This window comes from Hermetia illucens, chromosome 4, assembly GCF_905115235.1.
Source record: "Hermetia illucens chromosome 4, iHerIll2.2.curated.20191125, whole genome shotgun sequence".
NCBI classification, from domain to species: Eukaryota; Metazoa; Arthropoda; class Insecta; order Diptera; family Stratiomyidae; genus Hermetia; species Hermetia illucens.
In genome coordinates this window covers 13,036,686-13,504,954 of record NC_051852.1, presented here as the reverse complement: position 1 = coordinate 13,504,954, position 468,269 = coordinate 13,036,686, and the positions used below count along the sequence as shown (strand labels likewise).

The following is a 468,269-nucleotide window of genomic DNA, read 5'->3' as shown; positions in this document are numbered from 1 at the left end:
GTAGGTCTATTTAAACACAGGGGATTTCTCCCTAGACAACATTGTCGAGATGAGGAGCGCTGACAGATGGAGCCGTGTTAGCCATTACGTTCGGGTTCTTCTCGCTACAAAGAAGGTAAAGTTTGACGGATGGAGGAGCCGAATGGCAGGAGATTCCTTGAACTGACAGTTCCCTTCGTCCTATCCCCTCCCACTGGTGAAAGGAATTCTCCCGAGAGAGTTCGAGGGCTAGCCCGAAGTAATGTGACAAAGGGGCTTAGCTCTCTGATAATGGGGAGGTGTTTAGTTGATAGTCCGATGACGTACCGTTGTTGGAGTCCAACACTCTGTGCGTAAATGCATTCACCCTACTCCCGAAAAATCCACCGCTTTCACTTTCGAAGGATATCGGCATAGGACATACTTCCTTTCTTGGAAATAATGATTTTTTTACGGACGGATATTCTTTTTGCCCTTTTGCCGCTTTTTGCTGTTCATATTTGTTCATTGCAAGGGACACTTTCTGGCAATGTTAAGCCCGTAATCGATGAAATACCAATTTTCCCGCGAATTCCGCCAGCTCAGCTTTCTATGGTGAAGAGGCTTTTTTCGTATTAGCCGCTTGTAGTGCGTCACTAACTATGCCCCTACTCCGTTTCCTCGCGTTCTCACCTACGTTGTGTTGAGGAGTTGTAACATGCGTCCCTCGTGTAAATTTGCCACCTGATGGTTGGGTGTTTTTCTCTAGTACCTTAATATAGACCCACTTAACTCCCCGTATCAGAGCCCTCATTTTTGGTGGGTATTCCGCTTTTCCAATATAAACTCACAGACTTCATTTATGCGTGCGCCCACTGAAAAAACGCTGACCAAGTTTCCTGCCTCAGTTCGTGACAGTCTCTTGGTTGACGCAGCATGTGTTCAACTGGCGATCAAGGCTGGAACCTACTCATATTAGAATTGACGGCCGTTGACTCCACCTGTGTTAAGTCAAGGGGGACCTAGCTCTCTTACCAGAAAGACCAATCGCCAGACAGACCCACGTAAACGCGTACAGAATTACGGCAGTTTCCGCAGGGCAAATTTACATTGAGAAAATAGATTTATTTCTAATACTTTTTCTTATAAATACAAATATATACATAACTGTCTTTCAATCCTAAATACTCCTAACTACTAGCAATCTTATCTTCTAAATACTTTTCACCGAGCGAGTCAATATACATTAAAATATCCTTGTCACTTTGAAAACGCTTCCTAAATGTTTGAACTGAATCCACAAGAGTCTTATATGGCTCAGCAAATACGTTTGCTTCATTTTTATCGAAAACTTCTCCAGTGTCGTCCATGTCATCAACTTGTTGTCCCGATTGAATCTCCTCATTTTGAGCGGAGAGTATTCCTTCGATAACCTGCTTTGTGATACCTGTATCCTTGCTAGATTTTAAAATTTCACTGAGGTAGTTGATAAGCACAATTGGTGCATAAGATGCCGAAATATTATCTGGAAAATTTATAAACAGAGAAAGGATTTATGACCGAATGAAGAGGAATTGAAAAATATTTCAGTTACAAAAGGACATATTTTTAATATTGATGGGTCTTAATTAATTAGTCATGTTATCCTTATTTTTTATCTAAATAAATAATATAGAAGTTCCATTTATATGGGCTTACCCATTTCGATCTTTGCTAAAGCTGCAACAGTTCCACAAACATGGTCTCGAACATCGGAATCGTCATCGTTTAGAAGGCACAAAAGGATGTTGACAATTTGGACCAGAATTTTCGGTTGGAATTTCTCAATATTTGTGAAAATACTGTCAGCTATAAGGCGTACCAAGTTTGCTGCAGTAAGCCTAAAATAATATCGTTTTGTGATGTGCATAATAAATTTAGATAAAATGTAAGACTTCATACCTCAACATATCCGAATTCCAAGGCAAGGACAACTTCTCTATAAATTCCAAACACATTTCCAGCTCCTCATTCGTTAAAGCTTTTTTCGCAATATACGACTCCAAACATTTTGCCATTGAGTCCTTGACATCATCAGGATATTGCTTAGCAATTGTAATAAATTGATTAAGATCTATATCTTTAGATGGAAGTTGACTTAAAATTGCATACGCCTTTTTTGTACATTCTGGATAGAATCGTCGATCGTTGCAAATTGCATTTAAACTACTTTGTAAGGCCTCGTTGGACTTGAATCCTTCTCTAAGCACTTCAATGTGCTTTGAGTCCAAACTTTTCATGAAATGCATTTCAATATCGCCACATTCATAGATTGATGCGATTTGAGTGTCATCTTGGTTGGAAACTATGAGTAGGACCACATTCAAACATGTCTCCACATCTTCATATGTTAAGGATGTGATTGTTTCGAAGATCCTTACTAAAAACTGTAGGAGTCCTTCGCATGATATTAGCTTCACCATATACAAATTATAGACGAATAATGACTTTCTGAATACCGGATAAATATTGCTAAATTGAGTGCTATAGATTTGTTGCACTTGAGACATGCACATAAGGTTCGATTGTGTTTGGTCCGAAAAAATAGATAACGACTCATATCTAGGATTGTATTGGAAATGTTTCAGAACTATTACATCTCTGAGTATCAAAAAATTGGCTTACCTTCTTAATACTTCAAGCATTATATCCAAACAAACTCTCCACGTCACCGGGTTCGGTTTTAAAACTGAACTCAGCCTCGATATGTTATCAATAATTCGGAAGCAATGTACGCTTGGTAAGTTTTTGTGACTCTTCAGCATATAGAGTACTTGAAGCAGTAGACCATGAACGTAATTTTGATTGTGTTTTTCATGTTCAATTTGATTCTGAAATAGATAAGAATGCAATTAGATCCTAGAAATGAAACAGATCAAAAACTAGATGGCCCTGATGCATCGAAGCAATATAGTCTCCCGGTCAAAGTAGGAATTCCTTTCGAGGTATCTGTCTCACGGCCTACATTCAAGGAAATTAAGGATATACTAAAAATACTGAAAAAAAACAAAACGCCGTAGTATAGATGGAATATCTGCAGAACTTAAAGAAACAAGAGCTCTCTCTCCCAATATGGACTGCAGTATCTATGCTGATAAAATAGCGTAAAAGTTAAGTATATCCTAATCATAAAAAAGATAACAAACTCTGCTGGAGGGCAATAGGGAAATATCATTGTTAAGTACATTTACAAAGTGCTGCCATAAGATAATCGCAGGAAGCCTCGAGTGCTTCTCAATAGGTATTGTAGGCAAATATCAGAGAAAATCATGACCCTGACAATTCAATCAGACCCAGGCAAGGTTGAAGCGATCAAAAACTTTCCCCTGCCAATCACTTCTGCGACGGTTCTTGGGTATGTTAAACTTCTAACGTCGTTTCTCCCCAAAGGTCGCTCATCACCGAGCGATCCTCAATGTTTACTTGTCTGGACACGAAATGGAAGACTCCCGCGAGGTTGCGATGTCTCCCGCGGTCCTGGCGTTTTAAACTGTCAAACAACAGCTTGTTGATGCTACACTGTTGGCATTTCCTCGGCAAGATGCACATCAAGCCGCGTTTGTCGATGCCTTAAACACAGCGGTAGGCGCCACTCTTCACCAACGAGTGAACCAAACCTACCAACCGTTGAGCTTCTTTTCGAAAGAACTCAACCCAGCTCCACGTAACTACAGCGTCTACGATCGTGAGCTACTCGCCCCGTACCTCAGAAAAACGATGCAGAGCTTCAGAGCCTGAGAGCAAATTCCAAATACAAGTTCACATCATCTTGTGCACCCCCACCGGTTAGTCACCGGAAAATACTTCTGGCCTTCCATGAACAAGGGGGTAAAAATCTTGAACCAGATAGTGCATCGTGTGCCAGAAGTGTAAGATCAACAAGCAAGTAAAAAAGGAAGTAGGCGTATTCCCACAATCGACCAAACGATTCCAGGCCATCCGCTTCAATATCATTGGTCCTTTGCGAGACTCGCACAGATTCTAATATTGTCTCACAATCATTGACAGGTTTATGCGGTGATCTGAAGAAGTACCTCTGACTGACATTATGGCATAATCAAATGCCAAGGCCCTTTGTCGAGACTAGACCCCGCGCTTTGGTGTACCAGCCGCAATCATCACGGAACGGGGAATGCAGTTTAAGTATACTCTTTTCTCGTAATTAGGCAAGCTCCGGGGTTTCAACCATCACTGGACCACTGCATACTATCCGCAGTTCAATGGGTTGCTGGAATGTTGGCGCAGGACAATAAAGGTCGCTTTAATGGCTCACGACGATCCGTCATGTGGTCGCGGTCCCAAATGGATCTCCTTATCGAGGCTGAAGGCGTTCCCCAAACGGGGGACGCTCCAAAAAGCTCCATGAAGCGGGATCACGTCCCGGGTTCCTCTGTTGAACCGGAGTGGTGTGGTTGGCATATCTTACACGCAATAGTGGAAAAAATCAAAAAATTTGACTGACGGTTTCGTCCAGAGCAGGGGCAACTCATCAGACGCTGCCTCACCTCTGCCCTGGGAGCAGCGTGACCGAAAGTGCCAACAGGTGGAAAGGCGCTCCCTTTTATCATCGCAAAAACACGACAAGGTTGCGAATTATATTGGACTTAAAATGATGAGTTGCCCCTGCCTTGGACGAAACCGTCAGTCAAATTTTTTGATTTTTTCAATTTTTAATGCTTGGGGTGCTACGCTCCAAACTAGGGATCCATGGACTAAAAAACGAGGGAGTAAGTTGCTCCTCATTTAGTCCGGTCCACCATCAAGTGGATGGGGACTTAGGATCCCGCAGATCCTAAACAACAACGCAATAGTGGGTTTCTTCCCTCATCGAGTGGATGGCTGACTCAGCACACCCTTAATCTCAAAACAAAAAGCACGTACGAAGATCCTTGAGGTAGAATATGGCACATGAAATGTACCTGAATGCCAAGAAGGTGGGACAGGGGTGCAGATCCGCAGCAGACCGCGGACCCTGAGCGTGGCGCTATAAAGTATTTTCGCTAGAGATGCTTAAAGAGGTATTTGAAAATACGCGAAGTCGAACAGGGCCAAAAACAACACATTCGACCAATATATTACAGACTCACCCAAAAGAGCTGTTTTGAGCGTATGATGGATGCTTTCTGTCATGCCATTTAGCTGCGAAAGGTAGATATAATACAGTTTCGGGAAACTCAAAAAAAATCTGGCTAACTCAAAGAAAGGTTGAATTCGAATGGAGCGCTTTGCCCAGTCGTGATGATTGAAGAGGTCAGTAAAGGCTAATTCATCAATTGATGAGGATTCTGGCATCGATGACTATTTGTTGGTCTGCTAAAAGCTCGCGAAAGCGTCTTCATGGGTCTGCATAGATCCTTGAAAATGACAAGGCAGTGTGTAGTTGCCTTGACGTTCGAATATGGGAACTTGTGTAGAGCCTCGAAAGCCATGTGCCGTAGAGGCATCCCTTTAGATGTCGCAGATTTTTATTGTAAGCGCTTGAATGTATTGGCTCGAGGTGATCGGAAAAAACTAGCCCACGGTTCAAGCCGAGAAGATGGACTCCGGATCGAGCACCGAGTGTATGGATTTGGTAGCGATGCAAGGGAGAACGGCTTCGGCGATCACCTTATTTTCGTTCTTTACAAGAGCCAGCTTTGGGATGAATGAAAAAATGCAGTCAAGCGCCCCCCTAAGCCAGATTCTATCAGGAATGTTACGAATGTAGCCTGTCTACATTGAGATAGATATATTTCGAGGGAATCGTTAGCTTTTTATTGCCGCGCAGATGGCCCGATTCTCGCGATATAGGTGATGCAGTAGTAAAAACAGAGATGGTGGCTGTCTCTAAAATTTTACTCCGGAAGAAAGTAGCGTTCACTTCAGGGATATCTACCTTTTCCCTCTTTAGAAAGAGGTTTTTTAACCAGTTTGCATAGCGGCGCCAGGATATTGATTGCGTTTGGGATGCATCGTCGACATTGATTCAACCCCATTATGACGAAGGGTTAAGGTCTCTGCCAGAGACAGTATGTCTCCTATTTACTTCTTTGTGGGGTATAGAGCATCTACATAGTCCCAAAATATATTTCCTGATCTATTCCGGAGCTAACGAAGCTGTCAAAGATGTTGTTCGATATTCTTGGGACCGATGACGGCATTATTCAGACTCTGAGAAGTAGACACCTCGAAGAAGGCAGTTCATAGTCAGCGGAAGAAATTGTGCTATTGTTCAAGAAGAGACCGTGTGAAATCAAAGAATCCAAATGGCGTCCTAACCGCAAACTTTGCGATGGGGGTTTGCAATAACTTTCGCCCGCCAAACTCGCCGAATCTTAGCCCGACTATTCCATTTGGTCCATCGTCTCGGTCCTTGGAAAGAGGTGGCTTGATCTGGGTCCGAAATTTTCTCAGAGGTCTCAGTAAACTTGAGTATTTTTGCAAGGTGGGAAAGTTTATTAGGCCAGAGTGTTAGCATGAGACGTTGTAGGCGAGAGTCGACCAAATTCTCAGCTCGCGAGTCGCAGGGTTCCTTACTTAATGCTTCTCCCATTCTGAAGCCTCAAGGTTACAAGTAGTCTTATGTTAATATTGGTGGTGACCTGAACGTTGCTTAAATTTCGGCGAACATCGGATTTGACACACAAAAATAACGAAATCTAGATTTGTAAATTTGTTAAAAATGTTAAAAACAATACAACCAGACTGAGAACTTTAACTCCGTTCACCCTTTTTTTCACTCCCACGTCGTGTTTGTGAATATATAGAAGGGATTGAAAATGCCTGGTAACCACTTCGGACAGGCTACGTTCTAGTATTTAATGTGAATATCTGTCGTTTAGACTTAACCCCACGACGAATTTACTCTGTGACCGCAATTAGAGCCCCATTGAGACAAACAACAACGATACCAGTCAGCATTCATACTGGTGGATGCAAGACCTACCCAACTCTTTACCGAACTAACGAGTACGGCACCCGAGTTGTAAGCGCAACTCCACGCTTGAGGCTCGAAGGTCTGTCTGGTGATAAACAATCGGGCTGGGAACACAAGCCCCAGGAATTCTCCTGAGACATTTGAACTCAGAAGGCTTTCCCGATTGCCATAGTACCAGATAACTTCTAGTGAATTTTCATGATGTTGGAACGGACCAGGTGAAGAGCAACTTACTCTCACTTTTTTGGTCCAGGGACACCTCGTTTTGGGCATAGTACCCAAGTATTTGAAAAATAGAAAAAGTGACACTCTCTTTCATCCAGGGCAGAGGCTTAAAGTTCTGGCGGTTTTGAGTTGGATATAATTCGGAACCTTGTCGTGTTTGTGATTATATAAAACGGAGCGATTTCTATCTGTTGCCACTTTGCATCACGCTGCTCTCAGGGCAGAGGTGAGGCAGCATCTGATGAGTAACGTTTGCCCTAGATGAAACCGTTAGTCACTTTTTCTATTTTTTCTCCTAATGGAAGACAAGGAGCAACACAAATTAATAACATGTGCTAATCTAGAAAGCTGCATTAGAGAGGAAAAAGCTTTACAGTTACGCATTTCTTTATCAACGAGGGGACCTTCCATAAAGCTTTGAGGGGTCCTAAGTCCGCACCCACTTTTTTTGGTCCACGGACCCCTCGTTTAGGGTGTTGATGCGCACTTAGGACCTCTAAATCCTTAAAAATAAAATATGTTCAGCTCTGCCCCAGTTTTGGCCCAAAGTATGAGCGGATTTACGCTCAAGTCATGTCGTGTTCTTTGAATTATATAAAGGAGCATTCAATATTTGCGAGCCATTTCGGTCACGCTGGCCCCAGGGCAGGGGTGAGGCAGCGTCTGACGATTTACCTCTGCCCTGGTAAGAAACCGTAAAGCCGTCTTCGCCTAATATCTTAAATAAAGGTATTAAAAACGTTTTAGAAGACAGGTCCAGCGAAAATTATCCTATTTGAACTCTGCGGCCGTGAGTTAAAATTTGACACTGTTGAGGCGTTTATGTCTTTGTCCATTTTTTTATCATCGAAGTTGAGGTCATAAGACTCGTTTTTAAGGAACAAAAAACAAAAGCAAAATCAGTTAGAATATTGGGTTGTTATCATTACCTGAATATGATCAAAAACTTCGAAAATTCTGCTTTCAATTATATCGAGCGTCATAAATGCCACGATTGCTCTGGCAGTCAATACTCGTGTGGTCATCTCAGCGCTCCCAGAGCATATCGAAACATATTCAATGAATGATGAGATCTGCAAATATTGAATTATACCTTGGCATCAAAAAAGGGAGGGGTTGGCAATATAATAATCACCTTAAGATTTGATTCCGTTCCTTCCAATGCCGATGGATACAATCTGCTCAAAATCAACAACAGCGGATGCAGTTTCGCCGGTCTTTCATTCCTCTGTATGCAAAGACTGGCTTCCTTAAGTTCTACCAAGAAAAAATCATACAACTGAGGATATCTCAAAAAGAATATCCTTCCAGTCATTCGATTACGTATCGTTAAATTTTCCCAATCTTTCGTCCGTTGTACACCAAAAATTCTAGTTATCAACGCAGAAAACAAAAGTGTTGAAGAATTCCGTTCAGCCCAGGTATTAGCTGAGTACCCACGAATAGCGCACATGACTCCATCAGCGATATATTCACCGACAGCTTCATTCAAGTCTGAACACCTGAACAGTGCGCGTAGAATGTTCAACGCATGAGTTCTCGACTCGGTGCTTTTATCTGAATCCGAGCACAGGGAAATCAAGTGCTTCATGCAATATGTAAGAGCTTTTGTTGTGCCTACTTGAAGTTCTGACGTGATCAAGGCTTGGACCATGAATGGGACCCCGGCACTTCGACGTGTTGCACAGATTTTCTCGTTGATTTTTTCGTCCTTGGAGATTATGTCGATCAGTTCATTCAGCCAGATCATCGGGAGTTTGTACAATTCGGAATGTTCTGTTCTCCATAGTCGAGTGCAAACCTTCGAAAATCCAACATAAGCTTGTTCGAATGCTCCTCGATGTTTCGTCTCGGATAGAAGTTCTTTGAAATGCGCTCCAATTTCTATAATTTGATCTATAGTTATAAGATATGCACTTGTTTCTTCGGACCTTGGTTTGATAGGCGATCGAAGGACGATTTCTCCCAGCAAAAGTGATACTTCTTTGACTGTTCTCCAAGCACAAAGTAAGACCATTTGTGGGGTTGTTTTCAGCAACTCGGACTTATATTCTTGTTTTAACGATAAGACCTTACACTGACGCCTCTCCGATTGATTATCATCATCTACAGCGCCCAAGTATTCGGGAATTTCACTGAAGTCGTTGGGCAGATGTCCTTCGGGGGAAGAACTATTAACAATAGGGGCGACTACTTGGGTCAGCGCTTTGCAGAGCTTTATCAATTTGGTGAAAACCTCCCGCCACTGAATATCTTGCACCAATTCCTTCAAATCTAGTTTGGATACTAAATGTCGAATAGTGAGGACAGCTCCGTATAGGGGGTTGTTTCTTGCAGCTAGGATAATTGAGTTTTGTGCGCATGATAAACCACTTTCTAGGATTTGTATACACCACAATAATGCGGATAGTATCACAGGATGTTTAGCATTCTCCGAGTAATGGTACGAAAATTCTAGGGGTCTCGCTCGAAGGCAGTAAAATTCCAGGTAGTAAGCGGCAGTTAACGAATCTGTCGGTCGAACACTCGTCATGAGACTTTCTACTGTCTCCAGTTGAAGCTGGTGTGAATCGTCCTTTATAATAAGTTTCAGTATCGAAATAGCTATTGCTTTGTTGCTTTCGTAGGAATCGTTTAACACGTTAATGAGCTTAGGGATAGTATTTGACGGAAGATACCCTTCGACATTTGGACAACAATCAACAACAATTTTGACGCTTTGTTCTAGAAGCGACAACGAAACTGATCGACGACTAAAATTAGCTCCTGGGAATAAGTTATCGACTAGAATTCGGATCAATCGTTTGAGGTACTGTTGATAATAATCTCTGTCACTTTTATCTCCTTTGTTGGCTTTCTCCAGGCTTATTTTGAGCCGTAACAGTCCCTTGGATATCAATGCTAAACTGCGCTGCCGAATTGCCGGACTCTGGCAGTTCGAATTATATTTCAAAAACTCGATAATTGTTTCGCATTCCACATTAGATAGCGGCTCCGTAGTTTTATGACTCTCGACTACTAATCGTAGAGCCATAATTTTAGTGTCATCCTCATTAGAAATCATTGTACCCTTTAGGACGTCTCCAAAAGTTGTGAGTATGTTATGAAAACTTCTACTTTGCAGACCATTTTTCCGGACAGTCCACAGAGCTGAGAGGCGAGTGCTTAATGGAATGAAGTCATTTTCGATATCAATCAAAATATTTACAACTGCAGGATCGCATTTGATTGCTTTATTGATTAGGATTTCGACTGCCCCTAAAAGATGCCTGTCCTTAGAGCCCACCTGCAACAGGGGCATAATCCAAACGTTTATCCACTTATCAAAGTCGACTTCTTTGTGATGAGCAATCATCAGATTTTCGTAGCAATTCGCAACGTTCAAATCAGAATCCAGTCCAATGGCAACCAAATCATTGAGCAAGTTAGGGAACCTTTTCAAAATCACAGCAGTGCCGATTGTATTACTTATGGCAATCAAAACTGTGCACTTCAAAGATTGCGGAGTGTCATTTTTGTTACAAAATTCAAGCATTTCGTCCTGAAGGTCAGTAAATTTAAGCTTAGAATTTAGTTTTATAACATTTCGAATAAGATCCTTGCATATATGACGGACACTATCCATGTGATGCTCCAAATATGAGAGGACATATTGGGTTAGCTCTCTTAATACGCATGCAACAGTCTCTCGTTCCAATCTAGTGATTTCAAACGACAGAAGGAGCTTCGATGTTTGGAACAGGATTCTACTCGCACTTAATAGCATGGACGGCTCCGTTGAATGCCTGTTCGCTATTAAGCAAATTTTATCCACGATTTTTCTTATATAATCCTTCATATTTCTAAATACTTCAAAATTGATAGTGTTGATGACTCCAATATTTAGACAGAGGACCAGACAATTATTGTCTAATTCCAGATCCTGTTCTGCAACAGAAAATACATGGTCTGCATAATTATCTTCGATTTTGGCAATGTACGCAATAAGGATCCCACAATTTGTTTTCAAATCCATTGGCATATCCACATTTAACATGAGATCGTGGGCGGGGCTTTTAAAATTGCTTAAATGATTCTTCGAGTCCTCCGGGAGAACATCGAAATATTCTTGAATGCAAGCGAGCGCGAAACGGACTAAGTTGTGAATGAACAAGTACAGCTCATTCTTAGCAGATGGAGATGATTGTAACCTGCAAAATGGAGATGAAATATTTAGTCTGATGAAACAAGAGAATGAGAAGGGGAGAGTGTTCACATACTTTATATGTTGCATAAATTTTCCCAGTGATGTAACTAGAAATGGAATTGTAGATTCAATGTTTGCCCGTAAGCTTTTTAGGGCTAAAGGGAAATTTTCGAAGCATCCACTTAAGGACGTGATGAGCTTGCTTAAATCATGGGAAGATGACTGTTGGTTTACGTTTTCTAGCAAGTCAGCAATGGATGAATTTAGAGCAGCCAAAATTTGTTGTTCTGATGTCGCTGTGCTGTTTTGAAGTAATCTGTAAAGAGACGTGAATTTCATTTGAAAATTATTCAATATTATCGTGTAGGAGAGCGAAGTGAAGAAGGAAACTTCAGTTCTTGATTTTCATCAATGACCGTTGCTCGGAATCTGTCTACGCACAGTTTGGGTAGGTGGGAGAGAAATGCTCACCCGTGGACAAAAGTGGCTATGGGTAGGACACCTAGAACAATAAACGAAAATGGATGAAGAGAGAAGGTGGAAACTTACGGTGCAGAGGCTTGGAATCCCAGTATCGGCGACTTTCGAGAGTGGGCGAGCATGATCGCCTCAATGGAGAACATTTTGGCCACCGTTACATCTATAAACAGCGTAGGAACCCATCGTCCTCTAAAACCCTCATAACGAACTGGTTGTGCCCAGGAGAGAACGGTGGGCGTCACAAGTCATAACGACAGCACATTGCATCCAAAGGGGCCATAAGATGCTTCTCAGAATCAAGAGCCGGATTCGTTAAGGAGAAGCCTTATCGATTATAAGATCTCCTCCAATATCCACAATACTTGTGCCAACGGAGCTCCCTAAACATCTCCAAATGTGCGGTAACAAGAATTTTGATCACTTCGGCACAGAAATAGGCGGTTGAACAGAATTTGGATCTAAGAGAGTCATCCTTCATTTTGTGTGGAACCCAAATTGTTGAGTTGCCGGAATGTATTAAAGACAAGCACAACATGCACCAAGCAATACAAAATATGCTGACAGCCATTACAGTTCTGAATAATAAATCGCGGGATGATGCGAAAAAATCTAAGGAAATCACTAAAATTACTTCTTAAACAGTAACACAGTCAACGCAGATGACACACAATTCTGCACTCGGACGGGGAAACAAGAGGGTGCGAGAAAAGGGGGAGGTACACTCAAGAAAATATCAGGCCCTAAAAAAACGAAAAGGCAAGTCAGCCACTTTGGGGAAGGATGCTAAAATCTCGGTAGATGGGAAAACAGTGCCCAAAACGCCACGAAGGGGCTGGAGGTACAATCAAAGCGAACGTGGGCAAAGTTCGCTGCACGTCGGCAAGGTTCATTCTGATGATAGATTGCGCCATTTGCAATTTGGCGGCGCTTTTTCTTTTCGGCTGCTACTTTCGAAATGAATCAATTAAAATGAATTCGTTTTGAGAACTGCGGAAGGCACTATTTGCGTTCAAGCACTAATTATTAATGTCACTTGCATCAGTCCCGTCGCTTTCATTCATAAAAATTGAATTTAAGCCGGAGGTATGTGCACTCTTGTGTGAGTATTTGTGTGGTGGGGGAGAAGCTACATTTTTGAGCACTCAGGCCGTGTTGGCCCATTGTACCCACCACTGCCATCTAACGAAATATTCCGGATTGCTTAACGTATCGCAAGATTTCCGTTAGTGGATGTGATGCTACTCGTCGCAATTGGAGAACATCAGCACCAAAGATTTGATGCCTGATGCGTCCATAAGCGGGGCATTCACATAGGAAATGCTCCGTGGATTCCGCTTCCTCATTACAGGAGGGGCACGTATCATCTTGAATAATTCCTATTCTGAACATATGGCCAGCTAGTGAATTATGGCCAGTCAGAATTCCCACAATACTGCTGCAAGGCTTCCTGCTTTTCGACAGAATAAATTTTGCAGTACGCATGTTCGGTTCTGGCAGGAAAAATTTGGTGTTTCGAACAGCATTTAGGCTCTACCACCTGTCATTGTAGGAAGCTTGTTCCCAGTTTTTGAAGGCAGACTTAGCCAATGCTACTGATACTCCAACTGCTGGTTCCAGTCCCAGCATAAGGAAGATTGACCCCTCTTTCGCTAAAGCATCAGAGTTTTCATTTCCCTCTACCCCACAGTGACCAGGTACCTAGAGTATTCCACAGTATTGAATCTAGACATAGAGCTCAAACCGTTTCGGTATTCCTGAACAATTCTCGAGGTGATCAAAGGACTACTCAACGCACTTAATGCAGCTTGGCTATCACTGAAGATTGCGATGCGCCTGCCCTTCAACTGCTCGTCAATCACTCAGTTTGTCGTCCTTAGGATCGCATAAACTTCGGCTTGAAAAACCGTTCCATATTGTCCCAAAGGAAAAGCCTCTCGTTTTTATTCGAGAGGTAGAATCCGGCTCCCGAACCCTGTTCTGTTTTTGAGCCATCGTTGTAGAAGACTTCCGTATATTCCGCCAAACATTCCTCTGGAACTTCCCAGTCCTCTCTACGCTTCAGATCAACTTCATATTTTCTACCAAACAGATGTATAGGGACACGAGGATTGGAAGGCATTGTAAGAACTGCATTCAGTCCTCCCAGTAAGTCTTCTAATGCTCTGTGCCCCCCACATCCGTTGTTTTCCCATAGATCTAATCGAATTAGTCTATGAGCTGCTCTCAGTGCAGTGCTCTCAATAAACAAATCCAAGGACTGCAAATTGAGTAATGCATTCAGAGTTGCACAGGATGCGACGCTCATGGCACCGGTTATATTCAGACCCACAGTTCTTTCCAGTGCGGCTAGTTTACACCGAAAACTCTTTTGTTTCACCTTAACCCACTACGCTACGAATGCATAAGCGAACATCGGTCTAATGATATCAACAAATCAACGGCGCGCATGTGTATTTCTGCACACCATTCCGAGATCTCGACCAACAGCCAGCACAGCCACGTCATCCGCATAAGCTTGAACATGTATTGGCAGATTTTGAAATTCGCGTAGTAGTGAGTTGATTAGCATACTCCACAGAAGTAACGAAAGCACACCTCTTTGAGGGCTGCCTTTCGTCACTTCCATTGTTAGGTGGCAATCAACACCCACTTCAGCACCCAACAATCTCTGCGTTAGCATAGCGTAGATCTACTTTATTTCGCCAACACCATGCTCTCTGGCGGCATCACAGAGCTTTTGGAAGGGCGCACTGTCAAAAATCCCTGTCCTCGAACACCCCCATCGCGTACTCACCCTTCAGAGTTGCATCTCCTATCTTTGAAACCAAAGAATGAAGAGCAAACTCACAGGACTTTCCACGTTGGTTTTCATTTAGGGGTTGCGACCTTAGCGCTTTCTCGCGTATGTGACGCTTAACAAGGTTCTCCAGACATTTCAGTGAAAATGATGTTAAGCTGATTTGCCTGAATTTCTTTGGATTTGGATAGTCATCTTTCCCAGGCTTTGGTATGAATACTACCTTTACCTTCTGCCAAGAGGAAGGCAAGTAGCCCAGAGCAAGACGTCCTCGAAAAATATTTTTTAGAAGTTACTCTCAATGCTCTATACCCTCCTTTAGCATCGCTAGGTTTTCTAAGAGAGTCCAACTTGACTTACTCATCCTGGAAGTCTCCCTTTCACCTTCCAATTCCTCACAGTATGCTCTAAAAGAGTCTAGTTTTGAACGTTTTACGAGCCTTTTATATTCACGCTGTGGGTTCCGGAAGTTTAGCCAGTCTTCGTCTTTATTGCTTTTGCAAGCACAATTCAGAAGTCGCCTGGTTGATTTTCTGAGTCTCTGCAGTTCTCGGTTCCACCTTGGAACCGTTTTACCACTTTGGCCTCGGGAAATAGGACAAGCCTCTTCAAACCACGCTAAAAGTATGCGATTCGGAGTTTCCAACTGATCTTTTATCGTCAAAGGAGTCCTTAGTCGAATAGGAAGCTTTGTCGCCAGGAAGTTCATTGACCTTCGTCCAAACCGGTTTCCTAGGATTCCGTCTTTGTATTAGAGGCTGTTCGCCTGCAATAGTTAGACTAAATTCTAAGTAACGGTGATCTGAGAGTTAGACCTCATCTAGTACTCGCCAGTTTCCAATCAACTCTAACAACTTTGAAGTGAAGATTGTTAGGTCAATTACTTCTTCTTCTTCTTGGCCCCACGAAAGTAGGAACGCACCCTACGTTCGCGGACATCAGACCAGCTGAAGTGATAAAATTAAACAGCTCCCCTCCTCTAGGATTGCATTTCCCGCTGTTGGTGTAAATAATAAGACCTTCACGTGCAATCACATGAAGCACACTCCAGCTTCACGATAAACCTGAAAACTTTTTTTCTGTCAGGCACTGTATATACTTGGTAATATCTAGGTTTTGTTTTTTGAGAGTACCGCGTATACCTCTGTTTTGTATGTTTATTAATCTCATCTGGAGGCAATGAAATTGCCGCATGACCGTATTTGATTTCGATTTGTTTCAAAATACCTATTGGCATGGGTTCAAACTGGATTCGAGTTCTGTTCTCACCTGCATACCGAGCGCCAAAGAAAAGCTCGATTGTTTTGGGAAACAATGCAAGGTGAATTGATAACAGGACGACTGTAAATAGACCGCTTTACACTTACTTTGTTATTTGGTTTCTAACCGGGTGCTTCAATGGACCATGAAAGTATAAGTCAGCCAAAAATTGCAAAGCTAGCTCGTCTTTCGATTTCTCGTAGATCTGCGAATATAACATTCTTTTTAAAACCGATTGGGATAATTTTTATAAATCTATTCCTACATCTTTGACGGCATTAACTTGTTCAGGTATCGTTTTGGCACCCTCAAAGTGCTGCACATAACCCCTTGTCGGCTCCGATGAATTCAAATATTTTGAGGGCAATTGCATTATTGATGTACGAAGCTCGGCGTTCTTTCTTATATTTTCGCCAGTTTTAACTGACGATACACGTAAATTAAGGGAATTCATTCTCAATGGAAAGGCGACTTAGCACAGCTAATTTGGCATACGTAAACAACGAAGTGACAATTGTGCTGTCACCAATCAGATGTTGTTATAAATATCAAGCACATTCTTCTTGTTCTTGATGGAATGTCTGGAATTCCTTGGCAACATTTCTCATTGTGAATTGATACAAAGTTGTTTTTTGTTTTTATTTCTTCATTGTTCATACGATTCGGTTAACAACGGAAGTTTCGTGGACGCTTTTTCTGGCGGGCAATTCTCTCTTGTGTTGTAAATGTAGGGCCGGCGATATTATGTGTTTATAAATGGAAAGTTGTGATTTTATTGAAATTTAAGATAATTATGTTGCCCAAATACAAGACTAGACATTCATTAGACTAAAATTTGTGGATGTACAGAACACTGAAGTTCTCCTTGAGGATTGCACCGGAATAGAGTTTTGGTGGACGCGTTTTTGGCGGAAAAGCCCTTGGGTGCTGCTAATATAAATTCAGGAATATTTAGTGCGTGTAAATGAACAATTACAATATTCCTCAAAATTGAAATGATTTGCCAATGTTAATCGAAGTGTGTGAAAGTGAGTGAAGTGTGGATGAAAAAAGTGAAGCTGGCCGGATATATAGGTAAGTACCGATTGTTGCTGCATATAATCTTAGATAAAAAAATATAAATTATACACATTAATATGCAGTTGGATGCAGTCGTCTTCGATTTGAAGGACAACCTTCGGTTTTCTAAAGCAACTAATGAAAATTGAGACTGCGAAATGTCCCCTTCCATCATCATCACCAACGGCGCAACAACCGGTATCCGGTCTAGGCCTGCCTTAATAAGGAACTCCAGACATCCTAGTTTTGCGCCGAGGTCCACCAATTCGATATCCTTAAAAGCTGTCTGCCGTCCTGATCTACGCCATCGCTCCATCTTAGGCAGGGTCTGCCTCGTCTTCTTTTCCTACCATAGATATTGCCCTTATAGACTTTCCAGGTGGGATCATCCTCATCCATACGGATTAAGGGATCCGCCCACCGTAACTGATTGAGCCGGATTTTATCCACAACCGGACGGTCATGGTATCGCTCATAGATTTCGTCGTTATGTAGGCTACGGAATCGTCCATCCTTATGTAGGGGGCCAACAATTCTTCGGAGGATTCTTCTCTCGAACGCGGCCAAGAGTTCGCAATTTTTCTTGCTAAGAACCCAGGTTTCCGAGGAATACATGAGGACTGGCAAGATCATAGTCTTGTACAGTAAAAGCTTTGACCCTATGGTGAGACGTTTCGAGCGGAACAATTTTTGTAAGTTGAAATGAACCCTTTAACTATGAAAATTGTTTCAAGATTCTGAATGTTGAGAACAATTTTGGAATATTCTGCATATAACAATCTCTACAAATCTACGATACTCTGTATATGTATATTATTTGCTACATTCTGAATGAACACGGTATGCAGAATACAGAGGGCAAACCCTACTATTAACTTCAATGCACTCATACTCTCTTGAGGTAGGACCCCTGTAAGATGGGGATGAAAAAAATCACTCAAAATTTTCTTCGCTTTTCGCAGAAAAAGGGAGAAATTCGGGATCGGATGGGATAAAGAGGATTTTTTCTAATGCAAATTTGCCTATGTACCTAGACTGACAAAGTTATAGAAGGTCCACAGGGTGCCCGAGTTCTGAAAACACTAACGGGGAATTTCAGCAAACTGACTTGAAAATCTTTGATGGAGATTGGAAGGAGTTGAGACTCTTAGAAAGCAGTTCACTCTACTATACGAAGATGCTCTGTGCATTCTCGTAAATTTGTCGTAAGTGTATAAATCAAATAAAGTGAACTGCGGGTCTTCGCTTGCTCGCTATTTCACTGAAGGTATCTTCGTGCAAGAACCGAATTAAAATGCTTGTCCTGCTGTGATATTAGGCAAAACTTATTATTATTTTGTTAAGTGGAAGTCGGACCGCGTCCTTAAAGAAATATTCTGCTCCTTTTACTGGTTATAGTGTACCTGTTGATCATAGTATCTCAAGCAAGCCTATAACCGTCAGTATATTCTCTATTTCTAGATTCTTCAACTTTGCATCTGATATTAACTGTTCTCCCCCTACTTCGCATAAGTGCCGGACACTGTCCCAGAGCGTGTGTAGAGGTTTCATCACTCTCCATACAGAGCCTGCAGGCAGTGTCCGTAGACATCCTTAGCTTCCCTAGGTGATAGTTTAACCGACAGTGACCAGTGAGAATTCCCACTATGATACGGAGGGTCTTTTTGGTGAGGTTTAAGCAATTCTTTGTGCACTTGGGTTCGTATGCTCCAATAAGCACCCTAGACTGCTCCATTCCTGGTAGGCCCGTTCAGTATAGTTCCCTCAACCGTTCCTCTTCATTTCTTAGATTCATAATCATGAAACCGTTTCCGATTCCACAGAAGGGTTCTGGCCTATGTAAAGGGGTCCCTGCTGCCTTCTAGTTGTCCGCTGACTCATTTCCTTCCAACCCAACATGGCCTGGAACCCAAAGTATTCAGACCTTGCATTGCATTGCCATACCAGTTTGGAGTTCACCTGGTTGGACCTAAGTGTCTAGAATGCCTCCTGTTCCCTGCCCCAAAGGAAGGAGGCACATCTGTCTACGGCGTATATTTCCGCCTGCAATATGGTGGTATGCTTACCCTCCTTGAACCAACGACACCGGCACCCGCTCCCTCTGCTGTGAGGTATTCGTCAGAATATCAAGTAATCAGTTCTGCTGGTTTAAGCCGAATGTCACAGCCACGCTCTCCTAGTTTGCCTTGTTACTCCAACGTGTTTCAAACTGCTTATCGAAGTGAAACCCCGTTGTCGTGTTATCCCTTGATATTAACAATTCAAGATACCGCCTAAAAAGAATATCACTCTTCCTTCGATTTAGGCAGCTCCCCGCCTTACTGACAAACCCGGCCATCCTGAATATTACCCTCCTTTCCTGCATCTGTATTTACAGATGGGGAGGGGTTAATCCCAGAAGGACCGCCAGGGATGCTGCTGGAAATGTCCTCATTGCCTCTGATACACACGCAAGCCAGTCTTTGGAGTTGTAACTCCCTGGCCTGTGTGCTAAGTTCAGTTCTTTCTGCTCAAATTACCACTCCATAGACCTTACTATTGCACTGCATATCCAAACTAGTATCTTTGGGCTGCAACCTCTTTTTTTCTTGCTGCTGCTCCTACAAGTCATCAGAGCCCTCGTAGCTTTCTGACAAGTGCTTCCGGCATGCGTCTTCCAGAGTAATTTTTGGTCTAGCGTAATTCCCCAATATTTGACCTCTGTTTTTCTCCATGTCATGTAACCTTATGGCTCTCAGGTGATCAAACATACGTTTCCTAGTGAATGGTACTATAGTGATTTTGGCTGGATTGATACGCAGTCAGCTGATACAGAGCAGTTTCAGTTGACCGTTCTGCCCGGTAAGCGTGTTGACACTGATGTAGGGGATTACGCTTTAGAACGTTAGCTCTAATATAGTTGTCTATGACCTTCTCCACCGTTTTGAGTACGAACGATGTTAGGCAAATTGGTCTGAATGATTTAGGGTGAAAAGGATCCTTTTTACCCGCTTTCAGAATTAAGACCACTTTTGCCCGTCTCCATGCTCTTGGTATGTGCCACAGTGCTATGCTCCCCCTTAAAACCCTCAGAAGAGACTCTAACATAATTCCTAGGCCTCTCTGGGTTAGTGCTGGGAAAACGCCATCTACTCCGGGAGCTTTCAGTGGTTTAAAAGTTCCCACTGCCCACCTTAGTCTAGCCTCTGAGCATACCTCTTTTATTAGTTTCCAGTTCTCCTTTCTTCCCCTTTTATTCGTTGTTGGGGTGTCAGGCAGAATGTTGTCGCCTGCCACCGTGGGGTAGGACCCCGGTAAATGAATTCTGAGAAGCAGGTGTACCCTGTCTTCCTCATTCTCGGTAAATATCCCATCTTCCTTTTTCAAACAGACAGAGGATATTCCCCCGTCTTGGGCTACAGCGTTGTAAGGCCTGGTTGCTTCTGTGATCTGTTCTATCCCTTCACAGAATTCCCTGAAGCTGTTCCGTTTTGCTTCCCTGATCGCGTTGCTATACGCATTCAGTGCATTTTTGCACCTCTGCCAGTCCCCAGTTTGTTTTGCCCGGTGGAATAGTTTTCGTGACTCTGTTCTCATTCAGGCCAGGTTCCCGTTCCACCATGGTACGTACATCCCTTGATGACTTAACTGTCTTAGCCGGACAACTGGCCTCATATGCCTCAATGAAGACTGTGTTGTGGTTTTTGCACCATTGTTTCTAGTTCCAGTTCGTTCCTGATGTCACCGCCCCCTTGAAGGTGGACAATGTTGTTGCTCAAGTGCGTTGCATAGGATTCCCAATCCGTTTTCCTGGTATTCCTTATTATTATTTCTATTTCGGAGTTACCCTCAATGTCGCATCTAATGTTTTTTTGATCAGACATAGACGGCTCATCCGACACCCTCCAATTCCTGACCATTCCGTTCATTAGAGTATTTCCTAGAGTTATGTCTAGTAACTCCTGTTTAGTGCTGGTCACAAATGTTGGAGTGTTTCTTAAGTTATATATTTCTAACTTATTGCTAAGAATATATTCAAGAAGGTATTCACCTCTTCGATTGGTGTCGCTGCTTCCCCAGACTTCGTGGTAGTCGTTCGCATCGCAGCCGAGGAGAAGTGGTAACGCCCTCTTCTCACAATACTTCGTCAGTTTTGCGACTTGTTCCGGTGGAGCCCGGATTTCGTCTCCTGGGAAGTATCCCAATGCCACGACTGCCTCTCGAGTGCTCCTCCCGCCTTCCAATTAGACTTGGATAAGCACAAGGTCCTCGGTTAAGAACTCTGAAAGGCATATGTATTTTAAATTACGTTTAAGAATTATGCAAGCTCTTGGTTTTTCACAAGAGAAGTCCCAAATTACTTGCATGCTTCCTCCTTGCAGACCGCGCACACTCAGGGCTGTTGAGCCAGCACTATTCCAATGTTCTCCTTGGAACTTGCCCTTGCAATTATCGCAGATGCAGCTTTCGCATGGTGGAGGTTTATCTAGGCTATCTTAATGCTGGCCATTGGCTCCGTTATTGTTTGGAGCTCTTCTCCACTGCTGGAGTATCGGCCTTCCTTCTCCGACATGGCGCTTGCTGCGCATCGCTGTCTACCTAGGTCCTAGGTCTAGGTCGTCCAGTTTCTACACTTCACTGGGCAGCAGGTCTACATCCCTGGTGAATCCAGTCCTTTCCGCGTCTATGGCTTTCGAGACTTCTTCGAGGACCTCGGTATGCTTTTCACCCGGTGTCTCCTCTGAAGTATCTTTCCTCGGCTTTTCCCTGTGTACATCCACGGGTATGTGCCAAATCGGTAGTTGATATGGCAACTCCGACGTTTGATAGCCTCCAGGGATCGATCATCTACCCCGATCGTGAGGAGTTTACCCTTGCCCTCCACCTTGCTTCTGAAGACTCTCCATAGTCGGGTATGGAGATCCTCATTCTGACCAATTAGGAGGCTCATAAAGTCTTCCGTTTCTGTTACCGCGGCTTTTGGCAGAAAAACTGTTACCATGTGGGCTCCTGGTATATCATCCCCAGCACATGTTGACAGTTCGACCCCTTCCCAGCCTGGCAACTATGGTTCTAATCCATTCCACAGTGTCCTCCGTCTCGCAGTCCACCAGTATAAGGCCTGGTCGAAAGCGTATCCCGGTGAACACAAGTTTCGAATTCCATCTCTTGCACATCTGCCTGACGACAAAGTTCTCAATGGTTTCCTGCCCCTCACGAGTGAGTATTTGCTCGGGAAACATTTTTGGGAGTATGACCAGTCGAATGCCCTTGACCGCACTAGCATAGCTAATGGCGGGCTTCCTGAGTCCTGCTTTCACTCCTGACTTGCCCGGGTTTTTGTCCCCCTTGGGTTCAGCTTTAAATTTTTTGGGAGCATTCCCTTCATGCGGGCTGATCTCTGCTGCTCCCCGCTTTCTCGGCTCCGGTAGAAATGGCTTAGGTCTGTCCTGAGCCTTCTTAAGGGCCTCTTCTGGTTTCAGGCCTTTCTTCAGATAGCGCAGGTACTATTTAAGACCTACGCCACTGAGACCTGCCTCCTTTCTGACGTCTGATATATTTATCTCAGACGTGCTTTTGCTGGTCCCTGCTCTTTCAGTAGTGGCGTTCGTTGGTTGTTGTCCACGCAGTATACCAATGTTAATCTTGGATCCACTGCTTGACGTCCCAACTTCTCCCTTCTTGGGTGTAATCGCCTGGCTCTCAGTATTTCGGAGATGTGCCTCCGCCTGATTAACCAGTTGTTGTGCGGTACGAGGCCCCGCTTTTTGGTTTTCATTTCTTTTTCTTTGTTGCATGTAGTCATTTGATTTCCATGAATAAAGGAGGCTAGGAGGTCCGCCGTGCCATAGCCCCCCGTAGCACGGCAAGGTCTACATAATTTACTTACTGAGGCCACCAGGTATCAGTGAGGCTCCGTTCGAATACAGTCAGTTACCCCCATACTATGAAGATTTTTGAACGCATTCTTGACAACCGTATTCGCGAAATCGTTGAAATAACCGCGAATCAAGCCAGATTTGTCAAGAACTGCGAAACTACTGACGCAATACACGCTGCGCGGTTACTCATGGAGAAACACCGTGAGAAGCATCGCCCTCTTTACATTGCATTTCTAGATCTTGAGAAAGCGTTTGACCGTGTGCCACACGAACTAATCTGGTATGCTCTACGACAACACTAACGTGTAGAACATTCTCGTAGACGGCTACTGTCAAAATTTTAGTCGAATAGGACTTGTAGTTTTGTTTTTAGCGCGTGTAGAAGCGGGCGTGCGGGCGAATTTTAGAAAAATGGAAAAAAAAACAATATCGGTCGGTGATTCGATTCTTGTTTTTGGAAGGGAAATCGCGCAGCGAAATCAAAGAACGCTTGGATGCTGTGTACGGTGACGCTTCTCCTTCGATGGCGACCGCCAAAAATTGCTTTAATGAATTTCAACGTGGTCGCACGTCAGTTTTTGATGAGCCACGCCCCGGTGCCCCGAAAACGGCTACTGCGGAGAAGAACGTTACAAAAATCCATGACCTTGTATTGGCAGACCGCCGATTGAAGGTACGCGAGATAGCCGAGACAGTAGGCATCTCAAAAGACCGCGTGGGTCATATCCTGCACGAAATTTTGGGCATAAGAAAGCTGTCGGCGAGATGGGTGCCGCGTTTGCTCACTCCGGACAACAAGCGCAACCGTGAAACCACTTCAGAGCAGTGTTTGACGCTGTTTAAGCGCAATTCGAAGGAGTTTCTTCGTCGTTTCGTGACCGTCAATGAAACATGGATCCACTGGTACACTCCAGAGACCAAGGAACAGTCGAAACAGTGGACTTTACCCGGCGAACGTGCTCCCAAGAAGGCAAAGACTGTGCAATCGGCAGGAAAGGTGATGGCCGCCGTTTTCTGGGATTCACAAGGTGTGATCTACATCGACTACCTGTAGAAGGGCAAAACGATGACAGGGCTGTACTATGCCGAATTATTGAGCCGATTTGACGCCGAATTGCGGAAAAAACGGCCGCATTTGGTGAAGAAAAAAGTGCTCTTCCACCACGATAACGCACCGGCTCACACTTCCGCCGTCGCCACGGCCAAATTGGTCGAATTGGGCTACGAACTGCTGCCCCATCCACCGTATTCCCCAGATTTGGCCCCGTGCGACTATTATTTATTTCCTAACTTGAAAAAGTCACTCGCCGGGCAGAAATTTGAGTCGAATGAGGAGGTTATAGCCGCCACGAAAGCCCACTTTGCAGACCTCGAGAAAACGTATTTTTCAGACGGGTTAAAGAAGTTGGAGCATCGCTGGGAGAAGTGTATCGAGTTAAAAGGAGACTATGTCGAGAAATAAATCGCCACTTTTCAAAAATTTTCGTTTTTTTTTGGTAGGCTAAGTACTTATCGGACCGCCCTCGTAGTGCCAGAATTCGTACGCTGGGTTCAATTGCTCTATCATGATCCGAACAGTAAATTTTGAAGTATGGCGGGTGTATCAAAACCGTTTCGTGTCTCTGTTGGTGTTCATCAAGGAAGCGCGCTCTCACCACTCCTCTTTGTTCTTGTTATGGACACCGTCACACGGGATATCCAACGTCCAGCGCCCTATACACTGCTTTATGCAGATGATGTTTTCCTAGCATCTGATAGCAAAAATGATCTCACTTGTTCAAAAATGGAATGATCGCCTCATGAAACACGGTCTCAGATTGAATTTAAACAAAACTGAATTTTTGACGACCGATCCCCATGAAACAGGCACAATCACTGTCAGCGGCAGTGATCTGCCCAGAATTGAGCGATTTAAATACCTCGGGTGAACGCTATCAGCCAATGGAGAGCTGCGTTATGAAATTGCTTCACCCATTAACGCAACCTGGATGAAGTGGCGTTCCACAACTGGTATTCTTTGTGATCGACGTATCAACAAACGTCTCAAATCTAAAATTTACCGCAATATCGTCCGTCCTGTCGCGATCTATGGTTCTGAGTGTTGGCCGACTAGACAAGACAATGAACGGCGTCTTGCGGTAATGGAGACGAAGATGTTGCGTTGGACTAGTGACATGACACGGTTTGATCACATCCAAAATGAGGATATGCGCGATCGTTATGGGGTTGCACCGATCGTGGACAAATTGGGAGAGAGGCGTCTTCGATGGTATGGTCATGCAATTCGTGCTAACGAGAATTCACTTGCCAAGATTGGTCTGAACATCGAAGTCGATGGTAAACGAGCAAAAGGCAGGCCGAAGCAACGGTGACTTGATACACTGGATGGGGATTTAAAAGCCTCTTGATTGCACTCAGATCAGGCATTCGATAGAGCTAAATGGCGAAACCGATCACGATGAGCCGACCCCGCTTGTGAACGGGACAAAGGCTGAAGAAAAAAAAGATCATGTGCACCGGAGCGAGTAGACCCTCGGAGACCAAAGAAGCTGATCCAGGAAATCACGGACAGATCAGCGCTCGATAGGAGCAACGGGGTCTAATATAGGTTCTACACACACTACCCGATCAAGCTTTCGAAGAGGTTCCTGATACATATTTCAGAGATAGACTCACATCACCAGCAGAGAGCTGTCGACGGCTTCGAGTACTCCTAGTGCGTCCCGACGTGCACTTGTCTAATCAAGTGCCATTTACTACATACATTTTTTTGTTGAGGATGCTGGGAGTCCTGAGTCCGCATCCACTTGATGACGGACCGGACCACTTGGGAAGCAATTTCCTTCCTCTCTTGTAATTCACGGACTCCTCTTTTTGGGTTAAACATTATTAAAAATCTTGATTGACGGTTTCGTCCAGGGCAGGTTGCTTTCTAAGTGATCCGGTCAGGGCTCCCAGCATCCTCAACAAAAAAAATTCACTTCGGCCTGGTCCAGGTTTGAACTTAGGACGGATTTCACTTCGATATAATTCGCAGTGATGTCGCGTTTGGGATTATATATAAGTGGGGCCTACACACTGCTCCCAGTGCCGAGGTGAGGCAGCGTCTGATGAATTGAATCTGTCCTGGACGAAACCGTCAGTCAAGATTTTTGACTACATCCATATATTCGTAGATTATTAACAATTCAGCCTTTTTCGAAAATTTAAAATAGAATGGGAGATGATTGTACGCAGATTGAATACACTCTGCACAGTGAGTCTCATGTAAATATTCAATTGCCTTACCCTCCTCCATAAGAGCCAGAGAGAGAAGCGAGAGAAGAATCTTCAATCAATTCGACTCCTATTAAAATTAGATTTAATTATTTTTGAAAATCACATTTGTACTCGCATCTCCGTGAATGTGTTTATCTACATCTATGCAGACTCAGCAAGTTTCTGGTTAGTTGCGATTAACCGGCGATAAGTAGTGAAACCGTTAAACACTTTACCTTGCCTTCGAGAAAATTAAAGAAGATTTAACTGTGATGGGAAATAATTCCGTGCGCTAAAAATATACAATAAATTAGTACTTCACGGTAGCAATATAGTATGAGGGAAGGAGTGGAAAGGAAATGAAAATGCTGTAAGATATGTGTAGTATGGGGTTTGATGGAGTGGTTGGAAGAATGTGTTCGGGAGATAGTTCCAAAGTGGTAGCTATTTGGAAGTTATCTTATTTAACGTACTCAAGAAGTCGTAAACAAGAAGGTTTACCAATCATAGTGAGCGGAACGAAATGCTTACTAAGCACGATGGAGAGCTGCTGGCACATGGAAGCGTCGTTGCAACTATGTAGACCACGATTCCGCCATCTCACTTCCCACGCAGTTCTGAACCTCGCGAATGCAAACCGAAAATATAGGACAGTCAGATACCCTCTATGCAGCATATCACCATTTGCAACTCCTATGTGGATCGATCGAAAAACTTGGTATGTCTATTACGGACCCCACAATCAAGTCTTAACGTACAATTGTTATTGCTGGAGATTGGATTGGATTGGATCAGTTGAAGATGAGCTTATTTTACTATCTTTTGCTCGCTATGCGTACTCTTCAATTTCTTCTTTACTTGTAGTTACCGTTATGGTCGGCCGTGGTCAGTTATGTTAAATATTCCACCAGGTGAGCATTTGGTGGTGTTTCCCAGTCGCCATAAGCCGTGTGGATATCAAAGTGGTCAGCAGCCTCCGGACTGTAGCGTCGGCGGTCTCAGATCTATGTATCTGGCACAGAACCTCATCATCAACAGCAGCAGCAGCAACAGCGTAATTCTGTAATGTAATGTGTATCTTGAAGATATCCAATTGATACAGAAATGAGCGGACTATTATGTAAGGTTTGCCACAATTCCAGCACGGATTCTTCATATTTTCTTGAGATGTACGCGTGGGTAGGGTTTCATTTGGACCCGGATCCAAATATGGGTATCGAAATAAAAAGGAGACTGTGGAGGAGAGTGGATATGATGCCTTTGGGTTAAGTCTTAATTGGAATGGACCATTTGATAACGTAATAAATCAAAGCTCCTCTTTGCCTCGGAAAGGAAGGTCCTCCTCTCATTGCCTTGAGAAGGCAAGTCCTCTCTTGAATAGTATGTCAACTTTAAAGCTATCAATGTAACTTCCTTTTTTAGAAAGGATTCAGGCTGGTAGCACAACCAGCTCAACTTTAAGTACTTAAGATGGAACTCCTCCCCATTCCCCAATATGTTTCTGACTAGTCCGATACCTCCAACAATCAGTTAGAACCCACACGACTCCATACGGCCTTTTACCATCATAAAAGAACGATCTAAGATCTTTGAGAACATAGTAGCGAACCTAATTCGTATCTCCAATGGTTTGTAACAAATTGTCGGTATGATGCATCTTAAGGTTTACCTTTAAGATTTCAATGGCACTTTATAGGCCAGTGTTCAGTTTTTCATCGTAAGTAACATCATCAACCTCTACCGCAGGTCGGAAATAGGCTTATTGCTGGTGAGCAATACATTTTTCATTTTATGTATTGCAGGTTCGTAGATTTTAGATGATAAAAAGGTAAAATGGGTCAGTAGAGTCTTTAGGTCCAAAGTAATGTCAGAAATGAGTTTAGCATCTCTGATGTAGGCAGAAGAGGATATAAATCACAAACTTCTCGGAAATATTACGTTCAATAGTTTATTTTCAGGCAACAGTGCTTGTGGGTCAATGGAGATTATGGATTTTTAGAACAAAAGCGGTATCAATTGCTTTGTTTGCTTAGAATAATCTATAGGGCCCCCTTTTCAAAATTGCTCCAATCCTTTATTAAGTGATATTAACTATAAAAAAAAATATCCTCCCTCGGATATCCTGTTTATTACGGGTGTACAATAGTTGAATATAAGGCATATAAACTGATAAGCCTACAACACTGGGACTAGCACAAAGCCAAGCACAAATATCCATTAGCCGGGATCAGAACCCTGGGCACAAGATCAAGGGGCTGACGCTCAATTATCTGGACCGACGAATGTTTCGCCCCAAGAGACAGACAGACACAGAACAGGAGGAGTTCAACCTTCTCGGGCAGTCCAGGGGGGAATCGAAGTGCATTTCAGTGAACCGTAGGCGCGTTTGACGCGCTATGCTCCACTTTTTTTTTGAGTAGGGTAGGTGAATGCATTTACGCACAGACTGTTGGACTCCCGCAACAGTACGCTGTCGGATTACCAACTAAACACGTCCCTCCCTCATCACAGAGCTAACCTGGAACCGTTTGACACATTCCTTCGGGCTAGCCTTCCGGCTCTCCCAGTTTTGGGAGCCTTCATGTCGCATCTACGACCTCCATAATAGTATCCACTGTGGATCTCCCTGTTCTGAACCCGAACTGCCTTGGGGATAAATTCTCGGCAGCGCGGATCGCTTCAGCGAGTCTACTTCTGATGAGCTTCTCGAGCATTTTTCCGGCCGTGTCAAGTATACACAGCGGTCGGTATGCAGCCGGGATCTCCGGGTCTCCTTTACCTTTACTGATCATCGCGATTCTCGCTACCTTCCAGCGACAACAAACAATGCCCTCCTTCAAGCAGGCGTTGAATTCCGCGAGTAGCAAATCTGGCCGTTGGCGGAACCCCAGTTTGTGAACATCCGCCGGGATGCCATCAGGGCCTAGCGCCTTCTTGTTTTTCATAGTGAGAACCGCTTCTTCGAGCTCTCAAATTGTGAAAAGGGGGCAATCCTCGACGCTTTCCGCGCTATTGACATCAACCCGCGCAAAATGTCTGGGGAATAATGCCGGTATAATGGGATCCATCTGGTCGGTACTTAGTATGCAGGGCTTCCGCAAAGCCCCGATTTTTCGGATGACAAGCTTATAACCAAGTCTTCACGGGCCCTCACTCACTTCGTTGACCAGTATCTGCCATGCCGCGTGCTTTGTTTTTATTTGTCGCACAGCGGAATCTCCTTTTTACTTATCTATACTCTGCCTTTATGGCACATGCTATGCCAAACGGCGGAGCTTATGACACTCCCTCCGTAGGTCGGCAATTTCTGTCGTCCACCAGTACATAGAAGGCTTGTCATGGCTGGGGCCTCCCCGGGACATGGAAGCCTTACTTGATAACTGTTGTTCTCAGATTTATCACTGAGTTTATGACAGGGTCAGCTGCAACGCTGCGGTTCCTCCAAGCGCCTTCCAGCGTGATTTTTTTTACCCTCGCGACATTACATATGCAGGGAGAGCGCCCGATTGCTGCACCCCGGCAAAGAGCATTAACCGTTTCGAACGCGATGCACTGGTGATCACTTGTCGAGAAGTCTTCTAGGGCTCGCCACCCGTCCACCGATGATGCCAGAGATTCCGACGCAAAAGTGATATCAGGAATGCTTCCTTCACAGCATGGGCGCCAAAACGTTGGCATGGATCCGGTGTTTAAAACTACGAGCCCGGTTCTCGCCGCCATTTCCAGAATCCGTTTCCCTCTGGAATATGGCTAAAGCATGCCCCATTCAAAGGCCGTAGTATTAAAATCATCGCCTACCAGAATTCGCCCCTCCATGCCCGAAAGGGCGTCAGGTAAAACGTTATCCATAATCACCGAATCCAGACAAATCGGTTCCCTGGGCCTTGGGGCTCTCCGGAGCATGGAAGCCTCACATACCGTCGTTATCAGGCTCATCTCTGAATTTACGACGGTGTCAGTTGCGACATTACCACCTCCCAGAGCGCCCTCCAGCGCAGTCCCGCCTGCTCCAAGAGCTTCGACGAATTTCCCGATGTTCACCCCCGCGACATTCCACAGGCAGGGGGAGCGTTGCGTTGGTGCTCGCCGGCAAGTAGCGTCTACCACTTCAAACGCGATGTACTGGTGATCACTTGTCGAAAAGTCTTCTAGGACTCGCCACCCGTCCACCGATGATGCCAGAGATTCTGATGCAAAAGGGATATCAGGAATACTTCCTTCACAGCCTGGGCGCCGAAACGTTGGCGTTAATCCGGTGTTTAAAACTACGAGTCTGGTTCTCACCGCCATTTCCAGAATCCGTTTCCCTCTGGTGTCTGATTCAAGAGCCCTGGCATTAAAATCACCGCCTACCAAGTTTCGTCCGTCCGTGCTCGAAACGGCGTCCTCCAGAGCATCAAGCCGGCGCCGAAAATCCGGCATAGTCTCATTCGGCGTCAGGTAAACGCTAAAGTTATCCATAAACACCGAATTCAGACAAATCCATTCCCTTGGCCTCAGGCAAGAACACAAAGTTGAATGTCGTCCCGAATCCAGCGGTGAGCGGTTGCACTCCGGTGCATGTTAATTTGTAAAATGCAGATCATGCCGTTCGCACCCTAGCCCTCTCCAATTCCGCCCTGAAAATCGGACACCGTCCCTAGCCCGCAGTGTGTGCGACGCTCTCACCAGGCGCGCGACGATCCCTGCAGAGAACGTGACTCTCGCTTTCATTGCAAGTCTTCGCTTGATAACCTACTTGAACGCATCTCCGGCATGCTATCCTCCTGTCTTGTCCCTTGCAAGTTGCTGACGTGTTTCCATAGTCCAGACACCTGTAGCATTTGGTGGGGACTATCCGCATTCGCACCCTGCATACTACCCATCAAATTTCGATTCTCCCGTTGCCAAGGAGTTTCCTCGCATATTGGTCGGGGAATTTCACCACAACGAGCTTTCGCCATCGAGAATTTACAGAGGTGATACCTATCCGGGCATTGGATACCTCTGGACATTCACGCTTTATCACCTCCTCTACTTCGACCTTTTCTGTGACGCAATCAAGATCCCGAATTTCTAGAGAGCACATGGGCTCTAAGCTGGAAACAACAGTCTTCTGCCCCAATAGCCCCTTGACCGCTTCGCAGAACGTACTCTTGTTAGTCGTCTTTGGGCCTAGTTCGACGAGAAATCCGCCACTCCTCGTTTTCCGTATGGAAGACACTTTCGCTCCGTTGTCTTCGGATCTCATTCTGTAGCGGATGTCACTAAGGACTTCCGAAAATGTCTTGCCTTCCGTCGGCTTAGTGGATAGAGCCGACGGTCTAGTCCTTCCTCGTTTCCTCGTCTTTTCTGCTCCTAGCTTTTGGTTGGCAGCCTCCTTGTCTTTGGATAGACGTGTCTCTGGCAGCGGGGTCAGTTGTTTCTTTTTTTCCTTCTTTGCCTTTTTTGTTTGCTCCCTGGAAACTACTTCGATAAAGTCTCCTTTGGGCACGTCGTTCTCTTTCCGCTTTTTCCCCAGTTCGCTTTGCATTGGGCCGCGGTCCACTAGTTCCTCCAGTTCCATCAGCCCGTTTTTGATGCTTTTGCTGATGTTCCTCTGGAGGGACGTTGCCAATCGCATACGCTTCACCACTACTGCGCATTTTCTGATGAGCTCTAGCTAGGACGGTCGACTGCACTTCCACTCGGTTTGTGTCCGAATCCATCTGCTCGGGACTAGTGACTCTGACTGAGCTTCCTTCCGGAACAGGGGCACTACAAGGTATTGGAGTTGCCATCTCCACACGATCAGTCGCGTCACTTGATAAGGCTTCCTCTTTATTTGGGCGCCCCGGTGTCACATCGGCTATGTCAGCCCTCGCTACCTCTTTCGCTGATCGCTATAGGTAACGACCAAACGCACTCAGCTTTTTCCCCTTTCCTGTTGTTTCGTCATTGGTTTTTTTCTTATTAATTTATGTTTATTTTCCATGAAAAACTAACCAGCGCATCGTGTGAAAGGGAGCGGGCCGGAATAGTCAGGAACCGGTGTACCATCGGGGACACAGCCCCTACCCCAGTTCCCTGAGGCCTGACCTACGATTAGCTAATCTTGGAACTCACGGACGGATCAGCGCTAGTTCGGAACAACGCGGTATAGTAATACCAGTTCAATGCCCACTACCCGACCAGGGTCCCGAAGGGGCTGACTCCTGATACACGCCACAATTATCTCCTTGGCAGAGCTAGGTTTCCATCACCCCATCGACATCGACAAGGAGTTGTCGACGGCACCGGGGACTCCTAGTGTGTCCCGGCGTATATCGGTCATTAGCAGTTCGCTCTTCACCGAGAAACTTTCTCGAGGCTACTATCTAGGGACCGGGTATTATGCCAGCGAGGGGGTTAGAATTACTTGCTTGGCACATCCAGGACGTCACGCTCCGTATCGTAAGCGACCTGTTAAGTATCGTTGACGACCTCTGGGATAGGTTACGTTTTCGTGGTACTGTGATGTTTGGTGATGTTTGAGTGGTGTTCGGTGAAGGTAATGTGATATCACCCTGCTCCATGTCTTAATATGCAATGTGCGATTTTAATATTGGCAAGACTTAAGACATTTGTGTTGGCTGGCTGTGTTTAAATGTTACAGAGGTCTTAAGATGTAGGGGAAGTTTTAGGGTCGTTTATCATTCAGGTGTAACCCACAGAGTTCCTACCCATAAAGTTGACTGCTTATTTTTCTTGGTTTTGTTGAAATTGCTTAGCTAATCTGCATGCGTTTGCCTGTGGCTCGTGCACATGCATATCATTAGCCAGTACAAGAAATTACAACACATTTCACCATAATAACTGTAGTCAACCTAACTATTAGCGCACATTAGAATTATTACAATCTTTCGCAACTATCATCTTGTCCAGTAAATTCTCCGAGCGTAATCAATCTTCTTCTCGCACTCAACCTACATTCACACAAATCGAAATACACAACATGAACTTGGCAAGCAGATTTTACATTGCATGAAATTTATATTTGCCATTCCGTTCCGTGAACGAGAATCTCGTTCTGGAAGTGCACCGTTCACCGATGCAACACAGTTTCATAGATACAGATTAAGATTCTGATTCAGAGGCAGAAGAAAACACTAGCAAGAGGCGACTGAATCTTAAAGAGAAATACTAAAAACTGTTCATTGAAGCTTCAAACATTATTTCCTCGACATTGGCCCATATATTAGTTTTTATTGCGAGCTGCAGTCATCACGTACCTTTATGTTGCCAGCATCGTTTAAAGTCATACCGAAAGAAAGGTGCACTCGTATTCATGCATACTAACATGCTGGGACCTTGAACGGCCAACATTGATGCCAAAAGATACAAACAGGTATCCAGGTATCCAACGGATTCATGTTTACGTCGTCGGTTTTCTCCGGGAAGCTGCTGCAAATGCATCTGATGCTGTTCAAGAGCATTAAACGTGGTTACACGGGATCACTGTGTCAAGCTTCGGTATTAACGGGATGCGCTCTTCAGGTAATTCGAGATGCAATTAGAAATTGTTCGATATGGTAAATTGTAATTAGTGACTGAAACACTACTTAGCCTCTTAAGATAACGATAGCGGTGCATGGGATGCAGAGATTTATGCAGAATGCACCGGAGAAAAGTTATGCAAGACGGCATGGTGTATTACACAACTAATTACATATCAGAGTACATATAGCACTTTTTTTGGGGGTAGGGTAGGTGAATGCATTTACGCACACAGTGTTGGACTCCCGGTTCGGTACGTCGCTGGACTAGCAACTAAACACCTCCCCATCGTCAGAGAGCTAGCCTGGAACCGTTTGTCACATTACTTCGGGCTAGTCCCCGAACTCTCCCCCCCTTGCAGAGCCTTCAAATCAGGGAATTCCTTTCACCAACGGGAGAGGAGAGAAGGAAGGGAACTGTCAGTTCAAAGAACCCCCTGTCATCCGGCTCCTCCACCGGTCGGGCTCTATCTTCTTAGCAACGAGAAGGACCCGAACGTAATGGGCAACACGGCTCCACCTCTCAGCACTCCTCAGCATCTCTTCGACAATGTTGTCTGGAGAGAGATCCCCTGTGTTTAAATAGAGCTGCTGACGAATCCCATCCCACCTTCCACAAGAAAAAAAGCTTGGTGGGCGTCGTCCACAACTCCATTGCAAAACACACAATCCGGAGATCGCACTTTCCCAATCTTGTGCAGGTAAAACTGAAAACTTCCATGCCTACTTAAAAATGGGGTAAGGAAATAGTCAGTCTCACCATGCTTCCGACTCAGCCACGCACCTAAGTTGCCGATGAACCGCGCAGTCCATCTGCCTCTAGTTTCATTTTGCCACGAGAGCTGCCACTCATCTAGAGTGCGTTGCCGTATTTCGCAAGCAACCACCTCCCTTGCCCTTTTTATATGGTTTGACGCCCCATAACAAGCAGGGCAACAGGAATCACTCCCGCAATCACCACCACGGCCGGCTCAGAGGCAGTGCGGTACGCAAACACTACCCGCAAAGCTCCCCGTCTCCAGACTTGCCCGAGACGTTTACGATAGACCTTCTTGCCAAGAGTGTCAGCCCATCCCTCTGCAGAGTCTAGAGTGCGTTGTTGTTCTTCGCGAGCAACCACCTCCCTTGGCTTATCTCCCTTGCGCTTGTATATGGCTTGACGCTCCTTAGCAAGAAGGGCAACGAGGATCACTCCCGCGATCACCATCACGGCCGGTTCAGAGACAGTGCGGTACGCAGACGCCACCCGCAAAGCTCCCCGTCTCTGTACTTATGCGAGACGTTTGCGATCTACCTCCTTGTTAAGAGCGTCAACCCATATCTCTGCGCCGTAGAGCAGGACAAATTGCGTTGAACTCACCAGGAGACGTCACCTGCTAAACGTAGGACCCCCAATGTTTGCCATTCGCGTACTTAACGCGGAAACTCCAGCTGCAGCCTTGTTCGCTGCTGCTTTGATTTGCTCAAAAAAGCTCATCTTTGAGTCAAGAGTCAACCCGAGGTATTTTACCGCTAATTTTGACGTTGATTTGATTATCGACTCGCCGAACGATATAGAACGCAGGGTCGGAATTCTCTTTTTAGTCAGGATGACTACTTCTGTTTTTTTCCAGTGCAAGGTTGAAACCATCAATAGTCATCCATCCGCTTACCCGTCGCATCAATATTCCGAGACTGCTTTGCGCTTGTTCGACAGTGCGTCCAGCAACAAGCGCCGCGACATCATCTGCATAGCCAACCAGGCGCGACTCTTCTGGCATGTCGAGGTTAAGTAGACTATCATAAGTAGCGTTCCAGAGGTCCGGCTCTAGGATGAATCCCTGTGCTACCCCTGATGTGACCTCCATTCTCCTTTGACCCTCTAGTGTTTCATAGAGCAGGGAGCGGTTCCTCGGATAGTCCCTCAATATCCGGAAGAGACAGTTCAGCACGTTGAAAGTATTGTCTAGTGTGCCTAGAATGTCTTTCCATCTTACGGAATTAAAGGCGTTTCTGACGTCAAGCGTTACGAGGAACACCACCTGTTGAGTTCGGCGGCTATGTGCCTCCGCTCGTCGAACGGCATCCACGACTTGCATGACAGCATCAACTGTGGATCTCCCTGCTCTAAAATCAAACTGCCGGGGGGATAAATCTCCGGCAGCGCGTATCGCTTCAGCGAGTGTACTTCTGATGAACTTTTCGATCACTTTCCCAGCAGTGTCAAGCATACATAGTGGGCGGTATGAAGATGCCATCGGGGGGTCGCCTTTTCCTTTGCTGATCAGCGCAAGCTTCGCCACCTTCCAACGAGCAGAAAAATTCCCCCTTTCAGGCAAGCATTGAATGCGCCGAGCAGTAGGTCTGGCCGGTGTTGGAATACCAGTTTGTATACCATCTGGTCCTGGCGCCTTCCTGCTTTTCATAGAGAGGACTGCCTGTTCCAACTCTTTTATAGAGAAAAGTGGGCAGTCCTCTGCACTCTCCCCGACGACGTCATCATTCCATACGGGGTGCACAGGGAAGAGTCCCCTTACAATGCGGTCCATCTGCTCGGCCTCAAGTGAACTGGGTTTCCGCAGAGCCCCGATTTTTCGGGTTACCAGTTTGTAATCTGGTCCTCATGCGTCCCCATTCACCTCGTCGACCAGATCTTACTGCAGCGAGCTTTGCTCTTGTTTATTGCGCTGCGGAGTCTCCTTTTGAGTGTTTTGTACTCCATCATTATGGTACATGACTCCTCCCGGTCGCTTAGACGTTGCGTTAAGCGGCGGAACCTGTGACACTCCTTCCGGAGCTCTGCGATTTCCGCTGTCCACCAATACATGGAAGGTTTGCCGCGCCTCGATACTCTCTTGGGCATGGAGGCTCCACAGACTGTCGTTATCAGGTTCATAACTTAATTTACGACAATGGCAACTACAACGCCACAATCATCAGGAGTACCCTCCACCGTGGCCCCATCTATTCCCAGAGTTTCGGCAAACTTTTCAGCGTTCACTTTCACGACGTTCCATGCACAGAAAGATCGCCGGGGTAGCGCACACCGAAAGTTTTTGTCCACCACTTCGAAAACAATGTATTGGTGGTCGCTTGCCGAGAAGTCTTCCAGAACTCGCCAACCGTCCACCAGCGACACCAGTGATTCCGACACGAAAATGATCTCGAGCAACTTGTCCAAAAATGGAATGATCGCCTCATGCAACACGGTCTCAGATTGAATCTAAACAAAACTGAATTTTTGACGACCGATCCCCATGATACAGGCACAATCACTTTCAGCGGCGATGATCTGCCCGGAACTGAGCGATTTTAATATCTGGGGTCAACGCTATCAGCCAATGGTGAACTACGTTATGAAATTGCTTCACGCATTAACGCAACCTGGATGAAGTGGCGTTCCACAACTGGTGTTCTTTGTGATCGACGCCATGTTGTCCGTCCTGTCGCTCTCTATGGTTCTGAGTGTTGGCCAACTATAAAAGACAATGAACGACGTCTTGCGGTAATGGAGACAAAGATGTTACGTTGGAGTAGTGGCGTCACACGTTTTGATCAAATCCGAAATGAGGATATCCGCTATCGTTATGGGGTTGCACCGATCGTGGAAAAGTTGCGAGAGAGGCGTCTTCGATGGTATGGTCACGCAATTCGTGCTAACGAGAATTCAATTGCCAAGATTGGTCTGAACATCGAAGTCGATGGTAAACGGCCAAAAGGCAGGCCTAAACAATGGTGGCTTGATACGCTGGATGGGGATTTAAAAGCCTCGAGATTGCACCCAGATCAGGCATTCGATAGAGCCAAATGGCGAAACCGATCACGACGAGCCGACCCCGCTTGTGAACGGGACAAAGGCTGACGAAAAAAAAGAAGAAGAAAGAAGGTTACTTCTGGAATGCTTCCCTCGCAGCCCGGGCACCGGAACGTTGGGGTGGATCCGGTGTTTAGAACTACTGCCCCATTCAAGTGTCCTAGCATTGAAGTCACCCCCGACCAGGATCCGCCCACCCATGCCTAAGATAGCGTCCTCCAAAGCGTCAAGCCTCCGACGAGGGTCCGACATCGTCTCATTCGGCGTAAGATGGACACTAAAAAATATATGCACATCCCAGAACTCGAGAACTAATTGAGGAAAATTCGCTTCAATTCCAGCTTCCTTCATTCCAATGGAAATCCTGGGCTAGTTCATACTCCACGGAAAAGAACACATGAACTATAGATAAAGCCACAAAACCCGCAAAAAAACTGTGCTGATGGCTTGCATTTTCACAATTTTACAGCAAAAACTAGATCTGTGATTAAGGTCAAATACCAATCACTTTCTCATAATTATATTACAATTCAAATTCGTTCCGAATTCTTCCCAAAAGTGATGGACAATAATCTTTGATTACCACAGAACTAAATTGGATAAAAGAAAGATGGTGATGGTTAGCCTTCTGGCGAAAAAAATTGGACACACACTACAGGAGGCATAGGTTAGCGTTAGCCACGTAAAATCTTATATAATCAGCATTAATAGCATAACAAAGAATTTCAGATAATTTGCATGAATATTTAATTGAGAGTGTTTTCCTAATCGCCCTGACATATATTGGATTCAATCAGCCTCAACAAAGCCCCGAGTGACGTAGACTATGTAGATTTTCGGGTTAATTCAATTTAGATACATCTACAAGACCCTCTTTGCATAACTCCTTCAAGAAGAACTTGCTACCGGTTTTTGAAGAGTTCCGGGTTCAGTTTTTGCCTCCTACCGCATTTTTAAGATTAAAAAATGTAAAAAGCAATAATATTACATTTTTTCTCAGTCGACAGTTACGAATTTAGTACGAATCTTAATTCGAAATGCATGCAATGTTTTGGCAATTAATCTGAAAAGTGCTTTGCAACAACAAAAAAATGTATCTTCTGTTTTTTGCCGAAGACACCAATGTCGGGAATTAAGAACTTAAAATGGATTTTGTTCAAAACGAATTTGATTAATTGGCGGAGTTGATTTGACATACTTCTGGAGTCATGCATGCATAAATAGTATCTTTTACGTAAAGAAAAGCTGACGTAGTAGGGTCCGTTTGTTTTCACCTCAGCATTTAAAGGAAAAACAGTCGTTGATTGTAGGTGTGATTTTTGCTCCTAGAATCGAAGATGGTACTTGCTTTGACTTTCCTGATTTAGAATTTAATATCACAGATAACTTCAACTTCAGAAACAAGGGCTCGGGATGGAATACTAGAAGCTATACTTAGCACGAACAGCATCCTAGAATGTTAGAATACTAAATAAAAAAGATAATGTTAAGTGTCTCCTGAAGTATCATGACAAAGTGTCTCTTGAATTTGACCTTTGTTAACTATGGTGACACGACTGTACCTTCAAGTGGGAAAGATGATAAGACATGCCCATATATGCCCGTCAGCACGTACAAGTATAGAAGAGACTGTTGAATAAAGATGCGCGAAATATCACGATGTGATATCACATCATTGTTTGAGAAAAGTGATGACAGTAATATCACATACATCACCTTCCATTGCCCTTGCCGTACATGTGATGTTATATCACCAACATCACATGTTACACTCGGCAGTAATACCAGAGAGATATTTGGTCTGCATTTATCTTTATATATCATTATATGGAAAACTGTAATATTTTGTAATGCGATATCACAGAGTAATAACATCATAATTTTGATAATGTGAGTGGTGATGTTAGGTGATGTTGTTATGTTTGGTGAGTTTGGGATCGCTGTAATGTGGTATTACACTTGAAGGTGATGTCAGTTTTATGATACTACATACATCATCTACCAACCTCCAATTTTCACCCATCCTTGCATATCGTTATACTGACAACATAGTTAGAAGAAGGAGAAATGATGAGGGAACTTTAGTCATTTTTGTCTTTTATCTCGTTACCTTTGATCCGTTGCTTTGGAAAATAGCAACTGAGTATTATATATTGCAAAAAAATCGAACGGCAATTGCGTGAATGGGTGGACAGCTAGCTAAAAACCAGAAATAAAATCATCCTAATCAGGTCATATCATCCCATTAAATAATAATAATAATAATCGTTGGCACAACAATCCATGTTGGATCAGGGCCTTGAAGTGTGTTAGAGCACTTCATTCAAGACCGTAACGGTACACTAGGAGACAATGTGGTCAGCATTGCGCTCGCCCGAGATTATTACCCTGATTTGACTCAGGTACTCATTCACAGCTGAGTCGACTGGTATCCGACGTCAAATCACGATACAAATTCCACTGCCACCAGCGAGATTTGAACCGCGACCTTCCGTACGACAGCCTTGCGCTCTAACCACTCAGCTATCCGGACAGGTCATATCATCCCATTGCAACCCTAAAATCATCAGCGATAAGTACTACTCCTTTTCTCTTACCATTTTTGAGCTAGAAATATTCAAAATTTTACTATCCACACCTACTACTTACGAATTGAAATGAACGTACGCTTGTTCGAAAATTCCAGCATCACAGGCTGGGCATTCTGGGGTTATACGAAGTTAGATGGTGAGACCTTCAAGAGCACTCCTCTCCTTTTGTTGCAATTTGCTATTAATTCGGGAAAGCTCGATGAAAGTAAACGTGAATCAAGAGTTGGTCTAATGCTTACTGCTTAGAAGCCGGTTTCAAGCAAGATATTCACTGCAAGATTCCCGTCTAGAAAGAGAAACATTTCAACAGAACAGTCCTATGCACCAATGAAGACTTCCGATACAGGGGAGAATACGACTTTCTGTTAACAACTGAATCCAGTCCAGGATGGGCTTCCTTAAGATACCCTTGTGATGGTGACGGGTATTCAAATGTCAAGATGGGTTTTGACGTCTCTTTGCTCGGAAATATAATAGTAAAATAAAGTATTTTGGATTGTAAGGATAATGGCAAAAGGTTTGTAGATTTCTACAGCTTTCACAGATTCTTCATCGCCGGCACATTGTTCGAACACAGGGCCTGACATAAGGTCAGTTTGGTTTCAAGTGATTAGCAGATCAACCACATTTCGATCAACAGTGGATTTAGAAATTGTTTTCTGGATGTGCGAACCAACACCTGATTTCCGCTTCCCTTAGCTTGCGTGCTGCTTTCGCGGGTTCTTGGAGGGTCGGGGAGCTTCGGTCCTCCGCTCAACACCGATTGCTTACATAATCCAGCTGCCGTTCGACAGTAGAAAATAGTCTTCCAGATTAGACGATTTCTTGAATATTCCGCCGACGAATATTGATGAGAGAAACCGTGAGACTTTATCTGCATGGCAAGCACGCGAAGCCGTGAGACTTGGACTAGCTACAAACGAGGGACACAGAATCGAGGCCTCAGGTCGTTAAGGCACGTTCTTCTTGGAGCCCTCATTCAATTTTGGCATTTTCAGACTTAAATTATACAAAAATTCTCTTAATTTTAATATAACCGAGTCCTTTCATGGTGAGGCGGAAAAAGAGGGCCGACTGACTGTCTCAAGAAGGTGCCTTAACGTCATCTGAGGGTGAACGGAAGGAGTTGTTGAAATGCGCAGCACATTTCCAAATCTGGCTAGCATAGAAGCATGCAAACCCGTATCGACGAAACATTTCAGTCGTACGGATGCAGGTGCCAACGGACTTGTATGGCGAAAATTCTCCTATTTCTAAGCATGAGGTATGCCTCCCTGCGGGCCCGAAAAGACAAACATAGCAATCACTATGAAAATTTCCCACCCCAGTATGTTCGACTTGAGATCACCATGCAAGCTGATGACCAAGAGTTAGCAGGAGTAAAGGCGGTAGCATCAATAGCATCACGTTGCACTGCTGGCAACAGTTTCAGTACTGACCAAAGCACTCTTCTTCACGAACGAATTCCAAAGACCGTGTATAGGATTTTCGCAAATGGCACCTCCAGCAGCTTCGAGAATTCTATCCCAAATTAATGATAATATTGCATCTAGGTTTTGTGCTAAATGTCGCTGCTGTAACTGCAATCTGTGATGTATTGTCGTGTAATTCCGGCTGTCAGATTGCACGGTCAGAAAATTCGCTTTCCTATTATTGGTTTGAGTAACCGAAGAGGTCCACCCTGGGAAATTTGACTGGAACATCGGCGTAATTCATTAAGGTAGGAAATTGATACTGACTCAAATCGGGTGAAGAATAAAACGTAGAGGGTTCGCAGAAACTATGCTATGCCGCAGTTCAAATTTGGACACGCTTCAGCAGAAACTTTCTACACTTGGTTGGGATGGTGTAGGGAAAGCCAATGCAGACGTGTTGTGGATGCAACATACGCGAAGAAACTCCAAAATTTGTTCAGATCATTCAACGAGTCCGAATAGCAAAAAAAATATTGAGGTTGACCTTAGGGGTTACCCTCCCAACGTGCTGAGAAGATTACCGTCAACGAGCCATAAACAGCTCAAAGAACTGGTGAGGCATTGGTCTGGATCGAGTGCAAAATTTTTATACATGTTCGATTGGCACATAGTATAAACCAGGTCATTAGTCCGCCGGAGGAATTTCCACCCTTCTTTATTGCGGGGACAATCTACTTTGTTCCTGAAAATACAGATACAAAATCGATTGCTTGCTTGCCAACGCTCTACGAGTTCCTGACGGCTGTTATTAGTGAAAGGATCAATGGGCATCTCAAGACTAACGACATCCTGTCCAAAGAACAGAAGAGTTGCCCAGTTGGGTCGAGGTAGCTGCAGAACAGGTAGCTAGAGGCCAAAGAAATCTCTTAGTTGCTATATCGATTATGCCAACTGTTTTGACAGCGCCAATATCTATTGTCAGTGTCGCATTGATCCGAAACTAAAGAAGTTTTTGACAACAGAAAGGATGGCATACCACCTTGTCAGTGCCATGTCATTGGGTTCTCTTTGTTTTCTGTTTTATATGACACTGAATCCACTTTCATGGCTACTGAATGATGCTAGAGGGCCTGGTTTTGCAATCAAATATGTCCTACGGACTAAGTGCCAATTGACACTTGATGTACCATACTTAGGTGATATTAAGTTGTATGTTGGTACTAATGACTATCTTAGAAGTCTGTTCCGCATGTTTGACACGTTGAACCGTGATATTCAGATGGAATTTGGTCTAGACAAGTGTTAAATCCATGCATTACGAGCCACATGTGGGACATATGATTGGTGACCTCCACATCCAAGCTATGACCGAGGCAGACTGCGCTCTTATTTCCACAGCAAAGAGCACTCAAGTTAAGTCAAGTCAAGTTGAAGGCAATGCATGGCAAACATTTGAATTGTCTCCGGTAGTCGCTCGGAGAGCTCTTTGAGACTGAGCGATTTATGTGGGGGATCCATTATGGCCTGGTAGCCATCCGTGCTTTTGAGAAGCTTAAAATTAAAGAGCGGATGGAGAATGACCAGTACTCAAAGTGTGTGGTTCGGCGTTAGAGACGTTATGCCACCTCATTTCTAGCTGCACTGTTATGGCGCCAGTGCAATACGGAAATATGTCCAGTGACAGATTTTCCAAGGTCCTTGTATATTTTAGGCAGTTAGTCGTCCCAGCCTAACTGCTTGGTACTAAGTGCTAGTGTTAGCTAAAATCATATATAATAATGATATTAAGGGAAATTGGACTGAGTTGTCGAAGAACTTTCCTATCCCTTTAATGGATATAGAGTACCTGTAAACTATAGCCTGTCGAGTAAGCCTCCAGCCGACCTGAATTTAAAAGATGCTTTCTACTTCTAGGTGTTCCAACCAAGCATCTCGTATTAAGTGTTCTACACAGATATTTTACATTGGAGGAACATTTCGTTTTGACGTGCTCAATGACCATCTCCGACAGCCTGGCCGCAACACTGCTCCACACCTCCAGCGGTAGTTTGCCGCCAGCGGAATTACCATTCGCCAGCGCCACAAGTAAGTCGCTGAAGGGTTTTGCAGTTCGTTGCTCGTCGGCTGGCTATTGCTGCGTACTTTTCTCCAGATGTTGCTTAACGTTCGATCCCTACTCTCCGCTCCCCTACTCTGCTCCGCTTGTGATCTTGCTCGACTTCGTCTTGGGATCGATTGTGTTTGAGAGCGCTTCGCCTTCTGCTCGTCTGCCAGGCGTTTGCTGTTTTATCAACAATCGCCTGGTATTTAGCGAGGTTTTTTTCATCCCGCTCGTCGACAGTATCGGTCTCCTTATTCTTAACAAGCTTACTGAGAATATGCATATGGTACTGGCTCTTGAGCAGAACATCAGCGGATCTTCGCTATTTGGTCGGTTTCCGTTGACCGACGTACTTGCCGGTCTTTAATTTTGAGGGATCCGCGACGTCGAGGGTTTCGGGTTAGGAGTACTATGTCTGGTACTCGCTACACCCAGCTTGACGACACTGGATTCCAGGCTGGAAACCACTAGTCCGTCTGCCGCCTCGCTCCGGAAGGTCCCTGCGGTTGGTTTCCGCATAGCATTGCTACGGCTGACACCGAGTGTGCTGCTCCCGACAGCTACTGTCTCCTGGGTGGATGCCAGTAGCTCGTCCTCCGATGATGCACCTGGCATCAGCACCTCTTCCTCTTTCGTCTGTTTACTTTTTTTTAATATTGAGTCTATATCTTGGTCCCACGAATAGTCCAGAAAGAATGCCCACCTTGACCAGCCCGGCCACCACGGTAAGGGTTTTGTTTGAAACTGAAAGTGCCGAAGGTATTCAATATTCGCTTACTAAAGACCAACGTCCCCATTGGCTACGCAGCCCTCGGTGTATGCTGTTCCAACTTGGCTTGGGTCCTATTACCAACCTCTCCAGTGAAGGGAGGACGATCTCCGGGCTGTTGCCTCGGCTCATCCCCCACCAGATCCACTTGCCCCTAACACATGATCAGCAGACAAGCAGATCCTCGTCACTTGGATGAGCATACTCTCAGCGCGACCCTGCACACTCTTGACCCATCCAAAGACGGTTTCCAGCAGCCACCGCGAGGAGGTCGTGTGAGGACGTTCCGAATTATGCAGCTTTAACCTGAAGTTTAAGCAGACCAGGCCGCCTCTTCTTCCGTAGTATTGTAGATTACACGAGTTAGAGAGGTTTCCAGAATTTCCTCGGTCACCCGGAGTAGAGATGTACAGCCAAATTATATTAGCTAAAGAAATAAATGGAATATTTGCATAATTTTCGCTCCACGCCCAGATTCCATATCTACGGCAATGAGTATGATATCTGTTTATCAAGGATCGTAAGATTCTAGTTTTCGAAGACGATTTAGGTAATGCTGTGACAATAATATCATAGAAAATTGTAGACATGTGGACTGCTGGTAGATCGCCCATTAGCTGCTGCTTCCGTTGATTTCTGTACTTTACGCAGGTAATACACCAAATGTATTTCGTCGCGTATCACGATCGTCGAGTACACGGGTGCCTCTTGCAGTTGCTTAAAGCAAGCAAACGCCCTGTGTCTGGAGTTTCCTAGTGGTGCGATAGTTTTATCCTCTTTGAAGGGTAAAGTCACTGCGTATCTTCCGTCAGCCTGTCGGATCACAGAACTTTGGTACATTATTTCGCACTCATTGCTTGCTGATATGTCCTCCGGGGGACTGTCTGAACCAAAGAATTCTTGCAGAGCGCGGTTGAATTCGGTGATCGATGTGTTTGATAACATAGTCTTCACTTGATGCTCCTTCGCGGACACTTTGCCTGATAGTATCCAACCTAGCTTTGGTTCTTGCGCCATTAGCGGATTCTTTTTTTTCATGCGTCTTCCGATGATCTCTTCAAATGCATCGGCACCTAGTATCAAATCAATGCCTGCTTTTGAGTTAAATGTGGGACCAGCGAGTCGCAGTTTATTCTTCCATTCAGGCTTGTCGAACATAGAATCTTCATTTGGCAAAAGAGTTGCTAGGGAATCCAGGACATACGCCTCTACGCGCAACTGGAATATGGATTCGAAGTTTGGGGCAATCCTTAATCTGACTGTTAACGATGCGAACGTTTTACACATAACCAGTCTCAACTTGTTTGCTGTTTTTGATGATATGAATGAGGCTTGTTATCCTGGATCGATTAAAGCCCGGAATGTAACGCTTCTTCCATCTGGGCCGGTGGTCTTCACTAGTGCTGTTGCCAATATAACGCCTCCGGTATGTTGCTTGTTCGCTGTATTGCCGAGACCAGCCAGACAATTCCGAATTATGGTATACATGGCCATAGTATTGACTGTAACCTGTAGTCCAGCTTCTTCATGTCGAAGATGGAGTCCATGTATTCCATCGCTTGCCGGGTATTCGCGATCCGTTCTTTTAAGATAGCTAGCGCAGCTTCATAGTTGCTGCTGGTTAACTGCAAATGTGAAACCGTATCTTTTACGGCGCCTTACAAGTACCCCAGCAAGTACTGGATTTTTTGTACATTCCCAAGCGCACGGTTCGAATGAATGACCGCTTTAAAAATTGAACTGGCTCCATTCCTTGCTGAGCCCTGTGAATACCGGAATCTGTATGGATGGCAACCTTGGTAGCTGAGGTATGTGAATTATCACGGTGTTCGCCAGTTATCCTAGCCATACCGCTTTTTTCGATGCCTGTTGGGCCGGCTGCTTCCACGGTGGCGCGACCAGTGATATTTTGCTGATCCTTCTGGAACGAGGATTTTACCGCTGCTAATTTTGCCTCCAATTCTAGTTGGATGGTGAAATAGGGGTCCTTTGCTTCCAGCAATTGGGTCAATTTCTGATAGTATTCATTCGTCAGTTCCTCCAATCTTCCTATCGAAATATTCGGGTGTCTTACGCCCTATACCGTCTTTTCGGTAATTTTTCTCCAACGTTTCCACCTCCCTAATGCTGTCTGCCTGCTCCTCTAGCAGTGTCTCGGCCATGACTGGTTTTTATCCTCGAATATTTTCCTCTTTAGACAATTCTAGATAAGAAAGTGGAGAAGGAGAATTGATTTTGAAGGTTCTACGGACCTAATGCCCGGAATTATTCGCCAGTAAAGGCTCAACCGACCAAATGTCCGGGGGATTGTTCGCCAGTAAAGGCTCGATGGACCAAATGTCCGGGGGATATCCGGCTTAACGGACCATGTGGGGATTTTGATCAGTAGGTGGGTCCGTTCCAGACTCTTTTATTTGATTAAAATAGAAAGATAATAACCCCAATGGTAGTAGGGATTATTATCTGTGGGAAAGGATTGAGGAAAAAATAAATTAAGTACGATTTTAACGTATCGATTTTTATTCTTTCCTATTTTGGGGGTTGGGAGCTCGAGCAACTTATCGATCTTGCCGGTGGTATCCTTGCATTTAAAATTTAGATGCCTTATCAATACGTCACAATGGGTCGTGGTTTCTACCTCCATGGCTTTCCTGCACATTGCGTACGACTGGCTCAGGACGCCATTCACATTCTGCCGATCCCTTATCGTTTCTCGAATCGGAAAGTGCACCTCGATTCTTAATTCTCTTCGAATGAGCCAAGAGCGCCCTAGCTTCTCGACGTGGTAACCAGCGTCCGGCTTCCATATCTCATAGTCCTCGGTCCAAATGTTCTTTGCGAACGACCACCATTGATAATTGAAGTACGGAAAGAACAGATCCGTCAAGAGGTGGATGAAATCACAACCATCTACAACCTCTTGCACTCTCATCTCTATCGTCTATCTGTCTCTTCAGAAAACTGTAAGACACATCCGCAGCAAAGTTAGGCAAGAATCAGTGGCCACATGTCTCTTCCGCTCCTCCTCTCCCCTGATATCAAAATTTGCTGAATGCATCCAGAAATTATCTATTGTTAGAACGTTCGCACTCTTATACCAAGTATAAAGCGAACACCAAAATGTGGGGCACTCATGTTGCCAACTTTTAGTCGACAACTAATTGGCATTAATTTGGACGCATATGTTAACTAAACAACTTGACGACGTGTGAATTAAGGGGGTAGACAGTCAGCCTCTTAATCTCTTAAACGCCCGCATTTTGTTACCTAGTTTGAATTTGGCTGTGTCCAAATGTTGCTAACTACATCAAGAAGTCGCCAACATTTTGTCGGTCAGTTTGAACGCAGATTATAGGTTCACTTGGTGAATGACATTCATACATCTGAGTTTTGAGGAACAGTGGTCAGTAGTTAGGGCTTTTAACATGCAATTTACAAAGTCGTAGGGGTTTTCAACTTCCAAATTTGTTGGCTGTTGTTTACCTTTAACCTGACGGACTTTAATTTTTCGTTCTCAATTTTATTTTAAATCGTAATCGTACTTAACTATCAAGCAAATAACCTAAAAGTACCATGGAAAGAAAGTATCTACGCTTACTATCTATTTCTGAAATTCTAACCCATTCAAACATTCCCTTCCAAACCATATATAATTTCAGTAGTCACTTTTAAGAACTTTCTTCTTTCTCCAAGATTAAATGTACAAGCACGCGTACCACGATCTTGAGCTTCACTTCAGTTTCATTCATCAAAGCGGTCGGTTCAACAACAGAACCGCTAGCCAAGAAAAAGAAGATGCTACGCGCCTTTATCGCCAAGAATAACCGCTAACGCGAATCTTTCAACCATAAGCATCGTCGTCAACCTGCTACGCGAGCCAAGTTCAAGTTGAACCTCAGGTGGTGATTCTCAAGTGACCTAATTTTCTGATTCACGACTCCCCGTCAAAATATATCTTTCTCGTGAATGACCCTGTGATTACGAGGGATAGTATCTTGTTGAGTTTGCGTGATAGTGTCTTGTGAATTTTTGTTATCAATGGGAGCAATCGCGGTTTATATCTTTTAGTGAGTCGTTAGTGTTGTGAATGAATTGATACGATAGTGCCTTCTAGTATTGTGCAAAAGGATAAGAGTCACACGATCCCAGAGAGAAAAGATACAAACCCGACTGGTGAGTGAGTAGATATCTTTAACAAGCAGTTACTTATCACGTTTAGAGTGCGGTAACATAAAAAGTGTCCTCATTTCAAGGAAGTCCAAGTTCGATTGGCAACGGTCATTAACGGCCAATTGAAATTCAGGCGCCATCTGCCATCTAACGATTCATAGTTAAGACTATCTTCATGCGAGCACGTATACTATCTCAAAGTGAGTTCTCGTCTTCCTTTATTCGCCTTAACGATTTAATTTATAATTAACGTTAGTTTCGTTTCCGATTGAAAATTATTTCTAAAGAATCTCGGCAAGGTCGGGTTCAATTCACTTCCCAACAGCTACCTTTATTGCTGGAGAAATGGCATCCGAAATCCAATTGGGTGATGTTAAGAACGTTGCCCTAATTTTCTCTCCACTGTGAGTACTTAGATAAGTTTACGTGAAGTAAATTTAGATCACGCTGTGACTCGTGAAATGGGTAATTGTGATTGGCATATTTTTGAAAATTCTTTAGAAATTACGTGTGACTTGGAAGGAATTGATTGACTGGCCGTGAAATCTACAACGAGTAAAATGCTATATTGAAATTAATTACCTTCGAATCTCAAAGACTCTCATTGAAGTAGTAACGGTAGAAGCAATGAATGTTGTAATAGTAGAATGTCGCTAGTCATTCAGGAGAATTTTGAAGTGGAGTCTGGAGCTGCTTTGGTCTATGAATTTGGTCCGCAGCATTCTTATGAGTTTATTGAAAAGTCATTGTTTGTTGCTGTCCTGGTTAAAAAGTACTGCATATATCGATATGAATATGCATGGTGATTCGAGCCCTAATAAACTGAAGCAATGTCACGGATACTCCTTCATAATACTTGATTCACACGCTGTCCCCAATATTCTCGATCGATGAATATTGCAGCACGCGCCCCAGTTCCTTATACCGAATATCAACTAAGTTATTCACCGTATTCCCTATCGGTCTGGTGAACTTTAGTTTATTTTTTTTATAAGGATTCTCACCCACTAAAACCACCCCCACTTTTTCCTTCCTCCTTCCCCGCGGGACCGCCGAAGAGCATTACTTCGCGGGGTGAACTGCGCTTAAAGCGACCAAACCTTCCGTTCTTCGCGACCTCCTTACGCGTTCCGCTTTTTCAAGTTCCTCCTGTATACTTCTGATTGCGGAGTTCATCGTATACCAGTTTCTCTTCGACTTCATCATCTCCCGAGGAATGTTTTGCGGGCTTAGGTTGATTTTCAAGGAGTCTTCCAGGCTTCTCCTCTCTGAGTAAAATCGTGGACAGTGTAACATAACATGCTCCGGGTCCTCAGGTGTATCTACAACCGCATTCAGTACAGAAGGAAGAATCATCCAGCCTGAATTGGTGCAGATACTTCCTGTAACCACCACGACCTGACAGGAATTGTGTCAGATGATAAGTAATCTCGCCGTGCCGTCGCTGGATCCCCTCCTCAATACAGGGAATCAAAGTGTGGGTCCAGCCACGCCTGTTATCCCACCGTTGCTGCCACTTTTCCAGCGACTCTCGCCATGCCGCCTTTCGGTATTCTGCCTCCTTTTCAAATGGATTAATTTTCCTTTTCTCGTACAGGCAACGTGTCTCATTTGCCAGAATGATTATCGGGATCATTCCCGCAATAACACACGCTGCGCCGCCTGATATTGTTCTAAAGGCGCACCCTTAACTCCACTAAGCGGTAAGTCATACTTACTCTCCCTTCGATTACTCTCACACGCTAGTGCTTCCTGCCAAACTGGTGCCGTGTATAATAGTGTGGAGTGAATCACTCCGGCCAAAATTAATCTGCGACTGTATCTTGGGCCTTCAATGTTAGGCATCTTCCGTGCTAATAATACACTGATATTTGCCGCTTTCTCACAGGCATGGTCCAGATGTCCCTTGAAATTGATTTTAGTATCAATCATCACCCCAAGGTATTTGATAACCGGTTTCGAAGTGATGATGTGACCGCCAACACGAATATTAACCTATTCTTCCTTCGATTGGTAATCAAGATCGCCTCCGCCTTTTGTTTCGCAAAGTCAAACTGGTTACAATGGTAATGGTTACACTTCAACGTCTTCAGGTTGTTTCGCGACTACAACCACAGCTAGATCAACTGCGAAACCAATTATCGTGGTCTTCTTTGGCACAGGAAGAACAAGGACCCCATTGTACATGACGTTCCACAGGAAAGGACCCAACATTGAGCCCTGTGGTATTCCTGCGGTGACGGTGAACTAATTTGATCCCTCATCCGCATCGTATCAAAGTGTCCTCACCGAAAGGTAACTGTCGAAGAGCTTAGTCAAATAACTAGGGGCCCCCATTTTAGTCAGTGAGCTTTTTATCCACTCTCAGCTGGTGGAATTGAACTCATTTTTTACGTCCAACGTCACCACGACACAGCATTTATTAGATGACATCGCGTCTCGAGCCAGCTTCAAAGCAATGTCTACGGCGTCGATCGTTGAGTAAGCTTGTCGAAATTCAAATTGTCGCTCCGATATTCCATCCTTATATTCAATGATAGTGAGCAGTCTATTGTAGATGGCCTTTTTGACCATTTTTCCTATCGTGTCGATGAGGCAAGTCGGCAATATTATGATGATTGTCCTGGGTGCTTATTCGGTTTCAGGAAAAAAACTAGTTTTTGCCTCTTCCACCGGTCGAGGAAAACCCCTTCTACCATGCATATTTCAAATACGCTGATGAACCAGTCGGGTCTGGTCTTAACAGCGAGTTTGAGAGCTCTATTGGGAACAGCATCCAGACCGGGTGCTTTGTTATCACCAATTCTCCGGCAAATTTGCGTAAGTTCCTCCTCAGTTACCGCAGGTATGGTGTAGACGTCCAATGCTTGCTTGTGCTGTTTGCGCTCCCCTTTATCCGGGGAGAAGAACGCCATCACGATATCTAGCAGAAGATGCAGGCAGGTCAGTTGTGGTGTTCGCCCTCTCATCTTCTTCATAACCGCTCTGTACACTGTTCTCCAGTGGCTCTGGTCTGCCTCTGCGCAAACCTCGAAGGTTCACATATACTCGCCGTTTCTCGTCGAAGTTCGGCCTTTCTCTAAATCCTTGGCAGATCCTTCTAGTTCGAAAACATGCATCCCGCAACTCCGCCATCTCTTCATTCCATCAATAGTTTAAGCGCCTTTTTGCGAGGACCCACCGCCTCGGCATAGCAGCGTCACATGCTCTCACTATGTGTCCCATCATTTGCTCTACCTTTTCAGTAGCCGCACCACCGGAATTGTGGCCTCCTAATAGCATCTCTATGAATGCATCCTCTTCAAACTTTTTCACGGACCAGTCCTGGTTTCCAGCTCCGCGAAAACGCATGTCGCTGCATGTCCCATATTCGATCTGGAGGAAAATTGCCTGGTGGTCGCTATGAGTATAATGCTCACCATTGCCATTCTCCTCACCAATGTGGTACTCACATATGTCAAATCGACTATTGAGTCCGACCCTGTGCCACGACAAGTGGAAACACTTCCCGTATTTGCAAGCACCAAGTCTAGCTCCGCGAAAGCCTCGAGCAGGATACGGCCTCTGGTGTTCGCGTTGAAATCACCCGCTATGATCTCGGGGTTTCGACTTCTTGCATCCGAGACTAGCATACCTAGCATTCCTTCGAATTCTGCTATCGTCGCGCTTGGTGGAGCATAGCAACTATATATGTAGATACCAGATATTTTTGTCTTGACGAATCCAACTTCTGAAAATTCCATCACTTTTTGAATGGCTTGATTTCCATACGCCCATATTGCCGCCTTGCCAGTTACATCTGCAGTCCAGGCGACGCTCTTATTATTGCGGTAAGACTCGCTGATTATGGCAGCTTCGATTCTCTTCTCATAGATGATCTGCGGGAGAAGGTCTTGCGCTGCCTTGCAGTGGTTGAGATTGACTTGTATCAACCTCATTTCTTTGCTGCATTCAAGGCTCTCCTAAACACTGAGCATCTGCTGCTGCCTGCAACGTGCCGACAGTCGACGCCCTTTTTCCCCTTGCAAAGCATACATTCAGACTTAGCCTTGCACCCCCTGAACATATGTCCTTCTCCCCCACATTTTCTGCAACTTTTTGACCTGCCACAGTCACCGGTGCATTTGGCCGCTATGTGGCCAAATTTCAGGCATCTAAAGCAGCGCTTGAAGGACACCTGCTCCCTGAGTCGATAAACGACCCAAACTATTTTTACTTTACCAGCCACCAGTAGTTTGAACGCTGCTTCAGCTGGTAAGCTTGTAGTTGCCGTTTGGGTGCCTCCGTATGCCTTTCTCGGTCCCTTGATTGCGGAATCTTGTAAGCCAAGTGGTACGAACTGGTTTTCTAAGGCGTCGCGGATATCCTCCTTGGTCGTGATTTCATCAATGTCCTCACATTGTATCACAATCTCCTGCTTTCTGGCCCAAACTTGTGCTTCTTAACCTAAAGATTTCTCCATTTTGCGAGGAACTTTTCAACCGTTTTGCCCCGAGACTTCTGCAACTCCAGCATCAAATCTCCTTTTTGAGAGCGTCTGATTCGGCTGACGTTTTCTCCGAGGTCCATCAGCTCAGGATCGAATTTGACCTTCCTGAGGATATCGGTGTAAGTCATGTCATCTTTTTTGGAGATGATAATTAATTCGAGCTTTAATCTTCTTTTATGTGTCGCATTTTTCTCCATGTTTCCTTGGTTCCTTTTTGGCGCTTTACTTCCCTTGTTGCCTTCCCCTTTGCCGATGAGAGGTCTTTTTGCGTCCTGCGAGGATCCGAAAGAATCGTTCGCGCCCTCTCTACTCCTTTTTTTCAAGCTTATCGCCCTTTGGATTTTGAGGGGGAGTCACTTGTGTTGTCTGAGTGGCGCTTGATTTCTTCGAGGCATTTTTTCGTCCTTGGCACTATTGTACAGTACACGAATGGCTCGGGCTCTGGTCCTTTATGAATTCGGACAACTCCACTATTTTTCCTCCAAGTAGGCCAAACGATGATTTATCCGTATTCTGTCACTCCTCCTCTGCTTGATTTTCCCACTGGGCATTTCCGTATTTATTAGCCTTCCAGGAGCTTCCCTGATTTCCTTCCTTCATCAACGTTGATTTCGGACCTGCGACATTTCCCGACCAAGTGTAGTCACACCACTATGGGCTAATCAATGACCAGTTTATGGGGCATCTTTCCGTGTTTTTTGAACAAGCGTTCTCGGGAGTGATGTAACCCTTTTAAATTCCTCTTTCTCCAGACTACTTGCAGTAGTCGATGCAACGGTAGCCAATTAATCCGCCACTGTAGTCGAGGGATATCGACGGCTTCCCCACATCCAAAAGCCGCCGGTACTAGGGTTCCGAGTCCCTGCACCGTAACTTTTTCTCTTCTTTCTTCTTTCATATTGGTTTCTTGTTCTGAGTGTCTTTCCCATAGCCATTGGATGCTCTGTTCCAGCAGATTCAACTCCACCCTCAATATTTCCGAGAACACGTCTGAATTCTCCTTTTTTTCCATCATTGACCCTTCGGTGAAGATCGTTATGCTCATAAATCGACAAAGCCAGCTGTTTGTCCAATGAGTTTCAAATAGACGTGTAGTCGTATGATTATACGCCTTTCAACACGTCAATGACACCTAATTTATCCTTCATCAGTTGCTTTCTGTCCCAGGAACGTAGTATGAAACCTGAAATTTTGGAAGCACGATTGGTGATATCGGGAGTAGTAGCTGTCAAAACTGAGTTTATTGTCCAAGGTTACACCCAAGTCGAGGATAGAATTCAGATAGGGCAGAGAGTAACCACCAAAAGAGTAGGAGAAAGGATTGGGAGAGGTTCTAAGCGAGCCAACTAATTAACTGTGCACCAATGGACTAAAGTTGGGGACGAAACAGAGGAAAACAGCTTGAGGTCATCGGCGTTAATAAAGAATAACAATAAAAGAGGTCCTAGAATGGATCCTTGTGGCACACCGGAGAAGGAGAAAAAAGGACTAGAAGTGTAACCATAAAAGGAACGCTTCAGGATCGGAAGGAGAGGTAGGAGGCAAGACATGTAATAAATGATGAAGGAATCCTGAGAGAGGCGAGTTTGGACAGTAGTATCTCGTGGTTTACGGAATCGAAGACCTTAGAGAAGTCCGTGTAAATGACATAGACTTCCCATTTAGCCACAAAGTTGGGGAAGTCCAGAAGATTGGTAGCAGTGAATGGGCGTTTTCTGAAGCCGTGCTGCTCCTTAGCTATAAGGTGGCCCATGTGGGTGGTCAACCAGTCATTGACGTACTTCTCGAGGATCTTGAAGTAGGATGAGAGAAGCGAAATAGGGCGGTAATTCTCATCAAGATTATGGTCACTGCCTTTGTGTATGGAAAAAATAAAGGCTTCTTTCCACAGGGCCGGGGAATGACACTCTTCGAGGCTCTTATTGAAAATAATGCAGAGAGGATGGGAAATGAGCTTAGAGGCTTTAATCAGGAAGAGGTTAGGATGACTATTGAGGCCGGGTCCGACATTGGCATTAAGCTTGTCAATAAGGTACTCCACCAAAGAAGGAGTAAGGAGGGGGATGACAAGAGATTCGGAAGAAGCTGTACTCAGAAGGGGGAGAAAGGAAGAAGAGGGAGCGGAATTATACACCGAGGAGAGTTAACTGTAAAGTAAATCACAGGATAGCTGAGGAGAGGTAGCAGTGGAGCCTGAGAATTTGATGAAAGTGAGAGGGGACGGGGAGGCATTGCGGCCAGTACGGATCCGAGACGAGAAAGGCTTCAAGTTATCACCCGCCAATTGGACTTACACACTGTCCAGATAATCCTTCCTAGACTTAACTGAAGATCGCAGAGCGCTGAAATGGGCACAGCCTGCACGGCTTCCGGAAGATAAAAACTTTTTCCTCGCAGCTTGCTTCAGACGAAGTTTTTTATGGACTTCATTGGTGAACCACAATGGGTAGGAGCTCAGGATTTTGGGGGAGGAAGGAACGTAACTAGGAAGGAGGTCAGACAGAATGGAATAAAAGGAGAGGAGGGCTTGGTCGCAGGTTAATGATGAGAGAATGGGAGCCCAGTTGATTGACGCCAGAGCTATGTTCAAACCCTCAAAATTGCTCTTACACTAACTCATGTCCGAAGAAGATCGTAGATTTAAGACATAGAGCTCAGTTATTGCTTCTACATCTCTTACATATTTAGAGTCAGGAGTCGGCATGTCACCGAGAATCTGCTTCCATGAAAAAGATTCCTGCGAAGTAAGAGAGTCGAAGTTAATTAGGTCTCTGTAAATATCTTTTCTAGTGATGAATGGATCTACGAAAATTTTACGTCAAATCATTTGGACGTATCTACCTAGAATGATTGTAATCTTTTCTTTGTTCTGTGTGCTCTCAAGTTACTTTCTTTAAATTTGGTTTTGGATCCATTACAATGCAATATATGTACCTCCACAAAGTGAGGTTTGAGTCAATTTCCATACCTACCTCTCTGACACAATTCCCTATTCATCCAAATCTTTGCTTTCTTCTGTTACCTGATCAAAGCTGATATACGTACCCCATAAATTTCGTACGCTATCAGATCAATTAATCAATAATTTAATCTAATAGTTATTCCAAACCCCAGCCAGCATGGAACTGGTTCAGCTCAACAAATTAACCATCTCCCAGCACTAACATATCTTTCGTCTCCAAGGAACGGGAAATCAAAAGAACAAGAATTGTATCACATCTGATCGGTATCGTGCTTTCTTTTTATCTTTTTTTTATATACCATCATCTCATGATATTACGTCAAGAGATGGCTCATCGTTTTTGACCGAGTTTAGAAGGGAACTCCTTTGATACAGTGAATAGTGCTAGATTTAGATAAAAGTTCCTCGGTTCAGTCAGGATGATCACTGTATTAACTTATAATCACGAATGGGGTTACCTGAAACGGTTGCGCGGCAGCATCATATCCATGTGATAACATCTACAAGACCATGGCGTTTTTTAGGTGCTCGCAACTGATCATTAACGACTTCTGCTAATCACATTTCAGAAACGCTCTCGAGAGTTTCGCCATCAACCAGAAACAAGAAGCTTCTGGCTATGGCGCTAGCAAACTCCACCTGGCTAATATTTTAGCTTGTTAGATCTTCAATTGCAGGTAAAAATGTAAGGGCACTTGCGCAGGGTAAATTTTCTGAGTCCTCTTGAAATTTTATGACCCAAAAGTGGCCCTGATGATTGGGGTCAAAAGTAGACAGGAAGCTTCTATAATTAAATATTTTTTGGGGGGGGGTCGACAAATCTGGTATTAAGTGAACTTTTCAACTGGACTTCGGTTAAGTTGTGAGTACCGATTGAAGCGCCATGCTGACGGACAGTGCAGGAGTCCTGAGAGATGTCCCAAGAAGGCCTTCAGCACTAACCCTAAGCAAGTGTTTAGGAGGTTCCAATATAGATGCCTATCTCTCTGCTATAGTCTGACAACTTCAATTGGCAATCCAAGAATTGAAGTCTGCACAACCTTAAGTTTACTACCTGGACCATCTCATCTCTGAACGACACAACAAACAACGCTAAACGAGTTAAAACAAAACAGATACCTGACCCATATTCAACTGGCGTTCCATATAATTTTGCATGGTACCGCCCTCTCAATACGAATGCCAGTTGTTCTGTTGACAAAAACCGGAAACGACATTAGAACGGACGAACGTTTTTATACGACTATTTGCCGCAATGACGACGCGTTAATCGTGTAATACAAGACCGAACAAATCGCGATAAATCCATGATGTTTGAAGTAGATATGACGCTAGATACGGTTGGGTTTTGGTTGAGGAGATTCCGTGCAAAAACCATTAATTCTCATGCAGGCATGAAATGGATCCGTTAGAGTATGTTTTGTTCTTTCAAAGAAATCATGGCCTGGTCCACACCCGTTGCCTCTCACTATCATCTGACTCTAGTATCTACTATCTACCATCTCAATCACCGTTTACCTGCCGTTTGTCTACACATTTAGTGTTCTCTGATATTTAATGGAAGCAAAGAAAACCCGCAGAATCATTCTTTCATGAAATATTACGTTCTAATGACATAAATTATGTCTGGAGTAATTTATTCTAGCATTTTTCGATGGAACTGGAGCAAGGAGAATTATGTATCTATTATACACCAGAAGATGGACGGACAATCGGATAGGTTGGCTGACACACTGACAGACTGTCTACCGAATAAACGATAGTTGAATAATCAAATCATCAAATAAATGGAAACCGAAATGTGTTGAAAGTGAAGAATGAATTTCTGTTGACATAAATTCATTTTTATCTTAGCAATTCAGATAGAAGAATTTGCATAGGAGACTGCGAAAAGCGCTTCATTCTAAAATCAGGTCAAGATTTTAGATATTGTCTCTTACTTTGTTTACCAACTAGTTTTCTGGACAGAACTGATTGTGGGAAATAAATGATAGTAACAGCGGGGCCGGAATCATATTTTATTTCAGTTGATTCGCTTTCTCCTGTTACGCATAAATACCGTCACAAAAACAGTGAAAATATGGATGTCTCCGAATTTTTTAGATAAGAATTCCATCTCTTCCAATCATTTGCTTTCATTATTATTGAAAATTTTCCATAATAGATGAACAACAATAGAGAACAAGTCGGGAAAACGGAAAACCCCTTCAAGTATGAAAGGTTTTGTGTATTTCTTTTATAAAAAACATTTCAGTGGACATGTGTCCCACTAGTAGAGAATAGACTTTTCGGTTGACTACTTTCTGAGAATGGATCCGTGAAAGAAATGATCACTTTCGACTCCCCGCACTCCCCACCTTTCCAACAAATGTCAAAACTAAGACCAGCTTCGAAAAGTACTAACCGAGACCTTTCATTTGATATCCCACATGGCTATATTTGATGAGAAAAAAATTTACACTCCCCTTTTAATATATGACAACCCTCCCCCTCCCCCCCCACCCTCGTCCTTAAATTCGGCGTAGAATAACGTAGCTCACTCTATGCATGACCGTTCATAGTTCCCATCTTTCCACTAAACTTGTTGACAATCGCTATAACCATTTCCGAGAAAAATGAGTGTGACAGACAGACAGACAATCAACCGATTTTAATAAGGTTTTGTTTTACACAAAACCTTAAAAATTGAATTCGGCATGTAGTATGTCAGTACCCCAATTAGCGCTGGGATGCGCTCGTTTCAATGCCCACAGATCCCTAAGGCCATGACGACTAAGGGAAAGACCAGGGTAGCAAAATCTTCCTTGTTCAGCCCGCCACCTTGTAGCGTTTACGAATGATAGCAGCTCCACTACCAAACAACCAAACCTTTCTTTGAGGTCCATAGAGAACACATTGCTTGAAATTGTATGGTGGAAAAAAATCATTGCGCATGTTCGACCTTCTTCGGTATGTGCGCGAAAAAAATTAGCGCATTTGCTCTGGCGTTAGTGTGTGTGCATGTGATGCATTGATGTTCGGCCAGGTGGTTGCGAGCATATGGCGTCAAACACAGCTGTATATGGATTGCCACATGGGATGGGGAAACACACACAAGAAAACCATCTAGGCACCATCGACATACCAAACATGAACGAACCACAAGGGTCACGGGCCAGTTAGTTACCTCTTCCCAACCCCGCGAATACAAAATGACATTCCGTGCCCCCAGACACTTTTTTTGCCAAGCTAGGGTGTGCAATCTTCCAAAGACATCAGTAAAAACCGCTGACGTCCACGATTCACGGAAGTAAATCCGCACCTACGTACTAAACCACACCCGTGCATCCTTCGACCGCTAACCCCGCAGAACTGTCGAGGCCAGTTAACAATTATGCTGTCATTCCTGTGTGACTGTACGCTCGCCTTTTCCTTTCCGCTATACAGAGCTTTTTTGCACATTAATTACGAATGACACTGATTCCTGCAATTTGTCTTCCGACTGAAGCATGCGCTCCACCAGAAGAGGCACGCTCAGAATGTTGGTCCACCACACCGTGAAGCGACTCCTGTAAAATATTGCATCCTCTGCATCTTCTTCCTCGCCTGGGCAGGTTGGGAATGCTGGCGAGTTGTCATGCCCAAACCTATGTCAATACCTGTATTTGTGGTACCCACCGTGATCAGATAGAAGCTGCGTTGACTGATAACTACAGGCTTCGTGGCGACGATTGACCTACATACGGATGATCGGAATCAGCTTATGCGTCCATCGACCTTTCGTTGAGTTATCCCATCGGGTTTGACCATTGATGATACCCTTTCCTCGCTCTTGATCAATCGCACAGCGTCTTGGGTTGTCATTCTCCTAATCTAGATCCGTGACATCTGTCCAGCCACCGGTGTCTACCGGGCACAGCCCGGTTATAACTGACGCCGGGTCGTCTGATATCGTTCAAAATCTGAAAATCACTCTCAGAGTACATAATCTGTACAAGCGCAATAGGCTTCTCATGATTCCCTTAGTCGTCAATGTTGCAGCTTATAAAGGGGCGGTATAGAGCAAGACTGAGCTAATGACTCGAGATAGTAACCCTCTACTGACGTGTTTGGTTCCGCCAATATTTGCAGCATTCGCAAGAGACGTACTCTACATGCATGGAGTACATAAAGAACAAAGTTAGTTTACTTTCTCCTCTGTCCTGCGTCAAACTGACAAAAGACAACAACACCGACCGGGTAATTGCGTCTTTCAAGGTCAAGGTCACTTATCTTCACCTCACCAACCCATTTGCCTCGTCGAGCAATGTAACTCGATCCATGTTTACTGTCCGTCTGTTTTATCAGAATGTTAGAGGTTTAAGGACCAAACAGGAGGCCTACAGTTTACACGCGTTGGCTTGCCAACCCCATGCCACCTGTATCTCCGACAGCTGGCTGAAGGATGCCATATTAAACTCCGAAGGGTACTTCCGCTGTTACAGGGACCGGGATACATCGTGTAAGTCCACCGGGGGTCCTAATTGCAATAAAAGATACACTCCCCGCCGAACTCATCTTCTCCTCCTCTAGCTTTCCCTCTTGACTGTATTGCTCTCTGTGCCTCCCCGCCCAACTTCCTCTCGTTCACTGTATCTTGTATATACGTCCCCTGTGCTTGTCCTTCTCACCTGTATGAACTCCTTGATGTCAGATTCCCTTTTCTCCCTTTCTTCCTTTGCGGAGATTTTAACCTCTCCATGCTCCACTGGCCTAATCACCCTAGCCTTCCAATTCCTTCCAACAACCTCTTCCACTCTTCCCTTCTACTTTCTTTCTTTATTAATACTTCCTCTTCCCTGAATTTCAATACCACCGAAAACCCATTGGGCCGCACCCTCGATCTCTTCCTTTCCAACGCCCCCGAGCGCCACGTCTCTTTATTTCCTTGCACATCCCCATATGAATGGTCTGTTTTGTGCTTCTTCTTTTTCTTCAGCCTTTGTCCCGTTCACAAGCGGGGTCGGCTCGTCGTGATCGGTTTCGCCATTTAACTCTATCGAATGCCTGATCTGGGCGCAATCTCGAGGCTTTTAAATCCGAGGCTTTGTTAGTGAGCACTATATTCATAGCGATCACCAGGCAATTTTCCTCCGGATCTAAAATGGGCCATGCGGCGTTGTACGTTCCCGCAAATCAGGAAATCAGAGCGGGTCCGTGAAAAGGAGGCCATGGTACCTAGGTTGCGCGTCTCGGAAAAGATAGCATAAATTATGAGAAACATAACGAGAAGGGACAAATCATGGCTAATAGATGGTCAAACTATTGGTGAAATGAAAAAATCATGAAATTGCTGCATGCTTCCGAGCCAGAAGGAACTCCCAACGATCTAGAGGAAGACCAGCCCTCGGCAAGAAACGGAAAAATATGCGAGGTAGGCTTAAGCTACGCAGCAGGTGGTCTAAAACCCCTGGAGAAAAGTATAGAGGGTTGTTATGTAAAAGATGCGGAGGCTAACACCACAGCTGACCTGCACGTATCCTTTTCTCAATATAGTGACGACCTGAGGCCCACCGCATAAAGGTCATGGTGTTAATAAATCTCCCGGTTTGGAAGCTGTTCCCAATAGAGACCTTAAGGTCGCATTTAAAACCAGACTTGACTAGTTTATCAGTCTGAGTTATGCATGATGGAGGGTTTTGTTCCCGTCCTGCGGAAGAACCAAAAAAGTTTAGCTATCGAAACCCAATAAGCAACCAGGACATCTATCATCATACCGGCCGATTTGTCTTATAGATACGTTAGGAAAGATGTTCGAAAAAATAATCTACAATAGACTTCTCCCCTCCATAGAATACAGGGATGGTCTATCGGAGCAACAGTTTGGTTTTCATCAAGTCCACTCAACGATCGGCGCCCTAGACACTTTGGTACGATACGGATGAGGAACCAAAGCACTACATCATCACGGGGGGATTATGACATGGCTCAGTGTTGGGTCCTCTCCTGTGGAATGCGATGTAGAATGGGTTCCGTGTTAAAGGAGTCCACGATAATCGGTTTTGCGCCAAAGATAAGAGGACCAAAAACCGGAACAAAGAAGCCGCCATCATCAGGGATCTCAAGGGAAAATCAGTCTTTTACATGAATGCGTAATCATGGACAAGGAGGAGTTCGATAAAGCAGTCATGGAAAAGTTGAACAATGGTAACTCCCCTGAGCTAAGGAAAGACCCCCTACCAAAATCGATTAAACGGGTGTAAAAAACCTATCAACGGTGGGCGTGTCCAACCCAACTCTTCCAAGGATCGGGTGCCTACGTAAAGTCCACAAATTTAGAAACGAAATGGGGGAACTGAAAAAGTAGCGAAATGGCTGGTTTCGAAACTAAGCAGTTGGGAGCTCAAAAACAAATACGCGGTGAAGGACAGGGAAGAGCTCATTGAGCGGATCCGAGAAAACCTGAAGGAAATAGCAAACAACGAAATGCTAGTTTCCTTTGATGTGAAAGCTCTGTTCCCTAGCATCCCTGCAAAAGAGGCGCTCTGCTATGTGGAAGAAGACCTTCTGAAGAGAGAAAATTCACCTGAGTGGAGGGAGGAGGTTTGTCAATATATACAACTGGCCTCCCTATGTATGAGCAAAACTTGTTTCACCTTCTACAAGACAACCTCAGGAGTTGCAATGGATAACCCCCTCTCATCACAAGGAATTGTCCCTCCTTTTTGGAGAAAAAATGTGGGTGATGTCCATGCCGTTGTCAAGAGACAAGACGCAACCTCCGTGCTGGCAAGTCTCAACAACATCCACAAAAGGATTACCTTCACAATGGAGACGGAAGTGGACCACAGCCTGCCATTTTTTGGATATCAAAATAATAAACTGGGAGAGGAAGGTGGAGTTTGACATTCACAGAAAAACCACCCAAACCCAAAGAACCATCCCGATAACCTCTAACCATTCATGGGATCAAAAAGTGACCCCCTTCAACTTCATGATCCATCGAATGTATACGTTCCCACTAAGTGAGGGACACTTCGAGAAGGAGAAAGAATACATGCTCGACACCAATAAATCAGACCTGCTATCAACACCTACAAGCAGGAAACAACAGCTTCCCCCTGAAGACTACCTGTAAAAGAATGAGAGGAGTGCGCGGTATTGTTTCAAAAATGATGGCCTGATGGTCACTATATGTATATTCTTCGCTGACATTACCACTGGAAGTCCTTAGCCAAAATGTCGCTAACAGAAGTGACATCTATCACGGATCCCGTTTCTCTTTTCGGAAAGTGTTGGCAAATGCAGTGTTTGCAAGTACCAGATTTAAACGAGAAACAGCTTCGAGTAATATTCGTCGTCGTGAGTTCGTTTCTCGGTTGCCTCATTCTTCAGTCCATGCGTTGAAATCGGCAGCTTTTATCTTAAGGCTATGGTCATTTGTATCTATTGCTCCCTCGGACACCACCTTGTCGTGGTAGGGGAGCCTGTAGTAGTTTACTACTACACTAAGGGTGTCCAAAAATATGAATATGGAAACGATGGATTTAAACTCTCCAAGTGGTAAGAAGTCACAGACTTCGAATCCACCCGCGACCATGAGCAATCATGTCGCGGCCGAGGCGCGGATTTTGGAGGCCTCACCACATTCATATTCGCCCACAAATCAACCTGTAGATGGCATGCTTTCCGACTCAGTGGAAAGTTTGCACTTGGTGCCTACAGCGAAGTTAGCCAGAAAGGAAAGTACAGAAACTTTCAAATTGGTAGAAACTGGAAATCCGACTACGGCTGAATTCTGCCTGTCAGAACCTTCTCCTTCATCCTTACCAGGAAGAGGGGAAGAACGGGAAGCTAGTGACGTGGACGCTACTGGTTTAACGCCGGTGTGTGGAAATGGATCCAAGCGGTCCGGATACCGTGAACCTGGAAAGGCCCGAAGCCGACAGCAGAAGAGAGCACTGCGAAGGAAGATGAAGCACCTTGGGAATGAGGACATGGACGTGGCTGTACCACTAGGCGCGGTAACGCCCAGAGAAATCGAACACAAGGAAGCGGAATCTCCGGCGGAAGGTGGGGATAAACTGGAAACCCCGGTAAGATCCACACTGGACCCACCAGACTCTTCTGTCAGCGACAATAGACTAAGTTTATGTCGAAAAACATAGAGATTGGTCAAATCAACCTGCAGCATGCCAAAGCTTCCTCCTACCTGTTGGCAGCGAGAATAACAAAGCTACAGGATTTCCCCTATATCTTTCTGGTGCAAGAACCGTGGGTTCGATTCAACAGAATCTGTGGCATTGGATCAGTAAAGGGGGCTAGGATCTTCTACGACGAAAGATCCATAAGACCGAGAGCTTGCGTCCTGATGTCAAGACGGTTAGAGGCAATTATGCTGAGACAATATTGTTCCCAGGACTTAGCTACGGTCATCATACAATACCAGATAAATGCGAGAGGAAAAACATCATAGTTGCCTCCGCTTATTTACCCTATGATTCTTTGTATCCTCCACCGACGCAAGAACTTAGGGATCTGGTGGCGTATGCAGAATCAAGTGGTCTCGAACTCTTAATAGGTTGCGATGCGAATGCTCAACATATTTGTTGGGGCAGTAGCAAATGCAATCCAAGAGGAGAGAAGCTATTTGATTTTATCACTTCAGCTGGTCTTATGACTGCAAACGTGGGGTGCGCCCCTACGTTCGTGGGACCGAGAAGAAGCGAAGTAATTGACCTAACAATCTGTACCCCAAAATTGTTAGAGTTGATTACACATTGGCGAGTGATAGACGAGGTCTCACTGTCAGATCACCGATATCTAGAATTCAATCTGACTATTGCGGGCGAACAGTCTGCAGTACAAAGACAGAACCCTAGGAAAACGGATTGGGCAAAGTTCAATGAACTTCTTGGCAATAAAGTACAGTTCCCTAGGCGACTAAGCACTCCTTTGGTGCTGGAAGATGAATTGAAAACTCTGAACGGCACACTTTTAGAGTGCTATGAAGAGGCTTGTCCTATTTCCCGAGGCCAAAGCGGTAAAACGGTTCCTTGGTGGAACCGAGAACTGCAAAAACTCAGGAAATCAACCAGGCGACTTCTAAATCGTACTTGCAAAAGTAACAAGGACGAAGACTGGTTAATTTTCAGGAACTCACAACGTGAATATAAGAGGCTCGTGAGGTGCTCGAAACGAGACTCCTTTAGAGCGTACTGTGAGGAACTGGAAGGCGAAAGGGAGACTTCAAGGCTGTGCAGAGTCCTCAAAAGGGATGAGTCTGCCAAGTTGGACTCTCTTAGAAAACCCGACGGTACTTTCACGAGCTCCAGACTGGACTCAGTACAGACCCTCCTGGAAGTACACCACCCGGGAGAACGGGTGAGAGAAGAGGTAGGGGGAGAGTTGACGGTTCTTGCAACCCCTTCAACACGCAAGCGTTGCAAGGGGAACTGGAACACTGTGAAAGCGGTTGTTACCCATGAAAAGGTGAGAGCTGCCATACTGTCCTTTGAACATTTCAAAGCACCTGGCATGGATGGCATCTATCAGGCAATGCTAAAGGAGGGTATGGAGCATTTAGAGCGACCTCTAAGAAATATTTTTCGAGGATGTCTTGCTCTGGGCTACGTGCCTTCTTCTTGGCAACAGGTTAAGGTAGTTTTCATACCGAAACCTTTGAAAGATGACTATTCTAATCCAAAGAACTTCAGACAGATCAGCTTGACTTCATTCTTGCTTAAAGGTTTGGAGAGACTGGTGGAGCGTCACATTTGTGGAAACGCACTTAGGTCACACCCACTTAGTGAAATCCAACATGCTTACCAACGTGGAAAGTCCTGTGAGTCTGCTCTTCATTCTTTGGTTACAAAGATAGAGGATGCAACTTTGAATGGTGAGTACGCGATGGGGGTGTTCGTGGACATTGAAGGGGCTTTTGACTGTGCGCCTTTTCAAAAACTTTGTGATGCCGCCAGAGCGCATGGTGTTGATGATGCTTTAATTAAGTGGATCCATGCTGTGCTAACGCAAAGATTGTTGTGCGCTGAGGTAGGGGTCGATCGCTACCTAACTACAGAAGCGACGAAGGGCTGCCTCCAAGGAGGTGTGCTTTCGCCACTTCTGTGGAGTATGCTGATCGACTCACTGCTATGCGAACTGCAAAATTTGCCAATACACGCTTAAGCTTATGCTGATGACGTGGCTGTACTTGCTGTTGATCGGGATCTTGGAACGGTGTGTAGGAATATACAGCGTGCCGTTGATTTGATAGACAGCTGGTGCCTTAGACATGGTTTGTCAGTTAATACAAATAAAACCACAATGGTTTTATTCACAAAAAGGAGAAAACTGGATGGACTTTGTCTCCCTGAGATGAGGGGTACTACCCTTCAACTCTCCGAAGAAGTGAAATATCTGGGGGTCATTCTAGATAAAAAACTTCTTTGGAACAAACATGTAGAGGTAAAGATGAAATGAGCTCTCACAGCTTATGGGCTGTGCAGACGGACCTTTGCCTCGACATGGGGACTCAGGCCTCATGTGGTAATGTGGATATACGTTGCCATCATTAGGCCGATGTTCGTATATGCATCCGTAGTGTGGTGGGTTAAGGTGAGACAAAAAGGTTTTCACCGTAAACTAGACGCACTGCAAAGAACTGTTTGTCTGGGTATCACTGGTGACATGAGCACGACATCCGGCGCAGCTCTGAATGCACTACTCAATTTGCAGCCCCTGGATATATTTATTCAAAGCACTGCAATGAGAGCAGCTCATAGGCTAATTCGATTAGATCTATGGGAAAACAACGGATGTGGGGGGCACAGAGCATTGGAAGAGTTACTGGGAGGACTAAATCCAATTCTTACAATGCCTCCCGATTCTCGTGTCCCCATACATCTGTTTGGTAGAAGACATGTAGTTACCCTGAAGCGTAGAGAGGACTGGAAAGACCCAGAGGAATGCGTGGCGGGATATACGGAAGTCTTCTACACCGATGGCTCAAAAACAGAAGAGGGTTCGGGAGCCGGAGTCTACCTCTCGAATAAAAACGAGATGTGGGCTTTTCCTTTGGGACAATATGCAACGGTTTTTCAAACCGAAGTTTATGCGATCCTCAGGGTGGCAAACTGGGTGATTGACGAGCGGTTGAAGGGCAGGCGCATCGCAATATGCAGTGACAGTCAAGCTGCACTGAGGGCATTGAGCAGTCCTTTGATCACCTCGAAAATCGTTCAGGAATGCAGAAACCGTTTGAACTCTATGTCTAGATTCAATACGGTGGAACTACTCCGGGTACCTGGTCACTGTGGCATAGAAGGAAATGAAATCTCGGACTCTTTAACGAAAGAGGGGTCAATCTCCCCTATGCCGGGACCGGAGCCAGCAATTGGGGTATCAGTAGCATTGGCTAAATCTGTTTTCAAAAACTGGGAACAAGTTTCCCATAACGACAGATGGCAGAGCTTAAATGCTGCTCGACACACCAAACTTTTCCTGCCAGAACCCAACATACGTACCGCAAAGTTTATCCTGTCGAAAAACAGGAGGACTTGCAGGTGTATTGTGGGCATTCTGACAGGCCATAATTCACTAGCTGGGCATATGTTCAGAATAGGAATTACCGAAGATGATACGTGCCCCTCCTGTTATGAGGAAGCGGAATCCACGGAGCATTTCCTATGTGAATGCCCCGCCTATGGACGCATCAGGCATCAGATCTTTGGTGCCGATGTCCTCCAATTGCGACGGGTAGCATCACATCCACTAACGGAAATCCTGCGATACGTTAACGAATCCGGAATATTCCGTTAGACGGGGGAGGCGAGTACAATGGGCCAACACGGCCTGAGTGCTCAGAAGCTGTAGCTTCTCCCCCACCATACACACACACACACACATCTATTGCTAACCTCTCCACCATAGGTTGAAACTCCTCCTTCGTAAGACTTGGTGCCACATAGCAACTGTAGATGGATATTCCATCTATTTTTGCTCTCGTGAAGCTACTCGCGAGGGTCTTCTTGGATTCTTCTATGGCTCGATTTCCGCATGTCCATATCGCCGCTTTTTCCCTCTTATCCAGAACTAACCAATCTGTCTGTCTCTCTCTCTCTGTCTATCACACTCATTTTTCGCGGAAACGGTTGCACCTGTTGACACCAAATTCGGTAGGAACTGTGGATGCTCACGCGTATACATAGTGAACTACAGTGTTCCACGTGGAATTTAAGGAGGAGGGCACTCATACTCGTACACGGAAAAGGGGAGTATACAATTTTGTTTTCACCAAATATATCATGTGGGGTATCAAATGAAAGGTCTCGATTAGTGCTTGGCAGCAGTTTTGACATTTAATGCACATAGGAATAGGGCGAGGACTGGAAAATGGTCATTTCTTTCACGGGGCCATTCTCAAAACCTACCCAACCGAAGAATCTGAAAATAATCAGAATCTTGATCTCCATAATCAAATAAATTTCGAGTTCCAGGGTCCTTAGCGATGTCCAAAATATTCTTCTAACGATACTTTCCAAAACTTACCCACCCTCACAGAAGTATGTGTACATGTTAAAAGTATTGTTAGCTTATCTTGAGATCTAAATTAGTTCAAGAATGGTAAGTGAAGTGGCAGAGGAAAAAGATGAAAGATTGATCATGTAGTGATACTTGAATTAAATCTTGATGCGAACGTAAGAGTGTTTCTCGTCAGAAGTTCGTTTGCTAATGGCGTTGGAGCATTTGTTGATACTTCAATTTGATGTCTAGTTATTGTGGTAACAATTCAATTATTTAGTTAGCAATTGTTACACGCAATCTAATGGGTGATTATGACTTTTACTAAGTTCACAATATGTGATTCAGTATGAGTGGATTATACTCTTAAGATTGAATTCTGGCACTTTTAGATTAACTGGTTACGAGAGCGTCTTCTTTCTTCGAAATGGATTTCTTCGCAATAGATACTTTATTGGTCTTGTCGTTTTTTAGATGGAAGATTGTAATTAACTGTGGTTGCCCTGGACGAAACCGTCAGTCCAGATTTTTTAATTGCTCAAGTCTGTGAAATATGTCTTCCTGCTTGAGAGAAGCACCTCAAAAACTATCCTGAAATCCTGGAAATAGTCTAAAAGGAAAAGGAAAGATATTCGTGATGGCTACATCTAGAAACTCACCAACAATGACACCAAAAACAGACATCGTTGACGCCGTATCCGAAAACTAATCAAATGAAGTCAACGCAGATCTTGTTCGTTAGCCCTTGGCCCGTTCGAGGTCTGCTCGTCGTAATCTTTTGCGCCATACTGCTCTGTCAAACGCCTGATCTGGAAGCAGTGGCGAGGCTTTCTAATCACCATTCAACGTATCAAACCACTGTTGCTTCGGCCGGGGTTTTGGTCGTTTCCCATCGACTTCGATCTTCAGATCAACCTTGGCAACTGAATTCTCGTTAGCGCAAATTATATGACCATGCCGTGGAAGCTGCCTTTCTGGCAATTTTTCCACGTCCGGTCCAGCCCCAGATCAATCGTGAACATCCTCATTTCAGATGGGACCATGGCGTAACACTCCACTAATCCAACACTACATCTTCGTCTCTATTACCGCGAGGTGCCGTTCATTATCTTTTATAGTCAGCCAACACTCAGAAAAATTGAGGACGACAGGGCGAACGACACGAGTAAATTTTAGATTTGAGACGTTTGTTGACATGTCGATCACAAAGAACACCACTTGATCCAGGTTGCAGTAATGCGGGAAACAATTTCATAACGCAGTTCTCCATTGACTGATAGCATTGACCCGAGATATTTAAGTCGATCAGTTCTAGGTAGGTCTCTGCCTATTAATGCCTGTGCAATGGGGATCGGCTGTATGGATTATACTGTAAGTAATGAAAAAGCACGTATCGGTTGGAATTGGTAGTTGGAGGCTTGACCTTGAAGGCGCCCTATCTGTGGAAGCCTACTGGCTTTAGTTTAAACTTAATTACCCGCCGAGTGAGCATGCAAAAACAAATATGTGCAAGCTCAAAATGCAGCAAATCATTGCACAGATTTACGGAATCAAGTTGTGTGCTCACCTTGGAAAATCTGGTGCATAAACCCTGGAAATGATTGGGCAAGCGTACGGCGGTGACAGCTTGTCACAGACCAGTTGAAACCACAACTTTTTCGAAATCTTCGTAGGCCCAAACAATCGAAAAACGTCAAATGTGGGGTTGACCGTCAGTTTCACTGACCAAACCATTTCAATGACTCAAGTTCTCCCAATAATGTATTTTATACAGTTTTATACAATAAACAAGGCAGTTGCCTCTAAAAAAATTGGCAAAGTTCACCTTTAGCAACGGTACGCAAATTTCATCCACGATTCACTCTTAACCTCGAATGGAACAAGATTTTGGTGCGTCTGTCCGCCCTGGTAACCGTTAGGCTTAAATACCTGAAATGTGAAGGTGTAATAAAAAGTTTGGAGGCCTTAACGGGGACGGGAGGGAGGAGGAGTTCTCATTGTTCATTCTTTTTAAGGTTACACAAGTAAAAGGATCATCATCATCAACGGCGCAACAACCGGTATCCGGTCTAGGCCTGCCTTAATAAGGAACTCCAGACATCCCGGTTTTGCGTCGAGGTCCACCAATTCGATAAAAGGATCCCATTCTAAAATTGTTGTTTCTGATGGCGCGCTCTCTTGACCTGGGAGCCGGTTTCTGACAAACTTCTGACCTAATATTCCGAAGAAGAATGCTTTTTACGAGCAATTAATCGAAGTTCAGGGGAGGTTCCCTAAAGTTGACATGGTGATCGTAATGGGCGATCTGAATACTAAGGGTGGATTTGACAAGGTATTGTCGGACAAGTGATGGGTAAAGACGGTCTTGGCGACCGTAACGACAATGGTGGAAAGTTTGTGAATTTCTGCAACTTTCACCGCCCCGTCATTGTGTTGTTCTAGCACAACTGACCGACACCGTACGACCAATCAGATTGTCCACTTTCCGATCAGCAGTAGATTCAGGGGTTGTCTCTTGGATGTGCGTAACAAGAATGGAACTGACATCGACCTAGAAAGAGATCACCATCTGATAATCGCTTACTTCTCGCGGGGTTGGGCAGCGGCGACCCCCCAAGTTCAACATCGACTGCTCGTATGATCCAGCTTTCGCTCGACAAAGAGAGAGAGAGCCAACTCGCTATACTGAGTAACTCGTCTGGAAATATGCAATGCAACACAACAGAGAATAAGGACCTATTTAAGCCCAGGTAGTTGGTCGTTCCTCTGCTGGTAAGAACTTTAATGACTTGGAGAGAATCCATGATGATGATAACTTTGTCGACCTTTGCGAAACCTGATAGCTTTATCTATGGCTTGCCGGAGAGCGAGAACCCCGGCCGAAAGGATCGAATCTGCGGATGTCCTGAACAGGAAACAGAACGATTCCAACTTTGAATAAACCGCACATTCGAAATTCATGAAGTCAACTGAAGCATCGGTTGCCAAATTTATGAAACCTAAGGCAGAAGGGGGGGGGGGGGGCAAACACAGGATCGTTCTTACCACCCCTTTATATAGTTTAAGGGCCTCTCTCGAGTGAAGATCAGCTGGGCCCCATCGCGAAATTTAACAACTTTGCAGCTTTTTTGACTTTGTTAATGATCGAATTAACATGGTCCTTTACTGCCAATGAGGCAGAGATGGTTCTCTCCTAGAAGGCAATGTGTTTGAGGAGGACACTGTTGATGTTTAGTCTAAATACATACATCTATGCGGGTCCTCTAGAAGGCGATGGAGCTGGATTTTTCATTTTTCCTATCATCAGCTCCCTCCATGGAGTCTTTTGCACTTCCCATGGAAGGCCAATGTGTAGATGTTGGAAAAGCACTGGACTCAGAACACATCCTTGGGGGCAGGTCATTGTTTACCGAAGCCTGATGACTGCACATAGACAGTTTCTTGTTGCGTATTTATTTTCCAAGTCCATAGGGTAATGTCAAGGGAGAGATTTATGTCTGACATCATGTTCATCAAGAGGGACAGATCCACCCTCTCATAAGCCTTACTGATGTCAATGAATAAACCGAGGACATGTTTTTTTTTAGCTCCTCTCGAGGGAAATGTGTAGAAGAAGCTGGCTAAGGTAGACCTGTGACTCCTACAGGCGAAGCAGTTGCGGAGAATCTAGTAGTCCTCGAAGCACTAATTGAGCCTGGCTTTTATCATGAACTTTGCCAGTTTGGCAAACGCATTGAAGAGCGAGATCCGCACCGGAAATTAAAATTCAAGTTGTTGCGCCACATCACTTAGTCCCCAGATGAAACCTGGGGTTTTAGCGACTGAACCCGGAATGTAGCTCCATTTAAATGTTGGTTAGGAGCTGTGTCAGATGGAAAGAATGGTTTTAGTCTAGATAAAGAGACCGTTTTTGCGTGGCCTTCCATCTTGAGCTGGAAAAAATGTTTTCCCTTTGGGTGCGCTGGCTACCGCGGATGTGTGACGGGTGGGTGGTGTCGACTTGATTCTTTTTAAGTTTTCCCTCAGCAGACGCAGCAATCCTGAGTCGGTCAGACTCGATCTTCTGTCAAAGATCGGGTCGCCCGGGAGCCTCAGGCTCTCCCCGTATACCAGCCCCGCGGGGCTGGCAGCAATCTCTTCCCGGCTGACTGTTCGGAGGCCAAGTAGGACCTGCGTCCAGGAAGGATCGTCGCGAGCCATGATGATGGATTTCAGCGTTCGGTGCCAACGTTTTAACATCCCATTGCATTGCGGGTTTTACGCAGTGGTCCTATGGCGCTTGAATCCCAGGAGTTTGCCTAGCTTCGAAAAAAGGGTGGACTCAAACTGGAATCCACTGACGACAGAGGGCCTCGGCACAAGATTGTGATGTAATATCAGCCAGAGGTATTGTTTCAGGCTTGTGGGTTCAGGTGTGGAACCACTTGATCGTTCGAGGGAATGAGCCCACTTCTTTTCTTACATGCCTGGTGACCTTACAGGAGCTGATGTCCTTATTCATAGCGGGCCAGAAGTATATTCCGGCAACTAACCGATTCGTTGTCCTCATGCCTAGGTGCACCAAATCGTGAGCTATATGGATCGTTTCCTTGCGAAAAGTGGCCTGAATGTATGGCCGAGGTCCCTTCTCGAAGAAGAAGATAGGCAACTCCCGAAATTTGTATTTGGGGTTGGACTTGAAGCTCTGAAGTACTGCGTCATCTTCTTATGCCTTGGCGATAGCTGAAAAGTCGACTGTAGCGGGGATGTTTACCACGGAGATACGTGACAAAGCGTCAGCAACTATGTTGTCCTTGCCGGACACGTGCTGCATGTCAGAAGTGTACGGGCTTATGAAGCTCAGGTGTCGAAACTGAGGAGGGAACGCTTTGTCGGGCTTTTGTTTTAAAGCATACGTTAAAGGCTTGTGGTCCGTGAACACTGTGATGCTCAAGTACCCGGTGAGCAGTTCTCGATCGTAAGTGCTGTAGTTCCGTTGAGTGGAGTTCAGCTGCTTAGAGAAGAAACTCAACGGTTGCCAGACTTGATTCACCTTTTGGTGAGGAGCAGCACCTATTGCGACGTCAGAGGCATCAACGAATACGGCTAGGGGTGCATCTTGTTGAGGGAATGACAAGAGTGTATCGTCAACCAGCTGCCGTCGGGATTTTTTAAACGCCGGGACAGCCTCTTCAAACCACCCAATCACTCGTGTATCCTTGGTTTTGTGGCCAGACAAGTACGCGTTCAAAACCGACTGGTGGTGGGCGGCCTTGGCCAGGAAAGTATCATAGAAGTTTAGCATGCCCTGAACCTGAAATTTAGCATGCCCCAAGAACCTCCGCACCTCTTTCACTGTCTTAGGACGCGGGAAGCTTGAAATTGCTTGTACCTTGTCTGGGTCGGGTTGGATTCCGTCAGGGGTAATGGAATGGCCGAGGAATCTCACCTGATTCTAGAGAAACTTGCATTTGCCTGCGTTTAGGACTAGTCCGGCCTCAAGGAGATGTTGGAAAATGCACTCGAGATGGGCCAAATGTTCAGACTCTGAGAAAGGAGCGACCAGAACATCATCCAGGTATACGAAACAGAAATCAAGGTTTCGCAGGGCCGTGTGGATAAACCTTTGAAATGTTTGCGCCGCGTTGCATATCCCAAAAGTCATCCGCGGGAACTCGAAAAGTCCAAAGGATGTGCATATTGCCGTTTTTGGTATATCTTCGGGAGCTACAGGGATTTGGTGATAGGCCTTGGCTTAGTCCAAGGTCAAAAAGATGCGGCAGTTTGCGAAAGTATGCACAAAGTCGTGGATGAGTGGTATAGAGTATCAGTCTGGAATGGTCTGAGCGTTTAGTTTTCGATAGTCCCCGCAGGGGCGCCGTTCGACGTTTGACTTAGGGACCATATGGAGTGGTGATTATCAACAGCTGTCTGAAGGTCGGCAGGTACCCTGTTGAATTAGTTGCTCGAATTCCTTCCGTGTTAAATCCAACTTCTGGGGTGGTAGGGGACGCATCTTCGAGAAGATAGGGGAATCAGTGGTGTTGATGTGGTGCAGAACATCGTGCTTCACTGGTTTCGAGAGACTACATTCGGTAGTAATCTGGCTGAACTTTTGGAGGAATGTCCGAACATGAACGTTGGTAATGTCCTTCAAGAGTACGAAAAGGATGTTACTTGGGTGGGTCGAAATGCTTCCTGACGAAATGAGGCTGGTTGTGGGGTTTAAGTAGCCACTACTAACCCATAGTAACACAAGAAGTTTGCGCCGAAAATGGGGAAGCCGACATTCGCTAGGATGAACTGCCACGAAAACGTTCTACGCAGGCCAAGACTCAAGTCCACTTGCTTGTACCCGTAGGCATTTATTTGTGAGAAGTTCGCTCAAATTTTCGTTTCGTTTCAAATTTTCTAGTATTAATCGGTGCTTCCGGGGCACGGGAAGAACCGGAACCTCCACGCCGGTATTCACAAGGTAGCTGCGCCTGCTGAGAGCGTCTTGGATCGTCTTGGTCGTCGCTAGGAGCCCCCGCGGACCTAGTTTTTTATAGAGGTCGCGAAGTTACACGGTAGTGTACATCTTGTAGGCTTATTCCCGAATCTACGATGGTGCCAACCTGCCTGGGTCCGTAGGTTGTCCAGACGACCAGCTACCTGATCGCCCTTTTTAGATGGTGGACTGAGAGCGAGCTCGCGCTACCACTCGAACGATTAGCGTTCCACATCGCTCTCATTTCGGCCATGCTCGCAACAAGAGCGAACATTTCGCGTTTTATTGAAGCCGATTCCTCGCTGGACTGCTCTATGGCAGATAATCTAGGACGCGTGTGCACACCGTACATTTTGTCAGCGGCGGCAGCCAGAGCCTCCAAAGAGCCTGTAACGCACGCGAGGACCGCCTGGTTGCCTTCCGGAAGACGCCCCAACCAGAGTGATTTCAGCAAGTCGTCGTTGATCTTGCTCAGGCCCAATTGCCTCATTTCGCGAAGCAATTGGCTGGGGGTTCAATCGCCCAACGTTAAGCCTGCCAGCAAGTTATCCAGTTTTACCGACTCACTTACCGACAAGCGTTTGATCAATTCGCTCTTAAGTTTAATATATGAGGCATCTTTGACATGTCAGAGACGAGGACGATGGTCCCCTCATCTAAGCCCACCACTGCGTAGTGAAACCGAGTCGCGTCTACCGTAATTCCCTACATTTGAAATTGTGCCTCCAAGTGGACGAACCATAATTCCGGGTTCCGTCGCCAGAATGGGAGCACACGCTCGGCCAGTGCTGTTAACTGCGGGTCTGATGGGTCTGTCGTGTCTGTCTGGTCCGTCGACATTTTTCGAAAACTACTACTTCGACACGCGATGAGTCGCGGAGCCAAAATGCTCGGTGCTCGCTCGCGGCTATCGAAAGATTGGGCCGAATCCCGCTTCTTCTCCAAACGACTCGGCCCATTGTCAGATAAGCGGTACATTCTTAACCACTGGGTTTCCGGGCATGGCTACGTGATCTAGCGAGTTCAGTGGCAACCAGCTGTGGAGAGTTTTAATGGTAGCATCTGTTGTGCGGTAGTGACAACTTAACATGTAAAATTTTGAGTGTGAAACGTATGCCAACGGAGAATCAGATCTCCAATTTCTTGATGGAGGATTTGAGCAGAATGAAAGAAGGGCTATGTTGAAATGAATGGAGCGTACTTGCCGTGACCGTCTAATCGAGAAGAAGTGCCAGAAAAATCAGTTCTGAGTTATTTGTTCTAGATAAATCCAAGATTTACGCAGTATCGTCTGCCCTGTCGCCCTCTATGGTTCTAAGTGCTAGCCGGGTATAAACAAAGTAGTAAACTACGCCTCGCGGTAATGGAGACAAAGATGGTGCGTTGGACAAGTGACATAACACGCTGCAATCACGTCTGCAATGAGGATATCTGCGATGGATATGGTGTTACACCGAACGTGTAAAAATTTGCCAGAGAGTCGTTTTCGATAGTATGAGCATGTAATTCACGCTGACGAGAATTCACTTGCCAAGATTGGTCTGAACGACAAAGAGGCCGATCGCAACGGCTCGATACGCTTGATGATGATTTGAGAGCCTTTCGACTCCATCCAGATCAGACCTCTGACCGGTAAAATGGCGCAACCGATTAAGATGAACCGACCCCGTTTCTGAACGAGACAAAGGTTGAAGTAGAAAAATCTATATTTTGTTGATCTCGCTTTTGGGAGCATGAGTACATTGAGTATAATATCACCACCACAAAAAAATCACGACCTACACCTAACACGGTTGTCTATTTAGTAGAATTTACTGGAGTAAGTGCTCCAGTACAGCAACTAGCAGATCCACGGGGTTTCTTTATATCAATTCATCAAAGATACAGACAGACAGATACAGAGATTCTACCAAAAATAATCTAAAAGAATTAATGGATGTTTGAAATGAACTCACTCCTTCACTATACAATAAGTACGTGTTCCATTAACTTCTTTGTTCCCTAAAAATCAATAGATACTCTCCTGGCAATCTCTTCCTCCAACGCTACCGCAGAAACCCATTTATCTCTTACGATGTAACTACAATTATTCTCTGGTATCTGCATCCCGAGTATCAAGCGTCAAAAGTAGGTTACGCATGAATACCCAGGAAATAACGACCGTAATTACATGACGCCCTACAGACACTATTACTACTATTGTTATGTTCCCTAGACCCGTCACTTCTTCAGGGATTATGGATGAGACCACAACTCTGGATGACGATGATGATGATGCCTGCAGGTCGGACCATGATTATAACTTAATAGCGCACCGTACGCCACTTGACGATGCTACTATGAAGATAACCAATCTATTATCTTATTTTTTGCTTCCATTGTTTGTAGGTCTTCTTCTATGCGAACAACTTATTGCGGTTTTACAAATGATTTAATTGATAGTCAAGCTTTGTAAAGATTATGTTCTTTTGCAAAATTGCTATAATTACATATTCGATTGATTGTTATTATTAAGATGGTGGTTTATCCGTTATTTGATTTGTTAGTAGAATGGTTGGTCAGCGAAAATCTACGAGAAAGGCAATTTTAAAGCATTTTTGATAATTGCACGCATGACCTCTTTTCACTAGTTCTCTTGCGTCTTATTTTTGCGGAAGGAAACGAAAGTTCCCGCGTTTTTATGAATGAATCTTGGTTTTGAATGTTTTGTTCAATGAATAATTGAGGTCGGCATTTTGAGCAAGGAAAACTAGCAGGAATCACGGACACCAATGAGGTGATAGTTCAACTGAAGACAGAGATCGAAAACTAACCAAGCGAACTAGAACGATGCGCCTATTAAAATTTTAGCTTCAATCTGCATCCCATATCGATATCTTTTTAAATAGAGCTAATGATAATACACAACACCTCGCTTAACTTCAATCTAGAAATGAAAAATTTTGCAAAAATACAAGTCGCGATATTGGAAAGTTTCATGAAAATCTTATCACAATTAACGAAATTGTCATACGTCAAATTAGCGTTTTTCTGAAATTTAGTGCGCTTTGATACATATGGAATGAAATTTCTGTTTCTATTTAAACATTTCTTTTTTCCTTGTTCTAATTATTCACTCCTATTGGTATTATCCAACTGTTGCAATCGACGTCTCATAGGCAGTAATGATTGGCCCTAATATTGCATTATATGAATATTCTGCGTAGTTCTATCAGGGTCCACTCCCATTTCTTCACTGTTATGGATCTAGAAATTATCAAAATTCTTGCAACTTTATATGCTCCGGACGAGCGCCTTCCATTGCAGTTTTTAAGCTCCTCCCTCCTACATCAGTTATTAAGAATTCTCTAACTTGATTTCGATGAAGAGAATCATCTCATTCATGAAAAGCGCATCAAATAACAAGGGAAGACTTTATGAGAGCAAGGAGGCAGAGTTCAGCCGGCTCACATCTTCAGAGCCAGCCCGTAGCATTTACGAAGGAAAGCAGCTCTCCCACCCTGCAGCTAGAAATATCATTAAGGTCCCCAAAAATGGGTTACTCTGTTGTCCGTATCCTGACTCTAGCTAAAGCTGAGCAATCGCAAAGGAAGTGCCTGAGGGTTTCCCGCTTTTCTCCGCAACTTCGGCAATGCGAATTGCATGGTATGTCGAGCCTGCTGAAGGAGAAGCTCTCGTGACCGGGTTTTGTTATAAGCAGGCCAAATCCTCCTTGAGTTAGAACAGGTGGCGAGTCTTCGCCATTTAAGGTCCACAGCTACTAAGTAGTGCAAGTAGATTCTGCCCTTGACAGTCGCCAGTGGGACACCGACTATACCCGCGAAAGGACTGCTTGGCCAATCCGTCAGTCCGCTCGTTCCCCAGAAACTCAGAGGAAAATGAGCTTGAGCATTCTGCACTGCCTTACTAGCCTGGAGGATGTCGTCGCTGAGTACAAGGCCTTAAGATTCACTTGACTGTAGGTCAGAATGACTATATTACACTTAGGGCTCGCATCATACCCCAGCCATCAATAGGCTTCCAGTATCGCCAACATTTGCGTTTGGAATACACTGGCGAAACCTGAAAACCATATTCGAGAAAACCCCCACACCGACTCCACAGACCATCTTTGATCCAGTGGTGAAGAATACTGTGCCATAGCCTTCCAACACGCCGCCGGTCTTCCACTCTGATCTGGTTGGAAAGTCTACAGCAAAGTTTCTCGTGAAGTTCAGCCTGCGTGTGGCATAGTCGCTGGGGAATACCCAGATTTCGCGAGATACTTCGTCTAGGATGTTACTATGGCCGCAGGGCTTCGCTGTTTAGCATCCGGACACATGTAGTATGACGGTACTGAACGCAACAACGTATTTAATGTGGAGGTCTGGGGAGAGGAGATGCAGGAATACATTGAGACCATCTCCCAGGGAGGACTGTAGAGCCCCGGTAGCACCTGCACACGCGGTTTTTTTTAACCCTGTTAAGCTTCTTCCTATTTTATTTTTTACTCGATGGTCTATGTTCAATCTCCAATTAAGCTTTGGATCCAGGATTACACCCAAATACTTTACAATGGAGAAAAGAACCAATCTTTATTCATTAAGCAGCGATAGATGGAATTCAGATACTCTTGAATTGTTGGTGAATAACATCAGGTCAGTTTTGGTTGGGTTTACGCCCGGCCCACAGGCACACCTTTCCCAACGGTCCTTCCATGATGTCACTCATAATGAAAGGAAACATCCCTGACACTAATATCACCAATCATCAGCATACGCCACCACCTTCACCCCACTGCTGTCCAATATTCGCAAAATTTCGCCCATCACTATTAACAGAGCACCGGAGAGATGGCGCCACTCTGAGACGTGCCTCTGTTGATAGCTCTGGCCAAGTGGTTACCTCCCAGATCCGATTGGATTATCCTGGTTCTTAGGATATTGTCCAATGCGTAAGATACTCCTCCATTCGAGTACTGATTAAGGTCTCCTTGATGGCGTCGGTACTAAGATTGTTGAATGCTCTCTCTATATCCAAGAAGACAGCTAGGGGATACTACTTGTACTGCAGTGATCGCTCAACCGTACCAATTGCGTCATGGAGGACGGTTTCTGTGGATTTGTCTTTGGTAGGTATGTTAGGACTTAGAAAAAGGTGTTCTTTCCATAATCACGGTGCTTTACGGTGTCAACTCGAAACAGGTGCGGCTGATTGGCTGAAAGTCCTTTGCGGCCTCATGGCCGCGCCTACCTTCTTATCGGTATGAAAACCACTCGTACACGTCTCTAACTGGTACGTATCCCAAATAGCTACAGCTCCGGTAAATCTCGACAAACCACGGCACAATCCTTTCCTCCTGCGTTTTTAGTATGACTGGCGTTATGCCACTAGACCCGGAGATTTATATGCGGAGAAGCTATTTATAATGCAGCCGATCTTATCCTCGGTAGTTATCGGTTTTGATAGTCTCGCATCGCTAGGCTCTAACTCACATTCCTCCTCGCTGGCGGGGGAGCGCATTTGAACCATGTTCCTTGAACAGAATCTCACTGAACCTTACGGATTCGCGGGTGCTTACAATGTTTCGACAATAGTCCAACCAAGACCACCTCTTGGTAATCTTGATGGCCGACTTGTACTTCTTCAGGCAGTCCTTGTATGGCTGTCAATATTTGTGCCTGTAGCCGATGTTAAAGATCTCCCTAGTCAACTTCCTGAGGCTGGAGAGATCTTCATTCCACCATGGTGGCAGTGTCTTCTTGCTTCTCGAACCCTGCTAAAACTTTAAAGGCGGTATCGAATGCCTTTTCCAGAGCCCCGACCCTTGATTCCAGTTCGTCTGTCATGCCAATCTTGTCAATTTGCACACCAACTTCACCAAAATTCTCCAGCCGATCCTCCTGGGTGGGGTCTCTGAGAAGTTTGGAGATCTGTGCGGTGAGATCTAGACTAGAAAGCGTTCAATTATGATCTGAGAAGAAACTCTAGTCAGGCGATCTCCAGTTCTCCATCGTAAGAGTCCCATTGTCGGTTATTAGGTTGATATCAAGGACCTTCTCCCATCCGTCACAGTTCTCCAAGCTGGGAAAATGGAAGGTTGGTGTGCCCCTGTTACACACCAATAGATTTGTATTAATATTAAAATCAAAGAATAACTCACCTATTTCGTTGATTTGCGAGCTGTCCCAAAGCGTATGCTTTTCGTTGGCGAAATATTCCCCTCCTCTACCCACCCCTGCTCCCCGCTGAAACTCAAGTCCGGACACAGAAAAGCATGCAGACTCTTCCTGGCGAGGATACATGCTCTAGGTCTGTGCTGATCAGCGTCTTCTGTGCTGTGGAATAAATTATAATATTTGCTTTGAAATCTTTTGATGGTTCGGTCGCCTCCCAAGGCTCCTGTACTAGTGTGATGTCGATGTCTTCCTCTAGGAGTAAAACAAACAGATTAGCCGAGGTGCACTTCGAGTGCTGCAGATTTACTTGCGCTATTCTCAGCGTAATCTGCTTCCGTAGGGATTCGTTCTCTATCGGACCGTTGATCCTCATCTCTTCCCACAGCTCTTTGGCAGCGTTGACTGGATTCCGATGGTCGTCCGGTCTCGCGGTCCAAACTCCGAATTGCGCTTTGTAATCTACCTTTTCCAGTGCCTCCCCCCCCCCCCCCCCAGGCATTCCCTGTTTATATAGAGTAGAAAAGTTTGACTGTTCGCCTAGGGTTCCTACTTCAGATGCGAGCGACCGGTCTCCTGAGAATCTCGTCGTAGGGGTTGACTATAAGCTTTACCAGCCCTCCCAGGCGCTGCTGAGCTTACCGACGCATGAACCGAGAAAATCCCTGGAAAATTGGTCCTCGTAAGCTGTAACGTAGAACCCACGGGCAACCTGATAAGAATCAAAGCAAGGGATGGATCCCATGTATTCGCCTTTCGCGTCCGGGAGATGCTCAATAACCATCCCCGACAGCGTGGCCTCAACGCTGGTTCACATCTCCGGCGCTAGTTTTCCGCTGGCACCATACGTAAGTGGCTCCTGGCCACGTCACTGAAGTGTTTTGCAGTTTGTAGCTCTTCGGCTGGTTGTTACTGCTTACCTTTTTCCAGAAGTTGCTTAGCGTCCGAGCTCCTGCCCACTCTTCTTCGCTTGTGTTTTTGTTCAACCTCGTCTTGATATTGCGTTTGAGAGAAGCGGACCTTTTGCTGGTCTGCCAGTCGCTTGATGTTATATTCCCCAACAATCGCCTGGCATTTAGCGAGGCCTCCTTTTTCATAGCAATCTTGCTGAGAATATGCATGGCCTTCTGGTACAGTAGACCTTCACTTCTTTGTCTGTTTCCGGTGACCGAAGCTCTGATCGGTCTTTGCTTTTGAGGGATCCCCGACGTCGACAGTTTCTGGGTAGGGGTACTATAGCTGGTACTCGCTACACCCAGCTTGACGGCAGTGCATTCCAAGCTAAAAACCACTAGTCCGTCTGTCGCCAATTGTACTGCTCTCGGCGGCTACTGTCTCCTGGCTGGATGTGAGCAGCTCGGCCTCCGATGATGCGCCTGGCATGAACATCTCTTCTTCTCTCGTCGATTTGTTTGTTTTGTTTTTTGTTAATTGAGTCATGTGTTGGTTCCCCGGGTCTGGGAAAATGTCCACCCTGGCCAGCCCAGGGTAAGGGATTGGCATTCTATTAGCAAGTTCTCCAATGCAGGGAGGACGACCCCCGCGCTGCTGGTTCGGCTCATCCCCTCGTCAGATCCATTACCCCTAACACATAACCAATAGGTAAACAGATCCTGGCCAGTTGGATGAGCCCACTCTTAGTCCGTACGAAGACGGTTTCCAGCGACCATCCAACGATATAAGGTGGACATCCTGGGCTTAAACGAAATAAGATGTTGCTACTCTGGAGAGTACTTCTCTCCCTCTTGCGGCAATGTACTTTTGTACTCTTGAAAGCCAAGTGGTAGCAGAACCGAATCCGGTATCCGGTTGCTCTTGACGGCTACCGCAAGGCGCGCTCTCGTGATTTGGGAGCCCGTTTCTGATAAACTTTTAACTGCAAGATTTCGGTCCAAGATAAGGAGCATCACAATTTTACAATGCTACGCACCAACGGAAACTTTCGATATATTGGAGAAGGATGCTTTCTGTGAGCAATAAAATACGGTTCATGGGAAGCTTCCTAAAGGTGACATTGTGATCGTAATGGGTGACTCCGGACATGTGATGGGGAAACACGTTCTAGCGGAGGTAACGGAAATGATGAGAGGTTTGTGGATTTCTGCAATTTCCACCGCCTCCTCATTGGTGGAAAATTGTTCGAGCACAAAGCCTGCCATAAAATTAGTTGGGTTTCAAGTGACCGACACCGTACGACCAATCAAATCGACCACATCGCGATCAGCAGTAGGTTTAGGAGTTGCCTGTTAGATGTGCTTAACAAGAGAGGCGCTGATATCGGCCTCGAAAAGGATCACCATATGGTGATCGGATACGTTCGCTAGCGTGTTGCGTCCGCTACTCCTCTCAGGGATGAGGAGTTGCGACCCCTAAATTCAACATGAAGATATGGAAAGAACATTTCACCACGATTCTTAACCGTATCACATCTGGTGAGGCTCCTCCTCTTGTAGATGAAAGGGCTAGTCACTGTAATATGAGGATACGGGCTGTTCCTCCAAGCAAAACTGAAATCCCTGGGCATCAATGCACTCAAGCGGAGTAAAGCCGCTGGGCTTGACAGTCTCCCCGCAGAATTGTTTATCGCTGCACCTGCAATTACTGCCGATTTGCTTCCACTTAAACGGAAATCTTGGGAATCCGATACCTTTCCCAGAGAGTGGACAAAAAAGATCATCGTCAAGATCCCAAAGAAAGGGACCCGTTTTGAATGTCACAATTGGAGCGGTATCTACGGGCCCCTCGGCGTTGTAAAGATAGTAGCTAAAATAATCCTGGAACGCATCAACGAACATCTCGAAAGCTTAATCGACAGAGAGCAGTGCGGGGAGTTTAGATCTCCGCTGCACTTGCTCTTCATCGATTTCGCGAAAGCTTTCAATAGTGTGAACAGAGAACTAGAAGTGCATCTTGCGTGCTCTATGCGGGAGGGTCATTCCGGAGAAACTAATAGCTATTATCAGAGCGTCATATAATGGCGCTAAATACCCCTGCTGCACCGTGGATTTTGAGGTCCAGAACACAATCCGCCAGAGTTCCATCGTGACGCCGATATTATTTCTTCTTCTTATCGGTGACGTTTTTTATGTTGCCCTGTCCGGAGGACGTGGAGGAATTAAATGAACGATTACATCTTTCCTCAAATATCTCGACTACCATGACCACATCTATTTGCTCTTTCTTTGCTCTCGGGTGATGGACCTGTGGCAAGTAGAGTTGGACGGAAGATAAACACCAACAAAGCTAAAGTTCTCAGTCCAACGGGCCATCGTACGTTCCCTATCTGCAATTATACGCAGAGCATTGAAAGCGTCGATCTATTTTTATATCTAGGAAGCGTGGTTCCTCCTGACGGTGGCACCGAACTGGATGTTTCCCGACCCATTAACAGCGCTAGATCGGCTTTCGTTGCCCTGTCTAAAATCTGAAAATAAAGTTATTTAAATACCAAGACCAAGTTGAGACTGCTCCGTGCTAGTGTTCTTTCTGTGTTGGAAAGTGAACTCCACTGTTACCCAAAACCTCCTAGCTTTCGTCAATACCTGTCTACATCGTATCACCGGAGTACGCTAGCCTGACACTATCACAACTAAAGAAGTTGGTGGGAAAATAGTGCCACTCGTACGCAATACGATCGGAAGACGGAAGTAGCAGTGAATAGGTCACTGATTAAGGAAGGGCAACAATTATATTGGGAGTACGCTATGGAGTGAAATCCACTCTATCAAGATGATCGATGAATGGGTCGCCTCAAGGGTACTTGGCGCAGAACAGTAGTGGATGAGTACAAGTGTCTCGGGAAGTCGTGTGGGCAAGTGAACAGCATTTCAGATAATTGCCAATGATGGCGCGTAGAAGTGGTTGACCATAAAAAGACACATCCCCAACGCATCAAAAATCCTTGTCGATTTCTTGGCAGGACCGAGGCTCATGCTGCCGTGTCGGCTCAGGTGAACATCCTAGCATTATTGCGAGGCTTTTTACTCAACACGATCATGGTCCCTGGTTTTAATGCGTTTTCTTGGTCTGACTGTTGTGGGACCTTCCACTAAGAGGGGTCCTCTTACTGAGGATAGTACAAAGTACATTGTCTTAACCCCTCCTAATTTATCTGGGCTTGTAACCGTCGTGGTATATAAAGAATATGACGGAGTTTTAGGACCATTCCCCTCTTTGGGCTAGACTCGACTGCTACTCTCTTTTACGGTTTTGCCGTTGAAGGCTTAGGTCTATCCTGTGCTGTCTTCCTTCCATTTAATGCCTGTGGCACTGAGTCCTGTTTGCTTCCTAGCGTTTGGTATATTAACCTCAGTTTACTTTGCCAGACTATCCAATGGACACGGTTTGCATAACTTCCTGAATTGGAGGAGGTAGCCGAGAAGCGTGGCCCCGGGAGAGCGATATTTCAGCCCCACATACCTTTATCACAAAGCAATGAAAACACCTATTAATATACATATTTCTTTATATTTTAGAAAATTTTATTAACCGAATCCGTATCTACATATTCTAATCTAATCTAATTGTAACGGGGACACGTCTGGTGTGCCGCAAATTTCGAATCACTTTCAGGTCCTACTTCCCGATGTGATTTCATATGGGAGTTAAGTCCCGGAAATTGGGTGAAGTCCTTTCCGCACACTTTGCATATATACTTTTTAACTTCTGAATGGAGGCGTTTATGCTCCTTCAGCGAAAAACCTCGTGTGAACTTTTTGTTGCAGATATTACAACTGTACCGTCGTTCCTTTGTGTGCACAACCAGATGATTCTTTAATGTTCCACTGTTATAAAATGCTTTCTCACAGTACTCGCATTTGTAGTTCTTGATATTCTTATGTCGACGAGTATGTGCAGTCAGCTTCCCTTGACATATGAACTTTTGGCCACATTCTTCACATTGATAAGGCATTTCTTTGGTATGGATGCGTTCGTGGGTGACCTTATCGCTCTTTTGAATGAAGGTTTTACCGCAAAACTGGCATGCGTAATTGTAGATTTTCAAATGAATACGTTCATGATGCATAAGGTTTGTGGGATTGGCGAAGGCTTTTGGACAATGGGAGCACTTATATGGTCGCAAACCTTCATGTATGTTTTGGTGCAGTGTTCTCATGGTGCTAGTAGCGAATGTTTTCGGGCAATTAAGGCATTTGTAACGGTATGGCACTGGGTGGACAACCAAATGGTGGCAGAATTTATCTAGTCTCCTGAACTGCTCATTACAATATCTGCAAGTAACTTTCGGTAGCTTTGGGATTACCTCTAAGGAAGGTTCGTTGCCGGAATCTGGATCAATTTTCTCCTGGAACATATCTGCGTGGTTTGTACGGACATGATCCCTCAATGTTCTATTGTATTTGTACGATCGACCACATACTGGACAGAAGAATGGATTTTTCATGGCTGGTTGTGAGGTTGTATCGACATCATCGTCAGAACCCTCAGTATTGTCGCTTTCCGATTCGCTTGGTGGATTTACAACTTTTACTTCTTTGACAGGATTCATCCCCTTTTCAATTTCTATCTTATCATCCTCCTTCGCAGAATCTACTTCTTCATCTTCCTTAAAAAGGTATACTAGGTTACATTAAATTTCAACACCAGCCATAACTAGGGTTTTACCTAAAGAAATGTTTGCTGTGTCCTGGATCATCGAGTCACTTATATCCATAGTTTGCATTGGCTGTGTCTGATCCTCATCTTCCTCTTTTGGAACAGTTGTCGCAATATCCTCCGCAAGCTTCAAGTGAACCTTCAGTATATGGGTACCAAAAGTATAGAAATCAGTGAAGCAACTTGAACACATTGCACACACTAAGGTGAAATCTCGGTGGTAATCTAACATCACTTCACCGCACTTAGTTTTGGTGTTATGTGAGGAACTATCCTGTTCTTTTTCCGATATCGGTAAGTTGTCAGTGAATGTCACATTCTCAAATACGAACTCCTCTTTCACTATAATCTCATGTTCTGATTCATCTGATGCTTTGCTTGAACCCATCGTAACTTCCAGCCACCAGAGACTGGGGGAGCCAACAAAGTAAACAAAACAAGCCAACACTGTCAATCTTTTTGACGTAGAATGTCAAGAAAGATAGGGCATAATTTAGTTGGAAGATAACGGCAATAAATCTACAAAATGGAGAATCTGAGTTACTGTAGTGATTCACGAACTGTGTATCGCAAAAGTATCATAAACTTTCAAAAACTATTATAAACATATCTCCATTCACCGTTCCGTTCACCCCACAGATAATAGCATAAACTTACATACAGAACATAAGTGTAATGTAAACAAATATGCTCATTATTCCCATTCGCGATTTACAACATTCATTCATAACTTAATCGTTTTTTTCCTTTTTGCTCCATTGCAGTGGAATCCAAGAATGCTTACGGCTTCAAATTGTAAATCATCAGAAAATACGTGCACACACCACATGCAAAAACGTGTATTAAAGTTTTTCGACATGCTACGGAAAACTAGGGAATAAAAGACTTTACCAATTATCAATAAAGGCAGTTCTGATCCGAACTCAGGTTGTTTTCAATTACTTTGCAATCTCCTAGACCGATAGAGCGTTAACCGCTGCCCTTGGAGTCTGGGTAGCGCTACATGTGCTACTCCTCCCCTTCTCTCTGATTGCAATAGGACTTTCGATACAACATTACATTCCCTCTTCAATCTTCCGTAAAACAAATATATTTTTCGTTCCGCGAGGTATCGGCAAGCTAACGATGCAAGAGCTGGGTTATACCGGTTCGGCTTACAATGACTCCCGGCAGTAACGGAGTGCCAAGCTGTTGCCCATGATGTCAGCGTTTTCCATATGTTGATGGTGATATCCATAGAAATGTTGATACCCGCAGTTTTGAGTAGTATTTCCAAGCCAGGACGAAGGGGTTCCTTGTCAAGGGTCCCCCTTGATGCCGTTCCACGCATTTAAAAGAGGCGGCAAGGAGAGAAGGAGTGAAACAATCAAAACAAAAAACTAGGTGTGTGTTCATCTGGTTTGATTGGTGTCTTTAATATAAAAAGGGCGCAAAACTAAAGCAAAAACTGGCCAAGTCTATCTGAAGGGACCTATCATCCGCCATGAGAAGTTCAACTAAAGAGTTATCTCGCTTTGTTCATTCAAGATTAGTCGATCTTGACGAGGAAGGCTTTATAGAGGAAAAAAATAGAGACTACGCTGTTGAGGCTCTTGACATCTCCGGTGCCGAGGGGCATGGTTTAGTGGGACTGTTAGGGACGGTTTACTAGAAAAACTTGTAGACCAACAGAGGAAGGAGGAGGAATCGAGATACCGCCCATCCTGGCTCGTGTGGCGGATTTGTCCGCGCATTTTGTTGTAAAAGTTACCACTGTACCCAGGAACCCAGAGTACTTGTACTTCTTTCAGGCGAGCTTTTCTCATTTTATCGGGGGCCCAGGCCGCCAAATAATAGGCCGAAGCTTCTTTAGTTTTGCGCCATCTGACACCACGGGTGGTCAAATGGTAGTAAGGATCACAGGGCGGCACCGTGGTCTGGTACATAGCACAAATTCTGTGAAACGTCTCCATCGACAGCTCTGCTATCGAATACGCGGTGACCACTGGATGTTTTGCGCTATCAAAACAGCAGGCAGAGGAGGATGAAGGCGAGCTTTCCGTGCCTTAAAACTGAATAGAAAACTATCTATGTAAACCGGCTCTCCTGATAGGGGTTAAGGGAGGCGCTGACAACGCTTTCTCGGAAAATACCAACGGTTACAGCCTCAGATTGAGCAGATCAAACAGCGGCGATTTTGGCAACGTAAAATGGACTACTCGTTTGGATTTTGGAATGGGAGCTTCTCCAAGAAGTACTTCGTAGCAACATTAGCATCCGCGCGGCCCAAGAAACGAAATGACTCGGGAGCGAAGTAAATGATTGCAGATCAAGAATACTACACACAGGAGATTCAAATTCCAGCACATCCTTTGAAATTTTGTGAAGACGAAAAAGTCTTACACACGTTCGACTACGGCAGGAGTTACGCAAGTAAAATTCCGCACGTAAGAACTGGTGTTAGCGCGGTGTAAGTGATACAGTGCGTTAACGTGTGCCCCCGTGGTTGGCAGCACATGGCTGCGAGTTACTGCAAACATGTGGCAGCATCTTGTGTAACAATAGACATTGCACCGCTGCTCATGGCTCCCTACATCCCAGCTGTAACCAAAGGTAGAGATTCCTTAAAGATCAATCTCGGATTAATGATAGTGGATCTTGATGGAATCAGTGAGGAAATGATGCTTCAAAATTCCTCTATGGGAAGCTTGGTACAAGTAAACAAGCACAATATTCTCGGCAATAGATCCATGTTTGTGACGAAGAAATAAGTAGATGCATTCAAGACCAATCTTTCGGATGCATCAGTTTCCTATTGGGATAAAATGAAGAAATGCACATAAAAAAACCGACACACCAATACCAATTACCTACCTCATTCCTACTCGAAAGGTGCACAATGAGATTCTATGCCCTTTAGCCGCTGAAGTTGCTCCTCCTTTGTATAACCTTCTTGTTGCGGACTTTACACAATATTTACCAGCGGCAAAGAGGGAAAGCAGAGAATTCAGTTTCACCTTTGTCCTAAACAAGACATTTAGCCACAACAACCTGCGGTCACAATCTTAGCAGCTTCGGTACCATCAATTCCGGAGCTCGGTAGGTGAGACAGCCAAGCTGAATCATTTGCCGATCGATTTTACGCTTGGTGACCGCACATCCAGCCAGCTGCTTCGGGAAATGAAGCGGCCGGGTGAGGACAAAGTCGATGCGTAGCTTCTAATGTCCTTGTGGCTTCAGCGACTGTCAGAGGGCACGCAGGCCATCCTAGCGTGTACAGACAGCGATTCTCTTGAGATGTTGGCCGCGACTGAGGATAAGTTACATGAGATGTATGCACGCTTCGTGGTCGCGGAGGTGTTTCACGAATCTGTGGACTCCAAAAAGCTGAGTTCGCTGGGGACGCGGCGACGTCTACCCAAAGCGCAGGAACACTTCGTCTTACAGTATACAACCCCCTTAATGGATGCAATTATCTGGTAGACACAGTCGCACAACAAACTGTAAAATTAGCGGCAGCAAACTCCACGCCCATCGCAACTTATGGTTGGGATTTTTTTCGTGGCGCTTCATATTAGGCGCAAACTTTCTGTATCACTATGGGCTAAATAGACCCCATAACCTCTCTTCGGTCGTCAGGGAAAATTTCAACCCGCTCTAACAACACTCTTTTTATCTTTTTTGAGAATGTTGCCGATCAACGCATTTGCGCACTCCTCCAAAAATATGGCAACATTACTACCTAATGTAGTCTCTCAGTTAAACATGCTGTCCAGCATCACATCAACACTACTGGTTCCCTAATCTTCTCGAAGGTGTGTCCGCTACCACCCAGAAGCTCGTCGTTGCGCGGAAAGAGTTTGAACAACTACTTAAGTAGAGCATATGCAGACCTGTTGGTCATCTCCATTCACTCATCCAATACTTTGGGCATTATTTGGCAAGCTGTCGTGTTTTCTGAACATAGAATTGACCACAAGCTCCCAAAGATACTGCAAGAACAACAATTTTCACATCTTTTGGACTTTTCGAGTTCACACACATGATTTTTGGCCTACAATGTGGCGCAAACCTTCCAGAGATTCATCGAATCTATTCTACGAAACTTGAACTTTGTCTACTTGGATGACGTTCTGGTCGCTTCATCCACCGGGTCTGAGTATTTGGCACATCTTGAGTCATTTTTCAACATCCCCTTGAAAATGGCTTAATTCTCAACGTTGACAAATGCAATTTTCTCCAACAGCAGGTGAAATTTCTAGGTCATTCCATCACCCCTTAACGGCATTCTACCCAATCCAGTCAAGTGCAGGCGATCGCGAGTTTTCCGCTACCGAAGATGGTCAAACACTTTAGAAGGTTATTGAGCATGGTAAACTTCTACCGTCGTTTCCTGCCAAAAGCCGATCACTACCAGGCATTATTTAACGCCTTCCTGTCTGGTCCTAAAACCAAGGATTCGCGAGTGGTTGTGTGGTCTCCAGAAACTGTCCAAGCGTTTGAAACCACCAAGCAGCAGCTGGTAGACGCTACTCTTTTGGAAATCTCTCAACAAGATGCACCCCTAGCCGTGTTCGTTTATGCCCTAGGCACAGCAGTAGGCGCTGCTCTTCATCGAAGGGCGAATAAAAGTTAGTGATCGTTGAGTTTCTTCTTAAAACAGTTCAACGAAATTACAGGGCCCGTGATCGTGTCCGGTAAAGACAACTTAGTCGCTGACACTTTGTCCCGGAACTTCGAGATCAACGGCAATCGCTCTAGCCCAGAAGGATGACACAGTTCTTCAGAGACTTTAATTCGACTCCAAATACAAATTCAAGAGGTTCCCTATCTTCGGCTCATATTCTTCTATCTACTGCCAGATCTATGAAGTGAATAATGAAGTGTTTCGCATCCTGACATTCGGGCAGCGAATCGGTTACTCTCCAGCAAGTATTTCTGACCGTCTATGAACAAGGACGTGAAATCTTGGGCACCGCATACCAAAGGTGTAAAGTCATTAGACATGCTTTCTTGGATCGACAAGTTACCTCGACACTATACTATGAATTCCACGCTTTGGTGTTCCCGAAGTCATCATCACAGACCGTGGAATGCACTGTTAATGTACTCTCTTCTCGGAGCTCGAAACGCTCCTGGTGTTATGTTGATATTCTGCTATCATGCACCTTGAGACCTCTTTGACAAAGTGCAGCAGTACTTTTATCATTTCTTGCTAGTTTCTCTAGCTTGTATACTCGTACGGGTAGCACCAAGTCTCATCTGGGTTTTACCCCGTACTGTCACTGCTCCTAGACCAAATTAAAAGAAGAGTATATGCAGCATTCTTTTTCTTTCTTTATTATTTTTTAATTCAGTAGGGCTCTGATGGCTACATCTATTTCGTGTAGGGTCTCGGGATCCAGAGGTGTCAGGTACGGCTCCTCTGCATCCTCCTCACTTACTACTGTACTTTGCCTTCCTGTGGGTGCCAGGCCCGGTAATGAGCTAAACTAATGGCTGTCCTTGGACGAGATTCGGACACTGGTTGAGGAGGGCTGTAGTCTACGGCTGGGTAGGGGTTGGTCTTGATCTAGAGGGTTCTGGCAACTGTCCAAATATGTATACCTGGACCGGATATATCGTCAAATGCTCCTGTAACCACAGAACCAGTTGGTTAGTTACCCGACTCCTATTTGGGGACCACCTGAGAAGAATTTTTTCTGCTTGGAAATTTAGTTTGTGCTCGGTATAAGAACAATGAAAGAAGTTAATTTCCTCTAATAAATCGCTGCGGAATGATACGCAATTTTACTCCAACTGCAATTTTGAGAAATAAACGCTCTTTGGGACTGCGGGACTAACTAACTACTGGTGTCCTAGAATCCCCGGCTTATAAGCACACGAGGTCCCATGGTCAAAAGCGCAGCAACTACCCTCGGCTCAGGGCCAACTGGAGTTGCTGGGCCAGAAGGAGGTCAGAATCGGCTTGGAGCCAACTAATGACCTACCTGTCCAATGTAGATACTAAGATAGGCCACTTTTCCTATCCTCGACTCGGCTTTTATTTGAATTTTGTGATTCCTAGAATCGGCAAAAATCCGTAATTGCCGATTCTGCAATTGAGTAAATTTCCGACATCGTAGCAATAAAAAAAAAATACAATTCATCAATATGCAACAAGTGCATAAAAAATTTAGACACAAAACAACAGCTATTACTCGAAGCACATGGTGAGAAATGGTGGGCGTGCAAGTATTCGGAGTGAAGCCGCATGAGAGATTCATTCGCTCTCTATGCTGGCTCGCTTCGGGATTGTATTACTGCTACGTACCAAAAGTGTCTGAAGCTTTTAACATGGACATATCATAACGCTGGGATTCAAACGTCAGCGGACAACTGCATACCATCCACAGTCCAATGGAATGCTAGAACGTTGTCACCGGACGCTGAAGGCAACCATTGGCGGTAGTACGAGCCGTACTGCCGCAAGTATTGCCTTTCCTTCTGCTTGGCCTCCGTACAGTTGTCCGCGAAGAGTTTGCGGGCATCCTTGCTGGCCTGGTGTACGGAGAGAACCTTCGACACCCTGGCGACCTGATCCTCGACAAGATGGACGCCTTGGAGAGAGCGAATTGTTGCGCCTACTACAAGAAACCGTGACCAAATTAAAGCCATCTCCGCCATCTCGTCACACGCAGCCGACGGTCCACACCTCTGTGAAACTTGAAGTTTATACCCACGTTCTGGTGAGGGCTGATGCCCTCCGGAAACCGACACCTCTAGGTTTCAGCTGGGGGCGGTGTAATTTGGCGTGGACATACCGGGTGCACTGGAAGAGGGCACAACCTGCCACGAAGATAATTTGAAAGAGCGGGACTACCTCACACGGAGCAATCATTGCCAATGACTTGCCACCTTCTAACGAGCAGAGAAAGTGCCCTCTTTCAGGCAAGTGTTGAATACGCTGAGCAGTAGGTCTGGTCGGTGTTAGAATACTAGTTTGTATACCTCTGCTGGAATACCATCGGGTCCTGGCGCCTTCTTGCTTTTCATAGAGAGGACTGCCTGTTTCTGCTGCTGCTGGAATACCATCGGGTCCTGGCACCTTCTTGGTTTTCAACTCTTTTATAGAGAAAAGTGGACAGTCCTCTGCGCTCTCTGCGCCGACATCATCATCCCATACGGGGTGCGCAGGGAATAGTGCCCTTAAAATTCGGTCCATCTGTTCGGCCTTAAATGAACTGGGTTTCCGCAGAGCCCCGATTTTTCGAATTACCAGTTTGTAACCTAGTCCCCACGGGTCCCCATTCACTTCGTCGACCAGATCTTGCCAGCAGCGAGCTTTGTTCTTGCTTATTGCGCTGCGGAGTCTCCCTTTGGCTGATTTATACTCCGTCATTATGGTACATACTCCCTTTCGGTCGCTTAGACGGTGTGTTAAGCGGCGGAGTCTGTTACACTCCTTCTGGAGTTCTGCGATTTCCACTGTCCACCAATACATAGAAGGTTTGCCACGTCCTGATGGATGGGCATGGAGGCTTCGCAGGTCTCAGATTGACCTGCCCAGAATTGCGCGATTTAAATATCTCAGTTCAACGCTTTCAGCCAATGGCGGACCACATCATGCAAATGCTTTACGCGATTGGGCAACCTAGATGAAGTGGCGCTTCACAACTAGGACTCTTTCTGATCCACGTATCAACAAACGTCTCAAGTCAAAAATTTGCTGTGGTGTTGTCCTCCCTGTCGCCCTCTATGGGCGTTTCGCGGTAATGGAGTCGAAGATGTTTTGTTGGAACAATGACGTAACATGTCATGATCACGTCCGAAATGAGGATATCCGCGATGAATATGGAGTTGCACCGGTTGTGAAAAACTTGCGAGAAAAGTGCCTACTATGGTATGGTCACATAATTGGCACTAGCGAAAATTTACTTGCCAAAATTGGTCTGAATATCAAAATCGATAGGAAAAGACGGGCCGAAACACGAGTGGTTTGATACGTTGGATGGTGATTTGAGAGCCTCGCGACTGCATTTAGATCAGGCGTTCGACAGGGCAAGATGGCGCAACCGATAAGAAGAGCCTACTTCGCTTCTGAGCCGGACAAAGACTGAAGGGGGCAATGGAAAAACCCTTAATATACATATATTTTATTAACCAGATTAAATCGTATATACATATTTTAACCTGACTATCGTAGCGGGGACATGTCTCTCTCCGGATTTCTCCCAGTTTCTAGCTCTTAGATACTTCACGGTGTGATTTCATATGGGAGTAAAGTCCTGCGAATTGAGCAAAATCCTTTCCGCACAGTTTGCATACATATTTTTTAACTTTCGAATGGAGATGTTTATGCTCCCTCAACGAATTAGATCGTGTGAATGTTTTACTGCAAATATTACAACTGTAATGGCGTTCCTTTGTGTGCACAAGTAGATGATTCTTTAATAATTGGTTGCTATAAAATGCTTTCTCACAGTGCTCGCATTTATAATTTTTGATATTCTTATGTCGACGAGCATGTGCAGTCAGCTTCCCTTGACATATGAACCTTTGGCCGCACTCTTCACATTGATAAGGCATTTCTTTGGTATGGGTACGTTCATGGGTGATCTTATCACTGCTTTTAACGAAATTTTTCCCGCAAAACTGGCACGCGTGATTGTAGATTTTCAAATGAATTCGTTCATGATTCGTAAGGTTCGTGGGATGTGAGAAAGCTTTTGGACAATGAGAGCACTTGAACGGTCGAACTCCTTCATGTGTGTTTTGATGCAGTGTCCTCATGTACCTAGTAGTGAACGTTTTCGGACACTGAAGGCATTTGTAACGGTATGGTAGTGGGTGGGCGGCCATATGGTTGCAAAATTTATCTATTTTACTAAACTGCTCATTACAATATCTGCAAGTAATTTTGGGAAACTCTGCGACTACCTCTAATTTGTTGCCGGAATCTGGATCAACTGTCTCCCGAAGCATGTCTGCATGTTTTGTGCGGATATGATCCCTTAAGGATTTAACGTATTTGTACGATCGACCGCATACTGGGCAGAAGAATGCATTTTTCATGGATTGTTGTGCAGTTGTATCAACATCATTGTCAGAACTATCAGTGTCGTCAGCTTGGAATTCGCTCCAGGGTGAGATACTTCTTGGATCTACAATCTTTACCTCTTCGATAGGATTTGTCCCCTTTTCGATTTCTATTTCAGCATCCTCCTTCACCGAATCAACTTCTTCGTCTCCCTTAAAAAGATAGGATATTTTGCACTTTATTTGAATACCAGCCCAAACTAGGGATTTACCTCAAGCTCTTCTATGTCCTGCATCGTCGAGTCATTGATATCCAGAGTTTCTATCTGCAGTGACTGTTCCTCAGGTTCTTCTAGAACATCTGTCGCAATATCTTCTGCATCCTTCAAATGATCCTTCAGGATATGCGTACCAAAAGCATGTAAATCAGTGAAGCAACTTGAACACATTGCACACGCCAGGATGAAATCTCCGTAGTAATCTAGCATGACTTCCCCACACTTAGTTTTAGTCTTGTGTATGGGACTATCTTGTTGTTTTTCCACTATCGGTTTGTTGTCAGTAAATGTCACATCCTCAAATACAAATTCCTCCTTCACTATAAACTCATGCTCCTCATCTTCACCTAATACTCTACTCAAACTCATTTCAACTTTCAGCTACCAGAGACTGGAAGAATCAACAAAAGTAGTAACAAAACAAGCCAAGATTATCAATCTATTTGACGTAGAATGTCAAGAAAGATAGAGCACAGTTTAGTTGAAAGATAACGGCAATAAAATGGCAAAACGCAAAATTATTTCCGTCAAAAACAAATGAAAAGCGCAAGTTCTGCGTTTCAGGTATTAAAGATTGTGCATATTTCTTTGCCAGCGAGAAGTGCAGCTTTGACGAACCCACAAGTTATAAACAACACACCAGTCGAACCTCCTTCTATTGAAGAGGTGAAAGCAGCCCTGCGCGACCAAAAAATGAACGAGACCTCGAGATTGGTGAATATCAATGTGGCTTCCGAAAAGGACCATCCAAATGTTCACGGTCAAACAACTACTGAAAAACTGGTATGAGTTCAATATCGATGTCCATCAGCATTTCGCGGACCTCCTTCAAGCGTATGATAGCATCAAACGAATGACCGAGCCGACGATAGCTAAGACTGAATCCCATGTAAAGGTATTTAGCGAGCCAACGCAATGCTTCGAAACGAACTATGAATTAAAGCCAGAAGATGGATTCGCCCTCATGCTTTTTAACCTACCCCTTGAATATGTTATCCGCAAACTGGAGTCCGGTATTACGGGGACATGGCTCTACAAATCTTCGCAAATAGTGTGATTCGCTGACGACATAAACATCATGACACGTTCAATTCCAGACGCCAAGGAAGTATTCCTATAACTAAATGAAGGATCACAAGAGGTCCTCCAAAGAATTAATGAAAAGAAAACAAAATTCATGAGCCAATCAAGAAGACAGACGTCAATACGACAAAACCTGACAATGGGCGACTTTAATTTTGAAGACGTGGAGAATTTTGTGTACCCAGGAGTAAACATAGCCAAGTATGGTAATGAAAAGGACGAAATTCAGCGACGAATAATGATGCCCAACAAATCATGCTACTCAGTCCTACGAATAATGAAAAGGGTGCACAGGAAAAATAAGCTCCCCGTAAGACCATAATACGACCTATGCCACTGTACGGCTCTGAAGCGTGGGCTCTGATACAAGCGGTGGAGAAGTTCATCAACACAATCGATCGTAGAGTTCTACGTCGAATACTTGGACCAGTAAAAGATGGAATTGACTGGCGAATTAGATACAATCAGGAGTTTGTATCAACTCTATAACGACCCAGCAGCACCGGTGGTGGTAAAACTACGAAAATTACAGTGGGCCGGTGACGTTAAACGGACCGATGATAGGCAAATACCTAACAGGGCATTCAAAGGTACACCCAAAGGACGCCGCCCAGTGAAAAAGCCACGTCAACGGAGGGAAGACCCAGTGGACGAGGCCAGTAAAATGCTGCTGAAATTTTAAAACTAGAGGAAGAAGGATTGAGATGCCTGAAAGAAGTCAATCCTAAAAGCGAAGTGCCGATTGGGCTTGTCGCGTCATTGAAGAAGAAGACAACCCTACTATAACATCCTCAGTAACAGTCGAATTTCAACCAAACTTGGTGATATCATGCTCTGTATTACTACGAAATTTGACGGCTCTAGAATAAGCTTAGGGTGGTGAGAGGGCCTCATGATTTTTTTTCACGTTGTTTAGTTGGTAGTTTCTGAGAATGAGTCCATGAAAGAAATGATCACACGAAATTAGTAATCCGCCCAGAAAAAATAGTCCCTACGCGAAGAAACTTCCTTTTATGCAGCTTGGAGCAAACATAATTGAGCTGTCCGGGCTTATCAAGGACAAGCACAACCTGCACCAAACTATCAGAAACAAAAAGCCTTTCCATCGAGGTGACTCAAGAGATATCCAACCATAGTGTCATCGATCTGCTACCAAGCAAACGGATGCTGGAGGAAGATAGGATTTCACTAGGGAATCAGTAGGCGAAGAAAGGCTGAGCAGCAACTAAAAGCACGGAGCGGAGGAAGCCCGTGCCCCAAGTGCGAGTGTCGCAATCTAGGCAAAGTCAAAGGGGAACGAAAATGATGGATGGATGGATGGTTAATAAAAAGAAGAAGAAGGAAGCAAAGGTGCGAATTTGACCAAAAGCATTTGTTACTTCCAGCAAGGACAATCTGCCATACAAGGAGATATCAGAAAAAGTCAAAGTTGAGCTCGACCCAGAAATGTGATTTCATGTTTAAGTTGAAAAAATCCAGCTTGGGCCAAACTGATGGCTTTCAAAATCTAATTAAGGACTCAGTTGAGGAGAATGTCACGGTAATTTCCAAAAGACATGAGATCCATGTCGGCTGCGAACATCCCGACCAATTGACAACCAGAGAAATCTGAATGGCGTTGAAAGACAATTTATGTTGGAAAAACTGAGGAAAACCCCGTTTTGAGATTGAGAAAAGTTCATAGTACTAACCAAAAACCCACAATGGGACTATCAGTAGAATCAGTTCGAATCCGATGTGTTGTCTGCCATCTGAGAAAGCAGAGCAGAGAGGTGCTTCAAAGGCTTCATGATTGCATACTTTGGGAAGCCATGCACTAACGGAATTCATCGTTCTAACCCAAGCAGAAAGTATAGCAAGAAAGATCGTGTTGCTAAGGAGTGTAAATGGGACCCCAATTGTGCGAAGGAAAGGGACGTGTTAAGCGGCATATTGCTGGGAGCGGTAAATGCCCGGAGTTTAGGAAGGCATTGACTGCAATGAAAAAATGAGATTTGTTCAAATCAACCTCAATCATTGCATACGAATCTGAGATTGCTACCATAAGTGAACCATATAGAAACCGCCATGGCGGTTTATTGGTCACAGATTCGATAGGTGGTGGTAAAACTACGAAAATTGCAGTGGGCCGGTCACGTTAAACAGATCGATGATGTGCACGAAACTAAATGTTGGGTACGTATGCTTCTGCTACGCCCTACTCAGTCTCACATTGTCTTAGTTTGAAGTCATATTAGGCAACCTTGTTCACGACGAAAGGTGAATAAGTCCTCGAATGGGGTAGCAAAGAGGATAATGTAAATGGCCGAAGTCTATTAGAGGCTTCTGGGCAGTTTGATATAGTTCTAGCTACCGAAGGTTCGGAAAGAGGGTTCTACCTCGATTGAAGAGCTGGTCTTAGTAAGTTCTCCACTGGTGCGTGGTAATCCTGAAACGTTAGCGAGGAATATACCAACCATGATTGTCAGGCAATTATTTTCAATCTATGAAGAGGGCCAGTTGGCAGGGAAATAGCATACACTAAGTTGAAACGTCTACAAAGCATTGGAACCTTCATAAAAGTATAGCTAGACCAACCTACTAAGACTAGCGGCCCCACGGAAAACGCTCTCCATGTGACACAATTCCTAGGAGATGTACATTTGTCAGTAGAAGACCCAACTACTGGTGGAATTGTGAACTGACTAGCTTTCGATCAGACTGCCACTGAGTCAGACAAATGGCTCTGATGGTCGGTAGGCAGGGTCGATCGGGTGCAACAGCAACATGCATAACAAGAAGCCCGAAAAATACTAAGTCATCTAGCGGATAAAGGGGAAATGTCTTAGGGAGTTCTGTTCGGAGGTGGATGTAAACCAGTGGGGAGCGCCCTAGGATTGTGATAAGACGAGTGATCACCTCCACAGATCACCTAGCCTATGCTCTTAGGGTTATTCCCTCAGTAAGAAAGTGGCGCTGACATTTTTTGGAGATCTCATAATGTGACGGCAATTTCTGCAGTAACCAACCAACCGCAAGAACAAACCTCTGGACCTGTCAGAATACACCTAGCTCCTATTTGATTCGTGCGATAAAAGCTTGTGTGAACTATGTGGTGTAATTCACATAATTTCCACCTTCAAATGCCTGGGATATGTCCAACGAGCAGCTTGTAGTCAAGTCCAAAAAATTGCAACGGCCTTGCAATTAAAGGTTAAAGACCCAAAAGTTGTGTCCGCTTGTAAGTTCTGCTGTGCTGAGGCTTAGAAATTTGTGAAATCCGAAAGTCTATTGTGTGTTTGAGTGGTCACAGAAGGAAGCTCATTCAGCAGTACGCCCTCAACAAACCCTCTATCTGCTGAGTTGTGTTTGAGTGCGATGATGCCCAGCGAATAGAAGAAATCCAAGAACCAATGTGCAAACTAAGGCAGGAAAAGCGCACCCGGGAAAAGTTAGCAACAGCATGGCGTGAAGTCAAGAAAGCTTATTCCGACTTTATGGTGAGCACCTTCTACACCGGGACCGGGAGTATTTAGTGTATTTCCGGGACAATAAGGTTGGACTGTAGCCAATCGTCTATGCCAGGACGAAGGAATTTATTAGAAAAGTTCATGCAACGGCAATTTTCGAGGTGTTTTGGAGGCGTTGGAAGAATCAGCAGGTCCAAGACCCCAACAGTTGAAGGACTAGGTCCAAGTAGAGGAGCTATATCACGGCCCTTCGTAGGAGCAGACTTGGAAACCTCAGGCTTGGATGTATTTAACAACGACAGTAGCGAGGCAACTATGAATACTCAAGAGGTACATAGCAGGTTATCAATAGCATTCGGAGGTGAATGGAGGCTCGCGATCCCGAGATTAGATATCGAAATTCCCCAGCATGAGATGGCGATGTGTATCCGTCCGGCCATAGCATGATCCCAGGATAGGGTTATTTAGGGGATTTGCCTTCGTGGGATCGAGAGTACCGGGTACATCAGCCAGTATGCACCACTAGTGTTTCTTGTATCCCATAAACACTCTTCTTTTGTATTTCTAGATAAAATGTTCTCTGGGAGTACTTCCCAAGATGCCCGTACGTTTCCCTTATTGTTCTCTGCTAAGTGCTCCTGGGGCTACCCACCTGTCGGACAGTTTGGGAGAGTGGGTTCCACCGCATAGTGTAGCCAGAAATGCAATTATCACCTCTTCTTAATGAGTGACTTCCACCTTTCATTCAGTGCAGTGTATTGACCAAGTTTTTCGTTTGAAATACTATCCGGCCAGGGTACTCCGATGATACAGATTTTGATAAAGTGCATTAAAATGGTCCCAGATGTGCCATGTTTACTCCTTCCCAGAATATAGGTCATTCACGTAGTCCTTTATTTCATTTCATTGTTATTTTACCTCCATTTGATTGAAGTGAAACAGCACAAAGACGAACACAAACATTCATTACAAATCGGTATTTCAATTAGGGGTAGTGAAATCGGGAGGCATCGTGACTAATGACACAAAAATTATGTTTCGCGGTACTTTGCCAAGCCGATCGATTCTCCTTATCACAGTACAAAACTCATCTGAAAATTTTAGCGAAGCGCCATATAATTTTAAGGCAGCAATTACCGATGATGAACAACAGGGCTTCATTTTGTTAATTTACTTTAATAATTTTGTCCACCTACTTGTATTTCACGTTGATTACTAACATTTATATTATACTGTGCTAATCACGTTTATTTTATTTTCTTTTTATTTTAGGTTGATTGGGGATAACACCAATTTTTTTTTTGTGCATCATCTTTTTTAAACTCCGCCTCAACAGGAAACAGGATTTCTATACCAGGCACAGGTGAGTGTTTATTTTCATTTCTATATCTTTTTGTGTTCAACGCCATGACTTTTATTCGGAGACATACTCATCCATCCATTCAAAAATTGGCATTGTCTTGATATGCCGAAGAGGAAAATGTTTTGAAATTGGCTATTGTTACCTTATGAACTAGCGATATCAGGCGATGTATACTTATGTTCCACTATGTTTTCCATTTCATTCGCGTTTTGATTGTCCTTATTACTTTTACCCTTTCAATCAACCTACAACTTAATAACTGTTTGGCCCTCCTTTGTTTTCAACTACTGCTTGATATCTGTGAGGCATTGATTCGATCAGCCGGATACATCGGCCCTATGGAATATTCCGCCAACCTTCTTCTATAACACGGTAGAATTCAGCAACGTTGGTCATTTTTTTTTCACTTTTACAATTTTGTCAACAAAGACTGGCCCATGCTTTTCTGGGGGGTAGGTGAGCGCGTTTACGCACAGTGTTGGACTCCCACAACGGTGCGCCGTCGAACTGCCAACTAAACACCTCCCTGGCTTTAGAGAACTATCTTGGCACCATTTGTCACATTACTTCAGGATAGCGCGCTCTCTCGCCTTAGAGAGCTTTCAAGTCAAGGAAGGAAAATGTCAATTTAAGGAACACTCTATCAGCCGATCCCCCACCGGTCAAGCCCTATCTTATTTGCAACAAGAAGAACCCGAACGTAAATCGCAAAACCACCCTCTCTGTCAGCGCTCCTCAGCATGTCTCAGGTAATGTTGTCTGGAGAGAGCTCTCCTGTGTCTCTTCAGGTTGTTGACGAATCCCATCCCACCAAGGTATGATCGGCGTCAACCACAACCACATTGCAGAATACATAGACAAGACTAAAACCTCCATGCCCACTTAAAAGCTGGATAAGGAAATAGTCTCAACATGCTTTCTGCACTTGGGCAAGGCGTTTACGATATTCTTCCTTGACAAGAGCATCAGCTCACAGCTTCGCGCCGTAGAGAAGAACGGACTACGCTGCACTCATGTAAGACCCTCAATGTTTGTTATTACCCAACTTAACGCCAAAATTCCAACTGCAACCTTGCCCCTATTGTTTTCATTTGCCAAAAAAATCTTATCTTTACGTCGAACGTTAATCCAAGGTAGTACTTACCATTAATTATTTCCTTATGTATCCCTTTTTCGGGTCCGAAGATAATCAGCTCCTTTCCCTATGCGTCATGGCTCGCGATTACCTGAAATGCGCTTCAACTCACCCACACGACTTTCCGAGACGCTCAGGCTCGTCCTCTACTACTCCACGCCAAGTGCCCTTGGGGCGACCCACTCGGCGGCCATCTTAGTAGTAGTAGAGTAGATTCCTCTGCATGGAATTGTCGCCTCTCCTATCCATTGCCACTTTCGTCCTCCTATCATATCGCACACGGGTGCCGAACCTGTGCACCGACCAAATAGCGTCAGGCCAGCGTACTCCTTGGTTTTGTTGGTATTTATTTTCGGTTCAACTCTTCTTACCTCTCTTTCCAAATTCCGAGCCATTTGGCCAAGGTCCATGATCCGATGAGAGAGCAAACAGATGTCATCAGCGTAATCGAAGTGTTTGATGGAAGAAGTCATTTTCCATTGAATTCCTTACCGTCCTCCGGACAGGGAAGCACGAGAAACGTCGATAACAAGAAGAAATAATATCGGTGACAGGATGCAACCCCGGCGGATTCTGCTTTGGACCTCAAAACATTTTGTCCAATAGTAGCTATTAGTTTCTTCAGAATGCCCCTCCTACGTAAAGCACTTCAGATGCCCTCTCTGTTCACACTGTCGAAAGTTTTCTCCAAATTGATGAAAAGCAGGTGCAGCGAAGATCTATATTCTGCGCACTGTTCCAAAACGACCTGTAGGATGTTGATGCAGGAGGACCCGGAGCCGAAAGCAGCCTACACTCTCTCGATCAAACTTACAGATCTTCTTTGATTTGTTCCAGGATTATTTTACCCCTTCAATTGTCACACTCAAAACGTGTACCTTTTTTGGAATCTTAACGAACACTCTCTTGCCCCACTCTCTGAAAAAGATCTCGGATTCCCAAGATTGCCGTAAGAGTGGAAGCACCATATCTACAGTAACTGCAGATGCAGCGATAAATAACTCTAACGCTTCACTCCATTTGAGTGCATTGAAAGCGGAAATGATTTCTCTTGTACTTGGAGGAACAGTCCATACCCGAATGTTACAATGACCAGTCATTTCATCCACAAGAGGAAGACCCTCACCGAATGCAATACGGTTAAAAACCATGAACAAATGAAGAAATTGAAAGAACTTTTCAGTTGTTCATCATCGTGAGTGGGAAGTTGACCGCTGACGTCTTTTCCAGGACCATCGAAAGATTTGTGACCACGTGTAAGTTTTTTCGTGATGCAGTATACCGCTCTGAAATCACTCCCATCTGCAGCATCTTCCACTTCCCTGACCAGCCCAATTCTCTTTTGTCACGGCATATATTACGCTGAATTTCTCGGAATTTCGTTCGGTATAGGAGTTCGAGCCGGTCACGTCCGCCATAACTCACAGCCGCCAGCAAATCTTTCAGCCCTTTCCGTTCATCGATCCGCTTCCGCGACTCTGCAGTTAACCAGATCTTGACGCCCCTTCGGGACGTGGCCGACAACCTATGCAGCACTCGAGAAAAAAAAAATCGTTTTTTCTTTCTCGATAGTGGCACAATGCTCATCGATATTTTCAGCCGCGTTATTCAGTAGATATATCGCTCGATCCGCAAGATTACTGTTGCGGTCGCCAAGATCGTGCTCCCCATCATATGCCCGAGCAAGGTGTTGGGAGATCCCACCTTAGCATTCAGGTCAGGCGTGTGCGCACATTCCAGAATCGTAGTCCGTTTTCGACAGCCAAACGTCGTCAGCACCAAAATGTGCAGGTTGCTAACCCACAAATTTCTAACCTTTTTAGTCGCCTCTTACCACAAGCAGGGAAGGGTTTGAGTGTATTCTTAAACCTCAACTATCTGGGTGTTACTTGCTCCTCAGAATTAGCGCAGTCAGCAGCATCAATATTTCTTCAGAGTCAACATCTGTACCTGCTTTCGGTCGCCCTACTTGGGAAGGCAAAGGTGACATAGCGTCTGCTAAGTTTGCCTCTGCCCTAGCAAACGAAACTGTCAGCAAACATTTTTAATTTCTTATTGTCTCAGCCCATAATATCCGAATGAGATGACGCAGATATGAGTTGATGAAATCATGAAACTTTTAGGTAGTGGTCAATTTCCATGTTCTGGCTGAGAGAACATTGGCGAGGAGTACCTTCAATTTAATGTTGGTGGCTGAGACAGGTATACGTCAAAGGACATTTTTCGTCGAACATCTTCTCACGAGTAGAGAGCCATCTGACCAAAGCCCTTGACTCGGTAAGGGAGCAAGCAGATCTTATCAGGATAGTCGTAGTGTTTGAGGGAAGCTAATTATCCCCCATTGAATCCCTTCAAACTTTTCGATATCAAGATACAACGCTGTTAGAATCTGCTTTAGATTTCAAATTCCTCTGAGATTTTACCACGATGTAGCACGTGACATTTACGACATCAAATGCCGCCATTTTCTCCGGATTGTAGGTACACTGTTAGTTCACACTGTCGAAATCTTCCTTAAAATCGATCAAGAGCAAGTGAAATAGTGTACTAAACTCCGAACTGGTCGGTGTAGTCGATCTTCGTAGTTGACGATGACCAGGTTTACTGAAATATGTTGAAAGCAAAAATGAGAGATATTTTCCAAAAAAATTCGGTATATTTTCCAATTATACAACGATATAGTCCTAGCATTGAAGCTTTAGTTGGGATAACGTTTTGTTCGTATCCTTTTTTTAAAAAAATCAGAACGTTTTCACCCGAATTAGCCTGGATTAGCTTCCTCATCGTGTGACTTCATATGCGAATAAAGTTTCTCAAATTTCACGAAATTCTTTCCGCACACCTTGCATGTGTATTTTTCAATTTTTGAATGGATGAGTTTATGCCGTCTCAACGATCCTTTCCGGGTGAATGTTTGGGCGCAGATATTACAGCCAAAAGGACGTTCCGTCGTATGAACAACGACATGACTTTTAAGCAATTTCAGACTGAGAAATGCTTTGTCGCATTGGTCACATTTGTAGTTTTTGATATTCTTATGACTACGAATATGCTCGGTAAGTCCTCCTTGTGAAACAAACCGTTTACCACATTCTTGACATTGGGAGGGTCGTTCTTTGGTATGGGTACGTTCGTGGACCCGTTTATCGCTGTTTTTAACGAAAGGTTTATCACAGAAGTTGCATTTAAACTTGTATATTTTCAAATGGATTCGTGCAAGGTGGGTTTTAAGATTTGTTGGATTTGCGAAAGCCTTGGGACAGTGAGGACACTTGAACGGTCGTACACCCTCATGTGTGTAAATGTGCATTTTCCGCGTGAGTATCGTACTGAATGTTTTTGGACAATAAGGACAAATGTAGCGACAATCTACGGTATGGGTAGTCATATGCTCGCGAAATTGATCTAAGTCACTAAACTGCTCATTGCAATATACACAAGTCATTTTGTTCGGTGTCTTGAGGGATATTTCTAATGAAGATTTCTTGTTACGCTTCCGTTCCCTTTTGTCCTGTATCATGTCTGGATGTTCTCTGTTAAGATGCCGTCTGAAGGTCGCTTTGCTTTTGTATATTCGACCACATACTGTGCAGCCAAATTTATTTTGTAATGGTCCTTTTGCAATGGTATCTATATCAGCTTCGCCTACTTGGGGTTGGTTCCAGTGTGAAATACTTCTTGGATCTACAATTTTTAGTCCTTCCTCGAGATTCATCTCCTTTTTCATATCTGTCTCGCAATCAACCCTCGCTGGATAATCTTCTTCGTCACCCTAAAACAAACAAGGCATGTTTCAATTTGAAGACCACCCAAAACTAGGGATTGACATACATAAACATTTGCTGTGTCCTGTAGGGTCGAGTCACTGATATTATCAGTTTCCAATGATTGTGATTCTTCATCAGGCTCTTCTTTAGGGACGATATTCCCGATATCTCCCGGAAGATTCAAATGGACTTTCTGTATATGCGTACCAAAAGTATGAAAATCAGTGAAGCTACTCCTCCTACACAATGCACACACTAGGATGAATTCACTGGGGTAATTTAGCATGATTTCCCCGCATTTAGTTTTTGTTTTATGTACGAAACTATCCTTGGGGTTTTCCGATATGGGTTGACAGTCAATAAAAGGTACGTCCTCAATTACAAATTCCTCTTTCACTATAAACTCATGTTGGGATTCCTCTGGTATCCCACTTGGATCCATTGTAACTTTCAGGTTTCAGAGGGTAGAAGAACTAGCAAAGTAAACACAACAAACCAAGATTGTCAATTTATTTGATCTAGAATGGAAAGACAGATAAGGCATAGTCTAGTTAAAAGATAACCTCAATAAAGTAGCAAAACGGAGATTCAGTTTCATCAAAGGAGAGGAAGATTTAGACGGCTGGACTCAGGTGTTACTATAACTTGGGGATGAAAAAGGTGCCAAGTAATATGATATAAAGAAACAAACGTTAAGTGGTGGTAAGCTATCTTTTGCTACTCTTGAAATCTATTGGACTTATCAAAAGTGAAATAATTGCTTCATGCAACATGATTTTAGGCTCATCTTTCAAAACCGACGTCAATTAGACGGGCGCTATCACTATATCAACTACTGCTAACAACTAAGCGATTTAAATATCTCGGATCAATGCTATCATCGAACGGTGAATATTTAGATAAAGTGACCTTCAACAACTGGCTTTCTTTGCTACCGACGCATCAGCGAACGTCTCAAATCCAAAATCTATTGTATTGTCGTCCCTACTGGCATCCTTTAAGATTCGGAGTGCTCGCCGACTATCAGAGGCCATGAATGCTGCCTCGCCATAATGGAGACGAAAATCTTGTGTTGTTCCAGTGGTGATTCAAACGAAATTTGAAATTATTGTTCATTTATTAAGAAAAAATACAATAATAATAAAAAAGCAAAACAACATAAGATACGGTGCAGGACTCTTTTCCTTAATTCTTTTCAGTCTTCGTTCCTCCCGGGTGTTGTTTGTCTTTGTGGGGATTTTCTCTTCGTCCTAACCTGGATAGGACGGAAGTAGATCTCTCAATAATTGCCGTGGCAGTACCGGTACCACTATTTTGGCGTAAAAAGCCAGCGGCATATTTCTGGCAGCTCAAAGCACTATTCGCTTTCGCCAGCTTCACAACGGACGCAACACGATTCAAGCATGCGCCTGTTAGGCTGGATGAGGAGACATTGAGTTTGTTTTCAACGTATTCGAGGACTCCTCCTACAAAAGTAGTAAGTGATACATCTAAACTTAATCACTTACTGACAGAGTATACACTCAAAATGAAGTAGTTGAGTGATAAAGGCACACAAACCATCCTGGCGTGCAGCGATTTGGAGGTCCTGGACATGTTGGTCGTCACCGTAGACAAAATCCATAAGGTCCACGCGTGACCCGTGGTTGGCAGGGTTTCTCGTGTCACATGAAGCCAGGCGGCTCAGCTGCAACACGCCATGGCAGCGTTAACAATCACCATTTCTAAATTGACAGAAGTGAGATTAGTTCACAATCTAGATCCGCCTCCTCAACAGGGCGATCAGGTAGCAAATCGTCGGAGCATGCTGGGACAATCGTAGGTTCGCCGAAAAGACCACAAAATGATTTACCAGGAGACGGCTATCTGAAATGAAGCACGACCTGCACCTACGTCCCGTAATCATTAAAACTCGCTTGGCAAAGTCCTCATCGACCCGCACGTATGGCTACAGGCAGGCATACATGAAGCTAGGACTCCGACGGGCGTTTCCTTAGCACTAATTATCGCGAATATAAATATTCCCATCTTAGGCGCTGACTTTCTCTGTCACTAGGGATTGCTATTGGATCTACACAACAGATCCCTCGTTGAAGCCACAACTTCCCTTAAGGTCATGAAGAACAATCTCATCTTGCATGTCCAATACTTTTTCTATCACTTTGGAAGACGTTGCCCGGCCACGTATTCACGCACCTCTTCAAAATATCGCATACATCACTACTGAGCGTAATCTAATCGAACCCGTTAGGCATGATGTTCAGCATCACATAAACACTATTAGCTCCGCTATCTTCTCTAAGGTGTATCCATTACCGCCACAGGGGGGCGCAGTTGCGCAGGGGCAAGGTATCGCTAGACATCCAGACAGCTGTTGGTCTTCGCATCTTCATATAGTCCCTAAGCCCAATGACGATTACAGATGTGGAAATGCCCAGATGACTCCGCCTCTTCGATCCCCAAAACTCTATCGCAGACGGTCGTATTTTCTCAACCTTGGACTTAGTCAAGGCATATCATCAAATCCCTGAATACATTCCGAATGCGACAATATGCACACTTTTCGGACTCTTCGAGTTCACTAGGGTGATTTTTGAACTGTGTTATGAGGCACAAACCTTTCAAAAATTCATCAACTCTATGCTATGAAACCTTCATTTCTGTTTCGTTTATTTGAGTGATGTTCTGGTTGCGTCTTCCTCTGGTTTAGTGCTCAACGTTGAGAAATGCAAACTCTTCCAATCGCAGGTGAGATTCCTCGGCCACTTGATTACCCCTGACAGCATCCAGCCGGACACAGTCAAAGTGCCATCGATTTCAAACTTCTCGCTTCCGAAAACAGTTAAGGATTTGAAAAGGTTCTTGGATGTGTTAAACTTCTACCGTTGTTTCTTGCTTAAGGCCGCCCACGTCATTGGACCGAAGACCAAAGACTCGCGCCTGCCCTTCACCAAAAGGTGAATCAAATTTGCCCGCATATGAGTCTCTTTTTCAAACGGTTGAACTCCGCAGTACAGTACAGTGCATAAGATCGTGAGTATCAGCCCTGTACCACGCAATTAAATACTTGCGGCATTTCCTTGAAGACAGCCACAGTGTTCACGGATCATAAGCTGCACACTTTGCTTGGAAATAGAAGCCCAACAAAGCGTCTCCTAGCCAATTTCAGCATCTGAGCTTTATCAGCTAATTCACTTCCCCGACGTTCAATACCTGGTCTGGGAAAGTCAACGTAGTTGCTGATTCTTTTTCACGTGTTGCAGAGATTAAGATCCCCATCGTAGCAGTATCGTTGAATTGAAGGCAATCGCGAAAGCGCAGAAGGACGATGCATTTCTTCAGAGCATCAGAACCAATTCCAAATAGATATTTAGGGAGTTTTCTATCTTTGGCGACACAACACCCAGACCTCTGTCGAGAGTGGTTTCACGCTTCGAGGTTCCGACAGTTATAATCATTAATCAGGGAATGCAATCTAATTCCTTCCTTTTCTTGGAGCTAGGCAGACTGCTCGGCTTCAAACACTATCGGACAAACGGCGTACTACCCGCAGTCCAATGGGGTGTTTGAAGGATAACAGAAGATACTGAATACCGCAATAATGGACTAAGACGATGCCTCCTGGGCGCAAGTTCTTCCACTCGTTTTAATTGGTCTCCAGGCAGCAATTGCGAAGAAGCTCCGCGAATTTCACGTTCTCCATCCGGTGCATGAAATTAGTTCGGGCGTTGACACCACAGGAGTGTTGCCTCTATTCAAGGATGTAGTGCGAAAATTAAAGCCGCCACTATTCACCAACCACGTGAAAAACGTGGCCAACGTTCCCAGGGATCTCGACTCTTGTACGCATGTCCTAAGTAAGATGGACACCTCTCGGAGGCGGCCCTTCGAAGTCCTGGAGTGAGGTTCACATCATTTTAGCCTCGATGTTTGGGGCACGATCAAGAAGGTCTCCCTGGCTCGACTAAAGCCTTTCTTTCGGAAGGAAGCGCAGCCAGAAAGAGGGGCGTACAACGCGTCCATTTTGACTTGCGGCAGATGAGCTGAAGGGGGGAGCGATGGGACTGGTTCTCTCTGAAACCCCCTTTGGATTCCGCTAAGGATAGTGTATTGTGTCGGAGCGAGCAACGGGAGGAAAAGTGATGTCTTCGATGGTATAGACATGGCATTCGCGTTGACGAGAATTCACTTGCTAAGATTGACGTGTTTTTTGATGAGCATTCGAGAGGAATTTGTAACTAATGTCTGAAATGTGATCGAAAAACAGTTACAAATCAAATAAAATTATTGGTACGCAAGGGAGGTCCACCAAATTGTCTTCAAATAACATCTAGCCCCAACGTGGATTGAGATGGAACCCTGAAGGCTTTACTCCAGGCATCGGTACTTGATTTGTTTTTTGTGCATGGGTGCTGTCGATATGCATTCGATTTTCAACTTGCACGTTGCCAGAGACAGTCCTCTTTATGAAAAACAAAAAGGCGCCAGGATCCGATGGTATTCCCACATCGGCCAGACCTAAGAGGACATTTTCCCTTTTCGTTGGAAGGTGGCGAGGCTTGTGCTGACCAGGAAAGGGAAAGGCGACCCTGAGTTGACCAATTTGTATTGTTGACATTGCCGGGAAAGTGTTCGAAAGTAGACTTGCTGAAGCGATACGTGCTACCGGAGACTTATCCCCTTCGCAGAGAGCTGCTGGACACACTGTCGAACAGGCGCAAGGCAAACTCGGCATATTGATGCGACGGATAAGCAGTTGGATGACTACTCATGATTTCAACCTTACACTGGAAAAAACTAAAGAGAATTCCGACCCTGCGTCCCATATCGATTGGCGAGACGATAATCGAGTCAAAACGGTAAAGTACCTTGGACTGACTATTGACCTTTTTGGAGTAAATCAAAGTTGCAGCGAAGGAGGCTACAGCTCGATTTTTGGCCTTAAATCGGCTGATAGCAAATATTGGGGTCTCCACGTCTAGCAGACGATGTCACCTAATGAGCTTAATGCAGTCTGCCCTTCTCTACTGCGCAGAGGTGTGGGTTGATGCTCTTGGCAAGCAGGGTGGCGTCTGCGTACCGCACTGTCTCTGAACCGGTCGTGATGGTGATCGCAGGAATGATCCTCGTTGCCCTTCTTGCTAAGGAGTGTAAAGCTCTATACAAGTGCATGGGCGGTGGTTGCTCGTGAAGAACGGCAACGCATCCAAGATGAGTGGCAACTCTTTTGGCAAAATGAAACTAGAAGTTGGACTGCGAGACTCATTGGCAACTTAGGTGCTTAAATGGGCATGGAGGTTTTCGGTCTTACCTGTATAAGATTGGAAAGGCACGATCTCCTGATTGACTGTAAAGGAGTTGGGGACGACGCCCATTACACTTATTTTTCTTGTCGAAGGTGTGATGGGATTCGTCAGCAGCCCTAATTAAATAGACAACATTGTTGAGGAGATGCATTATGTTCGGGTTCTTCTCGTTGCAAAGAAAATAGTGCTCCACCGGTGGAGGGGCTGGATAGCAGTGGTTCCTTGAATTCTCCCCGGCGGTGAAAAAAATTCCTTGATTTCCGCAAGGCGGGAGAGTTCGGGGGCTAACCCGAAGTAATGTGACAATCGGTTCCAGGCTAGGTCTCTGACGATGGAGAGGTGTTCAGTTGGTAGTCCGAAAACGTACCCCGTTGCGGGAGTCTACAACAACAAAAAATGATTGCTTTACGCTTGGTGGCTACTGGGACTGGCTAGCCCACTTTGGGGATGCCCTTTGGCACGTCTGGTGTGGGTTGAGGTGAAGAAGGTAGTATATCGTCCATGGACCCGGATGCCGGAGAGGTTCTCAGAACTTTCTGTGGAAGAACAAAGTTTTACGGCTCCTACGGGCCGCGAGTAACTACAGCCACTCCGATTTCTTAATTGGAGTAAAAGTTTATCTTGGATAGGGTAGGTAGGTATCAGTGGCCGCTCCGAGGAGCCGAATTAGCGCTTTGGTGCGCCGTTTTGGTGCCACAAATTCCTAAGATCGTCACTGCTGTTATGGGAGCAGGGAAGCAGAGTCCAGCCGGCTCGGATACCTTGGATAATGCCTTAGAATTCGTTTTCTGTCGTGATCCATCAATGGTTTCGGCAGTTGAAAGTCGTCATTATAGAGAAATAGAGAGAGCTCACCTGGAATACGGCACTCCTAAATCACCAGAAATGCGGAGCCACTATCGGAAATTACTTAAAACTTCGCTGATGAAAACTACCTTTGAATTTGTAGTGTATATTTTAAAAAACTTCATTAGCCAACTTAAATCCTATTTCGATACCCTCTTCCAACAATTATGTCGAGGATACATTTATGGTACTATAGCGTAAATTTGCACTTATCAGTCAGTGTCTACACAATCACAGAAAGGTTATCACTTCCATCCAGTCCTCTAGTCCTTAACCACATCCCCATGTGATTTCATATGAGAATAAAGTCCTGCAGCTTGAGCAAAATCCTTTCCACATGCCTTGCATATATATTTCTTTACTTTTGAATGGAGGAGTTTATGCTGTCTCAGTGATGCATCCCTTGTGAATGTTTGCCCGCAAATATTACAGCCGAAAGGACGATCCGACGAATGCATGGCAGCGTGATTTTTCAGCAACTGCGACGTGAGGAATGCCTTGTCGCAAATCTCACATTTGTAGTTTCTGATATTCTTATGACGACGAATGTGCTCGGTGAGTCTAACTTGCGATCTAAATCGATTACCACATTCCTCACATTGGAAGGGTCGTTCGTTTGTGTGAACACGTTCGTGTATCCTTTTATCGCTGCTTTTAACGAAAGGTTTGCTGCAGAAGTTGCATTTGTACTTGTATATTTTCAGATGGATTCGTACATGAGTCCCAAGATTAGTTGGATCTGAAAAAGTTTTTGGACAATGTGGACATTTGAAAGGACGCACACCTTCATGGGTGTACATATGCACCCTCCTGTGATATTTAGTGCGGAAAGTTTTTGAACAATGAGGACATATAAAACGGTTGTCTCCTGTATGAGAGCCGATGTGTTCACGAAATTCTTTGTGATCGGTGAAGATTTTATCGCAATATTTACATATCAATTCTTGAGGAACGGGAATGGCAATACCTTTGGTTGTTACCCCGGACGTTTTTACTATGACATTCTCTGTAATATCTCCGTGTATTTTTATAATGTGGTCACGGAATCCTTTAGCATCTTTATAAGATCGAGCGCATATTGTACAAAAAGGATTAGTTTCCTCTGGTTCAGATATCTCTATCTTTTTTTTCCTCCCGCGCTTCCTGGTTATTGGGTGGTCTATTTGTACTTCTTCAATATTAGCTATCGGTTTGCTATTATCCTCCTCGTAGTCCTAGAATTTGAATAAAATAGTTAAGAGCTCCAAAGCAGTTGAAATTTACTAACGCGATAGGTCTCATCCATACAAACGACATCGTCAGTCTCCAATGGTACTGGTGATTCCTCGTCAGACTTCTCCTTTGAAATCAGTTCATTGTCATCTTCCAAAGGATAGTCTTTTACGGAATTCAAATGGTTTTCGTGTATATGTTCTCCAAATGCTAATAAGTCCGGGTAACAGCTCTCACAGTGTGAACACACCAGAGTGAAGCTTCCTTGCAATCCTATCATTATCTCACCGCACTTGGTATGTGGTCCTTGTTCGAGTTCATCTTGATCCGTAGTATTCCGGTCGTTGTCGCTTAGGTGTGTCTCTTCAAACTCGAACTCTTCTTCCACATCAAAACCTTCCAACGTTTCTATTATTAAACTCTCCGAAGCCATCCTGCACCGAATGTTTGATTATTTTGGGGGCTATCTGTCAGCCCCGGCTGATATGCTCTCAGACCATTGGCACGGCATATTTTAGTTAACAACATAATATGGTAAACAGAAGCATGACCGGTATATGATTTTATTCCGGGCTGAAGACATCGCTATCGAGTCTTATGATGGAAACCACATTAGGAGGTTTTCAGAATCGATAGATCGTTAGCCTAACTATCCCAGAATATGCTGCAGAAATTCCAATGCGAAATTCGTGGTCCTTTAGATTTCATAGGGGTAACAGTGAGCGATTATCGGATACAGGCTTAGAGTCCACCGCCCAGATTGATTGGTCTTAACATTGCAATGTATATCCAGTGTGGGTCTGGATAGCTGAGTATTTAGAGCACGAGGCTGTCATACGGAAGGACGCGTTTCAACTCTCACTGGTAACAGTGGGATTTGCATCGTGGTTTGACGTCGGATACCATTTGACTCAGATGTCAATGAGTACCTGAGTCAAATCAGGGTAATAACTTCGGGCGAGCACAGTGCTGACAACTTTGCCTCCTAGAGGGTACTGTAATCCTGTAGTGTATCGTTACGGTCTTGAATGAAGTGCTCTAACACACTTCAAGGCCCTGATCCAATTCGATTGTTGCGATAACGATTATTATTATTACGCCGTCAGTACATTTCTGTACCTCGGCCAGCCTCGGAACTATTTTGCCCGGTTGATCATTTTTCAGAGATCTGTTCTCATTCTGGCTACGTTCTTGTTCCACTCGTTTATCAAAGTTCATGACGGGCGCTGGCATCTCTTCCGAGAAGAAGCGGTAACGCCTTCCTCTCACGTAACTTCACCAGTCTAGCGACTAATTCCGGTGGGATCTGGATGTCGTCTCTTGGAAAGTAGCCCGACGCTGCGACCGCCTCCCCAGTTCTCCCCGTGGCTTTCAGTGAAACTTGGGCAACCACAAGGTCTCTAATCAGGAACTCTGAAAAACATACATATTTTAAATAACATTTAAGATTGATGCAAGCTGTTGGTCTTTCGTACGAAGTGTCCCAAACGACCTGCATATCTACTCTTTGCATACCACAACTTTGTCCCCGGTACACCCTAGGTTCCTGAGAAAGTATTATTCCAATGTTGCTGTTGGAGATTTCCCTTGCAAACACTGCAAATGCAGTTTTTCCATCGTGGAGGTTTACCTGGGCTAGCTTAGTGTTGGCAATTCGCTCCGTTAGTGTTTGGAGCCATTCTCCACTGTCGGAGTATCAACCTCTTTCTCCGACATGACGCTTTCCTTTATTTCACTGTCCACCTTGGGCCCTAGAAAATCTAGGTCAAAGGTTGTCTAACATCTCCTCCTCATGGGGCAGGTCTACTTCCCTGCTTGATACGGTCCTTTCAGCCTCTATGACCTCAGAAATTCCGTCGAGGAATTGGGAAGGTTTTCCTCCCTCTGCACATGTACAGGTATCTTGCCAAACCTATGTGTGTGTGTATCTTGGGGGAGAAGCTACAGCTTCTGAGCCCTCAGGCCGTGTGGGCCCATTGTACTCGCTACTCCCGTGTAACAGAATATTCCGGATTCGTTAACGTATCGCAAAATTTCCGTTAACGGATGTGATGCTACCCGTCGCAACTGGAGAACATCGGCACCAAAGATCTGATGCATCCATAGGCGAGGCATTCACATAGGAAATCCTCCGTGGATTCCGCTTCCTCATTACAGGAGGGACACGTATCATCTTGAGTAATTCCTAATCTGAACATATGTCCAGCTAGTGAATTATAGCCTGCAAGTCCTCCTGCTTTTTGACAGGATAAACTTTGCGGTACGCATGTTCGGTTCTGGCAGGAAAAGTTTGGTGTATCGAGCAGCATTTAGGCTCTGCCACCTGTCATTGTGGGAAGTTTCTTCCCAGTTTTGAAAACAGACTTAGCCAATTCTACTGATACTCCAATTGTTGATTCCGGTCCCGGCATAGGGGAGATTGACCCCTCTTTCGCTAAAGCAAAGTTCATAGAGTTCATAGGGTGATACTCCAATTGCTGGTTCCGGTCCCAGAATAGAGGAGATGGACCCCTCTTTCGCTAAAGCATCCTAGATTTCATTTTCCTCTACGCCACAGTGACCAGGTACCCAGACTAGTTCCACCGTATTGAATCTAGAGATAGAGTTCAAACGGTTTCTGCATTCCTGTGCGATTTTCGAAGTGATCAAAGGACTAGTCAACGCCCCCAATGCAGCTTGGCTATCACTGTAGATTGTGATGCGTCTGCCCTTCAACCGCTCGTCAATCACTCAGTTTGCCGCCCTTAGGATCGCATAAACTTCGGCTTGAAAAACCGTTGCATATTGTCCCAAAGGAAAAGCCCACTTCTCGTCTTTATTAGAGAGGAAGCCTCTAGCTCCTGAACCCTCTTCTGTTTTTGAGCCATCGTTGTAGAAGACTTCCGTATATTCCGCCACGCATTCCTCTGAGATTTCCCAGTTCTCTCTACACTTCAGGGTAACTTCATATCTTCTACCAAGCAGATGTATGGAGACACGAGAAGCGGAAGGCATTGTAAGAACTGAATTCAGTACTCCCAATAACTCTTCCAATGCTCTGTGCCCCCTACATCCGTTGTTTCCCCATAGATCTATTCGAATTAGTCTATGAGCTACTCTCATAGAAGTGCTTCGAATAAATATAGCCAGGGTCTGCAAATTGAGTAGTGCATTCAGAGCTGCGCCGGATGTGGTGCTCATGGCACCAGTGATACCCAGACACGCAGTTCTTTGCAGCGCGGCTCGTTTACGGTGAAAACCTTTTTCTCTCACCTTAACCCACCACACTACGGATTCATATACGAACATCGGCCTAATTACCGCATGAGGCCTGAGTTCCCATGTCGAGGCAAAGATTTTATTTCACTTCTTCAGAGAGTTGAAGGGTAATACCCCTCATCTCAGGGAGGCAAAATCCGTCCAGTTTTCTCCTTTTGTGAATAATACCATTGTGATTTTATTTAGATTAACTGAAAGACCATGTCTGAGGCACTAACTGTCTACCAAATCAACGGCACGTTGTATATTCCTACACACCGTTTCTAGATTCCGATCAACAGCAAGCACAGCACGTTATCAGCATAAGCTTGAGCGTGTATTGGCAAATTTTGCAGTTCGCATAAAAGTGAGTCAATCAGTATATTCCTCAAAAGTGGCGAAAGCACACTTCCTTGGGGGCACTCCGTCGTTGCTTCTGCAGTCAGAAAGCGATCGACACCCACCTCAGCGCATAGCAATCTCTGCGTTTGTTAAACCTATAGTTGATGTGGTAATTTGACATTTAATTGCCTTGCCTCCAGGATCAGTCATTTACCCCAATTGCGAGGAGTTTGCCTTTGCCCCTCATGTGAGTTGATTTCCGTTATTCCCTGCTTTCTTGGTTCCGATAATGAACGCTCAGCTCTGTCTTGAGCCTTCTTAAGGGCCTCTTCTGATTTCAGACCTTCCTTCAGATAACGCAGATGCCATTTAGTACCTGCGTTATTGAAGCCTGTTTGCTTCTTGACGTCTGATATACTGATCTCAAACGTACTTACGCTTGAGCTTTTGGTTGGGGTCTTCGTAATAGGGCAGTGTCGACCCTGGCTCCACAATTTCTCCTTCTTTGGGTGTAAACATCTTGCTCTCAATATTGCGGTGAATCGCCTGGCAAGCCACTTTGTATGTTTGTTTCTTATTAGCTTCTTTTTTTCTGCATTTTTTAAATTGCTCGCTGATGCATCCGTAATGTCGTGGGTTGAAGGGAAACAAAAAATGTTTGACTATAAGCTGACCTCACTGCAAAAAACAAGGTGTATTATCGGTATCATAAGTACGTAGGGACGCTTCCTTCGATAGTCTGCTAAGGCTCGATATGCCAGAAGACTCGCGCCTGGTCGCTTATACAGGAAACGTTGCGGTATTTATGACCGACACACTGTTGAACAAGCGCAAAGCAAACTTGGCATGTGAAGGTTGAGCGGATTGATAAATGTTTATGGTTTCAGCTTTGCGTTGGAAAAAAACTGAAGTAGTCATCTTGGCCAGAACAAGAATCCCAACCATGCGTTTCATATTCATCGCAGAGTTGAGTCAAAGCGGCAATGGAAACTACTACAGCAGCACTATATCTAGCAGGAAACGTCTTCTTATGGGAGTAGGTTAGGTAGGTAGGTATCAGTGGCCACTCCGAGGAGCCCAATTAGCGCTTTGGTGCGCCGTTTTGATGCCACAAACTCCCTAAGACCGCGACTGTTGTTATGGGAGCAGGTAGGCAGAGTCCAGCCGGCTCGGATCTTTAGAGCCAGCCCGTAGCATTCATGAAGGAAAACAGCTCTCCGACCCTCCAGCTAGAAATCTTTCTGAGGTCCCCAAAGAATGGTTTACCCAGTGTCCGCAGCCTGACTCTTGCCAAAGCTGGGCAATCGCAGAGAAAGTGCATGAGGATTTCCCTTCCTTCTCCGCAGCTTCGGCAATGCGAGTTGTAGGATATGCCGAGCCTATGGACCAGTGCCCCGTGCAGACCGCCATAATCTTGAATGCATTTGCACGCGTCTGACACAGGAGCTCTCATTATCGGGCTATGTTATAAGCAGGCCAAATTCTCCTTGACTTGGCACAGCTTATAAGCCTTCGCCATCTCAGGCCCGCGGCTGCTAGGTAGTGCGAGTAGACTCGGCCCCCGACAGCCACCAGCGGAACACCGACTGTATTCGCCGAGGGACTGCCAAGAGCAGAGCTTTGCCTGGCCAATCCGTGAGCCCGCTCATTCCCCTCTATGTTCCTATGCCGGGGAACCCAGAGGAGAGTGATCTTGAGCGTGCCGCCCAGACGGTTGAGCGCCTCCCTGCACTGCCCCACCAGCCGGGAAGATGTCGTCGTTGAGTACAAGGTCTTGATGGCCGCTTGGCTATCGTTCAGAATGGCTATGTTACGCTTGGGGCTCGAATCACGCTCCAGCCATCAACAAACTTGCAATATCGCCAGTACTTCCGCCTGGAATACACTGGCGAAACCTGAGAGACCATACGACTTGGATACACCGTGTATATTCGAGAAAACCCCCGCGCCGACTCCATAGGCTATCTTTGATCCGTCCGTAAAGAATACTGTGTCATACTCTTGCAACACGCCGCCGGTCTTCCACTTTGCCCTGGTTGGAAGGTCCACAGCAAAGTTTCTTGTGAAGTTCAGCTTGCGTGTGACATAGTCCGTGGGGGATGCCCAGATTTCCGGAGGTATTTCATCTCGGATATTGCTGTGGCCGTAGGACTTTGCTGTCCAGCATCTGGACTCACCTAGTCTGACGGCACTGTACCCTGCAACATATTTAATGTGGAGGTCTAGGGGGAGGAGATGCAGGAGTACATTGAGAGCATCTGCCGGGCAGGATTGCAGAGCCTCAGTAGCAACTGCACACGCGATTCTTTGAATTCTGGGAGCCCATACAACTTGGATACATTGTCTGTATTCGAGAAAACCCCCGCGCCGACTCCACAAGCCATTTTTGATCCGTTTTATAACCTTGCAACACGCCGCCGGTCTTTCAATTTGCTCTGGTTGGAAAGTCCACAGCAAAGTTTCTGGTGAGGTTCAGCTTGCGTGTGACATAGTTCGTGGGAAATGCCTAGATTTCCCGAGGTACTTCGTCTAGGATTTTGCTGTGGCCGTAGGACTTCATTGCTAGCATCCGGACTCACGTGGTCTGAGGTCACTGCACACTACAACGTATTTAATGTGGAGGTCTAGGGGGAGGAGATGCAGAAGTATATTGAGAGCATCTGCCAGGCAGGGCTGCAGAGCCCCAGTAGCACCTGTACATGGGGTTCTCTGTATCCTATTATGCTTCGTTCTATTGTATTTTTTCTTCAAAGCCTGCCACCATACAACAGAGCTGTACGTTAGGATCGACGCACTACAGCGGTGTACACAACAGAGAACCATCCTCGGCCGGAGACCCCATTTCTTTGTAAAAGTTCCCTTGCAGGCATAGAAGGCTATACAGGCCTTCTTAACCCTCAGTTCTATGTTCAACCTGCAATTTAGCTTAGGATCCAGGATTACACGCAGAACTTTACATTAAAGGAAAGAACCAATCTTTGTTGAATCAGCCGTGGTAGATTATGGGAGTAACTCATTCCGTTCTGTTCTAGGCCTCTATGGACTGATAGCTTTAAAAAAGGACGTCTATTGTAAGTGCCATGCCCAAGTGCAATCTCAGAACTGGCAGTGACGGTGATCGCGGGAGTGATCCTCGTTTTTTCGGAAGCAGAATAGGTGAATGCGTTTAAGCACTGAGAGTTGGACTCCTGCAACAGTATGGCGTCGGACTACCAACTAAACACCTCCCTGTCATCAGGAACTAACCTGGAACCGTCTGACACATTGCTTCGGGCTAGCCCACGCGCTCTCCCGGCTTTGGGAGCCTGCAAATCAGGGAATTCCTTTCACAAACGGGAAGGGAGTTGTTAGTTCAGAGAATCCCTTACCATCCATTGCAAAACACACGATCTGATGATAGCATCTTCCCAATCTTTAGCAGGTGAGACTGAAAACTTCCATGCCTACGTAGAATTTGGGTAAGGAAGTTAAGACCTCGGGTGTTTAACGTAGGTACCTGTCGTGGAGACTTAATCCTACGGTCTTCTTAAGACAGGGATTGATTTTGTGACCACAATCAGAGCCCCGATGTGACAAGCACCAACGGTATCAGTCTATACCAAGTGTATGCCTTAGCATTCATACTGGTGGATGCAAGACACGCCGAGGCCTGAATATCTCTTCTCGCTTGAGCATCACCACAGCCCCCATGAAGCTCCCACTAGGGGGCCAACCGCAAACAACCTAGCTGTACTCATATACAACAGGAATTCTCCCGAAGTATATGAGTCCAGGAGCTATCTCGGTTCCCATGGTACCAGTATAGATGTGGCGCGGCAGGATTCGCAGCATTCAAAATTTATTTCGAATGTTGCGAATGCGAACAAATAGATGGCGCGGATCTATCCACTTTGCGGAGCTCGCCACGGGAGTGGAGGACCGGCGAAAAAAGTGTGCCGTGAGTTAGGGGCAGAAAAGAAACACATGAAGCGAGAGTCTCTCTTCTGCCTCTAACGAGCAGACAGTCACAGTCACACAAATTATTTAATAAAGTCTAATGGTTAAATCTATCGAGTATTGATGTAAAAACCCAGTCTATGTTCCGGTGTACCTAAAAGTGTGGTTTGCAAAGAAATTAATATTAAAGTTAAATACCCCTGGTAAGGTTTCGTAGCCGAAGCCACTTCAGATGAGTCCCCGTGCAGACTCGGGTCTGATCGCCCTAATTAAGCCTTGGAGCATTCGCATACTGCATCACGGCCGGCAAGCCAATGCGATACAGCGTTTCCCGGTGCCACCACGTGGATGTTCTCTTCAGCCTCGGTTTAGGTTCAGTCGACAGGGTTGCCGCCTCTTCCTCCCCGCCACCTCTGAGCAGCAATCTGGGTAAGGAAGTAATCAATCTCACCGTGCGTTCGGTTCAGCCACGGATCTAAATTGTCAATAAGCCGCACAATGCATCTGCCTCTTGGCTCATTTTGCCACAAGAGTTAACACTCGGTAAGGGTGCGTTAAAGTTCTTCACAGGCAACCACCTCTCTTAAAATGAAAGATTGTCTTAGAATATATTTTTCCGTTTTATTAGCTAAAAGTATCTAATTTAACAGATACGCATTTCAGATACCAACTGTCCCCTTCTATCTTAAGATAAAAAGAAGGTGAATACCCTGAATAAAGGGACAGTTGGTCCCCGAAATATGTATTTATTTAAATCAAATACTCCTAAGTTTCCGCCCTTGCGGCTGTAGATAGCTTTACGCTCCTTAACAAGGAGGTCAATAGGGATCACTCCCGCGGTAACCATCACGGTAGTTCTGAGACAGTGCGATAAGCAGACGCCACTCGCAAAGCTTCCCGTCTCTGCACTTGAGCAAGGAGCTTACGATGAACCTCCTTGTCAAGAGCATCAGTCGATACCTCCACGCCATAGAGCAGAATGAAGTGCGTTGCCCTATAAGAAGGCGTCTCCTAGTAGATAAAGAACCCCCAACATTTGCCATTATCTGACTCAAAGCCGAGACCCCAGCTGCAGCCCTATCCGCTGCTGCTTTAATTCGCTCGAAGAATCTCATCCTCTGGTCGAACAATTAACCAAGCTATTTAACCGCTGGTTTTGGCTCTTTAATCAACTCGCCAGTTGATGTGGGACGCAGGGTCGGAATTCTCGTGCTGGTCAAGATGACTACTTCGTTTTTTTTCAGCGCAAAGCTTAAATCATGAGCAGTCATCCATTCGCTTACCTATCGCATCAATATCCCAAGTCTGCTTTGCGCTTGTTCAACAGTGCGTCCGACAAGAAGTGCCAGAATGTCGTCTGCATATCCGGCCAGGTGCGACACTTCTGGCCCTACGATGGATCCCTGTGCTACTCCCGACATGATTTCCATCCCCCTCTAGACCTCTAGCGTCTCATAGAATAGGGAGCGGTCTTTCAGATAATCCCTTAGTATTCGCAAGAGATAGTTTGACAAGTGGAATGAATTTTGTAATGTGCTCAGCATCCATCTTACGGAATTGAAGGAATTTCTGACATCAAGCATTATTAGGAGCACTATGTGCCGAGATCGTCGGCTGTGTTCTTCGGTTTAATGAGCCTTGATCTAATTAGGATTGTTGCGCCAACGATTATTATCATTATTATATCCAGCGTAGTATTTTCGGAGTGCAGCTCCATTTCTTCCCTGCTATGAGCCTACAAATCATCAAAGCCCTTATAGCTTTCTGACAGCTTGTAACCTTAGGGGCGTTACCAGTTTCACGTATGAACAGACTTACCATGCTGCTGGTTAGGGAAAACTGGACACTTTTTAGGCCAATATTAGTAATATTCACTATTCAAACTCAAAAGGGTCGTACTTATCATTTATTCTAAAACATCGCCATACAATACTTTGAGCTTATTACCTCGGCTTATCGCCGTGTGATTTCTTGTGCGAATACAACCCGGCGCATTGTGCGAACGCCTTCCCACACGTATTGCAAACATATTTCTTCTCATTCGAATGCAGTTGAGCGTGGGCTCGAAGCGATTTTTTCCTAGGAAAGTTCTGACCGCAAACAGTACAATGAAAGGGTCGCTCCCCGGTATGCACCGGCATATGATCCTTCAACAGGGATGAGCTGTAGAACGCTTTATTGCAAACTTCACATTTGTAATTCTTGATATTCTTATGCCTTCGTCCATGCTCGGTTAATTTTACATGCGATATAAAACGTTTACCGCACTCCTCGCATTGGAACGGTTTCTCGCCGGTATGTGTACGTTCGTGAACTTTTTTCTCGGTGCTTTGTACGAAGCGTTTATCACAATAGTCGCAGGAATATTTCATGATCCTTAGATGCATCCGAATGTGCATTTCTAGGTTGGTTGCATCAGAAAATCCTTTCGGGCAGTGCGTACACTTGTATGGGCGCTCGCCAGTGTGCGTGTTTATGTGGGTTTTGCGATTGTACCGACTTGCGAAGGTTTTTGAGCAGTACGGGCAGACGAAACGCCTTCGTCCAGTGTGGGTTCCTATATGCTCTCTGAATGTATCAGCATCACTGAATTTCTGGTCACAATATTTACAGGTCATGGTTTCGGGGGTTCGAACTGTTATTTCTTTCTCGATGCCTTGGTCATCTGCCTGTGGAACTAGTATTTCGCTTCCATGTTCACGTTTCAAATGAGTTAAGTAAGATTTTTTGGTTTTATATAGACATCCGCATAGGACGCAAAATGAATCTTCTTTGCCTTGGGTAGTGCGAGATCTGTTGATAGTCTTTTTGACAGGGATATCATCATCTGGATCATATGATGGGTCGATCTGCATCGACTCGTCCGGATCTTCAAACAATTCTGCTTCAGCTTCAAGTTTTTCTTCCAATTCTGTGACATCCTCTACTTCTCCAGCAGCGTTGAATTGATTTTCTCGATTTGAATCCTATAATGCAAAGGGTTACCTTCAAGAAAGTGACACTAATTCTATAAAATCCTTACTGGTAAATCCTTACTGGCAGCACGAATCGGTGAAGCGCACAGTGGGTCTAGCTTCCTTCCCCCTGACGTCTCTTGCTCAGATTTGAAATACAAATGCATCCAATGTACATGAGACCCAAAAGAAGTTAAGTCGGAAAACTGTTTTCCACAAAGTACACAGACGAGGGTGAAATTTCCCTGAAATCCGACCAGCACTTCTCCGCATCTTTCATTGTCCTCTTTGAACACGATTCGCTTTGAATTTGAATTCCACTCTTTTGAGTCATATTCAGAAGTATCTGGATCCGGTTCCGATTTTATAATGAAATCGTTTACTTCTTCATAAACTCCTCCCAAAGCGTCCATTACAGTTTTACTAGAAATGCTTCTAATCCGGTTCGGAAATCTCGTTGACGCTACTCTGTTTACAACAAGCAGTGTCAAATTTGATGGCTGTCAAAGACAGCTGAGGAGCTGGATATGCGCACTGTGTATACGTTCAGAAATTTAACGTAAACAGCGATTACTTTACCGTTAGTAAGGCAACGTCTGTTGAGTTACCTCTACCCTGGACGAAACCGTCAGGATTCATTCTCTGTCTTTAGTAACACCATGTTATAGACCGCCACCGTACGAACAATCAGATTGGCCACTTTGCGATCAGTAGTAGATTTACGAAATGTCTTCTGTATGTACGTAACAAGGGAGACGCTGAAATTCTCCTCGACAGGGATCAACATCTAGTGGTCGCTTGCATATTGCGCCCCTTCTCACAAAGTTTGAGAGTTGGGACCTGCCAATTCATCAACGGCCTCTTATATGATCCAGCTGTTTGGTCGACAGTGGATTAGACGGCACATATCCTCAATGACACGCTATCAAAAAGGCTCTTTCCTTGGTTGTTACTCAGAACACGGGATTTGTCATAATCTGGCTAACTACGGAATCATCGAAGCGGATCAATGAACAGAAAGAATTGGAGGCTTTTTTGACCGCAGCGAGTAGTGGCGACCATGATGCGCTCAAAGTTCGATACCGTGCAAAATTCCGGGAAGTTCAATGAAGTTTACGCCGTGATAAAAGGAGCTTGTTATTGCGTTGGTCAGGAATGCGGAAGATGCGGCAAATCGGAATGATTTTTAAAGACCTTCCTTGTGTCCGCGAACCTTTCGATGGTCCTATGACCATCTGACTCCTTATCCTTAATAACGAGCAGGTAAAGATGTGAAAAAACACTTGACCACGGTTCTTAACCGTATCACATCCGGTGAAGTTCCTCCGCTTGTGGATGAAATTGTTGGTCGCCATAACGCGCGGCTACGGACTGTTCTTCCAAACAGAAGAGAAATCATCTCGGCCATCTCCACAGAGTTATTCGTCGTTGCTCCTGCAGATTCTACTACCTTCAACTTGATCGACAAAAATCCCATTGGTTTCCAATTTGGATCCTCCTACAATGACCACATTAATGCCCTTCCGCATCATTTTGGAATCCCTCGGAGTCTTTGTTTGGCCTGCTCTTCATTGATTTCGAGAAGGATTTTGACAGTATGAGCAGGGAATGCATCTAGAGTGTTCTACGCAAAAGGGTCTTTTTACAAAAGATTGAGAAGAATGATTAAATTTCTGAAAGAAATACCTTCCGGGTACTCAAAAAGCTTAATGCTAATGGGGTAGGGAGGGTTGGTAGGTATCAGTTGCCGCTCCGAAAATGCCAATTAATGCTGTGATGCGCGGTTTTGATGCCACAAACTCCTAAAACTGTAACTGCTTTTATGGGAGAAGGGAGGCAGAGTCTAGCCGGCTCGGATCTTCAGAGCCAACACATAGCGTTCACGAAGGAAAGTAGCTCTCCGACCCTGCAGCTAGAAATCTCTCTGAGGTTGCCAAAGAATGGTTTACGCATTGTCCGTAGTTTGACTCTAGCTACAGCTGGGCAATCGCAGAGAAAGTGCATGAGGGTTTCCCTCCCTTCCCCGCAGCTTCGGCAATGCGAGTTGTAGGGTATGCCGAGCCTAGCGGCATGGTCCTCTATGGGCCAGTGCCCCATGCACACCGCCGTAATCTTGAATGCATTTGCACGCGTCTGGTACAGGAGCTCTCGTGATCAGGCTATGTTCTAAGCAGGCCAAATTCTCCTTGACTTGGCACAGCTTGTAAGCTTTCGCCATTTCAAGCCCGCGGCTGCTAGGTAGTGCGAGTAGACTCGGCCCCTGACAGCCGCCAGCGAAACACTGGTTGTATCCACCGAAGAACTGCCAAGAGTCTGACCAATCCTTCAACCCGTTCATTCCCATCTATATTTCTATGCCCAGGAACCTAGAGGAGGGTGATCTTGAGCGTGCGCCCAGAGGGTTCAGCGCGTCTCTGCACTGCCCGACCAACCTGGAAGATGTCGTCGCTGAGTACAAGGTCTTGATGGGGACTTGGCTGTCGGTCAGAATGGCTTGTTACGCTTGGGGCTCGCATCTCGCTCCAGCCCTCGACAGACTTCCAATATCGCCAGTACTGGAAAAAACCTGGGAGACCATACGACTTGGATACATTGTGTGTATTCAAGAAAACTCCCGCGCCGACTCCACAGGCCATTTTTGATCCGTTGTATAACCTTGCAACGCGCCGCCGGTCTTCCAAGCAAAGTTCCTCGTGAAGTTCAGCTTGCGTGTGGCATAGTTCATGGGGAATGCCCAGATTTCCCGAGGTACTTCGTCTAGGATGTTGCTGTGGCCGTAGGACTTCGCTGCCAGCATCCGGACTCACGTAGTCTGAGGTCACTGCACGCTACAACGTATTTAATGTGGTGGTCTAGGGAGAAGAGATGCAAGAATACATTGAGAGCATCTACCAGCCAGGAGTGCAGAGCCCCAGTAGCACTTGCACACGCGGTTCTTTGAATCCTATTAAGCTTCATCCTATTGTATTTTTTCCTCAAAGCCTGCCACCATATAATAGAGCTGTACGTTAGGACTAGACGCACCACAGCGGTGTACATCCAGAGAACCATCCTCGGTCGGATACCACATTTCTTTGCAAAGGTTCTCTTGCGGGCGTAGAAGACTGTACAGGCCTTCTTAACCCTCAGTTCTATGTTCAAGCTCCAATTTAGCTTTGGATCCAGGATTGCACCCAGAACCAATCTTAGTTTATTCAATCATAGTAGGTGGAATTCAGGTATCCTTGTCTTGGTGGTGAATAGCATCAGTTGCTTTTTGGTTGGGTTTATGCTGAGTCCGCATCTTGCGGCCCACAGGTACACCTTTCGCAACGCTCCTTCCATGATCTCGCTCATAATGGACAGAAACATCCCTGATACTAATATCACCAAGTCGTCGACATACGCCACCACCTTCACCCCGCTGCTGTCCAATGTTCGTAAAATTTCGTTCATTACTGTTAACCAGAGCACTGGAGAGATGGCGCCACCCTGGACCGTGCCTCTGTTCACACCTCTGGTCAAGTGCTTGCCTCCCAGATCCGACTGGATTATCCTGGTACTTCGCATAGATATAATCCAATGCGTGAGACACCCCTCCAATCCAATACCGGTCAAGCCTTCCTTGATTGCGTTGCTAATAAGGTTGTTAAAAGCTCCCTCTATATCCAAGAAGGCCGCTAGGGTATACTGCTTGCTCTGCAGCGGAGGGCGGTTTCTGTGGATTTTTCTTTGAGGTAGGCTTGCTGAGACTTAGAGAAAGGCGTTCTCCCCATAATCGTCCTTAAGTGAATGTCCAGGACGCATTCACGAAAGAGATCAGGCTGATTGGTCGAAAGTCTTTCGCGGACTCTTGACCGCCCTGTCCGCTTTTGGTATGAAAACCACTCGTGTGCGACTCCAGGACTGTGGTAGGTATCCTAAAGAGATGCAAGTCCGGTAAATCTCAACAAGCCACGGCACAAGCCTTTTCTGCTGCTTCTGTAGCATGATTGGCATTACGCCATCTGGGCCTGTAGATTTATATCCGGAGAAGCTGTTTATAGCCCGGCCGATCCTATCCTCGGTAATTACTGATTTGATAGTCTCGCACAGCTGAGGTTGTCGCAAACCCTCCAACCAAGTTTCTGACTCACAGTTCTCCTTGCTGGAGGGAAAGTGCGTTTGAACCAGCAGCTCCAGGATTTCGCTAGAAGATTCCGTCCAGGAGCCTTCCGACTTTCTAAGAAAGGATGGCCTCTTATGTTCCTTGGACAGAATCTTATTGAGCCTCGCGGATTCACAGGTGTTTTCGATGTTCTGACAATAGTCCAACCAAGACCGCCTCTTGCCGGTTCTGATGGCTGACTTGTACTTCTTCAGGCACTCCTTGTATGGCTGTCAATATTTTTGCCTGTAGCAGATGTTGAAGATTTCTCCGGTCAGCTTCCTGAGGCTGGAGATATCTTCATTCCACCACGGTGGCAGTGCCTTTTTGCTGTACTTAGTAGAGCACGAGACTTTAAAGATGGTATCGAATTCCTTTTCCAAAACCCTGACCTTTGACCCCAGTTTTTCTGTCGTGCCAATCTTACCAATTTGCACACTGGAGAGTTTGTTCTTAATTACCTGACCAAAGTTTCTCCAGTCGATCCTCCTGGGGCGAGATCTAGACTGAAAAGTCAGAGAAAGATCTCCAGTCCTCCACTCTAAGAATCCCATTTTTAGTTATTAGGGTGATATCAAAGACCTCCTCCCAACCGCCACAGTTTTCCGAGCAGGGAAAATGGAAGGTTCGTGTACTGCCCCTGTTACACACCGATAGGTTTGAAGTAATAATAAAATCAGAGAATGACTCATCTCTCTCGTTTATTTCTGAGCTGCCCCAAAGCTTTTGTCTTGCATTGACGTCACAGCCTATCAACAGGTTGGCTTTCTTTACTGCTATGGTGTTCGTCAGATGTTGTATTTCTTCTGGCGGAGCTGATCGGTCATGAGCCTCCTCTAGGAAGACACCTGCATTCCTCACTCCGAACCGCACTTTATAGTCGATTCTTTCCAGTGCCTCCAGGCACAATTCGTGTATACGGAGTAGAAAAGGTTTGCTGTTTGTCTGAGGTTCCTCCTCCTTGATAACAACCCAGTAGTCCATGGGAATCCGGGGGTTCTCAAAGCGCAGGAATTGGGCGAGCTTGCCCTCATCCATGCGGATCTTCGGCAACCAGATGCGAGCGACCGGTCTCCTGTTAATATCGTCGTAAAGGATGACATTGGGCTTTACGCCCTCCCAGGCGTCGCTGATCTTAGCGACGCACGAACCAAGAAAATCCCTAGAGAATTGGTCCTCGCAAGCTATAACGTGGAACCCACGGACCACCTGAGAGGAATCAAAACAGGGGGTGAGTTCCGTGTGTTTGCCTTCAGTGTCCACGAGATGCTCAAAGATCATCTCCGACAGCCTGGCCTCAACACTGGTCCACACGGAGCGGTTTTGATACACTCGCCTTAACGCGAACTTTACTTTTCGGATCGTGGTAGAGCAATTGAACCCAATGCAGTCATAAAGCGTACCAGATGAGTTCGTGTGGCACGCGGTCTCAAGATCCAAAAATGCAATGTAAAGAGGACGATGCTTTTCACGGTGTTTCTCCATGAGCAATCACGCAGCGTGTATTACTTCAGTAGTTCCGCAATTTTGGACAAATCCGGCTTGATTGACGGTTATTCCAACGATTTCGCGAATACGTTTGCCAAGAATGCGTTCAAAAATCTTCATGGTATGGGAAAGTAACCGGATCGGACGGTAATTTGAACATTCTGCTGGACTACCTTCCTTTTTCCCTATTAGAACAGTGGTACTTTTTTACCAGTCAGATGGTGTCCTTCCTTCCTGAATAACCCGATTAAAGAATTCACTGTGCCACAGTGTTGGATCCCAGCTCTTCGTTTTCCAGAGCTCAGAGGCGATGTCGTCAGGTCCTGTGGCTTTCCCCGATTTCATTCGTTTTATTGCCTCCTCGACTTCAGTTGGGCTGACAGTGAGTCCTTGAGGGTTTAACGTGAGCACCTATCTGGCCGACTTAATCCCACGGTCTTCTTAAGACACGGATTGATTTTGTGACCACAATCAGAGCCCCGCTGAAATAAGCCACAACGGTACCAGTCTATACCAAGTGCATGGCTTAGCATTCATACTGGTGGATGCAAGACCTACCTAAATCTCTACCGAACTAAGGAGTACGACATCCGTGTTGAAACGCAACACCATGCCGGTATGTATTGCTATGAATCTAGCTGGTTGAATTTGAGCGTTGGGAGGCGTAGACAGCTCATGATCCCTTTTATGGTCTTTATTAACCATCATCATTATAATCAATGCGTGCTCGCGGTATTTCTAGTAAAAAGTTTTAAGAAATGAAACTGTTTGTTCCGGAAATATATGCCTTAGTAAGGAACTCCAGACATTTCGATTTTGCGCGAGGTCCACCAATTCGATATCCCTAAAAGCTATCTGGCGTCCTGACCTATGCCATCGCTCCCTCTGAGGTCCTTATGATTACAATTTCCAGCACTCTTCTCCTTAAATCGTGACAGTGTGTGTTAGAGTACTTCATTTTGGTCAGCATTGGGCTCACTAGAAATAACTACCCCGTTTTGACTCAGGCGCCCTATTCACAACTGAGTCAAGCCTCCACAAATGAATCGATATAACCTCTCAGCTATCTTTGACAGTCATTAACCTTATCACTGCTTCTTGTAAACAAACTAGTGTCAAAGAGTCTCAACCTGGATCAGGGTTATTTTGAACAAAGTCTTGATGAATCCGTTGGAAACGGATTATGATGGTGTAAACGACGTCTTAACGAAATCCGAACCGGATTCAGACATTTCAGAATGTGATCCAAAAGAGTTGAATTGTAGTTCAAAACGGATCCTATTCAAAAAGGACAACGAAAGATGCGGAGAAGTGTTGGTCGGATTTCAGGGTAATTTCACCCTCGTCTGTATGCTTTGTGAAAAACCATTTTCCGATTTAACTTCCTTCGGATCTCATATATATTCAAAGCATTTGAGTATCATATACGAAGAGGAGACGACAGCTGAAGTGAGACTGGATCCAGCATGTGATTTACGGATTGGTACTGGGTCACATTTACAGGTGAGGATCATATAGAATTGGTGACTGAATTAAATGAAATCGGAATTGTACCTTCCAGGAAACGTTGGATTATGAAGTCCTTGAAATCAGCCCTACTGAGGAAGGAGATAACATCTCCGAAATGAATGAACAACTTGAAGCCGAAACCGATTTGGACGAGTCAATACAGTTGGACCCATCATATGACCCAGCCAGCGATGATATTCCTGTCAAGAAGAGAAACAATGCGTCTCAAAAAATCCAAGAAAAAGAAGATTTCCTTTGCGTCCTATGCTGTGGACTATATAAAACCGGAAAATCTTACGTATCGCATTTGAGACGCGACCACGAAAACGAAATATTGATCACAGAGGCAGGTGACCAGGAGGAAATAACAGTTTTAGCACCCTTAACCATGGTCTGTAAATATTGCAACCAGAAATTCAATGATGTGGACCCTTTCAGAGAACACGTAGCCTCTCATACAGGACCAAATCGTTTCATCTGTTCATACTGTCCAAAATCCTTTCCTAGTCGATATACCCTTGAATCGCACATAAACACCCACACGGGTGAACGTCCATACAAGTGCACGCACTGCCCGAAAGCATTCAGCAACCGGAACAACCTTCAAATGCACATTCGAATCCATTTGGGGATCATGAAATACTCCTGCGATTATTGCGGTAAACGTTTCGTACAAAGCAACAAGAAGAAACAGCACGAACGTACCCATACCGGCGAAAAACCGTACCAGTGCGAGGAATGCGGGAGGCGTTTCATATCCCGTGTAAAGTTGACGGAACATGAACGAAGGCACAAGAACATCAAGGATTATCAATGTGAAGTGTGTGATAAAGAGTTTTACAGTTCGACTCTGTTAAAGGATCATATGACAGTCCATACTGGCGCACGACCCTTTCACTGTACTGTTTGTGGTCAGAGCTTTCCTAGGAAAAAATCACTTCGAGCGCATGCACAATTGCATTCAAATGAGAAGAAATATGTCTGTAATATATGCGGAAAGGCGTTCGCCCAATTCGCCGGGTTATATTCCCACAAGAGATCACACGGGAAAAATTTAAGTACATGAGCTCTAAGGATTACGTGTAGGAGTTTTAGAATAAATGATAAAATGAAATATTTGACTTTAAGTAAAACTTAAGACCGTGATCCCTGTGGGAAGGACATGGGAGGGGGCGGAATCTAGCCATTTCAGATTTTCTACCACTAGAAGTCTCTGCCCTCAAAGAATTGTTTACCTAGAATCCGCAGCCTGGCTCTAGCTAAACCTGAATACTTGTAAAGGATGTGCTTGGCACCATGGTCCCCTCTAGGCCAGTGCCTCATATACACTGTAATCCTATACGCGTTTGCGTTCGTCTGACTCAAAAGCCTTGGTGATTGGGTTTTGTTGTAGAAGAGCCTTTCTTTGACTTAGCAAGTCATCTGATGTCCGCGGATGTCAAGTAGTGCAAGTAAATTCTACCCTTGATAGTCGCCAGCGGGACGCAGACTGCACCCACCGAGGGACTATTAAGAGCGGATCCACGCCTAGCCAACCGGTCGGCTTGCTCATTCCCCAGAGGAAAATGATTTGATTGTGTCGCCCAGACTGTTCAGCGCATCTCTGCACTGCTCCACCAGCTTAGAGAGTGTTGCGATCTGAGTGTAACAGCAGACTTGTTAGCGCTGAAGGGAACAAGTGTTTCCCGAAATATCGGCATTTGCACGACCAATAAATAACACTAGCGAATAGAAAAAGCCACTTTTAATTTTTCCAAATAGGGTGTTGCCATTCACCTTTCCAGCGTTTACGATAGTTTGGTTGCCGGTCTTAATGACTTGGTAGCATTTGGGTTTGGAATGCACTGGTGTGTTCTGGAACACCGGAAGACGTGGCTACACTGCACGTATACGAAAATACTCCCGCAACGACTTTGCAGACCATCCGTCGGTAAAGAATACCATATCGTAACCCCGCAACATGTTCTGCCGTGATTGGAAGTTCACTACCAAATTCCTCTGGAAACTTGACTTACGCGTGGTTTAGTTCATTGAGAATGTTCCGTGATACTTGGTCTAAGATGTTACTACTGCCGGAGAATTTCACTCTCCAGAACCAAGACTCACCGAGTTTTACAAGACTGCACCATATAGCGCATTCATTATGAGGGTCCAGGGAGGAGAATTGCAGGAGTACAATAAAGGCATTTACTAGCAAGGACTGTAGAGCCCTATTAGCATCAGTGCATACCATTTTTTAGAACTTATTATGGATAGCTTTCCCAGCGCGCCCTACATAGCTCCGCTGATAAGGGAAGGGAACATCCCTGATACCAATATCATCAAACCATCGATGTATGTTACCACCTTTACCCTGCTCCTGTCCAGTATCTGTAAAATTCTATCAATCACGCCTGACCCTGTAGCAGATTCCTTCAAGGTAACGTATCCTCCCGACCTCAACGCCGTTATCCAACCCTCCTTTTGGTCGCAGCGGGGCTTTCATCAAATCTCACCGGAGAAATCAATAGAAAATTTCCATGCTGCCCGTCTAGTTCGCCGTCCAACATAGGCGAATCATTCATTTTATGTAAATGTGGGAAATCTAAGAATCGCCGCAAGAAGAAAATATGAGACTGACATGGTTTCATGCTGATCTCGGTCATTTTGAAGTTTTGTGAGCTTCAGTAAAGTCGCTGATATCTTAGTCTAGGAAGGAGTATCTTCCTAGTGTCGTATTTGCATTGACTTGCGGAAACTTCAAGTTCTTTTGGTCTCACATCAGCAACGCTCGCAATCCCCAGCCAGCCTTTTCCAATTTCATCAAATTCGCAGTCTTCTTTGCAAACTATTCGCATTTTTCTCTGTCCTCTGGAGCGCTGGAAGGTTCCTTTCTGTGTCCACTACTGTTTCTATTTTTCATCAATAACCTTCCCCCTCTCCTTACGGAGAGGTCTCTTACTTCCTTCATGCCAGAGGCCTTTTTTCATCCGTAGCGTCGCCTGTAGACTGCGTGTCACTTCAGTCGAACTTACCCTAGTTTGCCAAGTAAGTGTCACTTGAACCGCTACACTCTCGGATCCGCTTCCACTCTGCTTTTCACTCTCCTAGTGGTCACCCTTTATCATGTTGGAACTTCACTGAAGATCGCAACTTTTAACAATAACTTACGCTTCGACACACACTACATGGATGTCCGCAATCACGCTTCCAGAGTCTGACTGCATATTATGTATCTCCTCAATCCCACTCTTTTAATCTCCCTTACTTGAAACTTCTTCAAGCGACACTCCTTGATGCAATGCTAGACGCCAAATTTTGTAATTCTTCATGCGGTGGTGATCGGTTGTGAGTCAGGTAAGCCATCTGCTTCAATTTGATCACGGTTAGGCCGGATGGCTCAAGTGGTTAGAGCGCTGGGCTGTCGTAGCGGAAGGTCGCGGTTCAAATCTCGCTGGGGGCAGAGGAATTTGTTATCGTGATTGGATGTCGGACACCAGTCGACTCAGCTGTGAATGAGTACCTGAGTCAAATCAGGGTAATAATCTCGGGCGAGCGCAATGCTGACCACATTGCCTCCCACAGTGTACTGTGGTGTACCGTTACGGTCTTGAATGAAGTGCTCTAACACACTTCAAGGCCCTGATCCAATATGGATTGTTGCGCCAACGATTATTATTATTATTATAGGCCGCCAGAACTCAGGTCCAGACGTTGGAAAGCGTGCAGGCTGTTCCTAACGGGAATAAATGCACTAAACCTGTCCCGAGTGGTGTCTTTAGTGCTGCCGAATAAATTGCTACTATGCCAAGTTGCAGCAGTGTGTGGTATTGTCTTCTATTAAAACCACCCGCACATATCCCCGGGGGATCATCGTGAGGTATTATTTACGGGGTGGAGCGCGTTTATATCAACACGATAAAATTACGCATCTGTCGTGCTTTCCAGACTTCAGTTCCTGCAGTTTTTCTTGTATCGAGGCTATTATTGCTTTTGCCGATTTGCTTCCGACCTAAGCATCTTCTCCACGAGATTATGAGTTCCGATAACTATATTGAGGGCATCATTCAACCACCCTCTTCCATTTGTGAATCTTGAACTATGGAACGCAACATGCTCCGGATGCTCCCGTGTAGTGGCGCATTTGGGGGACTCTTCTAATCCGAAACAATGCAAATACTTACTTCCTTCCCCGTAAGGAACTGTTAGGTGGGAATTCAATTCTCCGTGTTTTCATTTGACCCATTTCTCAATACACGGGATCAATGTATGAGTCCAGGCACCTTTTCCAGGATTATCGCCCCGTTGCTGTCATCCCCTTTATAGCTCCTTCCTAGTGCTTTATTGCTGGCATTTCTCGCGTATTTTTCCGTGTAAGACCCTTGAATTTGATTTCGAAATGACCTTGTGATTATTAACCCAGATTTTGGCACTATTGATTTTCCTGCGATTGGTAATAAGGGCCGGCTCCGTTTTTTCGTGTACAAGGTCCAGTTTTACCATTTGTAATCATACTTTCGTGGCATGAATGATTTCACATAAAGTTCCTCGGAGTGCTTCGCAGCTACAACGACCTCCATGTCGTCTATAATGTTGCCTCCTCTGATGCGCGAAGACCAAGCATTTCACCATGTATTGTGTTCCACAACAGAGGCATCAGGACGGTGCTCTGGGGAAACCTAGCTGTCACAATGTATTCTTCTATTCTCGTACCAAAGAAGTCTTTCTAAGAGGTAACTCTCGATTATCCCAGTTAAGGAACCGGCGATACCTAGTTTAGCCAAGGTGCTCTGAATCCAACCACAGTTGACATCTAGCGTCAACACCCCTCAATACTTACCACCGACACCTGAGCCTGATCCACGACCATTTGCTATCATATCGACCTTAGAGTAGGCTCGCCGCAACTCATACTGTCGCACCAATAGACCATCCGCTAGTTTGGCGTACGGGAGCAGCAAATTGTATATCACCCTCTCCAACATCTTCCTCATAGGACGAAATGAAGAGGGTTCGCCTGGTGTTTTTTGAGGTTTCGGTAACAGAACACATCGCAGCCAGTCTTTCATTGGGAAGGAAACACTACTTCTACCATACACGATTCAAATGTGGTTTCATAACCAAAGAAAGGTGGAGCATGTGGGTTTGATTTTAGCACCCAACTTAAGGAATTTGTACTGTATCTTGTCCAATCCCCAAGCCTTATTATCCCAATTCATTCACAGATCTTCCGTTGTTCTTTCTCGGTAATCACAGGGATCGAGTAAACGTTCTGGTAAATCGTTAGCTGAAGTCCACTTTCTTTGTGCCGTTAAGCCGCAAGCACTTGAGGTGATTTCCACCCACGAATCTTGTTCATTACAACCATGTAAGCAGCGCTTTCGGTTTCGTATTCACGTCAAAACGTATGGGCTTTTTTAAGGCTGTTACGAGGATTTCGGTTTTGTTTTAGCTTCCGTTGTTCTGGCTTCCCTTTTCACGGCAATTCTCTTCGGGAATGTCTTCTGTTTCTCCAAGCTTTTCCTAGTTTCTTTTTTTTTGCTTCTGTTGCGCATTGGACTACAGCATCCTCCGTTTCCAATGTCGAGAAAGATGCTCAATGGTCACTATAGGTGTAATGTGCCTTCTCTCTTTCTCTGCCAGACCATTCCTCTTGCCAACAATGTACTGAGCTAAGTCAAATCGACGATCAAGTCTAGCCCTCTACCTAGAAGCTAAGCACGCCTCCAACGTTGGTTAGTACAATGTTCAGCCCCGCTAAGGTTTGAAGTAGAATTTGGCTCTTAGTGTTCATCACTCGCTTTTCTCACTACAAAACCCATGCATTGAAATTCCCAGTAATAATTTTTGGGCTGTCGTCTATAGTGTCAACCAACAAGCTGCCTAGTATGTCCTCAGATTGCGCTATTGTTGTACTAGGAGAAACGCAGCAGCAGTAATATTGGGCCTCCACATGTCCATATCTCCGCGTTTCCAGAGAAATGTTAAGACACGTAGCGTAACCTTAATTTGGATAGGGTTCGCAAATTACTTCCAGGTCCACATTCGATTCTGGAAAGGTGTGTGAGAGCGTGTTTTGAACTGCCTCGCAATGATTAAGGTCGACCACATCCTCTTTCCGTTTGCACGACACGAGATCTCCACATTTGCCGCATTTTTTCGATGTGCCGTGATAACGCATCCCCTAAAAAATACTTGCGCCCTAAGTTGGTACATGATTCCACCTATTCTTACTTTACCTGCGGTAATCAGTTCAACGGTTGCTTCCACCGGAAAGATATATAATAATATTGGTGTGTATACCACCATATGTCTTATTCATTCTTTCTATTGCACTCGCTTCTATTTCGCTAGAGCTGATTGTTCCCTTAGCGCTACACAGATATCCTTCCGTCGTCTAGATCCTTGCACTCGATTACTATCTCCTGTTTTGGACTTTCAATTCTGCTTGCTCGCTACGAACGTTTTCCACCTAGCCAGACTTTTTGCTGTGTTTATTCAGCTCCAACATCAGACCCCCACTCTGCGTTCGCCTGATACGGCTCATATTATCAACCATGTCTGTCAATTCTAGATCCACTTTCACTGCTTCTTTTTGCTGCCCATCTTTATCCATTACTCGAGTTTGCGGGTTCCCGATTTAATCTTTTTTGGTTAATATTAAGGCTTTCCCCGGAATTCTCGCCAATTTGCCTTTTCTCGGTTTTTTTTTATCAACCGCTTTCTGGACAGCGTAGGGCGCACTAATCGCTCCCTAGTACACCCCCTCGCCCCTCCCCCGGTTCTCAACTAAATTATGTCAAAGAGATACCGCCTGCATTTCTTTGCTCTTTGTTTAATGCCATGTATCAGGGTCTCGATATTTTAGTGGATATTCCGCTTCTCCTTGATGAGCAGACAGAATTCACTTATGCGTCCTCAAATCTAAAAGAAGCGCTATTTCAGTTTGTTGCCTTCTACGTGGGTTTTTGCACCAGCAGCATTAATGTCGATCTGGCGACTATCTTCATTCCTTTCCAAATCCCGCAATTAATCTCGACCGACGAGACGTTGTCTTCTGTGACAACCTACTAAGCTTCGTGTTCTCACGAAAAGGATCTGGTGTAGATTTTATTTCCATTCTTCTATTATTTCTATTAGATGATTAGGTGCTACTAATTTCTATATACCAGCAAGCGTTTGCTCCCACCTACCGCATCCCCATAAAGCATCGGCCGAGCGGTCCCTTATCCTTACGAAGAAGCACGCCTGATGGGAGGTTTGGCAACTCCATACAATATTCAATCTTGAGAGAGTGAATTTCACTGGGTGATGTAGCCAGCAATGCAATTGTCGCGCCCTTCTTAATGTGTGACCTATACACTGCCACTTCTGTTTCGAATCGCATCAGTACGGATGACAGAACTGTGTGCCAACCAAGTTCCTAGTTTGCCAAAATTTCAAAGAAGTGTACTCCAATAATACAAACCAGTTGACGAAAGCTTGGAGCCTTCGAGTGAGAGGGGTGATCTTTTCCATGAGCTACTTCCATATAGCAACACAGGAAAAACGCTAGCACAGAACAGTCTCAACTTGATCTTGGTGTTGAGATAACTGCATTCTCAGATTTTAGACTAGGCAGTGTAATTGGATCTATCGCAGTAAATGCATCAAGCGACATCCACTTCGGTACCACCGTCGACAGACGCTTCCTAGATGTATAAATTAATAGGTGCCTGCGATGCTCTGCCCATTAATGCACATAGGAAAAGTGCGATGACCAGTCAGATTGAGAACTTTCTCTCAATGACTTTGAAAAGTAACTTTTTAATGGTGCATGGCTCTCTCAGCTCGGCTACCTTAAGTTATGGACGCATCACACGCCCCTCTTTTTGGTTGCATCAGGCCAAAGAATACCTCTAGAGTGTGCCTCCAACGTTGAGGCCTAAAACGGTAAGGGCTTGTTTGAGGACCTATGAATCTTGGCAAAAACTTCAAACGCTTATATCTCCGTTATTATTGAGAATTTGGCAAAATGGAGCTTAATTCGTGATCACTACTATCGGGAGGGGGTCTGAGCTTCAAAATGGTATGTAGGTTGGGGGGTCTCGAAAGATCTCTCATAAGATGGCCGCAGTGATCTCCGGGAGACGTCCGTCCTAATTAAGATATGCATCAGGAGTTGAGATCCCTGGTCAAGTCGGCCACGATTTCCGCGTGGTTGGTGAGAGGTGGTGGCTTGAGCTTCCGCATTGCATCCTAGAGCAAATGGAACAATTCGATGGAGTGACGGCTCGTCTTAGGGTCTAATACAGGATTGCTGGGGATTGTCAGGTTTTCGCCGTATAAAAGCTCCGTGGAACTTGCAGCAAATTATTCGCAATTGATTGCCCGGAGGCCGAGTAGAATGAGTGGTAAGTCTTGCAACCACGAAAGGTCACCATTTCCGTACCTCCAAGCTAGGCGGTGCCGGCCGCTAAGCCGAGCAGTTATACATACATTCGCCCCCCTCCCCCAAATTAGTTCGCTGGAACTGAAGTCTGAACACAGAAAGGCGGGAAACTCTTCCTTCCGCAGATAGATGCATAAGACCTTCTCCAGTCAGTTACTTTTGTGTTATGGAATAAATTGTAATATTTGCTTTGGAGCCCCTTGATGATCGCTAAACCTAGCGGAAAAATTGAATGCTTGAAATCCGAGACATAAAGCTAATGCTTTGAGCTGTTTCAAAATTGATTTTGACGTTTCGCCAAGGACACTCACGTATATCTAAGTTAATAATTCAACAACTTTCTTCCCAACGGAGATATGCTTAGTTGCAGATGACAATATTTGAATGAGAAAGACCCCTTAAACAGCATTTCCATTGGTAAACTGAATCATCTGTTTCTTTTTACGTTTTTGAACGTACTCAGCAGATCATCTGCTTGCCAATGTCAAAACAACTAACCAAAACAGTGAACTTCCAATAGCCCGCCATGGTGTATAGTCTGTGATTCGCTTGAGTACTTATTTATCAAAATTATGACTTCATCAGAAATAGTGTACGACGACATCAGCGCTCTACCAATGAAATACATAAGCGAATTGGACGAGCCGAAATACCTCATAGCAAGCGCCAAACTGGGAGACAATCTGTGTCCTGACACCGAACCCAATACAAAATGTGGGGAGATACTTTTAGAATATAATCAAAAGTTTATCCTCGTGTGTATATTATGCACGAATAATTTCGAGACCTTAGAAGACTTCGGCAATCATGTGCGCAGTGAACATTTGAATCCTAAGACGTATACTGAACAGTGTCCTTTGGTGGAGGAGTCGTTTCAGGAGGCTAATAGCGACGGGGAAGTTTCACAGGTTTGGCATCCCTCATTCCTTTGTATATCTGTAAATGTTCAAAGAAGTTGATGTGTTACAGGATTCTAAGGATGACATTTACTCAGTAGAATTAGAATTTTTAAAGGACGAGGACTGTGTAGATTTGGAAGTATTAAATGAAAAAGAGTTCGAAACGCTAAGCGATGGTGACATGGAAGCAAACCAAGGCGACCAAGAGCTCGAAACTTTAAGCGATGATGATCAACCGTCCGATGGAGACGCGGCGCCAAACCAGGACGACCAGAACCTCGAAACCCTAAGCGATGATGAACAACCGTCTGATGAAGAAATGGATCAACACCAAGATGACCAGGACCTTGACGAAGGAGCTAATGAATCATTAGCGTCATTGAAGCTAGAGAAAATGTTTTCCTGTACATTATGTAACGCGAAATATAGACACAAACGGTCATACTTCGCGCACGCCAGAAAAGAGCACGGTATCCTTACAAAGCGAATGAAAGACAAACTGGAAAAGAAAGCTAACGAGGTCCTCCAGAAGGAGGGTGATAGCGATAGTGCTGGAAGTGGTCAGATTTTCTCCTGCAATTCATGTAGCAAAATCTATCGGCATAAAAGATCCCTACGGTTTCATGTTCTAGCAGTTCATGGTTATAAATGCCTGAGTCCGATTCCTAACGAAACTCAATGCAGATACTGCGGTGAAGGATTCGAAGGAAGAGAGGAACTAGAAACACATATGGATGAAAAACACTCAGGAGACAAGAAATATCCCTGCCCATTTTGTGATAGATACTTTAGTACTCCCAATGGTCGTCAAACTCACATTTACAACCACACTGGCGAACGTCCTTATAAATGTCCGCATTGTTCTAAGGCATTTTCTGTGTCCTCCAATCTCAAAAAGCACATAGACGCTCACCTGAAGATCAAAAAGTATTCATGCCAATTCTGTGGGAAATTATTTGTTCAAAGTACCGAACGAAATATTCACGAGCAAAGACACACCGGCGACAAACCATTCCAATGTGAAGAGTGCGGGAAACGTTTCCTGACACATACTCAGCTTTTACATCATCATCGACGGCATCAGAACATTCGAAAATTCAAGTGTGAAGTGTGTGACAAAGCGTTCTTTACCTCAACCGCTTTAAAGGAGCATATGGCCGGACATTCGGAGGCTCGGCCATTCGAGTGTACAGAGTGCGGACAGTGCTTCCCCAGGCGCAAGTCTTTGAGGCAACATGCAAATCTCCATTCGAAAGTGAAAAAGTACGTTTGCAACACATGTGGAAAGGCGTTCGCTCAATGCGCCGGACTTTATTCGCATAGGAAAACTCATGGAGAAATCGTCAAGTAAACTGAATTTGGTTGTTGTGAACAGCAGTACCTGTTGTGATAGCCAAGAATAAAGTAATTTAAATGAAATCCAAACAGCTTTTTTTCTAATCTGGTTTGTAAAGTATTTTTGAAATTGATCTCTGCTAATCATCGGAGTTGATGGGAAACAACGAAAAGGCCGAGCGAAACATTGATGGCTTGATACACTGAATGATGGTTTGAGACCTCCGCCATTGCACCCATTTTAGATAATTCTTTTTCTTCAGCCTGTGTCCCGTTCACAAGCAGGGTTGGCTCGTCGTGATCGGTTTCGCCACTTGGCCCTATGAAATGCCTGATGTGGATGCAATCTCGAGGTTTTTAAATCCGCATCCAGCGTATCAGGCCACCGTTGTTTCGGTCGGCCTTTTGGGCGTTTACCATCGACTTCGATGTTCAGACCAATCTTGGCAAGTGAATTCTCGTTAGCACGAATTGCGTGACCATACCATCGAAGACGCCTCTCTCGCAATTTTTCCACGATTGGTGCAACCTCATAATGATCGCGGATATCCTCATTTCGGATGTGATCAAAACGTGTCACGCAACATCTTCGTCTCCATTACCGCAGTTCATTGTCTTTTATATTCGGCCAACACTCAGAACCATAGAGATCGACAGGACGGACGACATTACGGTAAATTTTAGATTTGAAATGTTCATTGATACGTCGATCACAAACAACAGCATTTATAGAACGCCACTTCATCCAGGTTGTGTTAATACGTGAAACAATTTCATAACGCAGTTCTCCATTGGCTGATAACGTTAAACTGAGGTGTTTGAATCGCTCTGTTCTGGGCATCTCACTGCCACTGGAGGGATAGTATCTGGATCGGATGGTAATTTGAACATTCTGCTGGACCCTCTTTCGTTTTCCTTATTGGAACAGTGGTACTTTCTTGCCAGTCAGATGGTGTTCTACCTTCCTGAATAACCCGATTAAAGAATTTACTGAGCCACAGTGTTGGGTCCCAGCTCTTCGCTCTCCAGAGCTCAGATGCGATGTCGTCAGGTCCTGTGGCTTTCCCCGAAGTAAGGGATGAGAACATTCTTCAGTTGCAATCGGCTCAAAGTATTCTCGCCAGAGAATTGATCGGGCCAAATGGCGCAATTGATCAAGACGGACTAACCCCGCTTCTGAACCAGACAAAGGCTAAAGAAAAACAAGTTACCGTCCCCTAGTTTTATTGATATTATCTTCAAGTTTTGTTGGTTACGAACCTTTTCCTTTTTATATTTTTGAAAGAGCAAAAGAATAGGATTGAAGCGGTCGAATTGGACGACAGTAGCAATGTGGTAGCCAATCCCAATGATTGGCACGATCGTCAATTTTCTCGTCGTTTCTATGAATCTCGGGCTCGCTTTGTATTGTTGCAGTTTTAAATGATGGTGTTCATGATTTGAAAGATATCTGGACTGTCCGTACCATGTCCTTATTTTTGAGGTGGGGAGAGCGTCTTTCGTAACTGGCGTCGCTTTCTCAAACAGCCCTGCCACTGGTGTTCCTTTTCTCCTCAGTTATAGAAACTATAGCCTCCACCTCCAGAGTCTCGGGAACGTCCCGGTTGGCCATCCCTGCTATCATCCGATTTCCGTTCAGAAGGCTGGTTTCGACGAGCAGATAAGTGGCCTTGTTGACTATCAAATTTGTTAATCCATCCTTGGAGTTCTTGGATCAAATGTGGAGGAAAAAAATAACTAGCATAGGTTTAGGTGGCAAACTCTGGCGCAGTGTTTTTACCAGCTCCGTGCTCCGAGTTGATTGCTGTTACCAAGACATTAGTTTATGTAGTCAAGGAAGATTTTCCATTTTTGTCCAACCACGGATTCATTCCCAGATACCAACTAATTTCCGCAGTTGACAGTCAAGGGTCCCAAGGGTTAGGAAAATATCTCTTGAAGAATCGACAGCGATTCCTCCGTTCATATTTCAGATCCCATTAGCCCAAAACGTGGACCACTTTGTTGGAGAACGTGCTACCGAACCGGCTGGGAGCGGTTCAAACTGGTAGCAAGAATGACAATAAAACAGCAACCGGGGGTAGGTCTACCACAGATAGATTTCTTAGAGTGGATGAACGTTGTTCCTCACCCGCAATCTCCTTAGCGAACAAGGTCAGTCTCAACTTCCACCGAAACCATAAATATGAAAAGCGATTTGAACATGACATTGTAAGGTCCTCTCTTGGGAGAGAGTGTGATGACGAAACAGTGACGGTCGAATAGACAGGGCTTTAGCCGAATACGTCTGTATTCCGAAAAAGATTCATCTTTCATTCCTTTCAGAATATAACCGTAAAGGCATGCAAACCAGAAACAATTACCTAAAAGGCTTTAAGGCCCGAGACGAACACAAGAAATTATCAGCACTTGAGGTATACTCGTTTTTAGGTTGTTCTGAAGCAAAGCAAGAGTTCGTTGGAATTGGAATTACTCGATATAGTTGGTATCACTTTAAGGTGGTTCTTAATGGTCCGGGCACTTCGCTAAGCCTGATTGTTATGGGCGGGATGATGAGATGCAGTGAATTGCAGTCTGTTATCAAAAACTCAAATAAGATCGCCAAGGTATCATCGAGAACGGTAGTTATATCGGCTGTGATGATTTACGTTATTACATTTACTTCGAACGCAGCGTCACTGACGGTCAGTGACATATTTCCGGGCACAGGTACCTGTGAAGCCTATACCTTTCGGCTCTTAGGCTCCTCAAGGATATCTCCAGTGGAGCTCGTTGCGCCTCGATGGTAACTGCGGAGACAGGCATTATCCATGGAGCACATGACTTGGGTGCGAAGGTGAAGCAGCCAGTTATATTCATTTTAACGTGCTTAAAATCCCGCACGTAAAAGGGTTAAATTACGACATTGTAAGCAGTTAAAATATTGATTGGATCGCTCAACCAGTGACGAGTGTATCTTTGATTATCTGTGAGTGCCGCTGTTATTCCCTAATCTGTGTTAAAGCACCGCACCTGTCGAGCTCACATCCGTAGCCAAAAAAAGCGAACTGTCGGGTAATAGGCATCGGATCATACGGTAAAATCAAGGTATTCTCGATGTTCTTATATGGTTCGTTGGTGTCTATATAGCAGTGGAAATAGTATTTATCAAGCGGAGTGTTGCCGGTGTCAACATATTTATCCTAATAAACCTAATAAAGGTTTCTCAAGAAATCGACGGAGGACCTGGTGATACTTTTCATAAGATATATCCTCATTCATTCTAAAGATGTGTCCAGCAACTCGAGATTGGAAGCAGCACGTTATCGAGAAAGCTGTGGACCCTGAGCAATAGCTGTGAAATTCGCAGTCGCGCTTCTGGTTTCAAATAATGAAGTCCTTTGCTTCAACCTAGTCATTTTGATCAGGTATACTCTGCTGGTTCTTCAGGTTCCCAATCTGTCGCAATTTCTACATGTGTTACAAAGGTCTCAGTCGGTTCCAGCTGTTACAAGACCCTTCTGCGCAGCCCTTCGTCGTTGGTTGAAGTTAGCTGGTGGTGCCAGCTATGACGTCTGCGTATCTGTGTCATTGAATAACGCTCTTAATGGGCGGGTGGCTCTATTTCGAGTTATTTTGCTTCTCCCATTGTATGATGATTTATGACGCGATTGACCAATTTAACAGACTTGAAAGACTTTGAAAGTTTAGAGGATATTCGTCAGTCGGGTTAGCTTATTAGCAAGACGCTACAGAAAATGCGGGCCCGCAAAAAACCTGGATCCGAGCGAAAAATTGTATGCGCCGCCCTACTATTCTTTTTGTTCATTGAAATTTATATTTCAGGCTCCAAGGACACTGACCTCGTCCTTACTCCGCCCTTTTTTCTACTTCCTATTCGTCAGGACTGTCCGTTAGTTGATTGTATTCTAGGGAGTGTGCCCAACTTAGATCATGCGCAATTTTGTATCTCTCTGTGAAGGTAGCACGTTGCAATAAGCTAACTTCTCGTAAGGAGTGTTTGAAGAGATCGTTCATTAAGTAATCGCCCCAAAAGGCCCCATACTCGCAATATGCCGTAATTTGCTTTAGTTATAGTGAAAAATCACTAAAGCCAGCCTTACATGCTCCGACACCCCTGTCAATTATTCTTGAACAGTCCATAGGCAACCGGTGACTAGAACATATGTGAGGTCCGGCTTGTCTGTTAATTCCGACTGTACAGGCGGCCGGCGCTCAGAGGTGGCAAGGAAGTAGATACGACAGCAACCCTGTCTGCTGAGTCAACAAGAAATGGCCAAAGGAAAACCTCAAAATGGTGGAGCTGGCTGTACTCACATTGGCTTGTTGTGCGTTGTGGATGCAATAGTTGAATGTTCTGAGGCCTAGTATGGCGATCAGATCCGAGTCTGCAAGGGGCTCATTTGAAGTGATTTGAAGTGGTTCTTGCCATGAAGCCTCGCCAGGAGAACTTCTAAGAGGTGTGTTCTCGGCACGATTATTTGTGGTTGACAGGATTTTCATTATGATTGTGCCCATATCACGGCTGAGCTCCTTGTAAGCTCTAAAGTGGGATTGTGCTATACAACTCGGGCGCTGCAGCCCTTATTGCAACAAAGCTGTTAGATAGGCCTCGCATTCATAGAAGTGTGATTAGATCAACCTGATAAAGCAGATGCCTCTATGGAAAAAGTCGTCTATCTGGCTCAATGCATCGCCAAAGCATGTGATGCGTCCATGCCTACGAGGTGCTCACTTCCCAGTAGAAGACCAAACTACTGGTGGAACGATGAACTGACCGGCCTGCGATAAGCCTGCCACCGAGGCAGAAGAGCAGTTCAGAGGGCGGTAGGTAGAGTCGATCTGGAGCAGAAAGAGTGAGCCTATAAGGCAGCCCGGAAAACCCTCAAACGCATCATCCAGCCAAGCAAGAGGAAATGCTTTAAAGAGCTCTGCTCAGAAGCGGACGCAAACCCGTGAGGGAGTGCTTGAGATGAGACGATTCAGAGGCCGTTCATCTCCGCAGATCACGTGTCCCACCCTCTTTGTTGGTGAAAATCATCCAAGGGTTATTCCCCCAGCAAAAGGAGATCGCCGACACATTCCAAACACCTCTGGATGTGACGGAAATTCCGCCGGTCACCAGAGGCGAGCTGCTGGAGATCTGCGGTAGAATAGGAGGCAATAAAGCGCCGGGCCTGGTCGGAGTGCCGAATAAGGCCCTTAAGCTTGCTGTGAAATTCAGGCCGGACATGTTCGCTGAGTTGTTCGAAGCGTGCATGTCCAAGGAGATATTTCCAGCGGCAGAAGTTAGTACTTCTGTAAATCTCCAAGCGAACCATCCTCAAATCGACCTATATGTCTTTTGGACACTGTGGAGAAAATGTTAGAGCGGGTAATCTATAATAGATTACTCCCGGCTGTTGAGAGCCAAGGCGGCCTTTCAGATCGGCAGTATGGGTTCCGAGAAGCCAGATCAATCATTGACCCCATCAAATCAAATCCCATCAAATTGGTTACTGGTTTGGCCGAAGATACAATCCACTGAAAGGGTAGTACCAGCAACTACTGCGTGGTAGTAACCCTGGACGTGAAAAATGCATTCAATTCGGCCAATTGGAATTTATTACGCAAATCCTTAGTGAAGGTTGTTATTCCCGCCTATCTTGCTGTTATCGTCGAAAGTTATTTAACTGGAAGGAGGCTCTGGTACGATACTGATGACGGACTCAAGGAGCACGTTGTTTCCTCGGGTGTCCCGCAGGGCTCCGTATTGGGCCCACTATTGTGGAAAATCATGTACAACGATGTACTTAATCTTCCTCTTCCGAGGAAGGCCACAGTGGTGGGTTACGCTGACGACATGGCGTTGGTTGTTGTCGCAAAACATCTCGGAAATGCTGAGTTATACTCAAGCTTCGCCCGGCTTAGGCCTAAAAATTTACAAGGTGGATTTGTGTTCGTTATAATTCATACCACTTTGTAATCACTTCAGTCACGCTGCTCCCAGGGCAGAGGTGAGGCCACAGTATATCTAATAGGCAGTACCCATGCCATTAAGTGGATGGCGGACTTAGGAATCCCTCAATTCTTCAACAAAATTTTATAGAATAAAGACTTTATTAAAGGAAAAAACCCGCATAACCTTTACCCTGGCCCAGATTTTCTCTTTACGACTCTCCGCATCATCACTATCGGTTTCTGAAAATGTTCTTCAACTTCCCCCAAGATGTTCGGATAAATAGAGAGGAAGGACTTTAATTTTATATGATTACTCTTAAGGGGGTCATCCCGTGTGAAGGCCATTTTTTTTGCCGTTTTTTGAAAAATTGTTTTGAAGGACGATAAAGATAGAAACGTGATTTTTTCACCATATGTTTGTTGATATCTTTAGTATATGTGATAAATTTTTCAGCTTGATTTCGTTGCTAATTTTCGGAATAGGTGTTAATTTATGCACCCATCTCCAAAAAAGGTGTTTTTCTGCTGCCACGCTGGAGGGCGCTGTGTTCATCTGAGGGAAAAAAACTAAACGGAATTTTAATGTGGACAATATTCCACGGTCCGGAAACTAGGATAATTAGAAAATATTAAAAGGTAAATTTTTTGTGGGTTTTTCAACTTAATTTTTTGGATTTTGGTGTTTTTTTACGGCTATTTTTATTAATAAAAAAAAATTACCAGTCTGATTGTAATTATCCTAGTTTGCGGACCGTAGAAATATGTACTAAAGAAGCTGTGAAAATTTCAAAGAATTTGGTTGGATAGATTTTGAGCTATGGTGGCAGCCGATTTTCAAGATGCAGTTTCGAGAAAAACGCATTTGAAAATTTAAATGTGATTATCAACAGTAAAATTTTAACTCACCATTAATCTGCTGTACCTGTTCCATAGAGAGCACCCTCCGTTTCTTCAAAAAAGTCTTGTAAGGCCGATTGTTGATCTCTGGTTTCAATTCTGGCTCTTTTAGCGAGGTCAGTCGATCGTCTTTCGGACCGCCAAATTCGCGCTTCATTACGGCGGTCGGCATAAACCTGACATATGTGACCAACTTAACATCCCATTGTCACTAGGATTTTGAGAATGCTATTGAATCCTTCATTGAAAATAATTACAGTCAGAAAAGTGACTATTTCTACGACCTTCGGCTCAGAATGAAGGTGTTTAGGACCGAAAGTTCAGATCAATGCATTTAACGGCTCATTGTTATTCTGGGTCTCTGCTCCTAAACATCTATTCAAGAGATCATCTCGTGACAAATCTTCATAGATTGGTTCCATGACTGTTTAAACTTCTTCAGTCAAAGGTGCCTTCTCGTGGTGGAAACTATCCAGTTCTCCTTTAGCTTCCACTTGGCGCCATTTGCACCAACTGTCCTCGCCTACTGGACAATTTTGATGCTGAGGATTCTCGTCTGTAGAACATTTATGGAAGAAAGTTTCTCAAATTTCTTGCTTCATTCCTTCTATCGAATTTCCGTGTCAACGAATAGCCAGCCCAGGAAATGTAGTGAGGTCCTTATCAGTAAGTTTTCCAGCCCCTTTTCCACCAATGCCTTTGTGATTCTTCTTTGCATTTCTAAGGCGCGTTCCCATTCTTTTCTCAACATGTCCTACGTATTCCTTTTTTACTACTACGTATATTTTATTATTTGCAGAAATTTGCAGAAATACCGGAGAAAACTCCAGCAAAATCCAATATACAATATACAAAACTTGTCGCAATTGGAACATCCATGTTCATGCTTGCTAAAAGTTTCTTTGCTGATATTGATACGAAGTCCTTTTTCTTCTCTGATAACTATCGATTCCCATGAAATACTCGTTTTTTAGTGCGAGCATAACGTTGAACGTTAAAGCGATCTCCCTTCGTACGATCCATTTAAAAAAATCACTGAACACACAAACAGCACAATACTTACAACAAAATATAACTGAGTATAACTTGAACACCTTTCAGTGCTCACTCTAGACTGGATTATCCTTTTTATTCCAAACAGCTAATAAGTTTAGACAATTGATTGGTTTTTCATCTTTTTATATTTATACCTGTGTTCAAATTTATAAGGCTCAGGTAAAAAACTAACAGGTAAAAAAAGATTCGATGCTCTTTCTCATCGAGTACTTTAGGCGCGGCTGCAAACTCCTTACCTGTTTAACCCTGTAATTTCTCAAGGACTCGGAATATCGGAAAATCCCTTTGCCCACATATTTTCCACTATATATAGATACAATTCATGCAAAAAAAAAATCGATTTCTCCAACCCGACACACGGGATGACCCCCTTAACCAAATGAGTTCATTCCCTCTGTGGAATTTCTAAACCCCCTTCTCGTTCGCGAAGGAAAGATAGTTTGGTAACAACTGGCATCCGTGTTGCAACCACGCACGCCGATTCATTTGTCCGTCTGTCAGTGCACCAAAACGTCAAATTGACGTTTTTTGTAAACAACTCTAGAGTAAATCAAAACATGAGTGCTTGACCATGGAGTTTCCACCAACAAAAATGGATAATGCATCACAGTCAACAAATCGACAACCAGATGAGGTACTTGTTAAGGAAGAATTCGATGTGGAAGACATTCAGGAAGCGAAAACTCCTCTGAAATCGGAAGGGAACCAGATGATCCTTGCTTCGCCTGATGCGAAATGTGGTGAAGTGTTCCTGGGGTGCAAAGGTAGCTTCACGTTTGTGTGTTCAATTTGTTCCAACTATTTTGCGGATTTGGAGGTCTTTGGCACTCATATCCGGGACCTGCATCTTAAATTCAATACCGAACTAGGAGGCAATGCCGGCGAGAATAGGATTGTTGAAAGTATTCGACAGGATCCCTTGAGTCATTCACCGTTCATGGGGAAACCTTGCACAGAAGAGGTAGTTTTGCAGCTCATTTTGTGTGGTCTTTTTCATTATTAGTGAGAATTGCAGGTTTTGTTGACCAGTACGCCCATGGAAGATGAAAATGGGGAGGAGCCTAAAGTGGAAAATTCAAAAATTGCATATACAAACGGGGAAAGGAACCTTGAAGCCGAGGATCGAAACTCACAAACACCAGATGAAGCAAAGACATTCATTTCCTGTAGATTATGTGGAAAGACCTACATACACCATAGGTCCTACCTTGCACACGCGAGGAAAGTTCATGGTATTTTAACCAAACGCATGAGAAACAAATTGAGACGTGAAGCTAGAAAATCGTCACAAGATACCGTGGTCAGCCCAGAAGTACAAGAAAACCAAGAGGGAAACTCAGTCCAAAATGAAAACGACGACTCGGTTATGGCTGAAAAAGAAAAATTCAGCTGTGCCCTTTGTAATCGCTCATATAAGTACAGAAGGTCGTTGCGATTCCACGTCAGGACGGACCATGGTGATGAAGCGTTAAGTCTCATCCCCCGACCAAAACCTGTAGAAGATTTGAAGCCAATAGATTCCATTTACGAGGAAGACGGCGAAAGTTCACCTCTGGAACCAGAGGAAGATCACCCCTGCAATCTGTGTAACCGGATCTATAGACATAAAAGATCTCTGCGCTTCCATATTAAAAACGACCACGGAGAAGAGGCGCTGGGTCCGCCTCAAAGTGAAACAATTTGTAAATATTGCGACAAAGAATTTAACGATGAGGACACTCTCGACATTCATATTGAAAGCGACCATCCTGGTGATAAAAAGTACGTTTGTCCTCATTGTTCGAGGGCCTTCAAATGCAGAGCCACCCGACAAGAACATATTAACACGCACACAGGCGAGCGCCCCTATAAATGCCCGCATTGCTCGAAAGGATTTTCAAACTCATCAAATCTCGCCGTACACATCCGGATGCATCTTCAAATCAAAAACCATTCCTGCTCATTCTGTGGTAAACGATTTGTATCGAGTAGTGAAAAGAAACGTCACGAACGAACCCATACTGGTGAAAAACTCCATCAATGCGAGGAGTGCGGGAAGCAGTATGCATCCCTGCATAAGCTCAATGATCACCTGAAACGGCATAAAAACATCAAGAATTTCAAATGCGATGTTTGCAGTAAGACATTTTATACATTACACATGCTTAAGGATCATAAATCGGCACATTCTTCGGAACGACCCTTCAGTTGTGATATTTGCGGTCAACGATTCCCAAGACGAAGAGCATTAAGGGTACACGAGCAACTCCATTCCGATGTTAAGAAATACGTTTGTAATACTTGCGGGAAGGCATTTGCCCAATGTGCTGGACTCTACTCACATCGCAAGTCTCATGGAGAAATAAAATAGTTTTAATTTTAAGAAATGTTAGGCTAAGCGATGCATGGTACAGAAATGCATATCCTTGTTGATAAATTTTGTAATTTTTTTGCTATTGAGTATCCTTGTTAATGAGTTCCTTTGGTTTGGTAGTACCAGTTTACCCCAAATGAATGTTTCAATGAGCGCCATGTGATGCTTCTGTCACGGTTCGAAAAAGGATCAATTCCATGCCAAACTCTACAATGGACTTGCCGACCTTTCTCAAAATCTGATCAACGCTTAATTAGCAGGGATTAGCGTTTTGCTCTGTTTTTAGCTCAGCCATTGATATGGAATCTTCAAAGGTCATCAGATATATACTATACCACATCCGTGCACCACACTTCAACCGCTCATTCTGTGGAATTGTCGTTAGCTATTACTTCAGGGGACTGGTTAGAAATTGTTCTCTTATCCTTGTCCTTTACTTTTCAGGATACGGATCTCTTTTTAGACGTTTGTTACAAGTTCCACTACATCCTGCTATCCGTGCTCCGATGGTAGCATGTGATCCACTAGGGACGCACGTTCGGAATATTAATCCTCCACATCACGAAACGTATACATAAGTATATTGCATCTTCTTCTTTCTTTTTCTTCAGCCATTGTCCAGTTCACAAGCGGGGTCGACTCGTCGTGATTGGATTCTCCATTTGGCTCTATCGAATGCCTGATCTGGGTGCAATCTTGAGGCTTTTAAATCCCCATCCAGCGCATCAGGCCACCGTTGTTTAGGTCTGCCTTTTGGTCGTTTACCATCGACTTCGATGTTCAGACCAATCTTGGCAAGTGAATTCTCGTTAGCGCGAATTGCGTGACCATACCATCGAAGAAGCATCTCTCGCAATTTTTCCACGATCGGTGCAACCCCATAACGATCGCGGAATCCTCATTTCGGACGTGTCACGACACTAGTCCAACGCAACATCCTCCTCTCCATTACCGCAAGACGCCGTTCATTGTCTTTTATAGTTGGCCAACACTCAGAACCATAGAGAGCGACAGGACGGACGACATTGCGGTAAATTTTAGATTTGAGACGTTCATTGATACGTCGATCACAAGGAACACCAGTTGTGGAACGCCACTTCATCCAGGTTGCGTTAATGCGTGAAGCAATTTCATAACGGAAATCTCCATTAGTTGATAGTGTTGACCCAATGCATGTTCTGTCTTCTTCTTGGCCTGAGCAAGTTGGACATCCTGCAGACTCGGCCTGGCCAAACGTGTATAGGTACTTACAGTAGCTGCTGTGACCAACTAAGTCATTGCGTTAACTAGTAACTGTCTATCGATGATTGGAATCACCTTATGTGTCTATTGTCCTTTGCGTAAGCTAGTCCATCGAGTTTGCCATCTAACCATTGATGTTGTCCTTTACTCGGTCTTGATAACTTTCATATCGTCTTCGTTTGTCGTTCTCCTGGCGTAGGTTCGTGACATTACCTCAGCCAAGATGTCTTCGTGTACCGACGAGAAACCAGCTGTGATTAAATGCATCGTCGTTGGAGATCCTTCCAAAGCTACTAATCACCCTCAACGTACATATCTTGTCTGACTACGACAGGCTCTTTCTGATTTCCTTAGGTGTTAATACTAACGTATATACAGATGTAGCATAGAGTAAGACCGTTCTTATGACTCGAGAGAACGATATTCCGTGGGAAACTTTCCACTTTTACTCCCTCTGGTAAGGGCAAGCATAAGACCCCATCTCATATGTTATATTCCCGAAAAATGGACCCAACATCGATTCCTGAAGGACGCCTGTTGAAACACGGTAGTAGCTAGGCACTATGGTTCTCGACATTTTGATGAACGATCAGTTTATTGAGTTGAAGACATTCTTGCTTCCAACGTGACTACCTTGCAGGACTCTTGATTCGCGGCGCCACCCCTCGCCTTCTATAGCAACAACTGCGATGTCCACCACGTCTCTTATTGCATCGACGGTGGAGCAGCCCTTTTCAACCAAACTGCATATCTGATAGAACTCTTTCGTTCTCAGCTGCCTCCAGGAATCTGTTGGAAATTTTTTCCTCTAGAGTTCTTTCCATCGTATCCAGAAGGCATATAGTACTATATGGGAGAGCATTTTCGGGTCATTAATTTCCTTTCGGTAACAATACCAAGCATTGCTGTTTCTATTTTTTAGGGAGCATCCCTTCGTAGAGGCAATTTTGCATGGTTTGTATGAACATGTCTGGTGTCGTGCGAATCGTAGTTTTCACTGCTTTGTTTGGAATGCCATCTGGTCTCGGCGCTTTCTTGTCCCTTATTTTCTTAAACACTTTGAAGAATTCATCATCGGTGATACTAGGAATGATCTGTGAATTGGTTGTTCCGTTTGCCTCAAGTTCAATCCTTGTGGGAACAGTGTTTCGACTATTGATTTCAACATTATCAGATAGGTTATCGGTGGTATCTTTTTCCCCTTTATTTTAGACATCACCATTCTCTAGGCTGCACTCCCGGGGTTCTCGTCAGCTTATCTGCAAAGGATTTTAAAGCCTTGACTCATTTTGATTGCTTTCTGCAGATCCTGCCCCACTTGTCTGAAGTGAGCTGTTCTTAGAAATCCAGTCCTCCTCTCGACGGCTGTTTTGCCCTGGGTTTCTTTATTTCGTCGTTTCACCAGTGGCAAGGCGAGCCTCTATTGCTGAATACTATCGGGATCGTTACATAGCCGGCGTTGACAGCGGCCTAAATTAGACTTTTGGGCAACTTTTCTGTTGATCCTTGATTTATGCTGGCGGGACTCATTATCAAGTCAAACACATCTGTGTCGAAGAAGCTATCCTTTCATTTTAAACCTGTGCGCCTCCCTGTGATCTCTGAGTTCAAACATTACCGTCTGGTGATCACTATATGTAAATTTTTTGTCAGCTCATCACCTTATCTTATGCAAAAGGAAATAGCTGACAAAGATGACGCCAATTATAGAACCCATATGTGTTTGACTCACCATTATTCGCGATTACTTTTCCTAAAAATCCAAACGTTTTAGGCAACCTATGACCTCTGATGTTGGTATACCTGCTTCCATATTCGGTGGGTCATGCCTTGAAGACACCGCAAATAACATCGAGTGTGTACGGCCAAAACCTTTGCTTGCTCTTCGACTTCTTCGAACGCTTGTTTCCTAAATTTCAGCTTTAATGAATCCATGCACTATTTTCGATTTTATACGGCTCGTTAATAGACGTCCCCTATCTCGCCTAATACAGTTTGTTCGAGGAAATCCCGAGCCATCAGAAATCATTGTGATTGAGGTTTACCTGTATTACTTTCATGATGATTCTAGTAGTCTAGTCTATTCTAGTCCCTTCTGATCGCTCGACATTTATTACTGTCAGTTTTGTGGTAGCGTCTTTTGTTTGATCCTTTCTGCAGAACATACAGGAAGATTTTTTTCCAGGTCTTCGCTATATGGACTTCAGCTTGACATCTCCTGCATAGCTTGGAGCGATCCTCCTCATTTTTAACGTTTTTGGCCAAGTGTCCAAACTTTAGGCATTTGAAGCATTTTGTAATCACGGATACGATAAACAACCCAACCTCCTACTTCCCAAAAGCTTCTTTGTACTTTGTGTTGGAAGGGAAGTATGTGTACCACCGTAGGCTTTTTGCAAAGATATGGTTAGGTAGGTAGGTATCAGTGGCCGCTCCGAAGAGCCGAATTAGTGTTGTGGTTCGCCGTTTGGATGCCACAAACTCCTAAGATCGTGACTGCTGTTATGAGAGCAGAGAGACAGAGCCTAGTCGGCTCGGATCTTCAGAGCCAGCCCGTAGCATTCACGAAGGAAAGCAGCTCTCCAACCCTCCCGTCGTTTCCTAGGGTATACTGCTTGTATTGCAGCGACCGCTAAACCGTGCCAATTACCTCGTGGAGAGCGGTTTCTGTGGGTTTTCCTTTGAGATAGGCTTGCTGGGACTTAGAGAAAGGCGTTCTCTCCATAATCGTCCTTAAGTGAATGTCCAGCACGCGCTCTAGGGTCTTCAGGCTGATTGGTCGAAAGTCCTTCGCGGACTCATAACCGTTTGAACCAGCAGCTTCAAGGTTTCGCTAGAAGATTCCGTCCAGGAGCCTTCCGATTTTTTAAGAAAGGATGCTAATTGGACAGAATCTTATTCACTGGTACTTTCGACGTTCTGACAATAGTCCAACCAAGACCGCCACTTGGCGGTCCTGATGTCCGACTTGTATTTTTTCAGGCAGTCCTTGTATAGCTGCCAATATTTTTGCCTGTTGAAGATTTCTCTGGTCAGCTTCCTGAGGCTGCAAAGATCTTCATTCTACCACGGCAGTGTCTTTTTGTTGTACTTAGTAGGGCACGAGACTTTAAAGGCGGTATCGAATACCTTTTCCAGAGCCCCGACCTTTGACTCCAGTTCGTCTGTCATGCCAATCGTACCAATTTGCGCACCGGAGAGTTTGTTCTTAATTACTTGATCAAACTTTCTCCAGTCGATCCTTCTGGAGTCTCTGAAGGGTTTGGAGACCTCTTCGGCGAGATCTAGACTAAAGAGTATCCAACTCTGATCAGAGAAGGATCTCTAGTCAGACACTCTCCAGTCCTCCACATTAAGAATCCTATTGTCAGTTATTAGGGTGATGTCAAGGACCTTCTCCCAACCGTCACAGTTCTCCGAGTAGGGGAAATGGAAGGTTGGTGTACTGTCCCTGTTACATACCGATAGGTTTGAAGTAATAATAAAATCAAAGAATGACTCACTTCTCTCGTTGATTACCGAGCTGCCTTAAAGCGTATACCTTGCATTGGCGTCGCAGGCTATCACAGGTTGGCTTTCTTTGTTGCTATGGTGTTCGTCAGATGTTGTAGTTCTTCTGGCGGAGCTGACCGGTCGTGATTCATGTAAGCCGAGGAAACATATACGTTCTCTGCCCCCGCCTACTCCAGCTTGACCACGACTAGGTCGCTGGAACTCAGGTCTGAACACGGAAAAGTGTGCAGACTCTTCCTCGCGAGAACACATGCTCTAGGTCTATCCTGATCAGCGTTTCCTGTGCTGTGGAATAAATTAAAATATTTGCTTTGGAGCCCTTTAATGGTTCGGTCGCCTCCGACCCAGAGCTCCTGTATTAGTGCGAAGTCCATGTCTGCCTCTAAGAAGAAGACAAGCAGATTAGGCGAGGCACACTTCGTGTGATGCAGATTTATCTGTGTTACCCTCAGCATGATCTGCTTGCGTGGGGGGTTCGTCGTGAGGCCCCGGCGGACCGTCGATTTTCATCTCTTCCAACAGCTCGTCGATCGTCCCGAGCGGAACAGTTTTACCTTTGCATTCCTGACTCCTTCCTGTCTGAGGTTCCTCCTCCTTGATAATAACCCAGTCGTCCATGGGAAGCCTGAGGTTTTGAAGGCGGAGGAATTGGACGAGCTTATCCATGCGGATCTTCGGCAACCAGATGAGAACGACCGGTCTCCTGGGAATAGCGTCGTAAGGGATGACCTTGAGCTTTACGTCCTCCCAAGCGTCGCTGATCTTAGCGAGGCCCGAACCGAGAAAGTCCCTAGAGAATTGGTTCACGCAAGCTATAACATGGGACCCACGGACCACCTGGGAGGAAGCAAAGCAGAGGATAAGTCAAGTGTGTTTGCCTTCGGTGTCCAGGAGATGCTCATAGACCATCCCCGACAGCCTGGCCTCAACACTGCTCCACACGTCCGGCGCTAGTTTGTCGCTAGCAGAATTATCATCCGCCAGCGCCACATGTAAGTGGCTCCTGGCCACGCCTGTGAAGGGCTTCGCAGTCCGTGGCCGTCCGCTGCCTGTTGCTGCGCAATTTTCTTCGGATGGTGCTTAGCATCTGAGCTCTTGCCCACTCTGCTTCGCTTCTTATCTTGCTCGACCTCATCTTGAAGTTGATTGCGTTTCAGAGCGATGGGCTTCGCCTTCTACTCATCTGCCAGGCGTTGGTCAACAATCGCCTGGTATTTAGCGAGGTCTTTTTCATCCCGCTCGTCGACAGTACCGACCTCCTTATTCTTAACAATCTTGCTGAGAATATGCATGGCCTTCTGGTACAGGCTCTTGAGCAGGACACCAGCGGACCTTCGCTTCTTAGCCGGTTTCCAGCGACCGAGGTTCATGTCGGCTTTCACTTTCGAGGGATCCCCCGACGTTGAGGGTTTCGGGCTAGTAGTACTATGTCTGGTACTCGCTACACCCAGTTTGATGGCAGTGGATTCCACGCTGGAAGGCACTAGTCCGTCTGCCGCCTTGCTCCGGGAGGTCCCTGCCTTTGGTTTCAGCACAACGGTGCTACGGCTGGTACCGAGTGTACTGCTCTCGGCGGCTACTATCTCTTGGCTGGGGGCCAGCAGCTCGTCCTCCAATGATGCGCCTAGCATCAACCTCTCTTCTTCTGTTGCCGGTTTTTGTTTTTTTTTTTTTTAAATTGAGTCTATGTCTTGGCCCCACGAGTAGTCTGGGAAGAATATCCACCTTGGCTGGTCCGGCCACCAAGGGTAAGGGTCTTATTTGAAACTGAAAGTGCCCAAGGTATTCAGAGTTCGCATACTAAAGACCAAGCTCCCTATTGGCCACGCAGCCCTCGGCGTATGCTGTTCCACCTTGGCTTGGGGTCCTATTAGCACCTTCTCCGGTGCAGGGAGGACGATCACCATTCTGTTGCCATACTTTTATTCGCTTATAAAAGTATCTAGCTTTGGGTAGTTAGTTAATCAATTTTGCTGCATTATCTGACATGTTGTTTTCATCCCTATCTTATCAATGCGATTTGACAAAGATTATTCCCTCTCCTTCTTTAGGACTTTTGTGTCCTGCGCCTGCTCAATCCATTCACAATTCCGTACGTTTTAACTGTGGTAGCTGCATTTTATCTAGGCTATGATCCAGACAGACAACAACAATTGTCTGTCCGATTCCCCTAAAAATGTCACTTTGACATTAGTGCCAGAGTGCCAAAACTTGGATGTGGAGGCGAAGCATAGATTTTTAATCATGGACTCGGAATGCGGGGAAAGTGCTTCCCATTTCGTTAAAGAAGAATTAGACATTGAAGATGTTGATTTCTCGGAGGAACCTTCGGATAGAGAGGAGGATCTTAATCTTCCTGAAGCTACTGATTTAAGGTGTGGTGAAGTTTACTTAGGCTGCAATGGGAGCTTCACGTTTGTTTGTTCAATCTGTGCGAATTGTTTTCCGAATTCAGAGCTTTTTCAAGCCCATGTACAGGACGCCCACTTTCAACTAAACACCGAAAATATATACGATGACCCTGGGGATGCTGTTGCTGAATGCAATGACCAGGATACCTTGAGCAATTCACCGTCGGTGGGAGGACCTTTCACAGAACAGGTGAATTCAACTAGATTTTCTATGGTTCATTTGATTGTCAATAAGATTTGCAGATATTACTTGGCAAAGCATCCATAAAAAAAGAAAGGGATGAGGAAGATATGTTGGATGGTTCGGAAATTGCAGATAAAAGCGTGGAAGGGGGTGTTGAAGCCACCAATCAAAAGCCACAAACATCAGATGAAACGAATATGTTCATCTCCTGCAGATTCTGTAGAAAGTCATACGACAAATATAAGAGTTACGTTGAACACGCCAGGGTAGCCCATGGTATTATAACCAGACGCATGAGAACCAGACTGATACTGCAAGCACAAAAGGCCGCTATTAAATCGAAGTTATCTAAAGGAAAAAGATTCAGATGTATACTTTGTACTCGCTCCTTTACGTACAGGAGAATGCTACGCTACCACGTCGAGAACGAACATGGCGATGAAGCGTTAAAGCTCCATCCTGAACTGAACACTTTAGAAGACTTGAATCCAAATGAAGAGGAGGAAGATGACGAAAGTTCACCATTCGATTCAGAGAAAAACCACGATTGTAATCTATGTGGCCGCAGATTTAGACATAAAAGATCCCTGCAGACGCATATCCAGACGTACCACGAAAAAGAGGCAACGTGTTCGCCACAAAATGAAACCAAAGTACAAGAAAACCTACAGCCAAACACAGTCGAAAGAAAGGAAAGAAAGATAAAAAGAAAGTTCTATTGTAGACTTTGTACACGCTCGTTTAAGTACAGAAGATCGTTTCACTCCCATGTTGAAACCGAGCATGCTGATGAGGCGGAAAAGCTAATCTCTGAATCGAACCTTATAGGCTCGAGTGCCGAGGAAGATAGCGAAGGTTCCTCCTCTGATCCAGATGAAATCTATCCCTGCAAGCTATGTGATCGCATTTATAAGCTTAAAGGATCCCTGCGTATCCATGTGAGGAAATACCACGGCGAATCGATAATGCCTAGATTAAGGAAATTTTACTGTAATGTCTGTAATCGTTCGTATAAGCACACTAGATCGTTATTCTCGCACGTCGGGGCAAGCCATGGTGCTGAGGCGTTAAAACTCATCTCTCAATCATACCCTGAAGAGGATTTGAAGGCAAATGACTCATCTAACGAGGACGACAGTGACACTTATTCGATTGAATCAGAGAAAAACTACACTTGCCCGATATGTGACCACAAGTTTGGTTATCAAAGATCTATGGAAGCCCATATTAAGAAGTACCACGGGGAACAGGCGCTATGTCCGCCACAAAATGAAACCGACAAGCAAGAAACCCAAAAGGAAAATCCCAACGAAAATAAAAACGCTGATCCGGTCATGATTGTGAAAAGAAAATTCTACTGTAAACTTTGTAACCGTTCGTATAAGCACCGTAGATCGTTTCTCTCCCACGTCGGAGTCGACCATGGTCCTGAGGCATTAAGCGAGTTGAAAGCAGATGAATCAGATGACGAAAACGAGGATGAAAGTTCATTGCTTGAACCAAGGAAAAATTACGCGTGCAAACTATGTGATCGCCATTATAGACATAGCAGATCCTTACGCGTCCATATCAAGAGGCACCACGGCGAAGAAGCACTAAGTCCGCGACAAATCAGAAGATTTTGTAAGTATTGCTCCGAAACCTTTGACAGTCTGGAGACTCTGCAAGCTCATACTAAAAGCATCCATCCTAGGGGTAGTGATAGAAAAATTGTACAAGTCAAATTCAATGCCCCCCAGAAAAAGGAAATTGGGCCGCAAGTAGGCAAACCCCCTTATAAATGCACGTACTGTTCAAAAGAGTTTCCAGAATTGCCAAAACTCGCTATACACATTCGCACGCATCTCTAGACTAAAAATCACCAGAAAGAACTTTCTGTGGCCGCCAATTTGTGGAGGAGTGCGGCAAGCAATATGCAGCTCGATGATCGCAGTGAAACGGCACAAGGACATTGAGAGTTTCAAATGTGGCGTTTGCAGAGATCTTGCAAAGATACTCTAAGGATCATAAATTGAATGACCCTTCAGTTGTGATATTGACTGTCGACGCTTTCTAAGGCGTAGGCCGCGACAAATCCTATTCCGATCTTAAGTAATATCCTTGTAACGTTGGCGGTAAGGCATTCAATGTCCTGGACTTTACTCACACTGGAAACCTCATAAATAATAAAATAATTTTATTTATTGTAAAAATCTTCTCATGACTAGGCAATATATGATACAAAGGTTCATTTTAGTCAATAAACATTTCCTTTGCTAGTCACAATCCCCGAGTTTTTCTTCTCGGTAGCATGTAGCCTGCGGTAACCCTTGGCTTATTCCTGTCTATATCAACGATGGAGCTAGCTTGACATTAATAATCAATTCCTTTAATTACGGAGCAGATTTTTCCTCAATTTCTCAAAATAATCCTTTTTAGGACAACCTACTTTTCTCAGGACTTCTTGATTCCAAGAAAGGGAAGGAGGGTGTGGGAAATATCGGTTTTCCCAGGACCTGGTAAAAAGGAAGCTCGCATAATTTTCCCCCAGGTTTTTGCATAATTTTCACCATGGAGGGGGAGAAAGGAGGAGGAACAAAAATATTGACATTGATGAGGTGGATGCGACTTCCAAGAAAGGGGTCCCAGAGAAGTTCGCTTGTGTCCGGAAATTAGGTCCAAGTGCTTTACTTGAAAGCAAAGTTGAAATCGGAACAGGCCTCTTGCCGCGAGTGCGGAACCCACCCTTATTCAAGGGACGCCAAATCCCTGTGAGTTAAGGACGCGCAATCAGCAGACACCATCTCCGTCTATAAACAGGTCACTTCTAACAACATCACACAACACTTTCATCCGGCCGAAAAAGTCTTTACGGCCGAAGACATAGCCCGCGAAGTCTGTCCACTCATCATCATTGACGACGACCAGAACTCCCTTTCAGGAGACCAGCCGGACGTCCGGAATGGCGAAGTAAATTCCTCGATTAATGATATTCATGGACTTCGAGACGAATTCCAACTAGCCTCAGATAAGTCGGTCGCAAACGGAAACAAACGGCTTCTGTTATCTCGAACTTTGAGGCACCGGCAAAGAAAAATTGTTATCATCTCCTCGCCGACAACGAGCACCACCCCGAGCGACCCACGCATGCCCCGGAACTTTGAAATCAGCCGAACCGGCCAGCCCGCCGGTAGTTAAAGATAGTAGTAAAAGTCGTTTTATCTGGCCAATATTTTGTATCGCTTGGCTACCAGGGAACTGGATTCAGTTATTAAGAACATAGACAAAACCGTAAAATACGAGATTACTAACCTGACAACTATTCCCCGATAAAAATAAGAAATCTCCAGTTCCACTCCCCTGAGAAAAAAGTAGCTGGCTACGTAGACTGCTTCAACTTCTTATTCAAAGCTTGATCGCCCGCGGACCCGATCTGGAACTCGGTAGTCGCCCCTACTCTCGACAATAAAATGTTGAGTCTGGAAGGGTTTTATTTACGTCCCTTTTCTCCCAGCCGCCCGGCTTACATAGTCAGAATCGACCCGTTTGTCCCCTTCTTTACCTCCCAAGAAACAGTTGAACTTGCAATCATCCGGTCTAAGAATTAAAAATCATCGGGTTCTGACGGTATCTCCAACTTCATTCTACGGAAGTGTGCGCCCACCATCAGTGAACGTCTCGCTATTCTCTTCAACAACTGCCTGAATAACGGGCAGGGTTATCCCTCTAGTATCCGATATTGGCAAAATTTTCAAACGCATCTTACTAACCCACCTCAACAGAGTATCAATTCGGCTTCGACAACCTCAGATCCATCGAACTCTATCTAGAAGACCACATCCTCAATCACCCGGAAAACAGAAAATGCACTGTAGCCTGCGCATTAGACCTTGAAAAAACATTCGATTCAGTCTGAAAAGAGGGCCTTCTATTTAAGCTAATCCAGACTAGTTGCCCCCTCTCCTTATTTAGAATACTTGTAGACTTCCTCTCCAACAGAACTTGCCACGCATGGTTGGACGGACTTCGCTCCATCGACTTTTCCCTGTAGACTGAGAAGTCCCATCGGGCTTCACCCTAGGCCCTAAATTTTTTTACATCTTCCTCCACGATATTCCCCTGCCTCCCGTAAATTTCTCCCCTACGTCAACGGTAGCCCAGGCTAATCCCTCATATGATCAAAATACCACGCGTCAGGCTGAAGAAGTCGCTGTTCCATCCCAATCCATTGACAAAAAATTTTGCTACGCGTAATTCCTCGTTGGGAGAGCGGTGGTACAACGTGTCAGGGCCCTCCTCTCAGACAGCAATTCTTCTCTATTTACTCGCGCTTGCGCTCTCAAGTGTATATGTATATATAGATATATTTTGTACTCCACAGGTATTACTTTCTCTGAAATCTGAAAGGGGTTTCAGGACGAGATAGCCTTTGGCACCACATTGGACTGCCCACACTATCGTGATGGAAGCATGCCAACTGAGAAATAAGACAACAGCTCTTAGACTTAGCACATTGGACAAAGCACAAGCTGCAAAAAGCGATCAAAGAAAGTAAAGCTGAAGTTTTAAAAACTTTCGGCAGGAAACCGGCGTAGAATCCTGGGACACACCCTACAGAGTGGTAATGTGTCAAATAAAGAGGATACTTCAGATAACCTAACCGCTAACGTTGAGATCAATAGTGGAGACACCGCTAGCGCAAAGATTGAACACCGCCATTGATCCAGGGCTTTGGTCCGTATACTGGCGGCCTTGTTCCTTTCCTGGCCAGCTTGTCCGCTGCCTGATTGCCTTCTAACCCACTCTGGCTTTGAACCCAGAGTATCCAGATCTTGTTAAGCGACCCGAGCGTGTTCAGTTTGTTAAGGCATTCCCATACCAGTTTGGAATTCATGTTGCCTGTCGGTTAGATTAGGAATGTTGTGCCCACTATAGTCCTTTTCGAGGTAAAAGGAGGTCCATTTATGACGTATATTTGCTAGCGTGCTTACTCATTGATTCCTTGACCTTGGCGCCCGGTCCATCTGCTTTGACGGATCCGTCAGTGTACCTGGTAACCAGTTGTTGGTTTAAGGCGTAGGTTACTGCAACACTCTCCCAGTTTGCCCTGTTATTACAACATGTTTCAAACTTCTTATTGAAATGAAACCTCGTTTTCCCGCTACTCCTTGGTATAATGCATCTAACACTTTCAATTTTCATTTTGAGGCTGAAACCGGCTTCACGGAGGAGAGCTTGCAACTGAGATTGTTTCTCTGGAGCGGCAGACAAGAAATCGGACCTGGGGATCACGTCGTCGGCATAGAAGTTCTGGTGTAACGCTTTTGCTGCTAAGGGGTGTTTTTGCATTCGCTCTTCACCAAGTTTCTGAAGGCACTTAGTGGCCAGATATGATGCCAATGTTGTGTCGTATGTGACGGTCTTCAATTTATAGCACTTCAAGGTCTCCTCTGAGTTGTTTCTCCACCAAATCTACTGGAACCTTTGATCGGATTCGTCGACTATGATCTGGCGAAATATTTTTTCTATGTCGGCCGTGAAGACGAACCTCGGCATCCTAGAGCGAATGAGCACTGCAAACAGGTAATCCTGGATTTTGGGCCTGGCGTGTTGAATTTGATTCAATGATATGCCAGAACTCTTGGTGGCAAATGCATCGAACCCGACACGGGGTTTGGTGGTAGTGCTTTCTGGTTTAAGTACGCAATGGTGGGGCATGCAATAATATGGTTGCGGAACAGACCTGACGTCTATCTCTTCCATGTGCTCCAGGCGCTGGTATTCGTTCATGAAGTGGTCGTATTATTGCTTAAGCTCGATGTTATGGTCCAGCTTGTGTTCCAAGGCAAAGAATCTACTGGAGGCCATATTCCTGGAGCCGCCTAGTAACCCAGGTTGTTTGCAGAAAGAGAGTTTTACGATGCATCGACCTATGTCATTCCTTCTGTGAGTTTGGCTGAATTGGAGCCCATATTTTCTCTTATCCAAAGTCATTCCGAGATTGCCATCCTCGACCTCTTTGCGTTGCCAGAATCGTTCAATCCTTTGAGTGAGGCTTTCGGTTTCACTTGCAACTTTTATTCTGCAGGAAGTTGAATTGCAAGAAAATGGTTCAGCGTCGACGACTCCAGTAACTCTGCCTGCTACAGTCCGGCCAAGCAGAGTATTCTGCAAGGGGCCAACCCACTGCCAGAATGGAGTAGACAATTTCGGCGCCAAGCAATAGCTCGATTAAGCCGGGAGAATGGAAATCTGCGTCGGCTAATTTGAGGTTACGAGGCATATTCCATGTTCAAATATCGATATACTGACTGGGTTCACATTCCTTGAATGTGCATGTTCGCGGGAATATGCAGGAGCTGTAGACGTTTGGCTACGTCTTGGGTCCCAAGGCGGAAGTGGCTGACATTTGTTGATAGTGTAACGTTCGATTGAGTTGCACTAACGTTACGTTGCGACGTTGTCCCAAGCGTCAGGGTTGTTTGACGATGAACTAATTATCGACATCATAGGTACTCAATGCATCTGAATCATTTGCTGTCTACCAGATGTTGTAGTGTAACTCCTCCAGTTGTGTCGAATATCGTTCGACTCCCTTGATTTTATGTTGTAGATATGTCTTCGAACGAGATACTGTATCTGTTATTACTAAGAGCCTTTTCAACGCCCTGATTAACGACTCCTGTTTGTCGATAGATGCGGCCCAGCTGGTCCGTATGCTGGAGGGTTGGTTTGTTGATAGGTTAGGATGTGATGCAGTAGGTTGGGCTCGATCCTGAGGTTTTTCCGAAGTCGGCGTTTTCGCCTTCTGGATCTCTTGATAATAATCCATATCGAAATATGGATGATCCGTGCTCGATTCATACTTGGTCCTGATGATATTGTCAGTTGTCTCGAAGTCGTCCCACAACTTCTGGGCGAGATTTAATCGCTGCACTAGTGATGGTAGCGTTCTACGCTCTCTGGGCTCCTTCCTATAATTGGTATGTTGACGGAAGATCTCCTTGCCGACATCCCGTTGTTTTTCTGCTAATTCGTCGAGTGATATGTTGAACAAGATGATACCGCCTGGCACTGAAGGTGATGCCGCCTGCAGCCGTTGATAACACAAGGAGAGTCGCGAACAAAACAAGCGAAGAAAACGATGATTATATATATGATATATATATATGATCGGAATCCACGGAAGAGGATCACGTCACCAGATATTTTTTTTTGGGAGTAGGGTAGGTGAATGCGTTTACGCACAGAGTGTTGGACTCCCGCAACAGTACGCTGTCGGACTACCAACTAAACACCTCCCTGTCATCAGAGAACTAGCCTGGAATCGTTTGAAACCTTACTTCGGGCTAGCTAGTTCTCGCCGCCATTTCCAGAATCCGTTTCCCTCTGGAGTCTGAATGAAGCATGCCCCATTCAAGAGCACTGGCATTGAAATCACCGCCTACCAGGGTTCGTCCCCTCCCGTGCTCGAAACGGCGTCCTCCAGAGTATCAAGCCGGCGCCGAAAGTCCGGCATCATCTTGTTCGGCGCCAGGTAAACACTAAAAACCGTTATCCCTAAACATCGGATCCAGACAAACCCATTCCCTCAGCCTTCGCCAAGAACACGAAGTCGTCCCGAATCCAGATAGCAACGGTGCCCGATAAGTCGAGATACCATGAGGACGGGTCCTTGTTTTGGTATTGCTCGCTAATTAGCACTAGATCCGGATTTACTTCCGCAGCGAACTGTGCTAGCAACTGGTAAGCGTTTGCACTTCGGTGCATGTTAATTTGAAAAATGCGGATGTTCGCACCCTAGCTCTTTCTAATTTCGCCCTGAAGATTGGATACCGTCCCGAGCCCGCAGTGTGTGCGACGCTTTAACCAGACACGCCACGATCCCTGCAGAGAAAGCTCTCGCTTTCATTGCAGGTCTTCGCTTGATGACCCACTTGACCACGTCTCCGGCATGATGTTCTCTTATCCGGTCCCTTGCAAGCTGCTGACGTGTGTCCATAGTCCAGATACCTGTAGCATTTGATGGGGACTATCCGCATTGGCACTGCATACTACCCATCCGATTTAGATTCACCCGCTGCTAAGGAGTTTCCTCGCATATTGCTCAGTGACTTCCACCACGGGGAGCTTTTGGCCTCGAGCATTTACAGAGGTGATGCCTACCCGGCCGTTGGTTACCTCTGGACATTCACGCTTTATCGCCTCTTCTACTTCGACCTTTTCTGTGAGGCAGTTAAGATCCCGGATTCCAAAAGAGCACATGGGCTCTAGGCTGAAGACAAGAGCCTTCTCCCTCAATAACGCCTTGACCGCTTCCCAGAACGCATTCTTGTTAGTCGTCTTTGGGCTCAGTTCGACGAGAACACCGCCACTCCTCGTTTTCCGTATGGAAGACACCTCTGTTCCGTTGTCTTCGGATTTCACTAATGACTTCCGCTAATATCTTGCCTTCCGTCGGCTTACTGAGCAGAGCCGACGGTTTAGTTCTTCTTCGTTTCCTCATCTTTTCTGCTCCTGGCTTTTGGTTGGCAGCCTCCTTGTGTTTAGACAGACGTGTCTCTGGCGGCGTAGTCGGCTGTTTCCTTTTTTCCTTCTTCGCTTTATTTTTTTCGGCCCTGGAAACTACTTCGATCAAGTCTCCTTCAGGCACGTCGTCCTCTTGCCGCTTTTCCCCAGTTCGCTTTGTAGTGGGCTATCTGCGGTCCGTTTGACGCAAGCAGCGTTCTCAACGAGGAGTGTGGCTGTTTCTGCTAGCGATTCTGACTTTATTTCGGAATGGGGCACTACACGGTATTGGAGCTGCCATCTCCCCACGGTCAGTCGCGCCACTTGGTAAGGCTTCCCCTTTATTTGGGCGCTCCGGTGTCACATCGGGTATGTCAGCCCTTGCTCCCTCTTTCGCTGATCGCTGCGGTGAACGACGACCAAACGCACTCAGCTCTTCCTCCTTCTCTTAATAATTTGTGCTCCATAGACAGCTGACCAGCGCATCGTGTGTAAGGAAGCAGGCCACAATAGTCATGAACGGGTGTACCCTCGGGGACACAGCCCCTACTCCAGTTCCCTGAGGCCTGATCTACGCTTAGCTTATCCCGACGTGTACCGGTCATTTGCGGTTCGCTCTTCACAAAGAAGCTTTCTCAAGGCTACTACCTAGGACACAGGTATACTGCCAGCTAGGGGGTCAGAGCTACTTACTCGGGCACCTCCGGGACGTCACACCCTGTATCGTAAGTGACCCGATGCGCACAGATTTTTCTTCACCATGAAATTTGAACAATGCGCTGGGAGTTGAATCTCTTGCGTACAGTCTTCTTGGTGCAGCCTGAGATCTCGCGACCTGCCTAATCTGGATGAAGGTAGACTGTACATCTAGCGTTGCTCTTCCGTTCTCAGCCTAGGCCAATAATTGGGGGGACTTGAGGAGGATGGTGCCTCACAAATTAACATCAGCATCGCGGATCTTCCAGGACCATGTTAAAAAGGATGCATCTTAGGGCATCCTCGTATCTTAGACTATTGATGTTGAATGGTCTCGAGAGTGATCCTGCTACTTTTATCTGGCCCCGCAAATTGGTCAGGGTCAGCCTAGTCAGATTTATCAATTTCGTCGAGACACCCAATTCTCTCATGACCGTGTGCAGTTTAACCCTATCATAGATGTGTCCGGATAGCCGAGTGGTTAGAGCACAAGGCACAAATCTCACTGGTGGCAGTGGAATTTGTATCACGATTTGGCGTCGGATACCAGTCGACTCAGCTGTGAATGAGTACCTGAGTCAAATCAGGGTAATAATTTCGGGCGAGCGCAATGCTGACCAGGTTGTCCCCTACAGTGTTACTCTAGTGTATCGTTACGGTCTTGAATGAAGTGCTCTAACACACTTCAAGGGACTGATCCAATATGGAATGTTGCGTCAACGATTATTATTATTAATAAGGACATGACGGATATGTTTCAATATAGTAAAAAATATTTATTAAAAATAGATTCGGAGTAATGTGTCGTTACAACACAACTTTTATCTTAAACAATGAATATCATCTGGGCTTCTCTCCATGAGACTTCATATGCGAATAGAGGCCAGCAAATTGTGCAAAAGCCTTTCCGCATTTATTGCATACATACTTCTTCTCCCCCGAGTGAAGTTGTTTATGAGTTTTCAAGGACTTCTTCCTAGGGAAGCTCTGTCCACAAATATTGCAAGTGAAGGGCTTCTCGCCCGTATGCGTGGGCATGTGATTCTTCAGCAAATTCAAACCGTAGAAAGCCTTGCCACAAATCTCACATTTGTAATTCTTGATATTTTTATGCCGCCTCAAGTGCTCATTCAGTTTATTCGAAGTAGGATACCGTTGACCGCATTCCTCGCATTGATGTGGCTTCTCCCCGGTATGGGTGAGCTCATGGACTTTTTTTTCGCTGCTCTGGACAAAACGTTTATCACAATAGTCACAGGAATAGTTTTTGATTTTTAGATGCGCTCGAATGTGGCTTGTGAGATTCGATTTGCCCGAGAAGGTCTTCGGACAATGAGGACACTTGTAGTGGCGTTCACCTGTATGCGTGGACAGGTGCTGCAGGCGAGTTGTCCGGCATGAAAATGTCTTGTGGCAGTATCGGCACACAAAACGCTTCCGTCCTGTATGAGTACTCAGGTGCGCTTGGAGTGTCTCGGTGTCCTCGAATTGTTTATCGCAATATTTGCAAGTAGTTTCGTCAATAGGGAAATTCAGGGCAGGAATATCCGCTAGGAGTTTGAGCGGCTTGAGTGGTTTCATGCCTGGAACGTGGGCTTTTTTGATGTGCGCTTGGTACGATCTCCTGTGCATGTAACCACGGCCGCAGATATCACAGACATGCTTTTTTCCGTCTTCGCTTGGCGAGGCACTTTCGGGAGTTTCCGTTTTGGAAGGTAGTTCCTGTTTCAAGCTTTGTTTTAAGGCAGATAACTGGATTTCGTCCTCAGATTCCTCCTTCACCGAGGGATCGTTTGTGTTGTCTCCGGCGTTGTCATCACTGTCCTCAGATGCTTGCTAAAAAGGGTTTTATCTTAGATACAGATTGACCAATTCCTTCCAAGATGATTGGATCGTTTAATACTTCATAATCCTGAATTGGACAGAACCTCGCTACTCACCGACACACGTTTCGCATCAGTCACAAATGTGTACAGCGGGTCCTGCCGATCCTCCGCCAACTCCAGCTTCTCATCTTCTGTCTTGAGTTTCATATGTTCCTCACGAATATGAACGCCAAACTTCTCCAGTTCTGGGAAGCATTTCGAGCATAGACTGCACACGAAAGTGAAATTTCCCGTGCATGCAACAAGTACTTCACCGCACTTTGGAGTGGGCACGGAGAAGTCAATATTCCTTATTTCTGTATTGCACCCATTTTTATCGGCAACCAACTTCTCGACGTCCTTCTCTTCTTTTATGAAAAAGTCGTAGACATCCTCGTAGGCCGCTTCCATGGTAGCCATGGCGATTTATACAATTTTTCGATGGTAAACATTCAACAAAAGCAAGCAACAAGTTTATTTCACGCGATAAAACTCATTGGAATGTCAAGCTAAATGGGAGAAAGTGGAGATCGTTCAATGCATAGTTCGTTGTTAAGATTTTAACAGGCTAGGCTAGAAATAGTGCCCAGGCTATGGTCAAAGAGACAGTTCTTAATGTTTCGGCCATAACGGATCAGGACTCACGTCGTATTATCAAGTTCCAATTTCAAAGAACAATTTGATAGGAGGCAGAGGTAAAGAAGCCTATAGGGGCAATATCTATGGTAGAAAAAGAAGATATAATGACAAAATGGAATTAGTCGTGGTCTAAACGACCACCCTGAGGGGCTAGAGACGACCAGAGAGGGAGAGCTATCCCAAAACCTAAAAGCAAACGCCCGCAAATATTGTAGCTTGCCTGTTTACTAGCCAGGCTCGGCAATATGGTGGAGTCCTTTGAGTATTTCCAACACTCATGTGTCCTTTAACCGATGCGTGGCTTCGCACCGGGCCTTGGAAAATAACAAACCAACACGGGATTTCGCGTGCCCCCAGCAAAAGATGAACATGAATGGAATTGGAACAAAAAAAACAAATAACGGCTTGCCAGCACGCATGGAGAACTCCGGACTCGCGTGCCGTGATGGAGAGGGAAGATCCATGACGGATCTCATCTTCAGTCGATGCTTCTCCTGCCTCGGATATACTATGAAGTGCGGCCTTTGTAGTTCCTTTCCTGCCCAGGCATAATTTTTTTGTTCTATTCAGGGATAAAAATTCAATGAATTATGAAATAAAGAATCAAAAGTAGCGTTAGTCCCTAGTTTTGTCCAGGGTAGAGACAACTCATCAGACGCTGCCTCACCTCTGCCTTGGGAGCAGCGTGACCATAAGTGGCAACAGAAAAACAACATTTTTTCGAAAGACAGGAGGAATTTGAGGGCGTGATGGGCTAGGATGGCGTCGATGCGGGGCATTTGACAGGAGTCGTAGAGGATCTGGTTGGAGATGTATTTGGAGCGATCTTCGTTCTTGTAAATGTTGGAACAGTGGCGTAGGATTCTGCGCTCTTTGAGACGGAGTCGTTCGATTTGATGAGGGAAAGTGTCGGACCAGAAGATGAAACCGAAAATGAGGAGGGGATGGATAAGCTGCTTGTAGCCAAACAGCTTGATTGCTGTATTTTAGGAGTGGGTAGAGAGATTTGAAGGCACCAGTTGCACGGCTTAGTGCACTCGTAATATGTGGGAGGTCTGATAGACGGGAATTCATTGTCGCCCCGAGGTAGGTGACTTCCTTAACGGTTGAGATGGTGTCATTGTGGATCTTCAGGGATAGGGTTGATATGTCAGTCCTCATTTTCGCTGTCATCTAGCGGTACCGCAGAATACGATGGTCTCGCACTTTTACGCATATAGGGATAGTTTCCAGCGGGTGAAATACCGGTAGAGCTCGTCCAAATAACAATTCAGGCGGGCTTCACCAGCTGGGATATTTCTGGTGGAGGTGTAGAGGATGAGGACATCCGTGTATTGGAGGATTCGGATTAGATTTGGGTATGGAGTTGGTTTGGGTAGGTCTGCGGTGAATAGATGGAAGAGGGTAGCGGAGAAGACTGATCCCTGAGGGATGCCAGCCGGACTCGAATATGAGGAAGAGAGGTGTTCACGGACTTGAACTTGGGATTTCCGCCCGTCAAGAAAGCTAAGAATTAGCTTGCAGAGGTGCGGATGGAACTGGAGGACTTCGGAAAGCTTGTATGCGAGTCCGCATTGCCATACGGAGTCGAAAGCTTTCTTTATGTCGAGGAGACAGGCTATGGTCGGTGCGTTCCGGTTGAGGCCGAGGAGGATGTCCGATTTGAGTACGAGTAGTGCATGCACAACCGAGTGTTTGGGTCGGTTGGCGAATTGGAGTTGTGGAAGTGATGGGTTGGAGTCACAGTGCTTGTCGATAATAACTTTGGTGATCCGCTCGAATATCTTGGCGGAGGATGAAAGGATTGAGATAGGCCTGTAGCTATCGGGATTTAGAGGATTTTGATTCTTCTTTGGGATAGGAACAATTCGAGCACTCTTCTAATCTGTTGGGAAGTGGGCGTTGATAAGGCAGTGGTTGTTGATGGAGGACATAATGAGAGCAACGCTTGGGGCGCATTTCTTGAGGACGATGGAGGGGATTTTGTCAAGTCCAACTGATTTTTTGTTTTTGGAGGCGGCGATGGCCGCCCTGACGGAGTCTGTACTATGACAAAGTGAAAAGGGAGCATATTTTCTTGCTGACTTGGTCGGCGAGGGCGTGGGTAAAGGGATTTTGTGCGGGTTAGGGAATGAGGTAGGAAAGGTGGGCTAGGAGTTGGGAGATCTTTCCACTTACTTCATTATCAAAACTTGGTTCACGGAAGTGGAGGGTGCAGTGATGGGCTTGGAGGAAGTGGTGAGCGAGGAAGTTCACTTTTTTTGTGGGTGGGATGTTTTGGGGTAGGATCGTGTTTTGTTGGACTGATTTGCCTAAACGCAGGTTTTCCTGAGTTCCTTGTATGTACCAGGGTTCAGTTCGGTGTTGGAGAAGCGGTTGTGGAGATATTGGGTGCATAGGGTGAGGATTCTTTCGCGGATGGACTTGTCTAGTTCGCGGATTTCGGCGAGGATCTGAGAGGATTACGGAGAGTATCTATTTCTAAATTATCTTCGCCTGAGGGTCTTCTTATAGCGGATATCGATTAGGATATCGTCGGGCAGGTTGATTAGGTTGCGGTAGTTCAAGGGACGGGATGAGATCAGTTCGTCGCATACTTGGTGGTCATTGCCCCCGCAGTTAACGCACTTCGGTGCCTCCTCGACTGTTTTTGGCGCATTCGCCAGAGCCGTGTAGCTGGTCGCACTTAACGCACCTGTAAGCGAGGTTGCAGTTGGTTGTTGTGTCCGATGCACTGTCAATTTTTGCACTGTAGCACTTGTTTTGATTTGTTCGAAGCGAACAATCATGTGCTGGATGGTTTCCACTTCCCGCAGCTGCTCCTCGCTAAAGGTCGCATCAAAAGTGACCAACTACAAGTCGAGGTTGATGTTGTTGGTCTTTGCTCAGGTCCTGGCGAAGGGTTTTGCGCTCAGGGTGCTTGAGATTCCCTGAGCCTTCAATTCTTCGACGATCTCCTGAGGGTAAAACGTCGTATCAAGGCCTCGGAGGATGAGACTGGTCGTCTTTTCAGAAGGGAGCGTGAACGTGAAGAACTTATTCTTGTTCTCCACAAGGACTTTTTTGGCGGTCCCGTAATCTTAGGTAGTTAGTAGGGAGAGCACGGGATATATTTTGTTTAATGTCTTTGAAGGTAGCCGAGTTTCGACTACCACGAGTGGAGGTATTCTTTGACTTACCTCCTTTTTAGATGAGACTGCAGTAGCTGGTCTTGGTTGTTGAGGTTGCGTTGCTTGGCTGCGCTGGCGGGATGCAGTTTCCTCGCCTCGCTGAGCGTGGGGTAGGCCTCGGGGTGGGACCCGGACGGTAGAGTGAGTGGCGCAGGTGGTCCCTGCTCGATGTTGACAACGGTGTCCATCATCTCGGTTGGTGCCGGAGGGAGGCTGGATGTCCCGAATGAACGGGCGATTGTCGCTTCGAGCGACTTAATGACTGCCGTCAGGTGGCGGTTGTTCTCGAGGGCTTTCCCGAGCTTCCTCATAAGCCTCTTATTTTGCTTGCGTAGGACGATAGAATCGCGGGTTGCGCCAAGCGAAACTGAACTCTTGACCGTCCCCGTCAGAGCCTGCTTGCGAGTCGGACTCGCAATTGCGTCTCTTCTTCCGGGTCACCTTCGTGAATCCGTCTGATTCCAGCGCACTCATTTCTCCTTTTTTTTCCTCTTTCCTCACTTAATGTTATGGTTTTTTTTTTTCCACAATTGTCTTTGTCTTAATCACTTTACTCTCACAATTGTCTATCACTTCCGCACACCCTGGTTTACCCCAACACATTGGTTGGCTTCGTTGGGGAACTGGTTGTTTCTCAGTGGCTTATATCTTTAGGCATCTTTTATATCAGTAGCTCGTTTGGCTTTACTCTTTTCAGTCATCTCATTATATCAACGATTCAGTTTTCAGACTTTGTTATTCTCATATGATCGTAGTCGGGCGCTATGTTTAATTGCTTGATCTTTGATGATTTCACTACTTCCAGGTCTCTATGCAGATTCTCATTACGAATGAGAACGTCTGCTATGCTTCTAGGCACTTTTTTTTCGAACGTTTGTACGACCTTCAGTTTTGGTACATATGGGCCTTCGGATCTGCTTATAAATTGGCAGCTTGTTGTCGATGGTCAACTGGGAATTCCTCCCCAATGGCCGGCACATCTGTTAATATCTGACATTTAGCCCGTCCTTTTTCTTAGGATGTGTCTTTTCTTGCTGAGCTCAGGATCGAGTGTCATACCTAAATATCTGACCTCACTCGCCTGTACGTTTATGATGACTTTAGCTGGATTCTGGTTGTTTATGAAGTTAATGTACGTTGATTTGGTTTCGTTTAATTTTAGTTTCCATTTCTCGCTCCTCTCTACAATGTTGTCAATAGCTGTTTGTAACTTTATTGTTGCTTCTTCCTGGCTGAGCACACCTGCTTTTTTTCCATTGCATTTTCTATCGAATTCGCGATCCTGTGCATCTGTTGGATTGTGGAAAGCTTTTCGCGGAAACCGAATTTGTGAGGTGATATTACATTTCGATTCGCAATGACTTGCTTCAGTCTCTTAAGGAGAAGCCTGTTAAATAGCTTGGCTGCAGTAAGGAGTAGCGATATTGATTTTTGTCCACCTGCCACCAGCCAAATTCAATTTGTTATCGATATTATTCCTTCTTGTCATCGACGACGTTCTCAATGCGGCCTTATCCGGAGGGCTTGGAGGACCTCAATGGAGCATAGTATCTTTGTTCAAACACATCAACTTTGCTGGTTGAGACTCCGTAAGAGTTTCAACAGGTCCTGGTCAAACAGGAGGAGGAGAGGCAAGCGGAATCAAAACTGAAGATTAACATCACTAAAACGACGGTTCCCCGTCTGACGGGTCATTTTCAACTATATTAATGGGCAGAACTTCGAAGGTGTTGATCAATTTGTACATTTACCAGGTGTGGTGTCTACCGACGCTGGCACTGAACTTGATGACACCTGACGCATTGACAAGGCCGTATATTAAGGGGGGACGACAATTTCATCGTTAGCGATGCTATGCAATGAAATTCCAGCAACCAAAGGTGCCCAACGAATGTGTCGCCCCAAGAGCACTTGGCGTAGAGCAGTGCAAACGCCTTGGAAGTCCTGGAGGGTTCTCACTTCAGCGAATTGAAAACAGCGATGTATAGGCGTCGTTGATGCGCTGTGCCGCATTAGGGGGTGAATGGCAACCATATATTGCTACAAATATTAATGAGTCAAACTTATTAGTGTTGTGTGCGAAATAAACACTAACGAAAGAATCGAAAGTGGATGGTAAAAATTTAACAGAAATTCCCCCGACAAATGCTGATGCAAAGGCTTTAGAGCTCTTAAGGTTTTGTGGCAAACGCTCCCAAAAAAAAAATCCTTTGTCCGCCAGGAACTACAACAAAAGCGATAAAGAAGAGGAAGTCCTTCGTTTAAACAGCCTTTTAAATACATTTCCCTAAAAGACTTCCCTCTGAAAACAACTCATTAATAGCAGGTCATTTCCAAATCGTCTTAAGGTATTAAATGGGGTGGCGAATTCTTCCTCAGATTGTTTAACAATTCGCAGGGAACTCTTTTGGTGCTGTCTTCGTAAAATTATCTTTCTGGCAGGTGCCCTGTCTTCAATAAGGTGGAAACATTTGGAGCCGGCCGAAAGGCAGTTAAGGTGACTAGCCAAGTCGGTTGCTCCGCGGAGTTTCGAGAAGTTCAGTCATGAGCCGGGAGCAACAAACCTTCCGTGACTCGGTGATGTTGAAAGCATTCACAGAAGTTCGTAATTGGTAAGAATATGAAGGGAAAATAGATCACACCTCCAGTTTGGCAGTTTGGTGTCTTATCCAGGTTGAGATGAGACGTCTTTCCGGTCGGATTCGACCATAAGACTAGAAGATACGTTCAGATCCATAGGCAGGACAAAAAAACCTCCGACAACCATTGCTGCTCATAGGTTTTGGGTGGAATTTAGCCACACTTAACACTTCCGGAAGTTAGGGCAAGAAACTTCTCGGAATGGAAAAATCCTGGTAATTGAGACGTGTAAACCAAAACTGAAGAAATGAAGTGCACGTGGAACTTTGTTGGGAACAAAGTTAAAACACAACCTTGCAAGAAATACAACTCCCAGCGCATTTTTTTAAATTGACGGAAAATCATTGCACATCTTCAACCACGTTGGGAGTTGGTCGACAAAAATTCCACGCATGAGGGCTGGTATTAGTGCCGTGCATATAGTGCAGTGCATTGGTGTGCGCCCACATATTTGTAAGTTGTTGCGAGCACGTGACAGCCTCTGTCACAACAATAGGAGCAAGCGAAGTGTGAAGTTCTATCAAAAGGACATTTTGACCACTCAAATGGAAAAAATTTTGTCGGCAAAAAAGTACTTACTTGTCCACAACCAAAATCCATTCTATCCATCAATATCATGCCACTTTGACACATTCATTGCACAGCTGTACATGGCTTCCCACATCTCAGCGGAAAACAAAGGCAGAGCAATGTAATGGATCTTAATGGAATCGTTAGGCAAATGATGCTTAAAAATTCCTCTATAGGAAGCTTGGTGGAAGAAAATACGCGCAACATTCTCAGCAATTGATCCAAGGTTGCTCTCCTAGGAAGTGAGGTTGAAATAAGTAGATGCATCCAAGATGCATTCGTTTCCTGTTGGGGTAGGATGAGGAAATACACATAAGAAAACCATCTAGGAGACAGTCCATGGGTAACTGGCGGCCGGAATGTGATTAGGTTTCAACTGGTCTGTCAGCTTCGATTATACAGGAGTTTCTAGAGGCGGATGGATCGACTCTGGAATGACTGGCTTCATCAATTGGGGGGAATGGCCAGTTTGAACTTCGGGAACGTGGTCAACTCCAATAGTCATAAAAACCATCCCTAACGTTCTCTTTCATTGCATTGTATTGGGGAGCGTGTAATGAATTAATTGGGTAGAATGATCAGAGCGATCATCCTAAGTGGCCGACAACGACCTAGAGGGCAGAGTTATCCCAGAAACCTAAAAAAAAATTTGGCTAAATTGACCGTGAAGGTCCGCCCGCAAAGATTGAAGCTCCATCAAAGTGCTCGCTCGACACGTTCTTGCACGCCTCTGTGCTAGCCAGGCTCGGGAATGTGGGGGAGGGGGAGGGGGAGGTCCTTTGAGCGCTTTGATCCTTCACGCTTGATTACGACAAAATCAACGTGTCTATTCCGATGTGTGGGTCCGCACCGGATTCCAAAATAGATAATACTAGGGAATTCGCGACGGCCTATCGAATAATAACCAGAACGCGAACTAAAATCGGAAAATAAATAAAAAAAAAAACGGCTCGACCGCGCACGTGGAGCCGTAAGTCTCCGGACCCGAGTGCCGCGATGAAGGAGGGGAAGATCCACGACGTATCACAATCCCAATTATTGCCTCTTCCGCCTTAGGTCTTGAATGAGGCGCGGCCCCTGAGGCTCCCACTCTTCCTTGACATCCTCAGGCCAGTTTATCATTTTTGAGGAAAAGAAAAAAAAAAGCTTACTTAGGCCGTCACTCCGAGCTTGAAGGATGCTTCTGTGTTACTACGAAATTCATTACAGTATGATATGCTAGAATCTGAAAATCCTAAAATATAAATTTTAAATGGAGTAGTTTATTTGTGTCTGTTCTTTTTGTTCCCGTTCTCTTTCCTTTTATTTGCCTTTCCAAATCCGCTAGGTGAAGATGTTGTTGCGGCAAAGCCTCCCCGAAAATTTCACATCCACTGGGGCCGCCTCTTCTCCTTTCTTCTGCTGTTTTCTGATGTAACACTTTATTTCCACGAATGTTATAATTTTTGTGGCTAATATTAATTTAAACCGCGTCACGGTTAGTCTTCGAAGCAGTCTCGGAGGCTTCCTTTGTCCGGAATGGTTCATGCCGTTCACGTCCCCGCCAACAGTTCACAAAAAACAGCCTTCCTGGTCTTCGGCCTCTCCTTTTTGCTTTAAATCACTGTGCATTTATCATTTGTTACTCTTGTCAACGATTTGAACTTATTCTCGGAATCTTTCGTTTACAATACACTTGAGTTATGGTTTAGCACGATGTGGTGTCAGTTTTCTTGGTCGAATTCTTTTATTTTTCTCGCGAAAATCTTCACACCTTCTGAAACGATTCAGACTTCCACCAAACTGTCACTTCCTCCTCTTCCAAAAAAAAAAAACGGTCCTCCCACCTTTTTTTCCCAGCACCGCTTCACTTGCCGTTACATTGCCTTGAACTCTGTCTAGTCAATGATGCGACAATATGCGCATGCGCCTGCGGATGCGGGAAATCATTCGCTTCTGTCAAGATTAATTCGCCCGAATGCATTCAAGAATGTACAATCTGCGGCGAACATTAGGATAATTGCATTGTTTAAGCAAATTAATTAAGAAAGAGCCGAATGAGATTCCGCTCCCGTTGTGCAGCCGCGGTCACTACAAGCGGCTTGGAAAGCTGACATTCAATCGACCCAGCCATCGCATTGCCAGGATATTGGCTAAATTTCATTTAAAACTCACTCAAAAACTTCATATTCAATATGAAAAAAAAATCTTATTGTCAGAATTTTGAAAATCAAAGAACATAAGAAATAAAATTAACTAAAAATTAACAGAACGCTTAATAAAATATAAAATTTCAGTTCAATATCAAAAAATCGCCCTACACCAGACTTTTCCCATGCATTTTCCTATGACCATGCAATCCTGAGTTCTGAGCAAACGCCTTCCCACATATGTTGCAAACGTACTCCTTCACTTCTGAGTGGAGTTTCATATGAATAAGTAAAGCTTTTGATCGCGGAAAGGACTTCCCACAAATCTTACATACAAAAGGACGTGCGTCAGAGTGTTCGACTTCATGTTGTTGTAAAATATATTTGGAAAAAAAGGATTTACCACAAACGTCACATTTGAAATCTCGAATGCCTGAATGTCGCTTCAAGTGTTCATTCAATTTACTTTTGAACATGTAACTTTTACCACACTCTTCACACTGATATGGTCTCTCGCCAGTATGTGATCGTAGATGGGTTGTAAGATCGGATCTTCGGACGTAGCCTTTACCGCAAAAGTCGCAACAATGTTGTTTTTGGTCCAAATGAACGCGAATGTGGTTCTGCAGGGTATATTTGGACCTAAATGTCTTTGGGCAGTAGGGACATTGGTGGGGTGCCTCTCCTGCATGCAAACGAAGATGAGCTTGTCGACCCTTAGCTGAGATGAACGTGGTCGGACAATGGGGACAAGTGTACTTTTTCTGCCCCTTATGTGAGCTCCTATGCTGGATGTACTCTGATCTGCTTGAGCTTATTTGATCGCAAAGTTTGCACTTCATATCATCAGGAATTTCATGATGAACTCGAATATGATTATTGTAACTAATTCGGGAGCTGAAATTCTTATTGCAAGGTTTACAGAAGTTGTTTGAACCTGGAAGAACGTATCAAAGTTTAGTCGTTTATGGTTTATATTAATCTTTCATTACCTTCACTTTCCAGTCTATCTCCTTCATCAGCCTCAGTAGTTGAAGGTACTGCGTCGACAACATTTGCTTCTATATCCTTCGGTGAGCGTTGAGAATCCTCAGAATCGCAGCAACCAACATCGAAAAAATCAACTTCAACTTTTATCGGTTCGGAGCTACGCCTATCTCGGTTAATCTCTGTTTCGTCTGGCCTTTCCAGGAGTTTAGAATGTGTTTCCTTCCAATGTATGCCAAACGACTGCATAGAATTGAACTCTTCCGGGCAAAAGTAGCAAACGAATATGAACGTCCCGGGGTAGTGGACAATAATCTCGCCACACTTCTCTGGGTCGGCATCTTGTTTGTCTAGAACTATATTCTCCGGAACTCTAGAAGAATTCTTTGCGTCAATCTGAACCAGTTCAGCACAAGTTATACTCATATCACACAGAAATAAGTAGATTTAAATTCAGTTATTTCACCATGCCAAAGGTACAACCCCCAAGGTACTTCCTTACTTCCTCCCTTGATGTACACGAATGCTTCTCTCCTGTCAGAACTTGACAGGTAAATGGATGGTCAGTCTTACTTTTGGTTGGCAAGAAAAACTGGAATTATGTTTGGATTACTTTCGTTAATGTCGTTGGCATCTTATTTCTGTATAATTGTAGTGGGCTGCAGAATTGGAAATTTTATTGATGGCGATTCAGAGTGGGAGAGTAATTTGGAGATTGTGCAATTTGTGGGTATAACCATTCGTTTACGCATGGTTATTTGTTACTTGATCCTCTTTCTTAAGGGGTTATAACAATTTTGCCCCTCAAATGAACGCCTCATCCTTTAAAAAAGAAATTAAGAAACTAATTGCGTTTCTATCTAACCGTCTCAATACGATGATCCTTGGTGACTTGAACACGAGGTCTACAGTCCTTGGGGATACTGTTAACCAGGCAAAAGGTAACATACTACTAAGTGAGCTCCGTAATTGTGACTTTGCAGTAACAACCCTTTTCTTAGGTAGGAGAATGCGTTTACGCACATTTGGACTCCCGCAACAGCACGCTGTCGGACTACCAACTAAACTGACACATTACTTCGAGCTAGCTCTCCTGCTCTCCCGGCTTTGGGAAACTTTAAGTCAAGGAATTCCTTTCATCAATGGGAGGGGAGGGGAGGAAGGGAGTTATTAGTTCAGGGAACCCCTTACCGTCCGATCCCTCCGCCGGTCGAGTTCAATCTTCTTCGCAATAAGAAGAGCCCGAACATAATGCATAACACGATTCCAGATGCCAGCGCTCTTCAGCATCTCTCTGACCACAGTAGATCTACTATAGGCAGTACCCTTACAAAAATGACCCCACTTGCGAATGTGCTTGCAGAAGCTTATCTGTACACATCAGAGACGCTAAACAAGGAAAAGGCATAATCTTCGTCAAAGCGTATTGGTAAGAGAGAGATCGGTGAGCTACTACTATTCTGGTACTACGGCGTGCTTACCCATATAGCAAAAAGTTGTTTCACGTATTCACTTATACATAAGCAAAAACTTGCCAATCTCACCAATACATTGGCAAGTCCGAGCGGTATGTCAAATACAGCTGATCGGATTTTCGTTACATCTCGCTCATGCTCAAGGGCAAAACAATTTGAAATCGTGTGTACTCGCACTGATTTCCCCCCTTGAGGGGCAAGGGGGAGTGTGGTAGCTGTCTAGTATCTAACTGTGTCTCTGACAATATTGTCTGGAGAGAACTCTTCTGTGTCTGCATAAAGCTGCTGACGAAAGCCGTCCCACCTCTCGCAAGAGAAAAACGTGTGTTCAGCGTTGTCCGCCACTCCATTGCAGAACACACAATCAGGAGATCGCGCCTTCCCGATCCTGTGCAGGTAAGACTGAAAATCTCCATGCTCACTTAGAAGTTGGATAAGGAAGTAATCTGTTCAACCACGGGTCTAATTTGTCGATGAGCCGCGCAGTTCATCTGCCCCTTGGTTAATTTTGCCAAGAAAGTTGCAACCCGGTAAGGGTGCGTTGAAGTTCTTCACGGGCAACCACCTCTCTTAAGTTCTCGCCCTTACGGCAGGGAGGGCAACGGGGATCACCCCCGCGATCACCATCACAGCCGGTTCGGAGACAGTGCGATAAGCAGACGCCACTCGCAAAGCTCCCCGCCTCTGCATTTGAGCAAGGCGTTTACGATGCAGCTCCTTGTCAAGGGCGTCAGCCCATACCTCCGCACCATAGAGCAAAACCGACTGCGCTGCTCCCATAAGGAGACGTTTCCTAATTGATATAGGGCCCCCGACATTCGCCATTAGCCGACTCAAGGCCGAGACTCCAATTGCAGCCCTGTCCGCTGCTGCTTTGATTTGCTCGAAGAAGTTCATCTTCGAGTCGAGCACTAAATCAAGGTATTTAACCGCTGGTTTTGACTCTAGTCAACTCGCGTATCGATATGGGGCGCAGGGTCGGGATTCTCCTTCTGGTCAAGATGACTACTTCGGTTTTTTCCAGCACAAGGCTGAAACCGTGAGCAGTCATCCATCCGCTTACCCATTGCATCAATATGCCAAGTCTGCTTTGCGCCTGTTCAACAGTGTGTCCGGCAACAGGTGCCGCACGACTGTTCGGGCATATCGAGTCTCAGCAGACTATCGTAGGAAGCGTTCTACAGGTCCGGGCCTAGGATGGATCCCTGTGCTACTCACGACGAGATTTCCATCTTCCTTTGGCCCTCTAGCGTCTTTCAGATAATCCCTCAATATCCGCAAGAGATAGCTTGTCACGTGAAATGACTTTTTTAGTGTGCCTAGCATATCTGTCCATCTTACGGAATTGAAGGCATTTGTGACATCAAGCGTTATGAGGAGCACTATCCGTGGAGATCGGCGGTTGTGTGCCTCGGCTTAATGAACCGCATTTACGACCTCCATAACAGCATCTACTGTAGATCTCCCTGTTCCGAACCCGAACTGCCTTGGGAATAAGTCCCCGGCAGCGAAGATCGCTTCAGTGAGTCTACTCCTGATGAGTTTCTCGAGCACTTTTCCGGCCATGTCAAGCATACACAATGGTCGATATGCAGAAGGGAGTTCCGGGTCTCCTTTACCCATACTGATCAACGCGAGTCTGGCCACTTTCCAGCGACAAGGAAAAATGTCCTCCTTCAAGCAAGCGTTGAACGCTTTAAGCAGCAATTCTGGCCGTTGGCGGAACACCAGTTTGTAAACTTCCCCCGGGATGCCATCAGAGCTTGGCGCCTTCTTGTTTTTCATTGTGAGAACCGCTTCTTCGAGCTCTCTCATTGTAAAAAGGGGGCAATCCTCGACGCTTTCCGCGCTATTTACATCAACCCGTATAGGGTGTCTGGGGAACAATGTCCGCACAATGCGGTCCATCTGGTCGGTATTTAGTATGCAAGGCCTCCGCAGAGCCCCGATTTTCCGGGTGACAAGCTTAAAGCCAAGTCCCCACGGGTCCTCATTCACCTCGTTAATAAGGTTCTGCCAGCCGCAAGCTTTGGTTTTATTCCTCTCCTTTTTGCTAATCTATACTGTGCCTTTATGGCACATGCCTCCTCGTTGGCGTGCAAACGTTGTGCCAAACGGCGGAGCTTATGACACTCCCTCAGTAGGTTGGCAATTTCTGTCGTCCACCAGTACATAGAAGGTTTGTCGCGCCTGTGGTCCCTCCGGGGCATGGACGCCTCACACGCTGTCGTTATCAAGTTCATCACTAACTTTACGACGGTGTCAGCTGCGACACTGCCACCCCCCGGAGCGCCCTCCAGCGCGATCCTGCCTGCTCCAAGAGCTTCGTCGAACTTCTCGATGTTCACTCTGACGATATTCCAAAGGCAGGGAAAGCGTCGCGTTGGTACACCGATGATGCCAGAGATTGCGACGTAAAAGTGATGTCAGAAATGCTTCCTTCACAGCCTGGGCTTCGAAACATTTGCGTGGATCCGGTGTTTAAAACTACGAGCCCAGTTCTCGCCGTCATTTCCAGAATCCGTTTCCTTCTGGAGTCTAACGGAGGCATGCCCCATTCAAGAGCCCTGGCATTAAAATCACCGTCTACCAGGATTCGTCCCTCCGTGCTCAAAATGACGTTCTCCAGAGCATCAAGCCAGCGCCGAAAGTCCGGCATGGTCTCATTCGGCATCAGGTAAACGCTAAAAAAAGTTATCCATAAACACCGGATCCAGATAAACCCGCTCCCCCGGGCTTCGGCAAGAACACGAAATCGACCGTCGTCTCGAACCAGATGGCAGCGGTGCCCGTTAAGTCGAGATGCCATGAGGACGAGTCCTTGTTTCGGTATTGCTCGCTAATCATCCGCATGCTGTCTTCCTGTTCGGTCCCATGCAAGCTGCTGACGTGTGTCCATAGTCCAGCCACCTGTAGCACATGGTGGGGACTATCCGCATTGGCACCCTGCATACTACCCATCCGATTTTGATTCTCCCGCTGCTAAGGAGTTTCCTCGCATATTGTTCGGGGACTTCCATCACGGGGAGCTTTTGGCCTTGAGCATTTACAGAGGTGATACCTACCCGGGCATTGGTTACCTTTGGACATTCACGCTCTATCGGCTCCTCTACTTCGACCTTTTCTGTGAGGCAATGAAGATCCCGGATTTCTAGAGATCACATGGGCTTTAGACTGGAAACAAGAGCCTTCTCCCCCAATAATCCCTTGACCGCTTCGCAGAACGTACTCTTGTTAGTAGTCTTTGGGTCCAGTTCGACGAGAACTCCGCTACTCCTCGTTTTCCGTATGGAAGACACCTCTGCTTCGTTGTCTTCGGGTTTCATCCTGTAGCGGATTTCACTAAGGACTTCCGCGAATGTCTTGGCGTCCGTCGTCTTAATAAGTTGAGCCGACGGTCTAGTCCTTCTTCGTTTCCTCGTCTTTTCTGCTCCTGGCTTTTGGTTGGCAGCCTCCTTGTCTTTGGACGGACGTGTCTCTGGCGGGGGAGTCAATAACAACCCTAACAGGAAATTTGAGGTCCTTATTATTATTATTATTATTAAAAAGAAACATTGGGATGAGTTATGGGAAGAAATGTCTAACAAACCAGACATTAAAGCCTTTTGGAATAAAATAAAGAATTTCAAAAATTTTAAGAATCATAACAAACAGCTAACAACATGGGATAGGGAAACGAAACAGAATTTCTTATCAGAAATCACAGCACAATACAAGGAATGTCCCACACTGCTGAATACCGTGATGCAGGTGAAACTTCTGCTTCAGGTGTCCATCGCTAAGAGAAGGGAAAATAGTGAAGGTCGTTACACTTCCAGGCATTGTAGCGTGAAAATTCTGGGATTTCTTTAATCTGGGCCGCCTCCCCTTTCGAACGAGGTATCCCCCATGATTTTGTATTTTTGACCATTTTTTCGACCCGGGGATCGTGGAAATCTTCAATTTTCTGGTATTTTGGCCAGGTCCTCTGGAGATGGATTTTCGGCGATATCTCGTCTTGCAGGCATTGTAGTGTGCAAATTCTTGGATTTCGTTAATCGGGGCCGCTCCTTACGAACGAGGTATTCCCCACGAGAATCTGATGATTTTCCATTTTTAGCCCTCCTGAGACAGATTTTCGGCGATATCTCATCTTCCAGGCATTGTAGCCTGAACATTTTTTGGATTTCGTTAATCTGGGCCGCCTCCCCTTTCAAACGAGGTAGCCCACACGAGAATCCGACGATTTTGAATTTTTGACCATATTTTCTACCTGGGGGTCGTGGAAATTTTCAAGCTTCTGGGATTTTGGCTGGTCTCTCCGGATTCGGATTTTCGGTGATATCTCGTCTTGCAGGCATTGTAGCGCCACCACACTAGGGATCCATAGGCAAACATTGGCCTAATGATAGCAACATATATCCACATCTATACGAGGCTAAAGTCCGCCTTCGCAGCCCATAAGCTGTGAGAGCTCGTTTCATCTTCACCTCTATATGTTTATTCCAAAGGAGGTTATTGTCTAAAATAACTCCAAGGTATTTCCCTTCTTCGGAAAGTTGAAGGGTTGTACCTTGGGGGCATTATATCGTCGCATTGGTTTTCATTTAGTAGGTGCGACCCTAGCGCCTTCTCACGGATGTAACGCTCAACCATTCTCTACAGATATGTCAGCAAAAATGACGTTAAGCTGATTTGTCTGAAGTTTTTCGGATTTGAAGAGCCAAGAGGTAGGCACGTAACCCAAAGCAAGACATCCTCGAAAGATATTTCTTAGAAGTTGCTCTAAGTGCTCTATACCTTCCTTTAGCATCGCTGGATAGATACCATCCATACCAAATGTTTTCAAGTGTTCAAAAGACAGTATGGAATCTCTTTTCATTGGTAACAACCGCTCTCACAGTGTTTCAACTCCCCTTGCAATACTTATGTGCTGAAAGGCTTGCAGGAACCGCCAATTCCAGCTTTCTCTCTCTTTCAATTCTCTCACCAGTTCTCCCAAATGGTGTAGTTCCAACAGGGTCTGTTTTGATTCAAGTCTGGAGCTCATGAAAATACCATTTGTGTTCTTAAGAGAGGAAGAAGGTTCGAAATCACTTTTTTAACCCAAATTACTAGGAATAATGCTTTGTTTTCTATCAGCTGCCCAGAAAACTTTCACTGGAACTGTTCTCCTTCCAATTTCAAAACCAAATCCCGTATCACAGCAATAACTCCCGCCGTTTACAAATATTTCCACGTCTGGCAACAACAAGAAATACGGACTACATTACAAATAGTACGGTGTGCACTAGCCAGTTTCACAACCGTACATACACAAAAAATTCTCTATTACCCTACATCGAGCCGTTAGGTAAAATCCATCTGATGGCATGCAATTTTGGATTTTAGAGTTACAGTAACATTTGATTGGAGAAGTTTTTGATAAAAATCTTAAAATAATAAAGCATAAATAAATAAATAAAGCAAATGATAGTTATTATGGCGTTGAGCCGTTTTTAGAGCTATCGAAAAGGATGATGTCCAGGAGTTTCTACTCCATCGTCCCTTGCCCAAGAGTTATCATCAATATAAACCTCCGAATCATCTCTGCTTCTTATCTGAAGAGTTCAAATGTAAATAGATGAATTAATAAAAGTTTTCTCTTTTTTTACAGATATCTTTCATGTTCAGATAGTGTTTGGTAAGTAGTTTTTTACTGTGCATATGCTTCATTTGAGAGCTGCGATGAGTGTTTTCTAGGAATCCCTGACTTGCATAAATATTATTATAAACTGATAAGGGAAAGCGACTTATTTTCTTGATAATTTTCATATTTATTTGTTTATATTAAAGCTTATTCGGCATACATTTATCTTGCAAGGTCTATTTACTAAGGACGGCTGTGAAGACTTACTTACAATGGTCAACCACATTATTATCTTTTTATTGTGTTAATATTTACATATCAAATTGAGAATAAGCAGTGTTGCCGGCTTGTTTGGGGAGAAGACATCATTTTCCATGGTTCTAATAGCTGCATTTGTTGCAGTCAGAAAAGGATAATTCTTCCTTTGTTGGTACCTAATTGGCGACCGCTCCAGTCTGCACTGATTAAGTAGAGGCAATGCCTTCAATCCGCAAGTCCGCTGATTCGAATATTTTACATATGTGAGGCATCTGCGCAGCTCGTTGCGAAACACCTTTTGATCGTTGAAGATTCAGTACCGCATCCTCAAATAGCTTCGAACAGTGTAAACGCCACCATGCAAAGTATTGCGATGAGCTTCCCGTATAATAAGGAAGGTGACATGATGATCTCCCGGCAAGAGAATCGGATATTTATGGTCGCCGGGTATATCCGCATTCCGCAGTCTGCCTCCAACCCTGAGCAAGCCTTGATGGTCAAGGAAAGGATATAAGTTTCCTAACTTCTTGGTGATCGGACGGTTCTTTTTCAATTCGTCAATTTCCTTGGGGAACTCCGTCCCTTGTTATAACCGCAGGATCTTCAACCGACTTTGCTCGTATTCGTTGGCGCAAATTGGACCCTTGATTCGAGTGATAAAACGGGACATGTAGACCATGACCCTCACGAGCCTTCAAAACGTTGGGTATGGCCCCAACAGATTTCGTTGGTCTGCAATGCCCGTAAAACAGGCCACTTCCTTCGATACTCGTCCATCTGAAAGCCATGACGGCCCCTGCACCATAATCGATGATTTAACAATTCGGTACGGGAGGTGCCTCTTGAAGCGCAGTCCGCAGTATTTTCTTTTAATCTGATGTGACCCCAAACCCAGGATTGCTTACTTAGCTTGCGAATCTTAGTAACCCGATTTGCGGCGTAGGAATCTAGTTACGAACGATCCTTCCTTATCCACGGCAATGCGATTGTAGAGTCGGACCAGCAGCACACAGCAGACTTATCTAGGAGTAACGTTGACCTCGCCAGATGCATCAGTTCGGCGAGCAGCAAAGCACCGTTCAGTTCTAGTTTCGGCAAGGTCACTTTTGTATTCAGCGGCTTCTCTCTGGTCTTAGCGCAGAGTAGGTATATAGTTGATTTACCACTGGAATCTATGACCTTACAGTATATTGCGGCAGCGTATGCTGCCTCGGAAGCATCACAAAATCCACGAAGCTCGCCATGATGACCTATAGAATAATGGATCCATCGGGGAATTCGGATAGTTTCCAAGTCCGGCAGTTCCTCCTCAAGGTGTTTCCATTGCGTCAAAATCTCATCCGAGGAAATTTCATCCCAACCGATTCCTGGCCGCCAAATTTTCCGCATCAAATTGTCACCGGTGCGAGCCATCGAAGGGGTTCGAAAATCCCTGCAATACTTGATAGAAGACTTCGCTTTGTCAGCTTCCTTGAAGGGTCATACTTCAATAGTTTTAAGCGAAAGTCCTCCTTCTTAGGGGTCCATATTAGACCAAGGGTGGCCATCGTTGAATCTTGTATGAATTCATGCAAGCCCATTACCTTGGATTCCTCGGGAATCTCGCTCAAAAGGCTGGGATCATTTGATGCCCACTTGCGCGTAGATTGAATCCACCGGACCTTAACATGTCCGACATTTGTTTGATGAGAATTCTCGCTCCTTGTCTCGTGCTTGCACCACCTAGAAAATTGTCGACATAAAAATCTGTCCTTAACATCTTTACCGCAAGAGGAAACTCCGCTTCCTCATCTTCGGCAAGCTGCAACAACGTTCTGACGGGCGGGAATGTAGCCGGGACTTCTTCAAAGGAAACAGTTGTGAGCACATACTCCTGGACGGGCATATCCGTCGATGGCCTGTATAGTACACGTTGAAAATCCTGATGACAAGATTGCATCGTAATCACTCGGAACATTTTTTTCAATATCCGACAAGATCACGAATTCCTGCTTTCTGCAACGAAGCATGATCTGCGCCAAATCGTCTTGAAGTGTCGGTCCGGTATACAGCTTATCGTTAAGGCTCACCCCGGTTGTTGTTTTTGCAGAGACGTTAAATACTGGTCGAACCTTTGTGGTGGAGCTCTCCATCTTGATAGCCGGGTAATGGGGCAGATAATACACATTTCTATCTTCTCCCGTAAAGGGTAATACTTGTCGCATGTGGCCCAGGTCAATAGACTCCTGCAATGCTTTGTGGTGAGAACATCGAAAAGCCGGATCCCGATCGAAGCGCCTTTCCAACTGCTTAAAGCAAGCGAACGCCTTGTTTCTGGAATTCCCCAGAGGTGCAATTGCAGGGTCGTCCTTAAATGGTAGCGTGACAGCATACCTTCGGTCTGCTTTGGTAGCTAACTTCACATTCATCTGATGACGGTGTGTCCTCTATCGTACCATCAGAGTCGAAGAAACGTTGGAGCGCCTTTTGGAAATCTGTAGTTGAGACGTTGGATATGATGGTGTTGACTCCCGCTTCGTGAAGCGGTACCTTGTCAGAAAGGATCCAGCCTAACCTCGTTTCCTGAGCTAACAACGGTCTGCCCTTCTTCAATCCTCGTCCAATAATCTCTTCAAAGAGCTCTGCTCCTAAGATTAGATCGATCCCTGGTTTAACGTTCAACTCGGGATCCGCAAATTGCAGGCTAGAGGTGCACTTCGGTTTATGGATAATCGATTTTTCGTTTGGAAGCAAGGTCATCAATAAGTCCATTACGTAGGCCTCCACGAGTAGTCTGAAATTGGATTGGAAGTTCGGTGAAATATTCACGGATACAACCTTCCAAATGGTTGCTGCGTATACGCTCCTAATACTGCTAATTGAAGCAAGCGTCTTGGTTTTCTCTATGCTCAATTTGTTAGGGACTTTCAGAGAGATGAAGGATGTCTGGGATCCAGGATCAACTAGAGCGCGCAAAACCGTGGACCTTCCATTAATGCCAAACGCCTTTACTAGAGCTGTAGCCAACTGAACTCCGGAAACTTCGTGATCTTTAACTATGTTTGCACTCTCGTCCTTCTTGAAATGCAGTAGTGATGATGATTTTTGTTGCACTCAAGGCAACGCGTTCTGCTGTTGCACTTCCTAGTGTCAGCATGTGATAAGCAATTTCGACACAACTTCTCCTGTCTTGCGAACCGACACCTTTCCTCAATTTATTAGTTTTTTGAAAGCATCGCAGGCAAATAACAAATGTTTCCCTTTACAGTAGGAACAGATTTTGTTGGAAGGCTTCAATAAAGCAACAAACGATTTGCGTTTAAGAAGGTGTGAGGTTGGGGGCTGCATTTTGATCGCTACCAGTAGTTGGTGCATTTTTAAAAGGAATGCGCACAGTTGGTCTACCGTCGGAAAGTTCTTTGTATCCTCCATGGATTCTTCGAATAAGCGTAGGTTCTCGTTATTGAATTTCCGCATGATGATGCGGGTCACCATAAGACTCCAATCCTGAGTCGTAAATCCCAGGTTACGTAATCCAGCGAGACAATTGCAGATTGTAGTGTACATTGATATCACGTCATTCGCAGACGATTACAGGACTGCGTTCTTCTCCTTTTTCTTCAGCCTTTGTCCCGTTCATAAGCGGGTTCGGCTCCTCGTCCTCGGTTTCGCCATTTAGTTCTATCGAATGCCTGATCTGGATGCAATCTCGAGGCTTTTAAATCCCCATCGAGCGTATCACGCTGAGACTCGAAGGTCTCTGTTCGCTTGAACGCAACCTCAACCCCCATGAAGCCCCCACTAGGGGGGCCAACCGCAAACAACCGAGCCGAACGCACATACAACAGGAATTCTCCTGAAGTATGTGAGTCCAGGGGCTATCCTGGTTCCCATGGTACCAGTATTCCCCTGGTAAGGTCCGTGACTATTGCCATTTCAGATGAGTCCCCGTTCAGACTCGGGTCTGATCACCCTAATTATGCCTTTGGAGCATTCGCCTACTGCATCACGGCCGGCAAGGCAATGCGATACAGCCACCCCGCCACCTCTAAGCACCACAAGTTGTCCTGACAGGTGATTGTGGAAGTGGAGGATTGTTGAAATCTGCTCGAAGTATTCTCGTCATCTATCCGTTGCGACTCGACGGTTAGTAAGCAAAGTACTGTTCTTGTCATTAACGCAACAGAAGTATTCGATATCTTGTGTACGTTCGTTACGGCTTTTAGCAAGTCGATACAGATCTCTCTCGCCACCCCGAGTGTCCAGTTTATCGTAAAGATTTTTGTAATGGGTCACTCGGGTGACAACGACTGCTTTCTTTGCTTCCCGATTGGCATTCTTATAAATTTGCCAATTGGCCGGTGTTTTATCGTCGAGAAATTTGTGGTAGAGGCGTTTCTTTTCACGGACCTTCATTTCAACATCATCATTCCAAAGCCAAGTATCTCGGTTGCTGTGCCGCTCACCCGGCTTGGTGACCCCGAGGGTTGTAGAAGCCGCTTTGTGGATCGTGTCTTTCATTTGGTTCCATGATTCTTCCACATTCGTCCACATGGTCGGCAATCGTATGAGTGAGATCGTTTCTTCTTTCTTCTCACCAAATCGCCACCATTTAATGCGCCGCGGGCCAGTGCATTCCTCATGCTGTTTTATCAGTGGCTTAATTCGGAGGACGGCAATCAATGGCCGATGTTGAGGTGTGATGGTCTCATAGGGAACGGCTTTGCAATCAGTGAAAGTGGTAAAATGTCGGCGTCTTATGAGAATATAGTCGATTTGCGTTTTACTGTTCTCACTATAAAATGTAGGAAAATGAGATAAGATAAGTACAAAGTCGTGGGTGTCCGCAAAATCGATTATATGCTCACCACCCTCATTGCGCGCTCCCAACCCCTTTCCCCCTTGGCATCTGTTACCGTCTGCCTTTTCACCCACATGACCATTAAGGTCGTCGACAATAATATTCGTCGTCAGCAGGCACGTGGCAAGTCTTTTCATCGAGAAGTTGCCAGAAGGCATCTTTCTCGACATCAGGTCGACCTGTCGGTGGTGCGTATGCGGTGAAGAAGAAATGAATAGTGCGATCAGTTGATATAATGGTGAGCTTCATCAGCCGATCATCAAATCGTTTAACTTCTTTAATGGCATCACGGAAACCCTCTGAAATGGCAATGCCAACACTATATTGAATGTGTGGGCTAGCAAAATAGAGAAATTTTTAACCATTTTTACCGCGTTCGGGTTTAATGTCGCAGCTTTTGGCACCAGACTATCGGGTTTCTTGCAGAGCGCAGATATCAATGCTCCTTTTCCGAAGGGCTCTTGCGAGTTCCTCGATCTTTCCAGTTAGGGTACCAACATTTAGCGTGCAGACACGTATTTGTTTTGTTCGTTTTGTTTGGACTAACTTGCTTACGTCCTGACGTCGTCCATGCATCAAGAACCCTTGCCCATTTCTAGACAGGACCGGGGCCCGTCCTGCCGTATCGACTGAGGTGGACACCCTAGCATTTTCTTGGACGACCTGTCGCGGACCTGTCACCAAGAGAGGTCAGGTAGGATTTAGCATCGTGGAATAACTCCAACTATACTCTATTTATCTCTTTCCCTGATCTCAGTATTTTATTTTTGTTTTACTGAGGATAGTACAGAGTACGTTGGCTCAAACTCTCCTCCTTTACCTGGGTCCCAATCCAAGGGGCAAATGGGAGTATAATTAGCATCTATCACTTCCTCTGTTTCGTGGATTTCACCCTCTGCTTGCGAATATAGTTTATTTTTAGGTTGCTCTCTGTGGTGGAAACATCACTTTCTAAAATAAAAAGTTTATTTTCGTTCTACATTTGGAAAATCAGATTTAGATTATAATTTCTCTGGAAACTTCTTATCTTCGGTCCCATTTATTGCTCATCAACTTCTAGATTCTCTCATCCATTCGCTAATATGTTTCCTAAACATTGAATTTCACTCAAATCAAAGCGACAACACGTTGATAAATCGCGGCTTACAAACTCTATTCAGAAAAAGAGCAATACCACAAAGAACACAAGATTGGCTGTACTTTGAGATCAGCAGTTGCTTGTTCGCTTCCCGCTTATTCATTTCCAAGTCATTGCTCTAGACGCGTGGTTGGTTACAGCTCACAAGGGCCACCAATTGTAAAGCTATTGTTAGTTCGGTTAGTTCAGTGGCGGTAGTGCGAGACAATAGAGACAATTTGATATCGTAAGCGCAATAAAAAGAAACGTGCGATTGTTAGAATAATGAGAGTGCCCTTCATCGCCCTGCTACTCTGTGTAGCAGTAAATTCAAGTTTTATTAATCCCTATCCTCGTTTTGCGAAGTACAACGATGGTGGCGATCCTGGAGATCCCGCATTCCTCACGCCATTAATTCAAGCTGGAAAAATCGATAAAGCTCTGGAGCTAGCCACTGTCGCGGATAAACCGTTCGATTGGCTTAAAAGCTATGCTGGATATCTCACAGTAAATGAGAAGTATAATTCAAATATGTTCTTCTGGTATTTCCCTTCGGAGTCAGATCCACATCATGACCCAATTGTTCTATGGCTTCAAGGAGGACCTGGGGCTTCATCCCTATTCGGACTTTTCACGGAAAACGGACCATTCTCTGTAACTGAATCTGGTTTGGAACCAAGAAAATATTCCTGGCATAAAAATCACAACCTTATCTACATTGATAACCCAGTGGGCACAGGGTTCAGCTTCACAGATGACGATGCCGGCTATGCGAAAAACGAAAAAGATGTGGGACGAGATTTGTATGAAGCAGTAAAACAATTATTCCAGTTATTCCCGGAGTTTCAGACACTGGACTTCTACATTACTGGAGAGTCATATGCCGGCAAATATGTTCCTGCCTTGGCTTATAAAATCCACAAAACTCAGGAGAAATATACGCGCCATGGCAAGAAAATTCCCATCCCAATCAAGCTAAAAGGGATTGCAATTGGTAATGGTTTATCCGATCCTATTCATCAGCTCAAGTATGGCGATTACCTCTACCAATTAGGACTCATAGATATCAATGCTCGCCAAGTATTCCACGAGTACGAGGCGAAAGGAATCGATTGCATAAAAAAACGCAACATGAACTGCGCTTTTGAGGTCTTCGATGAGCTGATCAACATGGACGAACTACCTTCTGGCTCCCTATTCCATAACTACACAGGATACGATACCTACTTCAACTACCTTAAAACCAAAGGCGATAACTCGAGTGATATTATGGGCAAATTCCTACAAACTTCGAAAATACGAAAAGCCATTCATGTAGGAAACATGACCTTCCATGACCTGGAGGGTGAAAATAAGGTAGAGGAACACCTTAAGCAAGATGTTATGGATTCCGTTGCTCCGTGGATTGCTGAACTTCTCGGTCACTATCGTGTTTGTATCTATAATGGACAGCTTGACATCATTGTCGCTTATCCTTTGACCCTTGGTTACTTACAACGGCTAAAGTTCCCAGGAGCAAATATCTATAAGCACGCACCACGATATATTTGGCGAATCGATGGAGAAATAGCAGGTTATGCAAAGGAAGCAGGCCAGCTTGTTGAGGTTCTTGTTCGTAAAGCGGGACACATGGCTCCAGCAGACCAACCAAAATGGGTATTTGATATGATAACGAGGTTAACTAATGGTAAAGGATTTTCTTAAATATCTTGGATAGGGTGCATTCCCTTCTTTAATTTAACTTTTATATTTTATATCCAAGTATCGAAAAAAATATAAATAAATTTTGCTTAAAGTTCTTGTTATAATTATTTACCATTTTAGGGTTGGATCGAGATTATTAGTCTCCATTGCAAACGATACACACATCCCAAAGCTACCTATCTCCGTTAAAAAGGTTTTCATGGACTGATTTGGGAATCCCCCTCAGTGAAAGTCACAAGGATCTATATCAGGTGGACACGGAACCTCCACAAATCATGTCTCTTTCAACGAACATAATACTCCTTATTAACTGTCTGCCCTGGCGGAAAAATCTCGGAGGTTTGTCTGAGATACACCCTTCAAATCGCAAATCAAAATCAACCATCATCAAAGAATTGACTCTCGCAAACTGTCCACGAGAATACTTTTGAAGTGGCCATAACTAGTGAGCTATATCGAAATCAAGCTGGTGGTATTTGGATTGAGGGTCGAATGGGTCAAACCGCATTATGGGCTTATGGAGAGCAAGCTTTCCAGGAAATAATGGCGCACCTGAAGGAGGGATTTATCGGTGGGAAAGTGAACGGAAGCCATATATACAGCTACCAGGCTGCACTTCCCGAGCTGCAGGAGATTTCAACGCATGGGCTCTTGAATGGGGCAGCCGAACAACGAATGTAAGAATCCGTGTTCTGCTCGATGCATTCACGAAACTATGTATACTTGCGAATGTGGCGACCTCAGACACTTTCAGAGGAGTAGGTTTGGGCTCTACAGTAGACCTGACATACCTGAACGTCTTTTTGGCAAAAAGAATTGCTTGACAAGTTAGTGACTCCTATATTCACAGTGACCACCAGGCAATCTGCTTGGCGAATCTAGCTTTAAAAAGAGATCTCGTAGAGTGCTAGTGGATTCCCCGGGTGGACGGCGAAAGCTGAATGGTATGCCCATAGAAAAAGTCACCGAGGTCACTGAATGGGTGATGGAAGCATGTGATGCCACTAGGCCCAGAAGGCGACTGCTTTCTAGTAGGCACGTCAACTACTGGTGGAATAACAAAATCGCAACTTTGGGAACCCCATCTTTCCGGGCAAGGAGACTTATCCGGTGGCTAAGGGGAAAATGGTAACAATGGTTGACATGAGGAACGCAGAGACCTGTGGGATCACTTAAAAGAATCGATTCGCAAAAGCAAAAGGAACTGCATCAAACAGTTGGGCAAATATATGGAAAAAATTCCTTGGAGTGGGGCTTACAGAGTGGTAGTCAAAAGACTAGAAAAATCGCGCTTTCTCAAAAAAATGTTTGTACTCTGTTTCCTCACCACCAAGCCAACGGAAGGCAAACGATGGCTCAGATCAACGGGTGTGAAGTATCTCAAGTTACCGAGGAGAAGTTGCGGGAAATATGTGGTTGGATCGGTGACAATAAAATCCCAGGTTTGGATTTGCATTCCTAACAAAGCTTTGGCGCTAAAAACTAGGCTCGATATTTTGTTAGCACCTTCAGGCGTGTGCGTGTGTGTGTGTGGCGAGGGGAAGCTATAGCTTCCGAGCACTCAGACCGTAATGGCCCATTGTACTCGACACCCCCATTTAATAGCATATCCCGGATTCGTTAACGTATCGCAGGATTTCCATTAGTGAATGTGATGCTACCCGTCGCAACTGGAGAACATCGACACCAAAGATCTGATCTCTGATGCGTCCATAGGCAAGGCATTCACATAGAAACTGGTCCGTGGATTCCGCTTCCTCATTACAGGAGGGACACGTATCATCTAGAATAATCCCTACTCTGTGATATATCCAGCTAGTGAATTATGGCTTGTCGGAATGAATAAAATTCTCCTGCAAGCCTGCGGTACGCATGTTCGGCTCTTACAGGAAGGATTTGGTGTATTTGGCAGCATTTAGGCTCTGACACCTGTCATTGTAGGAAGGTTCTTCCCAGTTTTTGAAGACAGTTTTTTTTGGGAGTAGGGTAGGTGAATGGGTTTACGCACAGAGTGATGGACTACCACAATAGTAGGCTGTTGGGATACCAACTAAACACCTCTCTATCATCAGAGAACTAGCCTGAAACCGTTTGACACATTACTTTTGGCTAGCCCTCCCGGCTTTGGGAGCCTTCAAACCCGGGAATCCCTTTCACCAACGGGAGGGGGTGGGAGGAAGGGAGTTGTTAGTTCAGGTGGATTTCAATCTTCTACGCAATAAGAAGAGCCCGAATATAATGCGCAACACGACTCCAGCTGCCAGCCCTCTTCAGCATCTCTCTGATAATGTTGTCCCCAATCTTGTGCAGATAAAACTAAAGACCTCCATGTCCGCTTAAAAGTTGGGTAAGAAAGTAATCAATCTCACTGTGCGTTCGGTTCAACCATGAGTCTAAATTATCGATGAGCCGCGCAGTCCATGTGCCCATTGGCTCATTTTGCTAAGAGAGTTGCCACTCGGTGCGTTGACGTTCTTCACGGGCAACTACCTCTCTTAAGTTTTCGTGGTTTACGGTGGCAGATAGCTCTACGCTCCTTGGCAAGGATCACCATCGCCGCCGGTTCTGAGACAGCGCGATATACAGACGCCAATGACAGAGATCCCCGTCTCTGCACTTGAGCAAGGCGTTTACGATGCCCCTTCTTGCTAAGGGCATCTGCCTACATTTTCACGCCATAGAAGAGAACCGACTGCAATGCGCCCATAGGGAAACTTCTCCTAGTAGATATAGGGACCCCAACATTTGACGCTAGCCGACTCAAGGCCGAAACTCCAGTTACAGCCCTGTCCGCTGCTGCTTTGATTTGCTTGAAGAAGCTCATCTTCGAGTCGAGCATTAAACCAAGGTATTAACTGCTGGTTTTGACTCTATTGACTCGCGCAAGGCTGAAACCATGAGCAGTCATCCATCCGCTTACCCGTCGCATCAATATATCAAGCCTTTGAGCCTATTCAACAAGCAACAAATCCGTCGAGACTGTGTGCCTTGGCTCGATGAACCGCATCCACGACCTCCATAACAGCATCCACTGTGTATCTACCTGTTCTGAAACCAAACTGCCTTGGAGATAAGTCTCCGGCACCGCGGATCGCTTCAGCGTGTCTACTCCTGATGAGTTTCTCGAGCACTTCCAACCAACCTTGTCTTTGTCTTGCGTCCTAGGATATTTTAGCTACTATCTTTGCAATGGCAGGGACCACGCAGAAACCCCTCCAACTGCACTTCTTTGGAAACTTGCGATCATCGTGGTCGTAAAAAGCATCCTTCTCCTCGATCAAGAGGGTGCGCCTTGTGGTAGTTGTTAGAAACAACCACAAACCGGATTCGCGTCTGTTACCACTCGGGTTTCCAGACTATAAAAGAGCATTGCCGCAATAGAGAGAGGAGTACACTCCAGAGTTCCACCATCTTACTTCGCTTAGGTCCAGAATGTCCAGCTTATATCGTTGGTGCTCCTGCTCAACTTGGAGAGAGCGGGCATTCTGAGGACCCTCGCTATCTTCGTCGAGGAGCATGCGCACTTTGCCAAAGGTCGTAGCCGTGAAGTCAGTCTCTATCCGAGCCATTGCTGACGTTACGGTAGCAATAAAATTTCAAAATTTGCAGGTTGCTAGTCCATAAATTGTTATCCCTTTTAGTCGTCTTCTACGATAAACAGGGAAGTGTATTCTTAAGCCCTAACTTACAGGGCAAAAACGATTTTGATGGTCGGTCAGAACTGCCAGGCTGCGCTCTTGGTACTTTTCTTCAAAATTTGATAAGTATGTCCGCGAGGCGCTCTGCTCTGCTTTGCGCGCTACATGGCTGGAGAATTGGATTTGGGAAGAAGAAAAATAGAAGGAAGAAGACGAGTTCGAAAGAGAGGTAAGGAACGTTTTTACATATGGCGAGGTAGCGATCGAAGTCGTAATTACGTTGCGGTGTGAGGGTTTTCGTGTGCCGGCAATCGTTGTCCGAAATTGTATGTGGCGCAGAGCGTCCCTTTAATTAAGATAGCGTGGAGGGGAAGTATCTTTTTGGCGCTGTTGCTATTTTTGGTCCGACATAACGAAGAGTGTGAATCATTCGACACGGGAGACCTCATACTGTAGTCTTGGCGCTCGTCACTAAGTAAAGTCTGCCGCAAGTTAACAATCTGCTAAGTATGATCCCTTGATTGTCACTGTTGTGAACATGGAGAGTGCCAACGGACAGTTTCTAGGCTTGACTCGACGGGCTTCGCAGCGTGCCAAGGAGGATCGTACATTTTTCTTTTTCATTTTACGTTTGACTCAACAGTCAGATTTTTTGATCCCACCGAAAAGCGAAGAAAAATTTGGAGATTCTGAAGTTTCCTCATATTTTGTGGGTTTCGGCTTAAGCTAGGGATTTCCGCTTAGGCAAACCTGTCCCGACCCGGCGGACACAAGTGGAAAGGCCTTGCACCGACGACGGAGCGAGGGCCGCGAGAAACTGGTGCTTTAATAACTGAGAAATTAGATTTTTGTCTGCTATTTGTAGTCTTGATAGATACGGGGCAGCTTCCTCCAAACTACAATTTTTACTTTTCAGTGTAAATATATATTTCGGGAGTAACTTATCCCCTTCATCAGTACACGAGAGGTTTTCCTCCATCTCCCGCGATACGCAATCACTCTAATGACCTTCGTTGATGAAGAGAATCGTTTTGACAGATTTCTCTTCTCTGCGGTCTGCGCATTGCAAAGAAATTTTGATTTTGACCACTTGTGCTGATGTTCACTTAGCCAGTCAGGTCCATTCCATCATAATCTATGGTTAACTAACAGTTACGGGAATATTCAACGGGGTGCAAAATCTGCTGGATTTTCTTAGCTACATATAAGTCGCCATTGTTTGATGTCAGACGTAGAGTGTATGTCACTCACTCTATTAGCCACAAAAACCTTCCACTTTGCCCCTGGACTTTGAAGCCATTGTAGGACGATCATTGAGTCCGTCCAGTAATAGACAGTTATATTAGTCCAACCGTGGGTTTCTAATGAGGTTGCCATCAAGTCACACAACAGCACCACGCTGCGCAGGCCTTTTCTACTGGTTCATCCCAATTCATTTGTTGTAGCCGCAATTGCTGGATCCATATTTTGCCTACGACGATACGAGGTTGCAACCATCCTATCGGGTCGAAAAACTTTGCAATCTCAGAAAGAAACTGACGTTTCGCTAATGCGCTAATTGTTGGTAATTTCTTCCGACTTGACTTTGAACAAGAAAGAATCCCTTGCTGGATGCTACCATAACCCTAATGTTTTGACGTAGTCATTCTCATCGATGTTTAGTGATACATTTGTTTCCCGCTCAGAAGCAGGAATAGATTCCTGCAAATCATTGTGATTTGCTACCCATTTTCGCAAATTAAAACCTCCTTTTAGTAGCACTTTTATGAGGTCCTGCGGAAGTGCCTGCGTGTCCTTGAGGGTATCTCTCCCGGTGAGGACATCATCCACGTAGAAATCCTTTTTCAACACTCTGCAAGCTTCAAGATGCTGCAGTTTTTCGTCGTCTGCCAGTTGATGGAGAGTCCGGATTGCCAAGTAAAGAGGGGCTCAGATGGATGCCTTCTCCACAAAATTGGCTGGAAATTTTAATCCTGGGTGTGTACCATTATTTAGCGGTACATCTTCACTATATCAGCTGCCGATATGTCCTCCACTTCATCAATATCCGCACGATACAGTTCTGGATTCTTGGACCAATGAGTGGTGCTCAGAGGTGGCGGGGACGGCAACCCTGCCGGCTGACCCAAAACCAAGGGGCCGAGGAGAACCTCAATAGTGGTGGCACCGGGAGACGCTGTATCGTATTGGCTTGCCGGCCGTGATGCAGTAGGCGAATGCTCCAAAGGCCTAATTAGGACGATCAGACCTGAGTCTCCACGGGGACTCATTGAAGTGGCAATAGCCACGAAACCTTACCAGGGGTATACTGGTACCATGGGAACCGGGATAGCCCGTGAACTCACATACTTAAGGATAATTCCTGTTGTATATGTGCTCAGCTCGCTTGTTTGCGGTTGGCCCCCTAGTGGGAGCTTCATGGGGGTTATGGTTGTGTTCAAACGAACAGAGACCTTTGGGCCTTAGCGTGGTGTTGCGTTTCAACACGGGTGCCGTACTCCTTAGTTCGGTAGAGATTTTAGTAAGTCTTGCATCCATCAGTATGAATGTTGGGCCATGCACTCGGTATAGAGTGGTATCGTTGTTGTTTATCACATTGGGGCTGTGATTGTGGTCACAAAATCAATCCGTGCCTTAAGGAGACCGTGGGATTAAGTCTCCATGTCAGGTACTCACGTAAAGCCCCCGAGAACTCACTGGACCAATGAGTAACGTGTCGTTGAATGATTCGCCAGATTGTGTCAACTCAGATGCATTGAACACGACTCGCAATTTCATAGTTGTATTATACTAGATAGAATTACACAAGGTTGTCTCGGGCTCAGCATCCTGCTTGAACGAAAGCCGGACAACGTACCTCCCAGTGCTGTCTCGTTTGGTGGTTTGCCGCTACCATTCAATGGCTGCTTTCTCATCAGACGCCACATTTTGCTGAGTCGGTACTTCATTGATTCCCAAAGTTTTCCAACCAATTGGTCAGTAGTGTCTTCTGTGGCTATCAAGGAATATATGCTCGGTTGAGTGATTTGCGAAGAAGTTTGGTCAAGCAAAAACCATCCGAATCTAGTGTTCATTGCACAGGGAGATCGTCTCCTGAATCCTGGTAGCATGATGTTACTATTGGTATTAGCTCCTAGTAAAATGAGGTTCTGCACGTGGGGTCAGCTAAATTTTTGACGAATAGCGTCACTGGAGGTTCAACTAGTGCCCCGACGGCTTGACATAAGTAAGTAATTTTTGGGAATACTAGAGCTGGTGTATTGATTTCGGACTGCCTTTAGTTTGTAAACTAGGATTTGCTTAATCCTAATAACTGAACAGTTGACTCTGTTATGAAGCTTCGTTGCGACCCGGAATCTATCAGAGCTCTTAACGTTGCCAAATCACCTGAAAGGTTTTGCACCCTGACTCGAGCTGTCGTTAGTAGTACCTGAGGCTGGCTCTCAACCTCCGCCAACAATGATTGGTTTCTTGGGACGAATGACTTCAATGTGCAGCAAGGAATGGTGTTTCTTTGAACATACACTACACCTCCTGCTCGATGGGCACTGATTGATACCATGTCCTTTCCTCAAGCGGTTGTAGCATAGGTTTTGACTATTCGCTACGTTTCTCCTTTGCTGCGAATCCATTCCCTTGAATTTGTCGCAGTGTCACTATTAACGTTTCAATTTTAGTTGGTTTCCGAGGAATGTGTAATGCCGACTCGTTAGGAACTCCATAAAAGCCCTTAAGTTGGGTAAGTCTGTGTTTGCTCCCAAAGATGTTTCCCACAATCGTCGAGATTGTTGGTCTAATTTCTAGCTTGTTGAGTAGATGATCAACAAGTCCCAATGATCCGTGTTGACACCGATGCATGGCAATGAACTTTGTAGTAACATCGCTCCAATTGTACCCGATTCTTTGCTGATAGACCACTGCTGTCTATATTGATGGATTCGTGCTCCACCATGCCCGTTTTGAATCGGATAAGTAGGTCCAAGTATGTTTCCTCAGCAGTCTCATATTCCTCCAAGTACCCCTTCCTCTCTTCTCGCCTCATGATGTTCCTGGCAAACCTGCTATAGTTCTTCCAAACGCTGCAACCTCGCTTGAAAATAGCCACGGTAATGGCGATCCTTGCTATCTTTCAAAAAGTTTCTAGACAGTCTGCTCAGACTGCTAAAATTGTCCTGCTGTGTGAGGATTTCTGCCTTCGTCGTCTATATAGACTACTGATATTCACGGATGCTACTTGTAGTTACTTTTGCTTTTCTCAACGCCGGAACTTTGTTCCTCGTTTGCACCAAATTGGAATTATTCTCAATTAAATCTGTGGAAAACTTGAGTTCAAGAATATCCGGCTACAATATAAAAATTATGCAGCCTGTTGAATTCGAGTATCGTAAACAGGAAATGGAATTCCTCTCTAACTTGGCTCCATTGTTTCCCACTGCATGGATGCTGTGCTGAGCTGCATTACCCAAAACAGTGAAGAGAGTTTTTCAAGAGCAAAAAAATCAAAAAAGGGGCTACGGATGTCAAGCAACTGTCAGTTGTTGGTTGCCAAACTAAAATTTGAGTGACATTAGCTTGGAGTCTTTCATTTTCTTGCACTATTTCCTTAGTAACTTCTGTATAAAATGAGTGAATATGATATCGAATATTACTATTTATCGGATTCTGAGATTAAAGGCGAATTTAATTTTGAAGATGAGGAAAATAGAAGATTTGTTGCCACTGAGGTAGATTCAAGGGGTTACGAGGCGAAATGTGGCGAGATTTTTGTTTCAAACAGTGGAAAGTACACTTTCGTCTGTGAGTTTTGTAATGGGCGTTACGAAGATATGGGGTCATTTGGCAACCATCTGAGCGAGGTGCACTTAGACTATGATCCTGAAGGAACATCGTCTGTAGTATCCGAAACAGAGTTGAAAGTAGTGAATGAACATCCAGATGAAAGTGGAGACACAAATTCTTATGAAGTAGTGAAGGAAGTATGGCAATCTAATGATGATGACTTAATGGGGACACCTCCTCCTGCCGATTGTGAGTTCATAGAATCACCTACTCCTGCCGATATTGAATTCATAGAATCACCTACACCTGCCGATTTTGAGTTCATAGGATCACCTGCTACTGCGGATTCGACGTTAGTAGAGACAACTTCTCCTGGCGATTCGGATCTATATTGCAAGCCGTGTGATCGCCAGTTTAAAACACAGTTAGCATTTTCACGTCATAAAAACATACACAAATGTAAACTCATTGCCCAACATTTAGCTAAAAAGGCATTGACATTGTCAGATTCTCAGACAAATTCTAACAAAATATTGAGGAAGAAATCAGAATCGTATGGTCATTACCTAACAGAGACATCTAGTCCTGCGATTTCGACAGAGGCACTTACTCCTGCGGTTTCGACGGTAATAGAGACACCTACTCCTACCGATTCGGATCTATATTGCAAGTTATGCGATCGCCAGTTCAAAACAAAGTTAGCTTTTTCTCGTCATATAAATATACATAAATGTAAACTCATTGCCCAACATTTAGCTAAAAAGGCATTATTATGGTCAGATTCTCCCAAACCGCATTTAACTGCAAAAATCTCGATAGATTCTCCCAAAATGCAAACCGATTTCGGTGAATACTTTTGCAGTTTCTGCAATTGTTTTTTCGAAACAAAGCTATCGTTCAAAGATCACACACTAACTCGACATGGTGACAAAATTCCAGAAGCACTGCGTGATGACCCCTCCCACCGTACCTGTAAATTCTGTCACATGAAGTTCGACAATGTTCGGGAACGAGTAAGACACGAGTTAACCCACGACGAGGAGAAGCCCTTCAGATGTGCATTGTGCCCGAAAACTTTTCGATTAAACGTCCAACGCCAAATGCATAATCATAGTCACACAGGTGCCCATCCATATCCTTGCCCGCACTGCCCAAAAGCATTTACAACTCAGATCAACCGCTTACAACATATCCGCGGACATTTTGGCATCAAACGATTCTCATGTGAATATTGTGGTAAGAAATTCATCACAAACGTTCAGCGAAACATTCATGTTCGTGTCCATACACGCGAAAAACCATATCAATGCGAAGAGTGCGGGGAAAGATTTCGAGTCAGTGGACAGTTGCTCATGCATAGGAGGAGGCATTCAAACGTTCGTGATTTCAAGTGTGATATATGCGGGAAGTCGTTCTTTGCAAAGGCGGAACTTCAGTCACATCAAGTTTCACATTTCCCGGATCGTCCGTTTGAGTGTGCCGAGTGCGGGAAGAAGTTCCAGCGGAAGAAAAATTTGACTGCCCACCAAAAGCTACATATGCCCGAAAGGAAATACGAGTGTAAGATTTGTGAGAAAAAATTTGCACAGGCGGCAGGACTGTATTCCCATAAGAAGAGACACGCCGTGTTATAGCTGAATAAATAACGATATAAAGTATTTGTCCCCAAAGTGTTTAGGAATAAAAGCTGAGACCAAATCAAGATTATTTTTAATTATAATTCCCATCACCCCCTCCCGCCCAAACAGAAATAAATCATTTTTATTTGTGCAGATATCGGAATGGGAGGTATTTGGAAGCCTAGATTTCATCACTGTGATTTTCCGGCTGGATAGGTTCTGAGAACGAGACTTGTTTGATTTTTTGAGATACACATTTTGAGTCTTATCTCCTCCGCGTTTCACCCAATATCAGAATTTGAGCCCTTTTATTTGGTACCCCACATGACCATATTCGCCGAAAAAAAAATGAATTCCCCCTTTCGCATGTATGGGAAGCTCGCCTTCAAACTAAACACAAAATGGCGCCACCCGCTACATGTAAACGGGCACACAGACCACATGTTCTCACCAAATTTCGTGACAATCGGTTCAGCCATTTCCAAGTAAATCTGGTGTGACAAACTGACAGATAGACATTGAATCAATTTTAATAAGGTTTTGTTTCACACAACAATTATGCGAACAGGCCAGCGCCTAGTACATCGTCAAACACTATATGCATGAACAATTTTGTCGAAAGTATCTACACCACCTTTGGTAGAATTGGAAAAGTCAATTATCTCTGGCTTCTTGGTGACCTCATTTACATCTTTCTGGTCATGGATTGTGGAGATCAAAATAACTGATTTGTTCTTCTTTGGGGTGAAAAAGACAATGGTAGTCTTCCCAAAAAAAGCGAACTGAGATGACAGGACTGGTTTCTTTTTGTTCGGAAGAAAAGAAGGTGGAATTTCTCGATTGTTTTTGTGAATTGTTCGAACAAGTGTCAGACCAAATTTTTTTTAGCATTTCTTCTGCTAAGGGAACCGAACCAGTTGTCACAGGTTATGTCCCTGTTGCTTCCACGCAGTTTCTGCTAGGGTTTTTATATAGTATGAAGGAAGACTATATGTTGTGCTGCGATTCTCCTTACCAATGTGCAGAATGGCATGGAATGGTAGAATGTTCTAGCGTCGCACACTGTTACATTTTTTGGGCCGTATTTGTCAGAAAGGACATTTCCCTCGAAACCGTCAATCGTCAAATACATGTGAAGGGTGTAGCTTTTACGACAGTTATCAATGGAAACAGACCACAAGGCACGAATGGGTCAGACCTGTCACATGTATTTCTGTCATCAAATCTCAAACAAACAACCAAAAAAAGAGTCTATATTCAGAGGATACTGACCACATTTCTTCAATGCTCAGATGGCCACTTTTCCTCATTCCGGCTAAGTACAACATTCCAGTAAGAGCTTTTATTTCAATTTCATCTGTTTCATGAACGAATCGTTGGCCAGAATACTTTGCAGCCCGAATACCTATTTCAATGTTTGTGTACTGAACAATTATGGCTAAAAACCGAGCATGGTTACTTCTTACGGTACCCTGAAGAGAGGCTATTTTCTTAACATTGATGGGCTTATTGGTAAGGAAATCATCAGGATGTGTAAGTTGGATTGGAAAGAGCACTGCCCATTGCTCTCTACCTCCTTCACGCAAGGGAGATGTGTGGAGGCAAAGGAAGTGGCTGCAAGGTCCCCTATGGGCCAGTGTCCCGTGCAGACCGCCGTAAACTTGTAATTTGCACGCGTCTAAAACAGGAGCTCTCGTGATCGGGTTTGGTTATAAGCAGGTCAAATCCTCCTTGACCTGGCACAGGTGGTGAGCCTTCGCCATCTGAGGTCCATTAGTAGATTCTGTCCTTGACAATCGCCAGCGGAGCACCGACTGTACCAGCCGAAGGACTGCTACGAGGAGTGCCCCGTGTGGACAGCCTGCTCATCCCCTCTATGTCCCTATGACCCGAAACCCAGGAGAATTGGTCCTTGCACGCTATAACGTGGAACCACGACCACAGCAATTGAATCAGGGGATGTCTCCCGTGTGTTCGTCTTTGTCGTATACTAGATATCAATCTCCATCTCCGACAGTCTGGCCTCAAGACTACTCCACACCTCCGGAGCTAGTTTTCCGCTAGCGGAATTGCCATCCACCAGCGCCATACGTAAGTGACTCCTGGTCACGTTTGTTGAAGGGTCTCACAGTTTGTGTGTCATCGGCGGGCTATTGCTGTTTATCTGTTTACGAAGGTTGCTTAGCGTCCAAGCTCTTACACACTTTTTTTTCCGCTTGTGTTTTTGTTTAACCTCGTCTTGAGATGGATGAGGTTCTTTTTATTCCGCTCGTAGGCAATACCGACGTCCTTTTTTTGGAAAATTTGCTCAGAATATGTATGACCTTCTGCTACTGGCTTTTGAGCAGGACTCCAGTGGACTTCCGCTTCTTAGCCGGTTTCCGGTGGCCGACATTCTTGTGAGCCCTTGGTTGTGGATTTCTGTAGCTCCCACCGCCTCGTCATTGGTGGTTCATTGTTCGAGCACAGAGCCTGGCATAAGGTCAGTTGTCTTTCAGCTGGCCGACACCATACGAGCAATCAGATGGAACACTTCGCAATCATCTGTAGATTTAGGAGTTGTCTCCTGGCTGTGCATAACAAGAGAGGCTTCGGCCACGTCGTGAAGGGACGTCATAAGATCTGGTTGAATAGTCGTGCAACGCATCAAAGAACATATCGAAAGCTTGATCGACAGAGAATAGACTAGTTTCCACCCCGGATTCTCCTGCATTGACCACATCAACATCCTACGGATTATTTTGAAACAGGGCACGGAGTTTAAACGTTCACTGTTTTCAACTTTCTATAGCGTGAGCAGGGAGCGTAGCTGGAGTGCTTTATTCAGGAGGGGCATTCCGGACAAACTAATGGCTATTATCAGGGTGATATATGATAGAGCAAATTGCGGCACCGAGGTAAAATCTCGGAGGATTTTCAGGTCCAAAGGGTTGTGCGCTAAGTTTAGATCTTCACTGCATCTGCTCTTCACTGATTTCGAGAAAGCTTTCGATAGCGTGAACAGGGACTGTATCCAGCGTGCTCTACGTAGGAGGGTCACCGATATTATTTCTCCGTATTATCAGTGACGTTCTTCATGCTGCCTTGTCCGGAGGATGTGAAGGAATTCAATGGACGATGAACACCTCGACTATGTTGATTACATCTGTTTGCTCTCTCATTGTGTCATGGACCTTGGTCAAATGGCTCTGGATTTGGAAAGAGAGGCACGTTGATTTGGACTAAAGATAAACACTAACAAAATCAAGGTTCTCAGTCTGACGGGTTATCACACTGACCCTATCTGCATTAATGGGCAGAGCATCGAGTATGGTATCATCGGAGTACACTGGCTTGAGACTATCTCAATCGAAGAATTTGGTCGGCGGAAAGGCTCGGAAGACGATAGTGGACAGGTCAAACACTACGTCCGGCGGCAATTGCATGCGGTGGAATCTACTTTCCCAAGATAGCTGACGAGTGGGTCGTCTCGAGGGCACTTGGTTTAGAACAATAGAGGAGGAGAACGAACATCTCGAAAAGTCGTAGGGGAGCTGAAGGGCATGTAAGTAACCGCGAACGATGGCGAGTGGGTGTGATTGACGCGCTATACCCCAGGTGGCGTTTCACTATATTTTTTCCCCAGATCGAATACTATGGTCCATTAAAGCAAATAATGATAGAAAAGTGATGAGCTGCTCAATTTTTTTTCTAAGAATAAGCTCCATCCTCACCCAGTGGTAAAAAGACGCTATAACTGGTTTCCAATTTTCATGAGATGGACTAAACTGCATTATCCAAGCGTGAAAAGAGAAGTTTTCAAGAGAACAGAAAATGCAAAAACGAGGCAGTGGATGTCAAGCAATTGTCAGTTGTTGTTTGGCAAAGGAGGAGGGGTCAACGGCGAATCTTTCATTTTCGTGCACCTATTCATTAGTGATTTCTATATAAAATGAGTGAATTTGATATCGAATATTACTATTTATCGGACTCTGAGATTAAAGGCGAATTTGATTTTGAAGATGCTGAAAATAAAGGATTTGAGGACAATGAGGAAGATTCGAGGTTTTATGAAGCGAAATGTGGTGATATTTTCGTTTCAAACAGTGGAAAGTATACTTTTGTCTGTGAGTTTTGTAGCGGCCGTTACGAAGATATGGGGTCATTTGGCGATCATCTGAAGGACACACATTTGGACTATGATACTGAAGAAGCAGAAGCAGAACCCGGAACAGAATTGAAAGTAGGAAATGGATACCCAGATGAAGGGGAAGAGACCAATTCTAAGGAAGTAGTGGAGGAAGAATGGCAATCTAATGATCATGACTTAATAGAGACACCTACTCCTGCCGATTTTGAGTTCATAGGATCACCTACTTCTGCGGATTCAACGTTAGTAGATTCGGATCTATATTGCACGTTATGTGATCGCCAGCTCAAAACAAAGTTAGCATTTTCACGACATAAGAATATACACAAATGTAAACTCATTGCTCAATATTTATCGGCACAGGCATTGGTATCATCAGATTTTCAGTCAAATTCTAACAAAGTAAAGGGGGAAGAATTGCAACCTTATGGTCATGACCTAAAAAAGGCACCTACTCCTGGGGATTCGACATTAAAGGAGACATCTACTCCTGCGGTTTCAACCTTACTAGAAACACCTACTCCTGCCGGTTCAGATCTATGTTGCAAGCCATGCAATCGCCAGTTCAAAACAAAATTAGCTTTTTCACGTCATAAAAACATACACAAATGTAAACTCATTGCTCAATATTTGGCTAAAAAGGCATTGGCGTGGTCAGATTCTCCAAAACAGGATTTAACTGCGGAAGTCTCAACATCGAGAGATTCTCCAATAGAGGACTTAGCTGCAGAAGTCTCGACAGATTCTCCAAGAACGCAAACCGAAGTCGGTCAATTCTTTTGTAGTTTTTGCAATCGTTACTTCAAAACAAGGCAAGGGTTCAAAGATCATTCGGTAAGTCGCCATGGTGACAAGATTCCAGAAGCACTGCGTGATGACCCCTCCCACCGTACCTGTAAATTCTGCCACATGAAGTTCGACAAAGTTCTGGAACGAGTAAGACACGAGGAAACTCATGACGAGGATAAGCCCTTCAGATGTGCATTGTGCCCGAAAACTTTTCGATTGAACTCCCAGCGCGAATTGCACAATCATAGTCACACAGGCGCCCATCCATATCCTTGCCCGCATTGCCCAAAAGCATTTACAACTCAAATCAATCGCTTACAACATATCCGCAGACATTTTGGCATCAAACGATTCACGTGTGAATATTGCGATAAGAAATTCGTCACCAATGTGCAACGAAACATTCATATTCGTATCCATACCCTCGAAAAACCATATCAATGCGAAGAGTGCGGGGAAAGATTTCGAGTCAGTGGACAGTTGCTCATGCATAAGAAGAGGCATTCAAACATTCGTGATTTCAAGTGTGATATATGCGAGAAGTCGTTCTTTGCAAAGGAGGATGTTAAGTCACATAGAATTTCACATTTCGAGGATCGTCCGTTCGAGTGTACTGAATGCGGGAAGAAGTTCCAACGGAAGAAAAACCTGACTGCACACCAGAAGCTCCATATGCCCGAGAAGAAATACGAATGTAATATTTGTGGGAAGAAGTTTGCACAGTGTGCTGGACTGTATTCGCATAGGAAAACACATGGCGTGACATACCTAAATACATAAGGATGTAAAGTATCTATCCTTAAAGTTTTTAGTAATAAACGCCGAGACCAAATTAAAACTATCTTTAATTCGAATTCCCATCCCCTACGCCCAAACAGATATAAACCTCAAAGTCGAATTCCTCTTGGTAGATGCATATAAATGTGGTACTTCAAGACAAATTGAACAGGAGGAGGAAGAGTAGCTGATTTGTCGTCTTTCGTTAATTTTAGACAACTAACTAGCCTCATGGATTCTTCGAGAGCATTCTCACATCAAGGTTAGTGCAAAAGATACTCGTTCAGCCTAGTCTTCATCAGCAACAGAAATTATACGATACAACCCGAGAATGTCTGTTAGCGCGTAGTAATCTACGTATCAGCACAGTTGGTTGAAGTCTTCCTTTACTACATTGTGTTGTGGAAACAGGATTCATCCATTGTTTGCGTACAACCACTTCCTACAACTCTCTCTCATCTGTTACGATGAGAGTACGGCGTTGCATCACCTTGGCATCAACATGGTCAACCAACCAAACTCCCCTGTCGTGAACACCGATTGGGCGAGTTAATATGTGAAGCCGACCGGCACGTGCGGGAACCAATCCGAATGCTAGCAGTTGGGGAGATGAGGACCTAGGTTCTTGGTTCTTAAATACTACCTCCCTGTCAGAACACAGATTTTTGCACGTGCCTTGACTCAATAGTAAAAAAAACTAAATCAACCCAAGATAAACTACTCAAACAGAGACATGAAGTCTCGAGGCGGATTGATACCATCGAAATATTCTTCACCAAGTAAGCTAAACGGGGGACAAAACCGCAAAGAAAACTAACGCGTGCGGGATGGACGGGGAAGCTCTAGTCTTGAGCGGATTCTGGTACCTACGCAACGAGTGGCCCCCGCACATAGGAGTATTTGATCAATCTAGACGGCCGCAACTGTTTTTAATGAAAATTAGCTTTAATTAAGTTGCCAGAAGTGATTTTAAGCCAAAACTTTATTTGTATTTCAAGATCTTCTAGCAGTGTTGCCACGGAACATCTACATAGTATAGTCATAAGTTCTGTTAGTCGATGGGTTTAGCCAGAAATGTTAGGCCGCCGAAACTGGTAACACTGTGCATGGAGAACCCACTTCCGTCAGACTTCCAAGTTCCGAAGGTCAGTAGCGCATGGACGACAATACAATGAAGTTCGGTAACTATGAAAAAAGAATCGCGATTATTGCCTTGCACCAATGTGGGAATACGCCAAAAAGGATTCATAATTTGTTGAAAAAGCTACCGATGAACGAACGATTCGTTTTTAGGACATTAGCTCGATACCGCGAAACAGCTGATATGCCCGCGCTCCGTACGTCGCCCGAATATCGTGCGTGCTGTGCATGAGCGTGTTCATCGCAATCCTTTCTGCAAGCAGAAACGAATGCCCGCCGAAATGGTCGTTTCAACTTGAAGTATGAGTCGTATTTTACGAGAAGATTTCGGTCTCGGTGCGTACCGGCGGTGTTTAGCCATATGTTAACGCTAAAGCAGAAGGAAATACGGCAAACTTGGTATGCTGCTCTTCTGCAAAGATTTCCCAGTAAAAAATATCGCAAAATTCTATTTTTGGGTGAAAACATTTTTACCATCGAGGAAAAATTCAACCGACAAAATGATCACAATTATTATGAAGCCAAGGAAAATGCTCCGCAACGTCATCACCATTCGACTTCTGTCATGGTATGATAGGGCGTTTCGTGATGCTTCCAGCAGGACTCACCAGTAAGTAAGATTGACAGACGAAAATCTGGAGCCTCCGTGTTAAATGTTCCTATTTTAGTCAAATCAATTAAAATCTTTTGGAGTCAGACCACACATATAGCATCTCACTAGTGGCAGCATTGTATAGTTTTCCATCAACCAACTCCCAGAAAATTATATTATTGTTGGAACAAATCAAACGGAGGGACACAAAGGAACTTTGAAACAAGGTGGCATCTGAATAAGAATTACACTGGAATTTTGGCTTGTATTGCGCTTGTTGTGCGCCATTCAATCCTCACTTGCACATGAGCATGAAGGAACTCTTTTCTTCTACTTGAAGTGTTTCCATTATTCCTTTAAGATCTGGCAGCAGTCTGGCCGTTGCGTGTTCCATTAAACTCTTAGGCTTAAGTTCGGCTATAGTTCCTGAAATATGAAAGGGCTCCCTTGGTAAGGCAATAATCCTGTTTAGCTTGCTGCATTTGAGTGTAGCAAGGATACATGTTCGGGTTATAGCTTCTTATGATTTCGTATTGTCTTCTTGAAAATAATAAATCCCGCCTATTTTCTCCACACTCTCTCCGCGGATGTTGTTCGGTAGGCGCAATATTTTCGGGGAGGGAGGGGAGGATTCGATATGCAGCTTGGAACTGTCTGCGATTTTATCCGATTTTTATCGCCAGTGACCACACTGGTGCCGCGTATAAAAGTACAGAGCTGACGACTCGCGATAAAAGTAATCGTCGACTGTACTTCGGGCCGTCTACATTTGGAAGCATCCTTGCCAATGCTGAGAAGATAGTCGCCACTCTCTACCCAGTAAGCTTTAAGTGGGATTTAAAGCTCAGCTTAGAGTCGAATATTACTCCCAGGTATCTCAGCGATGGCTGAGGGTAACAACCTGCGCCCCGATGCAAATTTCAAAAGTTTTTCGTTTCTGCCCCTTTGTAAAGAGCAACAACTCTGTCTTGTTTTCGGCGAGCTCCAGCCCTTGGTCTTTAAGCCAACACTTGATCGTTCGTATAGTCTCGTTCGCATAGTTCGCATATATCTGTACTTCGTCGGAGTGATTAGATGTTATGACCTCTTTCAGAGCGGCAATATGGGTTTCGGCGAGCCCGTTCTACGGTCGATGCAGTAGCAAAGGTCGTGGAATTGGCTCGAAATGCAATGCCCATGGGCAAATGCTGTGCTCTGGTGACGCTGGACGTCAAAAATGCTTTTAACTCAGCCAACTGGGGCTGGATTAAGGGCGCTTTGGCCAAACTGCTCCTAGCTACTTGGCTCGGCTCATCGAGAGTTAATTTTCGGACAGACTTCTCTGGTACGAGACGGACGACGGGCCGAAGGAGTACATTGTGACAGCAGGTGTGCCTTAAGGTTCTGTATTGGGATCGCTGCTGTGGAACATAATGTACGACGGAGTGCTTGGCCTTGGCGTGCCGGAGGAGACAACGCTGATTGGTTTTGCGGACGACTTGGCGGTAGTTGCATCCCGAGGACGTGGAGCTTTATGCAAATGAAGCCATTCATACCATCAAGTCATGGTTGCAAATGGCCAAGCTGGACCTCTCGGACGAAAAGACGGAGGCGGTCCTCATTACCAACCGTAGGAAGAACAACACGGTTACCATCCAGGTTGGTAATCGTGAGGTCGTCTCAAAATCGGTTGTCAAATACCTGGGGGTGATGATCGATGCCAAGCTGAGTTTCAAGGGACACTTGGATTATGCGCGAGAGAAGGCAGCAAATGCCAGCTCATCCCTTGCAAGGATGATGCCTAACGTGGGAGGGCCGAAGTATAGTCGCAGGCTACTCATCGCGGGAGTGGTGAGGTCGATCCTGTTATACGTGGCCCCTGTCTGGGCGGGAGCGTTGAACCACGCTGTCAACCGGAGGAGGATAAGTTCGGCATACCGGCCAATTGCGCTAAGGGTGTGCAGCGCATTTAGGACGGCGTCGACGGAGGCAGTGTGTGTTATCGCAGGAATAATCCCTATAGATCTTCTAGCGAGCGAGGCACACTGGCTCTACGAAAAACGGAAGGCAAATCCAGCCGAGGTGAATGCGGATTTCCGAAAAGCCATCAGGAGAGAGTTGTGTGGCAAGTGGCAACAACAATGAGATAACTCCGACAAGGGCAGGTGGATCTATACATTGATCCCGTGTATCGAGAAATGGGTCAACCGAAAGCACGGAGAATTGAATTACCACCTGACACAGTTCCTTACGGGACACGGTGGCTATAGGAAGTACTTGCATTGCTTCGAGTTGGACGAGTCTCCCAACTGTCCTGAATGCGGTGCTACACTCGAGGACCCCCCCCCCACGTTATGTTCCATTGTCCCAGATTTCTGCAGCAGAAAAGGAGGTTGAACAGCATCTTAGGGGCGGACAGCGAGCCCTCCAACCTGGTGGAAGAGATGTTGAAGTCGGAGGAAAACTGGATGGCGGTAAATTAGGCAGTAGCCGTGGTGCAGACAAAACTCCTGGAGTTGGATCGAGCTCGGAAGGCGGCACGACGGAGACGTGACATGGACGAGCTGGTATAGCGAACCAGAGCCTCACCCGCGAAGTAATACTTCACGGTGGTCCCGCGGGGAGGGGCGGAAGAGTGGGGGTGGTTTTAGTGGGTGTGAATCCCACACACTGCGGCAACCTGGCGCAGCAGCGTCTTTCTAAGATTTCCACCTCCATCCATAAAAAAAAAAGATGTTATGACATCTACTAGCTACTGGAAGCCGTAAAACGCCATTATACATTAAGTTCCATAGCAGAGGGCCCAGAACAGACCCCGGCGGAACTCCTGCCGTTATTACATCATCTTCGACCATTCGTCCGTATCATAAAGTAGCTTCCGCTGTCTGCTGCTTCGAAGATTATATTTAATATGTATTTTGGTGTTTGTGCCGCAATGAGCGCTCCGATTATATGGTTCCATCTGGTAGAACTGAACGCGTTCTTGATGTCAAAAGTTACTAGTGCGCAGTATTTCCCTTCATCGTAGACTGTTCTGGCTAGCTCAAAAGTCAGTTTGGTAGCATCAACCGCTGACCGAGCCTTCCGGAAGCCAAACTGCCTATTCAATAAATAACCGCCACTATCAATTAATGGATATATCCGGTTATAGATTACCCGCTCGAGGACCTTGCCTATTGTATTCAGAAGACAGATAGGCTTATAGGGTGTTGGTTCACCTATCGGCTTACCTGTCTACGGGATCAATACAAGCTTTTGTATTTTCCACTCTGCGGAGAAGCACCCTTCTTTTAGGCAGTCTGTAAATACCCGTGCAAACAGGCTTGGTGCCATTCTTATTGCCAGTTTCGGCGCCTTGTTGACAAAAATTGATATAACCAATCCCGCATAATTGCGTCCTGAAGCCAGACAGAGACTGTACCGTCAGATACTTGGTTCTCGAAAACCACAGAAGGTTCCAGCTGATCGTATGGAGACTTGAGTTATAACCAGTTCAACACAGTAACATATGGCACGAGGCCTCCATTATATTTAACAATCAACGCGGCACAAAAACAACAAGTTGAAATTTCCGTCCGATGCTCGAATCATACAAAACGACAAGTGGGTCGCCCTAAGCGCTTTTGTCACAGAACAATAGAGGAGGAGCATGAGCGTCTCGGGAAGTCGTGGAGGGAACTGAAGCATATTTCAGGTAAGCGCGAGCGATGGCGCATGGGTGTGATGACTATATTTCTCCTAGTGTGATTGGCAACCATATTCCATTCTAAATGTTTGTAGATAATAGAATAGGCACAATTCTGAAACAATGGCGGAATGTAAGGTCTGAAATGAATCCCGCTGATTTCATATCAAGAGGTTTAAATTCCTCAAAATTACCATGTTGTGGTTTTTTGGACCGTCATTTTTACATGGAAGGGAGTATCGATGGTCCGAATGAATTGGAAAGGAAACGAAAAGAACCAATAGCTGTGGTAACAACAAGTACAGCAGACAATATGATTGTGTACACAATCAATCACAGAGATCTATTTAGCATCTTGCAACGAATGATGGGGTACCTTTTTTATAGAAGTCATAACTCTTTCAACAAAGAAGTTAGACAATGCCACTGCACTACAATTATACGAGAAATACAAGAGGCTTACCCATGCTCACTAGAATTACATTCCCCTTAATATATCCGGTACGCTCGCAGAGAACCTGGGCTATGCTTTTTCGGGAACACTTATTGTTGATGATTCCTCTGTTCCAGGATTACGTTTTTGCGCGACGCGGACCTATACAAGACCTAATTCTTAACTTCATAAGGTGCCTGAGAAGCGTTTGACCACTATCTGACTTCACGGCTTCACTCCTGAAAGCAGCTAGCAATGATTTAAGGACTGTTTTTTCATGACAAACCCGACGCGTTTCTCGCTCAAGAAGTTCTGAGGTCAACTTTCTGATGGGCCTTGCTGATGTCCAATGTAGCAGCCTTCACTATTTTCCCTTGACTCTTAGCAATAGACTCCTGAAGCAGAAACTCATTTATGCACGATGTGGTCGATGTATCTTTTCTGTAGGCATAGCAGTGTTCCGAGAGAGTACCCTCAGTTTCTATAAACAATGTGAGTCTCGCCTTCACCATGGCACTTAAAATTTCTGCTATGTCCGAGGGATCTTTGTCTTTCTTGAGGACCGGTGCAATTTTTATGTTCTACATTCCAGAGGTGGTTGGAGTTTTTTCCAAATTTTATTAAATGAGTTGAGGAGGTGAAATCTGTTGCTGTCATTTAACCAGTTCACATAGTTGTACAGAATTCTATCGGTCGCAGGAGATATTTATAGTATGGATTGTTGTATTTTTTTTTTTTGGACTAGGGTAGGTGAATGCATTTACGCACACAGTGTTTGACTCCCGATTCGGTACGCCGTCGGACTACCAACTAAACACCTCCCTATCGTCAGAGAGCTAGCCTGGAACCGTTTATCACATTACTTCAGCCTAGTCCCCGAACTCTTCCGCCTTGCGTAGCCTTCTTCTTTTTCTTCAGCCTTTGTCCCGTTCACAAGCGGGGTCGGCTCGTCGTGATCGGCTTCGCCATTTGGCTCTATCGAATGCCTGATCTGGGTGCAATCTCGAGGCTTTCAAATCCCCATCCAGCGTATCAAGCCACCGTTGCTTAGGACTGCCTTTTGGTCGTTTACCATCGGCTTCGATGTTCAGACCAATATTGGCAAGTGAATTCTCGTTTGCACGAATTGCGTGACCATACCATCGAAGACGCCTCTCTCGCAACTTTTCCACGATCGGTGCAACCCCATAACGATCGCGGATATCCTCTTTTCGGATGTGATCTAAACGTGTGACGCCACTAGTCCAACGTAGCATTTTCGTCTCCATTACCGCAAGACGCCGTTCATTGTCTTTTATAGTCGGCCAACACTCAGAACCATAGAGAATGACTGGACGGACGATATTGCGGTAAATTTTAGATTTGAGACGTAGCCTTCAAATCAGGGAATTCCTTTCATCAACGGGAGGGGAGAGAGCCATCCGGCTCCTCCACCGGTCGAGTTCTATCTTCTTAGCAACGAGAAGGGCCCGAACGGAATGGGCAACACGGTTCCACCTGTCAGCAGTCCTCAGCATCTCTTCGACAACGTTGTCTGGAGAGAGATCCCCTGTGTTTAAATAGAGCTGCTGACGAACCCCATCCCACCTTCCACAAGAAAAAAAAGTGTGGTGGGCGTCGTTCACAACTCCAGTGCAAAACACACAATCCGGAGAACGCGCCTTTCCAATCTTGTGCAGGTAAGACTGAAAACTTCCATGTCCACTTAAAAATTGGGTAACGAAATAGTCAGGCTCACCATTGCTTCCGATTCGGCCACGCACTTAAGTTGCCCATCTGGCTCTAGTTTCATTTTGCCACGAGAGCTGCCACTCGTCTAGAATGCGTTGTCGTTCTTCGCGAGCAACCACCTCCCTTGCGCTTGTATATGGCCTGAAGTTCCTTAGCAAGAAGGGCAATGAGGATCACTCCCGCGATCACCATCACGGCCAGTTCAGAGACAGTGCGGTACGCAGACGCCACCCGCTTCACCATTGACTTGACTCTAATTCGAATTCCCATCCCTTGCGCCCAAACAGAAAGAAATCACAGCTTTGCAGTTTATAGTACGAACTATATTTGGTATTTATTTTTTTATTTAAACAAAGTAATTTACAAAACTAACAAAAGAACTATCTAAGCAAATATTTCCGAAGGGAATTGTGGCGCAAACTTGTATTCAATATCGGGCGCCGGAGGGTGATCATGGTGGAAATCTTCAATAACGTCCCTGGAAAGAGCCTTTTATAATATTTGCCACGATTTGCATTTAAAGCCTAACTTACTCTTCATTTGCCAGAGTGATATTGATCCTTTCAGTCACTGTGTGGGTTGGACGAATAGAACCGAAGAAATCGGTTATCGGTACCTTGTTTGGATCTCGCCTGTACAAGTCCTTGCGAACGCCTACTGTGGAGATACAGACTCGCTTCGGGCAAACTTGAAGCTGCAATGATGATCGATTGGTTTTCATTCAAATTTTGTTAATAATTCTACTTACAAATTCTCCGATTGTTCTGTTGCTGTTTGGTTGAACCTTTTCAAGGAACTCTAAAGCGTAGTAGGTGTAGCGATCGATCATGTAGACACCAATGGACGGGTCGACGTGATGCTGTGAAATAAATACAGTAACAACCCGAAAATTAGGGGGAAGCTTATGACTTTAACATTTGATAGGACAATAATTTTGGACACACTAATAAGTAGTTCTACCTAGCCCAGCTAAGCCAACCCTCAGCAAAATGAATTGCCTCTGCATGGGAAGTTCATATGTTCAATTCTTCGTCCGCGGAATTGCAACTGGTCGATGAATCTAACTCTCTTACAAGAATCAAGATTTTTGACATTATGGCCTACTTGAAATAGAATAATATCTTCCTCTTAAAAGTCACTTTTCTCGGCCATGTTCATAACATTGCTCTGGTACAGTGATTTAAAAGTATCTACATAGTTCCCTCCAGACGCAAAACTAACCAGCGAACAGTGCCGATACAAGAACGTAGTCGCATGGCATCCCAACTTATCAGGTATCCTTGTCATCTCGGTTCGGGACGGCGCTCAACTTCGGGCCCAAGACTGCCTTTGTCTGAATTTGCTGTTCAGGAATAACGTTTTTCAGTGTCTATCTAACACCAAAAAAGACGAAGTTGAATTTTCAATGCAGACTTGATGTTTTAGAGTACGCTGTCTTTGGCCAAGATAATGTACCTTGGTGGGGGTGACTTCAATGCCAGGTTAATGCCAGATAATGACGTCGAGAACAGAGTTCGTAATTTTAAATATACACGCCAACGCCCAGGCTCCGTCGGAAACAATGCTGTCGTCGTTGGATGGGTGGCGAATTCTGGAAGGCTTTCCAACGAGCGACCATCAATGCATCGCGTTCCAAATGGTTGACTCTATCTTTCGGCGTGCACCAGTGCGTAGAAAGTCACCAAGGTCGCGCTGGACGACACTTCGCGCTATAATTGGAACTATCGTAAATTCAGTTATGCGACTGTGGTGATTCATAAACCTTGGTGGACGACGGAAATCATCGACCTGTGGAGTTAATGTCAGAAGCTCCGCGGTTTGGCAGAATGTTTAGATGACCATGAGAAGGCAATAATAACAGGGTAAGGACCAGCTAAAAGGAGACTCCGAAGGGGAAGTCGACGACGTGGATGGAAATCATTGATCACCCGAAAAAATGTGGTCTTGAAAAATAATTGTGAAGATATTATTCCGTACGGATCCGATTCGAGTTGATAACAAAAATGTAAAAGGCGCCGAGAATTGTCTATTTTTCACTATGCAAGTGGTAGTCCTTCTAATGTCCGCAGCTTAGCGACAGAAGCGATCTTTCATTCGCATTTTCCAATGTCAATTTGTCAATTTATCCTCACATTTGTGTCTACTCCTTAAGTTGTCCCAATTATTCCTATCTATTTCACGATTCCTATCCAGCCTTTAATTTAAATCATCATCAACGGCGCAACAATCGGTATCCGGTCTAGGCCTGCCTTAATAAGGAACTCCAGACATCCCGGTTTCGCGCCGAGGTTTGATTTAAATACAATATTTAAAATTTCAAATAATTAATTTTACTAATTCTTTTTAAAACAATCCAACAATTGACCTCTTTCCCTCAAGATTTCATAGTCCAATTTCAAATTTTATTCTTTCATATTTTTCCAATGGCGCAAGCCAGAATCTACCGGGCCAACCGTTCGTTGACCCTTATAAATTTCCACATAATTGTGGATTGTTTGTGGTTGAGAGGAATGACCTACCGCACACTTCAACACAACAGTGTGCGCTGCTGTTGATGCCGAGCCCGAAATGGACTTTTAAGTTTAAGGCCTTGTACCAGAAACGAAAATTAGCGGGACCGAGACCGGCTGATCGATGAACACCAGAACAGCAGGAGGTTGTAGAGATTTTCACTTTGGACGGGAAAATTAGTGGCGTCGTGAAGCGTGGAAATTTTGACGTGTCAGTAATCATAATAAAAAGGATTTGAGGAGTGAATTTATAAAAGGGAAAGACCCTTCGTACCCTTCGTAAATGGTATCATTCCTCCGACAAGAACACCAGATGTTATAAGAACTTCAGTGTTTGGAGTAGCGCCGAATCAAGAGACTCCAAAAAAAGTGTTGAAAGTGTAGCCCAGTGCAAGCAATCATAATTAGATTCCTCACTAATCGAAACATTCTCGTAAAATCGAAAACTGTTGAAGAAGTCGATGAAGTTCTCTGCATCTGGCGTGCACTGCGTCGTTAATTTCCGAAACATCTCAAACTCAATGCCTGCGTCGATCGGTAGGGCTCTCGCTTCTAACCGCCACTTTGTTCCGTCGCAGGATTTCCTCTGACAGTTACGGAGTTACTTGGTTGCCTGAATGACTAGCGATAGTTTGCTCCAAACACGTCAGTCTTTTAAAAAGTTTTAATCGTGCTTTACTCAATAATCTGGTCGCAAAAACGCAAACGAACGTTGTGCAACTCAACCGCGCTCCTTTGCTTCCTTTTTTATTTTCAAGTTTAGCTTGCGTATTAGTATTTCGCTAGGTGCATGCGAATCCTCGTGTTTCTATTTATTTTTCATCCGATGCGGACCCACACACTTGGAAGGACACGTAAATTTTATGCAATGATACGTGAGGGATCTCAAAGGTCGCTCCAAGGGCCTCTTCCCCACATTCGAAGGAGCACTTCGATGGAGCTTCAGTGTTTGCGGGCGAAACTTCACACTCAATTTCGCCATCTTTTTAGTTTCTCTTTGGAAAAGTTCTCCCGTCTCGGTTGTCTCTGGCCACTCAGGATGTTCGCTAGGATCCGACTGAATCCCGGCAAAGGTATATAAACTGGTGTTTCACCATCGGCCGGACCTACTGCTCAGTGATGCAATGGTTACCTTAAGGGGGACATTTTTATTTGTCGTTGGAGATTGTGAGCTGCCGTCCGCATACTAACCACTCCGTAAACTTGACACAACCGAAAATGCTTGAAAAACTCATAAGGAATAGAATTGCCGAAGCTGTACGTGCTGCCGCATAGTAGGTCGGTTTTAGAGACATGAGATCCGCAACGGATGCTACCATGGAGGTTGTGCATGCTGTTCATCGAGCTGAGAAACAAAACGTTGATGCCAGAAATGTTTTTGATCCACTATGCTAGGCACAAAAATTAATTCTGCAGGGCCACTTCTTGGGGGAATTGTCTGACGCTACAGGACCAGAGGAGAATGAAGTTCTTGTCGGGAGTAGTCCAGGAGCTCATCCTAGGGCCGGACCTCTGTGAGACATCCCATGATAATCTGCTTAGCCACGACGCGCCTAGTCGGTTGCGCAGATGATTTCGCGAGATTTGTCGGCGTATGCGCAGTTGAACAAGCGCAAAGCAGAATTAGCATTTTGAAGTGACAGATGAAGGATTACTCATGGTTTCAGACACCTTGACGAAAAAGAGAATCCAGAAACTGCGTCCCGTGCAGATTGAAGATTTATTGTATTGCCAAAACGATTAAGTACCTTAAATTGACATTCGACTCGGGGATGAGCTTTGAGTTTCGGACTGATGCTCTGGGCAAGGAAGTGTGTCGTAATAGCCTTACACAGGTGCAAAGATCGAGAGCTTTGCAGATAGTGTCCGCCTACCGCGCTGTCTCAAAGCTGGCTGTGGTGATGAGGGAACTCAAGGGCGGTAGTTGCTGGTGAAGAACAGCAACAAGAACTGACAGCTTTCTTGGGAAAACAGGTCAATAGGCAAATGATTTGCGTGGCTTATTGGCAATTTAAGTGACAGATTTGAACATTGTCGGAGAGAAGCTGAGGCGCCGTGTTATGCATTAGATTCAAGTTCTTATTTTCGCGAAGAAGATTGCGCTCGTCTGGCAGAAAGATCGAAGGACAAAGGATTCTTTGAATTAACGATTCTTTTTCTCCTTTTCCGTCACTTGAAGGCTCACTAAGCCGAACGAATGGGAGACCTAGACCGAAGTAATGCATCAAATGGTTCCAGGCTAGTTCTCTGATGACGAGATTGATTTGATTTGCAGTCGGACAGCTTACCTTTGCGAGAGTCCAACATTCAGTGCGTTGACATATTCACCTAAACTACCCAAAGAAAAAGCCAGAAATATGACCACATATGGGAAAAAATGGAAAGTACTTTGCAAACAGAAGGCAAATCTCTATGCTCGGAGATTAGAACCACTTATTCTAATTTCCGAGCGGCTACTGTACTTTAATAACCGACATTCCCCTAAACTCATCAAATACATACCGAAAGTGAATCCTCTCCAACCAAACTGCTTGCAATGGCTAGAATATTCGGAGAATGGAACTTTTCGTAAAGAGACGCTGCCTGGCATGTGTCCACCATGAGGAACAATTCGTTGTAGCGTTTCTTCTGCCACATTTGCTCGATAGCGTCCGCCAGTTCTTGATTCGTTATTTCCTCAGAGTCTTGGAATTTCAGGAATCCATCGCCACCATGCCCGGTTAGGTAAATCAATACATTACTGCTCGTGTCAGTCAAAAGTTTCTTGGATCTCGCGGTACCATTTTGTGTGCGTCCTGTTAACAAGCGGACAAAGTTCTCCACAGTCACCTAGAATTACATCCATTAAACTGATTTCTGAGCAAACTTTAGCCTGATTCATACCTCGTAGCCACGATAATCCACTTCAACATCATCTCCGTAAACATTGATGTGCTGATTGGCATTATTATAGACGAATCCAGGGTTTGGATTCCTTGGATTACACGCCATGTCGTCGGCTATCATGAGGATGATTTGGCTGTCGGGAATTCCTAATCTCTTGACTGAACGATAAATCGACAGAACGTTCGCGACATGGCGATAATTGAACCAAAAACGAGATGCATCGACGAGAACGGCCCAATTATTGGTATGAGTGGAGGTTTGGACTGAATCCACATATTTTTGCGGCAACTGGAAGGCGAAAATTAGATTGAGGTTGCAAACAATATTTCCAGGAACTTCTTACATTTGGTGTTTCACAGAAACATGGAATGATATTTATCACAAATATTAAAGAAACGGAAAATATAAGTCGCCGCCCCATATTGACGGAGTATCAGCACAACCGCGATTGTAAATATTCAATCAAATGTCAGCTTGACAGTTGGCACTGCCATACAGTAAGATTCATCAAGAAGGTACTCATGTCAAGATTATTGTGAATTGTTTGGTAAGCGGATGATCCAGCCCGGAAAGTCTATAAGGGCAATATCTATGGTAGAAAAAGGAGACGAGGCAGACCTTGCGCGAGATGGAGCGATGGCGTGGGTCAGGACGGCAGACCATTTTTAGGGATATCGAATTGGTGGACCTCGGCGCAAACCCGGGGTGTCTGAAGTTCCTTACTGAGGCAAACTTAGACCGGATACCGGATGTTGCGACGTTGATGATGATGAACAAAACTTGAACAGGGAGTTCTTAATCTAAGGTATTACAAAACGGACTTAAAATTTCGTTGACGATGATTGGTTGACGCTGTGTTGGACATTGGATACCGGAGGAAAACCTGTACCGAAGAAGTGGGTTATAGGAGGAAAGAGGAGAGAGAAAGTAAAGGGAGAAGAGGCGACAAAAAGCGGGTACAGGCGGAACAAAAGGAGGAGGGGCGTCTAATTGAAGCTGCGAGGTTCACGTATTGTGAAGGGGAGTAAGAGCCGCCAAAGAAGGTGAATTTTCCTTCTTCATTGAATACATCGCCGTGTTTTAGAAGACTGAATATAATTTGTGGGAATTTGTTGAATATGGGAAGAATGTCTTGAACGCGCAGTCTACGTCCATGGCACTTTTTATTAGGGGGTCCAGATGACCTCTGCATTTGGAAAGGAATTTAATTGCCTGATTGGCAAGGAAAGCGTCAATGCGGGGGATTTCGCAAGTGTTGTAGAGAAAGGCGTTCGAAATTTATTTCGAGTGGTCTTCATTGCGATAAATTTGGGCAGCGTGCCGAAGGAATCATCTCTTCCTGAGGCACAGTCACTCCATCTGCGCCGGGGATAAACATAAGTTTGATCTTGCATGCGGTTGAGCTTTGGTACAGTAGGATGGAATGAAGGGCGTAGAAGGCCGAGTTGGCTTTCATGATGTGGGGAACATTTGATAGTCTGGAGTTCCTAATGACACCAAGGTATGTGACATTATTGGTGTTTGGGGTGGGAGAATTGTTTATCTGGAATGAGATATTTTTGATGTTCTGCAATGAATATTTGAATAGTTGGAGACGACCTCGGAGTACAATGACTTATCATTTTTGGGGATGCTGGGAGAGCTTGCATTTAGTGAAATAGTGGTATAGCTCGTCAAGATAGGAATTAAGGCGTGATTCCCCTAGGAAAATGTTTCTGGTCGTGGTGTAGATTATCAGAGCGTCCGCGTATTGCAGGATTCTGATGAGATTTCGGTGAGAGGGTGGTTTTGGAATTTCAGCTGTGAAGAGAGAGAATAAGAGCGATCCTTACGGGATACCTGAGGTATAAGAATAGGGAGGAGAGGTGGTTTCGGCTATCACTATTTTCACCGAGCGATTTTCTTATAAGCTCTGTATGAGCATAGTTGCATAGTTGAGGATGGAAGACTAAAAAATGATGTAGTTTATGGACTAGTTCTTGCTGCCAGAGAGAGTCGAAAGCCTTCTTTAGATCAAGTAGGCATGCTATGGTAGGAGTTTTATTGTTGAGACTTAGCAGGATGTCCGTTTTCAGGGTAAGGAGGGCATGTTCAACTGAATGAGCGGGCTATTGGCAAACTGGAAATCGGGTATGGCGTTTGTTGCGTCGATGAACATTTTGATGGTTCGTTCAAAGACTTTCGCTAGGGATGGGAGAATTGAAATTGGTCTGTTAGATTGTAGTGTGCTTTCGTGCTCTTTTTAGTATAGGGACGCTACTTGCGCATTTCCACCTTGTGGGAAAGGGGGCATTTATCATGCAGTGGTCCGCATTAGGTTGCATAGGAAGAAGCTGATGGAATTAGACCTTTTTTTAATAACGACTGAGGAGATACGGTCAAACCGGTTGATCGTTTATTTTTTATCTTTTAGTATGATGTTTTTAAACATACTGAGCTTGGTGAATGATATTGGTGGGGAGGATTCGGGTTGATGTGGATTGCATAGAAGGCTGGTAAATATGTAAGAGAATTGGTGTGTCTGTAGGAAAGTATTCGAAGAACCTAGTTGGAAGGTAGTTTCCGCGACTTCTGACTCTGTTGGGAAGTTTTATATAGAGAAGGTGATTTGGTGGGATTCGAAGAAATGGTTTGCAAGGACTTTGTCCTTTTCCGGGGAAAGGGGGGGGGGGTGTTTTGGGAAAGGATCGGTGATGTTAATATCTTGGAGGATATCATCAAGGAGTGTGATGAGGTTCCTGTAGCCAAGAGTGCATTGCGCGATTAGCTCCTCCCATCAAGTTTGCATGAGCTGGCCGACTACCTCGTCGATTGCGGCGCTGGAGATTTGATGAAAGGTTGGGAGATCAATGATATTTAGTTGGGACGATGGTGATGTTAGAAGAGACCAGGCATTTATCCAGGTAGGAGTTGTAGTTTGAACAGAAAATAGTTGGTTGTACGGGACTAAAGTGGGATATATTTCGGGCTGAGGATGGAGATGTGAGCCACCTGTGGAATTGGTGACCATTGAGCTCGGCATTTTGATCGAGCCATGATGTGTGTTTAGCGTTCAGGTCTCCGCCTAAGACAAGGGCCCACAAGGATATAAGGTTGGAGAGGTCGAAGGAATCGAGGGTTTATTTCAGGCTGTAGATAGATGTAATGAATACCGTAATAGACTCGGTATTTATTGAGGCAAGGGTGATTTCAATTGATTTGAAGTAGTTCGCAGGAGAATACTGATGTGTTGTTAAGAATCTATGGGCAATGGGTGCTGCGGTTCCGCCAGCAAGAAGGGAGCCGGGCTGGAGTTGCTGGAACCGGTCTGTTCTGAATAAATTAAAGTTTGGGAAGGAGGGTTTGAATCTGTGGTTGAGATTGGTTTCGCAGAGGAGTACAACCTCTGGCTTTTGTTCCTTAAGGAATAATTCAAATTGGCGTCGACGTGCACTGACAATCGAGTTGATGCTTAACTCAATAAATCTAACGTCCATTATTGGAAGTTAGAGAATTGACTATCATCGAAAACATGTTAAAATCTTGTTGCATGTTAACGTTGTTCGATGAACTCGCAGTGGCGGGTATGAAGATGAGAGTTGTAGCACTTAAGTAGGCGTGGCATCTTCGTATGACATCGAAGGGCACACGAAAGAGGTAGTGTTGATGGGGGCGTGTGCACCTTTGCGCATTCCGATTGGAGACGCCCAATGTGAAGGTCGAGAAATTTCTATTATTTGCAGGAACCACAGTTAACGCATCTGGGCTTCTTCTTTGCGGTTTTCGAACAGGCCGTTGGTGGATGGACTTGGCGGTAGTCAAGCTTGCAGTTCGAGATGACGTGGCCGATTCTTTGGCAGTTCTTACACTGTAGTATTTGTTTGTTTCGAATTTCCTCGAAACGGATCATAGTTCGCTGGATGGCTCTGATTTTTTTCAATTGTTCCTCAGATATGGTCGCGTCGAAGGTAATGAGTCGGAGATTGACCGTGCGGTTCTCGATTTTGGCTCGGGTGGTCAGGTAGAGGTTGACAGATATGATATTTTGGACGCCTTGGTTGTGCAGGTCATCAATAATTGCCTGGGGTGAGAAGGTGCGATCCAGGCCGTGGGTAATGAGGCTGATTGTCTTCTCGGACGGGAAAAACTTGCTCTTGCTTTAGCTTACGTTGCTTGCTGCTGTCTTGATGGACGCGGTGCTGGTAGCTGCATTGCTGTTGGTTGGGGCGGTATTGGATGTACTGGATTGCTGGCTGTCTGTGCTCCTTTGTACACCGGTGGAAGATGTACTTCCAGGGGTTGGGTTTGCGAGTAAATGCGTGGAGATGGTCGACTTCATAGAATTAATCTGCTGCACACCTCGAATGATGATGTGAAGATACTCGATTCCCATCTCCTTTGCTCCCAGTTAGCAGCGAGTGCACGTTTTTCTTTCTTAACGCGCACAATATCTTGGATCTTTTCCCGTCGTCGTTGTGTTGTGTTGCTCCAGTGTCAGGCTTAAACTGAACTATGCTCTGAGGCAGGATTTGCCACGTTTTCTTATTGTACCATGCCCTTATAGACATTGCGGACTTGATCATTCTCATGCATACGGATTAAGTGACCCGCCCATTTCATCCTATTGGGTCGGATTTTATTTACAACTAGACGTTTCCCATTACAATTATCTTGAAATTATTTCAGTCAGTGTCACAATCTCATCATTGATTTGAGATAGAATGCTCGGAGATAGAATGCTGGAGATACATCGCGTCTGAGAATTCTTGGTCTATACAATTCGTGCTGAACCTTAGCAGAAACTTTAGGCTGACGTTGAACGACGTTACAATGAACACGCAACATACAGACTTCATAATGAAGAGAATGAATGAATAATAAACTGCCCCACAACCCTATAGAAAGGCTCCATCGGGTGAATCTAGTAGATTATCTCCTTAACCTAGCGTTCTAGGACGAAACTTTTTACGTAACTTGTGAAACAATAATCTTATACAAAGCGATCTCATCCATTCATCTATCCAAAGGTAAGCTAGACAGGACGGCAGGATAGAAGCTCCAATGCCTGATTCGTCTTCTATCTGTGTTCAACTAATCGCTGATGATTGCTGCATTGACTTCTTTTCCTAATATCAGTTGTGTCAAGATTCCAACAGCTATTTTACTCCTGTGTATACTTAATTGAAGGGTTTTCACGCCTTACGTAGGGAACTTTTTGCTTATCCTGCACATGTAACCCCGTAAGTGTCCTTTAGGTCGAACCATATTTCAATGCGTGGACAGCATTTGAAAGCGCGGAAGCAATTTCTCTTCTTGTGCTCTAGTTCGCAGAAGCGACGGTATAGGTCTTTACCTTTCCTTTCTGATTCTTTGCAAGTCTGATTTTGTACTGTGTACTCAAAGCATCTATAAAACCGTCTTGTATTATCTTGGATTAGTATTCTTCCCATTGTCTAACTTTTATCTTGAGCCACGGTTACATGCGTCCGGGGCTGCTGTCCTATAATTAGGCTGTAGGTGAAATTTTTTCTGCCTTTCTGGGTTTCTACTATATTTACTTTAATTGTGATTGCGTCCGAGTCCGCATCTTTGTGGATTTCACGTTGGATACTTCCGTTATTCTTTTCAGCATTTCTTTGCATTTGTTGGGCCTATTTGGGGTTTCATTTTCTTCTTTTGAACTCCAAAAACATCACAAGCTCTGAGTTGGGGCTTGAGGATACATTCAAAGTATTTCCTGCTTGTCGTAAAAGACGGCTAAAATGAGTAGAAATTTCACTTAACGACTACGACCTTTGGTTATCGTAAACGAACCGTCCGGGACTGCATTACCTGAGAATATGAAGAGAAGCTTTCAAGAGAACAGAAAACGCATGAAGCCGGAATAAATGTCAAGCAATTGCGAGCTGATGTTTACTGTTGATTGTCAAAGCTGGATCTGAGCGGCATCGTCCTGATATTTTTTATATATTTTTTTTTGCACTAATTCATTGGTAGCTTCTGTATAAAATGAGTGAATACGATATCGAATATTACTACTTATCGGATTCTGAAATTAGAGGCGAATTTCATTCTGAGGAAGATGAGGAAAATAAGAGATTTAAGGCCACTGAGGAAGATTCAAATGGTTACGAAGCGAAATGTGGCGATATTTTTGTTTCAAATAGTGGGAAGTACACTTTCGTCTGTGAGTTTTGTGGTGGCCGTTACGAAGATATGGAATCATTTGGCGATCATCTAAAGGACGCACATTTGGACTATGATGTCGAAGATTCATCGACTGTAGAATCCGGAACAGACTTGAAAGTAGGAAATGGATATCCAGTTGAAAGTGGAGAGAAAAATCTTAACAAAATACTGGAGGAAGGATGGCAATCCAATGATCATAACTTAATAGAGACACCTACTTCTGCCGATTCTGAGTTAGTAAAGGCACCTACTCCTGCGGATTCAAAGTTAATAGAGACACTCACCCCTGCCGATATGGGCCTATATTGTAAGTTATGTAATCGCCAGTTTAAAAGAAAGTTAACATTTTCACGTCATAGGTGTACTCACAAATATAAACTTATTACTGACAATTTAACTGCAAAGGTCTTGAAAGATTCTTCGATATCAACGAATTCACCAATAGAGGAGGTCTCAACACAATTTCCAGTAAAGGATTTAGCTACCAAGGTCTTAACAGATACTGGAAAAAAGCAAATCGAGGTCGATCAATTCTTTTGCAGCTTGTGCAGTCGATACTTCACAACAAAGCTAAAGTTAACAGATCATGCGGCAAGTCGACATGGTAACAATGTTCCAGAAGCACTTCGTGATGATTCCTCCTATCTTTCCTGCAAATTTTGCCACATGAAGTTCGATAAAGTGCTAGATCGAGTAGATCACGAGAAAACTCACGACGAGGAGAAACCCTTCAGATGTGCATTGTGCCCAAAGACCTTTCGCCGGAAAAGCGAACGCACTTACCACGATCATAGTCACACGGGTGCCCGTCCATATCCCTGCCCGCACTGTCCAAAAGCATTTGCAAGTCAAATCAATCGCCTACAACATATCCGCGGACACTTGGGCATCAAACGATTCTCGTGTGAATTTTGTGATATGAAATTCGTCACAAACGTCCAACGAAACATCCATATTCGTATCCATACTCACGAGAAACCTTATCAATGCGAAGAATGTGGCGAGAGATTTAGAGTAAGTGGAAAGCTGTTTTCGCATAGGAAGCGTCATGCTAACATTCGTGACTGCAAGTGCGATATATGCGGGAAGTCGTTCTTTTCAAATGCTGATGTTAAAAAACATAGAGTTGGACATTTTGAGGATCGTCCGTTTGAGTGTACTGAATGCGGGAAGAAATTTCAACGGAGGAAAACTTTGACCGCACATCAAAAGTTACATGGGCCCGAGAAGAGCTACGAGTGTAACATTTGTGGGAAGAAATTTGCGCAAGCCGCAGGACTTTGTACGCATAGGAAAACACACGGCGTAGTGGAGTTGAATACATAAGGATAAAGGGCATATACCCCCGAATTATAAGGAATAAAGGCTGACAACACATCAAAATTGTCTTTAATTTGAACTTGAATCCCCTCTGTTCAAACAGGAAGAAATCACGACAATGGATCGTGGCTGTCCAATCTTGTGGAAGCAAGACTAAAAACCTCCATGCCTGCTCAGAAGCTGGGTAAGGAAAATTTTTTTCAGCACAGGGCCAAATCCATGAGTTGCTATCCGTCCGATAACAAGTATCGCAACATCTGCACAGGCAGAACAGGCGCGACTTCTCGGGCATATCCAGTCTTGGCAGATAAATGCTACTCTTAATGTGATCTCCGTCTTCCTTTGTCCCTGTAGCGTCTCATAGAGCAATGAGAGATAACCCGGTGCGTGGAACGAATTTTAAACTGTTGTTAACATGTCTTTCAATCCTCCGGAATTGAAAGCATTTCTGACATTAAGCATTACGAGGAGCACCACTCGTTGAAGTCGATGCTGTGTGCCTTAGTTCGATAACGGCGTCCAGAACCTCCATGACAGCATCTACCGAAGATCTCCCTGCTCTAAAACCGAACTGCATTTGAAAAATGTCCTCGGCAACACGTATCGCTTTAGCGTGTCTACTCCTGATGATCGTTTCGAGGATACTGGGTGGTCGATATGGAAATTTTTCCCTTAACTGATCGGTCCCAGCTTCGCTATCATCCAGCAGGAAGGAAAAGTGGGTGGAGCAGTAGGTCTGGCTGGTGATGAAACATCAGTTTATACATCTCTGCCTGAGTATTATCGAGTCCTGAGACTTTTAATTTGCTTCCACAATAAAAATTCAAGCCCCGAGACGAGTCTTCTTGGCTTCTACCGATGCTGCGTTTGACTCGCTGTGTGCTGGATACGGAACGCCTGCTGCTGGATAGTATGAAGACTATCATAGTACATATATATAATAGACAAGCGATCGGCTGAATAGTATGAATAGAGCTTAATCCGTGCATAAAGATTTTGTTTGTGCCATCTTCCGGCATAGGCCGATCTTAAGCTGGCCTTAGACGATCAGTATTTTAGCAGCCTGCAATCAGTCAGAATGACAATATTATGACAAACTGTTCGTCTATGGTATTTTTATGGCAATAACTGATGGAATGATAAAAATTGTCGTCTTGTTTATACTATACACTTTAGCTCCATTTTTGATGGATTGACTTCATGGTATGCTGATGAAATATTGAGCGTGTGACATGTTCTAATCCACTGAGTGACAGAAAATTGCATTTGCCTGAAAATTTCTTTCAACTTTCTGACGAGGCTATAACAAGGGCCTAAATTCGTGATTTTTAGTGTTGAACTTTAAGGTTGTTCTGGGTATATGAATAAAAACGGCAGATCGTTTTTTAATAGGAACAACCCGAACCCCAAACTCGATAATTAAATAATTCTGGTAAGTGCGTGGAGTTTAGATCCTCGCTTTGTCTACTCTTCATCAATTGCGAAAGGACTCCCAACAGCGTGAGCAGAAAATGTATCTGGAGTGCTCTACGAGGGAAGGCGTTCCGTAAAAACGAATAGCTACTTTCAGAGCGACATATGAAGGCGCAAAATATCACGTATGCATCGAGGTAAAATCTCAGAGGAATTTGGGGTCCAAAGCAGAGTCCGCCACGGTTATATTTTGTATCCGATATTATTTCTTCTCGTTATCGGTGACATTTTTCACGCTGTTTTTTCCGGCAGACGTGAATAAAACCAAGGTTCTCAGCCTGACAGATCATCGCACTTTCCATATCTGCATAAATGGGCAGGGCATTGAAGGTGTTGTTCAATTTGTACATTTGAAGAAGGAGTGCCGCACGTTTCGTAGTGGTCCGTAGTTGAGGCACCTATCCTGGCCAGGGAGAACTTGTTGAAAGCATGGTTGGTGGCAAAGCGGGTATCCGATTTGGTGGTTTCAGATTTAAGTTCTACCGTGGTGAACCAAGGCTTGGTTGGAATTTGGGAGAAGATGTTGGCGAAGTAGTTTCCTTTTGTCCTAGAGGTTTGTTGAAGCTCCTCGTTCCAGACACTCATGACCTTTTTGGTGATTATTGCAAGCTTGTCGTGAGAGGACGGAAAGAGGTTTGTAGGTGTGCCCGCTAGGGTAGCTCTTTTGGTTGCCTTGTGGCATGCATTTCAACAACTAAGTAGTGGGTGAGTGTTTGAAATACCATCCATTTGCACGATCTCAGACTGTCGGGTAAAATAATCGCTTTTGGAGACCTTTGTTCTGTGCTGCACGAATTGCAAATTTGAAGATGGCTCAGTAGTCAGGATCGAATCTTCAGCGAGATTGAAAAGTAACCGTTCCCCGTGGAATTCGTCGAGCGTGCGGCATCAGTTCCATGCACTGATGCAATTTGGAGCCGAGAAGGGGTAGGGGGTACTGCATTCCAATGTGGTTTGGATTTTGATGGACCTTCAATCGGTTTGATCTGATGAAAGATTTTTCCAAAGGGTCTGAAACAGTGCGTGTAACCATTCTCAGCTGCAAGATTTTAATAGATATTCCCAAAAAGGTTAGCAATGGTCAATTTCAACTAACTGTAAAACCTAAGTATTTGAACGATGAAAAGAAATCATATCTGGAAATAATTCACAGAGGAGTTGGCCACCTGAAAATAACATAGTATGCTGGTTCCAAGCTCAGGTAAAGAAGGAGGGTTTGAGGCAACGTACTTTGTATTATCCTCAGTAAAACAAAAATAAAATGCTGAGATCAGAAAAGAGATAAATAAAGTATAATTGGAGTTACTTCACTATTCTAAATCCTACCTGATCTCTCGTGGAGATAGGTCTCGCGACAGGCCGACCAAGAAAATGCATACAAAGTCGTTGGAAACAAGATGATTGGATTGAGTCACAAGCCTCGGAAAAATGCTAGCAGGCAGCAAGTTTGTCCGAACAAAACAAATATGTGTCTGCACGCTAAATGTTGGCACCCTAATTGGAAAGCCCGAGGAACTCGCAAGAGCCCTTCGGAAAAAGCGCATTGATATCTGAGCTCTGCAAGAAACTCGATGATCTGGTGCCAAAAGCTGCGACATTGAACGCGAACGCGTTAAAAATGGCTATAGACTTCTCTATTTTGGTAGCCCACACACTCAATATGGTGTTGGTATTGCCATCTCAGAGGGTTTCCGTGATGCCATTAAAGAAATCGAACGATTTGATGGTCGGCTGACGAAACTCGCCATTATATCAGCTGATTGCACTATTCACTTCTTCAGCGCGTACACACCACAGACAGGTCGACCTGATGTCGAGAAAGATGCCTTCTGGCAACTTCTCGATGAAAAAACTTGTCACGTGCCTGCTGACGATCACATAATCAATGCCGGCGACCTTAATGGTCATGTGGGTGAAAAGGCAGACGGTAACAGGTGCCATGGTGGAAAGGGGTTCGGAGCGCGCAATGAAGGTGGCAAGCGTATAATCGATTTTGCGGACACCCATGACTTTGTACTTATGAATACATGGTTCATCAAACGATTGTCTCATCTGCCCACATTTTATAGTGGGAACAATAAAACGCAAATCGACTATATTCTCATAAGACGCCAACATTTTGCCACTGTCACTGATTGCAAAGTCGTTCTCTATGAGACCATTGCACCTCAACATCGACCGTTGATTGCCGTCCTGCGAATTAAGCCACTGATAAAACAGCGTGAGGAACGCACTGGCCCACGGCGCAATAATTGGTGGCGATTTGGTGAGAAGAAAGAAGAAACGATCTCACTTATACGATTACCGACCATTACGAATGTGGAAGAATCATGGAACCAAATGAAAGACAATCCACAAAGCGGCCTTTACAACTCTCGGGGTCACCAAGCCGGATAAGGGGTACATCAACCGAGATACTTGGCTTTGGAATGATGATGTTGAAATGAAGGTCCGTGAAAAGAAACGCCTCTTCCACAAATTTCTCGACGATAAAACGCCTGCTAATTGGCAAATTTATAAGAATGCCAATCGGGAAGCAAAGAAAGCAGTCGCTGTCACCCGAGCGAACCATTACAAAAATCTTTACGATAAACTGGACACTCGGGATGGCGAGAGAGGCCTGTATCGACTTGCCAAAAGCCGTAAAGAACGCACACAGGATATCAAACACTTCGGTTGGGTTTATGACAAAAACGGTACTTTGCTTACCATTCGTCGATCCGCAACGGATAGACGGCGAGAATACTTCGAGCAGATTTCAACTGAAAAATTTGCTCATCCTCCACTTCCACAATCATTGCCGACATTTGGACCAGTTCCACCTGTCAGCGCAACTCCCACGTACTCGAGGAGGGCGATCAGACCCGAGTCTACAAGGGACTCATCTGAAGTGGCTCTGCCATGAAGCCTCACCGGAGGTTATTTGGTACCATGGGAACCGGGATGGCCCTCTGAGAGCATATGCTCCAGGAGAATTCCTGGAGGATGTGTTCTCGGCCCGGTTATTTCCGGTTGGCCCCCTAGTGGGAGTTTCATGGTGGTTGTGGTTATGCCTACATCGCGGGCAGAGCTCCTCGGAGCTCAAGCGTGGAGTTGCGCTGTACAACTCGGATGCCGTACCCCTTAGTTGCGTCAGAGGTGTTAGATAAGCCTCGCATCCGCTGGTATGAATGCTGAGCCTGCACTCAGTATAAACCAGGACCGCTGTGCTTGTATGGCGGGGCTATGATTGTAGTCCTAAAATCAATCGGTGTCCGAAGAGAACCGTGGGATTAAGCCTTCACGGCAGGTACTCACGTTAAACCCCCAGGACTTTCGTGTCAGCGCAGGTGTTCAGAGGTGGCGGTGAGGAAGACGGGGCGGCAACCCTGTCGGCCAAACCAAAACCAAGTGGCCGAGGAGAATCTCCATAGTGGTGGCACCGGGAGACGCTGTACTCACTTTGGCTTGCCGGCCGTGATGCAGTAGGCGAATGTTCGAAAGACCTAATCAGGGCGATCAGACCCGAGTCTGCACGGGGACTCATCTGAAGTGGTAAATTGGTCACGAAATCTCACCAGGCGTATACTGGTACCATGGGAACCGAGATAGCTCCTGGACTCTCATACTTCGGGTGAACTCCCGTTGTATGTGAGTCCAGCTCGGTTATTTGCGGTTGGCCCCTTAATGGGAGCTTCATGGGGGTTATTGGTTATGCTCGGGCTTCGGCGTGGTGTTACGTTTCAACACGGGTGCCGTACTCCTTAGTTCGGTAGAGATTTAGGTAGGTCTTGCATCCACCAGTATGAATGCTAAGCCATGCACTTGCATAGATTGGTACCGTTGTTGCTTGTCTCAGCGGGGCTCTGATTGTGGTCACAAAATCAATCCGTGTCTTAAGAAAACCGTGCGATTGAGTCGTCCAAGCAGGTGTTCACGATAAACCCTCAAACACTTCACTGTCAGCATAACTGAAGTCGATGAGGCAATAACATGAATGAAATCGGGGAAAACGACAGGTCCTAATGACATCGCATTTGAGCTCTGGAAAGCGAAGAGCTGAAACCCAACACTGGCTCAGTGAATTCTTTAATTCTTTGATGATGATGATGATTTAGGAAGGAAGAACACCATCTGACTGGCAAGAAAGTATCACTGTTTCAATATGGAAAAAGAAAGGTAGCCCAGCAGAATGTTCAAATTACCGTCCGATCCGGTTACTTTCCCATACCATGAAGATTTTTGAACGCACTCTTGGCAACCGTATTCGCGAAATCGTTGAAATAACCGTGAATCAAGCCGAATTTGTCAAAAACTGCGGAATTACTGACGCAATATACGCTGCGCGGTTACTCATGGAGAAACACCGTGAGAAGCATCGTTCTTTCATTCATTTCTGGATCTAGAGAAAGCGTTTGACCGTGTGCCACACGAACTCATCTGGTATGCTTTACGACAATACTTAGTGTCAGAAGAACTCGTGCGTTGGGTTCAATTGATCTACCACGATCCGAAAAGTAAAGTTCGAAGTATGGCGGGTGTATCAAAACCGCTTCGTGTCTCTGTTGGTGTTCATCAAAGAAGCGCCCTCTCACCACTCCTCTTTGTTCTTGTTATGGGACACCGTCACACGGGATATCGTTCGTCCTGCGTCCTAGACACTGCTTTATGCAGATGATGTTTTCCTTGCATTTGATAGCAAAAATGATGTCGAGCAACGTTCAAAAATGGAATAATCGCCTCATGCAACACGGTCTCAGGTTGAATCTAAACAAAACTGAATTTTTGACGACCGATACCCATGAAACAGGCACAATTACTGTCAGCGGCAATGATCTGCCCAGAACTGACCGATTTAAATACCTCGGTCAACGCTATCAACCAATGGAGAACTGTGTTTTGAAATTGCTTCACGCATTAACGCAACCTGGATGAAGTGACGTTCCATAATTGGTGTTCTTTGTGATTGACGTATCAACGAATGTCTCAAATCTAAAATTTACCGCAATGTCGTAAGTCCTGTCGCTCTGTATGGTTCTGAGTGTTGGCCGACTATAAAAGACAATGAATGGCGCCTTGCGGTAATCGAGATGAAGATGTTGCGCTGGACTAGTGACGTGAGACGTTTTGATCACATACGAAATGAGGATATCCGCAATCGTTATGGGGTTGCACCGATCGTGGAAAAATTGCGAGAGAAGCGTCTTCGATGGTATGGTCACGCAATTCGTGCTAACGAGAATTCATTTGCCAAGATTGGTTTGAACATCGAAGTCGATGGTAAACGACCAAAAGGCAGGCCAAAAACGGTGGATTTATACGCTGGATGGGGATGGAGCCTCGAGATTGCATTCAGATCAGGCATTTGATAGAGCCAAATGGCGAAACCGATCACGACGAGACGATCCCGCTTATGAACGGGACAAAGGCTGAAGGGCAGTTTCTAAGAAATATGGTTTGGTCGGCTAGGTCGATACCCCTATGTGCGACGGTCGCCTATTGGTTATCTATGGCTACCACTGGGAGGTATGAGTTAACTTAATTCACACGTTGAGGAGAATGGTTACTGGCTTTTGCGGAGTTAAAACCGATTTACCATTTATTCTACCCCAATTTCATCAAACAGCGATGACTTGATTTTTCTAAAAATATATTTATTCGAGCTTTTGAACTTATTATAAATCTAAAGTAGTTAACATTGAACTAATCCTAAAACAGTTTTCATCTATATCTGCTTAGTATCTACTGTATAAAACCCTAAAATATAAAAAAAGACATTCAATACTTAAAGAATTGTGTGCATGATTAGATTCCTAAACAGAACTGGAAAGTATAACGTAATTTTTGGAGATCTTTCATCGAAACAATGGATTTTTCCTTCATGGATTGGATTATTTTTTACGAATTGCACGCAAACGCTTTTTTTTCTTTCTCTTCAACTAAAGAAATTATATTTGATTATTATATACAATACTTTTCGCTTAATAACTATCATTTGCCTATTGAAATCATTCGTTTTTATAAATTAAAACTTAAAAAGTTGGAATTCGTTTTGTTGAAACGTTGCTTTTGTCAGAAATCCATTTTATGTATCGAAGGCGAGGAAACAGAAAATAGATTCACGAAATACACGCTTTGAGAAGGTATCATTATCGAAAGGTTGGATGCAAGGAAACTCGAATGTCATGAATAAGTGGATCCTAAGGCTGGGATTCGCAGGGAAGTGTTATGGAGAAGGTTTCACATTGTGTCGAATAATGTTACGAAAATGAGTGCGGAGGCAGAGAATGCACTTCCTTAAGGCTAATGATCATTGCTATGATTTCTTGCTGCGGTTGATAGTTAAAAATAGACGACACGGAACTCGCTGCTGTAGCTTTCTCCTCTCAAGATCATCTTGTCCTTAGGCAAAAATTTCATATAACGCCAAACCGTTTCCGGAGCTCGTCCTAAGTCATTTCAATCGTTCAAATGAGTTTTCCGGTGCATATACAATCCTGCATGTTGTGCAAAAGCTTTGCCACACAAATTACAGACATATTCCTTCACCTCTTTATGGATCTTAACATGCGCCAGAAGAGCTTTCCGTCGACTGAACGTATTTCCACAAGTGGCACAAACATGTGGTCGTTCCGTTGAGTGTTTCACCATATGCTTGCGTAGCATTTTCTTTGTAACAAAGGCCATCGGACAAACCGGACACTGTACATCGCGGACACCGGCGTGTCGCTTAAGATGTTCATTCAGCTTAGTGGCTACCATGAAACTTTGTCCGCACTCTTCACACTGATACGGTTTCTCGCCGGTATGACGTCGCATATGCACACGAAGCTCCGCATTTTGAGGGAATCTCTTATCACAGAGAGTGCACGCGAATGGCTTGACTTGCAAATGGACCCGATTTATGTGGGACAAGAGATTTTTATAGCGAACAAAGTCGGCGCCGCATTGCTCGCATTTCACGGGGCCCTCGACCGTGTGATTTTTCGTGTGTGCTTCGAGTTCTGAGTTTGTTTTGAATTTCTTCTGGCAGAATGTGCATTGGAATGGTTTGATTTTTGGATGGTTCAACTCGTGCTCAAGCCATTCTGCGTTGTTCGTAAACTCAAGGCCACATTCGATGCATTTGCGATAGTTCGGATCCTTCCGTAATGCCAAGGGTCCGACTTCGTGCTGCATTCCATGTCTCCGGAAAACGTTTTTGTATTTAAACTGACGGTGGCATATGTCGCAAAACAGATCTGGATTCGGGACCCCCATCTCATGATCCTGATCCATTTCATGGCCCATTTCTGCATTGCTTGAGTCATACTTGTGCTCGGGCGGGGAGTCCATCACTCCCGATATCTTGAAGAGATTCGCTGTACTTTCCACATCGAGTTCCTGTTTCAATTTCATCCTGATCGAGTCATTTATATCGATATCAATTTCGGGAGTGATAACGTCCGACTGGACAACAGTTTCAAGTCGAATTTCCGGTGGCTGATGCAGGTCATCTATCCCCGCAGAGATCGACTCCCTTTTCTTGTATAGCAAAGCGCGGCATTTGTGCCGCTGAAAGCTTAGTTTGTACCGGTATCGCTTGTTACAGTCTTTGCATGCATACTTTGCTTCCTTCGGCGCCTTTACTTCTCTATCGCAAACGATCTCGTCCTCCTCAGCTTCGGTGGGCTCAGGTAAAGGGAACTCCTGTTCCGACTCACTTTTGCAATACTCTTCCACAAAGCTTGCTCCTGGGTTTTGATGCTTCAGTCGCAAATGCTCGCCGAATTCGTTGAGGGTGTTGAAAATGCTGTGGCAGAATGCACAGCACAGCATAAAATCTATGTTATTGGAGGTGAAGATCTCGCCGCACTTTGTGCTATCATTGTTGGCGTTGAATGTGAAATTCGCGTCGATTTCACTCTCATCATCTCTTATGTACTCGTTTTTGATTACTACGTTTTCTGGATTCACGAATTCGATATCATTTAAACTCATATTTATCCGCGAAATAAGAAAATCAACACAAGCAAGTTTGTTGATACCCGTACTCCCTAGGATTTGACGTTGACGTCGAATCGTCACTTGACAGAATTCGGTCTTCTTGCATTTGAACGATGGCGACAATTCACAATGGCGTGTTTGTTAAATAATGTCATGCGTGAATTCAAAGTAACAAGAAAAGTTAAGTTTCCTTTTGATTTGTTACAAAACCGTTTGTCATGTTTTACAGAATTTTTATTGCAGTTTGTTGCTGTATTTCATGATAATGATCGCCATTAAAGAATATCACGAACGGAAACAATTGCAAAGAATGCCCGACAATGGATATTATTTTTTTTGTTTGAGGATTGAGAGAGTCCTAAGTTCGCATCCAGTTATGCCGGACCGGACGATTGAGAAGCATTTTTTTCCACATTTGTGGAAAAGGTTAACATCCTCGGCTATAGCCAAGGCGCAGGTAGATGACGCAGCACTTCAGAGCCTCAAATCCAACCCCAAATATAAATTTCAGGAGTTGCCCATCTTCTGCTTGAACCTCTCTTTCTGCTACGAATACTCGGAAAAGGGACCCCGGCCATACATTCCGGTCACCTTTCGCAAGGAACTGTTCCATGCGGTTCACGGCGTAGCGCATCCAAGCATCACGACGTCAAATCGGTTAGTCACCGAGAAATACTTCTGGCCTTCCATGAATAAGGACATCAACTCCTGGGCCAGAGAGTGCATCGCATGCCAAAGGTGTAAGGTCACCAGGCATGTAAGAAAAGAAGTGGGCTCATTTACCTGCACTACCAAGCGGTTCTACACCATACACCTCGAAATCGTAGGACTTTTGCGAGACTCGCACGGTGGTAGGTATTGCCTTACAATCACTGACAGGTTTACGCGGTGGCCTGAGGCAATACCTCTGATGGACATTTCGGCGCAATCTTGTGCCGAAGCCCTCTATCGAGAGTGGATCACCCGCTTTGGCGTCCCTGCAGGGATCATCACCACCAGGGAATGCAATTTGAGTCCACCCTTTTCTCGGAGCTAGGCAAACTCGTGGGTTTCAAACGCCAGTGGACTACGGCATACCACCCGCAATTCAATGTCTGTGCACCCAAGGAGCTGGACACGTGCACGCACGTCCTGGTCAAGACGAATGCCAGCCGGAAGTCGCTGCAGCCTCCATATGAAGGCCCGTATCGTGTTCTCGAGCGGAGAGAGCATTTCTTGCAGCTCGAAATCGGAGGACACAAAAAGCGGTTTCTCTATTTAGGCTGAAGCCCGTGTGTGCTCCAAAACAATGTCGCATTCGCTTCGCGGAATGATGGAGAACGCAATTCCGGGTTCGGTCGCTGAAACCCCTAAGTTTCATCTGGGGGCGGAGTGATGTGGCGCAGCGGGGTTAACAACATTCGAAATATATTTTATTGCGAGCGGATAGATGACGCCGTCGGCGCTCGCCGTGGCTTATTCGAACTCGCCACGCGAGGGGAGAGCTGGCGCTGAAAAAGTTCCGTTGGTTGGGGACAAAGGGACCGCGTGGAAAACCAACCGGTCTCTTCTGCTCCAACCGTCATTGAAGGTGCACGCGACTTTGAAATAAGTATATTCGGGTTTCTATCTTGGATTTCTTTCGTACTTGGCTAGCGTGTGGAGTTTCAATTCATAGTCAGATGAAAAGTGCAACTGAAGGGAATTATTTGGCTTGCATCGAAGTCATAGCCGCGGGTGGCCGCAACTGGAGTGAATTGTTTGGTTTGCATAGAAATCTTAGCCGCGGGCGTTCGCAACTGGAGTGAACTGTTTGGCTTGCAACGAAATCACAGCCGCGGACGTTCCATGCAAAGAAACCAGTCAGTGGTGCGGAATGCGGAAATCATAATTCCTTTGTCAACGTGAGAAATCACTGTTTGATTAAAGTACAGTTTGATCAATGCTATATACCGTAGCCTACATTGCTGCTTATGGTACTAGGCTGAACTTAAGGAGAGTTTTGCAGCCAATTACTGAAAATTATAATAATTTACTATTATTAACTTTATTTGAACAGATATCGTTCTGTGGGATATTTCGGAGATTAGGCACCATATAGTCACATGCTCCTAATTTATTTGGGATTTTTCGGTTTGGTAGTTTTTGAGAATGGGTCCGTGAAAAAATGATCACTTTCAGCCCCCGCGTTAGCCACTTTTCAGACAGATTTCAAAACGAAGACCAAAATTACTAATCGAGACCTTTCATTTGATACCCCACATGACTATATTTGATGGAAAAAAATGTGCACCTCCCCTTTGCATATATGGAGAGACCCCCCCTTCTCCCCCCGCACATCTCCCATCAGACGCGGTCCAAATCAACCTCAATCACTGTAGGGTCACGCAAGCACCCATGAATCCAAGTGACTGTAATAAGCGAACTCTACACAAATCCTAACAATAATGTATGGGTAGGTGACTGAAGCTGGCTATACAGCGTAGCAAAAGGGATTGCTCCACGCAACTCTTCTCAGAGGCGGATATAGACACACGGGGAAGCGCCTACAAGGTTGTGATGGGGAGATTTAGAGATCAGGCAGCTCCACAAATTACATGTTCCCATCTCCTACTGAAAATCGTTTAGGGTTTGTTCCCTCAGGAGAACCACAAGGAGTTACAGTCTACATACATCTTTAGGTGTGGCTGTAATACCTCCAGTAACGAAGGAAGAAGTACTGGTGATTTGTGGTATGCTAGGAGACAACAAAGCGGCAACAAAGGCATACCAAACAAAGCTCTTAAGTTTGCCGTCAAGTCGAGGTCAGGCATATTCGTAGAGTTATTTGAAGCATACTTGGCGGATGAGATCTTTCCTGAGACATGGAAAAAACAAAGGTTTTTGTTGTTGCCTAAATCTGGTAAGCCTCTTGGCTCCCTTGACGTGCAAAATGCGTTCAACTCTGCCAGTTGGAACCTAATAACGAGGTAACTGGCGGCGATTGGTGTACCCAGTTACTTAACGGCGCTAGTCGACAGCTACTTAACAGATAGAAGGGTCTGGTGCGACACAGACAATGGAACCAAAGAATACATTGTCTCCGCGGCTGTTCCACAGGGCTCTGTGTTGGGACCGCTATTGTGGAACATCATGAACATCAAATTTAGTATGATTTTTGTTGGCGCAAATAGGCCAAGCACAACATGCAATACTGTTTAGGAGAAATGATTACGATAACATATTTTAGAATATCACGAACGGAAACAATTGCAAAGGATGACCGAAGAATGGATATATTTTTTTTTGTCTGAGGATTGAGAGAGTCCTAAGTTTTTTTCCCCATTTGTAGTCCACGGACCCCTCTTTTTTAGCTGAATATCCAAAAATTCAAAAAATTGACTAACGGTTTGGTCCAGAGCAGAAGCAACTCATCAGACGCTGCCTTGCCTCAAACCGTCAATAACTTTTTTTTAATGTTTAGGGTGTTTAGCTTGAAAAAGAGATCCGTGGACCATAAATGTGGAAAAAAACTTTCTTTCCAATGATCCGGTTCAACATCAACTGGATGCGGAATTAGCACTCCTTTAATCGTTAAACAAAAATAATTTCGCGTCGGCCTAGTTTAGCCACCTTTGGTAACCCAGGGCAGAGTTGAGGCGTCTGATGAGTTGCTTCTGCCCTGCTTGGCTTCCGTACAGCGGTCAGCGAAGAGTTTGCTGCTGGTCCTGCTGACCTAATGTACAGGGAGAACTTATGATTACCGGGTGACCTGGACGTCGACAAGAGAGACATGATTATTGCGGCTGCTACAGGAAGCTGTTCTGAGATTTAAGCCGTCTTCTCTATCTCGTCACGCACGGCCAGCGCTCCCCCGGGGAGCTTGAAGTTTGCACCCAGCTAGACGGCACTGGAAGGAAGGGTGAACGCCGCGTACCTTTTGACGTCGGCCGAGTACTCGTTGCGTGTTCCCTCGCCGAAAACTCTCGGTTTCAGCTGGGACAGAGTGCTGTGGCAGAACAAACTTACAGAGCTATACGAATTGCGTTGGCGCTGACATCGGAAAAATTTTTTTTTCTATGTCAAGAGAGAAAAATAAAAAAGTGAGTGATAGATCGTCAACGGACGTACACAGTGGCTAATTTGATGTATAAAATATTAATGTAATAATAAGCTAACTAATCGTAGCCGGTCCCAACCCCCGTTGTGAAAGGAGGAGGGATGGGCAGCTTCAGTCTGAATGGCGGTATGTCGACGCAGTGTCTCAGGGGGGAAGATGAGGAAAGTGCAGGGACTTTGCAGTTTCGCAGATTACTCAGGACGTTATTACCACACCTGGCAGTTAAGTATAAAATGCAAACCCAAAAATGAGGAGAGGGAGAAATTTGAGGTCCGGTACTAATTACCGGCGGGAATCATCTGACTGGGTAGGGCTCCTGTTATAGATATCATACCGTCGAAATGAGGCGATTCGACTTTTAGGTGCCACGATGGCCAGGAGTATTGCTGTGTATTGCTGCAGTAGACTGAGAAAATTTATTAACCGTTTCTACTACGAAATAACGGCGTGGGCAGGTACATCTTACCGCCCCTTGTTACACCAGAGATTCGTCGAGCGTTTTCCGCAATTCATGCACATGACTGTGCAGTCAATCGCAGACCAGTATCGCTTTATTACTCGCTGCGACACAATCCCGAAATTATCAGGGGGCGAATTCGATTAAAAGTCATCGCGGAAACTGGTGACCAAGAGTCCATGGAGGCAGAGGCGGCGGCGTCAACTACACCGCGCCGCATTTTAGGCAACAGCTTCAGTACTTGCCGAAGCACCTTTCTCCAGCGTCCGGCTGAAGTCTCCGCTGAGGTTGGGGACGAATTCTAAAGAGCTTGTATACAATTTTCGGAAATGGATCGTTTGCATAGACCAGGTATTCCCGGGCTCTATGATGCAATCGTCCGAGTGGAGGCATTCTGGATCGCCAAGACAGAAAAAGCCTCGACAAGTTCGGTCGAATGTGAAGGTGATGCTTACTGTGTTCTTCGATTTTAATGGCATAGTGCATTATGAATTCTTGCCACGAGGTCAATAAGGAGTACTACCTATAAGTTCAACGCCATTTACGTGAAGCAATTCGAAAAAAACGCCCGGATTTGAACCATGCTCCATCCACAGCTTACCAGAGTCTATTTCTCATTGCTACAGACGAGTTAGATTAAACAGTTCAGTTACCAAACTTCGCTTGGTTTTTAATGCATCTCAGAGATCACCTGGACTAACCCCCTTGAACGATGTGCTATATGTTGGACTTTAGATCCAAAACAACATTGTACAGCCTATCATGCGTTGACGCAAACACAGATACACAGATCTGCAGACATCGCTGAAATCTGCCGACAAATCAGGGCACATAAACGTGACAGAGACTTCCAACGCATTTTGTGGAGGCGTCACCCGAACAAATCTATTCGACATTTTAGACTTACCACCGTGACATATGGAATGAAGTGCTCTCCATTCTTAACCATCCGGACTCTGCAAAACGCTGCAGATGATGAACAGTTCACCCATCCAGAAACTGCAGAAATTATAAAACGAGATTTCTACGTTGACAACCTGTTCATTGGAGCAGATGATCTTGAGGAGTTGATACATCTGCAGGCAGAGTTAAACTGTTCTGAGTCGAGCAGGTTTTCACTTACGACAGCGGACAGCTAATCACCAAGGGCTTCTTGATTCGATACCACCTAAAGAGCGTGAGATACAATAACCGCTGGATATCGTATTGACTGAGGAAGTCCGAACACTGGTAATTCAATGGCATCCAACACACTAAGGACTACTGAGGAACGAATAATTACAGAACGTTCAGTTTTGTCAGACATAGCCAAGTTATACGATTCATTAGGTTGGCTGCGGCCTTATATCATTACGAGAAAGATAACTATACAAGAATTTTGGTTGATCCAATTGAAATGGGATGTTGAAGTGCCTCTAAGTGCGATTCGAGAGTGGATTCTGACGCGAAACCAACTGACTCTTGCTGGATAGGATTCCTCGCTGGACAGGCTATGATGATCAAAAATGCAACGAATTGCATGGATTCTTCGATGGATCTAGCCGAGTATACGCCAATGCCATTTACCCCATTCTGTCTGCCATTTATCTTCATTCAGTCCTCCTAACCTTTAAAACAAGAGTTGCGCCACTGAAAACAATATCCCTTTAACCACTAGAGCTGTGCAGCGCAGTGTTACTTGTAGAGACATGAAACAACTAAAGAAGGCTCACGTAAATCTGTAGTAGCTAGAAGCGGTCCTATCCATAGCCCTGGCTGGACGCCGACGGGATAGTTAGAGTTGGAGGAAGATTACACAACGCAAGTCTCCCAGAAGAGACCAAATATCAAGCAATTATTCCGAAAGGAGCATTAGCGAAATTGATCATTCGCAACATCCACCTTAAAACACTGCACGGTGGATTACAATCAGTATTGAACACAGTACTGCAACGTTTCTGGATTCCAAATGTGAAAAAATTGCATTGCAGATTTGCATGCCTTGTTTCAGAGCAACAGCGAGAGTGAGCAATCAATTAATGGACCAGCCACCTCCACCACGAGTTCAACTCGAAAAACCATTTGCCGAAACTGGTGTGAATTATGCTGGACCCATTAAATCATTAAATGGAGCAGCGGCCGAGGTACAAAATCTACGAAGGCGTGCATTGTGGTTTTCGTGTGAATTGCACCGAAAGCCTTTCATCTCGAATTAGCTAGCAATCTGTCATCAGCGACATGTATAGTAGCAATTCGTAGATTTGTCGCTAGGAGAGGTGGATGCAAAACATTTTATTTTGTAGGAGGGGTTAAACAGCTACAAAAAGCCTTCGCATCAATCCAGGAGAAGTGTACGGAAGATGTGGCAATCAACCAAATGGAATGAAAATTTATTCTCCCCGGGAGTCCACATTTCGGAGGACTCTGGGAGGCCGGGCTAAATCAATGCTCGGTACATCCGGGAAAGGTCCCCGAGCTGATCGCTCCTATAGTCATCCCAGCATCAGAGCCATTTTCTTCGTACTATCTAGAAGAAAAGGACATAACCATAGACGCATCTACTTGAAAGCAGGTACGACGCCATGGGTATAACATACCTATCTCTATTGTTGGGGGTTATATTCATCTACATTTTATATCTACAATGTCGTAAGAGGACCACACCGCAAACGACTCCTGAAGACCAACCAACAACTACAACCAAGATCCAACAGCAGTCAACAAAAAAATCAAATAAATCAATATTTGATTTATACAGAAGCCCTTAGTTATTAGGGTATTCGAAGAATATCGAAGAAATTCGTTTCAGCTAAGAAATATACGTAGAAGAATTATATAAATGAGCTTTATCGACTTTATCCCTTAGAAAACGCTCTAAATGTTGCTGAAAAAGGCGCATTCGAATGTGTTTTTGTTCCATTGTTAGCGAATGCGCCTCCCATTATGCACACAGCTTTCTGAGACCCAATATTTCAATCAAAATATTGCTTATACTGCCTAATGAGACCCTAGGGTTTCTATTAAATTTCTTTTAGTCATTCGACGATTTTCTAATACGATATCCAGTATTTTTTCTACAATTTCTGGTGTTGTTGCTGTTTTTGGACGTCCTGGACGCGGATCGTCTTCAAGGCGTGTACGACCACGTCTAAATTCAGGAACCATCTTTATACTATACTAATTGAAGGCAAAGAGTCCTTTTACACTTTCAACAATCGCTCGTAAATTTCCTTTGCTTTTAAAACTTCCAAAAATAAAAAAATCAATCACTGCACGATACTTGATTTTTTCCCTTGTAAAAAATACTGTGACACGTCGATACTAAATGGCTTGTAAACAAAGAATGAATTGACAGATTGAAATGAAACTTCAAATACGTTCATATGAAGAGTGTACCAACATAACAAAAAAAAAATAGAGCTAGTAGCAACGCCCTCTCTTATCGAACCGCAAGAGTTATTGAACAACCTAGTAATTCGTAGCCCAATGGGCAACTTGGCTTCAACCTCGCTGTGAATACCTTCTCTAAGCTGTATTTCGTTAAAACTAAACGTTCGAATCTATTCTACTTTAACAAGGAAAAGTTACTTCATAACAAAAGTACTGAGCGCTTAAACCCAAAAACAAAAACTTACTACGAATCCACTGCATTCATATGTGTCTTCTTGTGCATATACAGTCCAGCGTGTTGTGCAAAAGCCTTCCCGCAGAGGTTGCAGACGTACTGCTTCACATCCATGTGTATTTTTTTGTGCGCCAGCAAAGCCTTCTTCCGGCTAAAGTTGTTCCCGCATGTCGGACACACATACGGCCTTTCAGTTGAGTGTTTCACCATATGTTTCCTGAGCATCTTCTTCGTAAAAAACGCCATCGGGCAATCAGGACACTTGACATCCCGAACATTTGAGTGTCGTTTAAGATGTTCATTTAGCAGAGTCGAAATCATGAAACTTCTCCCGCATTCCTCACACTGATACGGTCGCTCGCCGGTATGTCGTCGCATATGAACTCGCAGTTCAACTTTTCGTACAAATTTCCTATCACAGAGTTCGCAGGAGAATGGTTTGAGTTGGAGATGTACCCGGTTGATATGCGATGCAAGATTCTTGGCCTGGGAGAAGGTCATGCCGCATTGTTCACATGTGACCGGCCCTTGATCGACGTGACTCTTGGCGTGCAGTTCAAGCTCGTACTCTGTTTTGAACTTTTTCGAGCATTGCGAACAGCGCAAGGGACCAGTTTTCGGATGATCGCTTTCGTGACGGAACCATTCGCCGTTGTTGGTGAATGTCATGCCGCAGTAAATGCATTTGCGGTAGGTCGGGTCGTTTTGGAGTGCCATGGGAGCGACTTCGTGCTGCATTCCATGCTTCCTGAAGACATTTTTGTACTTGAATTGTCGATAGCAGATTTCACAGAAGAGCTCAGGGTTGCGGATGGTTTGGTCTAAATCGGCTTCTTCTCTTGGCTCGTTTTCCGCGGGTTCTAACAAGTTTTCATCGTCAGAGTTCTCGCGATCGCTTGCTTCGTTGGTGGCAGAAAGATGTGGTTCAGGTTCGGAGTCAGCAGTGGCGAGTCTTTGGTCGTCTGATGCAGCTTCTTTCCTCTTAGCAGCACTTGCCGGGCACTTGTGTCGCTGGAAACTCAGCTTGTAACGGTAGAGTTTGTTGCAGCATTTGCACACAAACTTAGGCTTTGAACGCTTCTCGGGCTTCTCAACCAGTTCCCTTTCCTCCTCGGTGTCGACGAAGTCGTTTTCCTCTGTTGTCACCTCCTCTATTTTCGTATCAGCTTCAGTTTTCAGTATTGTTTCGCAGAAGGCGGTGTGCTTGCATCGTAGATGCTCTCCAAAGTCAATTATGCTGCTGTAATTATCCCCGCAATAAGCACAAATTAACAGAAAGTCAACATAGTTCGATGTGAAGATTTCGCCGCACTTTGCATTAGTGCTACACGCGCTAGGGTCCAGGGGGAAATTCGTTTCGTTGTAACTAAGATCATCTTTGATTATTTCACTCTTTATCACTATGTTCGTTGGATTCACGAATTCTGAGTCGATTGCGCTCATTTCGACACGTGCAATAAACAAACGGGCAAGTGTCTCGCCGTTGCTAGTCCAGATTGTTTGGTGTTTTAAGAGGTTGGACGTCGAGTGACAGATGCCACCCCATTTGGATGACGTTTTTTTAGCTTCGTTTATTTGTGTCAATTCACAATGAACTGTTGGCATGTTAAGGGGCCGATACATGATGGACTTGAGAAAGGCTTCGCCAGTTGGAATTTGAATGCGATTTTCACGATTTATCCACTTGTTTCGTGACATCTGCCGTGGGCGGACGTACTTCGTGTTTGTATCGACAGTCCTGTTTAGTTTGAAGTTAAATCTGTTTACCTATCCGCGTGGGTGTAATAAACCTTAGTTAAGATAGGCCATGGAGGTTAAGGAATGAGAACACCCGGACAAGGGGAAAATAAATGTAGACCGGTTCGTCTCCTAAATGCCTCCTCAGGCATCTGTAGGGCTACAGTTCAAAAGCCCAACAGAAATCGGTGGTTATGTCCTAACCAGTAAAGAGAGAAGGGCTTCGAGGAGCCTGTCAAGTTCCCCAATTCAATCTCCCACGATTAAACAGCCAAAGGTTTCTGGAATTCTACCAGCCACGGTTCAACTCAAAGCTTTCCCTGAGGTTACCCTAAGTAAAACCTTTTCTCCAATGGAAAAGCAAAATATAGTTCCTATGGAGCAAACAACCCCAGTGTACAAATACAGCGGGAACTCTCAATGTAAAGCGTACACAGTACGTGTGGAGAGAAGCAACCCCACGACATATATAGACAAAATTAATGGACAAGAAAGAATTGAGGTTTTCAAACCCTTCAACTTCTATAAACTTATGAGACATCTTAATCTAAATATCAGGTATTTATGGTCAAGGAAGAAGGGCCTACGAGGATAAAAGTTTATTGTAAGTCAGCGTCCTGCGCGAACAACCTGGCGTCCAACAATCGCTTGAGCACAGTAGGGCTAAAAGCATACATTTCCTTGAGAGATTCCCATAGATTTGGGATTATTAAAGGTATCCCTACGGATTTCTGAGAAGATGAAATATTACAGGACATTAACTCTCCAATTAAAGTGATGAAAGTGCAAAGATTGAATTTCAGATCTAAGGAAAACAAAGATGTTTTCCTTCCATCTTGAACAGTTAAATTAACCTTCGTAGGGTCTGAGATCCCCAAACATATCTCAATCGGTAGCGTGAGGGTAGAGGTTGACCATTACTTGAACAGACCAAGGCAATGTTTTCCTTTTGGTAGATTGGGCCACATTCCCACAAACTGAAAAGCGAAATCGAGTAGATGTTTAAAATGCAGTGGTCCTAAACATCAGTGTGATGGCAACTCTTGCGAAAAAAAATGTGCTCTATGCGATAAGTCAGACCATGACGCCAGGGACAGAAATTGCATCATTTGGGTCGAACATTTGACGATCATCAAGACGGCAGCAATAAAAAATATCTCCTCGAGGGAAGCTACCAAAGAAATAAAAAAATATTATGATTCATTCGACTGCGATGTTGACTGTGACATTGCCTTCCCTTCGCTGGAGAAAAGTGCAAGTCCGAACAACTGGACGAGGAATCCTCAAGACAAGTTCAACGGAACCATCATAGGGAATAAAAAATACAATTCTGCAGTCAAATCAAATCTACGTCCGAACACCAGAACACCCTTTCCCAAAGCCGACTATCAAGAACTACCTATGCCAAACCATCCTGTTTTCGAACACCCAACCTACACGGTTGTGTCCGAGTATCAAAAAGTATTGTCGTAAATTCTCAAATTCATGAACAGCATCTCCTCAAAGATACAAGATCCATCTTTGGCAGAAGACATACAAAAAATCAAAAAACAGACTGACAAACTCAACATCACGAGTGACTTAACATTCGTAGAAACTGCAAATGGTCAACATCCTACAATATAATATTCAAAGTCTAGCTAACATTAAGTCTGAAATAGAATACTTTGCTAATACTCACGACTATGACATATTATCCCTATAGGAAATTTTCACTTTTAACTCATCCCATCTCTCTTGTTACTCGAAAGGTTTCAACCTTATGTACAAATTCAGAGAGGATGGCTATGGTGGAGTTGCTCCTGCGTTTCGCAAAGGCATAAATGCAAGGCCAATAACCTATGATACCGAGATGGATATCGCTAAGATCGCTAAGATCCTGAACCTTAATCCAAACATCATCATTGATGGGACTCTGAAAATGACCAGAAATACCTAGACTTTCTAAGCTCAAGCTACAACAACCCAATTCCAAACAATTTTACATCCCATTTACTGTCACTATCACTGCAACAATATTTTACTCCTGAGCAATTCGCTCTGTTCCTTAACAAAGGGAAAGAGAGCTCCGCACCGGGTAACGACCAAATTACGTACACGTACATCGCAATCATGTCAGGTCACTCCTATAATAAACCATGGCTCAAAAAAAAAAAATGAAAATCATAAGAAATAACAGTTGCAATACATGCAACGCCCAGGAAACCTTAGATCACATCCTTTTCAAATGTACTAAGTATATCCAAATCAAAAATAATTTTAACTGGGATAGATCCATCAACTCTGTAGAGCACCTGCTTGCAGAGGACCTAAATAAACACCTACTGGAAATTATCATTTTTCTTGAACAAGCAGAAATAAAACTTTAGCACTTAAATAAAGCCTAGGTAAAAGCCTACCTATTTATGGTTACTTCTTTTTCTTCAGCCTTTCTCCCGTTCAAAAAGCGGGGTCGCCTCGTCGTGATCGGTTTCGCCATTTGGCTCTATCGAATGCCTGATCTGGGTGCAGTCTCGAGGCTTTTAAATCCCCATTCAGAATATCAAGCCACCGTTGTTTTAGCCTGCCTTTTGGTCGTTTACCAACAACTTCGATGTTCAGACCAATCTTGGCAAGTGAATTATCGTTAGCACGAATTGCGTGACCATACCATCCAAGACGCCTCTCTCGCAACTTTTCGACGATCGGTGCAACCCCATAACGATCGCAAATATCCTCATTTCGGATGTAATCAAAACGTGTCACGCCACTAGTCCAGCAACATCTTCGTCTCCTTTACCGCAAGACGTCGTTCATTGTCTTTTATAGTTGGCCAACACTCAGAACCATAGAGAGCAACAGGGCGGACGATATTGCGTTAAATTTTAGATTTGAAACGTTCGTTGATACGTCGACCACAAAGAACACCAGTTGTGGAACGCCACTTCATCCAGCTTGCGTTAATACGTGAAGCAATTTCATAAAGCAATTCTCCATTGGCTGATAGCGTTGACCCGAGATATTTAAATCGCTCAGTTCTGGGCAGATCACTGCCGCTGGCAGTGATTGTGCCTGTTTCATGGAGATTGGTTGTCAAAAATTCAGTTTTGTTTAGATTAAATCTGAGACCGTGTTGCATGAGACGATCATTCCATTTTTGGAGAAGTTGCTGGAGATCATTTTTGCTATCAGATGCTAGGAAAACATCATCTGCATAAAGCAGTATGTAGGGCACTGGACGAAGAATATCCCGTGTGACGGTGTCCCATAACAAGAACAAAGAGGAGTGGTGAGAGGACGCTTCCTTGATGAACACCCACAGAGACACGACGCGGTTTTGATACACCCGCCATACTTCGAACTTTACTTTTCGGATCGTGGTAGATCAATTGAACCCAACGCATGAGTTCTTCTGACACTAAGTATTGTCGTAAAGCATACCAGATGAGTTCGTGTGGCACACGGTCAAAAGCTTTCTCTAGATCCAGAAATGCAATGTAAAGAGGGCGATGCTTCTCACGGTGTTTCTCCATAAGTAACCGCGCAGCGTGTATTGCGTCAGTAGTTCCACAGTTTTTGACAAATCCGGCTTGATTCACGGTTATTTCAATGGTTTCGCGAAGGCGTTCAAAAACTTCATGGTATGGGAAAGTAACCGGATAGGACGATAATTTGAACATTCTGCTGGATTACCTTTCTTTTTCCATATTGGAACAGTGGTACTTTCTTGCCAGTCAGATGGTGTTCTTCCTTTCTGAATAACCTGATTAAAGAATTCACTGAGCCACAGTGTTGGGTCCCACCTGTTCGCTTTCCAGAGTTCAGATGCCATGTCGTCAGGTCCTGTGTCTTTCCCCGATTTCATTCGTTTTATTGCCTCCTCGACTTCAGTTGCGCTGATAGTTAAGTCCTTGAAGGTTTAACGTGAGCACCTGTCTTACTACTTAATCCCATGTTCTTCTTAAGACACGGATTGATTTTGTGACCACAATCAGAGCCCCGCTGAGACAAGCAACAACGGTACCAGTCTATACCAAGTGCATGACTTAGCAATCATACTGGTGGATGCAAGACATATCTAAATCTCTACCGAACTAAGGAGTATGGCATCCGTGTTGAAACGCAACACCACGCCGAGGCCCGAAGGTCTCTTCTCGCTTGAGCATAACCACAACCCCTATGAAACTCCCACTAGGGGGCCTACCGCAAATAACCGAGCTGTACTCACATACAACAGGAATTCTCCCGAAGTATGAGAGTCCAGGGGCTATCTCGGTTCCCATGGTACCAGTATACCCCTGGTAAGGTTTCGTGACCAATTTGCCACTTCAGATGAGTCCCCGTGCAGACTCGGGTCTGATTGCCCTAATTAGGCCTGTGGAGCATTCGCCTACTGCATCACGGCCGGCAAACCAAAGTGAGTACAGCGTCTCCCGGTGCCACCACTATGGAGGTTCTCCTCGGCCACTTGGTTTTGATTTGGCCAACCGGGTTGCCACCCCGTCTTCCTCACCGCCACCTCTGAGCACCAGTTGCGCTGACAGTTGGAACTGGTCCAAATGTCGGCAGTGATTGTGAAAGTGGAGGATGAGCAAATTCTTCAGTTGAAATCTGCTCGAAGTATTCTCGCCATCTATCCGTTGCGGCTCGACGGTTGGTAAGCAAAGTACCGCTCTTGTCATTAACGCAACAGAAGTGTTCGATATCCTGTGTGCGTTCGTTACGGCTTTTAGCAAGTCAATACAAATCTCTCTCGCCATCCCGAGTATTCAGTTTATCGTAGATTTTTTTTTAATGGGATACTCGGGTGACAGCGATTGCGTTCTTTGCTTCCCGTTTGACATTCTTATAAATTTGCCAATAAGCGAGCGTTTTATCGTCGAGAAATTTATAATAGAGGCGTTTCTTTTCACGGACCTTCATTTCAACATCATCACTCCAAAGCCAAGCATCTCGGTTGGTGTACTGCTTACCCGACTTGGTGACCCCGAGGGTTGTAAAGGCCGCTTTGTGGATTGTGTCTTTCATTTGGTTCCATGATTCTTCCACATTTGTAATGGTCGGTAATCGTATAAGTGAGAACGTTTCTTCTTTCTTCTCACCAAATCGCCACCATTTATTGCGCCGCGGGCCAGTGCGTTCCTCACGCTGTTTTATCGGTGGCTTAATTCGCAGGACGGCAATCAACGGCCGATGTTGAGGTGCGATGGTCTCGTAGGGAACGGCTTTGCAATCAGTGACAGTGGTAAAATGTCAACGTCTTATGAGAATATAGTCGATTTGCGTTTTACTGTTCTCACTATAAAATGTAGGAAGATCAGATACTCGTTTGACGCACCATGTATTCACAAGTACAAAGTCATGGGTGTCCGCAAAATCGATTATACGCTCACTACCCTCATTGCGGATAGCTGAGTGGTTAGAGCACAAAGCTGTCGTACGGAAGGTCGCGGTTCAAATCTCGCTGGCGGCAGTGGGATTTGTATCGTGATTTGACGTCGGATACCAGTCGACTCAGCTGTGAATGAGTACCTGAGTCAAATCAGGGTAATAATCTCGGGCGAGCGCAATGCTGACCACATTGCCTCCTACAGTCTACTGTAGTGTACCGTTACGGTCTTGAATGAAGTGCTCTAACACACTTCAAGGCCTTGATCCAATATGGATTGTTGTGCCAACGATTATTATTATTTCCGAGTTATCACAATCTCGGCAGATGCCGGATTTTACCTAATACTAGCACTAAGTGCCAAGCATTTAGGCTCGGACGATCCTACCTACTTAAAAACTAAAGGGGCACTGGTGGTGGTGGCCGGTGGTAGGTCAGTGGGAGAATCCGTCGAGTACCCCCCGCAACATCGAGCACGTATGCAGAATGGTGTACTTCTGCATGGTTTGAACCAGACTGTGCGAAAGTCCCAGGACATCAAGGGAAGCCGTCAGGGATTTAGGTACAATACCTGTAGCTGACAATATTATGGGAACTACAACCACCCGCTCGAGACGCCAAATTTCTTTGATTTCACGAGCCAATGGCTCATAGTTCACCTTCTTCTCCACGTATTTCCGTTCAATGTTGCTATTATGGGGGATAGCAACATCAATAATATACGCGGAGCGACCCGTCTTGTCAACTAGCAGTACGTCAGGCTTGTTGTGTGCGGTATGGCGATCAGTCAGAACTTGCCGGTCCCAATACATGCTGTAAGCAGAACTATCAAGAACTGCTTGCGGCTCATATCGGTAAACCGGACATGTCCCCGTGATCAGCCCATGCTTATATGCAAGGTTTTGATGGATAACCTTACATACAGCATTATGCCTGGTGATGTATTACACCGGTGCCATAACAGTACAGCCAGAAATGAGATGGTCCAACGTCTCTAACGCCGAACCACACATTCTGCACTGGTCGTTCTCCACCCGTTCTTTCATGATGAGCTTTTTATAAGCTCGGGTGGCGACCACGCCATCCTGAATGGCACACATGAACCCCTCCGTCTCAGCAAAGAGCTCCCCAGCACACAGCCACCTGTTCGACAGATGCAAATCGACAAATGGCTGCCAAAGACAATTCACGTGTTTACCGTGCATTGCCTTCGACTTCCATTCCTCGATCCGCTCCTGGTCCGACTTCACCCCACTCAGAGGATTGAAAGATCGATCCTTCAAGTTAAGTGGAGTCAGTCCACAGTCTGCCTTACAGACAGCCGCATGCAAGGGGCTCGCCTGCTCTTTACTGTAAAAATAAGCGCGCAGCGAGTCGACTTGGCGATGATGTTGCGCCGCCACGTCAACCACGCCCCTACCTCCGATGTCACGAGGCAGGTTCATCCGCTCCACGGCAGACTTTGGGTGATGCATTCGGAATTTGGACATAGTTGTCCGTATCCGCCGCTGGACGTTTTCCAGGTCGGTCTTCGTCCACGGCAATATTCCGAATGCATAAGCCAGTGAAGGGATAGCGAATACATTCAACGCGCTTACTTTATTCTTCCCCGAGAGATGCGATTTCAGCACCAGCTTTACACGTCGCAGGAATTCGGACAGCAGAGCTTCCTTCAGATCACCAACTCGAGCATGGGTTCCTTGCAGAATTCCTAGGTACTTGTAGAAGTCTGTCTCGGTCATAGCTTCGATGTGGAGGTCACCAATGCTATGTCCGGCATGCGGCTCGTGATGACCTTTGCGAATGGCTTGGATTCGACATTTGTCTAATCCAAACTCCATCCGAATATCACGGCTGAACATGTCTATTATTCGCAACAGACTTCTAAGATGGTTGTCAGTACCAGCATACAGCTTGATGTCATCTAGGTACATCAAGTGTGTCAGTTCGCACTTAGCACGTAGGCCATATTTTATTGCAAAACCATGCCCTCTAGCATCATTCAGTAGCCATGAAAGGGGGTTCAGTGCCATACAAAACCAAAGAGGACTCAATGAATCCCCCTGGAAGATGCCCCTCCGAATACGGATGGGCTCTGAGGTATTAGCACCCTCAGATGTACGGACTGACAAGGTGGTATGCCACCCTTCCATGACTGTCGCCAAAAACTTTATTAGTTTCGGATCAATGCGATACAGATGTAGGATGTCGATTAGCCAGGTATGCGGAACGCTATCAAAAGCCTTGGCATAATCGATATAGCAACTGAAGAGGTTTCTTTGGCCTCTAGTTGCTTGTCCTACAACTACCGAGTCGATAATGAGTTGCTCTTTGCAACCCCTTGACCCAACTCGGCAGCCCTTCTGCTCCTCGGACAGAATGTTGTTGGTCTCGAGGTGCGCATTGATCCTTCCACTAATAATGGACGTGATGAATTTGTAGAGGGTTGGTAAGCAAGTGATCGGTCTTGTGTCTGCGGGGTCCTGCACCGTGTCCTTCTTAGGGATAAGGTAGGTAATTCCCGCAGTGAGGAAAGGTGGAAATTCCTCCGGCCGACTCATGACCTCATTTATACTGCGTGCCAACCGACTGTGTACGCTGGTAAATTTCTTATACCAGAAATTCTGCACCCGATCCAGACCTGGGCCCCTCCAGTTCTTCGAGATGTTTATGGCTCGTCGAACTTCCTCTTCGGTAACATCCGCGAAATTCATGCCAGGTGTATTGGCATGGCGGGTGCCTTCGGCGGTGATCCACTCAGCATGCTCAGCAGGTAACCCCCAAAGTCCACCCCAATACTCTTTCGCTTCCGTCACCGAGAACTGTATTGTCTGGGCGCTCTGTTGGGATTCGTTGAGAGATCTGAAAAAGCTCCGCTGGTTCCTCGCGTATGTTGCATTCTGGACACGTCTGGAGTAACTTTCGCCATACCGTCGCAACCGACTGCATATGACAGAAAGTTTCTGTTTTAGTGTGTCCAGAATTTCAACTACGGGTGTCTCACAGGGGATGGCATAGTTCCGGTAAACCCACTGCACTTTATTTCTCACCCGTCGGCTGGCATTGCCAGTGCTGATCTGAATCAGTCTAGCAATGTCCTGCCTTAGTGAGTCCCGCCGACGTTCCAGACGAATTTTCCATGGTGGATCTCTTTTGTCACTCAAACCAATAACGCGAAAGCGAATCTTCTGACCGTGCAATCTGATAGCCGCAACTGCACCACAATACACAAGTGATTGTAGTTGCAGCAGCGACATATCAGCACACAGTCGAGACGCAATCTCATCATTGATTTGAGATAGAATTCCCAGAGTTGCTGGAGATGCATAGAGCCTGGGAATGCCTGGTCTATGCAAAGGATCCATATCCGAGAATTCTATACACGCTCTTTGGAATTCGTCCCGAACTTCAGCGGAAACCTCAGCTGGACGGTGGAGAAAAGTGTTTCGGCGAGTACTGAACCTGTTGCCTGCAGTGCGGCGTGGTGTTGTTGATGCCGCCGCCTCTGCCCCCATCGACTCTCGGTCACCAGTTTCCCCGATGACTTCAAGTCGAACACGTTCCCTGATGGTGGCCGGGATTGTGTCACTGCGAGTGATGAAGCGGTACTGGTCTGCGACTCGCTGCACAGTCACGTGCGCGAATTGCGGGAAACGCTCGACGAATCTCTGGTGCAACAAGGGGCGGTAAGATGTTGTACCCGCCCCCGCCGTTATTTCGTAGTAGGAGCGGATGATGAAGAGGTTCATTTCTTCAGTCCATTTCATCCGCTTCCTACGCGAACCTGCTGAAGTGGTCGCCACAGATTGTGGCGAAACAGCTGCAGCAGGCGGAGCTGTGCTCCTGGTCGTCGTGGCGCCTAGACGTCGAACCGCCCCACGACTAGCAGTTTCGACGCCGTGCTGTCCATTACGAGAGCCCGACCCAGTCACCAAGTCAGACGACTCCCGCCGGTTATCCGTACCGGACCTTAAATTTCTCCTTCTTCTCATTTTTTGGTGGTGCATTTTATCCCTAGCTGCCAGGTGTGTAGATAGCTTCCTTAGTGAGTAATCTGCAAGACTGCAACGTTCCTGCACTTTCCTCACCTACCCCCTGAGACGCTGCGGTGGCGTACAGCCATTGAGACTGAAGCTATCTATCCCTCCTCCTTTCACAACCGGGCTTGGGACCGGCTTCGGCGGAGTTTTATTATTATTACCCTCATTGCGCGCTCCGAAACCCTTTCCCCCATGGCACCTTTTATCGTCTGCCTTTTCATCCACATGATCATTAAGGTCACAAGTCTTTTCATCGAGAAGTTGCCACATGGCATCTTTCTCGACATCAGGTGAAGAAGTGAATAGTGCGATCAGCTGATATGATGGTGAGCTTCATCAGCCGATCATCAAATCATTCAACTTCTTTAATGGCTTAACGGAAATCCTCTGAGATGGCAATGCCAACACCATATTGAGTGTGTGGGCTAGCAAAGTAGAGAAGTTTATTGCCATTTTTACCGCGTTCGCCTTCAATGTCGCAGCTTTTGGCACCAGACCATTGGGTTTCTTGCAGAGCGCAGATATTAATGCGCCTTTTCCGAAGGGTTCTTCCGGGTTCCTCGGTCTTTCCAGTTAGGGTACCAACATTCAGCGTGCAGACACGTATTTGTTTTGTTTGGACTAACTTGCTTACGTTCTGACGCTGTCCATGCGGCAAGAACCCTTGCCCATTTCTCGACTGGACCGGGGCCCGTCCTGCCGCGTCGACTGAAGTGGACGCCCTAGTATTTCTTCGAGGCTTGTGACTCAATGCTTTAACATAATGAACATTTACAAAGCAATATAAGATCCAGTAGCCCTACCCAGCGCTACACTCGTCGAGTATGAGCGGATGCTTGCTGCTCTTGTTTTGGATGCAAGAGGACGATGGCCGATCATAATAGGAGGCGATTTCAATGCGTGGGCTCTTGAATGGGGCAGCCGGATAACTAATGTGAGGGGACGTGTTCTCCTCGAAGCATTCGCGGAGCTGGACGTGGTACTGGCGAATGTTGGGTCTTCCGGGGAAGGCGTGCCTAAAAAAAGGAATATTCCCTGTCCAGTGGAAAAAGCAAAAGTTGGTGTTGCTTCCGAAGCCTGGCAAGCCACCTGGAAACCCAGCGTCTTATCGTCCTATCTGCCTGTTGGATGCAATGGGGAAGATGATGGAGAGAGTCATCTACAACAGACTCCTGCCCATCGTCGAAGCCAGCAATGGTTTGTCAGAACGCCAGTTTGGTTTCCGACGCGCCCATTCTACGGTGGACGCAATTGGCATGGTGGTAAACCTGGCAAAAGGTGCACTGATTTCTGGCGGCTGCTGTGCCGTGGTGGCGTTGGATGTCAAAAACGCATTCAACTCGGCCAACTGGAATAGAATTAAACGGGCGTTGGCTGACATAGGTGTCCCCGGATACTTAGCGAATTTGGTGGAAAACTACCTCTCAGAGAGGACTCTCTGGTACGGGACGGATGAGGGCCCCAAAGAGTACATTATCACAGCTGGGGTACCACAAGGATCGGCAATTGGTCCCCTGTTGTGGAATATCATGTATAATGGGGTGCTTGCACTTCCCGTCCCAGAGGGGACTACGATTGTCGGCTTTGCTGATGACCTAGCTGTGGTTGCTGCAGCAAAACACCCAGAAGATGTGGAGGTTTACACAACAGAAACAGTGAGAGCGGTAAAGTCCTGGCTAGAAAAGGCCGGGCTGACCTTGGCGGACGCGAAAACGGAAGCGGTCTTAATAACGAAACGCAAGAAAAATAACACTGTAAAAGTGGAGGTCGGTGGACATACGGTCGTATCAAAGCCGGCTATCAAATACCTGGGAGTAATAATTGACACCAAGTTGAGTTTTAGGGAACACCTAGAGTATGCATGCCAAAAGGCAGCCAGTGCCACCATGGCACTTGCAAAAATGTTGCCAAATATTGGTGGACCGAAACATTGCCGGAGGTTGGTGCTAGCCGGAGTGGTGCGCTCCATCCTGCTCTACTCGTCGCCTGTGTGGGCAGGGGTGCTTGCAAACTCTCAGAGACGGAAGCAGGTGAACTCGGTTTACCGGCGGATGGCTTTGAGGGTTTGCAGTGCTTTTAGAACCACATCAGATGAGGCAGTATTGGTGGTGGCAGGCATGATCCCGGTTGACATTCTGGCCAAAGAAATGAGTGTCCTGTACAATGCAAGACATATGGAGGGGCATGCACAGCGTAGAAATGCGGCAAGGTCAGAGTCGCTTGATCTCTGGCAACGCAGATGGGACGAGTCTGCGAAAGGTCGGTGGACGCACAGGCTCATTCCCAACATTGGGGTGTGGCTTGAGCGAAAACATGGGGAGACCAACTACCATATTACCCAGTTCCTCACGGGGCACGGTGGTTGCTACAGGCAGTATCTGCACCGCTTCGGGTTGGATGATTCTCCAAACTGTCCTAGATGCGATGGCATACCGGAGGATCCAGAGCATGTGATGTTTCACTGCCCACGATTTGCGATGGAGAGAAGGAGCTTAAACCAGGTGCTGGGCAGGAGCCGGACCCCGGAGAGCTTGGTTACTGAGATGCTGGAGTCCGAGGAGAAGTGGCTTGCGGTTGGCTCCGCAATCATCCAAATGCAGGAGGAGTTGCTGAAGGAACAAAGAAGGAGGAAAGCTGCAAATAGGAGAAGGATAAATGCCTAAGAGCAAACCTACCCCGCGAAGTAATACCTCAATGGTGGTCCCGCGGGGCTGGGGCTGGAGAGACCGGGGGTGGTTTTTAGTGGGTGTGAATCCCACACGCGCCCGCTGTAGTTCCGCCGTTCGGACGGCGGAGCTGCGGCGGGCGTGTCTTTCTAAGATTTTCCACCTCCGTGTACACACAAAAAAAAAAAAGGTCCAGTAGCCCATGTTTTTCGTAGTCATGCTGGTAACATAGACAACAGTCTAGCCAAGCGCGTCACGGAGCCATCGTAGGCGGTATCTCGTATCATACATCGTTAGCCTCCCGGGACAATGTGGGACAAAACAAAAACACACACATACACACGTTTTTGGATTTCTCCACCATTTCAAAGACTGGAACACAATACAAAACCTTCGTCTCGGCAATTTTACAATACAAAACTCAGATCGTCAGTTTTTTCTGTTAAAAATAAATTGATTCGAGTCTTTTATTTCAATTATTTTATAATCCAAATTCCTTACTTTAAACTTATGCCGGCAAGCATAATTAAGCATTACAATAAAATGTATTTTAGTGTGGTCTTCCACTTTATTCACTCCAGAGAATCTATCCCAAAATATAATGTACGTTTATGAGATTCAATTAAAATTTAACCATAAAATAATGTCAGTAGGGCGTGTCTTAAGGGATGTAGAGATCAAAATTCATTACAGAAGAATTTAAACAGCTTAAAATAAACTTTGTGATGAAAAATAGCTCTCAGTTTTGTCAGACCACGGAGATCACTCCAAAGATTCACGTAATTATCACATTTTTTAAAACAACTCATATAAATTAAATTTGAGCTAATATGTAAGTTTCTATTATGCATGCTTTCGATGTTGTGCAAATTTTAAAGTAACCACAGTTTACATGAGTTTGCTTGCTTTTCCAATGGGGACCGGTCCTCTGCTCTTAAATATTAGGTTGTTGCATATGAAATGGCCGATTTGGCAATCAAGTGAAGTTAGTTGCGATTTTGCTGTATCAAACCACCACCAGTTGGTGCTGTTGGTGTCGAATAATGAAGTATAAATACTCCTACATTTAATCAAGGAGTCATTTCAGTTTTAACCATCGTCGTGATAACAGTGAATAAAAAGGAACAAGTCGGGAAACCGGAAGCTGGGCACTTCAGGTATGAAAGGTTTTCCGTTAAAGAAATCGTCACTTTCTTCCCCTCCCACTCCCCGCCTTTCTAATAAATCTTTCTAAGAAAACCTTTAATTTGATACCCGACATGACTATATTCGGTAAAAAAATTACAGGTATGGGTTCCCCCCCAAATCTCAACGTAGAAGAATATCACAGGCAAAGTAAGTAAAGTATTGGATGGGGGTGGTCTGTCGGTTACGGGAGCAGAGTCCAGTGCATAAATGCTATAAGTGCTGGCAGGTTGGTCACATAGCGAAAGCTTGCACTAGCTCGCCAGACAGATCAAATCTGTGCCGCAAATGTGGAGAACAAGGCCATTTTGCAAAGGACTGCAACGGAATACCCAAGTGCGTATTCTGCGTGGAAGCAAAAAATAGTGACAGCGCCCACATTGCAGGAAGCAGTAAATGCCCAGTGTTCAGAAAGGCGTTCATAAATAAGGTCAAATGAAGTTTATGCAACTCAATCTGAATCACTGTCGAGCGGCCCAAGACCTACTTTCCCAAAGCATATTCGAAAACAACGTCGAAGTTGGCAGTGTATCCGAACAATACGAAAATGGGCAGAAGAATGGGGTAGCAGAGAAACCCAACGCAAGAGGACGAATATTGCTGGAGAGATTCTCGCGCTTGAACGTGGTATTTGCCAACTCTGGGGGAGCCAACACATTTCGGAGGGGAGAACTGCAATCGGTGGTAGACCTCACCTTCGTCAGAGACTTGCAGTGGCGTGTCAGCGAGGAGTACACACACAGCGATCATCAGGCTATCAACTTTCATATTTCGCAAAGGAATATTATGAAGCCATTAAAACGATTAACGATGAGCTGGGTAACCAAGAAATTCGACGCAGAAATGTTCAAGGAGGTACGAAATCCTAATTTATGGTGGAATTCAGAAATTGAGGAATGCCGGAAAAAGTGCCTCAAAGCTAGGAGACGCTCCCAGCGCAGAAGAAACCGACCTGATTTCGAGGAGCTACACATGCAATATAAAAATGCGAGAAAAAAATTGCAAGTAGCTATCGCAAAGAGCAAATCCGAACATTTCAAGCGGATGTGTACTCAAGCTGACTCTGACCCATGGGGTGGCGCATATAAGTCGCTGATGAAAATAGCCGCCAGGACAGCGCCAGGTATGTTTGCCCAAGTTTTCACGGCATGCCCTAGGGAAGGAGAATTCCCTGAGCAATGGAAGCTACAAAAGCTAATACTCATTCCGAATGTAGATAAACCATTGAGTGACGCCTCCTCATATAGACCGATATGTCTGGTCAATACCATTGGAAAACTATTTGAACCAGTAATATATAGCAGACTGCTCGCTGTCGCGGAAAAGGAAGGAGGCCTTTCCGACAAACAATTCGGATTTCATAAGGCGAAATCAACTATCGACGCAATCAGCATACTGACTGGTTTGGCTCAGGCTGCAATAGAAGAAGGAAAATGCTGCGCAGTAATAACCCTCGACGTAAAAAATGCGTTCAATAGTGCAAAATGGAAAAAAATCATCGAGACACTCGACAAGATACAGGCCCCGAAGTACATTGTACACATTGTGGTTGAGTTTCTCCTTGGGAGAAGACTTTACTACAACTCGGACGATGGGCTAAAAATATTCCCGACAACTTGCGGAGTGCCACAGGGTTCTGTCCTGGGTCCCTTGTTGTAGTTAGTTATGTATGATGGAGTGCTGACGCTACGCCTACCGGACAACGTGACAATTATTGGCTTCGCCGATGATAGCGGAATAACAGTCGTTGCAAAGCACCAAGACAAGATCGAGGTCTATGCAAATGAAGCGATATGGGAGATCAATTCCTGATTGAGAAATTCTGGCCTTTCACTTGCTGAACATAAAACAGAGGTAGTTCTCATTAGCAACAGAAGAAAGAACTCAGGTCGGTTTCTTCTGCGCTGGGAGCGTCTCCTAGCTTTGAGGCACTTTTTCCGGCATTCCTCAATTTCTGAAATCCACCAAAAATTAGGATTTCGTCTTCGGAAAGTGTTACGTCAAGGCATCGCATGTCCGCTGCAATATTTCCACGACCTGTGAACCTTTTTTTTGTGTGCTTCCCGATAGCAATGTATCTTCCAGAAGTACCTGTGAAAATCAAAGTTGGCGAAAAAACAATTTACTTCCAACCATCGCTCAAATACTTGGGAGTAATTATTGACAGAAGACTCAAGTTCAAAAGACACATTGAGTACGCCGCAACTAAAGCGTCTTCCATCGCTGCAACGTTCTGGAGGATACTACCGAACATTGGTGGGCCAAGACAAAGTCGACGTCTTCTGCTTTCTAAGGTAGTCAGCTCCGTGCTACTCTATGCAGCTCCAGTTTGGGCAACTGTTCTGAATAACAAAGTGAACTGCGGAAAATTGGGAGTGGCGTATCGGCTAAGTGCACTCGGGGTATGTAGTGCGTATCGTACAACATCAGGAGAAGCAGCATATGTATTAGCAGGGATGCTCCCTGTAGACATCTTGGCGAATGAAGGCCGGCGACTCTACGACAAAACGTATGCAGCTGGAGAGTCCAGCGCATTTCGACGGCAGCTGGCACGGTGGGAATCCATCGAAGGGTGGCAAAAGCGATGGGATGAGTTACAAACTGGTCGTTGGACATACCGCATCATTCTGGATATTCGGAGATGGTTTGAACGAAATCATGGGGAATTAAGCTACGAGTTAACACAATTCTTAAGTGGACATGGAGGTTATCGTGCTTATTTACATCGATTTGATCACGACGAGTCACCATGCTGCCCAAGATGTAGTAACGTGGCTGAGAATGCGGAGCATGTCATGTGTGATTGCCCCAGGTTCACCGAACAAGAATGGAAGCGGTCGCAGACAGGCGTTTAACACCCGAAAACATTGTGGAGTTCATGCTGGAGTCAACAGATGTCTGGAACCAGGTTTTAAGGGAACTGCAAGCTATTCACCAACAGCTTAGGCAGGAAGAACTACGACGAAAACAAGGAAGGGAGAGAACCATAATGAGTCGTAGTTAAAAGCTGATCCAGCCCCGCGACGCGATACTTGATAGGAGTTCCGTGGGGAGAGTGGAATGAGAAGGAGGTGGTTTTAGTGAGTAGAAGTCTCACATAACTCACACGGCGGTGGTTCGAAAAATTCCGGCCAGGTGACGTAAACCATCAAAGTGAGCCACGTGGACATCCAGGACTAACGATTGATAACGATGAGCTGCGTTCGCTAGTCGAATCCGACACACGTCAGTCTGTGAGACACATTGCAGAGAAACTGGGCGTACAAACAACGTAAAAAAGTGAAAAACCTCGACAAATGGGTTCCGCAAGCCCTTACAGAGTAAAACATGGCGCTTCGAATGGAAATTTGCAGTTCTTTACTCTCCCGCAACAGAAGCGATCCCTTTTTGCACAGAATAGTGACATGTGATGAAAAGTGGATATTCTACGACAATCGTCGCCGATTAGCACAATGGCTAGATGCTGATAAGCCACCGAAGCATATGCCGAAATCGAGCCTCCATCCGAAGAAGGTAATGGTGACTGTTTGGTGGTCTACAGCTGGAGTTATCCACTATTCTTTCTTGGCACCTGGAGAAACGATAAATGCACAGAAATACGAGGGGGGACCCATAAGTTCCGGGAATTACGCTCTGGTGGGGATGGAGAGCGGGGGAACCTATTGTTTGACCACATGCCCGTTAGTGTTACGCCACCTGATACAGTGTGCGAAGTTGTGTCGCTGTGACTGCATCGGTTCGCCTGTGAGATTTTTTTTTAGTAAAACAACTTTTTACATTTCAGCGAAAATGTAATGGCAGATTGTCGAGAACAATGCGCGGCTATGAAATTTTGTTTCCTGGAGGAAATCGGCCGCGGGAAACTTTTGTAATGCTTAAGACTGCTCATGGGGATGCTGCCTTAAGTAAAACCAGAGTTTACGACTGGTTTTCACGTTTTAAAAATGGAGAAATGTCTATTGAAAGCCAACTTCGTTCAGGACGCCTCCCAACGTCAAGAACTGAGAAAAACGTCGACAAAATCAATACTCTCGTCTGAAGACCGTCGTCGAACCATTTATCAACTCTGTGAGATGTCGGGAGTTCAATTCAGAGAATTTTATCCGAAGATTTGCACATCAGAAGGGTTGCAGCCAGATTCGCCCCGCGCCTTCTCACAGACGAGCAAAGGGAGCGTCGACTTCAGGCATGTTTTGAGCTTCAGACTCAAAAGGAATATCAAAGGAAACCGTTTTGCCACTGTGGAGAAGGTGAAACAAAAATCGCTGAAAGGTTTAAAGGTCATTCCGATGACTGAATTTAAAAAATGTTTTGAACAATGGAAGAATCGTTTGGAGTCAAAGGCGAATACTTTGAAGGTGATCAAAATTTGGTGTAAAAATATTGAGAAATAAAGAAGGTATGACGAAATTCCAGTTTTTTTGGGTCCTCTCTCGTACTGTGACAAACACGAGGAAATGCACCAAAAATTTAGTTTTCAACATCCGAAATTGGTCAACAGAGATGCTGTGATACTCCTTCACGGCAATGCACGACCTCATGAATCCAGAACAACGGTTCGAAAGTTGAACGAATTGCAGTATGAGACTCCGGTGGATGACACCATATTCTCCGGACCTTTCGCCAACCGACTACCACTTTTTTATGCATTTGGATCATTTGTTTGAGTGAAGAAGTGGTCATCAAAATTGCCTACAACGAGTTTATCAACCCCTGAAAATTGGACTTCTACGAAACTGGCATACATGCTCTTGCACTGCCACCTAACACATCGTTCAATAGGTCCCGGGACTAGCGTAGAGATGGCGCTAATAATGCCATTTATATACCAAGGTTCAGAAGTACCAATCTTCAGATAAGATGTGTCAAAATTTGATGTAATTCGAAACATAACCAAGAAAGCTATAGTGGTTAAAGTGACGCTACCCTTGCAATCGTGAAAAAATGGACCAAAACGAATTTCGTGTGTTGATAAAACATTGTTTTCTAAATCGAAAATACTGTTCAAGCTCAGCAATGGCTTGAAAAACGTTATCCGGACTCTACTCCGTCGAAAACAACCATTTGTCGGTGGTATGCTGACTTGAAACGCGGTCGTGCTGATACAAATGATGCGGAACGTTCGGGTCGGCCAAATGAGGCAGTAACTCCCGAAAACACCAAGCAAGTATTGAAAATCGTGATGGTTGACCGCAAAATGAAAGTGCGAGAGATAGCTAAGATGGTGAACATATCAACTGGTAGTGCATTTACTTTTTTGCACCAAAAATTGGCTCTGAAAAAGGTTTTTTCCAAATGGGTGCCGCATTTGCTCACAATGGAACAAAAGCAACAACGTATCAATGATTCGGAGAGCTGTTTGGCACTGTTTACTTGCAATAAACAGGATTTTTTGTCGATATGTGACAGTGGACGAAACATGGATTCACCATTTCACTCCGGAGTCAAGTCGGCAGTCAGCTGAATGGCGTACGACCGGTGAAAGCCGCCCGAAGCGTCCAAAAACACAACAGTCGGCCACCAAAGTGATGGCGTCCGTATTCTGGGATGCGAATGGTATAATTTTCATTGACTACCTCGAAAAAGGAAAAACCATCATTAGCGGCTACTACATGGTGTTATTGGATCGTTTGAAGGCCGAAATAGCGAAAAAAACGCCCACACATGAAGAAGAAGAAAGTCATCTTTCATCAAGACAACGCACCGTGCCACAAGTCAATCAAAACGATGACTAAATTCAACGAATTAGGCTTCCAACTGCTTCCTCATCCTCGGTACTCGCCGGATCTGGCCCCCAACGACTACTGCCTCTTTGCGGATCTCAAAAAGATGCTCCAGGGAAGAAGATTTGGTTCAAATGAGGAGGTGATCGCTGCTACTGAGGCTCATTTTGAGTCAAAAGACAAATCGTTCTTCAAACATGGCATTGAAAAGTTAGAGAAGCGTTGGAATGATTGTATTACACTTGAAGCAGATTATGTTGGTGAATAATAAAGAATTTTGCCGATAAAATGTTCGTTTTCATAGTTAGTCCCGGGACTTATTGAACGATGTGTTATTTTGATTAATTAAATAAATTTTTGTAAGCTTTACAGTCGTTTCAAATTTTAGTACCAAATCGGCCATTTCATGTGCAACGACCTAGTAGATAACGCAACGCCTCCAAGTCCGGCAAACAATTCAGAGCGGAACGTAGGAAGCCTTGCAACTTTTAAGGAAATTCCTAACCACTAAACGCAGTAATTATCTAAAAACTCGATTGCTTCATCAATCCTTAATCCTATCAAGGACAATTTCGTTCCCGTTTCACTATTCGGACTAATATCAATTCACCTCATTCACAACCTTACCCGGAACAATTCTATGAATTCATCGAATGCATATGTGATTTCTTATGTGAATACAATCCAGCGGGTTGAGCGAATGCTTTTCCACAAATGGCACAAACATACTCCTTAATATCCTGATGAATTTTATTATGAACGACCAAAGCCTTCTTTCGACTGAAGGTCCTGCCGCATATTGCACATACATGAGGGCGTGAATCTGAATGCTTAACCATATGTTTGCGGAGCATCTTTTTCGTGAAAAAGGCCATCGGACATGAAGGACACTTAACGTCCCGAATGTTTGTGTGTCGTTTCCGGTGCTCATTGAGTTGGACGGCTATCATGAAGCTCCTTCCGCACTCCTCGCACTGATAAGGTTTCTCGCCGGTGTGTTGTCGCATGTGAATTGTAAGTTCCACGTTTCTGACGAACTTCTTGTCGCAGAGGGTGCATGAGAACGGTGTCAGGCGGAGGTGGACGCGTTTGATGTGGGTCGACAGGTTGTTGGAGTGAGCAAATGAGGCACCGCATTGAGCACATTTATAAGGCCGGGCTCCCGTGTGACTGTTCGTGTGCATCTCAACCTCATGACGGCTTTTGAACCTCTTCGGGCAGTAGGAACACTGGAATGGGGTATCCTCGGTGTGGGAATTTTCGTGCTCATACCATTCGGCGTTGTTGGCGAGTTTCAAACTACAATAACAGCATTTAAGATAATCAGGATCATTTTGCAGTGCGATCGGTGCTACTGGATGCCGCATTCCATGCTTTTTGAAGATGTTTTTGTATTTAAATCGTCGATCGCATATTTCGCAATAAAGATCTGGGTTCGGAGGCTTCTTATTCTTCTCTACCGGGTCCTTAGATGTATTACCAAGGCTACTTGGATCGTCTTGGCTTTCAGTGCTACTGGCAAAGTCTGAATGATCTGCCCCGACTTGCTGAGAAGGATCCTGGGTTGCATCGACAAGAACTGGTGTAAGATCTACAGTAGGCGTTTGTTTAGGCTCTTTATTGAGTTTACACTTGTGTCGTTGCAGGGTCTGCGGGCTACGGTACTGTTTGTTGCAGAAAGAACAGAACAATTTGGCAGTTGGCGGCTTGCTGTTGACTGGATGCTTATAATCAACTTTTTCTGCACCTGTCCCTCCATCTCCCGAAATATTTTCATCGTACGTGACCTGGCATTTATGCCGTTTGAGCAGTAGCTGCGATCCAAACAACTTTTTACACTCCTTACATTCAAACTCCGCCTGATTCGGCTGACTATTACCGACGCCCCCGGACTCATCATTCCCATCGAAACTGGCTACACTCACTTTAGTCTCACTTTCCCAAAGGCTCTCGTAGAAATCGTCATTTTCATTTTTATGATTTTGACGCAGATGTTCTCCAAATTCTGGAATATTATTATAACAACCGCCACAAAACGCACATATTAAGGTAAAATCGGAATTGTTTGAAGTGAATATCTCGCCACACTTTGTATTGGAAACATTCGGCGCTAAATTAGAATTGACGGGATTTCCATTGAAAATATCTTCTTCGGTCTTTTCGCTTTTTATCACAACACTTTCTGGATTCACGAATTCAATACTATTTAAACTCATAATCTCATGCGAGGTAAATAAGTCCGACAGGTGAAAGTTGTTGACGGTCTGTGTCGAGTCGTTGTTTGGAAGTTTTCATTTGACGCTTATTTGACATTTACTCTTGGTGGTTGATTAATTGTTGCATCAATTCACAATGGTGGTTTCTGTTTGGTAAATAATACAGTGGGTGTAACGGAAGACACTCGGAGACGTGACTTCGGAAATTAAGGAGTTAACGCAGGTTACGCATATTAGGGCTTTTCACCCCGTGGTCACGAGCTAACGATACCAATCTGAGCATCTTCCGTGTGACCCTCAACTCTAAGGCAGATGCCAACATAATCACTAAGTTTAGTTCAGTTTAGTTAAATGGGGGGAGCCGCAGCTCCGAGCACTCAGGCCATTATTAGGCCCATTGTACTATCTCCGTAAGTTGCCTATTCAATGGCTTCCCGCCTACGGTGTTCGCAGGCTTTAGCGAATCCGAGAACAGTCTCAAGAGGCAGAGAGTGTGCAGATTCTTCATTGAAGAAAACCTTGCCAAGGTGTCTTCGTTTGAGATCTAAGGATGCCGGGCAGCCGCATAAAAAGTGCAGGGCTGTCTCCTCCTCCTCCTCACATTGGCTGCACACAGCCGAAACCACTACCCCAATCTTTTCCATATGGTAGTTTAAGGGGCAGTGTCCCGTCAAAAGCCCTACTAGGGTTTTCATGTCCCACTTCTTAAGGGACAACAAAAACGCTGCTCTAGTGGCCCTAGGCTCCTTCACAAGGATTTTCGCTTGCCGGCAAGAGTCCAAATTTCTCCACTCGGTTGCGTGAATCCTTGCAATTTCACCCTTCAGAGTAGACTTGACAGTAGATGGTCGAATTCCAAGAGCTGGTTCTGGCCCCACCATTGTGGATCCAGACCCTCGGCGAGCCAGTCTATCAGCCCCCTCATTACCGGCGATGTTAGAGTGCCCCGGCACCCACATCAGGAATGTTTCGTTCAGTCGGCCAAGTTTCAGCAGCACCTGATGATAACTCCACACCAACTTGCTTGATATATTGTTGCCATTTAGCGCTGATAATGCCGCCCGACTGTCGGAACAGATTCGAATGGTGCGACCCCTCCATTTTTGTCGCAGACATTCTTCTGCTGCCAATGAAATGGCATATATCTCCGCCTGGAATATGGTCATCATTTTTCCGAGGGGTCGGGCCAGTTCTATAATCGGATTCTCCGAGAACACACCTGCACCCGATCCATCCTCCGTGACTGACCCGTCGGTGAAGATTATTAGGTCTGTAATCTGAAAAGACTTATGGTCACTTGTCGACCATTCTTCTCTTTCGGTGATTACGACAGTGTATGTCTTTTCAAAGACGAATCTGGAAACCATATGATCGGTCGGCATCAGGGCTACCGGATGTTTTTCAAGGAATTTCCAGATAGACGCATGCCTGTTGCCGCCTTTCCACGCCCCAATGGTATCGAGCCTATATGCGTCGTTGGCTGCTTTCCGTTTCACCTCCAAGTTAATGGGGGGTAAATTTAGGATAGCTTCAAGTGCCGCAGTCGGCTTAGTACTCATTGCTCCAGTAATACTTATGCAACCAAGTCTCTGAATCTGCGTTAGCAGCTTCCTGCTGTTAGCAAAGTTCAGTCTTGGCCACCAGACGATGCATGCATACATCAAAATGGGTTTTATTATAGATGTATACATCCAATATATCCGTTTAGGTGAAAGTCCCCAGGTCTTACCTATCGCATTCCTACAGCACCAGAGCAATCTGCAGGATTTCTGGTATTGTTCCTGGATATGATGCTTCCACGTTAACTTGGAGTCGAAATGTACTCCTAAGTACTTGACTGTTTGTGCCAGCTGGATTTCCGCCCCTGCTAAGGTGGGTAGCGTATAGCTACCCCACCTGACGTTCCTAGTGAACATAACTAGTCCAGTCTTCCTAGCGTTCACCGTGAGTCCATTGCGGAGACACCAGCTGTGGATTACATGCAGAGTTGCATTCAAGCGGTCACATACTGTGTTCGCAAACTTGCCGGTAATTATTACGGCTAGGTCGTCCGCAAATGCTTGCGCGAAGACTTTTTTGTCTTCCAGGAGCCACAGCAGGGTATCCATCACCAAGAGTCATAACAGTGGAGGGAGGACCCCTCCCTGTGGGCAGCCCCTGAGACATCCTGCTTCAATAAACTTCTGGCCGACCGATATGTGGATATTTCTCCACTCTAGCATGTGAAGGATCCAACTGATTAACAGCGGTTCGATTCCATGCTGTCTTGCCGCATCAAAAATTGCCGCAAATGAGGCATAATTGAAGGCACCTTCGATGTCCATGAATGCGCCTAAGGCGTATTCTTTATCGGACATCGCATTTTCAATTTTTGCCGTAAGTTCATGGAGTGCTGTCTCCGTGGATTTGCCTTCATGGTAGGCGTGTTGCCTGTGATGAAGAGGGCACTTAGGAATGTGTGTATCCCTTATGAACCGATCTACTAATCTTTCTAGTCCTTTTAGCAGAAAGGACGTTAGGCTGATCGGTGGAAAGCTTTTTGCGCCTCTGTAGGTGGGTTTTCCTGGTTTGGGAATGAACAAGACCTTCACATCCCGCCATTTAATTGGAATATACCCGTGTGCTAGGCATGCACGATATATATTCCGAATGTGTAGACCCAGGGCATCCATTCCTTCTATTACTAGCGCAGGGATGATGCCATCCGGACCTGCAGACTTGTATCTATAGAACGAGTTAAATGCCCATTTCATTCGCTCCAGTGATACTACTTTGCATGTCAGATTCCAGTCTCTCGGTTGAGGGCTGTATGCACCTGTTGGCTCCGAGATTAGATTTTGGATGCTGCCTGGGAAGTGTACTTCAAGCAAATGATTTGCCGTTTCTTCATCGCTTTCTGTGTATTTCCCATTCTGTAAACGTAAATAGCCCAGTTTCTGGCTACGTTCTTTGACCAGAATCCGCTTCAGCTTTGAGGTTGCCTCAAGAGAGTTAGGCTCGTCGCAAAAGCGTCTCCAAGATGATCGTTTAGCCGATCTTATGCTCTTCTTTAGAGCCTTCTGTGCCTCTTTATAGCGATTCCAGCTAGCGCTTGATTCACCCTTCAGAGCACGATTAAGGAGCATCCTTGTCGTTCTCCTCTGCTTTGCCAAATCCGAGTTCCACCATGGTGTTTTACCCTTCTTTGGCACCTTGAGTGGACAGCTTTCTTCGAAAGCTTCTCTCATGCTAGTTGTGATCATCTGGGTTGTCTTCTCAATTCCAGCAATGGATTTGATGCGCCTCCCAGGGATCGTGACTCGGGCGCTCAGTTTTGTTTGATACATTACCCAATCTGTCTTCCTCGGATTCCGAAATGGAGTGGGTGGAGGTAGATCCATGCCCATAACGAAATCAATGCGTCTGTGATCCGAGAGTGTGATATCGTTTGATACTCTCCACTCTCCGATCAGAGCCGCGATGTCAGGAGATGCCACCGTGATGTCGATGACCTCTCGCCTGACCACGTTGAAGAAAGTGGGTTCATTACCGACATTTAGGATCTGCAAATCGGTTCCTACTAGATACTCCAGTAGTCTCGATCCTCTTGCATTGATGTTCGAACTTCCCCAGCATATGTGGTGAGCGTCGACATCACATCCTGCTATTACCCCCATGCCTCTACTTTTGGCATATTGGATAGCTCTGATGAATGTTCCACTGGGAACGTCTTCTGCGTCGTAGGGGAAATATGCAGAGCACCATAGTATCTCTTTATCTCCCTGTTGACTTTTTATGGTTAGCTTAGCCGATGTGGTGTCGCCATCACATAGGTCGTTAACCAGGTTAGCCTGGAAGTCTTTGGAGACTACCATGCAGGTGCAGGGTCGATCGCTTCCATTGGCATACAATAGGTCAGCATGTTGGAAGTTTAGGCCCCTGACTGCCCCATCAACAACCCACGGTTCTTGTATGAGGTATATAAATGTCTTGCAACTATTGATCCGACGACTGATAAGTGCAGTCGCCGCTTTACAATGCTGCAAATTTACTTGGGAAATGTGGCACCTCATTTACGTTTCAGATGTAGATGCCGGGGGCTGCATGTCTCCTTCAATGGTTTTAGGAACCGATACCTGCAACGTGACGGTCCCCAGCCCATAGTAGAGCCGGTAACCCGATTTTTCCCGAACTTTCTTAACATCAGGTTCGGGAACGCCAATAGTGAGAAAAGTTCCCGGCCTATCGGTTCTCTCTCTTGTTTTGCTGCCTAGCAGCAACCAGGTGGAAGTGTTAAGGTTGTTCTGTACACCAAGTTGTTCCAGAACCTCGACACCGTTTCGCTCTTCTTCTGGAAGCCAGAGAAAGCACTTTTTAATCGATTGAAGCTCAGAGACCCTTTTCAAGGTTAGTCGCGCACCCTCCCACACATCGTTAAGGGAGGAGCAGTACTGCCTGAGCCGCTCGTTCGTGTCTTCGTCGGCAAAGTTCAACCGTAACATTTTACGGTATACACCTACCGATTCAAAGCAAAGCTTAATGCCTTGCGCGGATGCATTCCTTACAGCTAGGAGGAGTTTCCTCCTAAGCTGTTCGCACTGCTCAGAATCGTAGCCAGATGGATTAGAGTCGTCATACAGGACCCATCCATCGGCTTCGATAGCCTTGACTGCAAATGAAGGCCTAGCCGTTGCCGGTCGAGCCCTCTTTGCCGCCTTTTGTGTCGAAGAGTTAGGATCGTCCGAGGACCGCTGCCGCTTCGGTTTCCCCTTAGCCGCAGGTGCCCCGAACGCTCCTTTCCCCTCAACCTTGGCACAGCTCTTTGGTTGTGCGTTGCCCGGAGGCTGTTTGCCCGAAGGCGGTTTGCCCGGAGGCTGTTTGCCCGAAGGCAGTTTACTGTCCGTGGACAGGTGCTTACCCTGGGCAAGACTTTAGCCTCAGCAGGTGGCGCCGATTGGAGCCTGGGGTCAGGAGTACTGACAGAAGGGAGTTAAGGACTGGGTCCCAATTGAATAAGTGGGGAATCTGAGTCTCGACTCAGGTTCTCCATCGATGAGCTCAGGGTTGCCCGTTCACTCGGGGTTGGATCGTCCCGATCGAAGTTTAATTGTGTTTGCTTAGTAGGTTTATGTTTTTGTTTTTTTGTTTTTTCATAGTTGGCTGCCATGGCCTCAATTTTTCCGGGGAAAGTAAGTCGATCTCGGCAGAGCCCTTTTTGCCGAAACAAGGCTAGTTGAAACTGGGGGTCGCCTGGTACGCAGAGTTCACCGTTTACGGCCACATCTTAACCCCTGTGACCATTCAGCCCTCGGCACGGTAGTCACACCTTGACTTGGGGTTTTGATTACCGCTTGGCTTCAGGGGTCACCTCCCGTTTCCTGGAGGATCTTCCTTACTGAGCTCCCTCACCACGTCAAGGTAGGTAATCATCGAGGGAGACATAATCACTAAACAAAATATCCTACTTCATTAGCGGATTAGCTGGGAGAAACCCAGAAAAGGGGACGTCACCCAATGTTTCTACTGCCAACAATTTGGCCACTTTTCCTCAAACTGCGGATACAACCCGAGATGTGTCAAGTGCGCGCCCACACGCCTCTAGGGACTGCCCCCGTTCGAATGTACAAGACAACGCCGATGAGTCGGCGGCGCCTCTCAAATGTGCAAACTGTAGCCAACTGGGTCAACAAGCCAAGTTCTCCAAATGCCCCCGTAGGCTGAAATCAATCCAGCGCAAAAAGAGAGTTAAAAGCATTTCGCTCTGTCGATCTGCTCCGTTCTTCCCCAAGCTTGATAGACCCTATTCTGTTCGTGCCGCCCAGTCCAGCCCTCTACCTCATGCCAACTGGATTGCCCCACCCTAAGTGACCCCGTCTTCCACCGCAGTGGCCAGGGATCGAGTGAGACCCGAAACCCTTAGATCTTTATCGCCCCCACATTCTTTTATTCACGGAAGCCAGGCCCCTATTCAATATATCATTCTCCTCTTTGTGCAACACAATCTCTGATTTCTACCACAACTATCTCCGTCTCCCCCCTGAAGACAAACTCGAAGTGTACTTACAATTCCTCTTCAAATTGATAGGCAACCGAAATGAAGGTGCTCATTTCTAACGATAAACGTTTCGCTCTCTACAAGCTCATCGAAACTTCTGATCCTAACCTCGCTCTCTTAAACGAAACCAGACTGAGGGAAGCCCCCAACGTAGAACAATATACTCCCGGTTACATTACTTTGCGCAACGACACGGGCAGAGACACAGCCATGATAGTCAAAGCGGGACTCAGGACAAATAGTATCCCATCGCTTGCACTGGCATCAAACTCCCTGCTAGCAATAGTCAGACTCTCTTAGGGGTGGAGACGTCTTCCGAGTCCTAACCGGCTCTCGCTACTTCCCGGACGGCACAGGTCGTCACCTCGCATCCATTCTGTCCTAACGCTGGGAAATCGCCGCTAGTTTCGATGCCTTCATCCTCGGCGGTGACCTCAGCACGAGGCACGTACCTTGGGACGACTTAGTTAGCAACAAACACGACAAAGTGTTCTTCGGTTGGTTTCATATCATTAACGCTGGAGTGCCATCTTTCCCTCGTGGGTCTTCTTTCCTAGACGGTTTTATAATCTCGTCCACTCTCTCAGCATGTATCACCAGCTGCTCCTCTTTGGCAGCCCAATCCGACTATCATTCCCTCAGCCTCTTTCTGCATCTACAGCCAATTCTCCCTTCACTCCACCATCCGCATAAATGCAAATCCTTCAATCTGACAAACTGAGGCAATTTGCAACGCGACTTATCCGGTGCACTGGGTCCTCCCCTGGTAAATCGCATCCACTCTAATGTTGAGCTCAACTCTGCCTTCGAAACTACCATTGACAAACATGCTCCAGTTAAAGAACCTGGTTACTACTAATACGGGTGCCTTTAGTCCGCGATAGAAACAGACAACTGCAGCGCAGGAAACGATTATTTCACCGGTCACGGAACAGATGCAACGTTGACTACCGTCTCCTCTCCGAGATCATAAAAGACCTGTCCACCAAATTCAATGGAGCTGAACTGAATGCATCTTACAAGAAACTTTTCAAATCCCCCAAACGTGGTCCACAAGTTTTCTCAATAATTGATCGATTGGCTGGAAGAAAACAATCTTCTCTTAATGCCAACTACTACCCGATAAAAATAGGTAACATCCAGTTTCACTCCCCTTAGGAAAAAATATCCGCCTGGGTAGACTACTTCAGCCACTTATTCAGAGCCAAATCGCCAGCTGACCCCATCTGGAACTCGGTGCTCGCCACTACTGTCAACGATAAAAGGTTGAGCTGCTCAACTGATATACTCAGAATAGGCCTGTTCGCCTCCTTTTTTGCCTCCCTAGAAGAAGTCGAACTTGCAATTACCCGGTTTATTAATAAAAAATCTTCGGGCTCCGACGGTATCTTTAACTTTGTCCTGCGGAAGTGTGCGCCTACCATCTGTGAACGTCTCGCCATCCTCTTCAACAACTGAATGAACAACGGACACTTCCCGGTATCATGGAGATCAGCCCTCCTTATACCTATCTCTAAGAGGGGGTGCTCGGGCGATCTTAAAGATATGAGGCCTATCTCCCTTCTTTCCAATATTGGCAAAATCTTCGAACGTATCCTACTAAGTCACCTAAGACACTACTCCTCTATCATTCCACTTAATCAATTCGGCTTCGAAAACCTCAGATCCACCGAGCAGGCAATCCTGTATCTGCAAGACTACAGCCTCAATCACCTGGGAAATAGGCATTGACTGCGCCTTACACCTCAAAAAGGCATTTGATTCAGTTTGGAAAGAGGTCTTGCTCTACAAACTAATTCAGTCCAATTGCCCCTCCCCTTATTCAGAATCTTCGAAAACTTCGTCTCTAACAGAACTTGCCACTTCGCTCCATCAACTTCCCGGTAAACCCAGGAGTTCCTCAGTGATCTATTCCAGGTCCCAACTTTTTAACATCTTCCTTAGCAATATTCCCCTCCCTTCCGTAAACTTATCCCCCACGCCAGGATGGGCTACCATGTCACCTAACGTAGCAGAGGCACTTCAAGGCTTCGAAAGGACGATATTCAAGAAATGCGCGGCCAAATAAAGAAGGTCAAACTTAAAATTTCACAAAAATTCCCTCATATACGACCTCTCCGTGGTTTGCCCCTTAATTCTGCATATGATCAAACTGTCACGCGTCAGACTGAAGAAGTAGCTGTTCCACCCTAACTCACTGGTAAAAAATCTCGCTACGTGCAATGCCTCGTTACGCGAGCAGCGGTACTACGTGTCAGGGCTGGCTCTCGTTTCGGCAGTAATATTCCGCTCAACCATCACGCCTCCCCTCCTTTTATCACAGCCCCCCGACAGCCGCCAGCGAAACACCGACTGTATTCGCCGAGGGACTGCCAAGAGCAGAGCCTTGCCTGGCCGATCCGTCAGCCCGCTCATTCCCCTCTATGTTCCTATGCCCGGGAACCCAGAGGAGAGTGACGTTGAGCGTGCCGCCCAGACGGTTAAGCGCGTCTTTGCACTGCCCCACCAGCCGGGAAGATGTCGTCGTTGAGTACAAGGCCTTGATGGCCGCTTGGCTGTCGGTCAGAATGGCTATGTTACGCTTGGGGCTCGGATCACGCTCCAGCAATCGACAGACTTCCAATATAGACATGGGGTGACTCAACAGTATGGAGTTTGGAAAGAAAGAAATTGAAACACTTCATAGATACCTTTGGGAACAGGTACTTAAACAAAGTTTCTCCTACCTTCTTTCAGTTGTCACAAAACCTAAACACAAACTTTTCCGTTCCTGATTTCACATTTCTGAAATCAAGAACAAATAATTGCGCCTGTGCAACGAAGGTCAACCGCCGTCTAGCAGTCATCTCCTCTCGTATCCAGTATTTGTGTGAGTGATGTGTACGGAAGAATAATTTCCCTGCTTTATGGAAGGCAGCTAGAATTGCACTACTGAAATCACTAGAAAAACATAAGATTAATCTTCGGCCGTACTGGACTATATCTTCTCTCGGTTTTTGGCAAGGTTTCGGTCCAGCGACAGAAACTGAACTGAAAACATCTCAACTGGCGTCGGAAAAGCAGTACGTCCAAACATGACGGTTTGATGCATGTGGTAAACTTCGCTATCGACAAAGGAAGAAGGGGTGTTAGCGGTTAGACGAACTAGCGGTTTCCAGCTCGGAAATCACTGTCGTTGAATGGGACAAAGTGACTACCAGCTACAGTAGCTACACCACCGGAAGCTAGCGAAGAAGAGAGAGTTCTCTGAAGTCCTGCCCAAAGACTAATACGAGAAGGAGGTCATACATATTCTATCGATCCCAAGGTGAGTTCGAACAATAAAACAATTAGCCGAAGAATTTCTCGGTTCATGTGTCGCTAAGATCAGCGTCGCCTGGGAGGGTGCGGGACTCAAGATTGCCTCATATTTTCCAGGAGACCAGTCACTCGCATCTGATTGACGAAGTCCAAGATCTACAGCAGGCCAGATAAATCGGCAATCCTTGAAGTGCGGCTCAGCTAACTTGCTACTTTCCATCCGAGGGAGATACACCAACTTCGTAATAATACAGAACCTTTGGGTCGGAGGCGGTCGCAACCATCAAATGGCTCCAAAGCAAATATTACAATTAATTTCACAGCACAAGAGATATTGATCGGGACAGACCTAGCGCATATATACTTGCCAGAAAGAGCCTATACCCTTCCTGTGTCCAGACGTTTCAATAATATTGCAATTCGATGATTATCGAGGAGTTTCGTTTGCCTTCAGAGAATTCAAGAATAATCAAATACGTGTTTTCCGCGATTTATTGTTGTCTTGCCTACTTAACCTAACTTATTTTAACTTAATCTAATATATACAGTAAGCACTTACAAATGACTGTGCTTAGCCTCTATTCACTCCTACCAGGCAGGGAGTTTCAAAAAGGGTGCGGATTTTCGGTCTGTGGGATGAACTCACGATTTGGCAGGGCCTTAAGAATGTGGCCAATGGGGAGGTTTTACCCTGTTGGTAGAGATGCCGAATTAATGGGTTGGGGTGGTCCCCCGTTCTTTCGAAGAACCTTTCCATTATTGTGAGTACGTGTTCTCGAAGTGGTTTGACTTTGGCTCGCCTATACACTTCCGCGTTTTTGCCGATCTTTCTGGTTTTCCAATTGTAAGAGAAGCCTGTTCAATGTCTAAGGATTCGGCGTTCGAATGACTCGCATTTTGCCATGGCTTGGTTGGAGCATGAGATCCAAGTTGGTGCTCCGTAACAGATAACGGGTCTAATCAGGGTCTTATACAGTGTCAGTTTGGTTTTGGTGCTGAGACCTACTGTCTTGCGAAGAAGAGAGTAGATGCCACTGACTGCACCGCGTGCCTTGCTGATAGCGAGCTGGAGGTGGGCTTTGAACTTGAGGAGTTCATTCAGGGTTACTCCCAAGTATTTTATTGAGCTAGATCTGCTCACTGTGGTGTTCCCGATTCTCATTTTCAAGCGTTTAGCTTTCCTGTGGATGCTTCTAGAACCTAAGTATCTAGATTTTCTCCTAAAAGTGCAGATTTGCGTTTTTCCCTCGTTTATCTAGATTCCCCAACTACGGTAGTACCTGCAGAGGACCACAATGTAGTTCTCAACCGCTTTGGCTGCCCTGTTGGGGTGAAGGTTTGAAGCGAAGATAAGCGTATCATCGGCAAATTGGATGAGGTCAACGCCATCATCGGGGATCGGAATGTCAGCCGTGAAGATGTTGTAGAATGTTGGCCCAGAAATGGATCCTTGCGAGATCGGAGAATTCATTCCCCACGCTGACATAAAACTGCCTATCTTCGAAAAAACTTAACGCAAGTCTAATTATCAGGACTGGGAATTCATTGTCTATTAATTTGTATATAAGTCCGTTTACCCACACGGAGTCGAAGGCCTTTTCTAAATCTAACGCGCATGCTACTGTGGGTTTGTTGTTGACGTTAAGTCTTGAGACAACAGTGTCGTGAAGGTAGCTCAGTGCGTGCTGGGTTCCGTGTTTGGAGCGGAATCCGAACTGGTGGTCAGGGATAATTTTGTTGAGGTTGCAGTGCTGGACTAGCCCAACTGTCCATGCTTTCTCAAACAGTTTGCCAAGGTTGGATAATAGAGAAATGGGCCTGAAATTGCTTGACTCGCTGGAAATGCCTTTTTTACGGATCGCAATTATTTTTGCAACTTTCCACGTGGATGGAAAGTAGCCATTATTAATACAGTTGTTGAAAACTGCTAATAGGAATTTCAATGAGGCTCTGGGTAGATTCTTTATTACAAAGTTCGGGATTTCATCAGGTCCGGCTGACCTTTTACCATTGAGGTTTTGGGTTAAGTCGGTGAGTTGTGGTAAACTCAGAAAATGTTGCGATTCCGTTGGTTTGACTGAGGTGTTGGTTGTGGTGAATTTAGTGAGTTTCTGGGAGTTCTCAGAGACGAAGGCCTTGATTGTTGAATCAACAATCGATGATATAGCCGGGTTGTTTTGAGGCGGAGGGGAATTGAGCTGAGTCTCAAAAGATTCCGCGAGAACTTGCGCTTTTCTAGCATCACTGCAGATGTGCTCCCCGTTCTTGGAGAGAGCGATATTACGGGATTTGTGTCTGCCGGTTAGCCTGTTGATATGCTGAAACATATCTGGGCCGGACTTAATATCTGCTAGTTTCCTTGCTAGTTCTTTGTTGCGGAAAATCGCCACTCTTTGCCGAATTATTGTACTCAGACAATTAATCCGGGAAAGTAATGCTTTATACCCAGCATTAACTTTATTTCCGTGTTTGTGGAAAATCCGTTTGAGTTGCCTACGCCATATTTGCCTGACTTTCAAGTGGAGCATGATATCGTGAGGGACTGAGTTATATTGTAACTCGTCGACTTTGATGAGCCTTGTGTTTCTGCGTGTAGCAGTATTAATGGCATCAGTGGCCAAGGTGATGGCTTCGTCGATCTCTATGTCCGATAGATTGCGGTCAGTTGTGAGTTTTTTCAAGTTCAGCCTTGGTGCAAGGTCTGACTTGAATTTGTTCCAGTCAGTGTGGGCGAAGGACCTTACGGTGGTCATCACTCGCTTTCACAGTTGGGAGGACGAGGAAAGTTTAAGTAGTACTGCGAGATGGTCAGACATGCCTGGTAGAGTGGTACACGATATCACTTGAAAGTTCAGGGAAGTTTCCTCCGAAAGGAGGAAGTAGTCAATGGTTGATTGACTACTGGGTCTTGTCGGAGAATCTGGTAAGACCAAATCGACATAGGCTGGCGAGTAAGGGTCTTGAATCCATTTAAGCAGGGTTTCCCCATTTTTATTGACTGCCGTATCGTCCCAGGAGGTGTGCCTAGAGTTGAAGTCGCCACCGAAAATGAGGTACTTGTATTTTAACTGGAGATTGCCCAAGATCTTAAGATCTTGTCCCAGTTGCTCATTTCGAGAGTTGCATTTGATGTAGACGGAAACTACCAAAATTCGTAAGTGGTTTTTACTATTGCCGCCGCGGCGGAAGAGGTCAGCAGGTTTTCAATGACGACTTCCTCAAATTCATAGTCTTTTCTGACTAAAAGGGCAGTGCCAGTGTTGTTGTCATTCCGGATAATATACCTGGTGAATTGTACGTTATGCCTGCTGTTTAGTTTCGTTTCTGAAACGCAATAGAAGTCTGCTTTCAGACTATTAATCAACACCTGGGCTGTGGCACGTTGGGCGGGTGAGATCAGGGACGCGGAGTTAAAGGCGACGATATTTAACTCCATAAATTCATAATGAGTTTTATAGCGGCGAATTGCCGCTGCTCATTAGTTGAGGCCGACGCGAGAGATTGCACCAATTCGCGGAAGGCGTTTGGTGCGGGGATGGGAGCAGGTTGTGCTGCCACTCTTGGTTGAGTGTTTCTGGCAGCTTGAGCGTACGATACGCTGGGATTGACCAAGCTTTGTGACAGTTGTGTCACTGTGCGCTTGGCTTGGGAGCTTTCATTGGCTCGCTTTTGTTTGGCAGCTTCCTTCCTGGCTACCATTTCTTTGTAGGTTGGGCACCCGCGATAGCTCGCTGGGTGGCCAGCTTGGCCGCAGTTGCAGCAAAGAGGCCCTTCGGTCGCCTGTCTTCCGCATAACCCGCGAGGATGGGATTTTGTGCACCTGACACATCTGTGCACAATTGAACAATTTTGGGCGATGTGCCCAAAATTCTGGCAGATAAAACACTGCACTTCCTCGAAACTTTTGACCTTTTCCAAGGTTACCTTTTGATGAAGGATATATTTTACCTTCATCACCTCGCTGAGCTCTTGAGGGGGCTCGAAAGTCGCGATGAACAATCCCGATTGCGATTTCATCGGGAGGGCCGGATTTTCGCTATGCAGAAACTTGTCTCTGCGCGTAACCAGGTTCGCAACTGTCTTCAGTTGGAAATCTGGGTGTTCTGTTTTTAGTTCTTCCAGGATGTCCACGGGGTCCGTTTCCCTGTGGAGTCCGCGGATAACTACAGACTGGGTGCGAAGGGAGGGAGGCGTCCTAGTAGTGGCATTAAGCCCCTGGGGGTTGGGGTAGCCTGTTTAGGAGCGGTTACAGTTTTTACCAACCTTTATCTTGTTACGTTTCCTCCTCCGCACGAAGTTGAACGGGTCACCTTCGTCGTTGACTTCGGGGTTTGGTGATGGTCCCACGCTGTCCATCTCGCACTCTTCCTTGGTTCTTGTTGAGTCCTCTATTGCTGCTGGTGCTCCCCCGCTGTCGATGACGATCGGTTCACGACTATTTCTTGCTACACCGGTTCGCACCGCCTCTTGTAGCGCTGCTACCTCCTGTTTTAGCTGAATTATCAGCTGTTGTTGGCACTCCAGTTGCTGTGCCAGGGCTGCTTTCTCGCCTCTGAGCTCTTCAAGCTCCTTCCTCAGCGGGTAGTCGTAATTTTCAGAGGGGCCCGCGCTCCCCTCCTCCTCAGACGATACCTCCCCAGGGAGTGCCATTTTAGACCTCTTGGCGGACATTATTGTCCCCAAGCCCGTCCTCAGCTCTTCTCCGAGTCTTCACACAGTATTCACTGAAATTAAAGAAAAACAATTACCAATAATTGCACTTTGGTATACAGTGTCTCAATAATTTTGAGATGCACTGCATACTTCAATCAACTGTACTTCTTTTTGAGAGTACTACACTTAACACTTCACCACTTTTTTTTATTTAAGTCACTTGTTTATAATTTCCTTTCACCGTGCTCCGTGCCACGTCCGTCCGCTTCGATGTCTCGGAGCGAACTGTGAGTATGCTGCCCTGACACTACATATTTTAAACAAAGAACTTCGCCAACGAATAGATCTGCCACCCCTACGCGATGTGATTGGAAAGTAGAAGTGGCAAAGGAAGAGAGAAACGAAAATTGGGTCGCTGACTACATATGTCAAACAGTAGAAACCATTGCACCAATATGGCCGGCGAGTGAATCGCCCCAAAAGCACTCAGCGCAGAACAGTAACGGGAAGTCCCTGGAAGAAGTTGAAGCGCATTTAAGTGGGCCGGGTACGATGGTGCACAGGTGTGGTTGACGCGCTATACCCCACCAAGGGTTGATTAGAAAATAATGCTTTAAAAAAACAATTTCTGATTTTACATTTCATATTTCTTTATTTTTAATATTAAAATTTGGTTGTTCAAGCACGATTTTTTCCGTGTGCAGGGTAGTACCCTCATGCACAGATTTATCGTACGAATCCATCGATTTCATATGCGATTTTCTGTGTGAATGTAGTCCTGCTGGCTGAGCGAATGCTTTTCCACAAATAACACAAACGTACTCCTTAACATCTTGATGGATTTTAGCATGAGTGGCCAAAGCGTTTTTCCGACTAAAAGTCTGACCGCACGTTGCACATTTATGAGGCCGTAAATCCGAATGCTTAATCATGTGTCTGGCTAGCATCTTTTTACTGTTAAAAGCCATCGGACATGAAGGGCACTTGGCATCCCGCAAGTTTGCATGTCGTTTTCGATGCTCATTGAGGTGAACGGCTAGCATGAAATTTTTTCCACACTCCTCGCATTGATAGGGTTTTTCGCCGGTGTGTTGTCGCATGTGGACTTTAAGTTCCACATTTCTGACGAACTTCTTGTCGCAGAGGGTGCATGCGTGCGGCATTAGGCGAAGGTGGACACCTTTAACGTGGGTTTGCATGTTGGTGGCATTAGAGAATGCGGCCCCGCAGTGAGGACATTTAAAAGGTCGAGCCCCCGTGTGACTGTACATGTGTAATTTACGTGTATAAGGTCGTTTGAACCTTTTCGGGCAGTAGGGGCACTGGTACTTATTCTCCTCAGTGTGAGAATTTTCGTGGTCATACCATTCGGAAGTATTTGCGAGTTCCAAACCACAATAAGAGCATTTGAGGTAGTCAGGATCTTTCTGCAGTGCGATTGGGGCTACCGGATGGCGCATCCCATGCTTTCTGAAGGAGAATTGAGAACTGAATTGTTGGTCGCATATTTCGCAATAAAAGTCTGGGTTTAACTTTTTCGCTAGCGGGTTTGATGTATTACTAAGTTCACTTGGATCATCTTTGCCTTCAGGGCTACTGACAAGGTCAGAATGGCCTTTCCCGACTTGCTGAGAAGGATCCTCAGGTTCATCGGCAATATGTGGCGTAATGCCTACAATGGGCTTTTGTTTAGACATTTTATTGCGTTTGCACTTGTGTCGTCGCAGCGTCTGCTCGCTACTATACGATTTGTGACAAAAAGTACAGCACAATTTGCTAATTGTCGGCTTGTTGTCCATTGGATGCTTATGCTCAACTTCTTCTACACCTGCCTCTCCGCCTTCCAAAATTTGTTGATCATACTTAGTCTGGCATTTATGCTGTTTGAGTAGTGTCTTTGATCCAAAGGACACCTTGCAATCTTTACATTCAAACTCCTCCTGAGGCAACTGACTATCACTGACGCCCAGGACATCATTTGTATCGAAACTGCCACCACTCTCTTTGGTTTCACTATCCCAAATGGTCTCGTAGAAATCGTCATTGTCATTTTTATTATGTCGACGCAGATGCTCCCCAAATTCTGGAATATTGCTGTAACAACTACCACAGAACGCACATATTAAGGTAAAATTGGAATTGTTTGAAGTGAATATCTCGCCACACTTCACATTATAAACATCAGGAACTAAATTGGAAGCGACGGGATTAACATCGAAAATATCTTCCTCAGGCTCGCTTTTTATCACAAAACTTTCTGGGTTCACAAATTCAATACTATTTAAACTCATAATTTCATGCGAGGTAGATAAATCGGACTAGCACAAGCTGCTGATGGTCTCCGCTGAATCGCTGTTTGTTTGATTATCTGACATCTGGTGCTTGATTAATCGTTGTATCAATTCACAATGGCGTTCTCCGTTTAGTAAATAATACATCTCACAACCGATAACAGCTATAACGATGAAGTCCGAGCACGGCTGTTGGTAGCCAATAGAGCCTATTTTAGCTTACAAAAACTGTTCCGTTCGAAACATTTCGCCATCTACAAGACAAAAAATGTGTAACCGGCATCGTTCCCTATTGGAGAACCCACAGTCATGGAATCGTGCCTACCTAATCTTATGCAGGTGACACTGAAAAACTCCATGTTCGCTTAGCAGTTGGGTAAGGAAACAATCTTACTATGCTGTCGGATCTGCCACGGACCTAAGTTGCCGATGAGCTGTGCAATCTATCTGGGTTTTGACTCGTTTTTTCCAGGAGAGTTTTCATTTCATGACCAACCATTTCCTTTGAATCCTCTCCTTTGTGTTTGTGGGTAGTCTTTCATTCCTTAACAAGGAGGGCAACGGCAATCACTATCATAGTTGGTCCTGAGAATGCACGGTAAGCAGATAACACCTGTAAATCTACCATCACCAGACGCTTAAGGCCTCTTCGCCAATAGCATCAAACCAAACCTCCGCGACAGCTGCCTTGAACTCACTAGCCGACTTGAAGCCGAAACTCTAACTGTAGTCTTGACCGTTGCTGCTTTGATTTGCGCGAAAAAGCTCATCTTCGAGTCGAACATCAATCCAAAGTACTTAACTTTTGGTTCTCTTTTTAGTCAAGATGATTACTTCGGTTTTTTTGTTGCGCAAGGGTAAAACCCATCAATATGCCAAGACTGCTTTGCGTTTGTTCAACAGTGCGTTCGGGAAGTGCTCTAATACCATCTGCATAAGCGACCATAAAAGACTCTTCTGGCATGTCCAGTCATGACCATGAGAGACTCTTCTGGCATGTCCAGTCATGACCATGAGAGACCCTTCTGGCATGTCCATTCTTAGTAGAATATCGTAATATGCATTTCAGACAACGTAATATCCATCTTCTTTTGGCTCTCCACCCTTTCATAGAGCAGGAAGCGGTTTTTTAGATACGAGTAATCCCTCAATATCGCAAGAGGTAGCCGGGCGCGGGAAACTAATTTGCAATGTGCCTAGCGTATCTGCAATCTTATGGAATCGAAGGCATTTCTGACACGAAGCATTACAGCTCGATAAATAGCATCCACAACTTTCATGCAAGCATCCGCTGTGAATGTTCCTGCCTTAAAACCGAACTGCTTTGGGAATAAGTCCACGGTAGAACGTATCGGGCCACTTTATTTTTCATAGAGAGGACTGCATCTTCCAGCTCTTTTGTTATGGAAAGCAAACAATCCCGAGCCCCTCCATGCTTTTGTCATCAACCCGAAGAGGAATCGTATGGAATATTGTTCGTACTCTTCGGCCCTGCTGTTCGGCGTTAAATGAACACGATTTCCACATGTCCTCAATTTTTCGGTTTTATAACCGAGTTCCCACGGATCCCTATTCACCTAGTCGGCTAACCTTCCCTCGTTCAAGTAACTGTCAAGCATCCTCCAGGGGATGGTTTGGAGAGCGGTAGTGAACGAAAGTCCTTGCTCGCGGTATTTCTCGCAAAAACTTTTTAGAAATTAAAACTCAACACTGTCTCCGTCGCTAGAAGTAATTTTTATTCGGCGTATATCGATATTGCGGGAACAACTTGTTTCCTTCTTCAGTACTGTTTGTATACTGATATGGTGGAATATGTGCCTTTCCAGATGTGAGGGACAGTTTTTTCACATGCGATACGCGTCCCATCAGCTACTGACAAAATATGGATACATTAGTAAGTTTTCCTTTCATTCATAAAGACGAAATGTTGGGTAGTACCACTAACCGTCAAATAACTTTTGCTTCTAGTTTGCAGTAGTGAAAAGCGTTGGAACGATCGTTTCTCTAGCAATGGCATATTAAGGCGAAACAGAAGATCTAGGTCACTTTGCACCATTCGAATCTTCATCAATTGGCAATCCAAACTCAAAGTCTTCACGTTCATGGGTTTTCGATTCGGTAGCTGCTTCAATAGCACCAAGAAATTGTAGTTATGAAGTAGACCAGGATGCAGCTTTTCGCGTCCTCAAAAATCCCTCTTATAGTTCGTTGACCGTCCAGCGAAAGCTGTATCTCACGCAAAGCTAATAAAAAGAGCTCGATTAGATTACTTCGTCGCCAATCTAATCCACTTCCTGCACCCGTGCCTCGTTAAAAAGCTCATAATTGGAGTTCATTACGCTCACTTGCTTCTCCGGGAGATGAAAAGTTTGATTCTGCCTCGTATCCAATTCTGCTATCGATGTATGGTTGTGGCAAAGACTTCACAATTCGCGTCAACTCCATGCACACAGCCTGTCTTTGGATAGCCATTTACGGGTAAGCCGCTGTCCTGGCTCGAGTCCTTGTTTCTCTCAAAAAAAGGAAATGCGGTCGTTTACCGTAAAACAATAATTTACTTCTAACAAGTCTTGAATGGAATCTACCAGTCCTAAAAAAGCGGACGGAACAAGAATTGCGCGCGTCGTCTTCGGCGGTCGAACTCAGACTCGTCCGTGCTGCGTCGGTTTTTGTGGGGGCGACGTAACGTTGTTCCGTCTCAAGGCGGCATTTGATTAGCGCCCAAGAGGTTGGCGAGCTCAGTGAACAACGACGATTCAAATTGTGTACCCTGGTCTGAAGTAAAAGTCCTTGGTGAACCAAAGTTACAGATCCATTGGGTGTATAGAGCGTCGGCAACTGTTGAAGCTTGTTGGATGGGTATCGGGATAGCCGTTGGCCACCTCGAAAAACTTTCGATTAGAGTGAGGCAATATTGATACCCCTGCACCAATAAAAGTTTAATGAGGTCTACGTGTAGATGGTCGAAGCAGACATCTGACAAACTTTCCAAGGGCCGAACGATTATGGTGATGTACTTTGGCGCGCTGACAGGGCTGAAATTGCTGTGACTATCGCGTGATATCCTTTTTGATCCCCTTCCAGGTGAATCTCTGTGTCATAAGGCGTATAATCGCCTTGACACTCGGATGTGCTTTGTTGTGGAGTAGGTCGAAAGCTATTTTGCGGAGTGTAACGGAAAGATATGGCCTGATAATTCCTGTTAACGTGTCACACATAATGGAGCGCCCGTCGATGATTAACGGCTGAAGGTCTATGGACGTAGAGTTGGAAAAGTGAGGCAATTCCTCATCGTCTGCCTGTGCTATAGCAACTTCCTGGGGGCTGATTATTGACGACATGGTGACGGCGCAAGTACGCGAAAGGGCGTCAGCGACGATGTTGTCCTCCTCCTTGATGTAACGGACTGTGACTTGGTGTTGCGAAATGCCTCCTTTGTTCACATTAAACGAGCCTTCCTGAGCTTGGCTGGAAGTCCTTTTAGCAGGCCATTGAGGGAAGCCGTAATTTCCCTTGCTTTGGGAATGTAGCGAATTAGAAAGGAAACGCCGAAGTTCGGGGGCTGTCTCAGGCTTCGGAAAGCTCTTGACATCCTGGATCTTGTGGGCTGGGTTTTTGACTCCCTCTTCGGAAAAGGTGTAGCCGAGGTATTCGACCTGGTTCATATCGAGAGCGCATTTGCCGGGGTTTAAACGAAGCCTCGTTTTGCGTAGTATCTCGAAGACGCAGATGCTGGAGGTGCTGCTCCTGGTTGTCCAAGGCGATGAATAGCACCTTGCGAATGGGCAATCGTGCAGAAGATGGTGCATTGTGCACTGGAGAGACTGAGCTGCGTTTCGTTAGCCCATTGTAGAGCGAGTAAATTCGAAGAGACCGAATGGGGTCGTTATAGCCGTCTTCGGAATATCCCTTTCGGCGGGGGGGAGGAAGGATCTGATAGAATACTTTACGTAGACCCACTACAGAGAAAACTTTATCTCTGATTTCCTGAAGAAAGTCCTCGACGGTTGGTAGTGGGTACTGGTCCAGGGTAGTACAGGCTTGCAGGCGTCTGTAGTCCCCTGTAACTCGCCATGAACCGTCTGCTTTCGGGACGAGGTGGAGGGGGCTAACTCATTGAGGGGCGTACGACGCCCTGCTCCTGCAGAACTCTAAATTTCTCCTTGGCTGCTTCTAGGTGGGCGCCGGTGAGCCTACTCGGTCGGTCGAAAACCGGAGGGCCCGTGGTGTGAATTTCATGTTGAACGGGAAGATCGAATAAAGAAATGGTGGTGGCGTGCTGCGAGCAGATGTTGAATTTATTCATGAGTGTCGAGTATCGGAGGCCTAATTCACCAGGCGGTGTGCGGCCTTAGACACAATGGAAACACTGTGGACGATCGTCGCGACTATTAAATTGTACTTCGATGTGATTCCAGTTAGCGAGTCAACCAGCTTTTTTCCTTTGACGATTATAAGCAGACCGTGATGCGCTAGGAAATCCGCGCCAATAATGGCTGAATGGAAATCTGCGATGATAAACCGCCAGGGTAGATTCGGTGCAACCCCAGGCTGAGCGTGCCGAAGGTGTGAATTGGTGAGGCGCTAGTTGCACGGAGCATGAGAGGCTGGCGCAGGAACTGTTTCTATCGGGAGTAGCGATATGAGGACATTCGAATCGCAGGCGATTTTCCGCTGGAAGCGCGATACCAAACTCTGCGGCCTGAGACCGGCGGTTCTTTTAGTTTTGCTGAACGGAGTATGGGGAGGCGCAGGGTTTGTTTGCACCTCTTTGTGTGAAGACCAAACTTGCGATGATACCAACACCAATCCGTATTGGCGAGCTTCACCAATTTGATATCCCTAAAAGCTGCCGGGCGTCCTGGCCAATGCCATCGTTCCAACTGAGGCAGGGTCTGCCACGTCTTCTTTTTCTACCATAGATATTGGCCTTATAGACTTTCCGGGCTGGATCATCCTCATCCATACGGACTAAGTGACCCGCCCACCGCAACTTATTGAACTGGATTTTATCCACAACCAGATGGTCGTGGTATCGCATGTTATAATATCTTAAAAAAACAATAATTGTTGATTTCTCCATATTACTTTATTTTTAATAATAAAAACTACGCCAATCAATTTTTTATTCCTAAATTTGGTGCCATTTTCTTAGAAAAAGTCGCGCGACAGTGTAGGACTCCCAAGAGGATCCGCGTCCATACTGAACGGTTTCAAGAATAATTTTATTGCGCTTCACTAATCACGTTCATATCAATTGGACAAACACCACAAACTTATGCTATGAATTTAGCGGGGTCACATGTGATTTTTTGTGTGAATACAGTCCAGCTCGCTGAGCGAATGCCTTTCCACAAATGGGACAAACGTACTCCTTGAAATCTTGATGGATTTTAGTGTGAGCGACCAAAGCGTTTTTCCGGCTAAAAGCCTGACCGCACGTTGCACATTTATGGGGGCGTAAATCCGAATGCTTAACCATGTGTCTGGATAGCATCTTCTTACCGTTAAAGGCCATCGGACACAAAGGACACTTGGCGTCCCGCAAGTTTGCATGTCGCCTGCGGTGTTCGTTGAGTTGCACGGCTAGTATGAACTTTTTCCCACATTCCTCGCATTGATAAGGTTTTTCACCGGTGTGTTGGCGCATGTGGATGGTAAGTTCCACGGGTTTGACGAACTTCTTGTCGCAGAGGGTGCATTCGTGCGGCATTAGGCGCAGGTGAACGCGCTTGACGTGGGTTTGCATGTTGGTGGGGTTAGAGAACGCGGCCTTGCAGTGAGGACATTTGTAGGGTCGATCCCCCGTGTGGGAGTTCGCGTGCAATTTGAGTTGATAACGTCTTTTGAAACTTTTCGGGCAACAGGGGCACTTGTATTTAGTGTCCTCCGTGTGAGAATTCTCGTGATCATACCACTCGGCGTTGTTTGCGAGTTTCAAACCACAATAGTGGCATTTCAGATATTCAGGATCATTTTGTAGCGCGATCGGTGCTACTGCATGACGCATCCCATGTTTTCTGAAGAAGCTTTTGTAGCTGAATAGTTGGTCACAGATTTCACAGTAGAAATCTGGGTTTACCTTTTTCCCTTGCGGCCTTTTAGATTTACTGCCAGGTTTGCTTAGATCGTTCTGCTTCTTACTGTTGTTAGTGAAGTCTGAATGATCCTCGGGAATTTGTTGGGAAGACTCTTCCGTTGTTTCGAGATTGTCCGGTGTATCCTTTACAACGGACTTTTCTTTGGACTTTTTACTGAGTTTACACTTGTGTTGTCGCAGCAACTGCTGGCTGGGGCACTGTTCGTTGCAGACATTGCAAGACCATTTAGAATTTGATGACTCGTTTTTGACTGGATGCTTAGAGTCAACTTTCTCAGCACCTTCTTCCTTAGTTTCCGAAATGTGTTGACTGGATACAGACTGACATTTATGCTGTTCGAGTAGCCGGTGCGACACGAACTGTTTTTTACAAGTCTCACATTCAAACTCCTCTTCAAGCGCCTCGCAATCATCGACATCGTGCTCTTCATCTCTACCGAAACTGTCCACACTTGCCTCATTCTCGCTATCCCAAAGACTTTCGTAGAAATCCACATCTTGGTTTTTATGATGTTGATGCAGATGCTCTCCAAATTCCGGAATATTTCTGTAACAATCACCACAGAATGCACACATTAAGATAAAACCACAATTGCTTGAGGTGAATATTTCGCCACATTTTGCATTAGGAACGCCAGAATCTGAACAGGATTTTTCGGAATAAGCATTGGAAATATCCTCCTCGATTGTTTCGTTTTTGATCTCGAGACTTTCTGGGTCCACGAATTCGATACTAAGTAAACTCATAACGTCATGAGAGGTAAATAAATCTGACACGTGAAAGTTGTTGATCTGATCTGTTTTGGTAGATTTCATTTGACGCTTGTTTGACATTTAACCTGTTGATTTACTGCTAGACCAATTCACAATGGTGTCCAGTAAATTATACAGTGGGTGTTGCAATGGCTGTTAGTAGACGGCAATGTTCGTTGGATAGCACTTTTTTGGCTGCATGTGAGTTGAAAAATTAACGGTTACATCCTGGTGCTTGCAGTACGAACACAATACGTGAATTGTTAAATTCCTTTGAGGGCTTATATGACTTGATACAAAAAACAACAAGATTATTGTTATATGATGAATATTGTCCCAAAGGTTTTATACAACATGAATATTAAAAAGTGAGATATGACAAAGTGCAGCAATGATAGAGGTATCACGATGTTGAGCATCATCTATAAGATATTCTCCGCTATTTTGCTCGGTGGAATAGCCCCATACGCCCACAACATCATTGGCCCATACCAAAGAGGCTTCACTCCGGGCAAATCAGCAGCAGATCAGATTTTTTTGTGTGGCAAGCGATGGAAAAACTTTTAAAATATGGACATCCGTTGCAGTATCTTTTCATCGCGTATGATAGCATAGAGGGGCACCATCTTCTTTAAGTCCACCCAACTTCTGGTCTATGCTGACGATATCGACATTATGATCCAGATCCAGACGGTGCGCAATCTTGGACTGTTCATTAATGAAAGTAAGACGAAATACAGCACTAAAATCAACCAATCGACATCTAATCGCACTGGTCAAACGAGAAGAATAAAGATAAGAGACTATAGCTTTGAGACCGTTGATAATTTCTCCTATCTAGGGCCAAGAATCACAACCGATAACAGCTATGACAATGAAATCCGCGCACGATTGTTGGCAACCAACAGAGCCTATTTCAGCTTACAAAAACTGTTCCGCTCGAAACGTCTCACCATAGGGTCAAAGCTCTTACTGTACAAGACAATGATCTTGCCAGTCCTTAACAAGAAAAATTGCGAACTCTTGGCCGCGTTCGAAAGAAGAATTCTCCAAAGAATTTTTGGCCCCCGACGACGAAATCCCAGGTCAGGTTGTGGCTCAATAGGCTACGGTGAGTGGGTCACTTAATCTGATGAGGATGATCCAGCCCGAAAAGTCTATAAGGGCAATATCTATGGTAGAAAAGGAAGACGAGGCAGACCCTGCCTGAGATGGAGCGATAGCATAGACAGACCAGACAGATTTTAGGGATATCGAATTGATTGACCTCGGCCTAAAACCAAGGTGTCTGGAGTTCCTTATTAAGACAGGCCTAGACGGGATACCGGTTACCATATCATTAAGATGAAGATAGATAAAGACTGATTTGTACAATCGCCGATTCGTTATGACATTCTGAGAGACGAATACAAAAATTCTACCCGTGTCCAGACATATGGCTTGCCTTGAATGGTGGCGATTTTGTAAGAAAAAAGGAGGAAATGATTTCATTTCCGCGATTTCCAACCATTACGAATCAAGAAGAATCACGGAACCAAGTTAAAAACACGATTCATAAAGTGGTTTATGCAACCCTCGAGATCACCAAGCCAGCTAAGCGTTTCATCAACTGAGATACTTGGCTTTGAAATGAAGGTGTTCAAATGAAGTTCTGTGTTCTGATTTCAACGGAAAAATTTGTTCATCCCCCCATTTACACAAGCGCTACTGAGATTTGGAGCAATTCGACCTGTTATCGTGACTGAAGTCGAGGGAGTTGTAATACAAATGAAATCGGGGAAAGTAACAGGATCTGACAACATCGCAAATGAGTTCTGGAAAGCGAAATGCTGAGACCAAACACTGAGGCTCAGTGAATTTTTCAATCGGCTAATTAAGGGAGCAGAACGCCATCTGACTGGCAAAGAAGTACCACAGTTTCAATATGGATCCAGTTGCTCTCGATAAACCGTGAATCAAGCTGGGTTTGTTAAGAACTGTGGAACTACTGATACAATACACGATGCGCGGTTATTCATGCAGAAATATCGTGAGGAGTTTTGAATTAAACGATGCTTACAATCTGACTGTAAGCGCTGAGGAAGCAACTGACTTCCGACATATCGATATATACGAATAAATACAATCGGTTTGAAAATTTTGTTTGGGAATGAGTTGTCCTCAGCCCACCATCCATTTAATGGCGGCTTGCACTTGTTCGAGAAGCAACTTACTCCTTCTGTTAAGTGCACGGACTACTCTGTTCGTGGGCGAGCGCCCAGTACTTTCAAAAATTGTATTTGTCTGTGACGGTTTCGATCGCAGGACAGAGGCGATTTCATCAGACACTGCCTCAGCACCTCTACCCTGCGGAGAAGCATGACCGAAAGCGGTAAAGGGGTGGCATTTAGCTCGTTTTTATTGAATTCAAAAATCGACAAGGGTATGGATTATATCGACCGAAATCGTCTGATTTGAACTTAAACTGGTTTAAGCTAATGAAATGAAAATTTTGTTTGGGAATGAGTTGCTCCGCAGGGTAGAGGCGCTGAGGGAGCGTCTAATGAGATCGTCTCTGCCCTGCGATCGAAACTGTCAAAGCCAAATACAACAATCGGGTTGTCCCTAATCGAAAAACAATCTTTTCGTTTCATTCAAACGCTCAAGACAACCAAAAAAGTTCAACATTGCGTTTCTGGATCTAGAGAAGGCGTTTGACTGTGTGCCACAGGAACTCATCTGGTTTGCTCTATGACTTGTGCCAGAAGAATTCGTGCACTGAGTTAAATTGTTAAATTCTCAAAACCCCTCTTTGTTCTTGTTATGGACACTGTCACACAGGACATGCAACGCCCAGCGCCCTATACACTGTATGCAGATGATGTTTTCCTAACGTCTCATAGCAAAGCTGATCTCGATCAACTTGTTCAAAAATGGAATGATCGCCTCATACAACATGGTATCAGATTGGGGGTTACACGGATCGTGGAAAAATTACGAGAGAGACATCTTTTATGATATGGTCATGTAATTCGCGCTGATGAGATTTCACTGTTTGGTCTGAACATCGAAATTGATGGAAAACGACCAAAGGGTTGTCCGAAACAACGCTGGCCTTATACGCTGGATGGTGATTTGAAAGCCTCGCGACTGTATCCAGATCAAGTCTTTGACAGAGCGAAATGGCGCAACCGATCACGACGAGCCGAGCCCGTTTGTGAAAGGGGTAAAGACGAAAGAAAAAGAAGAACTTGCTCACCTTTAATAAGTTTTATTAAAAGTTTCTGTTTAGAATTGAAGGAGCCTTGTTCGTCATCAACTTGATGGTGAGAGATTGGAGAGGAACTTCCTCCCACTCTTCTGGTCCATTGGCTACTCCTTTTGGGCAAACACCCATGATTTAAAAAAAAAACATAGAAAAACGTTGTTTTTTCATTAAGGATAACACTAGTATATTTGATCCCTAATATGTGTTGCGGGAGCCAGTTGTTCCCTTCCTCAGTGCTTACAATCTAAATTAAAAAAAACTTGGCCTCTATTCCAAGTTGGCAAATTTGTCCGGATAGCTTAGTGGTTAGAGCACAATGCTGTCATACGGAAGGTCACTGATGGCAGTGGCATTTGTATCGTGATTTGACATCGGATACCAGTCGACTCAGCTCTGAATGAATACCTGAGTCAAATCAGGGTAACAATCTCAGTCGAGCGCAATGCTAACCAAATTGCCTTCTAGATGCTATCCTGTAGGTTACAATTCCAATGCTAGCTACGCCAGTCCACATTAAAATTCACTGAGGAAGAGAACAATTGGTCCTTAAAATATCGGTAGGGTAGGGTAGGTAGGTATCAGTGACAGCCTCGAGAAACCTAATTAGAGCTGTGGTGCGTCGTTTTAATACACAAATTCCTAATACCATGACTGCTGTGGTAAGAGCGGCTCAGATCTATAGAGCTCGCTGAGGTCTCCAATGGCTTACCTAGTGTCCGTATGCATTTACACGAGTCTGGCACAAGAGCTCTCGCGATCGGGCTTTGTTGTAGACGCAGGAGGTAAACCTTCCCTATCTGCTAAGGGCAGAGCCCCGTCTCGTTCCCCGCTATGTTCCTATGATCGGGAACCCAGAAGAAAGCGACTTTGAGCGTGCACCTATACAATTCAGCGTTGGAGGATCTCCGCGTTCAGTACAAAGCCTTAATGGCCGTTTGGCTGTCTGTCAGAATGGCTATGTTACGTTTTGGTGTTAAATCATGCCATCGCCAGGATACTTCCACTTGGAATACACTGTCTGTGCCTATCTCACACATCAGACGGATATTTATTATGTCTGGGTCGGCATCAGACATCAGATAGACAAATGTCTGCGTCAGACAAATTTTGCAACAGAGAAAAAAATTTTGTCTGATGCAGACATCTGTCTGTCTGATGTTTGAAACATGCGCAGACATTTGTCTATCTTTTGTCTGAGGCAACAGTTTTCAATATTAAACATATGTGTACCTTGCAAATAAGCTAGACAATATTCTGTCGTGTCGTTCGCAACAGGCATTAGCAAAACTGTTATGTGATGTCGGTCCCAATGAGTGCGCTTGTGAAGAATCCCAGTTTCGGTTAGTAGGTTGATATCAACGACCTCGCAGTTCTCTGAGCTGGGAAAATAGTAGGTTTGTGTACTGTCCCTGTTATATGCCGATAGATTTATGTTAATAATAGTATGATTGAAAGAATGACTTGCTGTCCCAAAGTGTATGTCTTGCATAGGCATTGCAGCCTATTAACAGGTTGCTCTTCTTTGCTGTGATGGTTGACGTCAAATGTTATAGTTCTTCCGGCGGAGCTGATTGGCCGTGAACCATGTAAGTCGAGAAAATGTACACGTTCTTCGCTCCCTACTGCTCCATTTTGACCACGACTAGGTCACTGAAATTCAGGTCCAAACACAGAAAAGTGTGCAGACTCTTCCTGGCGAGGATACATGCTTTAGGTCTACCCCGATCAGTGTCTCTTGTGCTGTGGAATAAATTATAAAATTTACTTTGTAGCTCTTCAATGGTTCGGCCTCGTCGGATCTAGGGCTCCTGTGTCAATGCGACGTCGATGTCTTCCTATAAGAGGAAGACCAGCAAATTAGTTGAGGTGCAAGTTTATCTGCGCTACTCTCAGTATGATCTGCCTGTGTATGGAGTTCGTTAGCCACCGTCGGACCGTCGATCCTCATCTTCTTCAACAGCTCGTTGGCGGCGTCGCCTGGATCCAGGTCGTCGTCTGGGGTCGCGGGGCGGAACACTTTCACCTCTGCGTTCCTGACTCCGAATTGCACTTTGTGATCTGCCTTTTCCAGTGCCTCCAGAAACTATCCATTTATACGGAGCGGAAAAGGTTGGCTGTTTGCTTGGAATTCCTCTTCCTTGATAACCACGCCTTCGCCCTTGGGAATTCTGAGGTTTTGGATTGGACGAGCTTGTCCTTATTCATGAGGCTTTTTGGCAACCAGATGCGATCGACCGATTTCCTGGGGATCTCGTCGTATTGGATGACTTTCGGCTTTACGCTCTCCGACAGGCGTCGTTGATCTTATTGATGCACGAACCAAGAAAGTCCCTGGAGAATTGGTCTTTGCATGTTACAACGTGGAACCTATGGACCACCTAGGAGGAATCGAAGCAAAGAATGAGTTTCCCTTTACCTTCCAGGAGATGCTTGATGACGAGCCGACACCTTGGCCTCAACACTGGTCTTAGTGAAATTACACACGCCACACGTAAGTGATTCCTGGTCACATCGCTGAAGATTTACGAGAATCATCTTCCTCTTTCAGAGGTTACTAGGGTCCGAGCCCTTGTACACTCTGCTACGCTTGTGTTGTTGTTTGACTTTGTCTGGAGATCGATTGCGTTTCAAGGCGATGGGATTCGCCTCTGCTCGTTTCCCAGGGGTCTGCTGTTATATTCTTCAACAAGCGCCTGATATTTAGCGAGGTCCTTTTTATATCGTTCGCCGACTGTAACGGCCTCCTTATTCTTGGCAATGTTGCTCAGAATATGTATGGCCCGCTGGTACTGGCTCTTAAACAGGACTCCAGTGGACCTCCATTTTTTTAACGGTTTCCGGTGATCGACATCCTTCCGAGCCCTTGCTTTTGGGGGGATCATCGACGAACCGTTTTGAATTAGAGGTGCTATGGCTGGTACACACTACACCCAGCTCTACGTCCGCAGATTCCAAGCTGCAAGCCACTAGTACGTCTGCCGTGTCGCTCGCAGTTTTAGGCTTCAGCACAGCCGAGCTGGATGCCACAGTTCGGTTCACGATGATCTAATGGCACCTTGGTCCCACGAGTAATCCGGAAAAAATGTCCACCCTGGCTAGCTCGGCCACCATATTGACTGGTTGACTAGGAATTCTACTCCAAACGCATGGTTTACTGGATGGCCACTTCAATATACGGTGCAGGGGCTTTTCTCTAGGCAACTGGTCCCTGTCCAACGTATCTCCTGTAACGCTGTTACATCAGCCTTATATTGAGACAGGGTAGCTTTTGAGCAGCATTCGGTCTGTACAGGAAGCACACGTTCCTTGAGAAAGTGCGCAAATTATTGTTGTAAAATCCGGCCTGTTCGAGGCTTCATAACTTGTGTTTTCCGTGTAGGGTTGTCCAGCCCCATCCAACCCTCAGCTTGACTTCATTCTTGCTAAAAGGTTTGGAGAGACTGGTGGAGCGTCACATTCGTGGAAACGCACTTAGGTCACACCCACTTAGTGAAAACCAACATGCTTACCAACGTGGAAAGTCCTGTGAGTCTGCTCTTCATTCTTTGGTCACAAAGATAGAGGATGCAACTTTGAATGATGAGTACGCGATGGGGGTGTTCGTGGACATTGAAGGGGCTCTTGACTGTGCGCCTTTTCAAAAACTTTGTGATGCCGCCAGAGCGCATGGTGTTGATGATGCTTTAATTAAGTGGATCCATGCTATGCTAACGTAAAGATTGTTGTGCGCTGAAGTAGGGGTCGATCGCTACCTGACTACGGAAGCAACGAAGGGCTGCCCCCAAGGAGGTGTGCTTTCGCCACTTCTGTGGAGTATGCTGATTGACTCACTGCTATGGGAACTGCATAATTTGCCAATACACGCTCAAGCTTATGCTGATGACGTGGCTGTATTTGCTGTTGATCGGGATCTTGGAACGGTGTGTAGGAATATACAACGTGCCGTTGATTTGATAAACAGCTAGTGCCTTAGACATGGTCTGTCAGTTAATCCAAATAAAACCACAATGGTTTTAATCACAAAAAGGAGAAAATTGAATGGACTTTGTCTCTCTGAGATGAGGGGTACTACCCTTCAACTCTCAAGTGAAATATTTGGGAGTCGCTCTAGATAAAAAACTTCTTTGGAACAAACATGTAGAGGTAAAGATGAAACGAGCTCACGGAAGCTCATTGGAAGAGTTACTGGGAGGACTGAATCCAGTTCTTACAATGCCTTCCGATTCTCGTGTCCCCATACATCTGTTTGGTAGAAGATATGAAGTTACCCTGAAGCGTAGAGAGGACTGGGAAGACCCAGAAGAATGCGTGGCAGAATATGCGGAAGTCTTCTACACCGATGGCTCAAAAACAGAAGAGGGTTCTGGAGCCGGAGTCTACCTCTCGAATAAAAACGAGAAGTGGGCTTTTCCTTTGGGACAATATGCAACGGTTTTTCAAGCCGAAGTTTATGCGATCCTAAGGTTGGCAAACTGGGTGATTGACGAGCGGTTGAAGGGCAGGCGTATCGCAATCTGCAGTGACAGTCAAGCTGCGCTGAGGGCATTGAGCAGTCCTTTGATAACCTCGAAAATCGTTCAGGAATGCAGAAACCGTTTGCACTCTATGTCGAGATTCAATACGGTGGAACTACTCTGGGTACCTGGTCACTGTGGCATAGAAGGAAATGAAATCTCGGATGCTTTAGCGAAAGAGGGGTCAATCTCCCTTATGCCGGGACCGGAGCCAGCAATTGGAGTATCAGTAGCATTGGCTAAATCTGTTTTCAAAAACTGGGAACAAGTTTCCCATAATGACAGGTGGCAGAGCCTAAATGCTGCTCGACACACCAAACTTTTCCTGCCAGAACCGCCGCCGAAGCGGAATCCACGGAGCATTTCCTATGTGAATGCCCCGCCTATGGACCCATCAGGCATCAGATCTTTGGTGCCGATGTTTTCCAATTGCGACGGGTAGCATCACATCCACTAACGGAAATCCTGCGATGCGTGAACGAATCCGGAATTTTCCGTTAGACGGGGGAGGCGAGTACAATGGGCCAACACGGCCTGAGTGCTCAGAAGCTGTAGCTTCTCCCCCACCATACACACACACACAACCCTCAACCTGGAGGACCAGTTGTTATAATTTGTCCCGTTTTTAGGCGCGGGAGACTTGTGGCGCAGCAGAATTCGCGGGATTCGAAATTTATTTCGAATAAAAAAAGTCAAGCGACGACGGCTTTACGGTTTCTTACCAGGGCAGAGGCAAATCGTCAGACGCTGCCTCACCTCTGCACTGGGAGCAGCGTGACCGTAGCGGCTCGCAGATGTTGAATGCTCCTTTATATAATTCGTAAAACATATAAAGGAGCATTCAACATCTGCGAGCCGCTACGGTCACGCTGCTCCCAGGGCAGAGGTGAGGCAGCGTCTGACGATTTGCCTCTGCCCTGGTAAGAAACCGTAAAGCCGTCGTCGCTTGACTTTTTTTAAAAAAGTTTGGGTGCAAGCCCTGCGAGGGGTCCGTGGACCAGAAAAGAAGGAGTAAGTTGCTCCTCAATTGGTCCGGTCCTGCATTAAGTTGATGCGGACTTAGGACCCCCTTCATTCTCAAAACGAATTATTTCGAATGTTGCGAGTGCGAGCAAATAGATGGCGCGCCGAACTCTCTACTATTCAGAACTCGCCACGGGTGTGGAGGACTAGCGGTGAGAAGGTGCCGTTGGTTGGGACAGGAAAATACCGCATGGAGATAAGCCGCTCTCTCCTGTCTTGACCACCGGCAAGTTTTTCTTTTTGAACAAAATTCATCGATTATCCAAATCGAAGTATTCTTTTAATGTGTAGTGGTTTTATAAAATTAAGTTCAATTAAAATTAGTAACTAGCTAAATTCGGTGTATCGTTTTTTTAAACCAAAGAAAAATCAGACGTAGAACTACATTGAAATTGTTTAACAATGGATCCCAACTATAACTAAACAGACAACGTGAAACTTTTTTCTGCCTAGCATTAACCGTAAAGGTTCATGAAAGACATTTTGGAAACGACAGTTAAAGACTCGCCTTAATCCTTCTCTGTCTGCAGCTTTTCGTTAAGAAAGAGGTCCTAGCGGTTACCATGTGGAACTGGAGATAGGGTTTGGTAGTAGAGCTGTTGGTGTTGGTTCAGCAGGCGCTTCCAAGGTTTTATGCTCCATGGTGGATACCAATCCACATTTCGCCATGGGACCTATACTACCCTTTGACCGCCGTTTCTTACGCTTATGCCAGATCTTTTATATAGGCTAAGGCAATAGCACCCTGAATAGACAACAATTGTTAATTTTTTTTATAGTTCTTTATTTTTAATAACAAAAGTTGGTTCCTTAAGCACAATTTTCTATACTATACACCTAACTAGTTTTGAAGCAATGTGTTGCCATTTTCACGAAGAGAGTTTCGGGGCCCGTGGATTCCCGTTGATAAAAACCGACTTCCATCCTTAAGGGCTCATATTTTCAAGCATATTGCGCTTGAAGACAACAATTATGCTATGAATCTAGCGGATTCAGATGTGATTTTCTGTGTGAATATAGTCCAGCTTGCTGAGCGAATGCTTTTCCACAAATAGGGCAAACGTACTCCTTCACATCTTGATGGATTTTAGTATGAGTGAGCAAAGCGTTTCTCCGACTAAAAGCCTGACCGCATGTTGCACATTTATGGGGCTTTAACTTTGAATGCTTAACCATGTGCCTGGATAGCCTCTTTTTACTGTTAAACGCCATCGGACACAGAGGACACTTGGACTCCCGCAAATTTGTGTGCTGCTTGCGATGCTCGTTGAGTTTAACGGCCAGCGTGTAACTTTTCCCACAGTCCTCGCATTGATAAGGTTTTTCGCCGGTGTGTTGGCGCATATGGATTGTAAGTTCCCCGGGTTTGACGAACTTCTTGCCGCAGATGGTGCATTCGTGCGGCATTAGGCGCAGGTGGACGCGTTTAACGTGGGTTTTCATGTTGGTGGAGTTAGAGAATGCGGCCTCGCAGTGAGGACATTTATAGGGCCGGTCTCCCGTGTGACAGCGTTCATGCATTTTAAGTTGATGACTTTGCTTGAAACTTTTCGGACAGTCTGGGCACTTGAATTTAATGTCCTCCGTGTGAGAATTTTCGTGCTCATACCACTCGGAGTTGTTTGCGAGTTTCAAACCACAATAACAGCATTTCAGATAATCAGGATCATTTTGCAGTGCGATCGGTGCTACTGCATGACGCATCCCGTGTTTTCTGAAGAAGCTTTTGTAGCTGAATAGCTGGTCACAGATTTCGCAGTAAAAATCTGGGTTTACCTTCTTCCTTTGTGGCTTTTTAGGTTTATTGGCGGGCTTGTCTGGGTCATCTTCGAAATCAGTTTGGCAGGCAAAGTCTGAATGCTTCTTCTCGACTTGTTGTGAAGGTTCTTCGGTTGCTTCGAGAACGTCTGGTGTTTCCTTCACAATAGGCTTTTCTTTGGACTCTTTACTGTGTTTACATTTGTGCTGTTGCAGCATCTGCTGGCTGTGATACTGTTCGTTGCAGAAATTGCAAGACCAGTTGGAATTTGATGGCGTGTTCTTGACTGGATCCTTAGAATCAACTTCCTCAGCACCTTCTTCTCCATTTCCCGAAATGCGCTGACTATTTATAGGTTGGCATTTATGCTGCTCGAGTAGCAGGTGCGTCCTGAAATATTTTCTACAATTCTTACATTCAAACTCCTCCTCAGTCGCCTCGCAATCATTGATGTCCGACTCTTCATCTCCATTGTCCACACTCCCTTTAGTTCCGCTATCCCAAAGACATTCGTAGAGATCCTCGTCTTGATTTTTATGATTTTGATGCATATGATCTCCAAATTCCGGAACATTTCTGTAACAACCTCCGCAGAACACACACATCAAGATAAAACCAGAATTGCTTGAGGTGAATATTTCGCCACATTTTGCATTAGGAACGCCAGAGTCTGAACAGGATTTTTCGGAATAAGCATTGGAAATATCTTCCTCGATCGCTTCATTTTTTATCTCGAGACTTTCTGGGTCTACGAATTCAATACTAAGTAAACTCATAACGCCATGGGGGGTAAATAAATCTGACACGCGAAAGTTGTTGTCGGTCTGTGCCAAGCATTAGATTGGAAGTCTTCATTTGACGCTTATTTGACATTTAATCTGTTGATTTCTTCCTGCATCAATTCACAATGGTGTGTTGTATTTAATAAATCATCATCATTAACGGCGCAACAACCGGTATCCGGTCTAGCCTGCCTTAATAAGGAACTCCAGACATCCCGGTTTTGCGCCGAGGTCCACCAATTCGATATCCCTAAAAGCTGCCTAGCGTCCTGGCCTACGCCATTGCTCCATCTTAGGCAGGGTCTGCGTCGTCTTCTTTTTCTACCATAGATATTGTCCTTATAGACTTTCCGGGTGGGATCATCCTCATCCAAACGGATTAAGTGACCCGCCCACCGTAACCTATTGAGCCGGATTTTATCCACAACCGGACGGTCATGGTATCGCTCATAAATTTCGTCATTGTGTAGGCTACGGAGTCGTTCATTCTCATGTAGGGGGCCAAAAATCCTTCGGAGGATTCTTCTCTCGAACGCGAGTTCGCAATTTTTCTTGCTAAGAACCCAAGTTTCCGAGGAATACATGAGGACTGGCAAGATCAAAGTCTTGTACAGTAAGAGCTTTGACCCTATGGTGAGACGTTTCGAGCGGAACAGTCTTTGTAAGCTGAAATAGGCTCTGTTGGCTGACAACAACCGTGCGCGGATTTCATCATCGTAGCTGTTATCGGTTGTGATTTTCGACCCTAGATAGGAGAAATTGTCAACAGTCTCAAAGTTGTATTCTCCTATCCTTATTCTTCCGGTTTGACCACTGCGGTTTGATGTTGTTGGTTGGTTCGTCTTCGGTGCTGACGTTGCCACCATATATTTAATAAATAGTTTGATGAAAAATGGTAGAGTCGAGTAGGTAGGTGGGAATGAATGAATTTATCATTATCAGCAACGGCGCGAAAACCAGTATTTGAGTCTAGGACTACGGTGAAGTCCAACAATTCGATATTCTTAAAAACTGTTTGACGTTCTGGCGTACGCTATCGCTCCAACTCAAGCAGGGTTTGCCACGTTTTCTTCTTCTACCGTTGATGTTGCCTTTATAAAGTTCCCGGGCGGGTTTATCCTCATTCATAGGGATTAAGTGAATTCCCTACCACAATTTCTTGAGGTGAATTTTACCGACCAGACGGCATCATATCAAGTGTACAAGCCTAAATTCGCTATTTTTTCCAAGAAAAACGCGTTTTTCTTTTATAGGAGCCAAAGAAAACTATTCAAAATGCTGACCCTTGCTATCTACACATTTTTTCCACCTCTCGGGTAATTCATGGATACCATGCCAATAAAATTGTTGATCTTTCGAGGTAAACCACGCCATCAAGCCATTTTCGGATGCTTGCGTAAAAATCGGAGTGCTGCCCAGCGAGCGAGTGGCGCATCGGTGAAAACAGATGATAATCGGATGGGGCCAGGTCCGATGAATACGCGGGGTGGGGTAGTATCACCCAGTTGAGCGTTTCTAAGTAGTTTCGAACTTTTTTCGACGTGTGCGACGGAGCATTATCATGGAGGAAAATCAGCTTTCTATGTCTTTGTTCATATTCCGGCCGTTTTCCATTCAGAGCACGATGCAATTTGATGAGTGGTTGGTGATAACGATAGGCATCGACAGTTTCACCAGGTTTCAATAGTTCATAATAGACAATAGGTCGTTGGTCCCACCAAAAGCACAGCATCGTCTTCCGTCCGAAGCGATTTGGTCTTGCAGAAGATGTCGTTGGTTGGCCGGCATCAACTCACGTTTTTTTCGTTTAGGATTCTCAAAATAAATCCATTTTTTTGTCGCCAGTCACAATTCGATGGAAAAATACCTTTTTTGTCTCTGGCAAGCAAGTTTTCGCATGTGTTTTGGCGCCGCTTCGCCTGCCTATCGTTCAAATCATACGGCACCCATTTTCCGATCTTTTAAACCTTACCCATTACCCGTAGACGCATAAAAACGGCTTGTTGAGAAACACCTTAATGCTTGGCGAGCATTTTTTGCGTTTGAGTATCGTCCTCATCGAAAAGAGCCTCCAATTCATGGTCCTTAACATTCCCGGGCCCATTTTCACGCTCCTTGTCGTTTAGATTGAAATCGTTATCTTTGAACCGATGGAACCACTCTCGGCATGTCGTTTCCGGTAGAGCATTGTCGCCGTAGGTCTCCAGAAGCATTTGATGCGATTCAGCGGCTGATTTCTTCAAATTGAAGCAAAAAAGCAGCGCCTCCCGCAAATGCTCCTTTCCGGGAACAAAACTGGACATGATTATTGAAGGGAAAAAATATGTTTTTGCATGAAATTGCTAATGATATGCACTGACAATTGTTGGCAAACGTCGAACTAAAAAAAAAATATGGCGTGCTCATAGTAGCTTGATACGCTCACTGACGTCATCTGTGAGCAAACAGCGGATTTAAGCTTGTACACCCGGTAGATAAATTTCCTCGTTATATCTTCCCCCCTTCTGTAGGGAGTCAAAAATTCTTCGGGGAATCCTTCACTTGAACGCGGCTAAGAGGTCGCATTTTTTTCTTGCTAAGAATCCAATCCTCTAACTGGGAAATACCAAGATCAAGTCTTGTACAAAAAGAGGTATAGGCTCTGTTAGCCAACAACAATCAAGGAGGTTTCTCGTCATGGTTGTTATGTATGTGTGTGTGTATGTATCTACTTTGTCTTGCCCTCATTAAGCGACTCAAATTTTTCGCATAGCTATTTTATTACATGCCAGGTGGACTGAAAAGTTCGTTGTCCAACTATAAAAGACAATGAACGGCGTCTTGCAGTAATGGAGACGAGGATGTTGCGTTGGACTACTGGCGTCACACGTTTTGATCACATCTGAAATAAGGATATCCCTGATCATTATGGGGTTGCACCGATCGTGGAAAAATTGCGAGAGAGGAGTCTTCGATGGTATGGTCACGCAATTCGTGCTAATGAGAATTCGCTTGCTAAGATTGGTCTGAACATCGAAGTCGATGGTAAACGATCAAAAGGCAGGACAAAACAACGGTGGCTTGGTACGCTGGATGGGGATTTAAAAGCCTCGAGATTGCCACCCAGATCAGGCATTCGATAGAGTCAAATGGCGAAACCGATCACGACGAGCCCACCCCGCTTGCGAACGGGCTGCCTACAAACGATTATAGGTGCAATACAATTTTTCGACACCTTTTTTATAGCATAATTTGTTCTCAGCCTCCAAATAGGTCTCAGTTTCGTCGATTACCTCTTTATCGACGGTAAATTTCTTTCCAGCGAGCATTCTCTTGAGGCGTGAGAACAAGAAAAGTTACCGGGGGCCGGATCTGGAGAATATGGTGGATGTGGAAGCAATTCGAAGCGTAATTCTTGCAATTTTGTCATCGTTTTCATTGATTTCTGACACGGTGCATTGTTTTGATGAAATAGCATTTTTTTTCATCAAATGAGGCCGTTTTCCCGCGATTTTATCCTTGAAACGCTCCAATAACGCTATGTAATAGTCGCTGATGATTTTACCACCATGCGCATCCCAAAATACTAACGCCATAACCTTATCAGCCGACTGTTGCGTCTTTGCACGGTTTGGAGTCGGTTTACCACGTGCAGTCCACTCAGATGACGATCTTTTTGATTTTGTTGTCAATTGTCACATATCGACGGATAAATTCGGGGTTTTTATGGAAGAAGAGATTCAAACACTGTTCAGAATCGTCAACGCGTTGTTTTTGGTCGATTGTAAGCTCACGCGGCATCCACTTTGAACAGAGCTTTCGCATACCCAAACATTCATGCACGATATGTCCAATATGTCCCTTGAATATCTTTAGAGCCTTAGCTATCTCGACCAACTTCAATTTGCGGTCATCCAAAATTATTTTGTGGACTTTTTTCATGTTTTTGCCGGTAGCACCTTCTTTGGAGTGTCTACCGCGTGCATTGTCCTTGGTGCCGATTTTATCTCGTTTAAACTTAGCAAACCATTTCTCAACGGTGGATTTTCCTAGCACAAAGTCCGAATAATGTTTAGCAAGCGAAGCCTTGGTTTCAACAGATTTTTTTTTCCCAAAAACCCACGAAATTCTTTTTTAATAATTTTTTTCAAACTAATAAAACTTGTTTCACTCAAAATGATCTATCCCACAAATTGTATATTCTGATTCTGAAGCTTTTCAGCCCACCTGGTATAACAATGAAACCGAATATTATTCTTGCTCCAAGAACCTTTTTTGGTCAAGTTCAGGCTAGTCAGTCCTATCAATTTGCTCGGGATGCTGAATTCTCTTATGGTGATCTACAGTTTTGCCTTAGCTATGGTAGCCAACACTTTAACAGACATGACGGGCTCGAAACGTAGTGTACGCCGTGGCAAGGGAGAATTGGCTATTGCGCTTCTTAGCCGCAGATCGCAGTGATTTTAGGAATGTATACCGCATTAGAAATGAGCTTAAATCGTCGTAAATCTTTCGATGATCCTGTGGAGGACGTCAACGGTCGATTTCTCATCCACGATGATAAACAACTAAATAGGCGAAAAGAACAATTCACCACGGTTTTTAACTGTACCACATCCTGGGAAATTTCTGCTCTTGTGGATGAAATGGTTAGTCGCCGTAACATGCGACATCCTCCAAGTAGAAGAGAAATCATTTCGGCTACCAATGCACTCAAAGCAAAAGCCGCTGGGCTTGACGGTCTTCCCGCAGGGTTATTTTTCGCTGCATCTGCAATTAATGCTGCTTCCACTCGTACAGAAATCTTGGGAATCCAAGATCTTTCTCAGAGAGTGGTAGACGGGGATGATCGTCAAGATCCCAAAGAAGGGGCCCGTTTTCAGTGTGACAATTGGAAGGGTATCTGCGTGCTCCTTGTGGTTGCAAAGATAATAGCTAAAACAATTCCGGAACATTTCCGTTCGGGATCCTCTTGCATTGACCATATCAATACCATACGGATCATTTTGGAATGGTGCACAGAGTTTAGATCTTCGCTGTACCTGATCTTCAACGATTTCGAGGAAGCTTCGGATTGCATGAACAAGGATGTACCTGGAGTGCTCTACGCAGGAGGGGCATTCCAGAGAAACGAATAGCTATTATCGGGGCGACATATGATGACGCAAAACGTCACGTGTTGCACCGAGGCAAAATGTCGGAGGATTTTGAGGTCCAAAGCGGAGTCTGCCAGGGTTACATCCTGTCACTGATATTATTTTTTCTTGCTATCGATCCGTCCGGAGGACGTGGAGGAGTTCAATGAACAAGGACATCTTTCCTCAAATACCTCGACTACGCTGATGACATCTGCTCGCTCTTTCACCAAATCATGACCATTGGCCAAATGGCTCTGCGTTTGGAAAGAGAGGCGTGTGTGTGTGTGTATGGTGGGGGAGAAGCTACAGCTTCTGAACACTTAGGCCCTGTTGGCGCATTGTACTCGCCTCCCCCGTCTAACGGAATATTCCGGATTCGTTAACGTATCGCAGGATTTCCGTTAGTGGATGTGATGCTACCCGTCGCAATTGGAGAACATCGGCACCAAAGATCTGATGCCTGATGGGTCCATAGGCGGGGCATTCACATAGTAAATGCTCCGTGGATTCCGTTTCCTCATTACAGGAGGGACACGTATCATCTTCGACAATTCCTATTCTGAACATATGCCCAGTTAGTGAATTATGGCCTGTCAGAATGCCCACAATACACCTGCAAGTCCTCCTGCTTTTCGACAGGATAAACTTTGCGGTACGTATGTCCGGTTCTGGCAGGAGAAGTTTGGTGTGTCGAGCAGCATTTAGGCTCTGCTTCCTGAAAACAGATTTAGCCAATGCTACTGATACTCCAAATGCTGGCTCCGGTCCCGGCATAGGGGAGATTGACCCCTCTTTCGCTAAACCATCCGAGATTTCATTTCCCTCTATGCCACAATGACCAGGTACCCAGAGTAGTTCCACCGTATTGAATCTAGACATAGAGTTCAAACGGTTTCTGCATTTCTGAACGATTTTCGAGGTGATCAAAGGACTGCTCAATGCCCTCAATGCAGCTTGACTGTCACTGTAGATCGCGATGCGCCTGCCCTTCAACCGCTCGTGAATCACCCAGTTTGCCACCCTTAGGATCGCATAAACTTCGGCTGGAAAAACCGTTGCATATTGTCCCAAAGGAAAAGCTTCTCGTTTTTATTCGAGAGGTAGACTCCAGCCCCAGAACCCTGTTCTGTTTTTAAGCCATCGGTGTAGAAGACTTCCGTATATCTCGCCACGCATTCCTCTGGGTCTTCCCAGTGCTCTCTATGCTTCAGGGTAACTTCATATCTTCTATCAAACAGATGTATGGGGACACGAGGGATCGGAAGGCATTGGAAGAACTGGATTTAGTTCTCCCAGTAGCTCTTCCAATAATCCCTCCCCCTTAAATTTAATCGAATTAGTCTATGAGCTGCTCTCATTGCAGTGCTTTGAATAAATTATCCAGGGGCTGTAAATGGAGCTTGAGCGTGTATTAGCAAATTTTGTAGTTCGCATAGTAGTGAGTCAATCAGCATACTATACAGAAGTGGCGAAAGCACACCTCCTTGGGGGCAGCCCTTCTGCAGTCAGGTAGCGATCGACACCCACCTCAGCGCATGGATCCACTTAATTAAAGCATCATCAACACCACGCGCTCTGGCGGCATCACAAAGTTTTTGAAAAGGCGCACAGTCAAAAGCCCCTTCAATGTCCACGAACAACTCTATCGCGTACTCACCATTCAAAGTTGCATAATCTATCTTTGTGACCAAAGAATGAAGAGCAGCAGTCGAAGACCATCATTGTTCTTCGCTCTCAAAATGGAGATGATGTCCTACAGTTTCCTGAAATGACTGAATTTCAGTCTATATACGAAAAAGTAGAGCACCATATGGTGACTTCCCCTGAGCACATTCAGACTCTTTTCGTCCAGTTCGAATACCAAGTGGAAACCCTTCACATTTGCAGATTTGTCCTTCCTGGCATTTATGAACTTTACCCTCCAGTGTCCAAAGTCCATGCCCGTGTTCTGTTCACCCAGCATGCGGATGATGTCCTCTGCCTTCCTTTGAGGGCCTGGTAACCAACATCTGACATGTTCTGTCCTGCGTAGCTCAGTGTTAACAATAGTGAACTTGGGCCGACCGCCGGAACATAAAGTTGGGATTACCTGCTGGAGCCACTTTAAGGCAGCTTCGTCAGTGCACTCCAAATGGAGAAGCCCATCACGGAAACCTTGATTGTCAAATCGTGGCTTCATTCCAGGCTCCAGAATTTTTTCCACAGGCATTCCCGGAGGATGGTAAATTGTCCTTCTGATATTTTGCCATCCTTGGATGAAACTCCGACAGCAGCAGTCAGAACTGGGGCAGCAGCTTGCGCATACGTCCTCTTCCCTCCCGCCTTCGTGTTCGTACTCCTGTGGAAGGGAGCAGCTTCATTGATATCTCTCTCGCTGATTTGATCACTTCCCGGTACACCGGTCCTAATCTCTGCGAAGATTCCGTTTCTTGCGTCTTATTTTTCTGGACGTTACCGCGGCTAGCGGTACAGCTACATCCGTGTCCTCATTTCCAAGGTGCTTCACTTTCCTTTACAGTGCACTTTTCTGCCACCGGCTTGAGGCCTTTCCAGGTTCCCGGTGTCCGGGCCGCTTGCGGGTAGATTTGGGCTGTAGTCGCCGTAGTCGGATTTCCAGTTTCTCTTCTCAGTTGAGAAATGCCGATCCTTCTTGGCTAGCTTCGCCATAGGCACTAAATGCAAACTTTCCACTGAGTCGGGAAGCATGCCTTCTACAGATTTATCTATAGGGGGTATGAATGTGGTGAGACCTCCAGAATCCGCGACTTGGTCGCGACATGATTGCTCATTGTCGTGGGTGGATTCAAAGTCTGCGACTTCTTACCACTTGGAGAGTTTATATACTTCGTTTTCATATTCATGTTTTGGTCACCCTTAGTGTAGTAGTAGACTACGACAGGCTTCCCCACCACGACAAGGCGGTGTCCGAGGGGGAGTTGGAAAGGGTTAGTCGCGCTCCCGTCCATATATCGTTAAGGGAACAACTGTGCTTTCTGAGCCAATGACTGGTACTTCCCTTGGGAAAGTTTAACTGAAATATTTTATGATATATCTGTATATCTACCGACCCAAAGCAAAATTTGATGCATTGTGATATTATAGTCCTTAAAGTTTGGTGGATCTGTTTCCTAAGTTGATATAGTTGATATATAGAAAACCCATCCATCGGGTTTGATTCCCTTGGCTACAATTACAGATTATCCATTCCCAGTCGACCCTTCTTTGCTGCTATTTGGGTTGACAAGTTGGGATTATCAGAAGATCGTTGCAACTTTGGTATACCCCCGACAAGATGCGCTTCTCCAACGGCTTTGGCCAACCCAAGAGTTGTAGTACTTCCTGAAACGTTTCAGTTTGTGTTCATTAAAGGCAGGGATAGGATTGGTTCCCAATTGAATAGGCTCTAAGTTTAGGTTCTTCTTGAGTGAACTCATAATTGTCCCCTCTTTTAGGATTGGATGGTCACGATCTAAATTTAATTTTTCATTTTCTTTTGGATTTTGGTTCCTATGGCCTTTGTTTAACCTGGGACAATAGGCCAATCGCGGAAAAGTTTCTTTTTGCTAAGTCAAGGCTAATTGAAGGTGGTGGTTGTTTGGGATCTAGAATTCACTGCTCGTAGCTACGTGTTAACCCTTATGACCACTTAATCTCTGGCAAGGTAGACACACATTGGTTTGTGGTTTGAATATCGCTTAGCTTTAGCAAGTGATTTATTGGCATCATTTGTTATTGTCCTTGCTGAACTTGGCGCAGAACAGTAGAGGAGGAGTGTGCGCGTCTCGTAAAGTCGTGGGGGTTGCTGAACGATATTTCAGGTAACAGCGAAGGATGGCGCGTATGTGTGGTTGAAGCGCTATACCCCACCAAAGGGTGAATGGTAACCATATATCCTTTTGGATGCTTCATATAGGATGACAGCACTTAGTATCTTACATGTCAAAATACATATTTTTCTTATACACGGAGATGTTAAAAAATCTTTGAAAGACGCATCCATTTCAGCTCTGCCGTGTGAACGTCAAAGTTGGAATGGATGTAGTGGGGGATTCGCACCCACTAAAAACGCACTACCACGGGACCACCATTCAGGCATTACTTCGCAAGGCGGGCTTGCCTTCCGTAGGCCTTCATGTTTCCAACTTTGCAATCTTCCGCTTCTTTGCTTATTTCAGCAGCTCCATTTTGTCTTTAGGGTACAGCCTCTCTATTTCTTTGCGCTCTTCTTGTGCGTGCTTCTCTGGGTTTGTATTCGCACAATTGTGTGGATGACCGAAGTCCAGTTTGCCTCCGACCTTGGCATTTCCCGGATTAAGTTTTGGGGGCTCCTGCTGACTCCCACATCTGTAACATTTCGATACGATGCAGATACGTTCGGTAACAACCACCATGTCCAGTGAGAAACTGCGTGAGGTGATAGTTTATCTCCCCGTGTCGTCGGTCAAGCCATTGCCTAATATCAGGAATAAGCTTGTATATCCATCGACCCTTCGATGACTCCTCCTGCCGTCTTTGCCAGAGTTTGCGTCCATACAGGCATCGCATCTCCCTCGCTAACAGGTCAATAGGGACCATTCCTGCAATTACGAACACAGAATCATCTGAACTAGTTTGAATTGCGCTGCATACCCCTAGTGCAATCAGATGATAGCAAACTTTATCTTCCTCAGTTCTGTAGGTTATCCGAAGCCTCCGCCCACACAAGCGACCCGTACAACAATATGGACCGCACGACCCCAGCTATCAGCAGCCTGCTACACTGATTTCGTCCACCTACGTTCGGCATCATTCTGGCAAGACCGTGGTGGCCTTTGCAGCTTTTAACAGGCGTACGATGTATGCCATTTGAAACTCAGCCTGGCATCGAGAGTCACGCCAAGGTATTTGATGGTCGGCTTTGAGACGATCATATGGTTTCCAACCTGCAGACTGATTGTATTTCTTCTCCGGCGATTTGTAATGGAGATTGCCCCCTCAAGCCAGGACCTTACAGCCATGACTGACTCGGTGGCGTAAACTTTCACATCCTCCGGGAGTTTTGCAACGATTATTATGGCCAGGTCATCTGCAAAACCGACCAACGTGGCCCCTCCGCTATGGAAGCAAGAGCACTCCGTTATACATCACGTTCCAGAGCAGAGGGCCCAACACCGAACCTTGTGGTACCCCCGCTGTAATGATGTATTCATTGGGACCGTTGTTCGCTCCGTACCAGAGAGCTCTGTGCGACAGATAACTCTCGATTAGCTTAGCTAAGTAACCAGGTGCATTAATTTTGGCCAATGACTCCTTATTGCGGCCCCAGTTGGCGGACTTGAATGCATTTTTTATATCCACCGTCGCCACGGCCAGAAAGCATTGCTTCTCGAGCTAAGTCCACCACTCTTCCCACCGCGCCAACAGTAGAGCGAGCTTTCCGGATTCCATATTGTTCAGCCGTAAGACCATTTCCAGCTGTGCACTCCTTGGCATCTCCTCCGCACTTTCTGCACCGCTTTGATCTATCGTGGGCGCTGGTGCATGCTGCGGCTATGTGCCCAAAGTCGAGGCACCCGAGTCGACAGTTGACCCAGCCTATCTTGACTCTGCCCGTCGTTAGTAATTTGGACGCCGTCTCTGTTGGCAGGCTGATAACTGCAGTCTGGGTCCTCCCATAAGCCTTTCGCATCGATTTGATTACCTATTTCTGTAGTCCCGGAAGCTCGAACACCGTTTCCAGTGCTGCGTGGACATCCTCCTTCGTGGTGACCTCATCGATGTCTTTGCACTCGAGAGTTACCTCCTGCCGTCTGGCCCTTACTTCAGCCTGCTGGCCAAGGGATTTTTCCACCTGACCGAGGAATTTCTCCGCTCTTTTATCATTCGACTTTTTTAGCTCCAGCATGAGGTGTCCCTTCTCCGACCGCCTAATTCGGTTGACGCTGTTTCCTAAATCCTTAAGCTCTGGGTCCGACTTAACTTGCTTATGAATATCGGCATAAGTTGCTTCCCCTCTTTTGGAAATGACGATCACTTCTAGTCGTATCCTCCTCCTCTCCTCCCTCTTCTTGGAAACAACCTTGCTCTATGTTTCCGTGCCTCGCACTTCATGCTCTGCCTCATTTGCAGGCATCACAGCTACCGCCTTTCCTTTGACATCTTTGGCTGTTTTCAATGCTTGCTCCGGTTTCTTTGGAGAAGGGCGTTTCATCCTTTTAAAGATCTGTTGGGTTCCAGGTGTTTCACGCATCCCCTCACGACTTCTTTTTCCATCGTTCTCGCCGAGTAACCTTTGCAGAGGAGGTGTCGCCTGTGTCGCCTGGGTGACTTTCTTCCCTGGGTTACAGGCTCCTTTCTCCTCCTGGGCTCTGCCATACGCCATTCTGATACCTCTGATCATAGCCTTAATATTTTGGTGGATGTTTTTCCTATCCTTAATGGACTCACAGAGCTCCATTATTTTCTCACCCAGTGTGGGAAATGCCGCTCCCGGGTGGTCGTTCGCTCGCTGACATTCGTCACACCCATTATCTAGGATCACATCGCTGGGCTTGGCTTCCTTAAATTTTTCCGTCATTGTCTGATAAACTCCTCGACCCCCTAGCGATCTCGCTTGATTAGGTAGCGATCCAAGCAGTACTGAACTCCTTTTGAAAGGATCCGGTATGGAGTTAGGTCTCTCCTCCTGGACACCGTTAAAAACACCATAGTCGACTCTCTTTCATGCATGGAAACAGTTAACTTGCCCACTGCTATCACCACTCGAGCTACCAGCTAAGCTCAAGCAGAGGATGTTCAGTTACCCCAACTGCTATGTGGAATTCAACGGCGTATTTAAGCCATACATATCGGTTCCGCTTCGTCATCAAGCTTCACCTATTGTTGCACTCCAGTGGCCATGCCACAGCCAAGCGCACAGCGCTTCAGTTCTTCTGGCCGGGTTTACGCAAAGATGTTCTCCGCTCGGCAAAGCAATGCATTCCATGTCAGCTGACCAAAGTTCATCGCCACAACCATGCTGAATTCGGGAATTTCAAAGCATTAGATGGTTGCTTCGACCATATTCACGTCAACCTGATTAAGCTGCCACTGTGCGAGGGATATAAGCGTTGATCCTGACAATTGCACTGTGCGGCAACCAGTCCTCCACCGTCACCAGACTTCTCTTCGACCACTGGATTTCAATCTTCTGGCCCCTGCTTTAAGTCACCTCCGACCAAGGAGAATAGTTTGAGCCGGGCCCGGTTAACTTGCTCAACTCCTAGGAACTCACCTTACCTACTCAACGCTGTACCATCCTCAGAGGAATGGTATGGTTGAGTGGATGCATCGGACACTTAAGGACGTGCTTAGATAGAATCCGAAAATACCTTCGCTCCAGACCCTTCCTGCAGTACTGCTCGGCATGCGTTCCACCTTCAAGGAAGACTTCCAGGCTTCACCGGCCGAGATGATATTCGCCACATCTCTGCGTATCTCTGGTGAATTTTTCGCGCCACAGGGTACTTCCGCCTATAGTCCACATGCCTTCATAGCCAACTTACGCCGGTTCTTCAAAGCAATTCGCCCAGTGCCGTCTGCCAGGTATGCATCGCACCATCCATTCGTTTTTAAAGAACTCGTCACTTGCGACTATGTCTCTCACCGCATAGACGAAATAAAAAGGCCTCCGGAGCAGCCATTGATTGGTCCACACCAAAAAGAGTTGACCACGACGATGATTACGAAGGTGCTCATATACGTGCACGGGGTTGCTAAGACCCTCCGTACGGATCATCTAAAGCCGGCGTATTTACAACAGTCCGACAGTCAATCACGCCAATGGTCTCATCAGTATCTCTTCTGCTGGCCTTTCCCTTCTCTAAACTGCCTGCCTACCTATCAGCAGGGAGCCGCCAAAGGTTCCGTAGACCCTCAGGAGTAGTCCAACCTGCACGTCTTCTAAGTTAGCTTAAACTAATGTCCGTCTGTCTGTCGGTCCTTTTAGTTGTACTAACTCAGGTGTTTCCCCTAGTTGAAGGTGCGCCTCCTCCCTAAATCGCGGTTCATCCGTCTCAGGTATACAGTAAAGTGGCGTGTTGGATTCCGGATCCCGCAGGAACCGTTCACCTTAACCGACCAGGTACAATCTTACCCAGGTCGCCGTATCGCCCATGCGGACGGAAACATGGACTTCCCACTGATACGTACGGTTGGGAAAACCGCTTACAAGATGATCCTCCCAGTCGTACATGGATCAAAATGCATATTGATTCAATGGAGTGACTGATACACTTGTCAATCCTGGTTACCAATCAGTTGAATCTGGAACTTACTCCCATTGTATGGCTAAGTACTGGAGACAATCTTGGGCTCGACTCGGCTCGTTTATCTACTTCAGTAGCAATTCTACGACTGACTTACCATTGGTAATGGTTCTAATCCTCTTAAAGTTCTCGAGAAGATCAGTAACCAATTCCAGGTAACTCAATCTGCCTGTACATGCCTGGGTTCGATTCTCAACGGGGCTCCACGCGTCTGTTATGTTGCGTTCACCACGAATCCAAATTCGCAATTCTGCCTCTGGATTTCGATGGTGAAACACAAACAGATACTTGTCCAGAACAGTTAAAAGTTGAAGTGATATTATTGCAGACAACGCTAATTCCATTGCTCAACAGTACATTGCCATCGTGTAAAATTATAAAATTGTATTAACCGTAGAAAGTTGAAGAAGATTGCGTTAGTTCCAGTTCCGATGCGCACATGGAGCTAACCAGCCAGGTTACCTGTAAACATGTGTGTCGTCACAGCTAGAATGTAAACATACCAAGAAACACCGATGCATGCAATCCGCTAGAAAGACGTTCCCATGGATTACTGGCTTTACCCGGGATACTCAGATGCCAACAGTCAGTGCAGGCTTCCATGGCACGATCTTATGGAAGACATGAAGCAAGTGGTCGATTGCGATCGCGCGAGCCGTAAAGAAATGCAAAAAGAAGAAGTGGAAGGCCCAGGTACGGTCTTTCTCCGGTGGTGGTAGGAAAAGAAGGCCAAAGCGCATCTTCAATTGAATCATCTTGGCTTGATGGCGAGTGGAGTGTTCATTCGGAAGCGATCTATACCAAGACCAGCTAACGCGCTAGAGTGTTCTTTCTTGCCAATTTCGAGAGCACCAGCACCGCAAGGTGTTATATTTTATCGGAGGAACTGTGAAGGAATGAGGTTCAGAGAGGTCCATATGATCTTGAGGTTTATGGTGTGCAGATGCAACTGCATCGAGATCCGCGAAAAGGTTGTGCAAGTGCAGTAATTTGCGGATAGAAGTGAATGAGTGGATTTACAGTGTTTGGGATGTTATCGAGTTGATTTTAACATAAGAAAGTGCATTTACGTATTGGATGTAATGTGATACGGAATTTATAGTGTAAATTAGCCAATTAATATTTAGTGATGATCAGGCGATAGTGTTTGATAGGAACTTATGGTGTTCAGGTAATAATTCTTCAGAAAGTCACTGGTATCCACGCTGAAGTGATTCTCCAATTGTAGGCTTAAGGAATCTTAATTGCAATTTAAGTTTTATCATTGCATCTTTATGTCTATAATTGGTACTTTGTTCATCTTTTGCATTCTGAGGAATACTTCTTACTTTGTACTGTAATTTTCTACTTTGTTCTGTTAAAGACAACATGCAAGATCGAATAGCGCTTCCGCTTCGTTGACGGTGTGAGCGTCTTGAATCAGCTTCTGGTGTTCAAAAGGCTTCACAAGCGAATTTTTAAATTTTTAAAACGCCTCACAATGTTAGATACAGATACAAAGGAGATATTTATCTTTATTGATCTTTAAACTTTATTTGCAATAATATCTTCAGAAATTTTTCCGTTTTATAAGCTAAAGACTGGGCTGACAATAGCGTGAAGTCTCAGTTCTTTTCTGGATATGGTTCATTGGGTCTGAACATACAGAACGGGCACAAAAGTTAACTCCTCCGCTGCTTCCGTATCCTACTTCGAGGCACATAACCCAGTGTACCGCAGCAGATTTTATTGATTCCTTCCATATATATGTCCTTTTGTTAATCGTGTTATTGGTTAGGTAGACGTCTTGTACACTCACTTGTCCTTTAAGTGAGACTTAATTAGTTTTTTTCAGATATACCCACACTGGCCGTGTGCATCTCCTCTGCAAAGATCGTGTATAGACTACATTAGTCCTATTGAGAATATGTATTGGATCCTTTTAACCTGAAGAACACTCCTCCTACGTCATAGCAAGTTTTGAAACCTATGCTTTTATCCAAGCAATTCTGTACAATTCTTCCCATTTCTCCTGATACGCGAGTAAAGTCTCAGCCCGAAAATGAAAGATTGCGATTTTCAATTAAACAAGTCGGGAAATCGGGTTAGTTTCTGAGAACGGGTCATTGAAGTAACTGACCCTCTTTGGGCCCTCGTAATCTTCCCTTTTGAAACCAATGTCAAAACTAATATCGGCTTCGTAAAATACTAACCGAGACCTTTCATTTGATACCCCACACGACTTACTCAGTGGTAACAAATTTTAATCCCTCCTCCCTTTGGCGTGTATAAAGAGCCCACTTTAAACTCAACGTGGAACCATGTTACTCCCTACATGCAATGGAATTCTAGGGTTCCACCTTTCTACCAAATTTCGCATCAATAGCAGTAACCGTTTCTGATATATAAGGTGTGACAAACAGACAAAAGAAAGACAGACAGACATACACCAGGGGCCGTATCCTGCTCGAGGCTTTCGCGGAGCTAGACTTAGTGCTTGCAAAAATGGTAACGTGTCCACATTTCGTAGAACAAGGTCGGGCTCAATAGTCGGTCTGACATATATGAGTGCCACATTGGCGAGGAAAATGGCGAGTCCTGTTGAAAAGGCGGTCAAACTATTGGTGAAATGAAGAGATTTCGAGCTAGAAGGATCTGCCAACGGTCTAGAGGAAGATCAGACTTCGACGAGCAACGGCAAGTATATTGGAACCTTCGAGGTGGGCTTAAGCAGGCTATGTGAATCAGCAAGCGAGAATGTTTCAAAGAACTTTGCACAGAGCCATGCCAAAGCTCTTGGAACAGCGTACACGTATGGTGGTTATGAAGAGAATGAGAGGGCCCGGATCTTCTGCTCGATAATGTGATCGGGTTTTTCCCCTCGAATAAAGGGGAGCACAAAAAACATAAGCAAGCATTGGACGTCTACACCCCATACCTGTGATAACTGAGGAGGAACTATTTGACTCAGCTCGTCGAAAGTTACCTCTCGGAGAGGACACTTTGGTATGAAACGGATGAGGGATCCAAGCAGTACACCGTCACCGCAAGAGCACCACAGGGTTCAGTGTTGGGTCTTCTCCTGTGGGGTCCTAGTCCTTCCCGTGCCAAAGAAGGCCACGATAATAGGTTTCGCAGATGATCTAGACGTGGTTGTCGTCGCGAAACAACCTGAAGATGTTGAAGTGTACGCTAATGCCATAAAAGTGTGGCTGGAGATGGTTCAGCTTGCCGGAGGGCGTCTTGATTACCAACCGTAGGAAGAGGAATACGGTTAATATTCGTGTTGGTAGCCACATCATCACTTCGAAACCGGTTATCATATACCTGAGGGTGATGATTGACGCTAGAATAAATTTCAACGGAGGCATTGTCCAAGTATGCCTGTGAAAAAGCGGCAAATACCAGCGCATCATTAGCGCGGATGATGCCTAACATTGGAGGTAAAAGATACAGTCGCAGATTACTTGTGGCCGCAGTGGTTCGCTCAAACTATTATACGCGGTACCAGTTTGAGAAGAATCACTAACGGGTGAGAATAATCGGTGTTAGGGTAAACATGACTTACCACTTAGTGACGCTAAGGGTGTGCAGCGCCTTCAGAATAATATCAGGCGAGACAGCATGTGAGGACCCGGAGTATGTTAACTTCCACTGGCAACGATTTTCTCAGAGAGGAGGAGCTTGGAAGACTCTTTGAAAATCAACATAAACCCGCGGAATATCGTCGGACAAATGCTGAAGCTGGAAGGAAACTGGTGTACAGTGAACTCCGCAATCAAAAGTATGTAGGAGGAACTTGAAAAAACGGAGGGCGCAAGGAGTTGTCGACGTCGATGGAGTGATGTGAGCCTAGCTCTGCCAAGGTGGTAGTTGTGGCGTGTGTCAGGAGCCAGCCCCTTCGGGATCCTGATTAGGCAGTGTGTATTGAACCGGTATTAGTAGACCGCGTTGCCCTGAGCGAACGCTGATCCGTCCGTGAGAGGGATCAGCTAAGCGTAGGTCAAGCCTTAGGGAACTGGGGTAGGGATTTTGTCCCCGAGGGCATACTCGTTCTTGACTATTGCCCGTTGCGATGAGAACTGGGGAAAAAGCAAAAGAAGAAGGGACATCTGAAGGATACTTCACTCAGGTACTCTCCAGGGCTCAAGAAGAAGGCGGAGAGGGACAAGAGCTGCTTAAAATGAAGGTGGATACGAAGGATGGAGCACCAAAAGAAAAGGTGAGGAGATGAAGGAGGACTAGACCGCCAACTCCGCTTATTAAGCCGACGGAAGGCAAGATGTTTGCGGAAGTCCTCAGTGAAATTCGTTACAAGATCAAACCCGAAAATAGTGGAACAGAAGTGCCTTCTACTCGAAAAACGAACGGTGGTAGAATCCTAGTCGAATTAGGCCTGAGGGCAACAAATAAAGTTATGTTCTGTGAAGCAGTCAAGGGGCTTCTGGGAGAGAAGGCTTTGGTTTTTAGCCTGGAACCCACGTGCTCTCTGGAAATCCGAGACCTTGACTGCCTCATAGAAAAAAACGAGGTAGAAGAGGCTATCAAATGCGAATGTCCAGAGGTAACCAATGTCCGGATTGGTATCACCTCTGGAAATTTCCGAGGCCAAAAACTCGCTGTGGTGGAAGTTGCGGAGCAATACGAGGAATCTTCTAAACAGCGGGAAAATCAGAATTGGTTGAGTAGTGTATAGGATACGAATCTGGACCGCCCCAAGCAAATGTTATAGATGTTTGCATTATGGGGACACGTCTACAACCTGTCAGGGACCTAACAGAAAGGCAACATGCCGCAAATGCGGTCAGGCAGGCCGTAAGGCGGACATCTGCAACGAAAAGAGGAGCTGCGTGCATGCAGGGACCGTGTCACGTCTGATGAGAACGTTGTGCACACTGCGAGCTTGGGGCGGTGTCCATTTTTCAGAATAGAACTCGAGAGAACTAGGACACGGTCGACATGATTCGCATCCTACAAATCAATATGCACCGGAGTGCAACTTCTTACGAGCTGCTGGCGCAGTTGATATATTGCTCATCAGTGAGCAGTACCGAAACAAGGACCTAGCTTTCTTGTAGCCTGACATATCAGATGCCGCTGCTATTTGGGTTCGTGACAGTACCCTCCTTGAGCTTCTTGCACAAGGCCGAGAGAAGGGCTTTGTTTGGATTCGGTGTTTAGAGACAACGTTTTTCAGTGTCTACCTAACGCCGAATGAGACGATGCCGGAGTTTCGACGCAGGCTTGATTCTGGAGGACGCTATCTTGGGTACAGGGGCACGGATCCTTCAATGCCAAGTCACTTGAATGGGACATGGCTCACTCAGACTCCAGAGGGAAACGAAATCTCAAAATAGCGGCGAGAACAGACAGACTTTTAGTTTTAAACACCGGATCCACCCCAACGTTCCGGCGCCCAGGCTGCGAGGGAAGCATTCCAGACGTAACCTTCGCGTCGGAGTGACTGGTTTTGCTGGTGGACGGGTGGCGAGTTCTGGGAGGCTTCTCGGCAATCGATCATCAATACATTGCCTTTGAAATGGTTGACACAAGTTCTCGGTGTACGCCACTCCAGCGATGTTCCTGTGCATGGAACCGGTAGGTTTGTTGGAACTCTTGGAACAGATGGGGGTCGCGCTAGAGGGTATTTCTGGGAGTGGTGGCGTTGCAGCTGACACTGTCGTAAATTCAGTTATGAACCTGACAACGAAGGCCTGTGTTCTATGTCTAAGGGGGCATCGAGACGTGACAAACCTTCTATGTATTGGTGGACGGAGCTCCGGAAGGGTGTGTCACAAAACGTTTGACGCCGTTTGACTAAACGTCTAAACGGCCTGGAAGGGGCATGTGCTATAATCACAGAGTATAGATCAGCCAAAAGGAGACTCTGTAGCGCTATAAACAGGAGCAAAGCCCGCTGCTGGCAGGATCGGTTACAAACTGCTCACTCGATAAATCGGGGCTCTGCAGAAAGCCTGCTTACTTAAGGCCCATCAGATGGAAAGTGTTGTGCGGGTACTGTTCCCTGCGCTCCCCCACCCTCTATAAGAAAAAGTTCATCGAGGCAGTCCTCTCTATTAAAAACAAAAAGGCGCCAGAACCCGATTGTATTCCAATAAAGGAATACAAACTGCTGTTCGAACATCGACCAGATCTACTGCTTGGCGCATTCAGCGCTTGTGTGAAAAAGGGTATTTTCCCTTCTCATAGGAAGTTGGCGAGACTTTCGCTGATCAGCAAAGGAAAAGGCGACTTTGAAAAGCTTATCAGAAGTAGACTCGCTGAAGCGATACGCGTTGCCGGAGACTTATCCTCACGGTAGTTGGGTTTCAGATCAGGGAGATCCATAGTCGATGCTGTCATATAAGTCTTGGATGCTGTTCGTCAAGGGGAGGTACATAGCCGCCAAGCTCGACGGGTGGTGCTTCGCGTAACGCTTGACGTCAGAAACGCCTTTAATTCCGTAACATGGAAAGACATTTTAGGCACACTAGACAATATTTTTCACGTGCCGAACTATCTCTTACGGGTATTGAGGGAGTATCTGAGGAATCGCTCCTTGTTCTATGAAACGCTAGATGGTCAGAGGTGGTTGGAGGTCATGTCGGGGTAGCGCAGGGATCCATTCTAGGGCCGGACCTCTGGAACGCTTCGTATGATAGTCTGCTTAAACTCGACATGCCAGAAGAGTTGCGCTTGGTTGTTTATGTAGATGAAATCGCGGCGCTTGTTATTGCTGGACGCACTGTCGAACAGGCGCAAAGCGGATTTTGTACATTGATGCGATTGGTAAGCGGATGGAATGCTCATGGTTTTAAGCGCGCACACATAAACCGAAGTAGTTATCCTGACTGAAAAAAAAGAGGATTCCGACCCTGCGTCCCATATCGTTTGGCGAGTCGATAATCGAGTCAAAACCAACGGTAAACTACCTTAGACTTACTCTTGACCTATGGCTGGTTTCTAGATGAGCTTTTTTGAGCAAATCAAAGCAGCTGGAGTTTCAGCCTTAAGTAGGCTGATGGCAAATATTGGGGGTCCTATATGTAGCAGGCGACGTCTTCTGTTGAGTTGAACGCAATCTGTCTTATTCTACGGCTCTTGGCATGGAGGTATATCGTAAACGTCTCGCGCAAATACAGAGGCGGGGAGCTTTGCGGGTGGTGTCTGCATACCGCAGTGTCTGTGAACCGGTCCTGATAGTAATCGCGGGAGTGATCCCCGTTGCCCTTCTTGCTAAGGAGTTTAAAGCCATATACAAGCGCAAGCGAGAAGAGGCAAAGGAGGTGGTTTCTCGACAACGCATCCTAGATGATTGTCAACTCTTTTGGCAAAATGAAATTAGATGGCAGATGGACTGCGCGGCACAGAGGGAACTTAGGTGCATGGCTTAATCAGAAACATGGTGAGACTGACTTTTTCCTTACCCAGTTCTTAGGTGGGCATGGAGGTGTTCAGCTTTGCCTGCACAAGAATGGAAAGGCACAATCTTTGGATTGTGTGTTTTGCAATGGAGTTGTGGACGACGCCCATCACACTTTTTTTTCTTGTGGAAGGTGGGATGGGATTCGTCAGCAGCTCTATCTATACACAAGAAATCTCTCAGTAGACAACATTGTCGAGGAGATGCTAAGGAGCGCTGACAGCTAGAGTTATGTTGCGCATTACCTTCGGGTTCTTCTCGTTGCAAAGAAGATAGAGCTAGACTGATAGAGGAGCCAGAGGGCAGGGGGTTCCTCGAACTGACAGTTCCCTTTTTCTTCTCCCCTCGTGTTGGTCAGAGGAATTCCCTGATTTGAAGACTCCGCAAGGCGAGAGAGTTCGCGGGCTAGTCCGAAGTAATGTGACAAACGGTTCCAGGTTAGCTCTTTGACGATAGGGAAGTGTTTAGTTGGTAGTCCGACGACGTACCGTTACGGGGGTCCAACACTCTGTGCGTAAGTATGTATACAGTAACCCTAGGGTTTACAATTTCTTCCGGAAGGCTTGCCAGAGTGGAACCACTCAATTTATCTCCAAGAATCCAATCCAAGAAACTTCTGTATCCCATGTGCACCTATAAACCGCTCATTTAAATTCTTCTACTGTGTTCAGCTAAATTAAAATCTATTCATAACACGAGCATTTAATCAAATGTATCTAAACGCCATAACGCTCATCAAATGAGTAATTGATATACAAAGAAACCTAATTTGTACTTTCAAAACAAAATTATTCCGATCTACGGTTATTCATATCTATCTGAACCTAAAAACCACGCGAACCAAGAAAGTAGATCAACAAAATTAACTTTTACTTGCCCATAATGTTCTATAATTTATATCTTTTCGGTTATAATCATTTGGATGAAAGATAAACAACTGTATTCTGTTTTCGCCATATTAGAGGATCTCGGGCTCTTGTAGGTCTGCAATTAGCGTTGAAAACTATGCAAGTTCCGAAATAATCAACCTTTTCGTGCTTAGCAGATGAATATTAGTCTAAACTGTACCGTAAAACTATTATTCACTTTTCTATTTCCTCCCCGACCTATAAAGATAGAAAGATTCTCGGCAATATCTTGGGATTAACGCTAATGTTTTCATGTGCTCTACAATTTTTCCCTGAAAGCCCCTAGTCTGGGTTTATCAGTTGAAGTATCTGCGCTGCTGGTAGATAGTAGATATTGTATCTAAGTAGGCCTAGCTAAAGATGCCACATACAAAAAGAATTCAGTTAGGTCTATTGTAGGCCGTTCAGTTAATAAAGCATAATGATGTAACGGCAGAAGTAAGGCTCAGAACCGGGGAACCACCAAGAAGTGTTAACCCTGCTGTTCGTTAGTAAAACTAGTTGAAAACTGAATTAGTTACGCAGAAAATCTATTCACTGTTTTCTGATACCAGCTAATTAGGTTGGAGCTGGGGCTGACTGGCATGATAGGCTGGTTCCTGCCAACGGAGAAACAAATTAGATTATCTAACGATTTTGCCTTGCATCTCACTCTCTATGTAACAGCGTCTATAAATCTTCAATCCAGAGGGTTAAACCGTAATCTAGTCGTTCCAAAAGAGATTGAAAGTGATCACGTTGAGAAGACGCTGATTAATAGCGAATTGAGGTCCACCGGATCTTAAGAGATCAACCGGCATCTGTACAGCTTCACTGGCAGCAATCTAATCTGAGGTTGTTTAATAGACATTCCAATATCTGTGATGAGAACGCGCTTTTTTGGGGATACTCTTTCTTACATGAGACTCTGGCGGATTTTTTTTAGGACCCTGTTTGTGTTGGTCAGTAAGCCAAAGCTTATGACTTGTTCAAATCTAGATTAGTAACGTGATTAAATGCTGGTTTGTGAAGAGAAGAATCTGATTATGGAACCTACCATTATAGGGAGATGATAGATGACTGATTGATTTTAGAAAAATTGATGAATTGGATTATGGATGTGATAAAATGTTAAATTAACTTTCTCTTTTCATCACTCTTAGAAGTTAGCGCCTTGCATAGTGTGGACATTGGCGAAACAAATTTGATTTCATCAAGATAAATCTTCCTTGCGCCTTGACGACCAGTTAGTTGATTGGTTTCTGCTGCGCATCCACACGGAGGTTGATTATTATTATTGTTCAGATGAGAGACTCGGAGGGCAAAATAAATTAGTTGATGGCCGGAAACTATGGCTTGTTTTTCAGTTCTTCTAGTTTTTCATGCCATCAAAGATAGGTGCTACCACTCGAGAGTATTTCTATTAGGCCTGGATGATGGGCAGTACCAGTTTATTTTCTATTTTTGACCTACGACTCATCGTTTCAAGAAAATATCCAAATTTTAAAAAACTGAGGACTGACAGTTTCATTCAGGATAGAGGCAATTCATGAGATGCTACCTCACCTCTGTTTCAAAAACTCCGGTCTGGCATCAAGTGGATGTCGGCTCATATGGTGGCCATTTACTCCTAAATAGTTTGAACTCTTTTTCCACCGCTCTGTAGGGCAACCTACTCGTCGGCCATCATGGAATAGTGGATTTCATTCCATCCATTTCAGATATGTGACCTAGCCACTGCTATTTCCGTCTTCTGATCAATACTTCCCATATACCAAAGTTCTTTGTTGGAAATTCTATCAGGCAGAAGTAGGCACAGACACAGATACGTGGGCACCAAGGATGGGACCTTTTGTCAGTACCTTTCCTTGTGCTGCTTCCATATAGAAGCACGGAAAGGACTTTACCACTGAACATTCTCCACTTGATATTAGTTTATTAAAGAAAACCTTACCAAGGTGTCTTCGTCCGAGATCTGAGGAGGCCGGGCATCTGCATAGAACGTGCAGAGCCGTCTCCTCTTCCTCTTCACATTGGCTGCACATAGCCGAAACCACCACCTCAGTCTTTTCCATATGATAGTTTAAGGAGCAGTGTCCCGTTAGAAGCGCTACTAGGGTTTTCATGTCCCACTTCTTAAGGGACTTAAGGGACACCCGGCAAGAGTTCAAATTTCCCCACTCGACTGCGTGAATCCTTGCAATTTCATCCTTCAGAGTAGACTTCACAGTCGGATGGTGTGGCCGGATTCCAAAAGCTGGGTCTGGCTCCCCCATTGTGGATCCAGACTCTTGGCGAGCCTGTCTGTCAGCCTTCTCATTACCAGCGATGTCTGAGTACCCCAGCACCCATGTCAGGAATGTTTCGTTCAGTCGGCCAAGTTTCAGTAGCACCTGATGACAATTCCACACCAACTGGCTAGTTGCTGTTTAGTGCTGATAATGCTACCCCACTGGCGAAACAGATTCGAATGATGCGACCAGTCCATTTTGCCGCAAACATTCTTCTGCTGCCAATAAAATGGCTTATATTTCCGCCTTGAATATGGTCGTAATTTTTCCGAGGGGTCGGGCCAGTTCTATAATCGGATTCCCCGAGAACACCCCTTCGCCCGATCCGCCCTCCATGGCTGAAGCGGGGCAGTAACGGGAAGCACGCTAATATCCCTCCAATCCAAGACGAGGGCCTTTGTTTAACTCTCCGTCAAATCCAGCGGTCTTATTCCGCTTGAGCACATTGATGGCCAGTACGATTTTACTCCTGTTTGGGAGAGCGGTCCGTATCTGCAAGCGACGGTGACTAGCCATATCATCCAAGAGAGACAATATTAAACTGCATATTATACGACTGAGAACCTAACGAAGTCTTCGTTCCTCCTCTTGAATTGCTTATTATTGCAAATGAGGAGCTGGCCGTTAAGACCTTGACCAGAAGCCATACGGTTCTGAAATTGTTTTTATTTGCGGTAACTTATATCTCCCTGACTAGCATTATAGCAATTCGCGGTGCACACTTTGATGAACTTCCAGAAAATTTATCAGGGTATAGGAGGTTAAACGCGTTATTTTCGTCGCCACCGGCAGTGGCTAATAGAAGTGTCAATTCCTTAAGTCTATCGATTTGTTCTAACTTGTCCTCAGCCATCCAGGCCTTTTAATGACCCTTCCAAATATGTCCGACGACCTTAGTATTGCCTGAGGTATGAGCATTTTAATGGCGACTGATTACTGATTAAAGTGGAAGTTTCATGGTGATTGTGGTTGTGTCCATATCGCGGGCAGAGTTGTTTGTGGGATCAAGCGTGCAGTTGCGTTGTACCAATTGAGCGCCGTACCCCTCAGTTGCGGCAGAGGTGTTAGATAGGCCTCGCATCCACTGGCATGAATGCTGAGCCTGCAGTCAGTATAAACTAGTACCGCTGTGCCAGTCATGGCGGGGCTCTGATTGTGGTCTCCAAATCAATCTGTGTCCGGAGAGGACCTTGGGGTTATGCTTACACGGCAACTACCCACATTAAACCCTTACGACCTCATGCATGCAACACACAAGTAAAAGGAAGCTGCCATCAGGTGATTTTCCCTTTCGACCCTGATCGTCGAATCCGACGATTTTGTATTTTCCCTTTTTTTTTTGCAACCCGGGGGTAGTGCAAATTTGCAATTTTCTTCGATTTCCACCAGGCCTTCCATCGGCCGATTTTCCGCCATATCTTGCCTCCCCAACACGATAGCGTGAAAACTCCTGAATCTGGGCCGCCTCCCCTTTCAAACGAGGTTCGCCCACACGAATCCAACGATGTTCCTTTTTTTGATAATTTTTGTGACCCCGGGGGTCGTTGAATTTCTCTCCTGAACCTTGGCTGCCTCCCCTTTCAAACGAAGTATCGCCCACACGAATCCGACGATTTTGCATTTTGCATCATTTTTAGGACCCCGGGGGTTGTGGAAATTTTCAATTTCCTTCGATTTTCACCAGGCGTTTCATCGGTGGATTTTCTACCATATCTTGTCTTGCTGAAATCGTAGCGTGAAAATTGATGATTTTGAATTTCTCATCATTTTCACAACCCGCGGTTCGTGGAAATTGCACCCGTTACGCCCAGGGTTCCCGAGTCGGCACTAGTGTTAGCCATTGGCTCCCTTAGTGTTTGGAGCTCTTGTCTACTGTCAGAGTATCACCCTCCCTCCGACATGGTGCTTTCCTACACATCGCTGTCCAAGCTAAGCCCTAGAGAATCTAGGTCTACGACGTTCGGATTCTTCTCTTTACTGGGCAGCAGGTCTACTTCCCTGCTTGATCCAGCCCCTCCAGTCTCTATGGCTTCCGAGATTCCTTCGGAGACATCGGTAGGTTTTGCACCCGATGTCTTCTTCGAAATGTCTTTCCTCGGTTTTTTCTTGTGCCTTTCCCTCCCTTTGACGTTTGGTTGCCTCCAGGTATCAGTCATCCACCCCGATTGTTAGAAGGTTACCCTTGTCCTCCTCTTTGCTTTTGAAGACTTTCCATAATTGCTTGAGAAGATCCTTATTCTGGGGCTTTAGGAAGAAACAGTGTCATTATGTGTGCTCCTGGTATATCTTTCCAAGCACATGTCGAGAGTTCTGCTCCTCCCCAGCCTGGCAATTTAGGGAATAAAGTTTTAAGCCACTCCGTGGTGTCCTCCGCCACGCAATGTACCAGTATGTGACTTGGTCGAAAGCGCAGTTCGGTGAATACAAGCCTCGCATGCTATCCTTTGCACATCTGTCCGACGACAAGGACCTCCTCCTCGTTTTTGGCAGTATTGCCAGCCGGTTGCTCTTGACTGTACTAGCATAGCTAATGGCGGGCTTCCTGTCTTCACTCCTGACCTACCCGAGTTTTAGTCGCCCTCTTCAGGTTCGGGTTTGATTTTTTTGAGAGCATTCCATTTATGTGGGCTAATCTCCGCGGCTCCTCGCTTGCTGGAGTCCGTTAATGATGGCTTAGGTGTGTACTGAGTCTTCCTAAAGGTCTCTTCTGGCTTCAGGTCTTCCTTCAGATGAGGCAGGCACTATTTAGAACCTGCGCCACTGATGCCTGTCTCCCTCCTGATATCTGATATACTGATCTCATACATGCTTCTGTTTGTCCCTGTTTTTTGAGTAGTGGCCTTGGTTGGCGGTAGTCGGTTGCAGTAAGCCAATATTGACCTTGACTCCTCTGCTTGATTCCCATACTTTTTGGGTGTATTCACTTGACTTTCCGGAGATGTGCGTCCGTCTCGTGGGCCAGTTTGTGTGCGGTACGAGGTCCAGCTTGCTTGCTGTTATTTGACTTTTTTGCCTTTTGTTTACTCATTTGATTCTCACGAGTATGGGGGTTACGCGGTCCGGAGTGCCATAGCACCTCGTAATACGGTAAGGTCAAACCTACTCACTGAGGCATCAACGTGTCAGTGGGGCTTCGTCCGAATACACTCAGTCAACCCGAATGCAAACTATCCAATGTGCATGGTTCGCATAACACCCTAGATTGGGGAGGTGCTTTTCGACTCCTCACTCTAGACTCGCCGCGTTTTATTAATACTAAGGTCGCCTTCTCGTACATGGTATGGCTGACACACCCTCACTAACGGTCTAGAGGCTTGGTTCCTGGAGAGCTATATATCACCCTCGAAGAGAGATATATCACCCTCAGGGAGAGACAGGTTGGCTCCCAAGGACTATATTCCGCGCCAGTCTATTCTGCAATCCACTGCTTGACCCTAGTTTTATCACCTTATCCTAGGTATGGTTTACGTTTCGGTAACAAGAAGAAGAATCGAAGTTTGCAGATTGCTAGCCCAGAAATTTCTATCCCTTTTAGTCGCCTCAAGCAGAAAATACATCTTGAGTGCCAAATTTAAAGGGGAGCTGTCACCTCAGTAGCGCAGCAGTGCGCAGTAGTGAACCCTGTTAATATGGCTCCACCTTCTCCCGGAGATGACTGGATATTACACAGCTATTCAGACTATAGTGACTTATCCCTCCACTTTTCTCAAACGGGCTTGTGAATATATGTAAGGAAGTGAATATCCCCTTGCAGCTGCAGGACAAAGGTGAGACGCAGGGTTTGATATGTTGCCTCTGCCCTTACAATGCAATACACAATACAAATCCTGGTAACCACCGTTTTCCGTGGTCATTAGCTTGGTTCGGTTGGAAAAAATTTAACAAGGATACAAGGCCATAGAGAGAAAATCAGAGTCCAAGGTGAAAATTATTCGGAAAAAAACAAGGCTCAGGGTGAAAATTATGCGCTTCCTCTCGTCGAAATTTATATCCCAAGCGTCCGAAAAAACTTCGGTTGCGGGAAGAATCCTCTCTTTTCCACCCCTTCGCGTCAGGACTGTATAAGGTGGACAGTGTTTAATAAATTGGTTAGTCGAGTCTTTGTGGGTGGTAAAGTGATCCTGAGTTGACCATCTATTTGATGGCAGACTGTCCGTAGTGTGCGGACTACTCTTTTTCTTAGGTAAATACCCAATTTTTCATTTGTTTAGTTTACTTTATTGTTCGCGGGTCGTTTCATTGGCCAAATAATTTTCAATTCGCCATGAAAAAGCAACTGTATACTTTTTATGCTATTGCTGGCAATATGAGCAACCAGATGCACATACGCTAGGTATGGAATTGCATCACATTGGATGGAATATGGAAAAACCGAGTCGAAGCAAAGGAATAAAGGGCTTGGAGGAAATATATTCTCAAATCTATATTATCAGTTTGAATGCGTATCTTTTGTTTATTTCTGCGTTTTTAAATCCTATTTACAGGCTCGCCTGTTTACTTTTTTAAGATCCTCAAAATCCCCTGGCGATGGGTAGGACGAACAAATTTTCTGATTATCAATGCTTATTTGCACTTCACGGTGTAGACCCTATGTGCCAGGTTTAAGATACGTGAATCTTGTTCAACGATGTGTGATGAACCGAAGTGTTAGGGATTCTTTCCATATTTTCTAATTGACTAGCAAAGTAACTTAAGTGCGCGTATCGAGGGCACTTCGGTGGAGCTACACATATTGCACATTATTATATGGGAGTAGCACCTCGAAAGGGTTCGCTACTGATACTAAAAAGCTGCACGTTCTCATTAATTCATATTTGCGTCGTGCCATCAGAATGCTATGGTCTGAAACAATGATAATGAAGAACTTCGTCGGCATATGTACCAGACACCCGTGGAGGTATTGGTCAAAGAGTGGAAGGGGCAGTGGATAGGTCACATATTGTGAAAGAACGATAATTGCATTGCGGATTACACACCAGCTCTGACTGCCTAAAAGCCCTAGAACTATGTGGCATGGATGAAGAACGCTTCTGGGAAAATCGTGGAGAGAGTTGAAGGCCATTGCCAGGTACCGACTACAATGGTGCGTAGGTGAGGTTGACGCGCTACCCTCCACACTGGGGTTTTCGGCAACGATATGTTCTTTAGGAAGATACTTAGTTTCTTATGATATGCTTGCGCTGATGATGCCAAAGCATGTACCGCTGTAATATAATTCTTGCCAAAGAGAACTCAAAGATTTTATTATAATACAAGATTGAGATTTAAATTAAAAGTATAAGACTATATTCAGTAGTTAGAAGGGAGAGTAATATGGAGACACCCCCGTGTATTCCAGACAGTTAGATGTCCTTAAAGCCAATACCATCAAAGATTTGGTTAATGAAAGTATATCTAATTTTCTCCTTTTTCTTCATTTCAGATGTGCAATAAAACAGCAAATAATCTAAATCAAGATGAAGCTTCGCCAAATATGCCTTTTGGTTATGTTTCATCAATTGTTGTGTCACGGTAGCTGGGCGCTTAGACCTCCTCCATCAAACTCAATTCCTCTAGAAAACACCGATGAGGACCACTCAACAGCCTCTCAACCATCTGCAACAATATCGCCCACTTTCAACCCAGCTAATAAAATTCTTTCAGTTGAAACGAATTGCACTCGAGATTTATTCGAGATACGGATTGATTTGGGTAAAAAATTTCGCGGTATTTTATTCGCTAAAGATTTCGTTGAAGAGTGTCGGACCCGCGGCAATCAGGCAAATCATGTAACCTTAAGAATTCCGACGTCAGGGTGTGGAGTCAGGTCTGAGATGGGAGCTGATGGTGGCTTAGAACTTTCGGTGAAAGTGATGCTTCAGATGGATGGAAAGTTGAGACAACGATCAGATATTGAAAAAGTGGTTAAATGTAAATTACCAGCTAATATGATGATGGTGGATGTAATGGACAGTGGAGATGCGAAAAAAAGTACAAGGTAGGTAGAAAAACAAAACAAAACCTTATTAAAATCGGTTTATTGTCTGTCTGTCCGTCCGTCCGTCCGTCTGTCTGTCATACCTTATATCCCAGAAACGGTTACTCCTATTGATACCAACCCCATTGGATGCAAGGTGTAACATAGTTTCGGGTTGATTTTCACCCAGTATAGTCGTGTGGGATATTAAATGAAAGGTCTTGATTAGTACTTTATGAAGCCGATATTAGTTTTGACATTGGATACAAAGAGAGAAGAGAAGAGCGCCGGGTCCGAAAAAGTCAGTTACTTCAATGAACCGTTCCAAGAAACTATCCAACCCAACTATCTGAAAAACAGTATAATGGTCCATTCGCATGATATTTAGGCCTTAAAAGACTCTCTATACCGATACCTGCTTAAATAAAGTTAATAATAGCATATTATTGTATTTATTATAAGAATTTTTTTAGAAATTGACTGGTAACCCCCTTAAGCTTAAGCTTAAGCTAGAATCATCAGCTTTTACAGAAATAGACAATAGAGCATGATACTGCCAACTTTGGTGGAAATCGAACTATTACTAACAAACTTATACTAGATCAAAATTTCAAATTTGTTGCATTTTAAGACGGGTTATGGAGAGAGAGACGAGCTCACCGCGCACTATGTTCCTTATGAAGGCGTAAAAGATGAGCTCATTGGGATGTTGAGAGATGTCAATTGGGTTGGATGTGGGAGAAAGTTTTGGGATCTTCGCAATAAAAAATGAGAAATGATTTGCAGAGAGGACTGAGCCTTGTGGGATTCCAGCTGAATTGTTGTAAGAAGTGGACATCTGCTTGTAAACTTTATTTGAGTTTGTCGCCAATCTAGAAAGCTAAAGACTAGAAGGCGGAGATGTAAGTGAGCAATGTTGTTTATTTTATAAACCAATTACGAGAAAGGCTATTGTAGGTGTCCTGCGATCGCTGTACACCCAACTTGATGTGTCTTCGTAGGTGTGTTCTTCCCTTTGAATTAGTCTTTCGTATCGTCCTCCGGAAAGTTGATAGCCCAATCGCTATCCGAGCAAAATCAGGCAGTTCTCTCTTACAACAAAACCTAGGTTTTTTGCTGAAGAACTTGCATCATTATGTCTTTGTTCTGTAGAAAACTCCATCGTTTTCAATGATCAGCTTGGCGGCCTCCTTATTTTAATCCTTGTCGGTTTTCTACAGGCTCTCCCTCTAGCTGGAATAAAATATCCTGCCGGTTGTTCTGCCTTCGTAAAGGAGCAACGAATGTCTGTTCCACAACTAACCCAGAGTTTTCTTTTTGGCCAGCTAAAGTTAACAATTACCACCAACTACGGGCGTTGGAGGTTAGGCTGCCCAAAGTAAAAGCTATCCTTATTGTCGCTAACACAGAGCTGACTTATACAATCCTGTATCGCACGCCGTACTTCCATCTTGCCGCTTCTGAATTCTGAGATCGAAGTTGCCATTTAGGTTAGCACCTATTTCAGTTTCGGGTATTTTGGGTTTGTAACAATGTAGCAATTCTATAAATCCTCCTTTTCTTTGTAGAACACATATTTGCAGTTTTTGGCACTCCTTAGTAGTGTACTCTTTATCTCCAAATATCCTAAATCAAACGAACCGATGATCACAATTTTGCATGCATGAATTAAGTAGAGCCGTAGATAGAGGGTCCCCCCCAAGGTGAATAGGTGTTCTACATCCTTGTTGTGGGGCTGCTCTCCCCTCTTCAACCCCGATGAAAATTCATGGCGAACACTCTCCTCACTTTGAAAGTTATGGCGGTTCAAATTTGATGAAGTTTAATAACGAAACCGATCACGACGAGCCGAACCCGCTTGTGAACGGGACAAATGCTAAAGAAAAAGAAGATCACCAAGTTGAAGTTTGAATTTTCAACTCTACCTTGAAAGAGCCAGAGGCTGGGGAGGGTATGTAGAAGGGAAAGGGGAGTTTCTCTTCCCTAATCTCGTCGACGACTTGTGACCGTCAGCAGCCTCAAAAAGTTATGGCACTTAAAAATACCTCCCTTTTTAGAGCATCGTAACTTTTTAAGACAGCAACAATTCTTTAATGGGACTAAAGGAGAGGGGCCTTCCTCTTCCTTCCGTATTTCCTCCCACTCTTCCAGGGCTGGGTTTGAAAAATCAAATTTTACCATAGTGACATCAAAGTAGCTCCCCTTGGAGCGCCTGATTCCTACGCAAGATATCTCGTTCGAACAGGGAGGCGCACCAGATTCAGGAAATTAAAGAATTTTTACGCTACGACATCGGGGACGCGAGAGATCCAGGAATATCTGCCGCTCGAGGGCCTGGCGAAAATCGAGAAAAATTAAAAATTTCCACACACATGAATCGGAAATATGGAAAAAAATCGTCGGTTTCCCATGCAAGATACTTCGTTCGAACGGGGAGGCATCCCAGATTCAGGAAATCCGAGAATTTCTACGCTATGACATCGGGAACGCGATATATCGAGGAAAATGCGCCGCCGAGGAGCCTGGCAAAAATTGAGGAAAATCGAAAATTTCCACGATACCCGAGTCGGAAATTGGAAATTTCCACGATAACCGGGTCAGGAAAATGGCGAAAAATAAAAAATCGTCGGATTCTCACGCAAGATATCTCGTTAGAATGGGGAGGCACCCCAGAGCTAGGAAATCCAAGAATTTCTACGCTACGAAATCGGGAATGCGAGATATCTACGAAAATGCGACGCTGGAGGGTCTGGCCAAAACCGAAGGAAATTGAAAATTTCCACGATAACCGGGTCGGAAAAATGGGGAAAAATGCAAAATCGTCGGATTCCTACGCAAGATACCTCGGTCGAACGAGGAGGCGCCTCTGATTTAGGAAATCCAAGAATCCAAGAAGATATCGAGGGAAAGTGAAAAGTTTCGCGATACTGCAACCTGGGTCGAAATTACGAAAAATGCAAAATCGGCGGATTCCTACGCAATATACCTTGTTAGAACGGGGCGGCCTCCCAGATTCAGAAAATCAGAGAATTTCTACACTACTGCGACATATCGTGAGATATTGGAGATAATCCGGCGCTGGAGGGCGTGGTCGATATCATCGGAAAAATGGCGGAAAATATAAAATCGTCGGATTCGTACGCGAGATATCTTGTTCGAATGAATTTCTACGCTGCAAGATCGGGAAAGCGAGATATCGGGGAAAATGCGCCGCTGGAGTTCCTAGATTTTCTAAGGGAGTGCTCGCCGCGATGGTTCAATGGTGTTGGAGAGAAAAAACTTCGAGGTTCTTCCTTCATACCCACCTTACTTCCTCCGAGGGTGAGAGACAGAGATCCTATCGTTATGACTTCAGAATAACCTAACTTTGAAGCGCCATATTCTCTTTAAAAGAGAAGTAGCCAACGAATTTTTTTAACGAGGTTAGGAAGAGGATTTTCCTTTTTCTTTGATATGCTTTCTCGACTCTCACTCCTTCTGGGGAAAGAGCTGAAAATTCGAACCAGGACCAAGATATAAAAGATGATCAAATTAAGCGCCATAATTTTTTAAAGGAGGCTGGAGGGCGATTGATCGTTTGATCGTTTTCGAGGCTTTACAATTGGTTCCCTAGTTTACAGGTAGATTCCGATTTTTAAGAGATTTGGTATTTTTCAATTTTCCAATCACGGTTAATTTTCTTTTTTTTCAATTGTTAATAACTTTTCTGCAGCTAGATTCTTTTTTTTAAACCTTCCCAGCAGGAGCAGGAGTTTGCTTTAAATTTGAAGGTCGTGTTTGGCGGAAGCTTGTAAACGTGCCAGTTTTGTCGGCGTTGAAAATCTTAGAACCCTTAACCTATGCTTTTTGTTTTATAGCCAGTTGTTAAGAACATCCATATTTAAGGCTGCAGGCTTTCTGATTAATTTCCCAGAAACGATGTTTTGACCCCTTTATAATCGCTCAATCCAGTTCTTACTACAAAAAAATGTTTTATTTTGAATTCTCTTACTCTCTTTGGATTGCAAAATAAGGTCCCCAGTTCTGAACGATTTTAGAAGTCCTTGATCCAACTCATCGAGTTTGGACATCTTAATTTTCTTGATGACTAAATTTTTAACTCTCGAAACTACGTATAATAGACGACTTTAGTTTTGCCTAAGGCAGAGGCAATTCATCATCCCCTCTGTTTCGAGCTATCATCCAATTTGTAGAAATGGACGACCTGCGCAACAATCCATGTTGGATCAGGGTCTTGAAGTGTGTTAGAGCACTTCATTCAAGACCGTAACGCTGCACTACAGGATACCCTATAGGAGGCAATGCGGTCAGCATTGCGCTCGTCCGAGATTATTGCCCTGATTTGATTCAGGTACTTATTCACAGCTGAGTCGACTGGTATCCGATGTCAAATCACGATACAACTCCCACTGCCACCAGTGAGATTTGAACCGCGACCTTCCGTACAATAGCCTTGTGCCACCCAGCTTACCGGACACAAAAAATTAAACTCCTTTTTTAATCTTACGCCTTTGTGCGTTTGTTTTACATCATCAGCGGATGACATCTTGTCAATTACAGACAGCAAATGACTGACACAGGCCTTTGTGAAGGAAAGCACATACCAGGGTGGTTCGATAAGTACTTACCTCACCGCCCGATGGCGCCACTACCGCAAGAAATACACTATTGCGGTACACTATTGTGTAGTACATTCCTGTAAATGGCTATTTTCAAAATTTCAGCGGAATCAGACTCGTACTTTTGTGCATGTGGAAGGACAATATCGGTCGGTGATTCGATTTTTGTTTTTGCAAGGGAAATCGCGCAATGAAAGAGCGCTTGTATGCTGTATACGGTGAGTCTGCTCCTGCGATGGCCATCATAAAAAATTGGTTTAACGAGTTTTAGCGAGGTCGTACGTAGGTTTTTGATGAGCCACGCTCAAGTGCCTCGAAAACTTCTACCACAAAGTATAACGCAACAAAAATCCACAATCTCGTATTGGCAGACCCCCGATTGACGGTGCAAGATATAGCTGAGGCAGTAGGCATCTCAAAAGACTGCATGGGTCATATCCTGCATGAAATTTTGGGCATGAGGAAGCTGTCGGCGCGATGGATGCCACGTTTGCTCACTCCGGATAACAAGTGCAACCGTGAGCCCATTTCAGAGCAGTTTAAGCGCAAGGAGTTTCTACGTCATTTCGTGACCGTCGACGAAACATGGCTGGATCAAGGAACAACCGAAACAGTGGACTTCACCCGGCGAACGTGTTCTGAAGAAGGCGAAGACTGTCCTATCGGCCGGAAATGTGATGACCACCGTTTTCTGAGATTTACAAGGTGTGAACTGCATCGACTACCTGGAGAAAGGCAAGACGATCACAGAGCTGTACTATGCCGAATTATTGGGCCGATTCGACGACAAATCGCTGAAAAAAAAGCCCCATTTGGCGAAGGAAAAACTCCTCTTCCACCATGGTCACGCTGGCTTACACCTCATCCACCGTCTTCTCCAAATTCGGCTCCGTGCGACTTTTTTTTGTTTCCGAAATTAAAAAAGTCACTCGCCGGACAGAAATGAAATTTGAGTTGAGTGAGGAGGTCATCGCCGCTACGGAGGCTTGCTTTGCAGACCTCGAAAAAACGTATTTTTTAGACGGGTTAAAGAAGTTGGACCATCGTTGGGTCAAGTGTATCGAGCTAAGAGGAGACTGGAGACTGGGTTTACTGCCCGGAAACAGGGTTCTGGAAGGCCGAGAAAGACTACATCAGCGGAAAATGGACTGATGCGGAGATTCTGCCTGCAGATCGGTTGAAAAGTTCATCAGACATTAAAAAGGAGCTCAAGGATGCCATTGGGATAGAAATTGATGCATTAATGGTTCGTCAGAGGCTCAGAGAGGGCGGATTTCATGGCTGACGTCCCGCAAAGAAGACTTTTTTAAATGGAAGGATGCGGAAGCAACGCTATTTATGGGCAAAGGACCACGAAAATTGGACCCTGGAATAGTGGCAAACTGTAATATTCTCCGATGAATTCCAATTTAATATTTTTGGATCAGATAGGATCCACCACGTATGGAGAAGATCAGGTGAGCGTTTCAGTGGGGAGTGTATTCAGACTACATACAGTACGCCAGCCGGTGAGGAAGATCATCTGGGGCTGCTTTTCGGTTCATGGTGAGAAAGGACTATTATTAATTGACGGAACAGTCAATGTTGCAGCCTATAAACGAATCATGGAGGAGGATCTGATACCTTGTATTGAAGAGCAATATCAATATTCAAGTGGGGTCATCTTTCAGGACGATTTTGCGCCTTTTTACAGGTCCCATATTAAACATTTTTTGTTTGGAGGTGCGCATCTTTCTGGCCGAAAACTCAATAAAGCAGCTTACTTGGCCCGGAAACAGCACGGATTTAAACTCCATAGAAAACTTGTGGACATTAATGGAAAAAACGGTAGCTAAACAGAAGCCGAAAACAACATGAGCTTGATTTAATCCTCTTAAGAACGTGGAATGATGAAGTTGGCCTGCATATTCTGCAGAATCTTATTTCATCAATGGCAGTGAGAATTAAGGCAAAACGAGGTGCCACGAAATACTAATTAAACATTTATGAGTTTATTGTTTAGTTACTAAGTAAACAAAAAAAAAATTATTGCGATGCGACGAGTTTTGGGATTGTTATTATATCTATTAAAATTATTTAAAAGTCAACAACATAACATGCAAAAGCACGCATGAAATATATGCATATATACTATCTATTGTTGCTTTATAATTGATGATCTGTAACGAGTATCAATTAAATCTCTCTTGGATCGTTTCCAAATTTATATCAAGCTAATACCAAGCTCAAACATTCAGATGTTTTTTTTCTAACCGATCCATGAGACTCCAATAACCGACCATCAATCACAAAAAAATGAATACCTTCACCTTTCATTGATTCAATAAATACACCACTTTCAATTCGAAAATTATTCAAAACTTCTACTTGACACTAATTTTAACTTAAATGACAAGCAACCTCTGCCTCCAAATCAAATTGGAAACTTAAGCATTCACTGTTCACTTAGATCAGAATCAAATTGGAAACAGTTCATTCCAATACATCACACGATTCATCAGCAACTAATTATGCCGCTCCGGAGGCAAATCTGAAAACACCTCCACAAGAATTTAGTTCATCCCATTGACTCCATACAATTTACGAATTCGTGATGAACGCTCGTCGATGAAATCAATTTGTTGAGTGGACTGTCATACAAGCAGATTTTAAAGTGCCTCCTAAGGGAGGTGTTTCGCGAAGAGGGCATTTTCTGTTGCTATTTTGCTGTTGTTCTGTCAAACTGCTGTTAAGAAGCAATATTTTGAGCGGTTTTATGATTTATGCAGTAGTTTCCTCTGTTATTTTTCTGGCGTTGTATTTTCTTCAATTAAGTAAAGGAAGCAATGCTTCCCTTGCTTCCATTGGCGCCACGCCCCTGATAGTTCGTTGTGAGCTAAATTTAAGAAGATTTTTATGTTGAATTGAGTTCGTTATATTTGGAAAGTTTGTTGAAAGTTTAGTAGACAACGTACTGAATTTATAGACATTTCGTTTGTTGATTTGAAATCAGGTTCGGTGTATGCAATTTGGTTTGCATATTTTGTAGGAAAATCGAAAAATTGAAGACTTCCAGACACAGACGTCAAACAAAAAAAAAAGTGCTTATTCACTAAAAATAAATTTACGATTTATTGCTAGCTGCATTGGGAAAGAATCAATGAAGGTCTGACGGGTATCTTTTTTTGATTAATCAAATTTTGCACAGATGAGGGTAAAAGTTTCATATATAATTCACTTAACTGAAGTCTTGGAAAGGTTTAATTTTTTTGAACGGTGAAAACTAAGTAGTTTCGCTTTTCACTCAAACTTTCTCAATATTTCCGTTCTATGGAATACATTTTCGGCACAAAGAAAATCCGTTGATTACGAACTCAATCTGCGATAAAACGATGAAAAAGTGCTTTTGGTATTAATCAATTTGTAGTACAGAAGAGGAATGAACTGCAACTGGAGAGTCATATGTATATAGGTAACCATATTTTTTTAGTAGCGAATGTATCTTTTGATTCACGTGAGTGTTTAATTTAACTTAAAATGGTAGTTCTGCATTGTGTTGTTGGTGTATCATATTTTCTATTAATATTTAGCAAAAAGTACTGACTGCCGAAACCCGGGATTGAACCGGGGACCTTTAGATCTTCAGTCTAACGCTCTCCCAACTGAGCTATTTCGGCGGTGGAGGTATAGGTGTGTATGTTGCTATTTACGTCAGGAGAGCTAGAGTGTATTCGTTGTCATTATGGTCGCCATATTTCATTCAACAGAAAATATCATAGTTTTTCCTATCGCGAATTACGCTTGTAGTGCAAGCGCAGCAGTTAATTTAAAGGTCGGGTAGGCCAAACAATTGTAATAGCCATCTATTGCAAATATTTTAGCTGGAACTTAAGTAATAATGTATTAGAGTAAGTCGCTATTAAAAATAAAAAAACTTGGAGCTTGAACCTATCGCGAACACAAAGTGTAAAAATGCCAGAGATAGCTAAACTGGTAAGAATATCTACAACGCTTACTTCACGTACGTAACTTTACTAGCCAATGGAGTTTGCATGAGGAACCGAGGAAGTAATGTGACTACAATTTACCAGAAGTTGTTTTTCATATGTAATAATTCTACAATAAATTTGTGATTAGTAATCCTATAAATTATATCTTGCAAATTGTTAGTGTTGGTATTGCAGCTGGATATGCCTAACAGGTATTCGAGAGTATCTGAAATACTGAAAATTCTTGTCTTTGTTATGCTAAAACGTTGTAAATTGCTTATCAGGAACGATGGAAAACCGATTGAATAGTAAAAACATTTATCATTGTTAGTTCCTATTATCGTTAAGAAGTTGGATGTTCTTCCATTTATGAACGGTTGAAAAAAAAATGCCAGTTGGGAATGAATGAATATGGTGTGTAATACCACTATTCTATTGTGCATAGAAAACCCTGATGTTCTGATGTTATTTAAAAAAAAAAAAAATAGATTTATTATTTGTGGACACACTGCACAAACGACTATGAGTAAGAATAAATTTCTTTACTAGTTTACTACTTTTAGTGAGGATTCTGCAGTTCATAAATAAATTTCGGAGACCCTTCAAGATAGGGACTTTCAAGTAAGAAGGACTCAATACGACTTAAACGCTCAATGATAAATGGGTCGTCCGCTCTAACTTCGAGACTGCCTCAAGGAAGTTTGTCTCCTTGCGGAAACTTCTCCATGATAATCTTTTAACCGATTATATACTACTCGAGACTTCAGTTGAGCCAATATTCAAAGTTGGGCTGGATTTTTCTCGGGATGGTAGGTAGGTCTCAGTGGCCGCTCCGAGGAGCCCAATTAGCGCTATGGTGCCCCGTTTTGATGCCCTAAACTCTTAAGACCGTGACTATTGTTATGAGAGCAGGGAGGCAAAGCTCAGTCGGCTCAAATCTGCAAAGCCAGCCCGTAGCATTCACGAAGGAAATCAGCTCTCGAATCATGCAGCTAGAAATCTCTCTGAGGTCCCCAAAAAGTGGTTTATCCAGTGTCCGTAGCCTGGCTCTAACTAGAGCTGAGCAACTCCAGAGGAAGTGACAGTGAGTTTCCCCTCTTCTCTGCAGCCTTCTAAGGATATTCTGCGGAATTCGAAGTGAAAGCGCTAGAGATTGTTGTATGCTAGTCGCAGTCTTATTGCAAGGGACAATTCCGAAGGGAAACCTGCTGGCTTTACTCTGCTTGATGGTGTTCATTGCAAAGATAATTTCGTTTCGGTTTGGTGGTGCAGGCCCTATTCGTATGTTACGGTGGCTTACCATATCATTCATAAAAAGTACAATTCTATCGGATATATCGCGGTGGAATGCTCAGTTCCTTACCATCGAGGGTGAAAAACTTACCGTCAACGTTCCTCAAAGAATCACGGGAAAACCTACGGTTACCTCCAAGTTTTTTGTGATGAGCAGCATCAGGTAGCGAAATTGCGATAGATCCTCTTTGCGTGAATAAAGAAATAGTGGACTACTTTGGTTACAACGTACGCCATGGTGCATTTTTCAAAGTTTTTCACAATAACGGAGTATCGTGCCCACTCCCACCCGCAATAATGAACAGAGCCCTCAGTTCCTTCTTCTTCGCATTGATCTGTTTTGGCTCTTGGGTTCCCGAATCTATTACCTGAAGTCCTCTCAGTCCATTGATAACTTATTCCTCAAATATGATTGTCAACGTTCCTCAGGTCCTATTCATTAATTATGAGATTTTGTCCAGCTGGCATCTGTTTGTTAGTTTTTTGTTCATTGACCTGTAATCCTTCATCCTCCTCCACATCGTCGATGGTCGCGAAAACTTCTTTGGTACCGACGAGGAAACGTGATAAGAGATTGATGTTATTGGCGTAAGTATCCCTTGCGTTGATTAAAAGAGTAGTGCACCTTTGGTCAACAATATTAAGTTGATGAGTAGAATCAAGTTGATGTGCATTAAGACGCGCTTGCAGGGAGATCCGCGGTGGATGCTGTTATGGTGGTTCATCGAGCCGAGGCAGACAATCGCCGATCTCGACGGATAGTGCTCATAACGCTTGATGTCAGAAACGCCTTCAATTTCGTAAGATTAACAGATGTGCTAGGCATATTAGAAAACTCATTCCACGTGCCAAATATTGAGGGATTATCTGGACGACCGCTCCCTAATCTATAAGTCGCTAGAGGCCTAGAAGAAGATGGAAATCACGTCGGGAGTGACACCGGCACTCATCCTAGGGCCGGGCCTCTGGAACGTTTCTTACGATACTCTGCTGAGATTCAATATGCCTGAAGGGTCGTGTGTGGTCAGTTGTGCAGATGACGTTGCGCACTTGTTGCCGAACGCACTGTTGAACAGGCGCAAAGCAGACTTGGCATATTGATACGACGAGTAAGCAGATGGATGACTGCTCATGGTTTCAGTCTTGCGCTGGAAAACCCCGAAGTAATCATTTTGACCAGAAAGAGAATCCCGACCGTGCATCCCATATTGATCGGCAAAATGACTATAGCCGCAACTGGATAATCCCGATTTACGGGTGAGAGCAGCGTGGAGCGCTACAGGTCTAGTAATGCGCGGTGGTAAAGACGGAATCAGGGGCGAGCAACCAAATAGGTTTGGATCGGCTTCCAGTGCAACGTGGACGCTATAGCACTGGCATGACCCGTGGAGAAGCTGGAGAAGCTATCCTCCTTGTTCCTATCTTGGAGAAGTTGAAAAGCTCGCGATCGCGGGAGTGCCCCCCTCCCCATTGCCCTCTTTGCCAAGGAGCGTAAAGCTATCTATCTAAGGGTGAAAACTTAAGGGAGGTGGTTGTCCGTGAAAAACGTGAATGCACCTGTTACGTATGCAACAACTGTGGTTCTACGTTGGGCGCCAACTCTGTTACGGTGGGCGCCTAGCGTTGCATCACCTTGGCATCAACACGGTCACTAAGGCTGTCAAGCAACCAAACTCCCCTAACAGGTTTGCCAGTCCTGAACACCGACTGCGCGAGATAATATATGGAACCGGATGGTACGTGCTGGAGCTAACCCAAATGCTAGTAGTTCGGTGAGTTGTGGGTCGGGGTTCTTGGTTCTCACATATTATTTCCCTGTCACGACATAGAGACTTAATCACGTGCCTTGACCCAGAGGTAAAAAAAACTAAACCTACCCGGGGTAAACTACTCTATTAGAGACGGGGCGGAGTGATACCACCGAAAGTTTCAATCTAAAAGGAGCTAAAATGCCAAACGGTCTAATAAGGGAGAGCAATAACTCACAAAAACCTAACGCCCAAGTAATGGACGAGGAAGGATTAGCTCTAAGCCGATTCGGACATCTTCGCGTCGACTGGCCCCCGTCTTCATCATCTTTATTTGTAACATCCTGAGGATGTGGACAAACCCCTCCAACGAATTTTTTTTTAGGTGAACTGTATTTTCTTCTTAGGATTAGGAAGAACAAATCTTCTTCTTTCTGTTGTTTCGAAGTAGATTTTTATTCTTGACCATTTTTCGTTTAGCCCTACTAGTCCCGGGGCTAGGGACATTTTTTCAGTCTCCTCTTGTCCAGTAACTTTATTTGAAACTTGCTTAGGTTTGCTGGAAACGATTTTTTTCCGGAGGTGGAAATCTTTTACAGACACTGATACACATGTTCCAGCATGTGAGATTTTTATCCACTAAAACTACCCCCTAAATCCTGTCCTCTGTCCCGCTGAACCGCCACAAAGTATTTCGTCGCGGGGTGAACATGGCTCTAGCCTCTTCCTTCGCCCATCGATTGCATTTGCAATCGCGCCTTTCTTGCTTCCTCTGCCTCTCTTAATCTGCATTGAATCCGCCGTACCATGTCGTTCACTGCATTCCAGCTCTCCTGGCATGTACGCATTTCTCCAATTATATTCTTCGGTGTTAGTGTTCCTCCCAATGTTTCCTCTAGACTCTGCTTTTCCTCAGCAAATTGAGGACAATAGAAGTAAACATGCTGCGGGTCTTCCGGAATACCGTCGCAGCTGGGAATGTTGGGTGGGCTGTCCAGTTTAAATCTGTAGAGGTATTTACGGTAACCGCTATGTCCCGTGAGAAACTGCGTGAGATCATAGTTTATCTCACCATGAGTTGTTTGCGTCCACACCTTGATATTGGGAATCAATCTGTGGGTCCATTGCCCCTTTTTTGCCTGTTCCTACCGTTCCTACCACCTATTTAACGATTCCTCCCTTTCGGGGTTCTTCGTTTGCCGATCAGAGGAAGAATCGGGTGCATCATAGATACCCGCCAGATCTTTTGCAACAACAATCATCACTATGTCATCGGCGTAACCTACTATTGTGGCCTCGCTAGCGACTGGGACGTTGAGGACATCATTATACATGATGTTCCACAATAGCGGTCCCAGCACAGAACCCTGTCGAACACCCACGGAGACAATGTATTCCTTGGCTCCATTGTCTGTGTCGTACCAGAGTCTTCTATCTGTTAAATAGCTGTAGACCAGCGCAGTTAAGTAACTTGGCACACCAATCGTCGCCAATGACTTCCTTATAAGGTTTCAACTGGCAGAGTTGAACGCATTTTGCACGTCAAGGGTAATCACAGCATAATACTTGCTAGTCCCACCCGTTCCGTGCATCGCATTTTCAGCTAACCAATGATCACTTTGATGGCGTCGACCGTTAACCTGGCCGTACGGAAGTTGAATTGTCGGTCTGATAAGCCTCCTAGACTTTCTACAGCCGGCAGCAATCTGTGGTAGATTATTCTCTCCAACATTTTGCCCATAGTGTCCAATAGACATAGGCCTGTAGGAAGATGGTTCACTAGGAGGCTTACTAGATGTAGACAGCAACACCAACCTTTGTTTTTTCCGTGTCTGAGGAAAGATCCCATCTGCCAAGCATGCTTTAAACAACTCTACGAATATGTCTGGTTTTGAGTTGTCGGCTAGCCTAAGGGTTTTGTTTGGTATGCCGTCGAGGCCGGGCGCTTTGTTGTCTCCCAGTCTACCGCAAATCTCCAGTGTTTCTTCCTTCGTTACTGGAGGTATTACAGCCACATCTAAAGATGTACGTAGGCTGTAACTCCTTGAGGAAACAAACCTTGAATGATTTTCAGTAAGAGATCGGGACATGTAATTTATGGAGCTGCCTGACCTCTAAATCTCTCCATCACAACCCTGTAGGTGCTTCTCCATAGGTCTATATTCGTCTCTGCGCAGAGTTGCTTGGAGCAGTCCCTCTTGCTTCGCTGTATAGTCAGCTTCTCTATCTGTCTGTCCGTCGCACCCATTTTTCTCGGAGACTGTCATAGCGATTGACACCAAATTTGGTAGAAAGGTGGGAACTGTGAACGCTCAGCCATACAGTGAATTACAACCTTTTACGTAAAATTTGAGGGTGGGGGGTCCCCATACATGCAAAAGGGGGTGTACATTTTTTTTCCTCAAATATAGTCATTTGGGGTATCAAATGAAAGGTCTCAGTTAATACTTTTCGAAACCGGTCTTAGTTTTCACATTTGGAAAACCCGGCCGTTAGATTCTCAATTTTTCTTTTATCATGACCGTTGCCGTACTCTTCTTTCTATCTGACTGCATTGTAGGTAGCACCACGGGGCTGCATCCAGATCACACCTTTGATAGTACAAAATGGCGATCACGACGAGCCGACCCCGCTTATGAAACAGGCAAAGGCTGAAGAAAAAGAAAAAAGAAGTTGAATTCTGTCTGAGAATCGAGGGACTTCTAAGCCCGCCATCCACTTAATGGCAGACCGGACCAGTTGGAAAACAATATTCTTCCTCGGTTGTGGTCCACGGAACCCTCACCATTGGGGAAGCACCAAAATTTCAAAAAATACGACTTGTGATATCGTCCAGGGCAGAGGTGAAGAACGTGAACGCACCCTTACCGAGTGACAACTCATTCTGGCAAAATGAGCCAAGAAGTGGATGACTTCTTCCTTACCCAACTTCTAACTGGGCGTGGAGGTTTTCAGTTTTACTTGCACAAGATCGGGAGGGCGCGATCTCCTGACTGTGTTCTGCAATGGAGTGGCGGACGACGCTGAACACACCTTTTTCTCTGGTGTAAGGTGACTTTTGTCAGCAGTTTTATGCAGACAGTGGTTAGCTCTTTCCAGACAACATTGGCAGAGAGATGCTGTGGAGCGCTGACAGATGTCGTGTTGCACATTATGCTCGAGCTGTTCTTATTGCGAAAAAAATTGATCTCGACTGGTGGAGGGACAGGATGGCTGGGGGTTTCCTGAACTACCAACTCCCTTTCTCCCCTCCCCTCCCCTCCCCTCTCGTTGCTGAAAGGGATTCCCTAATTTGAAGGCTGCTAAAGTCGTGTGAGTGGGAAGGCTAGCGCGAATTAACGTGTCAAACAGTTCCAGGCTAGTTCTCTGATGATAGGAAGGTACTTAATTGGTAGTCCGACGGCGTTCTTTTGTGGGAGTCCAACACTATGTACATAAACGTAGTCACTTACCCTACTCCAAAAAAAAAACCCGGGAGGGTTCACACTTCCAAACTTTCTACCGTATTTCATGCCAATAGGAGTAATCGTTTCTGACAAAAGTGCGTGTGACAGACAGACAGGCAGACAGAGATAAGATTTTATTTTAAACAAAACCTTCAAAAAAGATATGTAAATCTCAGATATAACTTTCCTTTGCAGAAATGGAAGAATGCGCTTCGATAGTGCAACACATGCTAATCCATCACCACCACGTGTTCGAGTATGGTTAGAATTAGGTGGATCAGATGGAGGAGGATCAGTTGAGGTCGGTGAGGCGACAACATTATCCGTTCGGGCAGTGGTGCCACGATTCATAGGAATTCGCGTAATAGATTGTGCAGCCCTCGACGGTCTAGGCGAGACATCTCAGAAACTTTTGGATGAGCGAGGATGCCCAATCGATGAACAAGTAAGTGGAGAAATTGTAGATTTATTCAGCGAATACACTTAATTTTCGCAAGTCATAGTTAATATCTATAAATATAAATTCGTTTTCTAATGATAGGTTGAAGCACTCTTGAAACTAAAACAAACAATTTTTAGCTAAACGTGAAAATGTTATCTAATCTAAGGCTTTCCACGCTGCAGCTACTGTGGTACTTTCCGGTAGAACTCAATTTGTTTAGGAAGATGAATCCAAGATGCTTTAAACAAACACAATTCGTCGCTAAGAATTACATAATTGTATCTCCATAAAATGACGGTATTAATAACAAGTTGGTTAAAAACCCACGCAATAACCGTAATAACAACTGAAGAAAGCGTAACAATCTAAAATTCGAATAAAATTTATCCGAACTTACGTTCATTTGCATATCATTGAGGCATTTGCCGAATGTAACAATGCACATCACTTTCGTTTTCTTATGGAAATGCAGACATTTCTTTTTTCATCTTTATTATTTGATATCTTTCTATTTAAGTCTTCATTTAACATCTTTTTGTATGGATTTTATTGTGAAAAATTCACATGAATGACTCGCCATTGTTTGCGATTTTGCCGAGGGTATGGTAAAGGCATGAAAAATGAGTATCTTAAAGCAGAATTGTTCGCTACTTTTGGCTGTGCTTCTGGAAGATCGCAGTTTTAATTGTATCTATTTCTCTTTCAATACGGATGGTCGGTAATTAATTAGATCATGCAATCGAACTTGTTATTCATGGGGTGTGATTATGATGTAAGTTAAATACTTTATTAAATTATGGTTGGTTTGTGCTGAAAGTTTGCAGGCCATGGGAGGTGATAATACCAACAACGGAAATAAGATCGTCAGCCTCTGGCAGGAAAATTGATTCCAATTTGGCAACATACATAATACAATATTATAGCCTTTCGGCTACTTGTGATTAAATGAGTGTAGGCTTTGCATCGTATATTGCATAAATATTATGCTGGAGGTTGGTTTCGAAGGTTTTGTTTTGCAAACCTTATTAAAATATGTTCAATGTCTGTCTGTCCGTCTTTTTTTTTTATGAATGGAGGTGGAAATCTTAGAAAGACACTGTCGCGCCAGGTTGCAGCAGTGTGTGGAATTCTCACCCACTAAAACCACCCCCACTTTCTCCTTCTTCCTTCCCCGCGGAACCGACACAAAACACTACTTCGCGGGGTGGACTGTGCTTTAAGCGACCAAGCCTTCCGTTCTTCGCGTCTTCCTTGCGCGCTCCGCTCTTCCAAGTTCGTCCTTCAACATTTCCTCGACGATGTTCGGGGGTTTCAGGTTGGTTTTCAGGGAGTCTTCCAGATTCCTCATTTCTGAGAAAAATCGTGGACAGTGGAACATAACATGCTTCGGGTCCTCAGGTGTGCAACCACATTCAGGACAAAAGGGAGAATCATTCAGCATGAATTGGTGCAGGTATTTCCTGTAACCACCATGTCCTGACAGGAATTACGTCAGATGGTAGTTAATCTCGCCGTGTCGTCGGTAGATCCACTCCTCAATACGGGGAATCAAAGTGTGGATCCAGCGACCCCTCTGCGAGTCGTCCCACCGTTGTTGCCACTTCTCTAGCGACTCTCGCCCTCCCGCCTTTCGGTATTCTGCCACCTTTTAAGGAGGATTCATTTTTCTTTTCTCGTACATGCAGCGTGTCTCACTTGCCAAAATGTTTATCGGGATCATTCTCGCAATAACACATGCTACTTCGCCTGGTATTGTTCTGAAGGCGCTGCACACCCTTAGCGCCACTAAGCGGTAAGTCATATTTACCCTCCTCCGATTACTTTCACACGCTAGTACTTCTTCCCAAACTGGTGCCACGTATAATATTTTGAGCGCACCACTCCGGCCACAAGTAATCTGCGACTGTATCCTGGGCCTCCAATGTTAGGTATCATCCGCGCTAATGATACGCTGATATTTGCCGCTTTCTCACAGGCATAGGCTAGATGTCCCTTGAAATTGATTTTAGCGTCAATCATCACCCCTAGGTATTTGATAACCGGTTTTGAACTGATAACCTGACCACCAACACGAATATTAACCGTATTCCTCTTCCTACGATTGGTAATCAAGACTGCCTCCGTCTTTTGTTCCGCAAAGTAAAGCTGAACCATCTCCTGCCACGCTTTTATGGCGCTAATGGTTTCGTTAGCGTACATTTCAACGTCTTCAGGTTGTTCCGCGACGACAACCACGGCTAGATCATCTACGAAACCGATTATCGTGGCCTCCTTGGGCACGGGAAGAATAAGGACCCCATTGTTCATGATGTTCCACAGGAGAGGACCTAACACTGAGCCCTGTGGTACTCCTGCGGTGACGGTGTACTGCTTTGATCCCTGTCCTCTCGGAGGGTAACTGTCGAGGAGCTTAGTCAAATAACTAGAGAATCTCGTTTTAGTCAGTGAGCTTTTTATCCACTCCCAACTTGCGGAATTGAACGCATTTTTGATGTCCAACGTCACCACGGCACAGCATTTTTTAGACGACATTGCGTCTCGAACCAGCTTCAAAACAACGTCTACGGCGTCGATCGGGGGCTTGACGAAATCCAAATTGTCGCTCCGGTAGTCCATCCTTATATTCAATGATGGGGAGCAGTCTGTTGTAGATGACCCTTTCGAACATCTTCCCTACCGTGTCGATAAGCCAAACCAGTTGGTACGATGATGGGTGTCCTGGGTTCTTATTCGTTTTCGGAAGCAAAACTAGTTTTTGCCTCTTCCACCGGTCGGGGAAAACTCCTTCTGCCATGCATGTTTCAAAAACGCTGATAAACCAGTTGGGTCTGGTCTTAACAGCGAGTTTAAGAGCTTTATTGGGAACAGCATCCAGACCGGGTGCTTTGTTATCACCAATTCTACGGCAAATTTGCGCAAGTTCCTCCTCAGTTACCGCAGGTATGGTGTAGATGTCCAATGCTTGCCTGTGCTCTTTGCGGTCCCCCTTTATCCGGGGGGAAGAGCGCCATCACGATATCGAACAGAAGATGCGGGCAGGTCAGTTGTTCGCCCTCTCATCTTCTTCATAACTCTCCTGTACACTGTTCTCCAGGGACTTTGGTTTGTCTCTGCGCAAAGTTCCTTAAAGCATTCTCGCTTGCTGGTCCCTATAGCCTGCTTAAGCCTACCTCGAAGGTTTACATATACTAGCCGTTTCTCGTCGAAGTCTGGTCTTCCTCTAGATCGTTGGTAGATCCTTCTAGCTCGAAAACATGCATCCCATATCACCGCGATCTCTTAATACCACTCACCAATAATTTGAGCACCTTTTGCGAGAACTCGTCGACGACAGAGACAGTCGATGTCCTTTTTCTCCTTGCAAAGCATACATTCAGGGTCAGCCTTGCACTCCCTGAACATATGACCTTCTCCTCCACATTTTCTGCAATTTTTTAACCTGTCACGGTCACCGGTGTATTTCGCCGCTATGTGGCCAAATTCCAAGCATTTTAAGCAGCGAGTCGGCAAGCGACCCAACCTATTTTTACTTTACCAGCCGCCAGCAGTTTGAACGCTGCTTCAGCTGGTAAGTTTATGATTGCCTTCCACAGTCCCCTGTTTGCGGAATCTTGCAAGCCAAGTGGTCCGAACTGCTTTTCTAAGGCGTCTCGGCTATCCTCCTTCGTCGTGATTTTATCAATGTCCTTACATTGTATAGCAATCTCCTGCTTTCTGGCCCGTACTTGTGCTTCTTCTCCTAAAGACTTCTCCACCTTGTCGAGGAAGTTTTCTACCGTTTTGCCCGGAGACTTCTTCAGCTCCAGCATCAAATCTCCTTTTTGGGAACGTCTGATTCGGCTGACGTTTTCTCCAAGGTCCATCAGCTCAGGATTGGTTTTGACCTTCCTGAGGATATCGGCGTAAGTCATATCCCCTTTTTTGGAGATGATAATTAATTCGGGCCGTAATCTTCTTTTCTGTGTCACATTTTTCTTTCCGACAACCTTGGTCCATGCTTCCTTGGTTCCTTTTTGAGGCTTTGCCTCCCTTGGGTCGATTGGAGCCGGCGCCGCAGTTTCCACGATTTTGGCTACTTTGTTTGTCTTCCCTTTTGCCGCTGAGAGGCCTTTTTGCCTCCTGTGAGGATCCGAAAGAATCATTCGCGCCCTCTCTACTCTTCTTTTCAAGCTCACCGACCTTTGGAATTTGAGGGGGTGACACTTGTGTTGCCTGGGTGACGCTTGATTTCTTCGAGGCATCTTTTTCGTCCTTGGCACCATTGTATAGTAGGATCGTCGAGCTTCTCCTAAAGGGATCAAACAGTAAGTCTTGCGGTATGTTCCGACCAGGTGTAGTCACCACACTATGCGCTAATGAATGACCAGTTTGTGGGGCATCTTTTCGTGTATTTTGAGTAGGCGTTCCCGGGAGTGATATACTCCTTTTAAATGACTCTTTCTCCAGGGTACTTGTAGTATTCGATGCAACGGTGGTCAAGTAATCCACCACCGAGGCATTGCAGTCGAGGGATATCGACGGCCGGGAGCCTGCTTGCCCACTCCCAAAACCCGCCGGTACTGGGTTTCCGAAGCCCTGCACCGTAACTTTATTCTCCTTCTGTTCCTCCATGTTTGGTTTTATTTCTGCCCATAGTCAATTTGTATCCACGGGTGGGTGTTTACTTCCCACCTACCCGACCTGCGCATAAGCATGCCCACACACGCACACCTCCAAATGCGTACATGTGCATATTCCTACGCATACGCCGAGCATTCCCTTATCCGCACGAAGGGACGCGCCTGATGGGAGATCTGGCGACTCCGCACAGGTCTGTCCGTCTGTCACACGGACTTTTCTTAGAAACGGCTATACCGATTGACACAAAATTTGGTGAGAAGGTGGGAACTGTGAACGCCCAAACATGCAGTGAGTGACATTTTTCTACGTTGGGATTTAGGGGGGGTCCCCATTTTTTCATCGAATATAGTCATGTGGGGTATCAAATGAAAGGTCTCGATTGGTACTTTTCGAAGCCGGTCTTAGTTTTGAGATTTGTTAGAAAGGCGGGGAGTGGGAGGGGTGGAAAGTGATGATCTCTTGAACGGACACATTCTCAGAAACTACCAAACCGAAAAATGTGAAAAAATTCGCAGAAGAAGCAAACAAAACCTTTCATACCTGAAGCACCCAGCTTTCGGTTTCCCGACTTGTTTTCACTTCTAGCCTAAACAATTAATTCAATAATGACAATGCATGGTTTGTTGCGATTTTCCTTGGGAATTTTCAAATCATTATGTCTTTAAACGTTTTATCAATTTATATTGATGATGCGTAAGTAGGTAGAGTAAACACTAACTGAAAAGATGGATTCATCTGTGTACCTTCGCTCTTTAGAGTCAATAAGGCATGAATTGCAATTTTCAACCGAAATCAAAAACGCTACCAACCGTTATCTAACAATTTCATGAGAATAAAATCTAACAATGGATAGTATCTCGATTTTCGGCTACATTGTTAATATTGTAAAACGCATGGATTCGCCGTTGTAGGTATCATGTAACATCTTTTTCTTACAGTGAAAAAAGATACTCACTCTCCACGTTAATTAATTTATTGCCAAGTTCAACGACAACGAATCGCCAATTTGTTTCCGTTGGACTCAGGTAAATTAAAGCGCAAAACCTTTGTCTTCTGTTCATATATCTTTTGCCGCTTTATCTGCAATCATTGAATTTTTATTGTTTCATTTAGCACGCTATTCCCTGTAAACATTACCATTGTTTTCCTTACAACCTATAACCATTCTGGCGGATTTTTCCATGTATTTAGCTTTGTGGGGGAAAGAAAAAAGTGAAAAGATTCATTTATCTGCACTTAGCTTGAGACGATGAACTTTAGTGAACAACTGAAGGCATTTCAAAGGTATGTGTCTAGTACAATCCGCAACTGTAATGAAATCCGCGAACGGAAATGATACTTCTTCAGACAATGCATTGCCTGACTTTTAACACCTGAAGACGCAAAGTGACCGTAACGTCACTTCCATGATAGATACTTTTTTTTCCAACAGTTGTAATGTCCGTTACAGAAGGTAATGAAAAAATTCAAATGCGATTGTTTGCTAATGGCTAAATACTAATTAGAAATAAGCCGTGGTTGGCTATTGCGAAATGATGGAGGGTTACCAGGTGACGATTCGATTGGACTTTTTGGTCATCATTTCTGCCAATTTCTCGTTTGTAGCTGATATTCGAAAGGAGTAGGATATTCTGAATCCCATTTTCTTTGGCCAAAGAAACTTCAACGACAAGTCTGTGCAAATGCGCGTTTTCAGTTTGTATTGTTTTGGAGATCCTAGAGTCATTGTTGGCATTGATTCTCTCACGTATATATATATTGAGCCGCATGAATTTATACAGAGTTTTGAGGGCTTCCCATACATGCATTAAACTCTGAGCTTCCCGAAGGGTACCCTTCGTCTTTGATGGTCATGTAATTCGCGTCAACAAGGATCCACTTGCCAAGATTGGTCTAAACACCTCTCGACGATTACCTACCTTGTCGTGGTGAGGTGGTGAGCTTAATGAGGAGGATCCTCCGGGAAACCAGAGATGACACCTGAAGCTTAGCGGTAATCAATACCCCAAGTCAAGTTGTGACTACCGCGCCGGAAACTGAATGGTCACAGGCGTTAAGATGTGACCGTGAACGGTAAACTCTGGGTACCAGGCGAACCCCAGTTTCAACTAGCCTTGTCTCGACAAAAAAGGGCTCTATCGAGATCGATAAAACAAAGGCCATGGCAGCCCAGTATGAAGAAACTAAAAATCTAAAAAACAAAAGAAATCAACAGCATTTAGATCATGGCGATCCAACCCTGAGTGAAGGGGTAACCCTGAGCTCTTCGATGGAAAAATCTGAGTCTAGGCTCAAATCCGCCATTTCTTCAAGTGGAAACCAACCCTATTGGGACCTAGATCTTTTTTTTGGGAGTAGGGTAGATAAACGCGTTTACGCACAGTGTCTTGGCCTCCCTCAACAGTACGCTGTTGGACTACCAGCTAAACACCTCCTTGTCATCAGAGAACTAGCCTGGAACCGTTTGACACATTACTTCGGGCTAGCCCTCCCGCTCTCCCGACTTTGGGAGCCTTCAAGTCAGGGAATTCTTTTCACCAACGAGAGGGGAGGGGAGGAAGGAAGTTGTCAGTTCAGGGAACCCCTTTCGTTCGATCTCTCCCGCTTAGAAGTTGGATAAGGAAGCAATCAATGTCACCGTGCGTTCGATTCAACCCCGGCCGCGCAGTCCATCTGCCCTTTGGCTCACTTTGCCGAGAAAATTGCCACTGACTAAGGGTGCGGTTGACTTTCTTCACGGGCAACCATCTCTCTTAAGTTCTCGCCCTTACGGCGGTAGATAGCTTTGCGCATCTTGGCAAGGAGGGCAACGGGAATCACTCCCGCGATCACCATCACAGCCGGTTCGGAGACGGTGCTGTAAGCAGACGCCACTTGCAATGCTCCCCACCTCTGCACTTGAGCAAGGTGCTTACAATGCACCTCCTTATCAAGGGCATCAGCCAATACCACTGCGCCATAGAGCAGAACCATCTGCATTGCTTCCATAATGAGACGTCTCCTAGTAGATATAGGGCCCCCGACATTTGCTATTTGCCGACTCTAGGCCGCGACTCCTGGTCAAGATGACAACTTCGGTTTTTTCCTGCGCAAGGCAGAAACCGTGAACAGCCATCCATCCACTTATGCATCGTATCAATATGCCAAGTCTGCTTTGCGTCTGTTCAACAGTGCGTCCGGCAAGAAGCGCCGCAACGTCGTCTGCATAACCGACCAGGCGCGACTCTTCTGGCATATCGAGTCTCAGCAGACTATCCTAAGCAGCGTTCCAGAGGCCTGGCACTAGGATAGATCCCTGTGCTAATCCCGACGTGATTTCCATCCACTGTGGATCTCCCTGTTCTGAATCTGAACTGCCTCGGGGATAAGTCCCCGGCAGCGCGAATCGTTTCAACGAGCCTATTCCTGATGAGCTTCTTGAGCATTTTTCCGACCGTGTCAAGCATATACAGCGGTCGGTATGCAGACCGGAGCTCCGGGTCTCCTTTAACTTTGCTGATCAGCGCAAGTCTAGCCACTTTCCAGCGACAAGGAAAGCTGCCCTCCTTCAAGCAAGCGTTGAACACTTCAAGCAGCAATTCTGGCCGTTGGAGGAACACCAGTTTGTAAACTTCCGCGGGGATGCCATCGAGGTCTGGCGACTTCTTGTTTTCATAGTAACAACCGCTTCTTCGAACTCTTTCATTGTGAAAAGGATGCAATATTCGACGCTTTCCGCGGTATTGACATCAACCCGTACAGGATTTCTGAGGAACAATGCCCGCATAATGCGATCCATCTGGTCGGTACTTAGTATGCATGGCCTTCGCAGAGCCCCGATTTTCCTGGTGACAAGCTTATAGCCAAGTTCCCACGGGTCAGCCACTTCGAACGATTTACTGGTCATCACTTGCGGAGAAGTCTTCTAGGACTCGCTACCTGTCCACCGATGATGCCACAGATTCCGACGCAAAAGTAATGTCAGGAATGCTTCCTTCACAGCCTGGGCGCCGAAACGTTGGCGTGGATGAAGTGCTGAAAACTACGAACCCGGTTCTTGCCGCGATTTCCAGAATCCGCTAAAAAACGTTATCCCTAAACACCGAATCCATACAAAGCTATTCCACGACCTTGAGCGAGAACACGAAGTCCATCGTCGTCCGAACCCAGATGGCAACGGTACCCGATAATCGAGGTGCCATAAGGACGGGTCCTTGTTTCGGTGTTGCTCGCTAATAAGCACTTGATCAGCATTTACTTCCGCAGCGAACTGTGTTAGCAACTGGCGAGCGCTTGCACTCCCGTGCATGTTAATTTGTAAAATTCGGATCACGACGTTCTCACCCTAGTCCTTTCCAATTCCGCCCTGAAGACTGGACACCGTCCCGAGCCTGCAGTGTGTTCGAAGCTCTCATCAGACACGCCACGATCCCTGCAGAGAACGCAATTCTCGCTTTCATTGCAGGTCTTCTCCGCATCTCCTGCATGTTATCCTCCTGTCCAGTCCCTTGCAAGCTGCTTAGTCTTAGTCTTAGTCTTAGCACCTGTAGCACTTGGTGGGACTATCCGCATTCGCACCCTGCATACTACCGTTCCAATTTTGATTCTCCCGCTGCTAAGAAGTTTTCTCGCATATTGCTCGAGGACTTCCACCACGGCGAGCTTTGGCCCTCGAGCATTTACAGAGGTGATACCTACCCGGGCATTGTTTACCTCTGGCAACAAGAGCCTTCTCCCCCAATAACCTCTTGATCGCTTCGCAGAACGTACTCTTGATAGTCGTCTTTGGGCCCAGTTCGACGAGAACTCCGCTCTGCTTCGTCGTCGTCTGGTTTCATCCTGTAGTGGATTTCACTAAGGATATCCGCAAATGTCTTGCCTTCCGTCGGCTTAATGAGCAGAGCCGACGGTTTAGTCCTTTTTCGTTTCCTCGTCTTTTCTGCTCCTGGCTTTTGGTTGGCAGCCTCCTTGTCTTTGGACAGACGCGTCTCTGGCGGCGTAGTCAGTTTCCTTTTTTCCTTCTTGGCCTTCTCAGCGCTCGCCAGTGCTTTCTCTGGCTTCCAGAAAAGGAGCGTAATGGTGCTGAGGTCCTGAAACAACTGGGAGTCAGGAATAACCTCAACACCTCCATCTAGATGCTACTAGGAAGCAAAGTAGGGGAAGAGTCAACAGACCGGGACATTTCCTCACTATTGCTGTCCCTGAACCGGATAATAATAAGGATCGGGAACAAACGGGCTACCGGCTTTACTACGGGCTTGGCACCGTAAAATTACAACAACAACATTACAATTAACGCCCACCATATATGCAGGGGAAGTTTCAACATCAATGTGAATGGATCGAGACTGCTGGAGTATCTGGCGGTATCTGGACGCAATTAAGCCACTTTCTTCAACCTGGTTAGGCAAGAAGTCATCGACATTACGGTCGCATTCCCTAACATCTCTTGTCATAGGGTGGAGAGTATCAAACTATCATATATCACGCTCTTGGATCACAGGTGCATTGATTTCATAATTCGCATGGATCCACTTCCACTCAGTCCCTTTCGGAAGTATCGTAAGACAGATTGGGCAACGTTCAAAACAGAACTAAGCGCCCGAGTTACGATGGTATTGAGAAAACAACCCAGATGACCACATCCAGCATGAAAGAAGCTTTTGAAGAGAGCTGTCCACCCATCATGCTAGAGAAGGGTAAAACACCATGGTGGAGATCGGATTTGGTGAAACACAGGAGAACGTCAAGGGCACAACTCTGAAATCTGAATAAACCGAAGTTCTAAAGAAGAGCATAAGGTCGAGGAAACGATCATCGTGGAGATGCTTTTGCGAAGAGACCAACTCTCTTGACCTCAGAGCTAAAGCGGATCCTTGTCAAAGAGCGTAGCCAGCAGTTGGGTTATCTACGTTTACCGAGCGGGAGGTGCACGGAAAGCGATGAAGAAACGGCAAACCATTTGCTTGCAGTGCACTTCGCAGGCAGCATCCAAAACTTCATCTCGGGGCAGACACATACAGCTCTAAACCGGAAGATTGGACTCTGGCATGCAAAATACTTTCACTGCGGTGAACCCGAGGAAGACTGGACTAGTTATGTTCACTAGGAACGCCAGGTGGGGCAGCTACACGCTACCACCAATCCATCTGGTACAAACAGTCAAATATTTAGGAGTACATCTCGACTCCAAGTTAACGTGGAAGATTCAGAGGCTCGGTTGCCTTAGTATTATTGGAGTAATGAGTAATACGCCGGCCGTGGCACTTGAAGTTATTCGAAATTTACCCCCAAGGGTTACAGACTTAATAATCTTCACTGACGGGTCAGTTACGGAAAACGGATCGGGCGCAGGGGTGTTCTCGGGAAGTCCGATTATGAAACTGGCTCGACCTCTCGAAAAAATGACGACCATATTCTAGGCGGGATATATACCATTTTATTGGGAACAGACAAATTTTTGCAGCAAAAATGGAGGGGCCGCACTATTTGAATCTGTTTTGACAGTCGAACAGCATTATCAGCACTGATATTTGGGTGTGTGGTCAGGAATTAGGATAATAGACTGGTAATCCTTACGGCTATAGCATCTTGGATCTATTAGAACCAGACTTTTTTGCATCCCCAGCGGACTACGTTACATTAGCTTAGGTTCCTGAAGAAAATTTACTACGGAGTTCTTGTCCAGGATGGAGTGAAATACCGACAATGTGTTACAAGATTATGACACCGTAGTTACCAAAGGATGAAAAATTAAGTGTTGGAGTTGGAGTTAGAATTTTCTTGGATGCACACAACATGTCTGAATCGGACAGTTTTCCAAGGTATGCCAGCGTCGTCCAGGACATGATATTGAATGAGATACGTTTTGACACCTAAGTGAACTATAGGTTGACAGCTTCCATCAAAGTTTCTGAGTTAGTGGTGGTACCTTCCAAGCTGGTGAGTCATGCAGAGACGAACTGGATGGCTAGGTGGTTAGCTCAGAGTCCCTTTCTGGATTCCTGGACACAAGGATATAGAAGGGGGAGAAGCTGGCCAGAAGGGCAGAAGGGATTCACCATTGATTCCCCTGTAAGGAGGAACGGAGTCTACTCATGCTGTTTATCAGCTGGTCGGTTCGATGCTTATTCCAGGAAAATTTGGCCCTGCTATGACAAAAAACCGAACTCTGGATCTTATGAGGAAAACATGTGTGAATGCTTACAGAATCTCAGCGATTTGCATGGGGTACTAGCGAGTAGGGACCATGATTTGACATGCCCTATAATATGCACAGCCGTAAGTATGCCGGGGAAAGCGAAACCCTTATACATTTTCCTTGTCATTGCTCAGCTCTAGTGAAAGTCACGCACCGGACACTATGACAACCATTCTTTGGCCGCCTCAAAGAAATCTATAATTGTGTTATAATTTTGTGAACTTCAATGCTGACTCTATAATTGAGGGTCCACCAGATTCTACCAATTCCCCTTTACAATGGCTATTATCCAAGTGAAAAGAATTTTTTCTATTTTCCCCAAAATTTACAAAAAAATTCAAGATGTTCGGATCCTTTCTTAGGTTTAACAACATCTGATTTCCGGGTAGAGATCTCTCGAGGTTATTTTTTGGCACATGCTTATAAACACTTCTTGGCATGCGATCGGGGAAATGGGGTGGACCTTTCAGACCTTGATTTTCCGAATAATACTTTGTTTGCGCCGATCCATGTATACTAAGTTTTCAATTATTTCGGTAAACCCAGAGTAGGGAACATTTTGCATTTTGGATTATTTCTCAGAGTCTTCTTGGAGAGTATATATTTCATGCTTTTTGTTCAGAGACATTCGATTGGTGAAAGTGTGATGTCTTTGAACTTTTACCTATTTTGCTTCCTTTTACGATTGTGTCTTGAGGCAATTCTAGAAGAAAACCAATTATTTTCAATCTCCTGAATTTGGCTTTCATCAATCAACCGAGACTAAAGATTTTTCCTGCAACTTGGGTAACCACTAACTAGGAAAAATTAACCATCGCTTTTAGTCCCTCAATATCATCTGGAGCGAATATCTTTCGTTATTTCTCACATCTTCGATATCCAATCGAGAAATAGCATTATCCATGGGGCATCCAATGAAAGATCTTGATTCGTACCTTTCAAGGTGGGTCTTACTTTTGACGTTGGTTAAGGAGTAAAAGAGGAGTTGGTCGAAGAGTTCAGTCTTACATGTCAGAAATCATTTTCTGAAATAACTCAACCCGAAAGTGTAAAAAGAGATCATGATGATGCTCCTAAATTAAATCGAGGTCTCCAAATACATCCAAAAATAAATCACTCCAGTCATCACTGCACTCAAACGGAATTAAGCTGCTGGGCTTGATGGTCTCCCCGCAGAATTGATTATCGTCGCACCTATAGTTGCTGCAGATCTACTGCTCCCACTCATACGGAAGTCTTGGGAATCTGAGACCTTTCCCAGAGGAAGAAGGGGATGATCGTTAAGGTTAGAAAGAAAGGCACTCGTTTTGAGTGTGACGTTTTGGGGTATCTGCGTAGTCCCAGCCGCTTGAAAAATAATAGCTAAAATAATCCTGGAGCGCATCAAAGAACATTTCGAAAGCTTGATCACACTAACAAAACCATGGTTCTCAGTCTGGCGGGTCAACACACTTTCAATATCACTCATTAATGTCCAAAGCATTGAAATCTTCGATCCATTTGTATATCTAGGAAGCGTGGTTTCTGACTATATTAGCACCGAACTGGATGTTGTCCAACTCATTAAGAGCGTTAGGTCCGCTTTCTCTTCCTTGTCTAAAATCTGGAAGTACAGTTGATCAAGTTGAGACTGTTTTGTGCTAGTGTTCTTTCTGTGTTGCTATATCGGAGTGAACCCCACTGTTACTCAAAAGCTCCAAGTCTTCGCGAAAACCTGTCTGCATGGTATCATTGGAGTACGCTGGCCTGATACTATCTCAAATGCATAGGCTTGGCACTCGTAGGCACTATAATCGGAAGGAGAAAGTGGCAGTGGATAGGTCACACATTATGGATGGGCGGTAATTGCGTTGCCGGCTGTGTCATGCAGTAGAATCTACTCTCTCAAAATGGTCGATGAGTGGCTCGCCACAAGGGCACTTGACGCAGGACAGTAGAGAAGGAATGCAGGGATCTTAGAAAATCGTGGGAAGTGCTGAAAGGCATTTCAGATGACCGCGAACGATGATGAGTAGGTGTGGTTGATGCACTATACCCCACAAACAGCAGAAATTTATTGAAGAGCCTCCCTTCAGTTCATTCTAAGATTGCAAATTATTATATATATATAAAGCATGCATATAATTGCGGTATGAAACTGGAAAGTTTATTGAAAATCGCGTCAATCTATTAATAATGCTGCTCAAAGTTGCGTTTTTCATGTGAATTTGTTCTACTATGAAGGGGGTTGGAATGGTTCAAACTCTTAGACAAGGAGAAGGTCTGGGAAAGCGGAACACTTGGCATTCGAAAAATTACTCATTTTTTCGTCTCACTATTTAATACGGTTTCATTCTCCATCTTGAAGATCTGTGCTGATAAGTAATGACGCAGTTAATGGATTAGATTATATTGCTTGCCTCTTGCTGTTCAAATAGATTGAGTTGTAAAGATATCTGTTATCTGAAATGTTGTACAAACTCATTTATACTTAATGGACATGGGACTTTTATTAGAAAAATTTTGCTCAACTCTAGATGTTACGATAAACTATACTAAGTGATACCTCCATCTTCGCTTGGCAGCTCCATTACTCTTGCAATAGCAAAAAGGTTTTTAGCTACTCATTGCGACCTACCTGACCACCGATGTTCCACCATTTGACTTTGAGGTCAAGATTTGCATTAGATCGCATTAGTATCTGTACTGATATTCTTGGATCTTTTCTCTGGTTGACTGATTTCAAAGCGCACTATAGTAATTACTCAAGTGTGGAGCTGACATATTTTCGCCGGGGAACAGTTACTCTGACTAATTATCACTGAATAGTAGGCCATTGTTGTGTTTCTTGAATATTAAAGCTGAAATAACTAATCGACAATTCGTTCTGAATAAGATACTTTTGAAATTGTTAGGCTCAAAACATAGACATGAGCTTCTCAATTAAACAAATTTGAATCCATTCAGAATTAGATCAGTTGAGCAGACGAATTAATACTTCTTCTCTTTCGAAAAAAAAATGGTTTATATGTTATTACATCGAAAATTACGCACCGTGAACGAAATTTAAATTCATAATTATTTCAGGTTACCAGAAAAATAACTGAAAGCGCCTCGGAAATGTGTTATATGGACATCTTAGATGATTGCATTGTTTTGTTATAAAATCATGGGAAAATTATTTAAGAAATGCAAATATTCCACTTTGAATGAGAAAAATATGTGTATGATGCTTATTCGTTAGATAATGCAAAATTTAATAAAAATCGGTAACTAGTTTTCGATTAAAATTTGCGCTTTACTATGGGGTTCAAATCTGGACTGTTTCCTGGCCATGGGAGCGACTGTATACCAAGCTCCCATTTCCAAGATTTTACCTATGAATAAGAACCCTATTGAGGATAAAACAGATAAAAAATTTGACACGGGGAAAATTTCGTTTACTTACAGCACGAGCTCTAAGACACGGAGTCGAATCGCCCTGAAACATTACTTCATCAAAGTGCTCATGCAGTGCTTCTACCGTCTGAACAACGCAATCTTTGATAGCTTTTTTGTACTTTTCTGCGTTGACAGCATCGCTTGGAAACGAAAAACTACCAATTCCTTTGGATGTTATGCATCCCCACATCATTACTGAGGGAGAATGGGGTGCAGTTCGTCCAACACACTGGGGGTCAAATCAATCTCCTCTTCTTCTTCGTACTGGAGACGGACTGTCAGATCCCAGCAAATTGAATTTCGACTTACCTCCAATCGTCCATAGTCCAGTCATGTTGTTCCAATGCCCAATTCAGTCTTTTTTTGGGCATAGTCTTCGTTAAAATCGGCTTTTTCTTCTGGTCTTCGAGATCTGAGTCCTAATGCATTCAACCGTCACTACACCGCTCTCAGACTAACTGACACATTTTCCTCTTCCAGCAATTCAGTACGTAATTGAGGACCAGTTGTAAATCTATCTCACAAGGATGCTGGTTCTAATAACCGTCTGGCCTGGGGACTAATTCCCTGCTTCCTCCCGGTCCCTTGTTTTCGTCCCAGACTGCCATCTCTGACATACTTTTTTTAAAAAAAGTTTCTAATACTTGCCCCAGAACAATTGATTTTTCTCCCTATTGCCCTATTACTATCATCCCGTTCCCGCAAAACCAAAATGCGGGCATTTTCCTCATTTCACTCAACCCTTCCATCATTTTCACTTAGGCTATACTGTCGCTGGATGTTTTGCAACAAATATATTGCAGGAACTGCTTAAAACTGAGTGTAAACCTTCATTCCTCCATATTTGCTACCTTCAAAGTGGACGTTCTGATTCACAATATTAACAGAAACTCCTTCTCCTGGTTTTTTTCTGCTCTGCGATCTTTTATCTTTACGTGGGCAAGCGGCAACCCCGGTAAGCGGTACATCAACCGAGATACTTGGGTTTAGAATGACGATGTTCAAATGAAGGTCCGTGAAAAGAAATGCATCTACCATAAGTTTCTTGACAATAAAACGCTGACCAATTTGCAAATTTATAAGAATGCCAGCCGAGAAGCAAAGAAAGCGGTCGCTGTCACCCGAGTGGGCCATTACAAAAATCTCTACGATAAACTGAACATTCGGGATGGCGAGAGAGATCTGTATCGACTTGCCAAAAGCCGAATCGAACGCACACAGGATAACGAACACTTCTGTTGCGTTAATGACAACAACGGTACTTTGCTTCCCAGCCATCGAGCCGCGACGGGTAGATGGCGAGAATACTTCGAGCAGATTCCAACTGAATAATTTGCTCATCCTCCACTTCCACAACCATTGCCGACAGTCGAGGAGGCAATAAAACGAATGAAATCGGGGAAAGCCACAGGACCTGACGACATTGCATCTGAGCTCTGGAAAGCGAAGAGCTGCGACCCAACACTGTGGCTCAGTAAATTCTTTGATCGGGTTATTCAGGAAGGAAGAACGCCATCTGGGTGGCAAGAAAGTACCACAGTTCCAATATGGAAAAATAAAGGTAGTCCAGCAGAATATTCAAATTACCGTCCGATCTGGTTACTTTCCTATACCATGAAGATTTTTGAACGCATTCTTGATAACCGTATTCGTGAAATCGTTGAAATAACCGATCGAACTACCGGTCCCCATGAAACAGGCACAATCACTGTCAGCGGCAGTGACCTGTCCAGAACTGAGCGATTTGAATACCTCGGGTCAACGCTATCAGCCAGTGGAGAACTGTGTCATGAAATTGCTTCACGCATTAAGGCAACCTGGATGGAGTGACGTTCCGCAACTGGTGTTCTTTTTGATCGATGTATCAACGAATGTCTCAAATCTAAAATTTACAATGTCGTCCGTCCCGTCGTTTTCTATGGTTCTGAGTATTGGCCAACTATAAAAGACAATGAATGGCGTCTTGTGGTAATGGAGACGAAGATGTTGCATTGGACTAGTGGTGTGAAACGTTTTGATCACATCCGAAATGAGGATATCCGTGATCGATATGGGGTTGCCCCGATCGTGGAGAGATTGTGAGAGGAGGGTCTTCGATGGTATGGTTACGTAATTCACGTTAACGAGAATTTACTTGCCAAGATTGGTCTAAACATCGAAGTCGTTGGTAAACGACCAAAAGACCGCCCGAAACAACGGTGGCTTGATACGGTTGATGGGGATTTAAAAGCCTCGTGATTGCATCCAGATCAGATTTGATAGAACCAAATGGCGAAACCGATCACGGCAAGACGTTTGTGAACGGGACAAAGGCTGGGACAAGATGAGTATAACCCGGCATCCTCAAAATCTTTTGTAACTCCAATGAATGCTGCTTCTGACGTTATCCATTACTGTAGCCTGGTGAAGGTGACATCATTTTTTTTGAAACCCCGAGGGGGAACCCCCCTTTCCATTCGCTGATGGTATTTATAACCAAGCAAAGGGTACCTGCCACCTACCGCGGCTATGTGGACTTTCCTCTAATCCTGGCATTTTCCCCTAATCTGGGTATGATCCTGGATGCTAAGTTGAATTGGAGACTAAACATAGAATTGAGTGTCACTTCCTTCTACGTCTGCCTTTATAAGGAAATGGGGTCTTCGGCTGAGGTTCTCTGGCTGTACAAAGCGCGGTCTTCCCATCCTTACGTACGGTTCTATTGAATGCTAACTAATAAGTACAATAGAACCAAACTTACTAGAATTCAAAGAACCGTATGTATAGGGGCTGAGCAGTCCAACCCGGTAGATGCCCTCATTTTATTTCTGTACCTGTGCATTAAATACGTTATATCCTGGAGTTTTTGAGGCTACGCAATTCCGGATATTGGATAGTTCAACCCTACTGCCATAGTAACATCTTAGGCAACCACCTCGGGAACTTTGGGCATACCATCATACGAAAGCCGAGCTTTAAGAAGAATTTTGCTGCTACCGGCGACGTGTTGTGAAATTGTGACCCACTATGTTTCACCGATGGAATAAAGATGGTTTGTAGAGTCCGAACGGATATTTTCTAGGATTCGCTCAATGAAGCAGAATCATAGGATTCTTCTGGCGATACTGGGACCCTGTCGATACCTGGGGTATGATCCGAAACCCAAGCGCAACATAGCCATTCTGACTCAGAGCTAGGCAGACTTCTTTCAGCAGTGGTAACATCCTCTAGACTCGTAGAGTGGTTCAGGGGCCCGCTGAACAGACTGGGTGGCACGCTCAAAGATACCTTTGTTTTTCTGTGAAAATGAAACACTTGCTGGATAGAAAAACAATATTTTGCATTTGCAGCCACATCTTTTTTCCATCTTCTCGCGAGCTTACGGAAAGAATTCAAAAATTAAAATGTTCGTTCTTGGAAATCAAACAATTCATTAAACCATTTTTTGACTGCACGTCATTTTTGAAGTGTTAATTTGTAAATGTAATAGTTCCGAGCCAAGAGCTATCCACTGATGAGGTTTGGGGTGTGTGGTGATGCGTTATCACGTAGAAGAATTACCTTTCCAAACCAAATGGAGAGCAACTTACTCCCACGTTTTTCGGTCCACGGACCCCTCCTTTGGGGCATGACAGCGTCTGAATAGTTGCCTCTGCCCTGGACGAAAGCGCTTGTCCTTGTTTTTTGAATGCTTGGGTGCTTTGTCCCAAACGAGGAGTCCGTGGACCAAAAAAGAAGGGAGTAAGTTGCTTTCCGTTTGGTTCGGTCTAATATCATGTGGATGTGGGTCCCCCATATCCCAAACAATAACCTAGCTTTAGCCTAGCTTAGGCTCATTGGCGGTTTAACTTGAATATAATTCGTAACCTTGTCGCGCGATTGCTGCTTTATATAATCGCAATCAATTTATTAAAAATACTAAATAAATTTTGTTGTAGAAATATTTCGTGTAGAAGTCCTTGGCGCAAGTCAAAGTAGTTTGAAATAAATTTGCAAAAGCCTAGCCTAGCAACCTGCAAATTTTGAAACTTTACTGCTATCGAAACGTCAACAAGGCCTCGGATAGGGAGTGACCTCACGGCAACGACCTTTGGCTATCGAAAAAGGACTATGATTGGTTTTTGGAATGTGCGCACACTCCTTGATAACGGTAGCTAGGGTCCTCAGGATGCTTGCTTTCTACAAGATGGTGGGACTCTGGAGATTACTCCTCTTTCTCTTGCGACGCTAATGGCAATGAGCTTTTGCACTCTGGAAAGCCGAGTAGTAGTGGTCGTCACCGATATCGGGTTGTTTCTGACCTCTGCAGCAAGGCGCGCTTAGGTTTAGGAGCACCCAGGTTTAGGCGCATCACAGGTGTCCAATGTTACGCAACAACGGAGACTTCCGATATAGCGGGGAAGAATACTTCCTACGAGCAATTACATTCAGTTCAGGGGAAGTATTCTAAAGGTGACGTTATGATTGGAATGGTTGATCTGAATGCCAAAGTATCTAACATGTGATGGGGAAACACGGTTTTGGCGACCGTAACGTTAATGATTTGCGGTTCGTGGATTTATGCAATTTCCACCGCCTTGTCATTGGCGGCACATAGTTGGAACACAGAGCCTGCCATAAGGTCAACCGGGTTTCAACTGACTGACGCCGTACGAGCAATCAGATCGATCATTTCGCGATCAGCAGTAAACTTAGGAGTTGCCTGTTGGATGTGCGCAACAAAAGGGGGGTTGACATCGGCCATGAAAGGGATCATCGTCTGATGGTCGCTTGCGTGTTGCGTCCTCCACTTCCCGTAGAGTTAGAGAGCTGCGACTCCCTAAGTTGAATATCGATCGCTTACATGACCCAGCTGTGGCTCGACAGTGGGGGAGCAATCTTGCTGATCAAACGACAGATATACTGAGTAAGCCGCCTGAGAATATCCATGAACCTTGCTCTTTTCTCGGGTGCTACACCGGTCGTCGGCCACGTTGCCAAGGAGCGCATAAGATCTGACTGACTGCGGAATCGTGGAAGTAGATCGATGAATGAAAGGGGTCGGAGGCTCTACTGACCGCTGCGGATGATGGCGGGCGTGATGCGCTTGAACTCCGGTATCGAGCAAAATCTCGGGAAGTTCAGTGTTGTATACGTCGTGACAAGAAAGAATTTTCTATGGCTCTGGTCAGGGAAGCGGAAGATGCCGCAGATCGCAATGATTTCAGGAATGTATACCGCATCAAGAAAGAGCTTGCTCTTAAATCTTTCGATGGTCCTGCGAAGAACGTCAACGTTCGATTTCTCATCCACGATGATGACAAACTGACGAGGTGGAAAGAACACTTCGCCACGGTTCTTAATCATATCACATCCGGTGAAATTCCTCCTCTTGTGGATGAAATGGCTAGTCACCGTAACTTGCAGGTACAGACTGTTCCTCCAAGCAGAAGGGAAATAATTTGGGGCATTAATGCACTCAAACGGAATAAAGCGGCTGGGCTTGACGGTCTGAGTGTGACCATTGGTTCCCGGCGTTACGAAGATAATAGCTCAAATAATCCTGGAACGAATCAAAGAATATCCCGAAAGCTTGATCGACAGAGAGCAGACTGGTTTCCGTTCGGAATCCACCTGTATTGACCACATTAACACCCTACGGATCATTTTCAACCAGTGTCCGAAGTATAGATCTTCGCTTTGCGTGCTTTCTTTTCGACTTCGCGAATAGTTTCAACAGCGTAAATAGGAAGTGTATCTAGCGTACTCTACGCAGAAGGAGAAACTAATAGCTATCTTGAAAGCGGCATATGATGACGCAAAATGTCACGTGCTGCATCGAGGTAAAATCTCGGAGGATTTTGAAGTCCAAAACGGAGTTCGTCAGGATCTTGGCTAAATGGCTCTAGATTTGGAAAAAGAGGCGTGTAGTGTTTGACTGAAGATAAACACCAACAAAGTCAAGATTCTCACTCTGACGAGTCAACGCAGTCTCCCCATCTGTATTAATGGGTAGAATATCTAAAGCATCGTATATCTAGGAAGCGTGGTTTCTACAGATGGTGGCGCTGAACTAGATGTTACCCGACGCCTTAACAGCGTTAGATCCGCTTTCGCTGCCCTGTCTAAAATCTTGAAATGTAGTTCTCTCAACACTAAGATCAAGTTGATACTGTTCCGTGCTAGTGTTCTTTCTGTGTCGCTATATGTGAGTAGCACTTGGACAGTGAACTCCACTGTTACCCAAAAAAGCTCTAAGCTTTCGTCAATGCCTGTCTGCGCCGTGTCATCGAAGTTCGCTGCCCTGACACTATCTCAAACGAATACCTTCTTCAGTGCGCAGCCTTGGTGCCCGTAGACGATGGGATCGGAAGACGTAAGTGGCAGTGGATAGGTCACGCTTTACGGAGGGACAACAATCGCATTGCGGGCTCCTCCCACTCTCCCAAGACGGCCGGCGAGTGTGTCGCCCCAAGGGCACTTAGCGCATAACACTAGAGGGTGAGTGCGAGCGTCTTGGCAAGTTGTGGGAGGAACTGAAGCACGAGCGATGACGCGTAGATTTGGTTGACGTGCCATAACCTACCAAGGGGTGAATGTACACATTGATACTCTTACATACGGAGCTGCAGCCATGTCTGAACAGTAGTTTCATATGCACACAGTTGGTAGATACATAGAGAGTGATGAATGGGCCAATGGACTGGTCAGGCAAACAATTTAACATCTTCTGACTGCAGATGGCGAAGGCTCTTCAACTGCGTCTGGTCAGGGAGAATTTGGTCCTCCTATAACAAGATTCTATCCCGAGAACTTTTGCTGAAATTGTAGAGAATCTGGTATTAAGTGTTCTCCCAAATGCCTCGACCTACTTTGCACAAGTGCCGGACACTGTTCCAGGATGTATATAGAGGTTTCGTAACACTTCTCACAAAACCTGCAGGCAGTATCCGTGGATATCCCTAGCTTCCCTAGGTGATAGTTCAGCCGACAATGACCAGTGAGAATTCCCACTATGATTCGGAGGTTCTTTTTGGTGTGGTTTAAGCAATCCTTTGTGTGTATGGGTTCGTATCCCCCAATAAGCACCCTGGACTGCTCCATCCCTGGTAGGCCTGCCCAGTATAGATCCATAGTTAGTATGAAGCTCAATCATAAACGTCACTACTCCCGAACAGTTTGATTGAACAGTACTTGTATCTCTCCTTGAAACATAATGCATTCTAAAAACTTGCAGATACTTTCACTTATCCCATTTTCTATTTCAGGTAATGCCAGCTTTACATGCTCGCTATCGTCCGGCTGAAGATGGCTGGTCAAGACCTCATGATGAAGACTTGATCGAACAACTATTCACAGCCACCTTTCCTGCCTTCAAATTTCCAGATCGTGAACGATTGCACGTGAGCTGTGGAGTTCAATTGTGCAAAGGAAAGTGTCCACAGGTGAGTGAAACCGTAACGGTTACATTGGTGCAGAAGCAACGGCTCTAATGAGAAAACTTTGCGTGAGTTTCGTTAGCATGAACTCCATTAATTACTGTACCTGTTTCGCATTAATGTAATCAACATTAAATTGGTAGACATAGTTTCACGCCAGGTACACTCTGCAGAATATCCATATGTGTGGGAGCATGTGCAAGACTTTCGTTTTTGTTACCGCTGAAGATAATTCATAGTTTGTGCCTGCAATAAACTGAGTATTTTTTCAATACAATTTGTTCCGCTTCAGGTGAACTGCCAGAGTGGTGAGATATTCTACTTAAGCTCAGACCGACAGTTAGCGCGCATTGAGGTGTTCAACTCGTTAGCGGTTACTGCACCTCAGATTGAAATCGATAGGTTGCGAAGCGATAGGCGATACAATATGACTGGTGAGTAATAATCAAATTATGAAACTTGCGTGATAATATGGTATTTAGATTGGTAGAACGGAATATTAACTGCTAGGATCACTCACCTGCAAGGTAAATTCAAATGACGAGAATACGACGGTAAATAATAAATTCGCAACCAAGGAGATGTTATACAGGAAAAGTAAACAGAGTTAGAGGAAGCTTGGGCCTCCTGCTTCAAAGATAGTTTGATCCAGTATCAGAAGCTACTTTTTCTTAATGTTGCGATGCCACCATTAGTGCAGTATCAAATGCGGATTTGTAGTCTATTTTGGCTGAATTTGACCGGGCTTGAACAGCGAATGGGTGGTGTATCTGTGAGAGATGGGAAGAAACAAAGTCTCTGAGCACTCAGACCTTAGTGGTCCATTGTACTCGATTCTGGGTCTAACAGAATATTCCGGATTCGTTCATTCCATTAGTGGATGTGATGCTACTCGTTGCAGTTGGAGCACATCAAAATCAAAAATCGGATGTCAGATGCGTCCATAAGCAGGGCACCCACATAGAAAACGTTCCGTGGATCCCCCTTCCTCATTACAGGATAGACACGTATCATCTTGAGTATATTTCCCCCAAAGTGCCCAGCTAGTGAATTATGGCTAATCAGAATACCCACAATACTCTTACAAGTCTTCCTGCTTTTCGACAGGATAGACTTTCCAGTATGTTTGTTTGGTTCTGACAGGAAAAGTTTGGTGTGTTTAGCAGCATTAAGGCTTTGCCCCCTGCCATTATGAGAAGCTTGTTCCCAGTTTTTGAAAACAGCCTTAGCCAATGATACAGACACTCCAATTGCTTGTTCCGGCCCGGAAATGGGGAAAATTGAACCCGTTTTTTGCTAAAGTATTCGCGATTTTATTTTCCTCTACATCACAATGACCGGGTACCCAGAGTAGTTCCAACGTATTGAATTCAGAAATAGGGGCCAATCGGTTGCTACATTTCTGAACGATTTTTGAAATGATCAGAGGACTGCACGACGCCCTCAATGCAGCTCGATTATTACTACGGATTGCGATGCCCTTGCCCTTTAACCGCTCGTTAATAATCCAGGTAAGATCCCATCAGCCTGAAAGACCATTGCATATTAGTTAAGAAAAGAACTAGGTGTTTTTCCTTATACTGTAAATGTTTTTATTTTTTCTCCCACATACAATTGTTTCGGAGACCATGTGCCCCCTTCCTCAGTGCTAGTACCTAATTAGTTAACCTATCTTAAACTACCCCTATTTACATCGTAGCTTTTTAGCTCTACTAATGACGTTATAATTAATTTTCTGATCCTACCCATATTTCCCGCTACTTTTTATTTTTCATTACCTGCTGCATACCTTTTTTACCAGGGTTGTTGCACAGTTTCCTTCATCATGATTTAAGGTTACCTGCCTCCCTTCTTTGATGATATGTATTCTTTCCGCTGCATCTAAAAGGTGGGGTTTCCGCAGTCGCTTCATAACATCTACATTGTCCATCGTTAGGGTATGTCCCTCTTCCACCATATGCCTTTCAACCATTGACTTGATGTTTCGAGGGTCGTCGCTTTTTCATTTGTTGTACTCTCTTATGTGTTCCTCGAATCTTGTGGTCACTAGCCTTTTAGTCTGACCAATGTATACTTTTTCACATTCTGGACAGTTGGCCTTATAGATTCCACTCATCTTTTCTTTTTTCAATTTGTCTTTGGTTGAACCTAGTAAGCAGAAGCGCTAACACACAACTGAGGACTAAGCCTCCGAGGAATACATGAGGACTGGTAAAATCATTGTCTTGTACAGTAAGAGCTTTGACCCTATGGTGAGACGTTTCGAACGGAACAGTTTTTGTAAGCTGAAATAGGCTCTGTTGGCTGCCAACAACAATTTTCAACGGTCTCAAAGTTGTAGTTTCCTATCTTCATTGTTTTCGTTTGACCAGTTGGTTTTAGCGCTCACGTTGCTATCATGTACTTTGTCTTGCCTTTATTAATGTGCAGCCCAAGATCTCGTGTCGTCTGCTCGATCTGGATGAAGGTGGATTGTCCATCTCGGGTCGTTCTTCCCATGATGTCGATATCTTCAGCGTAGGTCAGTAGTTGGGTGGACTTGAAGAGAATGGTGCCTCCCGCATTTACATCGGCATCGCGCATCACTTTCTCCGGGGCCAGGTTGAGAAGGACGCATGATAGGGCATCCCCTTGCCTTAGACCGTTATTGATGTTGAATAGTCTCGAGAGTGATGGTGCTGCTTTTATCTGGCCTCGCACATTGGTCAGGGTCAGCCTAGTCAGTCTTATTAATTTCGTCGGGATACCGAATTCTCTCATGGTCGTGGACAGTTTTACCCTGGCTGTGCTGTCATAGCCGGCCTTAAAGTCGATGAAAAGATGGTACAACTGATGTCCATATTCCAACAGTTTTTCCATCGCTTGCCGTAGAGAGAAAATCTGATCTGTTGCTGATTTGGCTGAAGTGAAGCCTCTTTGGTAAGGGCCAATGATGTTCTGGGCGTGTGGGGGTATCCGGCGTAGCAAGATAGCGGAGAATATCTTATAGATGGTACTCAGCAACGTGATGCCTATAATTGCTGCACTGCGTGATATCTCCCTTTTTATGTATGAGACAGATAATGCCTCTTTGCCAGTCGTCAGGCATTGATTCGCTGTCCCATACTTTGAGCATCAGTTGGTGAACCACTTAGTGTAATTGGTCGCCTCCATATTTAATGGCTCCTGGCGACTTATGATTTTTAAGCCGATGAGTTGCACGGACTGTTTCTTCTATAATTGGTGGTGGCAGTATTTGCCCGTCGTCTTCAGTTGATGGTACCTCCAACTCTCCGATATTTTGGTTGTTGAGCAGTTCATCAAAGTACTCAACCCATCGCTCTAATATTCCCATTCTGTCGGAAATCAGATTTCCCTCTTTGTTTCGGCAGGATGAGCATCGAGGTGTATAAGGCTTCATCCTGCTGACTTGTTGGTAAAACTTGCGCGCCTGGTGCGGTTGCCCCTGCACTTTTCTAATTCATAGACTTGTTGGTTCTCCTAGACTTCATTTTTTTTGTCTGTGAAATTGCTTCTCTGGACGGAGTTCGTGATAAGTTTCTACGCATGCCCGCGTTCTCTGAGAACGCAACATTACTCCGTATGCAGTATTCCTCCGTTCCGTAGCCAGCTTACATTCATCGTCAAACCTGCGGTTCCGACTTTTTTGCGGCTGGGGTCAAGTATGTTTGTGGCCGTATCAATGATAACGTTCTTCAGGTGGTTGTGAAGATTATTTATTGATTTTTCATCTCCAGGATCTCTGTTGACTGCGGTTATTACGACATCCATTTCCCTCTTATAGGTGTTGCGCAGGGGTGTGTTTTGAATGGATCTAAGAATATTTCCGCTATAATGCCGGGAACGCGAGATATTACGGAGGTCATTGCGGTGTCCCTTAATTAAAATCATTTTTTCCTTCCAATTGTTGTGGAATTATTATCTCCAGCCAAATGGATCGTCTAAATAAGTTTATATATCATCGGAAAAATCACACGTCCCCACTTTTTTTTCCATAAAGTCCGGTGCGTGCAAAACTCTAAACGGTGCTCTTTGTAAAAAGTCGTTAGCGGTGGAGTCCGCCTCAGCTTCCGGTATTGAATGAGCGGTGGCTTGTGAATTACCAACCGTATGTCACGTATCTTCGTTTCAACGCCAAATAGATTCCCCGCCTTATTTTCACTAATGATGGAAATCACTACTGTGGTGCAATCTAACAAAACTCTCAAAGACCGTTTTTTTGAGAAAACTGTGTCTTAGAAGTTATCAGCATTTTAAATTTCAACCAAATTCAAACAGACTGAAAAGCACACGCCATGTTGTGTGACATCACAACTCGAGTAGCCCAGTAATTGGCAGTTACTCATAAAAATATAAAACTGTCAAAATTAATTTCTCGCTTGACATGCCAAGAAGGACGATAACGTGCGATTTCATGCGTCCACAAAAACCCCACAGATAGCTTTGTTGGCTGTTCCGGGAGAAGATTTTGGGAAGAAGTGGATCGCCATCGTCCGACGGAACCCAGTTTGTTTGGAGTCAGGTTTAAATTGTGAGAATAATTTCATTGTGAGTTAACATGTTTTAAACTTTAACTCCAATCCTAATTGGTAGTAAACGTTTGCGATAGAATTTTCAAATTCAAATCGAGTCGCAAGAGAAGAGATCCCGCCCAGTGCTAATCCATTTTTTGCGGCCAGTGAATCTTTCAGAAACGTACGTTTTATTGTCGCCTAGGTAAAGCTGCGGGTGAAGTTTCTTGCGTATTAACTGTACTGTCCCCACTGCATTGTCTCTATAACTTTTACGCTGGTACATGTAAATCAATTATGTAACAATATGGCGAACATTTACATTAATTTAATTTCTCACACTTGTAAAATGCAAAATATGTTTGAAGCAATCTATGGAGTAAAGATATTAATATTACTACACGATTATTCTAAGAAATTAGATTTTCGTCTGCTACTTGTAGTCTAGCCCAAAAATTAATAGACAGGGATAGCTTCCTCCAACTACAATTTTTGGTTTTAAACGTAGATAAATATTTCAGAAGCGAATTACCCCCTTCTTTCAGTACAAAGCTACTGAAAGCAATTGCAATTATAAAGTTCTTTAATATTTATTCACTAATTACTTAAATTACTTTTGAAAGAATTTTTGAAACTATCATCTAAATTATCTGCTAATTACCGCGGTGAGTCTTATTAATTATTTAATAGTCGCATCGTGTTTTCTCTCAAAATTTCCAAACTTTCCTAAAGGTCCAAGGTTGTCGTTCGGTTTGCATGACACGAGAGCTCAAGATTTTTCCATCAAATGGTATGACCTTCTTCGACTATTGCAATTGATGATCGTCTGCACGACGTTTGTTTCCGAACACGACCTACCGCTTCCTCGAAGTGTTCATTAAATCTAGTCGTTATCATCCTGGTGTCTTATTTTTACCGTAATTTTCCGGATTGGAATCAAATTCACGATGACATTTCAACTTCTCCCAATGGCTCATGCAATCTATATTAACCCTTTCTTCTTTTGCTTTAGTTTAAAAATCCTATCATTTCTCGAAGAATTCAATATTTAATCTCGCCCCATTTTCTACAATATAGAAACCGAATATGACTATCTTCAGATAGAAATGTGTATTTTAGTTGATTTGCCTGATTTGTAGAACTTTTTACCGAGTTGCATCTGGTCCTTTAAGAGATACTGAGAAATGTTCAGGTCTGTTATCTTTTTTACGCGCACTAAATCTGTCTGCTCCCGGAAAATATTAAAATTACAAAAAAGTTCTGCGCCCCCGGGTGGGCTCGAACCACCAACCTTTCGGTTAACAGCCGAACGCGCTAGCCGATTGCGCCACGGAGGCGATGTGAAGCTGGTTACTTGAGAATATTCTTGCGTGACAGGCGGGTACAACTTTGTCAATGATTTGTATAATTATATGCCGTTAGTACCAATTTTCATTTGTTTTTGACCAACTACAGAGAGAGAGAGAGAGAGAGAGTTCTTAGGCTGGAAAGGTGGCATTTATAATAAGTTAAATGGAAACCCACTCATTGAAAAGAAACATTAATTACCTAAACCGAGAGACGGAAAATAGATAATAATCTTTTATCACTGGTAGTTAATGGAAATAACATTTGCCCGATTGGGTTTAAGAGCGAATTAGGGAAAATCGTTACTTCACTAAAAATATTTTATTTCTACACGAATTCTTATTCAAGAAGGGATTTTTAATTACCACAATAGACACCGTGAATTGAATTGTGAAGCATATTATCAAAACCGATGAGATTTAAAAGCTTGAACAGAAATAATTGGAGACTAACTTGTAGGGTTTTATATTCTCCCAAGCCGATTGAGAGGTGAAGGATATAATCTTTTTTGTGGGAAGTCCTGGTCGATTTATTACAAAATGTAACGTTATGGGTCGTTACAAGGTCCTGCAACTTTGTCCGATTTAAACCCACTACACCACTTTCTTTGGGGGTATTTGAAAGAAATGGTTTACAAGGACAGCCTCAGAAGGAGTTTTTTTTTTTTAAAATAGGTAATACTGCTGCAAAGATATCAACCAGACTGTTATGAAAAGCAATAAGTAATTTCCATAAAAAACTCTCATATTTTTAACCAAAAAAACAACCCTCATATCGTTTAACAATGGAGGGACGTGGAAGAAGTCAGTTTTTCTATGAAAATTTGATAGATTTGACAGCCCACCAAAGCCTTAATCTTCCAGTAGATCTTCTGAATGCTTTACCGACAACAATCCAACAGATCCAAGGAGCGCCACTAATTCATTGATCAGGGAGGCAGAAGATCGGCGAATAGCAAAAGTTTCGCTACCGTATACTTCATTACGAAATCCTTTCAATGGTCTTGCGTGGGATGTTAATAGTCGATTTATTATCCATGATGATCATTAGCTGAAAAGGTGGTAGGAGTCGCCATTCTGAATCTCATAATATCCCGTGAAATTTCATCTCTCATAGATGATCAGGAGCATTTAGCTCGTTCTATAGATACAAATCTGCGAGCGCAGATGGCATCATTCTTGTCTTAGTAATAGAGTGAATCAATGCCTTAGGCCTACATGCCTGGAATATATTGCCCGCATGTTTCGCACACGCTATTTCAAATACTAGCTGTGATGTGGTACATAGAGGCAGCACTCACGGTTGTCTCAAATATATGCAGCCCATGTGAGTAAAAGGACGCAGCGGCCCTGCACACCATACGCAACTGCCCTGAACCACTTATGCAGCTGTCCGGCCTTCTCAAACGAAGATATGCACAACACGCTTCCTCCTGTACATCATCGACGCTCGCCGTTGCTGAATCGCAGGCCTTTCCGAACTCATGCCGTCCGAGCAGGCCCCAATTGAATGTCGTCTTGCCGTGGAAACAGTTGTTCGTGTCGAGGTTAGCGTATTCCACAACGTCCGACGAAATTCTGGCCTATATCAGAAGCAAACCCAGCTCAACTTTGTCACCTCTTTCATGTGTGAAGCTGACCGAGCGATAGCTTCCTTCAAAGCGACGTATCCCCACGACTTGGATTCAGTATACGAGTCATTCCGCCAAACGTATGTCCCTTTATCATATCGTGTATATATTTTCCTTGCCTCTGCTCTCCTTCTCTGTACGAGGATTTCTTCAACAGATTATCTGAGGTCCTAATCATTTTGTTCCCCTTACTTGTTTTCATTCTCTGTGGCGGCTTTAATCTTATCATGCACTCCTGGCCTTTCCTCCCTCACTAATAACTCGACCCACCCTTCCCTTCCTCTTTCCACTTTCATGTACACCTGTGCCGCGCTCCAGTTTAATCTTTCCAGAAACCACTTAGATTGCACTCTTGACCTTGTCCTCTCTAACCTTCCTATGCGCTGCTTTTCCTAATCCCCTCATGCCCCGTTTTACGTTGACGCCAATCATCCTGCTCTCAAGTTCGATGCTCAGATATCCCGACTCCACTCTTCTGTTGCGCGCAAGCCTACCAAGTTCAACTTTCGTAAGGCGAACTTCGAAGGTCTGAACTCAGGCCTGGCGGGAATCAACAGGGTTCTTTTCCTCTCTCCATTAACGTGTAGCCCAGCACTCAACATATTCTATAACATTTTATCTGATCTTCTTCCTTGTTACGTCCCGTCCTCTCCTAGAAGTTCCTGTCTTCTAGAACTTATGCTGATTAAGTTTCTTTCAAATCTCTGCGTTACTCGGTCAAATCGTTAATAAGTAAGTCCGGAAACGAATATTTGACCAGTTTTGAAGACTCACTAAAGCGCGGAAACCTCAAACCTTTCTGGCCCCACATTTGCAACTCTCGCTGTCCTGCCCAGCTATCTCCTTCGTCTATTAAATTCTCTGGCTCCTCAGCTAACTCTCCCAACTATCTTGTGATTTACTCTGCCGCTACTTTTCCCCAGTCTATGTTCCCCCTCTTTCCTCCGAATCCCTCCCGCTAGCGGATGTAGCCTGCCCCGCATCGCCTACCATTCTCCTTCTTACCCCTCTTCTTATCGAGTACCTCATTGGCAAACTTGATGCCAATGGCGGACCTGGCTACGCTGGTCTTCCAAACCTCTTTTTGCTCAAAACTGGTAAATCTCTACCGAACTAAGGAGTACGGCACTCGTATTGAAATGCAACACCACGTTGAGGCCCGAAGGTCTCTGTTCGCTTGAACGTAACCACAAGCCCCATGAAACTCTCACTAGGGGACCAACCACAACAACTGAGCTGAACGCACATACAACAGCAATTCTCCCGAAGTATACGCATTCAGGGGCTATCCCGGTTCCCATGGTACCAGTATACCCCTGATAAGGTCTCGTAGACCTATTGCCACTTTAGATGAATCCCCGTCCATATTCGGGTTTGAACACCCTAATTAGGCCTTTGGAGCATTCGCCTACTGCATGACGGCCGGCAAACCAAGGTGATACATCGTCTCCCGGTACCACAACTACGGAGGATCTCCTCGGCCAATTGATTTTAGCTCGGCCGACGGGGTTGCCAATCCGTCTTCCTCACCGCTACCTCTGAGCACCACTGAAGAGGTGCAAGGAACACTTGACCGCGGTTCTTAACCGTATCACATCTCATGAAGTAGCGCTTCTTGTGGATGAAATGGCTAGTCACTGTAACACGCGGATATGGGCTGTTCCCCCAAGCAGAAGAGAAATGATTTCGGTCATCAAGCTACTTAAACGGAATACAGGCGCTGGGTTTGACGGTCCCTATTCAGAGTTATTTATCGCTGCCTGGGAATTCGGTATCTTTCCTAGAAAGTGGAAGAAGTGGATGATTCTTTAGATTACAAAGAAAGGCATCCGTTTTGAGTGTGACAATTGAAGGGAGTATCTATTTGCTTCCTGCCGTCGCAAAAATAATAGTCTAAATAATCCTGGAGCGCATCAAAGGTTACCTAGAAAATTTGATCGATAGAGAGCAAACTAGTTTCCGGTCCGAATGCTTCTGTATTGGAAACATCAAGATCCTACAGATCATTTTGGAACAATGGGCGGAGTTTAGATTCTGGTTTCACCAACCTGCTTTTCATCGATTTTGAGAAAGCTTTCGACAGTGTAAACGAGTAGTGTATTTGGCATGTTCTACGCATGAGGGACATTTCGGGGGAATTAAAAGCTATTATCAGAGCGCGAAATGTCATGTTTTGCATCGAGGTAGAATCTTTAAGGTCCAAAGCAGAGCCCGCCGGTTGCATTTTGTCACCGATGTTATTTCTTCTTGTTATCGGTGATGTTCTTCATGTTGCCCTGTCTGGAGGACGTGGAGGAGTTCAATGGACTATGACATCTTTCCTCAAGTAACTTGAGTAGCTGATCACATGTGCTTGCCATCATACCGAATCATGGGCCTTGAGCAAACGGCTTTGGACTTGGGAAGAGAGGCAAGTAGAGTTGAAGATAAGCACTAACAATACAAAGCGGGATCTTAGTCTGACGGGTCATTGCACTTTCCCTATCTTAATGGGGATTAATGGATAGAGCATCGAAAGCGTCGTTCAATTTGTATATCTGGCATGCGTGGTTTGTGCCAACGGTGGCACCGAACTGGACGTTACCCGACGCATTGACAGCTCTAGATCTGCTTTTGTGCATTCCATTGTTACTCAAAAGCTCCAAACCTTCATCAACACCTGTGTCGCATCATCGGAGTACGCTGTCCTCATACTATTACAAACGATGAATTTGGTGAGGCGTATAAGCATGGAATCCACTCTCCCAAGGTAGTCGCCGCAAGAGCACCTGGGACCAGAAAAGTAGAGAAGGAGTGCGGGCGTCTCGAGAGGTCCTGGGGGAGCTGAAGTACATTTCAGGTAACCGCTGACGATGGTGCGTAGATGTGGTTGACGCGCTTTACTTCACCTAAGAGTAAATAACAACCATATTTTCCGGTATTCTGGTATTCCTGTTCGGGGGATTCTCTTCCTCTCTTCCGTCGGGAGCTGGAAATTTATTCGTCATGGGGTCAGGAAAAGTGATGTGGTAGTGACACATAGTTTTAGTCATTTCAGGAAAGTTTTTTTAAGCTCCTTATCTTTGCATAGTTTACGAATATTCGAGAATACTTAACCAAGTCAATCTAAACCATTTCAGTTGAGGAATACTCGCCAAAAGTCACAACACTGCGTTCAGATGGAACTCTGTGTCTATCCATATCAAAGCTGGCAATAGCTTTCTGTATTCTTGGTGTTATTTTCCTTGTAGCAGTCATAGTTGCCGTTTGCTGTTTGATACGATCGAGATCCAGGAGAAATGTGGAACCATTGCGAGCATCGAGTACCAGCATGTTTTCAGCAAGGTATGTAGGTCCATAATTTGCTTTGCTATAGGAAATGATTGATTTGTATTTTTCCCTGATTTTAGCACCGATTCGCAGTCGAGATTCGGAAGCAAACTACTAATACCATATGGTGCTGGAGGAAGTTTACCCTATGGGCGAGTATACTGATCCCTTCCTGCGTTGGTGATAATGCATCCTTGGAAATATAAACCAAATATTCTCCACTTGGTCGCTTTTCAGACGTTCTCAACGATATTCTTGTCAAGACTGATTTTCTCTATTATTATTCCTTTTCTGTATTCTGTCGTATTTAAGAATCTATTCTTGTGCTTGCTTGTCTATCGAGCACTTTTCTGTGACCTATCCTTGTTTATGCCGAATTTCACTACCTCACTTTCGGGTGGTGATGGTATTTTTTCTTTGGCCGAGGTGTATGATTCGATTTATTGGATAGAAATATTTAAAATATCGGTGATGGCTCGATAATGGCATGACACGGTCTTCGTTTTGAAGATCTGGGTTGTGCTTTTGGGGGTTTTCTAATAGATAAATATTATTTAGATGTTAATGTGATACGAAATGTTAACGTTGTGTGTATAAATATAATATTATTTAAATATATTATATAAGTCAGTTTTTCTTGTCTGTTATTTGTCGATTATAGTAATCCTAATACCTTTAGTTCCTTAGCAGGGACCAGAAGGTAGTGCTGGGATTTTTTTTATTTAGGGTGGAGTTTGGACCGGTGTATCGTGGGATTAGGAGGAGCGGAGCGAAATAAGACGGTAATTTTCAGAAAGGGTATGGTCAGAGATATGGAAGGCCATAAGGACCATATCCAACAACAGCAACGGTAATCAAGAGTATTGCAGATGTGGAGTAGCCCACATACAGTAGGGGGAGAGAAGACGGAGCAGTGGAGTTATATGTCGAGGAAATATAATTACAAAGGTATGACCGCATCTACGTGACGCGGGCATGACCTTCACAACATTTAAAAAATATTTTTGTATGATTTTGTAGGCAGCAATATACACTTGAGCGATGCTGTGCGCTATGATATTCAGCGCTACGCGGCTGAGTTACCTGACAGAAATTATTTTACAGTGTCGCGTGTCGTTTCTACATAGTGGACTTGATGGACTGCTATGATTTCGACAATTTTGGTTTGCATCTACTTGTTGAAATGTCAAAATACGCCGTTGGCTGCCATGCTAGTGCAATATAGACATGTCACGTCGATGCAGTTGTGCTGAATGTAGTGTCATGTGGCGCCCAATATTTTTATATAATTTCATAGGCAGCAACACGCACTTTCGCGACGCTTCATTCAGCCGGGCGACACCATTCGTCTGGGTTGCCCGGCAGAAAATATTTTGTAGCGTCGCGTGCTATTGTATTTATTTTTTTAAATGAGAACGAGGAGAAGGGAATCACGTTAGTAGTATATGTGAACAGCAGTGGTAAAAATCAAGTCATCAAGAAAAATAATATGTGGGAAGAAATTAGCAAGGAAATGGGAGAGTAAAATGTTTAAATGTGTATGCTTGGTATATTTAATGTTTCTTTGGGCGTTCCCTGGATTACCGCTAAGGCGCTGATTAACTCGTCTATTCATAGGGGGCTTCAGGTTCTAAGGAGGTTGTCGTGTCAGGAGAGACGTGGGACCGTCGAAGGGATGAAGAACCTTCTAATCTAGGAAAAATGTTTAGGAGTTACTTCCGTTAACTTTACTTGTGCACCCGTTGTAGCCAAAAGACCGAACTACCATTGACTTTTATTACAAATAACTTTTATTTCAACCAAATTTTACAGGTGATACTTAACTTATCTCTCTACTTGATGATAAAACGACACGACACTGACATTATTCAAAATATGTCCCACTCCGATATCTGTAAAAATACCAATTGGGCTGAAAAGTCCATAGGCTAACATACAGATGGCGCTACTAGTATTAGATCCATATGGTTTTTAGTTAGCCCTAACCTTCAAAAGACACGCATACAAGTTTAACCGTTATCGAACCGTTAGTTTGTGTGATAGAGCGTTTTGAGTGAAGCAATTTTTGCTAGTTTGAAGAAAATTTATAAAAAGGTATTTCGTGTGTTAATCAAGCATCGTTTTTTGACCAAAAAATACTGTTGAAGACTTGGCTTGGCTTGATAAACATTATTCACACTTTGCACTAGGAAAATCAACCGCTAAGAAGAGGTTTGCTAAGTTTAAACGAGGCGAAATGAGTATCGAGGACGATGCATGTAGCGGACACCCCAAAGGGGCTGTTACCGACAAAAAAATCAAAAAAGTTCACAAAACAATTTTGGATGACTGCAAAGTGAAATTGATCGAGATAGCTGAGGCTCAACAGATATCAAAGGAACGTGTTGGACATATTGTGCATGAATGTTTGGGTATGCGGGTTCAAAGTGAGTTCCGTGCAAGCTAACAATCGAGAAAACAACAATTTAACGATCTGAGAAGTGTTGGAAGCTTTTCCTCCATAAAACCCCGAATTTATGTGTCGATATGTGACATTAGACGAAACATGGCTCCATTATTTCACAACGGCACAAAGTGTGCAAAGACGCAACAGTCGGCTGGCAAGGCTATGGCATCAGTATTTTGGGATGCGCGTGAATTGAATTTACTGCATTTTGCATGAGGTCCACGTGGACCATGATTGGTGCGGGTTCTAGGGACTACTTAGGCCAAGGGGTTCAGCTGCAGCAGATTGTGGCGACATTAACAGTCACCGTATCTGAGTTTTTGCTTTGCGTTCGGGAAGTAGGACTAAATTAAGGTATAGATCCGTCTCCCGAAATGGGTGATGGGTTAGAAGTTGTCGGGATCTTCGACAAGTACCGGGTCATGCTGGTACCATCGTAGGTTCTCTGAAAAGATTAATAAATTTATGCAATTTCTCATCAAGCCAATCAGACTTGCCGGGAGTTCTGGCGACTGCTGCCCGAAATGCAGCACCACGTCGTCTCACAGTCTATGACTCTTGAGCTGGCGCAACTGCCTAGTCGATACAGGCGCTGCAGTTACGGTTCTTTAATGCCGCGATCATTGAAACTCGCGGCAGCAAAATCTTCTCGACCGTTTAGGATTTCGACGAGCGTTTTCTTGGCGCTTAATTATTAGCACATCAGCATACCCATTTTAGGCGCGGATTTCCTTTGCCGCTATGGATTGTTGGTGGATATACATAAAAGATCCCTCATTGACTCCCAAAACTTTCCATAGGTCATCAGGAAAAAGGTCATCCTGCTTACCCAATACTCTTTCCACGCACGTATTCGAGCACTTCTTTAAAAGTACCGCAACACCACTATCGAGCGTGGTTCCTCTGAACTCGCTAGGCATGACTTTCACCGCCACATCAACACTGGTGGCTCCCCATTTTTCTTTAAGTTGCTTCCATTATCACCGCAGAAACTTGCAGTGGCGTGGAGTTTGAAGGACTTCTTAAGCAGAGTATTTGCAGACCTTCAGATAGTTGTTGGTCTTCGCCACTTCACATGGCTCCTAAATCCAATGATGAATGGAGACCTTGCAGCGACTACACCTTTCAAAGATTCATCCACTCTGTGCTGCGATACCTCAACTTCTGTTTCGTACATTTGGATGATGTTCTAGTCGCGTCTTTCTCAGAGTCCGAGCATTTAGAGCACGTTGAGTGCCTTTTTCAACGTCTCCTTGAGGATGGTTTAGTACTTAACGTTTAAAAGTGCAAAATTTCTACTGTCGCAGATGAGATTCCTCGGCCACCTGATTACCCCTGAAGGCATCCAAGTGCAAGCAATTTCGAGCTTTCCGTTTCCGAGAACTGTTAAGGATCTGAGAAGGTTATTGGACATGTTAAGTTTCTATCGTCGTTTCTTGGCCAAGACCGTCTACTATCGATCGATCCTTAATGCCTTCTTGTCTGGGCCGAAAACCAAAGATTCCTGTCTGGCAGTGTGGTTCCCAGAGGCAGTCCAGGCGTTTTAGGCCACCAAGCAATAGCTTGTAGATGCTACACTTCTGGCATTCCCTCAGCAAAATGTGCCCCTAACCGTATTCGTTGATGCCTCACACGTTTCCGTAGGTGTTGCTCTTCACCAAAAAGTGAAGCAAATCTGGCAGCTGTTGAGCTTCTTCTCCAAACAGCTCAATTCCAATCAGCGGAACTACTGCAACTATGATCGTATGTTATTAGCCGCGTACTTCACAATTGAGTACTTCCAGTATTCCCTTGAAGACAGGCCGATCACATTATTTACGGACCATAAGTCACTCACTTTTCCTTTAAAAGAAAAGCCCGACAAAGCGTTTTCTCGCCAACTTCGGCACTTGAGTTTTATCAGCCAGTTCACTTCCAACATTCAACACGTGTTTGGAAAAGATAACTTGGTTGCTGGCGCATAGTTATGTGTTGCAGAGCTCAAGATCCCTGCCACTGTCGATTTTCCGGCAAACGCCGTGGCGCAGAAGGACGACTTAGTTTTTCAGAGCTTGAGGACCAACTCCAAATACATATTTATGGAGTTTCCTATCTTCGGTTCAATATCCAGTATATACTGCGAGATCTCAGACAAGGGACCAGACCAAGGCCAGATATTCCGGTCGATTTCTGAAAGGAAGTATTTCACGCCGTTCACGATCTGGCGCACCCAAACATTCGGACAACAAAACGGTTAGTCATCGCAAAGCGTTTCTGGCCGTCCATGAACAAGGACATTAACGCTTGGGCCAGATAGTACGTCGCATGCTAGAAGTGCAAAACTATAAAGCATGTGAGGAAAGAAGTAGGAGTGTTCCCTCTGGTCTCCAAGCTTTTTCTTCTTTTTTTTCAGCCTTTATCCCGTTCACAAGCGTTTCTACACAATCCATCTGGACATCATTGGCACTTTGCGAGACTCGCACGGTTTCAGGTATTGCCTCATAATCATCGATAAGTTCACGCTGTGGCCTGAGGCGATACCTCTGGCAGACATTACCGCACAATCTTGTGCAGAGGCCCTCTTTCGAGAGTGGATTCCACGAGTTGGTGTCCCGGTAATTATAATCACCGACCAAGGAATGCAGTTTGAGTCCTCTCTTTTCTGAGAGTTTAGCAAACTCCTTGGTTTTAAACGTCGCCGGACAACCGCTTACTACCCGCAGTCTAATGGGATGCTCGAAAGTTGGCACAGGACGTTCAAGGTCGCCATGATGCCCAAGACTTCCTTTCTTGGTTCCAGGTCTTGCCACTCGTTCTACTTGGCCTTCGAACAGCCAATCGCGAAGAATTTGCTGCAAGTCCTGCAGAGCTGGTATACGGGGAGAACTTGAGACTCCCCAGCGACCTTTTTCTTGACGAGACGAGGTCGAGACTAAACGCTACCGGTCTGTTGCGTTTCTTCAAGGACGCAATACCAAAGCTGAAGTCGCTACCACCCGAAAACCGTGAATGACGTGTTCAAGGTTCTTAAATCATGTACCCATGTCTTGATTAGGACGGACGTTCCTCGGAAGCCGCTGAAGCCACCTTATAAGGGCCCTTTCGAAGTCCTCGAGCGAAGGCGACATCATTATAGCCTCAATATCGGGGGCACGGTGAAACAGGTCTCCTTGGCTTGGCTAAAGCCTTTTGTGCAGCAAAAAAACGTAACCAGGGCGAGTGGCGCGACGTTTTGACTTGCGGCAGCCGTGCGTCTGGTTCCTTGGGGCGGAGCGAGCAACTTGCGTGTCGGACGCACGCAAGTGTGAATCGTGGTGGCCATGACACCGAAAAACAATTTTTGACAGCGAACATTGTTTTTCGATGTCAAGGCGGATTTCGAGATAAGACAAGCCGGAGGAGAGAGGTGACTCCTCTCTATTTAATTTATATTGTGTGATTGTGCACCAATCATGGAAGAATTGCGAAAGAGGCGTCATCGATGGTATGGTCACTCGCAAAGATTGGTCTGAACATCGAAGTCGATGGTAAGCGACCAAAAGGCCGACCGAAACAAGAGTGGCTTGATCCGCTGAAAGGGGATTTGAAAGCCTCACAATTGCATTCAGATCAGGTTTTTGATAGAACAAAATGGCACAACCGATTACGTCGAAGATAATTGAGACGAGCCAGCAGAGGATTCTGCGAACTTGATGAAAGTTGGAGGGGGTTGGGTGAGTTAAAGACGTGATAACAGAAGGACCGGACCGGACTTAGTTGTCAGTGACTTTACTGAAGTTCGCAGAGCCTTAAAGTGAGCGAGATCAACACGGTTCCCGAAGGGCTTCGAATTTTTTCTTCCTGCAAGCTCCAGACGGGTCTTCTCATGGACGAGTGCAACACGAAACTTGGAAATAATATAACAAAGCCAATATTAGGCGCGGAATGTAATATATTTGGTTTACCTTAGTATTTTCTATTTTTGTTGTTTATTACCGAATAATATTTACGAATACACGCAATTAACAATTATTGTTCACTTGCCATCTTCCAAAATGAGAGTAAAACAGAATCGAGCGAAGGCGACCCTCCTTCCTGTAATTTTCTTCAAAATTTGTGAGTTAGACTTCGAAGGGGTTCAGCCAATAAAGTCTAAGGAGAAACGTAACGTTACAAAGGGACACGCTCGTTCTCGAACAAACAAAAGTAAACAAAACTGCAAAGAATTTTTCAAACGAAAAACTAAATACGAAACAATCGAAAATACTGGTTCAAGGACAGCGACCAATTCCAACTACGTTGCAATTGCCGTCTGGGGGTAGTTTTTAACTATGCGGAAAACAATAACTCTTTAGAGTGTTCTTCCCCTTGCTCCCCAGGGGTGAGAGGAGGAAGACCATCTAAACTTGTGAACTAACAACTTAACAAAAACACTTAGAACAATACATCGTCGTCTCCCTCGTCCAGGATGTTGGCTTGGTCGCGAATATCGATGCCCTTCGCCAGCAGCTCTTCTTTGAGTAGTTCCGCCTTCTTCCTGGCAATGCGTTTCTTGTCCTGGATCTTCTTGAGGCGGTAGAACTCCTCACGCTCCAATTCGTCGAGCTCGGACACGATGTACTGAAGGGTACGGTCGATACGTGGGATGATGACTGTTAGGGGAGGGAAAATGGGTTAATGCTAACTAGATAAGAACACCAGAACGGGGCAACTCACCGTGCTCGATGGCATTCACTCTCCTATTCGTGATTTTGATGACTTCATCGAGAGTCACGAATGAAGTCTGCAGCGAGGCCAATTCCACGAGCAATTTCACGGCGCTTTGATAGTTCTTCTTCAACTTGGCCAACTGTTGACCACCACGAGCCAAGCCAGCCAGTTCGTAGGTGTCGGTTCCGTCCTGGTACGACTCGAACACGGGGAGTGTGACACCAGCGACGTTGTCTTTCTTTGTGCGGATCTTGATCTGCGCCTTGGTCACGTTCTGGAGGACTACTTGGTTGAAATCTCCCGTGGCGAACTTAGCTTCAGCCAAAGAGAAGGCAGCTTCCTTCATGACCTCGCCCATCAAAGTTTTTGTCTAAAGGAAATGGAAGAAATCATTCGAAAGGAGCTTCGAGGGGGCGACCTTATTGATTTCAAGTGGATTCCAAGATTACCTCAATAATTTTGCCCAAAATCTGACGGAATCTCATCTGCAAGGCGTCAGCTTTCTTCTTCAGCAAGCCATGTCCTTTCTGTGCGCCCTGGAGACGGGCTTTCATTAACATCTGAGCACTGGAAAATGCGTGGAAAGGTTGATTGCGAAAATCCGTAAATATGCCGCGGGGAAAGTGTAATTAAGCTTAAGTCTACGATTTATTGGTGTGGTACATACCCTCGAGATGGGAAAATGGCTAATCTATCCTTTCCAGACATGTTTTACGCCTTTTCTGTAGTTTTTATTTCTGCTCGAAAAATGAAGGAGTGAACACCGAATTAGATTGGGAGGTCAGCTGACATATGTCATATGATGGTGGCAGCAGTTCAACGAGGTGACATACTGCGGCGAGTATGGGAAGTATAAAGTGAGGTATTCTAGTTGTTCGTTCGTTTCCGTTGAAGTTTGAGAAACAGTGGATATTGGGCGGTTGTTCGAGTTATTGGTAATTTCGAAAACGAAAAATTTTCCTTCTGATCATTTGGATCTTTACAGGGAAACTAACAATGGAAGATGTTTGTGAAACAGTGAAGTCGATTAGTCAGATTAATGTTATGAGCAATTTCATCACTTATTTGTTGGTTTGTCTTGGAAAACGATATGTTTTGAAAAGCGATAATTTCGTTTTATTTAGCTCGGAAAATTTATTTTTTATGAATCCTGTCTTAAACTTACCACAAAGATCAATCTTTCTTACAGCAAAGATTCACACTCCACTTGTTGCTTCACCATTTTACCATGGGTAGATAGGTAGGTATCAGTGGCTGCTCCAAGGAACCCAATTACCGCTGTGGTGCGCCGTTTTGATGCCACAAACTCCTAAGACCGTGACTGCTAATATGGGAGCAGGGAGGCAGAATCTAGCCGGCTCGTATCTCCAGAGCCAGCCCGTAGTATTCACGAAGGAAACCGGCTCTTCCCCCTGCAGCTAGAAATTTTTCTGAGGTCCCCAAAGAATGGTTTATCCAGTGTTCGTAGTTTGACTCTAGCAAGAGCTGGGCAATCGCAGAGAAAGTGCATGAGGTTTTCCCTTCCTTCTCTGCAGCTTAGCCAATGCGAATTGTATGCCGAGTCTGGCGGCATGGTCCTCTATGGACGAGTACCCCGTGCAGACCGTCGTAACCTTGAATGCATTTGCACGCGTCCGGCACAGGAGCTCTCGTGATCGGGCTATGTTATAAGCGGGCCAAATTCTCCTTGACTTGGCACAGCTCGTAAGCCTTCGCCATCTTAGGCCCGCGGCTGCTAGGTAGTGTGAGCAGACTCCGCCCCGGTGCTTTGCAAGAGTTCTCTTACAGACTTAGAAGGCTTCACAGGCCTTCGTAACCCTCAGTTCTATGTTCAATCTCCAATTTAGCTTTGGATCCAGGATTACACCCAGATACTTTACATTAGAGGAAAGAACCAATCTTTGTTCATTCAGCCGTGGTAGATGGAATTCAGGTATCCTAGTCTTGGTAATGAATAGCATCAGTGGCGTTTTGGTTGGATTTACCATAAACATAAATACCTTTCGCAACGCTCCTTCCATGATGTCGCTCATAATGGACAGAAACATCTCTGATACTAATATCACCAAGTCGTCGGCGTACGCCACCACCTTCACCCCGCTGCTGTTCAATGTACGTAAAATTTCGTTCATTACTATCAACCAGAGCACCCGTGAGATGACGCCACCCTGGGACGTGCCTCTGTTCACAGCTCTGGTCAAGTGCTTGCCTCCCAGATCCAACTGGATTATTCTGGTACTTAGCATGGATATAATCCAATGCGTGAGATACCCCTCCCATCCAATACCGGTCAAGGCTTCCTTGATGTCGTTGGTACTAACGTTGTTAAAAGCTCCCTCTATATCCAAAAAGGCAGCTAGGGTATACTGCTTGTACTGCAGCGACCGCTCAACCGTGCTAATTACCTCGTGGAGGGCTGGGACTTAGAGAAAGGCGTTCTTTCCATAGTTGTCCTTAAGTAAATGTCCAGGACCCGCTTTAGGGTCTTCAGCACGAAAGAGGTCAGGCTGATTGGTCGAAATTCCTTCGCGGGCTCATGACCGCGCCTGCCCGCTTTCGGTATGAGAATCACTGGTGCGCGTCTCCAGGAAAGTGGTACGTATCCTAAAGAGATGCAGTTCCGGTAAATCTCAACAAGCCACGGCATAACCCTTTCCCGCTGCTTCTGTAGAATGGCTGGCATTATGCTATCTGGGACTGGAGATTTATATGCGGAGAAGCTGTTTATAGTGCAGCCGATTTTATCCTCGGTAATTACCGATTTGTGTGGCCGCAAATCCTCTAAGCAAGGTTCTGACTCACAGTCCTCCTCGCTGGCGGGAAAGTGCGTTTGAAGATTCCGTCCAGGAGCCTTCCGACCTTTTAAGAAAGAATGGACTCTTATCTTCCTTGGACAGAATGTTATTGAACCTCGCGGATTCGCTGGTGTTTTCGATGTTCTAACAATAGTCCAATCAAGGTCGCCTCTTAGCGGTCCTGATGGCCGACTTGTACTTCTTTAGGCAGCCCTTGTATGGCTGCCAATATTTTTGCCTGTAACAGATGTTGAAGATTTCTCTGGTCAGCTTCCTGGGGCTGGAGAGATCTACATTCCACCACGGTGGCAGTGTCTTTTTGCTGTATTTAGTAGGGCACGCGACTTTTTCAGAGCTCCGATCTTTGACTCCAGTTTGTCTGTCTTGTGATTAGAGAAGGATCTCTGGTCAGACACTTTCCAGTCCTCCACCCTAAGAATCACATTGTCGGTTATTAGGGTGATATCAAGGACCTCCTCCCAACTGTCACAGTTCTCCGAGCAGGGGAAATGGAAGGTTGGTGTACTGCGCCTGTTACACACCGATAGGTTTGAAGTAATAATGAAATCAAAGAATGACTCACCTCTGCCCCAAAGCGTATGCCTTCCATTGGCAGCATATCAACAGGTTGGCTTTTTTTGTTGCTATGGTATTGGTCAGATGTTGTAGTTCTTCTGGCAGAGCTGATCGGCCGTGGGCCATGTAGGCCGAGGAAATATACACATTTTCTACCCTGATTGGTCCAGCTTCACTACGGCTAGGTCGCTGGAACTCAGGTCCGGACACAGAAAAACGTGCGGACTTTTTCTCGCGAAAATACATGCTTCAGGTCTATCTTGATGTGGAATAAATTAAAATATTTGCTTTGGAGTGCTTTGATGGTTCGGTCGCTTCAGACTCAGGGCTGCTGTATTAGTGTGATGTCGATGTCTTCCTCTAAGAGGAAGACACGCAGATTAGCCGAGGCGCACTTCAAGTGCTGCAGATTTATCTGTGTTACCCTCAGCATGATCTGCTTGCGTGGCGGGTTTGTTAGTCCCCGTCGGATCGTCGATCGTCATCACCTCCAACACCTCGTTGGCGGCGTCGATTGGATCTAGGTCGTCGTCCGGTTTTGCGGAGCGGAACACTTTTACCTTTGCATTCCTGACTCCGAACCGCACCCCCCCTCTTCTTCTATCGTCGTTTTTTGTTTTTTTTTTTTAAATTGAGTCCATGTCTTGGTCCCACGAGTAGCCCGGGAGGAATGTTCAGGGTAAGGGTCTTATTTGAAACTGAAGGTGCCCAAGGTATTCAGCGTTCGCATACTAAAGACCAAGCTCCCCATTGGCCACGCAGCACTCGGCGTATGCTGTTCCACCTTGGCTTGAGGTCCCATTAGCACCTTCTCCGGTGCAGGAAGGACGATCCCCAGGCTGCTGCTTCGGCCCATCCTCCCGCTAGACTTATTTACCCCTAACACATGACCAGCAGACAAGCAGATCCTCGTCAGTTGGATGAGCTTGCTCCCAGCCCGGCCCTAAACACTCTTGGCCCGTCCGAAGATGGTTTCCAGCGGCCACCACGAGGAGGTCGTGTCAGGACTTGCGAAATTATGCAACTTTAATCTGAAGCGTTATCAGATTAGGCCGCCCATTTTACCATAGATGTTGATATTTATTTCTTTATTTAATGAAGACAATACACAGAAAATAAATTCCTTATTACATATTGTCCTCAGAGAGAGGAGCAAGTAAATGGCTTACTTTACACTCAAAACTAAAGAAGGAGATAGAGTCAAAGGAGCCAAGCTGTAGGGCGTTGTAGGACCGGTATAGCCTCGGGATCGGGGAGTGGAAGTAAATCTTGAGCTCCGCGGAGGGTACTTCAAAAATGTCCGCACTACCTGTATCATGAGAGGCGGTGCGGAAATTTCGAGTTGGCAGGGCAGTCTATCAGGCAATTGAAGAGTTTGAAAAGAGTACACATATCAGGGAGGGAAGATTGAGGGTGCGGAGTCGTGGCAGATAGTCAACCCGTGGAAGGTTTTTTTTATAAAAGAGGAAAGGATCTGGGTGAATTTGCGTTGTACACGCATGCGAAAGGGGGACTAGACTACACAGCAAGGATGTTTCTGAACAGAGAAACAAAAATTGAGGTAAAATCGGAAGTGGGACTTAGGATAAAACCAGACATTTTGGAGGCTCTATTGATGATGTCAACGAAGTGGGAATTGAAACGAAGTTTGTCGTCGAACATTACACCTAGTTCTTGGAAGGAGGTCAGTAGTGAAAGGGAGAATAGCACCATTCACATCCAGTGGCATTTGCTGATATTTTGTGTTAGCAACGGACCAAATTATCAAGGTTGGACTACAAGAGAGCACAGTCCAGCGGAGACGAAACAGAGGCAAATCATTTAAGGTCGTCTGGGTAAAGCAAACACGGGCAGGTTAGGATGGAAACGAGGTCGTTGATAAAAAAACAGAAAAAGTAGGGGGCCAAGTATTGGGCCTTGGGGAACGCCAGAGGAAGGAGAGAAAAAAACGAGATGAGTAACAATGAAAAGAAACTTTGCAGGAACTGTCTGAGAGATAAGAGGAAAGTCAGGAAATGACTGAGGGAGGGAAGTTGAATAAAAAGAGTTTAGAGAGGAGAATATTGTGATTTTTTCAAGCCAGTGACAATTGAGAGCAAATGGAACGATTTCTAGCGCGAACATTAATTTTTAAAGCAAAAGTGAGAACATTTGTTTTGAAGAAAGAATATTTACAGAGTGAAGAATCTGTGCAGATTAGAAAAGAATGAGTCCGCCGTAGCCAGACGGGGTCACAAAGGTGACCCGGAAAAATGGCCGCTAACGAGGGAAGGGATACGGCGTCCAAGGTGACGCTCTCAAGCGGGGGCCGATGAGATTGTGAGGAGTTCAATTTCGGTTGGCACGATCAGCGATGCGATAGTCCTTCGAAAAAAAAACAAGAAATTGATGAAGAAGCTTGAGGAAGCCCTCGAGCATAAACGCCAACACGGACAATGAGTAAAGACACTTACTTCGGTGATCGCGTCGCTCGAGGCCACGATTGCACGTACTTTCGGGGCATCCTGCCCCCTTACGATGTCGACCACGCGAACCGAAGTAATGGACACCACCGTCTACGTGGAGCAGGTACTGGCGCCACTCGCCCTACCGACCGGGTCCCACCCCGAGGCTTTCCCTACGCTCAGCGAGCATCCCGCCAGCGCAGCCAAACAACCAGCACCCAAGCAACCTCAGCAGCCGAGACCAGCATCTGCAGCGACACCAAAGAAGCAGGAGGTAAGTCGAAAAAATGTAGTAGTAGAAAGTCCCGAAATTTTTAAATCGATTAAACAATCGACCGTTTGGTCAATGGTGCCGTTGGGAACTATACTGTTGGATGGGAGTAGTAGAGGCTGAAGTTTGGTTTTGAAGGTCAGGATGTTGTATTTCCAGTTTGCGTGCTGGAAGTTGGGAACTGAAGGTGGGGTGGACCGAACGACTCTGTCCCGGAGTTTGGTGTGAAGAATTATGGCATCATGGTCGCTGATGCCGGGGACTGTTTCGAATAAGGGAAAGGTGTTTGGGTTGGGATTAACAGTAAGGTTGCTGCTAATCAGAAAGTGGTCTAGGCAAGAGTGGTAGTGTGTTCTCTTGAAGGTTGGAAGGGCCGGGCTTAAACTCGTGCCTGCTAGCTCGGCCGATGATGGAGTTGATGTTCAACTCGATTATCTTAACGTCCATTAATGGATGCCAAGATACCGACCATTTCCGAATAGCTGAGTGGTTAGAACACAAGCTATCGTACGGAAGATCGCAGTTCAAATCTCACTTGCAGCAGTGGGATTTGTATGGTGATTTGACGTCGGATACCAGTCGACTCAGCTGTGAATGAGTACCTGAGTCAAATCAGGGTAATAATCTCGGGCGAGCGCAATGCTGACCACATTGCCTCCTACAGTCTACTGTAGTGTACCGTTACGGTCTTGAATGAAGTGCTCTAACACACTTCAAGGCCCTGATCCAATTGGATTGTTGCGCCAACGATTATTATTATTAAGATACCGACCATTGAGTTGAACATTTGCAAGAATTATTGTGATTTCCTGGCGAACTCAAGAAAGTCTGGATTGGAGTGGTGGTGGATTAGTTCAGGCGGTTGGGTGTATGGGGTGAGGTTCCGCTTCGTGCGGTGTCTGCGAAGGATACAGACGGATGGGTGAAGGCTAGATTTGTAATTGGGCGACCAACGGGGCTGGAAGTAGTTGTGAGGAAAGAGTGGTTGAAAGGCGAACGTTTTTATGCGTGTCTCCTTACCACGAGCTGGACAAACAAAGGGCATTTCCTGTAGTTTGCGGGGTGATTATTGCCCCCGCAATTAACGAACTTCGGTACCTGACCACATTTAACGCATCTGTATGCGAGGTGGACTACACCGAAGCAATTCGGTAAGTATGTAATGAACTGATCCCATCCCGCCCCTTAAACTACTGCAATCTAATCACCCTCCCCGATGACATCCTAACCGACATCCAGTATAAAAGGACCCTCAGGCGGAGACTATTTAGATACTCTCAGCAATCCTCTCATTTCCTCTTCGAAATCCGTGAACTGGACAGGTCCATCCGCGAAAAAATCCTCACCCTCTACACCCAATATCTCCACAACCGTCATAGCATACAGGGAGCTCAGGAAAACCTGCTCGTGTTTAGGCAAATCAGTCCAACGAAACACGATCCTACCCTGAAATATCCCCCCCCCCCCCACAGAAAAGGTCAACGTCCTCGCTCACCACTTCCCCCAGGTACACCACTGCACCCTCCACTTCCGTGAACCACGTTTCGACAGCGAGGTAAACGGAAAAATCTCCCAATTCCTTTCTCACCCTTCCTTCCTCGTGGAGTCGCGGCCTTGAATCGGCTAATGACGAATGATGGGGGGCCGTATATCTACTAGCAGACGTCTTATTTAGGGAGCAACGCAGTCCGTTCAGCTCTATAACGCGGAGATGTGGGCTGACGCCCTTGACAAGGTGCATTGTAAGCGCCTTGCTCAAGTGCAGAGAGGAGGAGCTTTGCAAGTGGCGTCTGCTAATCGCACTGTTTTCGAACTGGCCGTGACGTTGATCGCGTGATTGATACCCGTTGGCCTCCTTGCCAAAGAGCGCAAAGCTATCTACCGCCGTAAGGGCGAGGAGTTAAGAGAGGTGGTTTCCCGTGAAGAACGTCAATGCACCCTTACCGGGTGGCAACTCTCTTGGCAAAATGAGAAAAGGGGCCGATTGACTGCGCGGTTCATCGACAATTTAGACCCATGACTGAACCGAACGCACGGTGAGATTGATTACTTCCTTACCCAACTTGTAAGCGGGTATGGAGGTTTTTAGTCTTATCTACACAAGATTGGAAAGGCGCGATCTCCTAATTGTTTGTTCTGCAATGGTGTGGTGGATGACGCAGAAGACACTTTTTCTTCTGCTAAAGGTGGGACGACTTTCGTCAGCAGCTTTATGCAGGCACAGGAGAGCTCTCTCCAGATAACATTGTCAGAGAGATGCTGAAGAGCGCTGGCAGCTGGAATCATGTTTGAGGTCGAGGAAGGCTGCCTGAAGTAATATGTCAAACGGTTCCGGGCTAGTTCTCTGATGACAGGTTGGTGTTTAGTTGGTAGTCCGACAGCGTACTGTTGCGGAAATACAACACTCTGTGCGTAAACGCATTCCCCTACCCTACTTCCAAAAAAAGGCAGGTCTATACCGGGTACCAGTTATTGCACTCTTGATGAAGATGATCGTTTCTTGTCCAAGACTGCTTACCAACAATCGATCCTTAACGATTGCATGTCTGCGCCGAACAACAACTAATCCCGCCTGATTGATTGGCACAATTGGTGTGGCCGATACAGTCAATTGCAAACGCTCTGTAAGGAGTTGTTTGGCCATTAGTAATAAGGGATTTGCTTGAAGTTGTTTTCTTATTTTTAGTGTTTGGTTTAGTGGGTATTTGTGAGAGTTTTATATTGTGTAATTTTGTTGGAACATATTTGTTTGGATCGCAGGCCTACCATCGCATCCTATCCTTGTCGCACCTACTGAAATTCGAAGCCGTGATTGGACCCTTACTACTGCCATGATTTCAAAGCAAAATAGAATAGCTTTGATGGTTAGAGTCAAGGAGAAGGATTCTAAGAGAAAAGATGTCTGCAATCTACGGATTGGAATTAATTTAAAAGAAAATAGTTATAGTTATGAATGTTTGTTAATTGACAAATAAAATATGCATTAGTTACATAAGTATTGTGGAAAGCCTTTCTATTAAATTTCTACTTGCATAACGCCCTAGAAACTGCTCTGTTTTTCATTTCTCCTATTTTTGCGTTCGTTGAAGTACGGCGTATATTTTATATGAAATATCCACGACCTGAAAGTTTAATTGTATCTTCCAACTTGTTGAACATAATCTGAAATTCAAACTATTTAGTCATACCTCCGTGAATGTTCTGAGTCGTAGTCTTTTGATGAATCCGAACTTTATTATGATTGGATCATTCAGTCTAATACTAAAAGTGAGTAGCATTTTCTTGGAATGTGTATCTAGTTCTGGCCAATTAGATGAGTATAAATTAAATAAGAGCTCCTCTGACTTTTCTACAACCTCATTTCCTGCATAGCATGGAAAGAAGACTTCGTAAAGCATGCCCAGGAAAAAGAAGAAAAAACGTATGGAATCTTCTGAAGTTCGAGCCTGGAAAGACATAAGATATTTTGTGATGATGCTGGTAATATTTCGCTGATATAATGATGAAAGATACCCGAATAAGTGCATAACCGCTCAAACATATCATTAAGCAACTGAACATCGCTTGAAAAGATATCATGGTTGAGAACATTTCTTCAAATTTTTTACAAAGCCTATAGATTAAAAGAGCGATAGATTATCAATTAATCCAATTAATCTTTTAGTTAAATTTTGAGTGACATACAGATATATTTGGTGGTATTCCTCAACACATTTTTTTAATTCGATTCGCCAGATATTTCCATTATCCGTAGGCAAGCTTCTCAATCGATATCCTAAGGACTCGAGCTGGCCACCAATTATCTGAAGAACACTCCCAAGAAACGTATCTATAGATACTAAGGTAGTTGCGAAACAAATAGCGAGAGCACCTTCATATAAGTATAGGATCAGACACAGATACAATTTACCCTTCCATTCGAAAGGATACCAAATAGAAATGGGGCGAGCTTCTGTGATTTTGAGGGTTATCAACGGCTCAGTGAGTATACTACAACTGATGCAAATAACATGCAAAGTAGTTTCCGTAGACGTTCAATCCGTTTCGTTATCAAATCTTTAGTCGTCCTCTCATCTGGTGCTGGGAAAAAAGGTATCTTATCCATCTTTAGTAAGAATAATTCGATTTGATTGGATTTTTTGTACAAAATCACTGCCTTGAACAAGGTAAGAAAGCTGTTAGTAGCATACAAGGTATTAATAAAGATTTTAGATAATTTCGTTTGTTTGAAACCATCCGTGATTATCAGCAAAGTACCCGACACACATATACTCATGACACCAAAAAGTTTAAACGAAGCCCAGCAAACTTTGTCCTTCATCGGCCAGATACCGAGGACACTCAGAAAAGTCAATTGAACTTTAACTAAGTCACTTGGATTTTGCATCTTAAACCGTGAACTATTATTTAAAGAATGAAACCCAACCTATCTTGTGATGGCTTCGATAGTTAGCCCTTGCGATCCCCTCAAACTTATAATTATTTTCAAGGACATTGACTGCCCCCACATTTTGCATTTTACTTTCATAAATATTATATCCGAGTAAAGGACGTTTGGATGCGTAGATGAAATGCGTGATTTGTAGTTTATAATGCTAAATTAGATACAAGATAAGTGGCGTTTTCAAGAAAAGCAGAACTTGCTAACTGCAATTCCTTCTAATTTGAATTGATTTTAGTAGAAATAGGTATGTAGGCATGTCATCAGTCTGACAACATAAAAGAAAAAAATCCCACGATCGCTCTTTTCCCTTAACCGGACCAAAAGGACCTAAGGATGGGCTCAACATCCAAAGGCACGCATAACAGGGATAATGCATTTTATTCCATTCTTTTCTTTTATGAAATCTTAAATCTTAAATCTGGAAATCTTAAAAAGACGCTACTGGGCCAGGTTGGTGGGGTTCTCACTTAAGTCCTTCATTTTAAACCCTATTACAATAAGCCACTTTTCATTTATCAACTCTTGACCCACATGGTCTCTAGTCGCTCTTCTGACTGATTCAACTTCCTTTGCTCTAAAGCAGACGTACCAACAATTCTTCTTCTTCTTTTTCTTTGGCATTTGTTCCGTTTACAAGCTGGGGTCGGCTTGTCGTGATTGGTTGCGCCATTTTATTTTATCAAAAGCCTAGTCTGGATGCAATCGTGAGTTTTTCAAATCCTCGTGAGACCACCGTGAAGTATTACCACGCGGGGAGGGCTATGGTCTACACCAGCACGATTAAATCACGCGTCCTGCGAAGGGGGGAGGGGGCGGCTCGGGATCAACGCATTGTCCCTATTTTGTCCTATCAAAAGCCTTATGTAGATGCTATTGCGAGGTTTTCAAATCCCTACAGGACCGCCGTGAAGTATTACCATGCGGGGAAGGTGCTGGTCGACACCAGCACCATTAAATCACGCGTCCATTGGGAAGAGGAGGGGCACAGGATCAGTGTATGGATCCAGCGGCCTTTTTCCGAATTATCCACTTTTGCGATATCTCCTGTACAGCTCCTTCTTGGTTGCTTTTCGAAAGTCCGCAGCCACATCGGCTGGATTCGCTCTCCTTCTCTGGTACAGATAGTGTCCCTTTTCGGTAGAATATGATTGCCATTGACCTCTTGGTGGGGAACAGCGCATCTACTGCCCCTATGCCCTGACCTGCCACTGTTCTGCACCAAGTGCCCTTGGGGCGACCCACTCGTCGGTCATCCTGGGAAAGTGGATTCCGCTGTATGGTGTAGTCGCAATGCAATTGCCGCTATATCTTAAAATGTGACCTATCCAGTACCACTTTCGTCTTCCGATCACAGTGCGTGCCAGTGCCAGGCATGTACGTCGAGCAAGTTCTTCGTTTGATATAGTGTCAGGCCAGCACACTTCAACGGCACGAAACAGATAGGTATTGACGAAAGCTTGGAGTTATGGATAACAGTGGAGTCCACTTTCCATGTTCTATTCCCATATAGCAACAGATAAGGAGACTGCGTTGACTGTTCAGACTGAGAATTTTGATTTTGTTGGTGTTTATTTTTAGTACAAATCTTCTTGCCTCATTTTTTCAAATCCAGAGACATTTGGTCAAGGCCCATCACCTGGTGAGAGAGCAAGCAGATGTCATCAGCGTAATCGGGGCGTTTGAGGAAAGATGTCACTGTCCATTGAACTCCTGGCCGTTACCGATAACAAGAATGAATTATATCGGTGACAAGATTCAACCCTGGCAGTCGCCACTTTGGATCTCGTGACATTTTGCGCCATCATATGTCGCTCTGATAATAGCTATTAGTTTCTCTGGAATGCCCGTTCTGCGTAGAATACTCCAGTTCACGCCATCGAGAGCTTTTTCAAAATCGATGAAGAGCAGGTGTAGCGAAGATCTAAACTGCGTACTATTCCAAAATGATCTGTGGGGGTAGGGAGGTGGAAATCTTAAAAAGACGCTGCTGCCCTAGGTTGCAGCAGTGTGTGGGATTCTCACCCACTAAAACCACCCCCTTTCTCCGCCCATATCCCCGCGGCACCACCGTGAAATATTATTTTGTGAGGAGGGCTCTGATTTACATTAGCACAATTAAGTCACGCATCGGCTGCACTTTCCGGGCTCGTTCCAGTTTTTGCAGGTTTTCCTTTATCGCAGTTACTATTGCGTTTATTGCACTCGAATTTGCTGCGGGCCTCAGCATCTTCTCCACGAAATTATAGGGTCCGATAACTTTGTTGAGGGCGTTGTTTAACCTCTCTCTTTCAATCGCGAATTTCAGATAGTGGAATATGACATGCTCCGGGTCCTTGCAGCGTGTAACGGCTCATTCGGGACAGTCTGAATACTTATCCAATCCGAAGCGATGCAAGTACTTCCTATATCCACCGTTCGTTAAATGGTAGTGCAATTCTCCGTGCTTGCGCTCGACTCATCACTCAATACACGGGATCAGTGTATGGGTCCAACTGCTTTTTTTCGGAATTATCCCACCGTCTCTTGTACAGCTCCTCCCTAGTGGCCTCTCGGAAGCTTGCAGTCACTTCGGCCGGATTCGCCCTACTTCTTCGATAGAGACAGTTTGCCTCATTAGCTAGAAGATCGAAGGGAATCATCCCCGCGATGACACCCACTGCCTCACCAGATACCGTCCTATATGCACTGCACAACCTCAGCACGATTGGCCGGTATGCCGAACTTACCCTTCCCTGGTTCACTGTGTTAACCAGTGCGCACACCCATACAGGAGCCGTGTATAGCAGGATGGATTTCACCACCCCTGTGTTAAGCAGCTGGCGACTAGATTTTGGCACTCCAATATTAGACACCATCCTTCCTAGAGATGAGCTAGCCTTTGCTGCCTTTTCGCGCGCATAGTTCAGGTGCCCTTCAAGCTCAATTTGGCATCGATCATTACCCGCAGGTATCTAATGATTGATTTTGAAACGGCCTCGTGATTACTAACCGGGAGTTTGAAAGTGTTGGTTTTTCTGCGATTGGTAATAAGGATCGCCTCCGTCTTATTTTCCGTACAGGTCCAATTTCACCATTTGGATCCATGTTTTGAATGGTTTCCTTTGTATACAGTTAAACGTCCTTGTGTTGTTTCGCAACTACTTCCATTGCCAGGTCGTCTGCAAAACTAAACAATGTTGCCTCCTTTGGTACGCGAAAGGCGAGCACTCCATCGTACATTTTATTCCATAGCAGGGGCCCCAGAGCAGAACCTTGGGTAACACCTGCCGTCACAATATAGTCCTTCCACCCGTCGTCCGTCTCGTACAAAAGAAGTCTCTCCCAAAGGTAACCCTCGATTATCCGAGCTAACTAACGAGCGACATCCAGTTTAATCAGAGTGCCCTTAATTCGACCCCAGTTGGCGGAGTTAAAGACATTCTTGGCATCCACCGCACAGCACGTACCAGGGGCCAAATCCTCCCGGGCCAGGTCTACGACCGTTGCAATGGCATCGACTGTGGACCGCGCTTTGCGAAACCTGTACTGCTGCTCCGATTGACCAAAAGCTAGCTCGACGAACGGAAGCAGCCTGTTGTATATCACCCTCTCCAGCATCTTCCCCATAGTGTCTAAAAGACAGATAGGGCGATATGAAGAGGGTGCGCCAGGTGGTTTTGGGGCTTTGGTAAACACTTCTTCCACCATGCACGATTCAAACGTACTTATGAACCACGCGGGACTAATTTCAGCTGCCAACTTCAGGGCTTTGTTCGGAATCCCATGTAATCCCGGGGCCTTATTATCCCAAATTCGTCCACAGACCTCCAGTAGTTCCTCCTCGGCAATCCTTGATATTGTAAAGACGTTCTGTTGCACCGTTGGTTGAGGTCTACTTTCTTCTTTTTGTGGGAAAAGAAAAAGAATTGCGCTTATTTTGAACAAGAGTCCCGGGCACGTCACTTGGGGTGATTTTTGCCCACGAATCTTGTTCATTGCAACCTTGTAAGCAGCGCCCCACGGGTTGGTATTTGACTCAAGGCACAACTGCTTCTAGCAATTCCGCTTACTTTCCCGTATAGCCTTCTTAAGGCTATTTCGAAGTTTGCAGTATTCCTTCTTCGATTGCCCATGTTCTGACTTCCCTCTGGTCCTATGGCAAATCCCCCTCGCTGGTAGACTTAATGTTCTCAACAGCGAGATTTCCTGGTTCAATCAGTAGTTTGGTTTCTTATTGTGGGGCACTTCCCTCGCGGCATTGTAGAGTCGCATGCTTTATCCGTTGACATGACTGGCTTACTTTTTCCAGCGCCGTTCCCTACTAGTCGTGACCTCTTTCTAAAACCGCCAGGAAAGCCCCTTCCTCCAAAGCTCTAGTGGACCATCCAGCTACCCTGGCTTTTCTACTTCTTTTGCTCACTCGACTGTCGCCTCTTCCGTTCCTGATGTCGAAAAAGATGGCTTGGTGCCCACTGTGGGCGTAGTGTTCACCCGCCAGACCATCCCTCTCGCCAATGAGGTACTAAGGTTAGATTTGGGTTGCAACCAACATATGAGGGACTATATGAAGTGATCAGCGAAGGGGAGTACTTCTTTAGGCTTGACGACAGCGGCAGGCCCAAGAACGTCTCCGTGTCTAAGTTATAGCTTTTTGTCGCCTCGAAACTTCGGGAAAAGGGTGCACGGGGCGTGAGGTTCGAACTGCGCCTCTAAAGTTGCCGGGATTGTAGTCAGGTTTGTCGCTGAAACCCAGTAGCAGCTGGGGGTGGGGTAGTGTGGAGGCGCGAGTTGTTTAACGAAGATTCATCCGAGTTCCGCTTCACAATAATATAATTTACCACGAACTGAAACTCACCCTCCTAGGTGGCTCGCCTATATGTTGGTAGCGGTGTGACAGGCGCGAAGCTGGCAGAGCAATCGTGGAAGTTTAGTCTAGAATAAGTTTTTAGAGAAAAAAACTTTAGTTGAGATTTTAGAATTAAAAATCAATAAGGAATTGTAATTATGTTTTAGATTTATAATAATAATAATCGTTGGGGCAACAATCCATATTGGATCTAGGCCTTGAAGTGTGTTAGAGCACTTCATTCACGGTACACTACAGTACACTGTAGGAGACAATGTGGTCAGCATTGCGCTCGCTCGAGATTATTACCCTGATTTGACTCAGGTACTCATTCACAGCTGAGTCGACTGGTATCCGACGTCAAATCACGATACAAATTCCACTGTCACCAGTGAGATTTGAACCGCGACCGTGTTTTAGATTTATAATGCAGAATTAATAAATGTTAAGAATTTGTTAAAAATAACGTGTATTTTACCACATCCGCAGGCAGAAAAACTCAGGGTGCCTAACCCGAAAAACTATGCGGGCAGCACTGGCTGATGTTTGGGTTGGCAAGGTCTACAAAGATTGACAGTTAATTAACGGGAAAAGAAGAACGTGACACCTCGGACAACTGCCAGAACTCCGGAGAGAGAGCATCAATCTTAAGTAGTCTTGCACTGAGTGCCTTGCGTTAAGTGACATTTCATTATGTGCATTGTAAATATGTCCTTACGGTTTTCTTATGTTATGGTTATGTAAATACAATGGAAAGCCTTTCTATTCAATTTCTAATTAGATAGTGTACTATAAATCTACCCATCTGAAGCAAATACAAATTGTCCATTTTCCCTATTTTTGCGCATGTTGAAGTACGGCGTATATTTTGTATGAAATATCCACGACCTGCAATTTCATTTGTATATTCCAACTTGTCGAGGGTAATCCTAAATCCAAATATGTACTTGATTCATACCTCCGTGAATGTCCTTAGTCGTAGTTGCTTGATGAATCCGAATCTTATAATAATCGGACGATTTAATTTGATGCTAAAAAGTAGCAGCATCTTTTTGTAACGTGTATCAATTTCCGGCCAATTAGAGGAGTATAGATAAAATAGGAGCTTCTCTGACTTTTCTGCAACCTGATTTCCTGCAAAGCATGGAAAGAATACTTGATAGGGCATACACAGGAAAAACAAGAAGAAGCGCATGGAATCTTCGGAAGTTTCGGCCTGGAAAAAAATAAGATATTTTGTGATCATATTGGTAATGTTTCGCTGAGATAAAAAAGAGACTTCTTGCCAATACCTTACCCGAATAAGTGCATATCCGCTCAAGCATATCATTAAGCAGCTGAACATGGCTTGAAAGGATATCATCGTTGAGAAAATCTCTTCAAATTTTTTGCATAATCTATAGATTAAAAGGACGATAGGTTATCAATTAATCTTTTAATTAAATTTAAACTGACGTACTGGTATATTTGGTAATAGTCTTCAGCACAGTTTTTGAACTGCATTCGCCAGATACTTCCATTATCGGTTGACAAGCTTTTCAATCGATATCCTAAGGACTCCAGCTGACCACCAATTATTAGAAGAACACTCCCAACAAACGTGTCTATAGATACTATGATAATTAGTAAGGAAATAGTAACTGCAATTTCATATAAGTATAGGGTCAGAGACAGATACAATTTCCTCTCCCACTCGAAAGGATACCAGATAGGAATAGGACGAGTTTCTGTGATTTTGCGAGTGAGCAATGGCTCAACGAATATCGCGACTACAACTGATGAAAATAGGACGCAGAGTAGTTTTCGTAGGCGTTCAATTCGTTTAGTTATTAACTCTTTCATCTAGTGCTGAGAAAAAAGATATTTCATCCATCTTTAGTAAGAATATTTCGATTTGATGGGATTTCTTGTATAGAATCACTGCCTTTAACAATGTAAGTAAGCCATTAGCGGAGTATAATGCATTAACGAAAATCCTTGATAGTTTCGTTTGTTGAAAGCCATCTATGGTTACTAGCCCCGTGCCCGACACACAGATACTCATGAAAGTGAACAGCTTAAATGAAGACCGAAAAATGTTGTCCTTTAACGGCCAGATACCGAGAACACTCAAAAAAAGTCAACTGAACTTGAACTAAATCACTTGGAAATTGCATCTTAAACTGTCCACTATTGCCTGAAGAGTGAAAACACAACCACTACTTACCTTGTAATAACTCCGATAGCCAACCCTTCCAATTTTCCGGAACTTATGATTACCTTCAAGGAAATTGATGCTTACTTCCATATTTTGCCATTTTCTTTCATAAATATTATATTCGAGTAAAGGACGCTTGGGGGCGTAGATGAGATGCGTAATTTGCAGTTTATAATGCTAGGTTCGATGTAGATAAGTGGCGTTTTCAGGAAAAGCTAACCTTGTTAATTACAATTCCTTCTAATATCAGTTGATTGCAGAAATATTCATGTCTGTATTCCCTCTTTCAGGCATCCTTTCTTTTTGTTTGAGGATTATTATTATTCTGTTAAGGGAAAGTCACACAGCGTCCTTAAAGATCTTTTACTGGTGATAGTTTACCTATTAAGTACCATATAGTGTGCCATGCAAACCTATAATAATCAGGAATTTTAATCTAAATATTTCAACTTAGCATCTGGTATTAAGTATTCTTCCAGATGCCTCAACCAAGTTTGCACAAGTGCCGGACACTATCCCAGAACGTGTATGGAGGTTTCACACTTTGAATAGAACCTGCAGGTAGTTTCCGTAGATACCTCTAGTGACAAGTGAATATTCTCACTATAATCCGGAGGCTCTTCTTGGTGAGGTTTAAACAATCCTTCAAGTGCTTGGGCTCATATCCCCCATAGGTAACCTGGACTAGTCCATTCCAGGTAGGTTCGCCCAGTATAGTTCCCTCATCCGTTCCTCTTCATTTTTCAATGTCAAAGCCCGGAACCCATTTCCGATACCACGAAAAGGTTCTGGTCAGTGTAGAGACGTCCCCGCTCCCTTCTTGATTAGTTCGTCCGCTGCTTCATTGCCTTTTGACCCAACATTACCGGGAACCCAGAGTATCCAGACCTTGTTGTACAAGCTGATCGTGTTCAGTCTCTCAAAGCATTTCCGTAACAATTTCGAGTTCACCTGGCTGGATCCTGCTTTGTTCACCGCTTGGCTTTCGGTCAGAATAGCAATGTTCTGTCCCCTATAATTGCTTTGCAGATTGAAGGAGGCTAGTGCTCCTGCCCATTTAAGGTATGTTTTTCTTTAAAAGATGATCCCGTGCTCGTTTCTTCTCCGGTGGGGGATTCGTTAGAATGCCAGGTAATGAATTACTTGCTTAACCTATATGTCACAGCCACATTTGTCCTCTTACCCCGTCCTATAACCGTCAGCTAATACAAAGCAGTTTCCGTTGACCATCTTAAGCGGTAAATGCGTTGATACTGATATAGTGGATTACGCATTAGAACGTCAGTTCTACTATGATTGTCTAAGACCTTCTCCATTCTAAGATGATTTCTGGTCCCCTCTGGAGTAGTGTTGTCCACCTTCCCCTAACTTCCGAGCACATCTCTTTTGTTACTTTCCAGTTCGCCTTTTTTCTCCTTTTGTTTTGTTGAGGTGTCAGGCAGGATGTTGTCGCCTTCCGCCGTGGTGTTGGACCAGGAGAAATGAGTTCTGAGAAGCAAATGTACTCTGCCCTCCTCATTCTAGGTAAATGTCCCATCTTCCTTCGTCAGACAGATAGAAGATATTGCCCTGCTTTTGGCTATAGCTTCATACAGCCTGGTTGCTTCTATGGTTTGTCCGATCCGTCCAGAAAATTCTCTAAAATCGTTTTGTTGCTATACGTAGTCAGTATATTTTTGTATCTCGGCCAGCCTCTGGTTTTTTTCCCCATTTTCGGACCTTCTTTCTCATTCCTGTTCCTGTTCCACCAGGGTGCATATCTTCTCAATGACAACTCTGTTGAGATCTTTCGGTTCAGTTCGCTCCTGATGTCTCCGCTCCTTTGTATGTCAGCCATATTGTTGCCCAGGTGCCTTGCATAGTAGTTCCATATTATTCTTTTCATTTGGGAGTACCCCTTAATGTCGAATCTGATTTCACCTTTCAACTCTTGACTAGCTCAGTAATGTCTGGTACCTTTTGTCTAGTGCTAGAAGGTACGCACCTCTTTCATTACCGTCGTTGCTTCCACAGGTTTCGTGATGGACGTTGATATCGAAGCCGAGGAGAAATGATAGTGCTTTCCTCTCACAGAAGTTCACCGGTCAGAAGGCAGAGCTACCCCAAAAACCAAAAGAAAGTGGCAGAATCAGTCGTTAAGGTCGGCTCTCAAATAATGCAGCTCCACTGGTGGTATATGGTCCGTCAACTTGCGTTTGCATGCCTGTGTGGTAAGCAGGCTCCGGAAGGCCTCTTACGTCATTATTAAAGTTTTCGCTTGTCCTTCAATCTGATGTATGACATCCACAACCTTGGAATGGCACTAAGCTAAAACCGAAATGGATATGACTGCGCACGTTAAGCCGAAAAGCTCAAGACCCAAGTGTCACGAATCGACATCCTCAGTCGATATTTCTTGTGCCTCACATTTTCAAGAGCAGCGGCCTTGGGGGTTCCGAACCTTTCCTTGGCATCTTCATGTCATAGATTGGAGGATACTTCTTATTTTTTTGTATGAACTCCGCGGGGGAGGGAGAATGTGCTCATTGATAGTTTTGAAACGAGTCATAAATACACTTGCAATGACTAACTAAATTATCAGTCATTGAGTTCGTATATATATAATGATGTGATGCGTACATTCTTGGCCTTCATGAAAATCCTTGACGCCCGAAACAAGGAATCATCATCATCATGTCTTGCCTTCATTGATGTGCAGCCCAAGATCTTGCGCCGCCTGATCGATCTGTATGAAGGCAGAAACAATGAATACCGGCTGATTATCTCATCAAACAGCACTTTGGCAAATGTGGAGACCTCCTGATCTGGGATAACCACGAAGTTCCCAAACCGTGTTAAATCATCCAGCATAGTTAGGATGTTCGACAACTCAGGCAACGATCATATAGGTCCGCATAGGTATATCCTGTCGAAAGGTTTGCTAACCACGAGCGTAACCATAAGCACCTCAGCACGCAGAATTGCTTCTTCATTCCACGCTACCTGAAGAATTTCCTGAACCTAGCATAAATCTTGTCTGCAACCAAGTGATCCTCGAACCTGGAATCATGGTAGTTTCGAAGGACCATCCGAATATAATTGCATCCCCTCTATCTCCGTCGAGGAATATTCGAGAGTTTGGCGGGCGAGACCAAACTCGCAGACGATTGTTCCGCTTTGCTTTCTGAATAAGTTGCAACCGAGCCCAGCTTCCTCGCGGCCAAGACTCAATGATCTACTTACGACATCTGCAATGTCTATTAAAGATCCTTATAAATTACCTTGAAATCATTCTCAAACAATGTTTGTTACATTCTGCAGGTGGGATCGTTCGATTTTAAAAGTCCCCTAAGCAGCTTGTGGTCCTTTCAAACACCATCGGCAGTTATCAACTGCCCATAGCATAGTCAGCAGCACTTACTCCTTTGATCAGTAAATCCTCCCTTTCGCATTAAGTGCCCTACTAGGACACGTCGCTAGCCTTCGCTATTATTAATCTGTTAAGGGAAGTTGCACTGCGTCCGAAAAGAACTATTGTGCTCTGTTTACTGGTTATAGTGTACCTTTATGCCAAACAAGCCGCTTGGGTCCGTGTCTCCCCATAAACATCCTGGACTATTCTATTCTTAGTAAGTTCGCTCAGTACCGACCAGCCTCAGCCGTTCTCCTGCTCCCTTCCTGTTCAGTTCGTGTGCTACCTTATTGGCTTCCAACCTAACATGGCCTGGAACCCATAGCACCCAGAACTTATTGTGTGGACTGAGCCTATTTAGTCGTTCAAGGCATTCCCAAACTAGTTTTGAGTTCACATAGTTGGACCTTAGTGACTTGATCGCCACTTGGCTGTCGGTCAGAATAGCAGTGTTCAGGTACCTATAGTTCCTTTAGACGTTGAAGGAAGCACATGCGTCCATGGTGTATATATCCTAGTGTCCTTACCCATTTGTTCCAAGTACATTTCCCAGCGCCTGATCACTCCGCTGGGAGTGATCCGTCAGGATACCAAGTAATCAGTTGCTGAATTAAACCGTATGTCACAGCCAGGCTCCGTCAGTTTGCCTCGTTTCAACAACGTGTTTCAAACTTTTTATCGAAGAGAAACTTCGTTTTCACATTACCCATTGGTATCAACACTTCGGGGTAGCGCCTAGAAAGAATATCAATCTTCCTTAGATTTAGGCAGCCTCTTGCTTCACTGTTACTCTCAGTCATCCTGAAGATCGCCTTCCTTGCCTTCATCCGTATGTGCAGATGGAGGGGAGTTAATCCTAGAAGGACCCCCAGAGATGCCACTGGACATGTTCTCATTTCCTCACTGATACACACGTAAGCTAGCCTTTTGACTTTGTATAACTCAGTTCCCTCTGGTCATATTACCGCCCCGTAGGTAATATGCCATACCATTGCAGTGTATATCCAAAGTAGTATCTTCAGGGTGCAATTCCATTCTTTCTCTTATATAGACCTGCAAGTCATCAGAGCCCTCGTTGCGTTTCGACAAGAGTTTCCAACATGTCTACTGCACTTCCCAAATATTTGACTTCTGTTTCTCCTTTTACCCCCATAAAATGTAAACTTATGGCTCTCAGGTGATGAAGCTTACGCTTCCTAATGTATGGTACTATGGTGGTTTTGGCTGGATTCATGCGCAGTTCCGCCTTACTGCTGCACCAGGCACTAGTAACCCTTAATCCAGGTGGATTCTATAACATAGGGTATCCTCATATTTACCCCTACAAATTAAAAAAATGAAGTCAGTATAACCCTGGACCTGTATTCCAGTATTCATTGGCACGTGCAGAAGTTCATTCACTACAATACTCCACATAGGGGATGATTATATTCCGCCCTGTGAAGAACCTCATGACAATAGAATTTCTTCCTGTTGGTACTTCTGTTTGCCTACTCTCAAACATTCTGCCCATCCGGAAAGCCAGAGAGTTTCCCACTCCTTTGTGGCTCAGGGCATCTTATATCTCTGCTCATTCGGTATCCAAATGCGCTCAGAGTGTCCTTCCTTTTGTTTCTATGGCATCATCCATCTACTGATACAGAACAGTTTCGGTTGACCGTCCTGCACGGTAAGCGTGTTGATACTGATGTAGGGGATTACGCACTAGAACGTTAGTACCAATATAGTTGTCTACGACCTCCTCCACCGTTGAGATGAACGATGTTAGGCAATGCGGCCTGAAAAATTTAAGGTCAAAAGGATCCTTTTTAAACGCTTTTGGAATGAAGACTATTCCGTCGCCATGTTACACAGCTATGCTGTCCCTTACCAATCTTAGGAGAGATCCTAAGATGATGTCAAGACATCTCTGAAGTAGTGTTGAGAAAATGCCATCTATTCCGGGTGATCTCTGTGGATTAAAGGTTCCTCCTGCTTATCTAATTCTAGGTTCCGAACATACGTCTTTTGCTACTCTCCAGTTCTCCTTTCTTTTCCTTTTGCTCGTTATTTGGGTGTCAGGCAGCATGTTGTCGCCTTCCACCCTGAAGTAGGACCCCGGGAAATGAGTTCTGAGAAGCAGCTGTACACTATCCTCCTCATTTTCGGTATTTCCTTCTTTCTGTTGAGAGTAGGACATGGACTGTGAACTGCACTGTCACCCAAAAGTTTCAAGTTTTCACCAATACCTGTCTGCGTCGTATTATCGGGGTACGCTCGTTTGACACTATCTCAAACGAGGAACTTGGTCGGCGCACAGGCCTGCCACTCGTACGCACTGTGATCGGAAGGCAGAACTGGCAGCGGGCAGGTCACTTTAAGGAGAGGCGACACTTGCATTGTGAATAGCAACCATATATATATATTTCTCGTTCTGACTAGGCTTCTATTCCATCAGGGTACGTCCCTTGAAAACATGATTAACTTAGCCCGACAGCTGGCCTCATATACGTTAATGACGACTCGGTTGAGGCATTCGACCTCTGTTTATAGCTCTATTTCGCTCCTAGTAGATGAACCATGTTGTCACTCAGATGTCTGGTGTTGTAGTTTCAGTCTGTTCTCCTAGGATTCCTTATTATTCTATCTGCTTCCAAGTTGCCTTCAATGTCAAATCTGATTATACTGTGATCCGGCATAGAAGGCTCATTCGACATCCTCCAATTCTTAACCAAATCGCTCACAGAGTATTCCTTAGAGTTATGTCTAGTACTTCTTATCTGGGGCTGGTCATGAATGTTAGAGTTTTTTCTATATTTTGTGTTTCTAACTTATTACTGAGGATGACTTCCTCGAACTACTCGTTTCTTTGATTAATGTCGCTGCTTCCCCATACCTCATGGTGGGCGTTAGCATCGCAGCTGAGAAGAAGTGTTAGCGCCTTCTTCTCGCAGAACTTCGTCAGTTCAATAACTAATTTCGGTGGGATCCGAGTGTCGTTTTTTGGAAAATATCCTGATGCCACAATTGCCTTTCGAGTTCTTTGCTTGGCTTCTAGTGAGATTAGGGCAGCCACGAGATCTCCAGCTAGAAACTCTGAAGGATTTATGTACTTTGAGTTTCTTTTGAGAATGATGCAAGCTCTTGGTTTTACCAAATTACTTGAATACTTCCTCCTTGCGGACTGCAAATCTGCCCCGTTACACCCACGGGTTCTTGAGCCGCAACTATTGCAATATTATCCTTCGCACTTGCCTTTGCAATTACTGCAGATGCAATTTTTGATGGTGGGAGCTTACCTGAGCTATTTTTGCGCTGAGCATCGGCTTCTGATAGTGCCTAGAGCTTGGACATGGCACTTCCATATGTTTGGCCGTTCGACTTGAGCCGTAAAAAGTCTAGGTCAAGGTCGGCCAACTTTTCTTCTTTTTCCTTCCTGCCCTTTGAGCCTCAATGGCTTCGTGATTCTTTCGAGGGCCTTAGTAGGCTTTCCAGTCGATGTATCTTGCGAAGTATCGTTCCTTGGTTTCTCCCTGTGCACGTGCGCGGGTCTGCTACGAAATATGTAACTGATGAGGCAGTTACGACGTTTAATTGCCTCTAGGGGTCGGTCGTCTACTCCGATCGTGAACAGTTTGCCTTTGTCCTCCACCTTGTTTCTAAACCCCCCCCCCCTCCAAGTTTTGAGTGATAAGGAGGCGTAAAAGATTTTTCGTCTAAATCACTCCGATTTTGGAAAGGTGGACCGTCAATATGTGTGTTCCCTTCCATCCCGGCAGTTTATGAACTAGAGTCCTAAACCAGTAAGTATAAGGCCTGGTCGAAAGCGTATGTCGGTAAAGAAGAGCAACTTATTCCATCCCTCACAAATCTCCATGACGATGAGGTCCTCAATTATTTCCTGCTCCTCACGAGTGAGTGTTTGCTCCTGAAATACTTTCGGCAGTATGACCAGCGAAATGCCCTTGATCCCACTAGCATAGCTAATACCCCTGACCGACCCGAGGTTGCCCCCTCCCGGGGTTCAGGTTTGTGTTTTTTGAGAGCATTCCACTCGTGTGTTCTAATCTCGGCAACTCCCCGCTTTTTTGGCTCTGATACTGAAGGATTAGGTCTGTCCTGAGTCTTTTTAAGAACCTCTTCTGGTTTCAGGCCTTCTTTCAGAGAACGTATTTAGCACTTGCGCCACTGGTGCCTGACATCTGATATATTAATCTCAGACGTGCTTTTGTTTGTTCCTGATTTTCGAGCAGTGATCTTTGTTGGTTACAGTCCGTGCAGTAGGTTAATATTTTGGCTATACTGCTTAACCTCCCATCTTCTCCCATCTTGGGTGTAGTGACATTCTCAGTGTTGCGGAGATGTGCCACCGCTTGATCCGAAAGTTTGTGTCTGGTACAGGATCTCACCTGTTTGTTATTTTATGCTTATATTTATTATTATACCCCCCACGGGGGCCATAACCTCCGGAAGCACAGTAAGGTCAGGCTTACCCACTTAGGCGACCAGGTGTCGCTGACACTCCGTTCGAATACAAGTATCGAATGGGTTCGCATACATAACACCTTGGATTGGGGAGGTATTTTTCGACTCCTTGGTTCAGCTTGTTAATAGCAGGGTCACCTCGTACAGGGTGTAACTGCCAGCGGTCTTGGTAGACGAGAGACTTGACTCCTTGGAAGAGATAAGTTGGCTCCCAGAAGGCTGTATTTCGTATCAGTCTATCCGGCAGTCCATTGCTTGACCATATATATATGTTGTACATACTTTCAATTTTACAGGTAGCCATAGTACGCTAGCGTCAGCACTTTACACAAATAAATATTATACGTCCATGCATAGCAAAGAGACAGACAGCTGAATTTCACCGGAGCTAGTCGCTAAAGTGGTAAAGTTCTGTGAGAGGAACGCACTATCATTTCTCCTCGGCTTCGATATCAACGCCCATCAAGATATCTGGGGAAGCAGCGAAGCTAATGAAAGAAGTGAGTACCTTCTTAACTTTATTCATAGCAATAAGTTAGAGATCACAACCGATAACAACTATGACGATGAAATCCGCGCGCGGTTGTTGGTTGCCATCAGAGCCTATTTCAGCTTGAAAAAACTGTTTCGCTCGGAAAGTCTCACCATAGGGTCAAATCTCTTATTGTACAAGACTATGCTAGTCCTTATGTATTCCTCGGAAATCTGGGATTTGGGCAAGAAAAATTTCGAATTCTAGGCCGTGTTCGAGAGACGAATGCTCTGAAGAATTTTTGGCGGCCAACGCAGCCTATTTCAGTTTACAAAAACTGTTCCACTTGAAACCCTGGCCCCCTACCCTATTCGGAATAAGAAAGGAGGTCCGAAAGCTCTTCAGCTGGGGAAAACAAACAGGAGGCTGGCCGAGGTAGAAAAATATACTGACTGCGTATAGCAACGTTTTCAGGAAGCAAAACAGAACGGCTTTAGAGAATTCTGTCGAGGGATAGGAAAAAACACAACACAAACCATAGAAGCAACTAGGCTACATGAAGCAATAGCCAAATACAGGGCAATATCTTCTATCTGTTTGAAGAAGGAAGATGGGATATTTACCGAGAATGAAGAGGGCATAGTACATTAGCGTTTCAGAACTCATTTCCCGTGGTCCAACATCACTGTGGAAGGCGACAGCTTCCTGCCTGACACCCCAGGCGAACTGAAAAGTAACAAAAGAGGTTAGCTCGCCAGTTAGGGTAAGGTGGGCAGCATTACTCAAGAGAGGACTAGAAATCATCTTAGAATGGAGACAATCATATTAGCTTTGACGTTCTAATGCGTAATCCCTTATATCAGTGTCAGCATGTTAACTTTGGTTAAGGGAAACTGCCTTGTATCAGCTGACGCGTAGAGGCGGGGTAAGAGGCCAAACTGGGAAAGCGTGGCTTTGACATATGGGTTAAGCAAGTAACTCATTACCTGACACTCCGAATCCCCCACAGGAGAAGGAGCAAGCACTTGGGCCATTTTTCCAAGAAAAACTTACCTTAAATGGGTAAGAGCACTAGCCTCCTTCAATCTCCAAATGAATTATAACAAGCAATTATAGGGGGCAGAACATTGCTATTGTGACTAATAGCCAAGTCAGGGTCCAACCAGGTGAATTCCAAATTCTTACGGGAATGCTTTGAAAAACTGAACACGATCGGCTTGTACAACAAGGTCTGGATACCCTGGGTTCCCGGTCATGTTGGATCAGAAGGTAATAAAGCAGCGGATGAGCTAATCAAGAAGGGAGCCTGGGATTCTTTACATGGACTAGAACCTTTTCGTTATATTGGAAATGGGTTCTGGGTTTTGACATAAAAAATGAAGAGGAACGGATCAGGGAACTATACTGGGCGAACCTACCCGTAGTGGATCAATCCAGGTTGCTTATGGGGGGATGTGCACCCAAGCGCTCAAAGGACTGTTTAAACGGCAAAAGAAGACCCTCCGGATTGTAATGAGAATATTCACTGGTCACTGCAGGCTAAATTATCACCTGGGGAAGCTATTGATATCTAGGGACAGTACTTGCAGGTTCTATGTGAAGTGTGACGAAACCTGCATACACGTTCTGGGATAGTGTCCGGCACTTATGCAAAGTAGGTTGAGGCATTTGGGGGAATACTTGATACCAGATGGCAAGTTGAAATACTTGAAAGTAGGGAATATACTAAAAAGATAAAATAAAGGGTATAATGTAACCAATAACTAAACACAATAGTTCTTTTAGGACGCAGGGCAACTTCCCTTAACAGAATAATAAAGCGGAGGCTGTCGGTGAAGCCTACACTAGCAGGGCACTTAATGAGAAAAGAGTTAGCGCTGCTGGCTATGCTATGGGCTGTTGATAACTACCGATGCTAGCTTCTGGGGTTTTAAAGGACCACAAGCTGTTTGGGGGGGGGGGACTTTTAAAATCGAACGATCCCACCCGCATAATATAACAAAAATTGTCTGAGTATGATTTCAAGGTAATTTATAAGGATCTTTAATAGACAATACAGATGTCGTATGTAGATCATTGAGTCTTGGCCGTGAGGAGGCTGGGTTCGGTTGTAACTTATTCACAACAATTCCGGGTTCGGGGGTCACTTGGGTGCAGGCAAGACTAATGCTAGGTTTAGGAGATTCTTTAGATAGCTTGGAATGAATGATATCATGCCGTTTATGTTTACGCTTGTGGTTAACAAACCATTCGACAAGATATATGTAGACCTCTTTGATCGTTGCCTTAGTTGTCGAAGAGTATTAAGTACTTTCTCTCCAAAGCGGATGATTAACACGATTTGTGAACTTCGTAGCTCTCCCGGATCAGGAGCCCACCACATTTGCCGAGATGTCGCTTGATGAGATAATCAGCGGGTATTCATTGCTCAGGGAGTCTAGGATCTTTATGGTGAAGAATGTACGAACATCCTTCTTCTCCAACGGAGCTCATACAAAAAATGTGATCCGTCGGGTGGCTTTCCGTTCTCGATCGTGGCATTTGGATCTTGACTTTTCCAACTTCGCGTGCGCGGTCAAGTCTGTATTTTTTTAATTTTCCATTTTCACCTTCAGGTCCATATCGGTTTCGGCTTAGCGCGATTTTGTTGTGGATTTCATACATCAGATTGAAGGACATGCGAAATTTGTGATCTTGACGGGAGAGGCCTTCCCAAGCCTGAGTACCAATAGGCTGCAAGCCCATGTTGATGGGTTATATAAGTGAAACTGCATTATTTCGGTGCCGACCTTTTTTGGTACGAGGTTGACTTTGGTCATCCGAGGAATCGAATTTTTTTTGGCATCAATTGTATCTAGATATAGTGTAGAATGTATGGGGAAGTGATTTTTCGATATTCGGAGCCATTCGGAAATTATAGTGTTAAGCACGTGATAAGTCACATGCTAGATTTATGTCGATCGCCCTCTAGCGTGGCAGCAGAAAAACACCTTCTTTTGGAGATGGGTATGTAAATTGCTCTGTATTTCAATAACGAACTATGCGATCGGGCTGCAAAAATTACTATGCACGCTCAAGATATTAATAAATCTATGGTGAATTCGTATTTGTATCTTTTTCCAGTTCTTCACAAAAAATTTCTAAAAAAAGCCAAAAAAAACGGACTTCACACGGGATGACCCCTTTAATCCGTATGAATGTGGATGATCCAGCCCGGAAAGTCTATAAGGGCAATATCTATGGTAGAAAAAGAAAAGGAGGCAGACTCTGCCTGAGATGGAACGATAGCGTAGGTCAGGACGCCAGACAGCTTTTAAGGATATCGAATTGGTGGAGCTCCGCGCAAAACCGGGGTGTTTGGAGTTCCTTATTAAGACAGGCCTAGACAGGATACCGGTTGTTGCGCGGTTGATGATGATGAATGTAGAAATCGATTGAAATTTGTTTCTAGATTCAATACGGTGGAATTACTCTGGGATTCCGGTCATTGTGGTGTAGAGGGAAATGAAATCTCGGATGAGAGTATCTACCAACCCACTTTCATTCAGTCAAATTATTTAGCGGAAAGGTAGATTCATATATAAATTGCTATTGTCGGACGCGACTCAAAGTTCAGTGTTCGCAGAATATCCTTCTAAAAATTTGCTATCGGTAACGAGTTAACTGTTCATCCCCGCGCTCCAAATCTAGCCTTCCCCAGATAGCTGATTCTCACTTTTCCCCATTTACCACCGATTTTATTGCACGCACTCCGATTTGATCTGCATTATCCAAACTAGTGAAAGAAAAATGTCGATACATCAGTAAAATTCTTGATTTGACATACAGAACTTAACTTCTTGGCGCCAGCTGATTCTGCTATTCACCCGAAACAGAGAAAGAAAGACTCAGCGGTACTCTCCTCGAACAAATCCTATACCATATGCAATACGTAAATCAATAAGTGTTTCACAATTGCCTGTACTGATCCGCTAGGCAAAAATGCATTTGATAGGATTCAGGTTGGTTAGTTTTTGATAGAGAGTGTAAGAAATAAAACTAAAACTTTGATCAGTATGCAGGCAAATAAAGAAAGAACAAATAACGTCAAAATATAAGTAGGTGTATTGAGTATCTCTTTAACAACAGTTGAAAATATAGTGCAAAATCTGATAGAACATTGAAATTGACACGAATCTAAGTTGGCTGTTATTGTTGGTTATTGAATGAGTCCGCTAGCTTCCTTCATTCAGGAACCTGTTGCAGCAGAGCATAAAGCTTATAAGCGGCATCGATGATCTGAAAAATTGGTGAGATATTAATTTGTGCATATTGAGTACCAGATATCCAACATCCGATAGTAGTACTTTTGTAAAAGTTCGTAGATGTAGGTCCTGTATGATCCCGAACTTCACGATGATTGGATTATTTAGTTTTACACAAAATATTAACATCATCTTCCGGCAATCTCGGGGGATATCTGGCCATGATGATGAATACAAATTGAAGAGTAGTTCTTCCGACTTTTCGGTAAGGTAATCTCCGGCGTAACACATTAAGAATACCTCATAGAGCATACCAAATATGAAGGAAAAGAAAAGTATGAATGTTCCTATATCGTTTGCCTGAAAATAAATCCATTAGGATTCATTTTATTGTATCAGTTGGGCTGGTCGAAAAATCCTAGGAAAACTTACCAACCCCAGTGCGAACGCACTCAGACAAATTAATAAGCAACTCAGCAACGCTTGAATGAATATAATTCCTGAGAATATTCTCTGGAATTCCGTGTTTATTCTAATTAATAAAAAGTATTAAAATTATAAGAGTTCCACTAATTATAGGACCATCTTACTTGAATATACAATTATAATCTTGAACACATTCCTTGAATTTAATCTGCCACATTTTGGTATCCTTTGATGGTAAATTCTTCAACCGGTACCCAAGAGATTCGAGTTGTCCACCAATAATCAAAAGGACACTCGCCAAGAATATATCCCCGACTATATCCAAAGTGATGAAAGTGAATGCAGCAGAATATTCAAATAAAAGGAGGAGTAAGCATAGACCAAGCTTTCCTTCCCACTCAAAAGGATACCAATTAGGAAGTGACCGGGCTGTTGTCACTTTTCCAAGGACGACAGTAGGCAGTATCATTGACGTAACCACAGATATGAATAGAAATCCGTGTATCATTGATAGGATCTTAATTCTCCGAACCGTTGATTTTTTGGTATCCTTTTCCCCAGCTTCCGAGAAAAATGGTACCTTGTCAATTTGTCCAAGAAAATGTTGAATTTCTTGGGTTTTTATGCAGAAGTTCACGGCTTTGAGCAGTACCAATGTGGTATTCGCGGTGTACAAAGGACTTATAATCAAATCCGTGAACTAAGCTTGATGAAAACTGGCAATGAACGTGGAAACTATTGTGGATGAAGCTAAACAAATGAGAAAGAAAAATGCTCGGAGGGAATACAGAAGGTCCTTCCTTTTGTCTTCTGATCGCCAAACACCGAAAAATTTTAAAACGGACACATGAAGTCCAAGTAAATCACTTGTTTGAGGCATGTCTAAGTATTCTCACTATGGCTGGAAAGAATAAACACAAGGACTCGCAAACGTATCCTTTTATATTCCGAGAATATAGTCGGGATTCCATGAAACCTATAATTTTATGAGAATTCCATTTCTATTATCCTTTGCCAGTCCCACATAAGTGTTCAGCAAAATTATCCTGGGCATTTCGTAGTGTGAATAGATGTTTGAAAATGCGGTTCAATAGGCAGCCTTGAAAATTTTCCCAGACTGAAACATGTTATTTCACCTACGAGCACGTGTGATGGAATCCCACATCTGCATATCCTGGGGCCAGAGTGATAATGGGATAATTGGCAGATTCAGGATATTTGCATTGATTCTACATAAGTTATAGGTACTCATTTCAGCTTGAATGATGGTACGGAGTTGATGAGAAAAGCACAAGTGTAAGACGCCTCCCACATAAGGAAGGGATAAAATAAAACCAAAAAGGATGAAAGGCAATCCAAGGTTTAATACAGATAATTGATGGGAATTATAATTTAATGGCTTCTTTGAAGTTGTGTAATAATACAGAACATAGAAAGGTGCCTGTGAAAATATTTTGCAAGGAGACGAAAAAGGGGAGTACAGGGAACATATCCTGGGACTTAAATAGCTTATTCAATTACAGGTTGTAGTGAACATGACATTATAGCGCTCAACTTTTCGTGCTTTTTAAATGGGTGGAAATGGAAGTCTTTAAAAGACACTGCTGTAGATGTCCTCGGATGTAGCGGTTCATTCGGAACAATCTGGGGGCTCATCCAATCCGATGCGATGCAATTACTTTCAGTATCCACCGTGTCCGCTAAGGAAATTTGGTAAATTCTCCATGTTTTCGCTCAACCCATCTCTAAATACACGGGATCAGTATATGGGTCCAGCGGCCTTTTTCGGAATTATCCCGCCGTTGCTCCCATCTTCTGTACAGCTCCTTTCTAGTGGCTTTTCGGAGGCCGTAGTCACTTCCCCCGGATTCGCCTTCCTTCTCCTGTAGATACAATGCACCACGATGACACACACTGCCTCACCAGATACCATCCTATATGCACTGCGCATTCTCAGCGCGATTGGCCGGTATGTCGAACCTACCCTAAAATTTTCATATTTGACGGCAGACTGCTCTTTTTCTGCCAGATTGCTCCGGCAGCCTCGTGCCTGTCAATCTGCTGTCAACTGCTCCTGGTCACGGAGACGCCCTCGGGTCTGCCACCGACATCAAGCCTAAAGAAGTGCTCCCCACTGTTCAATACATCGCTCTGAAGTACTGCGTCATCCTCCTGCGCCTTGGAAATAGTCGAATGAGGCGGGGATGTTAAACTGGGAGACACGAGACAAAGCGTCAGCAACTATGTTGTCCTTGCCGGACACCTGCTGGATGTCTGACGTAAACTGGCTTATGAAGCTCAGATGTCGAAACTGATAAGGGGATGCTTTGTCGAGCTTTTGTTTGAAAGCATATGTGAGAGGCTTATGGTCCATGAACACTGTGAACGGCCTGCCTTCAAGGGAGAAGCGGAAGTATTTGATGCTCAAGTACGCGGCGAGCAGTTCACGATCGTAGGTACTATAGTTCCGTTGAGCGGGGTTCAACTGCCTAGAGAAGAAGCTCAACGGTTGCCAGACGTGATTCACCTTTTTTGATGAAGAGCGGCACCTACTGCGGTGTCAGAGGCAGCAACAAAAACGGCTAGAGGTGCATCTTGCAGAGGAAATGCCAAGACTGTAGCTTCAGCCAGTTGCTGTCGGGATCTATTGAATGTGCGGACAGCCTCTTCAGACCACACGATCTCTCGTGTGTCCTTAGTTTTGGGGTCAGACAAGTACGCGTTCAAAACGGGCTGGTGTTGGGCGGCCTTGGGCAGGAAACGACAATAGAAGTTTAGCACGCCCAAGAACTTCCGCAAATCCTTTACAGTTTTCGGACGCGGGAAGCTTGTAATCGCTTGCACCTTGTCTGAGTCGGGCTGTATTCCTTCAGGAGAAATGGAGTGGCCGAGGAATCTCACCTGTGTTTGAAGGAACTTACATTTCTCAACGTTTAGGACTAACCTGGCCTCAAGGAGACGTTGAAAAATGCACTCGAGATGGGCTAAGTGCTCAGACTCTGAGGAAGAAGCCACCAAAACATCATCCAAATATACAAAACAGAAGTCGAGGTTTCGCAGGACCGAGTGGATAAACCTTTGAAAGGTTTGCGCCGCATTGCACAATTCGAAATTCATCCGGGTGAACTCGAAGAGTCCAAAGGGTGTGCATATTTCCGTCTTTGGAATGTCTTCAGGAGCTACAGGGATTTGATGATAAGCCTTGGTGAAATCCAAGGTCGAAAAGATATGGCAATTCGCGAGGTGATGCGCAAAGTCGTGGATGAGTGGAATTGGATATCGGTCAGGAACAGTCTGTGCATTTAGTCTTCTGTAATCAACCTCTTTTCTCTCTGACAGCTGACGGAAGACTCTCCATTATTTTTTTGTCATTCCGCCGCCTACTAATGGCACTCTTCCACCGCCTGCTCTCCACTCGTCGGTAGCGTCATCTGTCCGCTGGTATTCGCGAATCCTGCCGAGCCACAACGGGAAGGTGGAGGTGAATTTCTTTTGCTACGGTGCCCCGGAGCAAACGCAAAAGTCCAGTAGTGGAAAGGGGTGACCTGGTATCGAACACAGGATCGCTGCGGAGTCTCAAATTCTCGCCAGATATGTACTAGCTCGCCGGAGCTGGCGGTGAACTCTTCACGATGGCCTGTACGTAGGCCAAGTAAAACGAAAGGTAGGACTTGCGACCAGGAAGAGTCATCGTGTGCTATTATAGTGGCCTTTAGTGTCGCATGCCAGCGTTCCAGCATCCCATTGGATTGCGGGTGGTACGCATTCGTCCGATGGCGTTTGAAGCTTAAGAGTTTGTTAACTCCGAGAACAGATTAGACTCGAACTGCATTCTCTCGTCAGTGATGACTTCGGCCGGAACTCCAAAGCGTGGGATCCATTTCGAATAAAGCATCTCGCGCACGATTGTGCGGAAATGTCGGTCAAATGTATTGCTTTAAGTCACCTCGTGAACCTATTTATGATTCTGACGCAACACTTGAAGCCATACGGATATCCCAATGAGGCAGTAATGTCGATGTAGATAGTGTGAAAACGCTTTGTAGACCGAGGAAATGAGCTTACTACATTCTGTACGTGTTTGGTGACTTTGCAATTCTGCCAGACGGTGCACTGCCTCGCCCAGGAGTTAACATCTTTATTCATTCATTCAACACTGTGAACAACTGGTTCACTTTTTCCAGCGCCTTTCTTTTCGGGTCGTGACTTCCTGAAAAAGCCGCCAGGAATGCCTCTTCCACGAAAGCTCCAGTGGACCACCCAGCTATCCTGGTTTTTCCACTTCTGCTACTCAATCCGACCGTCGCCTCTCCGTTTCCGATGTCGAGCAAGATGGCATAGTAGCAACTGTGGGTATAGTGTTCACTCACCTGGCAGACTATCCCTCTCTCCAACGAGGGGTTGAGGTAAGTTAGATAGACGACTGGGTCTAGCCATTTGTCTCGGAAGGTGGGCACGCATCCAACGTTGACTAGTATGATGTTCAGCTCCGCGAAGGTTTCAATCAGGATTTGGCCCCCAGGGTTTGTCACTCGACTTCCCCAGTCTAAGGCTCACGCGTTGAAATCGCCGGAAATGATTTTGGGGCTGTGGTCGCTAGCGTACAACACCAAGCCGTTTAGCATCCTCTCATATTGTACTACGAGGAGCGTAGCAGCTGTAGATATGGACCCCGTTGACTTTCGCCCTTACAGAGCCAGCTCTCAGGAATGCCGTTGTTTCTTGAATGGCTTGTTGTCCAAATGCCCATATCACCGCGCTTCTAGATGAGTCTTTCACTCATGTAGCGCTAACGTAATTTCGGTAAGGTTCACATAGTTATGCCACGTCCGCATTCGACTCTCGAATAGTTTGCGAGAGCAAGTCTTGAACTGCCTCGCAATAGTTGAGGTTGATTTGTATCAACCTCATTTAGCCCTACGAATCAGTTCCCCCCCAATATGCCGGGCACCAGTCACCAGCGGAAAACAGCTTAATGTCGTCTGCATAGAGCAAACAGGGACAAGTAAGGAGGGGAGGAAGGTCGTTGATAAAAAATAAAAATAACAAGGGACCCAGAATAGATCCCTATGGGACGCCAGAGGAGGGGGAGAAGGAGCAGGAAGTACAGCCGTCAAAAGAGACGCGGCAGGATCGGTTGGAAAGGTAAGAGGCAAGCCATAAAACAAGTGGTATGGTAACGTATAGAGACGAGAGTTTGGATAGAAGTATCTTGTGATTTACAGTGTCGTGGGCTTTAGCAAAGTCAGTGTAAATGGTATGCACTTCTAGCCGTGAGTTTAGACATTTGGCGACAAAGTTGGTAAAGTCAAGCAGGTTGGAGGTAGTTGACCTACGTTTAACTAAGCCATGTTGCTCTTTCACTATATACTGGCCAAAGTGGGCGGAATTTTGGAACAGGAGGAGAGGAGGGAAATGGAACGGTAATTCTCGGCAAGCGTACGATCGCCACTTTTGTGTATGGGGATGATGAGAGCCTCTTTCCACAAGCCGGGAAAATGATTCTCTTCGAGGCTTTTGTTGAAAATAAGAGATAGGGGAAGAGAGATGAACTTACCAGTTTTGAGCAAAAATAGGTTTGGAAGACCATCGTAGCCAGGTCTGACATTGGCAGCAAGTTTGCCAATAAGGATAGGGGTGAGAAGGGGAATGGTAGCCGATGCGGGGCAGGCTACATCCACTATCGGGAGGGATTCGGAGGAAGGAGGGGGAACATAGACGAACGAAAAGGAGCGGCAGAGTAAATCACAAGATAATTGGGGCGAGTTAGCTGAGAAGCCAGAGAATTTAATGGGCGGAGGGGATAACTGAGCAGGGCAGCGGGAGTTGCGAATGTGGGACCAGAAAGTTTTCAGGTTTCTGCGCTTCTCCATACTGGTCAAATATTCGTTTCTGGACTTACGTATTAAGGATTTGACCGATGAACGTAGAAATTTGAAAAAAAACTAAGTCAGCAGAGTTTCTAGAAGACAGGAACTTCTTCCTCGCAGCTTTTTTTGACGTAGTTTTTTTGTGAACTTCAGTGGTGAACCAGACAGGGTAAGAGCGTAAGCACTTAGAAGAGGAGGTAACGTAACAAGGAAGAAGATCAGATAAAATGGTATAGAAAGTGTTGAGTGGTTGGTCACACGTGAGTGGAGAGAGGCGACCTTAGAAGTTCGCCTTACGAAAGTTGAATTTGGTAAGCTTGCGAGCGACCGGAGAGTGGATTCGGGATATCTGAACATCGAACTCGAGAGCAGGATGATGGGCGTCAAGGGCAACGTAAGACGGAGCATGAAGGGATTGGCAAAGACAACCATAGAAAGGTTAGAGAGGACAAGATCAAGAGTGCGATCCAAGTGGTTTCTAGAAAAGTTAAACTGGTGGGCGCCACAGGTGTACATGAAAGTGGATAGAGGAAGGGAAGGGTGGGTGGAGTTATTAGGGAGGGAGAGAAGGCCAGGAGTATTAGGCCAGGAGAGCATAGGAAGATTAAAGTCGCCACAGAGGATGAAAGGAAGTGAGGGAAACAAAACGGGTAGGACCTCTGATAATCTGTCGAAAAAATCCTAATACAGAGAAGCCGGGCTTAGGCAGGGAAAATATACACACGATATGATAAAGGGATATACCTTTGGCAGAAAGACACGTATGGTGACAGAATGGTAGGAGGGGGAGGGGGAAGAAAGATGATTTCGGCACGGAGAGGGGACTTAACAGGTATTAGGGCTCCCCCGCCAGTTGTCTTGCCAAGCGCAGCGCAGTCTCCGTCACAATGAAACACAGCGTAACCTTCGAGGAGCTCAGAATCTAAAATCCTGTCATCCAGCCAGGTTTCAGAAATGCAGATGACATCATGTTGGAAAGCTAAGGCAGACAGTTTGAAATCCGACAGCTTGGTCCTTAGACCCCTTACATTTTGGTAAAAGAGTGTATAGTTATCGGAATCATTCAAGTTCGGCGAGGCAGGCGGGCGGGCCGGAAATTTTCACGAAGCTTAGTCCTTTGATAAGGCTTGACGAAGACCTCCTGGGGCCACAAGGAAGATTGGGCGATAATATCGAAGTTGTGGGGATATGTCACTTTGGTTTTGCTTCTGATATAGGCCAAAATTTCGTTGGACGTGGTGGAGTTCGCTAGGCTTGACACGAACAGCTGTTTCGGTGGCTAAGCGACGTTCAATTGGGGGTCCGCTCGGGCGACATGAGGTCGGAAAGGCGGACTGGAGGACAATCGCCAGAAGTGCGTACCGCATCCGATGCTGAGTTGGGAGTGTCCCTCGGATGGAGGACGATTTTTCAGTTGGCTAGCGGACGTCGTCTGGTTGATACAATCTTCTATAGAAGCACGGGAATAGTCCGTGGCAGATAGAGGCAGAGAATTAGTCGACCGGTGCGACTTAGGTATGGCGCCAGTATTGTTGGCCGCAGTCGCCGGCAAGGTATAAGCAGAGCCAGTCAGCGGCATCTCAGGAGTTGAGGCTACGCTTGATGAAACTGCAGCTTGTGGGGGCAGAATTGTCGGCGATTTTGAAAATTCATGTTGAAACTCGCCGTGTATTGATGCAGCAGCTGAATTGGATCAGATAGCGTCGTACCGCAGCAGGTGTTACAACGATAGGTAACGTTCGGTGAACATTTTGCGCGAATATCTATAAACGCAGAGGGAATACCCAAACATTTGGCGTGGAAGATCGCACCACAGTACCCATCGCAGTCTAAAAATTTGGAGCGAATAGATTCCGGCTCCTTACAAATGGCGCCGCGGAAGATAATGATGCAAAATGATTCACTGGGAAGTCACAATAGTTTATCGTTGGTAATATGAAGTTGACTTGAAATTACGCGCACTTACCAGGTGTACTCCTAATTAATATCCGGTTTTTTTTGTGAATAAAACACATAATTCCAAGGGAACCGTAATAGTTATTTTATTGAAAATATTTTTCATTGCTTTCTTCACATTTTTCCACCTTTCTGGTAATTTGTGAATAGCACGCCAGTAGAATTGACTGTCTTTGGAGGTGAACCACTCAGTGAGCCATTTCCCCAAATTTTTGTAGGAGTCGAAGCGCTTCTCAGAAATTGCGTGACCCAACGAGGCAAACAGGTGGTAATCCGATGGGGCCAAGTCTGGTGAGTAAGCCGCATGGTTAAGCACCTCCCACTTGAGTTTTTCCGGCGTGTCGCGAACGACTTTGGACTTATGCGATGGTGCATTGTCGTGGAGCAAAATCACCTTTTTCTCTCTTTCTTGATATTCTGGTGGGTTCTGCGCAATCGCTCGGTTTAAATCTTTCATTTGTTGTTTGTAGCGAACGGCGTTCACAGTTTCACTAGGTTTCAGCAGTTCAAAGTAGATCACGCCGGTCTGGTTCCACCACACACACAGCATGACCTTCCGACCGTAACGATTTGGTCGTGTCGTCGATTTCGATGCTTCACCTGGACTCATCCATGATTTGTTGCGTTTAGGGTTTTCCAAGACAATCCACTTTTCGTCGCTCGTAACAATACAATGGAGAAAAGACTTTCTTTTGTACTGTTGAAGCAGCATTTCACACGTTTTTTTTGGCTAATGCTATAGAGGGGAAAGTCAGGAAAAACCCCTCTTATGTTGTTGTTTGTTCGTTGGATAATTGTGTTGCATGAATGGATGGAGGAAGGATCAATATAAGGGAAGGTGGTGTTATTGGGCGGTGGAGTAGACGGGGCCAGGGCGATGTCGATCGTATGGGCGGTTGAATATGATCATCTTCCCGCCGCGATATCTGCTGTTTTGGGAGGAAAGGGTTAGGAGGTCTGAAGGGAGGGGATGGTGGCGGTATGTTGGGTTAGTGTTATGGCTGCGTATGTGGGAGTAAAACTGGATGAGGTTGTTTCCATGGGCTTGACATTTGATGAGGAATTTGGTTAGTGAGGTAAGGAGGATCTGGTCTATATGGGAGCACTTTACCTCGTCGTGGACAGCTTGGTTGGAGTGGATATTGGACTGGGAAAGGGAGAGGCGGAAGAACCTCCTTTCGCGTACCCGAAGGCGCTCCATTTGAGCTGAGGAGATGTCACACCATGCGACGAATCCATATGTAATTAAGGGACGGATTAGCTGCTAATAGCGGGTGGACTGTAAGGGTTGGACAGGGTATCGTGGATACGGACTAAGGATTGGCGATCAGACAGGCAGTTAAGGATGAGTTTGCATAATTGTGGGTGGAATTTGAAAGTGTGGGAGAGTTTGTAGGTGAGACCGTCGTGCCAGACCGCGTCGAAGGCTTTCTGGATATCGAGGAGGCAAGCTGTGGTGGGGATGTTGTTGTTTAGTTGGGATAGGATGTCGATTTTGAGGACTAGGAGGGCATGTGAGGTGTCGTGGCCGTGCCTGTTGGCAAACTGGAAGGGGGGGATAATGGCGTGGTCGGTGATGTGTTGGAGCATGATATCGTGGATGACGTGTTCGAAAATTTTCGATGTCACGTTGAGGAGGGAGATGGGGCGGTAGCTGCCCGGGGAAGCTGAAGGCTGGTCCTTTTTTAGGATTGGGACGATGTGGGCTCGTTTCCATGGGGTGGGAAAGTGTGCAGAGAGGAGGCATTGATTGAAGAGTTGGGCGAGAAAGGGGCTTAGGATTTTGGCGCATTTTTTGAGGATGATGATGGGGATGTGGTCGGGTCCGGTAGATTTTTTATTATTTCGGGAGAGGATGATGGATTCAACTGTTTGGGGTGTGACGGCTTGTATTGGTAAGCAGTAGGGTGTTGTAGGTTCGGATGGTGGGATCGGGAATTGGGTGTGGATGGCTGGCGTGGTAGTGAGGTTGTGTATGTGTTGGCGCACCGCTGTTTCTGTGGGTGGGTCGGACAAATGTCGGGTGGTGTGGTGGGCGGCTAGAAAGCTGTTAGCAATCAGGTCGGCGTGGGCTTTGGGTGAGGTGTTGTGTGGGAGGACGCTGGCTGAGCGGGGTTTGGCTAGTCGGGGGCAGGTACCCCGGAGTTTATTGCATGTTTGCTGATTAAGCGAGATGTTCGGATGCTTTACCGCGTAGTGATCAGCGTATAGCGTCTGGATCTGGGATTGGATGCGTTGTGTGAGGGAGTGGATTTGTGACTTGAGGAAGTTAAATTGAGGAGCGTACCTGTGTCTGTGGAGTTGGCGTCATAGGGTTGATTTTTGTTTGATGAGGTCTAGGATGTGTGGTGGCAGGGTGATTAGGCCCTAGTAGTTTAGTGGTCTGAGAGGGATGGTTTCGTTGCAAGCCTTTTGTGTAGATTCCGTGAGCTTGGACGGGAGGCGGATGGTCGAGAGTTTGTCGGCTAGGTTGTAGTTGAGGCGTTGCCAGTTAGTGGCAGCGTAGTTGGGAAGGAATTTAGGCTGGGATTTGGGGAGGCGGTCGGTGATATTGAAGTGGAGAACCACTCCGTCATGGTCGCTCAAGCCGGGGATGGTGAGGAGGTCTTGGGGGGAGGTAGACGTGCTGGGGTGTACGAGAAGGTGGTTGCTTACCAGGAAGAGGTCGATGAAGGAGTGGGTATTTTGCCTGGGGTAGGTGGGTTGGTTGGTGGGGAGGAGGGTGAGCTGTAGAGGGTGGGAGTGTTGTGGGTACCAGTTGGCTAACCTATTGCCATTGGCATTTATAGTGGTGTTATACCAGGTGTTATGTTTGGCATTTAGGTCGCCCCTTAGTACAAGGGAGAAACGCTTGTTTCGGTTGACTGGGAGGGCTTTGAGGTGTTGTGTAAGGTTGGAGATGTCAGCGGGATTGAGGGTTTGGTCGGGGCAGTAGAGGCTACCTAGGAATGTGATGGAGGAAGGTGTGGCGATGGAGACAACGGTTAGCTCCATGGATGGGGCAATAGTGTTTGGGATGTAGACCCGTTGAGCGTCTAGGGGATTTGCCACTAGTATGGCTGTGCCTCGGCCTGGGCGGTCAACACGGTCGGAGCGGAAGGTGGTATAGTTGAAGATGTGCAGCTTATGCCTAGGGTGCAGTTTGGATTCAGTGAGGAGGAGTAAGTTAGGTTTGTGGACGGACAAGAAATGAAATTAGTTAGATCGTGACGTTTTTGTCGACTGACCACCGAATTTATGTTCAGTAATACCACTTTAGTGGACATTACTGGGGGACACTTGGCAGAGGAAGGAGAGGAGAGCGAGTCTCTTCTCCATCGGCGAGGAAAGGGAGTTGTATGTGGGGAGGAATGAGGTGAGTTGGGAGGCTAGTTGGGTGGTGGAGGTGTTGAAGAGGGAGTGGATCTCGGAGTCGAGGTCAAAGGTGGGGACTGGGCGCGAGGCGTTCCTGGCCATCGCAGCGTAAGAGAGTGGTGGGGACGTAGGGTTGTACGGGGCGGGGACCTGAACGGGTTTTGGTTGGGGACCGGGTTTGGTTGCAGGAGCAGGGTTATGCTTTGTGGGGGGGGGGATTGTTGTGTTTGGCGGGCGCGGGCTTGCATGAACATCGGGCAGTTGCGATAACTAGCCGGATGATTGTTGGCTCCGCAGTTGATGCAGGATGGATTTTCTTCCTGCTTCTTTGGGCATTGTCGTGGCCCGTGAGGGGTGTTGCATTTAACGTAACGGTAAGCCAGATTGCAATTTGACGCTGCATGCCCAATGCGCTGGCAGTTCCGGCATTGGGTGATTTCGTGTAGCTGGACGGCCTCGAACTTCACGATGCAGTGAAACATCGCCCTGGCTTTCGTGAGAAAGGCCTGCTGGAATTTGGGGGAAAACGTTACAAGGAAGAGGTGGAGGGGTTTCGCGTTTCGTTGGGAGGAGCTAGCCTCGTATTGACGAATGCTGATGGCTTCGAAGATGCCGAGGCGGTGTAGCTCCTTGAAGATTTCATCGGGAGAGTATGTAAAATCTAGTCCTCGGAGGACTAGGTTGATTGGTTTGAGGTGTGACGGAGTATACGTGAAAAAGGGGTGGTTTCCTTCTTTAAGTAAGTTTTTTGCAGAATTTTAATCTGCCTGGGAGGTGGCGAGGACGTGGGTTGAGCGTACTGATGTTTTTTTAAGGGATATATTGTTGGGGATTGTGGACAGAATTTTGTTTGTGATATCTTTAGTGGTTGTGGGGTCAGCGCGGATAATTAGCGGCGGGAATTTTTCCTGACTTACCCTTGGTGGGGTGGATTTGGCTGGTTGAGCGGCTTGCTGCGTGGTTGTGGTGGTTGTTATCGGGGTGTGTGTGGTTGGTTGTTGTAGCTGTCGGGCTGGATGTTCGGTGACATTCGTTGTTGTTGTAGTTAGATGGGGTGAGGGTGTAGATACTATTGCTGGGGCTATTTTTTGTTGTGGCGTCGTTGTGGGAATTTCCATTTCTGCCATGGACCGTTCTTCTTGGTTCTCATGATTTGATGTAGTTGCAGTGTTGGGTTGCTGAGCTGACTTGTTGAGGGCGATGGTAGATTCCATCAATGAAGAGCTGAACAGCGCAAAGAGCCGGTCATACCGGCTTGTCATCTCCTTCAGGGAGGTCCTCAGTTCTTGGACCGTATCTCCGCAGGGCGGCGACATCGTCTTGATCGTCGTCTGACGTTTCGCGAGCCATGTCCGACTCGCTATCTTCTCGGGCGGATTCCCGACTGGCTTCGGGACTTGATGGAGCCTCGCTTTCGCTGTCCCCAAGGGGGTGAATCCTCTTGGGCTCAGGATCCATCCCTTGGGGCGATAGTAACCTGCCCTCAACCGGGCGCTTTGACATAGCGTCACTGAATGTTTGATCGAAAACACTACGGTCGCGATTGTGTTTTGTTTTTCACTCCGCACTTTGGGTTTTTCGCTCGGCACTTTCGTGAGCACACGTTCGATCGTCTCGGACGCTTGACACCGACTGAGCATTTTACACGTCACTTTTCGGTTCTCCATCCCATCGAAAAAAACCGGAAATTAATTAGGAGTACACCTGGTAGTATAGATTTGGTAGCAGAATAGGTTTATTAGCGGAAAAAATGTGTGAAACCACGCGTGGAGGAATCGAACTCAGCATCTAGCGCACAATAAGTAAGCATGCTGTCACAGTACCCCGCAATACTCTTTGTCTGTTCGATAACAGGGAAACAGTAGTTAGTATCTAGGTTCGCCTAAATATTTACAAATCGTTGCACTTGTAACACTTTAAGCTAATTGACCGGGGAACAGTAATAACAAAGTTAGATGCAAAATATTGTTGCCGGAACAAAATTGCAGGTCTGAGAAAGCACACAAGAAACGTGAAAAAATTAGCCGTTTCACTTGTGTGAGGTATTGACACAACGCACAGCACCAGGTTACTCAGGGAAAGGCTCAAAGAACGAGGTAAAGGGAAACTGCAGAATATTCGCAATAGAAAGTCAGTGTAACACGTCCTATCCTGCGTCCTTTTTAACCTGTACCTGGAGAAAGTGATCCGTGATGCTAAGGTAAATGCAAGAGGTACGATCCTCTTCAAGTCCACCCAACTACTGGCCTATGCTGACGATTTCGACATCTTGGGAAGAACCACCCGAGACGTACAAACTGCCTTCATCCAGATCGAGCAGGTGGTAATCGGCGCGAGATCTTGGGCTGCACAGATCTTAAGGCTTAGATCTTAACTGTGTGTGTGGTCGAAAAAAATGCATAAAATTGGGACCTTTTTTTCCACGAATTGACGTCACCCCGTTAAGTTATACCGGCTGTGGACTGAAGTTTTGAGTCATGAGTTTTTGACAGAGAGTGTAGGAAGTAACACAATGGGCCACTAAAGTCTGAGTGCTCAGAGGCTTTGCCTCTCCCCCACCTTAAACACGACACTTGTGCACTGAGGCTTTCACTGCTGTGTAGACAAAAAATTAAAAAAACTTATGTCAAAATGTCAGTAGGTATATTGAGTATTTCCCCAACTACAGCTGGCAAAGTAGTGTAAAACATGGTATAACATTAAAATTGGTGCGAAACTAAATCGGCCATTGTTGTTGGTTATTGGACCATTTGATTAGCTTCCTTCATTCGGGAACCTGTTGTAGCAAAGCATAGAGCTTATAAGCAGCATCAACGATCTGAAAAATTAATGAGATATTAATTTGAGTACCAGATATCCAATATCCAATAGTTATGTACTTTTGTAAAAGTTCGTAGATGTAGGTCCTGTATGATCCCGAACTTCACGATGATTGGATTATTCAGTTTTATACAAAATATTAACACCATCTTCCGGCAATCTCGGGGGATATCTGGCCATGATGATGAATACAAATTGAAGAGTAGTTCTTCCGATTTTTCAGTAAGGTAATCTCCTGCGTAACACATTACGAATACCTCATAGAGCATACCAAATATGAAGGAAAAGAAAAGTATGAATGTTCCAATGTCGTTTGCCTGAAAATAAATCCATTGGGATTCATTTTATTGTATCAGTAGGACTGGTCGAAAAATCCTAGGAAAACTTACCAACCCCAGCGCGAACGCACTCAGACAAATTAATAAGCAACTCAGCGACGCTTGAATGAATATAATTCCTGAGAATATCCTCTCGAACTCCTTGTTTACTCTAATTAATAAGAAATAGTAAAATTATTGTAGTTCCACTGATTATAGGACCATCTTACTTGAATATACAATTATAATCTTGAACACATTCCTTGAATATAATCCGCCACATTGTGGTATCCTTTGATGGTAAATTCTTCAACCGGTACCCAAGAGATTCGAGTTGTCCACCAATAATCAAAAGGACACTCGTCAGGAATATATCCCCGATTATAGCCAAAGTGATCAAAGTGTATGCAGAAGAATATTCGAATAAAAGAAGGAGTAAGCATAGGCCAAGCTTTCCTTCCCATTCAAAAGGATACCAAATAGGAATTGGCCGGGTTGTTGTCACTTTTCCAAGGACGACAGTAGGCAGTATTTTTGACGTAACGACAAATATGAATAGAAATCCGTGTATCATTGATAGGATCTTAATTCTCCGAACCGTTGCTTCTTTCGTATCCTTTTCTCCAGCTTCCGGTACTTTGTCGATTTGTCCAAGAAAATGTTCAATTTCTTGGGTTTTTATGCAGAAGTTCACAGCTTTGAGCAGTACCAATGTTGCGTTTATCGTGTACAAAGGACTTATAATGAAGTCCGTGAACTCAGTTTGATGAAAATTGGCAATGAACATCAAAACTATTGTGGATGAAGATAAGCAAATGAGAAAGAAAAATGCTCGCAAGGAATACAGAAGGTCCTTCCTTTTGTCTTCTGACCGCCAAACACCGAAAAATTTGAAAACGGACACATGAAATCTAAGTAAATCACTTGTTTGAGGCATGTCTAAGTAGTTTCACTATGACTGGAAAGAATAAACACAAGGACTCGCAATTGCACCCTTTTATACTCCGAGAATGTAGCCGGGATTTCATGAAACCTATACTTCAACATAAATGGTCAGTAATATTATCCTGGGCATTTCGTAGTGTGAAAAGGTGTTTGAAAATGCGGTTCAATAGGAAGCCTTGAAATTTTTCCCCATACTGAAACATATTATTTCACCTATGAGCATGTGTGATGGAATCCCACATCTGCATATCCTGGGGCCGGTGTGATAATGGGATAATTGGCAGATTCAGGATATTTGCATTGATTCTACATAAGTTATAGGTACTCATTTCAGCTTGAATGGTGGTACGGAATTGATGAGAAAAACACAAGTGTATGCCGTCCCTCCCACATAAGGAAGGGATAAAATAAAACAAAGAAGGAGGGCAGGCAACCCAAAGTCTAATACAGATAATTGATTGGAATGATAATTTAATGGCTTCCTGAATTTGTGCAATAATACAGAATATAGAAAGGTGCCTGTGAAAATATTTTGCTAGAAGATGAAAAAGGGGAGTATAGGGAACATATCCTGCGACTTAAATAGCGTATTCAATTAAAGGTTGTAGTGAACACGACCTTGTAGCCCTCAGTTTTTTATGCTTTTTTAATGGGTGGAAGTGGAAATCTTAAAAGGACGCTACTGCGGGTATCCTCGGGTGTAGCGGCTCATTCGGAACAATCTTGGGGCTCATCCAATCCGATGCGATGCAAGTACCTTCAGTATTCACCGTGTCCCTTAAGGAACTGTGTTAAATTCCTCGTGTTTGTAATGAACTTAAAGGAAATAGGAGGACCAGTCGATCATCCTAAGTGGCCGAGAACAACCTAGAGGGAAGAGCTATCCCAGAAACCTAAGTTTTCAAAATTAACAGTGTTGTATCAACCTCATCTGCGACTTGTATTAAGGGCTCTCCTATAATCCGGACATCTGCTGCTGCTTGCAATGTGCCGATAGTCCGTTCCGCATCTCCGGCATACCTTCGACCTGTCATCGGCGCTGGAACTTGCCTTCGCGATATGACCGAAGCCAAGGCACCTAAAGCACCGCTTCAGCGATACCTGCTCTCTAAGGCGACACATAACCCAACCTATTTTTACTCTCCCTGCTACCAATAGCTTGAGTGTTGCCTCTAATGGTAGACTGATGACGGCGGTTTGTATCCCACCATACGCTTTTCGTAACGTCCTTACCGCTAACCTTTGAAGTTCAATGAGGTCGAACTCTTTTTCCAAAACCTCATGAACCTCTTCCTTCGAGGTGACCTCATCAATATCCATGTAGACTATAGAGATCTCCGGTCTGCTAGCTCTAATTTCCGCTTCCTGTCCTTCTTACTTGCTCCACTTTTTTAGGAGTTGAGCCCTTTTTTTTCTTAGGAGATTGCTGGCCAGTTGACTCGTTCAACCGTTCGCGGTGCCTCTTCCCCGGTTTCTCCTCTTCCGAGTTTTTTTGTGGGCGTCACTTTTGTTACCTGGCTAACTCCTTCGCCCAATGCCTTCGCTCCTCTTTCGCTTTGCCGTACATCAACCTTATCCCTCGAATCATAGTCCTTTGAGCCCTTTGATCCTTCACGTGTCATTAACACAAAATTAACTTGTCTATACCGATGCGTGGGTCCGCGGCCAGACCGCGCGCGTGGAGCCGTAAATCTCCGGACCCGAGTACCGCGATCGAGAGGGAATATCCACGACGGATTACAATCCTCATCATGGTTTCTTCTGCCTCAGATCGTGATTGAGGCGCGGCCCCTGAGGTTCCCTCCCTTCCTTGACATCCTCATGCCATTATTTCAGAGAGCTTTCCGGGGTCAAGGAGGAAGAGAGAGGGAGGAAGTCCACAAATCAAAAAAAAATTATTCACAATTCATGATATATTCATCCACTCCAAACAAAAAATAATTATATAAAAATAAAAAATAATTGAAAAGTAATAATATATAAACGAAAAGAAAAATTAAATTAAATCAAAGGAAAAATTTAAAAAAAAAGAGAAAAGAAATGAGATCCAATCAAAAAAATTAACACTTTCACGTTGGTTCACTCCGAGCTCGGCGTGGTGTGTATTTATGGTGATGCTGATTCTGTTTGTGGATTGAAATTATTTAGAACATTAAAATTCGAATTTCATCATCATCATCAACGGCGCAACAACCGGCATCCGGTCTAGGCCTGCCTTAATAAGGAACTCCAGACATCCCGGTTTTGCGCTGAGGTCCATCAATTCGATATCCCTAAAAGCTGTCTGACGTCCTGGCCTACGCCATCGCTCCATCTCAGGCAGGGTCTGCCTCGTCTTCTTTTTCTACCATAGATATTGCCCTTATAGACTTTCCGGGCTGGATCATCCTCATCCATACGGATTAAGTGATCCGCCCACTGCAACTTATTGAGCCGGATTTTATCCACAACCAGGCGGTCATGGTATCACTCATGGATTTCGTCGTTATGTAGGCTACCGAATCGCGTATCCTCATGTAGGGGAGCAAAAATTCTTCGGAGGATTCTTCTCTCGAACGCGGCCAAGATTTCGCAATTCTTCTTGCTAAGAACCCAAGTCTCCGAAGAATACATAAGGACTGGCAAGATCACTGTCTTGTACAAGAGAACTGAAATTTGCAGTTCTTTACTCACCCGCAACAGAAGCGATCCTCCCAGAATAGTGACATGTGATGAAAAGTGGATATTATACGACAATCGTCGCCGATCAGCACAATGGCTAGTTGCTGATGAGCCACCAAAGCATATGCCGAAACCGAGCCTCCATCCGAAGAAGGTAATGGTGACTGTTTGGTGGTCTACAGCTGGAGTTATCGACTATTTTTTTTTTGGCATGTGGAGAAACGATAAATACATAGAAATACTGTGCTCAACTCGCGAAAATGCACCAAAAATTTAGTATTCAACGGCCGAGATTCGTTAACAGAGATGGTGTGATACTCCTTCACGACCTCATGTATCCAGAAAACGGCTCAAAAGTTGAACGAATTGCAGTATGAGACTCAGCCTCATCCACGATATTCTCCGGACCTTTTGCCAACCGACTACCACTCTTTTAAGCATTTGGATCATTTTTTGGCGGAAAAGCAATTTAGGAACGAAGAGGCTGTCAAAATTGCCTTCGACGAATTTATCAACACCCGACAGTTGGACGTCTACGAAACTGGCATAAATGCTCTTGTATCTCGCTGGGAGAAGTGTTTTGAATCGACTGGTACCTATTTCGATTAAATTAATAAATTTTTGTAAGCGTTACAGTCGTTTCAAATGTTAGTACCAAAACGGCCATTTCATTTGCAACAACCTAATAAATTGATGAACAATGTGATTTACGCGACTATACTCAGAGGAAAATTCGAAGGTGAGGAAGTTCTCATTTCGAGGATCCCGATGATCCCAACGGATATGCTGCAGCTGTTTCGTCACAATCTGTGGCGATCACTTCAGCAGGTTCGCGTAGGAAGCGGATGAAATGGACTGAAGAAATGAACCTCTTCATCATCCGCTCCTACTACGAAATAACGGCGGGGGCGGGTACAACATCTTACCGCCCCTTGTTGCACCAGAGATTCGTCGAGCGTTTCCCGCAATTCGCGCACGTCACTGTGCAGCGAGTCGCAGACCAGTACCGCTTTATTACTCGCAGCGACACAATCCCGGCCACCATCAGGGAACGTGTTCGACTTGAGGTCATCGGGGAAACTGGTGACCGAGAGTCGATGGGGGCAGAGGCGGCGGCATCAACAACACCACGCCGCACTGCAGGCAACAGGTTCAGTACTCGCCGAAGCACTCTTCTCCACCGTCCAGCTAAGGTTTCCGCTGAGGTTCAGGACGAATTCCAAAGAGCGTGTATAGAATTCTCGGATATGGATCCTTTGCATAGACCATGTATTCCCAGGCTCTATGCATCTCCAGCAACTCCGGGAATTCTATCTCAAATCAATGGTGAGATTGCATCTCGACTATGTGCTGATGTGTCGCTGCTGCAACTACAATCACTTGTGTATTGTGGTGCAGTTGCGGCTATCAGATTGCACGGTCAGAAGATTCGCTTTCGTGTTATTGGCTTGAGTGACAAAAGAGATCCACCATGGAAAATTCGTCGGGAACGTTGGCGGGACTCACTAAGGCAGGACATTGCTAGACTGATTCAGATCAGCACTGGCAGTGCCAGCCGACGGTTGAGAAATAAAGTGCAGAGGGTTTACCGGAACTATACCATCCCCTGTGAGACACCCGCTGTTGAAATTCTGGACACACTAAAACAGAAACTTTCTGTAATATGCAGTCGGTTACGATGGTATGACGAAAGTTATTCCAGACGTGTCCAGAATACAACATACGCGAGAAACCAGCGGAGCTTTTTCAGATCTCTCAACGAATCCCAACAGAGCGCCCAGACAATACAGTTCTCGGTGACGGAAGCGAAAGAGTATTGGGGTGGACTTTGGGGGTTACCTGCCCAGCATGCTGAGTGGATCACCGCCGAAGGCACCCGCCATGCCAATACACCTGGCATGAATTTCGCGGATGTTACCGAAGAGGAAGTTCGACGAGCTATAAACATCTCGAAGAACTGGAGGGGCCCAGGTCTGGATCGGGTGCAGAATTTCTGGTATAAGAAATTTACCAGCGTACACAGTCGGTTGGCACGCAGTATAAATGAGGTCATGAGTCGGCCGGAGGAATTTCCACCTTTCCTCACTGCGGGAATTACCTACCTTATCCCTAAGAAGGACACGGTGCAAGACCCCGCAGACACAAGACCGATCACTTGCTTACCAACCCACTACAAATTCAGCACGTCCATTATAAGTGGAAGGATCAATACGCACCTCGAGACCAACAACATTCTGTCCGAGGAGCAGAAGGGCTGCCGAGTTGGGTCAAGGGGTTGCAAAGAGCAACTCATTATCGACTCGGTAGTTGTAGGACAAGCAACTAGAGGTCAAAGAAACCTCTTCAGTTGCTATATCGATTATGCCAAGGCTTTTGATAGCGTTGCGCACACCTGGCTAATCGATATCCTACATCTGTATCGCATTGATCCGAAACTAATAAAGTTTTTGGCGACAGTCACGGAAGGGTGGCATACCACCTTATCTGTGCGTACATCTGAGGGTGCTAATACCTCAGAGCCCATCCGTATACGGGGGGCATTTTCCAGGGTGATTCGTTGAGTCCTCTTTGGTTTTGTATGGCACTGAACCCCCTTGGGCAGAGAGGGCATGGTTTTGCAATGAAATATGGCCTACGTGCTAAGTGCGAACTGACACATTTGATGTACCTAGATGACATCAAGCTGTATGCTGGTACTGACCACCATCTTAGAAGTCTGTTGCGAATAATCGACATGTTCAGCCGTGATATTCGGATGGAGTTTGGATTAGACAAATGTCGAATCCAAGCCATTCGCAAAGGTCATCACGAGCCGCATGCCGGACATAGCATTGGTGACCTCCACATCGAAGCTATGACCGAGACAGACTTCTACAAGTACCTAGGAATTCTGCAAGGAACCCATGCTCGAGTTGGTGATCTGAAGGAAGCTCTGCTGTCCGAATTCCTGCGACGTGTAAAGCTGGTGCTGAAATCGCATCTCTCGGGGAAGAATAAAATAAGCGCGTTGAATGTATTCGCCATCCCTTCACTGGCTTATGCATTCGGAATATTGCCGTGGACGAAGACCGACCTGGAAAACGTCCAGCGGCGGATACGGACAACTATGTCCAAATTCCGAATGCATCACCCAAAGTCTGCCGTGGAGCGGATGAACCTACCTCGTGAAATCGGAGGTAGGGGCGTGGTTGACGTGGCGGCACAACATCATCGCCAAGTCGACTCGCTGCGCGCTTATTTTTACAGTAAAGAGCAGACGAGCCCCTTGCATGCGGCTGTCTGTAAGGCAGACTATGGACTGACTCCACTTAACTTGAAGGATCGATCTTTCAATCCTCTGAGTGGGGTGAAGTCGGACCAGGAGCCGATCGAGGAATGGAAGTCGAAGGCAATGCACGGTAAACACGTGAATTGTCTTTGGCAGCCATTTGTCGATTTGCATTTGTCGAACAGATGGCTGTGTGCTGGGGAGCTCTTTGCTGAGACGGAGGGGTTTATGTGTGCCATTCAGGATGGCGTGGTCGCCACCCGAGCTTATAAAAAGCTCATCATGGAAGAACGGGTGGAGAACGACCAGTGCAGAATGTGTTGTTCGGCGTTAGAGACGTTGGACCATCTCATTTCTGCCTGTACTGTTATGGCACCGGTGCGGTGTATGTAAGGTTATCCATCAAAACCTTCCATATAAGCATGGGCTGATCACGGGAACATGTCCGGTTTACCGATATTAGCCGCAAGCAGTACTTGATAGTTCTGCTTACAGCATGTATTGGGACCGGTAAGTTCTGACTGATCGCCATATTCCACACAACAAGCCTGACGTACTGCTAGTTGACAAGACGGGTCGCTCCGCGTATATTATTGATGTTGCTATCCCCCATAATAGCAACATTGAACGGAAATACGTGGAGAAGAAGGTGAACTATGAGCCATTTTCTCGGGAAATCAAAGAAATTGGGCGTCTCGAGCGGGTGGTTGTAGTTCCCATAATATTGTCAGCTACAGGTATTGTACCTAAATCCCTCACGGCTTCCCTTGATGTCCTGGGACTTTCGCACAGTCTGGTTCAAACCATGCAGAAGTACACCATTCTGCATACGTGCTCGATGTTGCGGGGAGTACTCGACTGACCTACCACAGGCCACCACCACCAGCGCCCCTTTAGTTTTTAGGTAAGTAGGATCGTCCGAGCCTAAATGCTTGGCATTTAGTGCTAGTATTAGGTAAAATTGGTTGGCAATGGCAGTAACCTGCCCTTCGAGATATTTAAATCGCTCAGTTCTGGCAATGGTAGTAACCTGCCCAGAACTGAGCGATTTAAATATCTCGGGTCAATGCTATCAGCCAATGGAGAACTGCGTAATGAAATTGTTTCACGCATTAATGCAACCTGGATGAAATGGCATTCCCCAACTGGTGTTCTTTGTGATCGACGTATCAGCGCATGTCCCAAATCTAAAATTTACTGCAATGTCGTCCGTCTGCCGCTCTCTATAGTTCTGAGTGTCGGCCGACTATAAAGGACAATGAACGGCGTCTTGCAGTAATGAGGACTAAGATGTTGCATTGCACTGGTGGCGTGACACGTTTTGATTACGTCTGAAATGAGAATATCCGCGATCGATATGGGTTTGCACCGATCGTGGAAAAATTGCAAGAGAGGCGTTTTCGATGGTGTGGTCACGTAATTCACGCTAACGAGAATTCAACAACCAGTATTGGTCAGAACATCAAAAGCAATGGTAAGCAACCAAAAAGCCGGCCAAAACACTAGTGGCTTGATACGCTGGATGGGGATTTAAAGGTCTTGAGATTACATCGTGATCAGGCATTTGATACAATAAAATGACGAAACCAATCACCACGAGCCGACCCCGCTTGTGAACTGAAGGCTGAAAAAAAAGAAACAGATGTGAGGAGCGACGAGTGCACGACAGCTCCGTGTAATATAGCTAAAGATTCCATTGCCCTCTATTTTCTAGAAAGCGATTTAAATAAATCATTTGATGGAAAGCCCTGTGTTGATAATGGTCAACCTCATACCCTTCAGGCTCTGAGTTTAGAATTATTAGCGAATGAAAACAATTTAACCAACATCAAATATAAAAAAAGGGCTAGGGAGAATTAGATTCTTCTTGAATGGAATTTTAATATTTCACTCGAATTTCAATTATTCTCGTTAATTATGACGTGAGCATCTTATTTGTATGGCTTAGAATGCTGTTAATTAGCACGAAATTGATAAGTTTGAACTGCTATAACTTTCCCATTAATAGTTGGATTTTCATGACACTTGGCATGTGTATGCATGAGGCTGTCCGTCCTCTATGTCGGTGCAAAATTTAGTACACTCAGGATGAACTTAAGGGAAGCTTTTTTAGTCAATTTCTAAAAGTTGACAATATACTATTAGTAAATTTTTTGAGCAGATACCGGAATGGGACGTCTCTCGAAGATTAGATTTCACATAAGTGTTTTACACAAAACCTTAAAAAGGGCTGCAGATAAATAGATTCTTCATAAATGCCACTTTAATATTCCACGCGAATGTCAATTATTCCGGGTAATTATGACGTCAGCATCTGATTTGCATGGCTTTGGAAGCAGTATATGCGCGAAATTGCTAAGTTTAAACTGCTATAACTTTGGCGTTAATTGCCAGATTCTCACGAAATTTAGCACGTATGTACGAAATATTGTCCTCTATGCTGGTATTCGGAGGTCCCAAGATGAATTTAAGGGGGGTTTTCAGTAAATTTCTAAAAAGTAGGAATATACTATTAGTAAGTTTATTTGAGCGGATATCGGAATGGGACATATTTTGAGGCCTAGATTTCATCTAGGCGTACCACCCTGTTTTTTTCGGATTTTTAGGTTGGGTAGTTTCCGAAAATGAGTCCTGTATGGGGAGCCCCCCTTTAAACTCCACCTAAATTTATGCCACTCGCTGTATGCGTGGGATTTTATACTTCCCATCTGTTTACCAAAGCCGTTTTGGAGAAAAATGCGTGTGACAGATAGACAGACAGATGGACAGACGCTGACGACATAGCGCTGGTTGTTGTCGCAAAGCATCTCGAAGATGCTGAGTTATACTCAAGTGAGGCAATCGGTGCTGTTAAAAGTTGGCTAAAGAGCTCTGGTCTGACACTTGCGGAAGAAAAAACGGAAGCGGTCCTCATCACTAAGCGCCGGAAGAGAAATTACGCCTGTGTTAGAAGCGGGAATCATATCATCACTTCCAAGCCGACCATCAAATACTTGGGGGTGGTGATAGACAACAAGCTCAGGTATAAGCAACACGTACAGTATGTTTGTGATAAATCATCCACTGCCAGTATGGCCCTGGCGAGGATGATGCCGAACGTGGGAGGGCCACGGCATACCTCTAGGTTGCTTATAGCGAGAGTGGTAACCTCAATCATGCTCTATGCGACCCCATTTTGGAGAGAGGCGTTGCAGATGTCAGTAAACGCTAACAAACTGAGTGCCGTCTACCGGAGGACACCCCTGAGGGTATGCTCTGCCTTCAGGACTGTCTCAGATGATGCAGCATTCGTCATCTCTGGAATGATTCCGATTGACATCTTGGCAGATGAGATGGCGAACATATACAATGCAAAGCCAACCTCTTCCTCATCGCGGACGAGGAAGACTGAAAGGGAGATATCCATAAATAGATGGCAAGAGCGGTGGGAATGCTCGGGAAAGGGCCAGTGGACGCACAGGCTCATTCCTGCCATCAAGGAGTGGTTGGAGAGACGACACGGTGAGATTAATTATAATCTCACCCAGTTTCTCACGGGGCACCGAGGATATCTCCAATACCTTCACAGGTTTAAATTGGAGACCTCACCCGATTGTCCAAATTGTAATGGAGTCCCAGAGGACCCAGAGTATGTGTTCTTCCACTGTCCGAGATTTGTGGAAGAAAGGAGGAATCTAGAGGAGACTCTAGGAGAGGTGCTGGTACCAGAAAATCTGGTACCGAAAATGCTAGCACATCAAGAGAATTGGGATGCGGTCAACTACATGATCGCATCTATCCAAAATAAACTGCGAAAAGCAGAGGAGAGGAAAAAAGCGCGGTCACGTGCGCCGCGTACAGAAGAAAGGTGACAAAGCTAGAGTGAGCTGACTCCGCTCCGTGATGTAATACCTTATGGTGGTTCCGCGGGGCAGGGAGGGAGTTGGGGGTGGTTTTAGTGGGTAAAAATCCCACACGCTGGTGTGTCCAGACCAGTGTCTTTTGAAGATTTCCACCTCCTCAACAAAAAAAAAAAAGACAGACAGACAGACAGACATTGAATCGATTTTAATAAGGTTTTGTTTTACACAAAACCTTAATAAAAATGATATTGAAAATAACGGTCTACGACAAGGGGATGCCCTATCCAGCGTCCTTTTTAACCTGTTCCTGGAGAAAGTGATCCGTGATGCTGAGGTAAATGCAAGAGGTCCGATCCTTTTTAAGTCCACCCAACTACTGGCCTATGCTGACGATATCAACATCATGGGAAGAAAGACTCGAGACGTACAAACTGCCTTCATTCAGATCGAGCAGGCGGCGCAAGATCTTGGGCTGCACATCAATGAAGGCAAGACAAAATATATGGTGTCAACGTCAGCACCGAAAACCAATCAACCAACAACATCAAACCGCACTGGTCAAACGGGAGGAATAAAGAGAGGGGGCTACAACTTTGAGAACTTTGATAATTTCTCCTATTTGAGGTCGAAAATCACAACCGATAACAGCTACGATGATGAAATCCGGGCACGGTTGCTGTCAGCCAACGGAGCCTATTTCAGCTTACAAAAACTGTTCCGCTCGAAACGTCTCACCATAGGGTTAAAGCTCTTACAGTACAAGACAGTCTTCATGTATTCCTCGAAGACTTGGGTTCTTAGCAAGAACAATTGCGAACTCTTGGCCGCGTTCGAGAGAAGAATCCTCCGAAGAATTTTTGGTCACCTACATGAGGATGGACGATTCCATAACCTATATAACGACGAAATCTATGAGCGATACCATGACCGTCCGGTTGTGGATAAAATCCGGCTCAATAGGTTATGGTAGGCGGGTCACTTAATCCGTATGGATGAGGATGATCCAGCCCGGAAAGTCTATAAAAGCAATGTCTATGGTAGAAAAAGGAGATGTGGCAGACCCTGCCGAGATGGAGCGATGTCGTAGGTCAGGACGCCAGACGGCTTTTAGGGATATCGAATTGGTGAACCTCGCTGCAAAATCGGGATGTTTGGAGTTCCTTATTAAGGCAGGCCTGGACGGGATACAGGTTGTTGCGCCGTTGATGATGATGAATCTTCGAATGTCATACCTTAGTGTACCATTCGTTTTATAGGTAGATCTTAACTGTGTGGTCGAAAAAAATGCATAAAATTGGGACCTTTTTTTGCACGAATTGACGTCAGCCCGTTAAGTTATACCGGCTGTGGACTGAAGTTTTGAGTCATGAGTTTTTGACAGAGGTGTAGGAAGTAACACAATGGGCCACTAAAGTCTGAGTGCTCAGAGGCTTTGCCTCTCCCCCACCTTAAACACGACACTTATGCACTGAGGCTTTCACTGCTGTGTAGACAAAAAATTAAAAAACTTATCATGTCAAAATGTCAGTAGGTATATTGAGTATTTCCCCAACTACAGCTGGCAAAATAGTGTAAAACATGGTATAACATTAAAATTGGTGCGAAACTAAATCGGCCATTGTTGTTGGTTATTGGACCATTTGATTAGCTTCCTTCATTCGGGAACTTGTTGCAGCAAAGCATAGAGCTTATAAGCAGCATCAACGATCTGAAAAATTAATGAGATATTAATTTGGGTATCAGATATCCAATATCCAATAGTTATGTACTTTTGTAAAAGTTCGTAGATGTAGATCCTGTATGATCCCGAACTTCACGATGATTGGATTATTTAGTTTTACACAAAATATTAACATCATCTTTCGGCAATCTCGGAGGATATCTGGCCAAGACGATGAATATAAATTGAAGAGTAGTTCTTCCGACTTTTCTGTAATGTAATCTCCGGCATAACACATTACGAATACCTCATAGAGCATACCAAATATGAAGGAAAAGAAAAGTATGAATGTTCCAATATCGTTTGCCTGAAATAAATTCATTGGGATTCATCAGTAGGACTGGTCGAAAAAACCTAGGAAAACTTACCAACCCCAGTGCGAACGCACTCAGACAAATTAAAAAGCAACTCAGCAACGCTTGAATGAATATAATTCCTGAGAATATCCTCTCGAACTCCTTGTTTACTCTAATTAATAAGAAATAGTAAAATTATTATAGTTCCACTGATTATAGGACCATCTTACTTGAATATACAATTATAATCTTGAACACATTCCTTGAACTTAATCTGCCACATTTTGGTATCCTTTGATGGTAAATTCCTCAACCGATACCCAAGAGATTCGAGTTGTCCACCAATAATCAAAAGGACACTCGTCAGGAATATATCCTCGACTATAGCCAAAGTGATCAAAGTGGATGCAGCGGAATATTCGAATAAAAGAAGGAGTAAGCATATTCCAAGCTTCCCTTCCCATTCAAAAGGATACCAATTAGGAAGCGACCGAGCGGTTGTCACTTTTCCAAGGACGACAGTAGGTAGTATTTTTGACGTAACGACAGATATGAATAGAAATCCGTGTATCATTGACAGGATCTTAATTCTCCGAACCGTTGATTTTTTGGTATCCTTTTGTCCAGCTTCCGAGAAAAATGGTACTTTGTCGATTTGTCCAAAAAAATGTTCAATTTCTTGGGTTTTCATGCAGAAATTCACGGCTTTGAGCAGTACCAATGTGGTATTCGCGGTGTACAAAGGACTTATAATCAAATCCGTGAACTCAGCTTGATGAAAACTGGCAATGAACATGGAAACTATTGTGGATGAAGCTAAGCAAATGAGAAAGAAAAATGCTCGGAAGGAATACAGAAGGTCCTTCCTTTTGTCTTCTGATCGCCAAACACCGAAAAATTTTAAAACGGTCACATGAAGTCCAAGTAAGTCACTTGTTTGAGGCATGTCTAAGTATTCTCACTAGGCTGGAAAGAATAAACACAAGGACTCGCAATTGCACCCTTTTATACTCCGAGAATGTAGCCAGGATTTCATGAAACCTATACTTCAACATAAATGGTCAGTAATATTATCCTGGGCATTTCGTAGTGTGAATAGATGTTTGAAAATGCGGTTCAATAGGAAGCCTTGAAATTTTCCCCATACTGAAACATATTATTTCACCTACGAGCATGTGTGATGGAATCCCACATCTGCATATCCTGGGGCCAGAGTGATAATGGGATAATTGGCAGATTCAGGATATTTGCATTGATTCTACATAAGTTATAGGTACTCATTTCAGCTTGAATGGTGGTACGGAATTGATGAGAAAAGCACAAGTGTATGACGCCTACCACATAATGAAGGGATAAAATAAGACCAAAAAGGAGGGAAGGCAATCCAAGGTCTAATCCAGGTAATTGATGGGAATTATAACTTAATGGCTTCTTGAATTTGTGCAATAATACAGAACATAGAAAGGTGCCTGGGAAAATGTTTTGCAAGAAGATGAAAAAGGGGAGTATAGGGAACATGTCCTGCGACTTAGATAGCGTATTCAATTAAAGGTTGTAGTGAATACGACCTTGTAGCCCTCAGTTTTTAATGGGTGGAAGTGGAAATCTTAAAAGGACGCTACTGCGGGTATCCTCGGGTATAGCGGCTCATTCGGAACAATCTGGGAATCACTTGTGAAATTTGCCCCTTGATCCGTCACAATGGACTGTGGTAAAGAATAGCGACTAATTATTTCATTAAATAATACCTTGGCCACTGTATTAGCTTCCTGGTCAGGCAGTGCAGCGAAATCCACAAACCTTGTCAAGTCGTCCACCATCGACAGAATGTACTTAAGACCTCTCGGGGTCTCAGGCAACGGTCCCACCAAATCGATATATATCTTATCGAATGGCCTATCCGATACCGAAGTAACCACAAACGGCATCCTCGTTTGACGATGATTCTTGTTCTTCTGGCATTTGAGACACTTGGCCACATGTTGCTGGACGTCTTTTTTCATCCCCTTGCACCTGAAAAACATTCTGACTCTAGCGAAAGTTTTACTGGCCCCAAAGTGGCCTCCGAACCGTGAGTCATGATAGTCTCTAAGGACTAGCCGTACTTCCTCTGGACCCCTTCTTTTTTGCACGTTTTGCCTCTCTTGGACCTTAGGCTGCCCTAACTCCTCCTTATCAGTGCGCCTTTCACCTTCTACTTGCACCTGTCCTCTTGATCGCGTTACCACTAAGCAATCAGCAATCAGACCCCGACTCTGCTGAGGCTTCTCGCTGTACCACCCTACTCAAAGCATCTGCATTCCCCATATTATGGCCCGGCTTATATAGCAATTCGTAATCATACTCAGACAACTTCTGTTGAAGCCGAAGCATCCGGCTAGTAGTGTCTCTAGCCTTTAGTATTCCCTTCAACGGCTTGTGATCCGTGAACATTTTAAATGGCCTCCCCAGGAGGTAACAACGGTAATTTTTTGTCGCCCATGTCAGTGCCAAAAGTTCTCGCTCAGAAGTTGAGTAATTCTTCTCCGCTGGATTCAGCATACGACCCGCATACCCCACTGGCCGTCCCTCCTGTTCCAGTACCGCACCCAGAGCTTCTCCACTAGCATCTGTCACCAATGTAAATTCCTTATCGAATTGCGGATACGCCAAGACGGGCGGCGAGACTAGTTCTTTCTTCAATCTCTCAAAAGCCTTCTTGCACCCTCTATCCCATTCAAATTTCACATTTTTCCCCACCAGGCGATTAATAGGCGCAGCAATATTCGCAAAACCGGGAAAAAATTTTCTATAGTAATTGGCCAACCCAAGGAATGATTTTATCTGCTTGAGGGTTTTCTCTGACTTTCTCTGTTAGTTTCGGATCGGGTCTAATTCCATCTTCTGAGCAAACGTGCCCCAAGTAAGTTACCTCCTTTGACAGGAACTGATACTTCGGTGGCTGAAGCCTCAGCCTGGCTTCACGGAATCGTTGAAATATCTCCCTCTATTTTCGGTTGTGCTCGTCCAGGTTTTTGGCAAACACGACTACATCATCCAGATATATAAAGCATTTTATACCCTGTAAGCCTGACAAAACCTGGTTCAGTAAAGACTGGAAAAATGCAGGAGCAGTTTTAATACCAAAAGGTACCCTCTTAAACTGCAGGTGCTGGTACAAGAAACTGAATGCAGTTTTACATCTATCCTCCTCATCGATAAGCCCTTGGTGGTACCCTTGCGCCAAATCGAGTGTAGAGAAGTATCTTAAGTTCCCAAGTTCATCCAAGATATCCTCAATCCGTGGCAATGGATATGACATAGGTACTACTTTAGTGTTAAGGTCACGGAAATCTACACATAAGCGAAAAGTTTTTTCCCCGCCCTTTAGTTGCTTCTTCGGTACCAGAATGAATGGGGAGTTATACGGACTATCATTTGGCTCAATTATATCGTCCTCCAAAAGTTTATTTATCTGCCGATTACATTCATCCCGATGAGCCTGCGGTATCCGATACTGTGGCTTATTTGCAGGCACCGCGCCCGTTAACAGGGGTATCGAAAAAGTCTTTACTTCCTTGTACAGCAACTTATCCCCAGGGAGTAGAAATATATCTCCATACTCCAGGCATAACTGAGTAATGCTATCCCTCTCTTCCTGATTAAGATTGTCCGATAACTCCAGTATCTCCTTTAACTGCTTAAGTCTATCGGTGTTCAGATATCGACTCGGTCCTTCCTCCGACCGCCAGAGTTTATAGTCAGACAAATACCCGAACTCAGGCCTAAGATTCCTAAGCTTCACTTCCTTCTCATTCACGTTGATGAGCCCAATGAAAACCGTCCCATTTCGCTACGGCATTACTTATAAATACACCCGGCACTACTTCCTGACGAAGACAAATTCGGGTCTCTTCAAACTCTACGGGTAATTCAATGATCCTTTCATCCCTAGGACCTACCTTAATATTTTCTAGCTCTGCTTCCTCTCGTGTGGAACCTTCCCAGTTTTCAAGCTCCGACGCTACGCTGTTGCTGCTTTTTTCCGCCCTTTGCAGCTCTTCCATTCTCTTCTCTCTTCTCTTCCTATATCAACGGGGACTTCAATCACTCCATCACAGTACACTTCAACTTCTGAAAATTCCCCTTCCTGTACCTCACTCTTCGTCTCATCACCCCCAAGGACGGCTTCTACTCGTTTTTTGATTGGTTCTGTCCCGCCAGGTACTTGCGTAAGCAATTCGAAGGGTCGTGATCCCGCGTAGCACAAAAGTCGCAATACTGTGGCAACCCCTGCTCGCTAATATGTTGCGCCGCCTCATCATCCTGTAATCCTACTGTGGCGCGGCAGGATCTGCAGCATTCGAAATTTATTTCGAATGTTGCGGATGCGGATGGGTAGATGGCGCGGAACTCTCCACTCACTTATTTTCTGAACGCACCAGGGGAGTGGAGAATTAGCGGCGGAAAAATGCCGTTGGTTGGGACAGTAAGGACCGCATGGAAATAAGTCGGTCTCTTCTGTTCCTAACCGCGGCGGCGTAAACATCATAACCCAAAAAAATTGTTTGTTGTACACGCATCTTGTAATAAAGTTAATAATTTTTGGTGTTTTAAATAAATAAAAAATTTTATTTAATTTTCTTAATAATTTTGATTACTATTCACACGCAAGGTGGATCAAATTATTTAATTTTCATCTTCAATTTTAATCAATACAAAGTTGAGCAAGCAATACTACAAAGTTTACGCTACCTCGACCCTGCTGGGAAGACCGGGGAGATTTCTGTCGAGAGCATTGTCCCGAGGTATGTCCGTACTTCCGGCAGTGAACGCAAAAAGGCTCAACCTGTCTCATTCAACACTCCCTTGCCCGGTGCCCGAATTTCCCACAATTGAAACAATCTACAATTTTCCCTTTCCTGCCAAGGGGTGGTCCTGAACTCGACGAAGGACATTGCCGGGGATCCTGTCCAGCTGAAGAGGAAGAAGTGTTATTGTGACTGCTGACATTATTAGAGACCGGCGGGTACTGTGCAGATTCCAAAGGTGGCTTGTAGTTTCCCCCGGTCGTATATGAAATACTCCCGAAAGGAACCCTGCTGGTAGCCTCAAAGCTACTTCCCAGAAACTGTCCGAAGGGGCGATCACTGAAACGCGAATAACCTAAAAGCCTTCGGCAGTCGTCTTCATAACAAATGGCATCTGCTTTAGCTTGTTCCAATGTCGTGAAACTTCTACCCACCAGATGCCCTCTTGTACATCGGTATCGGTTACACACTTCTAGGTCGCGCCCAATGAGTCACCTCATGCTCATCCAATCCGAAGCGATGCAAGTACCTTCAGTATTCACCGTGTCCCTTAAGGAACTCTGTTAAATTCCCCATGTTTGTAATGAACTTAAAGGAAACAGGAGGACCAGACGATCATCCTAAGTGGCCGAGAACAACCTAGAGGGAAGAGCTATCCCAGAAACCTGAAAAGTTTTCAAAATTAACAGTGTTGCATCAACCTCATCTGCGACTTGTATTAAGGGCTCTCCTATAATCCGAACATCTGATGTTGCCTGCAATGTGCCGATGGTCCGTTTCGCATCTCCGGTATAACTTCGACCTGTCATCGGCGCTGGAATTTGCCTTCGCGATATGACCGAAGCCAAGGCATCTAAAGCACCGCTTCAGCGATAGCTGCTCTCTAAGGCGACACATAACCCAGCCTATTTTTACTCTCCCTGCTGTCAATAGCTTGAGTGTTGCCTCTAATGGTAGACTGATGACGGCGGTTTGTATCCCACCATACGCTTTTCGTAACGTCCTTACCGTTAACTCTTGAAATTCAACGAGGTCGAACTCTTTTACCAAAACCTCAAGAACCTCTTCCTTCGTGGTGACCCCATCTATATCCATGTAGACTATAGAGATCTCCGGTCTGCTAGCACTAATTTCGGCTTCCTGCCCCAAGGGGTTTTCAATTTAACTCAAAAATTTATCCGCCGTTATATCCTTGGACTTCTTGAGCTCCAGCATAAGGTCGCTTTCTAGAGACCGTCTAATTTGGCTAACATTATCTCCGAAATTGGTTAGTTCGGGGTCTGCCTTAACTCTCTGAGAATGTCAGCGTATAATCCTTCATCACGCTTAGAAATGATGATAACCTCCGGTCATATCCTCCTCCTATCTCTCATTTTCCGAGGAGCCACCTTTCTCCAGGCTTCCACATCCTCTTTAGGGAATTCACACCCTCTCCCCGGAATTGCGACTGCATGAGACTCCCCCTCAGCTTAAGCAGTCCTCCTTACTTGCTCCACGTTGCGTACGGTTAGTGATGAACCACGCTTCTTGCACTACCAAACTCTTAACCAAAATCTCTTAAATCACTTGCTGTTCCGCGGAACGAGCATAGATCAAAATTGCTTTAGCCCTCTTCTCGCTCCAGCCTTAGCCTTCACACCTTCTGCGCCAGCTTCTTGGATGCGCACTGTGATTTTCTTAAAATCGGGCTTCGAAAACGATACTTTTGGTTTGCATTGTGATATCACCGGAATAATTGTAACACCACAATTTGCATCAACTTTAGATGAACCAGAAATGAATTTTGAAACACCAAAGAAACGACGGGGATAGTACTTTCCTTTGGATTTTAGAGCTTCTGCGGCAATTGGTACACACGAGTTCACAGGATTTGTAATAATCACACTTAAAGCCTTTGGACAATTGTCCGCAATGGCAGAAGCCACATCACGAACGATATCAGAATTTGTGTTGAACAAATCATTTCGAGTTCTGTCAGGTTTACTTGACAAGTCTGCTGAGATAACAACTCCATTGGCGCTTTTAAAACAATCAGCAACTTCCTCTGCTCCAACGTATCCCTTCACACTCCTGACAGTGCCGATGTGGGAGATATCCGCTTCAAGAGTCAGATAGTGGCTGCTCGATACCACCAGATGCTCCTGCGAAAATTCCTCGATCGTTACCTTCCGTCTTCACGGCTGTCTGCGGTCTAATCCAAACCTTCTTTCCTATCTCATCGGCCAGTCCAGCTGTTCAACCAAGAACCGGTCTCCATGCCGCTACGCTCGCCTTGAACTCTGTTGAGTTCATGTTGTGTGTGCGCCTATGGATGCGGAAAATCATTCCCCTCTGTCAATTAATTCGCCCGAATGCATTCAATAAGGTGCAATCTGCGGCGAATCTTAGGATAATTGCACATTATGAAATGCATTATTTGAGCAAATTAATTCAGAAAGATGTGAGTGAGATTCCGCTCCTGTCGCGAAGCCGCGGTCACTACATGTTTTCGCTTAACCCACCTCTAAATACACGGAATCAGTGTATGGGTGCAGCCGCCTTTTTTGGAATTACCCCATCGCTTTGCCATCTCCTATACAGTTCCTCCCTAGTTGCTTTTTGGAAGCACGCAGTCACTTCGCCCGATTCTCCGCCATTCTCCGATTGATACAGTGCACCCCATTCGCTAGAAGATCTAGGGGAATCATCCCCGCGATGAGACACACTGTCTCATCAGGTACTGTCCTATATGCTCTGTACACTTAACTTGAACTTACCCTTCCCATCATTGTGTTATTTATTGCGCTCGCTTAGACAGGAGGCGAGTATAGCAGGGAGGCTTCACCACCCCTGCAATAAGCAGCCGGGACCTGGCCTTTCAATATTAGGTATCATCTTTCCTAAACATGAGTTAGTCTTAGCTGGCTTAGCCCAAGTGTCCCTTGAAGCTCAACTTGGCATCGATCATTACCCCACGTTATCTGATGATCGCTTTTGAAACTACCTCGTGATTACCAACCCGAATTCTGACAATATTGATTTTCCTGCGATTGCTAATAAGTAATGCATCTGCCTTATCTATCGCCAGGTTCAGTTTCATCATTTGGAGCCATGCTTCGGTAGTATGGATGGTTTCACTAGCATGCAGTTCCACGTCCTCGGGGTGTTTCGCAGTTATTACAACCGCCAGGTTGTTAGCAAAACCAGTCAACGTTGCCTTCTTTCGCACGCAAAGGTCGAACACTCGGTCATACATTATGTTCCACAGCTCAGTGGTCCCAATACGGAGCCTTGGAGAACACGTGCTGTTACTACAGTTAAAGGCATTCCTGACATCCAGGGTCACGGCCGCGTGGCCATTACTAACGACCGATGCCTCCCGGACCGCGCTCTGCGAAACCCATACTGCCGCTCCGATAGACCACCTGCTAGTTCGAGCAGCCTGTTCTATATCACCCTCTTTAACATGTTCCCCATAGGGCAAATAGGGCGATACGAAGAGGGTGCGACAAGTAGTCTTTTGAGCTTCGGTAGCAAAATCCACGTCTGCCTTTTCCACTGGTCGGGAAAAACTCCTTCCACCATGTACGATTCAAATGTTCTTAATAACCATGTGGGCCTGATTTTAGCAGCCAACTTCAGGGTTTTGTTCAGAAACCCGTCCGATCTCAGAGCTTTATTGTTCCTGATTCATCCACATATTACCCGTAATCCCTCCACAGTTACCCGGAGATTAACAAGACGTCCTGTTGAGCCACTGGCTGAAGTCCACTTTCTTCCTGTTGTGGGAAAAGAATTGCGATTATTTTGAACAAGAGGCACGTCACTTGAGGTGATTTTAGTCCACGAATCTTGTTCATTATAACCTTGTAGGCAGTGCCTCACGGTTTTCATATTTGCCTGAAGGCACAACTGCTTGTAACAATTCCGCTTATTTGCCCGTATAGCCTTCTTAAGGCTACTTTGAAGTTTGCGGTATTCCTTCTTTGATTGCCGATGTTCTGGCTTCCCTCTTGTCCTTTGGCAAATCCTCCTTGCTCGCAGACCCGATGTTCTCAACAGCGAGATTTTTCGATTCCAGTAGTAGTAGTTTGGTTTCTTACTGTGGTGAAACTTCCATCGCGGCATTGTAGAGTGCCTCAGTTACCGGTTGATATAACTGGTTCATTTTTTCCAGCATTTTTCCCTTCGGGTCGTGACCTCCTTAAAAAGCCGCCAGGAATGCCCCTTCCACGAAAGCTCCAATGGACCACCCAGTTATCCTGGTTTTTCCATTTCTGCTGCTCCATCTGACCGACGCCTCCCTCGTTTCTGATGTCGAGAAAGATGGCCTAGTAGCCACTGTGGGTATAGTGTTCACTCACCCGCCAGATCATCCCTCTCTCCAACGAGGTAAGTCAGATCGACGACATCTGCCTAGGAAGGTGGGCACGCATCCAATGTTGACTAGTATGATGTTAAGCTCCGCGGCGGTTCGTCACTCGACTTCCCCAGTCTAAGGCCTACACGTTGAAATCACCGGCAATGATTTAGGGACTGTGGTCTTTGGCGTACAACACCAAGCCGTTTAGCATCCTCTCATATTGCGCTAATGTTGCACTACGAAGAGCGTAGCAGCTGTAGTTATGAACGCCGTTGACTTTTGCCCTTACAAAGCCAGCTCTCGGGAATGCCATTGTTTCTTGAATGGCTTGCTGTCCACATGCCCATATCACCGCGCTTCTAGACGAGTCTTTCATCCATGTAGCACTAACGTAATTTCGGCAAGCTTCATATATTTATGCCACGTTCACATTCGGCTTGCGAATACTTTCCGAGAGCAAGTCTTCAACTACCTGGCAATGGTTGAGGTTGAATTGTATCAACCTCATTTAGCCCTACGAATCACCCCCTCCTATATCCCGGCCACCTGCCACCACCGGCAATGTACTGGTTCTTCACTCCCTTTTCCCTTTGGACAGCATGCATTGTGGGTCTGCAGGGGGAGGGATCTGAAGCAGCTCTTTAGAGATACTTGCTCCCTAAATCGGCCCGACGACCCTATTTTTACCTTGTCTGAGTTAACCAGATTAATCCCTGATTCTCGCTCTTTGACTTTTCAAAGGATATCTGTGTAGGACATATTTACTTTCTTGGAAATAATGATTATTTATGGACAAATATTCTACTTCTTCTTCTGCCGTTTTTTTGCCGCCCAGAAAGTTCCTCGGCGATGCTTTGTCGACCATAGTGCCGCGGTGGACAGTTACCAGTTTCATGTGTTTTATGTTAATGCTGCCTTGTGATGTCTTATATGCTATAATTTACACGGAGCGGTAGTTCGCTTGCGGAGAAGCTTCGTTGTGATTCCCTACACCGAACTGATTCCTTGTAACCCATTAGGGAGTGCGGTAGGCACGTAATCAAGGAAGTTGATCAAACTCAAGCCTGCAAGGGAGTCATTTGAAGTGGCTTTTGCAAAGAAGCCCCGGAAAGGCTATATGGTACCACAGCATTCTGGAGGGAATATTGTCCAGGAGAATTCCAGGAAGATGTGGTATCGACCCGTTCCGCTGTACAACTTGCGGCAGATGTGTAAGATGGCACTTTCACCCACTGGTATGAATGCTGAGTCAGGACAGAGAGGGGAGTTTATGAAAAGTTGTAAAAAGTTTTTTTCTGTAACGTTAATCGTTTTTATTGGCATTTATATATAATGAAAGACTTTGTTCGGATGAATAATTATTTATTGTAAACCAACAAGTGATGGGGATAGTTTTCTCAGTAAGTAATCTGCAAGACATTTATTAGAAGGCAGAATCGGTATTGGATAGGTCACACATTGTAGAAGAGCTGTTCCTGGCTGCTATACGCAACGCACTCCGACCAGTAAGTAGTTGGATGGCGTGTAAATGAGGTTGAACCAATATCTTCATTAATTAGCCACCATATACCCCCATACCCCCCCCCAATGAACCGCGGTTTAGGAAGGTAGCGCGCCTTAAACTAGGCGAAACACCTACCAGCACAAACAACAGAGGGGTTGAAAAGCCCAACACCGGCGGTTTTTGGGAATGAACGGACCGGCTCCCGACCGACGATGACTGGTGACCGTACTACCTCGGTTGCAGGTGTCCAGGAGGGGACACCTAGCTCCATACCGGATCTTTTCAGAAGGAGTCTAGTGCTCCTTAGATCGTCATCTAGTCGAGCGAGATCGCTAGAGGGACGAGAAGTTTGTTAGACAATTACGGAGAAATTGAAGGAAGCCAAGCCTAGCGATGTGATTCTGATACCAGATGATGGGTGTGACGAATATTAGCGAGCGAATGACCACCATGGAGCTGCATTTGTCGCACTGGGTAAGAAGATAATGGAGCTTTGTGAGTTCGTAAAGGATAGGAAGAACATACACCAAAATATTAGGGCTATGATCAGAGGTATCAGAATGGTGCATGGCAAGCCCAGGAGGAGAAATGAGCGTGTAAACCAGGCGACACAGGTGGCATCTCCTCTGCAAAGGTTACTTGGCGAGAGCGCTGGAAAATGAAGCCGCGGGGGGAGGGGGGGAAATACCTGGGCCCCAACAGATCCGCAAAAGGATGAAACGCCCTTCTCCAAAGAAACCGGAGCAGGCATTGAAAACAGCCAAAGATGTCAAAGGAAAGGCGGTAGTTGTGATGCCTGCAAATGAGGCAGAGCATGAAGTGCGAGATATGGAGGCATAGACCAAGGTTGTCTCCAAGAAGGGGAAGGAGAGGAGGAGGATACGGCCAGAAGTGATTGTCATTTCCAAAAAGGTAGAAGCAACTTATGCCGAGGTTCTGAAGCAAGTTTAGTCGGACCCAGAGCTTAGGGATCTAGGAAACAACGTCAACCGAATTAGGCGGTCGCAAAAGTGAGACCTCATACTGGAGCTAAAGAAGTCGAATGATAAAACAGTGGAGAAATTCCTCGGTCAGGTGGACAAATCCCTTGGCCAGCAGGCTGAAGTAAGAGCCAGACGGCACGAGGTAACTATCAAGTGCAAGGACATCGATGAGATCACCACGAAGGAGAATCTCTGCGCAGCAGTGGAAAAGGTTTTCGAGCTTCCGGAACTACAGGAATTGGCAGACAAACCGATGCGAAAGGCTTATGGGGGGACGCACACTGCAGTTATCAGTCTGTCAGCAGAGACATCATCCAAGATTCTAACGGCGGGCAGGGTGAAGATAGGCTGTATCAACTGTCGACTCTAAGAGCGAGTGGACACGAAAAGATGCTTCAGGTGGCTAGACTTTGAGCATGTAGCCGCAGCAGGCACCAGCGCCCACGATAGATCAAAGCGGCGCAGAAAGTGTGGAGCAGATGGACATATTGCCAAGGAAAGAAGGACATCGACAACCGATATATTAGTGGTAGTAGCAGATGTCCAGTGTTCAGGCGAGCGCTAAATACAAGGTCCAAATGAGATTGATTCAAATCAATCTCAACAACTGTGGGGGGTGCAAGGCCTCACACACTATCCGAGGGAATTGACGTTTCCATTATTTGTGAACCCTATCGCAGCTACGGTGATGGTGTCTGGACCACGGACTAGACCGGTAAAGCAACGACATCGGCATGCGGCGGGCAGGCCATTCAAGAAATTATGCAACGCCCTGGTTTCGTGAGAGCAGAGATGGACGGGATTCATGTCTACAGGAGTTACGCTCCTCTTAGCGCAAAACGGGCCCAGTACGAGGAGATGCTGCACCATTTGGTGCTGAACGCAAGGTGTCATACCCCGAAAATCATAGCGGGTGATTTCAATGCCTGGGCCTGTGAATGGGGTAGCCGAAGAACAAACGAGTGAGAACGTATCCTGCTCGAGATATTTGCCGAGTTGGATGTTGTACTTGCCAATGTTGGGAACTCATTTACTTTCATTGACCTTGAATGCATCTTTCTAAGATTTTTTAACACCTCCGTGTATTGCCAAAAAAAAAACCTATAGCTGGAGACTGGAGTTCGGTTAACTTGTGATGAAAACCGGAAAAATTAAAGGAAAAATAAGCGAAAACTCGAATTTTAACCATTAGATGAGGCCTTCATAGGTCTGTAGATAGAAAATGAAAGAAAAAATAACATCTAAATGTAAGTGTATTGAGTATTTCCCCACCTACAACAGTCAAGTTAGTGCAAACTCTAGTAGAACATTAAAAATTGGTGCGAAACTAAATTGATCAGTGTCATTTTTTGTTGAAACACTTCGTTAGCTTCCTTCATTCGGGAACTTGTTGGAGCAATGCATAGAGTTTATAGGCGCCATCAACGACCTAAAAAAATTGGTAAGATATTAACTTATGTATACTATTTGCAAGAAAAATTCACTATTCGTCAAATTAAATTAACGCTTTGACAAATGAAATTAACTTTTGGATAAATGAAATTAACTATTTAATAACTGAAATTAACGCTTTATCAAATGAAGATAATTTCAAATTAATCATTTTCAAGACTAGTCAACACTAGGTGGATGTCGAGAGAAAATGGTAATGGATGAAGTTTTAATGGAAATTGACGCGTGCGCAATGTGAGGGACTTTTCAATTTCCATGAAAGAAATTAAGACTCAATTTTCTCCAAAGGACTTTAATTGGACTGGCGATATCCTTTATAACCAATACCTCCTGCCAAGATGGACCACAGTTTTCCATCAACTTCCTGATGAAGCAGGGAAGTCATTCGTTATTTCAGGTGGTCTTGGTTAGTATTTGGAATGGGAAACTTCCTAGATAGTCATCACGGTAATGAGCAGCCCATTGCATCCCCGAACTGTTGGCAGTACTAGTCTGGCCCGAGTGTTCTTTAATTGATTGATTTTGACGACAACGGAGGCGTAAATTTAAACCACACTCGAAGATCGTTATCTGTCGCGCTACTTAGCATCTTCTTGACATACTTATGTTGGAGCCTTTTAGAAAAAGTTGACCATTAATTTCTCTAGAGGAAATTGAAGAGTTTCGTTTCACGCACGTTTCATTTTCTACTAAAACTTCATCCACCCGTATTGACTTGTCTTAAAAATGTTTAACTTGCTTTGAAACATATGAGATTATTTTCATTTGTTGAAGCGTTAATTTCGTTTGTTAAATAGTTAATTTCATTTGTTAAATAGTTAATTTGATTTATTAGAGAGTTAATTTCATTTATTAAAAAGTTAACTTCATTTTGTTGAATATTTTCAATATTTTCTATTAAGCGTTAATTTAATTTGACGAATAGTGAATTTGTCATGCAAATGGTATATACTGAAGACCAGATATTTAGTAAACTTATATACTTTTGTGAAAGTCCGCAGGTGTAGATTCTGTATGATCCCAAATTTGATGATAATTGGATTATTCAATTTCATACTAAATATCAATAACATTTTGCGGCAATCTTGGGGAATATCAGGCCAGGACGATGAATATAAATCGAACAGCAATTTTTTGGACTTATCTGCAACATAGTCTCCTGCATAGCAGGTTAGAAACACTTCATATAGCATGCACAGCAGGAACGTAAGAAAACGTAGGAATGTTTCGATATCGTGTGCCTGGAAGAAATATTTTTGGATCCATATTGTCCATAAGTTTGGTCCTAGTATTCCTTGCTTAACTTACCAATCCCAGGCCAAACGCACTCAGACAAATTAATAAGCAGCTGCACAACGCCTGGATCAAGATTATTCCTGAAAATATATCCTCGAACTCCTTGCACAGCCTGATTAAGGAAAACATATTGGAATCTTATGAGTTCAGTTGAACAATGGGTTTCCTTACTTGCATATGGAGTTGTAGTCCTGAATATATGTCTTGAATTTTGTCCGCCATATTGTGGCATTATTTTTTGGTAAGTCTTTAAACCGATACCCAAGGGATTCAAATTGTCCACCAATAATTAAAAGTACACATGCCAGGAAAGTATCCGTAGTTACGACCAGGGTGGCAAAAGTGACTGCAACGACAAACTCGAATATGAATAGGACGAAACACAAGCCAAACTTTCCCTCCCATTCAAAAGGATACCACGTCGGGATGGATCGAGCTGTGGTCATTTTTCCCAGAACGACGGGGGCGAATAATACCACCAAAGAGACGGATATGAATAAAACGGCAAGTATTATTGGTAGAAACCGAACTTTTTGAACGGTTGAATGTTTCGTGTCCTTTTCTCCAGCTTCCGGAAAAAATGGAACTTTGTCCATTTGGTCAAGGAAGTCTTCAATCTTTTGGGTTTTAATGTAAACGTTTAGTATTTTGAGAAATATGAGAATTATGTTGGCGGTGTACAGAGGACTTATAATGGTATCGGTAAAGTCAGTTTGATGAAGACCTGCCGCAAATATCGACGCTACTATCAACGGACCAATGCAATAGATAAAGATAAATGATCGAATGGAGAATTGAAGGTCTTTCACTTTATCCTTGGATCGCCAAACTCCGAAAAAATTGAAAACGGATATATGGTGCCCAAGTAAATCACTTGTTCGAAGCATTTCGAAATGTTCGCACTGACGCCGGATAGAATAAACTTGTGGACGATTCGCAATGTCCATCCTTTATATTACAGGAATTTAGTTTGCATTTGAAGGACAAGTGGAAACCTATAATTATATGTCAATGTCTTAACAGCTTTTTCGATTTTTCTGTGTCAGTTCCTCATAAATATTCAGCAATATGACGGTGGACAAGTGGACAGTATGCAGTGTCGACGTAATATCTGTCGGAACTTTTTGCACCCCTATGGTTCTCACCATCTTTATAGTGTACTCGTACATTAAGGGGTTGTTATGTCCTGATTTTATTTTTAAATTCAGGAGGTGTGTATCGGCTGCTTGTCAATTATCTATATTTATTTTGTTTTCCATGGACTAAGGAAATTGCAAAGTATTTACTGAACAACCACCCCCGCCTCCTCCTTTCCTTTCATCCTGCCCACACGAGGTAGATTTAAAATGCATCCTTTAGCAGAATAAGAGGCAGGCAATGTATGGTCCTTCATAGAGAATCAGTGGGAGTAGCAGCGGAATAACTTATTGGGGCGGTTGAATTAAAAGGATTGAAAACTCTAGGAGGCAGGCTATGGTTCGATTTTTTTTGGCTCCTGTTTAATCGAGGATGGCGAACTGGAAGTCGAGAAGTGTGCAATTGGAATCACAGTGCTCAATAATGGTGGAAGAAGAAATGATGGAGATATCAGGATTAAGAGGGTTTTCATTTTTTGAGGATGGGGGTTATACGAGTACTCTTCCAACAGTGGGGAAAAGGAGGTTGAGCAAACAGTAGTTGCTCATTGAGGCAAGGAACGTCGAAACTGCTTTGCTGGCTCTCTCTCTGTTCACTGGTTCTTCTATTAGTCGTTAACCGAAGTTTCTTCTTTCTCAGTGATTGAAAAATCTGAGATAATCCTATGAGTCCAGCGTCCTTTAGGTTAGTAATCCCATCTTTTCTACTACTACAAAATAGCTTTACTTCGTTGTAATTGGTACGGGACCCTTGCTCGCTAAGATGTCGATGATATCACACATGCTGCTTCGTCTGATTTTTTTTGGGCTAAGGAGGTGAATGTGTTTACGGACAGAGTGTGGGACTCCCGCGACGGTACGGCGCTCCAGCTGAACATCTTCCCATTGTCAGTGAGCTAGCCTGAAACCGTTTTTCACATTGCTTCGGGCTAGCCCTCAAATTCTCTTCAATTGGGGAACCCTCCAATCAGGAAATTCCTTTCACCAGCCGGAGGGGAGAGGATAATTGGAACTGTTGGTTCAAGGAAACCCCTGCCATTCAGTCCTTCCACCGGTCGAACACTATCTTCTTTACAACGAGGAGAACCTGAACGTAATTCGCAACATGGCCCCATCTGCCAGCGCTCCTTAGCATCTTCCTGACAATGTTGTCTGGCGAGGATTCCCCTGTATTTAAATAGAGTTGTTGACGAATCCCATCCCACCTTTCACAAGAAAAAAGGGTGTGATGGGCGTTATCCACAACAACATCGCAAAACATACGATCAGGAGATCGTGCCTTTTCCATTTTATGCAGATAAGACTAAAAACCCCCGTTCCACTTAAGAGCTTGGTAAGGAAATAGTCAGTCTCAATATGCTTCCCATTCAGCTATGCACCTGAGTTGCCAATGAGCCGTACAGCCTATCTGCCTCTAGTTTCATTTTGCCAGGATAGTTGCCACTCATCTAATGTACGTTGCCGTTCTCCACTATGGCTTTATGGTCCTTAGAAAGAAGGGCAATGGGAATCAATCCCGCAATCGCCATCATGGCCGGTTCAGAGACAATGTGATACCCAGACGCCACCCGCCAAGCTCTCTGTTTTTGTACTTCTGTAAGGCGCCAACGATATACTTCCTTGCCAAGAGCGTCAGCCCATACCTTTATGCCGTTGAGTTGAACTCATCAGGAGACGTCGCCTGCTAGACTTAAGGCCGAAACTCCAGCTGAAGTATTGTGCGTTGTTGCTGTGACTTGTTCGGAAAAGCCCACCTTTGAGTCTACCGTCAGTCCAAGGAACTCAACCGTTGGTTTTGACTCGACTGTCGATCGATATGCGACGTAGGGTTGGAATTGTTTTTTTAGTCAGGATGACTTCTTCGGCTTTTCGGTTCAAACCATGAGCAGTCCATCCATCCGTCTACCTGTCGCATCAATATGCCCGGTCTACTTTTCATCTGTTCAACAGTATGTCCGGTGACAAGCGCCGCAACATCTTCCGCATAGCCGTGCCAACTTGGATTCTTCTGGCATGTTGAGCCTACGCACACTAGGAAACGCTCTAGA

The 468,269-nt window shown here is 44.9% G+C and overlaps 25 protein-coding genes and 2 non-coding genes across 28 annotated transcripts; 7 read left to right on the top strand and 20 right to left on the bottom strand.

Annotated features, from left to right (window-relative positions):
- Positions 1-1,062: 1,062 nt before the first annotated feature.
- LOC119655755 (thyroid adenoma-associated protein homolog) lies at positions 1,063-16,357 on the bottom strand. The gene is made up of 9 exons (XM_038061812.1): positions 16,127-16,357; positions 15,969-16,066; positions 11,398-11,640; positions 8,274-11,328; positions 8,068-8,211; positions 2,623-2,828; positions 1,900-2,559; positions 1,657-1,838; positions 1,063-1,483 (listed from the first exon to the last, which is right to left on the bottom strand). The coding sequence occupies exons 1-9, from the start codon at positions 16,313-16,315 to the stop codon at positions 1,149-1,151; spliced, it is 5,112 nt and encodes a 1,703-aa protein (XP_037917740.1). The 5' UTR covers positions 16,316-16,357; the 3' UTR covers positions 1,063-1,148.
- Positions 16,358-47,928: 31,571 nt separating this feature from the next.
- On the top strand, positions 47,929-386,614 carry LOC119654601. 2 transcript variants are annotated; one of them, XM_038060072.1, is made up of 9 exons: positions 47,929-48,374; positions 101,622-101,712; positions 188,104-188,130; positions 336,543-337,097; positions 352,346-352,595; positions 375,039-375,215; positions 375,502-375,643; positions 385,817-386,021; positions 386,087-386,614. In XM_038060072.1, the coding sequence occupies exons 4-9, from the start codon at positions 336,577-336,579 to the stop codon at positions 386,169-386,171; spliced, it is 1,380 nt and encodes a 459-aa protein (XP_037916000.1). In that variant the 5' UTR covers positions 47,929-48,374; positions 101,622-101,712; positions 188,104-188,130; positions 336,543-336,576; the 3' UTR covers positions 386,172-386,614. The 2 variants fall into 2 exon arrangements, with proteins under 2 accessions (XP_037916000.1, XP_037915999.1); XM_038060071.1 differs by lacking the exons at positions 47,929-48,374; positions 101,622-101,712; positions 188,104-188,130 and adding an exon at positions 321,314-321,711.
- On the bottom strand, positions 85,374-86,674 carry LOC119654609 (zinc finger protein 239-like). Its single transcript, XM_038060079.1, has 2 exons — positions 86,552-86,674; positions 85,374-86,492 (listed from the first exon to the last, which is right to left on the bottom strand). Exon 2 carries the CDS (start codon positions 86,433-86,435, stop codon positions 85,446-85,448), a length of 990 nt encoding a protein of 329 aa, XP_037916007.1. The 5' UTR covers positions 86,436-86,492; positions 86,552-86,674; the 3' UTR covers positions 85,374-85,445.
- LOC119656282 (zinc finger protein 271-like) lies at positions 94,674-107,311 on the bottom strand. The gene is made up of 5 exons (XM_038062710.1): positions 106,679-107,311; positions 105,614-106,619; positions 105,396-105,451; positions 95,812-96,198; positions 94,674-95,752 (listed from the first exon to the last, which is right to left on the bottom strand). Exons 1-5 carry the CDS (start codon positions 107,054-107,056, stop codon positions 94,742-94,744), a joined length of 2,838 nt encoding a protein of 945 aa, XP_037918638.1. The 5' UTR covers positions 107,057-107,311; the 3' UTR covers positions 94,674-94,741.
- On the bottom strand, positions 112,867-114,464 carry LOC119654605 (zinc finger protein 260-like). The gene is made up of 2 exons (XM_038060076.1): positions 114,034-114,464; positions 112,867-113,980 (listed from the first exon to the last, which is right to left on the bottom strand). Exons 1-2 carry the CDS (start codon positions 114,409-114,411, stop codon positions 113,030-113,032), a joined length of 1,329 nt encoding a protein of 442 aa, XP_037916004.1. The 5' UTR covers positions 114,412-114,464; the 3' UTR covers positions 112,867-113,029.
- On the bottom strand, positions 123,388-124,915 carry LOC119654602 (gastrula zinc finger protein XlCGF57.1-like). Its single transcript, XM_038060073.1, has 2 exons — positions 124,516-124,915; positions 123,388-124,459 (listed from the first exon to the last, which is right to left on the bottom strand). Exons 1-2 carry the CDS (start codon positions 124,858-124,860, stop codon positions 123,437-123,439), a joined length of 1,368 nt encoding a protein of 455 aa, XP_037916001.1. The 5' UTR covers positions 124,861-124,915; the 3' UTR covers positions 123,388-123,436.
- Positions 131,161-132,684, top strand: LOC119654603 (zinc finger protein OZF-like). The gene is made up of 2 exons (XM_038060074.1): positions 131,161-131,564; positions 131,623-132,684. The coding sequence occupies exons 1-2, from the start codon at positions 131,223-131,225 to the stop codon at positions 132,634-132,636; spliced, it is 1,356 nt and encodes a 451-aa protein (XP_037916002.1). The 5' UTR covers positions 131,161-131,222; the 3' UTR covers positions 132,637-132,684.
- LOC119656277 (zinc finger protein 709-like) lies at positions 140,486-152,523 on the top strand. The gene is made up of 4 exons (XM_038062703.1): positions 140,486-140,888; positions 140,950-142,227; positions 150,652-151,068; positions 151,123-152,523. The coding sequence occupies exons 1-4, from the start codon at positions 140,553-140,555 to the stop codon at positions 152,455-152,457; spliced, it is 3,366 nt and encodes a 1,121-aa protein (XP_037918631.1). The 5' UTR covers positions 140,486-140,552; the 3' UTR covers positions 152,458-152,523.
- LOC119654596 (zinc finger protein 77-like) lies at positions 159,407-162,058 on the top strand. The gene is made up of 2 exons (XM_038060065.1): positions 159,407-159,816; positions 159,870-162,058. The coding sequence occupies exons 1-2, from the start codon at positions 159,460-159,462 to the stop codon at positions 161,658-161,660; spliced, it is 2,148 nt and encodes a 715-aa protein (XP_037915993.1). The 5' UTR covers positions 159,407-159,459; the 3' UTR covers positions 161,661-162,058.
- On the bottom strand, positions 169,751-171,345 carry LOC119654604 (zinc finger protein OZF-like). Its single transcript, XM_038060075.1, has 2 exons — positions 170,934-171,345; positions 169,751-170,829 (listed from the first exon to the last, which is right to left on the bottom strand). The coding sequence occupies exons 1-2, from the start codon at positions 171,276-171,278 to the stop codon at positions 169,834-169,836; spliced, it is 1,341 nt and encodes a 446-aa protein (XP_037916003.1). The 5' UTR covers positions 171,279-171,345; the 3' UTR covers positions 169,751-169,833.
- Positions 180,074-181,617, bottom strand: LOC119654606 (zinc finger protein 239-like). Its single transcript, XM_038060077.1, has 2 exons — positions 180,999-181,617; positions 180,074-180,943 (listed from the first exon to the last, which is right to left on the bottom strand). The coding sequence occupies exons 1-2, from the start codon at positions 181,417-181,419 to the stop codon at positions 180,174-180,176; spliced, it is 1,191 nt and encodes a 396-aa protein (XP_037916005.1). The 5' UTR covers positions 181,420-181,617; the 3' UTR covers positions 180,074-180,173.
- LOC119654600 (venom serine carboxypeptidase) lies at positions 194,372-196,086 on the top strand. Its single transcript, XM_038060069.1, has one exon. It carries the CDS (start codon positions 194,577-194,579, stop codon positions 195,993-195,995), a length of 1,419 nt encoding a protein of 472 aa, XP_037915997.1. The 5' UTR covers positions 194,372-194,576; the 3' UTR covers positions 195,996-196,086.
- On the top strand, positions 204,184-206,098 carry LOC119654597 (zinc finger protein 2 homolog). The gene has a single exon (XM_038060066.1). The coding sequence runs from the start codon at positions 204,256-204,258 to the stop codon at positions 206,044-206,046; it is 1,791 nt and encodes a 596-aa protein (XP_037915994.1). The 5' UTR covers positions 204,184-204,255; the 3' UTR covers positions 206,047-206,098.
- LOC119656276 (zinc finger protein 420-like) lies at positions 209,911-232,219 on the top strand. The gene is made up of 2 exons (XM_038062702.1): positions 209,911-211,723; positions 230,659-232,219. The coding sequence occupies exons 1-2, from the start codon at positions 209,963-209,965 to the stop codon at positions 232,174-232,176; spliced, it is 3,279 nt and encodes a 1,092-aa protein (XP_037918630.1). The 5' UTR covers positions 209,911-209,962; the 3' UTR covers positions 232,177-232,219.
- Positions 219,595-225,162, bottom strand: LOC119654608 (putative GPI-anchor transamidase). Its single transcript, XM_038060078.1, has 6 exons — positions 225,026-225,162; positions 224,680-224,970; positions 224,299-224,625; positions 220,035-220,145; positions 219,820-219,980; positions 219,595-219,764 (listed from the first exon to the last, which is right to left on the bottom strand). Exons 1-6 carry the CDS (start codon positions 225,101-225,103, stop codon positions 219,671-219,673), a joined length of 1,062 nt encoding a protein of 353 aa, XP_037916006.1. The 5' UTR covers positions 225,104-225,162; the 3' UTR covers positions 219,595-219,670.
- LOC119656272 (zinc finger protein Xfin-like) lies at positions 239,256-289,011 on the bottom strand. The gene is made up of 4 exons (XM_038062696.1): positions 287,314-289,011; positions 271,124-272,757; positions 249,955-251,485; positions 239,256-241,743 (listed from the first exon to the last, which is right to left on the bottom strand). Exons 1-4 carry the CDS (start codon positions 288,958-288,960, stop codon positions 240,082-240,084), a joined length of 6,474 nt encoding a protein of 2,157 aa, XP_037918624.1. The 5' UTR covers positions 288,961-289,011; the 3' UTR covers positions 239,256-240,081.
- On the bottom strand, positions 294,044-295,866 carry LOC119654598 (zinc finger protein 391-like). The gene has a single exon (XM_038060067.1). The coding sequence runs from the start codon at positions 295,805-295,807 to the stop codon at positions 294,242-294,244; it is 1,566 nt and encodes a 521-aa protein (XP_037915995.1). The 5' UTR covers positions 295,808-295,866; the 3' UTR covers positions 294,044-294,241.
- On the bottom strand, positions 305,389-307,181 carry LOC119654599 (zinc finger protein 391-like). The gene has a single exon (XM_038060068.1). It carries the CDS (start codon positions 307,130-307,132, stop codon positions 305,573-305,575), a length of 1,560 nt encoding a protein of 519 aa, XP_037915996.1. The 5' UTR covers positions 307,133-307,181; the 3' UTR covers positions 305,389-305,572.
- Trnaf-gaa lies at positions 345,279-345,351 on the bottom strand. The gene has a single exon. It is a non-coding gene; the product is annotated as a tRNA-Phe (tRNA).
- Positions 380,984-381,057, bottom strand: Trnan-guu. Its single transcript has one exon. It is a non-coding gene; the product is annotated as a tRNA-Asn (tRNA).
- A 5,730-nt stretch (positions 386,615-392,344) lies between the features above and the next one.
- On the bottom strand, positions 392,345-393,948 carry LOC119655299 (V-type proton ATPase subunit D 1). The gene is made up of 4 exons (XM_038061124.1): positions 393,788-393,948; positions 393,570-393,687; positions 393,127-393,490; positions 392,345-393,062 (listed from the first exon to the last, which is right to left on the bottom strand). The coding sequence occupies exons 1-4, from the start codon at positions 393,826-393,828 to the stop codon at positions 392,845-392,847; spliced, it is 741 nt and encodes a 246-aa protein (XP_037917052.1). The 5' UTR covers positions 393,829-393,948; the 3' UTR covers positions 392,345-392,844.
- Positions 393,949-402,213: 8,265 nt separating this feature from the next.
- Positions 402,214-403,552, bottom strand: LOC119655890 (odorant receptor 94b-like). The gene is made up of 3 exons (XM_038062037.1): positions 402,720-403,552; positions 402,395-402,652; positions 402,214-402,328 (listed from the first exon to the last, which is right to left on the bottom strand). The coding sequence occupies exons 1-3, from the start codon at positions 402,795-402,797 to the stop codon at positions 402,275-402,277; spliced, it is 390 nt and encodes a 129-aa protein (XP_037917965.1). The 5' UTR covers positions 402,798-403,552; the 3' UTR covers positions 402,214-402,274.
- A 5,471-nt stretch (positions 403,553-409,023) lies between these two features.
- LOC119655628 (putative odorant receptor 71a) lies at positions 409,024-410,587 on the bottom strand. The gene is made up of 4 exons (XM_038061598.1): positions 409,935-410,587; positions 409,773-409,872; positions 409,434-409,691; positions 409,024-409,363 (listed from the first exon to the last, which is right to left on the bottom strand). The coding sequence occupies exons 1-4, from the start codon at positions 410,315-410,317 to the stop codon at positions 409,310-409,312; spliced, it is 795 nt and encodes a 264-aa protein (XP_037917526.1). The 5' UTR covers positions 410,318-410,587; the 3' UTR covers positions 409,024-409,309.
- Positions 410,588-423,123: 12,536 nt separating this feature from the next.
- Positions 423,124-424,553, bottom strand: LOC119655544 (odorant receptor 94a-like). Its single transcript, XM_038061459.1, has 4 exons — positions 423,834-424,553; positions 423,676-423,775; positions 423,346-423,603; positions 423,124-423,277 (listed from the first exon to the last, which is right to left on the bottom strand). Exons 1-4 carry the CDS (start codon positions 424,175-424,177, stop codon positions 423,224-423,226), a joined length of 756 nt encoding a protein of 251 aa, XP_037917387.1. The 5' UTR covers positions 424,178-424,553; the 3' UTR covers positions 423,124-423,223.
- A 12,919-nt stretch (positions 424,554-437,472) lies between these two features.
- LOC119655424 (putative odorant receptor 71a) lies at positions 437,473-438,933 on the bottom strand. Its single transcript, XM_038061314.1, has 4 exons — positions 438,217-438,933; positions 438,059-438,158; positions 437,729-437,986; positions 437,473-437,667 (listed from the first exon to the last, which is right to left on the bottom strand). Exons 1-4 carry the CDS (start codon positions 438,921-438,923, stop codon positions 437,614-437,616), a joined length of 1,119 nt encoding a protein of 372 aa, XP_037917242.1. The 5' UTR covers positions 438,924-438,933; the 3' UTR covers positions 437,473-437,613.
- Positions 438,934-450,218: 11,285 nt separating this feature from the next.
- Positions 450,219-451,671, bottom strand: LOC119655520 (odorant receptor 23a-like). The gene is made up of 4 exons (XM_038061430.1): positions 450,949-451,671; positions 450,791-450,890; positions 450,472-450,729; positions 450,219-450,410 (listed from the first exon to the last, which is right to left on the bottom strand). The coding sequence occupies exons 1-4, from the start codon at positions 451,662-451,664 to the stop codon at positions 450,357-450,359; spliced, it is 1,128 nt and encodes a 375-aa protein (XP_037917358.1). The 5' UTR covers positions 451,665-451,671; the 3' UTR covers positions 450,219-450,356.
- An 11,939-nt stretch (positions 451,672-463,610) lies between these two features.
- LOC119655501 (odorant receptor 19a-like) lies at positions 463,611-465,991 on the bottom strand. Its single transcript, XM_038061402.1, has 4 exons — positions 465,257-465,991; positions 465,098-465,197; positions 464,773-465,030; positions 463,611-463,766 (listed from the first exon to the last, which is right to left on the bottom strand). The coding sequence occupies exons 1-4, from the start codon at positions 465,970-465,972 to the stop codon at positions 463,713-463,715; spliced, it is 1,128 nt and encodes a 375-aa protein (XP_037917330.1). The 5' UTR covers positions 465,973-465,991; the 3' UTR covers positions 463,611-463,712.
- Between the last annotated feature and the right edge of the window lie 2,278 nt (positions 465,992-468,269).

Coding starts and splice junctions, on each gene's coding strand:
- LOC119655755 (XM_038061812.1), bottom strand. CDS start 16,315: ATGAATTCCCTTAATTTACGTGTATCGTCAGTTAAAACTGGCGAAAAT. Junction 11,641..15,968: donor GTTAGAAACCAAATAACAAA/GTAAGTGTAAAG, acceptor GTCTCTTTACAG/ATTACTTCAAAACAGCACAG. Junction 1,839..1,899: donor TGGAATTCGGATATGTTGAG/GTATGAAGTCTT, acceptor ATATTATTTTAG/GCTTACTGCAGCAAACTTGG.
- LOC119654609 (XM_038060079.1), bottom strand. CDS start 86,435: ATGAATCCTGTCAAAGAAGTAAAAGTTGTAAATCCACCAAGCGAATCG.
- LOC119656282 (XM_038062710.1), bottom strand. CDS start 107,056: ATGGATCCAAGTGGGATACCAGAGGAATCCCAACATGAGTTTATAGTG. Junction 105,452..105,613: donor CGATGAGGAAGCTAATCCAG/GCTAATTCGGGT, acceptor AACATATTTCAG/TAAACCTGGTCATCGTCAAC. Junction 96,199..105,395: donor ACCGACCAGTTCGGAGTTTA/GTACACTATTTC, acceptor AGTCTCTGGTAG/CTGAAAGTTGAAATGAGTTT.
- LOC119654605 (XM_038060076.1), bottom strand. CDS start 114,411: ATGGCTTCGGAGAGTTTAATAATAGAAACGTTGGAAGGTTTTGATGTG. Junction 113,981..114,033: donor GTATGGATGAGACCTATCGC/GTTAGTAAATTT, acceptor TTCAAATTCTAG/GACTACGAGGAGGATAATAG.
- LOC119654602 (XM_038060073.1), bottom strand. CDS start 124,860: ATGGACGCTTTGGGAGGAGTTTATGAAGAAGTAAACGATTTCATTATA. Junction 124,460..124,515: donor CTGCCAGTAAGGATTTACCA/GTAAGGATTTTA, acceptor TTTGCATTATAG/GATTCAAATCGAGAAAATCA.
- LOC119654603 (XM_038060074.1), top strand. CDS start 131,223: ATGAATCCGTTGGAAACGGATTATGATGGTGTAAACGACGTCTTAACG. Junction 131,565..131,622: donor GTACTGGGTCACATTTACAG/GTGAGGATCATA, acceptor TGTACCTTCCAG/GAAACGTTGGATTATGAAGT.
- LOC119656277 (XM_038062703.1), top strand. CDS start 140,553: ATGACTTCATCAGAAATAGTGTACGACGACATCAGCGCTCTACCAATG. Junction 140,889..140,949: donor GCGACGGGGAAGTTTCACAG/GTTTGGCATCCC, acceptor GATGTGTTACAG/GATTCTAAGGATGACATTTA. Junction 142,228..150,651: donor CTCATGGAGAAATCGTCAAG/TAAACTGAATTT, acceptor AAACAACTCTAG/AGTAAATCAAAACATGAGTG.
- LOC119654596 (XM_038060065.1), top strand. CDS start 159,460: ATGGACTCGGAATGCGGGGAAAGTGCTTCCCATTTCGTTAAAGAAGAA. Junction 159,817..159,869: donor GAGGACCTTTCACAGAACAG/GTGAATTCAACT, acceptor TAAGATTTGCAG/ATATTACTTGGCAAAGCATC.
- LOC119654604 (XM_038060075.1), bottom strand. CDS start 171,278: ATGGCTACCATGGAAGCGGCCTACGAGGATGTCTACGACTTTTTCATA. Junction 170,830..170,933: donor CTGATGCGAAACGTGTGTCG/GTGAGTAGCGAG, acceptor AACCCTTTTTAG/CAAGCATCTGAGGACAGTGA.
- LOC119654606 (XM_038060077.1), bottom strand. CDS start 181,419: ATGAGTATAACTTGTGCTGAACTGGTTCAGATTGACGCAAAGAATTCT. Junction 180,944..180,998: donor AGATAGACTGGAAAGTGAAG/GTAATGAAAGAT, acceptor ACGTTCTTCCAG/GTTCAAACAACTTCTGTAAA.
- LOC119654600 (XM_038060069.1), top strand. CDS start 194,577: ATGAGAGTGCCCTTCATCGCCCTGCTACTCTGTGTAGCAGTAAATTCA.
- LOC119654597 (XM_038060066.1), top strand. CDS start 204,256: ATGAGTGAATATGATATCGAATATTACTATTTATCGGATTCTGAGATT.
- LOC119656276 (XM_038062702.1), top strand. CDS start 209,963: ATGAGTGAATTTGATATCGAATATTACTATTTATCGGACTCTGAGATT. Junction 211,724..230,658: donor ATGGCGTGACATACCTAAAT/ACATAAGGATGT, acceptor ATTCATTGGTAG/CTTCTGTATAAAATGAGTGA.
- LOC119654608 (XM_038060078.1), bottom strand. CDS start 225,103: ATGGGGCGGCGACTTATATTTTCCGTTTCTTTAATATTTGTGATAAAT. Junction 224,626..224,679: donor TGGATTATCGTGGCTACGAG/GTATGAATCAGG, acceptor ATGTAATTCTAG/GTGACTGTGGAGAACTTTGT. Junction 220,146..224,298: donor TTGGAGAGGATTCACTTTCG/GTATGTATTTGA, acceptor TTTATTTCACAG/CATCACGTCGACCCGTCCAT.
- LOC119656272 (XM_038062696.1), bottom strand. CDS start 288,960: ATGAGTTTAAATAGTATTGAATTTGTGAACCCAGAAAGTTTTGTGATA. Junction 251,486..271,123: donor TCACATAAGAAATCACATAT/GCATTCGATGAA, acceptor CAAACTAAACAG/GACTGTCGATACAAACACGA. Junction 241,744..249,954: donor AGATGCTCAGGAAACATATG/GTGAAACACTCA, acceptor ATTTAACAAACA/CGCCATTGTGAATTGTCGCC.
- LOC119654598 (XM_038060067.1), bottom strand. CDS start 295,807: ATGAGTTTACTTAGTATCGAATTCGTGGACCCAGAAAGTCTCGAGATC.
- LOC119654599 (XM_038060068.1), bottom strand. CDS start 307,132: ATGAGTTTACTTAGTATTGAATTCGTAGACCCAGAAAGTCTCGAGATA.
- LOC119654601 (XM_038060072.1), top strand. CDS start 336,577: ATGAAGCTTCGCCAAATATGCCTTTTGGTTATGTTTCATCAATTGTTG. Junction 337,098..352,345: donor GATGCGAAAAAAAGTACAAG/GTAGGTAGAAAA, acceptor TTTCCTTTGCAG/AAATGGAAGAATGCGCTTCG. Junction 375,216..375,501: donor GCAAAGGAAAGTGTCCACAG/GTGAGTGAAACC, acceptor GTTCCGCTTCAG/GTGAACTGCCAGAGTGGTGA.
- LOC119655299 (XM_038061124.1), bottom strand. CDS start 393,828: ATGTCTGGAAAGGATAGATTAGCCATTTTCCCATCTCGAGG. Junction 393,491..393,569: donor TTTTGGGCAAAATTATTGAG/GTAATCTTGGAA, acceptor CATTTCCTTTAG/ACAAAAACTTTGATGGGCGA. Junction 393,063..393,126: donor AGTGAATGCCATCGAGCACG/GTGAGTTGCCCC, acceptor CTCCCCTAACAG/TCATCATCCCACGTATCGAC.
- LOC119655890 (XM_038062037.1), bottom strand. CDS start 402,797: ATGTTCTCAACCATGATATCTTTTCAAGCGATGTTCAGTTGCTTAATG. Junction 402,653..402,719: donor GCGGTTATGCACTTATTCGG/GTATCTTTCATC, acceptor ATGTCTTTCCAG/GCTCGAACTTCAGAAGATTC. Junction 402,329..402,394: donor GACTCAGAACATTCACGGAG/GTATGACTAAAT, acceptor TTAAACTTTCAG/GTCGTGGATATTTCATATAA.
- LOC119655628 (XM_038061598.1), bottom strand. CDS start 410,317: ATGAAAGAGTTAATAACTAAACGAATTGAACGCCTACGAAAACTACTC. Junction 409,692..409,772: donor GCGGATATGCACTTATTCGG/GTAAGGTATTGG, acceptor ATTTTTTTCCAG/GCCGAAACTTCCGAAGATTC. Junction 409,364..409,433: donor GACTAAGGACATTCACGGAG/GTATGAATCAAG, acceptor ATGAAATTGCAG/GTCGTGGATATTTCATACAA.
- LOC119655544 (XM_038061459.1), bottom strand. CDS start 424,177: ATGATACACGGATTTCTATTCATATCTGTGGTTACGTCAATGATACTG. Junction 423,776..423,833: donor GATTATAATTGTATATTCAA/GTAAGATGGTCC, acceptor TTTATTAATTAG/AATAAACACGGAATTCCAGA. Junction 423,278..423,345: donor ATCTACGAACTTTTACAAAA/GTACTACTATCG, acceptor CCAATTTTTCAG/ATCATCGATGCCGCTTATAA.
- LOC119655424 (XM_038061314.1), bottom strand. CDS start 438,923: ATGCCTCAAACAAGTGATTTACTTAGATTTCATGTGTCCGTTTTCAAA. Junction 438,159..438,216: donor GATTATAATTGTATATTCAA/GTAAGATGGTCC, acceptor CTTATTAATTAG/AGTAAACAAGGAGTTCGAGA. Junction 437,987..438,058: donor GTGCGTTCGCGCTGGGGTTG/GTAAGTTTTCCT, acceptor ATTTATTTTCAG/GCAAACGACATTGGAACATT.
- LOC119655520 (XM_038061430.1), bottom strand. CDS start 451,664: ATGCCTCAAACAAGTGACTTACTTGGACTTCATGTGACCGTTTTAAAA. Junction 450,891..450,948: donor GATTATAATTGTATATTCAA/GTAAGATGGTCC, acceptor CTTATTAATTAG/AGTAAACAAGGAGTTCGAGA. Junction 450,730..450,790: donor GTGCGTTCGCACTGGGGTTG/GTAAGTTTTCCT, acceptor AATTTATTTCAG/GCAAACGATATTGGAACATT.
- LOC119655501 (XM_038061402.1), bottom strand. CDS start 465,972: ATGCTTCGAACAAGTGATTTACTTGGGCACCATATATCCGTTTTCAAT. Junction 465,031..465,097: donor GTGCGTTTGGCCTGGGATTG/GTAAGTTAAGCA, acceptor TATTTCTTCCAG/GCACACGATATCGAAACATT. Junction 463,767..464,772: donor ACCTGCGGACTTTCACAAAA/GTATATAAGTTT, acceptor CAATTTTTTTAG/GTCGTTGATGGCGCCTATAA.